Source organism: Sturnira hondurensis, unplaced genomic scaffold, assembly GCF_014824575.4.
Source record: "Sturnira hondurensis isolate 20B ecotype Veracruz unplaced genomic scaffold, ASM1482457v3 Scaffold0016535, whole genome shotgun sequence".
NCBI lineage: Eukaryota > Metazoa > Chordata > Mammalia > Chiroptera > Phyllostomidae > Sturnira > Sturnira hondurensis.
In genome coordinates, this window is record NW_028089166.1 from 18421 (window position 1) to 595136 (window position 576716).

General features: G+C 38.1%; 1 protein-coding gene, 1 long non-coding RNA gene and 1 other non-coding gene across 3 annotated transcripts; 2 read left to right on the forward strand and 1 right to left on the reverse strand.

The window, feature by feature from the left end:
• Window positions 1–21855: 21855 nt before the first annotated feature.
• LOC119001025 (uncharacterized) lies at window positions 21856–23234 on the reverse strand. Its single transcript, XR_005069463.1, has 2 exons — window positions 22635–23234; window positions 21856–22288 (listed from the first exon to the last, which is right to left on the reverse strand). It is a non-coding gene; the product is annotated as an uncharacterized LOC119001025 (long non-coding RNA).
• Window positions 23230–429718, forward strand: TMTC2 (transmembrane O-mannosyltransferase targeting cadherins 2). The gene is made up of 12 exons (XM_037066181.1): window positions 23230–23827; window positions 178500–179070; window positions 221412–222240; window positions 255528–255642; window positions 285629–285714; window positions 286724–286908; window positions 287966–288044; window positions 306848–306969; window positions 345513–345594; window positions 371304–371418; window positions 383804–383867; window positions 428903–429718. The coding sequence occupies exons 1-12, from the start codon at window positions 23745–23747 to the stop codon at window positions 429080–429082; spliced, it is 2511 nt and encodes an 836-aa protein (XP_036922076.1). The 5' UTR covers window positions 23230–23744; the 3' UTR covers window positions 429083–429718.
• On the forward strand, window positions 336246–336350 carry LOC119001028 (U6 spliceosomal RNA). Its single transcript, XR_005069465.1, has one exon. It is a non-coding gene; the product is annotated as a U6 spliceosomal RNA (small nuclear RNA).
• Window positions 429719–576716: the final 146998 nt, after the last annotated feature.

Here is a 576716-nt window from a genome sequence, read left to right on the forward strand (position 1 = left end):
GTGTATCTCTTTATTGGACTTCTACAGGTTCCGTCTTCCCAGAACCAGATACCCCTTGCTTCACAATCACGCCTTGTTCATATCACTGCTGTTTGGCAGCACCTACATTTGTGAGTGACTATTATCAAGAAAGAAGCACATTAAGGGTAAAATGAGAACTAAAATATCTGATGACAATTTGAGAACTCATTGAGGATTACTTCTATTAAGTAGTAGAAGTAAATAGAAGTGATCATATTAAGTGAGTTACTTCTATCAAACCAGATGTTGGTGCACTTGTTTGCCAAACACAAGGTCAAACGTCCCACTAGTTTTACGTTGCCCTCTTTTTCTTTTACTTTTATAATAAAAATATTTTAAAAATCTTTGATGTTCTATTATTTAGATATGTACATTTTCTGTATTTGCCATCGCAAACTTGGGATTCACTCAACAATTTTAAAAACATCTAAAGAGCCTCTGCATAATTAGGATTCTTACATGAAGACTTTTTTGCTTATCTGTGGTGGTGGATATCACAAAAATTGTGCATGGGCTTCTTTTCTGCTCATCAGTTTTCATTGGTGCTTGTGTATTTAATGTGTGGCCCAGAGACACTAAAATGTTGAACACTCTTGAGTTAGTTTCCAGTCTAGCCTCATGGCATACTGGTTAAATGCCGTGTCCTGAAGTCACAATTCTTGGGTTCCAATACTGGTCTAGCACTTACTATACAGGGTAGGACCCAGAATTTATAAAAAGTCGTGTATTTATTCTTACACATTTAAATGTCAGTCTCCTTCAAAGTACTCTCCATTTGATGCAATACACCCATCAAGACGTTTTCCCACTGCTCAAAACAGTTTTTGAACTCATTGATTTTGATGTCTTTTAGTGTTTCTGCAGGTTTTTTTACCTCTTTTGCACTGGCAAAGTGTTTCCCTTTGAGGACTTTTTTCATCAAAGGACAAAAAAAGACACTCAGGGTGAGATCGGGTGAACAGAGATGGTGGGGCACTGGGTCATGCCATTTTTGGTCAAAAACCGCTGAACACTCAGTGCAATGTAGGCAGGTGTAAACCACCCATCATGAAATGGGCAAATGCATTGAGAGTCTTGAAATAAATTCACTGAGGCCAAACCACGCCTCTCACAACAAGGCCAGCTGGAATGTTGATGCGGGTGGGCTCCAAGAGCCATCATTTAGTGGGGGAAGCTTGTACTACAGGGACCCCACCCTCCAGAAGATAATTCCATTTGGGGGGGGCAGTGTCCTCCTCTTATACCCATTTCATTTCTTTGCCTAATCTCTCTCTCTTTCTCCCTCCTCCTCTGTCCTTCTCCCCATCCCCTTCTCTCTTACCCTCTCCCTTTCTCTCCTCTGTAAAATGGGGATGATAAGAGAGTATACTTGAAATTATTAGGAGGTTCGTTTAACTCATCCCTGTAAAGCACTTAGTAAATGCTCAATAAAAATGAACAATTATTATTACTAGTAAAAAAAATCTTGTCTCAGTCTCTCCAACTTCTGTCTGTAATGTCTCAATTGAACTGAATACAAATGGAGCCCAGCACATGATCATTTAACACTTACCTTCATATATACGTGACACTGTACCTGGTAAGTGCTAGACAGGATACAAATAGAAAATGTGACAAGTTTTCTAGTGGCTATCCCTAATTTTTTGTGTTTTGTTTTGTCTTTAAACATAACACACAATGACATTCCAGTCACATTTACAGTCTATACTTGCTTCATCAGAATGCTTAGATTTTTAAGTTTGAGTTTAATGGGCATAGATTCTTCACAGATGACTCTGCACTTGGTCTCTATTTCTTAATAGATGTTCAGCCATGTTTAGAGACTATCTCTTGTAACGTTAGTAGCCTGGGATCATGGAAGGTGATTTCTAATGTTGTTTCTAAGAATTTACATAACTTCGGATCTCCCGAGGGAACCTATCACTTTCCTGAGTGTCAAACCCTCTGATGCTCTGGAGCATCTCCCTAACCTCGTCCTTATTCAGAACCAGGTCCCTATTATTCTGTACGAAGACTCCCCCTTACTGATCTCCTGGGGATGTCTCAGTCAGCTCATTAGCTAACTAATCACTATAAAATATTGATTACCTTGGATATCTAACTAGTAGAGCCTAATGTTATAGTATGACCTGAATGTCTTATCATCCTACAATTTCACAAAGTAGTTTATTGTTCATTACCTCACTTAATATTCACATAAACTCTGTGAGCAAGTACCTCAATTTCTGGGTAAGCACAGTGGGGAGCTGGGAAGTTAAGCAACTTGGTCAAGATCACCCACTTTGTAGGAGCTTGGGTGGGTGGCAGTGCTGGAGTTCTGCTTCCAAACCGGACATTTCTTTTGATTTACACTACACTTCCTTTGAAGTTGGTAAACAGACACAATTTTTAAATTTTAGCTCTGCTACTTCATTTTCATTTTTTGCCCTTCAGTTTCTTCAACTTTCAGATGGGATTAATAATATTGACCTCTAAGGATTTTTCTGAGGTTGACCCGTAGCAAGCATTCAATTATTAGGTTAAAAAAAAGAAAAAGAAACCAGAAGAAGCAGATGGTTAAGTCCTCAGAAAGAGAGAGAGAACCAAGATGATTGTGAGATATTATGCTTTGTTCTTTATAATTTACTATCCACTCTCTAGATCTAAGCAGTTATCCAGGAGCTTTGGGCTCCCCTGTTTTAAGAGGAGTTTGTGCAGCACAGCTGAAACAAAAGTACCTGGAGTCCCATGGATCAGTGGTGATCCTCAGTCATGTTCAACATACTCCTTTATAACACCTGAAGGAAGTGACAGAGCTTAAAAAAGGTTGATGGACCCTGGAAGTCCGAACATTTGGCCTTGAAATTTTGGTACCAATGAGATTCCTGGGCCATAAGCGTGGCAGAAAGGCTGCTAACCTTCAAGGGCATATATAGGCCTAGACAAGGAGAATTATCTCCAGCAACCAGGGCAAGCTGAGCATGAAGGAATCCCCTTCCATTTTTGTCAGCCACATAAGCCCAGGCAAAGAGAGCAGTTGGCCACCAAATGATTGAGCTTTAATTTTCAAGTGACCCAACTCCAGTTAGATTTCTTTTTTATTTAAACTAGCTAAACAATATGTTGTTGCTTACCTTATTTGGAGGATTAGGATTTGCATTTACTAAAATAGCATTCGAGGGAGAGAGAGCAGGGAAGGAGAGAGAAGGGAGAGAAGAGAGATTTATGTGAAGTGTTAAGCCACCAGGGAAGGGGAGAAGTCTGCACAGTAGAGGAGGGAATGGCAGAGTATGACTGAAGAGTAAGAGGACTGTGGTTTAAATGTCCAAGGGCAGAACTCCTAAATTTCCATTAGTCTTGTTAACTGTCCTGAAGAGGGTCACCATAACTTGTGCATAACAGTTACCAATGGGACAATATTGACCAAGTGTCTTTGTTTCTAGAAACTTGGCTTAAGCCGTGCCTTCCACAGCAGATTACTGTGCAGCGATGATCACCATCTCATTTTTGCATTTGTTGATGATAGAAAGTACTCACATGCTACATCATACTCATCTTATAGCCCTAGTGTCTTGTAAGTAGAACGTACTGGATAAAAGTTCCGCAAACATGTGGCAGACTGAATAGTGTAATAAATTCTGCCTTATACAAAATCTTTGAGACATCTTTTATACATACTTCACTATACATTAAACAATGGTCCAGTTCCTTCCCCAAAGATTTGTGTAAAGGACTAAATGAACCTAACCTCCCAACATCATTTTATATCTATGCTCATCATAACTTTTCTGAAACACTCGTGCTCATTCTGAGTGATCATTGTTTACAAATCAAAACTCAGAGAATACAGATTAATATTTATTTGCTTTAATAAAAAGCAAATAAAGTAGGACATAGACCACATAATCATTCTCCGTGTGTTTCTTGATGATCACATGCGAGTAACAAGCACCCTCCTAGTGAGCAATAGTTCTGTTATGTGCATCTGGTGGTAGAGAAAAGGAATGTGTTGCCCTCTGGTTTATTGTTCTATTTTAGTAATTGGAAAAAAATTAAAATAGGGAGAATGTGTGTATAAATAAGTAACTGCAGCATATTTTTCTCCACTGTGGGTACTCATCACTTTCTAATAGACTTAACAATTTAACATATGCTCTTAAGTTGGACTTGATCATAGAAGCCAAGTTGCTTTTTTTTTTTTAAAAAAATCAATGCTTAAATTGATTCTTTATTTTAAACCACCTCTTGTAAAGATAAATGGAGGTTAAGGATGAAATAGCTCAGTCCAGGAAGCACTTATTATGCAACCCCTGGGCGCCAGGACTATTTTGGGACTTTGCCTTTAACCGTGGTAAGAGGAACATGTTTCTGGTTTTTTTCAAATGACTTGAATATTTCCAGGATGTTGGGATTTTAAAAAGAAAGTTTATGCTCAATGTAGAAGAGGAGAAGATAAAACAATACACATTCTCAGGACATGGTACTTCTTTCTTCTCTGTCTAGAAATGGAAAACTGGGTAACCTTACTATTTAAAGAACAAAAATAAAGATTAGTTTGTGATTACAGTACCTATTTGGAAGTAAAATGTTGGTGCACTAAAAGGCAGGAATCCTGTGTTAGGTAAAATAGCGTTGTGCTGACAAAAAGTGTTCGATGTACCAGTATGTCCTTTATGCTGCTCTTTTTGTTTACACAACACAATTGGCAGAAGCAACGAGTATTCAGTGTGATCAGCAGGAGGAGGTAGTCTGTCTATTTTAATCGGAATGTCTGGGAAATCTTGAAAGGTCAACATAAGTGTAACCAGGTTGCCTTTTGAAAATTAATAAACAAGCTGTGGTAGATTAAAGGAATATATTAAAATAAATGAGGAACAGTTGGGAATACTTCAAAAGAAATTTATTTATTTATTTACTTGGCAAATCTCTGACTTCTACACTGGCAATATATGGGAGCGGCTCTCTGTTCTACTGATCACAGCTTCTCAGACATCAGAGGTGGCAGCTGTTTTAACCAGCACATCAACACCACCATTCCTGATGGGAAAGTGCGTTAGGACAGTGAATGTAATGGAAGTGGCAGAATTTACAAAGACACCCTACCATTGACCGACTGGAAATGGGGCCAGAATATTACAGCTAAGACTTCTTTTCAGGGAAAGAACCATGTCACCGCACAAAGTCATAAATGCTATCAACTTGAAGTCCTTCTCTCCCAGGCCATCCTCTGTCTCTCCTCATGACTAGTCATGGTTTAGGATTGTCCAGAAGTGCCCTGCATGATTTATGAATGCCCTCTTCTGGAAATGTAAATTTTTCTCATAGCCATTTTCATAGTTTATAAAACCAGACCTATACAGAATACACAGGAAAAGATAAATAACAAGACAGATAAAATAGTTAGGTTATTGTATGGTGAAAGGATTAAATAAAGTATTTTTATTTTACAAATTAAACTTTTAAAATAGATCACTTGAGAATGGGACATCTTACAATCCTACTCGAAGGATGTGCATTTAAGGAGCAGGTCTTACGCAAAAACCAGAGCATGAAAGGAATGAAGCCGTCTTTCAACATTTTTATCTCAAGGGAAATCTTCCTGAAGGAACAGCATTGATGCATACTGAGCCAACAGATGACAAGAGGACTTGCTCCATTCTCTGGAAAGTATGATGATAAGAAACAGATTTCAGCTGTCCCTTAAGTGTTTCCTCTACTGGACAACAAAGCTGCCAAGAAATGAAGAGATACAGATGATGACACACACATAACGCCCCCACCTGCACCACGTTCTGGCAAGTCACGGCAGCTCTTTGGTTCAAATGCAGGAGACCTCCCCATGAAGAGACACCTCCTCACTTGAAATATTGTATTCCATAGAATAACCAAGCCAAATAAGTAAATATTTCTGTGGCATCTTTAGAAAGCTATTAAAATAGTTCTTAACATAAAAAGAGGCTCATATACATGACAGCCTAGAAAACAAGTCCACTTTCACCTTTATCAACACAAATAGGTGGATAACAACAACCAAAGCGACCAAATTAGGGGCAAAATTCTATTACTTTATATTTTAAGTACCATTTGTTTTATAACCCTTGTGATTTAAAAAAATGGAATTTAGGTAGGTCTGTCCCTAACATTTATGAAACTCAAGGCAAGAGTATAAATGAAGAAGTATTTGCCTTCTTCCTTTTAAATCAAGTGAACAGTTCTTTTCTTTTATTGTGACACATACACTTTCAAAACAACAAAATCAGAAAACAAGTGTAAAGCTATATTTTTTCATATGACTTGAATTTGGCAAAATACCAGAGCTGAATGAATTTAATTACTTTTGCTCATGTTGGGTATTCAGTTGATGGGCTAGCAATGTCTTGATAAATCATAAAATGAACAACTACAACTCATACATTGTATATTTTCTATAAAATTAATTTTTTGCATTCATCTCAGCAAACTTTTAATTATATTTTTAAATTAAGATTTTTACAGTTTTCTGATAACAGTTATATCTAAAGTACTAAATGAGTAATTATTTTCAAAATGTATAAAATTTTGATTGCTGTCATCAAAAATATAAATTTTATGTAAAATATATACATTTAAATTATTTGTTTTCAAACTAAATGATATTTCTTCTAAAATATTTGCTATAAGGAAAAACAAAGATGTAATTAGTGAATATGAATACTTTAAATCAAAGTTATTTAAATAAATCATATTAATTTAATAAAAATAAACCAATTACTGATTTGTAGTTTTATAAATCAGAGGACTGTTATTCAATAAGTAATCAGATAGACTACCATTCAAAGTCCATGTAGTTGCCATTTACACTCTTGCCTTGTGCTTCATAAATGTTAGGGACAGGCGTAAGTTCTATTTATTTTTTATCACAACATAAAAAAATCAGTGTGAGCCCTGGCTGGTGTAGTTCAGTGGATTGAGCACGGGCCTGTGAACCAGACAATCACAGTTCGATTCCCAGTCAGGGCACATGCCTGGGTTGCAGGCCAGTTCCCCCTCAGGGGTCAGTTCCCAGCAGGGGATGCACGAGAAGCAACCATACATTGATGTTTCTCTTCCTCTCTCCTTCCCTTCCCCTCTAAAGAGAAATAAATAAAATATTTAAAAATCAGTGTTAGATTTTATTATTAGTCATACAAATGCAAATTGAATATTGTTTAATATTCCACAACATGCTTCTGCTGTCATATGCAACAGTTGAGACGATCACACTAAATTTGTATTTATAGAATCATGAATGGGAACATATAAAGAAGCAAGGCATCCTTGGATCCAGGTAGCAAGAGAAGGTCAAGGGTGGTGAGAAAGTAGTTACTGTGGAACCAAAAACTACGCCAGCTCTTAGGTGACTTCAGGAGGGAATTCTCTTGCAGTCCAAAATTCAGGGAGTCCAAAAATGTTTGATGAACTTGGGCTTGATTCCAGCAGGTACAGTTATTCAAGGAGATTCAATCTGCTGCATGGGAACACAGCCAAAGGAGTCCATAGGCATCAGGCTATATGAAAAGTTGAGAGATGGACGGAGCCCTGGTTTCAAGTGATATATAGCAGAACTGCCTTGAGTAGCCGGAGGGTCTAGGTACAGAGCTCAGCCCTCATTGAAAAGACTGTCAGAACTAGGCAGGATGTCAGGACCCCAGCCAAGTGGATTTGGGTTCAGGGACAAGCTCTATATCCAGATGGGTTTTAAAATGGTGAGAGAAAACCAAACAGATATCTGGATATATACATAAATTCAGCCAATACAACCAGGGTGAGTGGGAAAGCATTGATTCAGTAGGCAAATGGTGGGGGTGAAATGGAAGCATGTGGCCCCAGGGTCCCCTGCACTTGCTGAGGGTGCAGCTGTATTTTAGGCCATGGTGAGAATTGTTTCTGGCTTTGGCTGAGGTTGAATCTGAATGGAAAGGTGATTTGTGATTGTAGTTGAACGGAGCTCAAGAAGACGGGAGCTAAATAATCTTAAAATAGTGCCATGGTATGGCATCTGTTTTTCTAAGTGCATACACAGGATTGGAGGGGGAACTATTTATTATGGTTTTAATATGTGGGTTCAATATGCTGGTAACGCTTACTTTAATTTTAACTATGATGACATTTTGGGTACATTTTACATTACGATATGCAAATTTTCATTAATTTATTTCAAGTAAATACACATATGAAACCTACTCTGGAAAATCTTTCTTATACATATTCACACATCTTAAGAAAAAGGTGAGGGGATTAAGCAAAGGAAAAAGCCTCATAGACACAGACAACAGTGTGGGGATGACCAGAGAGAAAAGCGGGTAGGGAAGGTAGAAGAGGGTAAAGGGGGGATAAATAGCGATGGGGGAAACTTAACTTGCGGTGGTGAACACACAATACAATATACAGATGATGTGTTGTGGGAATGTGCACCTGAAACCTATATAATTTTATTAACCAGTGCTGCCCAATATATTCAATAAAAACTAAACATAAAAAAAAAACCTCTTAAAATTGCTGTTCCTTGTGAGTTAGTTTGGGCTGTAACCTTGTGATTCTGCAATTACCTTAATATGCTGAATGGCTGAAATCGTGTTTCAGTATCAAGTGTGAAATCACATCTCTACTATGGACCTAAGCTGATCCATGGGTCAGGTCTGTTGATGAAAATGCACATTTTGCAATGCAAGATCTTAAAAGATCTTAAAAAAAGATTCCTTTAAGTCCTGAAAGATAATTCTAGATTACTTTTATATTCTAAAGATGGCTTTCAATACTGTCAGTAATACTTACTTTGAATGAGATTTCAAAGAAAAAAGTTTTGGATTTGAAAGGTGCATTTCAAGAGACCAGCAAAGATAGTGTAGTATTCTGTTCTACAGGGTCTTTGTATGACACCGAAGAAGCGTAACCAAGTAGCCAAGTAGCCCCTTAGTTTTAGGGGCTCTACACTTTAATAATAAGTGGCAATCTATGAGCCACAGGAAATAGAAATTATCTTTATTGACTCTTTTCTAAAAAGGTTCAATCAAATAATATTTTCACTTTACTAACTGATCTGAGCTAGGAAATGACCACTCCTAAGAAATGCTTTGATAGAAGATTTGTTTTGCAGATGTTCAGGGAATACTTTGATTCATGGTTTCATATTATTCCTGCTTTTATATGTTAGAAAAATAGCCAAATTATCAATCTTTTAAAAAAATTTAATATGTTTATCTTTAGAGAGGAAGAGAAGGAGAGAGGGAGAGAAATATCAATGTATGGTTGCCTCTTGTGCATCCTCTGCTGGGAACTGGCCTACAACCCAGGCATGTGCCCTGACTGGGAATCAAACCTCGATCCTTTGATTTGCAGGCCAGGAGTCAATCCACTGAGCAACACCAGCCAGGGCTGATCAATCTTTTAAATACATGTTTTTGTTTTACTGAAATGATTGTCCACCAGCAGTAAGCTTATCGAAATAATTGTTGGTATCACAGAGATATGCTGTGATGTGTATTTTAGTGCATCTATATCTATAGATATACAGATAGATAGATATATTTAGCAGGGTAACTTAAAAACGTACACAAAAATAATAATAATTGGTAATTCTAGTGATATCTGACAATCTGAAATGGCATAAAAAAGGATATTCTGGCCTTGGCTCAATTGGTTGGGTGTTGACCTGTAAAGTAGAATGCTGCCGGTTCAGTTCCGGTTAGGTCACATGCCTGGGCTGAGAGTCCAGTCCCTAGTTGGGGTGAGTATGAGAAACACCCAATGTTTCTCTCCCTCTCTTTCTCCCTCCCTTCCCCTCTATGTAAAAATAAACAAAATCTTTGATTATCACCTCAAGTTGATTTTTCAGCACACCTTCTTTAAAAAAATTGTGGTAAAAACACATAACACAAAAGCCACCCTCTTCATTTTTAACTGTGCAGCACAGTGTTGTTAGTGACATGCACATCGTTGTGCAGAAGATTTCTGGAAGCTTCCCACTCGGCGTGACTGACACTCTGTGTCATTGAACAGCAGTTCCCACGTCCCTTTCCACCCAGCACGCATGGTCCTTTACTTAATACTATATAGTTCTAGAATTCTTCAAAAGAGCTTATACATATTAGTAAGAATTTTTTTGTTTTGTTTTGAATTGTTTTTACTGAATAATTGTTTCCAGTATCTTTGAAAGCTTTCCAGGGATGAATAGCCAATTTTTACTTCATTGTTATCTGGTGTTTCTGTTATAAAACATAAACTGTAAGAGTTAATTTTAATAAAAGGAAAAGATAGGAAATATAATTTATATATTTGTGTGTATATATTGTTTTCTTTATTCCTCCATCTGGCCTCAAAGCAAAAGGCTGATTTTTTTCTCTCTACATAGTAGTTGAAAAAAGATAGCTCTTGATTTCTGTCTGTGTAGAGTGGTATTCCCTTGCTTGCCCCCGCCCACCAGATTGGGAGATAAAATCTCTAACAGCAAGAGATAGTCCATTCCCAGCCCGGATGTTAGCTTCTTGGTGTTCTGCACAGGAACTCACTGGTGCTAGTATCTCTCTTTTTTCATGTTCCAAATTCTGTGTATCCTTCAAACACATAGAAGCCATTTGGATGGGGGCTCCATTTTCGTTTACGTGAAATCTAGACATTGTTGTCTTTCTATGGCCCGGGAGTCTACCTCTTTCTACACTGTTATCCAAAAAATCTCAACCAGAGCAAAAAAGAATGCACTTTAAAGTCCTTCCAAAAGCTATTCTTTCACCACTTTACAAATGCCTTAAAGAAGGAGAAAATACACAAAAGTCACCTCTTTCTGAAAATGGTTCTCAATACTGTTGATAAGATGGGCACTGTAGCCCCAGCTCGGGTGGCTCAGTTGGTTGGGCACCTTCCCACAAACCAAAGGTCACTGATTGATTCCCTGTCAGGGCCCACATCTGGGTGGCAGGTTTGGTCCCCAGTTGGGGTGCAAATGGAAAGCAATCAACTGATGTCTCTCACTCACATCGATGTTTTTCTCTTTCCCTTCCCCTCTCTCTAAAATAAGAAATAAAATAAAATAAATGGACCTCGTATTAAGATGTAAAATAAAACAAAAGACTTTTGGAACAAGAGAGACATAGTATATAATCCCGAATCATCATTTACTAGTTATGCCATCTAGAGCAAATTAATGTCTTTGACCCTCAATTTCGCCATTTATGAGAAGACAATAATTATATCCATCTGGCCAGACTATTGTGAGAATTTTTGTATAGTATATTTACTATGTAACAATTAAATAAAATACCTGGGATAGTGCTCGTATACAGTAGTTGCTTAACAAATACAAACAGCTTTCTTTCACTGTCCCTATTTCAGAAACACTACTTAATTTTGCAATGGTTAAGAGAGATAGTAAAAGAGATGGGGAAGAGGTTAGGGAAAACATTGCATTCAAGTAAGGTATAGGCATACATGTAGACAGGCATGGCTCTGGCTGTGAGTAGGATTATTTGGGCAAAGGAGTTGACACTCGTACCTAGAGCCAGGTGAAAAGATGCTCTGATCCACTGCAGATGCCAAGTCACAAATCAAACAGTTTGGAAATAATAGTGCATATTTGACTCCTTTCACAACTGACCGGATGTAAAATGACCACTGCCTTGAGTTACAACTCAAAAGTCACTTTGGGTCAGAATCAACCTGCCTCGGCTGGATATTTCCGTGGCATGCTTCTGTGGAGCAGGGGGTGTAGTACAACACCTGACCAGGCCACTAGCCCTAACACTGAGGTCCATGGTTGCTGCCAGCTGAGAGGTTCACATTGACTAGAGAACATGATACATGCTGTTGGCTGAGAACCGGTGATTTGTGACTGAAGTTTGTAAGATGTATCTGAAGGTGCTGTCTTGTTCTGAAATGCCACGGAAGTAAACTGATGATAGAACAGGAACCACAGATAAATGGGAAATGTTTTGCTGGCAGGAATGTGGGGGCAGATGGAAGGGGGAGAGAGAGATTGAGAGAGTGAGAAAGAAGAAAAATCTTAAATATAGAAGGAAACTTGTAATAACTATATACACTAAAATTTCTTATCTCTTGTGAACAGAAGTGATAATGTTATCCAGGTGACAGTACAGATTTGAGCGATAATTCCTGCTCAGTTAAGGTGTCGTGTAACACTCAAGGCATATAATAAGCTTTTCTTTTTGGACATGAAGAGACGTACATAGTGAATGAATAATTTTTATTAAATGCATTGGGTTGACACTGGTTAATAAAGTCATATAGATTTCAAGTGTACATTTCTCTGACACATGAGCTGTATATTGCATTGTATGCCCACCAGCCAAAGTCAGATCATCTTCCTTTTTCATGTCTCTGGTCCCATTTTCATGTTACTAACTCCTGACCTTCATCCCCTTGGTAACCAACCTACTGTTGTCTGTGTCAATGAGTTTCAGTTTTATATCCCACATATGGATGAAATCATATGGTTCTTGGCTTTTTCTGACTGACTTATTTTGCTTAGCATAATATTCTCAATCCATTTATGTTTGTCACAAATAGACGTATTTCATCTTTTCTTATGGCTGAGTAGTATGCCGTTGTATAGATGTACCACATCTCCTTTATCCAATGATTTATTGAAGGCCACTTTGGTAGTTTCCATGTCTTCTTGGCCACCGTGAATAACGCCACAAGAAACATAAGGGTGAGAATATCTTTGCAAATAAATGTTTTCAAAATTTTCAGGTACAGAACCAGAATAGGGGTTTCTGGGTCATATGGTAATTCTACTCCTAATTTTTCGAAAAACCTCCATACTGTTTGCCATAGTGGCTGTTCCAGATTACATTCCCACCAGCAATGAATGAGGGTTCTTTATTCTCCACAACCTCTCCAACACTTGTCTTGTTGATCATACCCATTCTAACAGGTATCTCATTGCAGCTTTGAATTCATTATAAAAGTTGAGCATCTTTTCATATACTCATTGGCCATTTGTATGTCTTCTTGGGAGAAGTGTCTGTTCAGATCCTCTCCCCCTTTTTTAATTAGATTGTTTGTGTGGTTTTAAGTCGAAAGAGTTCTTTATATACAAAGTCTGTTCAGAATGTATTCAGCCATGATATGAAAAATAGAGACATTTATTGAAGAAGATACAAGATGTGAAAAACATTGTACAGAGGATAATGACACCTCAGTCCTTTTCAAACCAGGCACCTTGGGACCTCACACAGTTCTCCTAATTGCCATCAGCTGCCCTATCACATTTTCCTGAGTCTCATCAATGCTCTGAAATCTCTTCCCTTTCAAAGGTGATTTTTGTTTTGGAAAAAGCCAGAAGTCATGGGGCACCAAATCTGGGCTGTTGGGGGCTGAGTCACCAGGATGATTTGACGTGTTGCCAAAAAACTGCACAAGACATGATGCCTGAGCAGGTGTGTTTTGATGAAGCTGCCAATCACCAGTTGCCCATAGCTATAGCCTTCTGAATCATTTGAATAGTTTCCGAGAGGAATGTTCAAGCTTAACACAAAATTGGATACAGATTGGTTGCTGTACTCTCTCCGTCATTTTGAATGTGACGGTCACACAGTACACATGCTCACTCCACAGTGAGTACTGCCTCCATTGGCTAGTATGATCAAGTTGTCATTGTTCAGGCATGCGCATTCCAGTCCACTCTCTACGGCTACCAGGTTACATCAAAGTTGTGCCAACCATTCTGGTTATATTAACAATGCCTGGACTTTTTCTGGACAGCCCTCATATTTTGGATATTAATCTTGTGTCGGAGCTGTTGTTTGCAAATACCGCCTGTCATTCTTTGGTTGCCTATTTGTTTTGTTACCATTTTCCTTTGCTGTGCTGAAGCTTTTTGGTTTGATATAGCCCCATTCATTTACTTTTGCTTTTACTTTTCTTGCCTGTAGGGTCATAAAATGTTCTCTACAACCAAGGTCCATAAGTTTAGTACCTATGTTTTCTCCTGTGTATATGTATCAGATCTTATAAATAGGTCTTTGATGTATACATGGGGAATTCATTTTTGTACATGGGGACAAAGTATAATCTAGTTTCATTCTTTTGCATGTGGCTTTCCAATTTTCCTAGCACCATTTTTTGAAGAGGCTTACTTTTCTCCATTGTGGTTTGTTCTTCTTTATCAAAAACTATTTACCTGTATACATGTGGTTATATTTCTGGGCTTTCAATTTTGTTCCATTGGTTTGTGTGTCTGTTTTTCTGTCAATACCATGATGTTTTTATTATTGTAAATCTGCAGTAGAATTTGAAGTCAGATAATGTGATGCCTGTAGTTTCATTCTTTTTTCTCAGGATCACTTTGGCTATTTGGGGATTTTTGTTTTTCCACACAAATCTGATGATTTTTTTTGTTCTATTTCTTTAAAAATGACATTGAGATTTTGATGGGGATTGCATTAAATCTCTATATTGCTTTGGGTAGTATGACATTTTAACTATGTGTATTTTTCTACTCCATGAACACAAAATATCTTTCCACTTCACTGTGTCTTTTTCAATCACTTTTAATAATGCTTTATGCTACTTTTCAGTATATACGGTATTTGCATCCTTTGTTAAGCTTATTTCTCGGCATTTTATTCTTTTGGTTGCAATTGCAAAAGAAATTGTTTTTTTCTTTTCATTTCTCTCTCCAACATTTCATTGTTAGTATACAGGAAAGCAGTGGATTATTCTTTTTAATCCTCACCTGAGGATTATGTTTATTGATTTTAGAGAGGAAGGAAGAGAGAGTGAGAGAAACTGTGATGTGAGAGAGAAACCATGAGGTGAGAAACAGCAATCAATTGTCTCCCACGCATACCCCAAGCAAGTACAACTGCAACCTGGGTGTGTGCCCTGACCAGGAATTGAACCCACAACCCTTTTGGGGTATGGGACAACACTCCAACCAAGTGAGCCACTCAGCCAGGGCACCAGTACATTGATTTCATATCCTGCAAATTTACTATATTTGTTTATTGTTTCTAATGTTTTTTTTTTCATGGAGTCTTTGGAGTTTTCTGTAGAGAGAAAGAAGTAAAAATCATGTAATCTGCAAAAAGTGATACTTTTACTTCTTTCTTCCCAATTTGGATGCCTTTTCTTTCTTTCTCTTGCCTGAATGCTCTGGCTAGGACTTCTCAAATTATGTTGAATAAGAGTGTTGAGAGTGGACATCTTTGCCTTGTTCCTGATTTTAGAGGAAAAGTTTTCAGTTTTTCACCATTGAGCATGATACTGGCTGAGAGTTTGTCATATATGGCCTTTATTGCGTTGAGGTGCTTCCCTCCTATATCCATTTTATCGAGTGTGTTAATCATAAATGGGGGTAGTGTCAATCAGATGCTTTTTCTGCATCGTTGATAAGATCATATCACTTTCATCCTTTGTTTTGTTAATGTGGTGTTTTTTATTTACTTATTTATGCATGTTGAACCTTCCTTGTGCCCCTGGAATGAACCCTATTTGATCATAATGTATTGTCTTTTTTTAATGTGTTGCCATATTCAATTTGTTAGTGTTCTTGCATCTGTATTCATCAGAGATATTGGTCTGTAGTGTTCTTTTTAATGTTATCCTTGCCAGGTTTTGGTATTGGGGTTGTGCTGGCCTCATAAAATGTGTTAGGAAGTATTGATTCTTTTAAAATTTTTTTGAAGAGTTTGAGAAGGCTAGGTATCAAATCTTCTTTGAGTGTTTGATAGAATTTACTAGTGAAGCCATTGGTTCCTGGACTTTTATTTTTGGGAAGTGTTGATGGTTGTTTCGATTTTCTCATCGTTTATCAATCTAGTATTTAGATTTTCCAGTTCTTTGTGATTTGGTCTAGAATGGTTATATTAAGTTGGCCAAAAAGACTGCTTTGTTTTTTCCATAAAATAAAGACACATTTTCACTAATAATTTTATTGATTTGGATATTTTGAGTATGTTGGCTATCTCCTGCTATTGGCTTTTAGTGGGTAGAGGCCAAGGGTGCTGGTAAATATCTTCCAGTGCATAAGACAGCCCTACAGGCAAAGAATTATTTGGCCAAAATGTCAACAGTACTAAGAAACTTCATAAACAACCTTGACACATTCAATCAGCCACAGCAGCTTCTTCACACGCTGCACAAATATTTTTGGGGCGTTTCAGCTGTGCTTTTACCTTCCTTGAAATAATTAAGCATAAAACACAAAACATGTTGTGTATCTTCTTCCACCTTCATTACTAAAATTTCTGCACAAAACTTCACCAATTTTGACAAGTTTTAAAAAATGTACGCTGATTTGACAGCTGTCACAATCCAGTCTAACAAAATTGTTTCAAATGAAGTTAAAGACAACTAAATACTGCCAGAGCCATTGTACAGCAAAAACTGAACATACTTTTTGGCAACCCAATGTATTTCTAGGAACTTATCCATTTCTTCTAGTTATTAACTTTGGTGGCATATAGTCTTTCATAGTATTCTAGCATGATCCCTTTTATTATCTGTGATGTTGTGGTAACATCTCTTTCATATCTGATTTTCTTAATTTAAATCTCTTCTCTTTTTTCCTTAGTCTAGCCAAGGATTTGTCAATTGCATGAATCTTTTTTAAGAATCAGCTTTTTGTTGTATTAGTTTTTTGTATATATTTTTTGTCCTCTATTTCATTCCATTCTGCTCTAACCTTTATTACTTCCGTTCTTCTGCTGACTTTGGGTTGCTTTTGTTCTTCTTTTCTAGTTCTTCAGGATGTAATGTTAGGTCCTGGTCAGGTTGCTCAGTTGGTTGGATCATTGTCCCACATACCAAAGGTTGCAGGTTCGATCTCCAGTCAGGGTACATACTTAGGTTGTGGGTTCAGTTCTGGGGGTGGGGGGCATATGGTGGCAACCAATTGATGTTTCTTTCTCCTATTGATGTTTCTCTCTCCTATTGATGTTTCTCTCTCCCTCCCTCCTTTTCTTTCTCTCTTTTTGAACTCAATAAAAACATATTCTCAGGTGAGGATTTTTTAAAAAATGATGTAATGTTGTTAGGGTGTTTACTCAAGATTTCTCTCGTGTCTTGTGATAGGCCTGTCATGATATAAACTTCCCTCTTATTACTGAATGAATATTTTAATGATACTGATTAGAAGGAGTAATACTCACATATCTTAATCCCGCCCTGTCCATTTTTTTAAACTGATTATCTTAGACCATAAAGTTTTACCTTATTTCTCATACAGAAAAAACTTTCAAGGAGCAGACACAATTACATTTACACACCTAAATGCTCACAGATACATAATCATACACTTACATAAAAATTATTTAAGAAATAAATCAACCAAGAGCTGGAAGAAAATAAGAGCCAAATGATAAGGGGTTATAATAACAAATGGACATGCATTTAAAAATGTTATAATTGGCCTTGGCTGGTGTGGCTCAGTGGCTTGAGCACTGGCTTTTGAACTGAGAGGTTGCAGGTTTGATTCCTGGTCAGGGTATATGCCTGGGTTGCAGGCCATGTCTCCAGTTGGGAATGAGCAACATTCCTAGAATTTCTTATCTGCTGATCTGCAATCCTTTATTTGCATGGAGGACATTCCCTCCCTGGAACACAATGGCTCAGATAGCATTTCCATGGCTTGCAGACCCCTAGGGCATAAAGGCTGAATTGCTTGACTTCCTGGAGGCACACAGGTGATGCATTCCAGTTCTTAGAAAAACTTTCCACATGCATTAATCACTTGAGCCTACCAATGATAACTACAGCTAAAATCTTTAATTCTTCAGTACCCCCATCAGTGACACATGGGTGCTGTTGGAGTCAGAGTAAGAAGTTTGGGTCTAAGCAGAGGTGTCCAACCTTTTGGCACCTCTGGGCCACACTGGGAGAAGAAGAGTTGTGTTGGGCCACACATTAAATACATTGTGACACATAATCACAAAAAATCTTATAATGTTTTAAGTAAATTTACGATTTTGTGTTGGGCCACATTCACAGTCATCCTAGACCTCGCACGGCCTGCAGGCCATGGGTTGGACATCCCTGGACTAATGCTTTGGCCAGTGGGAGAAGTAGGCAACTGCCTTTGTATGAACTCTCCTATAAGGTACAGGGCCTGGGGTACGGCTAGGAGGCTATGATAGCATAAGCTGTGTTGTCCAGTATAGTAGTCACTAGCCATCGTCTCTATTTAAATTAATTAAAATTAAAATTAAAAATTCAGTTCCTCTGCCACACTAGCCAAATTCTAAGTGCTTGCTCGCCACACGTAGCTAATGGTTAGCACACTGGAGAGCACAGATATAAAACCACCTTAGAAGAAAGTTCCATTGGACAATGCTGCCTTAAAAGGTCCGTGCTGGGGTAAAGTAAAAGCAACATTTATAAATAACTGGTTAATTTAATATCCACCTCAAAACTAATCTTCTCTTTATCCTTTACCTTTTATTCTACAGAGTCTGACTCTTATCAAAACTCTGTTACCCAAGATTCTGTGCCATTTTTCAAGCTGTTAGAATATTTTTGATCACAGTTTATACCAGTGCGTGTGAATACATTCAGAGAGATCCTACAAAGGACGCATCCTTGCTTCTCTTGATTGAGTTTCTGAATTCTATCATTAGCCTCAACATCTCTGCAATTATCCATATCTGGTTATTAACATGTTAGTTCCACACTCCTCCTCCTCTTCTCTTTTCTCCCCCCAGCACGTCCTCTGAATCGCAAACTGGGAGATTGTGAGATTCTCAAAGTGATCATTATTTCAGTAGCAGCTGGTTCTTAACAGCCTGGGGTTTGTGACAGAGGTGACAGGATCTGTTTCTGTGGCTGCAATGTCCTAATTATATTCCTAATGGATCGCAAGTTTTGGAGTAAGGTGATGTTACATATTGTAGTGTCTGCAGGGCAGTATTTTATGGTGACGCTGGGAGACATCTCACTCGAACATGTGTAGCCAGGGCATTGACTGCCATTAGTTAACCAAACAGCCCATGTGCCTCTTTCAGCTCCCTGGCCCACGCTCTGCTGTTTTTCTCCTGCAGGGTTATTTCCTGAATAAAGCCCAGAGCTTACGAGTTCCCCAACAGAGCGCTCTGTTCTGACCTCCCTAAACAGGCAGTTTCACCTGCTGGGCTAGTGTTTTTCTGCTTCCCCGTCAATCTGTTAAGATTTTAGCGGGAGAGTCTTGGATACCTTTTCACAAAACATATGGAAGACTGTAATTACTTTGGCGTGGTATACTTTTAGAAATGAGAGGGCAAGGAAGGGGTGCAAATCTTCTGTTCATAAATAACCAAATCCATGGGCATTTTAAAAGGCATTCTGTGCAGCAGGAGAATTTATGGGCCACATTTCACCCTTGGCACACTTTCCAAATGAATTGTTCAAAGAGAAGTTATATTAGGACAAATAGAGATGACGACCAAGACCAGATGTGGATTTTTAGTTAATATTTATGCAACACCCACAGGGAAGATGGTATTGCACAATAAACTAAAAATGTCTTAGGCAAATAAGGAAATCTTTACCCTGAGGAACTGGCACCATGAAGGTATGAATTCTACAACAAAGGACAGAGAATGCAGAACAAATGCTGGGTAGGTCGGGGCAGCTATAAAAAAAGAATTCATTGAGGAAGTGGTCAGGTAGCAGATGTGTGGATCTACTGCAGGAAAAGAAGGGCTTAGTACTTTTTGCCCTTCTTGCGAATAGGGTAGAAAACTCAACCAACCAGCCTAATTCCCTTCATCTGTGGAGAGCAACAGTAGCTTTAGGCAGAATTATATATACATATTCAAAACCAAAGCAGTAGCCTCACAATAGGTGTGTCTATCTTAAACCAAAAGGCAGGGTCCCTACATTTAATATGATGTCCAAGGATAGTGATGGCATCTTTAATCTACTTCCTCCCCCCTGCCCCGTCCCCCAGAGCTAGCTGTTCAAGGGAGAAAATACAGGGCTGCTTCTCAGCCCTCAGAGAGCACTCTGAGAGCGACCAAGGCTTAATGCACTGGAAGAATATTGAAACCCACATTAAACGGTAACAGGAAAATTTGTTAAAAGCAACTGGATTTCTCAAATGTAGCTGGATCTTCAGCCTTGCATTCATCAGGGACAGCGAGATGTGCCACTTTGTGGCATTTCTGCCTCTTAGGCTTCCGATACTGAGGAGTTGGGGTTGAGGAGCCGAGAAAAGGAGGAGGTGAAAGAATGTAGAAAATACTTAAAACTATTGGAGCCTTGAAAATGGGAGACAGCTCTAAAAAAAGCTTATATGCTTCTAGCACACCGATCCCCAGCATACGTTTTATGCCTCCAAGTCTTCTTACTTATCGAAGAGAGTTGTCTCTGTGTGACTTCCCACCCCAGGTTCTCCTGCAGAATTGATGCATCCTTAAAAAGTTTTAACCTACTTCCTTCTTCTCGCCTTTGTTCATTATCTTTAACATTGACAAAAAATCAGCTTCTTCTCTCATCATGTAAGCTTGAGGATTTTCAGTTGTTACAGAGTTTTTGCAGAGCACATTTGTTTGTTTATTGTCAACTTTTTTTATGGGTTTGTTTTGTTTTTACTTTATTTTTTAAGATTTTATTTATATATTTTTAGAAAGAGGGGAAAGGAGAGAAACATCAGTGTGTGGCTGTCTCTGGAGCACCCACCCCGCTACCCGCCCCTGGGGACCTGGCCTGCAACTCAGGCGTGTGCTCTGACTGGGAATAGAACCAGAAACCCTTTGGTTCACAGACTGGTGCTCAACGCACTGAACCACACCATCCATGTTTTTAGTTTCTTTTACCTGTCAAGATGTTCAAGGTTCTGGGTATCGTGTAGAAAACAAGACAGAAAAGTCCCTGCCTTCTTAGAGCGGCCATTCTAGTGGTGATTCCAGATACAACGCAGACTATGAAGAAAATAACACAGGGCAATGGGATCGATTGCCGGGAGGCTGCTTTATAAGGTGTGGGCAGGGAGAGCCTTCCTGAGGCGATGCCATTTCAACTAAGACTTCAATGCTGACAAGGAGCTCATGAAGATCTGGGGAGAAATCATTCCCATGTGGGAGGAAGAGAAAGTGTAATTCTCAGAGGATGTCTGTGTTGCCAGAGTGCTGAGTGCCACGTGAAGGGGGGAAGGCAGTCAGAGCCTCGGAGGGCCTGTCTGGCCACAGTAAGAATGAAGAGTTTTATTCGATGTGCAACAAAAACTCACTCTACTTTGTGAAGCAGGGAAACTGTAGGTTTTCAAAAGAACCTGTGTCAAATGCCTTAAGTTAAGACTGTGGGGAGGGTGCAATGGCAACAGTGGAAGTAGGAGCACGTAGATGGCTACTGACCTAGTTCACACAGGAAATGAGGGCAGGTTGGGCTAGGACTGCAGTACTGTGGATGTGATGGTAAACATCTGGGTTTTAGTTGCCAACTAAAAGGAAAGGAGGAAGTTGGAGAATATAATAATAATTATGGCGAGCATTTCTCTTGCTCTTAGGACCCTTCTAGGTGCTTCATAGTTAACTACTTTAATCTTTATAATACTACTACCCACAGACAGGTATTATTATCATCACTGTTATATGGGTGAGAAAACTAAGACCCAAAGAGGTTAAGTGACTGGCTATGTGTTGTCCAGATAATAGTAGTGGAGTGGAGACTCAAACTGTAGGGTGTACTTTCTTTCTCCAGTGTTCTAGGATCATGTTTAAGTGCTGCGAAGAGGACCTTGATGGGTCAATTGATAGGATTAAAAAACACCCTTTCCAACAGTGAGCAGAGGTTACACAATAAAAATAAAAATAAAAGTGAAAGATCAGTCTCTGCCTTTAAACATATAAATCCCTTTTTACGTATGTGTGTTCTGTTTCTCCCAGGGCACACATGGCTTAATAGATGTAATGAATATTCATCATTTTATGTATGTGAAATCAGGAAAAGGTGGAGATTTGTAGTGCAGACACCCAAACCACATTACAAGTATTTGCTTTTCAGGCCACTGACAGACATCCAAGGGGCTCAATTTCTTGCCACGGTTTTGGAGCGCTTGCTGGTTAGGGGCTGCCTTTGCAGGGCCAGGTAGGAGCAGCAAGCCAGCCCCCAACAGGGTCGTTTCCCATGCATTGTGATTGACATGCAGCAGGGGGCGCCGCAGTAGTGTTCATGGGGTCCACTAGAGCCACTCCTCCAGCAGAAAGGGCCAAGCCAGGAGGGGGTGCAGCGGGCAGGCCTTGGTCCTCTTTGGTCTTGCAACGTTAGTACCCAGAGCTCGTTCTACACAGGCCATTCTTCTACACCGTATTTCATCATGTTGGACTCCTTCCATCAAGTCCTGTATCCGGGCGGAAAGGAAAGGGCATTAGCTTCCCGCCTTCCTAGGTTATAGTGCTGTAGTGGGCAGTAGAGGCGACTCTTCTTTATGTTCTCAGGTCAGCTTGACAGCCCCCGTGAAACCACAAAAGGCCCCTAACATGATGTGTCTTTCTTCACTGTATTTTTTTTTAACCTACTGCGGGACCGTTGTCCTCCCCACACAGCTTTCCATTGATAATCACGACAACGGTAGGCTCGAAGCTGAAGTCTCTCATCTCCTAAGATCCTTCTTCCCCCCCAGACCCACCCCCCTGCCCGCCCCCCGCCCCCGTCCGCCCATCCCAACCCCATTTCGGCTCACGCACGGTGATTGTGTGTGAGAGGTTGCTTGTGTGTCTGTGACAACCGAGACTGCAGTACTCGCCAAACCTGTTCTTCCTCTCCTGGTCCCCAGAAGCTTCCAGGTGACTGGATTGACGCCTGGCAGCGCTTGGGTTGAGAACCAGCCGGTGCCAGGCGCCGCCAGGCAGCAGGCCGGCTAGCGACTACCTCCTCCTCGGTCAGGTTTCTCTAGCTCCCCCTCCCGGGCTGTGTTCCAGCCATCGCCTTAGGTTCTCCCGGGCTCTCCACAGTGAAATCGAAGGTGAAAGAAACAAGAGGAAGGCAGGAGGTGGATGGGAGGAGCCTGCAGCCCGGAGTTGGGGGTAGTGTGGGAGGAGACTTAGGAGATCTGGGTGGAGAAAAGGGCTGGGCAAACTCTGGATGGAGGGTTGGCCACGCAGGCGCGGGGGGCAGCGCGGTGAGCCCCACGCGGGAGCTTCAGGAGTCTCCAACCACCGCTTCTCACTTCACTGGAGAAGGGGCTGGGACTGGCAGAGAGCTAATAAAGAGTGAATGAGGTGCAGCCGCTGTAGCGGCCGGAGTCAGCCCAAGCGGCACCGATCCTTGTCCTCCGGCGGCGGCGAAGGGAGGCGGTTTGCCTTGTCCCTCCCACCCGCCCCTCTTTCTCTGTCTTCCTCCCGCTGGTCCCAGAGCCCGGCTCGGTCCGGTCCCTCTGCCCCCATCCCTCACTCTTCCACCTCCTCCGGGTCCCACTCCTCACCTAGGGCGCCCCGAACTGCCATGGGTTAGGGCGGGGGCCTCCGTCCGAGGGAAGGACCAGCCCTGTGCATCCGCCGGGGGGCGCGTTGTCCGAACGCCGCTCACGGGCTCCGGGCTCCGGGCATGGGGAGTGCGCCTTGAGCCGGCACCCGGGGAGGACGCAGGAGCTGCGGAGACGGGCTGAGGAGGAGGAAGAGAGCGGTGATTTGGAAGGACCCAAAGGAAGAAGGGAGGGAGAGGAGGGAGGGTGGGGAAGCGAGGGAAAAGTGAAGCTGGGAGGAGAAGCGGCGGAAGGTGGGGATTGATGCTTCTGTTTTTTGTTGCCGCTGCTGCCCTCGTGCTGGGAGCCGAGCCGGAGGGAAGGCAGTGGAGAAATGATTGCAGAGTTGGTTAGCAGCGCTCTGGGGCTCGCCTTGTATCTCAACACCCTAAGTGCGGATTTCTGCTATGATGACAGGTAAGTGGGTGAGACGGAGGGGAGACAGGCTGCGTGGGGACTCCGCTTTAAGGCTAGAAGTGCGTCTTGGAGGAACTGGTCCGGCACCTGAATTAGGAGACGAGTAAACATTAACACCTAAAGCAGAAACACCCGGGACGTGAGCGTGCTGGGCGGGCTGAGGGAGTTTGGACTCCTAGTTTGCAGCAGGTTCTCTCCCTTGCTTCTCGGCTCTTGGCAGGCGTTTAAGTTTCTTAGCGGAAATCGCAGCAATTTGGGAAACTGTTTAATGAACGTATTAAAAAAAAGTCTTAGGTATTTCTTGGTGCAACAAAAGCACATTGAGCGATTTTACGTCTGGGTTGGAAGGAAGCCGTTCCCCGCCCCCTAATAGATCTTCCCCGTAACGTTTCCGTTTATTGATGGGACGGACACTTTTATTTCCCGAGGTTAAAACACGTTTGACAGTTGCCAAAATAATGGAAAGAGGATCGTACTCTGCTTCAACTTGCTCTTTTGACGTGCACTATACTTTGAGACTGGATAATGCTGCTGATGGTCTCTCCTGCTCCCCTGCCTCTCACGAGTCGACAGAGTAGCACTTTATAAAAGCCTGGGCTTTCATTTCTGTTTGGGAGTTGTACCTTAGACGTTAGTGATTCTTTTGTGCTAATTGAGAATGAAGACACCTCTATAGTCTGAAATTGTCGTCTGCCTTTGAGTTAGTTTGGGTGGCTAATGAGACCTGAACTGTTGTCAAAGAAACTGCATGGATTGCTGGAAAATGTCACAGTTGTGTTCGTGGCTCTACCCATTTTTTAAATGTTGTTAGTGTTTAGAAGCTGATGAAAAGCTCCAATAGCCATTAGGGAAAATTCCAATTTGTGTCTTTCCAGTCACTTAATCTGATTACAATTAAAACAGATGCATAATTAAAATATATTAGGGAGAACAGCATGCCTGGCTAAACTTATTAACTGTCCTGGGGTGTTTCATGCTCCATTGAAATTAAACTATCCAAAAAGTGAGCACAGATTTACTTTGACAGCTTTTCAGCAGCCTCTTTGGGCTATGGAAAGTGAATGGATCCCTCGGGTCAAGGCAAGCAGTGAGTGAAATTTCACAAAGTGGTTGATAGTGAGGGAAGGTGAAGGCAGAACCTTCTCTTGGTGGTAATTAGCCACATTCCATATTCTCTGGTGTGCCCACTCTCTGGCTAACAGCATGTTTGTGGATTATACCCTCAGTCAGCAAATTTTAGTTCACACATATGTCTGTTGTGAAATCCCCTGATAGTATGTGCAGAGACTTCTCGCAAACCCTTCTTAATGCACTGTGTATAGTGTCTGTCAGAGACTAGTTGCTAGGAAGCCCCTGCTAGACATAAACTTTTTCTCAACTTTTAGGAAGTGTTCAGATTTTAGCAGTTATGCTACTTTCTCTGATCAGTAAATGGTTTGTGAGAGAGGCCGCTTCTGTTTCTTCCAATTTTGGGTTACAATGCACCTGCTATTTGTAGGGTAATTGGAAGAAAAACCCTGACTTCCAAAGATGGATTACCTTTCACAAAATAAGTTCAGGGACAGACCTGGGCAGTTACTGGCTCTGTTGGGGACAGTTTGAACAGTAAACATTTAGATCAAGATTATACAGCTTATAAAAAAATAACTTAAGGTAATATTGCGACTATTGTAGACCGCTGTGGTAAATCAAGCATTCCTCGTGTATGCTATTGTTTTTTGACGTCTAGTTCTTTAAAAAGTACATGTCAGAAGAAACTGTCCTGTAAAGATTAAGGGTCAAACTTAATTTGCATGTACATTTTCCTGTAGATTTAGTGCTTATTTTGTCTTCTTTAATCATCATCCAGAATTGTTAGGACTTTGTAATTTAGGGAGAATGGTGCAGTGTGATGATAAATTGGTTGTGCTTTTATGGTGCACAATTGTTATAAGTTCTTTACATGCAATAGGTTGAATGGAATGCTAGAATTGCTGACTTCTACCTCCTAACGTAGATTAGTTTAATGAGATAATTTGCCCATATCATTCTAGTTGACAGCATGTTCAATATATAATATATAGTAATATATATAATATATGATGTTGAGGGTCTGTAAATACATATTATACCTTTGCTACAGTTTGAAATTTTAATGTTCCGAGTGGCAGAACAGCATATGCAATCACAAGCTTGGTTTTCATGTATCCTGGAAATTACAAAATGCATGTTAATGGGATGATGGAAGTCACTTGGTGTCTGCATTGCATGTGCAGGCGATTCATTGCCAAGGTGCAGTGTTAAGATGTGGCTTTCCCATCTAGCACTAGCTGTCTAACTGCCCTGTCTCCCTGGGATCTGAAGCAGGGAGAGGGTGGGGGAGCCAGTAGAAACTGTAGGATGATGATCATGTGTTTATTTGCACCACTCCATTTCAGATACGAAGGCTCAAGTTTAAAACTTTGTTTAAACTGCATCTGTGGATTCCGCTGCCCCCCCAGGAACTTTTGTGAAATACAGCTCCATAAGGAGAGGCCAGTGCTGGGAGCCTGAGAGCAGCACTTGGGGAGGGAGGAGGCTCTTAACGCTGGACTTGCTTAACTAAACCAAGACTGTGCCCTTTAGCTGAAGACTCTGGCAGTTACTGTAGGAGGGCTTTATATTGCTTCAGCTTAAAAATTATTGCTGTGGTACTTCTCAAAGTTATCATTTCTTTTAAGTATAGTGATCACATTTACTTTATAAACTATATATAATTACTTTCGGTGTTTGATGTAGTTTGGTTGAGATTAAGTGGTAATCTGAAACGTTCTTATAGCAAAATCAATTTCCCTATGGTAAAATTTAATATTTTACAAGTGTTTTTCTGTGCTACAGTCAAGTATACGGCCAGAATGTGGTGAAATAAACAGTAACAGCAGATGCGCCCTGTCTGATAAAAAGCACACGTGGTTTCCGCTTCCCCCCCTCCCCTCGCCTTCGCTCTAGTAATGGTTGTACTGAATCTTAAGTCGTAGTTAAAATTGGGGTTGTAAATATGCAGTCTTTGTCAAATTTTCAGTCATGTTGCATATAACCTCTTGAAGGACTATCCCATTTTTTGGAGAAATTTGTTGTTTAGGTCAGTGGAAAAAACTTGCTGACTCCCAATTCTCTGCTCTCTTATGTTGTATCCAGGATAATATTACATTGTTTCCCCCTTATCCTCTTTAAAAATAGTACTGTTAATATGCTTTGTATCGAGAGAACACCAAAAGAGGAGTCAGTCTACTTCCAAGTAACAAAAGCAAACCCTAACTTGTTCTGTAGTCCCGTTTTATTTTGTGCACAACACCTAATTGGTGGCATATCCTTTTTGTTATATACCTAGTAAGTAAGACAATGCAAGTTTTTACTCTAATATGAATAAAATAATGCATTCATTATTTAAAAAGACAGTTTAAGGTTTTGAGAGTGGGAAATGGATTTGTGGTTGCTTTCAAAATTATTCTCCTTGTTGCTGGTTTTGTACTTGTTACACCCAACTGTGATCATTCTCATTCCCTTTAAGCTTCTTAGCTATTCCACTTTCCAATAATTGTGGGAAACTTGGAGAAACAACTTCATGGCAGAAATTTCTAATCTTGAACTAAAACTACTCCAAACTCTTAAGAGCACATTTGCGATTTAGTGATTTGAGTGTAAATGTAAATTTTAGTGTTTTTTTTTAGAGATTTTTATTTTATTTTTAGAGAGAGGGGAAAGGAGGGAGAAAGAGAGGAAGAGAAATGATCAATGTGTGAAAGAAACACCAGTTGGTTGCTCCTTGCACACACCCTACATGGAGACCTGGCCCACGACCCAGGCAAGTGCCAGGACTGGGAATCGAACCAGTGACCCGTGGCTGTGTGGGTCAGTGCTCGAAGAGCCACTCAGGTCAGGGCATAGGTCTTAGTGTTTATGGAAACACTAGTTAAGATGTTTTTTTCCAAAAGTCATTGATTAACAGTATTTAAAAAGAAGAAATGGAGGATTTAAGGCCTGTTAACAAGTTATTTAAAAACTTTTTTCCTCAAAAGGTAAAGTATTCCTTCTACTTGGTCTTTTCATATTATTGTCGGTTTGGGTTTTTGACCTGGTAGGATCCTTGTGAAATGATCAGTCATCCTATTAACTGGCCTCTAAAAAGTGCTTTCGAATAGACTTGCCTTGGACCAATGTGTTACTGGTATTTTAAAATTCTGGTATGTTCAACCATTGAAGGCATGCCTGGTATTTAAAAGTCTGTTTACAAAGAATTACTTATAAAATCAAAGTAAATAGGGAGAAGTTTGCTTTGTATCAAAGGTTATCTTATCTATATTGGAAGAAGGTCTATATTAGAAGAAGCCAGTGTGTGAGAGAGGGTTTCTTTTTTTAAATGCTAATTTCCTTCCTAGTTTATATGTCACCGAAAAAAATGCAAATGGATACAATTTATAGTTTATGAACTATTTTATGTGACATTTTATTTTCTAGCTGTTTTGATTATTTACTCAAATCTATGTAAATAATTAATTTTGCTGTTTGAACAAGTACATCTCAACAGTAAATTGGGATTAAAATTGGGAGCAGCCATTACAGACCACTTTGCCTTACCTCCAATGAGACTATCACATGGGATTTATTCTAGCAAATGACCCAAATACAAGCACTGAATGGACATTTACAATTTCCATGGGGAAATGGCTTGCCAGCCATCTGTCTCTTAGTTGTTTTCATATATGTGCGTATTTTTGGCTGTAGTATTATGTGTTATCAATTTACATTGTGTAGTCATCTGCACTTACTTTTTCGGTGTTACTGTGCCCCTGTTGTAACACAGGATTCTCTGAATCTCCTGCTGCTACTACTGAAATAGGTCCAACCTTCGGGATTCCGTATGAGATACGGTGCGCCTTCCTAATCTCTTTGCTGCTGTTCAGCACAGTAAAAGCACTTGTTTAAAATGCCTGTGATGGTGCAGCTGTTTATCACAGGCAAAGGGCACGTTTTCTCTAAAACAGGCACCTTCACCATATTAGGAAAGGACAAAGCTTACCCTTAAGGCACTATGAAAAATCACAGCTGACAAATCTGGTCTCTTATAACTTTATGATTCTCACCAAGCATGTTTTAACATAGTAATAGGGACCTTTTAAATTTTTTGATTGTCTCTCAGAAAGTAAGTATTCAATCAGCTTTGGGTGCTTACTTGGTAACAGTGATGAATGGCTTCACAAAAGTGACGAGTGTGGCAGCCTCGATGGGAAGGACAAGTGGGTTGTTGCATGTAAAGACCTGTCCTCTGTGAACAGCTGTCCTCAGTTCCAGTCCAGTTGGAAAAAAAAGTGTAGAGGTATAGCACCAGGAGCTGCATACCCTTCTGTTTTTCATAGGATGAAAAGGACATAATATTTTGAGTAATTACAGATGTAATTATGTACAGTGCTAGATGGTTTCTCTGAAGATTTGATTTGTGTGTGCTTTTGAAGAGTAAATGACTACATTCAATAATTCACTAATTATGGATATTACTAGACATGGGCTTCTCATACATACAAAGAACATGATACAAAGAACAGCTCTTTCCTCATCAACAGTGCCCATGCCTGCCCTTGCTACCTGTTCCGTAGCAGGTACTGTGAAGCATTTGAGAATCTGAGGGTAAACATAAAAATTCAGAGTCTGAAGATTGACACGAAAAATTTCCCTTCAAAAGTTTCAAGGGAAATTAGCAGAATTTAGAAGCTTTAGACGACCTCGCCCAGATGTCTCCTTCCTAACTGTCCAGGTCAGTTGTTTTTCTTGGAGGTCTGTAGCGGCTGAACTCTTGGAGTTAGCTAGATTTGCCTCTACTGGTCATAGGCATTGACTGAGAGGTTTTGGGGCTGTATTTTCTAGGCAGTTAATCCTAACAAGATACAGTGCTATTAAATTTCTATTGATCTCTTTTACTCTTCTCTGACAATTTACCTTTTCCATCACATTTGTCAGTTTTTCTGGTAGTCATGGTTTCTTAGGCTTCTTAGAAGAAAAGAAAGAAATGTTCCTTTTAATCTTTTAAGAACTTTTGAGGATTCCAAGTTGGGTTTGGCTATGACCTTTGTTCTTACAGGTAGGTAGGAAATACTTGACTAAGCCTGTTGACTCAGGAGCATTTTGATGAAGGCAGGAACACAAAAGATTTGTTTTCAAGATTTTACATAAAAAACTGCTGCCATGTTTTTAGAGTAGTTTATTTTGTTTACAAGCATTTCATAAGGTGCAGTTAATTTGGACAGCTAAAAATGAGTTTAAGGATGAGCTGGAGAGAGATTTTGATTTGCTCAAGTCTAAAGAAAATTAATATGGAAAAGAGATTAGAATTGAACCTTCTCACTGCACCTTTAGATTCCATTTCATTGTGGAATTAAATTTTATGTGCATTTATGTATTCAAGGCTGTACACACGCCAGGTTGCTGGAGGGCAGTGCATCTGTATCTTTTTTTTAAAGGGCTGTAGTGTTTGGCGGAGGAGACACTGTTTGCTTATGGTAATTTTCATGGATACTTTTGTGTCTTGATTTCTCCATCAGGGCATTTTGGGATTTGAGAGTGAGGCAGGGTCTGAGGCATGGCAAGGCATGAAGTGATAGTCAAGGGAGTGACTAAATTACATGATTTCTCAAATGAAACACACATTTGCATCCCATGAGTAGCAGCTGTGAGCTAGGTGTTATGGCCAATGGTTTCATTAAGAAACAATGTATAGACATTTTGCCATGGAGGAAAGGAATTTATTGACATTTGAAACTGAAAAAGTCACAAGTTTTGATAGGGAAAGTGTTCTTTTCCCCAATTAGATTGTTGAGTTATTTAGAAGTAGAAACTTTTGACTGTCCTAGCCTAGAAATTCTCACTTGGCACCATTTAGGAGTATTTTAACTTAAAGGATGTGTTATTTGCTGAAGAGTGGCCACTGGGGTGCAATATGGCCCTTGACATTTGGAGCAGTGTTAAGTGATGGCACTGAAGTATTTCAGACAGCCAGTCTCAGCTCAGCGCTGTTGAAGAATCCAGGGGGAAGAAGGACAGTCCATATCTCTGCATACCTGGAATTCTTCGGGTATTAATTTTCAGTGCAGTTTGCAAAGTGTGTCTGTTAAAAAAATAACTATTTTAAAAGAGGACTAGGGCTAGTACAAGTTTTACAACTCTTCTATGAAATTTTGTTTTCTTTTTTCAGTTGCTTATACACAGTTATAAAGAGATGAAAGGATGCAGACCGTAGCCTGTGTTTTTTGTTTTAATCTCTCATTTGGGCTGTATGTCTGTTGTTCAGCATGTTGTTATAAAGCATAGTGTTGTTTCTATTCTAAGACCAAGATGATAAAACTAGTCTTTGAGAGAGGCAGATAAGTGAAAACACTTTGGGAAAAGTAAACATCTTGTTTCATTAAATTTCCGATGCATTCCACAGTGACAGCGTGGGTGCCCTGCTTTCTTTTCTGGGCCCAGTCTCTCTCTGATTAAAAACGAGTCAATAGGTTTTACTCTTTACAAGGTCAGTGCATGTCAAAGTGACATCCTTGCAAATTGGGTTCTCAACAGGGGGTGCCTTAGGTGGTGGCTCTAGAGAGTACATTCACAGGTTTGCCTGCTTTTCTCAGTTTGGAGAGGACATTTGTCATTACAGAGCCCGTTGGGAGAAGGAGTTCTTGAGGTGGAGCTAGCCGCTGCTGTGTTCTCCTGGGGACTTTCCTCCTTGTTTTATAAACTGTCTTTGGGCTCCTTTTGCCTTCCTGTCTTCAGGTTTTTAAAGGGATAAATTCTGAGCCGGTTGCCTTGGGTTGTAAACGATGTCTTAACGTGGAGCCAAATTTTCTGTCAAGCATATACCGCTTTTAGAACAGGATGTTCCTCCCGTCCTCCAGTCATTAACTACGGGTCTGCTCTCCCAAAGCAATTGAAAAGAGTTCACTTTGACAAAGGAAGCTTCCAGTGACAGATTTTCCAACTGTAACTTTGCAGAAGAAAAGTTCTCAGGTGATGAAGAAGTTTAATCAGGCAAAAAGACATTTTTATTTGCAGAAATAGGCCCTTTAGAGGGAGGCAATTATTTATAGCTGATGTGAAAAGCTGCTATACCTGAATTCACTTGATAAACCTCATTTAAAATAAGAAGCTTATTCTGTTGAAAGGGAAAAAAGGTCCTGAATTGTCACTGAATTTATGTTAAAGAAATGAACTTTCATACTTGTACGCACTCTTTAGGGATATGTACTAGTTTAACAAAAGAAAATGAGTTTAAGACTAGAATAAAAGCCTATTAAAGACACCAGTGTGCACACGGAAAGTACTAACTGTAGTTCGCCACAGATCTAGTCTTCTGCGTACAATATTCCATTAAAATGATTTCTTTAGTTTTGCTTCCTCCATCTGTCTATGCGAGCATCTTTGATTTTTTTTCCTTTTGAAAACGGTGTGTTTTGCTTTTGTTACATGTTGAACAGAAAATGAAACTTCACTGTTTTAAAACCTCTTGTATGTCATCATCATAAATAATGTAAACCATTTCTATAAGAGTATTTAGTATTTATTTTTTAAATCCATGCCAGAAATGATATTGAGGGTGCCTGTGGCAGGCAAGGGGGCTATAGACTTGGTCCTTTCTCAGAACTTGCTCCGCTGCCTTCATCCTTTGATGTGGCTGGTGGCCTTTAAAAAAAACTTTTAAAATGCAGTTTAACCCCCCAATTTCTTTCAACCCAGATCTCTCCGTACCTCCCCTGAAGGGACACTTGTCACTTGTCGGACCTCTTTCCATCTGGCATGTGTGTATATTTCTAGATCAATGCTTCCTAAATGTCAGTCTACCTGCAAATCACCTGGGGTTGTTCAAATGTGGATGATGTCTGGCGTGGGCCAAAGAGCCTGCATTTCTCCCATTTGCAGGTGCAGCAGATGGCTGCTGGGTCATGGACCACTCTGTGCAATAAGAGCAATGAGGCCCTATTTCATTTAAATGTATTACACATTGGCCCAGTGTGTTATACAGATATTTGGAAATGCCACCTAAATTCCTGGATTAAAGAAAGATTGAGAATGAGTCATAGCTGGTGTGGCTCAGTGGACTGAGCACTGGCCTATGAACCAAAGGGCCGTGGTTCGATTCCCAGTCAGGGCATTTGCCTGGGTTGCTGGCTGGTCCCTGGTGGGGAGTGTGTGAGAGGCAAACACTCATTGATGTTTCTCTCCTCTTCACCCTCCCTTCTCCTCTGTCTAAAAATAAATAAATAAAATCTTTTAAAAAAGATTGAGGGTGAGGTACCTCTCTTCTGTGTATGAGTTTAGCCATTTTATTTAATCTCTCTGTTTTGTTTTTGTACTTGTTCAATCATGATGTCTCCTTTAAATGGATCATATGGATTCGAGGTATCGTGTAGATTTTTAAAAGGCAGAGAGCCTGTTGAAATCCTAGGAGATGATCTCTACGGAAATGTCTGTCACCATCTTGCATTACAATATTATCTTCTCTGTAACACGACTGTGGAGACAGGCATTGGATGCTGAGTTGACGACTGAACTGATATGTGGTTGCCTTAGGCTTATCTCTTGAATAGATGCCTGAACTGCGTCTCTGTAGTCAGTGCCTTTATTCGTTTGTGCTTCCTCGCTCCCCCCCNGTTTGTGCTTCCCCCCCCCCCCCCCGAACAATTCCTTGTAAGGAAATTTAGCTTACAATACATGACAGTTTTATAAAGTGTAGGGAGGCAGCAAAATATAAGTGTTTAGGCAACTGACGGTGGGAAATAAAGAGTTATTAATGCTATTCAGGCACTGGGTGATGCTGTCAGGTGAAGGAATTTAGGATTAGAACTGCTTGGGACCCTATGGATTTTAAAGATCTGGTGCCCTAAACCTTAGCCTTTGGGCACTTTGGGGGATTCCTCAGTGAGTGAGTGGCCAGTATGGCTGAAATTTTACATTCCTATTTAATGGCAATATTTTTAAGAACTCATTCTTAAATGAGTTGTAATTATTCCTTTCTTTTTCAAATACCATACTATGTCCCAGAGGCAGTTTGGTAAACAAACATTAGGCTAAAATAGAAGACTGGAGTTTTATTTAGTCCTGGGGTTACCACTTTACTAGCTAAGTCCTCAAACCGCTCACCTGCCTAATCTTGGTCTTATAAACTGTTTAGGAAGTGAAATAACAATAACTGCTAATCACAGAGTGAGAATCTTGAAGTGTTCTCTGCATTTTAGCTGCGTGGCTATAGTTTTAGTTGTACAGCCCGTTGGGCCAGAGGGTCAGTGGCTCAGCACATTAGCATCTAACTCTGCCCTGAGAGCAGAGCTGGGTTCTGTGTCAAGTCATTGCTGATTTTTCACTTGGAGTCACTGGTCCAACTCTTCCTGTCCCAGCTCTAGGCCACCCCCAGGCCCCACCTATACGTCTGATCTTCGAAGTCTCACTGTATAAGCAGTTCATCATCTTTATTTCTTTGCTGTTGCTGCCCACACATTTCCGGTCTCTGTGTGAAGGCTTATTTTGGATAGACTTTCTGGCCATTCTGAGCACTTCTTTCTTTTTACAGAGCATTGGGTGTGAAGAATCTTGGGTACTTTGGTGCTGCTGGCAGGGCGTGCTCATGGTCCCCCTCTTCATTGGCAACCCTCTTCCTGTTAGGAGTGTGTTCAGATTTGGCGCAGCTCTGGCGGCCCAGTGATTAGAAAAGCAGTACGTCAGAGGAGCTGTTCTTTTCTCCATTGAAGTGTTCGTGTTAATCAGTCCTGCACTGAGATTTTGGAGTCAGTATGCCTAGCACATGTACTGGGTGGCTACATTTAGTACCTAACCCTGGTGATACATTTTTCTATAACTGATTAGAAAATATTTCTTCATGTTAGTCCTTTTCAAGCAAGAGTGGCAAGCAGTAAAAAAGCCACAAGAATTGTGGAATCAGATAATCTAGGAGTCTAGTCCCAGAACTATTAACTTGCTAGTTGCGTAATTTTGATTGTGTTACTAAAACTTTTTTACCCTCTGTTCCCTGTTCTATAGAATAAGGACAGTAATACTTAATACAGTTGTTGGGAGAACTGAATGAGGTAAGTTACATGAGGTCTGTCCAGAGGTACCCGGCCATGTAATATGAAAAAGAGAGACATGTATTGAAGAAGATACAAGATACAGGTAACTTGTACACAGGACAATGATGCCTCAGTCCCCTTAAAGTTAGGCACCTTGGGACCTCACACAGTTCTCCCAGTCTCCATGAGCTGCCCTGTCATATTTTCCTGAATCTCATAGACCGTCTGAAATATCTTCCCTTTCAAAGGTGATTTTAGTTTTGGGAAAAGCCAGAGGTCACAGAACACTGAACCTGGACTGTAGGGGGTGCTGAATCACCTGGGTGATATGATATTTGGTTAAAAAAGTCTGCATGAGACATGATACGTGAGCGGGCATGTTGTTGCATTGAAGCTGCCAATCAAGAGTTGCCCATAGCCTTAGCCTTCTGAGTCATCCACATCGTTTCCATGGAGGGATGTTCAAGCTTAGCGCAAAATTTTATGCAGATTCATTGTTCTACTCACTCAGTCATTTTGAATGTGGTGGCCACACTGTGCACATGCTCACTCAGTGGCATCTACTGCCCCCACTGACTAGTACAGTGAAGCTGTCATTGTTCACGCATGTGGATTCCAGTCTGTTCTCCTTGGCTGCCAGGTGACATTGATGTTGTGGAAACTGCTCTTGTTATATCAACAATGGCTGAACTTTTTCCGGACAGACCTTGATTATATAAACTGCTTTGTCCAATGTCCGGTGTGTAGGATAATTATTAAATATTTCTCTTAATTAAGAAATTATTTGTTAACTCTTGCTGACAGCTTAAAATCACTGTTTAATAACATCTGAAAGTATTGTAGAGCATTTAGGGATTTTTCCTAAAACCCAATATTCAACATTGAAGCTTATTTCTAGTAATATTCAAGTTAGGATTTCAGATATATTGAGGGTACCTGGAAGGGTTCTGTGAATTCTATTAAATAACTATTAATTTTTGAAAGTAGTTTTTATCTTGAGTTTGGAGAAATGCTGTTGAAACCTGACCATTCACACACACACGTGCACGCACACACACAGATTTGGCCAATACCGTGTGTGCAGGGCGTGTTCAGTTAAAAGTGCACGTGTGGAACAGAACTAGGATGTCTTCTTACCCTCTTCGCCACACGTGGCTTTCTTCTCTACGTTGGATGATACAGTGCATGGTAGCATATGCAAAATTATGATTTCCCAGCATCTTGTAAGAATGGTTTCACTCTGTAAACTGTATCTAGACAATGAAAAAGTTTAAAAATGAAAATCCAGAGTTGTTTTTGTTAGATTGGGAAAGGTTATATTGAATTAAGAGTTAGCCAAATCCCAGGAATATTTTTTCATACTGTAAGTTTCACAGTGAGCAAAACAGATTCTCAAAGCTCTGTTTGTTCTTCGATACCTTTTCTGGGAAGCTTGTTATTTTCTCTCGTTACAGTGTGCTCTCACCAGGACCTACCGCGTGCTTTAATTTATGTATGACTAGTTCTGCACTTAAAAATATCGATCTCTCTCCTAGTTAACACAGATCTTTCACATGTTGACTTGACATCTTTCAAGGGATTCTTTATGTAAAGAGAACATATAACCTTCTGACTCTAACATTTCTTGCTTTCCATGTTTCTTCCCAGAAGAAGAAAAAACTTTTTTCCTCCCAAGTCAAGTATGTTGTAAGTCTACTGTATTGTTAACACAACCTTTTCTTTGAAGCAAGAGCTTGGCATTAGTGACTCCCCAGGGTCCCTTCCAGCTTTTAACAGGTCACAATTCTAGGGAAATGGGTTTGGGTTTAGTTGTTTAAGATTGAGATTGGGCTTTGGGGGACAAGTAATGTTTTGGGTAAAACATTGACCACATTGCCACATATACAATGGAAAAGGGGGTCTAGTACCACAACAAACATAACAACCATAGGTCTCAGTCATAGCCATCCTTTTATTTATTTTTTAAATAATATTTTATTTATGTATTTTCAGAGAGAAGGAGAAGTGAGGGGGAAAGAGAAAGAGAAGGAGAGAAACATCAAGGTGTGGTTGCCTCTCACATACCCCCAACTAGGGACCTGGCCTGCAACCCAGGTATTTGCCCTGACTGGGAATTGAACTGGTGACCCTTTGGTTCTCAGGGCAGTACTCAATCCACTGAGCCACACCAGCCAGGGCTCATTTTATTTCTTATGTGTTACCTTATTCTCAGTTGGAATGTTTACTCTGAATGTTTAGTTCCTATCGATAACTAAACTCTAACAGCAAGTGGCAGCTCCTAAAAAGGAGAGACTTTTGGTTCTTGTTGGATTGCAGCCTAGTTTTCTCTCGTGCACATCTGTTCCTTGGGATATTTTGAGACTATACAGGTGAAAATTCACCCAGTATTTTTAATAAACCACATTTTGTTACCCATAGGTTTAAAAAAATCAATCATATTCTTTAATTTAGGAGAGGAAAACAGTAATTGGTTTTTGCAGGATGGTTCTCAATTCTCAGGAATTAATTTAAATTAGTACAAGCAACCGATAATTTAGGACCTTTTAAACATGCCTCAGCAGTTGATATTTAGAACTGAACAGAAGATGAGCAGTTGGATTTCTCTAGAATGAGGATTGGGTGGGAATGGGTAAGTGTGGCATTTCTGTGAAATGAACTTTGGTAAAATTGAGTGGAGTTGATTTGAAGATTTTGTTTGCCCCTTTTTTGCATGTGAAATAGTGCCTTCCTTTTATGGTATAGGGGAGGGATGATTATGCAGACATTTCTTTGTGGGGAGAACAGAGGCACTACAATAAAAGGCTATCCTTTTGTTTGATATCTGTGTGAATTGGAACCAGAGGAACAAATTTTTGGCCGTATCTAGAGGTGAAATCATTGTAGGAATGGAAGTCTGTTGAATTCAACTCTGTTTGTGGTAGTACTTCTTTAGAGTTTTAACAACTCTTCAAAAAATCCTTCAGTAAATTTTGATTACATGCTGACTTTTTGGTGTGTGTCACAGAATAGCAGCTTGCTTGTATTTTTTTTTAAAGACTATCATCATAATAAATGCCCATATACTCATGGTTGTATGCTTGGATTTTGAATTCTGAGGATTGAGTATTTTGGGGGTGGGGATTGGGTTTATTTTTCTAACTGAAGCCTGAATTAGTAAATTTAATGTTAAGTTGAACAGTCTATTCATATACCACAGACCTTAATAGATTAGACTGTGGATGCCTTTTGAAACTTAAAATTGTTTTTACTACTAAGAATAATCTTAAGTTAAATTTTTCGTTTTTATTTGTTTTTATCTCATCTTTGCTTATGAAAAGTAGTTGAAAATGAAGTTCAAAGACTTCCTGCAAATCAACAGATTTGATAAGAACATTAAACTTTTTCTCTAAACCTGAATAAAAACTTAAATACAAACCAGTACTTAACCTGATTGTTTTTTCTTTAAACATCTTATATAAAAATTAAGAGTAAAGGCCCCTGGCTGGTGTGGCTCAGGGGATCGCATGCTGCCCTGCGAACCAAAGGGTTGCTGGTTCAATTCCCAGTCAGGGCACATGCCTGGGTTGTGGGCCAGGTCCTCAGCTGGGGGCGTGTGAGAGGCAACCGATCCACGTATCCCTCGCACATTGATACTTCCTTCCCTCTCTTTCGCCCTTCTTTCCCCTCTTTTAAAAGATAAACTCTTTTAAAAAATTAGAGTCAATGCTTGCTTGCAGTTTACCTACTGCATTTGAAGGAATCCTTTTGTGCGTGTGAGCCGGCTGCTTGTGTGCTCAGAAGGAGTTTACCAGAATAGACCGGAATTAGTAGAAACAGGACAAAGTAGCACTACAGCCATAACTGAAAACTGGTAGGATGTTTTCTCTCAATATCTTAAGTAGAAACTAATGAATGATTTCTTTTGTTGAAAATTGTTGGTTTTCATTTACTTAAGTTATTTATATTGTAAGGAATTTTTTTTTTCATTAGAAAATCACATCAGTTTCTGCTAAGTCATTGGCATTCTTCACAAGCTAACTTCTCTTCTTTATCAGCCTTGATACTAGAAAAAGATGAATGGAAATTAAGAAGGCAGTGAAAACTGTAGTAGATGATTGTCCTTAGCCACACATCAATCACAAGTTTTAACAATGCTCAGTAATGGCATTGCAGATTGTTTCGTTGTGTATTCTGAGCACTTACCTCAGAGGCCGCAAAGGACTAGAAGTGATGGGCAGAAAGGAAAAACAAGGCTTTGTTTACCATTTAAGGAGTCTGATTTCTTCAAATTATAGTGTAAAAATATGATACTTCCATTCAAAGTTTAGGAGAAAGATTTGAATATGGTTTATTTTAAATTCTGGAAATCAGCTCAAGTAGGCATTGGCCTTTGCTTTAAAAGTGTGACGCCATTCTTCCCTAGATCTGTGTTCTCTTGCCAAAAGCATGAGCGTGGGATGCTGTTGCGTCAGCCTGTGGCATGGGCTGAGGTCCTGGGTTCTTTCGGCCAGCGTTTGTAAATGCTTAGCCATGTTAATATTGGGGGTGCCCACTCAGAGGAAGGTAGAGTCCACAATATTAAAAAAGCTTAGTCTAGTGGGGAGACCAGGTGAGCAGTCTGCCTGCAGTGGGGATGCACTTATGGTTCTAAGTGAGTACACAGAGGGGCACCTGACACAGACTGGAAGGGAGCCGTGAGGGCGGCACTTGTGTGAGCTGATTCCTGAAGAACAAGTAAGAGTTCGTTTATTACAGATGAGAGAGTGGGAGGAATATTTGGGGGAGATGAGTAGGGGAGAGAAAGGCCTGGTGTATACAGAGTCAGGGCATAAAACTACAGGAGAAGGGGACAGGGAGGGAAGAAAGGTGAATTGGCAAGATAGCTGGGAGCCAGGGGGAGAGGGCCTGTGTCCCATGATAAAATTTGGAGCATTTTTTGAAGTAGGATTAAATACAAAGCAGAGAGACCAGAAAGGTGTCCATTATAAGGATATATTGGCTCTATAGGATTCTATATGACCTATAGAATTATTTTAGAGGATTTATATTCCTAGTGGTGGTGAGGGTTAAAATAAGGTAGGAAAGAAGTGAAAAAGAAAACTGAGTATTAAAAATGGGAAGGTGACAAAAAAATTGATCTCATTTTGTAACTAGCTGACTGTAGAGGGTTGGAGGAGAAAGAGACTACTCCCAGGTTTCTGTCTTGAGCATGTACATAAAAATAGCACATAGGCAGGTAAGTTTTCGGTGAAGGAAACTGGAAGGATATGCCTACTTCCCTCAGTGAATAGGAGGAGAGGTGTGATGTTAGAGCATACACGTGGTGCAGGGCTTGGGTTCAGTAGGGCCTGTATTGCTGCTTTGAACTGCCAACACGTTGTCTCTGAGGCTCTATTTTTGCTGGCATGTTATTTATTTTTATAATAAGTTATTTATTATAAATAAATCACTTATTTATTTATTTATTGTTATTTATTTTATTATTGTTTTATAATAAGGACTCGTGGTTGGAAGTGACAGTACCCCAGTTCAGGGAAGGTAGAGCCTCTTGCTTGTCTGAATCCAAGAGCTCTGATGAGGCCGTGAGGACCTCATTTCTCTCTCCATCTCTCCGTCTGGCCATCATGGTCACTGTGGCGGCCATGGCCATTTCTTCCCTAATGCTCAGATATGCTCTGTGGAGGCCCTTAATTATCCTGACTGAAGTTTAAAACTTATCCATGAAGCACAGCTCCTGGCTAGGGCAATGGTGGGGTACTTTGGCCGGGCCAGGGCCAAGCCGTCTGGCATCTGGGTAGAGAAGAGGCAGATTTTCCTGTCCCTCACCATGTGCAATAGGTTCACCACAGGAAAGAGGACTTCTGTTAGAAGGAAAAACAAGGTATTTTGCAAAGAAAGGAAGACCACAGATGTCCATGGAACGTATGTTGTCTCCTTCCAATCTATTCTCACTAACCTTGGCAATTTGAGGAGTACTCTTTGGTGCCGCCTTGACCGTGAGCAATCTCATTAGTCCTGTTGTTACCGGACAGACTCATGCTGTTCCAGAACAGCCAGTGGGGTCCTGCCGCTCACCACCCACGGAAAAACCCTGGAGCCCCAAAAAGTCTGGTGGAAAGAAAAAGGAACCCTTTACTTAAAGTACGTAGCGTGTGAAATAATGGCAGATTCTGCCTCAAAGCCTATTTCCTCTGAGACACCCAAAGAAAAGCACCCTCTGCCAGCTCAGTTCAGGGCTGCACCAGGAACCTCTCCTGCCGCCCGAAGCACCATCCTTTTCATCCCTGGGAGTCTGTGCATCTAGGCCTCTTACTGGCAGCTCTCTTTCCCATTGAGTGTCCTTGCTGGAGGAGCGAGCAGGCAGCAGGCAGCTGCTTCCATCAGCAGGCTGTTGACCAGTGGGGGATGGTTGCGGGGCCTGCTGCTGACAGGCCCCTGCGGGAGGTGGGTGGGTGGCCAGAGCTGCTGTCCACCTGCCCCAGCTCCAAGGCACAGGCCCGTGAGTGGTGACCACTGAAGGAGCCCTTTGCTGGAGGAGCGCAGGGTTAGAACTGGTGCCACTGATGGCTTCCCATGCAGTGGAGGGGCTTGGAGCTTGTTGCCCGCCCCCGCCCCCCACCAGCTGCCTTCCAGCCTCAGCCTCCTCCTTTCCCCTCCTACCAGCCTAGTGCTGGGAGCTCTCCTGGTGGGGTAGGTACCCCAGCATTCAGGGAAAGGGTGTGGCGAATGCTCCAGGAATATGTGGTTTCCTCAAGGCCCGCCAGTTCATGAGCCGGAGCCCCCAGCCACAGACCAAACCGCCTGTAGGAAGGAGAGCAAAAGCGTGTTTCAGCTAGTGCTTCGCTTTTAAAGACCGCCCCCATAATCCCCAGAGTGGCGGAAGTAGATGGGAGGGTATGTTGCTTCCATCCATTCACCTCCGTAGCTTCACGCATCAGCCCTTCTCCCCCTTCTTTTCTGCTGAGTCATGCATATGTTGTGCTGGTTGCCAAGGTGACTCACCAGGCATGCCTTAAGTGTCCTTCTAAGCCTTTCCTATTTTGGGGGGGAGTGTCCCCCCCATTACAAAGTGGCCTTAGTTATTGGGCGGTCATCCATAGGAGGTAGGATATTTATATAAGCATGTGTGTGCCTGTGTGTGTTTTGGATTATCACCAGTGTGGGACTGGGCACGAAGCTTGTGTTATAAACAGCCATACCCATTTGTGTAGGCATTGTTTGTGGCTGCTTTTCTACAATAGCAGTGTTGTGAGGTTGTAATAGGGACTTTGGGGCTTGCAAAGCCTAAAATATTTACTATCTGGCCTTAACTGAAAAAGTTTGCCATTCCCTGATCTAAATGGAAAATCATACTCTTACAACTCTTCTAGCAATCTTACTGAGGTTGCTGAGGGCATACCTGGGCACTCCCAGGGGTTTTGTCATTAGATGGATAATGCAGGTTTAAAGTGTAATTTAGGAGTGAAAGCTCAAGGTCAGACTTATAGATGTAAAATTTTACTGACTTCCCTTTCTCTTGGATGACGCTACAGTGAGCACTGTACGGTGATTTTTTTTTTTTTTTTGGTAGAACTTGGCGAATATGCTGCCTAGGAGACTAGGATAGAAGTAAGTGACTAATGGCAGACTCCACACCTCTCAGAAGATTAGGTGGTTTGTCCTAACGAGTCCTTGGATCCTGACTGAGCGGGTTGCCGAGCCGTGTGTTTTTTGCAACAGTCTTTCAAGTGTTTGTGCCTGTGGCCGCTGCCACATGGCCCTGGCAGCCCCGTTTGGCCTGCAGGAAGTGCCTGCTGCTTGGTCTCAAAGAGGCTGCCTCCAGGGTGCTGGTGTAGCTGTTTGTGAACCTGTCCTAGGCTTCCCTCTCCTCCCGCAGCTACTGGCCTGTGTTTCAGAGCAGTTGTTGCCCAGCTGTCTGCTGCTTTGTTACATTGTTTCAGGCTCTGCTTCAGTGTGCTCTCCTAGTGGTTTGCTTGACCTCCCGGTGGGTATCTGCCTTGCTTTAGCCCAGCTCTAAGCAGCTGTTCGGTATTCTGGTATCCATTTTCTCCCGTGGTCTGCTCACTGGTCTTCATTTTCTGGATTTGAGATTTTGACACCTGCAAAGTGACTCTGCGTCACTGTTTGGTTGTTGACAGCCTCATCCTGATGCTTTTTTGTTCTTTGGGCTCCCCAGGAGGCACCCTTGATAAAATGTGTTCAATAATGTAGTGCCGTGATATCAGTTTTTTCTTATTGGCAAGAAAAAAGGCCGTATGTTTCTGCTTTGAACTGGGTTGCCATCTTCCGCACTCTTTGATAGTCCCCATTTGTCAAATGGCTGCAGTTTGGATATGGTTGTCCTCAGGTAGAAAAATCAGTGTCGGGACCAAGACTGCGTACTGCACAGTTATGTATGATTCTTGCACTTTTAGAAATATGTTGACTTACGGGTCTACAAAGTGTGGGTTTTACAAAACAGTTCTGTAAATTTGTAGCTCAAAGGTTGGTTTGCTGATTTAAAGTAATATGTAGATTAACCCTTATTGATGAAAATGCTGCCATTGGTATTATTTTCAATAACAACTTTGAAAAAGTAGCTATGCATCTCAAATAAAATTTCAGGTCATGATAAATGGAATGCATTTTAACAAATAGCCACCTGTTTTACTTAAAAACTCCAAAAACAACCTGTTAATTTGATTTCAATAAAAACATTAAAATTCTTAATTAAAAGACATAGTAAGCAATTTCTGTAAAAGTAAACATTTAGGTAAAACGATTTTGACCTGAAATTAGTTAAATCAGTAATAAAAATTATGCTAAAAGAGACACATTAAGTCAAATATATACTAGAATATTTGTTTAAAGGGTATCATAATATTCTGAGTTTGGAGGAAGTTCAATCTTAATGTTAAAATTTTATGACAAATATGTAATATATATTCGTTTATTTGTGAACTTCAACTTGCCATAAGCCAAAGAAGAAACAATCAATTTACAAATAACAGAGAGGCAGAACATTGTGTTGGCAGCATTTCTTGGCCAATTGTAACTCCAGTGTTTTTCAGTGTGCTCGTGGTGAAAGGCGGATGCTCGCTGTGAGCCAGAGGCACGTGAACGTGCCCACCCAGCGCTTCTGTTATGTAAGGCTCGGAGGTATTTTGGTATCAGTGAAATACTGTATGGGAATAATAGGAAAATAAGAACTGTTGAAATTATATCCATAAAAATCCGTGTTTACATTAAATTTTCCTCCCCATCTCACATTTCAGGTGTAAAGGTTTGGGTGGAGCTGTGTATTCAGTTGAGACAAAGTTCCCCTTTGGGGACCATGAGTTTCATGTCAGGTCCATCAGCCCATCTGATTGGCTCTGTTCTAACCACAGTGATCATTTTGAGCTAATGTCAAGGAAGATGTGTTTCCCATCATGGATGCTCTGGGTGCTCTGTTTTCTCCTACAAAGGTTCCAAGGACATTGTGGTCTTTTGTGTTGCTCCTCTAGTTGTGGCTCTCATAGTTTATCTCTTTTGCTTAATTCAGGGTAAAGACTATAAACAAGTGTGGGTGTGGTTTCTTGCTTCTGCGAGGATGCTTCTTTTTTCCCCTGGCAGCCTTGTATTTCCATCTCAAGTCACCTCCAGCTCATCTGTTGTGGAACTAAGTCAAGATCTGGGTGAATCACGATCATTATGAACATAATAAAGGAATAATGCATTAAAAAGAGAAATATGTATAAGAAACGGAGAAAATGGGCTAAACATTTTTTTGCGGAAGAGACGTTAAAATCAAGTGTAATGGATCATTGACTAATATGTGTCATTGGGTTTATTCAAATTTTTAACTTTCTGGTGGTATTACATTGGTTAAGTCAGCAACTTGTCTGAATGTGGGGTTGCTTATCTCTGAAGAGGACAGTAGTTCTTGATCTCTTAGGGTTGTTACGGGCATGAAATTCCATTCAGCTTCATGCACTTTAACTTTCCATCAAATCTACCAGGCACTGTGTTAAAGGAAATGACATACAAATGTGGAATCACGAGGTCTCTGGTTTTTAAGGATCTGAAAAAGCTACCGGAGAGTTACTTTCCGTATTTTGATGTCCTATGTGACTGAACATTTTGCAGAGATAGAATATAAAGTGGGAGACTGGAAGAATGCCCGATTGCCTTGGGAAAGACTGGAGAAGGATTCACAGAGGAAATGTCAGGTTGTTAAACGGTGGAAACCTCAAAACTGGGACCGGAGAATTTTGCATGTATCCTCAGTGTGGAAAATGGTAGATTAAAAAAAAAAAGCACGCTGCCCAGGATGTTGATCCTTTCCTAACAAACAGATAATGAGGTTAGGAGGAGGGAGTGTCACCGAGTGTGGTGGGGTTCACAGATGGGGTTACTGGTGCTGCCGTCTGAGAGTGGGCACAAGGCTCAGGGCGATCCACACACCCGTCTCTGTGGTTCAGGCGCCTGACCGCCCTCCCTTGAAGCACTGGAAGAGGAGACTTCGGGAGATCCGAGTTGGACTCCTGGTGTTTTTTCTTCCCCATTGACTGTGTGAGCTTTCCTATTTACTCAAGGGAGTATTTGTGTTACCCCATCTTGCTGTTGCCGGGCACCCAATGATGGATCTGAATGAAATTTGCTTGCAAAGCAGCCCTTTGTTTTGGTCATGCATTTCTTTGGCCATCTGTGAAACCCATGGGCTTCTTCCAAAAACATTGTTTGAAATGCATAAAACAAAACATATATAAGCCCCAAAGTGGAAATACATTTATCAAAATACTAAAGTTCTTGCATCATCATATATACGCTTCTTAGTTGATGTGTTAAATAACAGAGTCAAGTGGCAGACCCATTAACTGTCATGGTTTCGAAGGAGTGATGAGTGTAAATGATTTTCTGAGGCATTTACAATAACTGTACTGTGAAAGAAAGCATCTGTAATTCCTACTGGTGATAGTCATGGCGATGGTTTCTTGACTTTATTCGTAATTAAAAGGCAATGCTAAATATTCTTAGCATTTCACTATAGGACTAGTGAAAACTGTATGTGTTTTTTTCCATCCAAGTTCCTGGATTCCTTAAATTCTCTATGCTTCACAGGATGAGAAATCTCGTTAGGATAAAAAGACATTCATGGAGATCCTATATAGAATGAAGGCAGAAAGTAAAGGTCATCAAGTGTATAGTGGTATAAAATTTCTTGGGGTTTCACCTTTCCGAGCTTGCAGGGTTTGGCTGTAGTCAGTAGCTTGATGCCCAAAAGGGACATGAAGTTCACAGTCAGAGTCCATCATTGACTTCCATTTAAACCCCAGAGCTTACAGTTATCCACTACAGGATCACATAGGCTAACAAAATGTTGGCATTTTGTTTGTCTTGTCTTGGATTTTAATCAATAATTATATAAATTGGAGGATTTTAGCACTGTGTAGCTTATATTGATCAGAAAATCTGATTGTTAGCTCTGACCTTTGACTAAAAGAATGGGAAGATAAACTGTGAAAAGACTAAGGCATAGAAGCTATTTGAAAGCCAGGCCTTGGGTTGAGTGTGGCTGGATATACTTAAAAGGGGTCCATGGAAAAAATGTTGGAAACCACTGATTTGGATAATCTCTGTTATCTCTTTTAATTCTGATCTTTTTACCCAAATACCCTTGATACTTATGGCATATTGAAATAAGTCTAGTTTTCCGTGGATTCTGATGAAAGAGAAGAAAAAAAATGAAAACAGATGGAAAACCTGAAAAGTAACTCTTGGTTGATTGACAGTAAATGTGGAGAATGCGTTAGAAAGGAAATGAAATGTTGTCTCCGGCAGATGGAAGTGTGTAAATTTTTCCTCCACTTTAGAGCTAGAATCATTGTGAGTGGTGGTGTTTCAGAAAGAAAAGAATGGAAAGGAAAAAATGTATGATTATGAGCGCAGGTAGGAGGAAAAGAAAGGGTTCACATTTTTATCAAAGGCCCATGCCCCAAGAAAAGTCTGTCCTTCGAGAAGTGGGTCATACCCTTTCTTCCTGCTCCCTGTCTTGCTCTGTCCTCAAGGGTCCTTCGTCTCTATCTTCTGTTGTTTCCTCCTCCCTTCGTGCCCTTTCATACCCTGTCTCTTCTTGCTCTCCCAGTTTCCTCTCTGTGCTTCTCCTCCCATCCCCACTCACCTACCTCCCTGCTCCATCCTTTCCCTTCCTCAATGCATCACCAAGTTCAAATGATGTTGAACTTGGGCTCAAGAAGAGCCATGCCATTGAATTGATGGCACTGTGAGGGCATCTTTTTGTATGTTATTCAGACGGACGCACCTCCAAATCATCCTAGGTGGTCCCGGGAACCTAATAAACAAAGTGGTACTTGATCTAAGACTTGGGAAAGGCAAGTGGCCGTCTCGGAGGTGCTGGAAGTTGTCTAGCTTCCCTCAAGTCCTGTGACTCACACATTCAGAAAGCTGCAGGTTGTTTCAAATGCTCATTACCAATGGTGTATTCTAGAGACTGGCCAGAGAAGGAAATAGACAAGTAGGTAGAAATCGGTTTGCGATGGGCCCTGGGTGACAAGCTGAGGAGCTAAATTGATGGCTAAGGGGAGCCTGTGAAGGAGAGAGTAATGATCAGACTTGCATTTTGAGAGAGAATCCTTTGACAGAAGGAGGATGGATGGATTAGAGGAGCACTCGAAGGCAGAGAGAGCAGACAGAAAGCTTTTGCACTAAATCAGGAAAAAAATTGAGAGCTGTAGCTAAAGTGAGGGAATGGAGAGAAAGGGGCAAATTCATGGGAGTAAAGAGGACTCTGTAACTTGCTGGCTGGATGGGAGAATGAATAAAAGAGAGCATAAGACTCTTGAAGTTTCTGATGACTGTGTGGATACTCAGTATTCCCTGCGTGAACGAACACGGGAAGAAAACAGTTTTGAAGGGAGAGATAGGGAGTTCATTTTGGCACAGGTTGAATATGAGGCTACACTGGCATAGAAACTGTAGGAGAATTTCAAGCAACAGTAGTGGGGTCTTGACAACTTGACAATTAGTGCATTGTGTACTTGATATGTCAGCCAGCGTTCTAAGCATTTCATATGGTTCAGCCTCCTTTATTCCTCGTAATAACTCTGTGAGGTACGATTATTGTGAGGAGAAAGAGGCATAGCAAAGTCAAATGACTTCACTGAAGTTATGTGTTTAGACAGTGGCTGATCATCCTCTGATTTCATTTGTATAAAATGCCAAGAAAAGACAAATGTCCATAGAAAAAGAAAAGTTGATTAGTGATTGCCTGGGAGTGGGAATTGGATTAGTGTAAATAAAAATCAGGAATCTTATTAGGGCCATGAAGGTACTCTCACACTGATTTTAAGGTGATGGTTGTACCACTTGTAAATTTACTAAAAATCACTTGAAATGGGTGAATGTTATGGTATAGAATAAAACTTAATGAAGTTGTACAAGTGGTTGGAGTTGGATCATTATAAGTGTTTTATTTTAGCTATTTTCACTGGGCTGTCATATAAAAATGCTCTTAAAAGGTATTAAGGCATGTCAAGAATGGTTCAGAAATGATGCCCTCAAACTTGTGTCTGTACTTAAGAAAAAACGATATTTTGATCTTTTTATGCCAGTCTTTCAGCCGCTGCTTGATTACTGTCCGTGAGGCCTTTCCCTGTTGTTGCTAACCAACCGCCTTTGGGGATGAGGTGGTGTTGGCTAAGATGGCTGCTGCCTCCCTCCTGCCTTCCTTTGCTCCTTCCCTGCGTTTTCAGAAATTGTGTTAGGGACTAGGAATTTAAGGATAAAAGAGGATAAATAAAACATTCTCAGTAATTCTGAAACATTGTTAAATAATTCTGAATCATTCTCCCAGCATTCTAAAATTGGATATTAAAAATGACCCAGTGGTGGCCCTGACCAGGTAGCTCAGTTGGTTAGAGTGTCCCCATACGCCAAGATTGCGGGTTTGGTCCCTGGTCAGGACACGTGCAAGGAGCAGATGATGAATACGTAAATAATTGGAGCAACAGATCAGTATTTCTCTGTCTCCCTTCCTCTCTCTCCCTCCCTAAGAATCAGTAGTGAAGAAAATGGCTCAGTGGTCTGAGTCTTCACTCATAGAGACAAGGGAAGATCTTTATAGGATTGCTCCTCTATTCATTGGTCTTGGTTTGTTTCTTGGTTCATGGGACTTGACTGTGGAGAGTTCATGTTTTATTATAGTCAATGAGGGGAAGGGTCCCTGTGACGGTGTTAGCCCCGGAACTTCTGGAAGCCAGATAATGACAACAAAAGCAGTTACTTCTTTCTCTCCCCCTCCCTGGTTGCTATTCCTAAAGTCTATCACATTATCATCATTTATTTATTTATTTTTGATGATCAAGTAGTATAATAAATTATCCATGTCATGAATAATTTATGATAATGTGATAGACTTAATAGAAGAGGGATAATAGGTGTTTGGATTCTTTTGTTTTGGAAAACCTGGTGTTTAAATCATTTTTTTCTTTTTTGATCAAATGAATCCAATTTTGAATGAAATAGACTTTTCTGGTAAATAATTGGAAAATTTGATACCTCTTTGGGCAAAATATCAACTTGATACATTAGTTTAAATGTTGTATTCTAAGCGGCCAGCTTTTATTTCTAATGATATATATATCTTATTTATTCCATCTAAGAATAGCACAGATTATGGGTGGTAGAATTAAAAATGATAATGATGCCGTTATCAGAATTAGTGGACACTTGTCAAATGGTGGTGGTGCACTCATTTGCATGCTTTGGAATATTTGGCGAATTGTTTTTGTGAGAGCCAATTAAATGTGGGAGCAGACATAGGTCAGATGCCTGGGTTTATCACCAAATCTAAGTAGAGTGTCTGTAAGCCCGTGCACAAAGATGCCATATGTTGCGTCATTCATGACATAGAAAATTGTCCTGAGGTTGATGCATGAAACTAAGACTTATTTTTTGAAATGCCCATGCACCTTTTCTGCTAGTCACATATAAGCATTGCTTTTTACATGGTTTGCTGAGAGATAGAGCAGAGGGAAGGAATTGTATGTACAGTGGAGATAACATTTACCCGATTCTGCAAAACAGAAGTGTCCTCACATTTAAAACATTAACAAATCTAAGGATGAAAGGTGAGAATGTGAGTTAAACTGCTTCAGTGTTCGTGTCCATGAAGAGTGTATCACCTCCACCCTGAAGGGCACGGAAGTTGAAGTCCCTCAGCACCTCAGTGGTGAAATTCTTCAGCATATTGTGAACGTGCTCCCAAGACAAATTTATTGTGTTGGCTGATTTTACTTGTAAGAGTGACAGGTGAAGGATCATTTTTATGTTGTGTACTTTGAGAAACATTTAAAAAAATCTTTTAAAAAAGATGTTATTTATTATTAAACAGAGAGGAAGGGTGGGAAAAAGAGAGGGAGAAAAACATCAATGTGTGGTTGCCTTACACGCCCCCTACTGGGAACTTGGCCCACAACCCAGGCATGTGCCCTGACTGAGAATAGAACCAATGACCCTTTGGTTCACAGGCCAGCACTCAATCTACTGAGCCACACCAGCCAGGGCCAAGAGACTTATTTTAAGCACCTAATTTGAATAGATAAAAATTAGCTCTTAAAAAAATGGAAACAATCAGAAAATGCAAAGCAGGAAATGAACTACGAGAAATACTTTGAAATCTTCAAGGGACCTCTCTTAACTATCCAGAGGGCATTCATTTAGTAAATCGCTTAGCACTGACAGTGTGTGGGGAATGTCTGAAGTTGTAAATTGGTACCCAGTTTTTTATCACGAATTGTGTTGAAAAAAAAAAGACAATGGAAAACAGTATGAAACAAATAAAACGCCCACTTATGTAGTAGTTGACACTCACAGGCTTACAACACTTTACTCCTTGATTCATATTTACAGGTTTCTTACTTTATAAAGAAATTAAAGAGAATTTGACAACAGTGGGCTCATATTCCTGCCAGGAACCAATTAACTGGAGCCAAAAAAAAGTGTCTCTCTCCTCATTACTGGGTTTATGGATCAGACTTGACTTAAGGAACCTGGGCAGCATCCTCAAGGATACAAACTGGTTGTTGTGGAGTTAGATTTCAACCTTCATCTAATCCAATTAAAAAACGAAAAAGTTCCTTCTACTCTTTCATGGTCCAGAGTATTGTGGAGTTCACAAAGCAAAGCGAGGTATACACTAATATTTCCTACATGTAGAAAATCTTTAAGTCTATGAAACCTGGCTAATGATTTGATTAAGCCCCAAATCAGAAAAATGCCACTCTTTTCCTTTTTTTTTCCTTAATCCTCACCCAAGGACATTTTTTCATTGCTTTAAGAGAGCGAGAAAGGGAGAGAGGGAAACATCAATTGGTTGCCTCCAGTTCATGCCGAGACCAGGGATTGAACCCGTAACCCAGGTTTGTGCCCTGACCAGGAATCAAACCCTCAAACCTTTTGATTTTGGGATGACCCTCCAGCCTACTGAGCCGCACTGGCCAGGGCATAAATATATAATTCCTAGGTGGAGGACCGTCCTTCTTATGGTGTCATTTTTGCCTGTCAAGAAGAGTCAAAGATCAGCAATTTCATATGGTTTAGTGAGTACTTCTAGAGAGATCCATCCACTTACCAATATGTTTGATTTGTTTTACTTTATAGATTTAACTTTTCATGGGGAAGTGGAAATAGGAAGTTTTGAAGTTTATTAAATTTATGAAGATACAAATACAAGTTGTGAATCCAAATGACCAGCTTGAGCCTAGAGACCTAGGTGTAGACCTGCAAACACCACATTTGCGCCCATTTTGGATTCTGGAGAGTTTAATCCTCTTGATAACAATTAGGAGACAGCAGTTTTCTATTTCAGCATATATATTCAAACATTTTTAAATGCTAATATGTAGAGCTTATTACATTTTTTAGGCTTTTTCTTTATTATATTTCAAATAAACCTGACTCACAAAATACAGTAACAAGATAAGTAAGCAAAAACTGAATGGATACAGTGTTCACATAAAATGTTTTGACAACCATCTTTCTGTTTTGCAAATAGTAGCCTCTTAGGATATACTTATTTAAGGAGTGAGTGCAAATGGCATGCACTACAGGTACAGCAATATTGGGCAAATGGTTTGTCCTCCTTTGCACCTGAATTACTCGTGTACTTTCCTTTGGGCATATGATTCTTTTCCTTTTGTTTTTCTTCCTTTCTTCTATTCTCTTGTCTTTCTTTTTTTAAACGATGTCATAATACAGCTGAAAGAGCCCAGCTTTGGTGTTGGGTGACCTTGGGTGTATGTTCTGGGTGGTTTTCTAACCTCCGACCAAAGTCAAGTTGTGCATCTTGTAGAATTTTCCTTCACTACATAATGGAAATAACGATAGTTGCCTGGTAGGGGGGTTTGAGAGGAAGTTGGTGAAACTCCTGGATGATGATATAGGCTGGATAAACGGCAGCTTTGAAAAATTAGTTTTGTTTGTTCATAGGATTTTTCTAATGAAATGTTTATAATTAAAGTGACTCCATTTTGGAACTACATTGATTAGTTTAGCGGATCTCTAAAACTGCACATCTTTCTCCTCTTGTTTTATATACTTTTTTGGTAATAGCTTTATTGAGATGTGTAATTAATATATCATATAATTCATCAGTGTAAATTGTGCAATTCAGCGGTTTTATTTCAAAAAGAAACTCCATGTCCTTGGGCTGTCACCCCCTGTACCCTCGTCCGCCTGCCCTGTGCACCCAGTGATCGTTCTTCTTCTGTGTTACAGATTTGCCAGTTCTGGGCTATTCATATATATGGAATTACGTAATACACAGCCTTTTGTAACTAGCTTCTTTCACACAGCAAAGTGTTTTCAAGGCTTATCATGTAGCATTCAGTAGTACCTCATTCGTTTTTATGGCCAAATAATATTCCATTGCATGGATTCCATTGTTTGAATATATTACATTTTGTTCAGACATTCATCAGTTGATAGATATTTAGGTTGTTTATACCTTTTGGTTATTGTGAATAGTGTTGCTGTGAATATTCCTATACATGTTTTTGTTTGAATACCCATTTTCAGTTCTCTGGGGTGTATTCCTAGGAGTAGAATTACTGGTCGTATGATAACTGTAAGTTAAACCATTTGAGGGACTGCCGGACTGCTTTCCAACGTGGACCATTCTCTAGTCCTACCAGCAGTCTATAAATATTCCATTTGTCCCCATCCTTATTAGTACTCGTTACTGTGTATTTTTTCCCTTTTTTTGCTATTTTAGTGGGTATTTATTTCAGTTTCCGTGTGCCTTTTCTTGATGACTATTGCTATTGAACATCTTTTCATATATCTCCTTGTCAGTTNTTGTTTGAATACCCATTTTCAGTTCTCTGGGGTGTATTCCTAGGAGTAGAATTACTGGTCGTATGATAACTGTAAGTTAAACCATTTGAGGGACTGCCGGACTGCTCTCCAACGTGGACCATTCTCTAGTCCTACCAGCAGTCTATAAATATTCCATTTGTCCCCATCCTTATTAGTACTTGTTACTGTGTATTTTTCCCCCTTTTTTTGTTATTTTAGTGGGTATTTATTTCAGTTTCCGTGTGCCTTTTCTTGATGACTATTGCTATTGAACATCTTTTCATATATCTCCTTGTCAGTTATGACTTTTGGATAAAGCAAAAAGCTCTAATTTTTGTGTTACTCGCGTTACCAATTCCCAGTGGCTAGGACTTGGTAGTGGGGCAGCTACATTTATTTAGAAGTAGAAAGCTCATCAAAAGATGATTTCATAATTGTTTCTCACCTCCACTGTGTTTTAGCTCTAAGTAGCTCTGGAAAGGAAAGCAAGAATAAAACTAATTGCTCATCAGGAAAGGAGTACCAAATACAACTGGTTCCAACGCACATTTAAATTAGATTACATGCAACGAGAGGCTGTGTAAATGGAGCTAATTTGAAAGGACACACAAGTCATTGGGTTTAAACTGTGTACCTTCCAGTAACATAGCTGTAACCCTTCCTCCCCCCACCCCACTTTCTAGTCAATAAAAGTCACTTGTCAGAAGAGCCTTTTGCTTCCTTGTTCCCCTTGCTCTCTGAATGGCAGCTGCTGGGTGGATTTACTAGGGTACGCCAGCAGGTTAGGGAAGAAACGCACCCTTGTCCTGTTTTCTGGACCAGAAAACATGGACATTTTGACAAAGGAGCAGGGAGAGTAAGAGATTTTCCATTTCTTTCTGCCCTTATAATAGTTTACATTGTGTTTTTCATTTTCTGTTTCCTTTTTCTTTTCTGAAGTAAATTCTATTTTGGTTACTTCCAGTATTAAAAATTTAAAAGCAAGAAATAAGACTTCTTTATTGTGGTGTTCTACTGAATAGGGACTATAGTTATAAATATGCAATGAACCTATTGTCCAAGAAAGACCCTCTGTGTCCAAATTGACTCTCTGAGATAATTTCTAAAAATAGTGGAGTAACAGGGCAACTGACTGATTTAGAAAACTCCCTAAAAAATTCCAAGTTAATTTTGGTGAGAGAAGACAGAAATAGAGATTAAAATATGCAAGCTATTTAAACGTTTACAGAAAAGTCAGCGTCTTGCCCTGACTAAATCTCTAAGATTTCCATAATGAGTACGTGTGACTATTAATGTAGGGTGTAATATTTTTCAAAGTGCTCTCCTATCTAGTATGGTGTTTGCCCCGTCATGAGAGCTCTGTGGTATACAAGAGCAAACAGTGTTCTCCTTCCTTTAGAAATGAGGAATTTGAGGTTTTGAGATGACAGTGATCAGCCCGAATCAGCCCTGGTTCCTGCAAGGGTTAGGGTTGGGGTCCCCTCAAATCATCTGTGCGTTTTCTCCTACACGCTCTGTAGCTGTTTCAGTTTTGCTGGATTGCTTCTGGAAGAACTATAAGGTTTTTTTCTTTGTGTATTTGGCAAATTGTTCACCAGCTCTCCCACTCCTGCCAGTCTAAAGACTCTCCTAATGAATTATGCATCAGCAATTGACTTAAAAAAGAAAATCAAAGGACTTGGATTTAAGAAGTGTTCTCACATGGAAACATACTACCTCTTACATGCTTTTCTTTTTCCCTAAAATTGTTCATGAAAGAATGATTTAAATACTAATGTGAAACCTCATAGAGTGTTGCGACCTCAAGAATGTGATTTACTAAACTGTGGAATATGGATAATTTTGAAGGGAAATTAGCTTCAGTGGCATTTAAAAAGTTCTAGTTCTTTTCCCCCAATTCCATTGAATGTCAGGAAAATCTCTCCTAAGAAACGAAGTGGATCTTGACCAACAGCCCTCACTTTCTGTCTGACACTGTAACATTTGAATTAAATGCATTCTGTCTAACTCCTCTGTTAAGACGAGCTTTTTTATGGCAACTATTTATTCCACATCGTCATAGTCCTTAACACGGAGCCTGCCACATAGCAGGCACTGATTCAATGTATACTGCATTAGTGTGCTCCTCGTCGGATGTGAAGGGGGAACATAGCCACAGAACCAAAGAGAAATGTGTAACTATGATAGAACTCAGGTCTTACAATTTGGGGCAGAAGTGGGTTAGAGTATGAAGAATGCACTTCACCTGCTCAGAAACAGGGATTCTGCTGTGAGGGGAACAGCTAGAGATGTGGGGGGTTTCCATTTGTTTCAGTTTAGGAATTCCCATAGCAACATTCGCTCCCTGTCAGTTGTGGTTGTACCAGGCATTCTGACAGGTGGGATCTCAGACACCTTGTTCTTCATTATTAAACCAAAGCATAGGTTATAGTACCTTACAAAGCATCCTGGGATTTCTGAAAATACACTTAGCCTGCTCTGTGTGCTGAAAGGCCTAGCTGGTAGAAGCTTTGGAGCCAAATACGCACTTGAGTTTCAGAGCTTGTGGCCCTGGATCAATCAGTCTGAGTTCTGATTTCTTCTCAGCAAAATGGGGATGCCAAGAACTTCTGGACTTTTTATAAGAATTTATTGTTCCTACAGTGTGTTATAAAACTTAGTGATAATATAGGTTAAATGCCTTCATTAAAGAAAATCTTGTCCAGTTTTGTTCTGACAGAGCTCCAGTGTAAGCACGGGGCACTGAGACCATTCTAAAAATTCAGAAATGGTCATTAATTAGCTTTGGAGTCTAAGTGCCATGGTGTGCGTTACCTAATGAGGAATAAAGGGAGGCTGCCTTTTTAGCCAGAGCTTCTCATCTGTCAGTCTTAAGTAGCAGGAACATAACAATTACGCTACTTGTTAGGCTTGAAGGAAATAAAAATTGATAGATGGAAACTTGGGAAGAGCCCGATAGGCAGTTGTCAGGCTTCTAGTCCGTCATAAATCTTCCAGAGATGGACTGGTATGACTCTGCAAGAACATATGGCCATAATCGAGTGACGTTATTGTCTCGTACTTTGTTTCTTGTAGATAGTATCAGTTTATTCTTCCCTAGGAGAAGTACCCAGTGACTTCATGACCGTTGATAATATGTAGGCTCGCCCAACAAACGCCTTTCTGCTCCTGGTGTGGAGGGGATGGTACATGCAAACCCCAGAGCGTCAGGAGTCGGGGAAGGTAGAGGTAATTGTAAGCTGATCACCCCAAATTTCTGAGAGCTCTTATTATTAATTATCCGGAACTTCAAAATATTCTTTTTGAGCAGTAGGAGGGCAGGAAGGGAAATTTTAAACTAGATGTAGAGAGGAGGCCTTTCCTTTAAAAAATGTTAATGAAATGTCCTTTTCCTCTTTTGTTTTTTTAAAAAAGAACATCAGTAGAGGATATTTTTGGAAAGCCATCCAGATTTGGAAGTGGGCTTAGGGGAGAAATATTTTTAAAAGATCTTTTTAATTTGTATAATTAAAATAAGTTTTCTTTGTACCATTCATTTTTCTAAACTTATTTTTCTATTTTCTGTCAAATTTCCTAATACCTGGAGTTTTCATTGTGTGAATTTATTTGTTCTGAGTATTAATTTTCCTTTAAACGGGTTGCTGTAAAAAAGCTAAAATTATGACTTATGGATCATGTTTTTTGGGATGGGTTGTTCACAAGATTTTTATTCCCATTAACACTTTGATGCCATGTCAAGAAAAATTGTTCTGGGTCTCTCTCTCTCTCTTTTTTTTATTCACTGGAAGTGGTACCCAGGTTTTCATAGTGCACACAGATTTGAGTTTAAAACACAGGGGACACTGTAGATACGTGAATGGAATGCATGAAGCAAGCCTCCCAGACGATGATAGTGAGATGGTAATGACGCCTGTGGGTTTTTTTCCTAGGAAAAAAATTTATTTGAATTTTTTATATATGCCAGGTATTGGCGTAAGACATTGTACATGCGCTGTCTCCCCATACATTTCTCAATAGCTCTGGCAGGACGTTTCTGTTGTTATCCATGTTTTAGATATGAGACCAAAGCCCCCAGATGTTATGTAATTTGCCCAAAGTCTCATAGCTAGGAAGTGGCAAAGATAAGGTTTGAGCTCAGAGAGCACACTTCGAACCAATTATACCAATCACTGAATTGCTGTGTATCCTTCCTTTGCTGATGCACAGTGTGACCTGGGAAAGAAGGAGAGTCTGATGTTTCCTTTGTTTTCTTCTAATTCTAATCTGTGTCGGCTTTCTTAAACTAACTTAAAAATAAAAAATATGGTAACATTTATTTATCTCCCATATCATGTTTACTATAGAAAATAGAAAAAAAAAGAGGAATTAAACTGTAATTCTGCCACCTTAAACATATAATCAGTTTTAACCCTTTGTTATATTTTCTTCTATTGCTTTTCCATATATGTTTTGATTTATTTTTCCACTGAGGTTAAACTACTTACTCATAGCCATTTGTATCCTGCTTGTTGGGCCTATGGATTTTCAGCCCGATTCTCTTTTATTGGTTTGGCTGAATCTTTTCCAGAGATGCCTGGTTTCTTATTCCTGAGACAGAGGAGCCACAATTAATATATATATATATATATATATATATATATATATATATATATTTTAGCCTTTACCTAGAAACCTAAGGAGTAGCAGAAGAGTTCACTCTGTAACATAGCTCCACTGGAAAGCACACCAGGGGTAAGATATTTCAATAAATTAAAAAGGAAGAAATAGCCCTGGCTGGCCTAGCTCAGTGGATGAGCGTGGGCCTGCAAACCACACGTTCTCGGTTTGATTTCCAGTCAGGGCACATGCCTGGGTTGCCCGCCAGTTCCCAGCAGGGGATGCATGAGAGGCAACCATACATTGATATTTCTCTCCTTCTCTTCTTCCCTTCCCCTCTAAAGATAAATAAATAAATAAATAATTTTGAAAAAAAAAACAGGAAGAAATAAACAAAATGGCAGAATAGTAAAGGGCTGAACAGGTTTGGCTGTTAAGCACCTTCAGGTCTGTTATTCGTCTCCTTTTAACACTCTCAGGGCAGAGTAGGGAGAGCCTGCGTCACGGATGTGAGGTTCTTCACGGAGTGGTGGAGCGACAACTACGGATCTGGTAGGGATCTGGTCTTCATCTCCTCTGGACTGTTCCGCTGCTGGTACCAGGCAGTCTCCCGCCTTTGTGATGCACACACTGGAGTAGCTGGTTACGCCAGGCCCCTGTCGCCTGGTGGCCCCCAGCATCACTTACAATTGTGAGAACTTTGTTAACAGAGATGAAGTCCTATTCTCTATTTCATTTTGTGTATCCCCAGAGCCTGTTATATAGAAGGAACTTTATTACTTAAAAATTGGTTTGCAATTATTAAACTTTCCTTAATTTTTATGAAATGTTTGTTTTTATTGAATAGTAATCCTTCTAATTTGAAAAGTCAAAGGTACAATTAGGTTTTTAATGAAAAACAGCCCCTTCCCTGGCTGGTGTAGCTCAGTGGGTTGAGTGCCAGCCTGCAAACCAAAGGGTCACCAGTTCGATTCCTAGTCAGTAAGGGGCACGCAAGAGGCAGCCACACATTGATGTTTCTCTCCCTCTTTTTCTCCCTCCCTTCCCCTCTAAATAAATAAATAAATAAATAAAATCTTAAAAAAAACAGACCCTGCCTCATGCACTTTCTTAGGGTTGTGTTTTCCTAAAACCACCACTTTTGTCCCTTCGAGGTTTTCCTCTGCTGTGAGTAAGTGGGTATTGGACTAATAGAGGGCGGCCCCGAGGCCACTCACCAGTTGTGTGCCTGTGGAAAAGCAGTGGTGCTGGGACTACAACTCTCCATCTACTTAGGATGACGTTTACCTTTGCAGAGACAGCTCTTTGTGTTTCCAGTAAATAAATGCTTCTGACTATTAACCATCCTCTTTAACCCGTGTGCAGCACAGAGGTTAACCCCTTGAGCACATCGTTTTGTGCAGCTGCATATCACATAAAGATTCTTTAGGGAACATGTTAATTGAAGAGTGAGGTGGTTAAGAGATCTGAGAATCTGACAGAGAATGGAATGAAAAATGAGTTTAATGACGCCAACCGGGGAAGAAAGCTGTAGCCCTATGGTTCAGGACCCTCGGCCTTACAGGCACCTTTTTCTTTAGAGTTCTGCTAGGCACATTTGAAGAGCAAGATCTTTGTAAACTGTGGAACAAAACTTCCTAGGGTGCTAAAATGAAGCAGTGAGGCACATACATACCTATTTTGCCTTTTCAAGTATGTGAGTTGTTCTGATTAGTGTGTTTGCACATGGAAAACGATTGCACCCAGAGTAGCTAGCAGCTATTTCTAGTAGCTTGCAGAGAAGCAGACATCTTCAATGAGGTAATTATTTTAAGTGCATCTGTAGCTATGAAATGTGCACATGTGTTTGTAATTACAGTTGGCGAATTTAGAATCAAGTGCCAGATTTATCGGTGTTTATGTATTCGATGAATGAAAAAATCTTTTAAATATTGGCTGCTACCTTTACAAATGTGCATTGTTTCAGAGTTTGCCATGCGTACCACTTGATAGGTGCCACCACCTCACTGTGCTGTGTAATGCGCAGCACAAAAGACTGTGGCTGGTAACCTCCCAGGCTTATCGCTGGACTGAGTGAATGTTACTTCTTAGGTTGCCAACGTGGGGCTCCAGAGTGTCTGGCCGTGTGGTGGTAAGACTTGGCATGTGTGAGTTCAGGGTTTTTCCTGATCTTTTAAAGAAAGAAAATTATACGTTAGTGAGTACAGTAATATTTTCAGTAAGTAGAAATAACATGCTGTCAGGACATAATTTATGAGAAGTATTTAGTAGGTTATATACAAATTTTAGAACAGTGGGACTTTTTGGCCAGAAATTTATAGCTGTTTAGCTGTTTGCTCTTAACAAAACTAGGCATCAGAGGCCTGCATTTAAATACTGGATGTGTATATTAATTTGTTTATCAATTTATTGATAAACAAATCAGTAGGCTTTAGGCTTTGTATATAATGCTCTTTATTTTTGGCAAAGTCAAGAAAAATACCAAATGTGAGATTTAGCAAAAGTAATGTCTTCGACATAAAATTTAGTTGTGTGTCCGCACCACAATTAGTTATGCTGTGTAGTCAGGAACTAGTAAACCAAATAAGTGTTTGGCTGGCAAGGTGCTGCTTTGTAAGGAATGGTTTATGTAAAAATGACTAAAAGGCTCAGTTTTAGTTCTTAGATCATGCTAATATATGCAAAAACAGCATAGAGCCAATTCTTGATTAATAGGAAGTTTACCTAATTTGTAAGTCATGAGGGATTTCCCCTCTTTTTCCTTGTTCATTACCTCCGCCCCTTCCCCTGCTCATTTTCATGTCAATCAGGAGTGGTGCTTAGAAGGGTAGAAGGTGAGAAAGTGATGGGAATTGATCTGATAGTGATTTGGGCTGGTATTTTTGGAAGCTAAGACTTGTTAAAATGTTTTGCCGGTGTTAAATTTCAGAATTAGTTATTTATGTGTTTAAAAAATTATTCAGCTTTCTTTACCAAAGGCAATTTGTAGTTAACCCTAGCTGTGTAATATTGGTTCAGGAAGCTAAAAATTCTGTATTATGCTTTACTTCTGATTTTCATTTTAATGAGGCTTATTAAAAACTTTTTTTAAAAATTCTGTTTGCTATTTTGTTGAAGAAATGGTATAACTTCTCTGCATTTTGGTTCTCATGATCTTTTAAGACTCAATGAAGAATTTGAACATGGCGCTTATATACAGACAGATGAGTACTAATTTGAGTTTCTAGCTGTGTGGAAGCATTGGTTTATCTGTATTTCTCTAGGTCACACAATTAAGGAATTTTATAGTTGTAATTTGGAATATTCTAGCACCTACCTAAAACACTGTTAGCTGGAGCTTAGAATGTGGTAAAGCATAAAATTCCTCTTGGTACCGTAGAAATAGGGTTAATTGCCCTAACAGGATCTGTCGTAAGGAGTTGCAAAACACGGCTACTAGGGATCCCACCGTCATTATGAGATGTTCATGGGCCATATTTATATAATTATAATAACAATGTATATAATTATATAATTAGAATTATATGATTTATATGATTACAATGATACAATGATATATTGTATCATTATAATTATACAATTCCAATTATATAATTATAACTTTGACAGCTATAATAAAACTTTGAAAATAGTTTGAGTTTAGTTGTTCTCTGAGAGCATCTCCTAACTTTCTTCATAATGGCTTTCCGTTTGTGAAGTATGTTCTATAGTCATGCACACGTAAGTACGGTTAAAGAAGCAAAGTTGAATAACAGAAATGATGCAGTTCAGGAGTGGTCAATATTGGAAAACATCATTTATTTTAAGCCAGCTGAGTAATAATAAATGGTGAATTCACTGTGAGGTGAGAATGGCCTGTGCTTTTAAGGATACCAAAAATCTTCACAGATTCTAAAGCTATTTCAGTTCAGTAAACTGTAGGTATTGAGTACCTACTGTGTGACCAGGTATCATGATAAATGGGACTCAGAGCTGAACAAACACACAGTGTGCATGGCAGCTTCCTCCCTGTGCAGAATTTAGGGTTGGGGGTGGAGGTCAACATTAAGCAGCTAATTCAGTGACTTCTGTTTTCTTTCTAAGAACTGTCTATGGGCAGTCAGTCTAAGGGATTAATTTTACTTCATGTTCTTGCTTCTTGTGAATGACATGCCTTTGAGTAATCTCCTCTTGGAAGGTAATGGCAGTTTTTTAGGGATTATGATTTTGGTTGTCATACCGACAGCAAAGAAGAAGCTGCAGAAGGTGCAAGATGGGGTATTTGGAGTCCGGAGGAGTAAGGAGTGTGGCGACATTGGGGATATTTTGCATTTCTTTGTGGAGGACACAAAGCAGTTCTGTATCTAAACTTCTAGAGTTTTTTATGGATTATAAAATGAGGCTGAGTAATTTACCCAAGTAAGTATTCCGAGTTTACATAGCTTGGAACTGGTTCTTGAAAACTTACAAACTAGGATGCAGATGGAAACATTTAGTCCATGAATACTTAATATTTAATAGAGGACTCAGGTTGAATGCTGCTTGCTTCTTCCTCGTTGCTTTGAATACTGTAAATTTTTTTGAAGAACTAATTGTGAATTCATTCATTTCTTCAAAATCAACTCTGTGCCCAATAATAAGTCTAGCCTTGGGCAAGGTGTGTAGGTATATACAAACACCTAGGTACTGAGGAGCTCACATGAATAGATAAGTGTCAGACCTTGTGATATTATGAAGTTACGTGTAGATCGATATATAGGTTTTCTATTGTATTTGAACTATTACCGTAGTCTGAGTGGTCTCGGCTGCTTCCTCTGCTCAGGGTCTGACAAGGGTAAAGGAAGAGTCCACTGGGCTCTTATCTGAGGTCTGGGAAACATTCACTTCCAAGCTCACTTAGGTTGTTGGCGGAGTCTAGTTCCTTGTGGTTGTAGGTCTGAGGTTCCTTTCTCCTTGGTGGCTGCAGCTGGGGCTATGCTCTGTTCCTAGAGGGCGCTCACATTGCTTCTCACATGGCTCCCTTCATCTTCAAAGCCAGCAGTGGTGTGTCAAGGCCTCCTTGTGCTTCACGTCTCTCTGACATCCCTTCTACCATCAGCCGGAGAAAACCCCTTGCTTTTGACAGCCTCATGGAGTTAGATTAGTTCCACCCATTTAATCTTTTGCCACAATCAGAGGAGTGATCCTAATATTCTGTGTATCACAGTTGTTATTGGAAACAGAAGAGGAGCACCGAAATCCAACTAGAGAGGTTTAAAAATGGCTGCGTAGAGTGGCAATTACCGTGCCCTGTAGGAACGGGTTAAAGTTCAGGTCTCTACTTACTGGCTTGTCCTTATATCCAACTGGTATTACTGAGAACCTGTGTTAGGAGCAAGTCATTGTACTGTCAGAGAGTCGTTTTCCCAGTCATAGAATGGGGAAGGTGATACTGACTTTGAAGGTTCTTCGGAGAAGTAACTTTATTTATTTACATATAAATAAAGTGAGTGACAAAGAGAGATGCTCATAAATGGAGCTATTGAAGGAGGCTGAGATTTGATGCGGGTGGTAAGGGGACATTGGTGTAGGTTAACTCACAAAGGTATTGACTGAGTCCTAAACAACGGGGCTGAGAGGAGGAGGAAATGAAGGACATACTTGCCATGACCACAAAATTTTAAGGAGGGAGAGCCGCAGTACCAAAAACTGAGTATAAATTATATGCTAGCATAATATTTAAAAATAATATTAATGCCAAACATTTATAATGAATCAAATATTGAAATAAAGACAGAATCAGTAACCACTTGTCATGAGCCATATTGCGATCTCAGGCACGAGGCAAACTTGGTAATACTGATTCTGTCTTTATTTATAAACATTTTTTGCATTAACTTTGAGTTTTAAAAATATTGTATTATTTTATTTATCTTGATTACTGAGTTTTGAATTTGACTACTAAGATGAAAACCTCCAAACAGAACATAGAAGTTCAATGAATGGGGCAGAACATTTAATCAAACATGTAATTAATTTTGAATATTATTTTGACAACATTTAAATATTAGGTTAGCATCTTGGCATTCTTCTCAATAAGTTTTCCTGTTTCCTCATTTATTAAAATAATTATCAACAGTTGTCAAGATAATTAACTTATTTTTTGACAAACATGTTCAACATATAAAGAACAGAATTCCCTTTTTTCTTGGAGCTTGCTTTCAATATTTTGCAATATCAGTAAAGTCCTGTAACAATGTTCATATATTCTAAATCTGTCAGCTCTGACATTTTTGTTTAATTCCTCATTGATTTCGGTGGCTGTACAATAGTTTTTTTAGCTATTGCGTTCTATTATGCTTGCTTTCCAGTAAAGTAAGTGGTTTAGGGCAACGGCCACATAATATCAGAATGACTTTTTAAAATTTTAAGTCTTTACTCCATTGTGTTTTCTTTGTATAGCCTTGTCAGAAAGGCTAACATTTTCTATGGTCTGGGCATTATTCCCATGATGAATATTTAGTCCCATGATTGCTATATTATTGCTAGCATTTTAACATTTCTGAGAAGTACCAACCAAGATTGCCACTTACTATTTGAATGTATTCCAAACAATAGACTCTGCTTCAGAATAGATAGTTGGAAAAGGAAAGTACTGTTGGCTTCTGGCTAATCCAAGCTGAAATGAAGTCTCTAACTCGGATGAGCTTTCCGCTTACACAGCATTTAAGATCTAGTAGGGAGACTTACTAATCTCCCTGTATGTTACAAACGGACAAATATTTCACTTGTATACAAATATACCAAGGATATGAGACATTCTTAAATCAGATAATACGTAAGCAACGAAGGATCCACTTGAGTATATGACCATTACAGTAAAGTGTTCGTGAGGAGAAGTGGCAATAACTGACCTGAGGGGGTGATACTTCATTTAGAAATTGTTCTGACTGGTTATAGGCATTTAAAGACAAATTAAATGCATATTTTCCTTAATAAGATTTTAACTGGAGTGATAAATTTATGGTATTCTGTAATCATCCTTTTGAGCACCTTAAAACACATTGACATATAATAAATTGAAATAGCAGTAGTTATTAATACTAATTTAGCCAAATAATTTCTTCCAGTATTCAGCTGAAGAGTCTAACACTTGCTTCTTTGTTTGCTTTTCCTGGTGTCAGGCCTGAAATGATCCTACAAGGAGAGAGTAATGTTAATAATTAAAATTGTCATGTGCATCTTAGAAATGAATTTGAACCTACACTCAACAGTCTACACTCTCTGAGACACAATAGTTCTGTTTACTGCTTTACAGCAACCACTCTGTGGAAACTTTACAAAAATACCCACATCATTAATATGTTTATTTAAAATGGCAAGCAGCTCTGTTTGCCCCAGGAGAGGAGCAGGAAGTAGATGCCACTGTAAGCAACATAATAGGCATGCCTCTTGGTTTTGTTTATATACTTATTGTAAATAGTTCAGGAAGTTTCAATGGAAAAATAGAAGTTCAAGATTAAAAAAGCACAGAACTCTCCAGCTACAGATTACATTGTTTGTAAAGAAATTTGAGGTTGATTGAAATCTGGGATGCTCAAGCAGAGATAGTAAGCCACAAACAACCTATTGAGCTTTTTTGTGTGTTTTTCAAAGGGGAACGTTTTACCTTCCTAATGCATAAATGCCAGTGGCCAAAGGGAGGCAATTCCCTGAAGTTCTTTAGAGGATCACATTCAAAATAAAATATTTCAGGCAATAATGTTGAACAATAAATATATGTTGGGAGAAGAAAAGAAAGTCCATTGTGTGGAAAGCAAGTTTTAAATTCTCACTCAACTTTCCCAGTAATTTTCCAGGTGATATTCAAGTGCTGTGGTATTTTTGCATTTTCTCATGCTTAGAAATTTCTAATACTTCCAAGTTAAATAAAAGAATATAAGTCATTTAATTTACTATAATTAGTTTTTTTCTTCTCTCTTAATTTGCAAGTTTGAAAAGAACAAGTGACAGTGATTAGTGTGTTCCTTTACATTAATGTGCCAGGGGACAAACCTGTATCTTTAGTAAACAAAAGAAAGTGTCTTCGTTATTCATAGAAGTACGTCTTACCACTGGGGAGTTGTTGAGGTGGGTGTTGTGGAGGAATCGGTTCTCATCCTATGCTTTCAGCTACTTTATCACAACTTTTACCCGTTCAGTTGACCTATGATGCTGTGTCTTGTGATTTTGATTATGAAGAGTGGTCTGTTGCTGCTGAAATGTTATCATCACATAGTGGAGGAGACGTCTGCATTCCAAATGAATGCACAAGAATCCTTAACAGTTCCTTGTTTTCCCTCTTAAATAAACACGAGCAACAAGTTGGCTCCGGTGTTCATTCTAGTTTTATAGTGTTTTTCAAGTTTTAATGCTGTGTGATGAGCTTTATTTAAGACAAGGGAGCATTTTCCTCTGACTCAGTTGGAATAAACTGTTGACTTAGCAGGAGAGCATAATAGTTGAAAATGCTCTCATTCATATGGAGTAAGAATTCCAGATCATTTACCACCAAGTATTTAAACATATTGAGGCTGTTCTGGCAAAGCGGAACCAGCTATTTTTGTTAGTTACTTTAATGTGAGTGGTATTACTGTTGATCAGTGATGAAAAAAATTAATAGTTATCTTTAGTGAGTTTCCTCTTTAGTTAGTTAAAAATATGACATAGAGAAATGTTTGAGAAATGCTTGTTCTGTGAATGAATACGGCAGTGATTGTAAGAATCCTGGTGGCCGACGTTTTAAACAGTGCCAGCTTATGTTTTAAAACCTGAAGTCGAATAAGCTGCATTCACTAGCCCCTTTGTGGTTAGGTGTGGCCATATAATTTTTTTCTGGACAATGGGATGTAGGAAGAAGAGACATGTATAAATTGATAGACATTATTTCCTTTACTGTTTCCTGCTGGCTGGAATATAGGTGTGACGGCAAATCCAAGATGGGTCAAAAAGCAGATGCCATGCATCGAAAACAGAGCAAAAAGATAGAGGAGGCTGTTGGGATCTCTCGTCATCAGGAACCTGCCATTTCCAGCACTGGGAATATGTTTATGTAGATAGTTTGAAATTCCATCTTGTTTATGCTGCTATTATTTTGAGATTGCGATTTATTTTTGCTGAACTTAATCATGTATTAAAATCTGCGATAAATTTTGCAATCATGAATCAGGAAGCCAGGTAGGCTAAATGAATTGAATAATGGATGAAAGGGCCATCTGTTAGAAAGAGGTAGGGTATAATTAAGGCAAGAACCTGGAGTTTCTCCTTTTATGGGTGTGTGGGTAGGAGACGCTAGGTAGGAATCAGGAAGACTGACTCAGACAAACTGAAGGAAAACAAGAAGGTGTATTGGAAAGAGTATTAAAGTTGGCTTTACAAAACCTGTATTATAGAACCAGTATTGTTGCTTATTATTCTGTGAGCCCTGGTTCTTTAAACTGTGAAGTGTGATTGATTGCTATGAAGATGAAATGGAACAAGTATGGTAAATTGCTTTGTAAACAATATCCTGGGTAAGTAGACATTAAACAGGTACAACTCATGGGTTGAAATCATAATACAAATTTAAATTGTACTTCCTACTATCTATTTAAAATGTTCCGAGGAGAAAATTTATCTCCTGTTACAAATGAAAATTCCAGTGTGTTTCTGGTGCTAGGAAGCCTTACAGTTTCTTTAAATTGCAATTATAGTCTCATTTGGGAAGTACATCTTTGCCTCTAGTGAGCTTATAGAGGGGATTATAGAAGGGATTCCGCATTCGGAAAAGGGGTTGTCTGTGTGATAGGCTTTCATTCATTGAACAAGTGCTTTCTGAACATTTCTATGTAGCAGGCATAGTCCTAGGCTGGGGAATACAGTGAAAAAGACAGAGAGAAGCTCTTGCCTCTTGGAGTATATCTCTAGTGGCTACTTCTTTCTTCCCAACTACTTCTTCTCCCATTTACTAGTGGCTCTCACAAACTTTTCTGAAATAGAGTACACAGGGAAGTTCTTTGTGCGTGTGTGCGCACACTAGAGATGGATTCACGCTGGCTTTGCGTTCTCTGGACCTAGCAGATACTTAGAGCTGACTCACTGTTTAATGGGTGTGTCTCCAAGTCTATTGGAGTCTTTCCTCCTGGGACCCCCTGATCACAGGGGGTTTTCCCTGGGGGAAAACCAGCCCAGTCTTCCCTGGGCTGTTTTCTTTTTCCCTCAGGCTGATGCCTATCTCTCAGGCCTTGTCTTTTAGTGTTCAATGCCACAGTCTGTCTCTGTCAGTGCCCCTCCCAGATGGTTTTCTTAGGAGGGACCCCAAATGCCTCCAGGCTGACTCTTCTTTCTCCAGACCCACCGACCCACTGTTGACCTACAGGGAACATTTGCTCATCTTTGACCTCTTGGAAAGGAAAAACATGCGTTACTTCCCAGANCTGGGACCCCCTGATCACAGCTTCCCTGGACTGTTTTCTTTTTCCCTCAGGCTGATGCCTATCTCTCACGCCTTGTCTTTTAGTGTTCAATGCCACAGTCTGTCTCTGTCAGTGCCCCTCCCAGATGGTTTTCTTAGGAGGGACCCCAAATGCCTCCAGGCTGACTCTTCTTTCTCCAGAACCACCGACCCACTGTTGACCTACAGGGAACATTTGCTCATCTTTGACCTCTTGGAAAGGAAAAACATGCGTTACTTCCCAGACACAGCACTCTGTTGTGCTGCCCTAGTACACCAGATATTTATCAGGGTAGTGGCACCAGTGATTGGAGACTCCCAACTCAGGCAGCACCAAAAGCTCTCAGTGTGGCCTGAGGTTCCTCTCTCTGGAGCTGAAGGAGGTAGACGCTCTTGTTCCTGTTCTCAGTCTCTGTCACCTGACCCTGCTCCCTCTAGATCAACAAAGACAACCTGTAATGACTACTTTGAAATTTTCATTTCAGTTTTACCTCTCTGTGTATCTGATAGTTATCATTTGAGGCCTTGGCCAAAACTCTTATTTTAAAATCCAGTTACATATGGTTTTCAAATATAAAAGTTGTTTATTTGTGTTCTCTCTCAAGAGGGCTTTCTTGGGGTAGCATTGATCTTTTTGGATATCAATGCTTGGCTAAATTTCTTAAGCTCAGCCCAGATGTGCAGAGAAAATGGAGCTTTTTTATTACTCTGTTAACTGATCTGGCTGGCCTCGCTTCATGGATATTAGGGGAGGAAGCCACTCTATAGTCACATAGAAGAAACAGTCCAGCATAATTAAATCGTGACTTTAGGTAAAATGGGGAGGCTCTAAGGTGTGCACCCTGTCAAGAAGTCATCTGTGTGTGTGGGGGAGGAAGTGGGACATTGGAGAGAGTGGGCGGGGTCCTTGGGTCTGAACAGAGGAGCCCTTGGAATTCTCATCTGTGTCTGTGCCCCGCTTGTGGGATCAGGACAAGGGATTGCTGAGATGCAAGTAGTTCTGTCTCTCTGTTGAGAGAATCTGAACAAATCCCTTTGTATAGATCCCACTTCTCTTATTACATACATATGTACATATATTTTTTTAGCATTTGAATTTCCCCTCCTGGGTAACATAAAATTCTGGAGCCCCTGCATGCCATGTGGAAGCCATCTTGAATCTAGTATGGTTGAAGGTGGTTGTCATCACCCCCCCCCACCCCCCCATGTTTTAGAGCTCTTCCTAAGTCCCTTCCTTCCCTAGTGAGTACAAGACCACAGCACTTGGCTTTTGTGACCCCTTCTGCATCCTGCATCCTTATCACCAAAGCCCTTTCAGACAGATGCGTGTTTTCGTTTAGTTTTTTCTGAAGCTTCCCCATGTCCTGTCATCCTCATTCTTCAGCTTCATGGCTAAGCTTAAATGAGATGAGGGCACCTAATCAGGAGGTCTTTCTAAAATAACAGTATTTATTTAGCTAAATAGCTACAATATTTACATTATTTGTCATCACTGTATAGTAGATAGGAACAGGTAATAACAGAATAACATTTAAATGAGAAGAAATAAGAAGTTAGAAATAGCTGGCTTCTAAAGAAGATGACTTTCCACTATATGCTACATGTTCTTCATTCCCTAGATCCAGGCTATTTTTAAAAAATTATTAAAAAAATTAAATCCATGCCCAAGGATATGTTTATTGATTTCAGAGGGAGAGAAAGTAGAGATGGCAGTGGGGAGGGAATGAGAGAGAGAGAGAGAGAGAGAGAGAAACATCAATCCATTTCCTTTTGTATGCACCCCAACTGGGAATCGAACCCTCAGCCTAGGCATGTGACCTGACTAGGAATCCAACCTGCAATCTTTTGGTGTACAGGACAGTGCTCCAACCAACTGAGCCACCCTGCCAGGGTCCAGTCTATTTTTATTACTGCTCTTTTCCCATTCCTATGTTCACCCTGTCATCTGCTCACCTTTAGTTTTTACCCACTCTGGTGCATTATGATTGCTTCATATGCAATTACCTTTCTGTAACAATTTTGATTCTGTCTATACCTATTTGCCATCTTTATTATGAAATTTCTTTTGTAGCTGTGCATAGCTGTGTGGCTTTAGGCAGGCTACTTATTTTCTGAGCCTCAGTTTACCCATTGGTGAATAAGGATAATACTACTTGCTTTATATAATTATTGTAAGGGTTAAGTGAAAGAACAGATAGATATATAGCATTCAGCACCATGACCGGTAGGCAAGGCCTATCAGCCACTCCAAAAATGGGAGTTTTTATTATTATTCTTTTTATTTTTCCCCAACACAAGCCTTTAGTTTCAGCTAGGTTGGTGTCCTTACTTCCTTAGACATTTCATATCCAATTTGATCTTGTTTCCACAATTTGGCTTCTGCACTACAATTTTTGAGTTCTTTCCTTCTCTCTGCCTTGTTTATTCAAGTCCTACCTGTGCTTTAGACTCCATCCCACGCTCTATTTGTTTTACAGGTGCCTTTCTGATAGCTTTATATCCTACTAATCTGCCCTTTCTTTGAACTCCCTTAACACTGTCAGAAATAGAACTCATAACAACGCAGGAAATCTTACTCACTAATTGCAATGTCTTTCAAGTAAACATTTTGTAAATTTTTCTCATTGTTTCCCATTGTTTTTCTGTTTTTTTTTTTCATTGTTTTTCTTAGCTCCTTCAGCTACATAGGAGAGAATGGTTTTGTTGTCTCTTTGCCCTTTTTTATAGACAAGTGTATATTAAGTGTTTGGTAAGCAGTCGTTACATAAATATAAAGGTTTGACTACTGTTGACCAGAATAACTATTAAATTATGTGTATTTGACTACCACAAACTTCTTACGGCATTATCTGTCAAAAGTTTTTAGTATTTGTGTTGGAGGAAAATATTAGCAAATGTCATGGAAATCTTTTGGAATTTGAACTTTTAGTACTTTCATCAAAGACAGTAAGGGACACGTACTGTTTCAGTTTGAAATGCTTTTGTTTGCAGATAACAGGAAACCTTGTCTCTGGAGACTTTAAATATGAGGCTTTCTTTTTTTTCTCAAATAACAGTAAGGTCAGGGGCTAGCAGTGGGGCTGCTGGACGTCACAGACCAGGGCTTTCCTCTCTCCTCCATCTTCCCTGGCATCTGGACTCGCATCCCCGCACAGGCCGCTTCATTCTTGCCTGGGGTTGCTGCGCTTCAAAGCATCAGGGCTGTGTTCTGGGTGTGGCGCAGTCGGGGAAGCTAAGTGTAGAAAAGGGCATATTTGCCTTAGTTTTTCTTATTTATAGAGGCAACATGAACTTGTATGGAACTGTAGCCAGCAAGCTTCTCCGTACATTTCCTTTCGTAGAATTCCCCCCACACGGTGACCCCTCTCTGGAGGGCGGAAGGGAGCAGGGGGCAGGTGGGAGCTGACAGACACTAACTAGCAGAATGCCCCACAAACATCAGGCAACAGTTTACACGGCTGTTTTCCCAACTGAAGCCTCACTGTGAAAATGCGCTCAGTTACTTGCCTCTCAGGAAAAAAAAATGACTCTTTAGTCTAATAAAACTATTAATTTAACTTCCAGAAGAGAAGTTTGTATTTTTTTGAGGGGGTTCTGATGCACATTGGCTTTCTTTTGTTGTCAAATACAAAAGATACTGCAATCTCAGGTTTGGATTGAAGAACTACTCAGAATCTAAATCCTTGTTTATTGCTGGAAAGAAAAAAAGAATAAGGCACCACTGAGCATCTTGAAAGACACCACAGGGATTTATTTTCCCTTCTGTTCATGTGTGTGCCCTTTAATTTTTTCATTCCTCAAGCAGAGCACGGGCAACCCCAAACTGAAGCAGCTCATGCCTGGAGCATGTGATTATTAAATCTTATCTGGCTGTTCTGGAGATGGACGGGGAACAGTTGCTACAGAAAACCTTTTGTGGCGTCTGAAAAGAAAACTGTCACAAAGAATGCTGTAATTCCTCTGTGTTACAAGATAAAGTTAAATTACATCAGCTGAGGTTTTTTTGCAGGTAGCAATCCTTTAATAGTATTTGAAATGTGTTGACTGAACAGAAATAGTGTCCTGAGAAAAGTTGTGTTATAAATACTGTGGTGCTGTGAGGTGTGTTTAGCTCATTCATGGTCTTTCAAAGCTGTTCTTTGGTAGCTGAAAATGCTTATTACCAGTAAACATTATATATTAGTATGAAAGAGCCTAGACAAAATACCACTTACCTTTTGGAAATGGACGAATAGGTAATAGTGGAAGATGGGAATTATCTTTATGCAGATGTCATATCTGCCTACAAGAGAAGAAGATTATTTATGCTTTGGAAAAAATGTCATTTTGTTTTCATGAAGATATAGAGCAGGCAAGTAGCTGCTAAAGAATCAGTTATTTGAATTGATATTCAGTGCCTTATTCAGAGCATCTAGGAATATAGTGGACATTTCTAAAACTCTCCCCCCACCCCAGCCTTTTGTTTTGTTTTTTAAATTCAACGAGTACTTCAAAATATTTCAGCCTTCTGAATTAGGAACTGTAGCCGAATGATTTGCTGCCTTTGTCCTGCTCTTCACATGGGCAGTCTGTTTGCTTGTCGGCACTGTTCAAGGTGCTGATCCTAAATTGTAACTTACTGGTCCTGGCTGGAGAGACATTGTTTGCCGTCTCACCGTGCAGCTGAAGAAAGCATTGTGGAACACATTTAAGAATTCTTATATAGAAGCCTTTCTCTTTTTAAGAAGTTTCCTACAGTGATACAGAAAGCTTTTATAGCTGTTAGAAAAGGTATGGGGCACTACAGAGTTTTTGTAATAAACTAGAACTATATGTGTCATTTAAAAATTCTTTTTCCTCACTTGCTCAATTATTTAGCTTTTGATTCTATCTGGCTTTTTTTGTTGTTGTTGAAACAGCTAACGTCAACATTTTTTTCCAATTTTCACATGAGGATTTTTTAAATTGATTTTAGAGAGGGGGGAGAGAAACAAGATGTGAAAAAGAAACATCAATCCATTGCCTCTTATATATGCCTTGACTAGGGATCGAGTCCAAAACCTAAGTATGTGCCCTGGTCGGAAATTGAACCCACAGCCTATTGGTGTTTGGGAAGATGCTCCAGTGAACTGAGCCACCGGCCACAGCTTCATCAACATCTTATCCATCAAAATAGTAACGTATGTGCTTTGAGGTAGCTGCATTACATTTCTGTCTCATCTTGTGTGACAGGGCTCACGTAATAATAGCATTTAGCACTAGGTGTGTGTCAACTAATTGTCCTTGTCACCAATTTAACAACAACAGGAATCCTCAATTTGGGTTGCGGTGACGGAAACTTTATTCAGTGATACAGCATCGGTGTGGAATAGCTCAGTGGTGTTACAGCTTAATTATGAAGCAGCACGACTGTGAAACGGCACAGCTTTGAGGAGGCCCTGGGATGAGTCTTCAGTGGGATAAGGCTCCTCTCTCACTATATATATATATAGTTCTGCTCTGCTCCACTCCACTCCTGTAGATGTCTTCTGTGTTTCAATTCCATCTGGGGAAACACAATCTCCAGTGAAAATGGAAAATATAAGTTACCTCTCCTGGCAAGAGGGAGCTGACTTAATATAGACAGATATTCCTGGCCTGGTCTCTTAGTCATTGGTCTATCTGTTACCAAACCCAGCCAGTGGGGAGTCCTACCACCCCCAGCCAAACAGTCGAAACTCTGGAGACAGAATTCGGTGGAAAGAAAAAAGAATCTTTTATTTAATGACCAACACTTTGAAATAAAGGTAGGTTTCTGCCTCAAAGCCCATTCCTTCTAAAATATCCAAATGAAAATAACCCTGCCTCGCTCTGCCGGGCCAGACCATTCCTAAGCTTCACCTAGAATTCCTTTTTCCATTTAAAGTACCGTCCTTGGGGAAAAAGCAGGTGGCTGCAGCATACTGCTTCTGGTAATGGTCTGCTCCAGGCATCCTTTGGAGTCTGTGCATACGGGCAGAAGCTCCACTCGCAGTGCAATGCCCCTTCCTTGGCTTCTGCTTGCTGACCCAGCACTTGCTCCCTGTCTCTTCAGTGTTGGCTTGCGTGTGTAGGTAGCTATGCTCCTGGTCAGGCAGGCTCATGCAGCACTTGCTCCAGTCATAGCCCCTCCAGGGTTTCCCATGCAGGGACACCGGGCTTGCTGCCCAGCCACACTACCTGCAGGGCTCAGTGGCTCTGGCCTCCTCCTCTTCTGCCTTTTCTGCTCAGGGCCTGCTGTGATCCTGGCCAGGAAGGCCCTTGAGTACTTAGGGAGGGGTGCTGGGAATGCTCCTGGACTATGTGGTCTCTAAGGCCTGCCATCCCAAGAGTTTGAGCCCCGCATCTAGTGGCTGCCTAGACCAGTGAGGGGAGGGGAAAACAAAGAACATGGCATTTCCCTGCTTTCTGCATTTTAAAGACAACCTTCAGGATTCCCTCATAGAAGAAGCAGATAAGAAGTTATGTCCTTCCATCCAACCACCTCCCTAGCCAGGCACACGTGCCCTACACTTTTCTTTCTGCTCAGTCATGTTGGAATGTCCTGGTTGCGGAGGCAATACCTACTGGTTTGCCCTGCTGTGCTGTGGCTGCTGCTCATGTGCTGTCCTTGGCCTTTCCAACCCCTTCCCCATTTCTGAGTGTCCCCTTTACACACCTTCATGCAAATGAGGCATCCCAGTTACTTGTAGTTTGATTTAAAAAGCACTGTCCTGATGGGTCAGAAGTGGGTCACTCTGATTGGTGATAAAGATGCTGATGGCAGTGGGTGCCTTGCTCCCATTGGACAGGGAAGGCTTTAGTCCTGTTGGTTGAAATATGGTTCCAGGGACTTCTTTGTAGAAGTTGGCTCATACAACAGAAACACAATGCAGGCAGGGATTTTGGTGTGGGAGGCAGGCAGCTCAGTGCAGGCTTCTCCGTGAAGTGCAGTTTGTGTGAGAGGCCCCCTGTGTCGAAATGGCTAACCCCTGTTTTTAAAATTTGAGCCCAGTTAGCTACCAGGAGCCCTTCTCCATAGGTCCGTATGTGTTTTTATCTACTGGGTAGTATTTTGTTGAATTTGAACAGATATTTACGAAGCATCTTCTGGAGGGCAGGGCACATTTTATTTCAGCACTTCCATGCACAGTGTAATGGAAATAGAAAAATGTCTCTGACACCAGCTTTCTGAAGGGACATTGACACTTGTACACACACATGAGCACGGGTGCACACGCAGGCACATACTTTGTGGGCAGAATTCTAAAGACGGCCCCTAGATTTCCTGGGCCCCGGCTAGTCAATCAAACACAAATTCAGGCACTTTTGGAAGGGATTTTTCAGATGTAACTAAAGTCTAAAATCAGTTGACCTTAAGATATTGAAATAATCCAAATGGACCTGACCCTAAAAAGTGAGATTGTTGAAAGAGAGTTTTCTCTGGTAGTGGCAGATAAGACAGATTAAAGGCCTTCAAACCTGGCCATTGCTGGTTTGAAGATGGATGGGCCCTGGAAGAAGGGGTGGCTCTAGAACCTGAGAGTAAGCGGCTCCTGCTGACAGGCAGCAAGGACATGGTCATGTCAGTCTTAGCGGAGAGAGGGCACAGAATTCATCCAGCAGCCAGAGTGAGCGTAGAAGTGCATTCTTCCTTAGAGTCTCCAGGTGAGAGGCCAGTGTGGCCATCACCGTGATTTAGCTTTGTGTGAGACCATAAGCAGAAAACCAACTGTCATGCTGAACTTCTGACCTATAGAACTGTGAGCTCATAAATTTGTCTTCTTATGATAAGTTTCTACATTTGCGCTCATTTATTATACAACAATAGAGAAGGCGTGTACACATACACATAGAAAGGGTGGTCATTCCCTCTATCCCAGGAGATGCTAGGGACACTGAATTAATTTCAGTTTTTAGCACCCACTCCTAAAGGAGTTGGGTAACATTAACAGAAGTTTGGACTTACCATTTATATCCTAATTGTACACAGAAGAAAATAGCAGTCTAGAGAAGTTATGATTTTGTCCAAGGCTTTGGAGCTAGGTAGTGGCGGAGCAGGGACAGGAGCGTGTATCCTGATTCAAGGTTCAGTGTTGTTCCCATTATGTCTCATTTTTGTGCTTCATGAATTCCAGATTTAAATTGGAACCAAAGGGTAAAGCCAAATAATGGCAGTTGCTCCGTTATAATGCCAAATGAAAGGAAGGAAAAGACTAACAGAAAGTAATTTCAGGAGAGCATTATTATTGTTACCTAAAGATCCTAGAGCACGGAATAAAGTGTAGCTGCATGGCTGTGACTGGTTTGTTAGCCGGTGCAAAAACATTGACAGGTCCCTGGAGTAGTGTTCCCTCCCAAATGGACCCATGGCTGAGTTCCTCCCGGGGTTCTTCTGTTATTTGGCATATTGTTGAATTTTTTTGCTTTGAAACCCCTTTAACACTTCATTTTGAGCATCCCCAGTGATAGCAGCTGTTTGACCCTTGAGGGTTAACTTTATATTGTTTCCGAATAGCTTTTGGATTGTTGTAATATGACAAATTAGATTTGGTAGTCAGTTGAAATAATATCATAAAAATCAGTCTGTGTAATACATAAGAATGTTGGTCTGGGAAATATAATAAAAAGAAAATACTACTCATCTATTAAGGTGGCCTTTTCTCTTATTTTCCTGAATTAAATCTGACCATGGTTTAAAAAAGTTCAGAAGTCATTAGAACAAGGTGGCCGTGACTGCACTGTGTGTCTGTCTCTCTTGGGGTGCGGTCAAACAGAATGTGTGCATTTAGAGAGAGTGGAAGCCTGTTTTGACAACATTCTAGTTGTAGGGTGTGGCAGAGTCCCTTAACCTCTGCAGACCCTGACTTTTTAAGTGTGTGACGTGGAGACAATGACATTAACTTTATGTCTGTCGCACAGGAGTTACTCAAGAAATGAATGAAATCAAAGTGAAGTAAATGATGTAAGTTATATAAAAGTCTTGTTAATATATGTAAATGTGGTATATAGTTTGTGCTTAAGCATGGTTTGTTTTTTAAAATATTTTTATTGGTAGTTAAGTGATATGCTCAGGTTTGACGAATTAGTGTAGCTTGTTGTTTTACCTGAACCCAAGAAATAGAATTCCCCAGTATTCCATGCTTTGCTCATTTCACAGTGAACCTGTGTAGAGCCTCCTCAGTCCGGGTGCAGAGCGTGTCTGCTGGCTGTAGGAGGAGGTGGCGTGGGTGGTTCTTTTTTCCTGCCCAGGAGACCTGTGTTACCACAGAGTCCCTCACGCTTATCTGGAGTGTGCCACACTCTTTTAATTCAGATTTGCTTCTACTGGACTTTTTTACTCATACATTTGTATTCACATACTAAGAAAAAGAAATCTTGTCTCCTTAACTGATATTCTATAGTAGGAGAGACAGAGGACATTTTATTTTATTATTTTATTATTATTTTATTATATTTTACTTATCACAACGTATTTTACCTGCCTCACCCCTTCTACACCTGAGTCTAAAAATGGGAGCATGTCTCCACTTTGTAGACTGGGTGTTTTCCTGGGCCTGTGGTAGCTGAGCTCCTAACTGCAGGGCGCGGAGTCAGCACAGAGGACCCGGTGTCTCTGTTCCTTGTGGTCCAGATGGGCCCCACTTGTCTCAGCCTCTCACGGCCTTACTCATTCCACTTGGCCCTTAGAGCAGATTTAAGTAGCAGCAAGGCTAGTTCTTCAGGAAAGAAGATTTAAGATTGTGTTAACAGATAGAAACTTTATTTTAAAGACACTTTTGGTGGAAAATAGTTTTCACAGAAAAACATCTAGCGGTCCAGTTGATGTTTGTGTGATAGCACACTGTGTACTTATTTATTCGTAGTTTTTGGCCTTCCCCTTAAATGTATTTACTTCAACAAGTTGTGGTGTGCTCTTAGGTTTAATAGCACTGAGCTCTAAAAGCTATAACCTTTTTTTAAAAGAGTAATTGATATTAATATCTGGTGTAGTGCTGACTGAACAAGGCTTCTGTTGGGAGCCCGTGTGCCTGATTAAGGTGAAGGGATGAGATGGTTCTTGACACCTTTTCCTCCCGTTTTCGGAGGCAACCTGGAACAGCATGGTGTTTGCTGTTTCTCGAAGTATTAGAAGATCTTATTGGCATTCTTCACTGCATTCTTACCCACCACCTCCATCAAACAGAGATTATATCAGATATAATTATGATGCTAATTATTTTAATAAGAATAGCTCATATGTATAGAGATTTATTTTAACCTGAGGCTAAGCGCTTTGGTATGAATCAGCTTATTTTCATAACAGCCCTGTGCCATAATTATAGCTGTGAGATAATGACTGATAGCAACCCTGTGACTTTATAGCACCCATCTGTTGAGTGCACTGTGTAAGATGGAGCACAAAGTGCCTTACAGTTACACACGGCATAGTGATGTTTGGTCAACAACAGACCGCGTATGTGGCAGTGGTCCCGTTAGATTATATGGATTATAAGTGAAATGTTGTGGTATTGAAAGAAAAAGCTGGACCCCACTGCATTGTTGAATTTCTTGCTCCCTCTAGGTGGTTTAAATAGATGAGGAGCTTTAATATGCTGTCTAGAAGCCTGGGAACCCACCCCCCACCATTGCTCAAATTTTGCCCAGCAAACACAAATGTGTGCACAAACTCACTTTCCTTTCTCCAGTGATCTTTATCTCTTTCCTCTCAGTCTGTTTCTTCCTCTTCCTCTTCTTTTGATTATTTCTCATCTCTGTGGATCTCTTTTGAGATCTCTGCCCTCCCTTTCTTTCCCCTTCTGTTCCTCACGTCCCTCCCTTTCTCCCTTCTTCTGCCTCCCCAACACGCACACCCGTACTTCATCTTTTTTACCATATTTTTACTCTTCTCTGTTTAGATACACAAATACTTACCATTGTGTTACAGTTGCCTACAGTATCCAGTGGAGGCATGCGCTGTACAGGCTTGTAGCCAAGGAGCAACAGGCCATACCAATGTAGCCCGGGTGTGCATTGGGCTGTGCCGTCTAGGTTTGTTTAAGTGCGCTCTGTGCGGTTTGGTTTGTACAAGAATGAAATTGCATAGCACAGCCTTCCTAAAACCATACTTCATTGTTAAATGATACATTATTTTTACTGACTATTTTTCTAATTTCTCACCACAGCCTTATGAGATATTATCCCACCAGCATATAGGCCCTATTGAAGGCTGTGGCTTTGTATTTTTCTTCTGGGCTGAGTTCTTAGGGTGGAGCTATTAGAGTGCCTGGTGCCTGGTAGGTACTTAGTTACTGAGTGAACACATTTCCAATGTTTGGATGGAGAAACTGCTGAAGAGAGGTTCATGTAAGTTGCCCAAGGTCAAATGGGGAGGCTAAGAGTTGCAGCCAGGCAAACGCCGCGTCAGAGCCTGTGGTCGTTACCTGTGTGCTGTGAGTTGCTGTTGTTTGTTAACAGATTTCTGGGGTAGTGTTAAATTCTGAGCCAGAATGATGTTATCCTAGGTTTCTGAAATAAAAAGTGTAAAGTTATTTGGAAACTATTCAAAAAGTTATTTTGAAACTTATAAATCACCTCTTAATGGAAAAGCTATGGATTTAGAGTGCCTAATCTTGAAGAAATCATGGGTAATGTGAGTATTGCTAATTTATAGGAAAGTATGAATATATATATGAACATGATAGTAGTATAAATGGGACTATATATGAATATATTAAGACTTTGTGACATACTGAATAATGTTTTTACTCCTTTTAAAGCAGGAAAAATGGAAAATACAGCTTTAGCAAATCTCCCAGTGTGTACTTCTTCATAAAATACAATACATGATTAAAATAGGGGGTTTTCAAAACTTCTTGATGTAGCTCTTATATTACTATTTCCTAATACTTCTTTTTCTTTCACAAAAAGTATTTGAAGTTAGGAACATACATGTTGCATGGAACCTGAAGTATGTTTTTGGTACTTAAACATACTTAGGGTGTTTCCGATGAAACAGATTTGTGTTAAAGAGGCGGAGAGAATTCCGAGGCATTGCAGAGTGTTGCACCCCTGGCCGGAGCACTGCCTCCCGAGCGCAGTGAGCACGTACTGTAGTCCACCCAGTGTTCCTGGCTCTCGGTTCTCAAAATTATCGTAATTTTTATAGGGGGAAGGGGCATTCTGTTTTAACTTGCAGTCTGTATTTCTGGTGAAGTTAAACATTTTTCCAGATGGTTATTAACGAGATATACTCCTCCATGGACTGTCAATTATTTTTATTGATTGGAAGTTCCTACTCTGTAGCTGGGTCCAAGAATCTCATGGCTGGGACTATTTTGAGTTTTACTAATAGACAAGCTGTTTATGTTCTTGGGAGCATAAACTAGGGATCAGCTAGCCACTCTTTTGGTATATTGGTTTAAAGAACTTATAAAGACCAACCACTACCTCCACCGAGTTAATTTTGATTTAGGCATGTGTGACTTCATAGCATGATTATATACTTTAGTAGGCATGAGTGAACATTTAGGATGTAGTACTTTAAAGAAAATAAATGCAATGATAGGTCTTTGCTTTAATAGGAGCATGAACTTCATAACTACAGACCTAAGGCTTTGGGGGATAATTTTAGCAATATATTAAGGTGCATCCTTCTGTCTTCTCTTTCTCCCTATTCATCCCTCTGCTGTGGGGTGGCATAGATACCTCCGAAGCTCTCGTATCAGGTGTTACCATCTTGCGTTCATTAGGCACACAGGCTCCAGTTACCTAGACCAGTTGTTTCTGCTGCCCCTGAAGGCTGCTGTAGTGAGAGTTTCCCTCTTTTTTTGAATGGTTCATCATCTTTTTGAATGAGTACTGCTCTCTTAAGTCAACAAAAGAGAGTCATACACCTGTTGAGCTCTTTGGACAGATACCAGGTATACAGTTAGCCCTGTAGGCTGCTTACTTTGTTTTACTCATCACTCTTGCCCTCCTACACTCAGGAGATAAGTAATCTCTATAGATTAACTGTGTACAGTTTACTATTATATTTACACATACGAAGAGGAAATCATATATTGCTGCAGTCTTGATATCATTCCAGTTTCCTTGCTGAAGACAAAATGTCATTTTTTTAAATGAAGGAAGATGTTTTTATAAAAGCAAAAAGACTGACCAAATGTAAGTATTCTTTACATAATTCCATCATTTGCAGTTTCACAGTATGTAGGGCTGAAGTTTAAAAATCAGTACAACATTATTTTAATATGGGTTTATTACCAACTAATTTCTTACATTGGCCAGTGTTTTATGTATTGGGTAGCTTAATAATTTTCACTGGAGGAAACTGACTAGGAAATAGTTATCTTTTTTGTTTGCTGAATTGAGAAGGATGTATAAAAAAGAAAACTTCAAAAGCTTATTTCTTTCAAAGAAGATGTGAAAACTTTACACATAACTTCAGAATTAAAGTCTCTTTTGATGAGGAAGCCAAAGCCTAATACATTCCCTGGGGGACTCAGTTGATTAATTTGTAAAGCTGTTTAAATTTTCAAATATCTTCTAAAATGCATTTCTAGGTTTTTGATGGAAAAGTTAGATGATTTCAAATGTCAGCCCGTGTCTTGTGGTGATGAAAGTGGTTGGCCCTCCCAGGTAAAAATGAATTGTACCGTGTTAATTAGGAAGGCTCGATACAGTTGGAGCCACCATGGAGCAGGTTCTTTAGGGAGTCTTAGTCAGTTGTGTTTGCCAGGCATTAGGATACTCTGGGATCCTCCAGTTACGTCTGTGAAGGGACAAATGAAGATGTCACCAGAATCGGGAGGTGGAGATTTATGCCCTGGAGTCCAGCTGTAGTTCTAGGAGGGGACTCCAAAGGAGTGACTTCTGCTCTTATTCCCATGATTTTACCTTTTGAAATGAGAGAAGATTGAGAAATGAAGGTATTTCTTTGAGAATAATAATCAAGAATAATTGTAATTTTAAGTGCATTCCTTTCTTAGTAGCTTCTAGAAGCAAATATCCTGCTATTGATTTTTCTCACCAATAGTTTATTTCACTAAGTTAAGAAAACATTTTTAAAACAAAAACAGACACTAGAACCCATGGGATGTTAGGCTTAACAACTTTGTGTTGTAAGAAGTAGACAACCCTTACCTGAAATAATAGATGGGCTCTGCTAATTTATTTGTAGAAGAAAACTTTGTAAATTAATGTTTGGATTGTACTAGAGGTACTTGCTCTTAAAAAAATACTTCAGCTGAGTCACTATATGCGGTACTGTATCATTTTAGAATGTGAAAAATATGCCTGAATTTGTGTGACCTGGAAATTGGGTGTTTGTATATTTGATTTTTCTCAGAGCAAGGAAAATGGTACTTATCTCCTTATGAACAGGAATGTTTGAGGCTGGGTTAAATGAGGTATAAAAAGCATCTCAGAAAAAGGTGTCATGTAAGACGTAATGATTTTCCAAGTACTGTGTGAGAAGCTTTCTTAATTCAAAGCTTCCTCAAAATAGAGATTAACCGTCAAAGTTCATCTGTATACTGTTGTATTTGGCTTGCCTGCCATAAATTCCCTCATGAGGGAAAAATTGTTCGGATTCATCAGTGTTGTAGCAAATGTAATTTAAATTCAGATTACTGGGAGCTTTATTAGGGGAGAGGCAGTGGACTGGTGAGTTGAGCTGCCTAGTATGTCTGTTGTTTTTTTTTTTCCTTTGTTCTGTTCAGGTGTTGAGCTGTAGTGGATTTTGGTGGGTGTCTGTTGAATGTGCTGCTCTTATGTCAGTCCCCGATTTCGTCTGCTAGTACTGGGATTTTCCTAGGGAAACCTGTTCCATATTCTTAGTCTGCTTCGTTGAGAAGGGAATGCTTGCACACCTCCTCTTGCTGTAATGGACAAGAGACCCACTCCTGCCCTTAGGGACTAATTGGTGGCTTCCTGCCCTTAGGGACTAATTGGTGGCTAAGTAACCAATAGTGGTCAAGGGAGACTCAGTACTTGGCATTTTTGTTGGAATTACTGGAAAGGAGACTTCTCCCCCTGGAGTTTCTTAGTTGAGTAGTAAGCGAGATGACCCGGTGTCAATGGGAGCTGTCATCCTTCCTGAGAGGAAGAGTTTGAGCCAGAATGCAGAATCTCCACAGCTAATCTGAATACTCATCAGTTAAGTGAGCCAGTGAGTTCTCCTTTTCTATCTGGTCCAGCTAGAGTTGGGTTTCTGTCGCTGAAATGGATCTGAGTGAGACAGACTCTTACTAGTTTAGTGCTGGATTTACCTTCCCTCTCAAAGCTAACTTTTGATGTGTGTACCATTAATTTTTTTGTCAGTAATTTACTTTTTCTTACAAGTTTTTTTTACCACAATAAAAAAGTAAATAACTACTGAGTTCAAATTGTACAATAGAAAAAACAAGCAAAACTCTTAACATCTGTGTTTATAAGTGACATTAGACCACCCTTGTCTGGTTTGAGATTCAGGGTTAAAATGGCTCATACAATGAGGCAAGGGGGCATTTCTTTTAATTTTTCCCTCTTCTGTGAAAGTATTTGTTTGAGAATAGGATGATCTATTCTTTGAATGCATGGTAAAATCATCCGTAAAACTAGTCATAGTTTAATTATTTCTTTATATATATTTTTTCTAACCTGTTAGGGTGGGCTGTTAGTGTATTCTCTTGAATTATGAATACAAGCATGTGAGATAAAAATTAGTAACCCTTACTCCCCTCTTCCCCACCACCTCCCAGTGCTTTTCCCTCTGTAATGATTTACAGTTTTCCTATGTAGAAATGTCAGAACTTGGAGGTACTGTATGTGAAACACTTCAAGGACAGGTAAGTGCTTGATAGCAGAGTATCTGGGTTATTATAGCCTATGTCAAAGAGTTTAGGGACAAGCATGCATTTTCTTTGCAAAAGAAAAGGTTAGGTGTGCTTGAGAACAGTCATCCTGCCAGTAAAGCTACGTGAAGATTTCACCTTACTGATGTGGCCTCACTGCCTTGGCAGTTATTACTGCTTCCAGATTTGGTCACAGCATGGGACAAAGGAATATACAGACCTCCTTCCTGCCTTTGAACAATTAGCGTCAGCGTAGCATCCTGAACAATGATGGGGTATAAACAAATCAAGCAGACAGAGAACCTGGAGAAATTTGGCTTTGGGCAATTACTTAGCAATAATCACCAGCTTTGTTGAATGTGGAGGCATTTGCAGAGTTTGACAGCATTTACTTTCTTTGAAGAGAAATTACCACATAGTGGAAGTGATGGCCCTACTGGTTATACACACAGATGGGCAACTACCAATCCAAATATCACACTGCTAAGGAGGATTAACCCAAACGGCTCTAACTGAGCCCTTGGCCTTGAGGGCCTTTTTCTTCCTGTGAAGAAAATTTGAGTCCGTGTAGTAGTGGTGATAAGAAAAATATCACTATTTTAGAAATACCTCACTTCTTGTGTTTTTTAGTCCGTACTCTTTTCCTAATAAACCCAAATATCCAGGCATAAAAAAATGCCCAACAAACACGAAATATTCTCATTTTGGAATGGCTGTAGATGGCCCTAATATTATTTAATACTTATGTTTCTGTAAAGTTAAAAGCAAGTGGGTCCTATTTTCAGCTTGTAGTTGGAATAGAAGTTCCCTGGGACTCTATTTTAGGAGAGAGCCTTGTTTAGTGATCTTTGGGAAATGCTTAGTGAACGAAGTATTCCGGTATTATTTGTTTTGATGTGCTTTGTTCAGTTAGCTCTGTGTCAAAAAAAGTATTGCTTCATTTGTGCAACTGCTTTCTCTTGCACTTTTCTCATGAACAAAATCTCTTTAAAATATTAGCATTTGATTAAATGCAGTTGAATGTTTATAGAGTTTTTCATATAAATTGTCTTACCTTCTCGATGGCAACGAAGAAGGGCCAGTAGCAACTCTGAGACAATTCTTTGAAGAGTAATTTGAGCTCTCTATAGGTTTGGAAATGTACTTAATATTTAGGAATCCAACTTTTCAGTGTTTATCACCGTCGTTCTTGCCATTAGTTATAAGGTAGCTCTGAAAAACAAGAAAATATTAATGATTTGTCAAATTATTCCTTATTTGCGTATCTCTCTGCTTAATCCTACCAGCATTGTTAAGTCTTTTGCCATCTTCTGTAAAATATTTCAAAGTCACATGCAAATGCAGTGCAAAATCCACAGATCAAACTGGACACCTTGCAGAGGCTCCCATGCAGTCAGTGGGAGCGGCTCAGTAAGACCTGAGTTAACACATAAACTTGTACAAATGGAGGTGTAGCGGGAGTGGGTCAGTTGCTTGTCACTATGAATGACGAGAAGAGACACCCTTCAAAACAGTGCGATTGAAAAATTAAAGGATTGGATGAGACTTAGGAAGATCAAAATTCTTGACTATTTTGGCAGAAAAATAATGTTTTTAAGATTTTACTGTGATGTGAAGTAAGAATTGTATGGTATAATTATCACTTTAAAAATAAAAATTTTACATTATTTTGTACTTACAAAAGAATATTTGTAACATAAATATCTAATTACTCCTAAATCCCATAATTCTGCTTTCAACAGGAAAGAAAACACCATCCAGAATTTTGTGTTTATTATTTCCCTAGGTTTTTTAATGAGTAACTGTGTATATGTATATGTATGTATACATATACAAAAATGTATATGTGTGTATATTCACATTTGTCTGGTTTGGAGCTTTATAAAAATGGTATTTAACTCTGTGATACCATTGTGGTTTGCTTTCTAAGAACTCAGTATAATATTTTAAAAAATCATCCTTATGGTATGTAGCTCTCTATCTTATTTTTACTGTTGTATAATATTCTGCAACATTGCTGACATTACCAAGAATTGATATGGGTCCATGGGAATTCTCATATACTGTGGTGTATGTGAGTGTAAATTGTTACAAAACTTTTAAAACAGTTTGGCATTAATACAGGAAAGCTGTTCGTGCAGTTTTGTTACCAAAACCAGCCAGCAGGGGGTTCTACTGCTCAGTGCCCAAAAGGCAAAACTCTAGAGACAGAGTTTGGTGGAAAGGAAAATGAACCTTTTTATTTAATGATCATACAATTTAAAATAGAGGCAGGTTTCTGCTTCAAAGCCCATATCTTTTTTAAAAAAGTATATTTATTTATTTTTAGAGAGCAGAAGGGAGAGAGAAAAGGGGAGGGAAACAACAGTGTGTGAGAGAGACATCAATTGGTTACCCCTTGCATGCTCCCAACTAGGGACCCGTCCTACAACCCAGGCATGTCCTTGACTGGGAATTGAACTGGTGACCTTTTGGTTTGCAAGCGGACACTCAGTCCACTGACCACACTAGTCAGGGCCAAAGTCCATTCCTTTTAAAATATCCAAAAAACAATAACCCTGTTACATTCTGTCAGGCCAAACCAATACTAGGCTGCACCCAGATGTTCTCTTACCATTTAAAAGTACTGTCCTGAGGAGGCATCGGCAGCTGCAGCATGCTTCTGGTCATAGTCTGCTCAAGGTGTCCTTTGGAGTCTGTGCACACTGGCTGGAGTCCTACTCTTGGTGTGCTGCCCCTTTGGCTTCTGCCTGCCAGTCCAGCACTTGCTCCCAGTCTCGCCAGCACTGGCTCACTGGTGCAACTGTGCTCCTAGGTAGGACAGGGCGGGGTGGCTCCTGAGCGATGTGGTATAAGTGTGGGGGTGGGGGGCTCTCTCGTGCAGGACCTGGGGTCCAGTGCTGGCCTTCTGGCCACATGGTGTCCTGCACACCCATGAATAAGTCTGAGGGGGCTGTAGTGGGCAAAGCAGCAGCAATACCAGGAGCTGCTATTGATGGGGCTGCACTGGAGAAGGGTGCGAGTGGTGGGTGGGTGGCTGCAGCCTTGGTTTCCTTTGGGGAGAAGGGGGGAAGGGCTTGTTGCCTGGCCATGCAGCCTCCCAGGCCTGCTGGCCCAGGCCTCCCCACCTTCTCCTTTACTGGCCCGCTGTGCTCCTGGCCAGGCAGGACACTGAACCCTCAGAGATGGGTGCTGGCAATACTTTCAGACAACGGGGGCCCCCAAGGCTTGCCTGCCCAGGAACTTGAACCCCCTGTGGTCAACCAGACTAGCTAGGGGAGCAGAGACCAAAGCACCAGTGTTTCCCCATGCTCTACTTTTAAAGGCAGCCCTCAGAGTCCCTTGCATGTGGATAGTAGATGCAGGGTATCTCCCTTCATGCAGTCATCTTCCTGGCATGATGCATGCACCGTACTTGCCTCTCTGCTGACTCATGTTGCTTTGGTTGCTGGGGCAAGGCTCACATGCACAGTTCTTGGCACTTCCCAACGCCTCCCCCATTTCTGGGGGGATGGGTCCCCCTGTTGCAGTTTCGTTCCTAGGTAGAGATTCTAGGTTTAGATTAATAAATTAGAGTTATAAATTTTATAGAAGTATCCATAACTGTTTATAAATGTAGTATAAGGTTAAATGTATGACTTGTAACTACTACCACTAATCTGAAAGTAAAGCTGTGGGATAGTTATTTGCTGTTCAAGCAGCAATTTAAATTCAAAGTATGTATCCTTCATAGTATGGATAGGTTTTAACCATAATAAAACCCCTGGAGATGTCATCAGGTAATTTTGGTTAGTTTAGTGTTAGTGTATCCAGTGGGAGCTTCCCATTTGTTAAACATGGAACATGAACTTCATTTGAGAAATGCGAATCAGTGTGTTAACATGTCACCTTTGGAGGCAGTGTAGGGATAAGGGAAGATTCTTGGATTGATCTGTCAGTAATTGGGATCTGTAAGTGCTGTGCCTCTCAAGCCTCATCTGACCTTAACCTCTGAACATCAGTTTCATCATTGCTAAACAGGGTGATGACATCAGACTGGCTTCCATGACTGCATGTCAGTGAAGTGAAATAGAACATGGGAAACTACTTTTCAGGTACGAAGTGTGTAAGCGAGCGCTTACTGTTACTGTTCCCAACACTGCTGTTGGAAGAACCGGGCTTTAGGAAGCAAGTCCCGGTCACATCTTTTGAACACTTATATCAAGAGAATGTGTCTTGGTGCCCCAGTGTATGTTGAAATATTCTGTTTTAAGGAATGCCCTGAACCCTGTAATATCCAAACTGGATTTTACTTTGATACATAAAATAATGAAGAAGCTGTTCTAAGAATTTGAGGTAATTTGTCCTCCTTCAAATGGCTTGTTTGAAACTTAGTTTAAAAGAAAGAGAAGATTCTGTTTATAAATTTTGAATAGTTCTTTTGTTCTTTATGGAAAAATTCCCAAGAATGATACAAAAGCACTTTTATGTGGTGAGATACGCTGGAACCTGGAGGTCGTGACCCTGCATATTGGCAGTTATCTGATGTGATAAGCAGCAAATTCTAGCTCGAGGACTGGCAAAGTTCTCGTATTTGGCTGATATATTCGAAACTTTATTAATAATAATTTAAACATCTTGCTGTGTGAAAAGCTGGAAATCAAAAAGGTTAAAAAATACTTGACAATTTTGCAAGCCCTGGGAACAAGTAGGAGCCGTGCCCTTTTACAGATGACAGCCCAAAGCTCACTGGTACATTGTACATAAATTTTCAGTGTTCCCTGAATTGATGCTCGGATGAATTAATGCCTCTGGGATAGAAACCTGGGAGTGGATGTATAAAATCATCTGGATAGATGTGAGAATGTTTAAATCTTTGATATTCCTCTAAGCTAAATGGAAACAATTTTACTTTAACAGATTTGGGGTTATCTCAACCTAATATTTAGAGACATTTTGAAAATAACTATGTGGTGAATGGTGATGCCACTGAATTATTTCTTGTGTTTTTGTCCTTCCTTCATTTTTAATTTCTTCCTCCTACTTCTGCCCAAAGTGGTGTCTCAGGATTCAGAGTAGAAATCAAGTGTGTTTAGGAAGTAGATAATTTATATAAAGAAAATAACCGGCTTGTTTCTACGTTTTTATTTAAAATGTGCAGTCAGCATTTTTGAGGAGTCTCATCCATTCAGTTGACACTCTACACAGATGCTTGTGGCATCTTTCTGGCAAAATTTCTGACAGTCATTGGCTCTATATTTCTAATTATAGCCAGTAGGAAAAAAAACAGGCAAAAACATATATTCTTAGATTTTCCTTACATGACTACATTGTCTTAGCTTCAGGAGAATATTAAATCACTGACTAAAATTATGCCTTGTTGGGTTTTAGCTCTTGCTATGTCCAGGGTTTCTTTGGAGAGCCTTCAGGGGCAAATTGCCAGTCAGAAGCTAAGTACGCACCTACAGAAAGGGACATTGCAGTTTGAGGGTGCAGTACAGTGAACAGGAAGGAGCATGGGTTTTGTGTCTGGCGGGTGAGTTTAGTTTTTATCCTTGCCACTCAGCAGCAGTGTGATCTTGAGCAGGTTTGTGCACTCCTTGGGTCTTTATTTTCTCACCTTTGAAATAATGGAGTATATTTTTCATTGTACTAAATGTTAAAGGAGATAGTTTTAGAAAGGGCTTGCTGGGTACGTCACGATGCTTGGTTCATGGTTCATGGCTTGTTCCTAACAGGGTGTGTGCCCGATCAGGTAGGAGAAATAGCAGAGCAACGAGGGTTAGGCTAAGAGTAGTGTTGCTAGGAATGGACGTGGGTCCTCAGGGAGATGCATGCAGTCCAAGTCATGGCCATCCAGTCCTCAAGATATTCCATTAAGTATTAGTTTGAATTCCTGTCCCACCTGTGTTGGAATTCGCTGTGACCTTACTACTTGTAGGGGTTTGTAGAAGGCTGTCATGTTTTCCAGCCACTGCTGACTCCTCAGTTCTTGCTTTGCTGAGGTCTGGACCTGTTGCACATTGTGTCTCCTGCTGGGCTGCAGTGACCTCTTGGTTTCCCAGAGCCCCGCTGGTGCTAGTGCTGTGCACCCAGACTGGGGTGAAGGTTTGATGTAAGCGAGGGTTTTACAGCGGAACAGAGCAACAGCCTGAAAATGGACCCTTAGCAATCTCAGTCTTTAAAAATCTCTCAGCTATTGCTCTTCTGGGAAATGATTATTGATTGCTTTTGTTCTCCTCTGCTCAGGTACTGGCGATCTGCCACATTGCCGGGCATCTTCTCTTTCCTGTCTGCCTCGTTCATCCTCATTCTCCCAAATGCTGGTGCAGTTCTACTGCAGTCGAGAAGTGTTCTGAGCTTCATCACAAACATAATGCCAGCCTGTCCCCCAACACTGCTCGTCCTTAGAGGAATGCTGTGGGCACTTAACCTTCCCCCCACCTCCCTATTAAACAAGGTATTATTTCCTTTGATAAGAATTGAGAGATTGAACACAGGGATGAGGATGAATCATGTTTAGAATTTCTAGAATATGAGACTAAAAGATACGTGCTGCTTACAATGCAGATGGGAAAATTGGTAAAGAACATTGACGTGGTGGTAGAGGGGACAGTAGCCTGAATATTCTGGAAAAATGCCACATCTGGCATTTTCATCAGGTTAGATTTAGAATAATTATCTCTATAAGGAGATGAGCTAAAAAGTGCAACCGTGGAAGGGCAGACAGAAGCAGAACCCATGGATATTCCCTGTGGTTCTTCTAGGAAGAAGGAAGTGATGTGCACGGAGTAAGCTGAAACAATGTAGCCAGGGATCAGTCACCAGGCATATGTTTGGCCAGTCTTCTGGCTTAGGGAGAGATGGACACGGGGAGGCCCTGAGTCAACACCACCTTCTTTTTTCAGCATGGTTAGTCTTTGAAAAGAGGAAGCTAAGGGAGTCGTAATAAACCTCAGTTCATTGTGATCCTTTCTAGGAAGGTGAGAGTATATAGTCACAGGTAAAAGTGAGTGTGTTAAGATGTTCTAGGAAACGTACAGTGAACAGTGTGTGACCTGAAGGCAGGAGGAGAGGGCCAGTCAAATTGGAAGGTATTCAGGCCTCTGATGTTGCAAATAGGTACAAGGCTGGAGCTCTTCCTGTGCCAGCATTGAAAGCCCAGACATGCAGAAACTTCTAAGCCTTTCTGATCCAAAGCAGCAAGAGGCTTTTAACTCTAAAGCTGTTACAAAGTTCGAGGCTGCAGAGCCTTAGCTGACAGTGTCAGTGTGCAACCTCAGTCTGTGTCACCCCCACAAGAATCCTTGCATAGTGTGAAGTCAAGGATGCTGAGACCCACTGAGCTCTGGAACATTTTTCTTTTCTTTTTTAAATTTAATCTTTATTTTTTCATTACCGTTTAGTCCCCTTATACTCACCTCTCCCCAGAAATCACCACACTGTTGGTCATGTCCATGAGTCCTTTCTTCTTTTTGCTCAATCCTTCCCCCCTGTCACCCCTGCCACTTCCTGTCATCCTGGTCTCCATCTATGAGTCTATCCTGGTTTTCTTTGTTAGTTCAGTTCGTTCATTAGATTCAGCATATATGCGTGAAATCATATGGTATTTGTCTTTCTCCGACTGGCTTATTTCACTTAGCATAATGTTCTCCAGGTCCATCCATAATGTCTCAAAGGGTAAAATTTTCTTTTATGGCTGAGTAGTATTCCATTGTGTAAATGTCCCATAGTTGTTTTATCTACTCATCTACGGATAGACATTTGAGCTGCTTCTCTGTCTTGGTGATTGCAAATAATGCTGCAGCGAACACAGGGGTGCTTATGTACTTTTGAATTAGTGTTTTGGGTTCCGTCAGATACATTTCCAGAAGTGGGATCACCGGATTGAAAGGCAGGTCCACTTTTAATGTTAGAGGTCTCTCCATACTGCATCCACAGAGGCTGCACCAACAGCGCAAAAGGGTTCCCCCTTCTCCACATTGTTGTTTATTTATTGATGATGGCCATTCTGACAGGTGGGAGATGATATCTCATAGTGGTTTTAATTTGCATTTCTCTGATGATTAGTAACATTGAGCATCTTTTCATATGTCTAATGTCCATCTGTATGTTCTCTTTGGAGAAGTGTCTATTTGAGGTCCTTTGCCCATTTTTTAATTGGATTGTTTTTGGTTATTGAGTTTTGTAAGTTCTTCATAAATTTTGGATATTAACCCCTTATCAGATATGCTGGCAAAAATGTTCTCCCATTCTGTGGGCTGTCTTTTTATTTTGTTGATGCCTTCCTTTGCTGTGCAAAAACTTTATAATTTGATATAGTCCCATTTGTTCATTTTTTCTTCCGTTTTCCTTGTCTGGGGAGATATATCTGACAAAATATTGCTACAAGCAATGTGTGAGATTTTTCTGCCTATGTTTTCTTTTAGGATTTTTGTGGTGTTGGGGCTAACATTTAAGTCTTTGATCCATTTTCTTATGTGGTGTAAGAAGTTGGTCTAGTTTCATTTTTCTGAGTGTAGCTATCCAATTTTCCCAACATCATTTATTGAATAAACTATCTTTAGCCTATTGTATGTACTTGCTTCCTGTGTTGAATGTTAATTGACTATGAAAGTATGAGTTTATTTCTGGGCTCTCTATTCTGTTCCATTGATCTACATGTCTGTTTTTATGCCAGTACCATGCTGTTTTGATTACTATGGCCTTATAGTATCATTTGATACTATTAGGTAGTATGAGTACTCCTGCTTTGTTCTTTCTTAGGAGGGCTGTTGCCATGTGGGGCCTTTTGTGGTTCCATATCAAGTTTTACAATATTTGTTCTAGTTCTGTGAAATATGTCATTGGAATCTTGATAGGAATTGAGTTGAATCTGTAGATTGTTTTGGGTACCATGGGCATTTTAATGATGTTAATTCTTCCTGTCCATGAACGTGGCATGTGCTTCCACTTTTGTATGTTCTTCAGTTTCTTCTGACTTATAATTTTCCTAGTACAGTTCTTTTACATTTTTGGTTAGATTTATTCATAGGTATTTTATTCTTTTTGTAGCAATTGTGAATCAGATGGTTTCTTAATTTCTCTTTATGTTCATTTTTGGCATATAAACATATAAACATGTTTCTAGATATTAATTTTGTAATCTGCATTTGCTGAATTTAGCAGTTGTAGTAGTTTCTTGGTGAAGTCTTTGGAGGTCTTTGGGTACAGTATCATGTCATCTGCAAATAAAGACAGTTTTACTTCTTTCTTTCCAATTTGTATGCCTTTTATTTCTTTGTCATGTCTGCTTGCTATGGCTAGCACTTCTAGTATTACTGGTATGTTGAATAAGAGAGGTGAAAACGGACATCCCTGTCTTGTTCCTGATCTTCAAGGGAATGCTTGTAGTTTTTCCTTTTGAGAGTAATGCTGGCATTGGGTTTTTCATATGTGGCCTTTATTGTGTTCCCTCTAATCCCACTTTGCTTAGATGTTGAGACACACTGAGCTCTTGAATATTTTTCTCTTCAATTAAAAATCTTGTTTGATAATCTCTTCTTTTGAGTACTCTCTTTAAATAAATTCTTTCTTCCTTTTCACTCTTTTTGTTTGTTGACAAAATGGTTTTGAGGCCCAGTGATCTGAACCAGATGAGAAAAGGGTGAATATGATGACAGGATACTTTTTATGGAGCCTGGAGGAAGGAGAAAAGTGAAGAGCAGCTAACATACAGGTTGACACAGACTAGGTTTCAGTACCCATTCGTTTAGTGCATGATAAAATAATGTGATACAAAAGATACTGAGTATATGGGCAAAATGTAATAGTCTTTCAATGAAGTGTCCTTGAGTATTTATGCCCTTTAAAAAATATCCATTCACTGATGTTTGTTGTCAAAGAAAATAAAACAAAACAAAAAACAGCCAGGTGTTTTTTTTTTTAAAACCAGCAGAATGAATTTATTCAGTAACAGCAAAGAATTGCAATTCAGGACAAGCAAGCTACAGCAAAAACTATAAGCAAGTGCAACAAACAAGGAGAGGAATGTTTCTTTAGAGAGAAAGGTGTAGGTTGAGAGCGATTGTTTTGGTTATTTTGAATGAAAGTCCACTGGAGAAAAAAGCGAGTGTTCAGGGTGGGAATGGTTTCTTACTGGCTGGGTTGCTTGGCAGGGACTGAATCTTTCTCTCCTCATGCTGGTGTATGAAGGGAGTGTGATTTGCAAGAAGGGTCTCTTCCTGTTGAGGTCCTGAATTGACAGTTTTTCCAGTCAGGGTCTGTAACTGATGCTCCCCCTTCTACCCCTATAAGATTATTTTAATTTTATTTATTTATTTATCTTTAGAGGGGAAAGGAAGGAGAGAGGGAGAGAAATATCAATGTATGGTTGCCTCTCATGCATCCCCTGCTGGGAACTGGCCTGCAACCCAGGCATGTGCCCTGACTGGGAATCGAACCGTGATCATCTGCTTCGCAGGCCCGTGCTCAATCCACTGAACTACACCAGCCTGGATTATTTTAAATAAGGTTTAAAAGATTATTTTAAATAAGGTTTCCCTGTATTAATTTTGACGTTTCAATGGGGTTTTGTGATAGAACAATGGTAGATACATGTTTACACCCTGCTGTCTTCAACAGATGACTTTTATCATTAAAATACATGCATAGTTACCCATTTGTTTTTCTGCCTTCATATACTGATATGAAGAATTACACTAATACTTTGCTGTAGCTAAATGAATATTGCACCTGCAAATAAAGTCAACATAAGTGCACGGTGATATATTAATATACTGCTAGAGTATATTTGCAAGTGGTTTATTTTTGTACTTGTTTTCATGAGTGAGATTGGGCTGTGGTTTCCTTTTTTTAAGCTGTATTTGTCAGAGTTATGCCAGCATCATAAAATTATTTGGGAAGCTTTTATGTTCTTTGGAACATTTTATTTGACACAAATATCTGTCCCTTGAGTTTATAGGACTTTATCTATGTAATCAGGTTGGTCTGATTCTCTTCAGAAGGTATTTCATTGACAGCTTTTTATTGCTTTTGTGGCTGTTCATCTGTTCAGTTATATTTTTCCTCTTTAAGCACTGTTTTTTCCTTGGGTGGAGTAATTTATGTTTTTGAGTGTTTAAAATTTATTAGGATAAACTGGGGAATAGGTTTTTCCTATAACTTGAAAAATTTTTGTCATATTTCTCTGTCCCTTTATTATTGAATTTTTTTGTTTGTTTCTTTAACTGACTTGAGCTGGGTATAAAACATTTCCTCAAGTTCTCAAAGGGCTCTCCTTGGGCTGCCCTTGGACTACAGGGATCAGAACCACTGGGGTGGTATGGTAGTTTAAAGCAGTTTGTGCTGGAGATGTCCCTACAGTGGAGTCATGATGTTTTTAATCATTTCCCTGAGTCATCTCTAAGTACAGTAAATATTGAGAATTACTAAACTAGAGGGTTCTCATTTTTGCGTACTTTTATTTTGTAACAGTTGTTCTTGCGTGTAATAATCAGTCTTAAATGTTATTTTTCTGTCTTTTAATCAATTTCTAACTTGATTTTAATTTTTTTCTTTTGTCATATTTTAACTTATGTTTAAATGCTTATTTATCTAGCTTTTTCTACTTTATAGTGCTTAGAACAAAAGCATTTTGTTATAAATTCGCCTCTCATTAGTGCTTGGCAACAGAGAATAGGTGTTAATTTTATCATTATTTTCTAATGTTTTCTTTTTTAGTTTTGACTTATTTTTAATTTTTGTAAAGATTTTATTTATTTATTTATTTTTAGAGAGAGGAGAAAGGAGGGAGATAGGGAGAGAAGCATCAGGTGTGGTTGACTCTCCCATGCCCCCTACTGGGGGACCTAGCCTGTAACCCAGGCTTATGCTGTGACTGGAAATCGAACCAGCAACCCTGTGATTCCCAGAGTGGCACTCAATTCATTGAGCCACATTGACCAGGGCTATTTTTATCATTTAATAAAGTAATATTTAACTTATAATTTTTTACTTATACATTGAACGTTTATGGTTTAAATTCATTGTGATAAAAAAGTTTTCCTTTTTAAAATGTGCTGAACTTTTTCTTTTTTGTTATAATAGAGGATTATTTTTAAAAGTACTCCCTAACAGTGACAGGCATACATTTTCAAGAGTGTGGAACTTAATACAGGGTAGGGCAAAAGTAGGTTTACAGTCATTGTTATGTATAATACAATGACCAATAAATAATAATACAAGAATAAAATATTTTACATACTCATACCTGTAAATCTTACCTTGTGTATATTCATTAAAGCAAACTTGTCAGTTGTAATATTCAAATTCTTTGAATACGCATTTCTTTTGTCTGTTTAAATAGGAAAAAGAATAAATGTCAGTGTTTCCTGCTGAATTACACTCTTGACACAGTTCTTAGCATTGTTCACAGAACACATTGCATGTGTGTGGCTCCTTCCCCTGCCCCCTCCTCCTGCGCACACACCACTCTGGTCTGTCTCTGTACCTTCCTGCGTATTTTCTTTTCATTCTAAGATACTGTCTTTAAATACGGGAGTATAAATCACATATACTGTGTCGACTGGCATAGTTGTATCTTTTTCTCTCATGTAGTTGGATGCGGTAGGTGGATTTGTTTCTTTTTTAAGTTATTTGAGAAGAATGCATCTTTTTCAGGAACACTTACCTTAAGTTTTTAAAGAACAGGAATATATTTTTCTATTAATTTATTAATAAAAAGATGGCAATATCCTCTTTTAAAATGGACAATATTTACTCTGTTTTACTTCCTTTTATTACTCATTTCTTTTGGCACATCATTATTGCTTCTTTTTATGTTTCCTTGATTCATGTTTTTTAGAAATTACTTGTGCCTTTTACGTTTCTCATTTTTGGGGACTGCTTTTACAGTAGCTTCTTATTTATTTCATCTTCGTGTGGGCTCTGAATGTGTGTGCACATTGTCTGTACACGAGACACGTAAGGATCCTTGCATACCTGCCGCTGTTTGCTGTTTTCATCCTGAACAAACGGCCTGTCAGAGTTACTGAGTTTCTGTTACTGAGTTTCAATACTGCTTCTTTGGCTTCTGGGAAATTTTGAAGCTGGTTTGATGTTCTCTTTTTTGTGTGTGATTTTTAAATTTTCTGTCTTGATGATTTTAGGAGTTTTAAAATTTGTACATTTCAAAGAAGAACTAGGAAATGGCTAGACTCAGGTCCATCTTTATTATTTCTGCCTGGGACTGAGTATTACCTGGTCCTGTCCTTCAGTTTTTTATCAGCTTGTGGAAGTTTCTTCCCAACAAATGTTTGATATTTTCATTTTTTTATCCCTTGTAAGATTAACTATAGATTGGTATCTGTTCTTTCTACTATATACCCGGCTTTTCTTTCTTCTTCATCTGAGTTTTCTTTGTCTTTTTGGGGGGAGGGGGATGAAGAACATTTGTTTTCTACCTGTTGATTCTACTGTGTATTTCTTCTTGTGAGGATTTAAATTCTGCTATTGAATTTGCATTTTCAGTAAAGAAATCCAGTTGTTTCCCTAAAGAAGCCCAGCTCCCTTTAGCTACCACTCCTTCCTCAGCTGTTCCTTGTTTTTCATGAAAAAACCTCATCTGTTCTCTCAGGTATCTTGTTTCACAGAGACCACATTTTGTCAAGTTCTGAGAATACAGTGGTGAGTTTAATAATTTCTCAAGAATAAGCTTTTCTTCATATTATTGTGTCTTTTCAAATTGCTTCACATATAGTTTTTTTTTTTTTCTGTCAGCTTTTCAGGTGAAGAGGGTTGTTCAGAACTGGAATTTGCCTGCCTGTCTTGCAGGACTACCCAGAGAGTTCTTCTCACAGAACTTGTGCTGGGGTGCTAGTTGATAAAAATCACCTGTGCAGGTCAGGTCACGTCGAGATCCTAGAAGTTAAAGGGAGAAGCAGAGAGGAAGTCGAGTTCTACAAAGTCCAGCAGAAGCCTTTTGTGTCTGCTGTCCTTTCCTCTGCCATTCAGTGTACCTGCTGTGCCGGAATTCACACGTAATGTCAGCATTTTTGCTTTGAACTTCCTGCCAGGTTTGTGCGATGGCTGTATCTAACCCCCTTTCTGGTACTTGAGCTTTTTATGGAAGGAAAGGGCCCAAGCACACTTGTTTTTTGTGTGTTGCGGAGGCTGTGTGGGCCTTTTAGCACAGCTGCTCTGAATTACGCTGACTAGTATGCGCCTGGTCTCCCATGGCCTGTCCACACTTCCAGCTCCCCGCCCTGCACATTAACATGCGCTGGTGGGACTCTGCCAAACACGTTTTGTTTACTGCCTCAAATACTGTATAATTTTCTGGTAAGGTGGCCAGATTTTTAGGGCCTTAATGTCTTTTTAATTAGGTTACATGTGTAGTATATCCAGGAAATTCCTTAGTTTCTGGCATCTTGATAGGTGTGCTTCCTTAGTTTGTAGTGTAGATGCAGGGTTTTCTACGGTTGTATATTTATTGGTTGTTACGGTGGAAGTTCTGGGAGCTATAGTTTTCATGTGTGTGTATCTAGGATCAGAAGCAAGTGAGAAAGAGAGTATAGGAATCAGAGGGACATAACGCTCTCCTCAGTTACTGATAAAGCTGGTTTGAATGTGGCATTAATTGTGACAATTGGGAATGCTAAGACTTACGTATCCAGCCACAAGCAGCATGGGCAATGGGAGACCTTCTCTTCCAAGGGCAGAGTCGGCCTAGCTGCTGAGACCTGGAGAACGTATCAAAGGATATAATCTCTGTAAACGGGTCAATCCCAGGATGCCAGGGAGGGCCTGAAACAGCCCTGCCCAGCTAAGCCCCCAGGCCACCATCCTGTGGGTCTCTCTTTTTTCTCAGGAGGACCAGTTGAGGGGCTCTGAGGGTCTGGCAGTATTACTTATGGCAACGTGACAGGTGTAGGTTAAGTATAACAGCTGAACAATTAAGATAAGGACTTAGAATTTGCATCTATGTGTAAGCCATCACCTTTCCTATATGTTTCTGGAACATAAATGTAAGAAGTGATATGAGAAACACTTATGTTTCATGGTTATCTGAGTTTGTTTTCTTTTAATATAGTTCTCTCAAAACCTGGAGAACCAAGATGCCTATATTTTGACTTCATATTGAGAAATATATATGTTACCCTAAGTATAAAATTCTATTCCTAGAATTTAATTTTGTATGTGGATGTGAATCCCATTAGAATTTAAGTATCCTTGAGTAATGTACCATTATATTCTTAATAAAATGCCTAACTGCAAGTCAAATTATGACTTTTATTTGAGTTTGCCTAGGAAATAATAAACTTTCAAGTGTGAAATTTAGTACCCCACTTAATGTAACTGTAGTAAATGATTAGGCAGTGAAATTTCTTGAACACGTGCATTTGATGAATTAGTACCTCTTGGCCAGTGATTCATGAGGATATCTGAGAGATTCAGGGTTTCAGATTTTCAGATACATCTTACTTTGTTACAGAGTGTTGGGAGAACTGGACTGTCCAGTTTAGCTCAGCAAAACTTTTCTGTGTGAGGATTCAGTGATGTTCTTGCATACAGTCTAGCCTACAAAGAGGATGGTTGACTCTCAAAGCAAGGTAAATATGGTAAATACAACCGCTTAGCTCTACAATAGCCACCCCTGAGCCTTCTTCCACTGAGGTCATTTTTTCACTTGTGTAAGAAAAACCAGGGGGGACATTGATTCACCCCCAAGCACTTAATCTGAATGAGCCCTTCTCTCTTTACTCGGCTTACTTTAGATGCAACCATGATGATTATCTAAAATTACCTTATTAATTTATTTTTCTTTCGTTATCTGTCAACTCCATCAAAGTATAACTTGTTCCAGAGCAAGGGACTTAACTGTCTGTTCACCAACGTATTCCTAGCTGGGTGTAGAGTAAAGGATGGTGGACTGCAAGAAATGCCTGGAGCACTTGTCCTTTAGGGCAGAGATTGGAAACCTTTCTGCAGGATCTTGCCAGAGGACGTTGCTTGATACATTCTTCCGTATCTTTTGTTTTCTTTTTAATAGAATAAGTTACACATTTATAATTTGGGTTTCAAATAAAAACCTGAATTTCTGGCCTCCATTGAAAGCTTGAAAGAGCTGGCAAGCATGGCCCCACGCTGCAGTGTTGCATCGGCAGCAGGAACTGAGTCATGGTTGCCGTACATTAGATAGGATGCCTGTATTGGTTAATTGACTTATTGATTGATTTTAAACCGTCTGGGTCACTTAGGGCTTTTGAGTTCAAATTTGCTTGTTTTCAAATTTGATCTTATTATAAAATGATAAAAAGTAATGGTATAGCTTAAATGCAATGCTTTTCTTTGACAGCAATATGAATTATATTGATATATGGGTAAGGCAAAGGGAAAGAATTAAATAGGACAGAGATGTTAGCCATGACTAAAAAGGAACAATATTAGAAAGTGGTAAGTGCTATTTTAGTGGAATTGCAACATACCTGCCGTTTAATTTACATGAATTGAAATATGTAGGATGGTTGCAAAAGACAGGATGGCTAGAAAGGAAGTAGGTAGGAAAGGGAGAAGGTTCAGTAAGTTGAGAAAGGGGTAAGAGTACAGAAGGAAAGAGAACATTGCTGTTATGTGGTGGGTTCTGCCTATTCATCCTCCAGGTTTTCGTCAGAATCCGTGTAATAGGGTGGTGGTCGCATCTCCTGTTCCCGCTGTTGGTCTCATTTATCTTGTGCTACTCCTTCTACTGTTGTCTATGAGACATTTAGGTGAATTTTTCTTATGTCATGGCCAAATCCATTACTGCCTTTGGTGTTTAAGTGAATAAATAGGAATTTGTTTCCAACTTGGGAGAAAAGTTGACTAGACTCAATTTAGAAATGACTGATCTTCTTGATAAGATAATATTGACTAATTTTGATTAAACTACATTTTACCTTGTATGCTTGACCTAACTCCATGCTACTTTTTTTTTTGCATAGTTAAATCGCTGTGGCATACCAGACAGAGAAAAGACGTCTGACTTCTAGGTTGTAGGATCTGGGACTGTTTCATAGAGGAGATAGCATTCGTGTGGAGAATAAAGATGGTGGAAGTGGAGCACCATCTGGGCCCGTGTTATCCAATATGATAGCTATTAGCCACATATGACAATTAACATTAACTTAATTAAAATAAAAGAAGGAATCCAGTCCTCACTTGCACTAGCCATGTTTCCAGAACTGTCTTGACTAGTGGGTATCGAATGCAGAACATTTCTGTCGTTGCCAAACGTTCTCCCATCCACTGATGGTAGACACAGGAAGGAAGCAGTTTGCATCACTGCAGGAGGTAGAAAAGGTACACAGCGAATACTTAACTTAGAGTAATTTCTGTCTTTCTTCCGAACCCCCAATATATTTAACTTGCCCCATCCCTGCCCATATCAAAAGCTAAGCCAGATAATGCTTATTTCCCAAGAAATGCTGGGATTTTACAACGATGCAGATTCTATCCTGGCTTCTTGTTTTCTTGAATGATCTGTGGAATTATTCAGCTATTGATATAAACCGGAAGCCGGTGCTGGGTTTAGACAGAGACATCCCTTTCCTAGGTGTACAAGATAGAGGCAGGGTAATGACTAATTTTTTTTAGAAATTGTTCTTGTATTTTTTTTTACTGAAAAAGATTTGAAGGAAGCTGTTTTTTGTTTATTTGTGGTTTGCTATTTCGACGTATATGTAGTTTATATTTTATTTTTTCTTCATACCATTCGTATGCCATCGTCGTTTTGTTTTGTTTCTATGGGAAAATGGACCTCAGGTGAAAGTGTTCTATATTGCCTTGCGGCGTCGAAACTTTCTCCCACCTTGCTTCTCTTCACAGTTGCTTCTGGGTTAGTTACATTGGTTGTCACCAGGGACTACCAGCTTCTATGTCTTTTTGGCGGTTTTAGAGGCTTGTTTTGAATTATATACAGTCATGAGCTTGGCAGTGATTTGTTGCTGCTCAACCGAATGTTCTTTTGATTGTATTGCAGTTTGTGATGAAATATCTGTTGATTTGTGATAAATAATTAATATTGTTTGGACTGTTGGAGTTTCCTAGGTAGTGGTTTATGTCCTGAGGACTAGAGAAAATTTGTCTAGCATGTAATTTATCTCCAGCAAAATGAGGAGGGATATTTCTTTAACCAGGATATGAATGCTTGAGTCCTAAAGAAGCCCCTGGAGACCGTCCCCCCTGCCATTTTCTTAAAGCAGATGTTACCTTTTTTTCCTGGTGGTTTTAGAGATTAGAATTTTAAGAAAGATTTTTCTGTGCCAGAATGAGGAGAGTAATCCATTGTTGCATTGTAACCTATGTAAATTTATTTTTTAAAATGAAAGAATTGCCATGCCTGTGGTTAGGAAGAATACCTCTTTTATCCAGGATATGTTTAACTTTTTCCTGTTCTTATTTTATTTAGGAAATCCACACCAATAAGGAGAAACAAAGGGAAGAAATAGATTTATTCATCTATTTATAGGCTTATGCTATTAAAAACATCCCAAAATAACAATGGCCTGAATGTAATAGAAGTTTATGTGTCTTTCACATAAAAATTCCTGTCTAGGGCCGACAGAGCTTCTTAAAGAGGGGGATTTCCTAAAAAAATCTCCAAGTCTGGGCCGTCATCTCCTGTCTCAGATGGCTGCCATGCCACCGGCATCTGCCTTCACTCGGGGCAGTGCCAGGAAGGCAGAAGTGAGTGACACCCGTGTTCCCTCAAGGGCAGGACCTGGAAGTTGTCCTCCTCAATTCTGCTGGGCCCTGTTTGCCGGAAGTTCGTCGCCCGGCCACAGCTAGGAAGGCTGAGGAACATTCTTTGAGTATTCGTGTCCTCTGCTCACGCTGAGTGTTCCATTCTGTTTGAATGAGAGGCAAAGTATATGGGGGAGGAAGTTGCTGTGCCACAAACCAAGTACTTGACTTCCATCCCACTTTCAAATAAACTGTGACTCTTGACATTGGTAAGAGTGACGCTAAAATGCCATCAGTAAACAGAAATTCATTTTAGGGTTTATCTTGCTACTAATAAAAAATCGTAAATTAATCACAAGGAAAAAAACCTAAAGCATCCCTGGCTGGTATAACTCAGTGGATTGAACATGGGCTGTGAACCAAAGGGTCGCAGGTTTGATTCCCTATGCCTGAGTTGCAGGCCAGGTCTCCAGGGCAGGCCATGTGAGAGGCAACCACGCATTGATGTTTCTCTCTTTCTCTTTCTCACTCCCTTCCCCTCTTTCTAAAAATAAACAAGTAAAACCTTTTTTAAAAAGAATAATTTAAAAAATTATAGCAGGTGCTGCCTATTTTGTAGGGCCCGTACTAAATGAACAGGTGGAAGCAGGATTCCCACGCTCAGGAGGCGTATGGAGAGTCTCTGAGAGTCCGCTCTGTGAGGGCACAGACGAAGGGAACGTGGAGAGAGCATGCGTGAGGTCCTGCTAGCTGGCTTTCAGCCTTCTGGAGTACATGGCATTTGAGGTGACTAATACTGGTCACTGAATTTTTTTCCCAATCTCAAAAAGAAAAATATTTTTACTGGAGAATAAAAATGTTCAGCTTGAGGCCAGCCTTCGTCTCTAGCAGCAGTAAAAGCCTGTGATATATAACGGTGCTCATATTTCTTCCTTTCCCAATAGCACTGTGGTAGGCAATGTAAATGTACCAAGTCATATCTAGTGGAAGGAGACAAAATTCAGCTCGTTTTCCTTGTAGGCTTGGTTTGATTTTTCTCTGACACATTTATAGTCTTTCAATTTCTGTAGTCTCTAGTTGAAGGCTTGGCAGATTGTCATTTTTTGAGAGGATTGTGTTTTTTCCTCTGAAGAGGAAACACAATGAAGGAAAACCTAGAAATGGGATGTCTGTGTGTGTGTGTGTGTGTGTGTGTACATAAAACCAAATTCTGGTTTTACCAAGAGAATCAAGTGTGTATGTGTATAGAGTATTCCATGGAATTGAAGCAACTTTTATTGAATCTCCAGTGATACATAAATACCAGTATTAGCTATGTACATTAGGGATATCTTGGCTTACTCATGTTAGCATTTCCAATGGTGCCTTTATATTTAGATCTTAAACACACACACACACATAAACATATGCTAAACATAAGATGGTGTGGAGCAAAGAGAGAGAAATGCCAGTGAGGGCCTTCCCTGATGGCTCTGGGCATTGCCAGATGGCGAGGTGCCGTGACCGGTCCCCAGGGAGCCGCGGCCCAGCATCCTGTTTCCACTCTGGGTGTGTGCTGGCTTGGAAATCACCTGCACATTTAAGGTTTGTTCGTTTCCCGCTGGGGGTTTAATTTGGACACAAAAATCTGCTGGACAAATGTGTGTCATGTCAAATAGGCTTTAAAAAGTATGCCTTAAACTTCCTGGGGAACAGGAGCCAGCCAGCATGCTTTGGTCTCCATGGTCCTCCATTCCTCTGTGTTGTGGGAAGAAGGGGCTCCACGGTGGACCGGTTCCGCGTGCAGGCTTCCCCCTGGGGCTTGTGTCGGGACAGCTCTGATAACAGAGGACGTGCTGTGCTCACTGTCGTGTGTTAAAGCTGGAACGCCTTTATCATTTCTTGTGCAGTCTAGAGTATTTGTGAGAGCGAAAGGGGACATAATTAACAACGATACCGGAACAACACATGTGAACTTGATTTTCGTGAGAAAGGGGCACATGGGGCTCTCCTGCTTGTAGCAAACAATATACTAGCTGGTTGGTTATTGACTTAGGTGAAATACGTTTTTCTGTTTAAAGCATTTTTTTTAACAGCACAGCAGTGAAACAAAGGAATCAGAGTGAAATATGCTAAGAATGATTTCCTCTTTCCATACTGTGTGTTTTCTAAAAGAAATCTTTAGAGGATGCATTTATTTTTTTGTTTTGTGGCCATCTTTACAAAGGATTCAGAATGTTCCATGCTTGTGTGTCCAAGTCCAAGTTTCTTCAGCTGCTAAACTGTTAATCTTATATTGAATCCTACTGAGGATTTTCCAATAAAATGTTCTGGAAAGTATTATTTCAAATGTCTTAAGTTCTTTGATGTTTCCTTGCTCACAAACTGCCAGTTGCAAATTTTTATGTACTATCTCATTCCAAATGCCTTTTCTTGGATTTGCATCTCTTCACAAATTACATCCATTCCCCACTCCCCAGCTGAATGTTTTACTCCTGCATATCCATCTTTTCTCAGTCTCTTGAATTGCTGATGTTTGTACTGTTTCCATTGTTTTTCAGTGGAAATAGCTGTTCTCTCCCTATCCAGACCCTTTCCATTCTTCAAAACTTATGTGAAGGCTGCTCTCTCCACGGGGGATTGTACCGACTAGGAGAAAGTACAATGATAATGAGTTTGCTGTAGTGTCCCAGATCCATCACTGGGGAGAATGGTATGACCTGGGATGGGACTCAACTTTATTTTCAATAAATTGGGTATACTATAAATCACTTCTTCACCTAAATACAAGGATTAAACTTGGTACTAGATGGAAATTACTTTATAAATTGTAATGTAATATATAAATCTTCATTATTATTCCAGTTTCTTGCTTTGGTTAGATTTTGTTTGTGTCTTCTACTTATTTTATGTATAGTAACTTTACTACCCCAACACTATTCTACGTAACTTAAGAGCAAAAATGATATCTTCAAATGTTTTGTTATCCCCCAGCCATTCATAGAGAGCTGTGGTGGGCACATTGTTAAATATTGAGCATTCTAGGTCTATTCAAAATATTCTCTCTTCTTTAGCTTTATCCTTCTGAAGAAGTTTGAAATAAGACTTGGTAAGTATTAAACTGGAGAGTTCTTTTGTTATGGTTGTCAGCCATTTAGGAATTCTCGCACAGCCTGACACTTCAAGGCTGAGTAGCTCTCTAAGCAAACAGCATGGCTGTGAAGGACGTTCCAGACAGAGAGCATGCAGGAGCAAGGCAAAGAACCCTAACATCGTCGCACGGTAGAAAGGGTGAGGAAGTTTGAAATGGTTACCGAGCTGGGTGATGAAGTTGGTAGTGAGAGCTGTCGAGGTGGGAAAGATTGGCAAAGGCCAGACACCGATGGGCTTATTGTAACCTTGTCAATGGGAAGATACTGAAGGTTTCAGCCTGAAATGTTAAGTATCAAATAGGATCTATTAAATACATTAGTCTAATGCAGTCACTCACATAACACAGCAAATAAGAATGTTTCATACGGTAAGCCTTTCACATGTAACTTAACATTTGTTATAGTTTAGAACCTTGATATTCAGGGCACAGCTGTGCATTGTAAAAACTACCAGGATCAGCTTATGATTAATATCTCTGTTATTTAGAAAGTATATACTAGCAGGTATAGGTTATACTGTGAAGATGTGATCATAGATGGGCTATCGTAGCAATTTCATTTAGCAGAGCAATTGAACAAAACAGCCATGTTATGATATTGCATGTCTTAATTCTAACATTAATGGAGTCTCCTTCGTTAGATTTCTGCTTCCACAGTCGGGGGGGGCGGGCTGTTCCTTTAAAGATGGATGTTTTGTAGGTTATTTTCTGTACCATTTATTTGTAAAGATTTATTTACAGTAAAGATTATTTTTAGTAATTATCTGCTCAGGTTTTTCTCTTTGTTTCTTAGCACATCCTTACCCACTGAAAGATTGTTACTAAATGGAGCAAAGCGCAGTGCAATTGACCCTTGAACATGTAGTGGGGGCCCCTGGCAATTGAAAATCTGCTTATAACTTTTGACTCCTCAAAACCTTAACTAATGGCCTATTGTCACAGGAAGCCATGTTGGTAGCCTAAACAGTCAGTTAACACGTTTTGTACATTACATATATTATATACTGCATTCTTACAGTAAAGTAAGCTAGAGAAAAGAAAATTGTTTTTAAGAACATCATAAGGAAGAGAAAATATATTTCTAGTATTTATTGAAAAACAGAAGAACACTTACAAGTGGACCTATACAGTTCAAACCTGTGTTGTTCAAGGGTCAACTGTACAAACTCTTTACCAGTATCTGCTTTTTAAACCTTTACGTTAAGTATTTAATGCAAAACTGCTACTTATGTGTGTGTCTTGATAATATCACTGTGAGTGAGACTATCTTGATCATTTCCATTAATCGAATGAGTATAACTGACCATTCTAACACCTATAAAAATAATTTCCTCTAGTTTAAAAGAGCAGTGAAATACTTCATTTCTTGTTTTCCCTTTTGTGAGAAATATGGGGTAAATGTCTTTAAGATAATTTCCCTAAAATACCAGACTTAGTGCTGCTTTATGACAATTATCACCAACTCCTTATTGAATGTTTGTATTATGCAGATATTATTGAATACATGACATAAGGTCTAAGTATTGTGCTGATACCTTATAATATAAATACATGAAAATCTAAGTAGCATCCTATAAAAGAAGTTTGCAAACTCAGCTTTCATACTGCTTACCTCTCAAATGGAATGACTGAGAATGATTGGGAAAGGTGCTTTAAAAAAGTCTCTTAGAAATATAAACAACAATGTACTGTTTGTTCCATAATAAATTTGAACGAACATTTTCAGGTTTGTGATCATGTATTTGTGTTCTCAGCGGTAAATCTTAAAGAATGCCTGGGATATAAAATGTACGTACATATTTAAATGTTCTATTTTTCTTCCTTTTAAAATATTAATTTCTCAACATGTAAGAAGGTTGGCTTTAAAAGAAATTTGTTTTAACTGGACCTAATGGGCTTCGTGGCTGTAAACACTTGTTTTTAAGTTGTTTTCCAGTTGGAGGAAGAGTTTCTTAATAGAGTTATGTCTCCCCTCTGTTTTTGTAACAAAGACAACTTTCTATTTTAGAAAGTAGGGCTCAAGTAATGAATGTTAGATTTTATTTTGAGTTTTCTGAACTGTGATTTCTTTTTGAGTCACCTTGGGGGAAAATGCCTTTGGAATAATAAATATTTTCTGACTTTAAATAACTTGATTGCCGATACAAAGTCTCTTGTCATTCAAAGTAGCTGAAAATCTTGCCCAGATTGAATAGGAACAAAAGCAGAGTTAAAAAAAACAAAACAAAACACCCAAATCAAACAGTGAATTATGGTTGATGGTCAGATAAAAGGCAATAGGGTTCCAAATGCTGAACATATCTCTCTCCAACTTTTCCAAATCAAAAATCTGCAGTTATCTTGCAGAAATTTGAAGAGGGAAGGGTTTTTATAGCTGGAATGGAAAAGCCTGCAGTCCTATATAGTACATGGTGAGAAAAGGAATCTTCGTCACACTCGAATAGTGTGTGTATGTGTGTGTGTGTATGTGTGTAATTTGTTCTGTATTATTTTTTTCAACAGAAAAAAAAATCAAATCGACAGTTGGTAGTACAAGATTTCTTCTTTGTGTTGAGAACACTGGGATGTTGGAGCGCCCATCTCAACACAGACGCTAATTGTGTTTCATAATTCTTCTTGGTTGCCATTGCTATATTCTTAGCTGCCTTTTATTTGTTGTTTCCCCAGGACAGAGAGATTACTAATTAGGAATCACATTGCACTGAAGAAGTGGGCCATTTGGATTGCTTTTCTTTTGTTCTGTGTGTTTTTAGGAGAGGAATGTGAAGGGAGGGCTGGGGGTCTGGGTGCCTCTGCTCATCCCCTACATGCCTGGGCTGCTTCCCTAATTTGCATGGGTCTCTTGGGCATTGTCCTGTGGGACTGGGTAGCTGGACCTCTTCTTTAGTTTAGTGACCCTTGTCATCTTGCTGTTCGCTCTGGGGCCTGTTTAATGCTAATTAGGACTTCAACCGGTTGCTGTTTACAATTGTGTGCTTAGAAAGCAGCGCCCTCTCCACAGACCACACTGGTGGTCTTGAACAGCTAGTATGAGACTCCCCATTCCCAGAGAAAAGCCTCTTAACATTTCTATTTACCTAGAAATATGTAGCAATCACATCATTAACATAAATAAGCAGTGAAGAACTGAATTTTTGAGCTTAATGCTTCAGTGTTTCTTAACGATGGCTGGATGTTCCTTAGGACCTGAAACTACTTTAGTCCTTGATTCTGGGGTCCTAAAAGTAGATCATCTCACATTAACATTGTGAACTGCGGACATTTGTGGAAAGGAATGTTATGAGTCCTGAAAATGAGAGGGCAGGTTAAACCACCTTCAAGTTTAAGAAATATTTACAATATTGTTATCTACTGTTTGATGAAAGTAATTGAACACTAAGAAAAAATGTTGTGGGTCTCATACATGCTGTGTGTTTGACCTTGGTAAATATAGCTCCCGGAACTTATTACAGGCTTTATTTGGTAGACATCGAACCTGCATTTCAGCTGAGTGTTCTGTTGGCCCACCTGGTGCTCCGCTGAGGCAAGGATCAGGAGTGCCTCACAGACAGACAGGGTTGACCAACGACAGTGCCCTTTGCCATTCTTATCTTATGGAAGCGTTAACTGAAGTCCTGGCAAGTCCATGACCCCCACTTTGGAGAGCCGGCTATGGGGTTGCTTTTTGAAACAGAACCTCTGAGATCCGTGTTTGGCATGGTCACTGAACCACTCTTTGAAAAGAGGACGATGGAAAGAAATCTTTGTCCTGTGGACATTGATATTCTCTACCCTTTTTAGGACTGAGTAACAGTGTGGATGACTGTTTAAAGCATTAGGACTCAGGGCTTATGTGATGTATGGTAACTTTGAATTACTTCTAAGTAGCCTCTTTATTCTTAATTTTGATAGTTTGACATATTTATTGCAATGAAATAAACAAAAAATATTGTATGTTCCTTTTTGTACAGAAAGAATATGAGGCATTTATGGGGGGAAATGCTTTCATTTAGTCTTTCATGGGCATCATAAATCTCAGGTTGAGAACCTGCTTGGTTTGATAAACTTGTTTATGTGGTTTTGTTTACAATGAGAATAGGGCACACCAGAATTTTTTATTAGGAATGCAATTAAGGGCAAATGAGCTTGGATGCTAAATGGATTTGAATAACTTCCTGAATTTGGGAGGAAATTGATAGGTACTAAAAAAGAAGTAAAGCAGGTCTTTTAAATAGAAGTCCGTAACACAATTCATGCATTGAAAGGTAAACTAATTTTCTTGCTGCTGAGGTTTTCAGCTCTGAAGTAATTTTTGGTAGCTTTTTCTACAGAAAGGTGTATGTATGTATCACACATACACAAACATACTCTGAGTGGTCCTGTTACTGAACAAAGGGTCCGAGGGGGGGCAATACTTGGCCCACCGAGGGATGCCAAAACTGCTACAGAAAACAGGGGCCCCTCCCAAGGACGATACACTAATATCTATAGGGCTCTTCTGTCCGCCGCCAATTGGAAAGACATCTCTCAATGCCAGAGATTTGTGAAAAGGAAACAAAATGTTTATTTAATGCTATTCAGGCCTAATGCCTTCCTTAAAATATCAAAGTCTTTAAGGGTATACATCTACACACACACACACACACACATACAGCGCTCCCTTCTCCCACTGTCCCAACTCTGGGTACCGTAAATCAGGAAAAGAGCACACGTCCGTTTTTCAGGTCGCTGGCACGTGAGCTGTGTCGCCTGCCTGTCCAGGCAGGATCTCCAATTAATCCAAAGTCATGTGGCACCTTTCACTAGCAAGAGTTCTTTGTACCAAGTTCCAGTCAAAGTCTCTCCCGCTTTCCAGGCCACTCAGCCAAAGGGAGCACGCCAAAGCTGCGTGGGCCTCTTCTACCAAAGCCGCACCCCACCAAAGGCGCATCTTCTTTCACCTGGCTGCAGGGATCTCCATTCTGGCAAAGCTGCGTGGTCTTCCCTTTCACCTGGCCAAGAGGGGGTCTGCACTCTGCTGAAACCGCTCGGCTCTCCCTCCTAATGGCTACAGGGGTCTACATCTTTCCAAAACAGCATGGCTCTCCCCCTCACCTAGCCAAGAGGGGGGGAGTCTTCACTCTGCTAAAGCCACATGCCTCTCTCGAAGGCACTCTCTCAGAGAAGCAGCCCCAGTTCCAGCCTGGTTAGCTGCCACTCCCTTCTCCCTGGCCCAAAACTTGGCCACAGCTATTTAACATATCTATGAAACCAGTTAAAGGTTATAGATATGTTAAATGACCATTCCAGAGGTCAGCTGCAAAACTGTTGCTATGCAAAACAGCTCTCAGTGGCTCTGCTCCATTCGTCCCCTCCCCCAACTGACACCCTGGGGGGGGGGTGAGGATATCTTAATATTTCCTCCAATATTCCTGTACACTTTGAGTTCTGGACACCATTCTAAATCTTTTCTGGGCCCCCCCTTGGCTGCACCCTGTATCAGTCCTAACGTCAGCTTCAAGATTCTTCCTTGCCTCTTGTCCCTCAGCTTTGCCTTCCTTTCAAGTACAAGCAGGAAGGGGATGAATGGAGACAGACCTTCTTTCATTGACCTGACACCAGGATATTTGTAGGCAGTGAGTAGAAATGTGTCCCATTTCTGAGTGTGCATTTTTCTTTAGAAGGTCATTGATTTTTCTCTCTGCCTAAGTTGTCATTCTTCTAGGTGAGCGATTGGCCCAGTTTTTAATCTGGCTGGACGAATGGTTATGTTGTGAAAGTCTAAGAGAAAAGGGCTCATTACCAAATTGTCATTTTATGAAGAGTATATCTTGTTTTTTCCCGCCACTTGAAGGATCCTCACGGTGGGGAGGTATGATTCTTTATCTCGGGGCGACAGACCTCCTGTAGTAGATGAAGTAGAACAGGGAGAGGAAGCCCGGGAAAGAGGGCCGAAGCAGCAGTCAGCAAGCGCCAGATGGTTCTTTCCAATTCTTGGTTTTCTTAGCTGTGAAAAAACTGGGATTGCACCCCATCTGTCTGCTATTGCAGAGGGTTGTGATAAGTCAAACGGCAGTGATGTTTATAACAGTACGGTGCAGGGTTAAGAATGGAATGCACAGGGATGCTGAGAATTCTGTTCATGTGACCCTATTTGACATTAACTGCCCTCAGCAGAAGCGAATATGTAGAATAAGCCTGCCTGTATGGTGAAATAGTGATTCTTCCTTTTTTTTAAACCAGCTTTCCCTGTCATTCCAAAAACTTGGGAACACCTGAACACTATAAATATTTTAAATATATATTGCATACATTTTACATATATTTTGCATATTACAAGTCTAAAAATGGAAACCAAATAAAAGATACAGATCGAAGCTTCAGTATTTCTCTTATATCCCAGTTGATTACCTCGTAGCGTATCTCCTCCTGCAGAGCATGGGAACCCCCTTTGACAGTGTTGGCTAGGGGATCGTATCCTGGACAAGATGGGCCGTGCTGTAGAAGCACCTGTATACTTAGCAAGTGGAAATGGTACATGAAGCTGACACAGCATGTTACCGGTAAGTATATGCCCTAGGTGGAGTTGAGTGTTAGCCATGATGTTTTTGCTGTGCTTCTAGGGTTTTGATAAAATTGGTGTTTCCTCTACCCTGTCAGAGATTAATAGGGGGCCACAATTTGATCCTGTGCTGTATCTTATGGTTTATGACCAATGGTGAGGCTGAAGTTGTGGACATCAGTGGGAAGCGACACATCTAGCCTTTCTCTTTCTCAAGCCTTGTGAGGTCAGCTCACTTCTCTCCTCCCTGCAGCTGTAGGTGAAGGCTGCTTGCCTTTGAACTTGCACCTGGAAGTTCGAAAATGGCTCAGAAATGCGGGTTTAGCATTTTGCCAGGGTAATTCCATACTTTATTGTTGAGTTTTTGCTTCTTAATTTTCCCAGCAGATATTCAGCTGGAGTTAATAGCATATTCATTTCCTTTGTGGAGAAGTTCGGCTTTGTGATAGAAGTCTGTCATGGAGCTTTCTGGGCATCATTGATATTGTGTGTGTGTATGTGTGTGTATTTTGTGCCATCACTACAGATTTTTCTGCAAATAGCCTGGATTATAATTTTTATTTTGTTTATTTCAATTTTTCAATTCGGGAATGATAAGAGTGAATAATGGTAGGCTATTACCTGTCACAGAAAGAAAGAGATTTGCCCTGGTTTCCTTGTGGTTTTGTTTTTCTGAAGGATACAGTGATGTAGGTCATCAAGATTCAGGTCAGCGGAAAGGACTCAGGTTTATTTTGCAGGCTTTCCTTGAGGCCGGAAGCTACTGGAGAATTTTTTTGAGCACTAGAACATGAGGGAAGATGTTAAGGGACAATTCCGTTCTGCTTCAATTTTTGTCAGAATCAGGAAGTGCTACTCAGGGCCTTGCCTGTCTTGTGCTTAATCATGAGCCCTCTTATCCTGTCTCTCTGTAGCAGCTATTTTAATAGTCACTCTAAAACCGAACACCAAACAAAGCAGACCATGCCCTTTGGGCACTGAGATGTGAGCCTTTAACCCTTTTTTTTTCACGTGCATATCATTTGGTTTATCAAATCACTGGCAGTAAAGCTCACTGTTTACAAACAGAAGAATACATTTTGTAATGAAAGGCTATTTGGCTGAGAGTTTTCCTCCCCTCTGCCCCCTCCCTGCTCCCCGTGATTGATTTTTATGAAAAAATGTGAATTCATGGAATCTTCTCAGTATCTTGAAATGTTACTGCTTATATTTTATTAATCTCTCTTTTAAAACTTATGGAGTTTGTTCTTATTAATATCATTTCCTACATGGTGGGTCCACTGATGGACTTTATGAAACAAATTCTTAATTTTGCCCCAAATTAAAAGCTGTAGAAACTTATGTTTTTGATGCGTAGGATTGCCATACAGTTGTACCCTCTCTGAATCTTCCTCACACCCCTTCACTGTTTTTAGATAGTTGGTTCTGAGATACAGAATTTAGATTTTATGAGATATATTTGTAGTTTGTTTATCATATATATTCCCATGTATATATTTACACATTGTATTGAATATTTATATATTTGCATGTGTGTGTACATATGCACATACATAAACCTATGTCAGGCTATCTAGCTATTTATTGCTGGACAACGTACTTTAAGCAGACTTCACAAGACAGGGCAGCAACAAAAGGAATGTTGTTTTTATTTTTGAGTTTTTTATCGATGTTCAACTACAGTTGTTAAAGGAATGTTTATTAGAGCATTTATTTTGATATCCCAGGATAGTGGCAAGATGCCCTAAAGAAAATAGTGACATTGAAGGATACAAGTGACAGCCTCTCACCATCCAGCCTGACTCGTAGGCCTGAAGCTTGGTTCTTTGGGTTACTTTAGGGTTCTCTAGTCTTCATGATTCTAGAGACCAGGACTTGGAGCCCACACCTGACCCTGGGCAGATATGGTTCATTTCTGCAGGTGCTTGTTAAATAACTACTAGATGGGAGGCCCTGGGTAGGAGTTTATTTCTGTGTTTCAATTTAAGACTTGAGTAAACAGTTTTCCCTCAGTATCCTTGAGGGTTGGTCCAGGGCCCCCTGATACCCAAATCCAGGGATGTTCAAGTCCCTAATATAAAATGTTCTATTTGCTTGCATATAACCTGCACACATCCTCCTAAATACATCAAGTCACCTTTAGAATACTTATAACACCTAATTCAATGTAAAAGATATACAGATAGCTGTTATACTCTGTCGTTTAGTGACTAATGTCTTTAGGGCCATTTATTTATTTATTTATTTATTTATGCCTGTAGAACACAGAAAGCTAAGCTGCTCTGACTGTTGTTTTTCTGATCTCCATGTTCTTTTTACTGAGGTTTTTTCCCCCATTGTTAAACAGTAGCGCATATCATTCCTTATGTGTATATCTACAAGTGTGCAAAGTGTTAGAAAAAGCACAAAGCAACATCTAACTTTCAACCTTCTTCTTCAAGGGATTACACTCTGCTTTGTAAATCAAGACATACACACCTGGAAAGGTAATTATCTCCCCACCCCAACTTAAATGACAGTGTAACCTATAATGCAGAGGTGTCATGGGGGCTGGTATATTGCATATTGCCCAGTAAATTGTAGTGGCTCTCACTACAGTTCAGAAGTGGGGATTATTTTATCTCATTTTTTCCAGTCATTTTATTCATGTTGATAGAGATCAGTGGTACTGAATTAATTTCCTCCAGTTTGTACTTTGAAATTTATTTTCACCAGCTTAATTTTGTGTAGGAAACTAAATCTTTGGTTAAGTTTAGGGGACAAAAACACGAACATTTGTCATTGTTTTGAAGTAGCTCTGGTGAGTTGGTGTTTAAGTGTTGACTTTGCAGACTCACTTACTGGGAATTCCTTAGTGCGAGTATTGCCCTTGCTACAGCTCCTCCAGCGGAGACCAGGCCTGACGTGTTTGAGTAAAATGTCTCAAATCCCTTAGAGTTTTTACAGAGAAACTTCCCTCCATCTCTGTGAATACCTTGGAAAGGGATCTTGTTGTAGATGGTTTTTTTCCCCCTAAGGATATTTTTACTCTTTAGTTATGCTGTAGATGATTTATGTATATGGCGTTTAAAAATGAATTCCCTATGCATACCTATTTTCCTACTACAGGCTGGAGAAAAGGAAGAGTGCTTAATTGTTTTATTTGTCTTTGTTGTGCTGTAGAAGCCTGTGTGACAATGCAGTTGCCGTTGAGCCCTATGGTGTTGTTTGCATGATGAATGTCATCAGACTGTTTCTTTCTAGCACATTATATTTTGGTTGAGATGTGGGCTTGTATATTTTAATTATTATGCCCAGCGGAGACTTGTGGAAGCCTTTCTCATATTTATATGTTCTACTAGGCAAAGCAATTTTTTTTCATTTTTTTAAAATTTCTGTGTTTTTTCCTACCAAAGTTAATTTTAGATGGCGTGAGTTGAATGAGATGGCTAACAGGTAAAATGTATGAAATGTCATTGGACTTACTTTCTGAACTGAATTTCTGCTTTGATTGGAAAGTCTTGTTTGCTACTTTAACTGTTTTTGAATTGGAAAGAAGATACTATTAAGGAATTGTTTATACTGATGGTTAAACTTGACTCTTAAAGGGTTTGAATACTATAGAATCCATCTCTATATAAATGCATTTATATTTTTTCCTGTAGAGTTACTATTTGTTAAGCCTTCCCAGACTACTGCTCACTAGATTTGTTTCTTGAAGGTTTTGTATCCTGGCCCTAGCTGGGTAGCTCAGCTGGTTGGAGCATCTCCTGCATATTCTGAGGTTGCGGGTTCTGTCCCCTATCAGGCACGTACAAGCATCAGCCAATGAGTACATAAATCAGTGGAAGAGCAAACTGATGGGTTTTTCTCTCTCTCTCAAATCAATAAACAAAGAAAGTCTTTGTAGCCCTTATAGTTATTTTTGGCCTAATTAATTTAATCATATTGGCACAGATTTGTGTTTATGTTGTTCTCTTAGCTGATTAAAAACAGATGTCAAATGTTAAATATCCTTAGACTAACAGTGAGCTGAACTTTTTGTATTCCTCACTTCATCCTGATAAAGTGTCCTACTTTAAGGAGTTAATATTTGCTTTCCAAAAATGGCATTTTGGTGTGAGATAGGAATAGACTTTCCGGTGTCCCAATAGTGTTTTAATGATTTCTTTACAAAATGACTGCCATGAGTTTCCTTAAAAAATCCATATTTTAAATATGACCTGATTTTAAAAATGCTATTATTATATTAAAGTATTAGATAACATTTTGGAAACATCTCTTGGGTAAAGTGCTCATTATATTGGGCAGAGTTTATTATGTCAATATTATTCAAATACTGAAATGACGTAACAGTACTTTCTCTGACCCTTTATATATTGAATAGGTATTTTGAATAAGGGAAATAAATATTTTTCCATAAATCCAATGAAAATATTCAAAATTCTTACATCATTGCAGGTATCTGTAACTACTAGCCAAATTGAGATTAGGGCCCTGGCTGGTGTAGGTCAGTGGATTGAGCGCAGGCCTGCGAACCACACGATTGCAGTTCGATTCCCAGTCAGGGCACATGCCTGGGCTGTAGGCCAGTTCCCAGCAGGGAACTCACAAGAGGCAACCATACATTGATACTTCTCTCCTTCTCTCCTTCCCTTCCCTTCTAAAGATAAATTAAAAAATCTTTAAAAAGTGTTAAAAATGTTTTAAAAAATTGAGATTAGGTGACACATATTTGTTGAGGATTCAATTTACATGGTCACATGATTTCTTTTTTAATAGCAATGTTTGGTAGACTAGGAGCCAGCGGTAAAGCACAGTGGGTTGCTTGTGGGGGGGGGGGTAGGCAATGCTTGGATTATAAATATGTCCCGTCTCCCCTTTGCAGCCCCCCACATTAGTTCTCCTTATTACATGCTTCTTCGTATTTTGCATGGGTCTCCACATTTGTTTTGTTCAGTTGTAGTCTGAACAAAATTTGTTCAGTTGTAGTCTTTTAAATGATGAGAAAAAACTTACTACCTTAGTTTGCTTCCCCTTCTCACTCTCACACCCCACCCAGACACTTCATGTGTTTGAGAACTAATAACCCCATCTTTTCTCGCCAGCACCTCAGTGTTTCTGGGTAATGTATGCTATCATTATGTCCTTAACATGTCCTCGTACTCCCCATAAGCACTTAACTGCTCTTCAGTTCTTGGCCTATTCGGTGTCTCCTTTTTCTAGAGCTCTAAAGTTCTAATCCCCTGCAGCTTTTCACTCTCTTCACTTTCAGAAACAGGAATTTCTGAATTGATTTTTAAAGGAAAGCCTGTTCCACATTTATGTCTGTCACCAGATGTTTTAACTCAATGAGGGATGCTCCTTTCAAATGATAAAGCATTTGTTGCTTCTTGCCAAATGGCTTCCTAAAGTCTCCAGATTCATTCCTTTGTCATTCTGAAACCAGCCACTGAGCATGGGACAAAGGAGGTGAAACTGGTTTTCTAATCCTGTGAATGGCGGGTGTAGGAAGTGGGGCTTTGCCAACCTATCAGGGTCATCTAAAACAGCATCCGGGAAAGAGAATTATAGCCTGGGGGCTGCCATTACGGGTATGCTGAACTCCAGAAGTTGTTAGTGAAGAGGGAAGAACGAATAGGTGCAAAATACTGTCATGGTAAAGGTTTAAAATGAGAAATAGACAGAGGGACACGTGAACTCTGTAAATAAATATTACTGTGATGAACATATGATGAGCAACAGACAGATTCATTAAACAAAGTTGTCTTTCTGTCTAGTGTGAGCAACATTGACTCGGAGTCAAATGCCAGGCCTTATTTAAAGTTGTGTGGAAATAGTGGCTGAGTCAGGCTCTCTTCTGGGGTATGGAAAGAGTTCTGGTTCTTGATCACCTCTGGAGAATCATTAGTGCTGAAAAAAGCCAGGGGAGCTAAAGACATTTGTGCCATTAATACTACAGAAAAAAACCCTAATATGGGCGTTTGTTTCGTATTGTATAATCTTAAATCCATTGTAAGATCATGATAGGAATACATAGAAGAAGAATTTGTGATATAGTTTCAATTTGCTGTCTATGTTCTGTTGATTTGCCTTTCACATTTAATGTGTGGAATAGGCAAGACAGGTATTATTAATATTAGGGTTTGTTTTTTACTGCCTGGAAAGGTGAGTGAACTGTCCCAGGTCATGCTGCTACTGGGTCCAGAATCCTGTGCTCTCATGCCCTGTGTAGGCTTTGTCACAACTGCGGAGGCGCGGGGTGGGCCTGGAGCAGCTGCTTTTCTCTCTGGCTGTGCTTTACTCTTCCTGTTTGAATGACTCAAGATTTGAAATCCCTCTAATACCGATATTTTGTTTTGCCTTGGTTTGGAAATGTCATTTGATAGCATTTTTTCTCTCTTGTGACTTCCCTTTAGAATGGGGAGACTGACTTTGCTAGGGAAAATGAAATTGCTGGACCGGATTCAATGTGTTGGGGAAAAAAGTGTCTTCTTTTTCCTTCCCCTCCCTGACTTTTTCCGCCCTCCTCCCCCTTCTCCCCCTTCTCCCCTTCCTCCATCCCTTTTTTCCTTCTTTACTTCCTTCTTTCCATCCATCTTCTTATCTTCCTGTATCTGGAAAAATACGTAATAATTGCTGAAGTGCTATAGTCCACTCAGGCCTGCTCAGGAGAGCTGGTTGAATGAGCTCACCATCACTAGGACGGCTCGGTGAGCGTGGGCATCACCGCCGGGCTTCTGTGTCTGCGATCAGATGCTCCTCTCTGCACTGTCAGCACAGCCCAGTGAAGAAATCACCCTGGCTGTGCTTCCTTCTGTCCCCGAGTGGGAAGCCTACTCAAGAATATATGTTTTGAACTTTAGTAATACAGTTCAGATCTTACGCAGATTTAGCGACATTCGGTGGAAGAAGCTGAAACCGTAATAGATTTTTCTGATTGGAAAGCGCTTTCTGGGGGAGCACCGTAGGCCGTTACTCTAGGGAAGAGCCACAGTCCTAGAAAAGTTATCCTGCAATGGAGTTGCTCAACCCTTCCCTCTGAAGTTGATATTTATCAGGAAGAAAAGCTTTTTTTTTTTTTACCACTTGTCCGATGGTAAGGAGCACAGTTCCCACTTGTGTTAGTAGTGTGTCCGATTTCTTCTTTTTGAGACTAGGTGCCTATCTTAACTGTTAGCTCTGTGACAGTCTAGGAGACCTGCCTCATCTTTGGCTGTTTCTACCTGACTTACGCTCTAATTACACTTCCATGAAGTCTGTTCCCAGAGTGTGTAAATGTGTAATTTCAGTTCTTGGGCTTTGGAACTTCCCATGTTCTAAGGGTGTTTTATTTTTTGTTAGTGTAGCTATAGGTCATGAGTATCCTTACCTCTGAGCCATTTCGCTGTTATCCCAGTGCAAATTTTTATTGTTTTTTACTTTGGATATTATGCTAACCTCTTGTCTAGTCTCTGCTACCAATCTTAAATTAAAAAAATACACATATACACACATACAGATGAATATAAAATCATGTTTCTCTCCTGCTTAAAAAAACCTGATTGTGCAGCCCAAATTTCCTCAGTTATGGTCAGGATCAGCATCCCTGGGAACTTGTTAGAAATGCAGATTCTCAGACCCCACCTCAGACCGAGTGCGTGTGAAATCCGTGTTTCGTGAGGCCTTCTGGTGACTGTGATGCATTCCGCAGTCTGAGTTGCTGCTGCAGGTCGTGGGACAAGAAGTCCATTTGCCTTCCTAGGTGTGAGGGCCTCTGACAGGCTTGCGTTTCAGTGTAACACCCACTGCTCTAAGCTTGGTCTTCATCACCCACCTGCTCCAACTGTCACTGTTCTGGCCTTTTTGTCATTTTTAGAATATGACATATACCCTGTGATTTCCTTAGTCGTTCTGACTTGATCAAGAGTTTACTTTCTCCGCCCCCACCCCTCACCGTGCTGTCCTTGGTGAATTCCCACAGACGCAAGACGCAGTGAAGAGGGTATGAGCAAGCTTGATTTAAACTCTCTGCTGTCATTTACTAGACATGTGTCCACTTTTAGCCTGGCATTTCTTGTCTAAAAATAAGGATACCGATACGTTAGCATCATTGTGAAGACTGAACGAGATGTTCTGTATAACCTGTTGTATTTTTTAATCGGGAGTTCAGTATTCCAGTTTGAAAGTGTTCAGTTCAGTGGCATCCAGCACACTCAGAATGTTGAGCAACTATCACGCCTACCAAGTTCTGAAGCATTTTAGCACCCCCCCCCCCACCTCATGGCTGCAGTAGCTGCATCCGTTAGCAGCTACCCTCTTGTCCCCCCCTCCCCTCACTGCTACTTTTGCATGTTCTTTTCACATGATAGATGGATTGGGACATTAATATTATCATGTATGTACCTTTGATTTTTCTAAAGATTCAGAGTGCTTTGCCATGTCTCATGTGCCCAATTCATGTTTTAATTATGGTAACCTAGAATATGCCAAGTCTCCAATTGGACCATAAAACATAGTTTCTGCCAAAAGTAGTATATGCTGTAGTTGTTAGAATGACTTTGTAATTTTCTGAAGTGTGCTGTGTTTTTCTCTTTACTGTAGCAGGGCACCCTTTGATAGAATGGGTACACACATAAATACACACACAACCATTTCAGTGTTTAATTACACAATAGGAGTATAGTTAAGTATTCTGAATAGTTTCCAGCGTGTTCTCACTACCTGGTTATTCACGTAGACCTAACTATGAGTGACATAAACTGTAGAACATTTATTCCTTTTTAGAAACTCCCTCGCTGACCTCCTCGGTCTTTAAATATTATTCTCAAAGTAATATTCAAACTTCGTAAAGGACGTTGTATGTTGTGTCCCTCTTTCATTTATATGTCTCATTTCATCTTTATTCCAGGATAGTAAAATAATTAACTCAGTCTTTATTATTTCTTAAATTAAAACACGTTGTCAGTGTAGATTTAGGTACAGATTTACTTTGAAAATTATAACTTCTAAGAAGCATTATTTAATGTTGATTCAGCTTTTCAATAAAATGGTATAAATCCTATTTATAATATTTTATGTACAGAGGAGCATATGCCTTCATTGTAAAGGCAATGACGACTAAATTAGTGTTATGATCTCAAATGACATTTGATTGCACTTTAAAATTATTAATTGTAATAAGGAATTAGTAGCATGAGGAATCGAAAATTGCTTACAGGCCTTCTTCCTGTACTAGGCAGAATGACATGGGACTTAGTAATTCGGAGCAAGGGAGGGGATGGGAGTTTTTCAGGGTGGAGCACTGGAGCTCATTAGCATCTTTCAAACTCCAGCACTGTTTAGTTTCGGATAGATTTATTACACTGTGTTTCTCACCAATGCACTGCAATGTGTGAAGGCTCAGTTGGAACAAACAAAAGAGATATATAACCCCTGAACCAATTAGCATAGCTTACAATGTTCTTAATAGGCTTATCTACTGTATATGAGACTTGGGAAAATGACTTAACTTTTATGCTTCCTTGATCTTCAGGGAAGCTTTTAAACGTCAGCTGCTTTGTACCCACAAAGTAAACTTCACATATTTGATTTTCAGCTTTCTGATAGAAAACCCTCTTTACAATTCGGTGGCTGCAGGGTGCCTTCATCACTCACTTGCAGCTATTCACTTATTTGCACAGGGTCTGTTGATGCGTGAGAAGAGGGCACATGTGACGTGGTCCTGGGGCAACGCAGTGCCCTTGGCCGGCATGTGGGACAGGGCACAGGCCGGCAATTTGTTCAGCTAGTGCCGGCTCCTGGGGCGTGAGCCTCCTTTCTCACTCTTCCCGTTAGCCTTTGTCCTCTCTCTTTTTACTGCTTGTCACTGAGCTTTGGTTCTTCTTTGGTTCTTGAAAGGTATAAATGATTCACATTTCCCCTCTTCCCCCACATCTACTCCCTCACACACAAAAAGGGTTTCTGTTGGGAGAGATAAATTGAGGTGTATTGTTTGTGACATTTCAGAGAATGGGCCAAGTGCTGCCTTACCCAGAGGATGTGGTTCCATGAACAACAGGTGGAGGACTGGACCTCTTGTGAATTTAGCTGTTACATGTTTCAAGTAAAAGCAACTTAAAATTTTATTTTGAATTAGGTCAAAGAGTTATTTGTATTCCTACTTTCTATAAGGCTTCTATTATATACATAGGAACATGGTATGCTGATTACTGTAATGTATGGCATCTCTATTTGAGAAGGTGAGTTTAACCTCCTCTTAACAGTAAATTGTTAAGAGATTGCAATGGGAAGCCAGAGACTTGCCTTAGTTTTGACCGTTTGACTCCAGGCACATCACTTAGCTACTCTAGGTTTCTGTTTCTCCATCTGCAAAAACAGAGACAATAATCATAGGATCCTTGTGAATATTCATATAAAGTCAACAGGAACAGTCTCTGCCGTGTGGTCAGCACTCAAGAAAAGGTAGCTGTGATGACAAGAAACCTTTTGGGTAAATGCCGAAAAGGACCCTGAGATCCTAAGGTGTGTAAGGCGACATGGAATCATTTGTTAAGAAATTTCTTGAACCAGAGGGAATATTAGTTTGTTTATTTCATAAATTCTATCTACCATAGAAAACTCTAACCCACATGTTGATATCTTGGTGCTGTTTTTAGTTTTGTGTTTGTAGAGAGATAGGGTTGCCTTATGTAAAGGTTGGTTTCCACAGATTTATAGTAGGAGAGCATGATTAAATTATTTCCCCTCTTAGGCTGTAGATAAAGGTTTAGATAAAGGTTGAGATCAGTGATGGCTTTGGCCTTTCAGAAGTAACAAGATGTATTAGAACACCAGGTGTGTTCTGTATACCAGAAACTTAAAAAACAGTGCCAACTACAAAGAAGACAGTGTGTGTGTCTGAGATGAGTATGAGAGGCCTCCTGTGGGCCTTTTCAGTCGTTGGATTTTAGTAAGATGGGGAGGCCCCGGGGGTGAAGTTGTCCTGGGAGGAGAGTGCGTTTGTAGTCAGGGTGACCTGGCCAGATTCTTTGCAGCCCGGCATTTCAGTGGAAGCACTGAGCATTAGAGGGGAAAAAATAGAGCTGGTTACTAAGGTACCTTGAAACAAGGCTGAAGAATGATTCTGTTTGCTGTAAAAAAAATAAGTTTTATAAAAGGCTGACACCAGCTGAAGGCTCTGGTGGTAAATTGAACCCTTTGGCTTCTGCTTTCCCCAGTGAAAGGTTTTCAGGGAAAGCTAGTGGACTTTGCTTTAATTACATGCAGGACCAACTATTTTTGGTCCTTTACAGATATTTAACTTACTCAACAGCCTCCTTAATTTTTTGGTGAAAAGAATTGATAAAAATAATGTCAGCCTATTCCAGCAGGTTAGTTTGAATAGTTGGTCTAAGAATAACTTTGTTAGGATGGATATTTGAGGGGAAAAATGTGTTCTGTGCAGCATATGCAGTAAGATTGTATTAAGAAAGAGACATGTTAAATTTAATGTGTCTTTCTGAAGTTAGACATAATTCTATATAGCCTAAAAATAGTATTTTAAGTGATATTTGTAATCTATGCAACCTCTGGAGAGAAGATTTTTAAAGTGTAGTTGACAAAGAATTTTACGAGAGTAGTGTACATTTAGTTGATAAGGCAAACTTAATTTTGTGAAGGAAAAGTGACCAATCTACTTGTTTAATTTTGACTATATAAACTGTGTGATTCAACTTTCACCTTTTTTTTCATAGGGCCATGTTGATGTGGTGTACTTGAATGATGCAGCATTACTTGAAAAAATAGAGCCATTTCATGTCCTGGGTGGTCATGGTGCTTCCTTGGTATGGCATCCAATGTGGTGGAGCCAGACAGGTCTGGCGCTAGATCTGGTGCGTCTTAGCAGCCATGTGACACTGATGAGTGTGATTGACCTCTGAGAACCTCAGTGTTCTTGTCCATGTACTGTCCATCATAGTACCCAGCACAAAGAAGTCACTGGGGGGAGGTAGTTCCCTCTGCTTCTTCTGTACTGAATTGTACATTGAAAGCACTTTGCACAATATATAGCATCTAGCCTAATAGATGCATGTTCAGTTTTTTTAGTTTCTTTCTTTTTCCTGTCATTACCTCCTCCCACCCTTACTACAGCGAAACACCTACTTATGTTAACCAAGACTATGCATTTCATTTGATTGTCAGAAATTTTGTTACCAGAAAGAGAAAAACAACTTCGAAGTCCCAGTAGGAATTCTTCTCTGTGGTCTTCAGCCTGGTGTAGGTTGGGTTTCTCTGGCTGACTTCAGGAAAGGGTCCTTCCCCTTTGATGTTGAGGCTACATCAGGGGGTGCCCAGCTGCTCACAGCCTTGCTAACTCAGAAGGGCCACCCGGGATCAGTTTCAGCATTTCCTTGGGAGGCCTCATCTGAGGTGGTAAAGCACCATCCTCAGCAGTCTCTTTGGCTAAACCTTGGTCGAAGCTTCTGCCCAAGCCCTTTCTTTCCAGGCCAGTTCTATTAGGAGGTGGAGTGGCCTGAAGGATCCAGAGCATGTTATCGTGGGAGTCGGGCTGTAAGTGCAGGTTTAGCAACTTGCCAGGCATCATTACGACCTTGGGCCGGTTACTCAGACCCTGTAAGCCCCAGGTTCCTCTCCTGTAAATTGGGAATGTGAAAGTTCCTGCCCCATATTTTTGTGGATGCTATGTAAATCATCATATGATCAGATATAATCACTTTGAAATAAAAAGTTAGCTATAATAATAAAAAATATGTAATATGCGTCTAAATGTTGGTCCATGCTGTGATTTGGGTCAATAGAGCATCTCAAGTAAGTTTTTAGTTGCCTTTCAAACTCAACCTCTCTACACCATAGGGTTCATTCTTTTATGTGTTCACTGTCTTCCCTACCTTGCTTTCTGTAACCCTGACTGCCATTTTTCATAAAATTATGGGTATTCTGCAGTTGACTTTTTTTACAACATCGGAGAATAATTTGGTGAAGTATTATCCATACAGCCTACTCGCTACTGTGAGGTCATGTGTTGCTAATTATTGTTTCAAAAGAATGGTGAGGAGCTGTCTTCTCACTCTTCATTTTATTCATGAAGGCAATCCCTGTACTTTGGTAGGATAATGAGTCAGGCAATCACTCAACTGTACTTCCGAGAAAAAAGCCTCCTTGTTTTTAAAGCGAATTAATACTTAAAAAATAAAGCGTCAAGTGGTTGAATTTCTCACGGAAATGGCCGTGCACTCTACTGGTTTGTGATGTTCTAGGAATCACTATTTTCTTCAAGTGTTATAACAGTCAATTGATTACTGTGTGAAATAAGGTCTAGGCAAAGAAACAACAAAAAAAGATCACATCAAAAAACTACCTCAGAACCTCTGTTTTCCACATTCTGTTTGTTGCACAGCAAATTAGTTCCTAAGATAATAGGCTGTAATCCATCAGCCAATTCTTAGGTACTATGAATGTCCCTAGAATTTTGTTTGCAGAACAGTTTTTTTGAAGAGTCATTCTTTTCAATATAACTGACTCGGTTTTTTATTATGAAAGATGTAAAAGCTTGCTTCTTAGAAAAGTTGTGACTATTGAACAGCCAAAGGAAAAAAAAGTGTACATTTGAAACAAGTCCAAGCAATGATGATATTTGCAGGAGAAATTTTGCTTTTGAGATCAGGGATGTCTACCTGCATGCAGAAAAACCCTTGTTGCTTTATAACTCCTGCGAAAAATAGATTTTTTCCCCTTCGCAACATAAGGTCACTCCCTTCTGCCGGCCTGTGCATCATTCCTCCTGATAGTCTAGCTTATGAAATACTTTCATGGGAGAATTACTACCAGCGAATTATCTGTAGTAGCTATCTATAATTTTAAAACTTGCCTAGAATTATTATAACTCCCGATAACACTGATGAAAAATACACTCAGTGATGAAAAATGTGCCTGGTCCTGCAAAGCAGAGCTCAGATTCTCACGGATGGATGACGCAGAGGCCTGCCTTGGTAGGCAATCACTTGGCTCTCATGCTTCCAACCTGCCTGTTAACAGTCAGAGAGCTTGTACCCTGCTGTTTCCCGGAGGTGAGAAGGGAGCTTAATAGACTGAGAGGCATTTCTGAGGAAATACATGCAGAGGTAGAATAGAAATACGGCCTCTTACTTGCTACTGTGGCCACACGTCTTTCAAATTTTTAAAGGAGAGGGGTGTATTCGTTTCTTTGGGCTGCCATATAACTAAGTATCACAAGCTGCATGATGTAAAAAACAAAAATTTATTGTCTTCCAGTTCTGGACATGGATGTCTGAAATCAAGATGTGTGTAGGGTTGATTTCTTCTCACAGCTGTGAGGGAAGGATCTGTTCCAGGCCCCTCGCCTGGCTTCCAGCGATTTGTTGGCAATCTCTTCAGCACCTTGGCTTGTAAAAGAATCACCCTGATCTCTGCCTTTGTCTTTGCATGGCATTCTCTGTGCCTGTGTGTCTGTATCCGAATTCCCCCAATGGATTAGGGCCCACCCCTCATGATCTGATATGAATTTGATGACCTCTGCAAAGACCGCATCTTAAAATGAAGTTACATTCTGAGGTGGTAGGGATTAGAACTCAGATGCATCTTTTTTTGGAGAACACAGTTGGGACATAACCTCAGTCTTGCAGGCGAGGCCCTCAATGTCACTTCCCGGGGCATTGCATCACCGAGGGGCGTGAAGTGTCCTAGTGAAACTTTATCCAGCACACATGCCAGCTGTTAGCTGTGCGTCAGGAGTCCCGGGGCAAGTGAAGTTCTCCGGCCTTCTGTGAGACACACCTGGGAACAAATAAAATAATAATGAGACATAATAAATTAAATAAACAAATAAAAATGGATACATCTATGTTTGTAGGTATGAATTCAACCTGGGTTTAAACCCTTACATTTCTAGCTGTGTGACCTAAGGCAAGTTGCTTAAACTCTCTAGCTTCAATTTCTTAATCTGTAAATTATTACTGAAGGTAATAATAGTATCTTCCCCACAGAGGACTGATGGTGGCTTAACTGAGACAATACTCTCAAAACTCCAAGCACAGTGCCTGGCCTGTGGTATGAGCACACTAAATGCTAGTTAAGGAGAAGCCCAGCAGAAAGGCCTGCTGTCCTGTGGCTGTTGGGAAGCAGGCATTTCCCAGAGCTTGGGAAGCCCAGTGCTGCTGTCCCGTGTCTGCCTCGACCCCTGGCCTGCCGTGGTTTCTGCTCTTTGACCTTTCTGTGTGGGCCCTTGACATCAGTGCCTGGTACCTCAGGTTTTTTTTCTTCTCTCTCAAGCTGTTTCATTTATTGTGTTTTCAGTGTATGGCTCCTATTGTTTTTTAAAGCAGATAATTGGAGAAAAAGAGAAAAGTGTGAATGTCAAAATTTACCTACACTCCTAAAGTGATCAATGCTAGCTAGGTAACAACCCCCTGCCCCCATCCCTAATCTTAGTAGTTTTAGTGTTCTTACGTTTGTGAACTTGGAAATATATGATTAATTCTCCTTGATGAAATAATACTAATGTCCTGTCCATACTTTTTGCAGGGCTAGGGAGAAAACAGAGTTTGTCCTTGTTGATTTTGAACGGGTAGAGTCAAATCCTATACAAACACATTTTTTCTGTTAACATTTACTTGGAAATGTGGAATGTGTCTGTGTGTGGCTTAGAGCTGTCCCTGTTGGTTGGAGATCACTTTTGAACAACAAAGAGGGGGTTAAATCAGAAACACACGTCGGCATGTTTAGGAGGCATAGTAATGGAAGTGCAGGGTATGAGGCTGTGTTGCTGTAGCATTTATACATTTTTTATCGACTGTATTTATTTTTAAAACTTCTAAAGGGGAGGCAAGGGTTTTGACAACTTCCAAAATATCTGACCATCATTTTTAGGAATCTTATGTGCAAGGGTGTTTGCCGTGCGTGGGGATGAAGAGACCTTCCAGCGTATTAAAGGGCATAAGCCATTTGGCTGAAGGCATTTGAAGGAAAAAAAAATCTGATTCCCAATTGGGAAATTCACCCCTTAGTTTTTCTCTTAAAGGGTGAAACTGATTTTGACAAATAGGACGAAAGCAATTGCAAGTAAAAAGTATGGCGTATACGAAAATGAATTGCCTGGTTTGATAAACAAAGTTCAGAAGTAGTGTTGGAAAGGCATAATGAGAATTGATTGTAGAAAGTTGGAATTGGCAGGCTACCTACAGGATTTAGACCTGGTGGTTAGCAAACAAAGAACCACCGTAAGGGCAGGCCCTGCACTGGGGCGGCTAGTCTGACAGTGCAGGGTACTTCGGAAAGATGGCCTGGTGCTGGAGAGAGCTTTTAAGGAGTTTCTATTGTGAGCATCGGAATGTTATTAATGAAAGCTGAATTGTGGGCAGAATGACAAGATGCGTGAGATGCTGTTAAAAGTCTTAACAGAGGGACTTGATTCAGGTTGGAGTGTGAGGGGGAATCAGAGATGGCCCCAGTGTTTTGATCCAGGGTTTCTGGGAAGGCTGAGTACCATTACCATTAACAAATGTAAAGAATATGGGAAGTTTTTATGTTTTAGCCATGTTAAATTTGAGTGACGAATATAAAGTGATAATATCCAGTTGGATACATCTAACAAGGCAATGGGGAATATGAGAGAGACATGGCTGGTAGAACGAATACTGGATTTATTCTCAGTGACAAGATAAGGCAGTTGAGTTCAGTGGGTGGGTGCTATTTCCAAGAAAACAGTGAGGAAATGTATGTTTAAAAGCTTTCTGATGTGGAGGGGGAAGTGTAAATACAAGAGTAAATGAGCTTCTGAGAACAAAGAGGAATGCAGCCTCGCGGAACAGTAGAGAAGAGAGTTTTAAGAAGCAATGCAGTAGTTGATCGTGTTAAATGTTTATGTGAGATTAAGGAGGTTGGCCGTATTTTGGAAAAAAAGTTTTGGCCAAGAGGACAGGGTGGTCCCTGATCAAAGTACACAGAGTTGAAAGAGTGAGAACTGCTTGTAATGACTTTCCCTCTGATTTTTAAAAGCATTTCTTTGAAAATTCTTGATGAATTACTTTTGTTTTTGGAACACAAGATTATAAAAGATAAATCTTGAGGCTTATAATTAAAGATGTTATTTCTTTGCCACTATGAACTTTATAAAGCCGTGATGATTTAATTTTGGTTTTAATAACAAAAGGCAGGTTTTTCCTGTGACATAATAGGTACTTAAATGAATATTCATTTAAATTCTTTTGTCCTGCCTTATCCTTTCATGAACATAATTAGGGCTTTTGACAAAGTGAGGGCTCATTAGAATGCCCATTGATCATATTATATCAATTTAAAATTTAAGACTTAATTTTTAGAAAGAATAACTTATTCCGGTAACATATATGCGATGAGGCTTTGCTTTCGAGAATTTCTTTTTCTTTCTTTTTTTTTTTAAGTGGAACTCAGTTTTTACGGGAAATACTGGAAGCTGGAATTCTTCAGAATCGTGGGCATATGACAGGCTAGTTTGCTCTGTGACGTGAGAGCATCCCGGTGTGTGCACAGCAGTTGTCCTTTTGTGTATGTACTTTTCCCTCTTTTTTTTTATTATCTTTAAGCTCTTGCCTTGTATTGCTGTCATGATACTACATTTTTTTTAAGTTAGCTCACCTATATTGAGATTCTATTTTGTGTAGAAGTAAACAGAGAGCTTGCTATTCTACCATCCTAGGGAAAAACCAGAGTGCTGTGGGGCGTTCAGGAGGGAGGAGGGGCAGCTAGGGAATCTGAAGGAAGCCTTTCATTAAACGGTATTGCATTGCAGCAACCTCAGTGGGTCACACAAGATAAAGATTCCGAATATTCTGTTTCCTTTACTGTATTTCTGTGCACTCTGACAGCATCGTTTCTTTAAAGAAGAGAAGGAATGACTCAATTGGTCACACAAGTATTGTAACACTTAAAATTACTTAAGTCAGGTAGTTATGAGTTACAGCTGATTTTCCATGGCAACTACAGTTAAATTCTTCTTCAACTTGCCCACAAGGGCCAAATAAATATTCAAATGATAATGTTTGGCATTTCTATTTATTTTATCCTTGGTATTTGGCACTTCTATTTATTTTGTTTCTCAGGGAGAGAAGAATATGTAATGTGAATATGTATACACCACTCTTATAAACATATGGGCTATGTACATGTTTTTTCCTTTCTTAGGAAATCTACCCATGACTTTAATGACACCTAACCCAGAGAGCCATTCAGGTCAAAGCAGGTGCTTAAAGCATATGATGGATTTAGAGGCTTTTTGAAGCAAACAGCAATGGAAATGTAGTTGTCACATTCTAAATAACAGAAGCATTCTCAAGTATTATAGGGTACAAATATGCTGTCTCACTCAATATATTATTTTTAATTCTATGAAGTCATCATATAGGAGGTGATTGTATTTATTGCCCAATGATTTTTTTCTTTATTAAAGGGTACACCCAGGGTTCCTTTAATTAGGTAATTTACCCAATGCAGTTAAGTGTTTGTTTCCAAACCGGTAACTCCTTGACTGGAGACTGGAGGGGCAGAGGAGCTCAAATCGGAGTGTTAGGAATAAGCCTCTTGACTGTATTGTTCATAATACAGCAAACAGAGTCACTGGACCAGTCCCCTTGCTTGACCGTCAGTCGTTGGGAAAATGTCTTTTCATTTTTACATCATGCGTGAGTACCACGTCTGTGAGGTACAGCGGGTAGTACTATGTACGTTTCATCTAAGACAGAAACACCAAATGCAGGCCTAGGTGCGTCAGAAGGGGAATCTGTGATACAATGTACATTTTTGTGACTCATCTAAGTATTATTCCATAAATTTGTTCTTGGACTTTAGAGAAATTATTCATGGCCTTTGAGTGTTCAGGCAAATTAAGTGAGGGTTCATGGAGCAGCATCATATGGGGTAAAGTCCAACTTCACTGAGATAACAAACAAGCACAAAATGTTTGGACTCATTTACTGTGGGGCAGCACAGATAGACCTGTGACAAAGTATTAGTATACTAGGTGCTGGAGTCATCTTAAGAGATGTAGCCAAATTTAGGTTTACACTGGAAAGGATTTGTGTGTATTGAAGAGAATATACAAATGAGTGAACTTAAAGTAAAACTATTTAAAATACAGATAGATAATTGAAAACAGAATTATTCATTTTATATTTGTAGCTTTCTGAAAGTTATTAGCCTTTTTAACTTAAATGAACTTTGAGAAATTTTAAGTCTTATTTAAGACTGTTTAATAAAGATCTGGATATACTTGGATATAAAAACACAATATAAATTAAACCAAATTTTCATTAAACTTCCATGTACCCCAGAAATTAACTAAATTAGTTAAAATAACATGAGCTTTTTTGAAATGTTTCACAAAAAGAACTGAGTGATATTAGTATACATGTATCCTTTAAAAAATTCCTCAAATTTTAATTATTATTCTTGTTTTAAAGGGTTGACAATGTTATTTTATTTATGTAATAAAATAAATTATTACAATAAAATGACTTTTATTTGTATATTGCTTTGTAGTTTTAAAAGCTCTTATATTTATAATTTTATTTAATCTTTAAAATTGCAAGATAAGGGAGGAATTATTGACTTTGGCGTGTAGCCATGGAAACTGAACTGAAATATCAAATAAATTACATAATCATCAAGGATTATGTACTCTCCTGTCATTTAATTTAAAAAAATTATTGATTTGAGAGAGAAAGAGAAAACAGAGAGAGAGAGAGAGAGAGAGAGAGAGAGAAAGAGAACCATCGATTTGTTGTTCCACTTACCGATGCATTCATTCACTGGCTGATTTTTGTGTGTGCCCCGACCAGGTCGAACCCACGAGCTGGGCATAATAATATCAGGACAGTGCTCCAACCAACTAAGCTACTGGGCCAGGGCTCATTTAATTTTTCTTTTTTTAAAAAAAATTGTTTAGGTACTTATTGATTACCCTCTTCATGAGAGGAAGTTTTCTGTAAGTACTAGAGGCAAAATATGTACTAGGTCTTTGAAATTTGTAGCCTACCGTTCTTTCCTGTGGCTATTTGTTGCAGCTCAAATGCAGTTCAAAATAGTAGCTTAGGTAATCACTTGTTCAGGTACTATAACATGCCTTTTTACTAAGCAGAGTTTTAAATTTGCTTTAGTTTCTTTTGCGATAGATATATTTTCTTTTCTGCTAATATGCCTGTGTATAGATTTTCTATAATCATTTTTCTCAAATGTAAATTTGTATAAGAAAAAAGTTTTTCCCATTGCTATATGAAATTATATTAAAAAAACTCATGTAATCTCTCTCTCTACTTCGTATTAGCCAACACTTTCAAGATTTCTTAGTCTCTCTAATTCATTATTCACTGAATTACTTTGATGAAAATGATAGCTATCTCAATTCACTTTTTACCCTCAGAGAGAAAATGAGAGCACCCAATGCCATGTGCAAGTGATGTTTTATTGAGTTGTACACTTGAAACCTATATGGTTTTGTGAACCAATTTCACCCCAGTAAATTCAGTTGAAAGGTAAATAAATATGACTAAATCATTAAAAAAGGAATTATTTATTTATAACTCCACCAGTACTTAGACATAGTAAATGGAAGCATCCATGCTAAGAAACGAGATATTACAGCCAGTCACCAATAATATACATTGGCATAAGGAAGAAAATTCCAAATTCAGTTCAGTGAATTTTTCTTGAGTATTTACTCAGTATCCTAGTAAGTGCTGCTTTCAAGATAAACAAAAAGCAAAAGCCTCAGATCTTGTTTGAATGTCATTGTAATCTGGGGAAGAGAGTCATTGTATATTAATATAGCTAATATTAAAAGGGGAGAAAAATAAGTGAAACAAACTTGCTGCATAGAAAAAGGAATGCCTAAATTCTCTTGGGGTGTTTTTGGTAGCTTTAAGGAGGAAGTTGCCCTGGAACTCCTTTTAAAGGACAAGATTTTAGTAAGAGAAATGCATATCTTGAGATGGTGCCACAAAATAAAAAACAGAAATACCATAACTATATAGGATATAAGTGTGGCTAGAATTAGACTTTTAAAAGAATTGTATTGCTTTTAGACGTTTTTGCATTTCATTATTCATTTACCTTTTTTCCTTATTGTTTAAACCTCTGGCCTCTGGACATAGGCAGGGGTTGGGGCAGGAGTGACTGGGCACACGCAGTCAGTCCTTGCCAGTGGTGGCCTGGAGCCTGGAGGTTTGGGACTGGAGTATGAGGGTGAGTTGAGGATTCATGCCTGGGGTGACCAACATACAAGATAATCCTTATTCACAAGTTTTTCCTTGTCTGGTGGCTTTGAGAAGAAACATAGCAGTGTACCATACTTGGGATGTACAGTATTTCTTTCAGCTGTCTTTGTATTGGATAGAAATGCTTGTGGTATGGGTTTGTATATTTGAATACTATTTAAATTAGGCCAGTCCTTTCCATATGTTTCGCCTTAATTTTATTTATTTATTTACTTTGGAAGAACTGAAACTCCTCTTCCAGTTCTGGAAAATCACGAAATACTTTGGTTGTATGTAAGGATATTTACCTTTGCTTTGGAAACAAGAGAATGTGCCTCATAATCAAAATCTGTACATGCCCAATGAGGGACAGAAGACTAAAGTACACATTTGTTCTTATCCAGCACTTTCTTTAAAAGCATAATAAAGTGGGTGTTTTTTCCCTCTGCTGATTACTGTCAAATGTTAGATTTTGATTTTCCTTAAAATATAGTGGGTGAGATTTTAATTCGCCTCACATGTCAAAGGAAAGGGCACCATGTTTATGAGTTTCACATACAAACTGTTTTAGTTTTAAACAACATAGAAGTTAACAATAATTCACACAAAATACAGAATTGTTACAAGACAAAATACATTTTACACACAAAATATCATAAAATCAGGTCTATAATCCTCAAGGCATAGGAAATCTTATATTTTCCACAAAGATTTTTAAACATAAATCAACCATTTTCATTCACTTCATGCAGGAAGTCGTTTTTGAGCGCAGAGTGTGTATTAGGTTCCTCTAGACAGTGTGGTGTAAACCAGTCTGCCCCCATTGATGGTATATTCTAAATAATTGGGTTTAATCAATTTCCTTTATATTTATACTTGACAAGAATGGTATTAATTTGGCTGTGTACTGTACTTATTTCTAAAGTTAATATAATGCATAAGTTAGAAAAAAATTAAGGCAGATATGAAGTTTCATTTGTAGTAATATAAAGTCATTTGGGACAGCTATGAAGTAAAGTTAGGACAGATATGAAGTTTGATTTATAGTAGTACAAAGGAAAAAATTGGGACAGATAGGAAGTTTTACTTACATTAATATAAAATAATTTATATTAAATTACTTTGGAAATTCAAAATATAGCTATTTAAATTATAATGGTAAGAGTTTATGTACATTTTTCGGAATGAAGAAACATAACATGAAAAATATTTAGTAATCAATTATTGTTACAGATAAATTACTAAGTGCATTTTGTTGCAGATTATTTGAAGTTTTCTGTAGCATACTCTACTTCCTAAGATATTTTAACATATCTCAAACTTTAGGAGAATGTTAGTACCTTATTTTTCTCTTCTTCAGTAGGTACTGCATCTCACTGGCTAAGATGCTAGAAGAAAATCAGTTATTGTGGTTGTCTTAGATTAGTTCTCATTGGATGTTTTTCAACTGCCTTTCTCTGTTGTAGTGATTATATGGAGAAAATTGATTCATAAGTCCTTAAGTGTCTTAGGAATTAAAGACAAAAAACACAGGAGGTAAGGGATTACCTTAAAGTAATGGCCACACGAGGGATCTGCATGTAGAGCAACCTGTCTATTCAAAGGAAGATGTCAGCAGACCTAACTCTTTTGAGTAGAAGGCTTATTTAATGGCATCGTATCAATTTAAAATGTGGGCAGAAGTGAAATCGAGTGGATGTTTATTAACTTAATCTGTTGGATGTTTTCTGTATCATGTGGAGTTTAGCCATGATGTGACATATATGTAGGCATGTTGAGGAATACAGAATTGGAAAAAGATACTAGAAACAGATTATTGAGGATCTTATGTGCCATGCCAAAATTGTATTGTTGGTAACTAATAGGAGTTCACGAGTGATTTTTGAGCAAGGATGTTTCATGCCTTACAAATACAGTCTTGATGTAGTATTTTGGGAGGATTAAAAAGGAAACGTATAGTTAACACTTGGATGGGAAATGAGGGGCTGTTTCAAATTAAGAAGTAATGGTCTATGGCCATATCACCCTGAATGTGCCAAATCTCATCAAATTAAGAGGTAATAAGAGTCAGAATTACCAGCTATTAATGGAAGGAACACAAAGAAAAGAACAGATGCAAAAGACAGGGCCTTGCTTGAATTATTTCTTTGGAACCAAATGAATATTGGAGTAAGCAAGAAGTGGTGACTTGAATTGAAGATGCTACTAACAGAAATCATGACATGTGGTTGAGGAACTATTTTTTTAAGAAGATGAGGGGCAATCAACCTTTAAAAATGTTAAGTATGAAGTACCGCTATAAAATTCAGATAGAAATATCTAATAGGCAATTTGAGAATAAATGATATGGAGAAAAAATAGAGATAGTAGATGTAAAGGACTAGGTGTAAAACACGGTGCCTGAGGTGGTAAAGGGGGAAGGGGTCATTGCTGATGGTGCTTCTAAGCTTGGAGCTGACTAGTGGGGTTTTCTAAAGATGGTCTGTGACAGATATCAGCTTGGCTGTCTCCATAAAAACTCAAGGAACACAAACAGAGGACTTATAAACATGGACAATGGTGGGGATGGACTGTGGGAGTGGGAGGGTCAGGGCAGGGCAGAACCGTAGGGGAAAACTTGGGACAACTGTAACTAACAACAATAAAAAAAACTTTGTAATTTCAATTGAAGCCCTTTGTTCATGCAGTTGAAACCAAGGGTCCTTATGATTTTGATGAAATTTAGTTTTAAATCCTAGCTCTAGAAATCATCTGTATGCATACAGGGTTGTTTGTATGGAAATTATTATAATATTTAATAAATAATATAAGAATATACTGTTTCATGTACTCATAACTGTAAACCTACTTTTAAAAAAAATTAATTATTGTTCAAGTACAGTTTTCTGTCCTTTACTCCCATCCCAGCCCACCCCCCCCAGTGCTCCCCACCTCCCTCCCATTTCCCACCCCCCACCTTAGTTCCTGTCCATGTGTCCTTTATACTTGTTCCTGTGAATCCTTCCCCCTTTCCCCTGAAATTCTCTCCCCTCTCCCTTCTGGTAAACCTACTTTTGCCCCACCCTGTATATACTGCTCAGAGACCTAGCCTTTACCCCTCCCCCCCAAATAATCAGCATCCTGTGCCTGACTGATTGATGGTCACAAGGTCTGGACCTCTGGCAGGTTACTAACAACATCTTGATTCAACTTATGTTTCAGTTCCTGAACCCAAGACTGGAATGACCCCCAGGCTCCTTTCCCATGAAACTATAGGGGCAGACCTCAGAACTGTCCTCAAGACCTGAAGAAATGAGATATCATGATGTATCATTTACCTCTGACCAATCAGCTTCCGGCTTCTAGCATGACCTCAAATCCTTCGCCCACCCGTGCCTTGTGATTTTGCCCTACATAATTTGTAACCTACACACCATTGGGGAGTTCAGGCTTTTGAGTGTTACCTTCCTGTTCTCCTGGGTGACGCTATTTGTCAATAAAAAAAGCCAATTTATCTCCACTGCAATTCTTAGTATTTAGTGTTTGGTTGTGCTAGCATCGGGTAGACCAACTCTTTCTGTTGTGTAACACATTTGCTGTTTCTTTTTATGCTTTATTCTGTGAACTGGTCAACCTCAAACACTTCATTAGTAAAACCAGGTGCTAATTCTGTTATCTTTGTCAGAGTTTCAGGTTTTACTTTAAATTTGACACCCAGATCCTTGCCTTAATTTCATTCCTTTCATCACTTGGCTTGAATTTTTCATGGTCATTTCCCTGAACTCTTTCCTTTTGTAATCTATAGATTCTACTGTCTTTTCTGATTGCATCTTCTGAATGTTTCTTAGCTAGTTAACATCTTGCGGCCCACAGTCCTATCTATGCTTCAACCTCAGTCGGCTTTAGTGAACTGATTGCATTGAGGTTGTGGTGAAGTACTGTAGCTTATCTTTATTGCACAGTGTAGCTTGATTTACAGTATTTGGTAATGATTTTTGTAGGTGTTTCTGTGTGGTCCTCAGAGTCTTAGAAACCCATGGCCTAACACGCCTCTCTGACAATCAATCATATTTGTGTTGATTGGTGATAAGAGTATTATATTTAAAATGATTTTATCATTCTCTTTTAAATACCATGCTTTAAATTTTACAGATTTTAAAGAAACAAGTGACAATTCCCTTGGGGCTTCATCTGACCTTACATTTAACATTTGAGGGGAAAATGTCGCTCCTCTGACATTTAGGGTCAGAAACTGAACTCTCTATTATCCTTGCATTTTAAGGGACCATAACTGTCAGTCCCGTTGTGAGAAATTTCTACTTCAGGTTTTATTGATGTTGGCAACTGTTCTGCCTAAGATAAATACATTTTTGCTTACCCTGTCGTTGGAAGGAGCAGGACTGGAAATTTGTTGGCTAAAACATTTAATTAACTGCACAGTGAAGGTGTGACCCAGCAAATTTAAAGAGCCCAGTATGCTTCAGATTGGCAGGCTCAATCAGTTTGACAGATGATACCTCCCATTCCAGGAGAGAGTAATGGGCTCCATTAACTCGCATTATCCTCGATGATTCTTCAGGATGGAGGCTGGAGTGCGAATGGTTTGGTTTGAGAAAGTGTCTTTTTCCCTCTGCTTCCTAAGGACATTAGCTCGTACCTCTCCCCTCTCTAGGCAGATTGTGCTCGTCTTTGCATTTCCATAAGTAAGCGTTGTACTTGATATAGCAGGTATGTCTAAGTAATTGTATAGAAGTACATGAATGGGCATATTGTACTTCATAGGAAATTTGCCCATTTAAATTTTTTGTTGTTGAGTTGAATGTGCTAGCTGTTCTTTTTCGGATTTTTCATTTTAGGAATGAGTACTTAATTTTTTCATTTAGAGAACATTTTACTTGCTATAAAATTTATAAACCTCAAGATATTGGGGAAAACGAAATCATGTCAATATGACCAAACATAGCAGCAGCTAAATTACTTTTATGAAAATAAGTTTCACTTGTTGAAGACTTAATTTAAAATTGAAAGGCATTCATTTGATGCACATATGCAATGCCACTTACTTTATTCACATCACCCTTGGATCTGTTTATACTCATTAATTAATTCCTTTGTGCGATTTTTAAGAGACTACCAGGAAATCTCCAAAAAAGTCATGATTAGATGGTGCCCTTGTGATGGTTTTAACTTGTTGTGGCCTCTGAGACCTAGTGTGGGTCTGTAGTAAGATGTAGTGTGTGTCTCCCGTACAGTCGGCTTCCATTATCTTCCTGCATGTGTATGTGTGTGGTGGTGGGGAGGTGGGGAGTGGTTCCATTATCTCAGGACCACCAAAATCTGCTGTTTTTAATTCAGAAAGCATTGGGCTGAGGTTACGGTTGTTAAAAATGATTAAAGAATACAATTTCCATGATACTGACAAACTTGAATAAATCGTGAAGTGGATGTCTCCTTTTGCAGAACAGGAAGCTGGGGGCAGAGCTGTCTCTGCCTTTTGGGGACCGGCTGACTGGAAATACTGTGCTTCTGGTCCGGTGGAACATTTACAGGCACAGAAAAGTTACCTGAGTTTCGTTTTGCTGAAGTGGTGCTGTAGGCAGGAGCAGCTCCATCTTGGGCTTAGACATTTATTTTAAAAAGGTCAAAGTATTTTTTTTGTCCTATAGTTATCTTTAAAAAGGAAAGGGCAGGCTTACATGTTAGTAAACTTCCAATTACTGGAAATGTTTAGTAGAGATTAGAAAAACTGGAGAAGATTGTAATGGACCCTTCTCTTGGAAGAAAAATTGCATGAGATAGGTCTAGATAAGTAACACTTTCTTCTTTTACTCAGTCCACCCTCTATAAACAGGTTAGGTTGAAGTACATACTGCACAGTATGTATGTAGGAATAAAAGGTAGAAGAACCAAGAATTTTTCTTATCTAGAAGTCATTTTTTTCCTGTAGACATCTATTTTGTACATTTTATCTGGTATCTAAAAAGTTTTCTACTTTCCCTGAAATTTTTATTTTACTGTTTTAATATCCTTTCAGAAATTGAGTCTAGTTCAGTTCTGCATAATGCCATTTGGACAATATCATGTAATGATTCTTGAAAGTGAGTCTCTGTAAATGGAATGACAAAAGGTCATTTGTGCTGTTAAAATGTATTGCCTTTGGCAGAGGAAAAAATAATCTCTTCGTGTGTGTGCGTGTGTCAGTATTTGCTACCAGTAACTTGCTTGACTCAAATTCTTTACCCTTATTCATTAGGTCATTTGTGTCTTTAGTCATTAAACTTTGTGTCATCCCTCAGTGCAATGAGTGTGCCCAGTGAGACCATAAAAGAAGAATCTGGCTCTTCAGTTACTCCATCTTATGGACTTCCCTACTTCCAAATGGACTCCAGTTGATGAGTGGACCCTGACTAACAGTTAGCTGTTTAAACTCCAGATCAGTTGCTGTTTGCCTCGCTACAATAGGGCAGATGGAAATTACAGTCTGAAGTTTGCCATTATCACAAAGGGCAACCTACACATCCAAGAAGCACTGGAGTGTGCTGCCTGAGCCTGCCAGTGAGAAAATGCAGAGATGCAAAAGGCAGCTGTCTGGAGTTTAAAAAGTCAGGGTCCACTCATCAACCTGCGTTCATTTGGAAGCAGGGAAGTCCGCATGATGGAGTAACTGAAGTGCCAGTTTCTTCTTCTTCTTCTTTCTTTTTTTTTTTTACTCACAGGTTCAAACGTGGTGGCACATGACAGTCACTCCTGGATATGTAAGTTGATCTTTGTGATAATAGAAAATTTTAGGGCTCTAATTTCTGTCTTCTCTGTCTTTTGTAGCATTTCCTGTATTATACCAGGCAGCACATTTCAGTTAAACCTTAAGGAACAAATGCGCTGGAGGTGTGGTTTTAAGATGGGAGTGAAATCACCTGTTCCCCGCCATCCCCTGCCCCGTGCCTCATCGTTCAGTGCTTGTAGCTCATTTTTTTTTTCATGAAAATATACTGACATTTTGTAAACATGGGATCTTAACTTTGGGGCTTCTCAGACCTATGTTTTATTTTTTTTACTTTATTCCAGCAATTGCTGTAGAACTGATAACTGGCTGTTTTTAAAATTATTATTTTAAGTAAATCAGTGAAAAAATAGAATTACAAATACTTCCAGATGATGTCTCATTAAAAAATAATTTCTTTTGACCTTGCTTAAGTCATGGTCTTTTCTTCTCAATCTAAGTTTTCATTAGTAAGCCTTTGCCAAATTAAAACCATTTCTTACTTATTGGTGGTCTAAAAAACGTGATGGATGGCTTCACTTCAATGCTTCCATTCTTCTCAGACAGACATGTGATAGAATTTTGACTAAAACTCCTCCAGTGCGCTCAGCCCCATGCTATAGACCACAGTTTGATTCAAGGTTAAATTCAAGTTTCTCTAGGTCATTGGTAACAATGACTATGGATGTAGGTGAAGTATTTGTGTTTATTTTACGTATCAATGTGTCAATAGAAAGTATTCCTTGTCTGATTGTCAGCATTTTTAGGGCTCTGTGAATCTCTTTGACTTCAGCATGGTAGTGCTCACTAGAGGTCGCTTAAGGAATACTCCATAATGTTAAATAGAGCTCTCGAGTTTCTCACCATCATTGTTTTTTTTCTCATGGTCTGCCTAACAGAATTTTATGCTCATATGGAACTTGTCCTTAAAAGACATCTGTTTTGAACCTCATGAAATGCAAGCTACTTTCAGTAATATGCAAATAAATAATTTGATGGGTAAATTTGATAGACTTCATCTCAAATCTGAAATAGGTGTAGTAGATAAGCTTCCTCACCACTATCATGCATTTTTATTATTTTTGATTGTGCTGTGTAAAGATAAACTTAACCAAATTCATAGTAGGCACAAAATGAAGATTTAACTTTTTTTCAAAATAACCGAAGAATTAGTCTAATGGACACTCTAGTGTTTAAGGAGTGTTTCAGTTTTTAAGGTTTACCCTACATGTAAGGAAGATGTTAGGATTACACACCTTAGTATTGCTTAGAAACGGTCATCTAGCCCCTGCTTCTTTTTAATGGAAAGCTACTACTTTAGGGCACAATTTCTTGAACAGCTCTATTAGACATTTTTATTTTTTAAAGGTTATGAGTTTTTTTCTTAATCCTCACCCAAGGATACATTTATTGATTTTGAGAGAGAGAGAGAGAGCGAGAGAGCGAGAGAGAAAGAGAGAGAGTGCAACACTATTTGCCTCCCATACGCACGCGCCCCGCCTGGGGGTGGCACCCACAGCGTTTTGGTGTATGGATGACCCTCCAACCAACTGAGCCACCTGGCCAGGGCTAAAACATGTCAGTTTTAATCAAAATCTCATTTTCTCCCTTATCTCACCTGGTAGTGATTTCTCTTATATTAATATTAATTTCTCTGTAACTTGGTGGCTCTTTCATCAGACTTAACATCTTTCATTTTATGAAACATTCAGATTACATGGTTCCCAGACCCTTTATTCTCATCTCTAGCCTCTCATGGTTCCTTCTGAAGTGGGGTGTCCAGAGCTAGACACCGCTGGTGACTTCATATAACTTTCTAAGCAACCATATAATTTTATTAACTCACCTTATGTTTGTATTAACATTTTGCCTACAGATCATGATACTGATTCTCAGTAACCTTGAGAATAGCTGAAACACCCAGGTTTTCTGCCATTAAACCAGAGCTCCCTCATCGGTAGAGCTGACTTGTGCATCTGGATTCTAGGTTTTTATATTCAAGTACATTAAATATTTTCTTGGCCTTTGTTTCCTAGTCTGTTGAAAATATTTTGAATCTTGACACAGCGAATGGGAGAGTGCTTGCCTCCTTAAAATTTGTGCCTCGCCTACTCTTGGCCCCACTTTCCTCCTTCCTTTACAGTTTCCCCTGTAACTAAATGATTTGTGGCTCCAAGTTGAAAATATTGTTTTAGTTCAATGAATTCATTGTGACAGTGACTTGATAATAGCTCTCTTTTAAATGTGTTCATTCTCCTAATTCTCTTTTAGTGTCATGAGAAAGGTGTTGGTTTCATTTGTAGGTGAGGAAGATCAGGCTTAGAATGACTAACTACATTGATCTGTTCATTTATTCAATAATATTTTAATTCAATAAATTATTTATTGCATATCAGCTATGTGATATAGGGACATAGAAGTTTTAAAGAAAGATAGATGTGGCCTCTGCCTTGTGCCTCTTCAAGATGCTGTAAAATTTGCGTCAAAAGTACTCCTGTACAATGGAATATTATTTGGTGCTAAAAAGAAATGTGCTATCTAGCTGTGAAAAGACACGGAGGAACCTTAAATGCATATTACTGAGTGAAAGGGGCCAACCTGACAAAGCTACGTAATAGATGGTTCCCGGAATATGACATTCTGGAAGAGGCTGAACTGCGGAGGCAGTAAAAAGACCAGTGGGTTCCAGATGTTAATTAAGGAAGAGGAAGGGATGAGCAGGCACAGCACGAAAAAGCTGTGGGGCAGTGAGACTAGTCTCTATGCTATAATGGTCCGTATGTGTCACTTTACATTTATCAAAATCCATAGAACGTACAATACTGGGCGTGAACTCTAGTGTAAATTGTGGAATTTGTGTATAATGATATGTCAGTGTAGGATTGTTGATTGTAACAATCAACAATGTAGCTGGTGAGGGGAGTTTGTGTGTGTGTACTGTGGGCAGATGAGAACTCTGTACTTTCTGCTCAGTTTTGTTATGAACCTGAAACTGGTCTAAAAAATAAGTTGTATTTTTTTAAGATTTTAATTTATTTTTAGAGAGATGAAGGTAAGGAGAAAGAGAGAGAGAAAGAGCAATGTGTGGTTGCCTCTCCTGTGCCTCCTACTGGGGACCTGACCCTGCAAGTGCCCAAGCATGTGCCCTGACTGGGAACTGAACTTGCAGCCCTTTGGTTCCCAGGCTGGCACTCAGTCTACTGAGTCACACCAGCCAGGCAAAAAAAGCAATTGTATTTTTTAAAATGTGCTTATATAGTCTATGTTTTTCCCTTATTTGAGAAGAGGGTCTGCAAATATCATGAGGCCTTTCTGAAATACCACACTAAAATTCAAAGGCCCCCTAAATTGGTATTCCCTAGTATTCAAGTCTAACTTTATCAGCCTGCGATAACAAGTAAAATGTTTCTGGGGGATTTTTGTGGCAAACGTGATTTCCAGTGAGCATCTCCTTTAAATTCCTAGTAGCAAATGAAGAATTTGACAGTGTTACTAAATGCAGGTGATCCTTTTCTGAAATAGTTTTATAAAAATGCTTGTGCCTATCATTAAGTGGCATAGTTATTCTGTCCTTTGTACCGGTGAGCACATTGCATCGTGTGACATTCTCCGTCTTCCATGTGAAGGTGTAGCCATGACCGAGCAAACTGTTCTTGCGTCTTTACTAAGCCTGGGACACGTCCGTGGTGCTGGGGTCCGGTGTGGAAGGAAGTGCTGGAACGAGGCCAAAGAGAAGAATGGAGGGTCACTCAAAAAGGCTCTTTTGAAACAACATTAGAGCCTAGAGCATTTTCAGCTTTACAAGCTAGTTTGTGGTAGTTCCTCTTTTATTGTTTTTGGGAAATGAATTACTAACTTACTTTATTAACTCCATAAATGGATTATCTTATTAAATTAATATTTTGTTTTATGAAACATTTCATTTAATAAGTTGGTGGGAAATCTTTCGAAAATATATTTCATATTTAATTGAAGCTTGTTGAATTTATCCTTTCACATGACTCAGTATTATCATTTCGATCATTAAATATTGTTTTTTTGCCATAATATGTTTTTTGCCATAATATGTTTTTTGCCGTATTCAGGAGCTTTTCAGGAGCTTGTTATATGTATAGGAAACTTTACCCCTACGTAAGTGGCCCCAAATTGGTAGTTTAATTTCATTACATTAAGAACATACCTTTATTTTATTTTATTTTTTATTTATTTATCTTTAGAGGGGAAGGGAAGGAGAGAGGGAGAGAAATATCAATGTGTGGTTGCCTCTTGTGAGTCCCCTGCTGGGAACTGGCCCGAAACCTAGGCATGTGCCCTGACTGGGAATTGAACTGCGATCATGTTGTTCTCAGGCCGGCGCTCAATCCACTGAGCTACATCAGTCAGGGCAGAACATATCTTTATTTTTTCTTCATTATTGCACTGCCAGACATTGCTTCCTGCTGTTCATTTGAGCACCATACCAGGCTCCCACATTTCCTGGTTGTTCAATCCAATTTGATACGGATGAGAAATAAAGGTATTTAGCTTGTTAATATTTCTAAGTGTGAGTGGACAATTAGTACAGATTTACCTTGACTCAAAAGAGTATAGGTAAAAATCTACTGTTGGAGAATATACAGTTATTTTAGGATTTGGACCTTTTGACTGTATTTCCACAGGAAAACCCCAGGTAGCCCTGCTCATGAGAAGAGGGATGGGGTAGATCTTTTTTGTCTTTAAATTATAGTTCTGAGTATCTTCTTGCACTGAAGGAGATGGATAGATGTTTCTTACCCTGATCTGCTGTTCTGGTCTGGAACCTCTTTTTGTATTTGCCTTGTCCCTCTCCTTTGTTTCTCTATTTCTCTCTGTTTCTTTTCCCTTTGTTTCTCTATTTCTCTCTGTTTCTTTTCCTTCCTTCCCACCCTCCCCCTGCCCCAACACACACACACACACACACACACACACACACACACACACACACACACAGAGAGAGAGAGAGAGAGAAAGAGTAGTATTTATTGAAAAAAATCTGCACATAAGTGGGCCAGTGCAGTTCAAATTCTTGTTGTTCAAGGGTCAGCTGTAATGTGGAAGTCTAGGTTCTGCTTGTTATTCCATCTCTTAAACAATAGCTATTCTGTCCGGATCTTATAATCGATATTATGGAGACTTGATTTTTGAAAAGAGAACACATATTAAACTGTGCAGCAGGTTGAGTATATTTTCAGAATCCAGAGCCCTCTCCTGGCTGATGAGGTTTGGCCAGATGAGGTCAGAGTTTGGCCTGAATACACAAATAAAAGTGAATAGTATTAATTATAATGATTTGGTACAGGATTGTTCTGTAACTCATGTATCAAATCAGAGGTCTAGGGGTGTCCAACCCTCGTGGCTCACGGGCCACATGCAGCCCAGGATGGCTATGAATGCAGCCCAGCTCAAAATCATAAATTTACTTAAAACCTTTTTTTTTTGATCATCTGTTCTCGTTAGTATTTCTGTATTTAATGTGTGGCCCAAGATAGTTCTTCTTCCAGTGTGGCCCAGAGATGCCAAAAGCTTGGACACCCCTGGAGCACATAGCAGGCACTCAATAAAATGTGTTGAATGAATACAAATGAAGTGCTTAGGTAGATGTTCCAATGAAAATTGACTTATCTCACATATATTAGTGTATGTAGAAAAGGACTAATGCCAGTATTTTGTATAAGGAAAAGATGTAGAATGGGCTACAAAAAATTAGTAGGAATTTCATGCCTGTGATAGATTAGTAAAATCAAAATGCTGGGAAATTGCTATTCAATATTAGAAATCAGTGCCATAGATTCTATGATTAATGATTATTGAAATCTACATTTGAATTTTAAGCTTTCTAGTTATTAGTGCGATTATTTTCAGCCAATAATTTATTAAAATACATATATAAATACTTTAGAAACCACTGTGTATGATTCATTATGATTTAGTTCTCTTGAGAGAGAAGGTAGGAAACTAAAAAGACTCTCTTAAATTGATTCAGAGTTGACACGTGAAGTATGTTTTATTTGAACTATTTTGAACTATTAGTAACAACAGAAACAGAAGATATTTATGATTGGACAAAGACAATTGGAAATGTGAGGTGGGTGTCTTCTTTCCTTATTTTTCTGATGAACCTGGGAGGGGGCAGGTGGGACTCGAGACCCCGTCAGCCTGGGAGGAGAGGGGGAACCAAAGTAGAGAACCAAGTCGTGGGCACAGTGCTGCTGTTTTTGTAACTTCAGTTTCTCGGGTTGAAGAAATTGTTTCTCCTGACACTGGTGTTTCCTTTTCTGCTTCTCACGCATTTTATAGATAATTGCTTCCTTTTCTAATTTCTTCTCTTCTGGATAGTCTGTGTCCTATCTTCCAACCTTGTAGGATGAAAAAAAAAACCCTATTATGTATTTAAACAACATCAACAACAATGAACACTCCCAAATAGGTGTATGCATTTACATATGTTGTGTAAACAAAATTCTTCAGGTTATCAAATGAAATACTGTGTGGAAGCCTTAACTTTAAGAAATGAAATTTTTTCTACTCAGATATTTTGTTTATTCCGTTTATGTGAGGTTTTATTTCTTTGTTGCCTTTCCTTATCATGTCATCATAATTTGTTCACTCTGTAATAGAAAAATGAATGAAAAGCCGCAGGGTGCTAGAAATTAACTGAGTTTCCCCAGTATCAGGAAGTGAGAGACTGCACACAAATTCAGAATAAACTAATTGAAAGTTTTCCTACAGCCTCAGACTTATTTCAAAGTGATGGCTGTGGTCGACTGAGGGGACACAGCAGATGATCCTGGATTTGGATACCAAGTTGGCTTCCAAACTTCATTTTTTAAAAAAGAGTGTTTAAATAAATTTGTTGGTCTTTCCTGAAATATAATTTACAAATCTCTTCATAGAGTGAAGGAAATTGGTAAATGAGCAGATACTTCCGTGTGTTTGAGCTTTGCTTACCATCCTGTACATCCCGTACACATCCTGTGTGTGCTTTCTTCTTATGAAGACTGCAGATTAAAAGGGTAACTGCCATGGAACATGTATGTAGCACACACTTGCATTTTCTGTTTGCACACGTTAGAACCCCAGAGTAGCACGCTGGTGTTCTTCCCAGACCAGGGGTAACTGCCATGGAACATGTATGTGGCACACATTCATTTCCTGTTTGCACACATTAGAACCCCGGAGTAGCATGCTGGTGTTCCTCCCAGACCAGGGGTGACTGCCATGGAACATGTATGTGGCACACATGCATTTCCTGTTTGCACACATTAGAACCCCGGAGTAGCATGCTGGTGTTCCTCTCAGACCAGGGAGGAACATGTTCCACTGCCATGGAACATGTATGTGGCACACACATGCGTTTCCTGTTTGCACACATTAGAACCCCGGAGTAGCATGCTGGTGTTCCTCCCAGACCAGCTACACCACACAGACGCTCTTCAGGTTTTTAAACTTTGTGCAGTGTTTGCATCTTTTGACCTCATGCCTCTGAAGGTTTTTCTTATTCCCCGCTAAGCTTGAGAGTCCAAAGTATTATTTTAATGGTGTGCTTAAAAAAGATATTTTAAATTTTGCATTCCATTTCAAATCATTTACTCACATAAAAGGGCTTGCAGAGATGGAGAGCCTCAATTATGTTCACATGTAATTACGTAGCATAGTTTGCTTCAAATCGCTGCGCGTCTTTGGTGGTAGTAGGAAGTATTTCTTAATTACTGGATGGACTGATTTTTTTTTACTGTTTGAGTGTATGTGGCCTTCTTGATGAGCTATTTGAATTTCTCTCTGATGTGGCCGTGTAACATGCGCTCTTGCTTAATGGGGATTGGAATATCTCTTTGGTAATCAAACCTGAGGGAAGGTTTCAGGCCTAATTCCTGGAGCCCTGCCAATATTTTTGAAGTACAAGTGTTTGCAATTTGGCCTCCTTACCTTTGAAAATGGGCTAATATGATCAATATATTTCATCTAATATTTATATTCATTTTAGAGCTAGAGGCTTTAGGGAGCTCCGATTGCCTTATTTTACTGAGGCAAAGATTGGAGTGTAATAATATTAAGTGATTTGCATAAATTAATTCTTAAAATAGCTGACATTGTGACTTGAATCCAGTCCTTTGCAATTTTATTAAGTGGTGAAATTCTAGTACACCTTGGCCTACGAATAGAAGTAAATGACCAAAAGGAATATTAGGAGTAAGATGTAAAACATCAAAGACATTGAAATTTAGCTAATTGCGGTGTCTTAAGTAAGTAGCCATAGTAAACTGGTTTTGTTTGGTGTAGGGTTAAACACCTTAAAGGGGCAATACCTTCTTCCTTCCTCTGTCATGTAAGGAGGATAGTAAGGGGGAGGTAAGTGACATTGAACCTGCCTCTTGTCAAGCACTTGAGGAAAATGGCATTCACAGAGGTTAAGGAAAATGCCATGTTTACTTAGTTATTATAGCAAGGGACCAAGCTAGGACAGGTCTCATACTTGCTGGCATTCAAACCTTTTATTTTGTTCTTTGCATCAAATGGTAACTGCCTTTAAATATAAAAGGGAAACATCTCTGCAACTTCTGTGCAGTTCGAAGACGTGATTAAATTTGAGTGACGCAGGTTAAATTTTATCCAGCCATGTTATGGGAGAATACATCAGAGATCTAGAATGTTATGAGAAGGTAAAAAAGCTTCTTATGCAGCATGGTCAACTAATAACCACGTCTGTGTTAAATAGAATGTAGAGATGCACAGCTCAAATGCTTTCAGTTTTGTAGGGCCTGACATAATCTGGGGAGAAATATTTCTTTTAAAATAGGTGAACATTTAGGCATTTACAATGAGTGATAGGCTTTGCTAGGTTGTTTTAGGGAAAAAAAAGAAACATCATAAAAGATTTCTGTTGCCCTAATGTTTGCATTTTATTTGGGGTCTACTGTTGGTACCCATGAATCCCTTGGTTTGTTGATGTAGAATCCAAACAGTTGCTAGATTGGCTAACCCAGCAGCATGGGGATAGGTGTTTGAACTTGAATGGAAAAAACCTAGATGGTCAAGTGACTGAAATTCAGAAAGTTCTTATTTTCAGGGGCAATAATGTAGCAAGTTATATAATATAATTACTAAAATACATGCAGCATACTAACCCTTATTGAAAAGGTGTAGTGTTCTTAGTGATCTTAAGGAAAAACAGAATTAGGAAAATTAATTAGACATGGTTATAGAACCAAATTATGCCAATGAGAACTTTCACGAATAAAGTGTTTTATGTGTATGGGTTGTGTTGTTTTGGCATGATTTTTCTAGGTGATATCCAGGTTGTCCATGTTAGGCAGTAAGTCCTAAACACTTAATTTCCTGACTGTACAGTGTTTTTATCAACCTTCTTTAGTTTTTGTTTTGTTTGTTTACAGTTGAGGAACCAGAGACATAAATGCTTCAGAAAACTTTTCAGGGTCCTCAGAAAAATCTACAACCAGAACCAAACTGACTTCCTGGTGTTTGACTTCTTTTCATGGTAATTTTGTAGAAACATAAAATGCTCAAATTTGAAGGAGACTCACTGTCAGCTGTCCTGACTGCTCCTTTATAGATGAGAAAAGGTCTTTTCCTAACAGCTTGGGAGTTAGCAAAGCTGAGATTATCTGCTAAGGTTTTGTTTGTTTGAATTTTGTTACCAGAGTGGTTCTTTGTTTTCACATGAAAGAGGGTTTACACTATCCAAGTTTTTGGTTTCTGTGAAAATTTTAAAATATTTTGTAAGTGAAGAGATCATTGACTTTAAGAAAAGAGGCATGAGCCCTGGCTGGTGTAGCTCAGTGGATTGAGCACAGGCCTGCGAACCACACGATTGCGGTTCGATTCCCAGTCAGGGCACATACCTGGGTTGCAGGCCAGTTCCCAGCAGGGGACTCACGAGAGGCAACCATACATTGATATTTCTCTCCTTCTTTTCCCCTCTAAAGATAAATAAATAAAATCTTTAAAAAAAAAGAAAAAGAGGCATGAGAGTGGTGCAGCTCAAGGATAGAAATTAGTGCCATCAGCTAATTTTGGCAAATGTCATCCCTAAATGATCCATGTTACTTAAAAAATGTATATAGTCAACTTAATACGGTTTTATACAATTATTTTTGCTTTTAAAAATATCTTAAGTATTAAGCATATCTCATAATTTCATATTTGTAAACTTCTTAAAATGGTGCCTGGCACATAACATGAGCTATAAATGTCTTTCTTAAATAAGTAAGTAAATCTGATGTTAACTAGGTCCTGAGGACAGTAAGAGTTCCATGAGAGAATGGATAGAAGGCTGATGTGACTGAAGTTTGGTAATAAGGGAGAACTGGCTTCAGGTGTAGCTGAGGAGGTTAGCAGAGGCCATATAGTTTTAACTTCGCAGACATTGTTAAAGTTTTTTTTTTGTCCCAAGGGCAATGACATGTACTTAAGAACATTGTAAAGATGAGGACTTACAGATGAGGTTTGCAAGTTTTCTGCAAAAGCAATCTGACTGCTTTTTAGCCCTTCTTTTCTCTTGGGGAGGGATGTATCTCTTTGGTTTCCAAATGCTGAATGCAAGATTGTAAAGTTTGAAACAGCATTTTCACAAATGAAACTGCATCGCGTCAAATTGAATTGTACTGTGTTTTTATAATTGCACCTTTGTGGCTGCTCCGCCCAATACTGTGGCCTTAAAGTGCTGTTTTGATCTAGTCTTCTCTTAGCCAACAGAAGTGCCTCTGCAATGTAGGTGGACTAGCTGTGTTGGACCCCACTGATGCATGCTATACCTTGCTGTTGAGTGTTGAGAACAGTTTATTGGTGATACTGACACAGATTTACAAATAGCTAGGAATTATGTCAGCAGAACATCAGATTTTCTGAAAAAAAGCATCACTGTTCCTGGTAACCTTTCTTTCTTACTATGCAATCTTACCATGCCCTAATAGCCTCCAAAGAGATGAACAGTGTGTCTTTAGTTTTATTTTTTTTCTAATTAGTGCATGTAATTAGAAGCAGTAGCTTTTAGTTTTATGTGTTCACAAGTACATGTCAGGCAAAAAAAAAAAAACCCTGGAAATGATCTAAATGCCCATCAGTACCTGTGGAGGGTAGAATCTTCATTCATTAAAATATACGACAGTAGTTACAATGAAAATACTATAAATATGGATAAATCTTAGGAACCTGTTGGGTAAAATGTAAGTTACAGAAAGGCTAAGCTTGTAGTATATTTCAGTGAGTTTTAAATGTACAAAAAACCAAGACTTTATATTTTTCATGGAAAAATACTTTAGTTGTAAAAATATGAAAACATGGGTTGAAGAATCATACCAACCTCAAGATTGTAGTTAATTTCTGAAAGGGAAGGAATAGAATGGAGATAAGTCAAAAAATAGACCTTCATTATAATCTCTTATTTCTAAAAGAAAAACATAATTGAAGTACTACACGATTGAGTATTTGTTAGTTCTGAATGGTGAATGATATGTGTAAAATATCAAATAAATAGATAAATAAGCATATTGCCCATTGCTTTGACTTTGGTGGCAAATAACAGCTAATTTAAAAAGGCTTCAATTATAATAAGGTTATTTCTTGTTTATTTAGTAATAAGTCTTCAGGTAAGGTGGTCTCAGGGTGACTTAATCGCAATACCAAGAACTCGTGGTTTGTTCATTCTCATGTATCAGCAGTCTCTCTCCTGTTGTAAGGTGGCTGCACTCTGTACATGACGCTCTTATTGGAAGTCCCTGAAGTGGGCAGGGGGGAGGGACGAGGAGAGAGTTTCTTTCTTGTCAATGAGAAAATATTTCTTGGGGAAGTCCGCTACATCTCATTTACCAGAGCCTAGGCTAAATTTACCAAGAGGACAGGACCTGGCAGATTGTGGGTGCTTAATAAATATTTGTTGAATGGGTAGATCTTGATTCTGCAAAGGGGAATGGATTGTCACAACTATTTTGTGAGGTTTGCTTTGTAATTGTGCGTGATCTTTATCTTCAGGCCAGTGTCTTCATTGATGATGTACTTTTATTGAAATGCTTGGAGATTATTGATCTTGATCTCTTAATTTTCCTCAGATGGGGAAATGGATGTTCAAACAGGTTTGGCAGTGCTGACGCTGGACCTTCCAGTCTTCGATTTTTGCTCCTCCTCTCGTTTGTTCTCCCTCTCCCTTTCTCTCTTTCTCTCCCTCTCCCCATAAGCTCAAAGACTCTGGAATGTAATTGGCACAGTGTATCTCCTAAAGGATTGTACTAGGAAATTTTGGTGAGGCTGAAAAATGTGTTAAGAAAAGGTTTTGAGATCTATAAAGGCTCTCTTTGTATTCCTTAGTATTGTTGTGTTATCACTTGACTAAAATTGGACCCGCAGCTCAGCGAAGCCCTGATAACTGATGGAAGATGGCTTATATAGAACACATGCCTGTGAAATACCCAACCATTACTGTTTTATGGAGTAAGCTGAAAATCTGGCTGAGTTCTCAGGCCAGCTTAATTACCATGTTTGGTTTTTTCCCCCCCATGGAATCATACATACTTAGCGTCTTATTTTCTTATATCAACCATGGAGCTGAACACATTTAGCTGTGAAGTTAAAAAGAAGAAATTCTAAAATACAACTTCGCAAGCCTAATGGTTATGTAGCAGAATTTCCTCCTAAACTTGCATCATTATTCCTCCTTCCTTACCATGGCCATACTTTATGTACATTTTATTTGAGACTCAATTGCTGTTTGTAATTATGCATGCAATGCTTTTGTAAGTGGAACTTGTACTACAACTTTTCAGGCTGAATAAATAACATACTACTGTGAATTGGTTTATCACAAATTTTATCTTAGAGGGGCTTAAAGTACCTCTATGATTTGTCTTGAGTGATAATTTGTCCCACATTACTGGCCTGGAGAATATCTTCTATAATCCCAACAAACTTTTTTGTTTTGTTTTGTTTTGCAAAACAGTGGTGAAGTTTTTAAAACTCATTAATTTACAAGGCTTAGCAAAACACACACACACACACACACACACACAGAAAAAAACTACTAAAGGCACAAGTTTTCACTACAAATAAATTGCATGCCAGTGGCAGCTGCTAATTCAAAGCAGCTTTTGAATCAGAGCAGAAAGTTTTTAAATTCTCTGAATTATAGCTTTAACTTAATTTGTCATCCGGAACACTAAAACAGCTTCTTTTTATTATTATTGTTAAAAAAAAACAAACAAAAAACTTCTTTAAAAGGAGGAAAGAGGGACAGAGGACGGAGGGAGATGTTTTAGTTGCAGATTTTCAGTCCCAGTTCCCTGCTGGTCCCAGCCCTCACAAAAAGGGAACGTCAAGTTTGGGCCATGGTCAAGGAGCTAGCCAAGAGGTTTAACACTATGCAAGGACTATGCAACATGGCTTCTTTCTAGAACAAAATTCAGTCTAGTTGTAGTTAGACCTGGCTACTTTCTCTCGGTGGAGGGTTTCGTCCTCCCTAAGCTTTTTGGTTTTCTTTGTGTCAATAAACTTTATTCACTAGAACGTATGATGCTGCCATATTTTCTAGAGTGTTTTTAATAACAAAATTGTTTATTTTTTAAGGTAGCAAGATGGGAAGTGTCTTGTTTCACTGCAGCATAATACATTAATAAAGCCAGCTGGATAATTATCTATCACCTTAAATAGGTGCTAAAGCCAGAATCCCTGTCTGAAGCTTTGTCAGGCATGAAGAACCTTGTTTCAATTTATGGCATGTATTTTCAAAATTACTAGTGAAGGCTACAAAGCAGATCAACTAAAAGATGACTAAAAGCTTCTGTGTTTTAAAAGTTTAACAGTTTGGACTTTGAGAAGTCTTTGCTCTTTGTTAAGATTCTTTCTTGAAAGGTTGTAGAAGAAAAGCAACTAGGCACATCTATATTTTTCTTTAAAATTCTTCTTTATTCATCCAGTTATTTTAGTCTCACGAAATGTATGGTATATTGCCAAATAAGTCTGTAAGAAAAATGGAAATCGCAAGTGAATACGCCAGATAGACAGCTGTTAATCTGTTAGCTAATTGGAAAATTGACAAATTCAATAATGCAATCAAGGTTTTTGAGTTCAACTTTAAGAAATCTTAATGGTGACCAGAGCTGTATCTTGACACTGAAGGCTGTTACCCGTTATATAAATAATTGGTTTCCAAAACAAGAGGCAACACAGCCAAGTAAGTAGGAGGCCTGGGGATGTTTTTCCACTGCCCTCTCTTAAACAAAACAAGCAAACACAGCAACAATACCAGAACTGTACCAAGATATAAATATGTATTAGGTCTCCTAAAGGTGAGTTCCAAAGCTTAAAGATCTGGGGGAAAGTATCTAATTAAGAAATGTGTGCACTTTAGTACCTGAGAAATTACAGCAGTGTGTATAACGTGTGGTCAGTGTGCTAGTGATTTTAGGAGGTAGTTACATAAACATTTTAGCTTAATATTTACTTAAAGACTTTTAATTAAAAATATCATTAGCATATCAGGTAGTCAATGGATATTATTGTTAAAATTAAGGCAAAACTCAATGAAAATAAAAGTGAGGCAATTTAAAGGATGCTATTAAGTAAATTACTAGTATAATTACACATGAGTGTGAAAGAAATCATGGGGGTTCTATGTAAATGACTAGTGCATTATGAGCATCTGTTTTAGAAGTGATATCTTACAGAATATAGAATCATTGAATCCCAAGATGTGGAGTAGCCTTGAAATATGTCTGGTCTAGCCCTCATCTACTATTATTCTGTCAGAGTCATGTCACTTCTCTTTTTGGACTTCCAGAATGGAAGGTAATGGACAGTCACTAACCCCTGGCATATTCCATCACTAGATATATTTAACAGTTAAAGTTCTTCCATATAGCTCAACTTCTAGCTGGTAGTAATTCCACGATCTCAGTCTGTCTTCATGATACATATAGATCGAGTCTAATCCTTCTTTGGTATGAGGCAGCTTCAATAATTTGAAGAAATTTATCATCCTCTCTTTTTTTAATTATGTAAGGTACTTATTTCTATTACAGTCTGAGTTTGCATTTGAGATATGGCGCATATATATATATATATATATATATATATATTACACACACACAGTGGCTATATCACACTGATCCATTGAGTCTTCCTTTTTCTAAAATCTTCAAGTATTTTTTTATGTGTATGTTGCTGACTTCTGTATTCCGATTCTGTAGCTGCTGGCTTTGGGCCCAATTTTAGGTCTTAGGCTCTAATCTTTATTTCTGTTTAAACTTAACTTTGTTTACTTCCTCTCGTTGTTCCATTCTGTTAGGATCTGTTTGGATACCGTGCTCTTAATCTAGTCATTCCTTCCTGCTTAAAATGGTGTAAACATATTTTTGTGTTTTTTTTCAAAGAGCCATTTTTTTCCATCTCACTTTATTTTTCTAAATAGGAATGTGATGATGTATATGGTAATTTTCATTCACTTATATGCACATACAAAGTGTTGATTCTTGCTTCCGTGTGTCTATGGAGATGGATGTTTTGATGTCCTTGTTAATATACTTGTGTAAGCCTAGCAAAATGGACCACTGGCAGGCAGCATAATGGCCTCCCAAAGATATCTCCATCCTAATCCTCAGATCCTGTGAATATGCCATCTTATATGGCAAAAAAGGACCTTACAGATGTGATAAAAAATAAGGATTTTAAAATGGGAGATTATTCTGTATTATCTGGGTGAGCTCCGTGCAATCTCAAGAGTTGTTACAATGGAAGGAGGGTGACAGGAGCATCAGAGTCCGAGAGTAAGAGACATTGGAAGCAGAGGTTGAGTGATGGAAGTAATTGCTGGCCCTGAAGATGGAGAAAGGGCCCCACAACTCAGTGGCTTCTATCAAGTGGAAAAGACAGGGGCTGGACTCTGCTGTAGAGCCTCCAGAAAGAGCAAAATCCTGCGAGTGCCTGGATTTTAGCCCAGTGAAAGCCATTTTGGACTTAAGGTCTCCAGAACTGTTAAGATAATAAATTCATGTTTTTGTTTTGGGGTTTTTTTTTTTTGCCACTAAGAACATGGTGATTCATTACAGTAACAATAAGAAAGTAACACAGACATCAATCCATGTTTGGGGTTGTAATTCACCCCTTTTTCCAATGACTGTGATTATGAAGCTTTAGTTCCTATAATGATAAATTCAAGCCAGAGGACAGAGAAACAAAACCTGCCTCCCTTCCTCCATTGTTGAGACTGGAAGGCTTGGGACTTTGTGTGGTCGGCGTTCTCTGCCTCACAGGTTTACTCAGAATTTCCTGCCGCTGCTCTGCCATCATTTTCCTCCCATTCACTTGTTTTCAAATCTGTGTAATATATACATTAGCAAAACAGGGCAAATTAAGACCATTTTAGAATAAAAGTAGAAGTCCAGTTTTCAGAAGGCTCTTTTGATGAAGACTCTTAGTACCTTTTCTTTCTTTTTTTAAATTCTCGCCCATGGAAATGTTTTTATTGGTTTTAGAGAGAAAGGACAGAGGAAGGGGAGAGAGAGAAATATCTATCATTTGCCTCTGCTGTGCACCCTGACCACCGGGGACCAAACCAGCAACCCCCTGGTGTACGGGACAATGCTCCCACTGACTGAGCTACCTGGCCAGGGCTTAATACCTATTCTTGAGATGTGGTTTGGAAATATGTTGCCTACCTGTCATAACAGCAACTTTTATTCTAAATGTGAGTTATACTGGAAGCTGGCTTGCCTTCGGGGTTAACCATCTCTTGAGGTTTGCTGATGCAAAAGAACTACTAAGGCTGAAGTTGAGGAGATAAGGCTGGATTTAAAAATTAAATAATTCAAGAAATATACAGTGGTGACTTCTCAGTAGAGTTAAAAAATTTCATTTTCATCAGAGTTGAATTCTGGAAGTAGAAAAACTGTAAAGAATAGCCTGGTATTACTTTAATCATCTGTTTTAGAAGTTATTTAAAGACTGTAAGGCTTTTTGGTCAATAGAACAGTCAATAAATGCTGAATGTTCCCTGGTGAAATCCCTTCCGTCCCAGACAGCTTTCCAGTATGTTGCACTAATTTAGCCTCATTTAGACCTTTTAGTCAATGCTGTTAGTTGCCAAAGAAATGGGCTGGGCCAAAGTGAATCGACTGAACCACTTGCGCTTCTTTATTGTGCATTAGTCTTCTTCTGGAATAATGCAAGTTTTTCTTGTTTTGTTTGGTGGGGGTTGGTAAATTGTAAGTGCAGTGGGGGCAAAGATCTTCCCGTTGTGCAGGTTTCATGACTGGAGACACTATGGAGGTGCAGAAGGACTGATCTTCCCCAATTCCGCTATTTCCTCACAGTGTGATCTTGGATTTTTCTTCACTAAAAAGATGAGAAAAGCATTTGTGACATCACATGAGGCAAATATTAATATATTGAAAACTAGACAATTCAATGCATACAGAAAGAGATGGTGGTTATTATATAAACTTCCCCTGTATTCTTCTCACCTCCTGTAGCCGCTGGGGGGTCCAGATAGAATAATAGGATAAGACAGGCTGGTGCAATCAGCATTGACTTCATTGTGGTGACAACATCAGTGTTGTGATGTCATCACCCCCTTGACAACCTCAGCTTTCTTGTTCTGGTGTTGCATTAATCTCCTAATATCTTGTCCTGCCCTCAAAATTACTAATGCACCATAATCAGTGTAAAACCAGTGTGAGCCCCGGAGTAGTGTGTGAGCATAATGCAGATAATGGAACTCTTGTTTTCTGTGAGAGTTAGGCCTTTGGTCGAGTGCACTTCCTACCATGGTGATCGTTTTCAGCATGTGGAGCCCATTAGGCAGTGTTGGAGCTGGATTCACAGTTTAATGTGCTAACACTGCATCTGTTTCTACCCTGATGATAACACCTGGATCAGTTTAGAACTTATGTAGAAGTTTAAGATGTGGTGTAGTTAATTTCTAAAACAACTGTTGATCTTTCTATGTGTGAACCCCATGGTCTTTCACATTCCAGATGAATTCACTGCCATTTGAACATGCTAATACCTGTGTGCGCTTTCAGAATGGGAAATAAAAAACATGTGTCTACCCTTCTAGGAGCTTTATCTTCACTTAAATTCTGAGGGGTGACCATGATAAGATTATTATTTTTCTTTCTTTTTAGGATGGATAGGGAGATGCCTTTATGTTCTAACCTTTATCAAATGTTCGTCTAAAATGAGTGATTGATGGATGGAACAAAGAAATACAGCAGCGCCTTCCTGCTTTGTTAAAACCCATGCATACACACAGTCTAAGCCATTTATGATGCCATCGATTCCTCCTGGGAGCCCTGAAATGGACAGGCATTAAAATGAAAGAAAGGTGGTTCTGTTACCGAGACTGCATGCCTTATCTCTGTGGCTGGCAAAAAGCAGAGGGCCAGTTCACTGGAGCTTAGAAAAATGACTTTTTCCAGTGACCTACTTACCTTTTAAAGACAGCAGAGTTTAGAGTTCCTTTTTTTTTAAGTGGTAAATGCCCTTGGAGAGTTGTAGTACAGTAATATTCCCCTTAGAAAGATTGAACTCTCCGGGATGCCTTCAGAAAAGAAACCATTAGGAGACAAGACTGATACAGCTTTGGGGGATGCCTGTTTTGTTATCCTCCCCAAGGCAACTTTTAATGTTAGTTTTTCAACGTGAAAATCCATCTCTCTGAGTGGAGTGACCAGGATGGAGTGCACGCCATTGCTTTTTTTCACAAGGTGATCACGTTTCTGAGTTTAACCTCTTCTAGATTGCATTCCAGGCGTCACAAATTATAGCCTAGTTACTGCCCACATGCATAGGGCTGGCTTATATGGAGACTGTAAAGAGGACGTTTTTAAATGTAACATTGACTTTTTTCTATTAGCAAAAATACGGGAGGTGTAATATACAGTGTTATGCTTTTAAGACCTTGCCATCTTTGAGAACATGCTGTGTGTGTGTGTGTGTGTGGAATTACAAATGCATGGCATAACTCTTTTTCTACTTTGTCCAAGAAAAAAATAGTCCTTGGATAGCTGAAAATATTAGTCTGCAAATCTAATTATAGTTGTTTTGTCAGAATTGATTATTTTTGGTCAAAAGGCAATGCAAGCCCAGCTTCTTGGGTAGCATGCCACTGCTGTCCTTCCAATGAAGCTGCTTCCCAGGGTATCCTAATTAGGCTGTGCCCTGTGACATGAGTCCTGTGACTCTTCTTCTTTCTGTTACGCTTTTTGATTCCCTCACTTAACCTTGCTGTCATGCATCCTCCCAGATGAGTTAGACTGCTGTGAACATCATTCTTGAGCTCTTAGGTTGGTTAATGGGCTTAATTCATGATTAATGCGGGCACAGTTTCACATTGGTGTGGTGAGGGAGAGAGGAACAGAGGTCCTGGAGAACATGCTAGGAGGAATGATAAATGACACCATAACCGAATGCGAGCTGTAGTGGTATTGACTGACATTTCAGAAGAAAAAGCGCTCTTTTATGGAGTCTAGGAAGACAAGGGAGGCCGTTCAATAACTATAGTAACAGTCATTTGTTAAGCACCTACTATGTGTACTTATCTTACTTAGTTATCTTGTTCCGTCTCCACTCGGAACAGCAGTTTGTAGAGAGAAAACTAAATCATATAGCTAGTAAGTTGAAGAGGAGGAACTGGAATCCTGACTTGGCTAACTCTCAAGTGTGTGAGTGTGTGTTTCACCCTCTGTAGATTTTAGGAGTTGCTTTGGATAAAGGATGAATGTACAGTTTTTCTCCCTTCAGATTGGAGCGAAATGTTCCGTCTGTAATACTCAGATTCCTTTGATTGAATACCATCCTCCATCTTTCAGCGTAGGTCCTGCTTGTTCATTTCATGCTTTGTGAATTTATTTAATTAGCGTGGTTACTTGTCTGTTGAAAAAGTTCTCTCTTATTGGCAGTGACTGGAGTGACAGACATTGTGTAATAAAGACAGTGATGGTCAAGACTGAATAAGAATTATCTGTGGTGTGATATAGAGAGATCTTCACTCTTAGGAAGGTTAGGTGACTTAGCAGTCATGGGTATGGAGTGCTGGAGAAGATGCTCTCCTATCCACTGGGTTTAAGTTTAATAATTTCGGGTCAGCAAAAGGGTAAAATATACCATGCTTAAGATGGTTAAAAAGACATGTTGGTGCTTGGGATTTTGTTCATAATGTGAGATCTAAACAAGAGGATAGTTTTCACTTAACATTCAGCAAATGTATTTTGAGTGCCTATGGGTGTGATTTCTTCAAAGGGCTGCAGCGCTTCCTGAAGTTTAATTTGTTTCTTGATGATTAAAGTTTGGTCAGTGAATGACATCCCTATTAGAAAGTATTATTAGAATGCCATTACATTTTAATGGTGGGATTAATTTCTCTTCCTCTCCTTATTCCTGGATGAACTATCTCTTGCCTGCCATGACACATCAGAGTGTTGCTGGTGCTTTGTGGACCACATGTTAGGGTACTTTGTGGAGGCTCATCTGTGTTAGTTTTAAATTAAGAATGTTTTCCTCCCTTCCTATCTGTTTTTCATCAGGGCTCATATATTCCAGTGTCCAAAAAGACTCTCTGATTTAGCCGTGAGACTGATTTTATTGCAGGGATGTCTGTGTCTCCTGTCATCACGGGCAGCCCTGGTGAAACTTCCCATGTTGTGTGTGTGTGTTGCTGCACTATGTTCAAAGTCTGATCTTTCTCAGATGTATTTGTGCGTGTAACTGTTTTATAGTTGAAAAGGGATGCGAGCAGCAGAATTTCTTCCAGAGTATGTTTTCTATTATATTTTGTAATATGAAATTATAGGTTAGTTTTTGGCTTTCATGAAGCTGCCTTTTTCACCCATCATTGGAAGACAACTAACACCTTCCTTTGACTCAGGTTTTCCAAGACTCCTTGGTGTTAAAAGAAGACTTTCTTTTTGAAATGCAGAAATGAAAAGAATATGGTACGAAAGCATTTTTATAGCTTTATTGAGTCTTGAGGGCAGATATATGGATTCCAGACAAAATGCAATAATAGACTAGGATTTTACTTTCAAATCTTCTTACAAACACTTCTCATTGGAGATTTATTGTACATGTGGAGGAACAGAGTTGCTTTGAAGGTTAAGTGGAAGAGGTTGGAAAACAGCACTCAAGGTCTTTCTTGGCCTCTTGAAAGTCTGTGCTCTTCTTGAATTTAACCCCTCCAGCTTCAGTTTCGTATTTTACAGTGGTATTAGAAGGATAAAATGAGATCACGTGTATGTGCGCTGTACCTCCGTCAATCTCAGTGTAAATATGAAGTAGCATTAGTGTTTTATTACACGTGTTTATTTAGCGTTAATGCTGGTAGAGAATGTAGGTACATCCTGGCAGCAGTAAGAATAAGATTCCTCTTAAACCTCTTTTAATATTCACAAAGCAGTTCACCCGCTATCGTCGAAAACAGACTTAGCATTGGAAAATTTGGCTTCTGTGTGAAATTCAGTTTCTCTGAAATTCTGAAGGGTACACAGGATGGTGTATGTAATTATATACGATGGTCTCTATGGCCTGTTTGTGTGTTAGGGCGTCCAGAACAAAACACCACAGACTAGGTGGCTTAAACACAGCAATTAATTTTCTCAAAGTCCTGGAGGGTACAATGTCCATATCAAGGTGTAGGCTCACTTGGTTTCCCCTGGAGCCTTTTCTTGGCTTGGAGATGACTACCTTTTTGCTACCTTTTCAAACCTCACATGGTCTCTTTTTGGAGCACACACCCTTGGGTCTCTGTGTCCAAATTTCTTCTTCCCATAGGAACTGAGATTTGGATTTCCACGTGGGCGGCTCTGATGCTCACGGCTGCCATAGTCTCAGGCAGGAGGACTCTTAGCTTCTCACGTCCACATCTGCTCACATCCGCTTCCTCACAGGGTGGTGACAAGGGTTCAAGATCGTCATGCACACGAGGGCCTTTTGTAATATGTAAAAGCATGATACAAATGCAAGATGGTATTATAACATGAATACCTGAGAGAGATTCATTGGCAACATGTGGAAAATTTTACGTAGAAAAGACAAAAGATCATTGCAGACATTTGGCTTAAAGAAGCTTCTTGGCTCTTCTCTTTGGCTGAAAGGATAGAGAAAGCGTGGATAAAGAAAGGTGACTCGGTTAAGACCTAATTCAGAGAAGACAGGAGTTAGGCTAACAGATGAGCCAAACATCTGGATCATGCACCATAAATGTCTTCCTACTCCCCACACCTGTTTGCTTAGAGCGTGTCAGTGTCTCGTTTGAAAAATATTTCCCCTAACTTCATGGTCTGGCAGTGCTCGCTCAGGCTAAGGACTCTTACTGGGTTCACAGGCAGTGGTCATAGCCAGAAAGCACTTCTCCTATTTCCTGTAAGTGAAGATTATGACCCCTCCTCAAGGATGTGATTTTTTACAATGAGGTAATGCTAGCTGGGAAAACTCCCATGTGCTGTACTGTATATCAGTTCTGGAACTTGTATAGCACATTTATGCAAGGTGGCAAGCATGTCAACTAGAGAGATATATTCTCAGCTTGCCATGCCTGCTTATTTAGAATTCATCTGAGTAATCAAATTCTTAATCACAAAGATTACATCTTTTTTTTCATTCTGTATAAGTGCATAGAACAAGATCTTGCACAAAATACTGGGTGTTCTTAGAATCTTCGTGGTTACGCTTGTATTTCTCACTTGGAATCTGGTGTCTGATAGAGCCCATTCGTTTTTGAAAGCTTTGAACTTCATAAAAATGCTATAATCTGTTATGTATTTGATCTCTTAGAAAACAAACATTTGTAATTATCTTAAAATAGAAAAATTATAAGGACCCAGTCATGCTTTACAATGTATTGGTAATGTTCAAGGCCCATTATAAGGGAAATAGTGTGATATGCAAAAACAAAAAAAAATTAAATCACCTTTTTATAGACCTATGAATTTATGAAAACCTAGGAAATTGACTGAAATTCATGAATGGCATAGAGTAGTTAAGTAAATCATATTCTTCAGTTAACTTTTGTGAGTGAAAAATATTTATAGTACCCTTTCTAGTGGTTTTTGATTCAAATTTGGAGAATTAGGAATAAAGATATTTTCATTAGTGTTTAAGTTGGGGCTCTGATTCAATTTAGTACAGTGGGAAGGAGGTATATTTGGATAATCAAATTTTTTATTTATGTTAGGATGACATGAAATGGGTATAATGGACAAATTATATAGAAAATGCTAATATCGTTATTTTATTATATAAATTGCAAGGTAATGAAAATTATTTTCTGTTGTTAAGAAGCTGCTATTAAGGTAGAGAATTCCTTTAATCAGTAAAATTAAATGCTTGGAGTATGGTTTTTCAGATAATTTCATGTTAGTTTTTGCTTTAATTTTGCAAAATACTTTCTATATAAATACTTTTAAAAACATCTTTTGAGCCCTGGCTAGTGTAGCTCAGTGGATTGAGCGTGGGCCTGTGAAGCAAAGGATCGTGGTTCAATTCCCAGTCAGGGCACATGCCTGGGTTGCAGGCCAGTTCCTAACAGGGGACACATGAGGGGCAACCACACATTGATATTTCTCTCCCTCTCTCCTTCCCTTCCCCTGTCTCTGAAAATAAATAAATAAAATATTTGAAAAAACATCTTTTGGTAACTGAATTTTTAATTTTAAAGATCAGCTTTCCTGTGAATGGATTATTAATTAGTTTTCAAGGCCAGAGGTTTTTTTCTTGGGTGTTTCCTGTAGAATTTCTGAAAATAGTATCAGTCGTTTATCTGAGGAATGAAAGAGACTTTAAAAATGTTCAGCCAAGATTTCTCCTTCTCATTTTTTCCCAGTGAGAGAAGATAGTGTCAGGTGAACTCTAGATGCTGGATGGGAAAGGAGCTCCCTCACCGAGGAGAGCTCTGAAAGAGTGTGCATGTCTGGAGCTGTTGCTCTGGAACTTAGTTTAGCTGAAGCAGGGGCCACGTTTAATTAGAAACATCTCAGAAAAACTCCTAAAGGGTCAGAGGGGAGAGGTCTAAGAATATTCCTTTAGTTAGTTGCTTGTGGGCTCTGACCCTTGGATGTCTGGCAAATGGGTCTTGGCTACTTCCTGTGGCCTCTTTTCATTCAGCGTCTATAATAAGGCAACAACTAAAGAAAATAAAGTGTCACTTGTTTAGGAGGTCATCATCTCTGCCACTGAAGGCTTCACAATCTAGTAGGAGGTGATCAAGATAGAAACAAGCAAGTTTAGGGAAGTGTTACAGGTATAAGGTTAGATTCTTGCCCAGAGCCCAGCGCCCTCCATTTCCACTGGGAACTGGACACCGAACACTGCCTCCCAACAGTCCAGTGACCTATGCTGGAATTTACTGGCCCTGCCCTCTTAAGTTCCTAGGAATCTGAAATACATTGCTTATTTCGCAACCAAGACAAAGTCTAGGTGTTAAGTATTTCTCTCATTCCCCTACCACTCAGCCAAGTATTTTTGTATTAACTGGAGCTGTCTAAATAGAATGGCTTATCCCTAAAGAGGGACTCTAATGAAGGGATTATAGGTTCAGTGGCAGGTGAGTGCCAAAGATGTTTGGTTAAGCCAATTAACATGATGGCTTTTCACCCTTAATTATCACTGGGTGAGCAGAGGTGAGTACCCAGAGGGAGTGAACTACTTTTAGGGGAACATGAGAATTCCCTATAAACTTAAACTAATGTAGAATTTTTCTAAAAGGTGAGTGCAGCCTATCAGTGCCAATTATTTCTAATTAGAATTCTGTTTATCAAATATACATTAAGTGCCTAGTGTGTGCTAGGCTCCAAAAGATAAATAAATGTGTTTCTACTTTTTAGGAGTTAACTGTGCGTTGGGGAGATAAAGCAAGTTTTAACAAGACAATAGCCAAATCAATCCTGAAGACAATGGGAAGATTAATGTCCAGCCGAATTCTTCTCCAATTCTTCTCCATCCCGTTCCAAATTTCTCTGCAATTCACTACAATAGTATAAGACAGTGAATGTCAATGATTCCTGCTGCTTCATCCCTCAAACTTCACTCTAGCCAAACTAACCTATTTTCAGACTTAACCACCTTCTCTTAACCACCTTCTTCTCTTCTCTCTTAACCACTCTCTTGTGTGGTCTTTAGGAATACTATCAGCCGAGCAACATCCTCACATCTCCCTTACTCCTTCATTTAACCCCTTCCATGTGGATAGACATACTTTCCTCCAGGAAGTTTTTGACCCTTTTAAGAGTCAAAGCTTGGGAGTCTATTCTGTGGTTTCCTATAGCCATCAGGATTTCAGGTTAGGACAGTATTTATCATACTGCAGTGAAATTACCTGGACATTACTTGCCTCTTTTGCTCAGCTGACTGTTTCTCAAGTCATTTCCAATCGATTGTTGTTGGGTAATCTATTTTGCTCACCATTCTATCTGCAGTGCCCTTCACAGTGCCTGCCCCAATACTGAGTGGATGGATGAATGAATGAGCGAGTGAATGATTTTCTTATGGCAGAATCAGTTCATTTTGTTGGACAAAGATTTTCCATAGGGGATGGAAAAGGGAATATTAAAATCACTTGGGCCCCATTTTCAAAGCATACATTCCTCTTCCTCCTGAAATATATTCCACATACCTTCCCATTTGAGATACCTGATCATTGTAGTAAGAAGTCAGTGTTATTAATAGGAGTGTGTCAATGTAAAAATCAAGAATATTTGCAGTGGTGACGGGGAAGACTTAGGGGAGACTATGGCTTCACAAATGAGCACTGGGATTGAAGCATGTGTGGACAGGTGTAACTGATTGAAGCATAGCCATCCAGGCAGAGGAAGGAAGCAACGGTTTGAGTGAAGGTCTGTAGGCTGGGAAGTCTGTCTGACATTAGGATGCACATGGAGAGGAAATGGGAGATTGGCTTAGAAGTCGTAGTGGGGATGGTGATGAATACTGGACTGTGAGAGGTGTCTATTATGTTAAGAAATAGGCCATGATTAGGGATTTTTGTAAGCCTAGTGGTGGTATTAGAGTTATATTTGAGGATGCTTCTCTGCCCATAGTATGTCATGGATCAAAGATAGAATGCAATTAGGCAGGGATAACTGTTCAGTTCAATTTAGCAAATATTTATTATGTGCCTTATATATGTTGGGCACCAGAAGATAACAAGGCATAATCCCTCGGACAATTCAAATAAACATGCAAAGCAGTACAGGTACAAAGTCACAAAAGTCCGAATGAGGGTTGTAGCAAAGCAAAGTTCGATGCAGATTCAAGGGAAACTTCTGAGTTTCTCTGAGGTCTTTGAACAGCTTTAAAATATTTGAACTGGTTTAAAAATAGGTGTAGACCCGGCTGGTATGGCTCAGTGGATTGAGTGCCGGCCTGTGAACCAAAGGGTTGTAGGACCATTTCCCCAGTTAGGGAACATGCCTGTGTTGTGGGTGAGGTTCCTAGCAGGGGGTGCACAAGAGGCAACCACACATTGAGATTTCTCTTCCTCTCTCCCTTCCCCTCTCTAAAAATAAATAAATAAAATCTTAAAAAAATAAAAATACGTATAGAGGCAAAGAGGGAAGGTATCCATACGTACAACCTCGATGTCAGTGATAAGAGAAATGGTACTTAATGAGGGGCTTGTATGAAAAGGTAGATGCTTTGTGAGGAAAATTGTTTAATTCAGAGTTACTAAGCTTAAGATACGGAAAGGGCAAATAATAATTACTTGATAATTATTATAGAGTACTGTATCCTTTAGTGCTCAAAATTTTGGTTGTGATGTCAGAATAACAATTCAGACTAGCTATGTGAAGTGCATTTATTGGCTGATATACTGAGGGTTAGCTTCAGGCATGTCAGGATCCACTTGCACTGATCTGGGTTCTTTTGTATTGGCTGCATTCTCAGTACAGGTTCTGTCTTCAGGAAATCCTCTAGTAGCCCTAGGATGTTATTTCATTCTCAAAAGATGTCCTTTCCCAGTAGATTATTGGGGTTTTCTTGACTCTGATTGGCGTGGCTGGCTGCTAAGTCAGTTGTGTCAAGGAATGAGGATGGGGGACATAGTACACCAACCTGTCAAATTATTTGCTGACCTTTCATCAGGAGGTCAGGGCCTATCCACCTGGACTGAGAGTGGATGTAGGCTGTTCTCAAAAGGAAAACAGGAGATTGTTAACTAGAAGAAGATGTCTGAAAACAACAACAACACAGAAACAAAACCCAGCAAGTTTTTATTACAAATTTAGAAGGCTATATAAACATCAAACATTTTAAGTTAACATTTCTGTATTTGATCTTTCACACAAGTGTTTGTGAGGATTATTATTATTGTTATTATTTCTATCCACCAACCATAGGTGAGGAAGATGAGCTTAAGAGAGACTAACTGGCCAAATGTAGCACGCTTGGTGTTAGTAGAAGAGCCAGAATTCCATGACCTTTTTCCAGTCAGGTGTAGGTGCCACCTGGGCCAGTAGAAGTATGGGCTAAGCAACAGGCTTGAGGTATAGATGGAGAAGGCGTCTCCTGGGTGCAGGTGTTGGAGATGACCTCAGAGGTGGATGGAAAGTGTAGGGAGAACGAAGGTTGGGGCGAGAATGAAGGTTGCCCCAACTAGGGGCGAGACATCGAGAACTAGGAGAGAGACATCCGCATTTGGGAAAAGAGTATGAAGGGGTTGCTGGCCAAGGAGGGTGAGAAAGAAAGAGGTAGTCCAAAGATAGGGGGATGAAAAAAGTTTTGTGTTAAAGACCGAAAGTAAAGCTTCACATGTGTCTATTACCTTGTTCTGAGAGTGTCATTGAAGCTTACAGGAATTTTCAATGAAATACTTATGACCGTGATCCATAGAGTCTGAAGCCTATGAATGATAGATGAGCTCTACATTTCCATTCATGGCTGGCATCAGTCGTTTGGTGTTGATGGTAATAATAATTAAAACATCAGCTAATGTGTGTTACATGTATTATATTGCACATACACATTATGTTACATTTAACAGTGTACTTTTTGCTTACTGACTCATTTACTCCTCGCAGTGATTCTTTTAGGCAAGTGCAGTTATTGTCTTTATTTTACAAATAAGAAAACAGGTACAGAGAGGTGAAGGAACTCTGTCCACTGTCTCAGACCTTGAACTTTATTTAGTCCACTTGGCTTCAGAATCGTGTTTTTTAGTGAGCATGCATTTGATGTTTGAAGAATGTAAGCATCATTCCTGCTCAGGGTGCTGATGGTCTTCAGTTATGTGGATGCTTGTGACTGAAAAGGTCAATGGGCAGAACAAACACTGAGAGCAGCGCAGACAGGGACAGTTGGAACGGCAGTGTCACACCACTCGTCAGTTTTACTGTAGTGGTGGCCTAAGGCAGCAAACACAAATGAACAGAACAGAAAGTGGGTTAAGAACTCCTTCAAGACCCGAGAGACTGGACCTTTGCACTTCAGAAGGCTGTCTCTCAGTCGTGTGTTCTCTGCAGATTTCCGCGTACAGTTGCTTCTTCACATCTGCTGCTCCGATTTTCTTCCCTGTTCCCACTGTGGAATATTTCCTCATTGCTTAGTGCCTTTCTAAATTTCAGTACCAATTCGCAGAAGTAACCTCAAATTATATCAGCATGAAATTTTGTTTTGAGTTAAGGTTTTTCATGAGCTGAGAAGAGGTTTTACTATTTCCATTCTGAACTCATGTAAGAAAACACAAATGGATGAAGATCTATTGTACTCATTGTTGAGCGATTCCCTTTACTTCTCATTTTGCTGGCAGATTATTCAGGTTCTATTAAAGCACGTTTGGTCAGTATCTTTCTTAAAATGATGTGAGGAATGCATAATGCATCCCTTATCACTGACTTGCATGTGTGACATGACTTATATACTAAAGCCAGTGCAATTTAGTCTTATTTCATGTAGTTTTGCCATAATACTCATCAGTTAAGGAAAAACCTTTCTAAGTAGATAATAGCTGTCAGAGAATTTTATCATTGTAAACTCTTTCCTTGTATAGGACTTCTTACTCATGGGTAAGATAGTCTGTCTCTCTTCCATTTTTGTTCTATTAACACTGTTTGCCATTTAAATTTTTTTTCTACAGTGTAAATTTAGGGCTATACCTCATCAAAGTATTTTCTCACAATGAAATTATGAGGTTTGTTAATTTGGTCCTTTTTTGGAAACTCTTGTTTTGTGAGAGTTAGACATGTAGTATATCTTGTTGGCTGCTTCATATTACTAGACTTATTGCTATAAATATAAGAAATGCTGGCAGGTTTGACCAGATTTTTAAAAGTAAGTGTTTTATTTTTTTTCTTAAAATGTCTTTACAGAGTTGGTTACAGTGATGAAGTGATAGCGTGTAGCAAACCCGGTTTGGAGAATATGGTTCTGCCTCCTGTATGGACCTGCCTGCCTGTCAGAGGGTGTAGTACTGTCCTAAACAAAAGTTGCTCTCTAGCTCTCCTTACTGCATTAGCAACACCTTAATTCAGAATGCTGTGCTGCTGAGCTTTCCACTGCCCTGACGTGACAGTCTGAGTGTTTCTGCATTGATATCAGGGAAATTAACGTCAGTATCTAGGTGTCTGTTTAGCAGAGGCCAGTTGGGTTTTCATTCTGAATTGCTTGAAATCAGCCCTCTCTGACAACACTGTTTGGCAGTTTTTCATATTTCTTTTAAATTTTAATTATAACCCATTGAGTCTTAAGCAATTACTTCTGAGTTAGACTCTTGATGAATGTCATAGCAGGGTGTTTTAATTTAATGAATCCAGAATAACATCTGTTTCTAATATTTTAAAAGCTAGTTTATATGGAAATTTATTTAATACAAAGTCAATTCATGGAGACTTTTGAAAATCAAAATCAAAATGGAAAATCAGACCCCTGTGATACAGCAGGTTTTCTGTGAACAAAGGAGTTCACTTGTGACCAGGTTCAGCTGCCCCTAGCTAACGCCCGAAATATCACAGTTGAAACAAGATAGCAGATGTCGGAAGATTGGTGGCGTGAGAGATCCCCTCGGTCTCTTCCCTTGAAGTTCCAACAATCTGAACAGCTATAACTCAACAAAGGATTCCCTGCACAACACAGAGGCACTCTTGAGACATTCACTCACTGAGGCATCCAAAGGTGGGCAAGTGAAAACGAACATGGGAGGTGAGAAGGTAGGAGGGCCGAGACAAGCCACAGATGCAGTCCTGCAGCTGGGTCCTCCCAGAGGGGCTCGGCCCAGAGAGGGGGGGAGTCAGGTTGTGGCTGGAACTCCCCTTAGCTGGGAGAAGCAGAGGGATTCCGTGGGCACTCCTGCAAGAGTGAACAGCATGTCCTGTGGCTGAGCTTAGAGACCTTGACAAGGACACAGCACTGGGGAGCTGCAGAGGTTGTTGGGTGGTTGGCATTCCAGACAGAGGAACATAGGCACTGAGCCCTGCCAACCCATAGCCTCCCAAGAGCTTTCCTCCCTTTGCTTGTGGTGTCAGGCTGCGGACCACATTATCTACAAACCTGAGAACTGGTACTCAAGAATCACTATTTTCCCTCAGTAAAGTGTGTAATTTGTGACTGGTCCCAAGTCAGGGCACCCCACAGAGGTCTGAGCTCACCATTATTAGGAGGGCAAAATAAAGAAGGCATCCACATTTTACCAGCCAACCCCACCCCAACACATTGTGGTTACACGGACGACAGCCAGAGACACCACAGTGGTCAGTGTTGGGTTTTCACAGAGCTAAAAACACTTGTGAGTCAGTGCCACCTACTGGGAAATAATAGGAAGATGCCTTCTTAATTATCTTGATAGAGAAGTGCCACTCATACACAGATCCCTAGACAGAGAAGGAACCCATCAAATACTGTGAATAACCAAGGTACAAGGCAGCTCAGAAAGAAAATGAAAAATCACTGAAAGAAAACTTAAACACATGGAAATAACGTGATATAAATGAAAAAGAATTCAAGGTTGAAGTTCTGAAAGTACTTAAGGAAAAGCGAGAAAATATAGGCAGGCAATTTAATGCACTCAGAAAACAAATTAATGAACAAAATGAGTACTGTACCAGAGAGATTGAATATTTAGAACCAAACAGAAGTTCTGGAAATGAAGAACTTGGCCAAAGATGTCAAGAATGAACTAGTGAGCATAGGAAATGGATCAGACCAGATGGAGGAAAGAATTAATGATATCAGAGGTAGAGATCTAGAAATAATGCAAAGGGAATAAGAGAGAGACTTGAACATTTGAAAAAATGAAAGAACTTTATGAGAACTGTTTGACGCCATCAGAAAAAGCATACGAAAATAATAGGCATACCAGATGAAGAAGAGGGAGAAGGGAACAGAAAGCCTATTCAAACAAATAATTGATAACTTTCCAAATGTATGGAAAGTACTAGATCCTCAAATCTAAGGAGCCAAAACAACACCTAGGTACTTCAACACAAATTGGTCTTCTTCAAGGTGCATTATATTAAAAACTGTCAACAATTAATGCCAAAGAATTCTCAAGGCAGCCAGGGAAGAAAGTAACCTATACAGGAAAGCCCATTAGGCTATTGACTTCCCAGCCAAAGCTCTGTTAGCCAGAAGAAAGTGGAACCAAATAGTCACACTACTGAAAGAGAGAAATTACCAGCCAAGAATAGTATATCTAGCAAAGTTACCTTTTAAATGTGAAAGAGAAATAAAGACCTTTCCAGACATACAGAAGATGGAGGAATTTATCACCAGAAGAACTCCATTGCAGGAAATACTCAAAAGAGTTATTCTACCTGAGACAAAGAACAGAAGGTCACAACACTGAATACAATCACCAACACACTTACTATATAAAGAGAGATAATTTGTGGCAACAAAAACATTAAAAGAGAGGGCAGAAAGGTTTGAATTTGCAAAGGGGATGGAGATCAGATACATTCAAATGAAAAAGGACTACTGTACGTATGAAACTTTCTTTTTCATAAACCTAATACCAGCCATACACACAAAAACCAAAATTGAGACGCATAGCTTAAAAAAGAGGAAACAGAGGAAAGAAGTATAGAATACCACCAAACAAAAACAACAGACTGAAACAAAAGAAAAGAACCAATAGAGGCAGAGAGTTACCAGAAAACAAAAGCTAAAATGGCTATAGGAAATCCTCATATGTCATAATTACCCTAGATTTCAACAGACTGAATTCAGCAATAGAGAGGCACAGAGTGGCAGATGGGGTCAAAAAACAAAGCCCAACAATATGCTCCCTTTAGGAAACACATCTAAGCTGCAAAGACAAAGTTAGACTCAAAGTGATAGGGTGTAAAATGATCCTTCAAGCAAACAACATCCACAGAAAAGCAGGTATAGCCGTACTTATATCTCACAAAATAGATTTCAAGATAACACATGTAACAAGGGACAAAGATGGACATTTCATAATCATGAAGGGGACACTACATCAAGAAGACAGAACATTTAATACATTTGCACCAAGATACACAAAGGGACTGCTAACAGAACCAAAGGGAGCAACTGACAGGAACAATGTCATAGTTAGGGACCTTAACACTCCATTGATAGTTCTAGATAGATTGTCCAAACAGAAAAATCAATAAAGAAATATTGTCTTTAAATTACACATTAGACCAAATGGACATAATCAACATTTACAGAACCTCTCTTTCCAGAACATTATATTGTATATTCTCCAGTGTACATGGGATATTCTCAAAGATAGACCACATGTTGGGTCACAGAACTAGTCTTAAAAAATTCAAGAATATTGAATTTATACCAAGCTTATTCTCTGACCACAAATGCTTTGAAATTAGAAATCAATAGCAAAAAGGAAGTAAAGAAACACAAATATGTGGAGATTAAACCAAATACTACTAAGTCACAGAAGAAATAAAAAATGAGATCAAAAGATATTTAGAGAAAAATGAGAATGGCAATTCAACATATCAGAACTTCCAGGATGCAGTAAAAGCAGTAGAAAGAGGGAACTTTATACTGTTACAAACTTATCTCAAGAAACAAGAAGTCCCAAATAAACAACCTAACATTATAGTTTTAAGAACTGTAAGAAGAAGAACAAAAGCAACCCAAAGTCAGCAGAAGAAAGGAAATAATAAAAATTAGATTAAAATGTAATGAAATAGAGGACAAAAATATAGAAAAAATTAGTACAACAAAGAGCTTGTTCTTTGAAAAATTAATAAAATTGACAACCTCTGGCTAGACTCCTGGCTAGACTCACCAAGGAAAAAAAGAGAAAAGACTGATATTAACAAAATCAGAAATGGAAGGGAAATTCCACAGACATCACAGATATATAAGGATTTATACTAGAATACCATGAAAACCTCTATGGCATCAGCTTCAATAACCTAGAAGAGATGGATAATTTTGTAGAAATATATAACCTTCCTAGAGTGAATCATGAAGAATTGGAAAATCTAAGCAGACTGATAAACAGTGACAAAATTGAAACAACTATCAAAGACCTTCTTAAAAATAAAAGTCCTGGACCAGACAGCTTCAGTAGTGAATTGTACCAAACATTTAAGGTTTTATACCAATTTTTCTCAAACTATTCCAAAAAATTGAAGATGAGGCAGTACTTCCTAACACATTTTATGAGGCTAACATAATCCTGATACCAAAACCTGGGAAGGACAACATAAAAAAAGAAAACTATAAACCACTGGTGAATATCACTGGTGAATACAGATGCGAAAATCCTAAACAAAGGAAATCAAATTCTACTGTTTTCTAAACACTAGGGAATCAAGTAAAAATATATTAAAAAATCATACAGCATGATAAGTGTTGTTTATTCCAGGGACACAAGATGGTTCAAAAAATGAAAATCAACCAACATAATATATCACATTAACAAAACAAAGAATATAAATCATATGATCTTATCAGTAGATACAGAGAAAGCATTTGATACGATACAACATCCACTTATGATTAACACATACAAGAAAATGGTTACTTAAGGAAAGTACCTCAATATCATAAAGGCCACATATGACAGATTCTCAGCCAACAGTCTGTCTACTCAGTAGTGGAAAGTAGAAAGATTTTACTCTAAAATCAGGAAGAAGACAAGGATGCCTACTCTCACCACTCTTATTTAACGTGGGAACGGAAGTCCTAGCCAGAGCAATCAGGCAAGAGAAAGAAATAAAAGGTATCCACACTGGGAAGGAAGAAGTAAAAGCATTACATTTTTACAGATGGCATACAGAAATCCCTAAAGACTGTATATAGAAATCCCTAAAGACTCTGCCAATATACTATTAGAAACAAATGCAGTTAAGGTGCAGGATACAAAATTAATGTATAAAAGTCAACTGTTTTCCTATATGCTATCAATGAAACTTCAGAAAAAGAAATTAAAAAAACAATTTCTTCTGCAATTGCAACCAAAAAATAAAATACCCAGGAATAAGCTTAACAAAGGATGTGAAGGACCTATATACTGAAAACTATAAAGCATTATTAGGAGATATTTTAAAAGACATAATTAAATAGAAAGATATTCTGTGCTCATGGATTGGAAGAATCAACGTCGTTAAAGTGGACATATTACCCAAAGCAATACACAGATTTAATGCAGTCCCCATCAAAATCTCAATGTCATTTTTAAAGAACTAGAACAAAACACCATCAAATTTGTCTGGAACCATACAAGACCCCAAATGGCCAACACAACCCTGAGAAAAAACAATGAAGCTGGAGATGTCATACTACCTGCCTTCCAATTTTACAACAGAGCTGCAATAATCAAAACAGCATGGTACTGGCAAAAAAAAATAGGCACATGGAGAAGTGGCATTGGGAGCCTAGAAATAAAACCACATATATATGTGCAAATAATTTTTGACCAAGAAGCCAAAAACACACAATGAAGGACAGAAAGTGTCGTCAATACATGGTGCTGGGAAAATTCGAAAACCACATGCAGAAGAATGAAACTAGATTACAGTTTGTCCCCATGTACAAAAATTAATTCAAAATGAATCAAAGGCCTAAATGTAAGATCTGAAACAATTAATTATACAGAAGAGAACATAGATAGTAAACTTATGGACCTTGGTCGTAGAGAACATTTTATGAACTTGACCCTGAAGGCAAGGGAAGTAAAGGCAAAAGTAAATGAATGGACTATATCAAATGGAAAAGCTTCTGTGCAGGGAAAGAAACAACAAAACGAAATAGCTGGGGGCTGATAGACCCCAGAATTTGTGCTCCAGAAAGGAGGTACTGGTGGAGAGAAAGTCTGCTAAGTTTTTTTCTTTTTTAAGGACACTTTCTGGAAGTAGGGCATAGAACTCTACTTATGTTCTACTGGACCAGAGTTAGTCATGTGACTCATTAGCAGCAAGGGAAGATAGGAAATGAAGTCTTTTCTCTAGATGACCATAAACTCAGTTAAAAACAGAAGGTCTATGAGTATGGGAAATAGACATTGGAGAACAACTAAGTAACTGTCTCTGCCACATTGAGTATTTTTTAAGACATGATTTTCACAGACCTTCTGCCTTTTTATTGAGCATCTAGAAAAATCAACTAGTTCAACGTAAGTAGGTAGAAAAAGAGTAGTATGGTGTTTCGCACAGAGTAGACAGTTATCAGTGATCTGATCGGTCCATTTTAATGCTAACTCTGAGGTGCACCTGATTTTAGAGGTTGGGGGCCAGGCAGACTTTAATGAGGGACTTAGGTGAACTGTACCCCAGTCTTTGTGGGACAATCGCAGCAGCTGCTAACAAGACTGAGAGGTCATGTGTACTGCATCTCCGAACTCTCATGTATCTGCAAAGCGGTGTTCCTTAGTGTTTAGAAAACAGTACAATTTGATTTCCTTTGTTCAGGATTTTCCCATCTGTATTCACCAGTGATATCAGTTTATAGTTTTCTTTTTTTATGTTGTCCTTCCCAGGTTTTGGTATCAGGATTATGTTAGCCTCATAAAATGTGTTAGGAAGTACTGCCTCATCTTCAATTTTGGAATAGTTTGAGAAAAATTGGTATAAAACCTTAAATGTTTGGTACAATTCACTACTGAAGCTATCTGGTCCAGGACTTTTATTTTTAAGAAGGTCTTTGATAGTTGTTTCAAGTTTGTCACTGTTTATCTGCAAAGCGGTAAATGATGCAATGAACTATTACAAGTGTTTGTTAAATGAAGGTAAAACTATTATTATCACAGACATTGAGTTGGAGTAGACACTGAATTGAATTCAGTAGAATTGGAGCTCAGAGGGGTTAATTGGGAAGCCGTTTAGAGAGGCAGTTGAAAGCCAGCATGACTCAGTCATTGATCCCAAATTAGACACTAATGCTGCTATTTCCATTCGCTCTGTCACCAAGGATAGGTTTTTCAAAAAATCTGTTTGAATCTCTGTTCCATGTTCCCCTCCCCTCCCCTCCCCTCTCCTTCCCTCCCATCCCCTCCCCTCCCCTCCCCTCTGTAAATTACAGAGCTGGGACTCAGGAATGTTTCTCATCAATCCAGGGCCTTTGCAACATGATTTTCGCTAACATTCATGTGGAAATTTCTTTAATCATAGCTTTCTTACAGTGGAGGGCAGAACTGGTGGAGATGCTAGAGGTAAAGGTCATCAGGGTGGCCATCTACCATATGTTCTTCAGCTACTCCTGAGCCATCCCCTCCTTAAAAAGACCTAACGTCAGGTTAGGCAACAGATACCTAGTTATAGAGTAGCTTCCTTAAGGATCTCATTCCCGCTTTCTTCTGACTTATGTGTCTCTTTCTTTGTTCTGTAAGTACAGAGATAGGTGCACCACAGATAAAAAAGACTCAGGGTGCCACACTGTTCTCTGGCAGGTATAATGCTGTGGAGCAGGAATTCTCCAAACCAAGTCACTTACATGCTACCTTCAACAATTGTACCTTACCCATTCAGTACTATTGATTCCTTTATGCTGACTTTTTATTTTCTAACAGCTTCACCCTGAGAAAATACCTATGAAATCCATCTTTGGTATAATTAATTTCTGTTTCAAATATCGGTTAAAGCAAACATGCCTTTAAAAGTTCCACGAGGCTTGTCCGTGTATTTTCTCGCACACTCCCAGTGGTGCGCAGATCACATTTTGAGAGGCCCGTCTTAGTGGGAAGAGTGTGAGTCATGAAACTCAACCCTGCTCTTTGTGATTTGTGTGACTTTGGAATTGTTATTAATTTAACTTTATCGACCATAATTTGCTCATCTGAGAGATGTAGATAATAATATCTACCTCATCAGTTATTCTAAGAATTAACCGAGAATATATAGCCAAGGAGACAGCAGGGTCCTTGGCAGATAGCAAGTGCTCAGCAAATACAAGGTCATCCTCCTTGAGGTGTGGAAATCCTCAAAAGTAGGAGACAATGAAGTGCCATCATTGTGGCACTTGGTATAGATGACGCTGAGTCCTGTGAGAAAGCTCAGAAAGGGTACAGCCTGGAGTTGACTGGAATGCAGGAAGAAGGGACATATTTGGGTAGATGTAGAGCCGTTCTTACTCATCCCTCCAGCTCTATTGGTCCCTGATACTCGAAGTGTGTGGTCCACTGACCAGCAGCATCAGCTTTACTTGGGGATTTGTTAGAAATGTGGAACCTTGGGCTCTTTCCCAGATCTGCTGAATCACAGTCTGCCTGTTAATTAGATTCCCAGATGATATGTATGTTTGAGAGGCATTGCTCTGGGCACAAATATTCTATTTCAAGTTTATTTCTAGTAGGAGGCTAGTTCTTGCTGTAAGTATATCCCTGCATCAGTATCACCTGGGGCTGTGCTTTTAAAAAATGCGTATTCTCAGGCCTCACATCAACCAGGGGCCTAGAATCGGCATTTTTAGTGAGTATTACCATGTGATTTTTAGGACAGTTGTTTAGCAACCTCTGCATTTAACCAATAATTGATTGGTTACCGCTGCATTTGTTCTTCAAACGTGTTTGCATTCAAACAAGGAAGAAAGCTTTTGAGGAAAAGAAGTACAGTCCTAATGGTGGTGTTAGTAAGCATTAAAGGGGAGGATCTCAATTCAATCTGTATGTAAAGTTCATTTGCACTCATTGTGCATCTCTGAAATCTTGGCCTAAATTCTCATGATGACAGGGCGAAGGAGAAAGGCAACCTTTTAGCAACGCCACATAGTTGCCTTTCCTTTTTCCTTTCTTTATTTTTCATTTGATTTTTTTAACATTGTGTTTTTTAGCCGTGCTATCAAGACTAATCAGGACCTACTCCCAGAAACGCCATGGACGCACATTTTCTACAATGATTTTTGGGGGACTCTTCTCACCCACAGTGGCAGCCACAAGTCCTACCGGCCACTCTGCACGCTTTCTTTTCGCCTGAACCATGCCGTCGGAGGGCTGGATCCCTGGAGTTACCATCTCGTCAATGTCCTGCTGCACGCGGCAGTCACTGGTCTCTTCACAAGCTTCTCCAAGATACTCCTCGGGGACGGATACTGGACCTTTATGGCGGGCTTGATGTTCGCCTCTCACCCCATTCACACGGAGGCGGTGGCGGGAATCGTGGGGCGCGCCGATGTCGGGGCCAGTCTCTTCTTTCTCCTCTCCTTGCTCTGCTACATTAAACACTGTTCCACAAGAGGCTACTCGGCCAGGACTTGGGGCTGGTTCCTGGGGACAGGACTGTGTGCAGGATGCAGCATGTTGTGGAAGGAACAAGGAGTGACTGTTCTCGCAGTCTCAGCAGTGTATGATGTCTTCGTCTTTCACAGGCTAAAGATGAAACAGATCCTACCTGCCATTTACAAAGTAAGTGATTGTTGGTACTCCGGTGTTGGGTTTCTGAGTGACCTCCTAGCTTGGTCCTTTTTTACCATTTAAAAGGCAAATTTATTCCTCTTCAAAGAGAATTTCATATAAGTTACGTTTTGATCTTCAGTAAGTGGAAGTGTTTTTTCTGACCTTTCTCTATTAGCCTGAGTTTCAGTCCCTGATTTTTTTTTTCTCGGGTTTCTTCACCTATTTTTTTATGATTTTGAACCGGGTATAGAAGAATAGTTTTGCCTTGTAAAGATTATGCATCTTTATAATTTATTTTTATTCATTCTGTGTTTCTGCCCTGGTTCTCTGTAATCCTATACATTGTCTATACATCATAATGTGTGTTTGTAAAAATATCACAGCTGATAACAGATGCTGGACTATAGAGGGGAAATCCTTTGCCATTTGTTAGTATTACCTTTGCTGAGTAGACTGGGGGAAACAACCCTCCCTCAGTGCTCTGGGAGCTCAGATTCTTAAACAATGAATCATATTTTCCCTTTTCTTTTTTGTGTTATATAAGAATAGGGGAGTTGAAAGACAAAGTGGTTATTATAAATTTTGTCCTGAGGCCAATTAAGACCTTTGCCTCAGGGCTTAATACTGGTTCTTCTGAATTCCCTCAGTTGTTTCAAATGCAGTGTTGTCAGAAGGTCACAGAAGCACAGTAGGATCCCACGTACTTAAAGGGAACCGAACAGTTTTCCGCTAGATTGTTTAATAGGAAGAATTGGGTGGACTGCAGCGGTCCCCAACTTTTTTGGCTCCGGGGACCAGTTTTGTGGAAGACAATTTTTCCACAGACCGGGAGTGGGGAATGGTTTCAGGATGATTCAAGGGCATTACATTTAAGCTCACCCCCTGCTGTGGGGCCCAGTTCCTAACTGGCCCAGACCGGTACCAGTCCTTGGTGGGAGGTTGGGGACCCCTGGACTAGGGTGTAACTGCCTTCTTCCTGTTTCCCCATCCTTCCTAACTCACAGTAAATTCCCTTGCTTTGACTTTAAGTACACAGACTGAACTTGGCCGTGGTTTCCAACCTCAGCCCTATTTTAGGCCAGCTCCCCCTTCTTTTTAGACACGTAAGCAAGGAATAATACTTTTGGATAATTGCCCTGAGAAAGCTATCAGGTTTTCTAGTTTTGACTAATACCCCACAACCTCCCATTCCTAATTTTACTTAAAAGCAAATTGGGAAGAAATGAAGATAAATTTAAAAATGGAAGGAAATAGAAACATTATTTTTTTAAATGACTTTTTTTTCACTTGGTAGGCAGAGTAATTAGTGCTATGCTTCTCTGCAGGGAAGCATAACCTTTTCAGTTAGAACTCAAGTATCAAGTGCTTAATGACATTCTTTTGTGATTTCAATTACATGCTGAAACTTTAAAAGAAAACTCTGGTTAGAGTTTGTGCTTGAACACAACATATGGTTTGAGACTCAAGCTCTTAATTTCAAATCAGTTTTACATATTTTTTTCATGGAGAATAGGGAGAATAATCTTTTTCTTTTCTTTTAAAACCATATCATTAGCGATAGCAAGCTTTCTTTTTTTTTTTACTCAACATACAAACAGAATAAATTTAAATCATGGTTCTTACCTTATAGAGACTGGGGCTGTTAAAAAATGCTGATAATGGAATCACCTGTGTTAAGCCCACCTCTGTAAGTCAAGACTTGATTGCAATTTCAGCCTGTCCCAAGAATGTGACCTTTAACTAGGAATTACCTGGTTAGCAATGCAGAGGTGATCTGCCACAAAGACCCTTTTTTCCTCCCAAGGTGATACAGTCCCACTCTTTCCTCATTCCTTCCACCATCTTCCTATCCAAGCCTTCCATTTGGTACGGGCCTTTGGAGCTCCTTTTTGTAGCTAGATGGGATGCTTCATGAATTGTTCAGTACAGCCAGCTTGGTCTTCAAATTCACTCAGAATTTTGGTTGTTTTTTTTTTTTAAATATGGTCTATTCGAAGATGCAGACTCTTGCCTTGTGAACCTGTAAAAACGTCATTTCTTATAAAGAATTTCCACTTTACCATTGTTATCAGACTAAAGGGGTCCATTTGCCTGTGGACATCAAAGCCCAATAAAACACAGACAGGAGATTGCAGCAAAGAAAGTAAGGGTTTATTTTTTGGAAGTGGCCCATCCAGGAGACAAAGGTGAGCTATTGCTCAAAGAGCTGGCTTCCCGCAGGTTTCCAGGGCATAGGGTATATAGGGGAAAATGATCAGGCATGGTGACTTAAGAGAATTAGGGTTGTGGTCTCTACTGATTGGTTGGTGCTAGGGTAGGGTGTGGTTGACCAGTGCATCTGGTGCTGGTGTCAGCCCCGGCATAACTTGGTCTGGTTTCCCGCTTTGCTGGGTCTGGGGCTGCAGCACCACTGAAGCCTAGATATCATCTCTGGTCTGAGGGAAACTCTGCCTCTGTGGTCAGCAGACCTCAGGCTTTATTTCTGAGATTATCTGATGCTGACCAGCGCATCTCTGTCCTGAGGAGGTAATGATTAAGGGGGTGGTCATGGAAGAAAGAGGGAGTTCAGTGAGTCAGCCCGCTGGATGAGGCCAGTTTCGATCAAAAGCAAAGAAAGGAGAAAGGTCATGTTAAAGAAATGGAGTTTCTGCACAGTTATTCCATCTATGAATTAGGACATTATGTTGGTATGTCAATTTAGAACTTGCTTTTAGGACCTTTTGAAGTTCTTTTCTGGGAAATTTTCAGTTCTCTAAGCATATTTTCAAGGGCAGAGTTGCTGATAAAGCTCCTTACTACTAATATGTCTCATACAATATTTTGAACCTACTTACAATAGAAAGTTATTCTTTGTTTATCTGGAATTAAAATTTAACTGGGCATGTTGTGTTTTATATGGTCAGTTTGCTCATATAGTTGCTGCTTAAGAACTTGAGAACTATCAGTTGCAAAGGAACCCCCAGGAGGAGAGTGAAGTCCCTCATGCTGTGGGAAAGGACTTAATTCTTTGGACGCTCAGTGTCCTGAGAAGTTCCCCAAATGGGAACTTGCCCAGACTCTCTGGCAACCACTCTTTGTAGGTGTCCATGCAGCAAAACACTTCAGAGGGTGGCTGCTATCTCAGCTAAGCTCTTTTTTTTTTTTTTTCATTCTTAGGTTTTAGGCCAGTGAGCTTAGTGGGGACACTGGAGTAACAGATTTCGTAGATTTGTAAGGAACCGTAGAAATTGTGTCCCGAGTCTCCTTATTTCCACCTGAGGCACAGAAAACCAGAGATGCGAATGTCATTTAGAAAGTGATAGAATCACTAGGACTAGGGCACACATTCTTTTTACCACACTGTGAAAATGTGAAGATGAATAAACAAGTGTAAAATCAGATGCCTGAACAGGAGAAAAGTAAGTTACATGGAATTAACTCATACTGGCTGAGTAACCTTGGGCTGGTTCAACGACCCGTTTTTGCATTTGGAAATGGAGACAGTAATGCGGTTCCCCTAGAGATGTTGTGAAGATTATATGAAATGGTGGGGTGCTCAGTGTGGGCTGGGTGCCCGGTGTTTGGAAAGCACCTATTGTGTATTAAGTGAATGGAAAGAAGAACTGTTGATAGGAATTGTAATTCTTTATCCTAAGAAGGCCAGAATGTAAGCTTCGAGTTGCCTTTAGGCAGGTAGAGATGTTAACGCTGAAGAATGCATATTTAAGCCTGATCTTTCATTTAGAACCTCATGGCTATGGGGCTTGTAAACACAGGCATAGATTACATGAGGAAGGTATAGAAAATTCCATATTTTGTCTTTAAAATGTATAGATTTTTATGCCTGGAGTGATTTGGAAGAGACTGAAGGAGGTGGATTAAAAGACTTTAGAAGGTTCTCTTAAACCTTAAAAGAATAATCACCTTAAATACCTTACCAATTAACTCTGCATCATGGTTATCATGGTTTGCCAGATGAAATAAACTTTCCTGCCCCATTAAAACACAATACATATATAGACAGAAAACTCTAGTGGACACATGTTCAACTCTGTTAAGCAAATCAGTTAACCATTTAAATACTCGAAATCTAAAAATGTATGTCCTCTTAAAGCTGGAGTTTATTAGAACCATCGGGGTAAGACTCCCCATTTTTTCAGTTTTGTCAGTGATATTTTTATCATAGCAGTCATGCTTAGCTTCTTTCTTCACAGTGTTGGCAATTTGTGTTCTGTACCTCTTACCAGATCCTGGCCCCAAACTCACGTGTGTACCAGGGCCAGGCAGAAGGAGCTGTGGTGAATTAGGTTCTGCCCTATGAGCAGCAGTCCACTGCACCCCATTACTGCAGTAAGAAAATACAGGTTTAGGTTTGGTAGATGTTTAAGATTCTTCTGACGAAAGAGACTTCTGGATTTTTCTATGACATCCCCTAAAGGTTATTATTGAGCCTGACAAAATCCTTGGCCAGAGTTCTTGGCTGCCAGTTTTTACTTCTAAGACGCATACAGATGATGTACATCTCCATGTTATGTATGAGGTTTTGCAGTTCTGCAAGGCCGATATGAAAGTTATGTTTTTCTTTGATGAAGTGTGTGGAAAACACTAAGTACCTGGCATATTGTAAATATTTTACTTAGTATTTAGTAAACACTTTCAGTGTTTATGTCTGCCAGGTAGTGTTCTAAATATGCTAGGAAATTAACATTTAACTTAAATGCTTATTGACAGTCGTATGCTTTATGGAATAATATGGTTGAACATGACATGAAATGATAGAGTTGTCAACAGTTAGGAAGATGTGTAAAACAACACTAAAAATAAAATCTTCAGAAATGTGTATGAACAAAATTCATGTTCATAACTTTATAAACAAATTTCTGAAATATTCCTAGTTCTTAGCTTCAGAACATTTCCTACATTGTCCTTGGGGTCTAGCACAGCGTCCGGCACATAGTAGGTAGTAGTACATATTGAATTTACACTTCTTTAAGGTTTACCTTTTAAAAGTATGTGCTCGAAATGTCTAAGTGAAATCCCGTACTCTCCCCTTTATATGATGGGGATTTCATTCCTGGTCAGTGAGGCCTGGCAGGTGGGCATGGAAGAAATATGTTGAAAAATAAGTTTCTTAACCAAGTCTCACCAAATGATTGTTTTTGCCTTCTTTTGATGACTTTCACTTGTTTAGTTTTATGTGGTCAAAAGGTAAGGGGCAGGGTGGGGGGACCCTTGAAATACACTTAAACTGGCCTTGCAAATAAATGCTAGACTTTTATCTGCCCACAAAATATTTTACAAGTCTCCCATGACCCCAGGAGGTACATGGGTAATAAAATCAGTAAAAGCAACATTTTTCTTACTTATCCAGAATCAGTCATTGCTTGCCTAGTGGCCATTTTCTGTGCTTATTTAACATCTGTTAACTGTTTTAATGTGGAAACATCTTTTTTCTTCTTTATTAGCCTCATAATCACTTATTCAGTTACAGGTGGAAAATTAAAAAAAAAAATCAAAGGAAATCTGAAAGTCATTGTAGCAATTCTAATAGCAGCCTAAGATAATTTGGAAAAATAAAGCCCTTTTAGTTAGATCTTTTAGCAGCTTGTCTAGATATGCTTTTTTATTTACTTATTTTTTCTTTTTTATGGTATTTATTGGGGTGACATTGGTTATTATGTATATTACAGGTTTCAGGTGTGTAATTCTACAACAGGTCATCTGTGCACTGTGTTGTGTGTTCACCACCTCAAGTCAAGTCTCCTTGCATCACCAGTTATGCCCCCTGTACACTCTCTGACCTCCCCGTACCCCCATACTGTTGTCTGTCTGTGTTTTTTTCTTAACTCTGTCACCTTTTTCACCCAACCCTGCGACACACCTCCCCTCTGACAGCTCTCAGTCTTTTTTCTGTGTCTATGAGTCTGTTTTTATTTTGTTTGTTAGTTTATTTTGTTCCTTATACATGTGTTTTATATTTTAATGCTAGGCAGAGTGTGAATGCTGGAAGTTGCGTACAGTGAATGAAATTTACCTTCATCTTGGGTTTCTCACATCAGGATGGAGTGATCAGACCCAGACTACCCAGCAACCCCAGATTTCCAAACGGTTTTATGAGGTTTATTTTGAGAATGGTTTCCAAGGGTGGGCTTTAATGTTCTGTTGAAGGTTTTTGGTTTGTCACTATTTGAACACTGAAGAGGTTAAACATGGTACTTTTGTACAGCTGACTGTTTTGTGTGACTCACCAGGTATAAAATAGCCTGAGAAGCCTGTCGCATGGCCTGCAGGTATTTGCACATTGAGTCCACATGGGCCTTTTTATTTGATTACCTGCAGTGAATGGCATTGGCAGAATCTGTTATCATTTAAAGCTTTGTCCCTTTTCTAGAGTAGGTTATGGTTTTACTCAAGATTTGACCCTCATGTCTATTGCACTGAATGTAATATGATGTATTTACTGTTTCTGATTTTCTTCACTCAACATCTGTGCTGCTCTTCAAGTAGTGTTCTCACTTTCTTCTAATTTTCTTTCCCTTCATTTGCCTTACACGTGACTTCGTGAGAATCCAAGTATAGCAAGATACTCCTATTCCAATCACAGTAGTTTCTAGCAATATTCTAACTGGGGCTATTTGTCATGCACTTACAAATGAATTTGGATTTCCTCCCAGTAAATTTGCTTTAGCACTTAATATTCATGACCTGTAGTCCTTTAAAACTTTGAGCAGCTGCCAACACTGCTAACCAGATAATACCACAAATAAAGTTGAGGTTCAAAAATACTTTACAATGGAAAAAGTCAAAGATTAATGAGGTATTTTATTCCTGCAGGTTGGCTTCTTTGCTCCGCTGATTTAACATGATTCTGTATTCAAGTCAAGGAACTTGAATCTGGGTAGCCTTGCAAGCTTCCACAATGCTTGCAGTACAGCGGTAGTACTTGGAACAGCGACGTAGCCACAGATTATCATTTAAAAAAATTTCATCTTTGTGCAAGACACTGTATTAGGCAACATGGGGATTCAGTGATGAATTGACAAAATTCTGCCCTTAAAGGTGTTCTAGTAGTAGGAAGTTCAAACAGTGCATGTAAATATGGAACTGAGATTGAAGCTGGAGGAAGTGCTAGGGCAGTTTAGAGGGAGGTCACTTTCACTCAGCCCAGGGGAGCAGGAAGTGACTTCTGGAGCAGAGACATTTGTGCAGGGCCTCGAAGGATAGTTGGAATATAGGCATTTATACTTGGAGAGGGGAGGAAAAGTGGAGGGTAGAGCATATGGATTACACAGAAGGAAACTCATAGGGAGTTACTGGAGGCCACACTGGGTAGTCATTTTGGCAGACTCAGAGCACCTGAATTTAAAGGCACACTGAGATAGCCACTGTGTACAACAGTGTAGGGGCCTTTTAAGATATGTTGTGAGCCCGATAATGTTGAGAGACAGTGCATGGGTTTTAAATGGGCTTGCACTTGAACTGGTCCATGGGAGAAGTTGGGGAATGTGTGCACCAGCTCCATCTTGCCACTTGGGGGGCCTTTCTTGTCTGTCCTTTTAAAGCTGAGGGAGGGACCCTTTGGTGATGAGATTAAGAATCAAGAATCAGGAGTGGAGGTTATATCTCATTCAGTGAAGGTCTGTCCTATCAATGTTTATCTTGTTCTTTAGTATTAAAAAGACATTTTCTGAAGACTAGTATGCTTTTACTTTTCACTCTATAATATCTGGCATATTATTATACACTCCTAATGAGAAAAACAGGGAGTCCTTAAGGACTTTCTCCTGTGCCTGCCCTTCCATCCAGCATTGCTGAACAGTGTTCCAATATAACTGTGAATGGCCACAACCATAAAATCCCTCTTTGTTTTGTACTCTTTCATACAGGAAGACAACAATTTTTGAAAAGGGTCCTATTTTCCAGTACAGAATAAAATACTCTATCTGCACTGAATTTCAACCAGTTAACTCAGTATACCGTCAGTGAAAATGACACACAAATTGGACTTTGTGATGAATAAATAATGAGTCTCATTGAAATCATCTATACTGTTCTCATAACAGTCTGGGATATGTATTACATCACTCGGCTCAATTTTCGATAACCCACCTCAGAGGAGTCCAGTTGACTGCCGGGGAATCTCATGATTATCAGGTTACTCATATTCAACTGGCACTGTCAGTTTCACAGAAAACGATGTGGTTTACACAAATTTGAAATCCATTGTCCTTGCCTGGAAGTCGGATTCCTGTCTTCAGTGCCTGGAACAATGAAAATGCTAATTTAGTGTTGATTTCTCAAATGAAATCTAAGCTATAGAAAGTCAAATTCTGTGAGTGCATTAGGGATTCCTTGAAAGGCAAAATAGGGTGGGAGGTGGGTGGGTAAAACTGAGTATTAAGTCAAATTCCATCATAGTTAATGTATGTGTGAAGTGTGATACAATGTTAAGGTTGCATGGTGTGATGTTTTGTTTTTCTTTTAAACAGCAGGTTTCATACCTAGTGATCACAGAATTCCTTTCTTCAGAAAGGTTAATAAGAAATGAGTCGAACAGTCCTAATAGCAAAATCTGGGTGATTTGGAGCGAGTAAGGTCGTGATGCCCTTGCTCTCTGGGTTTCTCTTTCCGACTCTGCAGCACCCCAGATGGCTCCTGTATGCTCTGTTGGTCTGATTATACCTCTTGCATCAAGTAAAATAGTATGAATTCAGAATTTAATATATTTTCTTTAGTAATTATGGTCTTGTTAGTGAAGGCAGTTCTCCCATTCCAAAGGACACTTTCTTTCTCCACATGTTTGTTCATTTGATTTCAAGAAGTCAAATAAGATGCAAAAAGTCTGTAATCTTTTTCTTTGCTATAATAGGGGAATGTGCAGTGCCTGCATTTTGGTATATGATTGTCATTTTGCTTATAATTAAAGTAAGAGTCAAAGAAAACGGCAGGGACAGTATGAGAAGACTGAAAGACATTTTAACACAAATAAATGACTTCATTTCTAGTAAGTGAAGAAATAAATGGAAAAACGTATCTAGGATTTCCATTAAAATATTGCTATGACTAGCTGTATATCAAATACTAGGGTCCTTCATGTTATACAATATCAGTTGTGCTTAAAAATAATGAAACTCTGTCTATTTAAAAACTAAAGAAGAGAAAACCTGAATATTTTACTTTCATGAATTTTGCACTGTTATACCTGTTAGCATTATCTTAGTTTTTAATGTGTAGACAGTGAGGCCTCTCTCCCTGTGTCTGTGTGTTACATGTTCCATTGGAGGATGGCATGAATACAAGCTTCTGTAATGTATTCACATTATACCACGGTTACACATGAATGATACGAGTGTATTTTCATAACTTTCACGAAATGGAAAACTCCTAATTGTCCAAATTACATAGAACTTGAATTTATCCTAATTTGAAGATTCAGACAAAATTTTGCCAGTGTGTGTGTTCTGTGCAGTGTAGTTAATTTCTCCTGAACATCTCATGACATAGTGAGATCAATGAGATGTTAAATATACTTAATACTGTAAAATCAACTGCTGTTTATTTTAAAAATTTCTTTTTTTTTAAGATTTTATTTATTTATCTTTAGAGGGGAAGGCAAGGAGAGAGGGAGAGAAATATCAATGTATGGTTGCCTCTTGTGAGTCCCCTGCTGGGAACTGGCCTGCAACCCAGGCATGTGCCCTGACTGGGAATTGAACCACGATCCTTTGTTTCGCAGGCCTGCGCTCAATCCACTGAGCTATGCCAGCCAGGGCAAGTGCTGTTTATTTTAAATAACCATTTGATGTTTGGCTAATTATTTCATATGTAGTTGGAAGTAAGACTCTTGTGGAAAGGCCAGAGGACTTCAGCCTGCATATCTAGACTGAAATTGAGACTCCATCATTACCTACATGTGTGACCTTAGGCAAATCGGTAAAATGGAGCATCAGTTACATGGTCTGTAAGACAGGCATATAACATTTGCTCTGTAGGGTTGTCATTAGGTATGAATATAGTATATGTACAGTGTTTAGCCAACTTCCTTTCCTACAGTAGATACTACCATGCTTATCGTCATTCTACTGCATTTCCACAGCTTTTCAGTCGTAGTGGACTTTTGTCATTGCATAGAACACTCAGCTAGCATGCTGTGGCTTTTCTAATGGGATGCAGGGTGAAATGTCAATCAACAAACAACTGAGTCTTTGTTATGTGGTGATTTACCAGTGCTGATAATTCAAAGAATATTGATGAAAATCTCACTAATAATTCTTACAAGAACATGATTTTATAATTTATCTTTTATTTAACTGGTTGAAAACAAATATGTGTATGTGTGTGTACAAATGTGTATGTGTATGTCTATGTCATTCCTCACTTTTTCTTCATTTGCCAATGTCTTGCCATCATCCCAGACTTTTATAGCCTGATTTTTCTCCCCCTTGGCTCAGGATGGTGCTGTTGCTTATGTATCTGAAAGTGGAGGGCAAACCGGCTTTCCTGTTCTCCGCTGACCACCCCGTTTCCTGTGTATTTCATTGTAGCCAAGTTTATAGTGAGGAAGATTAGTTCAGAAGCTGCAATAGCTGGCTGCACTGGTCTTAATTGTTTTTGGAGAAACAAGCAGCACTGTTATCACCTGAGGGTGAATGTTAATCTCTTCCCTCCTCCTATTCTTCCCCTCCCTGGCAAGCAGTGACTTTGCAGTTGATTCTAGAATCTCAGTTATAACAAATCTTTTTAGGGGAACGGTGAGGCTTTTTTGTTGTTGTTGATGTGGTTCAATGGTTTAGTTGATTTTATTTCCCTACCTCCCAGGGAGAGAAGAGAAGGCAAAATTCTTGTTTTTATTTTAATTTTTTTAAAAAATTATTTATTTATTTATTTGTTTGTTTGTTTATTTATTTTGGAGAGAGGGGAAGGGAGGGAGAAAGGGAGATAAACATCAGTGTGAGAGAGAAACATCAATTGTTTGTCTTCCATAAGCTCCCTAACCTGCGACCCAAACTGCAACCCAGGCATGTGCCCTGACCAGCAATCGAACTGGTGAGACAGTGCCCAACCGACCCATGTAAGTCAGGGAAAAACTCTTGTTTTTAAAGCATTACTGTTTTGTGTGTGCCAAGAATTTTATAAAATGTTTTGGATATCAGAATCGCATTCAGACCAAATTATTTTTATAGAAGTTTTAATTTTAACGTTGGCTTGCTGAGACAACCATAGGTAAAACTGGTTTTGATTTTAGAAAATCCAATGTTTACAATTTTGACAGGTGATACACAGAGTGTGGGGGAGAGTGACAAAGATTTTTAGGATTCATCATGAGCTTCCTTGGAATAGTCCAAATCTGGTGGATCATTAGTCTTGTTATGGAGCACCGTGAGGTCAGTTCACGTGATGCCTGGGTGTACGACCCAGTCATTAATATTGGTAGAAACAGGTTTTTATTTACAACATTCCAACCTTGGGAGAGCTCAGAGCATCTTAGTTCGGAGCCCTCCTTTCCCAGCACTTTCCGTGCTCCCTACCCCAAAACATCCCCAGTAATTCCCCAAATTCTTATGGTAAGCCTGCTGCGCAAACAGGTCTCCATCCACTCTGGGTTAGAGTTGCTGTCCTCTTGCAGCATCTCTCGACTTCAGGATCTGGGGTTTATTGTCATCAGCCTCTGTGTAATAGTCCAAAAAAGCATGTGCCATGTTATCCTGGATTATGGAGAAAGTCAGAAAAGGAACAGGTCTTATAAGTCCTGGTAAAATCCAAGTGCAGCAGGTCAGGCTCTGGCAAGGAAGTCTTTTGCAGCTCCGGAGTCAGCTAGAGCCCGCACCATCACGGCACCATCATGGCACGATCACAGCACGATCACAACAGCCGCATCTCCTCTCTTGTTAGTCCAGGCCGCGTGGCCTCCTTTCTTGCTATAAACTGCATTGCTTCTGCTTGCTTCTCCCTTCCAAACCATGTGGCAAAAATCTTACTGCAGGCAGCAGGCCTCCTCCCTCACTACCACTCCCAAGAGAGTGAATGGCTGCCACACCTAGTTTTAAATCCTGGCCTGCAGCTTCCTGCATGACCCTATTTCTGACTCCTCACATCTCAATGGGTTGCGTCTGCCAGTCCTCTGTACAGTTTACATTTATTTGGCTGCCATCCCCAGTCAGGGCAGGTGTGGCCTGGTGATGCAGGGCAGGCGTGGCCCATTGACACAGGGCAGACTGCCTTCCTGCCTCTTGCATGCACCATAAACTCCCAGGCACCACAAGCCAGGATACCTTCAAGGAGTCAAGACCACCTCCCTTGCCTCAAGGGGCTGCCATAGCTTTTCAAAATAACTATTAAGCTATCAGGTCGCCATAGATATGCAGTCTCTGTTAATTGCTCCACTTGTCCCACACCCCAAGCCAGGTTTATGGGGACTGTCCTCTGAACCCTGTTACACAGCCTGTCATGAAGAAAGTAGGTTAAACTAGAGGTTGTAGCACAAAACTGACAGCTACCAAATTATAATCTTTTGGTCTGCTTACTTTTAGTTTGTTCTTCAGGCTTTGAGAGAGAGTTGGTGGAGAGGTAGCAGGAGAAATTTCTCTTATTTTAATGGATAGCTGGAGATTTCTCTTATTTTAATGGTTCGGGAAACCCACTGAACATTGAGAATCTGATACTCTCACATGATATTATCAAACATAAAACTTTTGTGGAGGGAAACTTTTGCAGCTGGAAAAGGATATTAGAAAGTATCTATGTGCTGCCTCTTCTTGTTTACCAGGACATGAGGCCCACAGAAAGTAGGCACTGGTTTAGTGGAGAGTCGAGTCTCCTTCTCCAGGTCTGATGCTTTTATCACTGCACACATTGCTTCCCTTCTTTAATTTGTAAAAACTTTTACTATGGAAATAATTTTTATCTGCCAGGTAAGACTAAAGACTAGTGATTGACCTGCATGTACTCATTTCTTAAGTTTATCATTAATTAAGATTCTGACCTCCTTATTTCTAGGTTCTCTATTGTTACATTAAGGATATGTTTTGAAATTGAATTGTTAGTTTTGTTGTTTCTCTTCTTTTGCCCCCCCTCTTTTTTAATCTCCCCTTGCTCCCCTCGTCAATTATTGGCTGAAGAATTTGCTTTTTGCCATCCTAGGACTCCAGCTGGATTTAAGCTCACACTCAAATGGAATACTTATTTCTTATTTTTATAGCTGCCAGGAGCTTCACACAGGAACTGAAATCACTGTGTTTTTTTCTTCCTAGTTTGGTGACTTCCCTTTGCCGACAATGTACGACTGTTTGAAATAGATTCCTTTCTTTAATGCCGCTGTGGCTGGGATTGGTCTTAAAGTGGAGAATTAGTAAATAGTGGAGCAGCTTCACTTTTCCACCCTCTTCTGATTCAACAGGCCACCAAACTTGGGAGCAAGGCAAATTTTAGGCATTAGCAGTAGACACATCAGCCGAGTATATGGTCTCTTGCCCTGTTACTCTTAACTCCAAGAATGTGGGCGGATTGTTACAAATGCCACCACTTAGTATCTCAGAGATACTTAAAGTTTCTTTTGACTACAACATGGCTAGTTTCTTGCTGGTGGGTGAATATTCCAGGCCTAATGTCAAAAGTGAGGATGGCCCCCCAAATGAATGTATTTTGGCCATAAAATAGCAAGAAGTGAAAAAATGTAGAGGTGCCAGTTGAAAAATGGGCCGGCTGAGTGAGGAAAGGGCTGCACTGAAGTTGTCCAGCAGCAGTCTGACGTCTCTGGTGCTTGGACAGGGTAATTTGTGCTCTGATTCTCTTGTACTTGGCAGTATAATCTTCTCCAAGTCTATGCTGATTTGCTTATTGTTCCAAGGGGAAGAGAAGTAACCCATTTGAATTCATTAGCCTTCATTTGCATATATACAGAGCTGTGGTAATGATGATCGCAATCACCATTTATCAAGACTTACCGTGTGCTAGCAAAGTGTCTTCTGTACATTATTTTGTTTCATTCTGTGAGAGTAAGTATTATTAATCTCATTTATAGATATTGAAACTGAGGCTTATAGAAGTGAAATAATATGCTCAAGAATTCACAGACAGTACAGGAGAAGGTATCTCATTCCAAATGTCCAAAAGCTCATGCATGATCTTTCCATTACACTGTTTATTTATTTTATTTTTATTTTATTATTTTATCTTTTTTAAAATATATTTTATTGATTATACCATTACAGTTGTTCTATTCCCCCCTTCATTCTCCTCCACCCTGCACACCCCATCTCCCACCATTCCGCCCCTTTAGTTTATGCCCACGTGTCTCAAGTTCATTAGATTCCATATTTCCCCTACTATTCTTGCCCTCCCCCCTATCTGTTTTCTACCTACTGTCTATGCTATTTTCTGTACCTTCTCCCCCCTTCTCCTCCTCCCACTCTCCTGTTGCTAACCCTCCATGTGTTCTTCTTTTCTATGGTTCCACTCCTCATCTAGCTGTCCTCTTGGTTTGCTTTTGTTTTAGGTGTGGTTGTTGATAATTGTGAGTTTGCTGTCCTCTCACTGTTCGTATTTTTCATCTTCTTTTTCTTATATAAGTCCCTTTAACATTTCATATAATAAGGGATTGGTGATGATGAATTCCTTGAACTTGACCTTATCTGAGAAGCACTTTATCTGTCCTTCCATTCTAAATGAAAGTTTTGCTGGATAAAGCAATCTTGGCTGTAGGTCTTTGGATTTCATGACTTGGAATACTTCTTTCCAGCCCCTTCTTGCCTGTAAGGTCTCTTTTGAGAAATCCGCTGACAGTCTGATGGGTACTCCTTTGTAGGTGACTGTCCCCTTATCCCTTGCTGCTTCTAGGATTCTCTCCTTCATTTTGGTCTTGGCTAATGTAATTATGATGTGCCTTGGTGTGTTCCTTCTTGGGTCCAACTTCTTTGGCACTCTCTGAGCTTCCTGGATTTCCTGGAAGTCTATTTCCTTTGCCAGACTGGGGAAGTTCTCCTTTATTATTTGTTCAAATACGTTTTCCACTCGTGGCTGTTTCTTTCCCCCTTCTGGTACCCCTATAATCCGGATGTTGGAACGTTTAAAGATGTCCTGGAGGTTCCTAAGCCTCTCCTCATTTTTTTGAATTCTCATTTCTTCATTCCTTTCTGGTGGGATGTTTTGTTCTTCCTTCTGGTCCATTCCATTGATTTGAGTCCCAGTTTCCTTTCCATCACTATTGGTTTCCTGTGCATCTCCCTTCATTTCAATTAGTTTAGCCTTCATATGTTCCTCTAATTTGTGACTATAATCAACCAGTTCTGTGAGCATCCTGATCACCAGTGTTTTGAGTCCATTACACTGTTTATACGCAAGTTTAGCCAAAGACGAAAGATCCAAATGGTGTTAGGGAAAGAAATACCACCATTCTCTCATATCACTTGGTCTTGGGACCAACAACATTTACCTGAGATAGCTTTGAATACAAATAATCTGCACTCCCATAGGCAACAGCTAGTTTTATGGGTGCTAAAAATACAAAGATGGATAATATACTTTCCCAGCCCTTAGGAAGTACAAAGGTGCAGGACATGTATCCAATAATTATGTCACAATGCACTAAGTGAGAAGAGAATTTCCTATGAAATACTGGAGACGCACAGTATCTACCAATTTAATTTAACCTTGTTCTGGATGAGTCTGAGATGGGACCAGAATGTAGAGGCCTCTAAATAGCTCTTATCACCCCAGATTTTTTGTTTGGCTTGTTTATTTATTTTATTTTAAACCACTTTGTGTTCGTACATTTCATTTGGTGTCAGAGTCGACTTCTGTTCCTTGCTCCCAATGGGACAAGAAATGAACTAGATATTTTCTTAATTTTCTCATTTTTTGATGAATAGGCACTGAGTATTTTCTAGATATGAGACATTTTTCTAGATGTTGAGGATAAAGTAATGAAAAAATAAGACTTGTGCTCTTTTGGAATGTACAGCTGTTTTCTAACTTAACTGTCACAACAATCATGTGGGGTCATTTGTGTTGCACCCCATTTTACAACAGGCTGGGTGAAGTCCCCTGAATTGATCAGCATGAAGGCAAGATTTCAAAGGCAATGTTAACTCGAAATTTAGTGATTATTTCTAGTGCAGATCATTGTTTCAGTTGTCTTCCTTCCAGGAAAAAGTGGCCCGATTATTTAAAGTATTGGATGGGTAGCAAGCACTGATGCCTGTGTGCAGTTGGTTTAGAAATCTCCTTGAGATCGTGACCTGGAAACCCTTTCTCTTCTGCACCCCCTGTCCTAGATGGGCAACAGGCATTGAAATCTTGGCGTTCCAAGTCTGACTGCCGTCATCACGTTGGCCTGCAAGGGCATACCACGCCCACCACGACCTTGCCATACACTTAAAAAGAGGTGCACCGCAGGTGTGTTCGTTGAGGCTGGACTGGATTAGATCTTAAGCTGCTTTTGACTTCTGTGTCCTCTGAAATGCATAATGTATCTCAACATTATGCAAAAAAGAATTCTAGAGTCAGTCCACATGGAAGCATTTGGTTCAGCTATGAGTTTCATACTTATATTTGCTGCATCATTGCTAATCAAACATATTAACTTATTTATGTGTCCTTGACAGGCGGTGCATTCCTAATGGCTTTATAAGGGGAAGGGTGAGTCTGTGCTACCTAGGTTATGATTCAGACAGATACTTTTTTTCCTGAAGATTTCATTAAAAATATAAAGTGACTCAGAATATATAGCAGTGTCGCGATGCCAAGGAGTCTCTATGTGTCATAATGGATCCTAAAGAGCACGTGGATTATAAAGACTTTTCTGGAATCGGAGCTTTCCTCTATTTATATCCAAGAGGGCCACAGATTCACTGGTTCATACCCCAAACTTGCAGCCAGATATGGTTGAGTTTTAAAAAATTATTCAAAGGTTATGCATAATATGGGTGCATAAACTCTGTATTATGTAAGACCCCTAACATGGTCCGGCATTGTGTTTATTTTTTAACAGCTTTAATGAGATATAATTCACTTGTAAAATTGGCCTATTTCAAGTGTACAGTTTTATTGGTTTTGAGTGAATGTTCACTGATATTTTGTAGCCATCACTGTCATCTTAATTCCATAATTTAAATTAATGATCGTGGAAGTTGTTGGTTTGTTGTACTTCTGGTTTAACAAGATCTTTCGAGGAAAGTTTTCACCTCAAACCACGTGGGTCCGCAAACCTGGTTCAAGTCATACTGAGAACTGGGGGTGTTTTCGTGGGTGTTTTCTGTGTGCTTTCCTGTCTTATTTATTTGTAACACATTGGTAATGGATTTTGGGTAATCAGGATATCGTCTTTCAAGTGAGGTTTGAATCAAAATACTTGTAGTCTTATTTTGGTTTTCAAAACTATGTTAAATTATGGCCCTTATATGAGGGAGGCTTTCTGGAGTAAGAATCTGACATCAGTATTTCAAAGCTCTCTTGGCCCTGTGCTTGTTACATGTTGCCCTTGATTGTTGAACGGGGATCAGTGGTAACTGCGTAGATAGGAGTCTGGGTGCTCCTTACTCTTTCACACATGCTTGCCTCTCAGTGTTGTGTTACATGTGCTCCACACGCAGAAGTAATTAGTTTGTACTTAAATACATATAATAGGCTTGTTTTTAGCTTTGACCAGAAAGAACTTTTATCAAAGTGTAAAGGTGCTCATAGAACTCTAAATTCATCCCAACTTCCATTCTATTACTTTTTGAAATGTTTTTAGACATAGTAACCATGTAAAGAATGGACTGAACGTGGAGTATTCCTTTATACCTTTAAAGAAGTGGCTAAAATGTACCCCAGCTTGCTTCCTAGAGGCAAACTCACTTCTAAGCAATTTTAAAAGAGCAATAACATAAAATTAATTGTGGCAGGATGGTTCTATAAAAATTTAATATGCCATTAAGAATTTGCTGATTTACATCAGATTTATATAAAGGTTCTTTGAACCTACACCTTTGCGTGCAGCTGGTAGCCTTTTTCTAGGTTAATTACACAAAAGCCTCTGAAAATGTTGGACATTTGAGGGAGATTGTAATTTCGGAGATGAAGGAAACATGCTGTGAAAAGTGTGGCTGTATTGCATAAGGACATGGATTCTGTGGTTCTGATCCGGGGGGCCTGGGTTCTCACACTGTTTCTGCCACCACCCTGTCATGTCTTTGTGGACAAGTCGTTTAACCTCTGCAGGGGTCATTTTCTTAATACGGGAGTTTCTGTGGATGCTTCAAGAACCAAATTATATCATTGTATTTTAAAAAATAATTTTGTTGATTTTTTTTGATAAAATCTTCTCTTTCTGTGTCTTTGAAATAATCTGATTGGAGAGATGGATTGAGAATCCAGATATTAAGTTTTTTGTTTATTCTAAGGAACGAAAGACTAGATCCCAAAGTACTTAAAATAACTTTTTTATTATTATTACTTCTGTGAGATTCACATATTTGTTGCCACCTGAATTGGCTGTGTGTTCTCTTTTCATTGTTCAGACTTTTTTCGCATTAAGATACCTCCATATGATATCTTTGTATCCTGATGGTTTGAAATTGTCTTTTTCACGATCTTTTCAACTTAAGTACTATTTTTTAAAGATTTTATTTATTTATTTTTAGAGGGGAAGGGAAGGAGAGAAGGAGAAAAATATCAGTGTATGGTTGCCTCTCATGAGTCCCCTGCTGGGAACTGGCCTGCAACCCAGGCATGTGCCCTGACTGGGAATCGAACTGCGATCGTGTGGTTTGCAGGCCTGCGCTCAATCCACTGAGCTATACCAGCCAGGGCTCAACTTAAATACTATTAACATTTGATGATCTGAAATGGATTCTTTCAGAAGTCAATCATACTTTCTCATTCTTAGTGCAATAATTATGTAAACCAAAGCAGTAAGTTGTGCCATTTTTATATTAGCTATGCTGTCGTTTTAGGCATATAATTAGAAATTGACCGTGATCTTTTTCCCTGTGCAAGAAAAATAGCATGCTTTCTTTAAATACCAGAATGAATTCACCATTCTCTTTAGGAAAATTTAAAAAAGAAAAAAAAACATAAAAGAAAAGAGAAACAAAGAGAAAAAAAATACAAGAAGTAATATTCTCAGGTGTCAAGCAGTAATCTCGATATGCTTTGCCTTGAGTAAGTCTTCTGCTTTGCAGGCCCGGTGGGCTCCATGACAACCCTGTTGGCTCACGGGACAAGTGGCTGTAATGCTATTCCAGGAAAACTTCACCTGAAACATAGTCAGGCATCAGATTTGGCTGACAGGCTATCCCTGTCTAGTGACTTAGTTTACATACCCATGTGGATGAAGTCATACAGGCACTCCAAACAAAAAGATTAAGTTTAGGGCAATATATGTATAGTAAGTACTGTGAATCATTCAAGTTCATACAAGTTGCATAGATGTCACAGTGCTTTCACATTCATTTTCTGTTTATCTGGATTTTCATTGAATACTGTCAAGAATATGAATATTCCTGTTTTATAGTTGGGTAACCCTAGATGCTGTGTTTTGCCTGGAGTAACCCTGAGAGCACAGGATCTTTACTCTCTTTTTCTGCTCTAGATTTTTTTCAGCCTGCTAGTGAGCTCACTGAGCAATCTCCAATCCTGCTTTTTGTCAGTGGGATCTCCTTCACCCTACAATTTTGAAAGTTAACTTGAGTCCAACCTTAGCACTATGACTGCTCTCTGAACATCAAATTTATTCAAAATAAATCAACAAAGTAAACTTTAGTAACAATTCTCTGGTATAGGAAGCCCAAGTAAGCACAAGGTGGTTTCCAAGAATAACCAGCTTTAGAGGTTTTTAGCAGCTGTAAAAATGTATCTTCAGCTGCAATTCAGCTGGTACTTGGATTCTTCTTTTTCATCTTGTTTTTTTTGTTTTTTGGGAAAATTACTTGGAAAAGTAAGGATATTTGTTTATTGCTTTTAAAATAAAGGCCAAATGCTTCTATCACAAAGAAGTGCTGTCAGTGAAAAGAAATTGAGAAGTAAATCTTATACCAGTTTAGTACCCTTTTTTTTCTCTTGGTTGTTGGTGGTGGGGTGATGGTGTGCTTCTTACAGTGTTACCGCCTGAGGAGATAGGAAGTGATTGGGTTTGGCAGTGATTATATATATATGTGTGTGTGTGTGTGTGTGTGTGTGTGTATAAAATATGGGTGTGTCTTTTGGTGGTAAATGCATTGATGGTTGTGATATGGAATAGTTCATTTGGGAAGTAGCAAAAATTTGACAGTGTTACACTAATTGTCTTAGAGCTCTCATTCTGTCTTTAAAGACATAGATGTTTCATTCTGTTCAAATGGGGAGCACTTAGGGCAGTTGAACTCCATCAGAATTATTGGCTCAGAATTTTAAAAATCCAGAATAACTAAATCTTCAACAATCCATGTGAAATTAACATTTATCTTTTTTTCCAAACTCATCACCTCAACATCTCAAATCCTGAATGCTTTGTAAATACATTCCAATAAGTATTGCTTAATTGTTCTTTTTGAGTGCAGTTTATATTGGGCCTTTCACAAAGTTATTTCAGATTTTTTTAAAGATTTGCAGTATTTCCTTCCTTTTCTTAAACAGGTAGCTGGTTGCTTGAGGAAATACAATGCCTGCTGTTTTAATAGCAAAAAGACCTGGGAATTCGGATTTTATCTCTTTGTTAGCTCATTACATCTCAGATCTAAGGTTTTTTGAATATTAAATAAGTTAATACATGAAAATGTCTGAGTACCTGCCACAAAGTAAGTGCTCAATTAATGTGAGCCATTTTTATTTTTATCTATTTTAAGTTGGTCACTTTCTCTACATATTGGCTAACTTAAAAATGTGTGTGATAAAAATTGGTTGCTCCTGTTATTTTATTTATTTTTAGAAGTCAAAGTTTGTGATAGGAATTATAGGAATACTCATTATATAATATTGCAAAGATGTTAGTTTATTTTTATATTTGTTAATCATTGAATTTCGTTAATTCACTATTACACTGAACCTGGGAAGCAGCTGTATTTTTAACCAGGATATTTAGAAGTGAGAATAAAAATAGCTTCCTCCCTGGGAGCACAGTTCCCAGTCACCAGGAAGTATGCAATTACCCAGAAATTTCTCAGATGCCACAACGGCATCCGCTTGAAGGAACTGACACGGCTGTTTCACGAACGTGCTGTCACTCATATCCGTAATTCCTTATTACATTTGTCTAGTGTTGTATTGTGTACAAATCCTCTTAACACTCCAGATCACCTCTGAAGACCTCAAAGTGAAGTGCACTGGCTATTTTAGACTCTTCATTTAGAGCTGAGGATGCCCAGAGGTATTATGTCATTTGATTACTGTCCTCTAGTTCAGGTGAACTTGTAAGTCAGATGATTAAGTCTTGACTTCCTGATTCCTTTTCTCCCTCATTCTTTCTTTTCCTCTCCTTTTTTTCTTTTCTTCCTTAACACGTTGTATTCTCCTATTCTGTTACATAAGTAGCCCTAAGTATTAGGCACTTGGCCTGGTTTCATGGTTTAAATGCATTTAAAATACATTTAAAATTTTTCTGCAGTAAAGGACAGGCCTATATTTGCTGTCGGGGCTTTAAATTCTGTACCATTGTTCTGACTCCCAAATTAATGCACTGTTTCCCAGGTGGAAAAGTCAAACTGTCAAAGAAACTGTGGACACTGACATAAAATATGTAAGTTAAAGAAATAAGGAGCTGCAGTATCACTTATCCATATAGAATTAAAAAAATCTCAAGGTCAAGAACCCGCTCTGTATATTGTGCTGTGTAGGTACAAAGACCAGAGAGATCACCCCAGACTGTGATCATCGTATCGTGATTTTGATGTATGCATCTAAAATTGCCTTCGTATACTGGCCGTATAGCCCCCTTGTAGACTGCTGTCTTGTGCTTATTGTTCTTTTGTTCATCCATTTGGTTGCTTGCTCAGCCATTCATGTATTCATTCATCCATCTAATATTGAGTCCCTGGTCTGTGCCGGGTGCTGTCTAGTTGCTGTGTATAGTATACTTTAGTGAACAATACAGACCATTCCTATTGTCTAGAAGCTTATATTCATGTGGGAGCAGTGAGACTCATTTCTGTAAGAGTGGGATAGTCATTTAGATTATGAATGCCTAATGTCACTTCGGACCTTAACTTCAGATTTGACCTTTACAATATATGATATTTTTCATTTTGGTGCAAGTAATAAGACTGGAGAGTTTTGGTAATGCAGGGGTTAACATGGCCTAGAGATACCAGGCAAGTCTTGGGGGAATAACTGGAATTTAAGTTGGAAGTGAGGGCGAACATTTAAGACAGTGGCAACATTAGGCAGATGGATGCAAATTTGGTTTATATATTAAATAATAAGGCAGCCAGTACCACTGAGGAAATTTTGAAGTTTTGAACAAATAAAGATACCATGTATTAGGGAATTTTGAAGTCTAGAGATAGTAAAAATGAGCCAAATGTTGGCCACCTTGAATACTAGGCCAAGGACATGTGAATCTAATGATTCTTATTTTAGAGAATTATTGTAGATTCTTGGGGAAGAATGATTAAAAATATAAACAAAGGGATAAAGTACCATTCCAGGAACATGAAGGAAGGTGAAATTTCCCATCCCCACTGTGTTGAATAGTGTGCAGTGTCTTTTGGGAACACATTTAAGCTCTATGAACACCAGTTTTCTCACTACAAAATAAACATAAAGGAGATGCTCTCCAAAGTTCTGGGATTTTACAAATACTAGCTCTAACATTTACTTACCCACTTGTGGCTTTGTGAGATTTTTCCTATCGAAGTGAGTGGTTTTTTATGTCCGGTGTCACCTTGTGGTTGGAGAGGGTGAGAGCAGGTGAGGAACCTGGCTGGTGACGAACTGGAGATAGTGCTTGCAAAGTGGGTAATGTGTGGTTTATGGGGGGTAGGGTCAGAGTACCCTCAGTTTACAAAGGACGTGGCTTGGAATTCTAGTCTTTCTACCTTTTCAGCTGTGGGAGTCTGAGCAATGCACTTCACCTCTCTGATTTCTGCCTGCCCTTTTGTGAGCAAAATTTACAAATATTGTAAGATTGTAGAAAGAATTACTTGAGAATAATATAGGTAAAGACATTCTGTAAAATATTGAGTGAAACTCATAATTAGTGTTCCTACTGCTAATAAATGAGTTCCCCTATATTTCATGGTGAAATATAATGACAATAGAATGTTGTTTTCTGGGCACTGTTCTCTTCACTGGATTCCAAGTCCTCATTTGGGAGGTATAAAATGACATAACAGGTATTTATTTGAATACAGTAGGAAATTATACCCCATGCTCTCTTTCCTAATAATAGCTGGTCTCTCATGGAAAAATATAATGGAGCCTAATTTATACTTCCTTTTGCATCATTTAGATGACCTGCATTTGCTTAGATTGTTGAAGGAACAAGATACATGCATTGATTGGAGATACAGAACAAATTTGGATTTATTAAAAAATATGATCCTCACTCTGAAATTTATAGCATGTTTAATTTAGAATTGTTATGGGAACCTATTTAAGAATGGAATCTCCTGATATGACTTAAAAAGGACTGTCTGAAATACAGAAGTTAAATAAAGATTCTAATGCATGCTATAATTTTTATTATCTTTCTGGTTATCAAAATTTATACCATGGTGTTAAGAGTTTTCATCTTTTGGTTTTATTAATGGTTGTCTTGTCCACGGCCTGGGTTGTATGAGTCTTCTGCAGTTATAATGATGCCGGTGTTCATTGCCATATTGAAGGTGTCTAATGTAGGCACAGCTTGAGGGGCAAGGAAGACCAGTGCCTTGGAACAAAGGCGTGTTAAGTGGGAAGCAAGAAGACAGAGCCTTTTAGTCAGGTATTTTAACCAATCCCTTCCACTTCCCCTTTGTTTCATTCAGACGTACTGAGTGCCAGGCGTGCACCTGGAAAACGCTTCTTGCTGGTCTCCCCATAGGGACCTAAGGGCCAGGAGCCCGTCAAAAAAATGACTGACACTTGAGTCAGAGAGCGTCCACTAAACAACAACTGTTAAAGCAGACAGAACTCCCATTAGAGGAATGTTTTTTGGACCTGATCCAATGATAATAATCTATTAAAACAAGTTGTCTAATCTTATGAGTTAACTTGAAAAGAGGAGTGGATGTGGGGTGAATTGCAAAATGTTTGCACGTGTAAGTTCAATTTATTTAATTTTAAATAATTAGGGCATGGCAATGATTAGCAGTAATTGGAGCTGTATTGAGCTGAATTACCCAAATATGTTTTGAAGACTCCTAAGAGGTTTTTGCCATAAATCTTTTTAATTCTAGGTTTTTAAAAAGTACTGCTAAAAATCAAAGATATACATCTTAATGGAAAGCCCCAGATTTTAACCCTGTTTGAAATTACTTGAAATATTTAAGGATAGCTACAAAGGCTAGGCATGCTTAGAAAGAAGATTAATGAGAAGAGTTTTAATGGCCTTCAAAATAGGTATTTAATAAATACAGAATTCTTTTTTAATTAATGAAGTAAGATCAAACTTTAGGAAATTTTGATAACAAATTTTTTGGTGGGTATTGAAGTCTTATTCAAGTAGAAGACAAATACTGCAGTGATTATATGGGTTTCACAGTTTTCAAGTTCCTTTCTATTTCAAAACCTTCTTGTGAAGTTTCTGAACCTCAACTTCCATATGTAATCTTTACAAGTTAGTATATGATTAAAATTTAATTTTAAATCTCACAGTAAAAGAAAATGAAAGAAATGAGACAGATTACAGTTACACAAAGATTTCATCTGTTTAGATTGGTAGCTACCACCAATACATAGGCTTCAAAAATCGTGTTTTTGCCAAGTTGCTTCTGGCAAGAAGACCCTGTTAGAGAGGCTATCAGAACAGAACCTGCACTGAAAAACTTTTTAGTATTTTAGTTTGTTCCCAAATATCTGGAACATGGCCATTTGGCAGCTGTAACAATCATTTTTCTATGTCTGTGTAACATGAAATATGCAAGTAGTTTATTATTTGTAAAGTAATTTGAAGGTCAGCCTTTTGATGATTAATTCCAGCTAATAAAGACATGCATTTAAGAAATGCTTATTTGATGATACAAATATTAATTTTTCTTAAGAAAGTTGTTCCACTTGTTTATAACCGATATTGCCATCTAGGTTTACTGTTTACTTTTCAAAAAGAAATTCCGCTTCAGTGTAGTAAGTTGCATAGGTATCAAAGATCACTTTTCAAGAAAACTCCATTTTTGTTTTTAAGGTTTTTTAAAATAACTAGCTTTAGCTTACTGCTGATATCACTACATTGATGCTCCTTAGAGCTCTTCTATATTAAAGAGAACAAAGCACATATTCTACCCAACAAAGATTTAGAAGGAAAATTATTTTATGTAATAGGTTCTACTACCCAAAACTCCCTTTACTACTCTCATAGAGAGTAGAATTTGAAAATTTGAAAATTTGGCATGGTTGTTATTCATTCTGTGTTCTTTTAGGCCCGGGCGGGGGAGGGAGAGGGAGGTGGTGGCCCCTTCTGCTTGCTTAGTAAACCCAGAAAGTTCTACTCAACTGATCTTGTGAGGATTTCCCTTCTGTCTGAGTCTACTCTGAATGACTGCTAATTATGATGCCTGAGTATGTGCCACGGTGTTGTCTGGGAATTTCTGAATAATTGTAACGACCAAATATTGAAAGAAGAATTGTAAAATGGATGGATGTATTCAGAAGTGAAAATTGTCTTTCAAAAACTGCTTACTCTGCTTCAGTTTCCCAATCCAAGAAAACAAGTGTTGTTTTATAAATCAATGTGGCATTTTTTAGAATAAAGACAAAATGCATATATGTGCATAGGTAAAGGGATGCATTTTTATCTATAAGAAAAAGTAAATAATCATTTGTCCACTTTGACATTGAATTTTTACTTTGTATTTATCAGAAGGCAAATGCGATTATAAAGTGGCAGCATATTTATTTCCATTTACAACCATTAAGCATTAGATTTGTGCTTATTAATGAATACCTACCTATAAGGTATGCATATGAAGTATTACTTGTGTATATAAAATCTTTTTTTATTAGTGTCTTTTGTATTTTTATAGGAGAACTCCCACACTCATTAAATAGCTGCCTATTATGATATCTTTGGGAGAAGACGGCTGTATCTTGGCCCCCCCACTGCTAGAAGTCTCATTATAGTTTGTCTCTTTATGTTTCCAAAATGCTGGCCTCACATGCTTAACTCATTAATGAGACTGGAACGCATCTCATAATGGCTGGTTTGTCGCACTAAAGCTACACAGAGTTAAAAGAATGTTGCAGTTTAATCCATTGGCATAGGAACTGCATTTGCAATGCAGTTGCCCACTTGAGAAGAGATCAATAGAAAAGAGTTCCTTTTCCAAATTCAATTCACTTGTAGCTCTTTTATTGTGATTTCTCTTCCTACTTACGTGTCTTCTTAAAGTGTACGGAAAGGAGCTTAATAAAAACTGAAAGTGTTTTGATAGTCAAAAAGAGGTGTCTTCTTTGTTTAAAGTATTTTTTGTTTCTTAGATCACAAGGGATATTTTCTTTATAAAGGCTGGATTGTTTTGTGGCCAACCTGATTTGACCATAGCACGCTGCCTGGTGGCAAGTGTTAAACCTCTCATTTTAAGCTAAACAGGATTACTCCGAAGTTGGCATTCAGGGATTTGATTTTACTGTAATGGGCTAGGGACTGTGGCACACCCCTTGCGGTTCTAGTAATTGAACTCATCAGGCACTTCAGTTTCTACTCGTTATCTCTAGAAGGAGCTTGCCATGGGTATGCAAGAAATTGCTAAGTGCTTCATTTCCCCATGTTAGTTGAGTGAGGAAGAGTGGGTCAGTACACTAAGAAAACACCATACCAGTGAGTTCAGAAGGATCCTTTCCGTGATACCTTACTCTTTGCGGGGTTTATAGTACATCTACGACAAGTGCTGTATAGAATGCCAGACAAAAGCCAAACCGGATTTAAAATCAGCATGTGAGGTCATGCAACTCATATAAGCAACTGTGGTCAGTTAACCTTCGTTCTATGTTCCATCTTTTTGGCTTAAGTTAGATGGCAGTTAAAATGTTAATATGTACTTAATGTTGGTTTTTAATTTTTAATTATTAATGTAGTCATTCCTCAGTATCTAAGGGAGATTGGTTCAGGAACGTCCGTGGATACAAAAATCCATGCATGCTCAAGTCACTTACATAAAAGTGACGTAACCTATATTTGCATCTGGGTTACAGCAGCTTGTGCTTACATATCACTTCATTTGCGTGCATTCAGCTTTGTACTTGGCTCAGAATAAATTCAAGTTTTGCTTTTTTTGAACTTTATGTGGAATATTTTTCCCTGACATTTTTGATATTGGTTGGTTGAATCAGGATATAAAACCCATGGATACAGAGGGCTGACAATATTTGTTTGCACGAAGCTTTCAGATACTGATCTGTCAAAGCCCACATACTTAATTTTGTTTGTTTTTAAAGTTTTTACTCTGGTAGCAACCACTCTTTAAATAGACTTTATTTTTCAGAGCAGTTTTAGGTTTATAGAAAAACTGAGAAGATCAGAGTTCCCATATACTTCACTTTCTCTTTCTCCTATTATTGGCATTTTTCATGAGGATAATATATAGAATTAACCGATGGTGATACATTATTATTAATGAAAAATCACGGTTTACTCAGGTTCCCTTCATTTTTACCTAATGTTCTCTTTCTGTTCCAAGATACCATCTAGAGTAGCACATTACAGTTACGTGTCATGTCTCCTCAGGCTTCTCCTAGTTGTGACAGTTCCTCAGGTTTTTAACCTTCACACTTTTATGGATGCCTCATTAGATATTTTATCCAGTGTTCTCCATTGGAATTTCCTGGTTGTTTCTCTCATGATTAAATTTTTATGCCTGTTGAGAGGAAGAACACAGGTATAATGAATGGTAATATCAAAGGTACACAATATCAACAGAACTTACCACTGTTAATGTTGATGTTTGCATCTGACCTGAGGTTGTGTTTTTCAGGTGTCTCCACTGTGGAGTTAATCCCTTCAGTTTCCATCCTTCCATCCTTCCATATTGGGTTCTTTGGGAGGGAGTCACCGTGCATGGCTTGCATTTATTGAGTGGGGAATTTGGCTTCCCCCATTTGGAGAGTGGAGTATATATAAATTATTTGAGATTCTGCGAGGGACATTTGTCTCTGCCCTTATTCATTTTCTGTATCATTTATTTATTCATATGGACTTAAGGGTATTTACTTTATCATTGGGTTATAATTCAAAACCACTTTTACTTATTTTGTTGTTTAAATTGTTCCATCTTTGACCATTGGGAGCTCTTTAGAAAACAGACTCCTGTGTGCCTTTGACACTTTGACATATCCTCATCTGTGTGTGTGTGTGTGTGTGTGTGTGTGGGGAGGAGTTTTTCACTGCATCATACTTATAAATGCTCTAGGCTCATCTTGTGAAATTCATGCCCCAGCCTTAAAACTAGTTCATTTCTCTAGGAACCCTGGCTCCTTTTATTGGAAAAGGGTATTAGAAACCAAGATGTGAACACTGGATAACACCATTTAAAGCAGGGGTGTCAAATTTACTTTCACCGGGGACCACATCATCCTCGAGGTTGCCTTCGAAGGGCCCAATGGAATCTTAGGACTGTATAAATGTAACTACTCCTTAACAGTTCAGTGAGAGCTCAGTGCTGCTACTGGGTAGAAACAAGGTGCAGGGCTGGATTTGGACTGCAGGCCTTGTGTTTGCCACCTGTGATTTAAAGAGTAAATAAAATAAATGTTTAAGTGAGATTCAGAAGAATCTCTTTCAAGTATATGATTCAGTGAAAGAATACATGGTCATCTTAGGTTTCTTCTCTTTAATTTATACCTTTTTCTCTTTTTGATTTATTTTGTAGTCTCCCTAGTCCAGAATCATCTCTTCCTACTTTCTTTTTTTATTATGTTTTTTATTGTATTTTTTCATTAGCATTTATTGCTTATAACTCTTCCACTTCCACCCCCACCCCTTGCCATTTAATACTCTAAATAAAGTGTTCGTTTTTGCAAATGTTAGCTAGTATCATATGTGTGAATAAAGATTATAAGGAATTTTCAATAAGCTAATAGTTGTGATTGTAATTGAAATAAGAAAAATAAACTAATGTTTCTGGTGACTTTTTACTACCAAATCAACCGAAATATGTCTGATCTTAAACTTTAGATAAGTGTCATATGTCATCCATTAGTCAGGTACATGAATATGCTTTGACAATCTTTGAATTTTTATATAACCATCTTCCTTGATGAAAACCTTGTTGATAAATGACAATCTGGTCTAAAAAATCTGTAAATTTTATTCAATCTATAACTGATTTCTTAAGCTGTTATATGTTTACCTGGGTATGTACGAATGGTTTCTGATGGATGTTAGAACCCAATGTAAAGTATTAGAGTATATTACTGAGTCAGCTTGAATATATGAAAGAATTCCTTATAGTTGAAAATGCCAAATATGCTTTTTATGCCCTTAATCTTTCAATGCTTTCTTCACAAAGACATACCCAATGGATGGGTATGTCCATCCATTGAAACTGTTTATATATATTGAAATACTAAGTGGTATAATTATTTTATCTTGTCTGTTAGTTGATAATCTTATGTAGAAGGTAATTATTGATAAGGAACCCTATTTTTCCATTGAAGGAAACAGAAGTACCCTGACAACTTGATTATGGCAGAACTTTGATTAATCACATGGAAATGTGCTGGAAACAATTACTAATTACCCCTTACCGTGCACTCCTTCTTGTCACAGATTCAGAAAAATATGCTGTGTAGTCATGTTTGGGGGTGAGTCCCTAGTGAGAGCTGTTTTGGAAAAGAAGGGCAGCTGAGGGGAAACTTATGCCGTGAGGAGAGCTCATTGCTTCAATGGTGAATGACAGAGATGAGGTAGAAGTCGTTGGATTTTTATTATGTCTGGATAGCCTTTTGTCTCAGTTATTCTTATAACTTTCAGATACTGATTTTTATCTACTTTATTATTATTACAACTCCACTGTCATTGCCAAGGGATTAATTTAGAATTAAATGAACCTTATGCCTGAGTAATTTATTTTCATTAATTTGCCAAAAAGTGAGTCTCATGGTGGTTTTACTACTCAGCAGCAGAATGTTTACATTTTTCTTTCATTGAGCCTAAAATGTTGCTTTTCACCTTCTTTTATGCTGCACAAAATGCAAGATCAGAAGACAATAGAGAAGCAGCCATCACAAATGGAGAGGGGAACTATTATAGTTGATTTCCAAAAAAATTTTTTTTCTTGTGTTCTTTCTTTAGTCAAAGACTTCCACAGAAGAAAATACCTTACTACAGGGCTTCTTAAAAGGCATTACCACCAATTAATATGGAAGGGTCTCATCAGCCTTTATGTCATGTTTCAATTGATATATGGGAGACATTCTGATGTTCTCTGATAAATTTCACATCGTTAGCCAATTAATTAATAGCTATGTTTTGTTTTTTTATTCCTTTAGTGGAACCAAAGACTAGAGGTAAAATTGTCAACCATGAGCCCTGGCCAGGTGGCTTAGTTGGATGGAGCGTTGTCTTGTGCACCAAAAGGTTATAGGTTTGATCCCTAATCAGGGCACATACCTAGGTTGCAGGTTCATTTCTGCTCAGGGTGCATACAGGAGGCAACCAACTGATATTTTCCTAACACGCATCTCTCCCATCTCCCCAGCTCCCACCCATACCCTTCTCTCTCTCCCTGCCTCTCTCAAATCAATAAACATGTCCTCAGGTGAGGATTAAAAATTTTGTCAACCATGAATGTTATATTCTTAAGTGATTTCCATTGAATGATTTCCAATGTCTGAGAGTTCCAGAAAAATTACTCTAAAATTTTGTAATTGAAAGATATAGTTATTTTAAATAAAATGGTGATTGCAGCTGATCTCCCTTTTTATGTTAAAAATTTTTTAAAAAGATGAAAAGCATATTTAAACTTTTAGAAAAATTAGATTTTCATAAAGCAGATTCATATTTATATTTATAATTTGTAAATAAATAGTGACTTAAAATATGAAGAAACTCTATCTAACCAATGATTGACATGAAATATGTCTGAAAAACATTTCCTTTTTAGTGATGCAATACTTTTTCCATTTCTGATTCTACCTTTGTAATGAAGTTGTAGTCAGGAAAATGTTCCTCCCGAACACATGCCATTGCTCTTACATCTACTTTCATGGAGTGGGTTGGAGATAGGCAGACAAGATGGTATAAAGGTGAAAAGGCCAAGTTTCTGTATATGATTGCAACCAAGTTATTTTTAAATGGCCTTGGAGTTGATTGTGCAATGTTGTTTAATTTGTAAGCTTTTTTAAAATTTAAATTTATTTATTTTAATTGTTGTTCAAGTACAGTTTTCTGTCTTTTACTCCCATCTCATCTCACTGCCCCCCATTGCTCCCCACCTCCCTCCCATTTCCACCCTGCTTAGTTTTTGTCTATGTGTCCTNTAGTCAGGAAAATGTTCCTCCCGAACACATGCCATTGCTCTTACATCTACTTTCATGGAGTGGGTTGGAGATAGGCAGACAACATGGTATAAAGGTGAAAAGGCCAAGTTTCTGTATATGATTGCAACCAAGTTATTTTTAAATGGCCTTGGAGTTGATTGCGCAATGTTGTTTAATTTGTAAGCTTTTTTAAAATTTAAATTTATTTATTTTAATTGTTGTTCAAGTACAGTTTTCGTCTTTTACTCCCATCTCATCTCACTGTCCCCCATTGCTCCCCACCTCCCTCCCATTTCCACCCTGCTTAGTTTTTGTCTATGTGTCCTTTATACTTGTTCCTGTAAATCCTTCCCCTTTTCCCCTGAAATTCCATCCCCTTGCCCCTCTGGTCCCTGTCTGCCTGTTCTCTATTTCAGTGTCTTTGGTTGTATTTTGCTTGCTTGTTTGTTTTGTTGTTTAGGTTCCTGTTAAAGGTGAGATTGTATGGTATTTGTCTTTCACCACCTGGCTTATTTCATTCAGCATGCTTTCCAGTTCCATGCATGCTGTTGCAAAGGGTAGGAGCTCCTTCTTTCTTTCTTTCTGCTGCGTAGAATTCCATTGTGTAAATGTACCGAAGTTTTGGGATCCATTCATTTACTGATGGACACCTAGGTTGCTTCCAACACTTGGCTATTGTAAATTGTGCTGCTATGAACATTGGGGTGCATGGGTTCTTTTGGATTAGTGTTTCCAGGTTCTTAGGATATACTTCTAACAGTGGAATTGCTGGGTCAAAAGGCAGATCCATTTGTAGCTTTCTGAGAAAAATTCCATACTGGTTCCATAGTGGTCGTACCAGTCTGCAGTCCCACCAATAGTGAACTAGGGTCTCCTTTTCCCCACAACCTCTCCAACATTTGTTGTTTGTTGCTTTATTTATGATATCCATTCTGACCTGTGTAAAGTGGTATCTCATTGTGGTTTTAATTTGCATCTCTCTGATACCTAGCGATATTGAGTATCTTTTCATGTGTCTCTGGATCCTCTATATGTCCTCCTTGGAGAAGTGTCTGTTCAAGTCCTTTGCCCACTTTTTATTTGGGTTGCCTGTCTACTTAGAGTGAAGTCGTGTGAGTTCTTTGTATATTTTGGACATTAAACCTTTGTCCGAGGTATCATTGGCAAATATGTTTTCCTAAATGGTTGTATTTTTATTTTAATGCTGTTTTCTTTAGCCACACAGAAGCTTTTAATTTTGATGAGATCCCATTTGTTTATTCTTTCCTTTGCTCTAGGGGACATATCAGTAAAAATGTTGCTGCATGAAATATCTGAGATTTTCCTGCCAATGTTCTCCTCTAGGACTTTAATGGTTTCCCGGCTTATATTTAAGTCTTTTATCCACCTTGAATTTATTTTTGTGTATGGTGTAAGTTGGTGCTCGAGTTTCATTTTTTTGCACGAAGCTGTCCAGTTCTCCCAACACCATTTGTTGAAGAGGTTATTTTTACTTCATTTTATGTTGCTGACCCCTTTGTCGAATATTAATTGACCATAGAGACTTGGGTTTATTTCTGGGCTCTCTGTTCTATTCCATTGGTCTATGTGCCTGTTTTTATGCCAGTACCAAGCTGTTTTGATTACTGTGACCTTGTAATACAATTTGATATCAGGTATTGTGACCCCTCCTACTTTGCTTTTCTTTCTCAAAATTGCAGCTGCTATTCAGGGTGGTTTATGCTTCCATACAAATTTTTGAAGTGTTTGTTCTATGTCTGTGAAATATGCCATCGGTACTTTAATAGGTATTGCATTGAATCTGTAAATTGCATTGGGTAGTATGGACATTTTGATGATGTTACTTCTTCCAATCCATGAACATGGTATATGTTTCCATTTGTTTGTGTCTTCCTTGATTTCTTTCTTCAGTGTTGTATACTTTTCTGCATACAGGTCTTTTACCTCCTTGGTTAGGTTTATTCCTAGGTATTTTATATTTCTTTTTGCTATATTGAATGGGATTTTTTCTTGATTTTAGCTTCTGCTGTTTCATTGTTAGTACACAAAAATACCTTTGATTTCTGGATATTGACTTTATATTCCACTATTTTGCCAAATTTATTTATTAGGTTGAGCAGTTTTTGGGTGGAGTCTATAGGATTTTCCATGTACACTCTCATGTCATCTGCAAACAGTGACAGTTTTGTTTCCTCCTTTTTGATTTGGATGTCTTTTATTTCCTTTCTTGTCTGATCACTGTGGCTAGAACTTCTAATACTATATTGAATAGAAGTGGTGAAAGTGGAAAACCTTGTCTTGTTCCTGATCTTAGTTAGGAAAGCTTTTAGTATTTGCTCATTGAGTATGATGTTGACTGTAGGTCTATCATATATGGCCTTTATTATGTAAGGAATGCTCCCTCTATTCCTACTTTGCTGAGTGTTTTTATCATAAATGGGTGATGTACTTTATCAAAAGCTTTTTCCACGTCTATTGGTATGATCATGTGATTTTTGTCTTTGCTTTTGTTTATGTGATGTAGTACATTTACTGATTTACAAATATTGAACCATCCTTGCATCCCTGGGATGAATCCCACTTGGTCATGGCGAATGATCTTTTTAATGTATTGTTGGATACGGTTTGCCAATATTTTGTTGAGGGTTTTAGTGTGTATGTTCATCAGCGATATTGGTCTGAATTTTCTTTCTTTGTTGTATCTTTATCTGGTTTTGGGATTAAGATGATGCTGGCTTCACAAAAAGAGTTTGGGAGTCTTCCATCATTTTGGATTTTTTGGAATAGTCTGTGAAGAATAGGGGTTAGCTCTTCCTTAAATGCTTTGTGAATTCTCCTGTGAAACCATCTGGTCCAGGGCTTTTGTGTGATGGGAGTTTTTTGATTACTTCTTCAATTTCATCTGCTGTTATTGGTCTGTTCTGGTTTTCTGCTGCTTTTTTATTGAGTTTTGGAAGATTATATTTTTCTAGAAATTTGTCCATTTCACCTAGGTTTTCAAATTTCTTGGCATACAGTTCTTCATAGTAATTTCTTACAATCCTTTCTATTTCTGTGCTGTCAGTTGTAATCTCTCCTCTTTCATTTCTGATTGTGTTTATTTGGATCCTCTCTCCTTTTTTCTTGATAAGCCTGCTTAAAGGCTTGTCAATTTTGTTTATCTTTTCAAAAAACCAGCTCCTGGATTCATTGATCCTTAGAATTGTGCTTTTAGTGTCTAGGTCATTTAATTCTGCCCTGATCTTGTTATTTTCTTTCTTCTACTTGCTCTGGGCTGTCTTTGTTGTTGTCCCTCTAGTTCTCCTAGGCATGGGGTTAGGATGTTTGTTTGAAATGTTTCTATCTTTTTAGGTAGGCCTGTATTGCTATGAACTTCCCTCTCAGGACTGCTAATTTGTAAGCTTTCATTGGGGGATTGGGAGTAAGGGTTTATCTTAATAGGACTTAAAATGTGTGAAATAATGATAGATAGAAACTAACTTTTGGGAACGGTCAGAGTTACAAAATCATTTATTTGAATACAGTCGTGCTCCGCTTAACCACTTATACAGGTTCTGAGAACTGCATCGTTAGGCAACTTTGTTGTGAGAACATCATAGAGTGTGCTCGCACAAACCCACAAGTACAAGTAAAGCCCACCACACACCTGGGCTAGTTGGTATAGCCTGGCTCCCAGGCTACAAACCTGCACAGCTGGTTTGTGCTTTGATGAATGTGTAAGACAGTTGTTTATTTTTATTATCAAGTATTCTGTACTGTAATAATCATGCTATAATTTTATATGACTGGCAGTGCAATAGGTTGTTTATACCAGCATCACTGTAAAATTTCAGCTCCATTAAAATCTAATGAGATGACAATCATCTATGTGGGCTTTTGTTGAGTAAAATGTTCTGTGGTGCATGGCTGTACCTCCATGCATGTACCAGGCTCTGTATTAACCTCCAGGATTCAAAGAATATATCCCAGACTCAGAACCTAAAAGAGCGGTTTTGAGTAATATAATTACATATTATAACTGGCGCGCGTTGTGTTTTTCTCTAGTATCCTTGTGAAATTAAGGGATTTTGTAGCAAACTTAAGATAAGGATCATACAGTAATTACAAGTATATTGAATTGGGACTTGGAAAAATATTTTAATGTTGAAAAATGTAACAATTATAAAATAATAGGTGTAGTTAATAGTAGTTAATCCTAAATATAGTAAGATATAGGAATTAACACATCAGATACTTATATGCTCATAACCAGTATTTAAATTTGTTGACATTACTTGTACATTTGTTTGAAAAAAATATTTTTAACCCATGAAATGTAAGTTTAGGCATATCTGATTGTCAAACCTTTTAGTTTTCTACCAATAAATGTTTGAGGTTGTAAATAGACAGCAACCTCTCATGAACTTGAGACCTTTGCTGTCTCTCGTGCATCGATCCGTCTCCCTGTCTTGCCCTGCCCCAGAGATTTCATCATCTCGTGCTTCCTGTAATTATAGCTAGACTTTGAAAAACAAAAGACTTTATGTGCATACATATACATTTGTGAAAAATGTTATTTTTTTCTGACTGGTCCATATGATTTTATAATATGCATGTTTTGCAACATGATTTTTCATTAGTCATGTTACCACATTATTAATGATTTGGTTTGTCTTAATTGCTCTATGATAGTTTTCATGTTGATAAGAGATATATGCATATATATTTAAATATATAAATGTACACACCCACAGATATGTAGCTTTTTCTTTTTAGTTGCATTATAGAGTGAAATGATATGGGTACATTATGATTTACTTTCATATTGCTCCATTGAAATTTTTAGATATTTTCCTATTTTTGCCTTTATAAACAGTGGGGATTTAGATGGCCTTATCTTTGTATCTAAGAGGATTTTTTTCTTAGAGAGTAGGTAACTAAATCCAGGTTAACAAATAATAAAGAATACAAATTATTAATTTTTTCTATATAGTTACAAATTTCTTGCCCACACTCTACAATTGATATTTTCCCATCATGTCATGGTTCCTGTTTCAGTGCCATTTCAGTGACTTTTATATCCATTTTTTTCCAGTTCTCTTTTTTTTCACTTAGACTCAGGTGAAATATATTTTTACAATTTGACTTTTATTTTTATTGATAATGAAATTAAGCATTTTCAACTGTTTTTGGTGTCTTTTTCCCAAATTTTCTGTCTATATGGTGAATCTTTTTTTTCCTATTGAATCATGTGCCTTTTGTGATCCATACTTAGGAGGCTAATTTTTTCCCCCCTGGAAACAAAAATTCTCTGTCTTCTGTATCAATAAGACTCATAGGTTTCAACTCTGAATTTTACCAACTACAATGATCTCAGTGCCTTTATAGCCTGACCATGACACTCACTACTCACTTATTATACCAAGAATTCAGTTTGTCCATGAGCTTGAGAGAAAACATCATTTATGTTTCATTATATTTTATTCACTTCGATTGAGGAAAATGTGCTTTCAAACTTTGTGAAATGAAAGCCCTAGGCCAATAGTATTGTTAGTATCAATACTAAGGATTAGACTTGTATGAATTCACAGTGATTCTCAGCTTCAGCTGCATTTGAATCAATCCCCTATGGAGAATTTAGTTAGACCAACGCACTGGCATTTTTAAAAGCACACAATGGATACTGATGGCCCTTTAGGTTTGAAAATTATCCTTTAAGGCACGATGATTCTTCTCCTCATTATGTGTTTTTCTGAACAGAATAGAACACATGAAGCTCTAGGAACACAAGGTCTGTGGTCTCCCTTCGTAGGGATCTGTATCAGCGCGCAGTGGGGTGCCTGCCACAAGAGCAGCCTTAATGATAGGTTGGATGCTCTGATTGTGCTTTTGCTGTTACATTGCAATCATTGTTTAATGCTCCTGAATATAAAGGTTATATTCAGATGTCCAAATTTCCCTGCTTTGAAGTCTCATCTACTTTTGTGGATTTTTACTAGTTTTCACTTTCAAGTATTTGGTGGCAACTCCTCAGAACTCTGATGCCTCATCTCAGAAATACCTGTGCTGAATCAATTTGATATACCAAGCCAAGAACAAAAAAATGCTGAGGCTAATTGTATGGTCATTTTGCTCTTACCTATAGCTCAGTACAAATGTTTATTTGATTTAATTCATAAATCAGAGCTTAGGAACTAAAATTAATTAATATAACCTTTTCCATGCTTTCTTTTATTCGCCTTATTTTTTAAGGTCATTTGCACAGGAAAAGTGAATAAGGCTACAAGACAGATTTGGTTTTACCAGAATCCCATTTTTATAAGAGATAAATTTTACCAAAATTCTGTTAGAAAGCACGAAAGAAACTTGAAAGTTGTGATTTCAAAGGTAGACTGATACTTAAAACGTGGTAGCCAGTCACGAACTCTGAGAAACTCTTCCACTTCAAACATTTTCATACCAAATTTTTTTCTTCAGTTTAGTTTTCTTTAATTCTGTCATTTACTTACCCCTTACAGACTTCACCATTGACTTAGGATGAGTGTAAGAGAGCATCTCTCTTCAGAATGTTAGTGTCTCTTGATCTTAGTTATTATGTAAAATTTTAAATGGGAGACTGTATATGAACTGTTTTAATATGTAAAGTTTTACGTAATGCTTGCATTTTATTTTTACGTATTCTTTTTTATTTTTGTTATTTTCCCAGCATTTAGACTTGAATGCTGGGAATATTCAGTATTTACCATTGAATGGTTTTCATTACTCATACCTTTACTTTGTAGTTTATTGTATTTAAATGTTCTTTTAGCATCACAGTTGCTGGAGTCATTTTTATCAGATCTGAAGTCTCAGTGGCCTAGTTTGATAATAACTTATTAAAGTTATATAAGTTATATAACTTATATTAAAATTTGCTAAATTTCTAAAGATGCTTTTATTAAAATGTAATGAATAAGGTAGTTTTGCCTTACTGTAGCACTTCTATCTTTAGGAATAATACAAAATTTTGTAATTATCAGAACCAAGTTATTATGGAATTTCATGACTGGCAAAGAAACCCGATTGTATTTTCCTCCCCGTGCGCTTCTCTCACTGCCTTGCTTTTCTCTTTGCTTGATCCAGCTGTGCCTGCTCCCGTCCCGTCCTCCTCTGCACTCATTCCCACCAGAAGATACTGTAACAGAGGTGCCTTTGTGGCACTTTGACAGTGGACTTCTGCTACAAATTCAGAACTGAATTGATTTTCAAGTTGAGTCTCTTTTACCCATGATAACCTTTCTCATTTATTTTTGTCAAATTATGTTTCTCTATTCTATAATCTGAGACTACTTAATGTGATTGATCCATTGAGTTATTACAATTTTTAACATTTGGTTTTGTGTGGTTTAATTTTTTTCCCATAATCAAGAAATTGTAAGAGTTTTGCTGTGTAGAGTTTCAGAGGAGCCATGGTAATGATTGTTTTCAAAAGTTGTTTTTAGGTGATAAGAAGGATTGAATCATTTCATTTTTCTAGGAGAGACTTGACAGTTAAAGATTGGCAATGACTGAACATACTGTTCCCCCCGCCATTAAAAATTCCAAATAGCATTACAAAAATTAATTTTAAGCAGAGGTCTCACACAGATGTTTTTAAAACACCAAGGCAGTTAATTCTATGCATTTACCATTACTGAGATTTGATATTCATAAACGACCCCGCCTCTTAACATTTTCCATAATGTCCATTTGTTTGCTGTTGCTCATTTTTCTTGTTCTGAATTTTTAGCTTCTAGCCCTCTCTACCTTAGCCTTAATTTATATCCAGAACTACCCCTTTTTAAATATTTAAAATATTTTTCAAAATAAATTTTGAACTGTAAAAATAAAACTACTCAATCAGTTACAAACTTTTGTAGAGTTAAAAACTTCCAAGCTCTTAAGAGTAAGCTCCCATTAATGATTTTAAAATTTGGGGACACTGTCATCTGTGTTAAAAAAGGTTAGGTTACCAGTTAGGGGGAGACTACTATGATAATCCAAGTCTCGGCCTTTTGAACTAGAGTGGTGACACCCCAGTTATTACGCATGTGCAAAGCTGAGGGTGACTCTTACTTGCACACATGCACATTGACACATAGAGACACAATTCCAAGATTCACAACAGACTTACCTACAAATCTTTTAAATGTGTCAATGTAATTCTTGTGGTACCTCTGCATGAAGAGATGGAGAGAAACGGACAAGTAGGGATATATTTTGAAGTGACAGTGAGAGGACTTGGCAATGCGTGATGTGTGAGTGGAAGGAGAGAAGGTGTGAAGAAAAAACTGCTTACCGTTATCTCAGGTGCAGTGATTGGAGGAGCTATGAAGTCAGGTTGCGTGCTGGACACTTTGAGTTGAGGCACCAAAGTGCATATGCTCAACAAAGAGTTGAATAAAGAACTATGGAGGTGAAGGGAGATGCAGGTGGAGTTATTATGATATATAAATAACTGTTAAAATCAGGATCTTGCTGCGATTTAGGTTCCAAGTGAAGATGGAGCAGATGGTCTATGGCCAGTTCTGTGGCTTCCGGAAATTAGAGATGCTGAATGAGAAGAGGCTGAGGACAGTCCAGTTTCAGTTGCATATAATACAGACATGGTTGTAATAGAAGTTGTATGTGCTCTAGATATATTGCTCTTTGTGGTTGGTTTTTTTAAATTGAGATGTAGTTGACATGTGGCATTAAATTAGCTTTAGTTCTATGAAGTAATCATTTGATATATGTACATCTTGTGAAATGATTGTCAAAGTGATTTTAGTTAATATCACCACACAGTTATAAAAAACTATTTTTTTCTTGTGATGAGAACTATTAAAGTCTGCTCTATTAGCATCTTTCAAATAGACAGTACACTATTGTGAACCATAGCCACCACACCCTATATGACATCCTCAGGGCTTATTTATCTTATAACTGGAACTTTGTGCCTTTTGACCACCCTCACCCATCCCCCCACCTTTGGCAACAACCAATCCGTTCTCTGTATGTGCTAGTTTGTGTGTGTTAAGATTCTCCCTGTAAGTGAGATAATACAGTGTTTCTCTTTCTCGGCCTTGACTGATTTCTTTTAGTATAATGCCCTTAATGTCATCTGTGTTGTGACAAATGGCTGGGTTTCCTTCCTTTTGTGGCTAATGCTCCATTTGAGTGTATGTGTGTGTATATAACTTTGTTTTATCCACTCATCTGTTGATACACACTTGGGATACTTCCATGTTGTGGCTGTTGTAAATAATGCTGCAGTGAAAATGGGGATGTGTATATCTTTTCAAGTTACTAATTTCATTTTCTTCAGATAAATACCCAGAAGTACAAATCCTGGGTCACATGATAATTCTATTTTTGGTTTAATGAGGAACTTCCATGCTGTTTTCTAGAGTGCAGGCACCAGTTTACATTCCCACCAACTGTACACACGTTTTCTCTTTTTTCCACCTCCTTACCAACACTTGTTATTTCTTGTCTTCTTTGGTAATAGACATTATAAAATGCGTAGGGTGATGTCTTGCTGTGGTTTGGATTTGCATTCCCCTGATGATTAGTGATGTTGAGCATCTTTTCATGTACCTATTGGCCACCTGTATATCTTTTTCTTGAAAAATGTCTATTCAGATTTTCTGACTATTTGTAATTGGATTTGATTTTTTCTGTTCAGCTGTATGAGTTACTTACATATCTTGTATATTTCCCTATGGTTCGCAAATATTTTTTTCATTCCATAAATTATCTTTTATTTTGTTGATGGTTTCCTTTGCAAAAGCTTTTTAGTTTAACATAATCTCACTTGTTTATTTTTGTTTTTGTTGCCTTTTGTGAATTTTTTTACAATAAAGTATTTAATATCTCCATTGTATGGTTCCAAGTAGCATTCTGAATGCCAATGAGGAAGGAGGTTTCATGCAAGGTAAGAATGTGTGCGTTAAGAGATTACATCATCAGTGTGATGGAAACATTAAGGTTGGGATATGGTGTCCATCCCTCTCTCTTCCCATTCTCAGAACTTGGATTGTTTGTGGTCACTAAATTCTTATTCAGGTTGAAGGACTTTGCGAGAACATTCTCATCAACAAGGATATCCTTTTGCCTTCCTTTCATAGTTTTCTTTTTCTTAAATAAGTTTGTTTTTGAGTCATTTTATTTTTAAAAAGTTTTCATTACCATGAAAGATTTCACATTCACGAGTAGTGTTATCAAATGGTTGATGTTGCTGATGCCAGTGGCAGCTTGGGGGAGCAGGGTTATAAATTCTGCACAGAGACTCCATACAAAGGAATCGGGACTGGCATAGACATAGCTAAGTGCTATTCTTTTGTGCAGAGCAGAATCCTGTTAGACCCCATCTTTTTGGTCACGCTGCTGTTTGTTTTTCCCCAGAATCTAAATAATAAAATGAAAGAGCATAGTTTTTAGATGCCTACTATATCCCATACAGAATGTTAAGTACTTTCATATCATGGTCTCATTTTGACCTGTGCTAAATAATTCCAAGAAGGAAGTGTATTCAACCCGTGGTGTAGATAGAGGTCAAGAAATTGAAGGTTTGGTTATTGCTACTTTAGAAAAGGCATGAGAAGAAAAGACACTCATTAAAAGTTACAAAGAGGACTCCACAGTCAAAAATTCAGAGGGTTAAACTTTTCCTAAACATTTGTAAAAGGAGATGGAAATGAAGTTATATATTTGAAACAATGCTGTATTTTCAACTGTCCGTTTAAAAATGTATTTCATCTCTAAATGTTAAGTGTTCCCATGCTGTATTGATGACTATCTTAATTGTTTCCCCTCTCTTTTGGTTTCAGGGGAAGAATTTGTCTCTTTTCCTCAGCATTAGTTTGTTAACTCTCTGGGGGACCTCCCTTTTGGGTGCCCGTCTGTACTGGATGGGAAACAAACCACCAAGCTTTTCCAACTCGGACAACCCGGCTGCTGATTCAGATAGCCTCCTGGCTCGCACACTCACCTTCTTCTACTTGCCAGCCAAGAACCTCTGGCTGTTGCTCTGCCCAGATACCCTCAGTTTTGATTGGTCCATGGATGCCGTGCCTCTGCTCAAAACTATTTGTGATTGGAGAAACCTACACACTGTGGCCTTCTATATTGGACTCCTCCTCCTTGCCTACTACAGTTTAAAGAGCCCAAGCATGGAAAGAGAATGCGATGGGAAATTTGTAACAAATGGCAGGCAAAATGCCAATGGACATAGCTGCCATTCAGATGTGGAGTACCGGAACTCAGAGATTAAGCCCGGTTTTGCATCCAAAGTAGAAAATGGTATTAAAAGCAATGTATCCCAGAGAACACAGCTTCCTTCTACGGAGAACATTGTCGTTCTGTCTTTATCTTTGTTAATAATACCGTTCGTTCCTGCCACGAACCTGTTTTTCTATGTTGGCTTTGTAATTGCAGAGCGAGTATTGTATATTCCTAGTATGGGCTTCTGCCTCCTCATTACCGTGGGTGCCAGAGCCCTTTATGTCAAAATCCAAAAGCGGTTTCTGAAGAGCTTGATTTTTTATGCTACAGCTACATTGATTGTTTTCTATGGACTCAAGACTGCAATGAGGAATGGAGACTGGCAGAATGAGGAAATGCTCTATAGGTCAGGGATAAAAGTAAACCCCGCGAAAGGTAATACTTTATTTTGTGCTTTTGCCTAGACCACTTACTCTTTCTGCCTTCTTTATCTTTGCTTCTTGCCTATAAACACAGTTATTAAGGGTGAGGAGGTGCTTTTATGAAATAGCCATGTATATTTTTTCTTATTATTTTTTTAAGTAAGGAGCAGTACACTTTAAAGATGCACCAGCATTCTATATTTGGAATAGGGAAGTATTTTCCGATGTACTTGGCACATTTGTCCAGAGGAATTAGAAATCCTGTTATGTGAAAACACTGACTCTCATAAAAGATTATAAAAAGGCTTGGTTTCCACATTTAAAAATACTGATATGGACATCACCTCTTTCATCATGTAATAAAAGTCAGGTTAAAACACTTAAGTATACTTTAGCTCCTCTGTTTTTTAAGCCTCACCTGAGGAAGTACCATAAGAATTACATTGACACATTTAAAAGATTTGTAGGTAAGTCTGTTTTGAATCTTGGAATTGTGTCTCTAGGTGTCAATGTGCATGTGTGCAAGTGAGAATCACCCTCAGCTTTGCAGATGCATAATAACTGGGGTGTTGCCAGGTAGTCAGCGCATTCTTATTTAAGGCACTTGGGAAAACAAACTTTTCACAGTACCATGAGAAGATTGGTTGTTTTTATTATTATTATTATTATTATTATTATTATTATTATTATTATTTTTGATTTAGGAAGTTATTTTAGCAAATCTCAGAAATTGTAGCCAGTGTAGAAAGTAGTGTAAAATATAAATGAATGGTTGAAAGCTGTTACAATGGATTTCTCTGGTTTAGGTAATTAAATGGTGATGGAAGTTTGAGAGTAATTGAATGAAAATAAGTTTACATTTTAAGTGCAGAAATATATTGTAGTAAATAGTGCCAAATAGTCTTGTTCATAAGCTGTTTTTTGGTTATATACTCTTGAAAGTCTGTTTGCTTGCTTTGGAACTGGTCTTTTCCCAGTTCAGTTGTACTTTTCCCAGTACAATTTTGTACCAGTATTTAAATGTCAGAAGTACAAAACTATTCCAGTTATATGGAATGGCTTGCTGATGTGCGTCAGAGGGTGTATCCAGAGATCTGGACCAGCGATTTGCAAGCTTTTTTATCTCATGGCACACGTGAACTAATTACTAAAATTCTGTGGCATAACAAAGATAACATTTTTTACTGATCTGACAAGAAATAGGTATAATTTTTATTTATTCACATTGGGTGGCTATTGCTGTGTTGGCTGTTGTCATTTTTTATTTCACAATCTAAGGGAAAAGAGGTCAGTGTCCCTGATTAAATAGTCAGGTATTGCATGTTTTAAAAATTCTTGTGGCTCACTGGTTGAACATCAGTGATCTATATACATCAGAAACAACTCTGACATCCTTATCTCATTACCAATTAAGTCAAGAATTCAGTGAGCATTCCTTTAAGCCAAGGAACTAATTGTCGGTACTTATGCTTAATAGGCCTCGAGGATTTTAATGTGACTAGAAACTTTGAAATTTAGCTAGTGCATACTATATTCTCATGGAAAAATACTCACCATGTGGCTTTTTTAGGTAGTGAGTGCTACACAGATTATTGAATGCCTGAACCTAAATCTTGCTGTAAAAATTGTTGCAATCAGTTCTCACAGAATGCTTTCCAGGTAGCCCCTGACCCCAACTGGTAGATAAAAGTATATAAAACCAAGGCTGTGTTAACAGTTTACTTTTCTACTTTTTAAGATAGATACATGTTAAGGAATCTCAGCACATTATTTATATCACAGGATTGTTCTGAGAATTCATTAAATTCATTGGTTAAGTTTTAAGTTACTGTAGCAAAGAGCCATGGTAACAGTGGCTTAAATAAGATAGAAGCTTTGTTCTTTCATGTAACAATCTAACTACATGCGGCCCGGTGCTGATAAGATGGCGCCATGGGTTTTCAGGATCTAAGTGCCTTCTCTTTTGTTCCCTGGCCATCTCGTAGCGTCACCCTGGCCATGTGATTCAGAATGGCTCATTGTCACATCAGCACTTCAGCTAACAGGAAGAGGGGGAGAAATGGCCAATGGTGGGTATAACCATTCTCTTTAAAGGAATATCTCAGAAATTGCACACCCCATGATTGCCAACAGATTGTTGGCTACACCTAGTTGCAAGGAAGGCTGGGAAATGGTATCTTTCTTCTGGGAAGCCAAGTACCCAGCCAGATTTTATTACTCTGAAAGAAGGGAGGGCCAGTCCTCAGATGCTTGAGTGTATATATAGTCTGTCCTGGGGTTGGTGGAAGCATTTTGTAGACTCCTAGATGTTTTCCAGCATTACCTCCTGTGCTGTTACTGTGGACAGTTAGGATTATGGTTCTGATGAAGTTATTTTGATGACATGTTTAAAAATGTTTGGTCATTTGTTCCTTTACCCGTTCACTTGGTAAAATAATTAAGCATTTTCTTGGTTTGCAATATATTTTTATTTCTTCCTAACAAGAAGTGCTATAGTATTTTAGGTACTCCAATAGTATTAGTTGAATGAATACACAATTGATAAGTATTGTAAGTCATTTGAAACATCAACAATTGGATTCCTGGACCCCTGTACTCCAGATAACTGCTTTACCTGAAGCCTTTACTATCTCAGTTGATGGCAGCTCATTTTCCCAGCGGTTCTGGCTGAAACCTCGGAGCCATCCATACCTCCACTGTTGCTTTCGCACCCGGCATCCATTTCATCAGCAGCTCATTTCTGCTGTCTTCAAAAATACATGCAGATCTTGACCACTTTCTACCTCCACTGCTTCCACCATGGCCCAAGCCACCTTCACGTTTCATCAGATTCTTACCCAAAGTATGTGACCCGATCTCCCTGCTTCTGTCTTCTTGTCTTTCAGCATGCCACATAATGCTTTGTTAAAAATGATAGGATGGACCTGAGGTAAATAGGCCTAGTGTGAGGTTTCATGTTAGTTTAGCTGGGAGTTGGGCTGCGTTTAATGATTCCCGTAGTTACAGAGGCTGGAGGCATCCAATGTTCCGGGTGTTCTGGTTCTTGTGTCCGTTGTCTTGGGGCTTCACTAAGAACTGAGTCTGTGTTCCGCGTCTTTTTCTGCTGCGGTCCCATTACTGTGCTGGAGCCCTGCTGACATGTTGGTAAAATGGGGTAGGGTGCTGTGTTGTTTTATTGTTCAGTTTTAGTGCCCCTGGGCTGTGACCTTCCCGAGGGTTTATTAGTTTTCCCTTATGACTGAGAGGGGAAGGCTAGAGGGGTCTGGACTGAGAAGAATGCCCTTGGTCCACAGCTGGAGGCTTTGGGAAGGTCTTTCCCCTGGGCGGCAGCCATGTGTGTGTTGTGGGCAAAGATAAGGGCATACGGTAGTCCCCCATTATCCTAGATTTTGGATTACATGCTTTCAGTTACCCATGGTCCACCTTGGTCTGGAAATATTATTTGGAAAATTCCAGGAAGCAATTTTTAAGTTTTAAATTGCATGCCATTCTGAGTAGCGTGATGGAATCTCATGCTGTCTGCTCCATCCTGCCTGGGACGTGAATCATCCCTGTTTCCACAGGGTCCATGCTGTACATCAGGAAAAAAGAAATCATCTCCCAGCTGGGACACTGTCTGTGTGGAATTTGCATGTTCTCCCCATGTCTGTATGGGTTTTTCTCCTGATACAATCTGGTTTCCTCCCAATAAGCAGAGAGAGAGAGAGAGAGAGAGAAACCATACTCACAATTTTTATTACAATATATTGTGCTTAATTTATACATTAAATATTATTATAGATATGTATGTATGAGAAAATATTGCATGTGTGGTCATGCATCACATAATGACTTTCTTGTAAATGACAGGCTGCATATAGGACAGTGATCTTAAAAAATTATATCAGAGCTGAACATTCCTATTGCTGGTGAAGTAGTAGGTGTCGTTAAGTCCTAGTGCAAGACATTACTCATGTGTTATTGATGGTGGTATAAACAAACCTACTGCACTGGCAGGCGCATAAAAGTGTCATCTAGGTTTGTGTTAAGTGGGTCATGATCAGTTTGATCATACCGTTTGTGTCAACTGTATGATCTTTGCACAAGAGGAAATTGCCTAAAAATACATTTCTCGGAATGTATAATAATCTGGTTGTGGAATGACTGTGTAGGGTTTGGTACTGTCTGTGGTTTCAGGCATCCATGGGGGTCTTGGGATGTATCCCCCTGATAAGGGAGGACTCCTGTATTTCAAAGGTTTGTTCATTCTTCTCCTCCCTGCACCAGAGCCAGGAGGGCATCTTTCTTGATTCACCACAGTGAGAACCCGGTGGTGTCCACAGAGGCAAAACCCACGAGAGTGTAGAGGCCCCTAGGTTCACTGTGGCCCATGTGAGCTTCCCGCTCACATTCTGCTTCTAGCAACTCCTCATAATTACAAGTGAACTGTTCCCATTGACGTTCTCCTCCAACAGCTCCTACTCCAGGGAATCACATCTCCCCTGTGACTTGGATTTGCCTGTCTCTTCAGATTTTAGGGTGATGGTTTGCCCTGGGACCTCAGTTCACTGATATTTCCAAGAAAAGTTGTTGATTTTTCATTTGTTGAGCTTTTTCTTCTTGTAAGAATGGGAGTGAGGACTTCCAACCTCTTTATATGTCTAAGTGGAACCCCTGCTTCCATTTTACGTCATCAGACACTACATTCAACCAGCGGCCCTGCTGACCCATTTGAAACACAAGCCAGAGTCTGGCACTGACGACCCCCCACTCCTCCACGACTACCCATTTGTCTCAAAGTCAAAGCTCACAATCTCGGAACAGCCCCTGTATTTCTATCACGCCAGTACTTGGCCCTTTTCAAGTGCCTTCTATGTGCCGTGTAAGCTGCTGCCTCAGAGCTTTAGCACTTGTCATCGCCTCTTCCTGGAGTGTATTTCCTAGGATATTCTCACCTCTGTCTCTCTCACCATCTTGAAGATCTGGGTCCAGTGTTGCATTGTAAGTAAATTGCTGTATGCAGACTTGGCTACTCCTTTAACAGTGGCAGCTACCCCTCTGCCTCTGCCTCGTCCAGCATTTCCCTGTCCTCTTCCCATGCTTTGTTTTTTTGTAACACTTATTACTCTTTCACATACTGCATTGTCCATACTTATGTGTTTGTTGTCTGAATATATTTTCAGCATGCAGTAGGATCCAAGACACAAGAAGGCAGAGATTTTTGCATTTTTAAAATGCCACCTAAATGTAGCAATTAGGACAGTGCCTGGTAAAGAAAAGGCATTTTGTCATGACTATATTGAATAATACATGTTAAAGTTATCATCCTTCTTTTTAAAGAGGATTCATAATCTCTGTGGAGATAAGGTGTACATACATAAAGAAGGCGAAAGTGTAAACTGTTATGCTGTTGATACCTGCAGTCAGGTGTGTTTGTAATAGGAGGGATAGAATTGGGAGTGGAATTAGTTTTGGATTCGTGACTACCTTCTGTGACCTTTTGATAAAGGGAAAAATCTCTTTAAATTCTGGTTTCTTATTTTTTCTATGTGGAACGTGCTAGTGATGATTCTGTCTATAGTTACTTCCTTACCAATTATGAGACTGGCAGTAATCTTCTTTAAGGCAGAGTTTTCTAAGTTTATTTTGTTATTTGAGCCCAGCAAAAGATTAGAAACCCTTTAAAGCCAGTCTTTCCTAAGGTTGTCTGAGATAATAGTTATTTCATTGAGTTAGGTTTTCCCTTCCATTGAAAGCCTTTCCAAATTTTGGAGTTCTTCTTTCCACCATGTACTTTCACAGAATATGATTTTAAGCCTCCCGAAACATTATACATAAAGCTGCTGCCTTCAGTAATAGGTTGCTACAGACAGCTGCCAGTCATTAACTGATTGGATGCAAATGACGATCAGTAAAGCCTGTCATACTCACTGTGCTGCTAATTTATGGTTTAAATTGGGAGAGTGGAGAAATGATAGCTGATTTGGACTTTGTAAACCACAAGTCTTGTCTCATTATGTGGTGGATATTGTCAGAAAAATACCAGACATGGTTGATTACTGCAGTTTGCTGATTTCACAATGACTCTTCGAATTTCTGTGCTTAGGAAAGAGGAAATTTTCTCTGATGATGGCTTTAATGAGCAAGCCACATCATTCTTAAAAGGGTTTATTTTCAGCTTCAAAGAACATATTTTATAAACCATATTGATTAATATTTACTTGAAAAGAAGCATTTTCAAATTCATTAGAAAGTGGCTAACTGTATGACTACCTTTCTTCTTGGCCTCATCTAAATCCCCCAGGTGTCTTTGGCTGTCTGTAGAGTTTGGCACGGTTGTTTTCTGCTTCTCTGGCTATCGAGGCACTGCACAATGTTGACTCTCTCTTCATTTCCCATAGCTCTGTGTTCTGCAGTTTTGCCCCCTCTCCAGATTGATTTATCAAGGTTCTGTCCAACGACTGCCTTCATTTTCCTTTCTGTGTAGAATCGAAAACACTATCTGGTAAATTACATGGGGTTAATAAGTGTGTCATTGAATTTCTGAGTTATTTTTCCATGACCTCATATCTATGTGGAACTTCTCCACCAGCATCTCAAACTCATCTCTTGTCTTCCCTAAAACCAGTGACTTGCTGGCATCCTTATTAATTAAGGTCATAAGCACAGCCTAATGAAGTTATTATAGATAAACAGATCAGTGAGCACAAAGACATAAAAGAGAATGATAGCATATGGGCAGCATATCTGGTATGCTAAAAGACATTTACATTTAATTAAGTTACAAATTCAAAGTCAAATCAGTTCTTTAGAATAGTTGGTTTGTTAACTCCATCAATTTGCTTCAAAGGACATATTTGACTTTGATTTTTAATGGTATGAAAACAGTTTATTAAAAAATAATTAGGGAAAATTAAGCAGGGTTAATCCAAGGAAATTTTGTTGAGAAGCTAACGTTTATTTTTAGTGCCTCTTTCTAATGTGAATATGTGAAATGCTCAATATAAAATATGCACATATTTGAAACTCTTAATTAAACAAGCATTCTATATTCATCCCCTCCTAATGCAAATCACAAATATTGCCCACTTAATTAAAAAAATAACAGGGACAAAATAGTTGTTTCGGCTATGTAACATTTGACAAATTTTCTTCCTGGGTTTCCATAAAATTGATACTCCTGTTTCAACTTCTCATTGTTTCAGATTTCCAAAAAGAAGTGTGTTGAAGGAATATAATTTTATACAGGAAACAACTCATAATTCAAGTGAAATCCAAACTTCTAAGTCATGTGAAACTGGAGTAATTCATTGTGGATTTTATAATCTAAGCTTTTATCTCTAATTGAGTATCTTCTGTAACTATGGTAAATTGCAATTAACCAGCTACCTTTGAAATTAAGTAATAAATTTTAATATTTTATTTGTTGATATTATGCCATGTTTCTTGTAAAGTAAGATGAACACTTTTGAAAAGAGGTTCAGATTTTTATAGCAAAGCAATTAAGTCAAGAAGGGAAACCAGTATAGTCTATTGTTCAGATTGACTGGTCTGATCATAGTCGTAAAATACAGAAGAGTTCACTTTTAGCAGAAAAGTGTGGTAAGAGATAGCGAACTAACCGTACCTAATCAGTAAAGGCTGATTGAGAGAAAAATAGTACACAGTTGAATCTACAGGCTTCTGTAGGGTAAAGAAGCTGTTGTTCTTTTTCCAAAAGGTTCATTTCTTTTGAGTAAAAAAAAAAGAGAAATGGGAAAACAGGGTTGACAGAAAAAGAATGAAAATGTGTCATCCACTCAACTAGACCAAGTATTTTTAAAAAGCAAATTTGTTGATTTGATAAATTAAGGTCCCACTGAAAGATTTCATTCTTGAAGAAATCAAGTATGGTTGTTTCTCAGTTGAGATGGATGGAGTGTTCACAGAAGTTAAAAACCATATGGTTAGCTTGCCACTAAGAATGGAATGGCGCACAGTTCTTCCTTTGTGCCATCTCTGATGACTGCGAGTAGGTTGTGTGTAAAAAAAAACTTCCAAAAGAAAAAAAACACCTTCCAGACCACAGCAGACTCACTAATTATCGCCCTGTGGTGGTGTGTTATCAGTGAAAGCCGGTGACATACTGCTTGGGTGTTCTTGTCTTCGAGGTTATCCATAACTAACTTTTAGAACCTTTACGGGCTTTTAAGCACTCTCAAGTCTAAAATTAACGTTGTCTTAGATTGAATATATTTACTAGTATTTATATTTTAAAGGAATTAAAACTAGCATATGATTAAAATAAGTATGAATTTAAATTAGTCTGTATCCATATTAGCTTCTGTGTTTGGTTCTTAAAATTCTCCAACATTTCTTCCATTAAATATTTATGAAATATATTATTCATTGATATATATATATATATATATATATGTACCCACATACACTTTATATTTTGATATTTAAGGAATATTGCTAAGAGAAATACCCATTTTGCAACTTAAGAAGAAAGTATTACCAGTATCTGAAGTCCTACCCTCATATCTCTCCTTATTTCAGTTTTCTTTCAGTTCATGTCCCTAATGTTATGTTAGAATGTATAATATATTACAGGGTTAAGCAGAAATGATGACAGCAGGTTTTTTTCTCGCTCCTATTTTAAAAAGAATTGTTAATATCTCACCATTACTTAATGTGCATTTTATAGAGTTTTCTGGAAATAAATTTAATTGGTAAATATTTCTAGTTTAAGATTTCTTTTTCTGAATTTATATTGATAATGGTGTAGATTTTCACACACTCAATCTGTTAATTTGGTAATGTATATTAACATCTTTTCCAGTGTCAACCTGTTTTGCATCCCTGGAAGTAAATGGAGGAATTAGTTATAATGTATTTACATTTTTATATTCTTTCAAATTTGTTTTTTGCCTATGTTTCTGAGTGAGATTGACAGTTTCAATCTTGTGGTGTCACATTTTAGTTTTAGAATCAATTAACACTGCAGAATAATTTTGAGAGTATCATCTTTTTTTTTGTTTCCTGAAATATTTTATAGGAGATCGGAGTTACCATTTCCCATACATATTTGGTAGAATTTACTTGCAAAACGTACTAAGCATGATGTTTTATTTATGAGAGGGTATATATTTTTTCTAAGAATTTAATTTCTTTTATGATTTTGGAAACGTCCATGTTAATCTTTGGATCAATTTTGATGAACTTCTTTTTCCCTAGGTTTTGTTTAATTCAGTTTCTAATTTATTTGCACAAAGGTCCGCAGTCCTTTTTTTTTCATCTCTGCTGCAGCTGTAGTTTAAAACATATTTTTGATTTGAGGCTCTTTGGGCAACAGACACAGTGTTCCCTCAAACTTTGTGAATGTGGATTTATGTGCAGGAATTCCCAGGGAAGTTTTTCTCCTTTTGTTTCTTTGTTTTCAGTTCATCTACTCGGGTGGCTTCCGGGGCGGGGCGGGGAGGGGGGGGCGGCTAGAGTTGCTGTGGCCTCTGCCATCTGACCATTTAAAGCCAAGTCCGTTTAGAGGAGACGCCCTGGTTCGCCGTAGTTTTGCACCATGGATGTGTGCAGGGTGGATGCCGTCTTCAGAGCTTTTTCATCCCTCTCGATTCCTGCTTTCATGCAGTTTCTAGACTTGAGGGTGCTTACTTTTTTTTTTTTAATCGAATGATACATTGCTTAACAAATATTTTTATTGTTTATATAACATGTAATGTGTTTGGCACAAGAAGGGCCTCTCTGAACATTGAATTTCACTCTATTACCAGAAAGAGAAACCTAAAAAATATCTTCAAATCTGGCATCTATTAAGGAATGGTAGGCCATATTAGAGTTGTATGTTTAAGATTATAGCAGGTATTTCTGAAAATTTTAATTCTTCAACAACAGAGAGCTAAGCTGCTAGAGTAAGCTAACAAGTATATCAGAGCACTATCTCTTGCAAAATCAAATTACAGGTGTTTGACCTTTATGAAACACAGAAGGGTCAAAGAACATATGTTAATTTCCTGCTGTATTACAGGGCTTTAGATGTTACAAGTGTAGCAGATTTTCAAGAAGATAAATGTAGTATGTTCTTTGGTTTTCTCTCTAGTATGCCTGCACACCTATTACCATTGATAGTGCATTTAAGGAAAATTTCACTTAGGTCTCAAGGGATTAAACAGAAGTCTAGTATGTTCCAAGTTGTATAATTATTGAAAAATGGTTGGCTATAGAAGATTATTTAGATACAATTTTAGAAGATGACTAAAGGTGTGAGCCCTATTATTATGCATATGGGTGTTAAGTCTCTTTAGCTTTGCCTATTAACCTTAAATTTGTTTGTAATTTAAAATTATTACCATCCAGGGGATCTAGCAGAAACACACACATTATGTGCTTACTAAAAATTAAGTAAGAATCAAACATTAAAAGTTTTGATTTTAGAAGTAATAATATTGTTTTCCAAGTAAGAAAGCACAGTCTGGTTTGATTAAACAGTAGGCAGAAAGAAAGTAAAAAACAAACATCTTGAGGGCAGAGCTACATTAGAACCATTATTCCTTCTTGTATTTAAGATTCTAATTCCCAATAGAATTAGATTCTAATTCCCAATAGAATTAGAATCTGTTACTGTGAACACTTATTCATTTTAACCAGTTTAATTTCTTTATGCAAAGTACTGTGGGATATTACATTAAAGTATCAACGTTTATATCTTTTTTGGAAATTGTGCAGGCTTATATTTTAGAGAGGCTTATAGTGTAGAGAGAAAGAATGGAATTAGACATGCAATACAAGAGCTAGAGCCAGATTTTGACAAGGACATATTCCTGAGGTATCAACACACTTTGTTTTCTTAAGTGCAGTTCTGTGCCTGGATGACAGAGGAAACTTCCAGTCTTACAATATTTGGTGTTCTGAGCATTGCAACTTGGAGTTTATATAATAAGGAAATGTGATCAACATTTTTTCCTCTATTCCTGTTCCTTGGGAAACTAGAGTAAATTTCTCAGACTATATATCATGAGACCGCCAGAAAAGATGGGAAGGTTTGAAATGTTTTGAGATGTTATCTGGTTTTACTTTATCAGTTGACTTTCTTTGAGGTTTCCAGTAAGCTTTGGTGGTTTGCCACAATGACGTAGGATACCTCTTATCTCTACTTACATTGTTTTTGAATAATCTGAATATTTTCCAGGGATGGCCTCAAGTCATATTCACGGTAGCGATTAATATTGAATGGTGTTGTCCACAATCATGTGAGTGTTGAAAATAATTTTAAAGTAAAAATAATTTTCTGGTCTTGTATAATGAAAACAAGCATATTGATGATATCATATGAACCTATGAATTCTGTGTTTTTCTTATCTCTAATCACAATAGTATGTACAGTATAGTGCTTTGAAATTCTGTTATTTGGAAGCAATGGTGCAGGATTTTGGTATCTCCTTTGCTGTTACATTTTCGGTTTGGAGATACTTCCCGAGGGCAGGTTTGCCCTGGAGCCCTGCTAGCGCCCACGCTGTGCTGCTGCCGAGCAGTCCCAGGAGGCCGGGGCCATCGGCTCTGGCCAGAGTCAGCTGTGCTTTGCTTGTGGCTGTTGGTTCTCAGCTCATTCCCAAATTGAGCTTGGAGTAGATATTTAGTTTTGAGGTTTTAAGTTAACACCTTAGGGTTTAAGTTAACACCTCAGAAATGTCCTAACCCCATTTCTGATTATTTGATAAGAGAATAGAGTTTTCCTGTGGGTCAACCTGACAAGTATATAGTCTGCATATCAACATTATTTAGGACTCATGGACAGAATATAGGATTTCTGCCTGTAACAGGACATCTAATCATAATTACTAGTTGATTATATTCATCAATCATGAATATGTGTCCAGTAGATGTGTTTGGTATAAAAGATTCCTTTTTAAAGTAGGTTCTAATTATGCTGTTATGGTTGTCCCCATATTTCCCCCTTTGCCCGACTCCACCTAGTACCCCATTCCTTCCAGCAATCACCCTGACCTTAGTTCACGTCCTTGGGTCATGCATATAAGTTCTTTGGCTGTTCTATTTCCTATGCTGTTCTTAACACCCCCCTGTCTACTTTGTGCCTACCAGTGAGTACTTTTTAATCCCTGTACCCTTTCACCCATTCTCCCTCTTACCCCTCCCAGATGATAACCCTCCAAATGACCTCCATATCTATGATTCTGTTTCTGTTTTGCTTGTTTGCTTAGTTTGTTTTTTTAGATTGAATTGTTGATAATTGTGAATTTATAGCCATTTTAATGTTCATAGTTTTGATCTTCTTTTTCTGATTTAATTCCCTTTAACATTTCATATAATAAGGGCTTGGTGATGATGAACTCCTTTAGTTTTAACTTGTCTGGGATGCACTTTATCTGCCCTTCCATTCTAAATGACAGCTTTGCTGGATAGAGTAATCTAGGTTGTAGGTCCTTGCTTTTCATCCCTTTGAATACTTCTTGCCAGTCCCTTCTCCCCTGCAAAGTTTCTTTTGAGAAGTCAGCTGGTAGTCTTATGGGAACTCCTTTGTAGGTAACTCTCTTCTTTTCTCTTGCTGCTTTTAAGATTCTCTCTTTATATTTAACCTTTGGCATTTTAATTATGACCTGTCTTGGTGTGGCCCGCTTTGGGTTCATCTTGTTTGTGAGTCTCTGTGCTTCCTGGACTTGTATGTCTATTTCCTTCATCAAATTAGGGAAATTTTCTGGCACCCTTATGATTTGGATATTGGTGTAGTTGAAAATGTTCCAGAGATTCCTTGTTCTATTCTGGTTTTTTTTTAAAAAAATATTTTTTCTTCTTGCTGTTCTGATCAAATGTTTCTTTCTTTCTTATGTTCCAATTTTTTTATTTGATTCTTAGCTTCATCCCCTCTAGTGTTGGTTTCCTGTAGACTTTTCTTTATTTCACTTAATGTAACCTTCACTGCTGCCTGGGTCTTTTTTATGCTGTTACAGTACCCAGTGAGTTCCTTGAGCATCCTAATAACCAGTGTTTTGAACTCCGCATCTGTCGGGTTGCTTATCTCAATTCCATTTATTTCTTTTCCTCCAGTATTATTCTTTTCTTTCATTTGGGTAACATTCCTTTGTCTCCTCGACTTGGCAGCCTCCCTGTGTTTGTTTCTATGTATTAGGTAGAGCTGTTTCCACTCCCTGTCTTAGTGGCATGGCCTGTTGTAAGTTGTATGGGGTGGAGCCTTGGGTAATTGCCAGGGTGGGTTAACCCTTCTCACTGCTCTGTGACTCTGTGTGGGGGAGGGCTTGGATAGGGGACATGCCACTGCTGGCCTCTGCAGTTTGCCCAGGAAGAAACTGTCTCCCAGCACTCACCTTGACATCAGTCACTTCAGTTTCTCCCCGTATGCCACTAGTGCACTTTTAGCCATTGCCCTGGTGCTGAATCCCAAAGGGATTGAGTGCGTAAGTCCTAAGTCTGTTGTGGGCCCTTTAAGAAGAGTTTTCTGAGAATCCTGCAGTTTCTTCCACCTCCTGAAGCCCACTGGTTTATACAGCCAGAAGTTAATGAGGACGTATCTTCTGGGTGCTGGAACCCTGGGCTCGGTCATCTGGTCTGGGGCTCCCTCCCGAGGTATCCCTCTCAATTTTTATCCTCCACATGTGGTAGATATCTATGTGCCATCCCGTATCTATGTGCCTCTCCACACTGCTCCACATGCCCATGCCTCTCTGTGCTTCTCCGTATCTTCGCCACTTCTATCCATCTGGGTGAATGTGGCTTCTCTAATCCTTGGTTGTTACACTTCTGTACAGCTTGATTTCCTGACAATTCTGGGTGATTTTTTTTGTAGTATAGTTGTAATTTTTACTGCAGTTGTGGCAGGAGGTGAGGAGTGTTTGCCTACACCTCTTTTTTCAAAAGATTCTGTAATGACATCTGAGGATTCCCTGTTGGGATCCAGTCTGGCTGAGATTCGAGCTGCAGGGGAGTGAGTCCCTCTCTCTCCTCCTTGTGCTGCTCAGTTGGTGTGGTAATGTCATTTCAGTGCACTGATCCTCTGATTTTAAGATTTCCCCGATCCTTCTTGTTTATCTTACCCCCCTGGGTAATAGCTTGCTCTCACTACCTGTCAGTAGAACTTTCTGAATTGTGCATTTGAGGTAGTTAAATGAGTAATAGTGTTATTTCAGTGTTAAGATTTTTAAGTGATGCAAAATGCCTCATTCTCAAGTATTTGTTACATAACCTTTCCTATTTTCATCTTAACCACTTTTTTAAAACTTAATTTTTCATTTACATTTTCTAAAAGATTTTATTTATTTTTAGAGAGAAGGGAAGGGAGGGAGAAAGAGAGGGAGAGAAACACCGATGTGTGAGAGATACTTTAGTCTGTTGCCTCTCACATGCCTCCAACTGGGGACCTGGCTTGCAGCCCAGGCATGTGCCCTGCCTGGGAATTGAGCCTGTGGCCTTTTGGTTTGCAGCTTGCACTCAACCCACCGAGCCACACCAGCCAGTGCTGTTTTACATTAACATTTTACCTTAGTATTATTTTGTATTAGTGTCAGATGTACAACATAGTGATTAGATGCTTAGTATACTTTACAAAGTGATCCCCCCATACTTCAAGTACCCACTATACATAGTTATTAAAATACCATTTACTGTATTCCATATGCTGTACTTTATATGGAATGACTACTTTGACTCCTTTGTAACTACCATTTTGTACTTCATCCCTTCACCTTTTTTACCTAGTCCCCTAACCCCCTTCCCTCTGGCAACCATAACTCCATTCTCTACAACTATGAGTCTATTTTGTTTGTTCATTCATTTTGTTCTTTAGAATCCATGTGTGAGTGAAGGCATGTTGTATTAGTCTTTTTCTTTTTGGCTTATTTCACATAGCATAATACCTTCTATATATATCCATGCTATTTCAAATGTTAAGATTTCATTTTTTAGGGCGGAATAATATTTCATTGTATGTATCTACCACTTTTTGATCCACTTGTTTATAGATGGACATTTGGGCTGCTTCCATATCTTGGCTATTTTGAATAACACTGCAGTGAATACAGGGGTGCTTATGTTGTTTTGAATTAGTGTTTTGGGTTTCTTTGGCTGTATGCCCAGAAGTAGAATGCCTGGGTCATAAGGCAGGTCTATTTTTACATGTCTGAGGCAACTCCATACTGTTTTCCACAGCGGCTACACCAGTCTGCATTCCAACCAACAGTGCACGAAGGTTCTCTTTTCTCCACATCCTCGCCAGCACTTGTTTGTTGATTTCCTAATGATAGCCATTCTGACAGGTGTGAGGTGATATCTCATTATAGTCTTGATTTGCATTTCTCTGATGATTAATGATCTTGAACATCTTTTTAAATGTCTGTTGGATATCTGTATGTTCTCTTTGTAGAAATGTCTGTTCAGGTTGGTTGCCATTTTTTAATTCGTTTGTGTTTCGTGTGTGTTATGTGAGTTCTTTATAAATTTTGGATATTAAAATTTTATCTGAAATTTAAATCAGATGTGTTATTTTCAAGTATCTTCTTCCATTCCATAGGCTGTCTTTTCATTGATGGTTTCCTTTGCTGTGCCAAAACTTTTTAGTTAGATATAGTTTCATTTGTTTATTTTTTCTTTATTTCTCTAGCATAAGGAGATATGTCAAAAATATTGGTAAGAGAAATGTCAGAGAATTTACTGCCTATGTTTTCTTCTAGAAGTTTTATGGTTTCAAGTCTTACATTTATATTTAATCTATTTTGAGTTTATTCTTGTATATGGTGTAACAAGGTGGTCTAATTTAATTGTTTTACAAGTACCTGTCCAATTTTTCCAACCCCAATTATTGAACAGACTGTTTTTGCCCCATGTATGTTCTTGTCTTCTTTGTCATATATTAATTACAATATAGACACAGGTTTATCTCTGGGTGACCGATTCAGTTCAATTGATCAATACATCTTTTTTTATGCCAGTACCATGCTGTTTGATTACTATAGCCTTGGAGTATATTTTGATATCAGGTAGCATAATACCTCCCACTTTGTTCTTTTTTCTCAAGATTGTTGTTGCTATTTGGAGTCTTTTGTTATTTCATATAAATTTATAGATTATTTGTTCTAGTTTTTTGAAAAGTTCTCTTGGTGTTTTAATAGGAATTGCACTGAATCTATAGATTGCTTTGGGTGATGTGGACATTTTAAGTATGTTAATTGTTTCTATCCATGAGTATGGTATATGCTTCCATCTACTTATGTCATCTTCAGTTTCCTTCCTTAATGTGTTATCATTTTCTGAGTACAGATATTTACCTCTTTGGTTAAATTTATTTCTTGGTATTTATTTTTACTGATGAAATTGTAAATGGGATGGTTTACTTAATTTCTCTTTCTGATAGTTTATTACTAATGTATAAAAATGCTACCTTGCCCTGGCCATTGTGGCTCAGTTGATTGGAACATCATCCTGTAACCAAAATGTTGTGGGTCCAGTTTAGGTTCGGGCATATATATAGATTGTGGGTTTGATACCCAGTCTGGGAGCTGCAGTTCCCGATACAGGCATGTCTGGCAGGCAGCCAATATACGCTTTTCTCTCTCTCTAGCTCTCTCTCATATCCATGTTTCTCTCTCCCTTCCTTTCTCTTTAAAAGTGATAAAGAAAATGTCCTAGGGCCCTGGCTGGTGTGGCTCTGTGGGTTGAGTGCTGGCTTGCAAATGGAAAGGTTGCTGGTTCGATTCTCAGTAAGGTCACATGCCTGGGTTGTGGGTCAGGTCCCCAGTGAGGGGCTCGTGAGAGGCAACCACAGATTGACGTTTTTCCAACTGTCTTTCTCCCTTCCCCTCTCTATAAAAATAAATAAATAAAATCTTTAAAAAAGAAAGAAAATGTCCTTGAGTGAGAATAAAAATGCTATCTATTTTTGAATGTTTATTTTCTATTCTCCTACTTCACTGAATTCTTTTATCAATTCTAGTAGTTTTTAAAATAAGATCTTTAGGGTTCTCTCTGTATAGTATCACATCATCTGCAAATAATGACCGTTGTGCTTCTATTTTTGCAATTTGGATGCCGTTTATTTCTTCTTCTTGACTGATGAAGAAGAAATAAAGAAGTCCCAGCTGCGGCTAGGACTCTCAGTCCTATGTTAAATAAGAGGTGAAAGCAGACATCCCTCTCTTGTTTGTAATCTTGAAGGAAACACTTTTAACATCACACACCTCATGAGTGTGATGTTAGTTGTGGGTTTGTTGTATGTTGCCTTTATTATACTAAGGTATGTTCTTTTTATTTCTTCTTTGCTGAGAGTTTTTGTCAAAAGTGGGTGCTAGATTATGGTCAAATGCTTATTTTAGTCCATTGATAGTATCGTGTTTTATTCTATGTTTTGTTTATGTGATATCCCACTAGTCAATTTACAGATACTGAGTCAGCATTTGCATCCCAGGAATGCATCCCATTTGAACACAGTGTATGATCTTTTTAATGTATTCCTGAATTCAGTTTGCTAATATTTTGTTGATGATTTTTCATCCATGTTCATCAGGGATATAGGCCTGTAATTTTCTTACTTTTTAGTCTCTTTTTCACATTTCGAATCAAGATAATGCTGGCCTAGTAAAGTGAATCTCTGAGTGTTCCTTCCCCTTGAATTATTTGGAATAGTTTGGGAATGATGGATGTTATATTCTCTTTGGATGTTTGATAAAATTCACTGTGAAGCCATCCTGTCTAAGGCTTTAGTTTGTTGGGAGTTTTATATGACTGCTCTTATTTTGTTGGTTGTAATGAGTCTGTTCAGATTTTCTGTCTTCTTGATTTAGTCTTAGAAGATTTTATGTTTCTAGGAATTTATCCAGTTCTTTCAGATTGCCAATTTGTTTGCATATGATCATTCACGGTATTTTCTTATAACCCTTTGTATTTATTTTGTGTCCATTGTTATTTCTTTTTCATTTCTGATTTTATTTGCATACTCTCTTTTTTTTCTTGATACGTCTGGCTAAGGTTTATCAGTCTTTTCAAAGAACCACATCTTGGCTTCACTAGTCTTTTGTGTTGTTTTTCTTTTCACTCTTTTATTTATTTTCACTCTCGATTTTTATTATTTCATTTTTTTCTATTTACTTGGGGCTTTTTGTTCTTTTTATAGTTATTTGGATATAAGGTTAAAATGTTTATTTGAGGTTTTTCTGGTTTCTTTAGGTAGACCTGTATTCCAATGAGTTTTCCTCTCAGGACTACTTCTACTATGTCCCATAGATGTTGGGTTTTTACTTTTATTTGTCTGAAGTTTTGTTCTTTTTTTTGATCTTCTTTTTGTTCTTATTCTTGTTCTTGATCTCCTTGTTAACCATGTTATTTATCCTCCATGTGTTTGTGTGTTTTTCAGTTTTGTTCATATAATTGATTTCTAGTTAGATAGCATTGTGGTCAAAGGAGATGCTAGGTATGATTTTAATTTTCTTAAATTACTGGCATTGTTTTGATCCTGAACATATGGTCTATGAAAATGTTCCACGTGCACTCGAAAAGAATGTATATTCTTCTGCTTGGCATGAAATTCTCTGAAAATACCAATTAAATTTACCTCATCTAGTGTGTCATTTAAGGTCATTGTTTTTCTTGTTGATTTAATGTCAGTGGTATGTTAAATTTCCTTCCTATGATTTCATTACTGTCATTCTCTCCCTTTATGTCCATCAAAATTTTCCTTACTTAACTGTTCTTCTGTTGAGTGTATAAATGTGTACAAGGTTTATATCCTCTTCTTGGATTGATCCTTTTAGCTTTTTGTTGTTTGGGAATCTATTTATTTTTTCTTTAAATGATAGCCTTGCTAGATAGAGTAGTCTTGGTAATAGGTCCTTGCTTTTCATCACTTTGATGAAAAGTTCCTGCCAGTTATTTCTGTCCTGAAAAGTTTCTGTTGAGAAATCAGCCAGCAGTTTTATGGGAGCTCTGTGATGCGTAACTGCCCTTTTGCTCCTCTTGAGTTTGTCTTTGTCTTCAAAGTTTGCCATTTTACTTATGATGTGTCTTATTTTTTTAAAAGATTTTATTTATTTATTTATCTTTAGAGGGGAAGGAGAGAGGGAGAGAAACATCAATGTACGGTTGCCTTTTGTGCGTCCCCTGCTGGGAGTTGGCCTGCAGGGAACCTGCCTGCAACTCAGGCATGTGCCCTGACTGGGAACCGAACCACGATCCTCTGGTTCGCAGGCCTGCACTCAATCCTCTGAGCTACACCAGCCAGGGCCATATGATGTGTCTTAGTGTGGGCTTCTTTGAGTTCCTCTCGTTTGGAACCATGCTTTCTTGACTTGCGTGTGAGTGTTTTCCATTCACTAGGTTAGGGAAGTTTTCAATCATTATTTCTTCAGATAGTTTCTCAATCCTTGCCCTCTCCTCCTTCTGGTACCTCTGTGATATGGGTGTTGTTATGCTTGATGTTGTCCCACAGTTTCTTAAACTATCCTCATTTAAAAAAATATTGTTCATTTACAGTTGTCCCTCCTTTTCCCTGTTGCTCACCCTGTCCCACCCTCCCCACTCTCACGGTCATTCCCTACCCCACCCCACAATGTCCGTGCACATGAGTTCTCTATTTGTGTTCCTTTGCTTGTCCCTTCCCCTTCTTCCCCCTGTTATCCCTCTCCTGCCACCCCTCTGGTCAACGTCAGTTGGTTCTTTATTTCCAAGTCTTTGGTTCTGTTTTGTTCATTTGTTTGTTTTGTTCATTAGGTTCCACTTATAGCTGAGATCATATGGTGTTTGTCTTTTATGCCTGGCTTATTGCACTTAACATAATGCTCCCCAGTTCCATGCATGCTGTTGTGAAGGGTAAAAGTTCCTTCTTTCTGCTGCATAGTATTGCATTATATAAATGTACTTTAGTTTTTTGACCCACTCATTTAAGAATGGGCACTTAGGCTGTTTCCAGCACTTGGCTATTGTAAATTATGCTGTTATGAACATTCGGGTGCATAGGTTCTTTTGGATTGGTGTTTCAGGATTCTTAATGTATAGTCCCAGCAATGGGATTGGTGGGTCATGAGGCAGTTCCATTTTTAGTTTTCTTAGAAAAGTCCAAAAGTATTTTCCACAATGGCTGCATCAGTCTGCAATCCTACCAACAGTGCTCCAGGGTTCCCTTTTCTCTACAACCTTGTCAGCACTTGTGGTTTGTCGATTCATTTATGATGGCCATTCTGACTGGTGTGAAGTGGTATCTCATTGCGGTTTTAGTTTACATCTCATTAATGGCTGGAGATGCTGAGCATCTTTTCATATGTCTATGTGCCCTCTGTATGTCCTGTTTGGAGAAGTGTCTGTTCAGGTCCTTTGCCCATTTTTTTTAGTTGGGTTGTTTGTCTTTCTTGAGTGGAGTCGTGTGAGTTCTTTATATATTTTGGAGCTCAAACCCTTGTCTGAGGCGTCATTGGCAAATATGTTTTTCATACAGTTGCTTCCTTTTACATTTTGTTGATATTTTCCTTAGCCGAGCAGCAGCTTTTTATTTTGATGTAGTCCCATTTGTTTATTCTTTCTTTTATATCCCTTTCCTTAAGGGATGTAGTTGAAAATATTGCTTTGTGGGATGTCTGAAATTTCTTGCCTATGTTTTCCTCTAGGACTTTTATGGTGTCACAGGTTATATTTAAGTCTTTTTTCCATCTTGAAACTATCCTCATTTTTAAAAATCATTTTTTCTTTCTGCTGTTGTGTTTGCTGCTACCTTGTCTTCCAAATCGCTGGTGTGATGCTTCATTTAACCTGGTGGTGTTTCCTCCATGTGTGTTCTTCATTTTAGTTATTGTATTCTTTGTTTCTAATGGGTTCTCTTATGGTTTATGTGCACTTTTTGAAAAAGTTTTAACCAAATTCATCTATTCTGCTGTTTAGCTAGTCTTCAGATGGTGATGCAGGTTGATGGTTATATAATTAAGTTTTAATTTTACATGGTTAGAGTAGGAGGTAAGTGCAATTTCTACATAACTCTGCCATCTTGGGTCCCCCCACGTAGTCAGAAACCTTTATCTGCTCATCCTGCAGCTACAGAAAAAGGCAAAGAAAATTGACATCTTCTTTTCTGTTAGTAGTCAGCTGAAAGTACAGAAGAAACTACTTTAAAGTGATAGTTGCCTGTATTTGTGCATATAGCAAAAGTAATTAATATTTATTTTTGGAAATTTCATACTTAAAAAATAATTGTTCTCTTTCATTAACATGCATAACATTTTTTGCACTCATAAATATTTTATTGTTTAAATGTGTATTTTACTAATCATTTATTTCTGATGCCACTTTTTTCTAGTGTTAACTACTTTTTCCCTCTTAAGCACTAGCTGCTGAGTTGGTAAAGTAATTGAAAATTAACATATAGAAGTTAACATAGCTTTAATTATACTGATATACTATGTTTGAGATATATTTGTACATTAGGAGTAGAATTTTTTATAAAATGTAATCTTGAGCATTTGCATTATTTTTTTCTTAAAATTGGCTTCCAAAGTATTTACTGGTCCCTCGAGCTTTATTATTGTTGGCCTAGATTTGCTTGGCAATGAAAATCTTAATAGCATGCTCATGTATACAGGATATAGGGGATGTGCTCTAAAAGTGTGTATTTGCTTAGTTACGCTTTTTATGGATGAGATACCATTCCTTTTCCATACGAATGTACTTTTTGGAGGGTTACCCATTTATTATCTTATTTGGTCGTCTCACTGATGCTGGAGTTTTACTTGGCGAGTGTTGTCACACCTGTTTCACAGGTGCGAAGTGAGACCATACGCTTTAGGAGACACAGCATGGTAGAAAGTACAAAGTCTTCAGGAAGGTAGGTATCATCGGTACTAATTCTAACCCAGGCTATTCATAGCTATTATTATTATCCTTATGGTGTTGTGACATCCCCGAGCCTCAGGTTGCTCATTTTTATAGTGAGTTTAGCAGTAATACTGTGTGAGACAAAGTACGTGGGGCACACTAGCCTAGGGTTTGGCCAACATTGTAAGTTTAGTAAATTATTGCATTTATTTACTATTGATAATAAGCAATAGAAAAGTCAAGTAATTTACTTCAGTGTACCTATGTCTAATCAGTAACAGGACTAGCAGTGAAAGTTAGGTTTTGGATATTGTTTTACATTTCTGCATCTAAGTTCCTGTTAGTGAAACATGCTAGAGACACTGGAAACTTAACCTTGGGCCGTCCAGCGTCAGTGACCCATGCAAACAACATTAGGCTCCTCTGTGAGAGTGAGCAATTGGTTAAAAATGAAAAAAGGAGGGAGTTTTAAAAACAAGGATTCTTTTTTTCCATTGTAGATGCTTAGAACTCTTGATATAGTTGTCCGAGGACTCTTCACCTTTCTAATGTGTCTTCATCTCTCAGAGCTGAGCCAGACTCAGTTACCATTTATGATAGAAGCAAGCTATAGGGAATTTTGGGGGACAGTTCTGTGTCTTTCTTTTTTTAAGAAACTAGTATATTTATTTTACATCATTCTTTTAAAGTATTTTCAAAATGTCATTTATTTAATGCTATTCTTTTAACTATTATGAATTCGTATTTTATAATTTACATGAAATATATACATAAAAATGAGTATGCCATGGATAGTTCTATTTCTGATATGAAATTAGAAGCAGCTCGGCTACTTGTTAGAATTTACCTTTAACCTAAAGGCACCAGTTTACAACTTCTTGGGTTGAGAGGTCAGCCAGATATTAGGAATTTCTAATAAGCCTTTATTGAATTAGTGTGTTTGTTACAGAAATAGGGTCAGTATTTATGGCATGCCAGTCACATATTCAGCCAGTTTTCTACAACTTTTAATGGCGTGACAAAAAAGGATCTGTTCATAAGATTGGAGGAGAGCCCCAAGGCACGGGTGCTTCCAGATTCCTCCCCCGTCCAGTCCTTGTATTTGTAAATCCAAGTGGTATTTTCTGTCTTAATGCACAGTACTTTGGGTGGTGTAATTACTAAGGAGCTTTGCACAGAGAACATTGCTATTAGAAAGGGACATAGAGCATATTTGTTTGTTTGTTTGTTTTGAATGGAGAGGCTATGAGAAAAATTCTGAATACAGATGGAACATTAATGAGTAAAGGCAGTTTCAGGTTAAGACTCAGCATAACAGACTGGGCTACGGACACAGGGTGTCTCATAGTCAAAGTCAGGGATGTGGTAGAGATTGCATACAGTAAATGTTAAGAAACAACCCTGTATATGGTAAAACAAAAACAGAAACAGGCACTGAACTATATGTGGGAATATGCAACATGTACTAAGATATTATAGTGATTAACAGTGTTGTCAAGTTTAATATTGTTAACGTATTATTGAAACACTAAATATTAACTTCACTTTTAAATACATTTTTCCTTATTAGGAGTGCATTTCATTTTAGGCTTATCTGAAGTAACCAAAGACAGGGAAACAAGAGAAATAACTGCATTTTGGAAAAACTGCTGTAATTAGAATTATGTATAAGTTTATAGTGTATGTATTCTGTTGTGCTGATATTATAGTAACCATAATCTTTAAATTATTTTCACCTTTTTTACATAAAATTTTAGCTGCACATGTTTTTTAACCCACTTAACATTCTTTTCTGTAATTATCTGGGGTATAATTACTTTAAGAAAAATAAATTCTCCTAGGCTTTTATAAGAGCTCTTCTTTCCCTGGAGTCATATGAAGTAACCATCACACAATCAGTGAAAAGCCCAGGCTACAGAAGTTGAAGCCCCTCACAATCGTTATCGATAGATGGGGTGTGAAATCCTTGTGGTTAAGAAAACAACACGTTCGCGTTTATCTTCACTTCCACATAGTTAAATGGCTCATTTCCCCCTTCCCTTGCCTTCTTTTTCCCCCTACTCCATTGTGACTAGAAAGTTTAGATAATTAATCTTCATATTTTAAAATATTTATTGAAACTGTAGGTGTGGAACCAGAAAGATGGGACCCAGTTTTCAGCTCTGTTATCTTCTGTACCTTCATTCTTGGAGTCGTGGTCCCTCACCTGAGATAAACTAGAGGATAGTTTCCTTTGTTGTGAGGAGTGAAATAGAAAACATAGACTCGACATTTAGCCTAAAAACAGGTCTTTAATCTACGTGGAAATAATTATGACTAATTAGTCCTATATTTTCTTTGGCAGCTGGTATGGCCCAGATAACAGGTAAAGCTTTAATTTTTAACCCTTTTTGGTGGTAGCATTCTGATTTCAAACAAGGAACTCAAGATTGGATGAAACAAAGTTGAGTATTTATCACTTTATTTAATGCAGTTAAATGCTTCCATTTTGATAGCTTTTACATATATAGAACTTGAGATTTTGATGTAGAGACTGAAGATGTATATTCAAATCTTAGGTAAAAATAAATTAAAGCTGAAGGCAAAAATGAGCAGTGAGAGAGTCCTTACCGATTTTGGTGGCTGTGTTCCATGCACTGGCGAAGTGAAAATGCTGACACAATAATTCGGGGAGACATAATTGCTTATGTAGGTCTGAATATTATGTAGCTAAGTTTTAAATAATAATATTAAGAAAATCATCACTTTAGCTAATTTTTAAAGAGCAGTGTAGACTAGGATCATAAGAAAATTATTTTAACTTTTCTAATAAATGAACATACTTAATATCTTTAAATGTTTTACATAAAGAATAAAGTAAAAATCATTCTTGAAGTAAATTGCTCAAATCACTCTGCATTGATCTTGCAAACTATATCAAAGATATGAAATTGTAGCAATTATTTCAGAATAAGTTTGTCTTTGCTCTATAAACTTGGAACTACTATGTGTTTGAATAGGGGCTTTGAAGAAATTTTGGAGGTATTCATTTCTGTTCTTTAGGTATTTCTAGGAGGTACTCACATTTGATTTTCTTTTCAGAACAACTTTTGCAAGATGGGAGTATTTAATTGTTTTTGCTGTCTTTCAAAGAACATAAAATAAACTGTGGCAGATTGTGGACTAAGTACAAGAAGAGGTTGTACTTTTGAATTAAGGTCAAGTTTCTTTGTAAGTGGATACCTTTTAGATGCAATTGAGTATCAGTGTGAAGGGCCCTTGAGATATAAGAATTACTCCTGCTTTGTCACTTTCTGATTATTAACAGAAAAATGTTGCTTTATTTTTGAAAGTAAAATAACTTCACAAATCAGATTTTCTAAAGCTTTTCCAGCAATATCTGGTAGCATCTGCTTGTCTTCCCATGATGTAATCATCATATAAACTTAATTATAGAAAATCATGTTAAGCCATGTACTTATTAAGTTATGGTTACTACATTTCTGTCACTTGTAAGGCATCTTCAGGGCACTTAGAAGATCTTAAAGTACCTCAGTCTCCAGCATCTCTGAGCAACAACCATTTGTTTACACAGTTTATAATATGCTCTATTTCCAATGAGTTAACTGGAAAATGGGACATTTAAAGTTAAATTCTCAAAGAAATGTAAAACACTTAATATTGTTTGGTATTAATTTTTCTCTGGTATGGAAAATACATGATGTAAAATTTAGTACCAGATAATTTTATTTTGTTGTTTCTGGAGTTGTTTTACCCCTAGCAGTTCTGAGGGATGACATTATTTGGATGATTTGGATTATTTATTTTTTTCATATTATACTTCAGTACTGCAATTAAATATGTACAATATTATTATAATATGCTGTTCTACTTTGTATCCAAACACCATATTGAGAGAGTGAGCTAGCCTTAACTCTAAGTAGATTCCACTGCCTGGAGACAGATCTGGATCTTCCTTGTCATTGACTTTGCTACTGAACAAGTTAACCTCAGTTTTCTCATCCATGAAATGGGTATAGAAATATACCTCAAAGATTTTTATAAGCTTAAATAAATTCTGGACTCTGTCAAGCAAATGGTAAATTTTAAGTAGGTGAAAAAACACTATTATGATTTTTAGTATAATATAAATATTACTTCTCCACCCACTCTGTTTCCCCAACCCCTTATAAGAGCAAGTTCTTATAATACTCATTTTGTAAAGGAACAGGAATAAAATGAGTACTGTGAATATTTTGAAACACTATTAGGGAAAACTTATAAAAGTTCCATTGAGATTTTAAACTAATTATATTGTTTTGAACTTCAAATAAGCACTTTATTATATTATCTGTGGAGTTTAAAGTGTGAATTGACTTCATCTGTCTACACTTGTCTGTTAAAATGCAGACCTTAAGAAACACAGGTACTTTTTTAGGCTTCATCAGAATTTTTTGGAAGAATATGACAGATTTTATTTCAATAAAGCTGTACTTTTAAAAATCACCACATGAAATGAACACATCAATAAAATATCTGGGCCTAAAATGTTAAAAATGTAAATGATATTATGTATTAATGAAAATACAAGACCTTTTAAGTTCTGTTGGTCCAAAGTATAATTACCAAGTGAAAATTTGAAGGTAATCCCAAACATCTGTCTTGAATGTCTTAGTACAAGAAAAAGTTTAGTGAATGTTAAAACCTTGTATTCCTGAAGTAGGATATAGGATAACTCCATCTCTATTTTAAAAGAATATTGGGGTATGACCTTAATTTTTCTTTTCTCCCTTCCCCTTCATCCTAGTGGCCAGTGTTGGATTAATTAGATTCTTCGGTTCATAGCCTGTTTTCAGGATGATCCCTGCAAGTTTTCTCTCTTTTATTCATCTACTTATTTGTTTCGATCTCTGTTGCTGACTTCATTTTCCCCTTACACGGTAGGCAGCTGCTTTGATGTGCTTAAATCTGTACCTTTCAATTGTAATATATTCTTGTAAAATATCTATTAATGTTTTAGGTGGGAAAGAATTTTTAGTGTTTATAACTGGTGGTGTGACACAATGCATTCAATATTTTGTCTCTTCGTCAGCTTTTTAAGGTCCATTCATTTTACAGTGTTTACATGGAATTTGTGTCTGTATCATAATCCATGAAGTTTCTCCCAGGGTGCTCCCAGGGTGGACAGTCAGTTACTTCACTAATAACCAAAACTAAGAGTAAACATCCTCTGTATTCTCCGAGGTGAGAATTACCTTGGGAGTTGGACTTCTGGTCAGGGTTTAACCATGACTTGGTCAGTGACATTTGGTGACTTGACTGAGTATTGTCAGATGGTAGGAGTGGCTGGCTCAGGCTGCACTGTTGCCAACAGGGCACAGGGTCCTTTTCCCACCAGTGCTTGTCTTCATCCACTTTTCCAATTTTTCCCAACCCGAGTATAAAATATATTTTGTTATAATTTGCATTTCTCTGGGTCACTAATAAATTTGAGTATTGGTTAAAATGCTTGGTATTTATTTTGTTTTTCCTTTTTATAGATTCCTGATCATATCCTTTGCCCCTTTTATTTCTATAGGATTTATTTTTTGTTGTTGTGGCTTTGTTAGGAGTTTCTGTTATTTTTTAGTTAAAGTCCCTTGTCTGTTTAGATATTTGAATTATCTTTACCTAGTATATTATATGTTTATACCTTTGTTCTTACTATCCTTCAGGATATAATGAAGTTCTTCATTCTAAGGTACTAAAATTCATTAGTTTTTACCTTTTTTGTTATATTTAGAGATTATTTTAAGAAATTCCTTTCCATTCCATAGAGATATTCTCAAACATATTCTTCTGTTAGATTTACCTTTTGATATTGAACTTATAAATCTATCTCGTTTCCTTTTTCATATTGTGAATATGGCATGCAAATCCAGTTTCACTTTTCTCATGCATTATGTTTAGAATACATTTTTGAGTTCCATAATAAACAGTGCTAAATATTGATTGGTATTGCATAGAATTTATAGGCTAATATTGAGAGAATTGACATCTTTATAATGTTAAATTGTCTTATTTATGATCCTTAGACTATTCTTCCATATCTTTCAAATTTTGGTTTGGATACCTACAGGTATAATTAACAATTAAGACCAGCCAGATTTAAAGACTGACATGACACAAAAAAGTTGATATGATTGATGTAATCAAATTTGTCAAAAAAACCCATAGGTACAGCAATTAATTCTATTGGTTAATTATATAGATATGAAATAATCAGACTAGCCCATTTAAGATGTATTTTTGTGGTCCACTTTAATGTATTTTCCTTTAAGCTGGAATACACACAGACACACACACACACACATACACACAAGCTAGATTTTAAATGGTTTCTCAGTTCAACAATGATTTTCACTTTTTGTTTTGTCAGTGGAACAGGACAAATGAACAGCTTTAATGAAAAGAATTACTGTTTAATTGACTACTGATGAGATTTGTATTAGGTCATATTGTTTAGGTTACTTTTATACTTTTTGAATTAATCTTTATGTTAGCATTGAGTTTTGGTAGCATTGTTCCAAAAATCAGTCACATTTAAATTTGAAAGTATGGGAATAGTGACAGCAGTTTTTAAGCCAAAAAATGTGTGACAGTTTTAGGCTTAGTTTTGGTAGCTCTTTAAGAAACCTAAAATACATTTTTATAAACACTGTATTGAAGAAAATTGTCTAAGGAAGAAGTGATTTTGGAAGGGAATTGTTTTCACATTTGAGTATGAGGAAATCCTTGATGTCAGATCCTTATAATCAAAGACCACCCCCTGTAGTGAAGATGGTGACTCAGTTACTCTGGGCAGTGAGGGGCCACTACACTGTGGGGCCCTGAAGTATGTTATTATGTATCTTATAGGATTTCAACTTTGGTTGAGTGATTTGGGAGAGATTCTAAAGATGGTGGTGCGTCCTTTAGATGGGATGCGGAAACCGTTCTATGACTGGATAGGTAATCATTTACAGCAAGAGAGGAGGATGGTATTTTGTGGGTTGTGATACAGTGACCTTTTTCTCTTTGTGTTTAGTAAAATTATGAAGCACTCTTGCTCCTTTTTCTTTTATCGTGGCCTCTGAGTAATCTGACCCCAAGATGCTGCTCTGTGAGATTGTGTATGTTCCTCTCTTTATCCCAGCTCATCCCCTTCTTCCTGCTCTGCTCCTCCCTCCCTCCATCTCCTCCCCCCCTCTCGTCCTCTGGCCCTTCCTCTCCCATCCAGAAGTAATTGTTTTTAAAGTATGTGTTTAATTGGGAAATTTTCTTTTTCTTTTCCCAGTCATCCAGGACAGTAACTTAATCATAAGATGTGAAAGATTTTATCTGGACAAAAACCCAAGAATGTTAGTTTTACCTTGTAGAGATAACCTTGCCAATGATGTTTAGCTCCTTAATTGTGTTCTCACTTTGATTTAACCATCCCCTCTGCTGCATGTCCAGGGGAAGCCGCCCTGCTCTCGTGTTCTGCATTCACTGCAGTCACCTTTGACTGGCCTCTCTGTTCCTTTGAAGTGAGTACTTCCTCCACAGGGAAGGCAGAATTACATTTTCAAAAATGTTAAGTCCTTTTACAAGACTCTCTGAAAGTCCTCCCCCACCCATTACAAATAAAATAACCCTCAGACCTACGATGGCTGAAGGACCGCCTCCCCCCCCCCCCACACACACACACACACTTATCTTTGTGACTTCATCACAGCCTTGCCTTTCATATTTTGGCTACTCACCTGGCTGGCCTTTTTGTTCTTGCAAATAATCAAATTCATTCTTGCTTTAGAGCCTTTGCTCTAAATATTCTTCTTATCTGGAATCGCCAATCTTTTCAAGGCTGGTTTATTATCCTTTATTCCTTAGAAGTCAGGCCCATTTCCCTATTTCTAAGTTACCTTTATCTAAATTAGCCTCATGCACTCAGTCTTACTTTGCTTTAGGTTATTGATAACACTTATCAATATCTGAAGTTAATTCATTAATTTTATTGTGTGATAGTCCCTTTCATATCCCACTTAACGTACCACTTGACAGCTAAACTGTGAGTGGTGGGAACTTGTATGTCTGTACCTTTCTGAGTGCCCAGCCCCTTAGGAAGTCCCTGGCACAAAATAGATGCTTAAAAATATCTGTTTAGTTAATGAATACACTTACGAATGAAGAAATGGACAAATAACCAAATGAGCGACCATATATTCTAGACATAACTGTATGTCTGTTGACTATTAATGAGAGAAACGCTTGTTAGGTTATTATTTTGATTGAAGTGTAAGTATGTAAAAATGTCCGTTTCTCTGGAAAATGCCTTAAAATAGTTAATGTAATTCCTTGCTTTAATGTTCTTTTAATTGTCTGTGGTCTGAGACTATGGTTTAGATGAGACAGCATCTTAGGGATGTTTTCCTGATGCTTAAAATAATATTTGGATGTGTTGCTCTGGAGCAATTCTAATGTAAGTATATTTTCATTTATTAATATCATATCAGATCAGAACTTTCAGAGAGGTGAGGTGAACTGAAAAATAGCCTGGGTAGTAGAAGTTTCCACAGAGTCCTACTTTATCAATGTGTGTGTGGGGGGGTGGGGGGGTGCATGTGAAATATACATGGTGTTATGCCTATTATTTTGAGGATAATTATAATTTGTTTTACTATTTGTTTTCCCTACTTTATATTTCTCGTTGTTGCATTTGGCATTTGAATTTGATAATAATTTAAAGGTCATTCTTTTATCTTTCAAGTTAAGGATACAATTTTCTACGGACTCATGATACCAAGGCCAAATTCATAGGAAGTATGTGGATATTGTGTTTCAGTGAAAGACGAACTGTGATATGAAAATGTTAGGTGGAGGGTGGAAAAAGTTTGGAAGCAGCCAGCCTTGGTTTGGAATCCCTCCTCTAATTAGTACCCCAGTGTTAAGTGGAAAGCAGTGTAAGGTATTAGTGTCTTTGAGCCCGTGTCCTCATTCACAGAGCGGGCCTGTCTCTGTACAGGACTGTGTTGAGAATTCAGCTGATGTAGCGCAGTGTACAGCATGCTATGTGGCAGTATTAGGTTCTGGACAATTGTAAGTTCAGTGCTTTTTCTCTTTTTTCCCGTCAGCAGCAAAAGAAGGTATTATAAGGTTTATTATTTTGTGTACATAATATAAGGGCATAAAGTAATATTTGACATTATTCCTATAATCACTGCTTGACACTGTAAATTGGAAAGAGCATCAACCACCATNATAACCAAATGAGTGACCATATATTCTAGACATAACTGTATGTCTGTTGACTATTAATGAGAGAAACACTTGTTAGGTTATTCTTTGATTGAAGTGTAAGTATGCAAAAATGTCTGCCTGTTTCTCTGGAAAATGCCTTAAAATCATTAAAGTAATTCCTTGCTTTAATGTTCTTTTAATTGTCTGTGGTCTGAGACCATGGTTTAGATGAGACAGCATCTTAGGGATGTTTTCCTGGTGCTTAAAATAAGATTTGGATGTGTTGCTTTGGAGCAATTCTAATGTAAGTATATTTTCATTTATTAATGTCATATCAGATCAGAACTTTCAGAGAGGTGAGGTGAACTGAAAAATAGCCTGGGTAGTAGAAGTTTCCACAGAGTCCTACTTTATCAATGTGTGTGTGGGGAGTGCATGTGAAATATACATGGTGTTATGCCTATTATTTTGAGGATAATTATAATTTGTTTTACTATTTGTTTTCCCTACTTTATATTTCTCGTTGTTGTATTTGGCATTTGAATTTGATAATAATTTAAAGGTCATTCTTTTATCTTTCAAGTTAAGGATACAATTTTCTACGGACTCATGATACCAAGGCCAAATTCATAGGAAGTATGTGGATATTGTGTTTCAGTGAAAGACGAACTGTGATATGAAAATGTTAGGTGGAGGGTGGAAAAAGTTTGGAAGCAGCCAGCCTTGGTTTGGAATCCCTCCTCTAATTAGTACCCCAGTGTTAAGTGGAAAGCAGTGTAAGGTATTAGTGTCTTTGAGCCCGTGTCCTCATTCACAGAGCGGGCCTGTCTCTGTACAGGACTGTGTTGAGAATTCAGCTGATGTAGCGCAGTGTACAGCATGCTATGTGGCAGTATTAGGTTCTGGACAATTGTAAGTTCAGTGCTTTTTCTCTTTTTTCCCGTCAGCAGCAAAAGAAGGTATTATAAGGTTTATTATTTTGTATACATAATATAAGGGCATAAAGTAATATTTGACATTATTCCTATAATCACTGCTTGACACTGTAAATTGGAAAGAGCATCAACCACCATATTAATGATAATATCAAATATATATTGAGTGTTTGCCATGTGTCAGATACGTCTTAAACATTCTACATATATTAACTAATTTAATATTCATCACAAAGCCTATGAGATATTAATTATATTTCCTGTTTTACAGATGAGTAAGCTGAGGCCCAGAATGTTGAATTATAGGGCGCATAGGCACGTCTGGGTTTGAAAGACCCTACACTTTTTATTCATTAAAAATCGATACTTTAAAACCCCTTTTATTCTTCACGTAGATTCAGTGATCACCCATTTGATGATCACAGACATGCTTCCATCGCCCCCTTCTAGCTGGGAGGGACACTGGTTTTAGGACTTGACACTCCATCTCCTCCTCCGTGTGAGGGAGCGAAGACGGGAGAGGCATCCCAGTTGAGGGATAGTTCTGCTTTCAGAGATCAGACCCATTTCCCGATTTGGAAGTTACAGCGAAATAACTTCCCTGTTTGGAAGTTATGTCTAAATTAGCCTGGGGCTGCTGTTGATGTTATGACTTTTATTCTTTTTAATGTTGAAAAATCATGGTTATTTGGGGTGAAAAATAAAGGGCACACAAAATACAGATTTTTTTCAACAGGATTAAATGTGGACGTCTACTGAGACACTGATTTTCACACACATGCATTTGTTGTTAGCAGGAAAGGTATAAAGAATATTATATCTGAATAAACCATATATACTTACCTGTTTTCAGAAGCATGTTTTACTCATATGTTCCGAGGCCTGTTGAGCCTCTTTATAGTTTTGATCTTATTTAGTTATCTTGTTTCTCATGCCAGTTCTATGTCATTTACCACTTTTAAAATATTTCAATGAAATCTTTGTGTATTTTATCGTGATTTCTTAGAGTTTCTGGTTCAGTAAGTATACAGTGACTTCAGGCCATGAAGGCCCCTACTGGAATTGAAAGACCATGAAGTCTTTGTAGGTGATCTTAAGATAACATTGTTCTTAGCCTTATGATGAACTGTATATGTGTATCAGCTTTGAGACATAATAATTACTTCCATTTTTTTAAGACTTTGGTTGTATTTAATCTCCTGGTTTGATGAAATGTTAGAGTATAAAGGAAATAAATTTTCCATCCTGAAAACGTTTTATGAAGGTTTTCTCTCTGTGTGGTGCTTCCTGATGGCCTGAGACCATGTCACATATAATTGGATTGATACTCAGCCTGAATGCTTCTTTCTCTTCTTGGCAGCATGGGGTAACCTTGGAAATGTTCTGAAGAGTCAGAGCAAAATTTCTGAAGCTGAAAGCGCCTATAGAAATGCTTTGTACTACCGAAGCAACATGGCTGACATGCTTTATAATTTGTGAGTATGCATGCTTTCTCCGGTTTGGCTCCTCCTTGACACCCGCAGTGAGAGGGACTATTGATTTAACTGCCGCACATGGAGGTGATGATAGCGGTTTTCCTGAAAGAGCCGTTTCATTAGTCATGCTTCAGAGACCAGCAGGTGGATGGTGTTTGTGATTTCTTTGGTACGGGCCCCCTCATCGATATTCATGTGCATTGATGTGGCATAGCGGAATTTTTGGAAGTACTATGCCGTATAACAAAAATTGGTTTAAATGCTTTTATGTTATTTTTTCAGTTTGTTCCGTTAATCCTTAGATGGGCCTACCCAATAAACCTGCTATGTTTGATACTTTATGTAATTGAGATCTTGATGATCAGTAATAATAGATTCTGTCCTTGATTAAAAATTGCATGTGTTGAAGTATATGTGGAACAGGTATTAAACCTAGGGAGCTAGTAAATAAGATAATGGCTCTTTTTTTTTTTTGCACCCTTTCCAAAGATACTAATAATTAGGTTGGGATAATTGGATAATTTAGAATATTTCTGTACACTGGATTAGGAAAATCGATAGGGGAAAAATTGGTTTCATTCTTCGAATGAAAAGTCCCTCATGGGTACAGTGAGATGTGAGTGGATACATGCAAATGAACCAAAATCCATTTTTGTCTCATATTTATGACACCTTTTTGTTTGTAAGTAATAGAAACCTAGTCTAAACTTGCTTAAACACAAGAGATTTTATTAACTCCCATAATTGGAAATTCCTGATATTAACTGGCTGTGGTGCACTTAGATTCAGGTGCTCCTTTATGTTATAAGAATTTGTCTCCAGTTGTGGCTCTGGCTTCCCCTGGTTCACTTCATTCTCTGTGGAACTCTGTCTGTCTCGGTGGGAAAGATGATTCCTGCACCTTTTCCCATACAACATCTTGACTCCCCGATCTCAGAAGACATTGTCTTGGTGACTGTTGATTCTGGAGAAAGGTCTTGATTGGTCCTTCTGGGACCATGTGTCCTCTCTTGGATGAAAAACTGGACAGAGTGGCAGGGGCTCTGAGATGCCTCTTCTGACAGCATCACTAAAGTTGGAATGAATGGAGGACCCATTCCCTGCAGGAAGGGACCAGGCAAAAAAAAGATGTCTCCCCCTTGTGTTTAATGAGAGCTGTGTAATACTGACAGTATCAAACTCATCGGTCAGCTTTACCTTTAGTATGTATTTATGCCCTGGCTACACTGATTCTTTTGTACTGTCTACATCTGAAAGCACAGATAAAAATAAAATAAAAATACATTGAAAGAATTTAAATATATAATGGAAAGCAGACAGGGTAAGCTCAGTTTAATTTCTCATTTACATATTTAACTTATTTTTAACCTCCTACACTTTTAACACTGGGGGCTCAGTCCCATGGCCTGAATTAGGTCAGCATGTGTTTCCTGTTGACCCGCACAGATTAATTTTGTTTTCTGGCTGCAGTGCCTTCAGGTGGAGCGCATCCTCTCCAGTGGACACAACCTGATATTCTCTGCAGTGCTTCTTGCTCCACCAAATATATTACCATACTTTCCCCTGACATGAGTTCACATGTTTTTTTTTACTTGAGTGAATATATCTGTATAGTCCTACAATGTCTTTTTCCACATGTCCTTTTCATCTAAATGCAGTGTTATTATATTCTTGGTTATTTCATGAGAAAAACGTTAGAAGTTTGAAACATTTACAGAAATGCCCCCTTTTTGGGGAGTATCCAAATGTAATGTTGTCAAAGAAGTCTCTTGCCTTGCAATATGGGATGTGGTTTTTCTTCTGATCTTCATCCTGCGAGTGTTTCGGAGGAGAGAGTAAGCTGAACAACCAGGACCTCTTCGTTGAATGTGGTTTTCTCTCTCTTACCACAGTTATCTACTGCTAGTTGGCACCTGTTGGGAAAGGGTGAAGGGAAAAGAAAATGTATCTATCCAATCTTATTCTTTTCTGAGGAGAGAAATTTATTCTTTTAGATAATTCAATTTACATCGAATCTAAATATGAAACTCCCTATCTGGATACTTATATAAACTATGAAAACATATATGTATGTCCCCAAACCCTAATGAAAAATCCTTGCTGGAGAAATGATTGTTAACAAGATCAGCCTTTTCTTTTTCTTTTTCGCTAATTATGGGAAAATTTGATATGTCATAAATGTCATAGATAGCTCCAAAATATTTTCACTATTATGACAGGTTTTTAAACTACATTTAACTCTTAGTTCAAAGGGATGGCTTGAATTTCACAAGAAATTTTGGCAATGGTTTCAGTATATTAGACTGTGTAACCCATGTGGTTGACAGAAATCTGATAGTCAATAAAATTGTGTCTCAAAATAAGGAAATTTTCAATTATTTTTAATCAAATATCTATAAAATGCACTAAGACAGATCTTTTGCAACCCATAATATTATCAATATATGTGGTATTTTATGTCCTAGGAACAAACTTTTTCTTTTCTATTTATTTACAGAGGTCAGGAAAAGAAATTTCACAAAGATAGTTTAGAGAACATTTGAAAATTCTTTTGAGATGTATATGTCTATTTTTATTAGAGAACATTTGAAAATTCTTTTGAGATGTATATGTCTATTTTTATTACATAATTCTCTTTGATGTACAGAAATTGCTCCTTGTTCTATTTAAAATCTTCAAAGAAAATGACTTTGCTCTGCTCAGTCTTAACCAGTAAGTGCATTTAACCTGATGATGCTTCATTGTGATAGTAGTAGGTTTAATTACTTTTCACATCATCAGTTAATAGTTATGTCTCTTAAAGACGTTTTAGGACCAAAGCCTGAAATTACTTGCAGGAAACACTCATATTCACTAATGAACTTCAGGAGCTATAAACTTCTGGGGGGAATAATAAGCTTCTGTTAGATCCTCTACTTTTAATCATCAACCTAGATTTTTTGAACTCATTCAGTGTTCATAAAACTACTTCTTTTTATAAATTATTAAAACTCTTCATATTGTTAGAAATTTGTATTAGGGGAATAATCTTTTATCAGTTACATGTATCATTATGTACTGAAAACAATAGTTACTACAGTGAGGTACACTGCCACTGGCCAGCCATGGGGATGATTCTAGGAGCTCAGAGATAATCCTGGAATTAATCTCTGTATATTTATTTTCATGTTTAAAACTTTAAAAAGTATGACTAGCACATTTATATAGCACATCTCAATATTGTTCTATGTGATAAGAGAGAAAAAATGATTTGGAAAATATTAAGTAAGCAATAGTATAAATGATATGCTGTATTTGAAGTTAGGCACCATTGCCTTATAAGGGAATTGCCTTTTTAAGCTTTGAGGACAGTTTTTTGCAGGATTGATATTAAGTTATTTATTAAAAGTTCATATAAATGGTTATATTTCCTATTTATAAAATGATGGAGTAATACTGAATATTTTTCTTGATAGCAATTCTTGACTGACTTATATATGTACCGAGTGCTCTTCTCAGTTCTTTAAAAATGTTATCACAGTCTGTCTTCAGAGGAAGCCTGTGAAATGAGGAACATGAAACTGAGAGGCAGCTTGTCTAAGGTCACACAAATGGTACAGGAGCCAGAATTTGACTTAAATGCTTTAACTATCCGTACACCATATTTCTGCAGAATTAATAAACTGTGTGGAGAAAACACCCTCAATTATATCTTTCAAATGGAGAAAATTAATTCAAATAACCTTTACATGCAGAAATAAAATACTTAGAATTAAATCTAATAGAGAGTATATGGTTTCTTTTATTTTAGTTACTGAATTTACTGAACTCATTCTATAGAGTTTTTGGATTAGCAGTGGCTTTGTATAACTGAGCTATGAGCTGCTTTCAAGAAGAAACTGCTGCAAAAGCCTTTTTGTTTGTCTAAATTCATTACTTATAAACTATTTTGATATCACTTCAGTCCATGCTTACAGATAATAGTCTGGAAAAATTTGAAAACCACATTAAAGAATTTTTCCCCCTGAAAACCAAGTTAAGGCATTTCATGAGTTCTATCAGATCTTTGATGAAATATTTTTTGCACCCAGTTATGCTTTTCATTTACTTCTGTGAAGCCAGATAAAGCCAAAAGCAAAAGGTCTGACTTCATGTAACACCAAAAACCAACAGAGAATAACAACCCCTGATACTCCCCTAAAAAAACTAAAAACAAAAAGCAAAGAAGCAGGAACAAAGTAATAGAACCACAACAGGCCAATTAGACTTATTAATATAAAATTTATTTTATATTGATGGTACAGTATTCAACGATACCATTCAAGTACTACATTCTTTTAATTTAAAAGGCCAGAAAAGGAAAAGTATGTGATTATCTCTAGAAATGCCATGAAGGCTTTTAATCAACGTCTGCTTCAGAGAACATGACTTATAAATAAACTACAAATAAATAGATACTTCTGCAACATAAAGATTATCCATCTGAAGTGAATATTGAAGCACAGTGCTCATTTCCATTCGGATTCAGCTTGTTGAGGTAGTGGCAATTTCTTAATGATGGTTGTATCCTCCAGTACTTAGAGGATTTCTAACTATATTTGTTGATTTTATAAATGAATTATGAAATCCATATCAGAGCAGAGAAGATCCCATTTGTCAATATAAATGATAAGATTAGTAATGGGTGTTATATAACGACATGTCCAGGTTGTAAAGGGCCTTCTTCCATAAGATATCTAGAGTTGCATTTTCTTGCAAATTTCAGAAACAAATCCATTTACATTAGGGTTGGTTTGTGTAGTAGTTTGCTAGGATTGACATTAACAAAGTATCACAAACTAAAACAATAAAAATGTGTTGTGTCACAGTTCTGGAGGCTAGCCTGCTGAAAGGAAGGTGTGCACAGGACCGTGCTCCCTCCCTAACCTGTAGGGAAATTCTTTGCCTCTGTGTGTGGTTTGCTGGCATTCTGTGGGGTTCCTGAGCATGCAGCTGTGTAACTCTGCTCTGCCTTTGTCATCACACAGCATTTTCCCTGTGCTTCTGTCTTCACATCCTTTTATGATGCTACCAGTCAGATTGAATTAGGGGCCCACCCACGTTAATTTGACATTTTGCATCTGCAGTGACCCTATTTCCCAAAAGGTTCATATTCTGAGGTCCTGGGGGTTAGGATTTTAGCATAACCTTTTTTTTTTTTGAAGAGATAATTTAACCAATAAAAGCTGCCTTTGGGGAGCTTCTGTTTAGGCAAGATAGAGCTTTGACAGTAGATTTTAGTTGGGGGTAGTGTGGGGTAAGGCTCCTTTATGAAGAAGCTAAAATTTTGCACAGACTTTTAACACATTTATATGTTTCATGATGCCAAGAATTCTTAGGAGGAACTAACTTATGAGGATACAGAAGTGAAGGAAAGTGGGTGCAGAGTTGTTACCATAGGTCCAATTCTAATGGTACATTTGTGCATTCAGGGCCAGGTTTGAAAACGGTTGAGAGGTTAGAAGGATACAAGGTTACAGAATGGAGGTGGTGCTAGCTGACAGGGAGCTGAGCCATTCCTTGAGCTGTGTTGAAAACCAGCGGGAGAAACCCATGAGAAGTGAAGACTGGTGCAAATGAAAGAGAAAGTAGCTGTTGGCCAAATGGCAAGAGTTCAGGACAGGGTTTCCAACCAAGTTCTCTGGGTGTGTGTGTACATGCACATGTGTGTTAGAGGCAGAGTGGGGTGTTCAGTGAATACCAGGTAAGCAGGCTGGTCCCACAAAATGGAGAATTCAGGAGAGTTATCAAACAGCAGCGCCTGAAAGTGTTTGGCATGTCTGATATAAAGGAAATGGACCTGAGAGTTTGGTGAAATTCCACTAGCTGGGATCACTCAGGCTCTGGATACACAACTCATCTGGCCCTTTGCTGATTCTTGGAATGAGGTGGCACAGCTTGCAGGTACCAACCTGTTTGCATGACAGGAGCATTTTATTATTTTATTTTTTGAATTATTGTTCAAGTACAGTTTTCTGTCTTATACTCCCATCCCAGCCCACCCCCCTGCAGTGCTCCCTGCTTCCCTCCCATCCCCCCTTAGTTATTGTCCATGTGCCCTTTATATTTGTTCCTGTGAATCCTTCCCTCTTGCCCATGAAGTTCCCTCCCCTCTCCCCTCTGGCCCCTGTCAGCCTGTTCTGTATTTCAGTGTCTTTGGTCGTATTTTGCTTGCTTGTTTGTTTTGTTGTTTAGGTTCCTGTTAAAGGTGAGAGATCATATGGTATTTGCCTTTCACTGCCTGGCTTGTTTCACTCAGCATAATGCTTTCTAGTTCCATCCATGCTGTTGCAAAGGGTAGGAGCTTCTTCTTTCTTTCTGCTGCATAGAATTCCATTGTGTAAATGTACCATAGTTTTTTGATCCATTCATTTACTGATGGGCATGTAGGTTGATTCCAACTCTTAGCTATTGTAAATTGTGCTGCTATGAACATTGGTGTTCATAGGTTCTTTTGGGTTGGTGTTTTAGGGTTCTTAGAATATACTTCTAACAGTGGAATTGCTGGGTCAAAAGGCATGTTCATTTTTAGTTTTCTTAGAAAATTCCATATTGTTTTCCATAGTGGTTGTACCAGTCTGCAACTCCACCAACAGTGAACTAGCGTCCCCTTTTCCCCACAATCTCTCCAACATTTGTTGTTTGTTGCTTTGTTGATGGCCATTCTCACTGGTGTAAAGTGGTATCTCATTGTGGTTTTAATTTGCATCTCTCTGATAGCTAGCAATATTGAGCATCTTTTCATGTGTCTCTGGATCCTCTGTATGTTCTCCTTGGAGAAGTATCTGTTCAAGTCCTTTACCCATTTTTTAATTAGGTTGCTTGTCTTCTTAGAGTGGAGTTGTGTAAGTTCTTTGTATATTTTGGAGATTAAACCTTTGTCTGAGGTATCATGGCAATAATGTTTTCCCAAACAGTTGGTTCTTTTTTTATCTTAATACTGTTTTCTTTAGCCATGCAGAAGCTTTTAATTTTGATGAGACCCCATTTATTTATTCTTTCCTTTATGTTCCTTGCTCTAGGGGACGTATCAGTAAAAATGTTGCTGCATGAAATATCTGAGGTTTTTCTGCCAATGTTCCCCTCTAGGATTTTAATAGTGTCACAGTTTATATTTAAGTCTTTTATCCACCTTGAATTTATTTTGGTTTATGGTGTAAGTTGGTGCTCGAGTTTCATTTTTTTTTTTTTTGCACGTAGCTGTCCAGTTCTCCCAACACCATTTATTGAAGAGGTTATTTTTACTCCATTTTATGTTACTGCCCCCTTTGTTGAATATTAGTTGCCCATAGAGACCTGGGTTTATTTCTGGGCTCTCTGTTCTGTTCCATTGGTCTATGTGCCTGTTTTTATGCCAGTACTAGGCTGTTTTGATTACAGTAGCCCTGTAAGTTTGATATTGGGTATTGTGATCCTTCCTACTTTGTTCTTCTTTTTAAAAATTGCAGCTGCTATTCGGGGTCTTTTATGGTTCCCTATAATTTTTTGAAGTGTTTGTTCTATGTCTGTGAAATATGCCATTGGAACTTTAATAGGTATTGCATTGAATCTATAAATTGCTTTGGGTAGTATGGACATTTTGACGATGTTAATTCTTCCAATCCATGAGCATGGTATATGTTTCCATTTGTTTGTGTCTTCCTTGATTTCTTCAGCGTTGTGTAGTTTTCTGCATACAAGTCTTTTACCTCCTTGGTAAGATTTATTCCCAGATATTTTATTTTTGTTTTTGCTGTATCAAATGGAATTTTTTTCTTGATTTCTGCTTCTGCTGATTCATTGTTGGTATACAAAAATGCCTTTGATTTATGGATATTGACTTTGTATTCTGCTGTTTTTGCCAAATTCATTTATTAGTTTGAGCAGTTTTTGGGTAGAGTCTATAGGATTTTCCATGTACACTATCATGTCATCTGCAAAATCAAAAAACTCCGGTCACACAAAAGCCCTGGGCCAGATGGTTTCACAGGAGAATTCTACAAAGCATTTAAGGAAGAGCTAACTCCTATCCTTCACAGACTCTTCCAAAAAATCCAGAATAATGGAAGACTCCCAAACTCTTTTTATGAATCCAGCAGCATCCTAATTCCAAAACCAGATAAAGACACAACAAAGAAAGAAAACTTCAGGCCAGTATCGCTGATGAACGTAGATGCTAAAATCCTCAACAAAATATTGGTGAATCGTATCCAACAATACATTAAAAAGATCATATACTATGACCAAGTGAGATTCATCCCAGGGATGCAAGGATGGTTCAATATTCACAAATCAGTAAATCTAATACATCACATAAACAGAAGCAAAAACAAAAATCAGATGATCATATCAATAGATGTGGAAAAAACATTTGATAAGGTACAGCACCCATTTATGATAAAAACACTCAGGAAAGTGGAAATAGAGGGAGCATTCCTCAATATAATAAAGGCCATATATGAGAGACCTACAGCCAACATCATACTCAATGGGCAAAAGCTAAAATCCTTTCCACTAAGATCAGGAACAAAACAAGGTTGTCCACTTTCACCACTTCTATTCAATATAGTATTGGAAGTTTTAGCCACAGCAATAAAACAAGAAAAGGAAATAAAAGGCATCCAAATAGGAAAGGAGGAGAGAGGAGCATTTTAAATATGTTTTTCTGGAGTGCTTAGATTTTACTTTTTCAAAATATGCCTGATTCCAAGTATCTCCCCCCCACCCCCCACTCTGACTTCTAGGTGAACCTTCTTTGTTGGAGTTTTCCCAAATAGGTCACATTCTTAATCTCTGGGAGGCCTCTGCACATGCTGTTTGTTTTGCCTGCAACATGCTCTGCCATCTTTTTTCCTTCTGACCTGTGTCAACCCTACTCCCCATCCTTTCTGCTTGGCTTGCACTTAACCCTCCTTGATATCTCAGCTCATATCTTTTCCTGGAAACATTTCTTGATACCTCTTCTATTTTCAGAGGTGAAAGATAAGTATCTCTCCCAGACTTCACAAGAGCAAGTTAATATTTGACTCTTTTTAGTCTGTATCATAATAACCTTTCTGATACCACATCCCTCTTAATTAGGGCAAAGTCTCCTTAAAGGCAGAAGAGGCTGAGGTAGTGTTTTATCCCCAGTGCCAACCATGAGGCCTGGAAGATGGGCTCAGAATTATGTATATGTTGATGAATAGGCTAATGAATGGGTTATGTTGATTGGCATGCTCATAAATGAGCTAAACTAATGAATGAGTTGATTAATAAACCAGTGAGTAAACTAATGAATGAAAATACATGAACAAAGGTTAAGTTTATTAGATAAGAGTCCTGTGTCCTGTTCATTATATCAGCTGAACTGCTTCTTTCTCAGCTCATCTTAGTGGCCATGTTTACTCATCTGACTCTTGATAATGATTTATTGTACAACTTTTTCCATCATGTGAGGGAGGAATGGAATCCCCTAAATGGAATTTATTTATAAAAAGTTGTGTACTTATTCATACATATTTAAACTTCAGTCATTTTCAAAATATACTCATTTGATGCAATACACTTATTGAGACTTCTTTTTCACTGCTCGGAACAGTTTTTGAACTCATTGATTTTGATGACTTTTAGTGCTTCTGCCATTTTTTTGTTTCACATCATCAGGGTCAGCAAAACATTTCCTTTTGAGGATTTTGCTCATCTGGGGAGACAAATAAAAGTCACTTGGGGTGAGATCAGGTGAATAGGGAGGGTGAGGCCTAGGGGTCATGGTGGTTTGGCCCCAAAACTGCTGAACACCCAGTGCAGTATGGGCAGGTGTGCTTGCTTGTAAATCGTTCATCATGAAATGGGCAACTATGTTGAAAGAGTCTTTAAAAAAAAAACCTCACTGAAGCTGAATGCAGCCTCTCACAACAATGCCAACTGGTACACTGATACAGATGGGTTCCTAGAACACTAAACTAGCGAGGGAAGGCTGTACTACAAGGGTCCGCCCTCCAGAAGATAATACCAGTTTGGGGGGCGTCCCCCCTCATATATCTTGAAAATAATCACTGGCCAAAAAACATAAGAGTAGTAAAATTTTCTCACAAAGATCATGGTTACTGTATACATATTGATATGGAATAAAGATTCTGAAATATGTCATTTAGTGTCATGGCTTGAGTTCTCTTTCCGTTTCTTTCACCAAACCCTGGAAATATTTTCTTTATTACAAACATTGGATGCAGCCTTTTTTTCAGAATCGGTAAGAGAAAATAATGAATCTGTTACTTAACTAGGAAACCAGCCAAGGGATGTTTCAACTAAACAAATTCTGGTTTTTCCATTTGTTAATCAGAAGACAATTAAATAGCAAATTATAAAGCATATTATTCGATTCTGATTTATTAAATGTAGGATAAGATGTTTCAGAGTTCTTAAAATATTAATAGGCCTTTTAAAATTCTACGTGAGATATAAGTGGCTATACAGTTGACTTCTGTTCATAGAACAATTTGAATTTGCCATTCAGTAATTTTCAAATCTGATTTCCAGACTTAATGTAATATTAACCATTTCTGTGGGCTAAAAATATGTCTAATCTTTATTGAGGATATTTTTGAAGGTAAAAATTAGTGATTAGTGAAACCAGGGCAAATTATGTTTAATCATTTCATCAACCATTTATATGCATTTGCACATATAAGTTCTTGAATATATTTTAGCATTAAAATACCATACTTTAATTTTATCCATGATATAATATGTTGATGAAATTTGACAAAGTCTGTCTTGTCAAGATTCCAGAATAGGTTAAAGCTGAATAATCACTATATGTAACCTGGATATCTGCAGGATGATAAAGAGGAAGTCAGAAATGGTTTTACCGAGAAGCTGCAATTAGAGTACATCCAGGTCAATTTGGAAAAAACAAAAAAGCATAAGCTGAAACATTTTCGACTGTAGGTTTTACTGTAGGTTTTACGGTGTTTTAAGCATCCTGTGTGATTATTAGCTAAAATTACAAATTGTTTGTGACATGAAAGCTCATCTTACAGCTTTCAGTAGTATTCACTGAGTGTCTACAAGTGGTCTGAGGGGAGAAATTAGATTTGTTTAGGTGCCTGGTGCTTAGTTGCCTGCGGTAATCAGCCCCAGAGAGACCTACTTAGAGAACTAAAACACAAAGATGGATGAGAAATACCCTGGGTACCAGTGTTTTCACAGGGTTTCCTTCACTATATTGTCATTGGTACTAGAAAGACTTAAAAGTTCAGTCAAGGCTTTATGGGAATCACAAGTTAATTTGGTGAGCCTGCCTAAACATTCAGTTATAAGAGCCTCACACTGAGGAGTACTGGATGGCTTAATTCAGGGATCCCCAACCCCAGGGCCCTGGACTGATACCAGTCTGTGGCCCGTTAGGAAGGAACCTGGCCACTCAGCATCTTCCTCCCGCTCCTCATCGCTTGCATTACCAAGCTCTGCCTCCTGTACTCCCGATCTCAGTGTGTAGAAAAATTATCTTCCATGAAACCAGCCCCTGGTGAGGAAAAGGTTGGGGACTGCTGCATTAATTTATAACATTAGTCTAAGACAGCCTGATGCTGTCATATTCCTTGGCTGAAGTTCCTCCTTCTCTGGAAAGGTCTACAATAAGTGCCATTGGCATTTGCCTTTGTAAATTACAGAGCTTTCTTCAGAGTTACAGTACCTACTTTTCTGTGTGCACTTTTACCTTTTGTACGCTGTTGTTGTGTTAATGTGGTTAAACCAGCATCACCACACATCACCACACATCACCACAATCTGTTGGTTTTGGAGCCATGTTCTTTCCACGGTTCACTCTGTGCACCTGTTCTGCCACTCACTGTGGGTTGAATTTACCCTTTAGCTCTCAAGGTGAAGTCTTTTTTTACCACTCTAAAATCCCCAATTTTTGTGTCACCAGTTTTCACATACTTCTGATCAAATAATGACCAGTTTTAAAGTCTGGTTAACACTGACTATATCTTCTAAATACATTTATAGCACAGGTGGCAAACACAAGGCCCATGGGCCAAAACCGGCCCTCCACCTCGTTTTATCCAGCCCAGCACCTTGTTTCTCCCCAGTGGCAGCACTGAGCTCCTTGCCCCTAGTTAAGGAGGGGTTATATTTATACAGTCCTAAAATTACATTCAGCCCTTTGAAGGCAACCAAGAGGCTGATGTGGCCTCTGGTGAAAATGAGTTTGGCACCCTGATTTATGGATATGAGCATATTTCCAAATCCACGTGTTGGAAATTAGGATCCACTGATTTAATCAACAAATACCAAGTGCCTTCAGAGTGATGGGCATTGTACTAGATGGTATGAATAGCTGACAAAGAGTGTAGTTTCTGCCCTCAAGTAGCTTGAGGTTTGAGTTTAAAATGTCTAAGCAATAAAGTAACATCTTTTTAAAGAGATGTGCTTATATTTTCATGAGAAGGCAGACAAAGAGATATAACTCAGCCTGGAGAAAAAAATTAGTAAAAAGAGAATAGGAATCACATTGAAAAAAGAAATAAATACTGTGGTTTAGTTTTAGCTATGTGAGTGTTGTGTAACTACTGGGCTTTCTTCCACTAGGCAACTGTAACGTGTTTCTACAGCTCATGAGAGCATTCTGGAAAAGAGAGTGAAGACGTTGGAGTTATAATTATTCTAGCAGGTCATTTGAAACTGATTGGAAAGAGAGAAAGAGACAGAGAGAGAGAGAGAGAGAGAGATGTATAAGGATAAATGAAAGGACCGTGGATGGCATCCTGGAGAATACCTGTAATTTAGGAGTGTGCTAGGGAAAGTGGAACCATAAGGTGTGCTCAAGAAGAAGCAAATAAGACTCAGGTGTTTGATGTCGTGAAGCTGATGGATGGATAGGTTAGTAACAATGGTGAAAGTGGTCAAAAGCTCATGTACTATGAAGTTCAATATTTCTATAGGGCTTTTATGTCCCCACAGGGAAAAAATAGTGCCATCAATCACGGGTTTAGAAAGTTGGATAGATTATTCACTTCTCCTGAGCATAGTACAATATAGCATTTTGTCATCACAAAACTACAGGATATGCCCGAGAATGGTTTTGTTCTATGGAATGCATGGGCACAGTGAGTGAAGAACTGGAATTCACACTAGAGATTCTTGGGGACCGGGGATGGAAGTCATTTATGTCTTGTTTTTAGCATAGAGTGAAGTCTTTGGTCCCTCCTTGATACTCAACAAGTGCTTTTGAATAGAATTAAATTAAGCCACTTACCATTTCATACTTATTTCTTTTATAGCAGTGGAAACTACACAGTTTAGTATTGGTGTCTAGGATTGCCTGCTGGAACTGTTAAGCCTTGCTTTAATCACCCTAACCCAGAATGAAGTTGGGAAAACCAGAGTCCTTTTAGAAACTGGATCCTGGAGAGAGAGAAGATTAAATCATTTTATAGTCATTTGCATTACAGGTTTGCTGTGGCAAATGTGGTTGTAAGATGGCACTGTGTAGGTTATGCTTTTCCATGTAGAAATACCTGTTCAAGAGTAACTGCGTTGAGAGGGTTAAATTATTTTCCATGTTGGAAAAATGATGAAAGGTATTTTTTCTGAAATCGCATTAAAATGACATTTAATTTTATAGTACTTTTCATCTAGAGCACTGTAGGTAAATTTGAGGACATGATTTAGAAAGCCCATAGAAGAGGTTTATAAAGGAGAACATGATGCTAAGTAAAATAAGCCAGTCAGAGAAAGACAATTACCATATGATCTCACTCACATGTAGAATCTAATGAACAAGTTGAACTAACTAGGAGAATGGGGACAGACTCATAGATGGAGAGCAGAGGACAGTAAAGGTCTGGGGAGGGGACGGGGTGGAAGGATTGAGCACAAAGGAAAAAGGACTCATGGCCTTGGACAACAATGTGGTGATTGCAGTGGCAAAGGAGTATAAAGGGACTAAATGGTAATGGGAAAATACAATACAGAATAAATCAAAATTAAATTAAATTGAAAAATTCATAATAATATCCTGTTTTAATGCCTTTTGTTTGGTTTAACTTTATAACTGATTGAGCATTGCTTAAATGGCTAGACGCATTTTTTGTTTTTCTAAAATTATGCTCAGGTGGGAAGTACAGGCTGATTTGCAACAGAATTTCAAGTAAACTTCAGTTTTCTCAGAAAGAGGTTTTGCATTATGGAACAAGAAAGTGTCCTTTTTCTTTTGCTGCAGAAGAAATATGAACAGATGTAAATTTGTTACTTGTGTAGTTCCCGTCAGTCCTCTGCAGATTTCCAATTACCATGACTTATTTTCTAGACACACCTGGAAATATAGTAATGTTGTCTTCCATTTAATTTCTCTTCTCTTGTATAAAACTATCTATGATTTGCCTCAATGATGGAGAAGTTGCTTAACATATAATTGAAGTTTACAATACTTAGATATTAAGATGAAAAATGAATTTTAAAAAGTAATGCCTTATCTTCTTATTTTTATTATATATGTTATTTATATAAACAACCTATTAAACAGTTTCCATGGCTAAAGTATATCTGATACCACTTTTTTCTTTGCTTCAAAGAATGATGTGAGGACGCCTAGCCGAAGCTTACATACACTCCAGCCCCTTCCCTGCTCTCACACTCCTGCCCTCCTTTACTTGATTCGTTTGTTTACATTGCATGGATCACCTTCTCACGAACTGTGTAATGTTCTAAATATACAGTTAATATTAGTCATATCAGTTAAATACAAATTTAGCGTTTATTTTGTGTATTGCTAACATGTACGCTCTATGAAGCCAGGGTTTTTGTGTCTATACTAAGTGCCTACCGTAGCACTTAGTTCACAGTAGACAATAAACGTTGAATGCATGAGGCCTGTCCAGAAAGTATCCAGCCACGCCTATGAAAGAGACATTTATTGAAGAAGCTACAAGCTACAAGAAACATTGTAAATAGGACAATGATGCCTCAGTCCCCTTCGAAGTAGGTATCTTGGGACCTCACACAATTCTTGCAATTGCCAGCAGCTACCACATTGTATTTTCCTGTATCTCATCGATGGTGTGAAATTTCTTCACTTTCAAAGGTGATTTTAGTTTTAGGAAAAGCTACAAGTCACAGGACACCAATCAGGCTGTAGAGGCACTGAGTCACCCACGTGACTTGATGTTTCACCAAAAAGCTCTGCATGAGTGGACTGCCCAGCTGGCAACAGGCAGGTTAAGAGACTTCTGGCCAAGATGGAAGTGCAGGTAAACATGCTTCACCTCTGTGCACAACTATAGCAAAAATTATAAAACAAACATCGCCCAGACTCATTAAAAAATCTAGCTGTAGGAAATTCTGACCACCAAGGATTTAAAGAAACCACTTTCATCCAGATGGGTGGCTCTTCTACAAGAGGCCATGCTACTAAGACAGGGAGTCAAACCAATTCTGCCTAATACCTAGAAAGAAACACAGGTAGACTGCCAAATTGAGGAGACAAAGAAATACGATCTAAATGAAAGAACAGAACGAAACTCCGGGAAAAGAACTAAATGAAATGGAGATAAGAAACCTATCAGATGCAGAGTCTAAAACACTGGTTGTCAGGCTGCACACAGAAGTCACTGGGTACTGCAACAGCATAAAAAAGACACAGGTAAAAATGAAGGTTTCATTAAGTGAAATAAAGAAAAATCCAGAGGGAATCAGCAGTAGAAGTGATGAAACCAATATTCACATTAACAATTGGGAACATAGGGGAGAAGAAAGCATTCAGTCAGAACAGCAGGAAGAAAAAAGAATTTTAAAAAACCCAAGAATAGAATAAGGAGGCTCTGGGACATCTCCAGATGTACCAACATCCAAATCATAGGGGTACCAGAAGGAGAAGAGGAAGAGCAAGAAACTGAAAAAATAATGAAAGAAAAGTTTTCTCATGTGGTGAAAGAAATAGACCTACAAGTTCTGGAAGCAGACTACCAAAGAAGTGAGACCCAAAGAGGAACTCACTAAGACACATCATAATTAAAATGCCAAAGGTTAAAGATAAAGAGTCTTAAAGGCAGCAAGAGAAAAGGGGAGAGTTACCTACAAAGGAGTTCCCATGAGACTGTCAGCTGATTTCTAAAAAGATACTTTGCAGGGAAGAAGGGACTGGCAAGAAGTATTCAAAGTGATGAAGAGCAATGACCTGCAACCTAGATTACTCTATCCAGCAAAGCTGTCATTTAGAATGGAAGGGCAGATAAAGTGTATCCCAGACAAGTTAAAACTAAAGGAGTTCATCATCACCAAGCCCTTATTATATGAAATGTTAAAGGGAATTATAAAAGAAAAAGAAAATCAAGACTATGAACATTAAAGTGGCAATAAATTCACAACTGTCTACAGCTGAATCTAAAAAAACCAAGCAAGTAGCACAGGAACAGAATTGTAGAAATGGAGATCTTTTGGAGGGTTATCAGCTGGGTGGGGGAAGAGGGAAAATGCGGGTAAAGGTGCTGAGATTAAGAAGTACAAATTGGTAGGTACAAAATAGATGGAGAGGTTAAGAATAGTATAAGAAATGGGGAGGCCAAAGAACTTATATGTATGACCCATGAACGTGAACTAAGGGAGGGGATTGCTGGAGGTAATGGGGGTACTGGGTGGAATGGGGCAAAGGGGGAAAATGGGGACAACTGTAATAGCAAAGTCAGTAAAATATATTTAAAAAACTCTGCATGAGACATGATGCATGAGCAGGTGCATTGTCATGATGCGCCAATCACTAGTTGCCCATAGTTATGGCCACTTTCCTTATATTGTATCTCTCGACCAATGAAGAACACTGGAGGTGGTATTCCTTATTAATTGTTGGCATGGAGGGGTGTACTTGTGGTGGACAACACCTTCCCAATCAAAAACACAGTTAATATGGTCTTGTTGCGACTTTGCTGTGCCTTTTTCGGGCATGGAGAACCAGGTAACTTCCATTGGGACAACTAGGCCTTCGTTTCCGGATCATAGCTGTGGCCCCATGGATTCATCTCCGGTTATCACCTTCTTAAGGAAGTCTGGTTCATTGCTAGTGGTTGAATCAAGTAAGTCACTAGCAACTGCTGCACGATGTTTCTTCTGTTCTGGTAGCAGAAGCCACAGAACAAATTATGCCATGACAGGTTTCATGCAAAGATCCTGTGTCAAAATCTCAGACATAGAAGTTTTGGGAATCCCCAGATCAGCTTCTGGTGCTCACACTGTCAGTCACTGATCTTTGTTGATTGTAGCCCATATAGGGGTTCTGTGTATTGCAGGTCTTCCAGCGTGTGGATCACTTTCAAACCATCTTTGAAGAAGCACTTGGGCCACACTTATATTTGCACTGCACTCACTGTAATGTCCTCAAAAGCCTTCTGAATCATCTTAATGGTTTCTGTGGAGGAAAGTTCAAGCTGAATGCAAAACTTGATGCGGATTCGCTGCTTTACCTGCTCAGTCATTTTGAATGTGACAGCCACACAGTACACATGCTCACTCAAGGGCATCTACCACCCCCACTGACTAGTACAGTGAATTTGTCATTGCTCACTCAGGTGCATTCTCCTTGGCTGCCAGGTTACATCGATGTTGTACAGATCATTCTATTTATATTAACAATGGCTGGAATTTTTCCCAATAGGCCTTGCATATTTATATATGCTGCCCCTAATATATTCTTCTTCAACTCATGCATGAAGTGTGCATTGTAGATTGTTTTAAAAAGTTTCATTTCTACTTTCTGTTTCTTCTTCTTTCCCTGTTTACCTCTACAGAATCCAAGAGTGCCTAAGGATGCTCTTTTTGCTTTATGCCTCCTCTGTATTTAATTATAGTACCGCCATGTTTGTTTCACCCCCACGGTACCTTGTTGGAAAAGACTAGATGGGAGTTGGATGAAAGGCAAGAGAGAGCATCGATAATCCCATCTTGCTGTTGTGATAATAAGGAGAACAATGTGAGAAAATTTCTCCCCAGTCTTCTAAAGAAGGAGAACTTGATCTAGCGTGGTCAGGATGAGGCATCTCATCAGCAGTCTCAGAAAATTACAGGCTGGCTCTTTTGTGCGTAGACATTTCAGGTTAGGGGAGTACTCTGAGGCATCCTGAAGCCTAAAGGCAGACCAAGTTTTAACACCAGTTGTTATATGTGAATGGTTGTTTTGTTTTCTTTTAATGATTGTGTGTGTCCCCTGTATCTTTGCTTGTTTGAAGTAAAGATCTTTGTAGAAATCTCTAACTCTCAAAGCTCAGATGTTGTAGGGATGGTGCGCACCTTGCGTGAGAACTGTATATTCATTCTCCTGAGACTCGGGGTTGGAGAAGAGAGTGCAGCTTGAAGCAAAAGCAGCAACTGATAGAGAGCAAAGACAAGCCAGTTTGCCAATTTCCAGGCCCTGTTCTTTAAAAAAAAAAAAGTAAAGAGAAGCATTCAGGGCTAAAAATTTGCTCTGGGGCTAAGACAGTACCTTTATAAAACATAAGAATGGAGTGAGTGGAAAAAGTGCTCCTGAAAATATTTACCAATTTTCTCTTTATTTGGCACCTCTTAACACCAACCTTCCATCATTCCATACATGACTTTCTGTTCCCCTCCTGCTCCATTTTCCTGTTTCCAGCCTTAGGCACCAGTTTGCCTCCTCTCCCCACGGCTAGTACCAGTAAGTGATAACTGCTTGCGAATGGATCCTTGCCCTCTTTGACCCTGTGTTGGGTGGATGGAAATCCTTCCAGCACCAAAATGAAACCTGCAAAGGCAGTTTAGGGACATTGTTATAAGTGGTGTTTCCTGTTGTTCTAGAAGTCCTTCAAGATAAGCCTATGAGTGAATTTTCTCTAGGTTGCAACATTTATTCCAAGAAAAAAAAGAGAGATTCAGAGTTTCATTTTTGGAACTCATCTTGCTTGTCCTTAAGTTAGAAACTGCTTGTATGACCTAACACCTATTCCTGCTGGTCTGTGAGATACATGATACCTTCCTCCCTTTCATAATTTATTGCTTCAACAGCAGACTTTTGTTCAAGCACTGCTGCTAAGGGACAAAGAAAACACCCACTTTGTTCAACATTTGTGTTTAAAGTGAGTACATTGCACTAAATCACTGTGTGCCCATGGGAACATCTCTAACCCGAATTTTAACCATATCTATGATGGAATCAGGCCCGGAGGCTTTTTTCTTTGTAATATTTTGGAGTGTGTTGATTCCTGTGGAATTCACAAATGTTCTCTTCCTGCCTCTGCTCCTCCCGCCCCCACACTGCCTGAACAAATGGGTCTAAGCGAGGTTTTCTTACTGTGGATTTCCACAGTACGTGCTGTATGATGGTCCCTGTATACAGCTTTGTTACTGCTTTTTAAAGTATCTCTTTTTTATGCTTGTCAGTAAATCTCTGTAATGACACTTTCAAAATATACTTTGAATGAATGAATGAACAAATGAACAAATCTCATAGTCTGATTTTTTTAAAGATTTATTTTTTTAATTTATTTATTTTTAGAGGGGGTAAGGGAGGGAGAACGAGAGGGAGAGCATCAATGTGTGGTTGCCCCTTGCACACCTCCTTCCCGGGGAACTGGCTGCAACCCAGGCATGTGCCCTGGACTCGAATGGGCAACCCTTTGCTTTGCAGGGCAGCATTTGTTCCACTGAGCCACACCAGCCAGGGCAACAGTCTGATTTCATTGGCCTTCGCTGGTTAGGTCAGGCTTTGGCCCCTGCCTATATCTCAGTTAGGATGGTGTGCAATCTCTTCAGTGATTGCACACCATCCTAGAAAATTGATACAGGCAGGTCAGCATAGTATCTGTTTTCATGGGGAGGGAGGGAGGAAGAGGGAAAAGTGTCTCTTGAAAATACTTTAACTTTGGTACCTTTGTACCATAAAGGCAAATACTTAAGAGCACAGGCTTGGGTGTTAGAAGATTTACAAAACTTGGATTCAAGCCTTCCATGTTTTGTTCCCGTGACAGGTTTGCTCACATTGCTTAACCCTTATTCCTCATCTGCAAATTGGGTTATGATATTTCCTACTGTTGTAGCATAGATTCAATAAAGTGCCTAGATTCACCTGATATATAATAAGAAAAATGGGAAAGTTTGTTGGTTGTTAATTTTATTCCATTCCTAATTATTCACTAGCTACACCTTTGTGGGAATATACCTACCTGTACTCACTAGTGAGCATTTTCATATAGAGGATTGGGTCTGGAATACAAGAGTAACTCAAGGAAAGCCCTTTGCAAGTCATATTAGGCAGTGATCCCTAGAGAAATTAATGAAGTGTGTAAATATATAGGTACATATACATATTTACACACACACTATTCATGTGTATTCTTTATACATGTGTATATATGGATATGTGTGTATGATATAATATATAATACAGAATATTATATATGGCATATTATAATAGATATGAATACACACAAATATATGAATATTATGTGTGATATATGTGGTATATCATATGTGATAATATAAGATAATATTCTATATTATATAGACTATATCATAAATATCCATATATTTACACATGTATAAAGTATACACATATCATTGATATATCACGATACATATATACACATCACATATATGCTATTCATATGTCATATATGATAATATTATATATTATATATTTTATATTATGTACACACATATCCATACACACACACACACACACACACACACACACAAGTCAGCTCACTTATATAATTATGAAGACTGAGAAGTCCCACAGTCTGCCCCTGCAAGCTAAAGACTCAGGAAGGCTGGTGGTAAAGTTGGAAGGACAGAGAGACTGGTATAAATTCTGATCTGAGCCCGAAAGTCTGAGAACCAGGAGGTCTCACAGAGGAAGACCAGTGTCCCCAGCTCAGGGGGAGAGAGAAGCTAATTCTCCCTTCCCCCTTTTTTGACCTATTCAGGCCCACTATAGATTGGATGATGACCACCCACATTGGGGAAGGTAATGTGCTTTTACTCAGTCAACCGAATAAAATGCTAATCTCTTCCAGAAACACTCTCACAGACACATTCAGAAATAATGTTTAACCAGGTATCTCTGGTCAACTTATGTGAAGTTGACATGTAAAATTAGCAATCCCACAAGCATATTGGTTATTCTGTATTTCTTGGTAAAGTTGGTTGGCATTGGAGGCTATACTTTAAGTTTGAAACAAGTGCAAGATGTTTATTGGGATGGACATGTATAAAGAAGGAAGGAGAGAAGTTTGTTGATAGAGACAGTGAAGAAGCACTGCAGATATGAATCAGAGAGAAGGCAATCATTAATACTTTAACTGAAAACATGGGCCAGTGTGGGGTAATGAGAAGATAGTGTGGTTGGAAGCCTGCCAAACTCTTGAATAAGAATCCCATCTTGAGACTTGTCAGCTATATTATCAAGGGTGAATTGTGTAACCTCTCTCCTGAATGTTTTAACATCTCTAAAGTAAAATGTAACATGTTTTATACTGTTAATTATAAGAATGAAAAGAAATGATATGGAAAACACTATCATGAAGGCAACCAGTAGCAAGTGTCTTTCTTCCTGTTAAGTACTGTTTTTAACTAGGAAAGTGAATTCATACCTATTATTATTTTATGACATGTAGAGGAAAATATAGCCTTAATTTTATCTTCAGAAGATAGGTATAAAGTGAATTATGCATATATTAACATACGGCATAGTTCTGTGAATTCCAGACCCCCAAATAATTAACTGCATAGACTTGTTGAATAACCATTCTGATTTTTGGGATTCTTATTTGTAAAATTGGGATTATACTCTTATGGGTTTATGTTGAGAATTACATAAGATAGTAATCATGGAGCATCTAGTTCTGGACCTGTCACAGAATACAAGTGGACTTATGTAGGATAAAAGCATTTATTTAGATGTCAAGTTCTAACTCAGGAGAAGTACATTTGTAACTAATGCTCCATTTGAAACCTCACATGTTTTGAAGTCATGAGAATATAGTGAGAATATATTTCTTTCGTTAGACCCCAAACAAAAACTAATTTTAAAATTAAGAGCTCTTTATTTTAAGAGCTCAAGTTGTTCATTTTCTACTAGTATTGATAAGTTGATAGAATTTTTGGTAATATGTAAATTTTTTTCAGTCATTTTGATCAGATGCCTACTGTTCCGTATTTGACAGATTAGAATGAAAAAATTCTCATTATGAAGTAGGGCTCATTTTACTTTCTGTAGTTGTCACTAAAGGTCTGTGTGAAAACATTGCTACCGAAGAGGAGGCTTAACTCTATTTCCTGAAACCTGCTTGGCAGTTACGCGATGTTAGAAATTAGTTCACACACAGTAACCACGTGGTTACTGTCTTCTTCTCCGTCTCCATTTTTATTCTTCATGCAAAAGTACAGAGTGGGAAAACTACTTGCTTACCACCCTTTCCAGTGCAATTTAAGCTTTTCAAGAGGGGACATCTTTTTATGTTGCTCACAGTACCTACTGCATGTAATAATCGTATGTAATGACTTAGTGGTAGTTTAAAATAAGTATCCAATTAAATTATGCTTTTTTGCATGTATTAGTATGTATTATTCTAATAAATTGAGGTTATGTGGTTTAAGTAAAAAAAAAGTAACTATTTAAGTAAAAAAAAAGTAACTATTCACTTCCCCTATTTGTGCTCTCCTACCCAATGCCATCTTTGTAAAAATATCATTTTACCTATTAAATTAAATAGTTTAATTTTAAAAGAAAGGGAGAGAAAGAAAGTTAAATATATAATTTTGAGGAGGGAAATGTGAGTAGAAAAAATTCTTTTGCTTGGTCCTCAAATACAAAGTTTATTGTCCTAGTGTGACCAGAAAGTCACAGAAATGCTGGGTAAGACCAGAAAATATGTATAATTTTGTTGCTGGTATCTCCTTTGGGGCTCAAATTCAATCACTTATACCCCTGAATCTTTTTTTCTGAGATGACAATCCTATTTCTATTTCACTTGGTAATTCCTGTGAGTTTCCCTCTTTCTAGTTATTTGGGGATTGGGATGATTAATTAATGTTTTTTTCTTTTCAAATATAAAATCACTACTAATGTCATTGCTCTTTTGGGCAAAGTGAAAACTCTGACCACTCTGATTTCAAAGAGTTTAATCTCAGAGTCCCAATTTCATCCACCCATTATGCTCTTAAATTATATAATTTTAATTAAACATTTTAATTGAAACTTTCATACTTGGCAATTGCCTACTCTGCTTATCACTGAAAACCAGACAACTCATACTTTGTAGTCATTCAAATGTAATTAAAAGAAGTTTTTCTTAAAATTCTCTGTGAAAGCCATACTTCGTTCATTATTTTATGAGCTTATAAAATTAAAATGAGGCAATACATGCTACATATTATCAACTGGGAAGAGGTTGGTTTGCAGATGAGAGGAAACCCAAAATAACATTAGCTTAAACTAGTGATTTTTCTACCAGTGTGCCCTAAGAATTTTTAAGAGCTGTAGTACCTATCTCATCAGCGGCACTGACCTCTTTTTTCTTAGATCGTCCGATAAAAAAATGACAGCAGCCAACACATTAGTGGTCCAGTGTGAATGAATCAAAATTATACCTATTATTTTGGCAGACCAGCAAAAATGTTTTAGGTGTGTTGCAGAATTTTAGCAATTAGTTTATGTGTTCCACGAGATGAAAAAGGTTGAAAGTCACTAGATTAAACTAGTTCCAATGACATTTCTGTCTGACAAAAAGAAGGCCAGAGGTAGGCCAGCCCAGGGTTGTGGACAGTTTCACAAAGGGCTCAGTTTCCTGGGCTCTTTCTAGTTTGCTCTCCTCCATCGTCAGAACAGGACTTACGAACCTGGTAAGGACTTACATACCTTAGAGCTACACAGACCACTGTCCTTTCGTCTAATTGGACAGAGTTTAGTCACATGCCCAAGCCCAGTACCTTATTGGTAATGGTTCTTTATATGTGTTCAGGGGTGAGTGCATATTAGGCACTTAATTCCTATTCCCTATTCCCCTGGAATTACTGCATTTGATTCAAGTATTAGAAACTCATGTTACAGTGTCGGTTTTTAAAGAGGACTATGAATTTGATTCCATTTACTGCAGGTAGAGTCACTTGAAATTTTTGCGTGTTGTCTCATTTATCAAGCGAGATTTGGAGGCACTTGTGTATTATGGGTATAAGATGATATTAATTATTCCATTCCATAGTAGAAATTAAAATTTTATTTTTTCAGTTGTCCTATTATAAACATAGCCTAAAACTAAGCATGGATCTTGAGAAAACAGAGAAAATATAACTATAATGCCACTTTACAGTAAAATTATATAAAATCTCATTATTAGAGTCTTTAGCAAAATTAGCCACTTCGATTAGGAAATTTGAATTAATGGGAAGTTCAAATATGTCTGCAAACCAATGCAAATTAACTTCACATGTAAAAATATTGAACATCTAGAATTTACAATATTCTATCTCTGAGGAAAAAAATCTTACTTTTAAAGTGCCTACATGTATTAAAAAATAATAAAACAAACAAAATTCAGAATAAAAAATCTCATTTAAGATGAAGATGCTATTTTGTTGGTAATTGGACCCTAAGGATTATAAGTTATTTTGTGAGCCATCACCTGTGAACAATGTTATCCGATTTATTTTGAGTACGAAGTATTTTTGCCCTGGAAATAACCAAACTATTTATTACTGAAATATTCTCAATAATATAATCTTAATTTTAAGTTGTCTTAGCTTTTGTTTCCAAATGCTTCCTAGGTAGATGGCCATTTAATTTCAAGGAAACCTGCTGTTAATGGCTACTGGTAGATAACACTGTTATCCTCTGTAACTTTGAGTTTTCATAGGCATGGTTTGATCTGTCTGGAACTTGATTCCTGCATTCTTCACTTCTCTACAAACTCCACCGTACTATCGCCTGGGGAAGGTGTACCCTTTGTGTATTGTCAAAACACTTTATGCTTTATTTACACTGTATTGTGGTTTTTTGCTTGTCTTCACCGTGGAGCAGTGTATTCAAAAGAATACTTATTCATTGTTCAGTGATTGTGGTCTCAATGTTTAATATGTCATAGTGGTACCACATGTTATGCATTAGTGAAATCAAAAAAGAAACCAAGCAACTATCTTTTACCTGTTCCATAGTTTGCAGGGCGTATCACTCAGTAAACCACACCCCATCGCACCTGTGTTCTACGTAAATACTTACTTGACTGCAATGCATACTCTTGAAAAGTATACTTTTTGTCTGCTGATGTGCTTTATTATACCTTTTGCATATCTCAGATTTTGACTATTTTTAAAGATGTTTCTGCCCTGGCTGGTGTAGCTCAGTGGATTGAGCGCGGGCCTGCGAACCAGAGGATCATGGTTCCATTCCCAGTCAGGGCACATGCCTGGGTTGCAGACCGGTTCCCAGCAGGGGACCCACGAGAGACAACCACACATTGATATGTCTCTCCCTCTCTCCTTCCCTTCCCCTCTAAAGATAAATAAATAAATAAATCTTTAAAAAATAAATAAGGATGTTTCTTAGAATGTAAGGCAAAGGTAGCCTCACATGAAAATGTGAAGGTTTAACAGTGCTATTTGGACAGCAGCGTTATTGTAGAGACCCTAATGGTTTGTTCAGATGTGCTGACAGTGGTGGGGAGGGCCATACTTTTTCAGAAAACTGTACTTTTTTATGAAAATAGAAATGATGATAGATTAGAATTATATGGAAAATTACTTAATCCCTGCAGTTTGCTTTCTTATAGTCTTTATTCTTTATGTAGTTCATGTGTGTGATTGACAGGGATATGAGAACCTTATTTCTGGTAGTAAGTCAGCTTTACATGATGTGAATACAATTATTTCCCATTAGGTTCTTGCTTGATGGTATGTTAAAATGTGTCCTTGTTTTTAATACTGTATACATAGAAACCAGAAGATTATACTGACATGATCAGCATGTAAACAATCTATGTCATCAACTTAAAACGGTCATTTGGTGTGAGTGATCTATGAAAATACACATCCTACAAATACTAATGAGACTGCCGAGCTCGAATTATAGCACACTTCTTACTAGGTATGTGACCTTTGGTGTGCGGCTAAACTTTTTCTTGTCCAAGGTTCATCATCCGTAAAATGGGGCCAGTAAGAAGAACCTACATCATAAGATTATTGTTGAGTAATAAATAAGTTACCATATATAAAGTGCAGGATGCTATTATCATGATTCCTACCACCATAACTATTATGATGTGAAGGGTTTCTGTCCCTCTCTCATAGCTTCAGTAAAATAAAGAATGGGTTCTGTGAAGGTAGGACAGGGCAGTAACAGAAGCTTGGTTGATTCCTTTTCACAGCATCAGTGCAAGTTAGTGTTATAAAAAATCTGAAGACTTTTAGAGTAAAAGCAAACATAACCTACTATGCATGTGTGTAAATTTTCACTTTTTATTCTGGAACGAGCATGACATTTAGTATCGTTTCAGTCCTCACTTTGCCTTCTTAGGAACCACGAAACCTGGGGTTAGTTGGTAAATCCTCTGTGAACCTCTCTCACTTCCTGTGTAACATGGGGCTGAAGATAGCACTTTTTATTGCTGGACAGCTGCTGCTTGCTTCTCAAGCCTTTGCCAGTGTCACTTTGACTCTGAACCTTTGTCCATTCCTGAGTCGGAGGAGTTTAGTCCTCTGTCCTCTATCACAGTGATTCTCCTCACCATTTTTTAATCTCGTCTCTACCAGTAGATTGGGCGTCATAGGCACGCGCATCTCTGTCTCATTCACATTTGCAGCATGATTCCTAGGGAATAGTTGTGATGCTTAATTAAATCCTTGGCCACTAGAAATCAGTCACAAAGCCGTCTCAGCTGGTTAGACTCACGCCTTTACTAACTTTTTGTATGTGGTGCAGAGGATGATACTGTAATTTACAGAGCTACAGGGTATAATTCTGAAGCCTTGTCTGCTGCCTATCTCCGTGTGACTTGATTCCTCCAAAGAATAAGGCAGGCCAGACAGGGTTGCCTAGGCCTGGCTGTCATTCCAGTTACTTCTTTCTCTTCCTTGTATATTTTATTTATTTATTTATTTATTTATTTATTTATTTATTTTTGTTGTTCAAGTACAGTTGTCTCCTTCCCCCCCACACAACTCCCCCCAACCCTGGCCATCCCCACCTCCCTCCCTTGATCCTACATCTTTGTATGTTTTATGAATAAAGAAAATGACAGGAATATTATACATCAGTACTGGGGAGCCCATGAGGCTGAACACACACATCAGTTTTCAAGGTTTATGGGCTTTAGGCACCTTGTCAAAGAGATGTGCTCATCTACCCCTGTCTTCCGTGTAGCCTAACTGCATACTTGCCCTTTAGGAATGTAATTATGTGGAGACTAATTAGTGGGCTATCGCAGTTATTTAGGTGACAGGAAAGATAAAAAGGGCTCAGACAGCTATAAAGATGAACCTTGAGGGGCAGAGTAAAGAATCTTAGAAAACGAGACTCGGGGGGCTTCGGGGGCTTTGTGAAAGGTGGAAGCACGAGGACAGATGGAAAGTCAAGAGTGATAACCAGGTTTCTGATTTTAGCAACTGCAGTCAATGAGGGTGCTGACCATTGAGGACCATTCTTCTTTCTTTATTTTATTGTATAGTTTTCAGTGGGAGTTACTGTTTTTAATATTTGAATGTATTGATTTTGAAATTCCACTGAGCAGCTAAGTTGATGTAGCTCAGTAAAGTGTTTAAAATGGATCTGGATGTCAGAAGGGAGAACAGTCAGCAGATGATGTCATGCAGAGTCAATATTTATCCAGAAAGTGGAAAACGACAAAGTCTTGTGAAGCATCAACTTCTTTTAAAGGAATAAGTGAATAAAGAGATACTTTCTCCATTTTCTATAGGACGGTCCCAGGGATAAAAGAGAACTAGGGGAGGAGACTGGTTTTCTGGAAGCCAAGGAAATGCTGAGTTGCGGGAAGGAAGATGAGTTCAGTAGTTACCAGCACTACAGTTGAATGGGTGGTGCATATAGACATACTGTTTTTCAGGTCTGATGATTAGTAGAAATTTCATTATGGCATTCTTGGAATTCTGCAAAAGAGCCTAAACTGGCTTTTAGGGGTAAATGGAATTTTAGTCATCGGACATGTACATCATAGGCAGTTTTACAGGAAATCTGACTTTAAAGGGAAGAACAGTAACAAGTAGTAGTCGCAGGTAGATGCGAGACTGAGTCAAGGTTGTAGGGGTTCTCCCCTTTAGGCTAACGGCACAAAGACATGTTTGTGGTCTTCCAGGAAAGAAAACTGCAGTGCAGAAAGAAATGGAAGGTGCCGCCTGAAGAGAGGCTCATGGGAGGGTTTTAATTCCCGAAAATGGTGGAAAGAACAGATTAAGTATCTGGGTGGTGGCTTTCTTCTATGGTCATTAGCCTTGTATCAAAGGGAAAGCGCCTCTTTATCTGAATCTCAAAGGGAAGTGATGAAGACAATTAAGTTTGTGAATGATAACTTTCTAAAACGAGCCAATGTATATGAGCTTAGTGAACTGGAAAGCATTTAGTCAATAAAGTTAGTGATAAAGACTATTATTTCTTTTTTGAAATGCGTGTGTGTTCTTTTCTTTATCAATTTTACCTGCTTTTAAAGGCAATTGAACATTTTCACAAACTCTTGAGCTCTGCAGAAAACATTGTTCTTCTTTGTTCCTAGCAGCTGAAAAGTATATTTAACAGTAAAGCATGTGAATTTTGTGATCACACTAATCGTTGCTCAAAATTTTAAATAAAAATGTACATTTGTATATAGATGTAAGTGATGTTCAGGTATTTTGGAATGGTTTGATTTATTCCAATGACTTTTTAACAAATAGTATTAGAAATAATGAGGTTAATTTGCACTAATGGCAAGAGTGAGCAACCTTCAATTTCAAAATGATTTGCTTTAGATATTTTTAATGGTGCCCATTAAATAATAAACTGATCATCCAGTAATACTCTGCAAAATGATAAGCTTTTATCAGTAACCTCCTCATTTCTCAAAGCTCCACTGTACCAGCCTTTCAGAGGCTTCAGCCGCTGGCTCGTAGAATCTGCAATTTGAGGATGATAACAGCAGCCCTCAGGCCCCAAGGAGGTGCCAAATGTCTGTAAGATACTTGCTGATTACAAGAGAACAGGGACTGTCTAAAAAGCTCTCTGCAAGAGCCTTTTAAACTTAGCCTAGTTCCCTGACACTGTATTTTCATAGATATGATTATAATTAATTCTCAAATAGGTCATGAGGATGGGGTCTGGAATGGCTGGGATAGTCCCTGTGGCTCCTGCCAAGAGCCTTCTGGGGGGAGGGGCGTGGAGTCTGAGGGTCTGTAGTGGACTGAACTGTGCCCAGTGTTGTGCAATTTAAGCTCACTTGACCAAAACCAAACAAGGAAACATCAGCGTAGATAGTCTTCAGTCTTTTCCTTTGGGTCTTTATGGCATCAGATTAAATTCTGACTCTCTTTATCCTATAGACCTAGATTACCCTTGCCCTTTGGGTGAGAGAGGCATCATATCTATCTATCTGTCTATCTATCTATGTACTTATATGTGCATATATACTTATATATAGATATATGTATAAATATTTAACTTAGAAGAGTTTCCTTTCCGAAGTGAAGAAAATGTGCCTGCTGCCAGAGAAAGCCAGGTGGTTTGTAATTCCAGTGGGAGAGAAAAGTCTGCTGGAGAGGGGAAGTGTGGTGAGAGCACAGTGCTTTTTGAAAGTACTTCTTAATACTTTCTAATGCAATGTAAATGCAACTGATACCTCTCCAATATTTTCTCTCCTGAGGAATAATTTCCTCGTATTTAGAATTCATTTTTATAGTATCAGGCCAGCATTTCTATGGCCCTTTAACCATTTTTTATTTTTGAAATATGAAATTAAAATGTGTGGTTTCATGTGTAGTAATATAGCCATATCTCCAAATTTCTATTTTCCTCATGCAGGGGGTTGCTTCTGCAGGAGAGCAGCAGGTTTGCAGAAGCATTACATTATTATAAATTGGCGATCGGAAGCAGGCCTACACTGGCTTGTAAGTAATAGTCAAGTTTTTCTTTTTAAATACCTCTTTGCTTCTTTATGCATGAAAATGATCATGGTGACTTACCACCTCACAGAGAAAAAAAAAATGTTATTCCTTTTTTTGAACAGTTGCCAGTCAAATTATAAGCTTCTAAAGTCTTCTCTCTCAATTTATTCATATTTTGATATCAGCTTACCATTTTTAATATATTAAGCTAAGTACAACTTTTATTCAGCTAGATATTAAGCTTGAAATATTTTGAAATTTTTAAAGATTTTTGTGGGGGTGGATGGGGTGAGGGAAAGTGGAGACAACTGCACTTGAACAATAAAATAAAAATCGGAAAAGAAAGATGGTTAATTTCTGTTTATTTTTAGAGAGAGGGGAAGGACAGGAGAAAGAGAGAGAGAGAGAAACATTGATTGGTTGCCTCTCATATGTGCCTGGGCCAGGCACTGAACCCACAACCCAGGCACATGCCCTGACCAGGAATTGAACTGGTGACCTTCCCTTTTGTAGGAATGATGCCCAACCAACTGAGCCACACTGATCTGGGCACCAAAATATATTGAAATTTTTTAAAAATATTTTTTATAAATTTTATTTATTTATTTTTAGAGGGGAAGGAAAGGAAAGAGGGAGAGAAATATCAATGTATGGTTGCCTCTCATGTGACCCCTGCTGGGAACTGGCCTGCAACCCAGGCATGTGCCCAGACTGAGAATCGAACTGCGATACTCTGGTTCGCAGGCCCGCGCTCAATCCACTGAGCTACACCAGCCAGGGCATATTGAAATTTTTGAGGACAGAGACTATTCCATATATTTTCTACTGCTACCTGCACTTCTTACTATATTAATTGTTCCCTTGTACGTTTGTTTGTTCCTTACGTATTTCTTCTTTGTTTTTCTTAAAATCAAAAATAATCTATAAAAAGTTAATTGAAGTAAAGATAACATATTGTATCCACAATGCACTTCATCTTCTCACTTTTATATTTCTACACTCCCCCCCGCAGCTGCATATTTAAACACCGGCATTATTCTAATGAACCAAGGAAAGACAGAAGAAGCCAGACGCACATTCCTAAAGTGTTCTGAGATCCCCGACGAAAACCTAAAGGACCCTCACGCGCATAAGAGCTCGGTTACCAGCTGTCTGTACAACCTGGGGAAGCTCTACCATGAGCAGGGTCGCTATGAGGTCAGACCCAAACCCCTCTGCCCTCTTCCTTCTACCTCCTTCTCATCCAGTCTGTGTTTCCTTCCTATGTTCTCATCACCGGGACACTGTGATCAGTTAAGAAGTTAATGTGTGGCTTTATTTTAAGTTTCACAGTGAAATTCGTTTGGGGGCAGGGAAACTGTGCTAAAGAATCGTAACAGATTTCTGTACTGTGAATTTCTCAGAGCAGGAAAGGGGAAGAAGAACCATCAAGTCACAAGCTTATTTGCTTATCTCAGATTTTATGATCCAAGAGACATTGTTATTGTTAACCTTACGCCCAGTGTTTAATGTTAAAAATACACTGTACTCTGAGTATTAAGATGATGTAAATCCTACCCATTTATTTTAGTTATTTTAAAATAATAATTAATGAAAAAATTTTTTTATTAGGATAGGAGAAGAGTGATGGAGGCAGGACCTTCAAGGAGCAGTGGCAGGCTGAGCAGTCTTGCCCCGCCTCCCCCACCCCCCACCTGCACAGGGTCTCTTCCCTCCCATTCAGCGCTCCTCTTCCTCTCCCCGACCACCACATCCCTACGTGCTCTTTCAGGTCATATGAATAATGCAATATGGAGATAAAGATACAACTTTAAAAATAATTGCATTTAATAGTCTCAGGGTGTCTCAGTTTCTTGGTATGTTATTTGATATTTTATTTAGATCCTACTTGGTGGCCAGACTTAAAGTCAGTATAGATTTTAGATGACTGCAAGTGACTTCCAAATAGAAATTTTTCTACTGTTTTAATGGAATAATCTGTGTGAGCTAGAGTTTTATATTAAAATAAAAGAGCTTGGTGACATTCACCTACTTGTTAAACTGAATTTTTATCTGGCCTTCTTCACTGAATGGGTCAACTACTTTTATTCATGTAATTGAGGCAGTATGACAGCAAAAGACACCTTAATTTTTCTCCTCCCATGAACCGTTTGGAAATAGCAATGGAAGTTTTTAATTTTGGAAGGATGTTATTTTATTTTTGGTGAATATTCTTGTGTTTCATCTATTATTTTTTGTTTGTTTCTTAAATTAGGAAGCCCTTAGTGTATATAAGGAAGCAATTCAGAAAATGCCGAGGCAGTTTCCCCCACAGAGCTTGTACAACATGATGGGTAAGTGAGAATTTAACATTTCAATGGATATTTCAGGGACCTGTGGAGAAATTAAAACCTGTGCTTCTGTGAAATAGAATTTTAATTAGTTATCTCATTTGTCCTCCTCCCCAAATCCCTATTCCTGATTGGGTGTTGCAGTCACGTGTTTACCAAGCACACTTGTCCTGTCAAGAACAAATGCGTGCATTGTCATCATGATTCTTCACGGGGCGTCCAGATCCCAGAGTCGCTGCAAGGGACTCACGAAGCCTTCTAGGTGTTCAGTATGAGCTCAGGTCCAGAGGTTGTAAAAGATGAATGAAGTGCACAGATTGTAGTGAATTTATCAAATTCACGATCATTTTAATCACATAATTTTCTTAATCAGAAGATCTTCTAGCAGTGCTGTTCTGTCTGCAGCCTGCAGGCCTCACGCAGCCCAGGGTGGCTGTGAACGTGACCCAACACAAAATTGTAAATTTACTTAAAATATTATGAGGGTTTTTTTGTGATTATATGTTGCATTGTGTTTAATATGTGGCCCAAGGCAGCTCTTCTCCTTCCAGTGAGGCCCAGAGATGCCAATAAGTTGGACACTCCTGCTAACCATGCTATGATGTAGAGATGAATGATTTTTTTTCTTTTTCTGAAAATGTCTTTATCCCTTTTTGGAGAGGGGAATAAAAATTGGTTAAATATGTACATCCATATAGTGAAATACATGCAGCTGTTTAAAATAATGCAAAATTTATTTAAAGACTTTTAGTGTATATTAAGCAGAAAATAGCTTTTTATAGAGATGGATGTATAGTATATCATTTTTATATAAAAATTATATGTGAGATGAATGATTTTTGATGTTCATAAAAGATGGGAATAACTGAGTCAATATGTTTGATTTTCATTGATCAGGGCTTGGATCTCAATAGGTTTTTTAGATTTATTATTTTAGGGTAAAAATTATACTGTGAAAAACGCAAATGTGCTACCATAATTATTCCTTCTTTTACATTGGACAATTAGCTTACTTTTTTTATTAGAAGGCATATAAGGTAGGGAATTGGCTTTTCTAAGCACAAGAGGTCAAGAACTGGAATTTCTCATAAAATACCCACCTATCACCTGCAGCTGATCTGTGACTGTAAATTGTTACCACGGCTGTTTGATGGTGGACAGAGTGGAAAACTGCCTATTCAGTGTGTGCCTCTTGCCAGGAGTCCCTAAAGTTTAAAATGCTTTGCTGATTGGTTAACTTCACTGTTTCCAGATACCAGAGAGAAGAAAAGGGATTGATTTCATCCTCAAATCAAATTTTTTTCTCCAAAGCACAAATTGCAAACTCAGATACTCTTTTTTTATTAAACTTGGTTGGAGTTTAATATTTCTAGGCCTCCCTTATGCATGTAAAAGAAATGAGACAACATGGTATCTATATTTTATGCTTCTTTATTCCATGATTTCAAAATACTGATACTAGCTGTATGGCTTGAGCCCACACATACACACACACAATCTTAAATCCTCCCAAACTGTAGGATATATGCCTGGCAAGGACACCCACTTTTGTTTTTCTCTAAATGACAGAAATTTAAGAAAAAGTTTAGAGACAGGATGAGGTGTGGCTCAATAAACAGAAAAAATTGTGATTTGCAAGAGATTAATATATTCACTGCATGTCTTGGAGCTCCGCCCAGTAGTCAGTGCAGCAGTGGGGTGATTGGATGCTCATATTAAAAAGAATATTGGACTATTTCTAGTTGCTGCTGCTTTTTCTCTTTGCTATGGTTACTAAAGGGTAAACTCCATCTTTATTAAATGTACTTTGGCCCTTAAACTCTTATAAATTAAAACCTCACCTTATACTATCCAGCATTTTACCAGTATATCTACCCAGATGAAATGTACATGTCCATGAAGTGTGTGCCTAGAGTGTTTAGATGTATAAGAATTAACTCTACTATATTAATACTGGTTTCTCCGTTTCAACGGAAATGGTTATTTCCGTTGAAATGAATACTAAAAGGATCATTTTCTCTAGCTTTATCTAAAGAGGCACAATGATTTCCATTTATAATTTTATTCTTTAATACTTGGGAAGGCCGTTATTCCCCATTTCCCTCAATATGAAATAAGAAGTGTTTCTTATTTCATGAAATAAGAAGTGTTTCTTTAAACTAGGAAAGGACCCTGAGATCCTAAGCAACAGACTGGATTTGGCATTTTTATTGTTAGTAGGAAATGTTGCATTCAATCTAGTTAGTGATTTCAGAAAATTCATTCAATTATTTTATGTAAATAAATTTGATTGAAAATTCAGCTGGTACCTTGGGATCTGTCTCTCATGGTTACACAGATGCTGAGCACACAGGCAGTGAGAGATAAGTGTGTCCCTGGGGTTATTGTTTAGTCCTCTGTCTTATTTTCTACTATAGATAGAGTGGTCGCTTTGCCCAGACTCTGAAAAGCACTCTAGCAATTTGCAAGGGGGAGAATCACAATATTATTTAAAATTGCAGATTTCTTCCCTAATTATTGTGGCTGTGTTCTGTTTAATTTTATGTGAAGATTTGTTATCTGACCAGATTTTGTAGTTTCAATTGTTTATGAAACTATAATTTTCTCAGAGAGTGAATTCACCTCCTAATCAAATGCTTGGAATCCTCTGAGTGTTTGCTTTAACTCCTAATACATTTTGATTAGCCTCCATTTGACGGGGGAAAAAATGGTCCGGGAGATAAGCTGCTTATCAGTTCATCAGTTTCATTAGTCTGTCAGCATGTGCTGATTATCCTATCAAGTTTATCAACAGCCTTGAATGTGTTTTCTAATTCTCACATTTACATATTATTAGTGCCCTTCAGGGATCAGTGATGGATTATAATGTCTGGCTGGGTTTAACCTGTAAGTACTCATTTTTCTCATGGCTCATTCATTTTCCCCTCTATGACCACTACCCCCAAGCACTTGTGCATATGTATACAAACATGATTTTTTATCCTATTTTTCTTTTATTTGGAGGTTAAGAGAAATAAAGGAATATGTGTGAAAATACACAATCCTATGTGAATGCTATTATTAGTTTAATAACTCAGTGCATTGTGGTTGCTCTTTTTAAAAAAATAGCCCTTTGCATTTTCCCTTCCCTTGAACATTTTATGAAAAACTTATATATATGAGTCTATCCTAAATGCCAGTAGTTGACTTACCCTGAACACCAAATAAGCAATCACTTTCCCATTTGCTTATTAATTTAAAAAGTGTGATCAATTTATTTTCCAGTTTAAAATTTTTCTACATTTTACTCTAAGGTTGTTAATTTTTACTTTATCAGTCCATAAGCAATTTTTTAAATTTTATTTATTTATCTTTAGAAGGGAAGGGAAGGACACAGAGAGAGAAATATCAGTGTATGATGGCTTCTCGTGTGTCCCCTGCTGGGAACTGGCCCCTGCTAGGAACTGGCCTGCAACCCAGGCATGTGCCCTGGCTGGGAATTGAACCGGGATCTTTTGGTTCGCAGGCCTGTGCTCAATCCACTGAGCTGCACCAGCCAGGGCTTCCATAAGCAAATTTTAAAAATTATTTTAAATGTATTCTCATTATTCTCTCATTTCATAAGAACAAGATGATTGAATAACAATAATTGAGAAATATCATCCCATTCAACATTATGTAAATTATAGACATACAATAAAAAGAATATAAAGCATCTACTAAATATTATGAACAAAAATTAAACTTTCACCTAGATGTTGTTTGCAATTAGCAAGGTAGCAGAATACATGAAATATTTAGAGGTCAGATCAAAAAATAACATGAAATTGCTCCTAGTCAGTTACGTGACTACTTCTGTGGGCCTCAGTTTTCTCTTAAGAGAGTAGGTTGGATTAAGTGGAGATACAGTATAGTGCGAAGTCAGCCCAGGTTCAATTCACGACTTTAATATTTACTAGCTAAGTGACTTTGGGCAAATTACTGAACTGAAGCCTCAGTTTTCCCATCCTTTAGATGGTTGTAATAGTAAAGTCAGTTTAAGGACTGATTGGAGTATGGAAAGTGAAGTTAATGAATCAAATGTCCAATCTAGGAAGTGTTTCATAAGATTACCTTCCACTATAATCATTGTCCTTTCTGTGGGTCTTTGTGCTCCAAATGTCAGCGACTATGTTCTCTCTCAGTTCTTTTTGTGTTCTTTTTTGTTAAATAAATATTATTTCTCTATGGGTAAGGCTTTGCACAGTGATGGCCTTGCAGTCACTGATGCAGTGGGGATTCCACTTAGTTCTGTCCTGTGTAGACCTGCTCTCTCCAAGTTCATTTTCCTTTGTCTCTCAGCAACCACACTCAAAGTCATTCTTTGATCATTCACTATGTTAACCTAAAAAGAAACAGCTTACTCAGTTAATGCCCAATTAACGTAATCTCATTAATAGGGTACTCCTTCTGAATTAAAATTTTCATACTTAGGTTTGAGTTACTTCCACTTTTTCTGTCATGGCACATTTTCCCCCTAGACTTAGTCAAAATTATTTTTTATTCTCGCACCCATATAGAAATTCTTTATCTGAATTTGCCTTTTATTCTCAAATTACAGGTGTATTTTCAGAACCCTAGAATGCTGGCAATGGAAAGCTCATATCTTAAAAATCCCCTAGCATAATCTCTTTTTATTTTGCAGTATAAAAATGATATGTTTGGGGTTACACAGTTTATATTAGAACCCAAAGTGTAGCTTTCTGACTTAAATTCAAGTGCTCCTCCTGTTTAGTCCTTCTCTATTGCCAAGCTGACATGTTTTCACTATATCAATATCACTTCTCTTTACTCATTTAAAAGTCAGTGAAATAAATGAATACATAAATATATATAATGTGACATATGTATTTCATAGATTTATTTTGACATATGTATGTAACAAGAACCTCATCATAATAAAAAGGAATAAAACAAAAAATTGTGGTTTTATCACAGATACACTAAAAAACCAGGGTATTATTTTTTTTAACCATAGGATAATTGTTATCCATACTCAGTTTTTCTGTTCTTTCTCTCTAATTATCCTTAAAATGTCCACTTAAACGTTGCTTTTGAATAATCCTAAAAGATTATGCAGAACTAAATTAGGTTGTAACTTCTAATTACTTTTATCAGCTAGAGCCCTTTTAATCCCAAATGTCATTTTAAGCCTATTTACTACTTAAAATAAAATTACTCTGCTCTCTCAACACAAAGTAATTGTTTGGTTTAATTATAGAAGCAATTTAGGCCATTTCATCTTGGTAATAAATCCTGAGAACAAAGGGATATGATGTATTGCATGAAGTAACAGAGAACCCAGAGTTACTGCTTTGCCACTGCATTCTATAATCACTATGTTTAGAATCATTTTTGCGTGACATATATTTTTCAAAGTCGCATATACCCCCACTCAGTACAGAGGTGATGGTGGTATGAAATGTAAATAGTCCTGAGGTTCCTGCTCTTGGAGAACTTTCTAGGCAATGTCATGGTAGATCTGGAGTGTAGTGCCTGTCCTTGATAAGTAAATGCCTATAAATACAGTGGAAAACTGCACTGCTTTAGTTTAACCTGGAGAACATTTTGTCCATGGTTATGTAGGCTCCACTATGTTGCCTAGACCACACAAACCAAACCAAACCAAACCAAACAAACAAAAATCTCAAGTTTTCATATTTGTAATGTGACACTAGTGTCACAATTTGCATACATATTCATCTTTTTCTGTTCTTTAAAAATGTATTATGAGTAACGTGCTTTTACCTTAGGGAGAGATTACATACTTCTTCCCAGAGAATTACATGGTAATGACCCATTGCTGTTTATTGCCTTGTTTGCCTTTATTTTCAGGATATTGTTTTCAGGGAATCTCTTATCCCTGATAATTTCTGCTTAGTTTGTTTTTCTATGACTAACATTATGTTACTCATAAAATCCTAACTTAGGCCCCGACTGGTGTGGCTCAGTGAGTTGGGTGTTGTCTTGCAAAACTAAAGCTTGCCTGTTCAATTCCAGTCAGGGCACAGGTTTTGGGTTCATTCCCTGCTTGGGAAGCATATGAGAGGCAGCCAATCCATGTTTCTCTCTCACACTGAGGTTCCTTTCCTTCTCTTTCTCCATTCCTTCCCGTCTCTAAAAATGAATGAATGAATGAATGAATGAATTCCTAGCTCGGTATTGGGAAATAGATTTCCCTTCATCGGCCTTCAAATAGCAAATATTTTAGTTAGGTTTGAAATAGAAAAGATGCTTTCTCATATTTTGTAATAAGAAGGGAGAAATACTGATTTAATTTTCAGTTTCACGAAAGTAGCTCTTTAATTGTGGGAGATTGCCCCAGTTTTATTAAGCTATTCAGAGAGACTGCAGAAGAACCATTGATAGAAAACACAGTGAATTTATTAGAGTGATTTTTGGAGTTAAAAATTTGTCCACCCAAGTTTTAGAATTGTATTTTTTGAGAAAGAAAACTGGAATGAAAGAGTTATACATTATAAAGCGCTACCAGTGGTATTTAGATCCCTCTCTGCTATTCCTTAGTCCTATCCCATACTACCACCACCACCACTATTCAGGTTAAGAAGACAAACAAGGTGTCAAATGTGCCTCCTGAAGTGAAACAAAATGAAAAGTTCTCACTTGTAAATTTATCCTAACTCTACCTGAACTATGTGCACTATATGTGGAATTTTGTTGGTAGAGTGTCTGTGAAAGAATCCTATTTCTTTCTCAGCCTTCTGTATGGCTGGGTTTGGGGGCTGAATTATTTATTTTTGTTGAACTCTGTGTGTGTGTGTGTGTGTGTGTGTGTGTGTGTGTGTGTTTACTTCACCTTGTTCCAGATTACATTTAGAGCACAGATATTCAGAGTGAATTTTTCACATGATGCTTTCCATCCTTGATGTTTTCTTCTGTGACTGGGTGTGGATCACTGGAGGCGTTTAGCATGACAACTGGGAAAGAGATGGTTTTCGACTGTGTGATATTTGAACTTCACATCTTTCAAGAGTGGGAGCATTAACACTCCGACAGTGTTAAGCCTTTTATACCACCTGCTTCCCCTGTTGGGAGATGTGGTGATTTTTCTGTAATTGCTTCCATTAGCACTCCTGAAAAGCAGTGTGTCCAAATGACCATACAGCTAGGTTAGCCATCGATTTATGCACCTCTAAAAAGAATATTAGCCTTTAATGTTTTAGGATAAATTGATTAACATCACTTTCATATATCCATTGTCAGAAAGGACAAGACCAGGAGACTGCTGCTGGGTGTGTAGATTAACAGTACAGAAAAGTGAGATGTAATTTTGAGGGATTTCAGAAGTTTACTTTATAAGATGTGGAGCCAACAAAATAAGGAAATGAACTTTTGGCTGTATAGCAAAAAGAAAAAAATATATAAAATTTATGTACAAACTATCACATTTTATTCATTACTATAAAACTGCAGTGGTTTAATTTCTTCTTTTTACTATTCACGCTTGATGTAAATTCAACATTATGTACTATGGTTACAGATATTAATTTGCTAGGCATTATTCTATACACTACAAAGGTCAGCATCCAGTTCAGCTGCATTAAATAGGTAATATATTTTGTTTAAAGTTTCAATTTAACCTGAGGCCTGAAGATATATGGTCCCTGTGGGAAGTTGGACCACTTTTCGTGCCAATAGCAGGGTTGCCTCAGGACCATGCTTGGGTCCAGTGTCGCTGGCTTTCCTGGAAATACGATAGGAGACAGTTGATTATGTTTCATTGCTGCTAAAACCACACAAGCCCACCTGTTACATTGGTTCTTACTTTTGCCAGTTTAGTGGTAAGGGAAAAGATTGAAGTGTAAAAACTTTATCTTTAAATTGAGTTATAAGGAAATTACTATACTAAAATTAAAACCTAATTATATCTTTCTTATTCTCTGGTTCCCAAATACTTTCATTATGTTCTGCTTGAAAAATTTGTTTTCTGAGGCTTCAATAGAGATAAGTGAGAAGAAAAATATATACATTTTTACTCTTCCGCTAGGCAGTATCCACAGAATGAGTTGTTTACTAAGTATTAAGAATATGTTGGGTTCTCATAATATTGAGGTGATACATTGTTATACGTGGGGATTTCATTAACTAGATTTCAAAATCTGGCAGGCTTGAAAGATGCCAATTTAGGTGACATTTACATAAAATACACATAATCATGAGAAAAAATAGTATTGTATAAAGGATACAATCTTGAAAATCAATATGAAAAAATTATTGCACATATTTAGGATAGGCAAGTAATAAAATGAAATATATTTTTGTTAAATATATTTAATTGTGCGTACTTTGCTTTGTGTGTATGTATGTGTGTTTTCCTAATAGGTATGGAAAGGTTGTTTTGTACATAAAAATCTCATTTAACTTCCCTAATGAGCTGTTATTTAGTTTTCATTATAGCTGCACTGATAGATGCTATTGCTATACTCAAATTGAATAAAGAGTTAAAATAGAACATGTAAAGTTTTGTTCCAGAATGTGTTTTTTCTTTTGCCTATATGTTATATAGGGGAATGCATTTTTTAAACTGTATTAGAATTTTATTTTCAAGTATTCATTCAAAACAGGATGAATTTAATTAACATTAATGTAAAATATTTATAGTATAAAATAGATTATAGAGACACATTGCTTGATCTAGGGATAATATGAAATATATTCATAAGTAGATGTGTATAAAACTAAATATGCTTTCCTTATACTCATGACATCTTTCTGAAAATATTCAAGTCCTATCTCTCTGAATGTTATTTTCATTTATTCTTTCTACGCTAGTACTTATTTTTTTTCTTTCCTCTGGTATAAATCTTTTTTAACATTAAACACAATTTAGTGCTTCTTAGTTTTCTGCTGTTTCCTAATTATTTAAGTTATGTTAAGCCATTTCATTTACTTACTCCATTGTAATTCTCTTGAGGCCCGTATTATATTTGGGGGGAACCTTTGACTTGCACAGGAACATGCACCTCCGCCCACCCCAAACACATACACAGTCTATTTGTTTTTTCTTTTGTTTTTTTGAAAATGCTGAGCATTTATTGGGATGGGCTCCAACATTTGTTGATTGATTATTTTCGGTGATTTATTTCTTTAAAAACGTAAAGTGGATTGATTAGCCTGGAGAACTTAAGGATTCCCAGTTGCAAATGGAGAAATATTGACACAGGATCCTGGCTTTTTTCCAAGTTAAATTTTGATGGCACATCAGATGTTTCCTGTATATAACCTCACACTAGAAATTAGGAACCCTTTTAACTTTCACCGAAGTTTAACCCCTTTCTCGATGTGTTTTTGCTTAATGAAACATGTATTTGGTTTTCCCCTTGCATCTCCTCTTTTTAGTTTAAAGTTATTTTCAGGCTTTAAGATTTCCCTTAAATGTGATGCTACGGGACTTGGTAAGGACTTACACATTGAACATTTTCATAACCCGCCTTCATTTTAAGACTTGGATCATATTTCATTCTGCTTCCATCCCCTCCCCACAGTGGAAAAAGTTATAATGGTAGAAATCTGTTATCAGATATTGAGTCACCTCTCTAATTTCTGCAGTCATTTAAAATTCTTCCTTCATCTTTTTTTCTGCTCTGACACTAGCTGTTGAGGATTTCTAATCAGAACTAATGTATCTAAAGCAGCTGGACTGTGTTATTTTTATTACGATAAGATAAGGATGTAAATACAAGAGATTCACTAAATTTGACAGCCAAACGTTGTGGCAAGTTGATGGCATGAATAAAGCCAGACTTCCTAATGTTTCTGTGCTAATACTAACACTGTGAAGTAAAAAGTGAGAAATAAAATCACAGCAAGTTAAATTCTTGATATAATGCACTCCTAATGTCGTATGGTTCTGACAGACTACAGAATCTGGATAAAGCATACTTGATAAAAATGTAATATCTAAATCCAAATGATACATTATACAATCAGTTGTTTATCAGATATTTATCAAAACTCTATCAAGCCAGAGGCTTCTGGACATTGCTTGGAGTGCAGATGAGGGGATAAAGGGTTTTGTGTCTGGCTCTAACATCTCATGGTCTAAATTGAGATTAGGAAGATTATAATTGGCAAGGTAGGTCCTACAGGTACAGAAACAAAAGCGTGAGGGGAATTAGGATAAATAAAGAATTGAGTACTAATCCTGAATAAGAAAATTCAGTTGCGTGAAAATTTTCTTCTTAAATTGACTAGTAGATTATAACTCAATAGCAATAAACAATTACAAAAGAATTTTATTAAAAAAGCATTTGATGAAATGATTCCAAAGTTCATCTGGTAGACTTAACAGGAAAATAGAGCAAAGAAGGTTTAGAGAAGAATAATGGGTGTAATTTGCTCTACTCAATATTGAAATATTAGAAGAAACAACAGCAGTTAGCAGAAAACTAGATCAGTAGGACAGGAGGGAGATCCTAGAAACTGATCAGAATTTACAAAACATTTTTGTAGATAATAAATGTGGAATTAAACACTGGTGAGGGAAGGAAGTTCCTACAAAAGTTAGTCTGGGATAATCGATCACACGTTTGGAAAGAGTAAAATGCAAATTGTATTTACCACACACCATATGACAAAATATATTTCCTAGTATATTTAGCCAATATAGTAGCCAGTTTTGATAATGAAATTATATTATTAGGAGAAAATATACGCCCCTATGATGGAGAACCATTTTTTGCACATAAAAGATAGTGATAAAGCACAAAAAAAGCCAACCTTGTTTGCATATATAAAAATTAAGATAGTCTAAAACAAAACAACTATTTTAACCATCTTTTGTAACACCATAAAGGAAAGCTAATATTGAAATTCAAAAATGGCATTAAACTATTAAGCAGTAAACTGCAAATAAAAATATTCGTAGATAAAGTTTTATGAAAAATTGTGGAAATTTATGTATTTTTATAATACACAAAATTTATTAATCATGTAATTTGTATTACGTTATTAACACAAATTATCCTGTAATTTTTATTAATGAAAAAGTGAAATGAAAGCATTTTTTTCCTCTTTTCCAATGGACATTTTTAACATCAGTTAGGATCTCATTTTGATGAGGCCTTAGAAAAGTTGTTCTCATATGCTACTTGTGGAAGTGAAGTTGTTATAGTATATTGGTGGGCTGACTTGCTAATCTAATATTAAATATTAAATTTGCTAATGCTTTATAGTTGAAGAATTCCACTGCTACATATGTATTCTAAGGTAATAATAAATGTAAATCAGAGGAGGTAAATGGGGATAATTGCTGAAGTAGGTGCGGTACCTACGTAAAAAGTTGTGAGGGGATTTTTTTAAATAAATAAAAATTGAATATTGATCTGGAATGAGAAAATTGAATTTTGGAAAGATCATCATATTTTATTTAATATAATAAAACACTACAAGGGACTTAAATACTTAGTAAAACAACTGAAATAGTTTATTAATTATATAATTGATTTTTTCCAGTATGCAAAATAAATTCTGAAAAGGCACCAAAATTTACTAGTTGCTATATATGAGTGATAGAATTCATTCAATTTAATGAAGTTATGATCTTTCAGGCTTTTTATAGTGAACAGATATATTTATAATTAGGTAGCAAATATATATATAAGTATTTAAAATTTTTATAAAGGAATTATCAGGACTTCATCAAGATATGGTCAGTCTTGAATAGATCATCTAGAAAAAAACCTGTGAATATAGCAGTTCTTTCTAAACTGACTTGGATCTTCTCATTGATTTACGAAATGACTGTATAAATGATGTATGGAACAATGGTGAATCTACAAATGATCATCTATATCATTTTGGAGACAAAGGAATTATTTATTCTTAATACCTCATTTTGTAGATGATAAAACTAAGGGTCTATTAATAACTGACTTGTTCACAACCGTACAACTACTTAACTGCAAAGTAAGAATTTGAAACCCAGCCGTCTAGCTCCAGTTTTGTTGTAGAATCCGTATTTTAGTGCCGCATCGCAACCGTAAATGATTTTAACAGGTAGATGAGACCAATTAAAACAATTAATTAATTTAAATATATTTATGTTCTTTTAAAAATTTGTGGTAAAATTAATTTAAAAATAGTTAAGTAAAAGGAAATAACCATAAACACTTGAAGAGCAAAGCAGTGATCACTAAATGAAAATGACCAGCATGTTAAAACACTAACTATGAAACAACCAAAGGAAACCTATCTGAAGTGGAAAATAAGTGTTTCAGAAAAATGGAGAATTACCTTAGTAACCAGATAAGTCCTCAAACTTGGAAATTTGAGGGATTATCCTAGAATGCCTGCCCTTCAGGCAGAGCATCCCCGAACTTGGCAATGAGATGCTTTCATTGTGCTGGCGTCAGAAACCTGCTGGAAGTCATGTGGGGCCACTTAATGAATGTTTCTCTTATTCTTGAGAGGCCAGAAAAATGCTGTAACCTCTGTGAGACCTTTTACAAAAGTAGACGTTCTCCCTGGTATGCTGGTGTCATGTTTTTTTTTACATACTTCTGAAACTTTTTTAATTTCTTAAATTATAGCTAGGTATATGTGATTTTGTGTCATTCACACTTCACTCCTGTTCCACTGTCCAAAAATGCTCATGGCCACTTACCATCTTATTATTATTTACTTGATTTTTTTTTCCTTTCAAAATCATGGATATTTATGAAATCACATTTTTTAAAGATTTTATTTATTTATCTTTAGAGGGGAAGGGAAGGAGAGAGGGAGAGAAATATCAGTGTATGGTTGCCTCTCGTGCGTACCCTGCTGGGAAATGGCCTGCAACCCAGGCATGTGCCCTGACTGGGTATCGAACCGCCATCCTTTGGTTTGCAGGCCCACACTCAATCCACTGAGCTACGCCAGCCAGGGTATGAAATCACTTTTTTTAAAAGAATTTATTTATTTATTTTTAGACAGAGGAGAAGGGATGGAGAAAGAGTGGGAGAGAAACATCAATGTGTGGTTGCCTCTTGTGTTCCCCACACCAGGGAACCTGGCCTGTAAACCAGGCATGTGCCCTGACTGGGAATTGAACCAGCGACCGTCTGCTTTGCAGTCTGGTGCTCAATCCACTGAGCCACACCAGCCAGGACTGAAATCACATTTTTAAAACACAGGTTCAGTGAACTTTCTAAGTATTACTTTTTAAAAGATGTTTTTGTGTAGTTTTATATGCACCTAAAAATCAAACTTCGGTAAATACTAATAAATATATTTATTTGTCAGTAGATTGCAAGCACCATGCAGGCAGAATGACTGGCACCTCATTGATGTTTATGTTTACCATCATATGCATTATCCATAGTGGTAATACAAAATTGATATGTAAGATATTCTAGAGTTTTTAAAAAACATTTACAATTATTATAAGAATTGAATAAAGGGTGATCACTTCTGGTGAGCTTGGTCACAAAAGTTCTTTAAAAAATAGGGAATCTGGGGCATGGGGGAATTGGATGAAGGTGATCAAAAGGTACAAATTTCTACTTAAAAGTCCTGGGACTGTACATGTATGACAGCTGTAGTTAACATTGTCCTGTGATGTATTTGAAACCAAAGAGGGTAGGATTGAGGGTGGGAGGTAGGGACCAGTAGGGTGTGGGGAGTGGAGGAGGAAAAATGGAGACAACTGTACTTGAACAACAATAAAAATAATTAAAAAATAAAGATATAAGAAAGTTGTTGAGAGTAGATTCTAAATGTTCTCATCATAATGGGAATTTTTAAAAATATTTTTGTATTCATATGAAATCATAAATTTCAACTAAACTTATTGTGGTAATTATTCACAACATATATGTCAATTCATGTCAAAACCTGAAACTTATACAGTGCTGCATGCAAATTATATCTCAATAAAACTGAAAAAATAGGGAATCTAAACTGAAACTTAACGTAGAAATATCCCATTCTGAGCAAGGGCCAAGAAGCAGAAGTCTACACTGGTAAATAGGGGTGCTGCATTTGTCCCACTCTGTGCTCTATTCTTTTGTCTGCGAGCGAGCTGACGCTGTCCAGTAACTTGAAACAGGAGCGCGGATGAGATCGGATGAGATCGGGACTATTACCTCATCAGTGGGCCAGCACGTTTTCCTTTAAGGAGTAAGCTTGGCCTCGGTTATATAGATGTAAGCTTGTTGGGGAGGAAGAGTAACATTTGTTCTACATCTGAAACTGGTTTGTATCTGCCTCAAGCTAACCTGGCCACATCCAAATCCCTTTTGTCTATGAATGAATAGGAAATAAATCTGGATGATAAACCTGATCACTACAGCATTGCACAGCAAATGTTTCTCTCATGCAAGTGCCTCTGTTATGTCATTTTGTTTTGTTTTGTTTTGTTTTTTGCATGAAGAGAAGGGGAAATATCCTCGCTTCTTTTCCCCTGGGTACTATAGACATTTTTTTAATTGCATAAGTTTATTTATGTATTTATTTATTTATCTTTAAAGGGGAAGGGAAGGAGAGAGGAAGAGAAACATCAATGTATGGTTGCTTCTTGTGCAACCCCTGCTGGGAACTGGCTCCTGCCGGGAACTGGCCTGCAACCAGGCATGTGCCCTGACTGGGAATCGAACTGCTATTGGCTGGTTCGCAGGCCCACACTCAATCCACTGAGCTACACCAGCCAGGGCTTATAAACATTTTTTTTCTGTTATTGTAAGTTAAGGAGAATTGTAGTAACAGAGGAGATGACTTAACTCCCTCCACCCATCCATTGCCAACCAGGTATCTTCATTTCCTTCCTCACTGAATTCACTGAACTTTTTTTTCTGTGTCCATTTCCTTCGTGGAATTTTTTATGATTTTACTATTTTAATCAAGCTAAAGGATTACATATATATTATGCTCTCCTAAAGCTGAGCCCACTGATGGCACTTTTTGCAGTTATTGTGTCCCTTCTCTCATTGCCTTTCGTAGTATTGAGGCAGAACAGTATAGTAGATAGAGTCAGGGAGAATTCTAATCTGAATCCTGAGTGTGGCATTTGCTTGTTTTTGAATACCAAGCCAGTTGGTTAAGCTCAGTGTAGGCATAGTGTAAAAGTATAAGAAAATATATTAAGACTTTAGTAGATAGTCAATAAATAATCAATTTTATATGGTAGGCGGCTTGATGCAATGGAAAAAAGCATGGGCTGCAGAACCGCTGAAGCCTTATTTCGGACAGGATTATTAACTGTCCTGTGCAAGGCACTTACCATTCCCGAGCCTTCCTCCTCAGCCATAAAATGAGTATTCTAAACCCTGCTATGAATTAGAAATGAGACCCATGAAACCCCTTCCTTGTCATTGCCGGGGTCACAGCTAGAACTTGTTTGTTGCATAAATCTTCAACGAGGTACCATTTAAATACATTTAAATTCATACACAATCATTTTCTTGCATTTTAGGCTTTGCATCTTGATTTTATTACCAGTTTTATAGACTCTTTTTGTGTTGAAGTTAACCTTAGAACTAAAGTGCATCTTACATGCTAAATATTTCTCTCCTAAGAATTGAGTAATGCGTGTGGCAGCAGCATTTTTAAAGGTCATCCATGGATGATTATTGCTTTTCCTTATTCCTTTAATTTAACAGATAAACCCAGGTAAAGTGAAATAAACTCCATGGCCAATATATCACAAACTAGAAAACAATTTTCTTAGAGTAAGAAATAGAGTATAATTTTCACCTGAGCTGGGAGTCAGACAGTTTGTGATTACTCTGTACCAGCTGGTTAAAGCAGTGTGCTTTGAGGTCAGATGGTCCTGGGTTGAATTGCAGCTTTACATTTTTCACATTTTATGAGGGGTTTTTTTGTTTTATTTAGCCACTGTGTTTCTTAGTTTCCTCATTTGTAAAGTCCAGGTAATGACATTTCCTAATAAAAATGAGACACATGCCCTGGCTGGTGTAGCTCAGTGGATTGAGCACGGGCTGTGAATGAAAGTCTCCCCAGTTTGATTCCCAGTCAGAGCACATGCTTGAGTTGCAGGCCAAGTCCCCAGTATGGGGTTTGCAAGAGGCATCCACACATTGATGTTTCTCCCCTTTCCCCACTCTATAAAAGTAAATAAATAAAATCTTTAAAAAATGAGATACATGTATAAAGCAACTAATAGATTGAAAACGTGTTTCATTTTACAAACCTCTGAACAGTTAGCTGGTAGTTATTGAATGGGGGTAATTTGTTAAAACTTTTTGTGGGAAATAAGAAAACATTTTATAGGCTCAAAGATGCAGAATGGGAGGAGGAGTGGGTACATATAAAACATATATTTACTCACCACCCCCTCACCGTCCAGCCTGCTACCCTAATTCATAATAAACATTCAGTAAATTACTATCACTTTAATGTGTTATTATTACTGAGATACAATGAATGGTTACATAACATTTCCCAAGTTGTTATGAATAGTAACCAAGTAGGTTGGTTATTTACAGTTTCATATATTTGTCAAGATGCCTTACTAGATTATATGTCTTATTTATAGTCCTTCGATATTTTTTCATCTTACAAGCTTTACAAATTAATAAATTGCTTATGAGTTCTTACTGAGGGCAATGGGACAACCATGAATTATTTAGTAAATTATAATATTTCATCTCAACGCGGGTTTTAATAATGGTAGATTTCTGACTTAAAAAAGGAAGTACATTTCCTGAAGTGATTTTCAGATGTCAGCAATAAAGATTTGAATCTCAAGCACTCTGGGATTAGGGTTTACTTGTGTTCTTTTTCTGGGCAGCTTACTGTTACAACTCTACAAATTAATTGGATTTTTTATAAATAAAAAGTAGGAGCTATATTAAATACAATGATTGTGTAATTTCTAAACAATGATTTATGAGCACCTGAAGACAGCAGGTGGAATTATAGGTTGATGCCAGACCACCTGCCAGTCAGGCCCGTCCTCAGTTGTAACTCTAATAGTGTGTTTTCTACTGGCTTTAGAACCCATTTTAGAGATAAATATTTGGGTACAGTTTATCACTAATGACATTAAAATTTTTAGCATGTTAGAGATTGTACATCCTTCCTGTATGTAAATTATATCTAGCAGTGTTTCGTGTTTTAGCGTGAAGAGTGGTTCACTTTCCCTAAGAAAAATGACTATTCTCTTTATTTGGGAACATTTGTTAGTTTGACAAGGCAAAATAAGATCTCTTCAACAGTATTTCAGTTTTCATAGAGATATATAATAACATAATAGTTATTACAGAAAATTGTTAAAGTAAAAAAATTCATTTCTAATGCTGCCATTCTGACAACTATAAGCATTTTGTGTATTTTTTTTTTAGTCTTGGCCTTTGCTTCAATATTTCTTGCATCTCACCCTGAGCATGAGATTTAATCTAATCAAATTCTTTTAAAGTGCAGGCACATTTTAAGTTTTAGTAAAACAAAACAAAACATTTTCTTGCTCTCATTTTTTATGATAGTATAGTTTAAGGACTGTTCTCAGAACTAGAAGCACATTAATATGTGAGTGGATATATACTTATTTTTGATGCATATTACATATTACTTGTCACCAATATTTTTTACTGGCCAGCTGAGCAAAGGGCACTCAAAAGGTCAGGAGACTCAAATTAATTCAATTCATCAAACGGATTAGTATTGACAGTGTTGTGCTGATAGAAGGAGAATATAATTAAAATAAAAGGAAACTAGCTTTTCTTTTGAAACAAGAATGTACAACCAATATGGGTGATACACTTAGAAGAAACATTTGATTATGCCCCTTAATGAAAAAAGCTATCATAATTATGATTAGTTAAGCTATAAAAGTCCACTTGAAATGGAATGCAGGTTACTAATCTGTTGCCTGGTTTCACAAACTGAGTAGCTTCTACATTTGCAGTGCTTATTAAAGCTACAATATTTAACTGAAATACACAAATTTTCTTAAAACATAATTTTCCCCTTGGTTGAATATTCTTTTGTACTAAAGAGAGAGAGACATTATGATAAGAGGGCAACTGTTATACTTTTGGCTCTATTTTTGTTTTTTTCCTCTGCTTGGCTATTAGTGAAATGCTGTTTCGTAGGTAAAGTTTGTATAACATGGAAGTAATAACTGATGACTAAAAGCCCTCAGACTAGCTTTGTACATGGTGTTGGGCATGATAAACAATTGTCATGTTTACTAGATTAAAAAATAAAACTGGTAAATATTACTTATTAAAATATAAAATGCAAATCATTCTGAAAAAAATCTAGCACCAATGCTTAGTCCATAAATTTTTAATGCCTTCATTTAACCTTACTTTCTTATAAGGTTGTAAACCTTGGAACATATGACCTTCAACTTCTCTACTTTAGGTCCTACATAATACTCTTCACCTATAGTTCTCTGAATTCTTTCAAGCATTCTCTAAGTGCTTGAGTTTTTAAAGGAATGAATGAATGTGAATTAAAAAGCAAATGATTGCACATAAGAAAGAAAAAACAAATCTTTAAGAAAAAACAAAAAGAAATGGTGATAAAGGATATACTTGGGAGTTAGATGTTCCGAGATAAAAAATTAGAGCTTTACCATTTAATAAAATTTTTATTTCAGCCATTTTACTTGATTTCTCCACACACATTTTCTCATCTGTAAAATGTGATGACTTTGGGGGAATCAAATGAAATAACGGAGGAAAATGTTTACCAAAGTGTTTGAAATTTCATAGAATATAAGCATGATGATGTGATGCAGTTGCAACAGTATTTATGAGCCTGTTGCAAAGGCTGTTGGAAAGCCGTGTCCTTAGATTGATTTTACACACTTCATTTTCCAGGTGAAGCATACATGCGGTTGAGCAAACTCCCAGAAGCAGAGCATTGGTATATGGAATCATTGAAATCCAAGACTGACCACATTCCTGCTCATCTCACCTATGGGAAACTGCTGGCTCTCACAGTGAGTTCCTACCTTCCTCACCCTTTAGACAATTGTTTTCTCCGTGCAGACTGAGGTAGCTATGGCTTGAGATACTGGTTCTTAGCCAGTTAATGCAGGTTGTTAGGACATACTGATGGCAATACTAAGTTAGAACCCTGTATTCAAAATGTGGAAAAATGTATTTCTTTGACTATAGGGTTTGCTTTAGATAAAATATGATATGGCATGGTCCTTGATATCACTTAATGAATTATATCAATGGAGAAACCCCTATATATAATTCATAATGAATTTGTCATAATAGCAATGTTTATATGAATAGGTTCTACAAGCCAGTGTTAACCCAGAATTGGCTGTAATTAGAACAAAATCTGATTCTTTTAAGATAGGCAAAAGTTTGCGTGTGTGTGGATTAGTAAGATCTGGAATTCCTTCATGGTGATATTATTATGAAAGGGAAGTGAAGCGTCATTTGGACACTCATTATGTGACAAGCACCCTGGGAAGCCACGGTTCCGTGAAAGTGGCATTGTTGTAAAGCATAAGAAATTGCTGATATTCAACCAAATAGTGCAATTTCATGTGTTTCAAACTATTAATAATGGTTTTATTTTATATAATAAAAAGTTCTGTCCAAAATATGTAAAGTTTTTCAGCTCACCCAGCTAATAAGTAGAATTAACCTTCAATCCTAATCTGAACCTATTAACTGTATTGATGTAGTTAAACCACCTAATCTTTCTCCAGTATTAATAAAAATAAATAATTGCTAGGAAAGCATAGAGCAAAAGGTCAGGAAAGTGATTCCTGAATGAATGCATAGAAAGGTATAATTATTTAAAAGTAATAACATTTAATTTCTCACAGAAGATGCTAGATCGAGCACTTTAAATTATTATGTATCCAGCCCTGGCTGGTGTAGCTCCGTGAATTGAGTGAGGGCTGCGAATGAAAAGGTTGCCAGTTCAATTCCCAGTCAGGGCACGTGCCTGGTTTGTGGGCCAGGTCCCCAGGGCAGGCCATGTGAGAGGCAACCACACATTGATGTTTCTCTCTCTTTCTCCCTCCCTTCCCCTCTCTCTAAAAAGTAAATAAAAATAAAATCTTAAAAGAAATAAATAAAAATAAATTATTATGTATCCGTTCTAAGATACCACTAAAATGTTACTAGAGAAATTATATAGGCAGACTAGGTAACCAGAAAACATCTCACTAAAAAAAAATCTACATATACTTGATAAAATATAATACATATGCTCTCAGTGCATAACTGAACTCAAAAATAGGAAGAGAACTTCCCAGGAGATAGTAAGGAAATGACAGTTAACCACCAGAAGAGTGAGCAGTAGGCCTATCCTGTAGTGTAGCTCATTTGGGATAGTTTACCAGCTGTGATAACCTATGGGAAGGGGAGGGGCTGTTTGTTTGTTTATGTGTTTGTTTTTGTTCTTACTGCAGTAAGAGACAAAGCTGTAGACCAATGGAAGGCTAGGAATTAGGTGTTAAAAAAGTAAGGAAATTTGTATCCTTAGGGAAAGAATAATACAGACTAAGCCTGCATACTGATACAATAAGCAGAATGAAGCATTGCCCGTGTCAGCGTGGGATCTGAATCGAGAATGAAAGAAGTCTCTGCTGGGAATTGGTTACTGAGTCCTTCCTCTACCAGGCTTAGGCTTTGTGTTTACTTTATTTGCATGATCAGGGACTTTATAGGCCAAGAAATTAAATAAAAATTTAGTCCACTAAAAGCTTTTGCTGAAGAAATTATAGTAGATGTCCTTAAAAAAAAAAAAACCAGTTAAATCTAGAAGGAGTTGCTGAGTGAGGGAAGGAAAGAATGGTGAACAAAGAAATAGTGATTATGTGGATAAATTAGAGTAAACTTTTACTTAGTAAAATTTTTAGAAAAGATAACCTCATAGAAGCAATCAGAATGTGAGAGGAGATGAGATTGAAACTGATTGTTGGAGGTCAGGAAGTGAAAGAGAAGGTATTACAACTGATTTCTCAGAGCTGTCCTTGGGATGGGGTAACAATGAAGAGAAATCTTACAGAAGCAAAAAGAAACCCGGAGAGATGACTCAATGCTTGGAGGCAGCTGCCATAGAAGAGAGTGAGTTAAAGAGCATACAATGGGGTAATCAGTTATAATGGATATATGAAGCAGTCAGTTCTGTCCCCTGTGTAAACAGTGTCCCAACCAGGCACTCACCTGTAAGTCACAGGAAAGGAAGCTCATGGTGCTGGTGCTATTGAATAATAGAGGTCCAGCCCTCGGGACCAGCTTGCACAATTGACAGTGGGAAGCAGAGGGACTGAAAAGAAGATTGAGTGAATGTCTTCCAGGGGAGTACTCAGATTCTCAGTGCCCTGCCCCCACCCCGTGCAGAACACCAGCAACACAAGATTTTATACTCCCCTGGCAACCCTACCTCCCCACACCCCACACACCCCATCTCCAAGAAATGAAGTCTTTTCTAGAGAAACCGATCGTCGTGTGAAAAAGATTTCCACATGCCTACATATGGAGAGGACCTATACGTGGCTGGTTCCTAGAGCAGATACACAAAAGTGAATCTATCCAGTCTAGAGAGCACACCTCTGCGTAAGGGGCATCGTTTAGCTTTTATTAACTTATTGTTAAATATCAGTGGGAAACCAAGGAGCATCAGTCATATTATGGAAGTCTCAAGTATAAAATATTTTTTCCTCTTTATATACATTTATTTTATCTTCATTATTGTTGTTCAATTATAGTTGTCCCCATTTTCCCTCCATACAAAACAAATTATGAAGACACTGGAGGAAGGAGAAGAAAATACTTTTAAAAAACATATTAGAAAGTGATAGTAATGTAGTATTTCATGAAGCAGGATGTCATTAAACCATAAGTAATGAAAAATGAGAAAGAGCTTGTAGGCATACTAATTCAAAGAGATATATGCACCCCACGTTCACTGCAGCATTATTTGCAGTAGCCGAGCTGTGGGAGAACCCAAAGTGTCCACTGAGACCGCTGGGGAAAGGAGACATGGTGCATACACACAACGGAGCGTTGCTTGGCCGCAAAAAGAATGAAGTCTTATCATTTGCAGTGGCACAGTTAGACTGTGCTCAATGAAAGAAGTCAGAGAAAGATAGCATGTGATTTCACTTAATATGTGGCATCTACAGAACAAAATAAATGAACAAACAGAACAGAAACAGACCCATGGATACTGAGAATAGACTAATAGTTGCCAGATGGGAGAGGGCTTGGGGGGCTGGGTGACAAAAGTGAAGGGATTAAGAAGTACACATTGGTAGTTACAAAATAGTTGGGCAATGCAGAGTATAGAACAGGGAGTGTAGTCAATAATATCGTAATAACTGTGTATGGTGCCAGGTGGGTAGTAGAATTATTGGGGGGGTCACTTCACAAATTATACAATTCTCTAACCACTGAGTTATACACTGGAAACTAATATAAAATAATATTGAGTGTAAACTAGTTTTAAACAAATAAAATAGGGTCAAACAAATTTTCATTTGAGGACAAATTTTCATTTAAAAGAATAAAGGTGAAGAAATCTTTCCCTATGAAAACAAAAAGAAAATGAAATAACAAATAAGAAGTAGCCCTTTATGAAAGCCCTGGCTGGTGTAGCTCAGTGGATTGAGTGCGGACCTGTGAACCAGAGAATCGAGGTGTGATTCCCAGTCAGGGCACATGCCTGGGTTGCAGGCCAGTTCCCAGCAGGGGACGCATGAGAGGCAACCATGCATTGTTATTTCTCTCCCTTTCTCCTTCCCTTCCCCTCTAAAGATAAATAAATAAAAATATTTAAAAAGAAGTAGTTATGAAAGAAGTCAAAATAAGACCCAACAGAAGAAGAATAGACAGAGGGAAAGGAAAACTCAGAGTTACTCAGAGTCGATGGGGCCACGACGTTGCTATTTCTGCCATTTATGTGATTGTAATGTGTCGACTTTAATCAGTTACAGAATTGTTTTAATTTGTGAAAACCTTCCCATTTCTTATTCAGATAGCATTAGAACTCCACATATTCACAGAACTCCACATGAGAATAGAATTCACATACATCTCTTGCCTGGATCACTACCTTTGAGATATTCTTAAAGATTTCAATTGGAATCTTTTTAAAAATTAGATTGATAAATAATCACCCTCATAAAGTAGTTCTACAAGTTTCAAATGCCTGATTTTCAAAAGCTAAGAAGAAGCCACTTAGAAAAGAAAAAAATTGGAAGCTTAAATGTGCTTATTTCTGAATATACCTAGAGCCTGACACTAACTACTAGTCTGGTTGTAGAGACCGCATGTCCATTTTACCCCCGTTCTTTTCAAGCCTCAGTGTTTTAAAGCTCCTGTTCCAAAAATATGATTTTACAAGCTGCTTTTTTTTGTGGCATTTTTAAAAACAAGATTTAGAAGTTTTAACTCACTGAAACATATGGAAGGGAAGGAAAAACTTGTGTATTATGATCCAAATTTTAATTCTCCCACAACCACCAAAACGTTTATAGTTTCCGATTTGCTGATTAGATGAAATAGAAACCCTGTCATGAAATGACTTGAACTCGCGATGCCAAAACCTCACAACCATCTTTAACAGTTTCTTTTTGAATTATGAGATTTGGCAAATTTTTGATCTCAGTGGACTGCTTTTGTCTAACTCTGGGTTTCTTGGCCTGGTAAGAGGCCCTTGACTTAACATGAAATTGGCAAGGGGAAAAGTGCCACACATTTTGACTTCTGACTGCTTTAAATATTAGATATTGTAAAAGGGAATTGTTTATTAGTCTCAAGAGAAGAGAAATAAAAATGGAGTGGTGTTTTTATTTTATCAAAACTGACCAAAGCAAATATGTAAAAATGATATTCAACTATATTAGACAGACTATAGAGTAGGATTTCATATAAAATTATATTTTTATAAGACAAATAAAAAACCAGATTATTGGTACAGTGGAATGATTTACTTAGTACATTTTTTGGTACAAAACTTTCTTGAAGAATTTGTGTAGTATTTGCAGTATTTAGAAAAGTTCAAAATGATTTAGCATTTCCTAGGATATTTTGACAAATTTCACAGATCAAATCATTTTTATCCTTTTATTAAAACTGTCCTTTTTTCTCACTGCCTGCTCAAATTTTATTTCCTCTGTGAGGTCTTACCTGAGTCTTTCAATCAGTTGTTTTTTCTCTTCTCTGTACTTCCATAGCCCGGTCTAAGTAGTTCTGTGAGGGCACTTCCCAGATCGAACAGCGGAAATAAATCTGTATCTGCTTTTTGACCGTAGACTTGGGTCAGGAACTAAGTCTTATCTTTTTATCTCTTCAGTATATGGCAGTTCACTATCTTGCTAACTATTCCTAAAACCTCCTTGTGTGTTTCTCTTTTTAAGTTATTTAAGAGCTGTGTAATAACTTTTTAAAATTTTTGTTTCCTTAGCCTGATTCTTATTTCCTCATTATTCCCTTCATTTGGTCAACAAATGTATTGAGACTCAATCTCCATGCTAGGCATCATTCTAATTCCCAATGCTATGTACTGAATGAAGGAGTGAGAATGGCCTGGTTGTAGGTAGGACACAGAGTGACTTTCCAAGACCCTAGACGGAGAGGTTACGGGTGTGCATCTCTTGAGTGCCTGTGCTGCATATATGTTATCTTATATATTTTTACAATGAATAAAGATATATGATTATCCTCTTTTTATACATAAAGAAACAGCTTTAAAGATTTAAGGCACATCCTCAAGAATAACTTAGCTATTAAATACTAGAATTGGTTACAACCTCAAGGTGTTCTGAATTGAGCATCATTAATTTTCACTCTGTATTACATAATTTTAAGTGAGGAGTTAATTTTTCCCTGGTTATACCTTATAGGAGATTCTAAAAGTAAGCCAGTCCTTCCTCCCTTTTCCCCTTTTATAACTCATTTTTAGATATTACATCTCTATGCCAGTTTAGTTTGAGTTGTTAAACACATTTTTATTATTAGGCATTATAGGTCATGAACTTAGGAATTTTGGTTTTGGCTATTGGTACTTTTAGGTCTTAGAGTATAACTAAACACAAGTTTTCCCGGGTCTTCTAGGGATAGTGCCATCTCAGGGTCACTGGCTGCCTCCCTGCTTACATGTCATTGGGCCTCAGTGACATCTCTCTGAAATTTGTGGGACTTTCACACCACCCTGTGTCCCATTAAAATACTACCCATGAACAGTCTTTAAAACTGTGAATTATTTCTTGTTTGAACTTGGTTGCTTAGGGCTTGTGCCATGAGTTTAAAATGAGGCACGCAGTAAGAGATAAAGGAAGGGGTAACGTTTCCATTATTACGGTATTTCACATGATTTTATAACTGTTTCTAAAGCTGTGTGTGCTCTGTGATTATATGTACACCCTTACTTTGATTTTTTGTCTTCCTTTCTCTTTGTCCTATTCAACTTATTTAAGCCAATTATTTTGCAGTTTTTGTGAGTGAGTAAAATTAATATTGACTTAAATTGTAGTAAAAGCTATTTGGCTGTTAGCTTATTTTATTACCAGATTTAGGTTAGCAAGAGAAGAGGAAGGATATGGGAGACTCTAACGGTGATTCTTAATACAGAAAACCTTTATGTTGGCTACTGCATGGACATACTAAGCCAGATTTCTGTGTCTAGCCAGAGTGAACTGGAATACATAAAACTTCAGTTGTGGAAGTACTGAGGTTCTATTGCAAAGTTGAATACCCCAGGCTAGAATGGTGTCCCTGTAGTTGGTCTCTAGTGCTGTGGGACTTGTTTTACAAGTCTTTTGTACTAATTATTACTATTTAGAGCTGGGATTATTTTTTTCACTTAGTCTTTTTTAAAGCAGACTTCATTATGTTCACTAACAGCTTTGTTTAGATAATAAAGGGAAAGGAAGAAAAAATCATTTTGTCTGTGACTCTGACTTATTATTAGGATATGTCTAATTCAAATTGAAAAATTTATTCTGTGACAAGATGAGTAATATAACATATTATGCTACTGTAATATAGAAGAAACCTTAATTCAGTATTATATTCAGCTAAGCATTTTTATGTGAAATTGCCACATCTAGACTTTATAATGTAGCATTCTAGAGATAATTTGGTTATCATTGTATTATTTTTTACTCATAAGCATAATGGATCTGATAGTTCATTTTTTAAGAAACCAGTTTCTCAATTACTCTACTTACAATTACTCTACTTATTGTCACCCAGTAACATAGGAATTCAGATGTCTCCCAAATATATCATGCTTTTATTCTTGCTTTTGTATGTCAGTTAGTAGAAGTCATTGTTAAAGATACTTCCTTTTGCCAGATATTTTTAGAAAAAATAATTCTAGCTGCTTTATATTTAAATGTACATTCATGTGTTTGAAAACAAATATTAACTTTTTATTTAGCTATAAACAGAGTTATATTGCTTTTGACCCAACTTACATTTTCACTGTTATCATTTTGTTGGGTTTCCGCATTTGGTCTGTAGTTGGCATTTGCTGACACTTAACCAGCTCAGCAGGCTTAGGCCCTCCTGATTCCCGGTGCTCTGATTGGGAAAGACATGAATGGACAAGTGATGTGCCCATTAAATAATAGCCTTTCTTTCTTATAGAGCTCTAAAAAAATCCTGTACAAAGACCTCCATTTGAGACCAGTTTGCTGACACTGATCTTTGTCTCATGCTCTATAATAAACAGTGGTGATGCAGAGACAAACAGGGCATTTCCTTGGCCTCACGAAGGCCTCACTGCATTCTGTAGAGGAGAAATTGATACCAGAACCAGGAGTAGGTGCTTCAGTGGTGGGCTGCCATGCTTCGTGACTGGTGGAAATGGCTTGTTTCAGAAAGGACAGTTATGTAGGTACTTTAATTTTATTTCTTTTTTATTGTTAATATAGATACAGGATCCCATACCAGTTAGTGTTCACCTGTCCCTCACTTGACAGTCCTTTCGATTGTCCTGAGCCCCACTGACTCACGACATAGAGTGCAGGACTCAAGTTCATGACGTCCCCGTTCGTGTTCTTCCTGCTGGATCATGTTTACTCTTCTGTTACGGAATGAAGCATAATAACATTTTAATGTCAGTTAAACTCTACTTTTAATCTATGTTTTATACTTGCCTTGCTTATAATTTTTAATAGGATAAAATTTGAGTCTTTTGTTAAAACAGCAGTCTGGTGTAAGGGTGTTTACCTTTAGGAAAGGAGGTACAGGCAACATGCATTTTCAGAATGTATCTTTCTTCAAAAGCAAAAACTTTTGCCTTTTACAAAAGGAGGTTGCCTCCTTTCTGTGGCATCTGGCTGTGTATGTATATATTCTATACACATACACTTGTATGCACATGTGCAAATACATAAAATCGCATCCATTCTAAGAATGGAAAGTTTTCGTGTTTGCAGTCTTATAAATAGGTTCAAAAACAGGCCAGCCATGAACATGCCACAATTCCATGAGGCTTTTGCATCTTCACTCTATTTACTCACATTGCATTTGAGGCCCGTGAGCCTCAGCAGCATGAGTCATGAAGCCTGCGGAGCTGTAGATTATATCCTTAGTTCTGTATTCTAAATATACTTTTTCCAAACAACAGTTAGTTCTGAATTCAACTTCATTTTTATCCAAGTCCTGAGCTTCTGGGACCATCTGAAACTAATTGCCTATCTTCCTTGATATAAATCTGTTGCTTTCCTGCCTAAAAAATAATTAAATGTTATGTTTAGGGTGGCCTCTTACCTTCCTCCTTAGTGGTCATGCCAGTCATAGTACCTCCTGGAGTAGCTCAGCCTCTTTATGATGTGACAAACTAGGTATTTTATATGTGCTCTTCCAATACGTCCTCACAATCCCAGGATCTAGACACCCACTGTGTAAATGAGGAAGCTGAGTTTCATACAAGTCAAATTCATATCTGTGTTCAAAGCCTGTACTACCCTTTGTTTTTTCTGAAAGCTGTGTGATTTAAATTGTTCTCTAGTCTTTTATTAATTATGGCAAGGCATGCATATGTATATATAGTGAAAAGAAAGTCATTGAGCCCTGGCTGGTGTGGCTCAGTGGACTGAGCGTTGGCCTGTGAACCAAAAGGTCACTGGTTCCATTCCCACTCAAGGCACATGCCCGGGTTGTGGGCCAGGTCCCCAGTAGGGGGCATGTGAACTGATCTATGTTTCTCTCACGCATCAATCTTTCTCTCCCTCTCTTTCTTCCTTCCCCTTCCTCTAAAAATAGATGAATAAAATCTTAAAAAAAGAAGAAAGTCATTGAAAAAAATACAAATAAATGGAAGCACATACCGTGTTCATGGTTTGGAAGACTTAACATCATTAAAATGTTCATATAACCAAAACAATCTATAGATTCAATGTAATTCCTACCAAGATATCAATGACATATTTCACAAAACTAGGACAAATATTTCAAAAATTTATGTGGAACCACAAAATGCCTCTCATAGCAACAGCCATCTTGAGAAAGAAGAACAAATTTGGAGGAGTCACACTACCTGATAGGAAACTATACTATAAGGCCATAGCAATCAAAACAGTATGGTACTAGCATAAAAACAGACACATAGATCAATGGAACCAAATAGAGAGCCCAGAAATAAATCCACACCATTTTAGTCAAGTAATATTTAATAAAGGAAGCAAACACATATAATGGCCTAAAGATGGTTTATTCAATAAATGGTTGGGAAAATTGGACAAATACGTGCAGAAAAATGAAACTAGACCATTTTCTTACACCAAACACAAGATTAAATATGAAGTGAATTAAAGACTTAAATGTTACACTCAAAACCATAAAAATTATAGAGGAAAACACCGGCAGGAAAATCTTGGACGTTGCTCATAGCAATATTTTTTTCTGATATATCTCCTCAATCAAGGGAAACAAAAGAAAAAATAAACAAATGGTATTGTATCAAACTAAAAAGGTGTTGCACAGTGAAGGAAACCATCAACAAAATGAAAAGACAGCCCATTCAATATGCTCAATGTCATTAATCATTGAAACGCAAATTAAAACCAAAATGAGATATCATCTCATACCTTTCAGAAGAACCGTCATCACTAAATCATTAAACATCAAGTCTGATGTGGAAAAAGGGGAACGCTTTTGCACTGTTGGTGGGAATGCAGTCACTGGAAACCAGTATGGAGTTACCTCAAAAAGTTAGAAATGGAAGTGCCCATGACCCAGTGGTTCCACTTCTGGGAATTTATCTAAAGGAACCCAGAACACTAATTCAGAAGAATATATGCACCCCTGTGTTCACTTCAGCATTATTTCCAATAACCAAGATTTGGAAGCAGCTCAAGTGTCTATCACTAGATGAGTGGATTAAAAAAGCTGTGGTACATTTAAACAATGGAATACTACTTGGCTGTAAAAAGGAAGAACATTTTATCCTTTGTGACAATGTGGATGGACCTGGGGAACATAATGCTAAGTGAAATAAGCCAGTGTGAGAAAGGCAAATAACTCATGGTTTTACTCATATGTGGAATCTAACAAGCAAATAGAGACAGACTCATAGATAGGGAGCAGGCTGCCAGCTCTGGGTGGGGGTTGAGGGGTAGAGCGACCCAGCAAAAAAGAAAGAGAACTCATGGGTGTGAACAGAAGTGTGGTTGCTATGGCAGGTGGGGGGAGGTAGTTGGAGGTGGAGGAGAGTATAAGGGGGACAAATGGTAATGGAAACAAAATACAATAGAAAATAAACTATTGGAGCTTTGGGAAAAAATAAAATAAAACCAGCTGTATTAAGAAATAATTGTAAAATATAAATGCCTAACTTCAAAATGCATAAAAACTTTTTTTAAAACAATTTTTTTTGGCCCTGGCTGGTGTAGCTCAGTGGATTGAGCGCAGGCCTACGAACCAGAGGATCGCGGTTCGATTCCCAGTCAGGGCACATGCCTGGGTTGCAGGCTGGTTCCCTGCAGGCCAACTCCCAGCAGGGGACGCACGAAAGGCAACCATACATTGAGGTTTCTCTCCCTCTCCTTCCCCTCTAAAGATAAATAAATAAATAAAATCTTTAAAAAAAATTTTTTTTTTGAAAAAAATTTTATTGATTCATTTGAGAGAAAGAGAAAAGTATCTATTTGTTGTTTCATTTATTTATGCATTCATTCATTTGTTGATTCTTCTATGTGCCCTGACTGGGGATCAAGCCTGCAAACTTGGCATATGAGCACAATGCTCTAACCAACTTTGCTACTCACCCAGGGCCAGTTTAAAACAAATCTTCACTCTGTTTTTAGGTTTTCTTGTAGTGAAATTCTAAAGTGAAAAGAGAATTTCTATGTATATCATTAGATAAAAAAAAAAGAACTTCTAACATGGATAATGGTTATAAGATTTAGGTATTTATATATGTGAAGTAACAAGGAAATAGTAATACTGAGGGGGTTGGAAAGATTGAGCAAAAAGGAAAAAGGACTTATGGACAACAGTGTGATGATTTGATGTGGGGAGGGAGTTATAAGGGTACTAAATGGTAATGGAAAAAATATAGTAAAGGGACTTCTGGTCAAGATAGCAGTATAGGCAGACATGGCTTCCCTTTTTGTACAACCACAACAAAACTACAACTGAAATATAGAACAAACATTGCTCAGAACTGTCAGAAATCGAGTTAAGGTAACTAAAAATCTGACAACTATGGAATTAATGAAACCACATCCATTCAGACTGGTGAGAGGGTGCAGACGTGGAATGGGTTGGTCCCTCACACACATGTGATGGATAAAAATTCTGGAGGGGTATCTGGGGAGAGAGAAGTCCCAGCCCCACACCAGGCCCCCCAGCCCAGATTTCCATTACCAGGAAAATAAGTCCCACAACTTCTAGCTGCAAAAACCAGTGGGGATTGAGTTGGTAGATGAAACTTTTGGAGCCCCAAGCAGCTTGTCTTAAAGAACCCACACATGGACTCACCTACTCTGACTCATTCTCTCTGGGCTCCGGCACCGGGGTGGCACCTTGAGGGGCATCAGTGGTATGGAGGGGAGGGCTGAGGTGTCTGGTATCAAGGTGAGCAGAGGCCATTGTTCCTTTTCTGGGCCCTCTACCCACAGAGCATCAGCTTGGTGCATATCTGAGGCCTCATATACCTGGGTAGCACCTTGGAGACCCCCAGAGGCTCTTCCCTACCCATCTTATTGGCCCACCCAAGCTGCTTTTTTATATGAATGGCTGTTCTTGGCTTCACACCTTCCTAAATCCTTTCAAACAAACAGCAGCTGGCCTCAGTGGGCCCCAGGCCCAGAACTAGCAGCCTAGAATTTCAGCTTGGTTTCCCCTGGGAATCTCCAAGCCAAGCACAAGTAGCAGCCATCTCAGATTGCTTTATAACTCAGGGTGTCCCAGGGCAAAACACAGATGGGGGCTAATGTTGGTGTGGACCACCCAGGAAATCCCAGAGCCCGTGCACCCAGTGGACAACTACAGACCACATCTGAGCACCACCACCCTGTCCCTGCACAGCTGATCCTCCACAGAGAGCAGAGTTTGGAGGTCAGTGGTCATAGCCAATTCTTTTAGCTGACTGGCTTGGGTAAGTCCCTCCCATTAATCTGCCAACAGCAACCAAGGCTCAACTACAAGAGGAGGGTATACTTAGCCCACACAAAGGGTGCACCTCAAGTACCCAGTTTGGGTGGTAGGGGAGGTAGTACCACTGGAACCTGCAGGATGCCCACCGCATTGGGCCACACTACCAAGACTGGGAGCCAAAGCAGTTCTACCTAATACACAGACACAGGGAGGCTGCCAAAACAAGGAGACAAAGAAACATGGCCCAAATGAAAGGACAGACGAAAACTCCAGAAGAAATGGAATGGAGATAAGCAGTCTATCAGATGCAGAATTCAGAACACTGGTTATAAGGATGCTCAAGGAACTTTGTGAGGACCTCAGCAGCATAAAAAAGATCTAGTCAGAAATGAAGGATATACTAACTGAAATAAAGAACAATTTACAGGGAAAACAGAGAGGATAAAGCTGAGAACCAAATCAATGATTTGAAATATAAGGAAACACCAAAAAAATGAATCAGAAAAACAAGAAGAAAAAAGAATCCAAAAATGAGGATAGTGTAAGTAGCTTCAGGGACAACTTTAAGCAATCCAACATTCACTTCATATGGGTGCTAAAAGGAGAAGAGAAAGAACAAGAAATTGGAAATGTATTTGAAAAAATAATGAAAGAAAACTTCTCTAATTTGGAAAGGAAGGAAATAGACATGCAAGTCCAGGAAGCACAGAGAGTCCCAAAAAAGATGGAAGCAAAGAGGCCCACTCCAAGACACATCAAAATTAAAATGCCAAAGGTTAAAGATAAAGAGATGGGGAGTGGGGGTTGTGGAAGAATGGGTGACAAGGAGAGGGGGTTAATAAGTACAAATAAGTAGTCACAGAATTACCATGGGAATGTCAACTATAGTATAGGAAAGGGACTAGCCAAAGAACTTCTACACATGACCTTAGACATGAACAAGGGTAGGGGGATTGCCTGAGGGAGTGGGGGGTGCTAGTTTGGAGGGGAGCAAAACAGAAAAATCAGGACAACTGTAATAATATAATCAATAAAACATAATTTTTAAAAATAAAAAAATATAATAAAGATTAAATTTCAAAAATAAAATGAAACAAACATGCTGTATTTATTATACCATGCATGGTATATAGTTTCTCTCACATTTTACGTTTTGAAGGAAATATGATCTTCCAGACTGAAAGGGAGGGCAAGATGAGAGGCCTGAGTGAAATGACCACTGACTTTTACCTAGTTGATGTTTAACTCGTAGGACACTGAGTTGGAGCCAGAGCCCCTGAGCACTTTCCTACTTACAAATTTATTTCTTCTCACAGTGGAAGCATAACTCTTTTAAAAGGCTTAAGATGCAGCTGCAATTGAATCTCATTACTGAAGTATAATTGAGGTTCTTTGTCAAGAGAGACAGACTGAAGAACCTTCCGGAGCTACACTGTGACTTGGTGGGCATTGTAATAACTGTACCGTAGGTGGGAGCCAGCATCACGAGGATTCACACATGAAAAGGACATTTTGGTCAGTCTGACATTCGCATGTGATTGGGTTGTACTGACCATTGTAGAAAGCCATGCATTATAATGGCATGTGATGGAGGGGTAAGTAGTGTTGTTGTTAGAGCTAATGGTCACTTTGGGAAATATTTGACCTTGAGTAATGGAGCTAGAAGACATTATATCCTATATAATTTGCTCTATTTCTTATTTCTTGGAATGAAACAGCAATAGCTAGAACAGAATTTCTGTCTGCTCAAATCAGAAATTTACTCATTTTTAAGAAGAAAATGACTGATTGGGAGCCTATGGTCCTATGTTTTAAGATGTCTTTGCATACCTAAAAAAGACGATTACCTCAGCAGTGGGTTACCTAGTGTGGGAAAAGTTGAATGCTATATTTCTTTCTTTAAATATGTTAACATACATACTAATTATCAAAGGACCTGAAAGTCTTTTTGTATTTTGAATATTCATCTGTACTTACAATGAATATTTTGTACTTAAAATTTTATTATGGAACCTCTAAGTTGAACTTCTCATCATCTAGAGAAAAGAATGTCCTGCCGAATAAACTCTGAGGATCGCTGTGATATACCAAACTGCAAGGGGTGGTGCTTATAGAAGTTCTAGAAATACATATAAGTGAAAACAACACTGAGTTTTATGTAACAGACCACCACACTGGGGCAGGAACACCTGAGATGTTGCCAACCTACTGATTTAGTTCACTCTTAAGTAACTGTTTAGTTTGAAACATCTAAGAATTCAATAAAATTGGAGTGTAGTTTCTTGCTTTTCTCTATGATGAATGGGCAGAGATACTAAGAAAGTTCCAGGAAATTAGGATGCAGGTGTCACCAAGGTCAGGATTTGGGATGAAAAAGAAATAGTTCACATTGGAGCTAGAGCCACCCTAAGAAAAGGCCATTTGTCTAAATTTGTCCAAAACTGAAGTGAGTTGGGGTACGGTTGGTAATGTTATATGTATTTAGGATATGCTCATCTGTAAGAGAGTGGATCAAAAAACGATGGTACATTTACACAGTGGAATATATGCAGAAGAAAGAGAGAAGGAGCTCCTCCTACCCTTTGTGACAGCATGAATGAATCTAGAGAGCATTGTGATGAGTGAAATAAGCCAGGTGGTGAAAGACAAATACCATGTGATCTGACCTATAAGTGGAACCTACTCAACAAAACAAACAAGCAAGCAAAATATAACCAGAGACATTGAAATTAAGAACAAACTGACAGTAACCAGAGGGGACGGGGAGGGGGATAACAGGGGAAAGAAGGTGAAGGGTCAAGTCAAGGAACAGGTATAAAGGACCCAGGACAAAGCCAAAGGAGAGAAGGGTTGAGGGTGGGAGTTGGGAGTGGGTGGAGCAGGAGAAAGTGGTGGTGGGAAAATGGAGACAAATGTACTTCAACAACAATTTTTTTAAAAAATCTCTAGAATACAGGTAGAACAAAAGACGTTTGTTTTTATTCATTAAATTTAAGCCATAATTTTGAAAGAGAACATTCACTTCATTAATTTATGACCAGATGCAAATCACTTTCTGTTTTTAATGCCTCAAATATAAATAGCATTTGATCATTGCAATATATAAAATTTCTCCTGACATAACTGTACTAAATGCCAATATGTATGTACCACAAAGAATATGGGGTAGGCAAAAGTAGGTGTACAGGTGTTTGTATGGCAAATAGTACAATAATTGAGAAATAAGAATACAACAATGAATTCTGTGCTTCATTACCTGACAGCTGTAAACCTAGTTTTTCCCTGCCGTGTAATATGCCAGAGAAAGGACTTGTGGTTTGAGTTCTTTCCTTTGCTGGGATACTCTCACCCCCCTGTTTAGCAGAACAGGTATTTAAAATCGTATGAATCTGCTACTGTTACAAACTATTGCAAGCATTTGTAAAAAGAGAGGATATTGCAGTAGATTCCTGTGCCATTTTTTAATTCAAATGAAACAAAGGCTGAAATTTTGTGACATTTATATTCAATTTTTAAGAAATTAAGTTTTTAATGAACTTTTTCTTTTAAAATAGTTTAAGATTACGGTGTTATTGAGAAGTTAGGACACGAAGTTCCAGTATGCCTGACACCCAGTTTTCTTTATTAATTAACATTACATGTTAATGTGGTCCATTTGTCATGATTAATGAGCCAATATTGATATAGCATGATTAAATAAAGGACCTATTCTATTCCGGTATCGTGAGTTTTTCCAGTCTCCTCTGTGTTTTGGGCCCCATCTAGGGCACCACATCATTTCGCTGTCTTGTCACTTCATGCTCCTGCGAGTATGGCAGCATCTCAGGTCTCACTTCTTGCTGACGACCTCAGCGGCCTTGAGGAGCACTGGTCCCGTGTTTTGTGGAGTGTTCTTCAGGTGGTGTTTGGCTGGTGTTTTGTCACATTACACCAGGGTTTTGGAGGAAGACCACAGAGGTGAAATGTCATTCTTCTCTCGTCACATCTAGTTATTTACCATGAATGCGACTTAACATTGTTTTTGTTCATTTGAATGACTTGGCTTGAGGTGGATTGTTCACGTTTCTCCAGTGTAAAGACAGTCTTTTTTCCTTTCCTTTCCACACCATGCTCTTTGGAAAGAGGTCAGTGTGTGCGGTCCATACTTAGGTAATGGGGGTTATGCTCTTCGAGGACAGAGTACCTATATGCATTATTTAATATCCTTTGCATGGAGATTTGACTCTTTTCTTTAATGATTTGTTGAAAATTTTATCTGCATTAACATAGAGTAAGGACTATTTGTTTTATACATTGGGTTGTAATATGTTTGTACTGTTCACTTTGTTGCTCAGGTTGGTTTTGTGCCTAGCTTTGATCAGGTTTCAGAGGTTTTCATAGGTTTCTGTGTCCCTTTGACTTACCTCCATCTTGTGTGTGTTTTTGTCTTCAGGTTCCTTCGTACTCTCTGTCACTGTAACACACTCCGGGCTGATCTTACGTATTTTCTTCCCAAGTCCTAGAATCAGACATTTTTGCCACGAGCTCTGGGTTCTTTTATTGGGAAATAGTTTAGAATCAAGATCTGGGTTCTGGGTGTACTTTGTGCTGCTGGGGCGTCATTGTGTCTAGGCTCTCCCAGATGGCAGAGCAAGGAGATACCCTTGTGCCCTGCCCGGCTGGTGCACAGACACTCCTATTTCCTCAGCAGCTAGTGTTCCAGCATTCACACACAGTGGTTGAGAATCGTTGACTTGTACGCCCCTGGCAGAAGAAACCTTGTCGACCAGAAGGCTGTTCATGCTCACGTGGTCTTTGCCTTACATTTTACAGGCTGCCTCGTTTCTCAGCTTAGGCCGGCACCTCGTTGCCCCAGGTTTCCAAACAGACTGCTGCCTCGGCCTGGACGATTGCTTTCCTGTCTCTTCAGGTGGCAGCATGTAACCCAATCATTTAGTGTCGCCTTTAACACTCCCTTTTACACAATAGTGATTGTTCCAGGCAGTCTTCGTGTTTCCGTCATGTTTCCAGGGTTCTTACTGTATATGAAAGTCTTTTTTTCTTTTTAAAAAATATATTTTATTGATTATTACAGTTGTTCTATTCCCCCCCCTTCATTCCCCTCCACCCTCACACTCCCTCCCCCACCATTCTCCCCCCCTTAGTTTATAACCATGTGTCTCAAGTTCTTTAGATTCTATATTTCCCATAATATTCTTGCCCTCCCCCTATCTATTTTCTACCTGCCATCTATGCTACTTATTCTCTGTACCTTCTCCCCCCTTCTCCTCCTCCCACTCCCCTGTTGCTAACCCTCCATGTGTTCTTCATTTCTATGGTTCTGCTCCTGATCTAGCTGTCCTCTTGGTTTGCTTTTGTTTTAGGTATGGTTGTTAATAACTGTGACTTTACTGTCCTTTCACTGTTCATATTATCTTCTTTTTCTTAGGTAAGTCCCTTTAACATTTCATGTAATAAGGGCTTGGTGATGATGAACTCCTTGAACTTGACCTCATCTGAGAAGCACTTTATCTGCCTTTCCATTCTAAATGAAAGTTTTGCTGGATAGAGCAATCTTGGATATAGGTTTTTGGATTTCATGACTTGGAATACTTCTTTCCAGCCCCTTCTTGCCTGTAAGTTCTCTTTTGAGAAATTTGCTGACAGTCTGATGGGAACTCCTTTATAGGTGACTGTCCCCTTATCTCTTGCTGTTAGTAGAATTCTCTCCTTCATTTTAATCTTCGCTAATCTAATTATGATGTGCCTTGGTGTGTTCCTCCTTGGGTCCAACTTCTTTGGGACTCTCTGAGCTTCCTGGATTTCCTGGAAGTCTATTTCCTTTGCCATATTGGGGAAGTTCTCCTTTATTATTTGGTCAAATAAGTTTTCTACTTGTTGCTCTTGCTCTTCCCCTTCTGGTACCCCTATAATTGGGATGTTGGAATGTTTAAAGATGCCCTGGAAGTTCCTAAGCCTCTCTTCATTTTCTGAATTCGTGTTGCTTCATTCTGTTCTGATTCAATGTTTCTTTCTTCCTTCTGGTCCACTCCATTAATTTGAGTCCCAGTTTCCTTCCCATTACTATTGGTTCCCTGTGCATTTCCCTTCATTTCACTTAGTTTAGCCTTCATTTGTTCATCTAATTTGTTACTAAAATCAACCAGTTCTGTGAGCGTCCTGATGACCAGTGTTTTGAACTGTGCATCTGAGAGGCTGGCTATTTCTTGGTTGCTTAGAGTTATCAGCTCTGGGGCTTTGAGTTCTTCTTGAGCCATCTTTTAGACTGGTCATGCCTGTAACGTATCAGGATCGGAGCCCTAGGTGTTCACCAGAGCAGGGCCACTTGTTTGCTGGGTTGTGACGCTGTATGTGGGGGCGGGGTCAAAGAGGAGCAATGGTGTCCCGTCTGCCGCCTCCTCCTGCTGCTGCCACCGCAGCTGCCACTGCCACTGGGGCCCGCACGTGTTTTCCCACTGCACGCAAATGTGCCACCGCCGTCAGCCCTCCACCACTGGGTTCACCCCCTGGGGCCTGCATGGTCCGTCTCACTGTTCGGGAATGTGCAACCGTGGTCAGTCTGCCCCACACCCTGACTGGTTCCGGGCTGCCTGTGCGCCTAGGTCCGGGGATCTGTCCTGCCCGACCCTTCTCTGCTACTGGCTCCGCCCCTCTTACTGGTCCTGGTTGAAGGGTTCGTTGTTGTCGGACTTCCGTATAGTTCAATTTTCTGTTCTTTCGCTATGTCTTTGTTCTCCAAACCTTTGTTGTATTCAAACTTGGTTGTGGGAGAAGGCATAGTGTTTCCACCTACGCCTCCATCTTGGCGGAAGTCTGTATATGAAAGCCTTACATGGTCGCTCAATAGTTCTATATTACTATTTGTCTGTATAGACACTGAGAGAAGGGAACCTGTCCCTTCATAAATATTTGTTGACTGAATATACATGAAATGACTGAGGCAGAGATTGGATCTCACATGAAGTGTTCTGTCTGGGTATAGCACGGACACATCACCTCCCTTCCCCTTTGATGTAATTCTTCTGTCTCTGTGCTCTCATGGAAGTAGATCTATCACCATCTATTATCCTTAGCTGTTTTCACGGCTGTCCTCCCTGTAGACAGAGAGCTAGTCTAGCGTATCAGCTCAGTCTTACTGATTATTTTAGATGTCAAGGGATGATCTTGTAAAACAATAACTATTTGTTGAACAAATAAATTATTTTAATGTTGTGTGGTGGAGGGAAAGAGTGAGAAAAGAAAAATTAAAAGTTTGAAGGAATAAATGGCAAAATTGAAGATTTGTACAAATAATTAGATGGAGGAAATGATGTTTTGAGTAGGTTAAAGTTAAGTAAAAAATGTGAAGACTTTTTAATTTCATTCTGTTGAAATTAAAATTGTCAGTTTCTTAGCATTGTCAGTTTCTTAGCATTAAAAAAGATCTAAGAATTATTTTCAAGGGTTGGACAATGGTTGTATAACATTTTGACTGTAAAATGATTTTTACAGTCAAAATGATATGTTAATCCTATAACTTACAGAGCTGGTCATCATTGTAAGATAGGAATAAAAATATAAAATTGAATGCATTTCTTTATTGTTTTTCCATTACGTAGGGGAGTATCAACTTCTGGCTATCTGTTTTGCTCTGCTAGCCTTGGAGTGCAACCTCAGAAAAGGACTTCGTATAAATGATTCATTGCAGAGAGAATTTGTAGAATTTCATGAACAGTGGTAGTGATGAAAGTGAATATGTGTTCTTCTGACAGGTATAATAGAATGCAGATAATCCTCTATTGCATTTTATTAAGTATCATATATGGCAGCCAGGAATAATACGATTTTATAGAAATTATAATATATAACTTACTTGAAGAATCACCTTGATATATGAATTTGGCGGGATGTAGAGCAATATGAAATACTTTGTACAAGATGTGATTAAGTTAAATTTATATAGATGCAGATTATAGAAGAAGCAAGCTTTCCTTTTTATGGTTTTTCTGTAGTTTTGCTGGAGTTCATTTGTGATCTTAGCATTAACTTCAATGAACATTATTGCATACTCAATTTAAAACAAATAAAATAAGCATTGTACTAAAAACATTTAATAAACCTTTAGTTGCAATTCTGAGAAATAATTTTTTTTCAGAACGTTGTAGAGATCCAAATATTTATGAATGAAAGGATTAGTATTATAAAACACCCAAATCGACAACAGTCACTATCCCTGAAAAAATGAGTATGTTCTATTATATAAAATCTTTCTTAAAGATAATGGGACTTATTTGAAATGACTCTTGTTTAGGTACATAACGTAGTCTCCTACTTTTCTAACTTTGTTAATCTAGGTAATCTGACCTAGTAGAAACTAAATAGTAGAAACTGCCTTTTCTACTATTTCTTGCTTATCCTTCAGTACAGAAGCTACCTGCTGGAAAGAATGTCTTCTCTGGGTGTTTTCTGTACTTTCTTTTATTTTTTTGTCCATTGCCTCCTCAGTATTTCTTATTGCATTATTATATTTTTAAAAGTAAAATAAATTAACATGGCCATCTAGAGTCATTTACTTTGAAAAAGTAGTGTGAAATGACAGAATTGAATAAAATGTTTTGATTAAAGTTTTGCTTCTGTTGAAATACCAGCCATCTGATGTTGCAATATTAAGAGTCAACTGTCATTTTTCTATTCTCTTATTATTCTAAGATTGGTAGCAGCTTGAACCACGCTAACTACTTCAACCTGAACTTGCCAAATTATGTTAGCATTTTAAGGAGAAAATGGACCCTTTGGAAACCATGTATTTCTGGATGGGGGGAAATGTATTATTAAACTGTCACCAGTAGTTTTGTGGATTTTCCAGTTTTATCAACAGAAGTCCTAAGGTTTTTTTTTTTTAACTGAAACTTCAGTTTTATGCTTTGGTATCGACCCTGATTTCTCTTCCTTCAAATTCTCTGATCCCAAAAAAGAATTCTGCCCGCAGCGGTCTAAGACACTCCAGAACAGGAGACAGTGTAGTTACTGACTGTTTGGGATCACAAAGTTCTCTGTGTGACTGTGTTACAAGAATGTTATTTTAAATAACGAAAAATAACCATCTGTTTCCACAATTTACCTTTGAGTAAATGGTTTAGATATAAGAGGTCTAGTTAGGAAAAGAACAGATTTATTTTTTGTGAGTGCTCAGAATGTGTTGCTGTGTCCTGCTTTTTGAATAGTTTTACCTCATTCAATTGTTTTAAGATATTGCACAGTAGTTGCTGCTGCCCTTAATACACAAACCCTATAATCTAACACTGGTTGAGCATTTGCCGTGCACTGTTCACTGTTGTGAGAGTTTTACATGTGCTGTTCAGTTTTAAACCTTGCTGGAGGTGCTGTTCTTGTCCCTGTAATGTATTCTGGACACATTAAACAACTTGCCCGAATAGCCCGGCTGTTTTAGGGATCGTTCCTTAGGAGGTGGTCAAGCTCAGATCTCATTCCCAAGCCTAATGTTCTGTCCTCTATGCCAGTGTTTCTCTTTTTATAACATATTTATGCTTGTTTAAAAAAAGCTGCTCTAAGGGACATTGAAATAAAGAACAAACTGACAGTACCCAGAGGAGTGAGGGGAGGGGAATAATGAGGGAAAGTAGGGGAAGGATTGTCGGGAACATCTATAAAGGACACATGGACAAGGCCAAAGGTGGGTAGGATCAATGGTGGGAGGTAGGGATGGTGGGGGGAGAAATGGAGACAACTATACTTAACAATAAAAAATTATAAAATAAAATGGATTTGAATTAAAAAAATAAAGCAAATTGTGACAGGAATAATCTGCCGTGTGATGTATGTAACAAAAATAACTAATTAAAAATAAAATAAAATAAAATAAAAACTTCTTTGAATGATTTAGTAATTTAATAGTTTACATTTCCCCTCAAGCCTTCAGAGTGCTGTGTGTGTATTCTTTATGGCATGCCGCCATGTCCCCCCAAGTGCGCACGCAGTTCGATTCGAGAAGTCGAATTAGTCACTATGTTTCTTCCAAGGACTGCTCTGTGTTTGTCACAGCTGAACACGGCATGGTGTCAAGTTGAGTACACGGCCCTCTTGCGGACCTCCATATGACTTGGTTAGAAATGTGCTTATGGTTGGGTGTCAATTCAGTACCTCTTGGATCTCACAGATAAACTTGACAACTCAGGTGTCAATTAAACTGCAGACTGTGATTAATTAAACTGAAGACAGTTTGGGAAGCTGATGTTTCGTGAGTTCTGTGCAGCCTTTGTAGCACCTATTTTCTGCCTAGGTTGACAGGGTGTGAAATATTGAGGGTGAATATTTAACCCTGAGTAAGACTACTATTAAATTGTCTATCTAGAGGCAAGCAAGTTCAGATTTTCAGTTCTCTATCTCCATATCACCTCTCTATTCATATTTTTCCTATTAGTAGCCCACAGTTTCTTGCAATATTATACATTTTCTCTCACTGCAAGAAAGAGAGAAAGAGAATTTTATTTGGTAGTAATGCCAACACTTATGCATGTACATGCCAACTAGCACACTATTCCGCTAGGTTTTGGGAATGACCCTGGTGGGTGATGTGCTTGTCATATGCATTTTTACGTAACAAACTTGCCCTGCTAGTAGTGTGCCAGTCTCTGTTTGCTTCGTGTGTGCAAATGTGTGAGCCTGCTTTAAAGATTCCTGTATTCTTCTTTGCACCACCTCTGGTCACCTCACACTCTAGAAGTGAAAGTGAGTGAGTGTTGCTTACTAAACAATGCTGTTTTCAGTAGATTTTCTCTCTTTGTAATTCACAAAGAGTAGCTTAAGGATCATGGCCTGACAGAAAGTAGAAATTTGGCAACTTTAGTTATTAAAGGGGCGTATTTTGCAAGTAGGTGTGCTTTGAGTTGGTGCGTATCAAATTAACTTTTGCAAGGTGCAGCTCCTTTTAATGGTGTGTAAACAAGAAATACATTTCTTCATCACACTGACTTTTGAAATAATGTTCTTAATTTACTTATTTTATTTTTACAGATTTTGTTTATTTATTTTCAGAGAGGAAGGGAGGGAGAAAAAGAAAGAGAGAATTATTGACGTGTGAGAGAAATATCGATTGGTTGCCTCTCATACAGTCCCCACTGAGGACCTGGTCTGCAAACCCAGGCATGTGCCCAACCAGGAATCAAAGCAGAGACATTTTGGTTCGCCAGCCAGCACAGTCTACTGATCCAGAGCAGCCAGGGCATGTCCTTAATTTAGATCTTACAAAGAGAACTTTTAAGCCACCAGCACTCGGGTTGACTATAGTCAGTTGTCTTGACGCCCAGCCAGCTTGTCCTCCATCTGTGAGCCAGCTGAAGTATGCCAGCCACCTTCTTTTCGAAACCTCCTCTGACCCATTCAGGCCGAATAGATGCCTTGGTCTCTATTGTATGTTAAACATATGCGTAGCATATGCTTAACAAGGGGCCTTTTATGCATCATCGTGCAATTGAAAAGGGCCTATCTACCTACCTACCTCCTTCTAACTGTGTGATGAGGAATGGATGGATGAGTGGGTGCATGAATGTATGGGTGGACCTCTAGTCTATGAAACTTACCTTCAAGTGGTGTAACGATTTCTGGTAGTAAACTTCTGGACCAGGACTATAATGCAATAAACAGCATAAGCTGTGAATCCAAATTATGTTTGTTTGAGTAGCAGCTCTGCCAAATCATGCTTTCTTCCGCCTATTTTTTTTATTGTTGTTCAAGTGCAGTTGTCTCCTTTCTCCCCTGCCCACCCCCGCCATCCTCACCTCCCTCCCTTGATCCAACCCCCCTTTGGCTTTGTCCATGTGTCCTTTATACATGTTCCTGACACACAGAGCAAAGCACTTAACCTCGCCGTGTCTCAGTTTTAGTTTTTAGTTCTGGTTTAATTTTGGTTTAAAATCTGGATAATAATAGTATCACCGGTGTGTTATGAGGATTTAATGTGGCAATACACAAAAAGTGCTTGAGCAGTGCCTGGCACACAGTAATCTGCTCCATAAGGTTTCTTTTCTTATTATGTAACCTATGAAGAGAACGTGCAGTCTATGGCCATACCACTCTGAACGTGCACGATCTGGTCTGATCTCAGAAGCAGAGCAGGGTCAGGCCTGGTTAGTACTTGGATGGAAGAACGTACGATTGCAATGTGCTAGGACCACGGACTACTTGAAAAAATGTGGTTTTGGAAAACAGAGAAGACGACTGGAAACTTAATTATGCTTGACAGAGATCCCATGGTCTTGCTGTAAAAAGATGCCTTTGTTTTGTTAAGAGCGTGTTGGGAATGGAAAGCTGAGGTCACAGTGAGACCTCACTGATGCGGTTAACGGAGCCCAGTTGTTTCTTCTGGTGGGACATTGGAGCGTCGTAAAAGCCATTGTTTCAGTCTCCTGGTGAATACTTACGAGCGGCAAACAAGAGTTAGGGCAGCTACAGAATATTTGTCGGAACCAAGAAGGTGGTGCTGTTGTACTTACACCGGAGCAGAGGGCACAGACAGCACAGTTACAGGCAAACCAGAATAACTTTGAGGCACAGCATATGCACTTTCAATACATATGTGGCCTGGTAGGTTTAAAAACCTTCCTAGGTAATTGTGCCTTTACCTTTAAAGTAGAAAGTTACAGAAGAAGATAAGTGGCTCATTTATCCAGCCTCATTTAGTTTATCTCATTAATACCAAAAAGTAGGTTTGATTTCAGGTCTTAGCTGCCATCCCCAGTCTCATCATCGGGGCTCACTGGGGACGGGGAAGGGGCCAATTCCTGTTCCCTGTCTTGTGGATTGGAAAGTAGTGGAGACAAAGGCAGATGACATGAGTTAAGAATGTAACTTTTCTTTAACCTGAATTGTAAACCAGCAATTAGTTCCCCTGGATTAATTCTATTTCTTTAACAGAGAATCATAACCAGTAGAGTTCAGTTCACCTAGGTCCCTTGCTTGACAGCTGAGGACAACGAGACTTATTCACATGAGCGGCTGGCCTTCCCTTGGTGTCAGAGCCAGACTGGAACTCAGGTTTCTGCTATTGAATCCAGTGTTCTCTTCAGGACCATGGTTAAATCGTCAGAGAATTCCATGTCTAAATAAATGAAATAACCCTTTATGTCCTTGAAGCTGTCTACAAAAAAGTATAAAATTTGGGAATTATTTACATCTGGCTTTATCCCCTTGCGAGAACATTTGGATTTGAGCGCAGTGGCACCCTGCCAGTGACAAATGGAGGCTCCGAGACTGCCTTCCCATCATCCACTACCTTTTATGGTGTCTAGGGATTTCTTGCTCTCCTTTGTGACCCAGCTGCAAAGCAGCTGTTACTGAGAGGCTCCTGCTTTTCCACTCTCACAGGGCAGCTTCGCTAACCATCCCCACGGGATTTAACCTCTGCAGCAGGAGTGTCAGTGCTGAGCACCGTGAGCCAAGGCCGTCTCCACGGGGTCCAGTCAGCACAGCCACTTCCTAAGCTATTGCTAAAGGATCAGGGCTGGAGCCATCCAGCTAATGTCCAAAAAGCCGGTGGAGACAAACAAGAGGCACCCATTGCCCAAATAGCCCAGCTTAATGGTTGACATTGTTGCTCACAGCTAAGATTTTTAGCTTTCTCACTGCATTAATTCCTTAGACCAAGGTCACATTGACCACTTTATCCATTTGAAAGGAAGTTTCCTATTGGAAACCATTTTCCGTGAACTTTTAGTGCCACTTTGTGGACCACAGTTGCTGATTGAAATATGGTTTGGTTTTTTCGTGTGTGTGTGTGGATAGGAGGTGTTGGTGACAATGAAACTAGGGGTTAGTTACCTCCTGGGTGTCACTGAGACCTTAAGATTGAGTCGCATTTACCCACTGGAGACTATGCCGCACCTCACTGAGGCCGCAGTATCTCCCAAGGAGAGTGCACACTTCACAGGTGTGTTTACAGTGGTTGCTTTTTCAGGATATTTACATTTCCATGCAGTTTTGACCACCTGCTGTGCATCTGGCCCTTATAAGAAGGCTTGATTAAACCACTTTCCTGAAGTCATTTACAAATAAAAGAGAAGATGACAAATGGTGATTGAAGTACGTGTGGTGAGCGTCACAGCAGAAGCAGGAATCAAGTGCCTTTGGAGCACCCAAAGCTCTGTTTAAAGGATCCTGGGCAGGTTTAGTTTGGTCAAAATTGGAAACTCATCTAGGACTTGTAAAAAATACTTTTTTGAGTTACCTTTCCTTCTAATTTTCAATAGGACTAAGAAAAAAACCTAGACATAAATTTTGTAGACCCAGTTGTGACTTACTTATGTTTTGGCTTTCTGTATTCTTTGTCAAAGCCCCCAGTGTGTCTTATCCCCTTCTGCTTACAGTATCACTTCTCCTCCCTCCCCTTCACAGCCAGATGTGACAGAATTGTCTGCACTGAGATGTCCATCTCCTCACCCCAGTCCCCGGAGATCCCCCCATTCCTTTCAGCTTCAAGGCCTGTTCCATACTGAAGTTACCAGACATCTCTCTGTTTCACTAAGTCCAGGGGACGTTTTCAGCATTTGACCTACCTTCAGAATTGACTTATTCTGTTCTCTTGAAATACGACTTTATCTTGCCTTTGGCCTCTCATTCAGCCTGATTGACAAACCAGGTGTGCTCTACTCACCCCTGCTTTTTTACCTGGTCACATGTCTCATAGGTACCTCAATGTCTGCAATTCTCAAAACTGGGCTTATACTGTTACTCCCTTAACGTGTCCATCCCTGCCATGTATTTGACAGATTTCCTTCAGTTCCACAATCAGGAACCCAGCGGTCATCGTGTTACCTCATCTCCGCAGCAGAGTCCCCCCAACACACACACCTCTCCTGTCCATGTTGTAGTCCTCTCTGCGTTGTCTGAGTATTCCTCATGTCAGTCCACTAACTCTCACCTCCCTCATCAACCTCAGTCACTCTTTTTAAAAGCCTGGAGTACTGTGCCTACATCCCTTTTGTTCTCATCCCAATGATATCCATACTGCCCTCAGAGTGATATTTATAAAGCAGATAACCAGAAATTCCCTCATGTAACCTGGAGGCCAGGGGTGCTCTACTCACCCCTGCTTTTTCACCTGGTCCCCCTCTACTCTCGTCTCACTCACCTCGGCGCTATGTAGTGTTTCTGTTTTCCTTTGCTGGACCTCTGCTTAGAATACCTCGTCTCCCTTTCAGCTGGTTAATCATACGGACCTGTCAGATTTTCAGAGCAAGCAGCAGTCCCTTTGGAAACCTTTCCTGAGTGGAATTCACCGCCCTTGTTTGTGTGCTCAGTAACAGCTACAGTTTGGGAAGTATCATGGGGTGGGAGTTGTGTCTGTTCTTCTCCACTTTCATCCTGGCACTTAACACAATGCAAGGTTCATGACAGGTGCCCAGTAAGTATTTGTTGAATAAAGGAAAGAAATGAGTAAGTTCAATGGATTGCTGAAAGTTCATTGTTTTAGTTAAAAATAGACATTTTTTCTGTTTGCTTTGTGATTCAAAGATATATGTGTTATTCTAAAGTCTAAAAATGGCCCACTTTAATATTAAAAAATGATTTATGTAATTTAAAGTAAAATTATATAACTTAGTTATAAATTTTACTCAAACATAATTTCTACTTACTTCACCACAACTTGCTTTTAACTTGACTTTGAGCTTAGTATAAGCAGGGCTGTGCACCAGCCTAAGTCACTCGACCAAAGGGAGCTTAAGATGTGGTTGTTCCCCGTCACGTTACTTATCTCCCACTGAAATGTTCTCACAGTGTGTGTGGGTGACCTCCTTAAACTTAAAGGTAAAATATACAAGTGAACAGCTTTAGAAAGGATATGAAAACGTTTGATATAACAGGAAATGTAAATAATCTAAACATCTCCAGTTACGTAGTATTTTTAAAATTTGCTTTTCTGTGTTTATATCTTAAAATCTAACTTTTTTACTTGTCAAAGATGTGGAAAAAGCAACATATAATTTATGTTTTTTAAATTATCCATTATTTTAATGTTTATTAAAGGCGAATTACTTATTTAAAATAGTTAATTTAAGTGGTCCTAAATGTTTATATTTTATGATGCTTTTTAATGTTTTCATTGAAAATGTGATTAAAATGCAAGGATTCTTATTTTTTCCCTGTTTTGCTTCCTCTCTTGGCAGTCTTACACATCTCCACCTTTCATTTTCTTTTCATGCAAGATACCAGTTAGCTAGTGTTCTTTACCTTTGGCTACGCCGGGTCTGTGGCCTCCTATCTGGCCAGTCTTTCTGAATTAGTTCTCCAGCCTGTCTTGCCCTAGCCTGTCAATCAAACAGAACTTTATTACTCCCCTACACACACACCTTCTTACCAACACTTGTTCCCATGCGGTCTTTGCCTTGTGATGACATGATGACTGCATTCTCCTAGGTGCCGCAGGCTTCTGAGTCATCTTTAACTCTTGTTTTCATGTTATTCCCATACTCAATGCATCAGTCACCCCTCTTCAGGAGATTCCACATCTAACCACATCTCACTGCTTCTGCTGCTTCTACTTTACTCTGAGCCATGGAATGTTAATAACCTCCTAAGGGCTCTTTCTGTTTTCTCTTGTGCATTGCCTACAGTTTTTCCACCCCAAATCTAGAGTTTTTTAATACCTTTATGTAAAATTCTCCGTGGTATTCCTTCCTAATCAGAAGAAATCCCACTGCTTTCTTCAGCAGCACATACTCTAAAATTAAAATGATACTGTGGATTAGCATGGCTCCTGCCCAAGGATGACACACCAATTCATGAAGTATTCCATAGTTTGTGCAGTTCTTAGAAGCAGTTCGACCCTTTGCTTGTTAACATCAATGAAATTATATGAGTCAGAGAAACATGTGGCATCCAATATTGAAACCGTGGTTTGCACTTCCAAAAAGGAAAATTCATTCCAAACTTCTCACAGTGCATGCCAGGTCCTACCTGATCTGGTCCTTCCTGTCTCTCACACTCATTTCCTGTGATTCTTTGTGGGGCATATTCCACTGCCGCCACATTGGTGGTCTTGTTAGTCCCAACACTCCATGCATGCCAGCCCTGTGTGTGGCTTGCTCACACCCTTTACTTAGGTCCCTTCTAAAATGTCACAAAAGGCCTTTCATAACCACTTTATCAAATGTCACCCCACCCCATCCCCAGTAGTGGATGGCTCTCTTCCTGTAGCCTGCATTATTTTAGACCACCTGACAGTGTCACTATCCATTATACCTCTAGGCTGTGACCTGCAGGAAACAGGAACTTCGTCTTGATTACCAAGATCTGGAACACATCCTGTCACGTAGCAGGAGCCTATTCCATTTCTGGGGAGAGCAACTTCACGTCTCTAAAGACTTCTTTTGCCCTTCTCAGTAGACTAAGTATACGGTGTTCTCCAGACACAATTTCACACTAACACAGCGCTGTGTTTAGCAGTCCACTCTAGATGAGTATTTCTCTCTCCATCATTCTTGAAATATTGAGGGGTCAACCCTTTCATTCACCTTTGAAATCCCAGCAGAATAATACAGTGATTCAGATAGTGCTGTTCTTTTAAACATATTTCAGTTTTTTTAAAAAATGTAATTAGGACAGAAACTACAATTTAAAACCTGTGCATTTCATTTAGCAATGGGTCATGAAATTCTCTTGTGGTTTAAAACTTTTCCACAAAATAGGTTCATAGTATTTCACTGAAGTGATATTTAGTTAACCAAGTCTACACTGGTAGACACTGGGTTTGTATAAACAATACTGCAAAAAAAGGAATCACTCCCTTTTTTGTATTTACAGGTGTTTCCTTTGAACAAATACCTAGAAATAGAATTGTTTGGCCAAAGGGTATCTGTTATTTAAAGGCTTTTGGTATATACCAAATAGCTCTCCAGAAGATCGTATCACATTTTATTGTATGTTAGCTATGTGTGATATAAGCACCTATTTTTATGAACCCTTAGTAATACTGAGTTCTGGTATTTTGGAGGGAGCTTCCCTGGTAGAGGAAAATAATAGCATCTCTATGTATTTATGTGCATTTTAGGAAAAATAAATATTGAGTAAGTTTAACATATTTTTATAGGGAGAGTGGCCATTATGTTTAGGTACTTGTAAACAACTTCTTCTTCCTTCTTCCTCCTCCTCCTTCTTCTTCTTCTTCTTCTTTTTTTTTTTTTTTTTTTTNTTCACACTAACACAGCGCTGTGTTTAGCAGTCCACTCTAGATGAGTATTTCTCTCTCCATCATTCTTGAAATATTGAGGGGTCAACCCTTTCATTCACCTTTGAAATCCCAGCAGAATAATACAGTGATTCAGATAGTGCTGTCCTTTTAAACATATTTCATTTTTTTTAAAAAATGTAATTAGGACAGAAACTGCAATTTAAAACCTGTGCATTTCATTTAGCAATGGGTCATGAAATTCTCTTGTGGTTTAAAACTTTTCCACAAAATAGGTTCACAAAATAGGTTCACTATTTTCCACAAAATAGTATTTCACTGAAGTGATATTTAGTTAACCAAATCTGTATTGGTGGACACTGGGTTTGTATAAATAATACTGCAAAAAAAAAAGGAATCACTCCCTTTTTTGTATTTACAGGTGTTTCCTTTGAACAAATACCTAGAAATAGAATTGTTTGGCCAAAGGGTATCTGTGATTTAAAGGCTTTTGGTATATACCAAATAGCTCTCCAGAAGATCGTATCACATTTTATTGTATGTTAGTTATGTGTGATATAAGCACCTATTTTTATGAACCCTTAGTAATACTGAGTTCTAGTATTTTGGAGGGAGCTTCGCTGATAGAGGAAAATAATAGCATCTCTATGTATTTATGTGCATTTTAGGAAAATTAAATATTGAGTAAGTTTAACATATTTTTATAGGGAGAGTGGCCATTATGTTTTGGTACTTGTAAACTACTTCTTCTTCTTCTTCTTCTTCTTCTTCTTCTTTTTTTGCCTATTGCTCATATAATAAGCCTGAGTTTCAGGCCAGAAACTCAGCCACATGTGCATGATCCACTTTGTCATTTTTGAATGAAATTCAGGGTACTGCCGTCTTCCATCACACTTGGTCAGCCATTTAATTTGAGCCTGTTTTGTGGCTTTCTTCCCTCCCAGGGTTTGAACTAAATCTGAAAGACTTAACGATGCTCACAAAACTGGGGAGAAGCTGCCCTCATCATGTCCGTCTGAGCTGATACCTCCACCTGGAAGTCTGACAGCTCTGCAGTAGGACTTGGGATGGGTTTTAAGGAAGCTTTGCTCAGGTTGGGAGTCCTGGTGCTGGGGCCCAGCCTCGACCTAGGCAGACATATACCATGGAGCCGTCCGTCCCTGCTAGGATTTTGGCAGCTACTCTGGGTGCTGCCCCTGAACAATCTGAGCACTCCCTATTACCACTAGCCACTCTTAGTGCCGTTTGATATATTTCAGTGAGCTTGGGCCTTAGGAATATATTCCAGGTATCTTTCAGGCAGCTTCTGCTTGGGGGTGTTTAGGAAAATAGGTCACAGAAGGCCTGATATTTATAGAAAATGGGACTTGGGAGGAAGTTCAGAGAGGAAAAACACAATCTGTTAGTAAACTATTCAGCCACATTCATTTTTGTTTCTAATACTCTTATTCTATTACATTTTAATGCATCCCAGAAGAAATAGTATTTTCTCCTTAGAATATGAATGCCATGGTCCAGTGTGATAATTTGATGGGCAAAGTATTTTGGTAGTATAGAAATAAAGTATTTTATCACGAAAGTTACCATTGCCTCTGTCTCTTGACTTTGCATCTGATTAAGGTTAGCTCTGGTGGATTATATTTAGTGTCTTGGAGGGATATGAGAATTAAAGGATTTGCTGTAAATCATCTTGGTTTATAAGAATTTGTTAAACTGTTATATTTTAAAATGATTTTTTTCTTTTGTGGAGAAGACTTATATCCTGAAAGTACTTCTGATATAACATCATGATGTTTAAAAAAAAGGCTATCAGCCCTGGCTGGTGTGGCTCAGTGGATTGAGCATAGGCCTGGGAGCCAAACAACCGTGGTTCGATTCCCAGTCAGGTCGCATGCCTGGGTTGCAGGCCAGTTCCCAGCAGGGGGCACACAAGGGGCAGCCATGTGTTGATGTTTCTCTCCCTCTCCTTCCCTTCCCCTCTAAGGATAAATAAATAAAAAATCTTTTTAAAAAAGGCTATCAAATAATGTTCCTTCTGTTTGTAAGTGGTGGTCCTCGCAGATTAATTTTTCAGGACTGTCTCTTTAATTACTTTTTCTTTTGCACTCAAACTATAATGTATATTTAAACAACACAGTATCAAACTACACTCTCGGCTTTTGGACCTGTTTTATTGGCTGCTTCCCATTCTTATTAATCCGTGCAGATTTACACTTGAATGTGAAACGAAGGTGTGGTTTTCATTGATTGGGGGAAATGACTGATGTTCGCAATTGTCAAAATTCCAGAGAGTAAACACTAAATGCGTGGAAGTGGCTGCAAGATGCACAGCTGCAGGAGGAGACCCTTCCTACTCAGTAGGACCATCCTATGGGAGCTCTGGTTTGTTCTGGTTGTTATCCCTAGCAATGCTGAACACACGGGTAGTCCCTGGTTAGGATATAAATATTTAGTTAAGAATTGGGCTATTTCTAAGGAACTCTTTTTTATAGTTTGATAGACCTTGGCTTGTGTGACCGATTCTACATGTAAAGTGGGGAAATTATTATTTTGTTCACAGCTCTGTACTTTATTGAAAATGTGTGAATATGTGAACTAAATAATTGAGGACTGACTTGACTATAAGGTATTAAGCTATATGTGTCAAATAGCGGTAGCCTGTGTATTTGTTGACCATTATATTTACAGAGAACTGGGATGGCTATAGAAGGAAAGGTTGAGTCTTTCAGGAGTAATTTAGTTCAGAAGACAAGGGTAATACACTAATTACATTCACACCTGTATATCCTAGTGCAGTGCAACGCTGCAGAGTCCTGACCTCTTCAGGTGTCAATTAGTAAAACAGTTCTGAGCTGTGGCATCAGGACACACATGATGGTATAACAAGCTGGTGTAATGGTTGATATTATTGGTAATTTGTTACCAAACATAAGCACACAAGTTGTTTTACTTTTTAAATATAAAACAATTTAAGCTGAAACCATAATGGTGTAATTCTTTCTTATATTTAATATTCCTGAATGGTTTCTTAAGTGGGAGCTCAAGGAAAGTTTGAGGGGAGTGTGTGACACTCCCGTACAGGTTTATAGTTATTCACATGGAAAATAATACAGTAGTTAAAAAATAATGCAAGAATACACTGTGTTTTGCATACTCACAACTGTAGACCTACTGTTGCCCTACCTGTGTGTGTGTGTGTGTGTGTGTGTGTACTGGCCTGATAAGATACAGGGATTTATTAAGATTTGAGTCAGATTGTGGAAGATGTTGATAATTCCATGATTAAATAGGATATGTGGAAACAAGAAGCTATTAAAATATTTTTGAATAAGAGTATGATGAAAACACTTCTGCTTAAGGTACATTAATCTGGTGAAATGAAGTTCAGTGAGTAAGGAGATCTGAACTCTCTTTTTGCAGTCTAGATGTCAGCTGAAAGGCGCTCTTATCGGGCTCTTATTTGAGGGAGAAGAAAGTGTTAGGAACGAGAGTTTTTTTTTTTTTAGGGAAGTTGTTAAATGTCATTGCTACCATGACGTGAAATTCTAAAAAGGATTTTTGAAATTTGATAGTTAGGAACCAGATGTAACATTGAACTTGGGAGAAAGAATTCTCTTGAGGAGATATAAGGAAGAAAAATCAAAGAGTGCCACAACTTTATATGCCAGATCTGAAGCTAGTTATTTCCATTTGATTTGTCATTTTCTTAGCAATGCTCCAGAATTGGTACTAATTATGTGAATTTTTCCAAATGAAGGAAAAAGAGACTCGGATATTACAAACAGACACTCAGAGCCACACAGTTATGTAAGTACAGGCAGTAAGGTTGAAACACAGGCTGGTCTGTCTCTAGGCTAGTTCTCTCAAAGAGAATTGCAGAACCTGCTTGCCCACTGTGCTCTGTGACTGACTCCCTTACACTTGGGCACTATGTTCATTACGTGCCTCCTCCCACTGGGGCTTGATGGCAAGCTCTCTGCTTATGGTTAGATCCCTGGTACTTAGAACTGTGCAAGGCAAATAGTAAGCATTCAATGAATATTTTTTAGCCTACAAAAATAAAGAAATGAGTAAATGACAAGTCACAGAACTGGCAGTAGAACCCAAGCCTCTTACTTAACGTGTCCCTTATTTATCACAGTTGACCACAGTCCTTTTTTCTTGGTTTCATGAACCAACTCATGTGTCAGAAATCCCAACCGATATACAGAGTGAGTAATGGTGCTTGATGGGAGGAGTTGGTACAATCAGTGGGTTACACCATACTGCTTGTAGAACATGCTGACATCATCTAAAAGACACCAGGAAAAATCCGCTGAGAAATAACTTTTTCCTCTTCTTAACTGCCACCCCTTTAAAGCAGTGATAGTTGATAAAGTAAATTTGATTAAACAGTGTTACCTTCCAGCCGCTGTAATCCCTTCCTAAGACCTAGTAATGTGTGTCTGTGTGGCATATGCATGCTTAACTCTTGATTTTATATACTCTTGTGAGGATTTTATTTTCCTCCTTATCATTTGGCCCCTGATTAAATAAATAGTAGTCCAAGCAGAAAGATAGGTTTTTGCCTGACGGTTCAATACTTCCCCTCAGAAAAGAGTATTCTGTCCTTTGATGTGTTTATTCTGCATCTGGGAGCTGGTGGGACTCATTGCCTTGAATAACCGGATCCATGAGGCAACCAGGGACCACTGTCCTTTGCATTCTGGTGCATGTTTTTAATGCGGTGTACTGTTGTTGTTCCAGTGGACTACAGACAAGGATTTTATTACCCCATTTACTGTGACATGATAAATGAACAAGTTTTTCTCTCCTATCCTGAAACACTTAAGTGGAAAAAACTTCACAGACCCTTTTTATCTTTGCGTATAACATTCGCACAGACTTTCTGCCAATGATAGGGTTCATTCTGCATCTTTCTTTTAATAGCATCTGCAAGTTCTTTATACATCATTTTCCAAGGATGATTAAAGCTGACCATGTGCTTTTGAGGTAGTGTGTATAAAAAAACATTCAGAATCCTGCATTCTGTTGTGTACTATATATGTACATGTATGTGCATATGTATATATAAAATAATAGTTAACATTTATTATAAGCTTACAGTATACCTAGGTATTATAATTATGTGTATCACCATAGAAATTTTATATTCTTTTTGTAAAGATTTTATTTATTTTTAGAGAGGGGAAGAGGGGGAGAAAGAGGGAGAGAAGCATCAATGTGTGGTTGCCTCTAGCACACCCCATACTGGGGCCCTAGCCCACAACCCAGGCCTGTGCCCTGACAGGGAATCAAATCAGTGACCCTTTGATTCACAGGCCGACACTCAACCACTGAAGCACACCAGCCAGGGCTAGAAATGTCATATTCTTATGAAATATTGCTTTAGACTCTCTTTTTCATGATATGCTTTATTTTTTAGAGCAGTTTTAAGTTTACAAAGAAATTTGAGCCAAAAGTACAGAGAGTATGCTCCCTCACCATCCTGTTACCCTTCACAAAGCTTTCCTGTCATTATAAACTTGTGGTGGCATTGTACATTTGTTGCAAGTGATGAGCCAATATGGATACATTATTATTAATTAAAGTCCATTGTTTGATTGGGGTTCACCCTTTGTGATATACATCCTATGGGTTTTTACAGATGTATAGCGACATGTATTCACTGTTATAGTGTACAGAATAGTTTCACTCTTCTAAAAAATCTGTGCTCCACCTGTCTTCTTTTTTGTAATAGAGAAAATTCCACCTAAGAGATGAAATAATTTTCTCAGGGTCACATAGCTACACAAATGCAGGTACCGTTCTACCTGCCTAGAATCAACGTTCTTATTTTGTATGTAGACTGTCTGATTCATTATAGTCATTTTACCATTTTGGAATCCTATTTTGGTAAGATTCTTATGAATTTTTATTAACTTCATGAAAGTATTTCATGATATATGTAAAAAGCATTTTGCCTGTGCTTCTTTTTTTTCCTTTGAAGTCGAAATCCTGGGAGAGATAGTATAAGGAATTAAAATTTTATTTATTGGATATTTGATGAGATGCATGAGTTAAAGAGGAATTGTTGACCAGAGTAGCATTATTAAAATGAAAGAAGAAAGGAAATCTGTTGTTTGATCACTTGACATTAACACTAGCTGTAGGTGGCGGAGGCTGTAGGCTAGGTCTTACCTGCTAGGAAATGAATGATAAAGAATGTGCAAGAGTGAATTTTTTAAATGAGTGAATAAACAAAAAGGAGGAGATATATGGAGACACGAGCCAAAGATATATGGAGTGTAGAATATTAGCTTAGTTATACACCTCTAGATTTGGAAGATTTATCTCTATAACCAGTTTTTTTTTCAGTTTAAAGGGTTTGTTTTTTATTGAATTTATTGGGGTGACATTGGTTAAAAATTATATAATTTTCCAGTGTGCAATTCTGTAATGCATCATCTGTATATTGTACTGTGTGTTCATCACCTAAAGTCAAGTCTCTTTCTATCACAGTTTATCCTTCTATACCCTTTTCTACCTTCTCCCATTTCCCTTTACCTCTGGTAATTACTGTATTATTGTATGTCTGTGAGTTTTGTTGGTTTTTGCTTAATCCCTTCACCCTTTTCACCCATCCCCACAACTCCCCTCCCTTCTGATAGCTGTCAGCCTGCTCACTATTACTCTGTTTGTATTTTGTTTGTTACTTTATTTTGTTCATTAGATTCCTCATATTCATGAGATCATATGGCATTTCTCTTTCTCTAACTGGCTTATTTCACTTAGCGTAATGTTCTCCAAGCCCATCTATGCTGTCCGAAAGAGTAAAATTTCCTTCTTTTTGTGGCCAAGTAATATCCCAGTGTGTGTGTGTGTGTGTGTGTATGTGTGTGTGTGTGTGTGTGTGTGTGTATCACAGCTTTTTAAAATCCATTTATCTACTGATGGACACAGTGGTTTTAAAAATATATGTAAAGAAAGAAAAAATATCATTTGAGGTTCATAGAGTAGATAGTGTATAAATTGGAAGGAACAAGTACATTGTTTTTGTGTGGGATGTGGGGCTTGTTTTTTGTTTGTGTGTTTGTTTGTTGTTTGTTTTATTTTGGACCGCAGCCACTGGACACCACCCAGTGCCCTGACGCCACTTGCGGTCAGCATAGGTGCAGCCAGTAATGCGTACTGAAAGCTGGAGCTGGGAAGACGATCTAGTTTAGGTTAAATTGTGGATTAGCAGTATCTTAGTTGGGAATGGTAGTAGGAATTCCTGGATAAACAGTGGTTGTTTGACATTCAACAAATTTAGTTAGTTTCTTCATGTATAAAGTCAGCAATTAGGACAAAATCATCCCCAAAGCTAAAATGGCCATAATTCTTTACAAGAAATGCAAAGGAAGTAATTGAAGGTAGAATACAACATAGACAATAATAATAATGTTTGTCACCGTTCTTTCAACCTCTCTTATCCTTTTGGTTTCTGCGAAACCAGTTTTTACTTTATTGTTTTTTTGTTTTTGTGGGATTTTTTTTGCTTGCTTCTCTGGTCTCTTCTTTTTGATCTTTGATGAACTCACTCTTCCTCTGTTCTTCTAATCTTGGCATTTCCCAGGATTCCATCTTCAGTCTTCTCTTTCAATATACTCACCTTGATCATTTTTGTTTAAATAAAAACAAAGCAGTTTTCGATGATGATTATCAAGTAGGCATCCGTCTACTTCATTTGGGCCTGGGGGGAGAAGAATCCCTCAAGATCTGCTGCTGAATCATCCATTTTCTCTGTTTTTCAAGGGTCGTAAGAGTGAGGCTGAAAAGTTCTTCTTGAAGGCCATTGAGCTGGATCCCACCAAAGGAAACTGTTACATGCACTATGGTGAGTGGCTGATAGTTTTTTCCATGTCCCCCCTCCGCATTTCCTATTAATGTTGATGTGAGATTTAGGCTTTGCCGGCAAAGAGCATTTTGAGAGGACGTCAACTCTGTTATTGCAGACCTAGCCTCATTCGAGACTCTTACCTTCTCATTGAAAATGGACATATTAAAGAGGGCTCTGCATTATGTTTTCCTTTAGTGATTTTCATAGGACTTCAGTGGGGAAGGCGTTTTCAGAGTTGTTTCTTTCAAGGTCAATGTGGAGGTTAAATGAGTTCTCATCAGGAAAACATTTCAGTGCTTGCCTGATACATAGTATATAGTTCAAATAGTAGGTCTCTTTTCATTGTAGAAGATAATATATTGCTTATGGAATGTGCCGTTTTTAAGTTTTAGAAGTTTAAATTTTGCCCTCAAAATCTTGCTTTCTGGAAGATATGGATGTACACCAGCCCCTACATGCCTGAGATTGAGGTCAAGGATGAACCATAAAGGGTATAAAGAATGGCTCTCTCGTTCATTTTGGCCTTGGCCTTAATCATTCCAGAGTGAACTTACATAACAGCTCTGTCACATTCTACTCTATCATTAGTAGTGAGTCATGTGTCAAGTGAGGCAAAGTAATGTAGCTGGTTTGATGTTGTGAAAGATGTGCTTATTTCTACCAGATTTGCAGTCAACATGGCTTTCAGTGAACCAAAACCCATTTTTTTTGCCAATCCCTTGGGGAAAAAAGGTTGTTTTGACCACTGTTGGCTTTGATGTGTTAGTTATGATCAAGAAGTAAACTTAAAGGTGGATGGAAATTAAATCTTCAGGAAATAAAGTGAATATTCTTAGGCAGTATTTAATTCCTTCTTGCATTTTTCCAATGAGTACAAATAAATCAGTGACAGGCTACGAGTGTTGAAAATGTAAATAGTAAAATGGAGGATACACTTAACCAACCGCAAGTCCATTTGTTTATTTACATTGTATGGATATGTTTATAACCTAGGTTTGTGATGCTTTATCTTTCCAGCATCCTGCAACTTGTAGTTTTACACAACTTGTTGCGTAATCATTTTTGCTTTTGTTTCACAGTGCAGTTTAATTGTCATATTAAAAATAACAGTCAACTACTCTGTTTGCTGCAGAATTTAGCATTGCAGGTTTTCTTGTATGAAGTGTTTTAAATTAGGGTTTTCTCAGACATACTATTTCGTGTACTCCTACTGCATGTTAATGTTGTCCCATGATTGTTTGCCCTGAGTGCTAAGGGACCTCCTGTCACTGCATCTAATGAAAAATAGGATTTTTATTTCTTGCCGCCCGAATGTTCTTTACCTTGAACTAATTCTATGTACTGCATCATCTAAGTTTGTTTCCCATAATTTTATTACATGCTTTAGATTTTTTGCAACCAGTTTTTTTAAACTTCATCATTGTTTCATTTGAATTGAAATTGAAAAAAAATCACTGTTGTATTAAAGAGTCAGGCCCCTTAGTCTCCATTTAATCTGGCTGGTCTGTCTTTACCCACTTCTATCTTTTTTATTTATTTACTTTTATATTATACCATACTGCTGAATTTTTTAATATTTTATTTTATTTTTAGTGGTGATATTAAGAAGTATTACTCCCATGAGAAATTTTTGGATTTAGTTTTAACAGAAAGTGCAACAAATTCTTTATTGTATATGTTATTTGGGAAACAGCTGTGACAAATGTACTGTAAGTTCATGTGTTAAAAACGGACTCATCTTAGTACTCCTGGATTCTTTTAAAATTTTGACATACATACATTTTAGAAGTACGTTTATTTTCTGTGGGAGGAATGACTAGATAATTCAGTATAATTTTATGAAATACTTTCAATATTTTCCTGCACTCTGGAGTAGGAAATGGAAGGGACTTAAAATGAGGCATCAGAAAAGTTTAGGGAAAAATAGTCTACAAATGAACAGGAAGCCCATACCTGAGTGATTGAAATTTCTATCTTACTGTACTCAAATTACTAAAAAGTGCACACTTAAAGGAATATTAATGATCTTCATTTTAAGGAATATCAACTTCAAATGACTAAAATTTAGAACTGGAAATTTAAAAAAAATTATCTAACATATAACCCCTCTGTTATATATAACAGTCTTTGACTTCTAAGACAAAGACTAGAAAAATGAAGTCAACATACCCAAGTCAGTTGTAGGGAACTAAATTTGTGGTTCCTTGCTTATTCTCCTGTATGTTCCATTTCTTTTCACAATAATGGTAGATGGACAAACGGGTGGGTAAGTAGATACATATTTTTGATTAGTAGGCCCTTCAGTGTAGTTCTACACTGTCAAATTCATATAAGTCATAACTTGGCTTTAAATTCTTAGGAATTTTGAGCATGTATAAGATTTGACCATGTATGAAATTCTTAGGAAATTTGGACATGTATAAGATTTATCTAATAGGTGCAAGGTACTGTTGTTCTGTTTTAAGAAAGTGAGTGGGATTATGTAGGAAATAAATAGAATGTTGTCATTTTCAGAAGGTGACGAGGTAAGAACGCCAGTACTTTTGATACTAGTCAGGTAAAGCATCTTTAAAGAGGTCGTATTTGAAATCTGTAAGCCTAAGTCAGCTATTTGAAAAGCTAGGTGAAAGAATTTCAGGGAAAAAAACACAGTCAGTTCAAAGGTCCCAGGGCAGACCAAGCTTAACTTTTCACAGCAGGGAAAGAAGACAAATGTGAATACAAGTATTCCCTGATGGGAAAGTGGGATGAGATGAGACTGTCAAGGAGGCAGAAGGAGAGCCATGGCGCTCTGCAGACCAAACCAGAGAGTTTGTGTTTTATTATCCCAAGAGCAGTGGAAGGGACCATGTGGAGAATACAGGATTAGCGGAAGGTCACAGTAGAGCAAAAGCAATACTGTTGCTGTATTTTAGGCAAGAAATGATGATGATGGCTTAGACTAGGGAGTGCTTGTGGGAATATAAATATTTATATTTAAATCATACTTTTACCTTCTTTAGACAAATCTTTAGATAATTAAGAACAGGGAGGACCTGTTTTCCATTTTGCACATCAATACCTGGGAGTAGCCATACTCCCCGAAATGTTCAGCAGTGTCAGTTGAGCTCAGTCGGGAGTGCTCTCCATGTAGAATTGGATGTGCACTCCAAAATTGACTGAGAGATTATTTCATTAGAATTTTTATTACTTCTTGTCCAAGAAGGTACATACTATGACTCTCATATCAGTTCTTTTTTCCAACTTACTATTTATAGATATTCTTGGAATATTTACACCCATAGATCGAATGAATAAAAACATATCTTCAGCTTAAAAATAAATGTTTCAGTGAAATATGCGTATTATTCTGAATCTTTTTAAAATGCCTTTTCACATGCCAGTGAAAATGCAGAATGGGTGAATTTTTGTGCTATTGGAAATTCACCATCCTGGGTGATTTTATGGGCCTTTTATTTGCTTATTAATGATACAAGCGAGTTGGAAAATAGCACCCATTTGGGACTAGACAGAGAGAATTACAGAAATTTGTATGGGTCACACTGGCAATTAGAAGGCAGTATTTAAAAGCACTGTCAGTTACTTGTATTTTGAGTCCACTTGTTTTATGTCTGAGGGAAGGGGATTGCATAGCAGATGGCCTTTTTTCTTTAGGTTGGATTGCAAGAAAGAAAGCTAGGCAAGTTCATAAATTGGCTTAATAAATTGCTTAATTGTCTAGCACTGTGGTACCCAAAGGTATCACAAAGGTCCCACAGTGCTAGAGTGCTAGACAATCTCTGGGATTAAAAGTCCTCATTTGTAAAGCAAAAGGTTGCTATGGGCTTCCAAAATGGTTTCCAATACTCAAATTTTATGTTGTTGCTAATATATACTCAGCTTCCCATTAGTCTTTCATCAAAAAGTTTAAGGAATATGTAGAAAATAGGTTTTAAACTAGGGTATCAGTGATTATATAATGTCTTTATATGCCATCAAGCTGATGGTGTATTCCAAAGACCATATGAAACAAATTGTGTGAAGTCTTTATGGGTTTAATTCATAAATGTCAAAGGTAAGGATTTTGGTGCCTTGGGTCTCGTCTGAGCCTATAGTTCAAGGGACTTTCCATGGATTTTCCTTTTGGTTTCATACAGAAGCTTCTGTCAAAAGAATGAAAGTCAAATCTGTAGATTGCTTTGGGTAGTATGGATATCTTGATGATACTAATTTTTCCTATCCATGAACACAGTTAATGCTTCCACTTCTTTGTGTCTTCCTGGGTTTCTTTCTTCAGTGTCTTATAATTTTCCAACTAGAGGTCTTATACCTTCTTGATTAAATTTACCCCGAGATACTCACTTTTTTGTTGTTGCGATAGTAAAGGGGATAGTTTTCTTCATTTCTTTTAGCGTCTGATAGTTTATTATTGGTGTATAAAAATGTCACCAATTTCTAGATATTACTTTTGTATCCTGTTACTTTGCTGAATTCATTTACTAGATCTATTAGTTTTTTGGTGGAATCTTTAGGGTTTTCTATTTACCATATTGTATCATCTGTGAATAGTGACAGTTTTACTTCCTCCTTTCTATCATTTCTTTGGATGCCTTTTATTTCTACTTGTTGTCTGATTGCTGTGGCTAGGACTTCCAGTACTATGTTGAACAGGAGTGGTGGAAGCAGACATCCTTGTCTTGTTTCTTGTCTTAAGGGAAACGCTTTAAGGATCGAGGCTGCAACCTTGGCATATCTGGACAATGCTCTAACTTACTGAGCTACCTGACCAGGGCTAATTTAATGTAGACTGAAACAATGTAAATCAGCAGACATTTGCTTTAAGGTACCTACTGTGTATAAATCAAAGCAAATGTGAATTCATTAAATATTAAAGACAAAAGCATTAAAAGTTGTAAGGGAGCAGATTGCAATAAAACCTTTTGAAAAGTGTTCTTTTATGTAGACCTTGTATTTTTTTTTCTTTCCCCATCTGCCTCTTATCCTTCTGTTACTGTGTAAAGCTTTTTAGCGTCATTTTCTTCATTATTGAAATTCTCTCTGGGGGATCTTTATTTCCAAGGGTTTAGTTATATAGTGACAAATCCTGAACCTCTTCCTCCAGCTCCGTGTTTATCCAGGACTGTCCTAGATGTAGGCGAGGAACAAGATAGGTTCCAGTGGAGATTGCAGACTGGTGAGAGAGGCACAGATTGTGATAACACTGATTTAATTCCAAGTGCAATTAGTTTTTAAAAGGAGATACGGTATCATTAAGATGCTTTGTCCTGGGTGTCTGGATTGCAGGAGAGATATGCCTGATGAACTTACAAATAAGCTATATTGGAATGATGCATAGGAGCTCACCAGACAAACATGTAGAAAGCGGGGGTTCAATGAAGAGCATTAAAGAACAGACAGTGCTTGAAGCAAAAGGCACAGCATGTGTCTGGGGCAGATGTTCTGGGACAGAACTGGGACCATAGCTAGGAGCTATGAGAAATACATGGTGGCTTCATAGAGACAGGGTGGAGTGCATCCAAGGTAGGAGAGCTGTCAGGTTATGAAAGGACTGCTCATTGAAGATTTTTCAAGTCTCTGTCTATGAGGTCATTAGAGATACATCAAGCATTAGCAAAGGGGAGAGGGCTGGTCCAGACAACCGTAAAACCATTTCTGACACTGAGGGTTCTTCATCCTTTTCTTGACCCCACAGAGAAATGTAGAAATTTTAAAACTATAATTATCTGGGTTGTTATTATTTGGTTCTACGGTCATTTTAGAATCCTGAAAATTTCTTACTATTAATACAGTTATCAAAGACTTTAACATCTTCAATGCTAATCTTTTTTTCCCAGTGTTTTCTTGATCCTACTCTTTTTGTTTTTATATCATCTAACCCATGTGACATAGGAGTGAATCCCAACTATATTTTTCTGAGATATTGGAAGTTCAGAATTTTCAAGTGACTTACTGAAATCAGGAAATATATATATATATATATAGTATTTTAGTAGTCTGTTTTTTTCCAAATGGTTTATATACTGTTAAATTTTATTTTTAAAATAAGTACTAGAAGAAATTGTTAAAAATATGTTTGTATTTTCATCAGTGAACAGGAAAAGGAAAAGCTTGAAGCATGGGTTGGATGGTGAGAGGCCTGTGGTTATTTTTAGTATTCATAATTACAGCCAGTTAGAAGATGATGATGACGACTGAGATTAGTTGTGTTGTAGCCTTTCATTTTAATTGCTTCTGAAACTGCAAGAGCAATTTTTTAAATTAAATAATGAACTAAGGGATGGTACTTCCTTGATTAAAGATGAAAATAAATTATTGGTGAGTGTTTGCAAACTTACATTGAGATCACAATGATATTTACTGCTTAAGACCAAAACGTTATGTTGAAATAATGTTTAGTCTCCCAAGGACAGCACAGGAGTTCACGGATATATAATTAGAATTGGATATTTTTCAGTGTTATTCCACACTATTTCATTTTCTACCTATGATATGTATATTAAAATTCCCTGTTACTATAATGTGTCTAAAAATTTAGTATTATTTGATGTTTATACTTGTGTGTCTTTATGTGAGATACTTTCCAAAGCCTTTGGAATTGAAACTTTCCTGTGAGTAAAATGGGAAGAAATGAGGAAAGAATTCTCTAAGCTTACAATCAAAAAATAGAGGAAAAATTAAGTAATCAATGCATTTTCAAAAAGGAATATAGTTTAAAGGACAAATAATAAAATGATGCAAAGAGATTTTCATAAAAGCAAAAGCTCAGAATACTTAAGATATGAGAAACTCTATAAAACGACAAGGAAAGAAGAGTACAAAGACTAAGGGATATGAACAAATAATGCCCCAAAGAGAAAGCATAACAGGTGTTAAAAGATAGAGGAATGTACCACTCTATTAGAAATCAAAGAAATTTAAATTCAAGTAATTATAATTCCCTTGGGCTGCTCTAGCTTTTATCCTCAGTAGTTACTCACTTAATGAAGTTACTCTATCTTTTAAAAATAGAAGATTTTTTAAAAGATTTTATTTATTTATTTTCAGAGAGAGGGGAGGGGGAGAGCGAGGGACAGAAACATCAGTTTGTGGTTGTTCCTTGCATGCCCCCTTCCAGTGACCTGGCCCACAACCCAGGCATGTGCCCTGACTGGATATCAAACCAGTGACCCTTTGATTTGCAGGCCAGCCCTCAGTCCACTGAGCCACACAAGCCAGGGCTAGAAGTTTTTTTAATGTTTAAGATTATCAACAACAATAGTAATTGGAATATAGCATTGCCCTTTGTTGGAGGCAAAAATAGGAAAGATCTAAATGCCTGAAAATGAGAAATGATTAAATAGAGGTTATTTCCACTTGCTAAGCTATTACAAATCCTAAGTTAAGTTTATACAGAATATACAATGAGACCACTACCTATGTGATTATAAATGAAGAGTAGTAAATCCTACAATATAACTGTGTCATTAAAAAGCAAAACAAATAATGTTAATAATGGATGTTTTAGCTTTTTGGAATTTTGTAGCCAATTTTTTTGACAGGCTTAATGTTTTTATTTATTTTACATTTTCCATAATCAGCTCATTACTTTATGGAGAATTATAAAGTACAAAAGAATGAGTACCTTAGTCCCCCAAAGGGTGTCCAACCTTTTGGCATCTCTGGGCCACACTTGAAGGGGAAGAGTTGTCTTGGGCCACACATTAAATACACAAACACTAACGAACACTGATGAGCGACAAAAAGGTTGTAAGTAAATTTACGATTTTGTGTCGGGCCCCATTCATAGCCATCCTGAGCCACCTACAGCCTGTGGGCTGCGCATTGGACATTTGTGATTGTTCAGATAGTTTGCAGAAGAGATAGCAAAAAATTATTACAGTAACCAGATAATTACCTAAAATTTATTTAGTGGAATTCAACATATAAAATTTAAGATGTAAACATTGAGAAAGGAATAAAAAGTAGAGAAAAGGATCTTGCCTAAATTTTCTATTATATTACACGGTTCCATGATGAATTAATTCATCAAATATAATAATATAAACATTCACTGAGTATTTTTGTGTCCTGCAGAATTCACATATAGCATCTCATTTAATTCCCACAAACACCAAGTAGACCAGGAAGTCACCTGTCTCCATTCTACAGATGAGCAAAGTGAAGTCAGCAAGCTGTAAGGTAAACTAGCCAAGGTTTCTGTGCCAGTTTGAACCACGGCACGCCTCACTGCTGCGCTGCGTTGTCATTGTTTCTTACATCAACATACAAGGTGAAAGATATTTATTTTATTTACATCCATGTATGCCTTATTGGTAGGGGATATAATATTTATCAAATACACTGTACATTGGGAACCATTCACCTTTTATTATCATTGGGGCATTCAGGGGCAGAAGGCTATTTCTATTTATCTTATAAAATATGGACAACTCACTTAAGGTCCAAAGTTCATCAAATGATGAGGCAATCCTTATCCATCTGATATTTTTTTCTTCTTTATTCTGAAGACATAAAGGACCTGAAAGTAAGATGGAGAAATCTTTTATGGAATTCATGCATTTATGGTGATAACCATTCCATTCTTAGTTCTACTTGAATTTTCTTTTGAGAAAGGAGAATTGGTAAGAATTGCATATACACATAATATTTATTTTTGTACCCATTATTTATTGACCTTTTGAAAGTTATTTTAATAACCTTTGTCATGAAGTTATATGATACTAATTAAAATATAAATATACCTTATGTAGAATGTTTGTATTCACAATAAAACTAAAACCCTTTCCTATTATATGTCAACGTATAATACCTATAGAATGTATACTTTGAGGCTTATTAGCATCTTTCATAAAACTCTTTTGAAAACTGACTTGTAGGTGCCCTGGCTGGTGTAGCTCAGTGGCTTGAGCGTGGGCTTGCGAACCACACATGGTTCGATTCCAGTCAGGGCACATGCCTGGTTGCAGGCCAGTTCCTAGCAGGGGACTCATGAGAGGCAACCATACATTGATATTTCCCTCCTTCTCTCCTTCCCTTCCCTTCTAAAGATAAATAAATAAAATCTTTTTAAAAAAGCCAACTGACTTGTAGGGATGATAGCAATCAGGCATCACCTAGTCTGGCATCATAGTCATGCAAATGGGCACTTGTTAGTGGTGCAACTTCACGCAAGTGTCTTAGACTGTTAGAGCTCACAGCTTCTCACATGTAAAACGCTGGTAACACCATGCTTTTGACATCAGTTCTGTTGCACTGTCTTGGTCTGTTTTCAGGCGGCTATAACAAAATACCTCAAACTAGCTGGCTTATAAACAACAGAAATTTATTTCTCACAGTTCTGGAGGCTGGAAGTCTGAGGTCAGGGTACCTGCTTGGTCAGGTGAGGGCCTTCTTCTGGGTTGGTTGTATGCGTGGTGGAAGCACTAATCCCATTCATGAGGGCAAGGCTCCCACAAAGCCCCCACCTCCTAAATCTTTCGGAGTTAGGATTTCAATATATAGACTGAGGAAGGACACAAGCACCCAGCTTATACCACACACTAAGTTTTATTGTAACTCCTCAGAAATGAATATCATTATCAAGTATGTAAGGATTGTAAGGTGCTTCACAATATTGGAATGACTAAGTGCATTCAAGTAATACAGTATGATTGTGACTCCAGAGTTCAGAGAAGTTACATAAAGAAAAATGCTTGGCGTACACTGGGCACATCTCTGCTCTTTTTCACTGGTGCTGTTATTGAAACTCAGTGTCCAGCAGTTATGTTTCTGACCCATGCTCTGTGCTTGGGGGTATATTTTGTCACTTCATTCATCTGACCCTCTGTAGAAATAATGGTATCACTCTTACAGATGCACAATTTAAGGTGTCAAGAGGGTGACCTAGAGACCCTAGCCCTAGTAAGTTATCAGAGCAAGGACTTGAACCCCATTTAACTTTTAAACCCATGATATGTTTATGGTTTGCCTTGAGCCTTCAAAGATTTGCTCTTAGTAATGAGCCTACGGGGTCCCTGTTGGTGATGCAGACCCAGAACGCTGATATTTGGGAGAACTGCTGGTGGAGAAATCCGTGGAGCTCTCCTAATCCTCTTCCTTCAGGCCTCAGGAAGGAAGGTCCATCCATCATCAGGGCAGTGAGAGCGCCTGCAAGGGACAGAAGGAAGGAAGGAGCTCGCATGTGGTGGAGGGTGGGAGGGGTGGTGTGTGTGAAAAAACAAACAAACAGAAAACTGGAGGCGAGACTCCAGACTTCATCTTGCATGGTTTATTTGCACAATCTCATTTATGACACAGCAAGACTATCTTTTTTTTTTTTTTTAAAGAAAAAAAAAATGAGACTTAGGGCTCAATACCCGAGAATCTCGGAATTGACCAGAGTGGCCTTGCTTCAGGGATTCCAACACTGNGGAGAAATCCGTGGAGCTCTCCTAATCCTCTTCCTTCAGGCCTCAGGAAGGAAGGTCCATCCATCATCAGGGCAGTGAGAGAGCCTGCAAGGGACAGAAGGAAGGAAGGAGCTCGCATGTGGTGGAGGGTGGGAGGGGTGGTGTGTGTGAAAAAACAAACAAACAAAAAACTGGAGGCGAGACTCCAGACTTCATCTTGCGTGGTTTATTTGCACAATCTCATTTATGACACAGCAAGACTATCTTTTTTTTTTTTAAAGAAAAAAAATGAGACTTAGGGCTCAATACCCCAGAATCTCGGAATTGACCAGAGTGGCCTTGCTTCAGGGATTCCAACACTGACCCCTGTGCCTCGTACAAAGAAAATGGTCAGTCGAAAGGATCGGCTGGCATTTGGGTACTTTACTCTTTTCTGGTCTTGCTTCTGCTTCACCTTTTTCTTTGAAAGTATCTGTAACAACATCATGCTTTACTAAGAAGAGGTATAGTTGAGTACTTGTCTTAGTCCGTTTGCGCTGCTAAAGTGAAATACTATAAAGGGGTTACTTATGGACAACAGAATTTGTTTCTCAAAGTTTTGAGGCTGAAAGCCCTAGGTCATGGTGCTGACAGGTTCAATGTCTGGTGAGACCTGCTCCCTCATTTACAGCTGCTTCTCTTTCTTCTCAAGTGGTCGAAGGAGAGGGGAGCTTTCTGGGGTCTCTTCTATAAGGGCAGTAATGCCACTCATGAGGGCTTCACCCTTGTGACCGAGGCACCCGCCGAAGGCCCCACCTCCAAATGCCATAGGCTTGAGGGTTAAGGTTTCAACATGAATGGTGGGAGGAGGAGGTCCAAAGATTCATAGCAACAATTCCCATATATTCTTTTGAATCTATCCTTGTGTAGGACTCAAGAAGGCACAAAATAAGGATCATAAGAACTGAATTAAATTTTGGATTAGGGAGTAGAGAGTGCAGTGGATTTTGGATAGTGGGTCATGGATTTCGGAATGAGGCATGTCCAGCCCTACTGCTGATTATCTCCCTGGGCATGTTCTGCCTTCTGCTAACCTCTCTACCCCTCAGTTTCTTGATGTGGAGATGACTACCACCTCAAATTGTGAGGATTCATTTACGTTTTACAAAATAACTACCATGTGATAGATGCTCAATAAATAATAGCAGTAGCCATTTAGTATTTAAAATTATATAGAAGCTCTACTAATATCTTGGAGAATAAATGAATCATATACCAAAAATTGAATAATATACAGAAATTAGGGAAGAGGAGACAGAATAAAACCTAGGAGTAAATATAAAGGCTGATCTGTAGCCATCAACATGCAGGCAAAACCAGAGAGAATAATTGCGTACAAGAAGAACAAGAATTATAAGTAACAAGTAAGTAGGAATGGTGGAGAGGACAGGGAGTTAGTAGGAAAGATGAGAGAGAGAGCGCGATAGAGAGGGGGGGAAAGTAGACAGAAGGACTGTTTTTCCAGTGTTAACTCTTTTGATCTAGCTATTGAATGCTGTATAGAGAGTCTTGTTTGCATTCTTAATTAAAGCAATTGCTCCCAAAGTTTGTGTATCCTGCTGTTCACTCTTTTGTGCATCAGTGGACACATCTGTAAGGCAGTATCTAGAAAAGCCCACAGAGATGGCCTGGGAGTGCTGTGAGAAGACTGAGCTCTTAGGAAGAGGATGCAAGCCACTGACCCACCTCTCCATTCTCATTAGTACCCACTATAATTAAATCTGAGTCAACACTCTTTTCTTTAGTGACTTCAGCACCTGTGTAAGTCTGCCTCTCTTTTCTTTCCTTTCAGTTCCTTTGTCTAAGAATGCAAAATATCCTAAAACAAAGTGAGGCTACTCATCTCTGTGCCTTTGATTAGGTTGCACTCCTTGCCTATTCCATAGTTATGTCTTTCCCTTTGTGTGTTTCCCTCAGATATAGAACTCAGATTGTTGGACACCTAGCATGAACTTCTCTTCCTTGATGCAACACCCTTGATCTCTATTGAATTTGTATGTTACTTAAAACTATAAAGATTTGTGTTGCTTTCCCCCTCCTTGTCCCATACCTCATTACTTCTCTCTCTTATCTCCTCCCTTCAATTCCTTCCTAGTCTCCCATTCTCTCCTTGCCCCCCCTGCACTTCCCATTCCCCATGGGACAGTCTCCATAAATCCCATAAGGGTTTTCTATCATATGCCTTTGGGAAGAATTGGGGAGAAATAAGTTCAATAAAGTAGTGCAGACCTTCTTGGCCTCCTTTCCAGTTGAGCACAGAGCCCTGGACTACTGTTCTCTTAATCTCCTTTGTCCTAGACACCTTTCATACCATATGCCCAATTCAGGGCAAATTCTTGGTCTCATGTTCGTTTAGGGAAAGGTCAGTGGCCTCCCAGCATCCAAGTGAAGGGCCTAGATTTTTGTACGGGTGTCCTTTCCTTGTTCATTTAGTGCACGTGTTTCCTTGGCCAGTAACTCCGGCATATCTAAAACATGGGGTCTCAGTAAACCTTAGCCTTTGTTAACGTAGGCTGCCAAAGATGAAAAAACACAAAACAAAACTAATGGAAGGGGAGAGAGATTGGTTTTAAATAGTGCGAGCATTCCTAAAATTGAAGAGATACTAATCAAGACAGATGCTCAGTAAGCCTCTTTTCAGAGAAGCGAAGGAGAAGATTCTCCCTGATACGTTTAGTTCTCTCAGGCATAATTAGCATCTATTAACAAGTAACCAGCCCTTGTTTACCAGCATCTCCTTTGGACAGCTAGTCTGGACATCCTAACCACTGTGCTGTCACTCACTCTGTCTTATCAGGAACGCATTATTCAGCTCCCCTAGCAGAAACACTTGTGAAGACTTTGCCTCAGTTCTACTTTACCTGCCCGTCTTGTTGACCTTAGATGTCACCAAGGCTGGTCAACCCATGACTTTTTCCCTGTTCCAATGATCTGAGTCTTCAAAAAGTATTCAAGTATAGATGATATCTTCTGGATGATGGTAATGTTTTTTGTCATGATCTGGCTGCTGATTATGGGGCCATAGCCACTTTGTGAACATTCACCTATGCCCTTTACTTTATGCATATTCAACTTTAATGATAAGTTTAACAAAACAAAACCAAAAATTCACCTTTATCTATGTATGATGCAGTTGGCCTGTGATGCTTTGTACCTACATTTTCAAATTTATATCCATTTTGTGGTTAAAATAGATACATAATCTTTTCTTCCCTTTACTAGAATAGAACTGTTTCAAGGGTGAAGGTTGTCTTTGTTTTTCTATCCCTAACTGCAAGTATTAGCTATATCTTCTGTATACTAGGCACAATATACATTTCTTAGATTAGATATATTCAGCTATAGTATCTTCTTATTTTCTAAGACATTGAAAGTATTCACAGCACAATGAAATAGTATAGATTTTAGCCAAATTGTGTAGTTTGAACTGTTCCAGAATTAAGATATCTTTGGAGGTATGATTGGGAGATCCAGGGTGGCAAAGAAGTAAGTGGTAGCTGCACCAACCTCCTCCCAGGACCAGTCTGGAACTACAACTAAATTTTGGGGAAATCATCCTGAATAACCCACTGAACACTAGCTGGAGAGAAACCTTATAACCAAGGACAGACAGAATAAACCACTTCACAACCATTGAGACGGGTAGGGAGTGTGAAGGAGACACAAGAGGGCTGTCTGGGCTTCCCCTGGCAGCAGCTGAAGTTCCAGAGGGATATCTCAGTGATTGGGAGGTTCCTCCTGAGAAGTGTGGAGACTAAACCCCAAGCTGGGCTCCTTAGCCTACAGCACCAGAGCCACAACAGAACCCAGATAGCATCCAGCTGTGAAAAGCAGTGGGGTTTCTGTCCACCAGGAGAGAACGCTTGAGATGCAGAGAGCCTCTTAAAGGGCCAACACAGAAAATTTCATTTGTAGCCACTTGTCCTGGGCTCCAGCAGAGGGAAGGCTGAGTGGATTAGAGATGCTTGAGGAGAGTTCAGGGATGGTGGCTCTGGGGAAAAAACGGAAGGAACAGCCTCCTGGATCCTTGTGCTGAGTCATTCCCCACACTGCAGGAACCATCTTTCGCAGGCAAAGCACTCCTCTCCAAGTGACATCAACTTGAAAGGAAGCAATAGCCCTGCCTGTAGGAATTATTCTGCCCTACCCTGTGGTGCTGATTACACCTTACGGCTGTATCACTGATTAGTTTAACAACTAAGGTGGAAAATACAAGGAAGCTGCCAAAGTGGAAAGACAAAGAAACAGACCCCAAATGCAACAAGAAAATTCTACAGAAGAATGAGATGAAATGGAGGCAAGCAATTTATCTGATAGGGTGTTTAGAGTAATGATTATAAGAATGCTCAATAGCATGAAAAAAGGACCATGATTGGTCCTAAAAAAGGACCAATCAGAAATAAAGAATGCAATATCTGAAATAAATAATACACTGGAAGGAATAAACAGTAGGTTAGATGAAGCAGAATTTGGAAGACAAGGTAGAAAAAAACCCAGACAGAACAGAAAAAAGAATTTTTAAAAACGAGAAGAGCTTAAGAAACTATTTGGATGACATGAAGCATAACAACATCTACATCATGAAAACGCCAGAAGGAGAAGAAAGTGAGCAAGGGATGAAGAATCTATTTGAAGAAATAATGACCAAAGACTTCCCTAGTCTGGTAAAGGAAAAAGACATACAAGACCAGGAAGTTCAAAGATTCCCAAACAAGTTGAACCTAAAGAGGCCTATGCTGGGACACATCATAATTACAATGACAAGGTTTAGAGACAAGGATAGAATTATAAAAGCCACAGGAGAAAAGCAGGTAGTTATATCCAAGGGAGCACCAATTAGACTGTCAATCTGATTTCTCAACAGAAACATTTCAGGCTGGAAGGGAGAGGAGTGAAATATTAAAGTGATGAAAAGCAAGGACCTCCAACCAAGGCTACTTTACCCTGCAAAGCTATCATGAAAAATCAAAGGAAAAGTAAGGAGCTTCCCAGACAAAAAGAAGCTAAATGAGTTTGTTAACATCAAACTAGTACTGCAACAAATGTTAAAGGGCTTGCTAGAAGAAAGAGAAGGAGAATGAGGAGAAGAGAAAAAATAAAAACAGAACAAAATAATCTAACAATAAAATGGCAGTCAATGCATATCTACCAATAATCACCTAAGTGTAAATGGCTTAAATGCTCCAACCAAAAGACATAGGGTAGCTGAATGAATAAGAAAATAAGACCCATACATATGCTGCCTCCAAAAGACTCATCTCAGATCAAAAGATTCACACAGACTAAAAGTAAATGGTTGGAGAAAGATATTTCATGCAAATGGAAAGGAAAAAAAGCTGAAGTAGCAGTACTTATATCTGACAAAATAGACTTTCAACCAAGGCTATAGTAAGATACAGAGAATAACACTACATAATGATAAAGGGAACAATCCAACAAGAGGATATAACCCTAGTAAACATTTATGTACCCAACATTGGAGCATCTAAATATGTGAAGCAAATTTTGATGGACATAAAGGGAGAGATCGACAGAAATACAGTTACAGTCGGGGATTTTAACACTGTTGACATCAATGGATAGATCTTCCAGACAGAAAATCAACAAGGAGACAGCAGCATTAAATGACACACTAGATCAAATGGACTTAATTGATATCTTCAGAGCATTTCATCCCAAAGCAGCAGAATATACTTTTCAAGTGCATTTGGAATGTTTTTTAGGATAGACCACATTTTAGGACACAAAACAAGTCTCAATAAACTTAAAAAGACTGAAATCATATCAAGCATCTTCTCTGACCACAGTGGTATGAAACTATAAATTAATCATGAGAAGAACACTGAAAAATACACAAAGACATGGAAGCTAAGTAACATATTATTAAACAATGAGTGGGTCAACCATGAGATCAGGGTAGAAACCAAAAGATACATTGAAACAAATGAAAATAAGGATACAACAATCCAAGATCATTGGGACCCTGGGGAAGCAATCCTAAGAGGGAAATCCATATCATTACAGGCCTATCTCAAAAAACACAAAAAAGTTGAAATAAACAATCTAACTTTGCGCCTAAAGGAACTTGAAAAAAGAACAACAAACAAAGCCCAGAGTAGGAAGGAAATAGTAAAGATCAGAGCAGAAACAAACAAAATGGAGTCTTAAAAAACAATACAAAAGATCAGTGAATCTAAGAGCTGATTCTTTGAAAAGATAAACAAGATCTCCAATCTGTAACCAGACTAATCATGAAAAAAAGAAGAAGGACCCAAATAAACAAAGTCAGAAATGAAAGAGAAGAAGTAACAACTGACACCAAAAAAATACGAAGGGTTGTAAGAAGATATTATGAACAACTATATGCCAACAAACTGGACTACCTGGATGAAATGAATAAATTTCCTAGAAACATGCAATCTTTCAAAACTAAATCAAGAAGAATCAGAGAATCTGAATAGACTGATTATACCTAGTGAAATTGAATCATTAATAAAAAAACTCCCTACAAATAAAAGCCCTGGACCGGATGGCTTCACAGTTGAATTTTGCTAAACATTCCAAGAGGAACTAACACTTTTCCCTCTCAAACTATCTTCTAAATTTAAGAGGTGGGAAAACTCCCAAACTCATTTTATAAGGGCAGCATTACCCTATTTCCAAAAACAGATAAAGACACTACAAAAAATTACCAATATCCTTGATGAACATGAACACTAAAACCTTCAGTGAAATATTAGCAAACCAAATACAGCAGTGCATCAGAAAGATGATAAACATGATCAAGTGTAATTTAATGCAGAATGCAAGGCTGGGACAACATTCACATCAGTAAATGTGATACACCACGTAAACAAAATGCAGGATAAAAACTACATGATTATATAAAAAGATGCAGAAAAAGCTTTTGGTAAAATCCAGCATGCATTTATAATCAAAACTCTCAGCAAAGTGGGATTAGAGGGAACATACCTAAACATATTAAAGGTCATATATGACAAACCCACTACCAGCATCACTATACTCAATGGGGAAAAACTACAAGTGTTCCCCTTAAGATTAGAAACAAGACAGGGATGTCTGCTTTCATGTCTTATTCACAATAGTACTGGAAGTCCTAGCCTCAGCAATCAGATAAGAAGAAATAAAAGGCATCCAAATTGGAAAGGGATAAGTAAAACGGTCTTTATTTGCAGATGTCATGATAGTGTACATACAGAACCCCAAAATGCCACCAAGAAACTACTAGAACCGATAAATGAATTCAGTAAAGTAGCAGGAATGCAAAATGAATATTCAGAAGTAAGTTGCATTTTTATATGCTAACAATGAATTAATAGAAAAGGAAATTAAGAAAATAATCCCATTCACAATTGCCAAAAAAGAATAAAATACCTAGAAAAAATATTAGAAGAAAACATGGACATCCAAGTGTCAGACATAGCTCATAGTATTTTATCAGATATATCTTCCTAGGCAAGGGAAACAAAAGAAAAATAAACAAATGGGACTACAGTAAACTAAAAAGTTTTTGCACAACAAAGGAAATCATCAACAAAACAAAAAGACAATCCACAGAACGAGAGAACATATTCACCATGGGGTTTCTATCTAAAAATTATAAAGAATTTACAAAATTCAGTGCCAAAAACCAAACAACCCAACCAAAAAATGGGCAAAGGACCCAAATAGACACTTCTCCAAAGAGGACATACAGATAACCAATAGACATATGAAAAGATGTTCAATGTCACTAACCATCAGAGAAATACAAATTAAAACCACAATGAGATATCACCTCACACCTGTCAGAATGGCTATCACCCATAAATCAACAAACACCAATGCCGGTGAGGATGTAGAGAAAGGGGAACCCTTTTACACTGTTGATGGGAATGCAGATTGGTGCAGCCACTGTGGAAAACAGTATGGAGATACCTCAAAAAATTAAAAATAGATCTGGTTTTTGACCCAGTGATCCCACTTTTACAGATGTATCCAGAGGAACCCCAAACACTCTTTTGAAAAAACATAAGCACACCTGTGTTCATTGCAGCATTATTTACAATGCTGAGATATGGAAACAGCCCAAGTGCCCATCAGTAGATGAGTTGATAAAACAACTATGGGACAATTACACAATGGAACATTACTTGGCCATAAAAAGAAAATTTTACCCTTTGTGACAGTATGGATGGGCCTGGAGAATATTATGCTAAATGAAATAAGCCAGTTGGAGAAAGACAAATACCATATGATCTCACTAATATGTGGAATCTAATGAAAAAACTGAACTTTCAAGGAAAATTAGGATAGACTCATGGATGGAGAACAGGATAACAGCTAATTGGGAGGAGGGGAGAAGGTGGAGGAATTGAGCAAAAAGGCAAAAGGACTCCTGGGCATGGATAATAATGTGGTGATTGCTGGGGGGAAGTAGGTATAAGGGGAGTAAATGGTATTGGAAAAACAATACAGTAAACATTAAATAAAATCAAATGAATATAGGCCCTGGCTGGTGTAGCTCAGTGGATTGAGCGCGGGCCTGAAAACCACACGATCGCGGTTCGATTCCCAGTCAGGGCATATGCCTGGGTTGCAGGCCAGTTCCCAGCAGGGGACTCACGAGAGGCAACCATACATTGATATTTCTCTCCTTCTCTCCTTCCCTTCCCCTCTAAAGATAAATAAATAAAATCTTTAAAAAAAAAATCAAATGAATATAAAGCCCTGAGTGGAGAACAAGGTATGATATGTGTCTGGATTATTTGTTGTACACCAAGGGAAACTGAGTGATCTGAGCCAAGGAGGACATGTTGCTCAAATCTAAAAGGCACCATTATAGTTCATAGAGAGTTCACTTTGAATGGCACCCTTGGAAATTGTGTGGTGTCCAGCCCATGTGGCCATTCACTGCAGCCTAGCCGAAAGTCACTGTAAGGCGAGAGGATTTGAACAGACAGACCCCTGGTGACCTATGCTGGCTAGATTCTAACTCTTAACTTGCTTTTGAAGATGAAACAAGTAGTCACAAAGGAATATGATTGGTTAGTTCAGTCTTGTCATTGAACATATATTTATCAAATTGCCACAATGTGCCAGGAAATAAGAGAAGGAACCAGTGTGGTAGTTTTGAAAGGGCTTTCCAGGAAAAGAGTCTGAAGCAGGAGCCTTTGTTCCTCCTTTGTGTAGACAAACGAGAGGAGGTCATTGGAGATGGAATATGTGACCAAAGAGAGAGGCAAGGGAGACAAAGGAGCTGAAGTCAGAGGATTGGGTAGGGACCTGGGGGAGGGGAACCCTGTGCTGACCACATCAGATTGTGTAGTGCAGTATAATAACTTACACTCTCCCTGAACCAGATGCCAATGACTGGCTTTTCCACTCAAACCTGAGACATGGTAGGATTAGTAAAATCGAAATAGTTCTGGGTATATTTTGATAATCTGATGTTCTCTTCCAAGGGTGACTATTTTACTGTAAATATTATGTTCTAGTTGTCATTTTTTAAAATACTTAATTGTTGTTCAAGTACAGTTTTCTGTCTTTTACTCCCATCCCAGCCCACCCTCCCAGTGCTCCCCACCTCCCTCCCATTTCCACCTTCGTTAGTTGTTGACCAGGTGTCCTTTATACTAGTTCCTGTGATAGTTGTCGTTTTATAAATAAGATTTTTACTTGCCTTTTGCACACTTTTTAAAAGATTTTATTTATTTATCTTTAGAGAGGAAGGGAAGGAGAGAGGGAGAGAAATATCAATGTCTGGTTGCCGGCTTTCTCTCGTGTGTCCCCTGCAGGCTAAGAACTGGCCTGCAACCCAGGCATGTGCCCTGACTGGGAATCGAACCTCGATCGTGTGGTTCGCAGGCCCATGCTCAATTCATTGAGCTACACCAGCCAGGGCCCTTTGCACATTTTTAAAAACAACATTTGAATGGTTTTTCCTAGAAAGAACTGTATCATCATGACACCTATTGCAGATTGTTTTAGCTCCTTCCCTGATATAAGGGCAAATTTTTCATAATATTTAGTAAGAAATGCCCATCCCAATAATGGGCATTTATATGTAGAGTTTATATATAGAACTTTTACAGATCAGTGTTCGAACCTGTAGCTGAAGGCTAGCTTACATTTTTTTTATGGATTTCTACCTTTCAGACAATATTTTAAATCCAGGAATTACTGAGGGATCCATCTTCACAGGCATTTCATATTGAAATTTAGGTAAAAACCTACCAAGTAGTTTAAGTGATTCAGTTACAGAATTGTTCAGAAAGAAATGGTAATAACTCTGATGCTGAAATAGTTAAACCTAGAATCACTGACTGCTTTTTCCCTCTTTCTGTTTAGCCAATGGGGAAACTTACACTCTGCATCTGTACATCTCGAGAATGCTTTCTCTTTTTATATTCTCTTCTGGTTTTTTTTTTTTACTCAAATGTCTTGCTTTACAATTTCTCATCTCATGTTTTCCTTTTTTCTCCCTTTAATTTGAGACAATTAAGTAAGATGATGATAATTAACTTGGGTAAGACAAATTACAAACTGAAGAAATAATGGTAAAGTGTGGTAGCACAATATACCCATGAGGGCAAAATATATTTTACTTAAGATTTTTGTGGGTTTTTTATTTGAAATTCTACTCTATTATCAAACACAAAGAATGTGTTTTTCTACTACATGTGAAAGAGATGTGATTTCTCAGAAAGCTCTTTTGCATGTGTGAGATAAAACTGTCAAATCTTATTTTTAAAGTTGGAAAGAGTAAACTTACATTTAATGAGTATGTCTTACTCATACATACCTATCTTTCTATCTCCACACACATATCTGAGCAGCCTGGCACTGCGCGTGTGCCGTGGGGAAGAGCAGAGCACGTGCAGCTGACCAAGGAGAAGAGCTCAGTCCCCCTGGTAGCTAGCCCCAGACACGGAGTCCAGAGTGTGGTGCAAAACATTTATTTTCTTGTTTCCATAAGACACTCCTTCTCCAACTGTGAACACTGGACTAGCAACATCTGCTGGGAACTTGTTAAAAATGCAAATCATAGGCTTTGCCCTGTACTCACTGAATATGAAACTTTTTCAGCCAGTCCTCGAGGTGATTCTGATGTGCCTTAAAGCTGGAGAACTATTGGGAAAGGGGACCTTTCAGACCTTACGGAATCTGCCCTCTCCCTTAAGTGCCTGCCTTCCTCAAGTTTTCTTGCTTTCCTCTTCTATCCCAGTTTGCTCCCCTAGTGTCCTGGCTCCGTCTCCTAGTCACGCTCACTCCTGGGGCCCCCGTTGCTGCTCTTGCACACCGAGCCTTGGGGTCTGGCTCAGTTTTGGTGGGTACAACGGTAGACCTTTATATTCTTCCATGAAGAGCAGCTATTTCTCCCTTACTTGATTGCTTTTGATCAATATTGATCACTTTTTCTTGCAAGGAGGGATTCAATGCTTTATTTGGTAAAATGGTTCACTTTCCAAGAGTGATGAGGATGAGAGCATTAAATGGGGGTGCCTTATTGGTCAGTCTGGTTTATAGCCCTTGTTCCAGCATTATACTGCCATTTCCTTTTATTCTTTCCAGTGCTTTGGTTTAGATGGTAAAGTATTTCTCAACGAATTTAAATTGTAAGTAATTCTTACATTGTTGGAAACTGGTTAAGATTCTCCAAGAAAGATGTGTTTGGGGCATAAAAATGAAAGACATCCACTTCCAATAGGTAGGCAAGCCAGGACTGGAGATGGGGTGGAGAAAACTCTCACAGGCTGAGAGTTCAGGATAAAGGCTGTGAAGCAGCCGGTTACACCAAGTGAAGCTTAAGGCGTTCACGGACACGGGAGCGTGTTTCTGGTGGGAGCAATAATAAATGAAGCTGCTCAAGGAGTGGTCTGTGGTAAAGCCCTCCAGTCGTAGGGCACAGTTTGTTTCTTAGTCTTCCTCCAATAACATATCAGTTTAGGCTTTGTTTTTTGTTTTTGGGTTTTTTGGGGGTTTTTTGATATTTATTGAGAAGAAACCCAGTATAATTTTGTTTCCTGACTTATGTTGGTTCTATGTATTCAAAATGCTTATTGCTCTATTTTTCATCAGTTCTGGGCTATATTTCAGACAAACAATCATTGTAAACATAGAAGAAGAATTTACTTTCAACTTTAGTTCAAATTTTCAAATTTAGTTAAAAAAATAGGTACCAAATGATTTATACTCCATTGTAGTTTGGGCCTTACAGAATATTAATGCTGGACAGTTGAGATATATTGCCTGTCAAGACAGAATAGAGGAAATTATACAAATACCTTGCTGATAAATTGTGATATTGTTTTTCTGAATGCTAAAATGATGATTGAATTCTACTGTCATAAAATTATTCTATGGGAATCATTTCTGTCACCATTTACAATAAAAAGAATCATATGTTTCATGTTGGTTTGGGAACTTGGAAGCTGTTTAGAAGGAGTATGTTGCATGGCAAAGCTTACCTAGTGTAAGTAAAAAATTATGATAAATGTATATATTTGATTATGATAAAATTATGTATTTGATTTTACACAAATAGTTAATGTTCTTCTTTTTTTGGTTGTTGTTTTTGAATCGTTAAAGGTGTGTTTGACATTAACGAAGCCCGTGAAGCTTAGCCCTGGGACATAGCATTGCCTATGACCTCGGCTCCTGTGCCACTGTTATTGTCTCTCCCACACAGCTCCCTGTCACTGTCCCTAAGTGGACAGTACAGATGTCATGTCCTTTTTTCCTTCTCCTCTCACCTGAGCTAATATGTCCTCCTTTCCTTCTATTGTTTGGAATAATGAATTTAAGAAAGTAGCTTTCATTATGCAATTAATTGTTGCATTTTTTCTAACTGTTAATAATAGAATACATTTCAGAGGATAACTATCTGAAAAGGAAAAAGAATGATTAAACAATTTAACAGTAAATTGTTAAATTATCTTTTCTTTAAATATCATGTAAGCAACTAATATATCTATTGATGCATTTATTTAGGTAAATATTATGCTTTGAAGACAGGTAGCAAGTAATATTACATTTTAATTTAAGAAAATCTATAACTAACTGAAGAATGGGTTTAGCCTGGTATTCTTTACTATTATATATGAGGAGATAGTAATTATTCAGCATGCTACACATTGTCTGATTCTTGTTTTACTTTTTTAAAACCATGGATACTTTAAGTTGGATGCCACATCAACATATTTGTAGAGTTAGCACATACATGATTTTCATGAGTAAGTAATGTGTATTGCTATTTACAAATGTGTCCATTTGCAATTGCATTTCCTTAATAATTTTCTAACCCAACAATTATGTTTGCTTTGGGAGGTAAGAAAGGCACAGAATGTTAGGTGATAAACTAAGAAAATGATATATTTTTGTTGTTGTTGTTGAAGAGGGTGATGGGTCTCTAAGTCCTGGTCTAAAATTGTCGCTTTATTTTAAAATGTAGGCTTGAAATCCTAGGCTTATCTTTTACTCACCATTCTTTACTAATTGAAGTTTAGAAATGCTTAAGTACAGTCATTGGCTGTGGTTTTACTGCAGTTCTTAAAGCAGAAAATCTTCCTTTCATGCAATATTAAGGGCTGGTCTCTTTGAGTTAGAAGACAATTCCTAATATTTATTAGATGAACAGTAACAAATGGGCTCTTCCAACAGCCACAGGGGAGGATTTGCCTTTTTAAATTTTTTTTCTGTTTTTTTTTTTTTTTTTGCAGCTCAGTACTTGTAAATCATATTTATAGCCGTTTTTTTGTGTTGTTAAAGTCCTAAACTTTAAGCAAACAGGAAACCCCAAGCAAATATAAATAATTATTAGATCACAGCTCTGTAAGCTTGTCGATGACATCAATGGTTCCTGCCTATATCTGCCATCCCTGGATTTAGCTTTCATTTGAATAGCTGTCTCCAATAAGGCTTAACTTCATTACATTTACTATTATTAAATACCAAGGTATTAAAAAAAAAACAGCCTATTCTTTCTGTTTGCTTATTTACAGTCTCAACATTGGGCTCAAGTTCTGTGTGGTTTTCTTTGCTTTTACAATGTGATTCTGGGATTATGTGACAATTATTGAGGTATAGTTTTAAGGACTTATGTGGCTCTATCTGCAAGCATTTAACCTTATAAAGCTAACCTGAAAGTAATCTCAAAAAGCGAATCAGTTAATATTTCTTCCACATTTGTTAGTAAAATATAATTGAGTTAAGCTGACCTTTCTGTTTTTTTAAATTTTACTATTATTTAACTATAAAAAATAAATATATTTCAGTATGCATAGCCCCCCCTTTTTTCTGTGCGCATACATCAGAGACAGATGCTATTTTAAAGGACCAATAATTAGAATAAACTAAACTGACTTGGAATTTTTTTTTCTGCAAAGGAGCTATCATCCTGTGAGCTCAGAGATTCGCAGCTAATAATTAAATTGTATGCTACAGATGCAAGATATATAATAAATTTATAGGTGAAATGTTTAAACCACTTGATTGGTGGCTTACTGAAATATATTGCACCTGAGATGTAGATTTAGCAGTAGGACTAATACAACACCTTATGTCTTAAACTTTGACCATGAGAAACATTGGCGATAATTCCACAATAGATGTCTACATCAAACCATCAAGCCGTATGCCTTAAACTTACACAGTGATGTGTGTCAGTTATTTCTCAATAAAGCTGCAAAGAAAAGGAAACATTAATTTTCCTGTTAGTCTTTAAATTTTTTAAATAATTTTACCTAATAATATATCTCTTATTTTATAATTTGTAGTATATCTGCTGTTCATTTTATTTCTTGCTACAACAGTCTAAACAGAATATCATTTTAAGAGAAAAAAATGGGCCCTGGCTGGTGTAGCTCAGTGGATCGAGGTCTAGCTTCTCAACCAAAAGGTCGCTGGTTCGACTCCCAGTCAGGGCACATGCCTGGGTTGTGGGCTGAGTTCCCAGTTCAGGGCATGCAGAAAGGCAACTGGTGGCTGTATCTCTTGCATGTCAATGTTTGTTTCCATGTTTTCTCCCTTCCTTTCATTATCTCCAAAAATAAATAAAATCTTTAAGAGAAAGAAAAAGAAATGGTTAATGTACCAAACAGATATCCTGTAGTTATGAGAAATATGACTACATAATAAGCACCTAGGTGTACGGCACATGTAAATCTTTGCTACGTGTCACCTTAATCACTGTTTTTATATTTTTCTGTATAGCAGCTTTATTTGTTCCAAGGATTATTATTTTCTGGTTTGAAGCTCACCTGCTTTCATACTTTGCAGGTCAGTTTCTTCTGGAAGAAGCTCGCCTCATAGAAGCAGCTGAGATGGCAAAAAAAGCAGCTGAACTGGACAGCACGGAGTTCGATGTGGTCTTCAATGCTGCCCACATGCTCAGGTTAGTCTTTGCTACTGTGCTTTAAAAAAGACCAACCCTGTGGCTTTGGGAAAGCAATTAATTATACTAATTTCTGTCCTACATCCTTATTGCACATTGGTCAAGTGAGTTATTCTGTTTAGCCATGTTACAATCAGTCAGGATTTTTTTTTCGTTTTAGTTTCTGTGTACATTGTGTAGGACATATGAGCTTTAAGCACTCTGAAAGTTATTAAGACCTCCTTTTCTCTTCCCTTCAAAAACTATTGGCCATAAAATACAAAATGGAAAGTTGTGCATTTGAAATTAATGAGTGTCTAATGAAAAATGTGCAAAATAAAACATGTCAATTTGTCAACTGCATCTCAGTATTTGTGGGGTTTTTGTTAATTATATGGAATGTACCATGTGGATACATTTTATTACATTCGGTAGAGGAGAAGATCATCAAATACAAATATACTTAAGGCCTATCAGATTCTCAAAATGGCCCTATAATTAGCACTGTTGCTGGGTATTGAAACAATATATCTTTAGATCATTAGTGCTTCTGCTTTCAGGAAGATGATTAGAAAGTCCTTTAGAATAATAGTGAAACTGTGAAAAGGCAGATCAATAATTTTTGTTGTGACTATAAAAAGAAAGTTGGTGCTTCCTTAAATGGGATTTTAGGTTAGAGGAGGATGCTTTTAAGAAACTGACTTGATTTATACAGTTATTTAAAAAGTATTGTTTGTCCTTTTAGAAATATGGATACACCTTTCCCGCACTCTTACCTGAATTTCATCCTATTAAGTCATCTAAATGCTTCATTAGGTGACAATCATACCACGGACTCAATGTGTGACTTCTAGAGATAGGGTTGTAATTATGTAGATTACTCGTACAAGGGAAGAAAAGTAACAGAATCAGTTCACATTTATATGGATTTAAAACCTGAACTTTCAGAAAAAGTAGAGGAAGGTATTTTTTATGTTTATTTTCAGGTCACTGTGGATCTGTATGCAGTTACAAGAAGTAATACAGAAAGGTCCCTTGTACCATTTATTCAGTTTCCACGTGATGTAGAACTACCATACAATATCAAACTCAGAATATGGACATTGATACAATTCTCTGGTCTAATTGTCTTTTTCAGTTTTACTTGTACTCATGTATGTGGGGGGGGCGGTTAGTTCTATATGCTTTCATCACATATGTAGCTTCTGCATCCATCACCGCAGCCAAAATGCAGACAGTTTTCATCTGTGCAGGGGTCCTTTGTGTTGTCCTTTCATAGCCGCATGTTCCTGTCCCCCCAGGAACCAATTTTTAAAGCAAGCTTTACAGATTACTTTGGATTTATAATCGGAGACTGTTAGTGTAACTGTATCTCAGTGGCTTCCGTCTTGGCTTTCTGTGTTTTAAATAAGGAACTCAAAGTCTGTTTAAGAGGAAGGAGTGTACCATTAGTTTTCTTTCGAATGCCCTCACTCCACATAATATTCCTAAAGCTGACACCTACAAAGAGAAATCAGGATTTCATTGACTGTTGCTATATTGTGATATAAGCTGTGGTCAATTCGCAAGAACCTTCAATGGAAAAATAATTTTTAATAGACCCCTTAATTTTCATGACAAAGTTAGGTACTGAATTAGGGACAGAACTTTTGGTTCTTCATGAATAAAACCACTATGCTTTTACTCACAAAAAGCCATTTGTTACGATGGGAATGCACAGTTTCTACAGGCTAATTCATTTTAATCATTGTAGATACTTTCATCAGTAAGGCAGTTTGCTACATATTAAATCAGTTTTTAAAATTCAAGGTCTACCAATGGAAACCCATTATAAGAACATTACAAAAAAACGTCCTTGTTAAATACAACACTTACAACTTTCCCCTAATTACTATATGCTAGAAACCAATGAAAATTTTTGTTATACATTGGTGATATGGAAATATTTGTGATTTATTTTTCAGGACCTTCTCTCTAGCTTTTTGCATCCTGCATTCCTCGTTAAGTTGCAGTCAGTCAGCACCTCCTATACATATTAATTGCAAATATGACCACAGCAGCCTGGCCATATTCTTCTACTTAACTTGTGGCGGTCTGCAAGAATGTTTTCACTTCGTTTTTCTGTTTTTTGGCTCTGTCAAATTCAACTATATCTTGAGTGCTTAATGTCAAGCTTCTTTCCCTATTAATCAGAAACATTTAGGATTTGGTTTGCTAAAAGGAATAAGAAAGCTTACTGATTTTCCCTTGAATACAGCCTTATCACAATGGTTAGCTCTCAGGATTTGGCCTATTTAATGTTACGTATAACATTTACCCAGGGGGTGCAAAATTGTTTGTTATAAATTGAGTTTGACATTATTTTTTTCCCTCCAGAGCCCTATTCTTTTCCAAGATATTTAGGACACAAAATTGGAAAGGTTTGGTGACCAGCTGGGTGTGAAGGAAAGGACAGATGTCTCCCTGGTTGTGTCTTGGTTAGCTGAATTAATGGTTGACCTAATATTCAAAATTAGCAATCTAGGGATGCTATAGTTTAAGATATGGTTTGTGAACACTCATTTAACTTCTCTTTTCTTGGCTAATTCTCGATAAAATGACCCATATAATCTATTAATAAGGAATAACTTTTCATCCCAAATGCAAAAAAAAAAAAGAAAAGAAAGACAGAAAAAATGTCATTCTCTGTAGTTGAAATGAAATTGCAAGAGCTGAGAGCCTGTGGCCACCCATGAAAGGAAAAATCTTTATCTTATGGGACCTTCAAAGGCCTTGAAATTTGAGAAATTTCCAGCAGACCCATTTTAGTTCTCAATAATGAATAATGATCTTTCTCTGTAGAAAGTTTTGAATTATGTGATTTCAATTTGACAGTTCAGGTTAGAACGACAAATTAGATGTATTCAGATAAAGGGCCCTCATCGAAGCAGTGAGATTCCCATTAAATACATGCGAACCACTTATTAGTCATGATAGCAAGATGAATCACAAGAACACTGTGTGGTGGGGGAAGCATTCATTCTCTTTACCAGATATGCCTGGCCTTGCCCCTTCGAGAAACAATAGGACTGCACTTCCCAGCCGTTTGCCAAGTGAAAGACCTCCTGGGTCTTGTTTGGGTCATTGAATTGTGAGAACGCGATGTGTGTCACTTTCATCAGAGTCAGTGCTTTCTCCTTGTGCTGCTTGAAAATTGTGGAAATAGATCCTGAAATGACCAGAGCAGACACACCTCCCTTTCACCTACTTTAGGCTTGAAATCCTAGGCTTATCTTTTACTTTGGGACCTTTACAAAGTCCCAAACAAAGTAAACTTTGATGTCTTAATTCACTGAGAATCGAGATGTGTTTATTAACTCCAGTGTAGCCTAACCAGTCCTAACTGATATAGTATATACCTGCAAAAAGAGAAGTAGTTGGAAAGGGAAACAGTACAACATCAGAAAAGATTAGTAGGAGATTAATAAGCTCTCCAAATTTATAACTTCAGTGCAGAAAATACAAAACTAATAGACTGATAATTTAAATAGAAGTATTTTCCCAGAACTTAATGGAAAATACTTAAAACATAAGAATGATAAAACTGAGGAGATAAAAGATTAGAAGGTAGATCAAGTACACTCTCATAGTTGTATATTTGTTTGCATTGCCTAATTATATATAGTGTATAGGTATGCATGTATAGTTATATACATTCGTGTTTAGTATATACATAGTATGTGCTATATAGTTTTGTGTATATGTAAATATGTGTATAATTAAATATACATACTTATATATAAATTTGTATATGCACACATTTTATATCTACAAATAGAAAATTTCTGAAGAAGAGCAGATTTCAACAAATAGAGAAAATTCCCAAGATAAAATGAAGGCCTTCAATCACCACGTTGAAAGCAAAGTTAGTGAAAATAGATCTGTGTCTAAACTTGTCTTCACATATGGGTCACAGTTTTTTGTTGCAGACTAAATAATCCACTCTTGCCAGTGTTTACTATTTAACACATATTCATACTAAAAAGTGTCCTATAGCCCCAGAACTCTCTCACAGACTTGGAAGTGGTCCGCACACACAGCAATCCTGCCGAGCTGCCCTGCTCCCCCCGGGGCTCAGCGGCTTTCACAGCCAGAGCTCTGCCACCATCACCCCTGAGGAACCAAGCAGAGCGAGTGCCACCTTCATTAAAAGATCATTCTCCTGGGCTCAGCTCTCTTCTCCATTATGCTTTCTCCCCACTTCCGCTCTCTCCAGGTTGCTACTGAGTGGTGGAACCTGAGTTGTACACGGGAACCTCGACTGGAATGAAGTGGGAAGATGAGGGAGTTTCTGGCTTCTGTCTTGCTTGGGAAGGTGGAATCCACATTGTGGCTAATGACCCAATGTATTTATAGGGAGGGTGATCCCAGATGTTGAGAGCCTCACATAATGAGTGTTGACTGTTCGTGTCGACATTTTTAGTACTTCAAATAATATGGAAAAAGTGCTGGATGCTTCCAGATGAAAGCATTATAAAAAGCAGATTGGTTATCATCAAAGAAAAATATCAAAGGAATTTAAAATGCTAGAACTCAGTAGAGTTTTGTGTCTGGAGAGCTGTGAGAGGAAAGTATTTAATCACTTATTCCATTAGAAGCATTTTGTATGAGTGTTTTGATTCAGTGCTCTCCCAGAACTGGAAGCTAGAAAGGGCGTAAAGATATTTGATAACTGAGTGGAAGTGTGGAGGCACTAAAAATGAACTTTCCCTGATTCACAGCACTTGTGGGCTCTAGTGGAAAGTTACATTTTATCCTTGCTTGATTTTATTCCACATACAGAGTAAGGGAGGAAGAAAAGCAGCACTTATTAAAATACTTCCTGTCAACCTAGCATCATATTTTGCATTTCATATCTGTCATCCGCTTGGTTATAATTCCACATATGGAATGTAGAAATATTCCCATTTTACAGGCGAGGATACTGAGGCTCCAAGAGAGTTGGCATTTCCCATAGTTGGAAAAGCTGGGGTTTAAACTTAGTGTATTCTGGCCACGCATAACATGGACTTCACTGTGCCCTTTGGCTCCCTCATGTCTTTACAACTGGGTGACTGATTAGAAGCACTGATTCCTGAATTTATTAATGGAGAAAGGATTTATTGAGAGTAATGGGTTATCAAATATGTGTAAATCCTAAATGGTAAGACCCTTCTAATATTTTTTAAATTACTTCTTTATGGTAAACTTTAGAAAATAGAATAGTCCTAGGAGAGAGACCTCCAAGTTTTTACTTTCAAAGGGATATGACATTTTTAGAAATACCCTTATGGTATAGAGTCTGACAGAGAACACAGCCGAGGGGGCTGTGCACTTAGCTTTTTTCCAGGCCTCCAGGCCCAGCTCGTCACCTCTCCCTAAGGGGCTCGGGAAAGCTTAGCCGCACTGCACCAGCTGGTTCCCATGTTGCCAGAAGTTATAGAGACCAGAGTGAATATGTGGGGCGGAATTATCTTTCAATGTCTATACTCAAATAATACACTCTTACAGAATCAATTATATTAAAGATACAGAATTTAGATTTACTAATTTCTTTATAAATTTCACTGGAAGTGAGATAAAATTGAAGGTTCTTATGTGAGAAAGGAATAAAATCACATTCTTTTTTCTGAGAAGATGGGTGGTGTGGGTGGGAGGAGAGGGAGAGAGGGAGAGAGTGTGTGTGCCTGTGTGTGTGTTGGCTGTTGGAAATATATGTAACTCCAAGGCCCTCTAGGTTGTATACTTTCTTAACACCTCCAGAACGACCAAAGACCCCTTGAAAAGTCATTGGGTGTTCCAGTTTTAAATTGTACTTTGCTGCCAACTTTGGTCAAGAGGGGCTGATTTCACCTAGATTGTAAGGCTTTTAAAGTAAAGAGTGGCAGATGAGATTGGAGGCGAGCATCTTTTAACCCAGCACCTCTCCAACATTAACATGTTCGTGAATCACCTGGGGATCTTATTAAAGTGCACATTCTGATCCAGTGTGTTTGGGTGGTACCCGAGACTTTACACTTCTAACAAGTCCCAGGTGATACTTACCATGTTGGTTTTTGGACCACCCCTGCCAGTCAGTTCTATCTTAACTTCCTTCTTTCCGCTCCTCCCCCATTACACCTTGAATATAGGTAGTAATTTACTATGTATGAATAATAGAATTGGCATTGTCAATACATATTTACATTTCATTAGGTAACCTTTGTAGATACAGGCTTAACCTGTTCTTAGCTGTCTTGAAAGATTCAAGGCCATTAAAGAATGGGCTCAAATGCTCAGGAGACATCCAGAAATTTCTAACTCAGAGGAATTTTTTAAATAGGTTTATTGATATTTAGAAATAGAGGGGGAGAGAAAGAAAGGGATTGGTTGCCTACCATATGTGCTCTGACCAGGGATCAAACCCCCAATCTAGCTATATGCCCTGACTGGGAATCAAACTCCCAGTCTTTGGTGTACGGAATGATTCCCCAACCAACTGAGCCACACTGGCCAGGGCCTAAGAGGAATCTTTTGTGAAACTGTACCATTAGCACAGTCTTGACAGATACCTACAGGTAATGAAGCCATTTCTGATGTCTTGACAGAGAAAAAGTTTTCATTTAAGAAGGCCCAATGGTCATAAACAGTTTATTCTAAGAGTTTCATTACGAGGATCTTTTCTGCTCCATTGTTTGTATGTATGCGTGACTCTGGTTTTAGTATTTTAAGATTTCCTGTATATTTTTATGTCCTAGTTCATTTCAGTCCTACTTGTAGATCTACTGTACAAGTTATCAACTTGAATTAAAATTTAGTGCTGCTTTGAGTAACTTAAAGCTAAACATCATTTCAGTGGTTGGCACATACCCAGGAAAACTCAGCTACTGTTTCATTCTACTTTCATGATATAGGAACAAACTGCTCTCTAGTGGAAAAAAAAAAAAGCCATAACTTATCCTTGAAAAGAATCACAAAGACTGATAAAGTACTATCTTTTTTGTTATTATCTATATTAAATAATTTTAATTAAGAATGGACAATTCACAACTATTAATAACTGTAGTTAAGGAGAATTTTCTAAATGTTATTTTTTATTTTTTATATTTCAAGGAAGTAAATTTAAATTTAGAAAGTTTTAATTTTATAATTCTCATGAAATACTTTAAAATGTAGGTAATTGTAAGTGATTCTTTTAATCAGAATTGCCTAAAACATTGCACAGGGTATATTAAGTTGCTATTTCATGACATAATTGATTCCAAAAATTTTTTTATTTATCTCTTCTTGTAAGAGTATTGGGTCGTAAGCTGATATTCTAAAAAATGTGTTTCTATTATAAAATAACACCCGAGAGGGGAATTAGATATATGAACTATATTTTGTTATATTTTAATAGATGTAAGTGTCCTAGTTCCATGTGCAAAAATGGAATTTTATAGTAATCAAGGATAATAACTGTTTGTGACTTTTGTTACTGTACATTCTCACTCTGCACCTGCCTTTTCACTGATGGCAAAAAAGAAAACTGGATCTAAAGACTTTTAAAATATAATAGGCTCAATTCATTGATTTGGGCCGGGGATTCCAAGGTTTACTGTTTACTTCATAGTCCAATGTACACATATCATCTAGGCCTTTTTCTATTTCCTTACCTCTCCTGGTTCTGAGAGGCCACAGATAGCATGAAAACAGGGTGAGCCCTATATGAAGGTCTGTCCAGAAAGCATCCAGTCCTGTCGTAGGAAAAATGGAGACATTTACTGAAGAAGACACAAAAAAACGTTGTCCATAGGACAATGATGCCTCAGTCAACTTCATAGTAGGCACCTTGGGACCTCACACAGTTCTCCCAATTGCCATCAGCTGCCCCATCGTATTTTCTTGAATCTTATTTATGGTCTGAAATCTCTTCCCTTTCAAAAGTGATTTTAGTTTGGGGAGAAGGGAGAATTCACAAGGCACCAAATCTGGGCTATAGGGGGGCTGAGTCACCTGGCTGGTTTGATGTTTCACCAAAAAACTCCACAGGAAAAGCGATGCACAATAAAACTGCTCAGTCATAATAAAACTGTCAATCACGAGTTGCCTTTAGCTGCGAATCATCCAAATAGTTTCCATAGAGGAATGTTGAAGCTTAACACAAAGTTGGATGCACATTCATTGCTTTACTCGTTCAGTCATTTTGAAGAGACAGTGACACAGTACACACACTCACTCAAGGGCATCTACCACCCCCACTGGCTAGTACAGTGAAGTCATCATTGTTCACATACTCACATTCCAGTCTACTGTCCTTGGCTGCCAGGTTACATTAACATTACACAAACCATTCTCATTATATTAACAATGGTTGGACTTTTTTTGGACATCATAGACCTCATATACGGTGACGGACAGGTATTAGTGTTTAGAAAGAAGGCTCCATTTGAGCGCATGGTTGGCATAATGATTAAATCCTCTTCTCTATATATGGAACATAATGTTGACTCTTGGGATGGCATGTTAGATGGGGGTAGTCACTCATCTGGACCCACTGTGGCTTCCTGGTCCACATGATTTTTCCTTTCAGTCTTTTGAAGATCGCTTGCCTTTTGGAGGTTACTGTGGCTAAAACACAAGGTTGTCTACAGCTGGCATGAGAGATCTCTTGGCAGAGATGACTGCTTTCTTCTTTACTCACCTTCTGAATCTTCCACTCAGACACGTGGAATTACCCACCTTCTGAGTCTTCAGAACTCGCCCACTTGAACATGTAGGAAACCTATGGTTCTTCTCCATGTCTGCAACCACCTCCCCAAAATGGGAAATCATAGAAGTAAGAAAGTGAGAGTTCAGCACTGTTCTTTTGTTTCCCCCATCCCTAGTTCATTGCTCTTCCCCTGAGTTTTTCCCCTTCTCTCTTAGGGTGAGAGTGAGGTCCATGGAGCAGAATAGCATATTTCACTCCTATTCTTAATACTGTACCTTGCCCAGGTGGTCTGGTGAGGTCCACTTCTCTCAGTTTGGGAGGTGGAGTTGGGCAGGAGGTAAAACCCGGGACTGCAAATGTTCTCCACACTCTCCCCATTTCAAATTTCATCCTTATACTTAAGTCGTGGCTTTTTAACATAATCAGAAAGGATTCTTTTCTTGGTACTTGATTTAGTAATTGTTGTGGTCAACTACCACAGAACAATGTACCTCGTGTTACTGTGCTACATCTTGTTGTGTAACACCAGCATGTTCTTGTGGTTCAGCTATTTAGTTTGGAGGCCTTGACCACCCCCCAGCTCAACCCCTTCCCAGCTCTGTAACCTGGGGGAAGTTTGCAACTTCTCTCAGCCTCATTTTAATCGTCTGTAAGTGAAATGATATGTAGACAGCAAATTTAGACATTTTCTGTTCCAGAAAAGAAATATTAAAAAAAGAAATGATATTAGTATTCTGAAAAGTATATTTTATCGCCTTCTTTAAACACTTCCATGCCAGCAGTCCTGGCAGCCCAAGTCCTGTAATTATTGTGCAGCGACCCCGTGGTTGAAATTCTTGACAATTAGGGGTCCTTAGAATCCTTTAAATAACTGGCAGGATATTGCAAATTTCCTCAGTTTTCAAATGTTAATTAATGATTCAGTAATCTTTGAAATTAAGATTTGAGTACTTATAGTATACTTGTTGTAGAAGGGAGTATGAAATACAGTGTATACTATAAAGTGGACACTACTAGGCACTGGACCATTCCTCATGAGTTCTCTCTCTCGTGCAGAGAATGAAAAGAGGATGTAAGTGAGCATTCAGGGAACTGACACACTCCTTTCCCTGTGGTTACCATGTGTTGTCATTAATGCCTGCTGATGAGTAGTCAAGGAAGACCATTTAATATTAGAAGCAAAGCCCTAGAGTAAAATTAATTTTCACAGTTATGATACATCTAATAAATTCAACTTTAAAAAAAATTTCATTTGCGTATCCTCAATTTTACTTCTAGCTTAAGAAACTGAGTCTTTTGAACTAGATATATGTCTTTTACTAATTAAACCACTAAAGATAATTAAGACTTTTGAAACTAATAGTCGTATTTTGGGGGGAAAAGCATTTTTTCACTTGCGTTGATTATTGTTTTAAAGTCTTTTCATCTAGTGAGTTCCTAGGTTCCTTTTTTGGTCTTTATCTACCTCATGAATTTGAATGTCCATAAAGATGAATATAATTGGTAGCTATACTTTCTGTGTTAAACATATATGGGGTGATTTTTCTTCAAAGTAAATTATGTCTTTGTAGTATTAAGTTACTCTAATTTCCTACCTCCGTGCCTTTATTTTCCCTTGGAGAAAACCCTTCCAGGGCATGACCTAATGAATTCTGGTTCAAATTTCCAAATGAATCTGAACCAAAGTGATTCTATAATTTGGTGAAGGAAACCTTCATTAAATGCCCAGCGAGGGAACTTTTAGTCTTTCATACCAGACCAAAGTACTTTTCTTGACATATTGAAATTGAACTTCAACATTTATGAGATTATAAATCGTAACGGCACTTTATAACATGTCATGAGTCCAGTAGAGCCTCAGGTCAAGGGTTTTTACTTTCTCTGTAACCCCATTAAAAATAGCAGTGTTTCTAATTATATTTTCTTTAAAAATTAGAAAAATATGTCCTCCTCTCCAGAGAGATGTTATCTTCAGTTATTCCTATAATTTATTATGATTGCATGGGTTCTGTCTTTATAGCTTGTATTTGGCTTGACCAAAGTGCAAATTCAATATTATAGGTATAACTACTTAGCCTTCTCTTTTGAAACTTGAAAGTGGTTTTATAATTGAGAGAGTTAATTTTTGTTTTTCCTCTATATTCCTGACTTCTGCCATCTTCGTATCTCAAAAGCTTCTTAACATTACAATTTCAAGAGAACGCTGCTTTAACTGCAGGACCCAAATCCGTTTACTACTGTGTTCACATTTAGTTGACCCTCTGAAGTTGAATTGATGTTTTCCTATAGCATTTCTTTTGTACCCTTCAAATATGGTCACCAGATTACAGCATATCCTGCAAGAGCAGGATATATCCTAGCTCTTATGATCTATCATTTTGGAAGGTTTTCTGAAGTAACGTGACATCATAGAGAAACATGCTATGTTGATAGCTAATTGGCTAGTGTTCTTCAGGACACTGTCATTTTATTTATTCTGCTAACTGGTTGGCTGAATAGAGGGTTTGCTATGAGTTATAAGAATAGATAATGCACAAACATATAAAATTCAGTGTGCATCTTACTTATAGAGGTCAACCGTGTGAATCATGGTATTTGTTGGTAATCAAGAGAAACTGACTCTAACAGTCTGAAGGCTGTTGGAACTACAGAATTCACTATGGGCTGGAATACATAGCTTGAATTATACATAGCTTGAATACATAGCTTGGCTACCTAGTAAGAAACAAGGTAGCCCTCGGGATCAAGAAGCAGGATATCCAGTGGAAATTCTCTACAGGAAGGGTCTAGCCAGGGCATAGCCCTATCACTTCCACCGTTGTCAGTGAACTCTAGTCTTCCCTTCATCCTTCTGTCACTGGTTCAGAAATGATAGTCTTTCAAGCAAGAACACCCAGTTAGCTGAGGCCATGTCACATGCCTTCCCTGTGGCCTCAGGACATGGAGAAGGAGACACTGGCCTTTTATTTATTTATTTTTCCCTGTAGGCTGTACGTAATGGAAGGTTCTCCTCCTAAATTGGAAAGTGGCTTTCCAGATAGATTGAGAATTTTTAAAAAAAGCAAAACTGCAAATATCTACTATTTTTATAAAACAAGCAACTCACTATTAATTTCTATTTACTTACTTTAAATCTTCACCAGAGGATATTTTTATTATTGATTTTAGAGAGGGAAGAAGGTGGAGAGATAAAGAAAAATTGATTGGTTGCCTCCCATATGCACCCCAACTAAGGATCAAACCCACAATCTACATATGTGTCCTGACCAGGAATTGAACCTGCAACCTTCTGGTGTATGGGACAGTACTCCAGCCAATTGAGCCACCTAGCCAGGGCTCGACAAGTTATTTTTTTTAAATAAATTTCTATTTCTGGGACATCATGAAGGTAAAGAATCCCAGCTCTATTAACATATTATCTGGGCTAGCTTAGAAAAGGAAAGGAGCATTTCTAATTCCTAATATATAACTTTAAAATACTAATATTGACTGAGTAAGATTGCATTGAGATACTATTTATAATGCCTGAAAGACAATGAAAAGTACATTTCATGCATTCATTTCTTTCATGGTCTATTCCTGCTCAGGCAACTTATTCTTTGATTGGTATGATTGTAATTTTTAAAAAGTTAATATAACTTTGCTGCATGATGATTCTGTTCACTTATCTGCAATTTTAAAATAAATGATAGCTTCATTTTTTTTCCTTTATAACAGACAGGCCAGCCTCAATGAAGCAGCTGAGAAGTATTACGACCTGGCAGCCAAGCTGAGGCCTGATGTAAGTACTTTCCTGATGAGAAGCATTGCTCTCAGGGACAGACTCCCAGCATGTGATATTTTAGACTAAAAGCCTCTTAATACTATATTTTTTCTCTCTGATCCTTCGTTCTGAATACGCACTAAATGGCTACTTCAGCAATAAAATCTGCCCATCTCAAGCTTCTTTCTCTTCCCAGAGGTGCACATTTCTATTCTCTGTCTCATGTAAATCATCACATTTTTATCATCAGGTTTTAGCATTTCTAAATACTTTGTATTTGGAAGACTGCAACGTTAAAATTGGTTTTTTGAAAGTTTATTTGCTGTGGTGTTAAATATCTAAGGAGTTTCTAACCTCTTAAGTATTTTTTGAGCTTACATGTAGTCAAACCTTGAGCCATGAGCCTTTTTCATATTCCACAGTCCTCATTTCTAATAACTTTACTTTTCTACTTTATCAAGTATGTTTTTATTAGAATTTTTCCCTGGGTAGTCACACTTCCATAAAGTAAGATGGATATAAATTAGATCATTACTACTGAAATGGAGGAACCATTTCTGAGAAAATAAGAATGGGTTTTGTATCGGCCTTCTAAGCACTTTTTATTCACAGCACGTCACTGAATTCCAGTACATTACGTTTATTCTCATACACACTGATGCTCTGCATCACTCTCCAACACGGAAACCTCTACCCTGCTCTCTGGATCTACACCATCTATTGAGAAATGTAATTTTGTAATGAAAGTGCATGTGTGATGTGACTACAAATGATGGAATCAGTCCAATTTCTTTACACTAACTCATCTGTTGGGCCAATAAACATCTATAGAGCGCCTGCTTCGTGATAGGATACAGAGAATTCATACCCTAAAAGACCACACAATGTAGTAGAGAAGACTGAACGTAATCAGCTAATTGAAATACAGTGTGGCGATTCCTACAGAGGGGAATATACAGCTCTGTGGGAGCGTAAGAGGAGGACTGATGCTTGGTGAAGGCAACCCACACAGGAAGTAGCTTTTTTTCAGGGGATTCAACCACATGTAACCTTAGCCCTGAATCTAAATGCCCTTAGTTTCATTAATAGTGAGGTACTCTTAAGACCTGGTGAACTGTTTGTAACAGAAGAAAATAATTTAATATTTGTAATGGCAGGAATAATACCAGCTAAAATTCATTGAGCACTAACATGTGCCAAGCATTGTGCTAAGTACTTTGTATGAATTTCCTCGTTCATTTCTTGGAGCAACCCACAGGTAGTTAGTTCCTTGGTCTCGATTCTGCTGAAGCTCAGAGAAATTTACCCAGTGTCACACCTAGTAAGTGGAATCATATTGGAACCTAGGTTGCTTTATGCATAAGAGAAAGCTTGATGGGAAAATGCACTTATATTTAGAGAGGAAACGCAAGCTGGTAGTCCAGGAAACCAAAATAAGAATGGTCTTCATTTAGTAACCAGTGAAGACCTATTAAGTGCCAAGCACTATTCCTGGTTCTGGATGCACAGCAGTGAACAAAATTGACAAGAGCCCCTGCCAGTTGGGAGCTTAGCGTCTACACTAAGGATACGGTGCAGAGGCAGATAAGTGTGTGGCATGTCAGACAGTGATAAGTACTTTGGAGAAAAACGGAGTGGGAAAAGGGAGTTAGGAGGTATGCAGAATGCCCGGGCTGGGCATCTTTGTGTAGCATTGACCAATATAATGCTTGTAATGTACATAATACATGATGATGTTAAGTTTAACCTTTATTCATTATGTCACTTGAGTATTACTTTTATATTTGTTAAGTGGTTGATCAAAAGGACTTCTTCAGCAGATTATAATGGATTAGTGAGAGAAGAGCTCTGAGCTATTTGACCTGGCCTAAAAAATGAGAAAGCCACTGAGGAACCACAAGACTTAAGCCTGACTCACGAGATTGTTTATTTTAAATGACTAGCCAAATCATAAAATCAATATTTAATCTCCAACTCAAAGCCATTTTTTCTGAAACCCCCAAAAGTTTGTTCATAAATATGGTATAGACTGCTTTTGAAAAATGTAATTATTCAAATGAAACCTCCCTTATCTAGTAATAATAAATTAAGTATTTTATGGACTTGGATAGAATACAAAGTTCATATTTAACAGTAAGTAAATGATGTTACAATTGATGGATCTACAGGTGTGGTATTTTCTTCTTTTTTTTTTTTAAGAATGGTGCTGCCCTGGCTGGTGTAGCTCAGTGGATTGAGCTCAGGCCTGCAAACCAGAGGACTGCGGTTCAATTCCCAGTCAGGGCACATGCCTGGGTTGCAGGCCAGTTCCCAGCAGGGGACGCATGAGAGGCAACCATACATTGATATTTCTCTCCTTCCCTTCCTCTCTTTCTTTTTTAAATTTTTTAATATATATATTTTATTGATTATACCATTACAGTTGTTCTATTCCACCCCTTCATTCCCCTCCACCCTGCACACCCCCTCCCCCACCATTCTCCCCCCACCTTAGTTTATAACCAAGTGTCTCAAGTTCTTTAGATTCTATATTTCCCCTACTATTCTTGCCCTCCCTCCTATCTATTTTCTACCTACTGTCTATGCTATTTTCTGTACCTTCTCCCCCCTTCTCCTCCTCCCCCTCCCCTGTTGCTAACCCTCCATGTGTTCTTCATTTCTATGGTTCTGCTCCTGATCTAGCTGTCCTCTTGGTTTGCTTTTGTTTTAGGTGTGGTTGTTGATAATTGTGAGTTTGCTGTCCTTTCACTGTTCGTATTTTTCATCTTCTTTTTCTTATATAAGTCCCTTTAACATTTCATATAATAAGGGCTTGGTGATGTTGAACTCCTTCAACTCCTTCAACTCCTTCAACTCCTTATCTGGGAAGCACTTTATCTGTCCTTCCATTCTAAATGAAAGCTTTGCTGGATAAAGCAATCTTGGCTGTAGGTCTTTGGACTTCATGACTTGGAATACTTCTTTCCAGCCCCTTCTTGCCTGTAAGGTCTCTTTTGAGAAATCTGCTGATAGTCTTATGGGAACTCCTTTGTAGGTGACTGTCCCCTTATCTCTTGCTGCTTTTAGGATTCTCTCCTTCATTTTAGTCTTGGCTAATGTAATTATGATGTGCTTTGGTGTGTTCCTTCTTGGGTACTACTTCTTTGGGACTCTCTGAGCTTCCTGGATTTCCTGGAAGTCTATTTCCTTTGCCAGACTGGGGAAGTTCTCCTTTATTATTTGGTCAAAAATGTTTTCCACTCGTGGCTGTTTCTTTTCCCCTTCTGGTACCCCTATAATTCGGATGTTGGAACATTTAAAGATGTCCTGGAGGTTCCTAAGCCTCTCCTCGTTTTTTTGAATTCTCATTTCTTCATTCCTTTCTGGTTGGATGTTTTGTTCTTCCTTCTGGTCCACTCCCTTGATTTGAGTCTCAGTTTCCTTTCCATCACTATTGGTTTCCTGTGCATTTCCCTTCATTTCAATTAGTTTAGCCTTCATATGTTCCTCTAATTTGTGACTATAATCAACCAGTTCTGTGAGCATCCTGATGACCAGTGTTTTGAACTGTGCATCTGAGAGGCTGGCTATTTCCTGGTTGCTTAGAGTTATCGGCTCTGGGGCTTTGAGTTCTTCTTGAGCCATCTTTTGGCCTGTTCGTGCCTGTTAGGTATCAGGATCGGAGCCCTAGGTGTTCACCAGAGCAGGGCAACTCAGTCGCTGGGTTGTGATGCTGTACGTGGGGGTGGGGTCAAAGAGGAGCATTGGTGGTCCCGTATGCCGCCTCCTGCGGCTGCAGCTGCCACCAGCATCAGGGCCCCTCGTTTCCTCCCACTGCACGGAATGTGCCACCGTACCGCCATCAGCCCTCTGCCACTGGGTTTGCCCGCTGGGGCCTGCGTGGTCCGTCTCACTGTGCGAGAATGTGCCACCTCGGTCACTGTGTCCCGAACTCTGACTGGGTCCATGCCTGGGTCGGGGGATCTTTCCTTCTGGACCCTGCTCTGCTGCTGGCTCCGCCCCTCTTACCATCCCAGTTGAAGGGTTCGTTGTAGTCGGACTTCAGTATAATTCAATTTTCTGTTCTTTGGCTGTGTCTTTGTTCTCCAAACCTTTGTTGTATTCAAACTTGGTTCTGGGAGAAGGCATAGTGTTTCCACCTATGCCTCCATCTTGGTGGAAGTCCTCCTTCCTTCCCTTCCTCTCTAAAGATAAATAAATTTTAAAAACAAGAATGGTGCTTTGGTTTTCTGTGTGGAATCTAAGTAGGTAGATGCCAAGAGGACAGAACTGATAAAATACAGAAAGATTTTACTCTGAACTGAAGAGATCTGCTTAAATAATAGCCCATGTAATGATTTATTAGCAATTAGCATCTGATCTAAATTAAACATCCATCTGATGTTTCTCTTGCTCATAGCTGTTTATTCACTTTCTCATAAAAGCATTGTCATTTCTATGCTTTAACTTAATAAATTTTAATTGCCTGCTTATTTGGGAACACAGCTAAACAGATCTCAGTTCCCACTCCATATTTAAATAGTTTCACTATCTTTTCTTTTTTGTTTTCTACATGATAATCTCGTCTCACTCTTATTTTGCATAAAGCTTATCTAAATGTCCAACTACAACAATTGGTTGTATGTGGGGAAATTGTGTACTCAAAATTTCTCTATTCTGCTTCTCTACTCTGCTAAATCTCAGAGAAATTTGAGTACAAATTTGTGTACTCTGGGCATGAGTACAGGGCATCACCAGCCAGGGCAGCACCATTCTTAAAAAAAAAAAAAGAAAGAAAATACCACACGTGTAGATCCATCAATTGTAACATCATTTACTTACTGTTAAATATGAACTTTGTATTCTTGGTCTCTATTCTGCTGAAGCTCAGAGAAATTTGAGTACATGTTTGTGTACTCTGGGCATGTGTTAGCAGCTCTGCTGTCTGGTTGTGACTGCACACAGGGAAATGTGTGACCACCGTCCCCATGCACACCATTTGTCATCACATTTACTAGGTCTGTCCATGGGAAAGACCCCTCTCTGAGGAAAGTACTTATTTCAGTTCTTCAGCATGTCCCATAATGAACTTTATTTTTTCTACTCTACAAAAGCCATATTTTTAAATAAAATTTACTTAAATTATCTATTGACCTTGTGGATTATTTTATATATCAATACAAAGAATTCCAGTAATCAAATCCTGAAATAATAAAAAAGTCTAAATTAGCAGGAATATAATTTTAAGTTTTAGAGTCTGATATTGTCTCTTTATTGAAGATATTCAGTACATTGCCATTTAACTGAAGCTCAAAATCAGAGAAATAGATTTATTATCAAAACAATACCGTTAAAAATGTTAGTCCTATGTGTTGGATTTGCTCTAAACTTGAGCCTGATATTATATGTAAATACATTTCTATGTGGGAAAACTCTTCACTAAAATAGCCATTTTGTTTTTCTACTTTTAGTTCATTTTTTAAAGAAAATTTATTTTTCTATGGAGGTTGCTTTAAAAACACAATACTGTCCTCTGTCTTCCCTCCCACTTATGCACATTAGAAAATGCTGACTCTTGAGGACTGGAGGGAGCATTTAAATGAAATGGTTTTGTTCTTCCTGTGGGAATTAAGCCAAATTCTACATTAACTTGAGGATTTTTAAATATAAAGAATGGGGAATTTGCATAGTACAAAGTCACTCACTTTTACTTCACTTTTAATAAACTCTAGAGTTAGAAGGGAGTAATGACTAATGATCATGTTTGTATGGCTTATATTTTTCTAGCTGTAATTGTTTTCATCTAAATTCATTCAACTTACTTTTTAATGAAGTTCCAGCTTTGTATAAGACTATGTTAAATGCAGTAAGATTTCAAAGTAATGAAAAATTAACCCTGTGGGGAAGGAGTGGAGAAGAAAACTAATGGGTCCAAATGCTCACACTCTAGGGCAGTAAATAAGGAATTTGTACCGATTATAAACTAGGTACCAGAAAAATGCACAAGAGAGGAATTACTTTCAGTTGGATTGATTCTTAAAAGCATAGAATCTTATGCATAGGTGGGAAGCTTAGAGAACCTTGAAATAATAGGACCTTCATAGGTGAAGATTTTAGCAGGAGAAGGAGAAAAGAAAGAATTCCAGAAGGTTGAGGCGCCTACATGGATGGAACACTGGGCTCAGAAAGGATGAACTCTGCTGAAGAAGCAGTAAGCAGGTGTGGTTTCTGTTGCCAGCACTGGGAGGTAAAGAGGAAGTGGAAGGAAGGACCAAACTAGAAACTAAGATAAAACCAGATGAAAGGCATAGAATACCATACTAAGAATTAGGAGTTTGTATTCTAGAATTGTGTTAAACAGGATGACATAATGAAAGTGATCATTTAAGGTGGCTATTTATATGAGGTAATGAATACATTACATCATTGAATACATCAATGTATTCATGACATCAATGAATATATTACATTACACCCAAACCCATACTTTTGGTGGGCCAAAAGTGGGTTTACAGTTGTGAGTACATGAAACACAGAGTTAGTTGCATTCTTGTATTATTATTTATTGTATAATTTTCCATATCAACAATTATAAACCTACTTTTGCCCTACACTATGTATGTTGGATTTGGAAATGGAGAGCCAAGAAATGCAGCCTTGGGAAAATCAACGAAAAGGTCATTGTAGCAGTATAGGCAGAAAGTATAATAGATCTTGAAGTATGGAAATGCAGTGGAATGGGAAAGATCATGCAGGGGAAATAAACAAATTATTACACAGGATGTGAGCAGGAAAATTAGTTGTCCCGATGAGTCTTACAGGATTTTGAATGTAGGTCACTTGGGAGAAAAGAGACCCTAAACAGAAATAGGGCAGGTAGAGGCAGGGATGTGTTTATTTCAAGGAGGAAGTATTATGTTTGGACCAAGCAGATTCTAAGTGAGAGGGAAATGTTCTAATTTTCTATGGGACATTCCTGTCAAGTGAGCATTTTGGGGAAAGGCCACAGTTAGGCATAATGCTAGGGATGTAGTACCAAAGAAGTGGATGAGGTCAGAGAGGTGCTGAGCAAATGCAGAAAAGTGAAGAGAGGCCATTTCAAACCCTTGGCAAATCTACACATTTGGACCTAGGGTAAGGAAGACAGGAGACAGTAGCAAGACACAGGAATGATGTTGGTGAGCAGTTTCAACTGCCGCTAAAAGGGAACTAAGAAATTTCATTGACCTCAGTCTTTTTTCATTGAATATGATGACATTGACTACCTTCAAGTAGTTCAGTTTCACATAAGTGATGTAGACAGAGTTATTAAGGTCTTAAGGAAATAGAAATTGGAAGTAGAGATTGTGTAAATTTATTCTGTAAATAAGTTTGGAAGTAAGTGAAAGAGACAGAGCAATGCCAAACAAATATTAAGTATGTACTTATTAAATATGAAAGATAGGTGTTAAGTTATATGGGTGTGTATGTGTGTTTAAAGATGAGACTAAAAGTATGTCCAAAATATAGGGGAGAGCCAAAGAAATGCTGAAGATTTTCAAGGATCATTTTCTCCCCCTAGACTGAAGGAGAAAAAGTAGACTGTGAAAATAGAGAAAGAAAAAAACAAAATTTAGAAATGGAAGGGGATGCAAGCTTAGGTAATAAATTACTTCTATCATAATTATTTGGTTATCTGCTAATCCTGTGATAATGGGGAGACTTGACAATGTCAAAAGCCCGTGGGAAGCTGTATAGTCGGAGGGAGGCTCAGTGTGGGTAATATTTGGTAGAGGCCTGTGGTGTCTCTAGGTGATAAATAAATGCTGGTAGAAGTATGTCTGTGGGAGACATGGCGTTAATACTTTAGCCATTTTGTCATAATTCTAAATGAAGTTCTGAAATCACAGGTGAGTTCCTTCTGGTTCTGATTCAGCTCTCTGACTTTTGTTAGATGTTATATTTACCCTTTATATTTCTAATATGTGTAATATTTTATAAACATTCCTCCATGTGCATTCATTATGTACGAATTAAAGGGTAATACGTTTCGATGATCGAAGTACCAAAGAGCAAGTTACATTATGTGCATTATCTTTTTCCCAGGCACTGAGAAGATAAATTACTTCAGAGCATTATTATAAAATCAAAGACAACATTATCAATTTGGGCTCTTTAACAATGATTATATGTCAAAAGATCTGAATGAGAAATCTGGGATTCAAACAAAGGAGTTTACTCGAAGAGGGTACAGTTGTGTTATGAGATGGTCCACATATTCTACAATCCATTACTTTAAGTTTGGACTATTCTGAATGGTAGCTATATGGTGGTGCGGGCAGCAGGGCATATGGCTGTGCAGGAGAAATAACCACTAAGACTGGGGTCTGGGGGGGGAAGGCTAAGAATAAATATTTGGGTTATTGTGGTGGAAGAGAGAAAATACTGTGTGTTATACTTGTTTCTGGTGCAAAAGATATTTCTCAACCCTAATTAGAACAAGAGACCATGAAAATAAAGTTAAACAGGACAGATTCAGATTTGACCATAAAAGGGATTTGGTGCGGAAGAGAGAATTACTGGGAGTTTCCTTTTGTTGGGAGAAAATGACAGGGTTAATAATAATTTGTCTGGGAAGCAGTTGAACCACATTTCTACTTGTAAATGGAGGAAGAACCATATGGCCTCTTCCAAAACTTTCCACGAGTTTCTGTGATGTGGGAAAGTTACATACCATGTGTCTTTTGACTTTCAGGCACTAATAGTATATGGATCCCCAAATCGCCAGATTGATTTTATAAGTAAAATGTGGTTTAAAAGTTGCACATGGCAGGGTCCAGCAGAAGTAATGCCATTACGTGTGGCTGGTGGGGTACGTGAATGTCTCTCACGAGGCGGACAGCAATTTGAACGTTTCACCTAAAGTGTCATACACTGTGCGTGAGTGTGATGTTGCTATTAGAGAATTACATGCTTATCATTTTGTTATAAATTTTTTTCAGGTAATAAAAGAGGGGTATTATTTGTGCTGGAGCCTGTATTTCCCACCATCACTAGTTTTTTCAGTTTCTGTATATTTTATCGTTAGGAAGTGGAGTGAGGTAAGCTGAAAAACCCACAGCAAATAAGTTTCCGTTAGAAGAGAAATTGCCATTGATTTTCTCCTAAATTTTACCTGGTTTTATTAAATGGGCCCAAAAATATCATTGAAACAAGACTGTTATCTTTTCACACATACCCGAATTAAATCACCAAACTCTTATTTTACGTCAGTTCATATATAGGCCTCATCACATTGATATTATACCTATTTATGCACACATCAGTAGAAATCAAATATCTAATTCTTCTCATGCAGTTTCAGCAACGTGGATGCTCACCTCCCCGAAAGATTCAGTTATGCCAGAATCCACTTCAGTGTTGTCACAGCCGTATCTGTCCTCAGACTCCTTTTCACTGTAGGTCTTTTTTCCCAAATTATTTAGATGTTGCTGCTCTTTCCTTCTAACAAGTTACAAAGCCTGATTTTTGATGCATTCACTTCTCTCTGCTTACATTGTAGTTGCTTTGTACTGTGTTTCTATTTTGAAATGTTGGATAAACCAGAAAAAAAGTGTATTTCTAAAGTGCTTACATTGTAGTTGCTTTGTATTTCTACTTTGAAAATGTTGGATAAACCAGAAAAAACACTTTTCTAAAGTGTTTATCATCTGCGTAAGTCTTCATGCTTAGCAGACAAAGATGGTTGGTACAGACCCTCACTCACTAACCTTCGGTGTGGGCTAGTTGTTGCCTAATCTGGGATCAAATGGTTGGGCCGAGCTCAGCTGAATTTGCAGACTTTCTATCCTTGGGGTCTTGATATTTATCTTGATCCACATGCAGTCATTTTAAACATTATTTTTCAAAATCTGTGTATGAACGGTGTGTGTTTTAGATTCATAACCAGAAAAGAATGGGGGGGGGTGCAATGCAAGGCATGAGCAGGAGCTCATGTGGCTCTTGGGGATAAAGAAAATCAGCTAGAGTACTTTAGATTGAGGAACATCAAAACCTTTGGGAAATTCCTCTTAATTATGTTCTCTGATTCCAAGCATGTTTATTTTTACTCACATTTCTTTGTGGGGGTATCCCCTTGCATGGATTTACTGCTCTAATTGTTTGAATGGTGGGACCACACACTAAAATTACATTTAGTTGCTTCTCTGGAGAAAGTGGATTTCTGGTTTCTTGGAAAACGCAGCTAACCTACACACCCTGGCTACCTGGAAGTGGCAGCTGGGGTGCCCTGGGAGCTGCCATCATCAGAAGGCCCATCCCCACCCCGGCCACTGCGTTCTTCATCATCCCCTTTGGCTATTTCCACAGCTGGTCCGCCCCGTTTCTGTCATACTTTTATGTTTCTTATCCTCGATTGGCCTTATGGAGCTACGTTTTTCTAAATACACACTGAAACATTAACAAAAAGTTATGTTTGTGTATGAATCTTTATTCCTTCTCTCTTCTAACTTGCCTGGAACATGCCACCTCTTTTTTGTTTTCTTAACTGTCCTCTACTCCTAAGTTATTATCTGTCTGACCCCTCACTTATGTCAACAGATAAAATTAATACTTTACCCTAAAGATGAGTAAAAGTTGGACAGAACCTGAAAAATTAATAAATTGGTAGATTAATTTCTCTTGAAAGTTCTATGCCCTTCTTAATGAAAAAAAAAATCCTGAAGCTTTTTTTAAATGTTAAGGATGATTTTATGTAGGACTACAGTGATAGATGTCAAGAATACCGCAAGAGGTGGATTAGGTTCCATTTAAAATATAGCACAGACAGCTGGAGGCTTATAGCCAGTGAGCAAGGGGAGTGGGAACTTGATCAGTTATCAAGGGGGTGGGGTGCTGTTCTCACTAAACTGACTTAGCAGAGCTTTTGCTGCAGCTGGGCTAGGCAGGCTTCACACAAGGCCCAAGGACGAGGCCTGGTCAAATAGATACCGTATTTCTCAGACTATAAAATGCACCCCCCAGACACACACAACCTAGGAGGGAAAGGGGGACATGACTTATAGTCCAATTGTAGCTTACCTGGCTCGCTGGGGAGGGGGACAGCGGTGGAGCAAGGGCACAGGGTAATTAAATATTTTACCACATTTTTTGCTTCAAAAAATTTTTTTCCTATTTTCCTCCTCTAAAAATCTAGGTGCATCTAGTGGTCCAGTGCGTCTTATAGACCTAAAAATATGGTAGTCTAGAGAAGTCTGTCTCCCTTGGTGAAGGAGAGTTTTGTTTATCCTTGATGACATTGTTCTCTCAGACTGAGTTGTTACAATGTTATACTTCTTATCAATGGATGTGCCAGAATTAAGAGCTTCTCTTTATCATTGGAGAACAGTTTGCTTAAAAGTACATTGCTTTAGCATTGTTTTTGCTAACAAGGTCCAAAAAAGAGCCACGAAGAGTGAAAGTTTTAAGAGGGGGAAAAACATGTAAACTGCAGAATTTTCTCAGTAGTCTTATAATCAACTGTATTTCCTTACAAAAACGCGGCGATTATGGTTTAGTATTATGTCATCCCAACCCTGCAAATGTGGTTATATCAAGTTCAAACTATAGAGATTCAGTTTCTTAAGAATAGGTCATTTGTATTTGACCAACTCTTGTTTACGCCTATGTTGTTGTTATCTCCACTTCCTGATGTCACTTTTTCGTGTGATCTCTACTGAAATAACTCCCAGAAATGCGGCTTAAAAAGATAGGCACGCTACTCTTTTGAAGAATAAGTGGCACTTTAAAGAGGGCAAATGTGGTGCCAGTAGAGATCTTATAACAAGGAAGAGTTTGACAAGGTCACTTAATCACTATATAGGTTTCATCTGAAAAGCCAGTTGGTCAGCTTAGGAATGCTATAAAGAAAAAAGCAATTTGAAAGATTTGTTAGAATGACTTACCAAATTATATATAAGCTACTTGCAACAATTCATAACTAAAAAATAATTTCTTAAAATACATGTAGAAATAATTAACTGTGTTTTTGAACATTTAATATGTTAGATTCCAACAAGTTCTAGAATGGATTGATGTCAAACGTTACTGGTACTGCTATCAATCATTTTTTTAAATTTCTCAATCTGAGTTACTTTATCCTTATCTACTTAAGTGTTTAATAATACAATGGGTAGCTGGACCTTCCCCATGGAATCTGTTCTGATAATACAGTGTATCTTTTTATTTTAATTATAATTTTTACTGGTTATTTATATATGAATCCTAATAAAACCCACTAAAACAAATAAAAATTTTCAACATATATTAATTTAGTTTTCCTGTGAGACAAATTAGTTCTGTTAAACATATAGTGCATTTTCTACTATAATTCCTGGTGGTGGTTTTGCATTTTGTTTAACAAGGTTGGTTCAGATGTCTTTTCCCAAACACTATACTATGTATTGGTTAAATTTTCATAAGTATAAGTTTTATCTGTTGCAACTTGCTCTTTACTTGTAACCACAAGCATGCTATCAAACAATCAGCAAATCAGACCGTCAATAATAAGTAAATCCGTAATATGTACTGATACTTCTTAACCATGAAACCCATGGAAATAAAGAAAAACTATTTGAAAAATTCTCAAGATGAGGGTATGGAAAGACCAAAGAATTTTCAATATACATTTCTGTAGGTCACTTAAACAACAAACCCAAAATACATGGACATCCATGTTTATTTACAAATTTTCTTTTAAACAAAGAGATTCCTATTTACAATTTATAATTTCTCACTTATATTTAGTTAATTTCCTCTAATGTCTCATTTTTTATATAGTTTTCTTAGGTTAGCATTAAGAGCATTGCATCCCTCAGATCCCGAGGACAGAATTATTTTGCTACCCAAGGAGGATCACACACTTTTAATTAGTCTTGGAAATCTTTACTGGAGACGCGTACAAATGCTTAGTTTTTCCCTTCAGTGAGAAATACAACATTACTGTTTTATTGTCCACTATGTTGACATATTGACAGTATATGCTGATTGTCTTCCACATATTTCCTACATGTAGGGAACTTTTATGGCAAACAGATGATGAATTATACCCTAAGCAATATAGTACAGTGTCATTCTTTAATATAGTACCGTGTCATTCTTTAAACCCATTTATTAATGTTTGAATCTGTGTGATCCATGTTTGGAAGTTAGGAACTTTTATCACATGCACTTGATGTAAAAGAAAAGAGAGCTCTCGCCTAAACAGCATTAGTAATATTGAAAAAGTTAAAAGTTGTTGATTATTATAAATTCGTATTTCCATGTGCATGTCTATTATAATTCCTTTAAAAGGTTTATCTTTATAACTTGTAGAAGAGTAAGCATGATAATGTTGGACACAAGAAGAGTGTCTTTTTCTAAAAAAATCAGCCTAATGACATCTACACTAGTTAAACATTAAAAGTTCTTTCCCATTTTCACATTTGGGAAACTGAGGCAGAATAACTTGTTTAGTATCTGACAGCTGGTTGTAGAGCCAAAATACAAATCCAGGCAGTCTGGTTTTAGAACCTGTGCTCTTAACTCCCTGTTTCTTGAATAAGATTACCTACAAAAAAATCAGTAATGATTGCAAATAAAGCCTGAGGCACTGCTGTGGCCAGTGTGGCTCAGTGGGTTGGAGTGTTATCCCATCAACCTGAAAGTTGTGGGTTTGATCCCTCATCAGGGCACATGCCTGGGTTGCAGGGTATGTTTAAGATGCAACCGATCGATGTTTCTCTCTCAAATTGATGTTTCTTTACCCTTCTCTCCCCCTCATTGCCCCTCTCTCTAAAAGTCAATAAGCAAGCCCTCTGGTGAGGATTTAAAAAAAAAAACCCTGAGGCACTAAAATCAAGGGTTCTTGTTTAGAATGTGGTGACTCAAATTGTCTAGAATGTTTGTATATTAATCTTTCCATGGAGAAGTGTTATTTATCAAAATTGTCAAGTTCCTGAGATTAATTTGCAGACCCTGGAGCATACACCTATATCCATCCTACCCAACATGCCCTGCAGATTCCAGATGGAGAAGCTCTGGAAAAGAGGGGTGGCCCCCTGTATGGCCAGAGAGGCAGAGTGCCAATTACATGTCAATTGCTAAAAACAGGACCCCTAGGGATATAAGGGGAAATAAGGTTATTGTGATTCTTGCCCTGTCAGAGATGCAGGCTCAGCATTTAACTGTGCCTTCATTTTTTTCATGACTGGCTTATCCAGGTTATGAGTCTTGAAGCTTTGCACCTTCCAGAGCTTGTACAACAATGCCTAGAAATGCATGGACTCAAACAGTTTGCCATGTTGTCTTCGAAGACTATTTGGGGACTTCAAGAAATGTAGGAAAAAAGTTCATTATTTTTGTATTGCTGGAAATGTATTGATTACTTTGCCCTGGATTGACTCATACCGTCACAGGGAATATGTTTCTCATTTTCTCATAAAAATAGTTGTTTTCTTGTCTTTAATAAGTCCTTAGAAAAGCTGAAGCAAACAAAACTTACTGAAATGTTGGTTTAGGATTTAAAAGGCCACATACTTTAGATAATAGGTCCCTACTTACCCGGCATTTCTTTAGGAAGTTTTATTGTTACTGAATGTATGTTCTGTAAATGAAAGTCATGGGACAGCGATCTGGGTGTGTCATGTCAGGTTTTGTTTTATTTCTAGTGTATACGTTTGTTATGAGCTGGGGATATATTTGGGGGAAGTTCATATGTTCAGGTTATTATAATTTTGTGTCCTGTATAAAGTGTTTATATACACAGGAATTTAAAATAAATAAAGCAATATACATTCTACTTGAAAATTTTTTGAAAACAAAAATAACTTAGATATATGATAGATTGAATGTACATTTTTTTTAGCTGGTTTAACTGTTTAATCAATAGAGTATTATAACAAAACACTTTTATTGAATAATTAATAATTGATCCTTTAGTCCTAAATTTATCTGGCCTTCATACTTCTTTCGTATATCTAAACTGAAATTGATGGGTATGGTAAAGATGTTTAAATAATAGAAAGTCAATTGTTTTAACTTTATATAATATCATGATAACTTTATAATATCATGAAGATACTATATTCAGTTCTTTTTAAAACTTGCTTTGCATTTTTAGCTGTTTTCATGGAAATGCATTGTCTCCCCAAACTTAACGCATGCTCGTACATGCCGGGCGGGAACAACCCGAGTTGTGCCAGATGGGTGTCGGCAACAGCCTCTGAACAAATCAGCCTCCGTGTGAACGCAGGAATAGTGACAAACACTATGATAAACACATACACACTAGCACTGAAAACTGGTGATCAAAGGACAATTCATTATTGCATGTTTTGAAAGCCTGTTTGAATGCATAATGCTAAATGATCCTTGATATATTGAGTAGTATAGACAGCATCTTCAAAAATATATAAATAAAGTTTTTATTATAATACTCTTCTAGTCATAACTATAAACTAGCTTTTAATGCTGTGGCTCAAAAGTATAAATCTTAATCAAGAATGTATGCTCTGTGTATATCAGTAGCATTAGAATTTATTAAATGTTTAGGCATAAACTGTACTGTGTTCATGATATGGTGAAAGTAAAAGAAAAAAAAACTATCTGCTTCCAGCTAGAAACTTTGGACTTTGTCTTCCTGAATGTATAGAGACTTGTCTAGCACGTAGAATCTATTTCCCAAACAGTGCTTTAAATAGCCCTTCTCAGTGACTTCACCAGTTTGAGAAGAGCGGTCTCTGTAGGGAGCTCCCGGTAGAATCACGTCCTAGTTGAGTGCCCCGGTAGGCAGTGGAGCTTGGCAGGTGAGGCTCTGTAAACTGGTGGCTTGAGGACGAACCGGACCTCAGTGGCCTCTGGCTCTGCCATCTTGGGCATGCTACTTAGTATTTGTAAGCTTCATCTGCACACTCTGTAAGTGGAGGTAGTAACAACTATCTCAGAGGGTTTGTTATGGGAAATAAACACAACATATAAAGTACTTAGAGTGCTGCCGGCTGCGTAGGAAGTGCTGAATTATTTACATTGCAGGAATTTGTCTATATGTTCTTGGCACAGAGAAAATGGTTTTAAATGAAGTCTGTTCTTCTTGCCAGGCCACATGGACAGTGAGCAGTTGGCGTTGCCAGGCTCAAGCATGCTCCCTCTCAGGGCATTTGTACTCATTCTTTCTTCCAGCTTCCACACTTTTCCTCCAAACAGTAGCAGGGCTTGTAGAGGCACTACCTTGAATACCTGCTCAAATAGCCCCTTTATCACTAAGACTTCCTTTGCTGCCCCATGGGAAACATCCCTTCACCCCCAAAGTGCCCTAACTCTTTATACTCAATACTTTTTCCTCCCTGGTGTTTATCATCATCTACAATCCTTATATATTTGTGCAATCTCCCTCTGCTCTGTAGGACATGAGCCCTGTGTTGGCAGGGACTTTGTTCTCGTACATCCCTTTCCCCAGCATGTAGAGTGGTGCCTGGAAGACACCGTGCTCAGTAAATATAGTGAAGGAACTCATGTGGACCTTCTGTCCTCTCAGACTCCCCTGGCTGGCTCCCTGTTCTCTCACAGTATGGCCGTCATGCCGCACCAAGCGTGGTTCTTGTGTTTTAAACATGTATGTGCATTCTCCTGTTGCCCAGTGACACTTGGCCTTGAAATGCACGCTGAGAGCAACATGGGCCGCTCAGCACACAGCACAGTGATCGTTTATATTGCTGGGAACAAAACCAGCACCAGGAACACATGGAGACGCCATTCTGTGGTTGACTTTTGAGTGATTTTTGAAAGACTTTCAAGGACGATGTAGATTTTTTAACTCTTGCTGAGTGTAGAACCTTAATATCTTCTCTCTGTGCCCCTGATATGCAGCCCCTGGCTTTTGGTTCTCTCAGTCTCAGTCAAGAGCCAGGGGTCACAGAGAACTTGGAGCTCTATCAAGTTTCAAATTCGTACTCCATGAATCACTCAGGTTGTCGGGTCACTGTTCAGTATTTATACATTCAGGTTCTGAAACTCAGCCCATGGGAGAAGTGATCACAAATCTAATGGAATAAAAAATTTAAAAAATGTACAGCATAAGAAAAAAAGTTTGAGAAGCACTGAACACACACACACACACACACACACACACCCCTTTGGGACAACTGCTAGAGAGCTCTATATTCCAAGTAAAATATGTTTATTTTTTTAATCATCTACAAAAGCAGTATAATCCTTAAACTTCTTTGCTTGGCACTATGGTGTACATACATTATAGGCCTCAGATTACTCTGGAAAATGCAAGCTAAATAATAAGAGAAAAGCTGATATTATTAATCCTCTTAGACTATTGAAAATTTACCAATAGTTTTCAAAAAATGTATTCCCAAAGGGCATATCTTCCTCTCAACAGGTAATTTTCCCTATATAAGATTTATCTTTTAAAGGCTGACAGAAATATTGCAATGCTGGAAATAATATGAAAAAATTAAGATATGAATAATGAGCCAGAAAATTTTCCTCCCCACTAGTCAATGTTATGAAAGAAAAGGAAAAAAAAAGACTAGATCTTATCATTTATTTCCCTGTGCTATTGTCTGCGAATGACCTATTTGGATATTTGGAGTTACAATAGGAGGAAAACACTGGGGATGGAGGAAATGACAAAAACAATTGGTGAGGCACCTGTGGTGAGAGGGAAAGTGTGCCGAAGCCCTGATATGATGAGCCACGGCCCTGTGTGTCGGTGGTTTTGTGTCAACCATGAGATGAGAATAAGGTCATGGTCTCTGAAGGAGAAATGACCTGCACTTGAAGAAACCTGGCTGCAATTAAGAAATAATTTTAAAGTTAAAAACAACAATTGGCAAAACTAGTGTCCAGCTTTCCAGGAAGAGTGTCTTCTTCCAGACTCTTTCTGCCTTCAGTGTGGCCGGTCATGAGTCCAGTGGGTAAGGAAATGAGGACGAGATTGGACTGCGTGGGGACTTGGTTGTGATATTTTGTTAGTGGGGTTATTGAATCAACCCTCCATCATTGGAGAAGAGCACTGAGTTTTACTATCCACAATTTACATTCGCTGTTAGTTCTTCTATGAGTGCCCATGGTTGAAGGATCCTAACGTGAGGGGGAAAATCAGGGAATGTGGTTATAAACATACACATTTTTAACTGTGTCTTTGAATAAATTTCTTATTAGAATCAGAGTTGTCCTTACTTACCTCAACAGATAAAATTTACCAAGCATGGTCTTTTATTTAACGTACCCTTTTGTCCTAGCTATTTTATTTGCCCACAGAGAGAGGACGTTTTTAAGTTGTACTCACAGTTTCCATCATACTACAAACAATTTTATATTGTAGACTTCTTTTTGGGACTTTAGTTGTTATTGAAACCCTACTTATAAAACAGTGGGGAAAATAGTGGTGTGTATTCACTTGAATTGAAAGTGAATTTCTTATGCCTTGAAAATATTGCCCTGTGTCTTTCAAAGTGCCATGAAAAATAGAACCCACAGAAAGAAATTACCATTTTAGAGATTAACCATCTGTTTGAGCTCAATTAAAAAAAGACCCCGCAAGGCCTCTCCTAACGTGGTATTCTTGAACTCTTTATAGAAACAATATGGTGAATTTACAATCCAATTAAAACCGATAAGGAAGTCAGCTTTGACATTCATTAAATAAACCCAAGATTCTACATTCGCTCTGGGACTCTTAGTTTTAAGATAGCTATAATTTTCTTGGTTACAATCAATGCTAATAAATTTTCTCCCACAGCAAAGCAATAGTGGTATAGTTCTATTATTTACTACTGATTTTTAATCTACCTCCTGTCATTGAACTTGAGCCCAAATGTTATTTGTTGAGAATAAAAACAGCAGTCTTGTCTTTCTGCAATACGGAGATTCCCAGCCCTAGTGGCATTAGAATGACCTGGATAGCTTTTGTAACACAATGGCTCTCACCAGACACTCTGGTTTTAATTAGTACAGGACAGGGTCCCGCATCCTAGTTTGTAGTGTTCCCCAGGTGATTCTAATGTTCAGTGAGATTGTGGACCACTAGTGAAAAGAATTCTGTTCTTGATATGCTTTGCTTCCATCAGTCAGTTCCAGTTAAACCACTTACTGTGACCTTGGGTATGTTACCTCACCTCTCTGTTTTTTAATTTCCTCATCTGTCAAATGGGACATTAATAGTTCTTAAATCATAAAAGTGTTTGAGAATCCAAGGAGTTAGTGGATTTGAAGCATTTAAAATAGTGCCTGAAACATAAAAAGGGCTCAATAAGAGTTAACTGACATCAGCATTATCATTTCAGTTTTTCGAATGGGAGTGATAATAGTGAACCTTTGGATTACTTCCTATGAATGCGTCCAAACTTGTGCTCTTCTGGAAGACCTGCTCACTTGTGCTTTCACCTACTACAAAACTCAGTGAAACTTCTGCTTTTATTCTGTTTCAGGATCTTAAACGTGATTAATTTAGTTCTAATTCTTTAGTTCTATTTCTTTGTTACAGCTATTGCATGGAGTTGGTGTAAGAAAAACTTGAAAGATTGAATAGCATGTAGTAAGCATTTGATGGATGTCACTAATTATTAGCATTTTATAAGTCAGTTGCTTTTATTACCTGTGGTGTTTCAGAAGATAACCAATTTACAAAACAGCAGACCTATTTTTGTATTTGTTATGTGCTTTTAATTGAACGAAGTAATCACTTGGGCCCAATGAATACTCTGAAACTGAATCAAACAAAGAGTAATAGCCTGCTATCTAGCCAGCATGATGGCTCTGTAAGAAGTACAAGAACAACAATATAAGCCTTTAAATCCTTAAAGTCTGTACAATTTCATCATGACAATCTGTTTGACGTATTGCACTGCCCTGAGCAAAAAGTTCCTTGAAACTCCAAATGCTAGCTTTTCATAAGTCATGACCTTTCCGTAGGCAGTGCTGACTCTGAGGGTTTTCAATCACCTGTCTTGATTTGAAAAGGCAAAAAAAAAGGGATTGGCTCAGTAGTGTTGAAAAAGGCAGATTTTTACATTATTTTTTGTGCTTCTGTACACGTCCTTTCCATTCCCTACATTTTGCAGAATTCAGTGCATATACTCTAGGATTATAGTCAGCAGGGCTCATGGGCTCAAACTGGAGTTGTGGTAGAAAACATAAAGAGCAGAGCCATCTTTCTGTCCCCATACTTAACATGTTTTTTATGCCTTCATTTTCACATTAAATTTTAAATAATTTGTCTGGAAAGACAGTGCACAGCATAATACACCATGATTGTTATCATGGTTTAGGTGTTTTCAACGTGGCATTAAAATATCTAATTTTTGGAAGCAGTAGAAATGACTATTACATAATGACTTTTTCGAGATAGATTGTGTTCAGTATCAAAGTATTGCAGTGCTCCAAAGATCCTCCCATTGTCTCTAGAAGACGTGCGATGAACCCTGTTGCCCACTCAGGATGTTACTCTGTGTGTGTGCACATGCTCACGTTCACCCATCTGTCTACGATTGCCTTAGGAACGTGTAGACTAGGCCTACAAGATACAAATAATGAAAATTAGAGAAGAAAATCCTTGGTAACATGATGTCTAACTAAATTTCTTATCATCAGGTCTGTAAATGATATTTTAAGTATTGGATTTTTATATTTTCTACCCTAGCTGAACTTGACCAAAAATGAAGGAAAAGTCACATACAATCCTCTAGACATCTCCAGACTCTACCTTTACGTTTGTGCCTGAGAGTCAAAACTGCCAACTTCAGTGAAGGAAACGACACTCTCAGTGAATTCCCAGAGGTAGCATGTAAAACAGGAAAGAAAAGGCACTAAAATATTTTTATGACTCCTTGCTTGTTTTGTTTATGTTTTAAATAATTTGTTGGCTTATTGTTGGGTTTGTTTCTCTGAGAGTCTAGAAGATAACAAGGGATTGCAATAGACAAGTTTATGCTAAGCTTGTGTCTGCTGTGTCTCTGCAGAGGAAACTTCCTTCCTGCTTGTCCTGCTTAAACAGAGAGGAAGTAAATTAAGGTCTGGGAAATGGGGAAATGAAGAGAACAGCAATAAGCCACCTAAAACCAGAGTAGTAGTAAGTAGAGGAGGGAAGAGGAATATGAGGGAACTTTAAGAAATCAAATGGGAAAATAGAGAGAAGCCCTGGCTGGTGTAGCTCAGTGGATTGAGCATAAGCCTAACGAACCAAAGGGTTACCGGTTCAATTCCCAGTCAGGGCACATGCCTGGGTTGCAGGCCAGGTCCCCAGTGGAGGGGTACACAAGAAGAACACACTGATGTTCTTCTCCCTCTTTCTCCTTTCCTTCCTCTCTCTCTAAAAATAAATAAAATCTTTAAAAAAAGAAATCAAATGGGCAGTTTTTTAAGTGTATTACTAATGTTATTTAATATATTATTTGTTAGTAGCAGACACAATAGACTGTTACAAGGATAATATTAAAAGGGATAAGAAGGGTGTTTACATAATAATAAAAATAATAAATTATAACATTTAGAGATAATTTGTCTTCAACATGAAGCAGAAATTAGCAGAGTCACACAGGGAAACACCAACAATTTGAAAACATGGCAAGTATTTGATTCTTCAGTAGGATGGAGGAAGTGAGGAGGAAAGAGGAGTCTGTAGCTTGGGTGACCCAGGGGTGCTGACACTTGTTATTCAAATAGGGAATGTGGAAGGAGGAGCCTCTCTGAGGGGCAGAAGAATGGACGTGTGGAAATTGACTACTGGATATGAACCTGAGCCTGGAGATTGCAGGAGAGGTCAGGGCAGGAGATACAGGTTTTGAAGTCATAGTAGAAAACCAAGAAGGAACATGTAGAGTCCATAGAAAGATATTCCCTAAAGACATATTAGTGCTAGTTAGAAGAGAAGCTTATAAAAGTGACTAAGAAAGAATTCTTCAAGCGGTGGGAAGAGTGAATGAGCATTTAAGCTAGAGCCTATAGTGTCAGCTGATGGTTTTTATCCAGGGTGTGAGAGAGAGAGAGAAGTCAAGAAAACTATGTGTTTTGGCCTGAGCACCTTTCAGAAGGAGTGAGATGGGGAAGTCTCCCCAAGAGTAAGTTTGTTGAGTGAGTGAGTCAGGGAAGGAAATCAAGAATGGATGATTTTTAATAGAGTTGCAGTTTTATAACTTTATCACAGTTACTTAACTAATGATAATGGGTTTTTAAGCCACTAGATTATTGTAATGAACAAACTAATTTACATTTAGTAGTTTCTCATTTGCATGTAAGCCATGTATTATAAAGTAGTTGGCCTTGCAAGTAGGTTAAATATGCCTCCAGGAAACCCTTTTCACAATGTTAATTTGCTTCACAAGCTCTTTTTTCTTAGATATTAGAAATGGAAATTGTAACTTAGATGAGAAAGATTATCTCTAGATCTGAAGTCGGAAATGATGATTTCTTACTACCATAAAAATTTGACATCTTGAACAATGTATGTAATTGAGAGAAAAATTTTGCAAATCTCAAAATATGTATCCCTTGAACCAATATAAACAAATCACTTTTATGCAGTTTGCATTAGATTATTCAAATACAGCTTCTACATATCTGGAGGAGTATACAGTTTAGTTTACTCATAGCTTTTAGAGCCACAGTTTGGAATAATATATTTTCTGTGCATTCAGAAAGTTCGCTGTCATCATACACCAAAGTCCGTGTGGCAGTGGTGTCAGTGTCACCAGGAAAGGCAGCTGGTAGGGGCTCCTTTGTCCAGTGAAGTCCTTAACATGGCCTCAGGCCCCGCATGGTCTGGTCTCTGGTGATCCCTGCGGTCACATCTCACATTTCTCTTACCTTTGCTGTCTGAGCACTCATTAGTCAGTTTTCTGTCAGGGTCTTGAACTTGCCACGCTTAGTCCCAACTCTGGACTTTGAACTTTCCCCTCTACCTTGTTCATCTGTTAATTCCTAGTCATTCATTTGATTTCAGCCTGACAATCATTATCTAGGAAAACCTTCTCTAACCCACTTGCTCCCTATACTTCACTTCATATTTATAGATCTTATTACAGCTGATCTTTATTTAGTTGTGATTATTTGATTGTTCACTTCCCTCAGGATAGTGTAGTATAGGCTCCATGAGGGCAGAGTTTATGTTCATTTAACACAACATCCATGACACCTAACACAGTGTCTGTTCCTGGTAAATGCTTAATAAATAGTTGTTGAATGAATATGTGAAGATAGGTGGTCTTCCCAAAGTCACTCACCTAACTAGAGTCAGAGCCAAGGGTTTTGGATTGGGCCTACTAGCTATCTCAAGAGAAATAAGGGGAAAATGAGTTTTAGTTTGCTTCTCTGGCTTGGAATAGATAGAATGAAGTTATTTACAAGTAATTATTACAGGAAAATTTTTTTTCTCTATCTCTCTTTCTTTCTCACTCTCTCATGCATACAAACACTAGTGGTAGCTGAGGCTACAAGATATAGATCAATCATTGTACAACCGTACCTCATCCCTCTGGCTGTTTTTCCAAGCTTTATTTTTCCCCTGGGCTCAAAACAACTTTCTAGCTATCTGCTCATGGTTGTACCATGGGGCACTTCCAGCACAGCATGTATTCTTCTTTAACAAATGTTATTGACTGACTACCTATCCATCATTAGCACTGCTCTAGGTATTAGGAATAAGCAGTAAACAACACAACTAAAGTCTCTTCTTTTGCAAAAAAAAAAGTTTTATTCTGGTGGTGGAAAGGACATAAAAATGACATATTATTGAGTGATGCATGTTATGAGGAAAATAAAGCATAAGTCATAAGAAAATAAAAACACAACTTGGAGATACATACTTTAGATTGGATAATTACTTTTTTAGCTTCTGTAAAAAGTGAGATATAATCTGGGACCCAAACAGCAAGGAGGCAGCCTTGCAAAAAGGAGGGGAGGAGCTGCTGGTGTGAAAGCCTGAAGACAGGATGGAGAGAAGCTTGGAGCGGAAGGAGGGCCAGTGTGGAGGGAACGAGTGTGTGAGTGAGAAAGGGAGGGGCACAAGCTGAGGTTGGAGAGGTAAGAAGGGGTAGACAGGAATGACTCTGGGTTTTATTTTAAGTACAAAAATAAGCTCTTGGGTGATTTAAGTGTGAGAATAATATAATTTTATTTAAATTTTACAAAGATGTCTCTGCTGCAGTGGGGAAAATGAATTGTAGGGGCAAGCCGGAAGCAGAGACAATTAATCAGCCATTGCAGTAATTCATACTGTGGAGGGTGATTGGTCCCAGGTAGAGATGGAAAGAAATTATTAGATTCAGAATAACTGACTCCATCCTTGCATCCCAGAACATCTCTTCCTCATGAATTCTGCTCGTTAATTAGTACACACTCTTCACTCAAGTGGCCAAGCTAGTAATTTCAGTTACCTTCTCTTTTCTTTCCTTTTTCTTCACCTTCAACCAGTAGGTCACCAACTCCTATCAATAGTGGCCAAAAATGGCATACTTTAATTTTTTTAAAGATTTTATTTATTTATCTTTAGAGGGGAAGGGAAGGAGAGAGGGAGAGAAACTTCAATGTATGGTTGCCTTTCGTGCATCCCCTGCTGGGAGTTCGCCTGCAGGGAACTGGCCTGCAACCCAGGCATGTGCCCTGACTGGGAATCGAACTGCTATCGTCTGAGTCGCAGGCCCGCGCTCAAGCCAGTGAGCTACACCAGCCAGGGCTAATATTTTTATTTTATCTCTCTTTTCACTGGTTTAGCTTAGGGTTCCATAATTATTTCTGTTTCTGTTCCTGCCATAAAAGCTGCATCTTTCTAAAGCATATTCCTTTCAAATTACTGTTATAGTCTCTGACTTCTCATGGATGATAATAATCTTTTTTTTGTGAGAAAAAAATGATTTTTCTAACAAGTTTTACCAGAAACTAAATGTGTAAGACATGAGCTGTTCTTACCAAAGCTGCCCCTTCCACTCTGTCTAGGCAGTAACCAGAGTTTTACAGGGCACTTCCTCTTATCACCTCCCAACCTCCCAGCACCACTTGCCATCCATGAACTCTATGTTTTGAAATCCCATGCACACTACCCTCCCATTCTTTCAAAACCCTCCTGTTCATATGTCCTGCTGTATCCTTCTGGCCTCATGAATTCGTCCTTAATTTCTAGCAAATATTTCTGTGTACTTCAGTTATTATTTATAATAGCAAAGAGTGTAGAAACAACCTAACTATCCACTAAGAAGACTTGTTAGATAGATTACAGTGTACATATCCTTTTAACAAGTTTAGATAAGTTAGACTATGTCATATCATGTGCTGTTCTGAGAGTGAGCAATTAATATACATTGCTGAGGGTGATTTTTTTTTCTTAGTCATCAGATCTTAATGTTAATATACTCCTACAAAGCTTCAATATTTTTTTCAGTTTTCTACTTTGCAAAAGAATGAATTGTGACATATTTTCCTTTCCCAGCTATTTCCCAAGTAGTTCCTAATTTCTTGGTTAACAGCTTGATTTAATTCTTTTTTCTTACACAGTAGGTGATATTCTTTGGCATTTATGGTAAAGATTTATAACAGTAATGAAATTTCCCAAACTAAATAGAAACAACCCCATGGGCAAATGATGAATATGATTTAATGTTTTTTCTCTAATAAAAATCTTACTGCACAATAACTGCTCAGTCTCTCCTTTTTGGATATTTCTTATTCTAAACTATTTTTATTATTTATTCTATTACAGTTGTCCCAATTTTGTTCCCTTTTGCACCCTGCCACTCAGCCTACCACTGTTACTTATAGTTAGTTCCCTCTCCATTGTCCATGTCCATGTGTCATTCATACATGTTCTTTAACTAGTATGTCCCCCTTTCTTCCATTTCCCCCTCCTCCCTCTCCTCCTACAGCTATCAGTCTGTTCTATGTTTCCATGTCTCTGGTTTTGTTTTTCTCATTAATTTATTTCATTAGATTCCAGTTATAGGTGAGATCATATGGTATTTGTCTTTCGCTGCCTGTCTTATTTCACTTAGCATAATAGTCTCTACATCCATCCATGCTGTCACAAAAGGTAGGAGTTCTTTCTTTCTGCTGTGTAGTATTCCATTGGGTAAATGTAACACAGATTTTTAATCCACTCATCTACAGATGGTCACTTGGGTTGTTTCCAACACTTAGCTATTGTGAATAGCACTGCTGTGAACATAGGGATGCGTAAGTTTTTTTATATTGGTGTTTTTGGATTCTTATGATATATTTCCATCAGTGGAATCACTGAGTCATAAGACAGTTTCATTTTTAGTTTTTTGAGGAAATTCCACACTGTTTTACACAGCAGCTGCACTAGTCTGCATTCCCACCAACGGTGTATTAGGATACCCTTTTCACCACAGTCTGGCCAGCACTTGCGGTTTGTTGATTTGTTTATGATGGCCATTCTCACCAGTATGAAGTGGTATCTCATTGTGGTTTTAATTTGCATCTCTCTGGTGGCTAGTGATGCTGAGCATTCTTTCATGTGTCCCTGGGCTCTCTGTATATCCTCCTTGGAGAAGTGTCTGTTCAGGTCCTTTGCCCATTTTTTAATCGGGTTGTTTGTTTTCCTGGAGTGGAGTCTTGTGAGTTCTTTATATATTTCGGAGATCAAATGCTTGTCCAATGATGTATCATTGGCAAAAATGTTCTCCCACACAGTCAGTTCCCTTTTCATTTTGAGATGATGGTTTCTTTAGCCATGCAGAAACATTTTGGATTTTAAATATACACTTGTGATTTAGAGCCAGAATTTAAGCATATGCTGTTTTGATTTTACTTGTGCTTCTATGAATATATTTTTCTGAGTCTACATTTCTCCAGCATTGGAAAGAAAAAAAGAAATATATTTGTGTGTATGTTCTATGCACAGATATTTATGTCTGCTCAGATGCCTTTTGAGAGTGAGCCAGATCAGAGAGGTTCCAAGGACTATTATGGTACTCCTTCAGCTGAGGAATTCACAAAACAGAACTTATATTCCACAAATTAAATGGGAAAAAATGTTAATTTTCTTCCAGTTTTGGGCCACCTTACTCTTATAAATAATGTATTTTCACCCTTAATGTGTTTTTCCCCACTAAAGAGCCACCACCTGGAAGTTTGCACATTACCACTAACATAGTACTGCTTTTCTTAGGCTGCATGTTGTAAAGCAATATCTCACACTTCTTTAGAGTTTTGGAGTTTTGCACATTTCTTATTTACCTATTCTGTTACTTATTTTTATAATATCTAGTAAGGAAAATAACAATTATATTTGCAGTTTTTTTTAGGGAACTAACTCGACAATGTTGGGTAATTTTTCCAGAGTCATACAGGCATAAATACTAAGCTGAGGGTTAAAGTCCAGATCTTCCAACTGCTCTTCCAGAACAGTTCCCATTGCCATTTTGGAGAAGTGTGTATGATTTGAGTATATCTGAAAATGTTTCCTCCTCATTCAAGAATAAGTTTATCAATGATCACCTGTATAACCTGACGACTTCTTGTTATTGTCAGGAAAGAGTCAATCTAAACACAATGTAGTTATGGGGATGAAACAGCTTGGAGAAAAACCCTACTGTAATGCTTCCTAAACTAACTAATGGTACATGTGGGGTTGTCCTGCATCTTACTTATATCTGAAGCACTGTTTTCTCCTGATTAACAAATATGGCAAGAGTGAGCTGCAAGTAAGATGATCTTTCCACCTATAACACCCGATAAACACTGAAGTAGCTGCTACTGTGAAGCCGTCACCCAGAAAGTAAGCCTGGCCCATCCAAGGTGTTAATTGATTAACAAATTAGTTTATTATTGGGTTGCTTTAGTGTCACTGCAGTTCGTGTTTTATAATCTTATTGTTCCTTGTACTCCAATGGCTAGCTTGTTTTTCCTTATACTCCAAAATGAGTAGATTACATTTTTAATCAGTCTTCATGCAATAGGACTTGATAAATAAAAATAAGTAAGTTAAAATAACACAGGCATTTAGCATGATTGCTTATGACATTTTACATTCAAAGATAAAACTTCAGTAGAATATTTGAAATGCTTAAATAATCACACACAGCCCTTTTTTGTTTTTAAACATCTAAGCATGATATTTTAACCCCACTGTTCTGAGCAATGGGCCAATTGTAAACATATAAATTTCATGTTTCTTCAAGTAGATATTGATTTATTTTCATTTTTAAATACAAGAAGCAAGAAATAAAGGCTAAATGTAGAATAATTTAATGGACCCTAAATACTTTTTTTTAAGATTCTCACTCAAAGATGTATTGTTGATTTTGGAGAATGGGGTGGATGGATAGAAAGGAGAGGGGGAGAGAGAGAGAGAAACCAGTATGAGAAAGCAACACTGATCAGTTGCCTCCTGTATGCATCATGACTGGAGATCAAACCTGCAATATAGGCATGTCCCTGAGCAGGAATCAAACCCATGGGCTTTTGGTGTATGACATCACTGTCCAATCAACTGAGCCACGTGGACAGGGCAACCACCAAATCCTTTTTAGTGTGTTTCAGAAAAATCATAGAAAATTCATGTCAGCGAACAAATAGATTTTCTCTACCTGTCAATTCCCCTGTCTCTTATTCTCTTCATGTTTCAGTTAGCCTTATGTCCTTAAATTATAGTGATGGGATATAGTCGTTCCACTCTATGCAAATATTTGGGATAAGCATTGTGAATCACTACCACTGTTTGCCAAAATGAAAACAATCACTGTATCACCAGCATTATAATTGAATTATTAGAGTGGAAAGAAAGGTAGAAACAGAGTGGAGAGAATTGGGTTTTAGACCCAGTGATATTGAATACTGGGTTTGTTACCTTGAAAAACTTACTTAATTCTTCAGCATTCAGATCTTTCTGATCCAGCCCTGGCTGGTATAGCTCAGTGGATTGAGCGTGCGCCTGCGAACCACAGATCTTTCTGGTCTGTTGCAAGGATCAAATGAGACCATGTAAGTGTATGTGCTTTAAAAAATTTTAAAGTAGCAACTAATGTCAGGTGCCCACAGTATAATTAATAGAAGACAGACTTTTTGACCCCTTATGTCACTAAGACTAAAGAAGGTCAAGGGGCTTTGCCTACAATGCATATTGAACAAATAATTGCACTGGTAATTCTAAAATGTTGTACTTGTCAATAATTCATACATGAGACTAGCCTACGTGTTGACTTTAGGTTCTTATAGCTGAGCAGATCTTTGCCACTTTCAGGCCCTGAGAGCACATGTATGCCTGTGGGAACATTTGTGCCCACATGACAAAAAGTTCGGTTTGGGGTAGACAGCAAGGAAAGCAGAGCACGTGGGTCCCTCATTCATCCTGTGGACATCAGTCTTGGCAGTGTGGAAAGTATGTTATTTTTCACTCTTTCTATAAATGAGGAAAGCAACAAATACATTTGGTCTGTGAAATACCAGTGTTTGCCACTCTTATCTGCTACTCAATGATAAACGGAGAGACTAGATGACGAAAAGCAAATCCCTTTTTCTCATTTTCTGAGGGGCAAATTAGAATTAACCTTGGCAAGAAGCAAATTGTTCTGCTGACAACATAAATATCAAACCGAATCTCCACTGAAATACAAGAAAGGGATTGTGTCAAAATGCAAAATGGTGGTGCGTGTGACAAGTGTTAGAGAAAGCACTGCGTGCTTCTGATACCCAAACTGTGGCTTGGGTAGTGTTTCTCTGTGGTAGCTGAACAAAGTGGAGGGCTGTTCCAAGTGGGTGACATTCCAGGAGGATGTCAAAGCGTGTCATTGGTTGTCCGTATGCTTTTATTGATGTCGCTTGTCTGTATTTGCCACTCTGTCCCTTCTCTTGAGTTTGAATACATTTTGAGAGCAAGATTCACTTTCTTTTTAAGTCCTCCTTTTATTTAGAATGGTCTTACACCCCGGATTCAGGCTCCATAATTGGCGTTGACCAATTCTTCATTAATATGCCACCTTCAAATTCTGAATTCAACTTCTAAAACTGTCAGTATTTCAATGACTTTTATAACCCCAAAAGCCTCTACTCTCAGTGCAAGTAGCGGACAGAGATTGTCTCCTCTGGTAGAGGATGATGTAATGTTCTCCTCCCAGAATGCTGTGGGGCTGTCAAGAAGATAGGGACCACTTTTCCAATGAGAGATTAGAATAAGGAAGAGAAATAAAAAGAAAACACCTTCAAACGGGAGTTTGGGATTCTACGTGGTGAGTCATCTGTACAAGCAAGGTTATTGTGAGCATGGAGTCTGATCACAGCCCCGTGTTCTGGTCGATGAGCCTTGTTCCCACACTAATATAGTGAAGCAGAGCCTGTAATTGAGGCAAGACCCCCAAGGGGGAATGTGGTGTTTTTCTAGGTTGGTAGAATTATTTGGCAATTTGCAGATGTAGACACAAATCCCCTAGAGAAAAGCATTCCCAATTCAGGACTGCTGGATTCCTTAGATTAAGATCAAGCAATTAATTAAAGAAAATTCAGCAATTACTAAGATCACAAGGAAATAACCACCGAGAATAAGAGTCAGCAGAAACAAAATAGTTAAGCCTCCTAAGACTACATGTTGAAATCCTCAGAAACAGAATATAGAATAGTTTTGTATAAAATATTTAAAAGATAATATAGTGGTCTTGAAAGGAAAATAGTGAAGTCAAATATTAATGGTTAGATTAGTCACAAATGAGAATATTAGTAAAACTGAAGCTATATATAAGCACTTACCTAGAATGCCACACAGGAAAGAGATAAGGGGTATGAAAATGATGTTTAGAAAACTGGAGAATGCAAAGAGAATGTCTAATATCTAGTCAGAGCCCCAGAAGTAGAGAGTAAAGTAATGAATATCCCAGAATTGCATAGGATGATTAGAAGATAGAGAGCACAGTGTATCTCAAATTGAATAAATAACTAGAAATACACACCTAGGTTCAGCATCATAATATGACAGAGTACCATAGACAAAGATGATAACCCAGAAGAGACCAGAAAGAAAACTTTTCTATGAAGGAATGCTAACTCGACTGAGAGCATGTTCAATCCACATGAAATCAACAGCAATCAGAGAGAACTTCCACAAGCTTCCATCACCACATCTAACTTTCTGTTAGCATCTGTGCCTTCAAATGCTATTTTTTCCTCATTATAGACAAGCTATCCATATTTCTAGCTCAAACCATCTTCTTTATTTCTTCACCGGTGCCTCTGTTGTTGACTCTTTAAGGACGTCACTCCTGTGTCACTCCCCTTTTTCCTCTTCCTCAGTTTCTCTGTCTCTGTCACTCTCCTATATTAACAGTTTCCCACTCCACTGAATTTTGCCCGCCAGCATTTAAGCACAGCATCATTTCTTCCTCAAACACAAAAAGCCTCTGAAGCCCATTCCTGCCTCTAGCAACCACTCCATTTCTCTCCTTTCCTTTATGCAAAAATTTCCATTTTCATTTGGACCAACTCCAAACAGGCTATTTGTCGAATGATGTCACCAAGACTGCTTTTGTCAAGTTACTCGGGCAACACTCAACAACATTAAATCTATTTGTTCTCAGTTATAATTTTATTTGTTCTATGAGTAGCATTTGACAGAGACAATTACTCATTCCTCCTGGAGCACTTTCTCTCCACTTGGTTTCCAGGACACCCTCCCTCTGCCTCCTCCTAACTCTGGTCCCTCTTAGTGTCTGTCCCTTTGGCTGGTTCCTCCTCATCCAACCATCTCCTAACCTTGAAATTCTTCAGTCTTCTCTGTGTACTCCTTCTCCCAGAGTTCTCGACCTCTCTCATGACTTTAAATAGCGTTGATACACAGATAGCTTCCAAATTCATATCTTCACTTAAGATCTCTTCATTGAACTCCAGACTAATCCAACCAGTGTCTATTTAGTATCTCCACTCTCTTAGAGACCATTCAAGCAATTAGTCCAAAACTGAGCTCCTGATCCTATACTGAGCTCAGTATGGGATCCTGATGCTGAGCTCCTTCTCCTGTACTCTTTCCCATTTCACTGAACTTGCTTCATTCTAGTTGCATCAGCCACTTCCACTGCTGCTGTCCCTGTCAGAGACATCAGTGCCACTCCTGACCTGTAATACATAAATCCATGACTCCTTCCTCAGTCTACTTTCAACACCGGATTCAGAGCGGAAGTCAGATCCTGTCACTCCCGAGCAGCTTGCTCTCACCTCCTTCCGTCCTTCACACAGACACTCTCTTCTCCTGAGACCTTCTCACATTTCCTCATTTAATATTGTAAACCAGATGATAAATATTTTAGGCTTTGTATCCTTAAGGTCCCAACTGCTGAGCTATGCGATTGTACATGAAAGTGGCTGTAGATAATACTTACATGGTTGAGTGTGGTTATGTTCCATAACACTTTATTTATGGACACGAGAACTTGAATGTTGTATAATTTTATGTGCCATGGTGTACTACTGTTCCTTTTGAGTGTTCTCTGTGTAGATTTTTACATAAGCCAGTAGTGGGATGTGTGCCCCACAGATTGTAGTTTGGGTGAGGTCCCACCCCACATCTGTTCCTTAAACCCCTTCTTTGCTGTATTTATTACCTTGTCATGTATCACAAGATAATATGCTATATATTTTACTTATTTTTCATGGTTATTGTCTGTATCTTACAAATAGAATACAAACTCAGTGAAGCCTGGGATTTTTAACTGATGTTTTTGTGTTGCTGAATTCCTAATGTAGGTGCTTGGTAATGCAATATAAAATGAATGAGTGAGTAAACAAATTACATTTAAAAAAGAAATTTTTAAAAATTGCCCAAAATTGATAAAAGTAATTGAAGGACTCAGATTTATTTTAGGAATTATAGTCAGAGGTCATCAGAACGCATGTCATTTTTACTATTCACAGCGTACAAAAGGCCCCTCAATGACTCTCTTATTGAAATTTTATTGTTTCATTATAACAGATTTTCTTTTCATCCTCCCTAAATTGCATTCATTAGCAGATAGTAAATAAGATATATCTTAATTCATTGATTCCCCTTTTCTTGGGATGGCCCTGCTTCCTGTCCTCTCACGGTTCTCCGGGTTCTGGAGTTCAGTAGCCCAGCGTCAAACAAAGTTGCACGCGCTTCTGCCTCTCTGCCGGAGGCTGGCTGCCCTGTCACAGGGCCACCGTGAGTGGCCCTGCCCACTCAGCACCCAGGACTCGACTTTCTAAGGACATTGCCTTCATAACTACCATTTAATTCCTCCTTCTCTTGGATGAACCAAAGAAATTAACAAAGTTCTTAAGCTTCTGTCTTTGACCAAAGTAAATAAAAGTGTTGAATTATAGGCATTAGAGCATAGCTTAATTTCTATGAGCCATTTCAAGACACTGGATTTCAATTTAATTATTATATGTAATGAACATTAAGCATTTATGCTACAAATGGCCTACAATTTAATTAGATTAGTTAGTGAAGTATTCATAACATACTTTGTTTTAATATTAGTTGTAATAGCAGAAAAGGATTTTGCCTCTCATTTCCTACATGCTGGGCCTTTTCTTGTGCTTCTGGAGAAGTACTTTTTGTTTTGCTTGTTTGGACACGAATATGTAGCCAGATTTTTCTGTAGTCAGATATCAGGTCACTATTTGAGGCTGTTGCATTGCCAGCACAAAATTGTTTTTGAGTAGGTGAAAATGTATTACACTGATTTTGCGGACGTGTTTGACATGTATCACATAATCACTAGAATTGTTTATCTCTGTATCAAAGATGCGTTGAAAAGAAATCAGAGTTGACATATGAAAATTAATCATTGGGTCCAAAATAACTTATTTTTTACCTTCCTTTTCAAGTATTATTTAGGGTGTTATTTGTGTTGTGTGGGTGGATAAGTGTCCAGTAAATGTATTTGAGGCGGGCAGTTGCTTCAGCCCTGGGTTGTGGGATGCCTTAGCAATTGCTTACTATTCGCTTGCTTTATGCCTTGTTTTATATTAACACAGTAAACCAAGGAAGAAAGGCAAGAAAGTAAGGGTGTAGTGTTTTCAAAAACCAGTTGCTCAGAAAAGGGATAAGATGTTGGTAGAGTAGTTAAAGGCAATACAAAATCTGTTTTATATACAGTTTTGGAAGCTATTATGAAAAAAAAAGTCATCCGGCCAGTCTTGAAAGCCTTCTTATAGATACCCAAACGTGCTGACTCTGCAGGCTTTCGGGGAGGTGATTGATGCAGTTAGAATGTGGCCGTTTCGGAAACGAACATTTCAGAAGTATAGGCAAGATGATCGATGAACATGGAGATCTAGAGGGTGATATGTGAGCTCGCGCTCTGCCAGTGGCAGGGGGTCTGCCATTGGAGCTCCCTTGATTTGCCATGAGTTTAGATGTACACAAGCCGTGTTTATTTTATATTTGGCAAGTGGAATGGCTTAGGGTATAGCGTGGCTTCACCTTGATTGGTGTGTCCTGATGGAATATTTTCTGAAATGATGTGTGAAGATCTTGCATCATTATTTTTCCAAGCATATATCAACAAAGTCTTGGCCCTATAAAAGTGCAAATAGAATGCCATGCATTCGACAGTGTGTTTACAGTTTATTTTTAGTCCTTGGGAAGATTAATAGTTCCTGGAGGGCTTGCTTCGCTCCTGCTTGTTATGTTTCTGATCTGGTCATCCTAACTCAGAGCATTGGCAAAGCTTTCCAGTTCCTGCGTGTGTGAAGCCTGTGGTAAATTCTCTCAGTGGAACGCGTTTCCTCATTCTGCGGGTGGGCAGTGGCTGCCTTCTAATGTCACGCCGAAAGACGACTGCTCTGGATGACACTGTCACTCCTGGAATCCTGCCCGTTCACACCAGGATTCCCATCTGCTTTGTGAGAGGGAATGAAATCTTTCCCATCTTTACAGTGTGTGTGTGCCTAAACTAAATTCTAATCTACTGTTTTGAGGCCTCTGACATGCTCATTTCCATAATTTGAAAAATGCGTGTTTTCAGTAAGGTCTATTTAGGTACAAATCTGTGCTTTCCAAAATATGCAAACTAGTATCTCCCAGTTGACCACTATCAAATGAAAGCTATTGATTGGCCAACAAAGAAGTCAGTCGGAGGACTGATATACATAGGTTTAAAAACTTCCTGAATTTAATTGTCATGGCTTCTGTGACTTGTTTACTTGACTTCTGTGAATTGTTTACTCCAGTGTAGCTTTGGTTTTTGTCAGTGTAGTGTGCCTAGACCTCTGGCGGTACTGCATCTTTTTGATCAGATGATCAGTTTGCTTAGCACTGATCAAAAAAGCCAGCAGCTTCCCCCTTCGAAAATTAGCTCTTTGTTTTTATCTTCCATGACAATTGAGTTCTTTAGTTTTATGAGCCCCAAATACCAACTTCCAACATATCTCTGAAATACATTTTAATAACCAGATGATTATTCCAGTGACATGCTCCAACTGCTTGGAATGAGCAATCATTTTATTGAATATATTCAAACTCACGCTCACACATACACACTTGGATGGCCGGGGCAGCTGGAATTCCTTCTGTGTGATAGGATTATGATTGAGAAAGCATGCATATGTTCCTCCCTCCCCTTCATGCTAAGAAGAAATGAATAAAGTGTAGAGTGAATTATGTGGCTTGAATCATATTTGGATGTAGAAACAGGCAAGGAATTTGGTTCAAAGAAAGGAGAAGGAGAGGCGGTGGGGTTTTGTAAGAGCCATCTAGATTGGTAAGGACAGACAGCTAGTTCTTGGTGTTTTAAAGACATAGGCAATTTCTGCTGGTCGGGCAGATGCCTTTCTAAACTTCTTCCCTTCGGTGTCCTCATACTCCATAAACTCTCATTTTTCTCATCTGCATGCACTTTAAGTCATCATGTATTTTCTCACTTATGGAAATGTTTATTTAATAGTTTTACTGCAGATGACAAGCTGCGTGCTATTTCAAGTGTAGTGATTACATTTTGTGAAAGATGGGAAAGAGTGGAACTTAGACGACCCAGCTCTAGGTTTTCTGTTTGGCTCATGAGGGAGACATTCTGGTGGACTTGTGGACTTCAGGAAAACCTGCCTTTGAAAAAGGAGTCTCTTCAGTGAAAGATAATTTCTTAGATCATTTTAACTGAATAGAAACACTTTAAAATCTGTTAGAAGAAACCACCACCTTTAAAATGATTCTGTCACCATTACTGTTTGCCGTCCCCCAAACTACAGCTGTTGGCACTTTGATTGCCATGGCAATGACTAGCCCTTCACGCTGTGGCACGCACACTCATGGTAGAGTTAAGTGGGCATTCTCGTAACACCCCCTTGGATGGAGCAGATGTTGGACAAGATAAAAGATAAAACGTGTCACCGACAAGTGGAAACTACTCCCTTAATGCAGCCTGTGTCTTACATGTCACCTGTCTGTCTTGTTTTGTTCGAAGCTATTTCAAAAACACAAGTACTGTATTGAAACTGAGAAACAAAATGAATCATTTATATTATCTGTCAGAATTTGCCTCGACACTGCTAGATTTCCTATTGTTTTCCTCTTCTCTACGTACACTTTGGTAAATCTTTTTGCAGAAATAATTTATTCAAAATATAACTGTATTGAAAATACGACTACAAAGAACTATCATGTCTCCCCTGGGAGCATTGAATTGTTTGTGGGTTTTGTTTTGTCACAGAATTTTGTGAGAGATTTTTGCTTATTGTATTAACATGTGTCATTTTTAATAAGATTTTTTTTCTCCATTTTTGGTTTGGTCTCAGGAGGGTTAACTTCACAGATATCTCACTAGTGACATTTCAATTTCTAAACAAATTGCAATTCACTCTTCTTTATTAGGACTTCTCTCCCCTGTTGGCTCTGCTCTCAGAAGTTTGTTAAAAACACTTTTAAAAAGTAACAGACTGATTTTAATATGACCCACTGATTTCAAAGGTTGTTTATATACCATCTGACTTTGGAAGAGTGAAAGATTCCAAGCAACCTGGTAATTTGAAGTCATAGTCCCCCTCTCCTGCACAGCTGAGCATCAGCATCTCCTTTGTGGGTAGGTCTGAGTCTTCTGTGCAGTACGAGAATTCGTATTCATGTCCTGGAGGACAGACTCCTGCAGAACAGAGAATCCTTCCTCTATGCAGTCCCCTATTGTGCTTAGAACAATGCATGGGCAACAGTTATACCTACCTTATAAGTTTGAGGAGCATAATTAAGATAATGAATGTACACCTTCTAAGCTGAAGCCACATGTAGACTACAAATACATAGATTGTTCTCGTTTACCACTTATCTAGAGTGTCTTGCCATGTAGTAGGTGCTTAATAAATGATGGTTATATTACATTGAGACTGGGCTAGAATTTACCTCTTCTAGGGCAGCTGTCCCTGCTAACTGCACAAATTTTTCTTCTCTCAGTGAGCATTCACTGAGTTTCTTTCATATGCCAGAGCCTGGAACTAGCACTGTAGAGACAGCTAAAGTAAATTCGCTGTCTGTCTCACCCTCCAGCAAAGCACACAGACACTTAAAACAAATGGAGATAATTCATTGTGGCAAGTGTTGCAACTAATGTTTCCACACAGTATTTTGAGAACACGGAGAAGTAAGCTATAAATTAGGGATTGCTAAACTCATAAAAATGAGCAGAACTTTGATGAACAGAGAATGAAAGAAGAGCTTTGTCCAAGGAGCACTCTAACAAGCAATGAATGCTCAGAACAGCACATGGGCTGAAGAGTCTAGCTTTGGGCACACACTGACCCTCCCAAACCCCACTGGTGCTAAGAAAGACATATGATTGGATGGGAGATAGATTGCAGTAAGAAAGAAATTGAAGGTGGGGAGCACACTAGGAGGCTATTGGAATTTAGCTATAGGATAAGATAATGGAGGGTGATACAGGATAAGAAAATGGAGGGTGATAGAGAATATGAAATCTATGGTTCATCTTAAATTTTCTTCTTGTCCCTGAGAAAAGGAATGAAGAAGAAAGCCAGAAAGCAAGGAGTCTAGATAAAGGTAAAGAAGCAGGACCGTAAAGGAAAGTCTCTTCTGCATGCTGTTAGCTAAGGTTCCCTGTAGTTAATGTGAGACACCTTGGTGGACTCTGCTCCCTGTCTGCACCCCACCTCTGGCTCTGCAGACCCCAGTCACCATCCTCTCACCCACTCCCAAACTGAACCCATGTTCAGTTTCATGCATAACAATTTTCATCTTAGAAACTGTGTGTATGTGGCTGTCAGTCTTGGGGAAGTGACCCTGACCAGGAAAACCCCAAGGCAGACAGTCCTATTCAGAGGCTGCTTTGAGGTTGTAGGAGCTCTGGAATTACCTTTCAGATATCTCCATGTAGGTGACAACCCTTCCAAGGCTTATTCTGCCCCATGTTAAAGAAGGGATGGGTTGCTGAAGAGAGCATGTAGAAAGCTACTAAACTTTTACAAATGAAAATGTTACCTAACTTCTCCAGCAATCAGGAAGAAGAAATCAAGCACAGATTCTGTTTTACAGCTTTCACTTTCCAGAAATTAAAATGGTTGGTGTCGAGGAGGATGTGGATCCAAGAGTCTCCTGTTACATATTGATGCTAATGCATTTTTGTACGATCACACTGAGAGCAATTTGGTATTCCCTGGCAACGTCCAGGACCCCGCTGACCCAGCAGTTCCACTCCAAGGAACTCTCCCGTAAGTGTGTGTAGAGATATTCACCAGAATAATGATGACAGCCCCATATCGAAGAATCTGTGTTTCTGTCCTTGAGAGAATGGTAGTCATTCACTGGCGTTTGTCTGAAAAAAAAAAAAAAAAACAACTAAACTTTATGTATATCAACATGGATAAATTTGAAAAACAAAATGATGAGTGAAAATTTAAGTTCCAGGCAAGTGCTCAGCAGGATGACAGCCCGTGAAGGATAATGAAAAACGTATAAAATTAAAACCTTTGAATATACCCATTTTTACAGGTACACAAAAAGAAGTGTAAAACATACACTGGGGTGATAAATACCAACTTCGGATCATGGTTTTCTTGAGAGGGTGAAAGTGAGTTCAGGATAGGGTAGGGAAAGATATTTGGGAGCTTCCACTGTCTTTTTAAATTTTATTTGTTAGGCAAGTAGACAGCTTTTTATGTTCTCTGAAATTTTATATGCCTGCCTTATTTACAGTAAAGAGAAAACCTTCAGATGGCTTTACTCTTATGTTCATTCATTTAATCTATCACCCATCAATCAGTTCAGCTACCCATTCATTTATTCTTTTTTGTCAAAATAACTTTATTTAAATAAACTAAGAGAAGATGATTAGGGCTTAAACCATGGGAGGAAGGGACAGAGAATCTTTAGAACATACATGTAAAGGAGATTTGGGAGTGAAGTTGTCAAGGCTTGACACTTGGGTGTGTGGACAGGTTTGTGTGTGGAGTTGGACAAGGAGTCCAGTCTGATTTATTTAGGGCACTAGTGTGACCTCGGGCCACTGGGACGAAGGAGGAGGAGTGACATTGGCACTGAGAGAAATAAGGTCTCTATCTTTGTCTCAGTTCATGTTACACATTTTTCCATGAGCCTGATGATCTTAAAAACTTTAATTCAGTAATTATTTATTAAATATCTGCCATGTACAAGGCACAATAAATATGCATAAATACTCTTTTATAAATTAATACAATTTATTCATAAATACTCTTTTTGTGAACATTTTTCTTTAATGTTTATACCATTAATTTTTAAGCATCATGGTACAGTTACTGCTCCAGTAAATTCAGTTGAATGAGCAGTTCTAGCTAAATCCAGGTGAATGGCAGTGTCCAGCCCTCATCAGGTGATTTGGTAACCTCTTGAAAAAGAGTGAATATCCATTAAAAACTTCAAACCATGCAAACTCATTTAAATTTGTAAATTATATTCAGAAGGGAAGTTAAAGGTATTTATCTTAAAACTATCCCAAATATGTCTAGTGTATTAATTGAGTGATAGCAGGGTAAGAAGTTATTTTTTTCTAAAAGTTATTTAGTTTCTGTGGCAGTAAATATATAGTTAGAGAGATGAGTTCAGCAACACTTTGAATGGAAATATTTTTATAAAAATAGAAATATTGGTGTAGTATCTCAATCTTTTTCATAGTTTCCCTTGCCTGTCCATTTAGCTTCAGAAAAGAGAAGTGGCCACAGGAACTAATAATTGGTCACAAAGAGGCAGTTACTCTTTGGGTTTCTACCTCTTGCCTAATCAGAATGTTTCAACCAAGCCCTCATTTTCCTTCATCTAGGTCCCACCCAAGTTCTCTGTTCAAAGCTCTACATTTTAGTCCCGTTCCCAGTAGAAACCTTAATTCCCAATCTAAATCTCGTTACAGTCTCACTGTTCCTGCCCCTGTATTCTGTCTGTCTGAGACTACATAGTGGAGACAGGCGGGAAAATCACTGTTCACCCCTGTGTGTCCAGGAGACCCTGTGAGCTCAGCTGCATCCTTGGGAGCCTCAAGGGCATTCGTCTAGTGTCAGACCTTTATAATGAAGTCTTTGCTCTCACACACCCCAATATACATCTATTATTTGAATTTTGCTGTTTTTTCCAGTGCTGGAAAAATAAGCCAAAGACCACAGTAAAGTAACAATAAAGGCATACTTCCCTAGAGACTTGAAAAAAGACGTCATTTGTTGCCTCCGCATGGCTGCCAGTCAGTCCTTTTGATGTAAAGCATCTGTTCTCATCAAGGAAACGAGAAAGGTCTGGTTCTTCTTTCTGGTCTGTGAAGTAGGAGGTGGTGTCATGTGTAGCATGGAGCCACAAGCCCCGTGTTACTGGGTTGCAAGCTGCTGCCTGCCTTTGTTAACATGCTGCAAATTTCATCGGCTGTCTTTAATAAAGGAGGATGTGTGTGAGGGAAGACATCAGCAGTTGTAGCTGGGTTCTGTTCTCCAGCCCATGAGTCATGGCTGGCAGACGGCAGTGACACCCAGTGTGCAGTCAGCCAGCCCATCACCTGGACAACTTGCATTTAGATTACCCAGCAAGGCCATCCTTGTATCTATTTAGAAACCTCACATGCTCTAACTTGGTTATGGAACGGTTTTTTAATTCCTTCTTCTCTGTCTAACAATATTTAGTCGTTTATGACTGTTAATAAAGCTTCATTTAAACACTTACTACCTTAAGTAATTACCGTATTTTTAGGACTATGAGATGCACCAGCCCATAAGGCGCACCTAGGTTTTAGAGGAAGAGAATAGGAAAAAAATTTTGAAGCAAAAAATGTGGTAAAATATTTAATAATCTGTGATCCCTCTCCACTGCCACCGTCTAACCCCTGACAGCGAGCCAGGTAAGCCCCATTTGGACTATTAGATGCACCCCCCTTTTCCTCCCAAATTAGGGTGGGAGTGCATCTTACAGTCTGAAAAAATATGGTATATAACGAAGAGAAGGATTGTATTTTATGGGAGGATAGACATTTGATATGACATACTTCATTCTATAGGAACTCCATTCTATTTTTAAAGGAAAAAAGAAAGCTCATTTCAGAAGCCATAAAATGATATAATCTAGATCTGGAAATGGCAGTGGTTTCTAGAAGAGTGCCCCTCAAATTTTAGTGCTCGTGCAGAGCACCTGGGGACCTTGTTAAAATGAAGATTCTGTTCAGTAGGTGGTACCTGAAATTCTGCGCTTCTGTCAAGCACCAAGTTGATGCTGATGGCACTCCCTGAACTTCCGTTTTCGCAAAAGGGCTAGACAACCTGAAGGCATTCATTTCAGTGGGCGTCCACTGACCTACCTATGTGATTGCTGTGGAGGGGACATATGATGGGTTTAGAAGATGGAGTCCCCATCTTTGAAAAGAGAAAATAGCCGTATAATGAGAAAGTAGTCTGTAACCAGTTTTATTCATATATTTTTTACACATGAAATTGTTCATGTCAAGGTAACTTTTGGCACTTTCAAAGCAGTTCCCTAAGGCAATGGATATGTATGTCATATTTGAACATACTGGTATGTGAATTTCATCAGTTTTCATTGATGCAAATAAGAATCTGTAGTGGTGTTTTAATAAGCATTACATATGTTCATTGATTTTTAAATCAAAGAACTTTTAATTCTATTAAAATACATACATTCAAAATGTTTCCTCTGAAAACAGTAATCTATTTAAAATAAAAAACCTGCTTAAAATATTGAATGATGTTCTTAAATATGCACATTTTCATTTATTTGGATTTTTATTCTTTAGTGAACAAAATCAGTGAGTATTATGTGAGCTTGAGAGGAGATCTGTTACCCCCACATCAACTTCATAATGTCAGTTTTTGATTATTTTTGTTTAATGAGTAGCATGCTAGTATGGGTAATGCAAAATTTAAGTTATCCTAAAGCACCATTATAATTCGCATTCAGATTCATTTTGGTAACTGATTTCATTGTATTTTCCTAAAATAATATTAACATCTTTTTTCACCATTTGATAGTAGGGAAGTGATTCCAAGTATTCTGAGGACAGAAGAACCCAGGCTGCAATTTAGTGATAATAGTAAAGACTTGGTATACTTAACCAACCTATGTCACAACCTTCTCTTCCAGGTTTAACCTAAGAAAGGCTAAAAAAACTCCTAAAGGAAGAGCCAGTTTAGAACACCTCAGTGTTTGGATTCAGTAGTCATTCAGGCACACGGACAAGGAGATTCTGCTTTGTGTTTTTGAGGTGATAAGGAGACAGAAAAGAAAAAGAAAAAGATATGTAGTCTCTTAATCTCAACAGCAACTCTAGGAAACAAGCACTGTTTTCATCCCGTTTCTTGAAGAAAGTGAGGCTCACCTGCTCATTCAACGTGTCCAAGTGCACACCTCTCTGGGGCGGAGCTGCCATTGGAACCCAGGCAGCGTGACTCACTCAGTAACCTCTGAGTGTTTTTTAAAATCCCCTTGAGTTGCAATTATAGTTAGGTACAGACACTTTGATAATAAAGTGATTCAAGAAATAACGGCTATCCCACAGAGCCATCTGGTTTCTCTCACGCCAGTCACTGGGCCTCTTCTGTTTCTGTTAAGTGAGGGATGGTCTCCAACCGCAGCTCCCCCTCCCCATTTCCTCTCTTCCTACTCAGGATAGCAGGAAGTTTGAGCATTTAATCTCTTTAGCATCTCTAGTAATTCAGACTGTGAACACACTTCACCATCAGGTTAGTACCTATTTATTGATGGTGGTGCAAAGTTCTGTAAAGGGACATAATTCAGAAATGTGTTTGGACATCAAGCGCAAGGTAATAATGGGTGTTACGACAACACACTTCTCTTAGGAAGACAGAGTAGGTGGTTCTGTTTTAGGTTTCCAATGTGGACCAATTCACTGTACATGCAATTTGGAGCTCTGTTTATTTGGATTGGTGTTTAAAATTAGATACTGACCATCTGTATTTTTCTTAATAAGTGTGGTGTCATCTTCACCAAAGGTTTTTGAAGGTCAGGAATAGTTTGTATTTGTAACATTGTTTTTGGAAAGGTAGTTGAAACGTTGGAAAATGATGCCCAGTAGTTGAGTGAGGACTTCAGAGAATTTTGGTGTACACCCAGAAACATACTATGTAGCCATTGAATTAAAAATTGTAATGTTATGTACAGCAATATAGATATCACAAACAGGCCTTTGCTAGCGCTCAAACATGAGGAAAAGTGAACTTGACATTTGTAGGGTTTCTACCATGTGCATGTACGGTGCTACATGTATTTTCTGTAACAAGTTGATGTTATTTCAATATTTCGTAAGTGAAAGGATTGAGGCACAATGTACCAGAGGGCTTCGCCACGGTTTCAGCGGTGGCTGAGCAGGAACTTAAATCCCCATCTCTTAAAATCTAAATCTGATCTCCTTTCCCAATTGGTTTAGTCTGAGCTATCCACCCTCTCCCCGGTATTACTTTGGTTCAGAAATAATTTATAGTAAAGAATGGAGACACATGAATTTGGCTGAAAAATACATGCATTATGAAAGTACTAAATCATAAAAATAATCGTGAATTATTTTAGGTGATATCAGATTGCCAGGACAATTAAGAGTTGACATCATCTGAAAAATGAAAACATAATCTTAGCATAAACACTTTTTGTTTTATCTTATATTTGAAATATGTGTTTATGTAACTGCCAAAATATTAGCTCCTCTCTGTCAGCCAGGAAGTCCCAGGGACAAGACAAGAGCAGTGCAGCCCTTACCGATAGATAGACAGCAAGCCAAGTGTTTTTTCCTTTAGGAAGGAGTTTTGTTGTTAACGACTGTCTGAGAATTTGGGGATGGGACCCCTGTATTAAACTAGTGCTACATAACTCATACTTTTTTTCAGACTTTGCCTTTCACAAGATAACTTTGTATTGCAGTGATCACACATCACAGAAAAATCTGTTTGCAAATTACTTTTAAATGAATACCAAAGCTGTTCTTATAAAGGTTACATTTTCTGTGCCTATTTTGTCTATTTCATGTGCTTTTACTTTGCTATATTTATAATAAACATTCACAGTTAAAGAACTGTTTGACTTAAAAATTAGGGCGTTGTCTCATTAAACTACTCGGGTTAGATTTGGGAAGGACTCAAGTGGTTGCATCTGATTTTTTTTTTTCAGGGCATTTACCCTGAAAACATCAGTAAAATTTTACAGTATATTTTATTTATTTATAGTTTTGTAAGTGGCAATGGAATATTGCTAAGGAGAGGAAACAAAAAGTGGGTGGATGTACATTTGTCAACTTTTCCCACTTAAATTTTATTTCTTGGTGTTCAGTGGAAAAAAGTGTAATTCTGACAATCTGAAATTGTATAACTTTTAACTTTTTTCTCAGAAAAGTACAACTTGACTCAGTTACTGGGTTTTCATATGTAGCCCATGCTTTCTCATTAAAGAAGAAAACTTTTTCCCCTAGCTGCCTGCCTACCCTTTTTAAGGTACAAAGTATACAGCGGCTGCAAGGAAACCTTTTTTTCCCCTTCCTAGTTATCTTTGTCTGTTTGTATAAATTGCTAAATTGCTTCCATAAAATGCCTCCAGACATAAGGAAATCATTTGCATAAGTGGATGAAGTTTTTTTGCCTTCCTTGAAGGAAAGCTTTGAAAGCTCCTCTTAATCATTTTTCCCCCTCTCTGGTCCTAGTATCCAGCTGCGCTGATGAACCTGGGAGCCATTCTGCACCTCAACGGCCGACTCCAGAAGGCGGAGGCCAACTACCTGCGGGCGCTGCAGCTCAAGCCCGATGATGTCATCACGCAGTCCAATCTCCGAAAGCTCTGGAACATCATGGAGAAGCAAGGCTTAAAGACTTCCAAGACCTGACACACGAGGGCGGTACCCGGTCCTCCTCCATTAATTTAAGCTAGCTTCACTAATGAACAGGATTTCCCAGGATTGCTACGATGAGATAGTTTGGACTTTAAAAACCATGGCAGTGGTCGCAGAGGTCGCAGAGGTCACTGCCACTTCTGGGGGTGTCTACTTTGCTGTTGGCACAGCCATTAAGACCAAAAATGGGGGGAACATTGGAAACCTCCCTAAGGATGTAATTGTTACTCATAGAACTAAACCAGAGCACTTAAAACAGGACATTCTGGCATTCTTACAGAAGGGTTAGGGTCTAACTTTCAAATTCTGTTCATTTTTGAAAGCTAATGTAGGAATTACATTGTTTCTGAAACACTGTGAGAGGAAGCCAGAGTGTCCATTCAGCCACCATAAACTATTGACGTCAAGTGTCGATAGGGAGTGGCCAAGGCGCGGCGTGAGTCCGAGGGCGCTGGCCGGTCATCCTGACGCTGCTGTCTGCCCTCTGGGGGGCAGCCTGCTTATCGATTTCTGCAACTCAGAAAACTTTTTTAAAAAACACTATGCCAGGACCCATCAGAATCTAAAGTTGTTTCCTGACTACTGCACATAACATTTTAGGATTTGGATGTCAGCCTTCACTTTTGGGGGCATAATTTGCTTTTCATGTTCTGAAAAGGATGCGCAGAGCAGGGCAACCCACCTTCCACCCTAGTGTTGTAGGAGGGGCAGGGGAGGCCTCATACGTGCCAGGTGGGCATTTTTCACTTTACTGTCACCGTTATTTCCCCCAGAACTGCCTAGGAGAATCCACTGTATTAACTCTTAGGCTTTTGAAATTGCCTTTTTAAAATGGCTATACCTGGTTAATGTGCATGTGTATATAAGGATTATATCAAAAGGAAACTTAAAAGTATCTAGTTCCAGATAACCATCCAGCAGCTATTCGGCAAAAAGGGAAGGTGCTTTGTGCTTTCCAGATGTTACCGGTTAAAAAAGACCAAGTCTGCTCAAAGAGGTGTGTGATGATGGCTGCCACTGACTTTATGTTTGAGAAAAAGTTAGTATGAAACGCTAATCACTTTCTAGTAGGTACCAAAACAGTAATGCTGATAAGTTTTTCAGGAATCATGTTATCATGTTTTTCATATTTCACTCTTCCCCAAATGACATAAAAATGACTTATTATGTGAAGCTGCAGTAGAGTGTAGCATCGGCCTGCGTGTTTCTAGGTCTTTTGCCATGTGCTTGTTACAGTTGAAAACCATTTTTCATTAGCAACGTTGGTATTTTATTTCATTACCTATTAGTAACCACTTCAACAATCATTTCACAAGTAAAGGCACATTAGTGAACTAGAGAAGAATATTTGTTGAACATTCTTTGACTTGCAGTCAAACTTTGCTACTAAAAATTAACTCTGTAAAAACAACAGTCCACTAGCAGCTTCTTCATAGAGAAAGTAGAAATACAGTACTCTATATATTTATTTATTTATTATTCTACCATTGCAAAATTAACAAAACAAAACTTGACTCATCAAGCCAATTCCTTGCAACTGAAAATCAGCTCTTTCTCCTTGCCACTTATGTCCCATGTATATGTGGTCAGCATTCCTGTCAAAGGGAAGCTGGGCCTAGAAATGCGTCCTAGTATGTTTTCACCATATTCTACGCTTTCTGCACATCTGAATACAGTGGGATAAGGAATTTAAAGTTATGTTCCTATGATACTAGTGTCTTTGTGAGAAAGGCAAATGTAGTGAGAGAGATTTGTTGATAGCATTAATAAGAAGGCCCTCCTAATATGTTTGGTATTTTGTAAGCATTTCATGGAGGGGCCAGAAGTTAAATTATAACTGAATCACTGTGTTCCCAGAATGATATTTAACATTTTGCAACAACAAACCCGTGGTCAAACCAAAAGTATGGGCTCAAGTGTATTTTTTCATCTTCTCCTGCATTGGCAATTGCAAAAATAAAAATAATAAATAAGGAATTTAATATAAGGATATAGAGATGAATTCAATGTCTAACATTTTTATTTATTTAAATAGCTATTGACCTATGATGACTTCCTAGTCTTAACACTTTATGTGTTTTTATTGTTACTGTTCTTCCTTTCAAAGCGCTTGGTTCTTAACAGGCTCACTGATCACATAGCGAGGCACTCCGTGTTGACCCAGCTCCCAGGGAGCGTTAGTAACTCGGACTGTGTCATGAAATGCATGGATCCTTCCTAACGAGATGTCCCTGACACCTTTCATTCCAGGGCTGGGTTTAGGCCAACTTAGCGGGGGGGTCTGGGGGGGGCTATCAAACATGGTCAAAAAACGTCTCCGCTCAGGGATTTATGGTGGGTTATTGCAGACAGTGCTAAAAATATAGAGCACAAGACAAGTTTACTAAATTAAAATTTTATTTTTTGAGAAACTGTTATTTGTATAAATTATCAAGATTTGTAGGCTTTCCTTTTGTAGAAATAATTGTTTTATGTGCCAGAGAATTTCAACTTTGTTTTCAAAAATAAAGCATTGATAACAAATACGTTGTGCAAGCCTCTTTAAAATCATTTACGGTGACGACACTTACACACTCAGGACTAGGAGGTAATTTTTAAAAGGTAGAGATGGAGCGTCAATGCGAGACAGAGTGCAGCTAATGTATAATAAATGATCATTACTTTTTAGGGTTGCTGAAATCAGATTTTGCCATGTTCAGAAATGATGACCTGATTTTTGCTTTGTAGGTCAACTATAATAGAAAAGTATTAGGAAATATTCCAAGCAGGCCCAATCCTCTGCTTCCTGGGTTGCTTGGTAAAAACAGCCATTTCCAGAAGACCCTGATTCTCTAGTTCTGGTTCTGGAGGAAAAAGCACAACCCTATTCTGCTGAGAGATATGGGTGAGGCACGTTCAGGGGCCAGTTATATAGAAACCTTGGGTCCTAAACGGGGTGGCAAACTGACTGACAGAGAGTCCCGTAGTCTTGTTTAAATTGTTGTTGCATAACAACGTGATCATGTATGGCTTACATTCTTTTATTATAGGATAAGATTTTGCTATAAAGATTTCATTTTCTGCTAAACATTCTCTGGTTGTGTCCGGTTATGTTCCAGCTGTACAGTTAAGGAAACCAAGGCTCGGAGGAAGGAAATAGCTTGTTCAGGTCACAGAGCAGCAAGCTTGTCCCCTGGTTGTCCTGAGCTTTTATGTCCCACCACGTGAGTGAGTAGGCACTAAGCCCAAGCCTGAAGATGAAGGTTTTCACTCTCCTTGGCATTTCTCCAGCTTTCCTGTCTTCCACAAATCATCTTCTCGCCCTCTCTCACTGCAAGTGGCCATGAAGATCAGTGAGGTTGCTACAGTCTGAATGTTTATGCCCCAGTCTCCAAACTCATGTTGAAAACCTAATGCCTATAGGTGATGATGGGGAAGTAAGGGAGTGATTAGGTCATGAGGGGGAAACCCTCATGAAAGGGCTTAGTGCTCTCATAAAAGGCATGAAAGAGGCCTCAGAGAACTCTTAGCCCTTCCTGCAGGAGATGATTCAACACAAAGTTTGCAACCCAGAAGAGGGCCTGCATGCGACCATGCTGGCACCCTGATCTCAGACTTCCAGCTTCTAAACTGTGAGAAATAAATTTCTGTTGTCTGTAAGCTGCCCAGTCTGTGATATTTTGTTGTGGCAGCCCAAACAGACCAAGACACAGGTAATGCATGAAAAACACACAAAAAATGTAGTGTGAAAGCCAAAAAAGACTTTAGAGGACATGTAAATACTCCATTTTACTTTACACCTAAGGACTATAGGACCCCTAAGGTAAGTGATTAAACCGGCATGCCAGAACTACTTAGTGGCAGTTATACAGCAGGCTCTAGAAATAGCACTATTAAAGAGATCTTCCTGTGTGAAGCAATTGCATAATGATTCCATTTTTTAAAATGTAAATGTTCTCTTTAATATGTTTTATTGATTATGCTGTTAGTTGCTCCATTTCCCTCCCTCTATTCCCCTCCACCCTGCACACACCTTTCACCTGCATTACTCCCACCCCTTAGCTCATGTCCATGGGTCATACATATAAGTTCTTTGGCTTCTACATTTCCTATACTATTCTTAACCTCCCGTGTCTATTTTGTACCTACCATTTATGCTTCTTATTCCCTGTACCTTTTCCCCCATTCTCTGCCTTGCCCTCCCCACTGATAACCCTCCATGTGATATCCCTTTCTGTGATTCTGTTCCTGTTCTAGTTGTTTGCTTAGTTTGTTTTTAGGTTCGGTTGTTGATAGTTGTGAGTTTGTTGTCATTTTACTGTTCATAGTTTTGATCTCCTTTTTGTTTAAGTAAGTGTCTTTAACATATCGTATAATAAGGGCTTAGTGATGAACTCCTATATAACTTAACCTTATCTGGGAAGCACTTTATCTGCCCTTCCATTCTAAATGAAAGCTTTACTGGATAGAGTATTCTTGGATGTAGGTCCTTGCCTTTCATGACTTCGAATACTTCTTTCCAGCCCCTTCTTGCCTGCAGGGTTTCTTTTGAGAAATCAGGGGGTACTCTAATGGGAACGCCTTTGTTAGGTCACTGTCCCCTTATCTCTTGCTTCTTTTAAGATTCTCTCCTCTTTAATCTTGGCTAATGTAATTATGATGTGCCTTGTTGTGTGCTTCCTTGGATCCGACTTCTTTGGGACTCTCTGAATTTCCTGGACTTCCTGGAAGTCTATTTCCTTTGCTAGATTAGGGAAGTTCTTCTCCTTCAGGCACCCCTATGATTCAATTGTTGGAACGTTAAAAGTTTTCCCGGAGGTTTCTAAGACTCTCCTCATTTTTTAAAATTCTTGTTTCTTCCTTCTGTTCTGATTGACTATTTCTTTCTTCCTTCTGGTCCACACTGTTGATTTGAGCCCCAGGTTCCTCCCCTTCCCTTTTTGTTCCCTGTGCATTTTTCTTTATTTCACTTAGCATAGCCCTCATTGTGTCCTCTACTTTGCAACCTTACTCAACTAATTCTGTGAGCATCCTGACTACCAGTGTTTTGAACTCTGCATCAGATAGGTTGGCCTATCTCTTCATCATTTAGTTGAATTTTTTTCTGGAGCTTTGATCTGTTCTTTCATTTGGGCCATTTTTTTTTTTCATCTTGACACACTTGTTAAGTAGTAAGGGACAGAGCCTTAGGTATTTGCCAGGGCAAGGCAACCGATGTCACTGTGTTGTGACAATGTATGTGGGGTAGGGGTCCAAGAGGAAACAATGATGCTTGCTCTGCTCTCTGCTGGTTTTCAGTCACGTCCCCCTCTTTCCACAGGCAAATTGGGCCCTTCTGGTGCTGATTCCGAGGTGGGTGAGTTTGTGTACCTTCTAGGACCCTGTGGGTCTCTCCAGTGAAGAGTTTCTGGGAGTTTCTCCTGCTGTGGCCTGAACCCCCACAGGTGTTTTCAATCAGAGGTTTGAGGCTTTATTTCCCTGAGCTGGAGCCCTGGGTTGCGTAGTCTGTCTCACTCCCCAGTTGTTCCTCTCGGTTTATCAGCAGGAGAATGGGGGACCGCCCGGGCCACCAACCACCACCTTGCGGTGAGTCCTCTCTGCCCAGCCGCCCGTCTGTCTCCGCTCCTCCTACCAGTCTGGATGAATGTTTCTTCTTTAACTCCTTGGTTGTCAGACTTCTATACAGTTCCATTTTCTGGCAGTTCTGGTTATGTTTTGGTTTTAAATTTGTTGTACTTCTTTTGGTACAAAAGAAGGAGGCACAGTGTTTCTATCTACACCTCCATCTTGCCCAGGCTAAATGTTATTTTTCAATTACAGTTTATATTCAGTATTATTTTTTTCAGGTGTACAGTGTAAGAGTTAGACATGCTATATAACCTGTTTCCCTCGATATTTCCAGTACCCACCTGGCACCGTGCGTAGCTATTACAGTTTTTTGACTATATTCCCCGAGATGCACTTTACATCTGCATGATTATTTTGTAAATACCAACTTGTCAATTCCTTCATTTTTTTCTCCCAGCCAGCCCCCAACTTCTCTCTCCTCTGAACAAGCAACCATCAGTCTGTTCTCTGCAGTTATGAGTTTGTTTCTATTTCATTGGTTCTTTTATTCTGTTTTTTAGATTCCACATGTAAGTGAAAGTGTGTGGAATTGGTCTTTTTCTGACTGTCTTAATTCGCTTAGCATAATACTCTCTGTTGCAAATGGTAACATTTCATTCTTTTTTATGGCCAATTGAGTCCACCTTAAAATCAGGTGTAGTTTTAACTTGTGTTAAAATACTGTACTCTGAACCTATGAGCAGAGCCCTGTCTTTCAGTTTGGGCTTCTTGGCTTCCTGCCTGGCATGTTGTTGAGTCGATGAAAATTTCATCAATTATTTGCTCATGACCAAAGTGATATTTTTTTAAGTCGCTTTCTATCAAGTTGAGATTTGGGGATTCAGTGACTCCTTTTATTTGATGTTTTCACCTCAGTGATGATGGTTTTCATGTAGTGTACATTTTCTGTACAAAGAAAGGAAGTACAGCTAAGTCTTGATATTCTATTACAAGGAAAGAGACTGGGTTCCTGTGCGAATGTAAGAATTATAATCCAATTCATTTGTATGTGCCTTTTGGAGATTATTTCTCCGTTAATTTAAATATTGTTGTCAATACTACAGAATTTGCTTCCCACTATTTGAAACCGAACTCAGTTTAATGAGGGGGAATTACTAGAAAGCTTGACTTAAGCACTGGAAAAGGCACACACTGTGTGAGGAGAGAGCAAGGTGAAATGACTGTGTAATTGTGCGAACGCTGTTATGCTCAGTTTTGCAGCAGGGAGAGATGCATGGGTACCAGGACTTTAAGCTTCTTGCTCTCATTTTGGGCGGTCTTCCTGCAGGATACAATCAGAGGCCTTTGAATTGGCTTTCATTTCATCTGCCACTTCACATATTACCCTTTTGTTGTTGTTGTTGTTGTTCCAGAGAGATTTGAGATACATTCCCTGCCACCCCAAACACGGGAGTACTTCTGAAATTTAAAGTGTTTTGTTCCTTTGAAAGTTTTGCGAAGTTTTTTAAGTTTCCCAAAACATCCCCCCTAGCTTACAACCGGCCTCCGATGTTATTTAATTGTCTACTTCGAAAGAGTGGAGAGAAGGGCTTTCGTTTAACAAGATCTTTGGATTGAATGAGAAAGTGACACATACACAAGACAACTGGGTGAGGCTGAAGCCGTTCCGAATAGGCCTTTTAAGATGCGTTGGTTTGGCATGTTGGGTATTTTGAGCTGAAGGCAGTTGAGACCCTGTAGCCTCAAGAGAAACTGTGGCCACTCCCTTAACTACCTAGAGCACAGGTGGCAAACACGAGGCCGAATCCAGCCCTCCACGTTTTTTGGGTTTTTTTTTTCTCACCCAGAACCGTGTTTCTACCCGACAGCAGCGCTGAGCTCTCACTTAACTATGAAGGAGGAGTTACATTTACACAGTCCTAACATTACATTCGGCCCTTTGAAGGCAACCTCGAGGCTAATGTGGCTCCTGGTGAAAAAGAGTTTGACACCCCTGAACTAGAGAATTATAAATTGGGGGTCTTGCCCATAACAGTTATTAGCCGAGGTAACATTTTTTGACTTATTTATAGGGCAGGAAAAACTTCTAATTACTGAATATCTGTTCTTGTCCTATGAATTTCCCTTCCCCTCTGAAGCCACAGGTGTCTTACCTTATCCCTTAACTCAGTATGAATTATATAACTAAATAAATATTCCTTAACTCTGTGTGTGTGTGTGTAATTTGACTTTTCTGTCACTGAATTTCTCACTTGTGTGGGGGTCTCTGACTCTGTTATGTACGTGGGGTTCCCATATTTTCTCTTGTTAATCTGCCTTATGTAGATTTCATTATTAAATGATCTGAAAGATTCTAGAATGGCAGTAAAAAACCTCTCTTCCCCACAAGGTCGTTAAAAAATACCTATAGGGCCCTGGCTGGTGTAGCTCAGTGGATTAAGCACTGGTCCGAAAACCAAAGAGTCGCCTGTTCAATTCCCAGTCAGGGCACATGCCTGGGTTGCAGGCCAGGTCCCCAGTGGGAGGCACATGAGAGGCAACCATACACTGACGTTTCTCTCCCTCTCTTTCTCCCTCCCATCTCCTCTCTCTAAAACTAAATAAATAAAATCTTAAAAAATACCTATATAAATCCAAGAAATTAATATAATACCTAAACTAATATTTGGGAAAAGTTTCTGGAGATTCCTAAAAGGAGAAAGTCAAAGATGAAAAGATAGACACACAGGAAATTGACTATTAATTGCCATTAGTAATAATTAAGTTTATGTGGTAGAGGTGGAGGATTTGATTAGAACAATTTGAGACTGTGTCCTTCTATGTGTCCAGTAATCTGCCACGGTGAAGCCACTGTGTTGTAAAGCAAAAAGAAAATGTGTTACAAATAGGAGTGCATAATACAATCACAGCAGAAACCAGAAAAAGGTTCAACCCATTTGAAGTCTAGACCAGATCTGGCTGTCTGTTCTGATTTCAAATATATTTAATTTTTCCCTTCTCCTTTGGATTTGACAGGAATATCACTCATTCAGACAAGGCTATCAGTCATTCTTGAGTTAGATGGATAGAATAGAGCTCTGTATTTCAAGTAATAGCTCAAGATTTCTAGAAACACTCTTTTCTAACAATTTTGTATCATACCTTTTTTCTTTTATATCCTAGAAGACTCAAAATGAAATGAAATAATGCCTGGGAGAAGTTTCTCTTGGTAATATTGAGCAGCTAGAGACTTTGGAAGAAATGAATAGAAAGTTTTTTTTTAAGTATTGTGAGAGAAATCAAATCATTTGTTTCCAAAAATACTAAAAATATTGTAAAAGGATTAAAATGCCTCTCTTTTTAACGGGACATTCCTCTTGTATAGTGTAAAAGATTATTTGCTACCAGAAAATCGGAGCTGGGGAGGGAGGAGAAGCCTGGGCGATGGGATGTGGGTGAGGAGTAGAAACTAGTGGTCACCTTTGATTTTACTTTGGGCCTTTTTCTAATCTTACTTAGTAAATTATGACTCTATTGATTTAGTCATAATTAAAAACTCTGCAGACACCAACCTTTTAAATTACCTAGAGCCAATGAATAATCTCGATAGATGTTCAATTTAAATTCTTTTTGTGTTGTTCTAAATATATCCCTGGGCTTGATGTCTGGGTACTTTATGTTGCCTTTGCAATAGACTGTTATTCTCTGAATGGGCCCTTGCCTGTACTTTGTGCTGATGACAGTTTGGGAAATTTCACTAGGAGTATGCTGCTTCCAAGTATGTTTTTTTTTAAATCTGTCCTGTGCCCTGAAATAGTTAGATGTTACTACATAGCACTATATTCAAATGTTACCGAATAGTTCTGCATCACGTGATACAGAAGAGCACCTAGGTTTTAAGCTTTTTAAGTATCCCACAGGCTTAACTTGCCCAGGCACCCCGTTGATGATATTAAGAAAATGTGAATATACCAGTAAACCCTGTGTCTTTTATAAAGTGAGTCAAGGCACTTTATTTAGCTTGTTGTCACTTCAGTTTATTAAATCTAATTATTATTTGGACTTGGTATCTGTTCCAAAATTTTGCTCTGTGAGGGTGCTGAAGATGAGTTGCTCTGTGCTGTTTCTTAAGTGGCCACAAAGTGACACTCATACAAATCAGAGAACATCAGAGAACAGGAGGAACCAATGGATTTGTCCTCTGCGCTTTACAAACGAAGAGGCTGCAGTTCAGGGCCATCAGATGGCACAGCTGAGACTGCATCTTCACCTGGGATCCAGTGTAGCAGGTGGCAGTTCAAGTGCCAGCTGCAGGTTGCAAGGTGCATGGCCAATGTCAACCATCCAGAATTTGTGGAGACATGTCTTGTTCAGAGTAGAGTACAGACACAAAGATTGCCGGGTATGATTTCATCATGGATTTTTTTGTGGATGGCATACAAGGGATACAAGGGAGTTATTGCTACCTGAAACTCTTCTCTTACTCAATGCAGTTTGAGTCCTTGGTTTAAAACATGGACTCTTCATTTTAGGATACATTTGCGAATCACACCTAACCCAGCACAGCTGGTCTAAGGAAGAACAGTACCCGGGAGCATGAAGGTGGGTTAAACCGTTTCCCAGGACCCACTGCAGTCATCAGATGACACTGCTTGTTTTTCTCTTGTGATCCAGTGTCAGTTTGCTTATTTGGGGTACAATGTGGAAGATTCCAGGAGACAGACCAAACTGGGTGTGATTCTTTGTGAAGAAACTGGCTAGCTTTTTTCCTCCTCCATTTAACCAGAGGGTATTCAATACAAAAGTTTTTTAGAGCATACTAGCGAGGTGAAAACTCTTTGGAGGCCAGAGAATAACTGTACAATACGAATTGCCATGTCATTTTCTTATTGCAGTATAACAACAGTAAATGTATTTGCTGCAGCCTTTCACCAACCCTGTGCACCCTTTCTCTGTTATAGACACACATGCATGCACACACATATGTACACATACAAACACACACTGTGTGCCTGGCAAGTATACAATTAAATATGAGTCCCAGCATGAGCCATCTATGCATTAAAGGACCTCATTATGTGGACATAACATAATTTAAGACATAATTTACAATGTTTTGATTAGCAGAGGAAATAAAGTAAGATAAAACTTTGGTTGTTAGGTGAGTGATTTAAATCCAGACAAGCAAGAGTCCAAGGGGATGAGGACAGCCATTTCTTAAGATACTGTTATAGAAACCTTGGCTCCTCTCTTTCACACTCGCCTTGATCTGCCACAATCCGACGCTGCTGTGACTCATCAAATCACTCTTTGTACAGGTCCCTCTCCAGTCCTTATTCTGAAAAGGAAACACACTCAGATAAAGAGAAGATAAGAGAAATGCAGATTTGTAGCTCTTCATTTTCAGGGTAAGAGCAATTGTCAACCTGACCTTTAATTATCTTAGTTTTTAAGCATATTTCTTTTTGTAGCTTAGCCAGATCATCAAACAGTATGGATTTTCTACTACAGGGAACAACACGCTCAGTAATTCTGAACACTGATAACAAGGAGTTGACCACTGGAGTATCCCAGCTGCGTCACCCTTTTCCTTTGTCTTTAGCTTCTCCAGTGATGTCGCAGCCCGTCACATGGCAACTCTGTTCAAATGCCCCCATGAAATTTCAAGACAGTGGGGGCCTTCCCATAGATAGAAATGGAAATGAATAGAATTTTAATTGTTTTGTTCTTTCACACTCAAGACTTTGTTCCTGTTGTAGTTATATTTTGGTATGCAGAGCATTGTACAGTTTTTATATTATTCTTTATTCTATTCTTTATATTTAGTTCTTGAAAACAATTTGGAAAAGTAGACAGGAGAAACATACAATTATCCTCAAATTGGAACTCCAGACAAGGATTCGGAAGCTCAGAGCGGCCACAGTACTCACCCAAGATCACGTCCAGTACTGAAAGCTGTCTTTCTCTATCCCAATAGTAAAATGTCAGTCCAGACCCTGGGCAGTTGTTGATGGGTATGGACACGATCAATACGCTGGAGGCCTCCTTTCTTATTCCCTTAGTCTCTGCGGGTCAGATGTGATTAAGGAGTGTTTCCCTCTAAAAGGCTGGTGCTTAAAACTCAAGACCATCTGCATTTCTGCTCTACATGGTCAGAGGGTTAGGGAGGGAGAAAAAGATGGCTCAATTGTAAGAATACATGGGCTCACAAAAATAATTTTGCTTTTGTCCAGCCACCTGTTCCCCTTCTCTGCTTGTTCACCCTGGGGGGTTGTTCTTAATTGCGTCTGTTGAAAAGATTGTACCTGTTTAAGCTTCCTCTTGCAACCCCCATGTCAGCTGCGCTCACACTGAGGTCGGGCCATTCATCACCACGCATCGTCACCTACTAGATGTCCCCGGTTCTGGTGACTACCCCGCCTCTCTCACTGTGGGACTCTGAGCCCTGCTTCGGCTGTTCTCTCATGGTTTTTACTTCTTTTTGCTCTGTCGGTCACTAAAGACACAGACACTTTTTCAATATCCCCCCCAAATCATTTGCATTTTTTGTATGTACCCACTTTGAAGTCGGAGGTGACAGAGTCGATTTAATTGAATACCTCAGAACTGAATATTGAACATCCGTGTTCTTACAATTTCTCTAGCCACCCCGGACAAGTGGACTAGAGAAACGTGCATTGGTTACCTCTCTCTACAGCACCCCTACCCACCAGGCTATGCTCTCTCCTGCCTTCACCCTTCCTCAAAACTCGCACAAAGGCCTCCAGACCTCTCCTGCTAGAAGGCAAGCAGATTCTCCAGGTGTTTTCCTAAAACAGAGTTTAAAAACTGCCAGCCTACAGGCTGAATTTAACCTCTACACAGGTTTTCCAAAATACTAACACATTTTTAGAAATCCAGAGAGTTTTCCAAAAAACAAACAGATAAACGGACAAAACCCCACCTGGGTTTTTGACTTTTATTGAAATCCAAACCAGCCTGCAGTTGGGGCCCTTTCCCTGCAGACAGCTGCTGCTTCACTCACTGCACCCCACACTTCTGCTCTGCCTGGCCTGTAAAGACACTTAAGGACAAGACTCCCGCCTAATCAGAGACACTTCCTCCGTTAACAGATGCCTCTAACATCTCCTGTTAGTATAGTTTTCTTTCTCCACTACATGGTCTTATGAAAGGGGTTTGGGAATATTTAAAGATGAGGGTTACCTAGAATTCTTTAAATATTTGAAAATTTTTTTAAGACTAAAATTTCCATCATCCCATTTTTTTAAATTGACTTGTTTCTACTTTTCAGATATTATGAATAGTACTGCTATATGAATATTTGTGCACAAGTTTTTTTCTGGGCACTATTTTCAGTTCTTTGGGGTAGATACCTAGGAATGGAGGTATGGAGTTATAGGGTAAGTTTGCTCGTCTTTTTTAAATTATAGACATCCTAGTAGGTGTGTGTCTCATATAGCTGTTTATTTGCCTTTCCCTGTTGGCTAACTTCATACCGCTTTTAACTTTTATTAACAATAAAGCTTGCAAATGAATTGAGGAAATAAGAGGCAATAGTATGAAATATTTTCTCTTCTCTTTCAAATAGCTTTAACATTATTAACTAATTCAGATAATGCCTTATTTATAAAATTTAACTCTTTGTTGGTATTTGACTAATGGGTTTTTTAAATTTATCATGCCAGAAAAAAGGCCCCTCCTCTTTCCACAACATAGTGCCTCAGAACAGTGTTATTTTTCATATCCCTTATCTTGCAACCTTATTCCATTCAGCTACAAATAGTTCTAAATGCCTCCTACTGCGGAATTTAGTTTTGATTGATGGAGACTTGGTCTCCAACCTACGAGAGTGTGCTGCTGAAGGAACCAAATAGTGAGACAGATGTTAAAGAACATGCATATTCTATTTCATCTTTTAACTTCAACTGGAGATAATAAATGAACATTAAAAAAATAGTCCATATGCAGGCACTATGCTCTTGAACCTGACAATTCATTAGGGTTTCTTTTCAGTTCATAATAAATGGAAACCTTTGAATCCATAAATACCTGATATATATACTTCATAAGGTAATTAAAGTTTACTTAATCACTTTCTGTGCAGAAGTCTATGCCAAACCCTATTAAAAGTTTCATCAGTTTAAGAATTTCTTATCTCAAGTGTCTGTTTTCCCTCTCTCTCCCCATAATTGTCTTCAATAAAGTGAACTTGATTAATGGGCTGTTTCATTTTTCAGGATAAAGCTAGCATTTTCCTTTTCCCAGCAATGCTAGCAAATTACTTGATTAATATCAAAAGGCTCTCATTCACACATAACCTTTGAATAAACAAGTTGTGATACTGTTGGCAACATGCTAAGAGGTATTCCTGTAAGTAGGCTATAAAGGAAATTGCCTTTGTAATTAAATGTATAAAGAGGGAGCCTATTTTTTCCCTTGCTGTAAATCTTTTTAATTTTTTTTCTCTTGTAAGTGGAGAATGTATAATGAGATTGGGCCAAAGCAGAACGCAGTGTATCCTTTTCTATGCTGGGATTCCATTTGCATTTCCCTCACCACTGGAAGCCCAGGATGAAAACTTTAAAACATTCATGAAACATAAATAGAGTGTCTAATTCATAGTTTAGGGTTATTCAGCTCTCCCTTAAAGTTGTGGGCACAGGCAGTAATGAACCCCGTGTTGGCTGGAACATAGATGCCCCTCCAGAAGACTTCCCTGATAGCGATTATTTAGAAACCGAAGTCTGGACACCAGCTTCTCTAATGAGGTGGAGAAAAGGCCTTTATGAACAAGAAGGATTCTCAGGTAAAGCAGAAGAAAGAGAAAGGAAACAGAATATTATACCCTGACCATAAACCAAATTCTTCATATAAGCCCTATTCTATATGCAAATGAAAATCTATTCTTTATTGCGGCATTGTTAGTTGCCCATCCAGCCTTCATTTCTCCCTTAGAGATAACTCTTGGAACTATTAGAACACAAACTTTGTCATAGTTTTTTTTTTGCCTAGATCCAGTTGATGGGTTGTCCTTGGTCCAAGCCAGAGGTCAGCAGGCTATGAGCTCATGTGCCAAGTCAGGTCCACCATCTGTTTTTATATGGCCCGTGAGCTCTGACTGTTTTGTACATTTTTGAATGGTTGAAAAAAAAATCAGAAGAATAATATTTCATACTATGTGAAAGTTACATTACATTTTAATGTCCATAAATAAAGTGTTATTGCAGTACAGCAAAACTCGATTGTTTATGTGTTGTCTATGGTGGTTTTCATGCAAGAATGGCAGGGCCGAGTGATTACAGCAGAGACCATATGTCCCACAAAGCCGAAAGCATATACTATCTAGCCTGTTATAGAAAAGGCTCGCTGGCCCTGGTCTGAGCCGATCTTGATACTCCTGCCTCTTGCTTTTCCAGGCTCCACTCCAGCTGGCAGTGCCCGTGTGACAATGAAATGCAAGCAGAGGTCTGCTAGGGGGAATTCTGGAAAGGCTCTGCTTTCTTCGTAAAAGGCTGGCATCTTAACTCCCCTTCGGGTCCTGAATATGAAAGTGGAATCTGGACACGAGAGCAGCCATCTTGCAACTGTGAGGTGATGAATACAAACGCCGGTAAAAGCTGGCATTGTAGAGGTAGCGAAAGGACCTGAATTTTTGATAAAATTTTAAGCAGCTGAACCAAAGCCAATGTCTGCTTAGTGCCAGACTTCTGTTTCATGAGAAGAAGTGCCCCTATCTGTAAGGCAGTCTCCACCGAGTACCCAGTCACTTGTAGGTAAATAAAGGCCGTCCTTACTGACGTGCCCCCCTCTTTCTTCCTCTAGGCATGGGATCTGTTTGGTCTCAATAATGTACAAAGAGTTGTGGGGGCAGGGGGCTCTTCTTGGCATTTGTTCAACAAGCAATACGTAAATAGTCATCCAACCTCTCTACAGGTGAAGTCCGACTTCAGTTTGCTTACCCTAACAAACTGTTGTCCCTTGTAGCATTACCTTGACATTTGGAGAAATGGTTATGAGAATAGTTTGTTTCTCTTTGTTACTACAAATAGCTCAGAGCAGAAGGTCATCCACATTGTTTGCTAATGGCACTGTCCTCTTTCCCCGGATTTCCCCTCAACCTGAGTTAGGTGTCTCACCCTCTGTTTTCCCATAATGTTTAGGTTAGACTGTTATTCCACTCATTATGTTACCAAGCACATGGGATTTGGCCGCCTGCCGCCAAACATAGGAATAAAACAGAGATTAGTGGGGAAGGAAAAAGTGTTCATTAAAATGTTGCCCAATTTGAGGGAGCAGGAGGCTCCCCAACTCCAGGCCAATCTCTTCCACAAAACACAGAGTCCAGCTGCCCCCGGAACCAGAGACAGGGTCCAGAAAGGAGGCAGTCTCCACTCCATCCTTGTCTATCCTTCTGGAGCCTAAGGCTGCCACGCAGAGGCTCTCAAGCTCCAGGCTCCCAGCCCACAGTGCGCACTCCTGGGGCCAGTGCTGCCACCTTTGTAATGTCTTCCCTCCCCCGGCCACTGCTGACCACGCCGCTGCTGGTGCAGGGGCTCTTTCCAGCGGGCCCAGCACCCAAGGCAGCTTCTGCCTCGGGGGCCAGCAAGCACTCCAGCCCGCACTTTCGCGCGCTGATCTCAGAGGCGGTGCTGCGGCATAGGAACTTCTATGTTGCATGTAGTCGTGGTGTCCTGCAGGCCGCTGGCGGGGCACATGTCCCCTGGGCAAGACCCAGGGAGCAGGACTTGGCTCTGGCATGAGCTGCACCCCGCCCTCCGCAACTGGGTGAGGGAAGGGAAGGGAAAGAGAATGGAGAACACTTTGAAGCCTGCCTCTGTTTAAATCTCCGTCCACAAAATTCCATGTGCTCCCCGTGCTCCCAAAGCACCCCCCTTTCTAGCCAGTCCTACGGACTGGACTGGCTGGTCAGCACCTCCAGCGCTGCCCGTTACCCTCTACGGTATACGTGTTGCTGTGACCTCTCCAGCCGGTGCACACTCCATCAGTCTTCCTCGTGCTACGTCACACACATACTGCTCAGTTGCTGGGGCAATGCGAAACTGTGATGCTGGTTTGTTTAGCCTTTACCCAGGGGTGTAGAAATCTATCACACCACCTGCAGCTGTTTCAGTCCCAATGCTTCTCTCGCAAGCAGCCTCAGAGGTCCCCTCTCCCCGGCAAACTCGCCAGATCCCCTCATATTGATTACACCATGTCACGTGTATTATGTCAACTTATTTTTCTCAGCTCCAGATGCCTTAAGAACCACACAACGTCTTCTTCCTCTCTGTTACTCTAGCATCTAGCCCAGGTACAGAGAGTTTAAGTAACTGGCCCCCAGTCACACAAAACGACCCATTTAGGACTGGGATTCATATCCAGTTGGTCTAGTTCCAGGATACTACTTGCTTATTTAGGAACATGCTTTCAAACCCTCTGTCTGCTGTGTTAGGTGCAGGGATTATAGTATGAAAAAGCCATTGACTTCCGTTATGGAATTCCAAAGCAGAATAACATAAGATACAGTTTGCATACTGGAGATGTAGGTCCAGCATGCTCAGTTTAAAGTCCTGGCTATAGCATGTACAGTATAACTCTTCCTGTGCCTCAGTTTTCTTATTGGTAAATTAGGATCATAATAATACCTGACTCACACCTTTGTTGTAAGAATTGCATAAATTTAGAATAGCACCTGGCATTTTTAAAGTGTAAAACAAAGTTTAGATATTATTGTTGTGGTGGTAGATAGTTTTGTAATTATTAAGTTGTAATGATGATAGCAATAGCTATTACTATTAACCCTACACTCAAGAGACGTGTAGTCAGACTGTACATGGCCTCACAAATAATTGTACAGTGATAAGCCGTGAGTAAATGTGACTCAGGTGTAGTAGAGTTCTCCAAAACAACAGAACCCAAACCAGTAGCATGTATTTGCTCACGAGGGGAACTGGCTCACAACATTAGGGAGGCTGAAAAGGTCTGCTGCTGACTCCGGAGAGCTGATGGTACAGTTCCAGTTCAAGTCCGAGTTTGAGTCTGAAAAACAAGAATGCCAAAGGTGAAGTTTCTGTCTGAGTCCCAAGTCAGGAGAAGACTAATGTCCCAGGTCAGTGACAGTCAGGCAGGGAAAGTAAATTTTTCCATACTCAGCCTGTTTATTCAGACCCTGAACGGGTTGGATGAGGCCCACCCACAGTGGAGGGGATGCTCTGTTTTAATCCATCTACAGTTTAAATGTCGATCTCACCCAGAAACACTCTCACAAACACATTCACAATAGGGCTTAACCAAGGTCTGCAATACCTGTCACCCAGACAAGTTGAGACACAAAATTAACCATCACAAGTCCCTAGTCAACTTGGAACCCATTCATCTCTCTTCAAACCCCACATAAGCTCTAAATAATGACAGTAACAAGGTCATGATTCTGCAGAACATGATAGAGTTATTCAATACTATGTTATAAAATCAATGCATCTTATGTTACATAATAAAAAATAAGAGAGGAAAGAAAAAATGGTATGTGCTTAGTATATACCATACATACACGCATTCATAAAAAAGAAAGGAAGAAATATTCCTGGCAATTACAGTCCTTGTTTCTGTAACTGGCCAGGTGTTCAGAGAGAATATTTATGCCTACCTTGTTCTACTACCCATTCTGTGTTCTCTTTGCTTTCAGCAAGTAGCTCCTCTGGCTGTGGTCATTTACCTGGTGCAGTGACCCAAATTTTCATTCCTGAAACGTCTGAGCCAGCAGTAGTCCCAACTGAATTGGGTTGTTGAAGTCTTTAATTGGTTTTATCACAGGCATGGTAACACTAAGAGACACCCTGAGGGATCTCTTGTAATTCCCCTTGTAGTACAGGCTTCCCCCACTAGGTGTGTATTCTAGGAACCCATCTGTGTCAATGTACCAGTTGTCGTTGTTGTGAGAGGCTGCATTGGGCTCATTGGGCTTCAGTGAATGTTTTTGGAGACTCTTCCAACGCAGTTGTCCATTTCATGTTGGGCAATTTATGAGTGCACCTGCCCACACCACACTGAGTGTTCAGCACGTTTTGACCAAAAATGGCATGACTCTCACACCCCACTCTCCCTTCTTGCCTGATCTCATCCCAAGAAACATTTTCTTTTGTTTCCCTGGATAAAAAAAAAAAGTCCTGAAAAGGAACTGTTTTGCTGACATGGAAGAGGTGATACAAAAGGCACTAAAGCACTAAAGGCATCAAAATCAGAGTTCAAAAAATGTTTTGAGCAGTGAAGAAAAGTCACGACATGTGTATTGTGTCAAATGGAGAGCACTTTGAAGGTGACTGAAGTTTAAACATGTAAGAATAAATACACAATTTTTGTAAATAAGTTCTGGGGTTTTTTAGGAACCCCACTGCACTTTTCCTTACCTCCACGTGCAACAGCGGTCCTGCTTTCCTTGAGCGTAGAGATCAGTCGTCCAAGCCAACAGAGTAAGTCCCTTCTTCGCCTGTTGACTCAGAGACACAAGGAATATAAAGTGACCAAGTGACAGTCTTAACTTCCAGTTCAATGGAATCATCATTAGTTCACCTAATGGCTACCTTTACCCTCTTGGAGTTTTTAAAATTGGGTTTTGTGTTGTGTTACTGTTTGCTGCTGTGCATTGACCATATGATGGTGGAGAGACATGGATAAAATCGTCACCACCTAGGAAAATATGTCTGATTAGTGGGAAGAACACTCTTCTCTATTGGGCATGGAGCAGGATGGCACCTGGGTCTGGGCCTGGAACAAGGAGAGGAATGGATCCTGGGTGGAGAGAGGAGAAGGCTCTAGTGATGGGCTTCAGCCAAGGCCTGGGAAAGCTGGGAGGACCCAGAGAGAGAGAGTCAACCTTACAGAGCCATTGAGCCAAGCACTGGAGGCAGAATCAAAAGCCAGAGTAAAGATCCCTGAATCAGAAGCTGGATCCAACCAAGCAATGGACATAAATGCCAGAGCAAATCAAGGGGATTCACACAATTGCTGGAAAGTCCCCACAGTGTTAGTGGTTACTTCCGATGGGCCAGAGTCTGGCTGCACATTTCCAGGGTCCACAGTCAATTGTGACGCTTTAATGTACAGGCTAAAATATAGGGTAGAGAGGAGAAGAAGCATCGGATGTTCAAAACACCACACTTTTATAGCTCTAAACAGTTTCAATTTGATTGTGTATTTTTTATTTCTCCATACAGCTATTTATACATTGACTCATTTTTATTAATTCACTCATTTTTTATTCATTCCTTACCCATTCTACAAGGAATGAAGGAAACTTAAAAGTAATTTTAAGTAATACAGTAGAAATAGAAGTAGAGAATTATGAAAAAGGACACATGAATACAAATGGAAAATTGACATGGAATAAAAAGACAAGGAACAGAACCTTGTTTTTATTTAATTCTTCAATACTAAATAAAAACTCAGAAGAAAAATATGATGGAAGCCCATTTTGCTGTGTCTTAATGGGTGATAAGATGAAAGTGAAGACTAACCCACATCTTTAGGAGCCCAGATGTCTCATTCCGTCTCTCGCCTTCTTCAACCAATCAGGAGCCCTGGGGCTGAGTTTCCTAAACTGTTTTAGTTTTCCTTAAAAGCAACACAAAACATATCACCACTTAGTGCAAAGAACCAAAGTTAAGGAGCAGAAATGTCGAAGCCATTCTCTGCCACTTGACCTGGGAAAATTTATTAAACCTTTCATTTCAAATCTTCAGTTGTTTCATCTATTAAATGGAAATAATGTAGACTTTAAACAATATATGTGATGCATTCAGCCGAACACTCTATGACATTTGAAAATGCGTTGAAAGTGGTAACTGTTTAAAAATAAAGTATCAAAACATAATCTTTAAGTTTTCACTTAGTTCAAAAATTCTGACTCAGTAAATTGACTCATTTATCATGTGAAACTCTAATAGCATTTTCCTTTTATCAGTGTTTGCTAGAAGCATTTATCTCTGAATCACACAAGTGATTGTATTCTTGGGATAACCTCTAGGGAGCTAATGTAAAATAAATACAAACAGATAGCAAAACTGCAGTAAAAGTTTGTAAATCCTTACAAAAAAATTGACCATGGATGAAAAGTTTTGTGTTGGTTTCAAGTGAAACTCAGTTTAAGACAAAAACTTCAGCCAAATACTACAGTGCAAAGGAAAGGTACGCTAGAGCTCTCCAGCTCTTTCCAGCATCATCTGCTTTGCAAAACACAATAATAATTCTAACGAATTAATTAGAAAGCTTTTTTTGGACCGCAAGAAATTATGACGACAGGATAGCTTTTCAAATGAATGTCACTGAAGTTTATAGGAAGAAAAACAGAATAGCTTTTCTAGGAGACACGCTGGTCTGCAGGGCAGGGGTGGGGTGTGCCGACCACTCAGCGAGGTGGGTCTGCAGTGAGTGGTTCTAAAGTTTCTCGAATGCCTCCAAAGCAGTGGAAAAATTAAGGCTGAAATAAAGACAGGATGCACCATGTACTGAAGACCTACTAAACGATCAGAACTGTGTCATAGGCTTCATTTTGTTTTCTTGCTTAACTCTTAAAATATCCTGGAACTTCAGTTCTTTTTAATGTAGTAGGAAAGAACCAAGATGACAGAAATTACAAGGATTGAGTAACTGTCCAGGGTTCAACTGCTGATAGATAAGAGATAAACTGTGATTAGAAAATGAGTGTATGACTTTAAAACATGCAATTTCCCTCTGCCAGGCTGAGAGGACGTTTCTCTTGGGAGTCCAGCTGCAAACCTCTTTCTGCCGGGCTTGGCCACTATTAATCAGCACCATGGTAGCTACCATCTTCATGAAGAGGCTGCAAGGCACTCAGCTGGCCATGTGCAGAGGGGACTGCACACCTGTTCCCTCACCTCTGGAGGGCGTTGCCAAGGTGAGAGAAGCAGCAGTGATACCAGCATGAGGCAGGTGCAAGGATTCCTGCAGGTGGTGTCTTCTCATTTCGTTTCCTCAATTTCTCTGCAGGATGGGGAGGGGTGACTGACAATGATAATGTTACAACTATCTTGTACGCACACTACTTTTATCATTCATAGATGACTTCAATATATATGGAATATACATATACATTATTATATGTATGGGTAGAGACACACATATTTAAACTTTATGTCCATAATTGGTGGTCGCAAAGAGAATGCTAAAGCAGAGGGCCCTGAAGCACTAGCCAGAGACAGACACAAGCACAGACCCAGGTGCCCTCCCTACTTCCTATTACAATCCCAACACTCTCTGTGTCTTTTAACATAATTTGCCAGTTTCACAGGGGAATTGCAAAGCTCCCTTCCTATTTGAAACTAAGATCCTTTACTTCCGCAGACAAAGTTTCTATACACAAAACATAATGGCATAATAATGAGCTCCCCTGACTAAATCAACCTTCTATGCATACCCTCCAATATCACCTTCCCCTTGCTCCCTGTGGTGTCTAAAGTAAAGATCAACAGGAACAGTGGGAGGTTGTGAGAGCATAGAAATGGGAAGTTCAAAAAGATTGAATAACATACACGAATAAGCCCTGACGCATGGTGAAACCTTGGTTTAGCAATACTACCTTTTTGGGAGAGCCCTCAGGGTGGAGAGAAGCGACCCTGTTACTGAGACGCGGATCTGGAACTGTGAGCAATCTCTCCCTTTCAGTTTCCTGTCTTCCAACGTGCAGGAGCTCGCTAAAACAGTCCTGGGCCAATTGAATGAGTACCCATTGAACAGAACACATAGATGGCTTTCTGGTGGGGTACCAGAGTCTGAGAGTTTTTTTAGATGAAGCTTCTCTATTTCATGCTAATTATATTCAGTCGTCAGTGTCTTGAGAGCAGTGCAAGGTATTCATGGCAGATGGAATTAACATGTACCAGCAGTTTGGTGTGAGAAATAATTTCTATCCACCTTGTACTTCGCTGACAACAGATGAGAAACAGTGCTGTGCAAATGCAAGAGAAAAATCCCTTTTGAGGCTCCTGATGAATCATGTAGCAAAACATGCAATTTAGGTACAATGATTTATTCATTTTTAGTTCTTTATTGAAGAACATCAAGAGCTAAAAAAATGGAAGACCAACCCAGTTCATCACAGATATTCAAAATCATAGAAGTGGAGAAAAGAAAACATCTATGGCAATGATTCTGAACTAATACTGAAACTGAAACATTACTTGATCTCAAATTACTTCTTTTAAATCAACTTGGGAAATGACATAACCATATTTAATTCCTCTGAGAAGAATTGTTCAGTTCCAACCATCTGCTAAATTAAGCAGCAGCGATTATAATGAACATTTACAACAGACCTGATACAAATGGGGATAATAACTTTATGCATAAAACAAAGTCCTGCGAGGCTGTTACATTCTCAAAGATGAAGCTCAAAATTAGGAGAAGGGATTTTTCAGAGTACTGGGACTCTAGGGGGTGGCAGAGGTCAAAATACAACATCACATTTGCTTCCATTCTTTATTTCATTTTAGAAAAAATGAAAAAATGGTCACCAAATGCTATCCAATTACCGGTTTTCCAGATTTTTCTTTTACCTTGTCTCATCAGACTGCTAGTTTTTTTTTTGTTTTTTGTTGTGGTAATGTAGGTTTTGCTTCTTCATTCTTCATTGTGCCCTTTTCTGTACAGGTGAAAGAAACTTCAGTATAGCTCCTGACAAATACGAGGATGCGTCAGATTTAATTAAGTGATCTCCTAAGTACCAGTAACCTGAGAGATGTATTATTAATTAGCTTGGCAATGTTCTTTGGTCCTTGGATGGATGTCCAATGTTTCTACAGTTTTCTGGTAGTGTTTATAGATGATTGCAGGTCCCCACATATTTTCCGCAGGGCCAGTTGCCACAGACTAGTATTACTGAGGTCAAATAATAGCACTAACAATGATGATGATGACTTTTTGCTCTTGCCTGCTGTGGGATGTTCTCTATGTCCATTCTTCAACCAGGGAACCATTTTTCAGAGCACAAAGTCACATTATTAAATATTAGAAAGGAATCCTCATCAAAAAAATATATTTACATGTAGCCCCAAGTTCATAGAAAATAAAATGGCTTAGAAGTTCTCTTTCTTACAATTGCCAATTAAACTAATGTGGTAAAGGCCCTAAGGCACTAATTGATGTTTTAGATATTTCAAAGACATGCTTCTCATTATGACTCCGTCCCACTGACAGAATGTGGAGCCTGATAACAGGGTAGGCTTCCTCCCCTTCCTTGAGCACACACTGCCACTGCGCAGGTCTTATTTATGCGCCTGCACAATAGTGTCACTCATGAAATGTCCTAACTGCTCTTAACCACCCACGGACCGAAGAGGTCAGGAAATTGATTAAAAGCACTAGTTACTGTAATTGTGTTCAGAGATGTGATTAACAGGGCAGATCCCAGTGAAAACACAAATAATTTCCTCTAGCGACATGCTCACATTGTAATTGAGTAGAATTAGAACTTTTAAGATATAGAGTGCAAATAATATTCTGTTTAAGAATCCTAGTGAATTTAATAAGCACAGAGCTCCTAGACGGCCTGTCATCCTTTTTATATCACTAACTGTACCTGGTGGAGTTCACGTGAAGGTTTAACAAGGCTTTCTTCCTCTTTCTGGGTAATATATCCTCCATGCCATTTTGTAGGGATATTGGGGGGACTCACTGAAAATACTCTTGTACTTTGTGAGACCCAAAGACCTACGAGAAAGTGTCTGCCCATCACCCATCCACCCATCTATTCATCCACTCACAAACATTTATTCATTCAACAAATACTGTTTCTTAAATCGCTTACCATGTTCCAGGCACAGAGTGAGCCAGAAAGATAGTTTCTTCCCTCATATGGATTATATGAAAAATAGAAAAGACAGACCATTAAAAAGAATGATTGACCCAACACTTTTGACAGACACTCAGATTGAGCAAAGAAGCAAAAATTTCAATGGAATGTCTCTCCTAATGATGTAGTATTCTAGACACATGAGCTCCTAGACTTTCTAGAGGTTTCCACACTGCATCAGAAACTCTGAGGGAGAAGTTTCTAGACCTGTGAGACTACACAGGCTGGTCCAGTCTATGTCTCTGGGCTGAGCAGGGGGGCAGATGCCGAAGCTGAGAGAGTGGGAGGGAGAGGCAAGAAGAGGGGAGTGAAACTGCTTAAAAGTGTGCCAAAACTGCACAAATGACCATTATTTTTGCCAAAAGATGCAGTGTTCCTCACGTGACAAATGGTAGATTGAATACAGTTCTGCTTGTTTAAATGGCACGTTAGGATTGTTACTTTGACTTTCAGTGAGGCTCTGTGGAGACAGAATGAGTGCACAGCAGCTGGAGACGACGGTATCAGTGAAGCACTGGTCCCGGACCGCCCTTGTATCCTTAGCCGCACCAGCCAGTCTGGGGGTTTTGCTTCTTCCCTGGGGCATTGCCGGGAACTGCTGAAGGGCCCACAGAAGACCATTTCCTCCTCAGTTTGGGGGCTCTCTCCTTCCCTCTCCTGCCCTGCGGCTACAAACGCTGCTCTGGAAGACAGCAATAAATCTGCAAGGAAGCAGGCACTTACAATCCACTTCAATGTTTACAGACTAAAATTTGTCTTTCCGTCTCACCTTTCCCAATAGTTGGTCCGTGCTGAACTAGCTCTTCAATTTCGAGGTAGTAGTTGAACTACCTTGAAAAAGAACCAGGTTCACTGCTGAGCAGATCTTCTGGAAATGAACGCATTTGATGAATTATTTATTGAAACTCTTGGGGATATAACTGCAGTCTTGACAATAACTTTAGTTTTGAGTGAATTATGGGGTCCAGGATATTGGCCCCGAGGAATATCTTAGGAGGAAAGGAAAGTAACATATTTTATAACAGCACTGGGGTAAGAGCAAGGGAGGTGAGAGAGGTGGTAGGTTTAAAGAGCTGCCTCTTCAGACGGTGCATGTTTTCATCATCTGGGAAAGGATTATACTCAAAAGTGATATCCTGGCAGTCAAATAATAAACAGAATAACTGAAAAAAATAGTTAGCTATGAGAAGTCAGTCAATTCAGTGACTTAGAATCAGGTAGGCAAAAATAACCCATTTTACTAATATCAGTTTGGAAGAGGAGAGATATTTCTAGACATCTTTATTCAGTTTTGCATGTATTAAAATGTAAATAAGTATTTTCTTATATGTAAATAATTCGCAACAACTGCTAAGATACAGAAAATATTGAAAACAGATTATTTTGATTAAAAGGCATAGATTGTTTGCAATGTTTGACCTCTCTTTTCCTTAGATCTGCCCTGATATAAACATCTAACATGACTCACATTTCTGCATTTTAGATGAAACAAATATTATATACCTGCAGTTTCTAGCTCTGCTACCTCACATGAAACTGTGAAAATATTTTACTTATCTCATCTTCATTTTGTGACCCAGTGACAAAATACTCAAGTGTTTGCCAGATAGGTTAGTGATAATGTTAACTCCTCCGACCTTGCCCTGCCCCACTCTGGGATAAACTGATGCCTTCTCACAAGGGCTGGTAAACGCAGAACTCTCAACTAACACTGCACCTCCTGCCATCTCCTCTCTGATTGTCCCTGTGATGTCTCCTGCCCGTCAAATGTCTACTCTTTGTTGCCAGGTCTGGTTGGTCCTGCTCATGGCTCACAGCATTGTGTGTCCTTTTCTTGTTCTGCCCTGCCCCAACTGTGATGCCCGATGTGGGCAATGGGCTTAATGTCCACCCAGACCACAGGTACTGAACCCGGGCCAGAGGGCCTCTCGCCTGTGTGCTCTCCGCATCTGACATCTGTGGAAACGTGACTCTCAGTTTATTATTTTTTAGGTTTCATGCCTCTTGCCCTAGATCTCCAGAGATCTCTTGGGGGTGGGCTCAGGTCTGGAGGATCCAGCACGCCCTACCTAGCACGACTCATAAATATTTCTTTGACCCTTTCAAACCTCAGTGACTGTGTCTTGAATGGGTAACTGCCAAGCACGGTGCTGGGTGCTGGGAGCAGAGTTCAGTCAGCACAGAGAGTTTCTTCTCCAGGGGGTCTCCTGAGGGCAATAGATACCAATCAACCAATCAATCAGTTATTTTTAAAGATAGATGTTGAAGAAATCATTACAAGTGTAAAGCTTGTTGCAAAATGGGAAGTAAAGAGTACTATGGGAAGGTATAGAGGGAAAACTAAACAACGTCAGAGGGTCAGGGAAAGATTCCTGAGACAGTAACATCTAAACTAAGATCTGAGAGATAAGACGGAATAAAATAAGTAAATGGTTCTGTGAGAAACTGGGAGGAAAGTACTGGTGGCCCAGCAGAGAGGAAGTGTGTGAAGATACTGCGTCCCAGAGAGCAAACCCCACCAGAGGCGGTCAGACGAGAGTCGCGTGATTCCTTCAGGGAGGCTGGACACGCCAGTGAAAAGCAGGTGAATGGGGGCCTTGTAAGTCACAGTAAGAGGCTCATATTTGATTCTAAAAAATGGGAAACCAGTGAAAGCTTTATTAAAACATTTTACATTACTAAATATTCTTCAAGTACAAAATAACATAAAAATAATGCATTACACCTCTGTGGTCACCATTAAGCCTAATTTGCTTCACAGATTTTGAAGAAATAAAATGTTTCATTTCAGCTAAAATCCCAAACCCACATCCTTCTTGCTCTCTGCCTGTCCCCCCCCTGCCTCTATTCCTCCCTCCCGCCCCAGAAAACCACTGTCCTAAAGCTGGAATATATCATTCCTATGCAATGATGAAGTATCTAGTGAAGCTCAAAACATGCAATTCCCATGACCTTGCGATTTATTTTCTAGGTATCTGTTTTAAAGAAACTCTCATACATATGCGCAAGAGACATTTTCAAGAAACTTAATCATAACATTGTTTATTGCAATAAAAATGTCGTAGTAACAAAACAGTCCTCAGTATAGGGATGAATAAAGAAACCCTGTTTTTGCCATAGAATGGAACCCCATTTATCAGTTGAAAATAATACCTGGAAGTTTATGAGTTGATGAGGATAACATTAAAAAATTAGATGTTTAGTTGAAAAAGCTAGTTCCAAAGGAATATGTAGTATATATTTCATACTGTATTTCATGTATACAAATTAAAACTATAAAAAATAGTATCTATTATTTATGGAGGCTAATATATGTAATAAAATATAAAAACATCGAAGACTTCTAAACATGGAGATATACAGTAAAAATTGTGTTTTAAAAGCTCAGTCTGGATGCAGTTTTGAGAATGCAGTCATAAGGGTAGACCAGCTATGAACCTATCACAATAGAGTAGTTGAACAATTGGAACTTCAATTAGAAAAGTAGGCAGAATATAGAGCTATTTAGAAAGTAGAATTTTTAGGATAGGGAGTTTGGCTATGAGGGTGTGAGGGGTGGAAAAATGTCAAGTGACTTTCAAGTGTCTGGCTTGAGTAACTTGGTCCCTTGTGCTTTATACTGTGTTCTTTTTTTTAAAGATTTATTTATTTTTAGAGAGGGAAGGGAGGGAGAAAGAGAGAGAAACATCAATGTGTGGTTGCTTCTTGCATGCCCTGTTTTGTAGACCTGGCCTGCCACCCAGATATGTGCTCTGACTGGGAATTGAACTGGCAACCCTTTGATTCACAGGCTGGCACTCAATCCACTTAGCTATACCAGCCAGGGTGTATACTGTGTTCTTTATTGTGCTTTACTGATGTGAGGGGTGAGGATTTTGTGACAACTTTGGTAATAGGTGGAGACAGTAAACCCGATTTTTGAAAAAATTAATTTGGATTGCTTTCTCCAACTACAGAAGTCAGGGATATATGAGAAATGGGTCTAATGGTCAATAGAGAATTTAAAATTAAGATAATTAGAACCAACATGCACAGAAATTAAAGAAAGCTTGCAAGCTCAGTATTGATTTCAATCCAAAAGAACCTCTTTCAATTCTAAAAAGGTATGGATTTCTATAGACTCAAGGAAGAGGGGTGGTTGTATTATGCTTTTGCTTACTCTTAATTGCCTAATGTTTTTAATCATACTTAACCCACAGGAATGTACACAATTATAATCAATATTAGGATATTTTACATATTAAAAAATAAAATTAAGATAGTTTGAGAGTCATTATCATATACTGTAGGAGATAATTAAATTTGAACGAGTAGGTGAAGTTGATTAGACAGAGCACACAAGCAAAGAAGTCAAGGCCTAGGACAAAGTCCCAATGGGCACTGAAACACAGTGCTGTCAGTGGAGGCTGAGCAAGAGAGTCCATGGAAATAGAAAAAGTGGTAGGTAGGGGGAGTATATGAAGTAGCAGAAGTCAAGAAAACAAATTATTTTCAAAAGAGGGGGTGGCTGTCAGTTTTGAACACTGATGATACTTCAAGCAAGAGAAGAAATGAAAAGTGTCTGTTAGATTTTGCTGGGTAGAAGTCACTAGTGATATAAAAGTGAGCATTTTTCAGAAGAATAGTTAGGCTGAAATCCCCTTGGGGTGGGTTGAGAAGTCAACAAAGGAGTAGAAATGGAGAAAAGACGTACAGTTATCTTGTTTGAGGTTTTTGTCTCAGAAGTAGAGGGCAAAAGAATAGGTAGGATCCAGAAGACTAGGGAGCTAAGGTAAAATAAATAATTATATTGTTTTTGGTATATTTGTTTCTTTGAGACGAGACAATTGAAACATGTTTAAGTGCTGCTGGAAAGAACCCAGTAATGAGGAAGAGGCTGAAGATAGAGGAAAAGAGATCAATGAGTTTCTCAAAAAAAAGGTAAAAACCAAAGCATTCAATGGTGATTTTTTGTTGAATTAACTGATAAATGAATAGGAAAAAGGATGTAATTGCTCCTGAAACAACACTTAAGTGTAAAAGGATGGCTGTGGATGTCAAGAGGTTTCCAGCTTTTCGTAGTGGGAAGTTGAGGGTTTTCATATGTGATCTGTCTCCCTGAGGTGGGAGGTGAAACGATCTGTGGAGATGACAGGAGGGGCAGGATTTAGAGGGTTTGGGAGAGCAGAGTTTGCAATAGTAGTTATGGAGGATTGGAATGAGTTCTGCATAAGGAAACAACATAAGATTTCTGTCACTGTTTGGTTCCAAATTCAGGTTGGAGATTTTGAATTTAGGGTGGTACTCATCTCCTTGGTCCAACCTTGTGTATCTACATTCTATTCCCTTTAGGTTAATTTTTTTCACAACAGTCTCCCAATTTTGCTACAGATTACTCTTCCAGATGTGCCAGAGATGTCTGAATTTACAGTCAATATAAAGTAAAGGTCAGCTTCAGGGAGCCTATGCTGTTTTCTTAAGTGATGTCTGACGTCGTTGAAGAGATCCAATACAATGGCAATATTCTGAGGCTTAGCTATCTCTAAGTGTATCAGACGCATCCGTGGACTTCCAGTCTTGTTATGTTGTTAAGTCCTGAAGGAAGAATTTTAAAGATGTGAGACTAAAAAGACCCACTTATCATGAACCAATCTGATAGTCTGTTGCACAAATTTCATCACACTTGTGCTGGAAATGAGGGTCCAATTGTGTGCTTCTTGAGTGTGGCAATGTTTATATTGCACACATTTTTATTGTTGTTGCTGCTTAGGCATAGTCTTAATACAAGACAGTGTAAAAGGCATTTAGAAGTCTGAGAACACTGAGGAGTGAGTATTCTCATCTGGTTACTGTGGTCTGATTGACTCAGGGGTGCATTGACACACATCTGCCTTCCCATACACTCATCAGCACCACTGTTTTCTTTTTAAAAATGACTTCATCTTCCATTATAAATGTCTGCTGGCCCCTCTCACTCTAAGGCCTGGTGAGAAAATTCCTTGGAAACCAAAGAACATTTAGTCATTCAATGTGTATGTGGGTGTTTTCTTCTTTAATTTATGAAGTCTTTTGAGTGAGTAAATTAAAAAGTGGTGTCTTAGTATTCCACATTTTCTTATTTTTCAGAATTTCTCTTATAAGCAAGTTTATAATTGAAACAGTATTTGTGATCTTCTGTGAAACTTTTAGTTATATTTATGCCATTCAAAGTAGTTGAACCATTTTTACTGCCTTTCAAGCAGAACAATATGGAGTAGTAGAATGATCACCAGTTGGGGAGTAAGAAACCTTGGGTGCTGGTTCTAACTCTGATGCTAACAACTATTACCTTGAGTAACTCTTTGCTTGGACTGAAGCTTCCTGACTTACAAAAAGAGGAGTTTTATTAGGTGATCTTAAAATAATTTTCAGATCTTAATGTCAATTTTAGGAATTGACATAGTTGTTTGAGAAAACAACTATAGCAGGAGAAAAGACTAAATATTGTTAAGGACATTAATTATTACATGGTACAACCTAAAATGTGCACACTGAAGTCTGGGTTTAAGTGTGCAGTATTCACTTATTTATATATACTTTTATATAATAATGAGTGTCAGAAATTTGAGGAACAGCGATGAACATGAATTGTATTAGTCCTCAGCTCATTCACACTGAAGCAAGGAAGACAGATGTGTCGGCTGATTATGGGAATAAATATGATAAGTAATTCTGCAATAATATCTATATCTCAACCTTCTTTTCTTAGTATGTCCAGCATTTCAAACTTCACACATCTCAGATTCAATAGTTGACTTTCCAAGGGTGTCCAACGTATACCTCAGGATGGCTATGAATGCAGCCCAACACAAAAATCATAAATTTACTTAAAGTATTATAAGAATTTTTTGTGATTACATGTCACAATGTATTCAATGTGTGGCCCAAGACAGTTCCTCTTCCAGAGATGCCAAGGTTTGGACACCCCTGCTACACATTTCTTTCAAAACCTATTTGCCCTAATTTTTGTAAATTATACCACATTAATTTATTTGTTCAAGTAGAAATCCAGAGTTTTGCCTGATTTCTGCTTCTTTTCCGTTATATAAATATCTAATTCATCAGCAAATGAATAATGCTAATCAAATTACATTCAGAACTTTCAATTCCTATGGCTACCACTGTAGTCCAGCCACCATCATGCTCTACCTGGACCTGTGTAAGAAACTCTTTCCTGCTCTCTCTACTGTCATTCTTAGCCCATGCCAACATATTCCCCAGGGCAACATATAAATTCAGTTATGGCACCTTTATTCATGGAGCCTCCATCGACTTCTGTTGTATCTTAAATGAAATCCAAACACTGGCATGTTCTGTCCCTATATCTCTAGTCTTGTTGTGACACTTTATCTTTTTCTCACCAGAAAGCGTCCACCATACTGGATCTAGTTCTCATTCTTAGGTCAGAATCCTTTACTCAGAGATGGCTTCTCTTACCTTCTAAACAGATTCATATCCTAAACTTTTTTTCTATTCACTGCTCTGCTCTCTTTTCTATTGCCACATTTACCACAACTTTTAATTTGATTGTTTTTATTCCTTTATGTATTGTTTGACTTCGTCACTAGAATAGCATCTCCATTAAGGCAAGAAATTTGCCACTTTTATTCACTTGGCATCTAGCATTGTCCTTATTGTTTAGTTCATTAGATATTACTTGAAAAAAAAAACAGCCTAATTATTATGACTTTCTCTAATTTGCAACCTGAACATATCGAGGACATGGAAATAAAAGGCATTCCTTCATACTTCTTATCAAAGATATATCTGAGACAGTTACCAATTATGCAAAGATTGGTATGATTAAAATAATAATTTAAAATTTGTAGTATTATCACATTAATTCTTCTTTAAAACCATAAATCTATGAAGAACCACAAAAAGAAACATTTTTAATTGGAGTAAGTTTAATTCTATTGCAGTACTTACTAATAAAGCAAGTTGTGGAAGAGTTTAATAAGCAATCCACTGAACGATTATGTAACAACTTTTCACACCATTCAACTTTTACTTTTGTAATCTTGAAAAGGTAAACAATAAGTTACTACTTCTGATTAATTTCTCACTGTTAAAAGACTAAGCACTAATGTGCTGGTAAATTACTATCAGTTTTGGAGTAAAATAATTTACTTTTCATCTTTTCTACTACAATGTTATTTATTTTTACATAAGATCTAACATCACATCATAACAAATAAATCTTATGTTTATGAATAATTGGTAAAGAGAAGAAAGGTGGTATATAAATAATTAAAATATTTTTCACGATGTAGCCATTTGCAATTAATAAAAACTTGTTGGTGAACAAAAGAAATTATTTAAGAACCATGGCTATGGATAGTTTAAATATTGTAATAATAAAGTATAGTATATTCTCTGTGGTGAATATATAGCAAGCTAGTTAGACTCTATTAATACAGAGGTGCCTCTTTTTGTGTGTTGTTCTCAGTTCCCGGAATCTTCATGGTTCTCCTCTGTAGACCCCCTACATCAATAGCATTCTTAATATGTGACACAGTCTATCCCATCATAGGTCCTGATTAAATTTTTTTGACCTGAAATGAGATATTTTGCCAAGTTATTGTTAAGTCTTATAGTGCTTATAATCTATGCCATATGAAATATCAAAACAGATCTGAATCTTATTTTATAATTATAAAACTAAGATAATCAGTAACATTTAGTTATTTGCAGTTAAATTTTATTTTGTTTTTGGATACCTAAATACATGTAAATGATACAAAGTCAAAAGAACAGAAGAAACAGTGAAAAACAAGTTTTGTCTCACATTTTTCCCCCAGCTACTGGTCCTCTCTCCAAGGGTTCCTGTTACCACAAGTTTTTTGCATATCTTTAGAGATATTATGCAGAATTCAGGAGAGCATTCATATTATTTTTGTTTATACAAATAGGAGATTTTGCTTTTATCATATTTCAGTATTTCTTGTATCTATAATTCTACAAAGAGTTCCCTAATTCTTTCTAAGACTGCATAGTGTCCATTGAATGAGATGCCATATTGTATTAACAAATTCTGTATTAATAGTCATTTCAGTGGTTTTCAATATTTTATTATAAAATTGCTTATTTTAGCCTGTTTCACTTTCTGTAACAAAACACTTTAGACTGGTAGCTTATAAACAAAAGAAATTTATTTCTCAAAATTTTGGAAGCTAGAATCTGAGATCTAAACTTTTTTTCATTGTTTCAACATTACACTATTTTATATTCATTGAATAGGTATTGGAAGGTAGAGAAGAAATACATTTTTCTTTAAATCTTACTTTTAGGGAAATACAAACACAATTAAAATCTTGGCAAATTCTATGTCCTTTTAGCCTTTTCTCTAGGTATATTTTAGTTTGCTCAAGCCATACAATAATATAAAATTTTATTGTTTTTAACTTAATGTTAAATATTGTCACAGTGTTTTTTAATTAAGACTGTTCCGTCACAGCTATATCATAATTTATTTACTGTCCTCTTATTTTCAAATACCTGGATTATTTCTACTCTATGTTAATATAAGCCACACTGTGATCAGTATCTTGTAGTGTGTATCCTTGTCTGAAGTTTTTTTCTATTGGCTAAAATTCCTAGACCTCATGATAGAGATAATTTTATGCATTTCGAGCTGTGTTGTTGACATAGCATTTAAAAATTCAACAACTTTTAATAATACCTAAATTTACTATGAGTACCTCAGGCATATTTCCTTACTACTCTTTTTGGTAGGTATTATTATTATTCATCCTTTAAAAACCCATGCACTGCAGAGCTTGAATAATGTGGCCAAGGTCACATAGCTAGTTTGTTCTAGAACCAGTTTCAAGCATAGAATTTTCTGACTATAAGGATATAGTGAGTTGGCCAAAAATTTCTTTTGTTTTTTTCATAAGATGGCTATAGTAGTACTTAGTTGTCTTCAACTTCATTCAAAACAACTTTGTTATTGCCCTGGCTGGTGTAGCTCAGTGGATTGAGCACGGGCCTGTGAACCAAAGGATCATGCTTTGATTCCCAGTCAGGGCACATGCCTGGGTTGCAGGCCAGTTCCCGGCAGGGGACACACCAGAGGCAAACATACATTGATATTTCTCTCCTTTTCTCCTTCCCTTCCCCTCTATAAGATAAATAAATACAATCTTTAAAAAAAACAATTTTGTTACATTGTATTGTGACAACTGTCATATCAGTGTGCATTGAAAAATACTTAGAAAAATTGGTGAATTTTTGTGTAGCCATTTTAATACTTAAGAGGGAAGAAAATATGTAATATGTTTGGCATATTATGCCTTATTATTCCAAGAAAGGTAAAGATACAACTGAAGTGCAAAAAAATGAAAAGATTTGTGTAGTGTTTGGAGAGGGTGCTGTGACGGATTGAACATGTCAAAAGTTGCGAAGTTTCATGCTAGAGATGTCTTGCTGGGTGATCCTCCACAGTCTGGTAGACCAGTTGAAGTTGACAGCAACCAAATCAAGACATTAACTGAGAATGATGAATGTCATACCATGCAGGAGATAGCCAGCATATTCAGAATATCCAAATCAATAAAGTTGTTGGTGAAAATAAAAAAATATGCCTTTTATTTTACAGAAAAATCCATACAGACTTCTTGGCCAATCCACACTATCTGAATCAATTTATTTGGCTTTTATAACAAAATACCACACATTGGGTGATTGAGCAATAGAAATTTATTTTCTCACAGTTTGGGAGGCTGGAAGTCCAAGATCAAGGTGTTGGCAGGTTTGGCTTCTTCTGAGGCTTATCTCGGCTCAGAGACGGTGCTTTCACTCTGAGTCCACACAGGCTATTTTCTCTGTGCATGCATGTCTGTGCTCTAATCTGTTCTTATAAGAACACAATTGTAGCCTTAGTTGGTGTGGTTCAGTGGACTGAGCTCTGGCCTGGAAATAAAGAGGTCACTGGTTTGATTCCTGGTTGGAGCACATGCCTGGGTTGTGAGCCAGGTCCCCAGGTGGGAGCATGCAGAGGCAGCCAATTGATGTTTCTGTCACACATCAATGTTTCTTTTTCTTTCTCCCTTCCTTCCCCTCTCTCTAAAAGTAAATAAAATTTTTTAAGAAGAACACAATTACATTGAATTAGAGTCTACTCATAAGACCTCATTTTCCTTTACCTACCTGTTTAAAGGCCTGTCTCCAAATACAGTCACGTTTTGAAACACTGGGGGTTTGGACTTCAACACATGAACTTGGGAGGAGCACATTTCAGCCATAACACCATCCTATAATAATATTTCCCTAAAGAAATTATCTCACATTGCACTCAATTGTGAAATGTCATTTCTTTTACAGTGCAGAATAAAAAAGTAGTCTTTTTTAATTCACAAAGCTTTTGTTTTTAATTTTTCTGGAACTTCTAGACAAAACAATGTGATAAAAACCAACAGAAAGTACAGCAAAAAGGAGAAAAGAAACTTATTAAAATCTGTAGATAATATGACTGTACAGCTAGAGCTAACTGCACCTCATACTGAATTAGCTGAAATCTCTTAAAGTTTAGAGGTATTCTTTAAGGTCATGTATATATATTAAATATTCAAAACAAGTAATTTTTCTATTACTAATTAAAATTGTTCAAAGCACAGTGATTTTACTGGAAAATTTGTATTATGAAATACATCATATATACATAGGCATGTATAAACCTGTACACATAACTTATTTTTTTTGTAAAAATAATGTAAAGGATAACAAAAAACAAGCACATGGACAGTCTACAGCAGGTTAAGAAATGGGATAAACACTGCTCCCTGAACACGCTGTTGTCCTCACCCTCCTTCAAAATATAATCACTGTGTTAATGAGACATATATCACTCCTTGCTTTTGTAAAAATAGTTTTCTCCTGTCTGTATGCATCTCTAAGTCCTATATTCCTTTTGTTTTGGAAATTTACATGTGAAATAGATCTGTACATGCTGTCCTGTGAGCATTTTTCGCTCGTCATGTGTTATGGGATTCATCTGGGCTGTTTTGCATGGCTGTGGCATAGTCATTTATTTCTACTGCAGCCTAGTATTTTATAATATGAAAATACCTCAGTTTATTTATCCCTTTTCCTGTCTAAGACTGTTGAGAATTGCCAATTTTTGTATAAATAAGCCTGCTATCTATCAATGTTTGTTTTTCTTGGGATACATGTTCAAGTGTATTTTAGAGCAGTGGCTTTCAAAGTGTTTTGACTCCAACTCTCAGAAATGAACGAATTTTACACTGTAATGCAGTACACATACAAATGCTGAAACATGTGTATGCACCTATAGCTAAAACAGTGTTTTTTACAAAATAATATTACATTCAGTGCGAACATATTTTCTATTCTACTTTTTAAAAAATGCTGATTGTAGACCCATAAATTGATTTTATGGTCTCAAAATATCTAATTAAAAGCAAGAAAGAATAATATGGAGTTTTACTCCATGTTAACAATATAGAATACTCCATATTATTCTTCAAAAGAAGGATGGCTTTAAGTTTCTACTAATATGCTAAAACTTTCTTTAAATCTACTTTAATCACATCTCTTCTTTTCTAAAAGTGTCTCGCTCTCACAGATGTCAGATCGTCCACCCTTCTGCTCTCTCTCTAATCAGTTTTTCCCGCCTCTTGTTCCCCATTTCTAGGGTTGTTTTACTAGTCAGTTCCTTGCCCTTTCAAAATCTCTTTGTTTGGGTATCTCTAATTTTTTATTATGTTGAAACAGCCTTAAAATTAGTTCACTTTGAAACAGCGTGTTTTATACTAACATAGTTTCCAGAATGTAGGTATTCATCTATTAATGGATCTTGAATTCAATGTAGTGAGACCTGTGTTTTTCACTGAAATGCAGTAGATCAGGAAATTGGTTTTGTTTTGCAAAACTTGGCTATGATTATGTGTGTATTTGTGTGTATGTACTAGCTTGCAATAACATGTTTTCCTTATTTTATGTATGTAACAAATAGTTATTTTCATCATGCTCCCCTTTTTGTGAAAAAAGCTTCTTCATTGTCCTTACGCCAGGTCATACTATTTACTTGCACAAATGCTTCAGCCTCCCCTCGCTTTGTTATTGAAACCTCCAGGGATGCTGTCATGTGGCACAGGCTTGCCTTGGCGCTCATGCAAGTCCAACTCGTATTAGAATTTCAATGGGTTTGAGCGTAACAACTGCCTACGATAGCTCTTAACTCCACTTAGGACTTCAGTGGGGATCGGGTAGTATTTCTCAGGGTTACTTTCTGACAGTGAAATCAGGGAGTATTTTTCTCTCTCAAAAGTCAAGCAATATTATGTTACTTCTTAAACTTTTCCTGTTAGCTTTGTGGTCTGGTTCTAGGTAAAGAGTGCCTGGGTGATTATAGAGATTTCCCTTGCATCATACTCCATCACCACATTTAATGCGGAGCTGAGGTCCCGGGTTGGTTCAGAGGGGCCCTTGTGTGGAAATTCATCCTCTTTCCTGGAAACCTCAGTGGTCAAGAAGCCAACTCAAGTCACTGAAGCAGGCCTCTATCAGCTGGCTGCACTGTAGTTTCATGTGATTTTCTTATTCCTTCAGGGTAGACACTTACTTTTCTCCCTGTCCTTTCTGATTTGGCTTTCCTAAACTGGAAGAGCTGTATAGGCCCCGGGGAATCCTAAGCTTTCTGGTCACACATGCCAGTGTGCCCATACGTTGTTCATTCTGACTTGTTCCAGTCATTTCTAATTCTTCAAAATACACTCCACATAACCTTCCAATCTTGCTATCAAAATCTTTTATTTTTATTTTTTAATCTTCACTCAAGGACATATTTCATTGACTTTAGAGAAAAAGAAATGGAGAGGGGAAGGGAGAGAGAAAAACATTGAGGGGGGAAAAGGAGCATTGATTGGTTGCCTCCCATATGCACCCAGACTGGGGATCTAACCCGCAACCTAGGTATGCACCCTGACCTGGAATTAAACCTGCAACGTTTTGGTATTGGGTGATGCTCAGCCACACTGGCCAGGCATAAAAATTTTTTGAATAAATTCTGCATAAATGTTCGGGGCAAATCTTTCTAATGTTCACATGTGCTTAGAAATACAATAACCCATGCAACTCCCCATCTCATCTTAAACTCATTTGAATAAAGTGCAGTGTTCTTCTACAGACACAGGTTTGGGGCAGTGAGTTTTCGTATGATTTCAGTACTGAAATCCTGTAATCTCCTAGGTCACCTCTGTTACTTGTCTGCCTGTGAGGCTTAATTAAACCAATACAGTACTCAGAGGTATGTTCTAATCATGACTCAGAGGGCAACATCTCGTGTGTGTGTGTGTGTGTGTGTGTGTGTATTTCAGATCTCAGTGTTTTTGGTTTGTAACATACTAAATATGAATGTCACACACCTGAAATAAATATTTGCACAAGCTCTGATGCTTCTTGTCAAGAGATTTCAGTGATAAAGATGGCTAAATTATTCTATTAACTAAATGATAAGAGACATTAAAGGAAAAGTTTTTGAAATGGCAAGGAGGCTGGTGGATAAGTATTTTCAAAACTTATGGCATGCCACATGGCCTCCAGACAGTTTTTCTCTGCAGGGGTGTTCAACCCATGGCCCTGGGACCACGTGGTCCAGGATGGCTATGAGTGCGGCCCAACACAAAATCACACATATACTTAAAGCCTTTTTATTTTTGCTCATCAGTTTTCTTTAGTGTTTGTGTATTTAATGTGTGTCTCAAGAAGACTCTTCTTCCAGTGTGGCCAGGGACACCAAAAGGCTGGATACCCCAGCGTCTAAGGCACAGGTGGCACACACAAGGCGCAGGCCGAACCCGGCCCTCCACCTTGTGTTATCCGGCCTGGCGCCTTGTTTGTACCCGGTGGCAGCACCGAGCTCTCATTGAATTGTTAAGGAGGAGTTACATTTATCCAGTCGTTTGGATATTACATTTGACCCTTTGAAGGTAACTGCAAGCCTGATGTGGACCCGAGGGAAAATGAGTTTGAGACCCCTGGTAAGGGATCACTTTCAAGCAGATGAAACATAGCAAGGCTCATATGTTGCTCAGACCTTTATCCCTCTTAGCCACTGGTACACTGGAGCCTGCACCTACTGACTCAAGAGAGCCAATTGTATGCAACTATTCCCTTTAGAGAAGCCATGTTAGTGATAGCATCGTTGTTGACATCAGGCATGGTGGGAGTATTCACACCACATAAATTGATGAATACATGTTACAAATCAGTGCTTTTTTATACCCAAAACCTACATTAAAAATTTACCAGCACACATTTACTTATCTCTGATCCTTCTTTTCTGGGAAGTGACATAATTTAAGACACATAGTGTCTGGGGAGACTGGGTTAAACTGCAATTTCCAGTCTAGAACTTCACATGGATTCTCTTGGTTTACAGTCATGAGCTGCATAACAGTGTGTGGATGGCCGAGGGCTGCGCGCCCATGGCAGTGGCCGTGCCATCTAGATTTGTGTAGGTACATTCTGTGATGCTGGCAGGGCGGAATCGCCTAAGGACACATGTCTCAGAACACATCTCCTTCATAAGCAGCACGGGACTGCATTTCCTCAGAGTAAGATTTTACAGTATCGCGTCCTTCTACCTTTTCAATAGAAACTGCTAGTCTGGACACTATTTTGCCTCTCTCACCTACCCAAACCGAAAATGACTGAGGGGGGGTTTCCCCAATCTTAGTCCGAATTTGATAGAGCCTGCCTTCACACTTCTTGTTACTTCAATGTCATCGAGTTGTCATTCACAGTCATTACAGGAATTCAATTTTGACATGATTCTAAGTTGATGATTCAAACTGAGTTGCGGCTGGACCTACCTTTTAGGGCAAAGAATCTAGACAGAAACCCTCAGGGGTTAAACTGAGTGCAGTTAGAGCTGCTTGGATACCTCCTCTCTTGCCTTGGGTTACACTGAGACCAATCCACACTTCCAAGGAAACAAACAAATGAGAACGCTAAAGGAAATCCAAACATTACACACACAGACACCGAACGAACAAGGAAAGCACAGATAACTCATGTAGACCTTTACCCAAAGCTTTGGATTAGGTCAGTGGTTCTCCAGCGAGGGTGATTTTGCCCTCTGGGAGACATGTGGCAATGCTTAGAGACAGTTGTCATTACAGTCGGGAAGGACGCTATAGTGTCTCGTGGCTAGCACCTGCTGCTAGGCTTCATGGAGTACACTGGAATGTCCCACAATCACAAGTTATTCGGTCCCAAATGTCCATATGTTTGGCTTGAGAAACCATAGATTGGATGGCCTTAAACGACCTACCACTTTATAAAACTTCTTTAAAATCCATCTTGCTTACCACTACTCTCTGGGTTTGGCAGCTGTCACGTCTTTTTCCACAACGCCAATCTTCAGGATGGCCCACCCTTCCCTTGCTATGTCATACTTCCTTTTCTTATTTGGAACACTTTAGCAGTGATTCATTTCTCTGCTTGCCTCCTGGCTCCTGTGCATTCTCCAGAATTATCTTTACTTGACACTCTTCTCAAAAGGTCAGATGAGTTTCCTTAAGAAACTATTCTCCTTAGAGAGGTTTAAGGAAAAGGAATAAGGAGCATCGTAAATAATAAATGTGATGTTCTTCTCTCACACATATGAAAGAGTTAAGTTAATCTTGGAATGCATGAGTAATATCTTAAGTTTAAATTTATTTTTTTTCTACTCAGATTTGTCATGCTTTTGTCATACTTTGTTCTTTATTTGGGTAATTAAAAGGTGGTAACTCAGCAGGAGGGTTTTCCCTAACTGTCAGAATTCCTGCTAAATTATGANTCTCAAAAGGTCAGATGAGTTTCCTTAAGAAATTATTCTCCTTAGAGAGGTTTAAGGAAAAGGAATAAGGAGCATCGTAAATAATAAATGTGATGTTCTTCTCTCACACATATGGGAGAGTTAAGTTAATCTTGGAATGCGTGAGTAATATCTTAAGTTTAAATTTATTTTTTTTCTACTCAGATTTGTCATGCTTTTGTCATACTTTGTTCTTTATTTGGGTAATTAAAAGGTGGTAACTCAGCAGGAGGGTTTTCCCTAACTGTCAGAATTCCTGCTAAATTATGATTTAGAACGCTTTGACTCCAAAGGAACCTGACAATTACAGTGTTTTGGTTTTTTTTTGAATTGTGCAATGAATATGCTTTTTGGGGGGGAAGTTTATCTTCTATTTGTTACTATACTTTGAAGTAGAATTACTAATTGTTTTTGAAGTATATTTCGGTACAGATAATTGGCTTCCAACACTTAAAAATGATTTACTCCCACTATTTCAGAAGCTACTAATAGCAGCCCCTAAATCACAGTCTTGACAGACCAGCCTCAGGTTCCTTCCTGATTACATGCTTTGCACTCCCAAATTTAACGAGGTGATCAGACTCTTGAATTTTTGGCCTTTGCGAATTGTTTTAGGAGGAGTGATGTGGTGATGCTAAAACAATCCTTTTTAAAAGTTATAATCTTAACTCTTCCTCCTAAATAATATTTCCAAAGATTACTATTCATACAGCAATAGGTTTGATAGGTCCATGGCAAAATGCAAGCAGGATTTCACAAGGTCACACATACATGACCACATGAATGGATATAGAAGCTCTTCAAAGATAAATTTGCTTCCCCCTAGACGACTGTACCTGCCACTCATGAAAATCAAATGCAGAGTTGCATATACCAACGTCGCTGGAAACTCCTAGCATCGAGAGAAAGAAATAAGAGCAGACACTGAAGAATGGAGAGGTTTCTGTCCCTCATTAATGAAAACTAGACAATTGGATTAAGCTGTGGTTTTGCTGCAGTATAAACCACAGGCAAATCACTTTACTTTTTGAACTTCGGTAAAATGAGAATAATAGTGTTGTGCTAGCACTGTGTAAGTGATTCAGGGAGTTCATTGTTCTCTTAATATTTATCGAAAAACAAGCATGTAATAGACACTGTAGTAGATAAAACAGATGTCGTGGTGAACAAGGAAGTCGAGGTCTTTGCTCTTTTGTAGCTTTTCCTGTTTAGCACTCTGACATTCAAACAGCACTGCACATTAGTAGCATGGCCATCCTCAGGAGCTTGTTAAAAATCCAGAATCTCAGACCCTCCTTAGACCTACTGAATTAGAATCTGAGTTCTAACAAGATCCCTAGGTGATTCGTATGTACATTAAAGTTTGATAAACTTTGGTCTAGCACATATGAAAACTAATTCCGAAGTTAGGAAAGTGCTCTGCAAATACTCTTAAAAGTTCAGTTACTCATAAAACTAAGAAAAGAAAGATACGACGATTACAATTTTAAATAAAAAGCACATGTGCTTACTTAAATAGTTTCTGTTTAGGATTATAGAAACGAGATAAATTATAATTATTATTTATATTATTATTAGACATACTTTAAAACTAAAGGAAAGAAAAATGTCAAGAAACTATATGAGATTTCCAGAGGAAACCATCCATTGAAGCTACATAAAAGAAGACAAGAGACACAGAGCTACCTGGTTGAAATCGGTTTAACCACGGAATCATCCTTCAGTCATTCTGGGAAAACATTACCATATTTTTTGAACTATAGCATGTACTTTCTTCCAAATTTGGGAGGAAATGGGGGTGGCTCTTATAGTCCAAATGTAACTTTACATTTACATTGGTGAAATATTATGTTATTTATGTTATTAAATATTTTACCACATTTTTTGCTTCAAAAATTTTTTTCCTATTTTCCTCCTCTAAAACCTAGGTGTGTCTTATGGTTTGAAAATATGGTATCTCATAGTACTGGCTCTGTGTGGAGTCACAAATGAAAATGTGAAGGGAAAAATCTTCCCTGTTTGGGAAGAAAGTACAGTTAAGACAGAGAATAAGAAACAGAGAAATAAGAAAGAAAACAACAGAGATGATTTGAGACAAGACCTAAGTCTAAAGTGGAAAGAATAAATTAGAAACTGTAACTATGTCTCCTGGGGGTGCTCAAGACATCAAAAAAGGAGAGTATAATGCATTTCAGGGCTTGGTATTCCTAACAGTCACTACAGCCACAGACTACGATAATCCAGCAAAGATACTGTGTCAAGGACAAAATCCACACCCTCAACCTCATACTCAACCAGATTGCACATGAAAAACACCCTCAGTGTCATGAAGAAAGAAAATAAAAAATGTCCTGAGCCTGGGGCACAAATTTTCTGTGGAAACAAAGAGGAAAAAATCGAACAGCTCTACAAGAAACTGTTGCTCATGTGCAAAGAAGGTTGTACATTTTATAGACACTACACATATAAAATACACACTCAAGCATTGTTTCACAAATGGTAAATAAATAAATAAACAAGGAAACAAAGGTATGTTTTCTCATTACAGAACCAACATCTTCAGCTTAGGGACTAAAGACTTCAGAATTAACCATCTTACTATTGATTTTTAAGCTAGCTAGGAGAGCATAAGTACTGGGAACACAGCCAAAGTATCATGCTAACCATGTAGGATCAAACACTTTCCGTGTTCTGCCATGTGGCCAGCACACTGTTCCCTGATAAAGTGCTTTATAATGGACAATAAATGAATCTAGGTCACCTGTCCTTGGGGTGTATTTACACTGTGACACCAACGGAACTTCAATCCACCCATTCACAAATATTAGGCTACTAATATGTGCCAGCCCTGGCTGGTGTAGCTCAGTGGATTGAGCGTGGGCCTGCGAACCACACGATCGCGGTTCGATTCCCAGTCAGGGCACATGCCTGGGTTGCAGGCCAGTTCCCGGTGGGGGACTCATGAGAAGCAACCATACATTGATATTTCTCTCCTTCCCTGCCCCTCTGAAGATAAATAAATAAAATCTTTCAAAAAAAATATGTGCCAGTCATAGTGAGGTAAACAAGTGTGATTACTGAGGGAAAGAGGTATAAGGGGACTAGTTAATTGGTAATGGAAAAATATAATAAAGATTATGTATTTTTTAAAAAGAAATATTTTGTTAAATATATGGATAATCTAGTTTGAAAGTAAAGAAAATCGTCAAAGGCCATGTGTTGCAGACCGCTCTGCCTGGTTTTAGGAGTTGTATTTGTACCCCTTGTGGCTAAGGGCAAGGAAGGACCTTTGGAATGCGAGCCCCAGGAGACAAAGCTTGTCTCTGGTAGCAAAGCTGCCTCAGTTTCCTCTCCCTGACCCCAAAGCTTGGTTGGAAGTCAATGACGGATAAGACCCCTCACAGCAGGGGGCAATCTAAGCCAGACTCGATCACTTGGGAGGCCTTCATGGAAGGACTTGGGGGGCTGCAACAAAGAGCAATGGACTCACCCCCCAGCTTTGACATAGCCCAGGTCCCCATGTTCTCTGGGAGAAGTGCTTCCTGGCTCTAATCCCCTCAAGCCTGAATACCTGATGGGGAGGGGTGCAGCTTCTTGCCTTGCTAGAGCGTGTCCTGGGGAAAATCTGGCACCACAAGGGCTTCCTGATAAACCTGTGAAATCTGTTCTGCTAAGAGTGTTTTCATTCATATGTTAAGGGTTTGAGCAGGAAACCCTAAAACTCTGTTCCTGACAGACTCTGATTCACACAAAGCCCTTAGATTTCTTTAAATGTTATCTACTGTTTGATCCTTGCTGCCCTGTATTCCTGTGTCTTACAACCCAATAAAAGACTCCAGAGGAGGGGGCTTGGGGCCTTTATCTTCTCAGAGAAGTTGGCCACTGCTGGCCTTTGTCTCTCCTGAGAAATTGGCCACCCCTCCTCCCCAAGCAGATCACATCATGTATCAGTCATAATTACTTTCATCCGTGGCACATGGGGGGGGACTTGTGAGGAAAGTCGCCCCCACAGCCATGAACAAAAGGAAAAGAATAAATCTATAAGGAATAAACTAATTTTTGAGAGTTGATAATTTAGATGGTGTTGGCCAACTTAGATACTTAGAGCAAAGCCTTCCCTGTATTTTCCTAAATAATAAATTTCAAACATATATGCAAGTTGGAAGAAATGTATAATGGAACCTATGAATCCATTATCTAGAAAGAATAAAGATCAATTCATGACCGTTTATATCTCTGTTCACACTATTTCTCTTCCCTACATGGGACTGTTTGGAAGCATATCCAAGACATTAATGATTTTATCTGTAAATATTTTAATTTTTTATTCTAACAAATAAGGATTCTTTGCTTAAACATAGCTATAATACCATTTTCACACTTGAAAAAATAAACATAATTCCTTAATACCAACAAATTTCCAGCCAGTGTTCAAATTTCTCCAGTGGTCTGATTTTTTTTCTGTTTTTTCTCTCTTTTGTTTAAAAATCAGAATTCAAATAAAGTTCAAATTACCATTGATTTATATGTACAAGTTCTGTCCAGAAAAAATCCACTCACTGTAACACGATGATAATGGTTTGTGTGACATTGATGTAACCTGGCAGCCAAGGAGAGTGGACTGGAATGAGCATGCATGAACAATGACAACTTCACTGTCAGTGGGGGTGGTAGATGCCATTGAGTGAGCATGTGTACTCTGTAGCCATAGCACTCAAAGTGACTGAGCAAGTAGAACAAAGAACGTGCATCAAATTTTGCATTAAGCTTAAACATTCCTCTGTGGAATCTATTTGGATAATTCAGGAGGCTGCAGCTAGGGGCAACTGGTGATTGGCAGCTTCATCATGACAATGTGTCTGCTCATGCATCACGTCTCCTACAGAATTTTTTGGTGAAACATCAAATTACCCAGTTCACTCAACCCCTTTCAGCCCAGATTTGGTGCCCTGTGACTTTTGACTTTTTCCAAAACTAATATTACCTTTAAAAGGAAAGAGATTTCAGACAGTAGATGAGATTTAGAAAATACAGTGGGGTAACTAATGACAATTGGAAGAACTATGTGAGGTCCCAAGGTGACTACTGTGAAGGGGGTTGAGGCATCATTGTCCTATATACACAGTTTCTTCAATTAATGCCTCTGTTTTTTATATTTCATGGCTGGATACTTTCTAGAAAGACCTTGTATTTTTATAATCCATGGGGATCATCTCACTACCTTTTTTCTTTTTTTTTTGAGGAACCAAATTGGTAGTCTTGTCAAGTTATGAATTCTGCAGAGACTAAGTTTAAAAGGCCACTTTTAAAAGTTCAGGAGACAAGTCTTTGAGAAAAAAAGTAGCACAGATAACCTTGTAAAAAGACAGAATGCTCAAAAAGTGACATCTTTAGTAGAGGAATTAAGTAAATATTTTTTAGAGATAGTTAGAAGAGATATTTGCCCATATTGTCTTGTGTTGGGAAGAAACTGGCAGAAAAAAACACATTTTCTGAAGGGATATACTTTAAAACCAGTCAAGGAACTTTCACAGGTAAATTTTCAGAGAATATAGGCTCACCATCAAAAATCACCAAAGATACCAGGGAGGAAATACCATAAGTGATAGTTCTTAGAAATATCAAACTGTTAAATTAGATTTATTAAAACTGCTCATCCAGAAATTATTGTTTACAGAATTTGAAGTATCTACTATTTTAAAAGGAGAAATGTGTTGAAATTATGAGGAAGGAAAAACTTACCTTGGCTCTTAAATATAAACACCGTCTGAATTTTTAAATTAAACTTACATAGTGTTTATTGCTTGGGATCAAAAGAATAATTTTTTAAACTATCAATTCTGATAGTCCAATTTGATGAGTCTGATTTTTAAAGGAACCCACTGGGACTTTTGGAATAAAACACTTAAAATACAGAGACATAACAAACAGCAATTGGACAAAGTGGCAGAAGTGGTAAAAAGGAGGCAGCGCTGAAGAAATGAGCAAAGATGCAACCAAACATTTACTAGAGAGAGAAGTTCCACCGCACAACTAATTGAAGTTTTTGGAGAAGGTAAGAGGGGCAACGGGAGGACTTATAATTAAAGAGATAAATAGCTGAAAATTTCCCCCAAAATGGTGAAAAACACCTAATCCAAGATACAAGAAATACTGCCTGTCCCTCCAGCCCCCAAATGTCAAGTAGAATACATTTTTTTAAAAAAGCACAATTAGAACCAGCGTAGTGAAAATATAGAACAGTAAAGAAAAACAGCAGATCTCAAACACAGGGAGAAAGAGAGATACCTATAAGAGAACGACAATTTGACTGACAGGTAATTTCTCAATGATGTAATGAAGAAAGGCAAATTATCTTCGAAGTGTTAAGAGAAAATTATCATCCTGGAATTCTATTTCCAGTATTTTTTTCAAGATGGGAAATGAAATATAGATGTTTTCAAAGAGTGAAAACCTTTATAAGAGATTCCTTACTAAAGAAATATTTATGGAATATATTCCTTGAATAAGGAAATTAATACCAGAAGTACCATTGATATGAAAAGAAAGCAGTGTACAATGAACATGGTAGAGCTTCTGAAAAAACCTATATAACCGTTGTACAAAATAATTATGATACTTTATAGTAGGGATTCTTTTTTTGTTTTTAAGATTTGATGTATTTATCTTTAGAGGGGAAGGGAAGGAGAGAGGGAGAGAAACATCAATGTATGGTTGCCTCTTGTGAGTCCCCTGCTGAGAACTGGCCTGCAACCCAGGCATGTGCCCTGACTGGGAATCAACCCGCAGTTGTTCGGTTTGCAGCCCTGCGCTCAATCCACTGAGCTACAACCAGCCAGGGTTATAGTAGGAATTCTTAACTAGAGAAACTTGTGTGCACCGAGACATTTACAAAAATGCTTAGAACAGCCTTCTGAGTAATAAAATTTGTACTGATAAATGCTCTGAAATAAAACCAAACAAACAACAACCCAGCAAGCAGGGGTAAAACAATAGAGAGTGGCTTGGAGGGTATTGCTGTGGAGGGGAGGGGTGCTGTGTACTGGGGGAAGAAGGAAGCTCCCTCTAAAACCCCAACTATCCAGAATCGAAAGAACTTGTGACACATGGACATAAACTAAAGGCGGGGGGTGGGGGTACGGTGGGGGAGGGGTTTGCAGGGGGGAGGAGGATGAAGGGGGGGAATAGGACAACTGTAATGGCATAATCAATAAAATATAATATAAAAAATAAAATAAAATCCCAACTATGAAAATCTGAAAACTGAGGCCTGGTCCCTGAGCTTATAGAAATATATAAGTTGTCAATTTATGTCAGTTTGTGCGGCCAGCCAGTATATCTCTTTCTCTAACAATTTAAGTTCAAGAGTGGACTGCAAGGAATTAATAAAAAAGTGACTTACTAATCTAAATTACAGACAGGGAAAATGTGACTGGTATTTAAGAATTTTTCATTCTTGGGTGGACAAGTGAAGCAATTTTCTCCATACTCAACTGTATTGATTATAAAAGACAGAATTGGAGGAGATTATGCCTAAATTTATTTTTATCTCTAAAAAATAAATAAAGGCCAATTTTGGAACCACTTTTTATAAGATATTATCAAAGTAAATATATATACACATAAGAGTTTTTAAAACTAGTTTCTGTTTACCTGATGACAATTGTGAAAACTGTTAGTAAATAGTAATATGTCTGTTCAGATATAAGACAAGTTTATCTTTAAAACAATGGGATTCTCATTAAAGTTTTTATATATTCAAATAAATTATTTATGTATATGAGTTTTTATCATCATAAAGGTTGAATTTTCATTCTGTGGTGGGTCCATGAAGTGGATTTTCATATTCATAATGAGGTGGTCAGATGATGCTATCACCTCTGAATTTTCTATTGAATGAGAATCTTCTCGAAGATAACGCAAAGACAGTTTAGATTTTTCTGAACTGGGCGACAGGTTCTGCCTGTTTCAGCAGCACATACACTGAATTGGGCAATAGTTTCTCAGACTCTCACAGACTTACGGTTTTAGTACTGAATTGTGATGAGGGGAAAATGGAAGATAATCTGTTTTTATTTGTAGTTTAATTGCAATGCCTGATTTTAGATATAAACTAAGGAACTGAATTCTTCCTCCATAATTTTATCAGCCAGCTTATTTCATTTAATCAACAGAAGTCTGCCCAGGTCAACTTTCAATTTATTAATTATAAGAGTAATGTAGCATTCTTTGCTTACTATCATCTCTAACATTTTGGTGAGATTAAACCTAGCTTGTCAAATGTCCTGCTTCTTTTGAATGTCGATATGTCATGGTTCAATTAGAAAATATACGTCTATAGTACTAGTTTTCCTCTCTTCCCTCCTACATTGAACTAAATAGTGGGGAACACTTTTCCCCATAGTCATTTCACCGTATTGAAAAAAAATATTTAAAGTTAGAGTTTGTAAGAGAAAGTATTTGAAACAAACCTATTCTATCAAATCTGATCTGAACATGGCTTTTAAAAAATAAAAGCTCATCTGTGGCCAGGAACAGCTTCAAGGCTACAAAACAGCACACTATATTTTATCATTTTAAATATCAAAATTCATTTTTTCTTTTATTTAAACATGTACTTACTGTTTTCCCCAGTATTCCTGTCTGAAATCAATATATACTTTGTTAAAATATGGAGGTTAAACTATGTTTAAGAATGACTTCAATTATGGGAGCCAACATAAAATGAAATACTGCCTTGGCCATAAGTAATTAACACCCCTTGCAGTTTTTCAAAAATGAAAGACAATGAAGAGGTTGAAGGATAATATATGTATAAGAGGAAAGGTGAAGAGCTAATTTGTTATCATATTAATTAAGGAGAAAAGGATTAGTATTTCATACAGGCATTTGTTGTAATGAATGTATGTAAACCCATTCTGCCTATCAGTGTGAGGTTGTGTGCTTCCAGTTCTGAAATGTTGTGGGAACTTACAGTATTTTCAAAGTGCGTTTCCCTGGATTTTTGTCCTGCGTGATGCTCTGGTGAAAATAGGGGTCCTTTGCCAAATCAGTTTGGAAATTTTTAAATATAACTTCCATCTCTTAGAGAATAACACAATTCACAAATGAGAGGTTCTGAAAATTTTTGCTCAAGAAAATTCTGTTTAACTTTGCTCAATTGACATTTCTCTGCCTTACTTGTCCATGGATCTCTTTCTATTAGGGACATTTTTTTAATTCAATGCCTGTTCCCATTCTATGGAAGTAGAGTTCTGAGAAACAAACTTTGGGGAAGATTTGGGTGGTGATAATAAGATAAATCTCTCATATTTATTTGTAATAAAATAATAATATAACAATATCAATAGCTGACATTTATTAAGCACTTAGGTATCAGATAGTACTCAAAGCTCTTTACATATATTGTTTAGTATACAAAGAACAACTTGGAGTTAAGTCACAATTTACCATTCTTCCTATTTTCAAAATGAGGAATTTGTACCTCAGTCAGAGTGGTAGGTAACTTGTCCAAGACTAGACAGGGCGGAATCTAGACTTGAACCCAAGCTGGCTGGATCCAGAGCTCACATACTCCATCTTTGTGCTTCCAATGCCTTCCAAACCCCAACTTCCAATGCCTCAATTTACTTCTCAGTTAAAAATGAGATATTTGAGCCCTGGCTGGCGTAGCTCAGTGGATTGAGCGGGGGCCTGCGAACCAGACGATCGTGGTTCGATTCCCAGTCAGGGCACATGCCTGGGTTGCAGGCCGGTTCCTTGCAGGCTAACTACCAGCAGGGGATGCACAAAAGGCAACCATACATTGATGTTTCTCTCCCTCTCTCCTTCCCCTCTAAAGATAAATAAATAAATAAAATTTAAAAAAATGAGATATTTGAATGAAACTATGTCTTAGTCTCCTCTTTGGTGTGTGAAACTCCACTTTTGTCAGAAGAATGCTAAAAAATTTTTTTCAGCATAATTACTCATACCAATTTTGTGTTGGTTTTAATTTAAAATAACAAAAAATTATCTTTCATATGGAACTGCACTTAGGACCCAAAATAGTCATTTGACTTTTTATGAGCCTTTCTTGTTTATTGATGGTAATCTAAGTCTGTTTTGTATTTATCTTACATATTTGGACAAATACACACAGCATAATTTTCAGATTAAATTTGTCTCCGGTTTTATTTTAGAAGAGATCTTTCTGCATGAGAACTTCAGTTTCCTTCCAATTCTGAGATTCTGTCATTAATTAAGCAGATAATGGAATCTAGTCAGACTTAAGAGACTCACCATGAACTGATTAGGGTAACTAAAAAAAATACAGTGTAGAAATTGTAACATTTACTATTAAAATTGTCTTAGAAGCAAATACATGACATTTGTAACTATTGTTGATTAAGCATCTATTGAGTACCAGGCACTATACTGGATTTATAAATTTTGTAATAATCCTTTGAGGAAAATACCAATATTTAGAAGAGTAGATATTAATGAGAAACTTAGGTTCTGGAAATTTAAATAAATTGCTCAAAGTCATGGAATTATTAAGTAACAAAGTGAAGATTTGAACCCAGAATTCTTTTAAAACACTTTTTATTTATTGATTTTTTTTAGAGAAGAAGAGAGAGACATCGATTTTTGTTGTCTGACTTATTTGTGCACGCATTGGCTGCTTATTGTACATGCACTCACTGGAGACCATGCCTGCAACTTTGGAAAATTGGGATGATGCTCTCACCAACTAAGCCACCTGGTCAGGGCTCAAACCCAGAATTTTTTGGTTCCAAATCCTAGAATATACCACTTTCCATGTCAAACCAAATGTTTCAAGAGCATTACTTTAATCAAAAACATAGGGGCTTAAATCATAAATATCTGCATTTTATATTTATGAACTTCTATTTCATACAGCCAGAATATTTTATTGTTACATACTGGATTTACTTATAAATATTTTTAAAGCATGTGATAATTGTCAGATATTTATGTTTTCTGTAAAATGTAACATACGGTTCTCTAAAAGGGGTTTGTTTGCCCAGTATTTCCACCTTGGGCACCAGAAATGTGACCGCAGTAGCTAGGCAAAATCTATCTTGTAAAATATTTAGAGTAAAATTTGTAACAATTTTTTGTAGACAATTGAGCTTTAACTCAATAAAAATGAAATTTAGAAACATCCTTCAATAAGATTTCCCTAAGCATAAGAATATACCCTAATTATAAATTATACATAAAATATGATATTTTCATAAACATCCTGATATGTTGTAGTGAGGAAATGGAGACTCCTAGGTCACTGTCACTGAGAGAATGAAGGTCACACCATTTTTTCTCAGGATTTCACTCATCTCTGAGCTGTAACTTCCAGCTCTGTAACTTCCATCAATTTCCCTTTCTTAAGGCTCTAAGCAGTATATCCAATTTGATATCATTTACTTGATATTTCCCCTCAGGTCCTTCATAGGATTGTTAAACTTGCAATATTAAAAAGTGGCAACATATTAATTTCTTCCCAGTCCGCTGTCCATGAAGGATTTCTGAATTTAGCCTATAAGGATCAATCTAATTGCTCAAGTCAGAAAGTTGGCATCAGGCTCGATTCTTCATTCTCCGCAACCTTTTACACCCAAACAATTACCAAAGCTTTTTCACTGTCCTCTAAATAGCCTGCAAATCAGCTGCTTTCTCTCAATCCCTGTTCCCACCTTCTGAGTGTAAGATAACACATCTCTTTCACAGATGACTTGGCTGGCTTCCTAACTTGGTCACTACATGTCTTCCTGCTACTCATGTAATCCTTTCACACGACCTAGAGAGAGCTTCTTAAAATATAGATTTTCATCCTGCCCCTTCTGTGCTTAAAATTCCTCAATGTCTTTCCATTGCTTCTAGGAGCACATCCAAACTTTTAAACACAACCTACATTATTCTGTGTAACGTGATACCTATCATGTCTCCTACCTACTTTACGGCCGTCTTTCAGGTTCAGCTATATGCCATGTTTTACTCTTCCCCAAGGTCATTGCTCCTTAAGTTATTCGTAATGAAGGTATGCTGTGTGACAGAAAGCTTAATAACACTGACTTAAATAAGAGAATTTATTTCTCTCCTACACAAAAGTTCGAGCAGGGTTTCCAGGGACACGTCACTTGGGATATACGATCCTTCTATCTTGATGTGCTACTGCATTTGGCCTCCATCTCATTGTCCACTCTGACTTAGGCACAGAATAGAAAAAAAAAAAAAAAGCAGAAGAGGGAAAGGGCCCATGAATTCTCTCTTAATGTTTCTAGAAGCTGCCATATAGTATTTCTGAATTGATATCATTTGCTCAGAATTTGAGTAGATAACCACACCAGAATGCAAGAAAGGCTAAGAAATGCAGTCTTTATTTTAGCTGTGCACATCCAGCTAAAAATTTGGATTAAACAAATTTGTTTAATGGTCACCAAATCCTGCTCTCAATGTTATTGTGTCTAGCTCTGTCCCCTGGAATATACACAGTCATCATTCTACACGAGAGGACCAATGTGGAAAAATAATATACATATAAGCCAGGGACACAGGGGCCCCCCTCCCCCTTGGCCACCCTGTGTTTTCCACCCTCTTTGCAGGGCCTGTCTTACTTGGTGTCTCAAGATGAAGCCATTTTCTTAAGGAATCATTCCCTGACTGTTCCCCATCCCATACATTCTACACTCCTATCCAACCACCTAATTGGGTTTCCAATTGTACTTTTAATAGACCCTTTTTAAGATCAGTTTTAAGTTCACTGATCTAAAAATTGAATGAAGATCACTGAGTTCCTATATACTCCCTACCCCAACATGTGAACAGCCCCCCATTGCTGATTTCTGGAACTAGAGTGGTATGTTTGCTATCACCTGTGAACCTCTACTGACACATTATAATCACCCAAAGTCCATAGTATACATTGGGATTCACTCTTGGTGTTGTACTATGTGTTTTGATAAATGTATGATGACATATATCCATCATAGTATCACGCAGAAAAATAGTTTCACTGACCTAAAAACTTCTGTGCCCTGAGTATTTATTACTTTCTCCCCCATCACCCACAGAACCACTAATCTTTTTTACTGTGTTCATAGTTTTGACTTTTCCAGAATGTCATATAGTTGAAATCATGCTGCATGTAGCCTTTTCAGGTTGACCTCTTTCACTTACTAATATGTGTGTAATGTTTCTCCATGTCTTTTCATGGACTGATAGCTTATTTCTTTTTAGCACCAAATAATATTGATTGGATGTCCTGCAGTTTATTTATCTCTCCACCTTCTGAAGGACATCATGGTTGCTTCCAAGTTTGGGTTATGATGAATAAAGCTATTATAAACATCTGTGTGGAAATTTTTTGGATATAGTTTTCAATTCACTTGGATAAATATCTAAGAGCATTTAGTTTAGTTTAGTTTAGTGAGAAACTGCCCAACTGTTTTCTAAAGTGACTGTACCATTTTGCATTCCAGTGCCTGTTGCTCCTCATCCTCACCAGTTGTTAGTGTGGTCAGTAGTTTGGATTTCGGTATCTCATTTTAATTTGAATTTCTCTGATGATATATGCAGATGATCTTTTTAAATGTTTATTTGTCATTTGCAAATTTTTTTGGTGAGGTGTCTGCAAAAGTCCTTGGCCCATTTTTTAGACAAAATATTTTTTCTTATTGTTGAATTTTAAGAAGTCTTTGTATATTTTGGAAAATAGTTCTTTGTCAGATATGTCTTTTGTAAATATCTTCTCCCAGTCTGTGGCTTGCCTTCTCATTCTCTTAACAGTGTCTTTTGCAGAGCAGAAGTTTTTAATTGTAATGAGATCTAGCTAATCAATTATTTATTTCATGGATCATACCTTTGGTGTATATCTAAAAATCATCGCCATAACCGAGGTTATCTAGACTTTTCCCTACATTCTCTTACTGGAGTTCATATTTTTGTACTTTACATTAGGTATGTAGATCCATTCTGAGTTAATGTTTCGTGAAGGGTGTAAGTCCCGTGCCTATATTAATTTTTTTGCATGTAGAAGTTCAGTTGTTTCAAAACCCTTTGTTGAAAAGATATTTTTCTTTGTTGTATTGCCTTTACACTTTTGCAAAGGTAGTTGACTGCATGGGGTCCTTTTTGGGGGGTTTCTCTTCTGCTTCATTGATGTACTTGTCTGTTCTTTCACACAACCATGCTGTCTTGATCGCTATATATTTAAGCCTTAAAGGTGGTAGTGTTAGTCTTCTGACTTCATTCTCTTTCAGTATTGTGTAGATTATTCTAGTTCTTTTGCCTCTCCCTATGAACTTTGGAATTGGCTTGTCGACATCCACAAAATAGCTTGCTGGGATTTTTGACTGGGATTCCATGGAATCTACAGATCAGATTGGGACAACTCACATCCTAACAACATTGAGTCTCAGCCATGAACAGGGAATATCTCTTCATTGATTCAGTTCTTTGATTTCTTTCATCAGAGCTTTGTAGCTTTCCTAATATAGATCTTGTACATATTTTATTAGATCTAGTAGGATTTTTAAACTTTAGCCATTCAATTTTTGCCAAAATGTAAAAAACTCCCTACCTTTCCAGCTAGACTGTTTTACGATATCAAAGCCAATGACTGCATTGTATACTGCCATTATCTCACAGTTGTGAATAAATGAAGTTGTGAGTGCCACATGTGCCGAGCTAGTGAATACATGAGATAGCTCCCCAACACCCATACTACCTGCAAATGAATGAATGGTCTAGCCACATGCTATTAAATTGTTCCTTGCCAGTAATTTGTTCTGAAAAGGTTACGGTCATTTTATGTCATGAAATGTTAGGAGGTGTATCATCTCCTTACATTTCTTATGGTGTCTAAAATAGACACTATGAGAAGTATTTTCTCTCACACCTTGGCATGTTCCTGGGTCTGAATCTGACACCTACCAGACTGAGCATGAAGACAATGTGAAGGATGAAAGTCTAGAAAGAATGAGAACAAATAAATCCCAAACTGATTCTTGAAAAGTGTAATTGTGCTCCTGAATCAACCAATCTGAAGTCTGCTTTTCCCCTGGATGTCATACTATGTGAGATAATCAATATCCTTCTCATGTAAGCTAATTTTAGTCTCTGCGTTTTGAAAAAAAAATTGGGTATTTCTTGATTTTTTTTTAGTTTGGTAAGTTTCTGTTTGAGGTCTACATAAACTAACAACAAATATCCACAATTTGATAAAAGTATAAAGACCCTGACCCTCCCTTGTGGACATGATTTTATATACACACCCTCTTCTTGCGCCTACTTCCAAGAGTAGAGATCCTTTAGCTCTGCATTAGGTCATCTTTGTACATGTATCTTAATTGGATTCTACCAGATAATTAATTAGGTGATTTTCTTTATCCATTTGTATTGTATATTTCCTTTTAAAAATGCAGATTAAAATATTCATCACCACCTTAAATTATTGGGGTATAAAAGTAATAATCTCAAATTTGACCTTAATAAAAATATCCTTATAGAGTGTTTTAATATCTCCTCAACTAACCCTTGTCTTTTTAACTTTTAATCACCAAGTTTCTCTATACACACATACACACGTCTCCTCATACCCTTTCTCTTTCACAAGTACTGTTTTAAATTCCAGCAATTATCTTTGTGCTGCCTGCAGAATTTTGAAATGGCAGAAATTTGAACTGTGAAGTGGATTAAAAGGTTAATTGCCTGATCTTAGTTTCTTTACTGAAAAGACTATTTTGACCTATACAAATTTCCTGTCTGGAAGCTAGGAACCTTTTGAAATATATACTTAAATGAATCAGTCTTATCTCTAAAGTTAACTAATTTTATGTAATAATTCTAATGTTAGTTTCTTGGCAACTGGTATTTGTCTTGTTAAGCTATTATGTTTGGAAAACTATGACCTCAACATTTTTTCTATTAACAAATATTTTGAGAAAATATTTTTGGAAAATGTCATAATTTTTAGAATAAGCCTAGTATATTTTCTTATATTCAAGATGCTCACAGTCTAGAACAGTAAAAATATCTGAAATATTAGAGATATTTCAGAAAATCTTTTATTTTTTTATTTTCATTAAGTACATATGGTAGCCCTTCAAAGATGTTAGAGAAATACTTCATCTGCAATATCTTGCATAGGAAAAATCTATGCAATGTCCCAGTAAAATTCCGTAAAGTGCTGGTGAAAAATTATAATTATTCTCAGCATTACATTAACATTTAAGCATCTTACATTCGGTAATGGGAATTTGAAATGTTTCCATTTTAAATTTCCCAGTGTAATATTTGCTTGGATTTTCACACTTTGCTTACATGATAGAAACAAAGCTAGTGTTGCTTTTATTGGGCTTGTTCCTTGAGTTTCATTGTAAAATGGTCCTACTTTCATTTCTATACATTTACTATCTTTGATTTGGATTCAGGGATATTTAGAACATGATGTTTCTTAGTGATATTGAAGCACTACCATGAATAAGTGGCATTTAAAAATTTGGTTATTGGTTTGCTCCTGTATGATTTTTCAGAACCTTATAAAAGTAGAGGAAAAAACCTGTGGTAGGGCTATCAGAGTTAATATCCTCACATAATGAAGTTATTTTTTCTTTCACCAGTTGGGAAGACAAGTCCTTTACTTAGTGAATTTTAATTTTAATTTTCTCTCTAAAACAATCACCTTCATTTTAAAAGAGACTTAAATCAGTGTTTAGATGTATGCACATAGGAAAGGTAGTAGAAAGAAAGGTACTAAATGGGTTTGTCAGGAGGGAAAGAAGCAGAAAGAAAGTGATAGGGCCTGAGGCATAAAGGCAGGGAAAAGTGAGACAGTAACAGAGAAAAGAGAAATGTTTAAAAAGTCAGAGAATAAATGGCACAAAGAAAAATGCCCATGTATCTGACACTGGACATTTGCCAGGTCAGGTGGAATTCATCTGCAGACGATGTCATGATTAAAGAGAAGGCGCAAACGAAGTTGATAGAGTTCAGCTGGGAATAGTCACTACCTCGTGACACTTGTGTGCCTTGTCTCTAAAGATCAGTAAATGAATACATGACCCGGCTGACGTGAAGCACTGAGCAAAATGGTTCAAATACAGCAAAAGCGAATCTAGGTAGACAGTTGTTTCATCTTCTGTTTCCTTGGTCTTTTAAAAATAATGAAAATAAAAATTACTGGAAATTATGAAATATGAAAAATATACGAGAGTATATTAAGAGTGCAAAGCAATGTTTCTTGAACCTAGTTATGCATCCATTAGAAGCACTTGGAAAGCAATTGAAAATATTGATACCCAAATACTTTAATCTAATTAAATCAGTGCTTGGCCCTCAGTGTTTGTTTTAAGCTCTTTTGATGAGTCTAGTGCAGCCTGGATTGAGAGCTACTAGTAAGAAGAATGATAAGCTTAATATTTGTACACCCTTCACAAGCTTAAGAAACATAATGCTACCAGTTGTTGTGGTATTTCTCTAACAGTATTACTGGCATGCCCCTTTCCTCTACAAACATACAAAGCTAACCAAAGCCTGTATTTTGTATTAATCGTTCCTTACTTTATCATGTATCTCTAAAGATTTTAATTTTACTTTCCTGGTATGGGAGCTTTTTATGAATGGAGTCCCACTATATTCTTCTGCCATATAACATTTCACTTAATTATGTTTTTGAGATGAATCTACTTGAGGCATATAGTCATTTGTTTTTTTGTTTATTTATTTATTTATATTTTTTTAAATATAGTTTATTGATTATACCATTACAGTTGTTCTATTCCCCCCTTCATTCCCCTCCACCTGCACACTCCCTCCCCCACCATTCTCCCCCCCTTAGTTTATAACCCCGTGTATCAACTTCTTTAGATTCTATATTTCCCCTGCTATTCTCGCCCTCCCCCCTATCTATTTTCTACCTACCATCTATGCTATTTTCTGTGCCTTCTTCCCCCTTCTCCTCCTCCCACCCCCCTGTTTCTAACCCTCCATGTGTTCTTCATTTCTATGGTTCCACTCCTGATCTAGCTGTCCTCTTGGTTTGCTTTTGTTTTAGGTGTGGTTGTTAATAACTGTGTGTTTGCTGTCCTTTCACTGTTGATATTTTTCATCATCTCTTTCTTATATAAGTCCCTTTAGCATTTCATATAATAAGGGCTTGGTGATGATGAACTCCTTGAACTTGACCTTGTCTGAGAAGCACTTTATCTGTCCTTCCATTCTAAATGAAAGTTTTGCTGGATAAAGCAATCTTGGCTGTAGGTCTTTGGATTTCATGACTTGGAATACTTCTTTCCAGCCCCTTCTTGCCTGTAAGGTCTCTTTTGAGAAATCCGCTGACAGTCTGATGGGTACTCCTTTGTAGGTGACTGTCCCCTTATCCCTTGCTGCTTCTAGGATTCTCTCCTTCATTTTAGTCTTGGCTAATGTAATTATGATGTGCCTTGGTGTGTTCCTTCTTGGGTCCAACTTCTTTGGCACTCTCTGAGCTTCCTGGATTTCCTGGAAGTCTATTTCCTTTGCCAGACTGGGGAAGTTCTCCTTTATTATTTGTTCAAATAGGTTTTCCACTTGTGGCTGTTTCTTTCCCCCTTCTGGTACCCCTATAATCCGGATGTTGGAACGTTTAAAGATGTCCTGGAGGTTCCTAAGCCTCTCCTCATTTTTTTGAATTCTTGTTTCTTTACTATTTTCTGGTTGGATGTTTTGTTCTTCCTTCTGGTCCACTCCCTTGATTTGAGTCCCATTTTCCCTTCCATCGCTATTGGTTTCCTGGACATCTCCCTTCATTTAAATTAGTTTAGCCTTCATATGTTCCTCTAGTTTGTGACTAAGTTCCTCTAATTTGTGACTGTACTCTACCAATTCTGTGAGCATCCTGATAAATAGTGTTTTAAATTGGGCTTCTGAGAGGCTGGCAATCTGTTGGACTCTTAGAGTTATTGGCTCTGGGACTTTGAGTTCTTGCACCATCTTTTGCACTGTTCGTGCCGTCCCCGTTGAACGGTTCGTAGCTGTTGGACTTCCGTATAATTCGGTTTTCTGGTCTCTGGGTGTGTCTTAGTTCTCCAAAACTTTTGTTGTATCCAAACTTGGTTGTGGGAGAAGGCACAGTGTTTCCACCTATGCCTCCATCTTGGCGGAAGTCCCGCATATAGTCATTTGTTCATTGATTTTCACTGATGAGTGGTCCTCTGTCCTATGAACATAAACCATTTTACGGCATCTTGTAGATCCTTCTGTAAACCAGGCATATGTTTTTTTCCTCATGGTCAGTTGATCATAAGGAAATCTTATAACGCTGTTTAAGTTTGGACTAAGGGAGAAGGGGCATAAAATCCAATTGATAAACATCCTGACAGAGCTGGTGCATCATCATTATTGGCTCGAAGCCATATAACTTTCAGGCTTCTAGTTACCTGCCTTCAAAATCCTCAGACAACTAAACTACGGAGCATTATGACTCTTCTTCTGTGGCTATGTACAACAAGTTTTCTATGAAGGGGATACCCCAGCACTCTGACCCGCTGAACCACTAGAAACTTCACTAAAATACAGGGCCTTAGAAATGTTATGGTGCTTATCTCCTAAGATCCTTATTACATCCTGCTCAAGAGATCCCATTGGCATGATGGCAGTAACATGGTGAACCAGTGTGGGGTGAGAAAGTGAACAAGTTCTCTGGGGGCTGATTGTGGTGGAGAGGGTGAGACTGAAATCAATCTGAGGCCATGCAGTGAAGGCGTACTGGGCCCTTGGGGGGGGGGTAAGCTCTGTGAGACGTCCTCCCACTCACACTGCTGATGCCCACACTGGGTATTTCAGGAACTCTGCTCTTCATGTTCAGTGTGGCCAGTGCCCTGTCCTAAGAAAGCTTAACACTGAGCTCAATGTGAAGGAGAAAATCTTTAAGGAATCTTTGTCATAGCGCATATATTGAAGGGAGCATTCGGGGCTGAGAGGCAATACATTGAAAATGTATTATTTCACATAATGCCTAAACAGACACAGCAGGCATTAAACAATAAAATAGGCAGAAAGACTTTGGTAGTGTTGGCCAACCTGTCATCTATCACTCTGCTCCTAGCACCGTGGGTTCATACATGAAATAGGAGTGGTGGCAGGGATGAGGTCTGCATCAGCTCCCTTTTTGCAAAGGGTGCCACTGTTAAGTGTATTACCAGCCAGAGAAAGACACCAGTGTGGTACCCTAGTGTGGTACTGTTCCTGAAGAAGAGCAAATAGTTACTGAGGAGGAAATCAAGGATACCACATTCCTTACATCCTGGAAGCCAATGATTTGTCTTGACAGTAATTTGTCTGGAATTGACACTTATTTCAGATATAAGTTGTCTTAGTGGCCTGCACAGCCTAAGTTCCAGAGCACCACCCTCTAAGACACAACATACACCCCAATTAACAACCATGAAGCACTCGTCCCAAGTAGAATAGAAGGGGCCAGAACCAAGGACTGGAACTAGGAGGGGCTTCCTTTACCCTCACTCTTGGTGATCTGCCTGGGGATTTTATATTTCCTGAAACTGCAGCTCTAAGTTCATAGACAGCCTGATTCCCAGAGAAGGATTGCTTCCATCAGAAGACACAATCAGTTTCCTGTGAAACTTTATTCCATGGTTACCACGTGATCACTGTGCTATCCTCATCCCAAGAGAGCAGCAGGCAAGAAAAGGAGTCACTACATTGGCGAAGATAATTGACTCTAATCCTTAGAAGATACAGCTTCTGTTACATAATGAAGATAGAGAAAGAATATGTTTAGAACCCAAATGATCCGGTTGTGTGTCCTGCGGCATTTCTTTGCCCAGTTTCCATGGTAGATGGGAAAGGGTGGCAACCATGGTCAAAGAAAGGCTGGTGAACAGAGGCTCAGGATAAGTGAGTCTGCACAGCACGACCCTCCTAAGCAGCAGAGACGTCAGCCAAGGGTGAATCTGGAATGGGCAATAGAGGAGAGAGTGACTGGACATCAATTATATCTCTTAAGAACAGCTGCAACTGTGAAGGCTGGAATGTTCCATTAACTTTGTACTTGTAAGTTTACACAGGAGAAGAAATAAACCAGAATCCTGGAGGATTTGTTTCTGATGGGTGAACTTATGTAAAGCAGGAAGACCCAACCACACAAAGTGTGGGCTATTATGGAGCCTGTGGTGAACCAGCCTGTGGTGAACTCAGATGCCCCACTTGTTCCTCCTGCTGCTTAGGAATGTCGATTGCTGACAACTCACAGCTGAGTCCTTGCTTGGCATGGCCATCAGCCAAAGACAAATGCTTTCCTCAAGTTTATGACCCCTCCTCAGAAGCACTGCATTCAATGACAGGTTAACACGAAGCGAAACATGCCCAGCTTTCTTGCCTCAATTAGGGACACCTTTGAAGGGCTATCCCAGTTCCAGAGCTCCTTCAAGAATGACGAATGCCTCTCTTGCTACAATATCTCAGTTCAACTTCTCTTTCTGTGCAAACGTGCTTCACACTGATTTTTCTGAGACGTTTCACTAATAAACCCCGTGGATGCAAATCTTTTCATCAAAGTCTGTTCTCTGGGTACCCAAACAAAGACAATGCCCTATATGCTTTTATACCTTTATAATGTGTTTCCCCATTTCTTCGTTTTCTCACTTCAGTTTCTTTAAACCTCTTTTCTAGTTCATTGTTTTCTGCTGCATGTGGTCTGCTGTTCAACGCGTCTATGAAATTCTTAGCTTAAAATATTTTTTCATTTACAGGATGTTTATTTGCTCCCCATTTTCAGATTTCAGTGTTCTTTTAAATTCTTTACCCTTTGATCTATTTAGTTCCCCCCAATGGTTCCCAATATATTAACCATAGTTTTTGAAAGACCTTGCTTGCAAACACCATTACCAGGGCCATCTTTCTGTCCTTCTCAAAGTTGGTCACATTTCTCTTCTCTCCGCATTCCCAGCCAGTAAGTTCTTGGTGTCTGTTGGGCATTGTATATAATTAACTATAGAGGCTCCACATGACTGTCTTCTTTGTTGGTAAAAAGAGTGAGGGTTGGGGCACCTGCACCCAATCGGCCATTAATCAAGAAGCTGGGTTTCAGTTGGATAAACCCTGCCCACTTTTCTGCTTTACTCTTGCTTGTGTTTGCTTCTTTCTCTCTCCACCTGCACAGGTTTTTAATTCTAAGTCTGGCAATTCTCTGTCTCCTCAGGTTTTGCAGACTGAAAATTCAGCCGTGCCCTTCAAACATCCTCAGCGAAGTTCTCCAGTCTCCTACCCCTACCCCCATTGCTTGAAAGTATGACAGAGTGCTCAAAGGTAAGCCTAGCAGAATGTTTGCGTTGGGCTACTTCCATGTGACTTCTAGAGATTTTGCTTTGCCTTCTAGAAGCTTTTGGCCAAGTTCCCCAGATGCCTGCTATATCTCAGACCTCGGCAAATGTTTTGTGTGGAAGAGCATTTGTGCTTTGAAGCCCCTCAGGTTTCCAGTCTGTCACACGTGTCCTGCAGAATCACTGAACGTTTGGCCAGTTTCTCCTTTCCTAGCTGGGGCTCTCATCGATAAGGCAGACCCTGAGCAAGCACTCAGAATCAGAACATGCCTGCAAGGCAAAGGAAGATAAAAACCCTTGCTTACATAAAAGAGTTTGTCTTCCCTCTGGAATTTAGTTGGTTGCTTCCAAAGTTCTCGGATGCTTTCAAAATATAATGTTTATCATTTACTGGCTTTGTCCCATTTTGCAGCGAGTGCTCGCTGCCCTCACATAGTCTATTCTAAAACAGAGTTTCCCCTGTCATTAGTTTTTAACTCCATTAATTATACATTGTTAACATTACCATTCTTTGGCAGAGTCAAGCTTTCAATGATTGATGTGGAAGTTTGCCAGTTTTTATCTTCCAAAGTCATTTTTACATCTTAGCTATTCTTTTTGGATTAATTTCTTTCTTCTTGAACTACATTATTTAGAGGTTCTTTAATGAGCATTTGTTGGTGGTAATACTATTAGTAAATGTTTGCATTAAAATTTATTTAATTTATTCCAGTTCTTGGAATATGGTTTTAATTGGATAGCAACTGAAAGTTATTTTCTCTTTCTACTTGAAGATTTAATCCAAGTCTTTCTCACCTTCCATTTTCGGGAAATATATTTTTGGACTAAGTGTAAGTTCTTTATAAGTGTTCTTTTCCCTCTATTGGGCTTTTAATATTTTCCTGTATATTTGGTGTTCTTCTGTTTCTCTGGTTGGGTCTGGCTATAGATTTATTATTTTTTTATTGCACTTGGAATCTATACCGCTTTCTGAATCTAGAATAAAAATCTTTTAGCAATCTTGGAAATTTCTGTTGTGTCTGAATATTTCTTTCCCCTATTTCTCATTCTCATTCTATTGTAGAAGTCCGATGAAATGTAGGTTATGTTGTCTCACTATATTGTCTAAATATTTTGTTCTCTTGTCTGTATTTTACATCTTTTTTTCTGCTTAAGTTTTGTTTGTGATAGTTTCTTCTGATATACCCACCACATTGCAGGCACACCTCAAGGATATTGCAGGTTTGGTTCCAGATCATCTCAATAAAGCAAGTAAGAATCTTTTGACTGGTGGAGGGGCTTGCCTTTAGATTGTAAAAAACAATACCTGTGACATGGAAGGCAATAAAGCAAAACACAATAAAACAAGGTTTGCCTATAGTAGTCTTCTCTTTAGCCATATCTACTCAGCTGTTAACTCCAATAACAAAGTTTTAGATTTCTAGAATTTGTGTTTGATTCTATTTCTTTTTTTTTTAAGATTTTATTTATTTATTTATTTATTTTTAGAGGGGAAGGAGAGAGGGAGAGAAACATCAATGTATGGTTGCCTTTTTGTGCATCCCCTGCTGGTAGTTAGCCTGCAAGGAACCGGTTTGCAACCCAGGCATGTGCCCTGACTGGGAATCGAACCGCGATCGTCTGGTTCGCAGGCCCGCGCACTCAATCCACTGAGCTACGCCAGCCAGGTGTTTGATTCTATTTCTAATCACCAGTGCCAACTTTTATAAATGTATCTTGAATACCTGACTCAATCTTATACATTTCTTAACCTTCATGTTTTATTCTTGATATTTGTCTTTTTTTGCTGAACTTTAATGTCTTCATATGCTTCTTTCTTTTTTTAAACTTTTAAATTAAACATATTGGGGTAACATTGGTTAATAAAATTGTATAGGTTTCAAGTGTACAATTCTATAATGCATTATCTATATGTTGCATTGTGTGTTCACCACCCCATTTATCCCCACTATACCCTCTTCTACCTTCCCCTGAACTCCTTTCCCTCTGGTAATCACCACACAGTTGTCTACGTCTCTGAGTGCTTTTATTTTATATTGTTTTTGTTTTGATTAATCCCTTCATCCTTTTCACCTAGCACTCTACTCTCCTCCCCTCTGACAGCTGTCAGTCTGTTCTCTATGCGTCTGTTTCTAGTTAGTTAGTTTATTTTGTTCTTTAGAGTCCATGTATAAGTAAAATCATGTGATACTTGTCTTTCTCTGTCTGGCTTATTTCACTTAGCATAATGTTTTTCAGGTCCATCCATGCTGTGTTGCAAAGGGTAAGATTTCCTTTATTTAGGGCTGAAGTACTATTCCACAGTGTAAATGTACCACAGCTTTTTTACCCACTCATCTACTGATGGACACTTGGGCCCCTTCCAAACCTTGGCTGTTGTAAATAATGTTGCAATGAACATAGGGGGGCATATATTCTTCTGAATTAGTGTTTTGGGTTTTTCAGATAGAGTACCCGAAGTGGAATTGCTGGGTCCTAAAGCAGTTCTTATGGTTGAATTCTAGTTTCATACCATTATGGTCAGAAAAGATGCTTAATAGGATTTCAATCTTTTAAAATTTATTGAGACTTGTTTTGTGTCCTAATGTGGTGTATCCTAGAAAATGTTCCATGTGCATTTGAAAAGAATGTATATTCTGCTGCTTTAGGATGAAATGCTCTGAAGATATTAATTAAATCCATCTGACCCAGTGTGTTATTTGAGGTTGCGTTTCCTTGTTGATTTTTGTCTGAATGATCTATCCACTGATGTCAGTGTGGTGTTACAATCCCCTGCTATGACTATATTACTGCTGATCTTCCCTTTATGTCTAATTTGGAGTTAATAAATTCAAGTATATTTTCATTTCTAGAAATTAATTGTACACTCCAAAACTACAAAGTAAATTTATCAACTCTGTTACTGCTTAATTATTCTCTTAACAGAGTATTTTTATTAATATGAGCATTTATATACGGTGATAACTGTAATGTCTGCAGCTTTTGCATTCCTGCTTCTTCATTTTATTGCTTTGGCTATCTTTGTTCATGGTGCTTGCCTACTTCTATGTTTTGTGATTTTTATTTGTAATATAATCCTTGAATTGTATCCTTGAAAATATTTGCTCCTAGATATAAAGTTTGTTTGCAGAGGAAAAACTAGCATTTTGTATGCCATCTTACCTGGGAGCTTTAAGAATTTTACATCCTTACCTGGGTCCCTGTAAACCAATTTTTGTTTGGACCTTTTTTTTTTAACCACACCTATGAGTGTGATAAACATCACATCCTATTGCAGGCAGGTATTCCCATTATTTCTCTCTGTATAGAGCATTGTTTTTTCTCTTGTTCAGTTATTGTAACAAGATTATTAGACTAAAAGTAGTTAATAATAAACACCCAAATTCCAGTGGCTTAAGAAAATAAAGATTTATTTTTCTTGCGCCAAGTCTGATGTGGAACGATTAGTCCTCCCAGAGGTTTTAATTTATCTGTGTGGGACACATTCCCTCTGGAAGTCAAGTACATCCTTTCCACCCAGTCCTCCTGGCTGTGCTGCAGTCCCAAAGTTCGAGAGGCTGGGAAGTATAGTCTTCCTCTATGCCCAGGAAGAGGAAGGATTATGATGGACAAATAATAATATCATTGTCATGTCCACTCAGGTTGAAAGCCTCTCGCTGTCCAGCATTACATAGAGGTCTCCATTCTGACCTCCCAAGTTGGAGGGGACCTCGGCTTTTTGTAAATGTGCCCCTAAATCAGCCTGTAATCAGTTGAAATCACACCCTTGGAAATGCCAGTTTTAGTGCTTTAGGGCTTTATAGGTTGTGAATTTCCCTATATTTTCTTCCAGCTCATCAGTAAATTTTTGTTTTTTCTTTTGAAGTGTATTTTGTGCTCTATTCTTAGGTATTCTGTACCAGGAGCTTTTCTTAGGACAGCTAGCATGACATGTTGCTTAAAATGGAAGTGAACTCCAGGAGTCTTTTTACGAAATTGTTCTGCCCCCAGTTGGTAGCTCTATACTGTGCTTTCTCATTCTGAAGAAGAAACTTGGTGGTTTTCTCATTTCAGAAGTATCTAAAGTATTAGGGGTGCCAGATAATTTAGCTGCTCCTGTTTTCTAGTAGTACAAGTCCCTCTCAGTTTTATATTTCATGTGAGAAAGCCAAGTTGTCCCTAGACAAGTTATCTGAATTAAGTTTCCAAGGGGCTGTTATTACCCAGCTCTCATTCAGACCAGTCCTCTATCACCTTTCTCATTGTTTTCATTTCCAGATGTCCTTTAGGAGTTTGTAGGGGCATTCAATCTGTGAGAAAGAATAATTGATTTTATGACATAAAATAAATTTACAATAACTCATATTTCATTTAAACTAGTTAATATAAATGCTATTAAATATTGAATTAAGGTAGCATATTAGCTTTTTCTTAGTTATAAAAATTAAGTAAAGCTCTCTTGTCAGTAGTTATAGACCATGAACTAATCTAAATATAATGTTTATAAAGTTTCTTTTGAGAAATCCGCTGACAGGAAGTATTCCAAGTCATGAAATCCAAGGACCTACATCCAAGACTGCTCTATCCAGCAAAGTTTTCATTTAGAATGAAAGGGCAGATAAAGTGCTTCTCAGATAAGATCAAATTCAAGGAGTTCATCATCACCAAGCCCTTATTATATGAAATGTTAAGGGGACTTATCTAAGAAAAAGAAGATAAAAATATGAACAGTAAAAGGACAGCAAACTCACAGTTACTAACAACCACACCTAAAACAAAAGCAAACCAAGAGGACAGCTAGATCAGGAGCAGAACCACAGAAATGAAGAACACATGGAGGGTTAGCAACAGGGGAGTGGGAGGAGGAGAAGGGGGAGAAGGTACAGAGAATAAGTAGCACAGACAGTAGGTAGAAAATAGATAGGGGGGAAGGCAAGAATAGTAGGGGAAATATAGAATCTAAAGAACTTGAGACAATAAATTAAAGGGGGGAAGGGGGGATGGGTGTGCTGGGTGGTGGGGAATGAAGGGGGGAATAGAACAACTGTAATGGTATAATCAATAAAATACATTAAAAATAAAAATAAACATAAACATAATGTTTAATTATGTATAAAATTATTTTGTATTCTCTTCAGAAAAATTATTAATATGGCATAGTCACTTTTGTTTAAGTTCAGTGGGTATTAAGCAGGGCTACATGTTCTCATGTATTGTCAAACAAATTTCTGTTGTAATAAATAGATGAATTACTTTAAAAAGTTTTTGCTAATCTTAAGAGACAACATCTGATTGAACTCCATTTAGAATTTTAAATATAAATAAGCTTTAATTAATTCAGTGTCTTGACAAAGTATCATGTTTGTTATAATATTTCTAAAAGAATCTCAATATGGAAAATTGCTTTAGCCACATTGTATTTTCTATTTGTATGAACTAACTTCTGGAACTTCATAATTGTTTACTATAGAGTAGAATCAGTGCCATATAAGGCAGATGTAAAATTTTTTCAAACTGTTTTTCTCAAATCATGTTTTTCACCTCCTTAAATGAACAGGTTGATATTCCCTTAACTATTTTACTGTTCTTCCAATTACTAGTCTTGTCATTTGGGCCCATTTTAAGAATTCCAAGGAGTGATCAATTAGAATGTAGTGGAAAATTTTGAAGAAGGTAACAGATTTCTTATTGTGTAAAAGTATCCCAGCGCATGATTTAAAACCAAAATTTGCCATTGAATTGTAAATACCCATCTCAAATTGCCAAATTTGCATGTGCGGAAGATGAAGGGGAAGCCTGTCTTTATTCAGTGGATTGATTATTGCACTGTCAGATGTCCAGGGGCAAAAATCAAACTGGAGAAACTAGTTACTATTTGCAAAGTGTTAAAACAACAGCCAGATTGTTTCTCCTTCACTTACTGTGCACAGTATGGGCTGGCACTGCTGTGGTAGCTTAGAAATCTCAAATGCTGTCAGGAAAAACAAACCAAACCCTCCAGATAGAATAAAAGGGTGAAAAAAACAAGCCTAGAGGGACACTAAGGATTTATCTGCAGTTAACAAAAGAATAATGTATTTGCTAACAGAGCGACTGAGGTGGGAGTGATCTCAGGAAATGCCTTTCTTCCATTTTGCTGTCTTTGTTCCTGAGTGTAGCATAAATGTTGATTTAATTAACAGTGAATTCGTCTAACATGTAAAATTTCCTTTAAGATCCAAAAGCCTATGTAGCCTTTGTGATGGAATTAGAGAGTTCATACATTACTATAATGATTATTGAAAGAAGTATCATATGAAGTTTTTTTTTTCAGTGAAAATCGAGTAGATGGAAAGAGGAAAGAAAAAACGTTACATTTTATTACACTAAACTATTTAAGCTATTTACCTTAAATAGTATGCTATTATGCCACAGGACAAACATTCATCGTAAATAGCTTGTCTCTCCCCCCGCCCCGTATTTTGCTCTCTTTCTCTTCCTCTCTGTTTTACCCGCCCCCACTCTCCTTCTCTCCCTCCCTCTCCTGTCTTCTCCTTCCTTCACCTCTCCCCTCACCCCCAGCCTTTCTCTCAATAAGAAATATTCTATCTCTGGAAATCTCCTTTTGGAGCCGTTGTAAAATGGATGATAAATATTATATAGTCATCATTTTAATCACCAACATTTCAGCATAAACATACAATTTAAATTGTTAAAGAAATTCTGGTCATAGTGACTGGAAAAGGAAATTTTACCAAAAAATTGAGTCAATTGGCCAGCTTTACTGAAACTGTAAGATGTTTGACTGAAATGACCAAACAATCAACTTCGTTTTGTTGTTTCATTAGTTTTTTGCATTTCTTTGTTTTCTTACTCAGGGTAGGTCAGATTTTTATCTCATGATTTTCATAACATTTTTTTAGGGAGTTGAATCAGTGGTGAGGATATTTTATTCCTCTCAATTAAGAGTGCTCCAAACTGATTTTCACCTTTAAAAGGTTAGCATGTCATATGGTTTAACTTAAAAAGTAGAGGTGTGAAAAGGTTTGCCATCACATAGACACATTCACTACGAAAAGTTATGTAGACATATCTCCTCAATAGACTCTTTTGCTATCTAAAAAGTTATTTGGGAGTAGAGGGTTTTAGCCTCAAGATGACGAATATGGACTATAGAATAATCATTTATGTTTGTATACCATTTAAACACTTAGCAAGTGTTCTTCTGAACTCAAAAGATGGTAGAAAAAATGGAGAAAGGAGTGTAAAATTAATGTACTGGTTAGCAATTCAAGTTCAAACCAATCCTGATGGGGCTGCCGTAAGCATAAGATTCTAAGCTTACAGGCTTAGTAAAAGTTGTATAGCTCGATTTTTGTGATAAATGTACACCCCTCAGTCTTTTTATTTTTCCTTTCTTATTTATTTTTAGTAAAAGGGAAGGGCGGGAGAAAGAGGGGAAGAGAAACATCGATTACTTGCTTTTTGTATGCACCCCAAACGGGGTCAGCCACAACCGAGGCCTGTGCCCTGACCGGGAGCCAGAACAGCAACCCTTTGCTTTGCAAGATCACACTCAACCAACTGAGCCGGGCAAGTCAGGGCTGCCCTTCAACCTTTTTCAACCACAAAATCAATTAGGTAGCAATAAAGGGAGCCAGGTCAGAGAAATGAAATACTCAATTATTTTGTTATTTTAACAATAAAACTTTATTGTTTTAGCACAATTGTCTGGAAACTTATCAAATGCTTTTGTGTGTTCATGTTCAACAGACAGACTATGCTTTTGACTAGTAAGTACTGTAGACACTCACAAAAGGTTTTAAAATTATGACTGAATGAATGAATACTTCTTAAACATCCTAAGGAAAAAATATATATATACATATAACATTATATATGCCTCCTATGTATTACATTATATATTATGTATATTGTATTATGTACTTTATATATATGTGTGTGTTTGATAGTGTCTAGTGATTTGAATGGACTTCATATTTTTGTATGGCTTTACTCATTTACATTCCTGTCATTTATGGATACAAATAAAATACAAGTCCCTTTGATTACCTATTTGGTAAGAACTTTAGTTCTTGTGCTGTTCTGTGCTTTCTCCTATTCATTCTTCTATTGCTAAACTTTCACTCAATTCTTTCTATTACTCCATACATGTTTCACTTTTTCACAGAATGCTTCTGACACCTTTGCTCCTCCTTGACTTAATATCCTATGTCCACTGGGACACAATTTTCATGAAGTCATTTCAAATGCTGCTCATTCTCCTACACGTCCATGTTTTTTTATATTTAATACATTTGTAGATGAATTAGGCATTTAAAAAAATTTTGAGTGATTGTGAAGAGATCATTATTCTTACACCTGTCTGTAAAACCCATTAATAATGATTCCGGGCGAATGGAGTTTAGCTAGGCTCTCCTATTTTTTGAAAATGGCTCTCTTCGAAGTTCAGTTACTTCCCTATATTCATCAAGAGCTTTGGCAAGTTGCCCAATCTACTCGTCTTCATCCCTCTTCCTGGTTCAATATTATTGTATTTGCCCTACCTGGTGCCTTTGGGTGAGAAACTGTTATTCCATTCTAAACCATGTAGACTACATTCTACTCATTACATGGTCAGACAATAAATTTTCATATCACATGGAATTCCAGAACTGAAAATTGAAATCTTTTTTTTAGATTTTATTTATTTATCTTTAGAGGGGAAGGGAAGGAGAGAGGGAGAGAATACCAATGTATGGCTGCCTCTCGTGGGTCCCCCGCAGGGAACTGGCATGTGCCCTGACTGGGAATCGAACCACCATCCTCTGGTTTTCAGGCCTTTGCTCAATCAACTGAGCTATACCAACCAGGGCTTGAAAATCTAAATCTTTCCAGTCTTTCTATTGCTAAAACTTCAACCACTGCATCAGAGTTCTACCTCTGTCATCTTACTGGAGTACGTGATATTGTATTATATACTTTATATATTGTATTATATATACTAACTGCTAAAAACTTGCTATATTTTTCCTTAGAGCACTCACCACTATTGTGAATTATTTATTTGTTTGCTTAATGACTTTATTTCTCTCTCTAGAATGGAAATTCTTGAAGGAGAAAAGTTTTGTCTTGTTCACTAATAAATCCCTTACGTTTATAACAAAGCACAATGTAGAGAAGGCATTAGATAATATCTATTAAATTGTGAGTGATTAAAATAATTCCAGTGAATGAGGGAGTTATTTTTTTCTTAAAATCTATTGTATATCAGATTAACTATATCTTTCAGTCATTTCCACAAGATTCTTTACCCAAAACAATCTTATAAGCATGCTGTTTAGGGTGAATGTTTCCTTTAGAGTGTGTTTATAAATATAAACTATAGTAAATTAGGCACATTGTCTTTTATTATTGAGTGACACTTTTGTAGTTCTGTCTCCTTACTGATGACCCTTAGTGAAAGGACAGTAATTATTAAGGAACCAAAAGAACAATTCATTTAGTGCTTTATAAGCCAGGGATATGACTTTGTAAGTGACATATATGTTATTGAATATTTTGGAACAAAGCCTAGATAAATGATATATGAAACTACTTTTGCATTTCATCCAGAAATAAAAATACCATCTAATGCATTTTAGTTGACGTCATCAAAACAAGTTGCTTTATTTCCTTCCCTTTGCATATTAGAAAGTAACTCCACTTTTAAAAAGGGATAACTCTCATTGGAAAATGAGAATTAAGCAATGATGAGAGCTTTCAATCAGTGCTGGTGTCACTTATCTACAAAGTATTATAGAGAATGTAATCGAGAGTCTGGAATGTCAGGGAGGGATAGCATTGTATTAATCTTCATGTCCCTGCAAAAGCAATACACTGTGCCTGATGTTGGGAAGGTAGCAGTGCTTGTGGAGGGTGTTTGTTTGTTTGTTTACTTTTTATTTATATTCTTGTTTATCCTATTACAGTTGTCCCGGTTTTCCCGCTTTACCTCCTCCATACTGTCCTATACCTCGCCCCACAGTCCATCCCCACACTGTTTGTGGGTCACTCATACATGTTCTCTAACTAATCCCCTCCCCTTCTTCCCACCATTCCCACCTCCCCACCTTTTTAAAAAATCAGTTTTTGCTTGCTTCTTGTCTTTTGTTGATGTTAAAGTCACTTTTTCTATGATAGTTATGATGAATTAATACATAACTGTAAATCCATATTATCATAAGAAGAACATCCTGAAAACAGAATTTGGGGGCTAGATGGGTCATTATAGGCCAGCCAGTCTGAACATTGTATTTTCTAGGCGGGGAAAAACTGTCCTAGAGATGCAAGTTGCCTTGCCTGGGGTTTTATACCTTTTTAAATTGAACTAGAGTCTAGGTATCTCAGTGCTGGGTTACTTGCATTATACCAGACAATTATGCTCCATGAAGCACATGCAGAGAATAATGTGATGAGCCTTTGTTGTGCCCTGTTCTCTATGGCAGTGAGTCCCCAATTCTTTCAGGACATACCCTAGTGAGCAATTTTGAGAATACCCTCAATATATTTAAGGTTGTTTATCCATAAATTACTTATTAAAGTACTATAAATAATTTTCATAATAAAATTTTAAAGGAATAATATGGAATAATAACACAGTAAAATAATTTTATTTCTATCAATAGTACAAATGTCGCTTTCTGCTTCTACCGAAAATTGATATTAATAAGTTTTCAGAGAGTGCAGTATTTTTTAATGTTTTATTGTTTTTTAAAATATTGGCATAAATACCATTTAATAAAAAGATTTAAAATTTGTGTTTTGAGTTCAGTTTATTTTAGTTCCTGGTTTTAATGGCTGTCATAGAAGTAGTAGATATAAATGGAAGAAATATAGGGTGTAATACAACTCCTAGTTATAAGGTGGATAAATTCCGAGGATCTAACATACAAGAAGGTGACTATGATTAACAGCACTTGAGTTGAACATTGTTAAGGGAATGGAGTTTTGATGATGTCACTGCACAGGTGCACAAAGAGGAATTATGTGAGGTGAGGGTGTCAACTAACCTTACTGTGGTAATCACTTTGTTTTTGCAATATATGCACGTACCAAATAATTATGGTTTCCACCTTAAATGTATACAATGATATATGGTAATTATATCTCAAAAAGAGCTGGAAAAATATAAAAAATGGAAGAAATTTTTCATTGCCTGCTGTTAATACAATATGACACCCACTTTTAAATTGCAGTCACCAACTGTGTGAAGATTTGTGGGGGAATGCATCTTTCAAATTCTCATCTCCCTTGGGGGTCCTAACTTTACCTTGATAACAAAAATCTAGATTTTGAACAAATGGTGTAAATATCAAAAACTTTTCTTCGCATTAAAGTATATAGACATAAGCTTTTAAAAATATTGATAACAAAAATTCACAGTAACTGCACATAAGGGCAAATATTTAATTTTTTTCTTCAAAATGCTGTTTTCGTAGCATGAAGTTCTTTTTGAAACCAATTACTTTCTCACTCATGGCTAAAGTCACAAGCACCTCATGAAACTGCTTATTGTAAATGATATAAAAATCACATTTCAAAAGCTTTCTAGATATTTCCAACATTTTTGGCAACTTTTTGTCATATCTAATTTGATTATCATTGTTTCTCTTTCACTGTGGCTGATGAGGAGCTGGTAGAACAGATTAGAAGAATAATTCTGAATTATCTATTGTTAAATTTTACCCTTTCCACATGTTATCAGGTTATGTTTTTAACATTATTTACATATTTAATGAGGATTATTTTACTTAAAACTGAATAATATGTAAGTCACTTTCTTGTCCATTGAAATACAATATTCTATGTTGAAAGCAAATGAATGTGTGAGACTATGATGTCAAACTCTGTTGTGAAACTTTTCTTTCTCTGGGACAGAAATCCCAAATAACAGGAAATTACATGAATTATATATGTGGATGTAAGCTGAGTGAGGCCATCAATATGAAATCATTTTAATAATTAAATGCTAGTAAATATTCTTTTAGTTAAAATATACGTAGAGATTCTAATTTCTTTTTGATATCCTAATTAAATCTTTTAACTACACCAGTGGGTACCTTGACCCTCTCTTTCAAGATAGCTATCTTTTGTAGTGCTGCCTTTCTGTTTTGCCTAAATTAAAAACCAGAAACAAGACTGTAATTATCTAAAGAGGCTTTATGCAGAGTAGTTACTTATCCAGATATAACTAAGATGATTATTTCTATCTTGGTTAAGGCTTGAATTCTCTTTGGGACTTGTCTAAATGTTTATGTTGCTTTTAGTTTATTGCTTTGATTTGCAATAGGATACTATTTTCTTGGATTGAGAATTACCATTCACTAAAAATAAAAATTTTACATCTGTAATTGTTCAATGTTTAAGTTTCATTGATACTTCTGCAATTCACACAATATGGTCAGCAAAATACCCAGTTCTAGCTGTCTAGACAAAATATCCAGTAGCTGTCTACTTTCTTTCATGTTGATTACTTTGAACCTGTTCTCACTCTACTGGGAATGTTCTGTGAGCTGCTCAAGATTACGTGATCTGAAGGGTGATCAGCTCAGACTAGATGACATGACACTCTCTGTACAGCTCTCCTATGTACATGTCCTTCTGGCTGTCATTTAGAATAATTTTTAAACTGAATTTTAATACTCCAAAACAACCTGCATTACACAGATTTTTCATTTTCTACTCTGTGTAACTGAAAGATATTATATGAAACTTTGATTAAAAGAGATTTTACATGTGATGATATAGATATAATTTGGGTATCTACTTCAACTGTGTCATTGTATTAATATTCTAGAAGGAGTATTCCTACCTTGGTCCATGTACATAAACTCAAAACCGATCAAAGACTTAAATGTAAGAGCTAAAACTATAACACTCTGTGAAAAACACATAGATGTCAGTCTTCATGACCTTTGATTAGGCAATGGCTTTTTAAAACTATGATGCTAAAGCAAAAGCAATTAAAGAAAAATAGATAAATGGGACTGCCTAAAATCTAAAAACTTGTACTTCAAAAGACACCATCAAGAGAGTGAAAAGACAACCCACAGAGTGGCACAAATATTTTCAAATCACAAGTTTCATAAGGGTCTAGTACCTGTGTTACAGAAATGACAAACGGGGGCCTGGACTCTGGGGGATCGCATACTCATACCGTCCAGACCACCTACTGGCTCCATGGTCTGCCGCCAATTGGAAAGACATCTCTCAATGCTGGAGATTCGTGAAAAGGAAGGACATGTTTATTTAATGCTATACGGACTTAAAGTAGTGACCTAATGTCTTCATTAAAATATCAAAGTCCTTTAAGATACCCACAGACGCACACAGTATTTCCTTCTCCCCCTGCCCTAACTTAAGGTACCATAACTCCAGAAAAGAAGCAAAAGTCTGGGATCCAGGCTCCTGCCACCACCTGCTGTGTCGCTGCCCGGGCAGGATCTCCAATTAATCCAAAGTCACATGGCACCTTCTCACAGTCTCCTGGCAAGAGTTCTTTGCACCCATTTTTCCTGGCAAAGTCTCTCATGCTTCCCAGGCCACTTGGCCAAAGGGCACACTCCAAAGCTGTGTGGGCCTCTTCAGCCAAAGCTGCAGGGGTCTGCACTCTGGTCGAACCTCATGGTTCTTCCTTCTTCCACCAAAACCAAGAGGGGGTCCTCACTCTGCCAAAAGCACATGGCTCTCTCCTTCACATGGCTTCACAGGTCCCCACTGTGGCAAAGCCCTGTGGTTCTCCCCTAATGGCTGCTGTGTCTGGGTTTAAATCCCCAGACCAATCTTCTGTACCCCCATTTCTGACTCCTCCCACCATCAGTTACACCTGCCATCATTCCTGTATTATTCCAAGTTTACTGGGCTGCCATCGTGAGTCTGGGCAGGTGTGGTCCCACGTCCTAGAGCCAATCTTCTCCAAGCTCCCACACAGGTGCTGTAACTCAGGGGACCTGCCCCCTAGTTACATTTTGGGGGGAAAGTGACTTCCATCCCCCTGGCTCCAAGCCTGGCCACAGCCATTTAACATATCCAAGTGACCTGCCAAAGGCTATAGATATGTTAAATGACCATGCCATGGATTAGCTGCAAGGCTGTGGCTGTACAAAACAGCCCTGCTAATTCCTGCTCCACGTGTCCCTTCCCCCAACTCACACCTGTGGGGGGAAAGGTGAGGACATCTTATATATCTCTCTAATATTTTCTAGATACCTTGAGCTCTGGACCACATTCCAAATTCCTTTTTGGGGCCCCCCTCTTGACTGCACCTTGTATCACCTAGAATATATGCAAAACTTTTAATACTAGACAATGAGAAAACAATAAAAATGGGCAAAAGATCCAAATACATATTTTCTCCAAAGAAAACATAAAAATGTCCAAAAGGCACATGAAAATTTGCTCAACATCATTAGCCATTAAGGACATACATATTAAAACCACAATGAATAATGGCTTCACATCCATGAGGATGGCTCTAATTTTTTAAAAAGGAAAATAGAAAGTATTGATAAGGGTGTAGAGACACTGGGACCCTCATACACCACTGGTGAGCATGTAGAATGGTACAGCACCTTTGAAAAACAGTGTGGCCATTCCTCAAAAAGTTGGAGAGTTATAATTTGACTCAGAAATCCTTCTCCTAGGTCATCCAAGAGAATTGCAAACAAATGTTCACACAAATACTTGTACACAATATTCATAGCAGCATTATTTATGATAGCCAAATGTTCATCAATTGATGAATGAATAAACAATTGTGGTATAAAGGTACAATAGAATGTTATTTGGTAGTAAAAAAGGAATGCGCCCTGGCTGGTGTAGCTCAGTGGATTGAGCGCGGCCTGCGAGCCACACGATCGGGGTTCGATTCCTAGTCAGGGCACATGCCTGGGTTGCAGGCCAGTTCCCAGCAGGGGACTCACTCGAGGCAACCATACATTGATATTTCTCTCCTTCTCTCCTTCCCTTTTCCTCTAAAGATAAATAAATAAAAAATATTTAAAAAAAAGGAATGCAACACAGATACATGTTATAACATGGGTGAACCTGAAGATTTATGAGAAGTATCAGTTTTCTCCCCAGAACTGAACACAAATACACAAGTGCAAATTTTTTACCACAGATTTCTGGGCATTCAGGAGCTTCCTAAAACATTTGTGAAAGCCTGAGGCTCATTGACTCCAAGGTAAGAATCCCTAGTCTGAAAGTTGCTGGACAAAATGATGTGATCATAAATAATTCTTTGGCACCAATCTTTATAACAGTTATCACGTTTTGGGTGTTAATAACAAAAACAACTACAATAATACCAAAAGCAAAAGTTAGCATTTATTGATAATTTATTCTATGCCAGGCAATACACTTTACAAGCATTTTCTCATTTAACTATTCCTCTACTGCAGAAGTTTCATAGCTCCAAAGCAAATACTTCTGATGTCCTCTCTTCAAAATGATAAAAGTAAAACCCACCCTGCACGGAAGTAGACGCGAGGAGTTCTTTAGAGTCAGTTTAAGCAAACTCTGCTAGTAACTTACTTAAATGACTTTGAGTAGTTATTTCATGTTTCTTTATATCAATTGCCTTACTCATAAAATGGGAAGGTGGTTAGGGAAGAATCTTGTTCTAATTTCCTTGAAAGTTCTTATATGTTATTATTCTAATTTAACAAATGTTTATATATATATATATATATATATATATGTACATACATATAAATGTATAAGATACATACATTTATAAATAAATGTTTTATATATATGTATACATATATGACACCTAAAGTGAAGAATCTTATTACTGTTGTCAAACTATACTTAATAAACATATCATTTCCAAATCAAATAAACTGATTTTCAGAGGATATTTTGGGAATGGACACTAAAAATATCCAGCTAGTGTGGGCTGCAGGGCCAGGACCTTGTGGGGATCAGAGATGGTAGGAATCCAAGGTAAGGAAAGTAGCTGCTTTGTTGGCCTACTTGAGTCTTCTACAACAAATGTTTCCCGCAATTAATGCTAACGATTTGTTTAAGCACCAGAGAGACTGCAAAATGACTAGCTGGCAGGTTTCAAGGGAGGATTAAGTGACTTTTGAATTCATTTATAGAATAAAAGCAAAGGTTAATCCTGGTTATTTCCATAATACCTTGTCTTCTGAGTGAAAATTTGCCTTAGCTAGAACTTTGTGCCTTTCTTCTATTTGAGTGCTTCTTAAGTTGTACGTTGAAGGAAAGACATACTATCAAGCTGGAAAATTGGGTTCTTCTGTATGAAATTTCTAGCTGAGTAAAAGGAAAGTAAAATTAATGCCTGCAGAGTAAGTTTTTCCAACCTAAATGTATTTCCTCTGACAAATGGGCCAACGTGCTCTGGAAATTACGTTGTATCCAATCAGGCAGGCGTTTCACTTCTCAGACAGTGGTTTACATGGTTAGAAATGGAGAAGGATGTTTGTGGATAATTGAAGAGTAGTAGTCCAGAAAGGGTCCAGAGAAAATAAGCAGTTGATGAAATGGAGAATATAAAGAGCTAAAGGAAAAAAAGAAAGAGAGATTGGAGATACTGGTAGTTTTTCCTTAGGAAGTATGTTGTATTCTAAACAGAGCTTGAAAGAATAGTATAGTATTATGGAAAGTTTGAAATAGAAGATGTGATGAACATAGTGTTTTTCTCTTTTGTTTTGTTTGAAAGAAGAGTTTTCCAGTTTTAATGTGTTCTTGTCTTCGAAATAAAGCTTATGTGGCATGACCTTTTCCCTTTGCTTAAACTACTACCGCCCCTTCGAGATACAACTCTAGTTTAACTTTCTTCTGACTTTCCCTTCTCTTGTTCCTGTAGGATTGGCCACAGTTCCTTTATGCTTTTATTAGGTTGCGTATATATCTATTTCTGTGTATGTATCTAACATCCCACAGGACACATGGTATTAGCAATCATTTGCTCATCTCTAGGTTTTCCCTAAGAGAATATGTGGCGAGGTCTCTTGATAGAGGATCATGATTATTTTACTAGCACCTGGCCTGGGTCCTGGCACTTTGCATTCAGCCAACTTAATAACATATTGAATGAAAAATTGTAACCTACAGGCTTTAAATTTTAGGCACTACATACAATACTGATAGTGATTGTGATGTGATTTTTCACATGTATTCAGAAGGATAGCTTTGTGTTGACCATACAGCACCCAAAATTACAGGCTCTCTAGAATTTCATACTCTTTGGAGGCTGGGGAAGCCACTTTAGTTTTTGACAAGGTAACAGAAGCTTATAAGGTCTAGACTCTAGAGAACAGAATGAATAAAAATATAGGAATGTCAGGACTTTAGAAAAATATGATATACACAAAATAAAGAGACTGAGTAAGGTCTCAGGAAGAGGAGGAGGCCAGGCTGTGGAGAGGAAAGTGTTACACACAGATTCTGGCTTGGAAGTAGCCTAAGGCTTCTGGACATGTGTGAGTGTTACAGATGATTGTCCTTAGCCTTCCCACTGCTTCTTGCCTGCCTGACCTATCGAGGCAAGCAGAGATGGAAAGAAACTTTCATAAACAATCAGAGAAAAAATCTTCTTGACCTAGGTCACAGTGGATCTTGCAGATAGAAATAATAAAATCAAACCATAGGAGGATGGCAGAGGAAGCTAATCAAAAGAAAGTAGAAAGGCATTCCTCTTGAAAACTTTAGTGAAAGGGGGAGAAATGTAGGAGAGCAGAATAATTGGGCCAAGAAAATGATTTTCTTACTTAGAACTAAGAAAGTGCTTTCAAGTTTGAACATTCCATCAAGAGACCCAAATGTTCAGTAAAAAGTGAGCGAGGAGAGGAGTACTCAAACTAAAACTAGAGATTATGAGCTAATATGTGAAACTATCCTCAAAGTCAAGATAGAAAAAAGGAGAAATGTGGAAATTATTCTTTTCAGAAAAATTACTTTTATTTAAGATTAAAGCTTCTTTGGTGATAACCAAGGCCTGTATCAGGGGTGATCACCTTCAGGAGCAGCAGATATTGCTGTCATCTGTTCATTTTGCCATTGGCCCTGTATTCTGAAAAAGATTTTTAGCTCCATTCAATTTGTTAGTTATAACCCATTTCTTGTTAAATGTTATAATAAAAAATGGTTGCCCATTAGAGCATCTCGTGAGCATGAAAGAAGCCACACCACACCAATTTATTAAGAATTCAACCAAAAATAAACCAATTTAAATTCTGGTTAGATTATATATTATGATTTATAATAAGCACATTTTATTGAACTTTTAAAAGTTATTGAAAATAGATGAAAATATTCATTGCGTCCTTTGTGCAGGTTTTCTTAATGGTGGCTCTGCTGACATTTGCGGTTAGATAACTCTTTGTTGTAGGGTGTTGGAGAATGTCAAACAGCATCCCGGCCTCTACTCACTGGATGCCAGTAGCATTCCCCAGGTTGTGACAATCAAAAACAATTCTAGACATCGCCAAATGTCTCGTGGGAGCAAAATTAACCTTGGTTTAGATTTGATACAGAGAACTCTGGTGTCCTGGTTCGAGAACCACTCACCTAATGGAATCACACAGTGAGGGAAATAAAACACGTAGAACCAACAAATCCATCCACAAGGAGGAACAGGAGTTTGCAAGATGGAGCTCTCCGTCTTCTTTCACTGAAGGCCAACATGGGGTGTAAGAAGTAGTGCAAAGTTGCGCTGTTATCTTTCTGGTCTCTAAAGAGGCATGTATTCTTCATAGCACAGTGACATAAACTCAAACTAAGACCCCGCACATAGGAATCTAAGGGGGATAACCGAGATCCTCCAGACTGATTACTTAGTTCAGAAAGAAACAAGCAATTATAAAGCAAAAGTCGGAGGCTATGGATTCAAAAATTCGGACAGATTGTTTCTAATTTAATGGTAAATGCTGCCTGCAAAGGCAGAGAACAGATAAAAGTTTACAAGACTTTCAGTCTTGTTAGGAACAAACTCTAAATTACCCAATGTGCTGTCCACTGTTTTAAAAAAGTGCCCTTTGCAGTAATGTGTATTGAGAATTTTCTTTGTGTCTACCACTTTCTGATTTGGGGAGTTGAATTCTAGTTCAAGTCTTTCACATGGTTCCATTACACAATATAGGTATTGAGTACCAAGTTTTAAAGCCCTCACTGCTGTTACAGTGCCAGGGCTGCCCAAACAGTGGTCATCAATGCTCAATTTTACTTTTTACCTCAAATTTTTGTAAATTTAAATATAAAAGCTTGTCTAAGAAAATCTATGAATTAAAACTAAATTAATTTTTTTCCCTAATCACTATCATTCTACCAGATGAAGAGTGAACTGAGTGTGACCCCACCTGGGTTAGAACATGGAACAGCCCATCTGTCACTAATGGAAGAATTGGCTTGAGCATCGCAGTACCTGGGACAGCATAATTAGAAGTGACCTCTGGCTCTGTGATGAAGTCGGTGTTTTAGTTAGACTGAGGGAACTTGATTATTGTCTAAAATGAAAGAACTCAAGGCTCTGACACCATAATTTTCAGATACAGCAATGAGGAAAAAAGAGAAAAACATAATTAGTTTAGCTCCACTAAAGTCTCCTTTTACGTAGTAAAGAGAGAGTGTATTCTAATGTTACTAGCCAAGTAGTTTACTACTGATGCTACTGCTATTATTTCCACTGATACCAACAGCAGCAGCAGCAGCAGCTGCAGCAGCTTTGATCAATTCAGGAGCACCTTTTGTATGCCAGTGTTTGACATTTAAATCATTATTTAAAATCCTTTCAACAACTTCTAAACCACGACTATCTCCAGTTTAATGATGTAGAAGTCAAATTTTGGAGATTAAATTCCTCAAGTGGAATTGCATTAAATGGTGGAGCCTGGGTTTGATTACCTGGGTAAGCTTTGATTACCTTCACACCCCATGGTCCTTGGTTTTTGTTCTTTTTATATATTGCAAGAATCCATAATAAAATTCCGGTGATGAAGTTGAGGAAGGAGGCATGGAGCGTGCTGAAGAACTAGCAGCCCACACCTGTCCCTTCAGAGAGGACCAGGACTCTCCTGATTCTGCAGCCTTCCTGCCCTGACGAATATTTGTGTAGAAGAGTTATTTTTCCTTCTTTTACTTAATGCTACACGTCATATATCCTTTCTTCTAAGTCAGTTCATTCTTGGAGATGAGATCATGCATATAATTCAACTTTGCAGTGTTTTATTTCAAGTTGAGAGACCAACTGTCTGTTGTCCATTGTTCAGTTCCTGTGTATGCTTAGCAACTGATATTATTGCGCACATTAATGAGAAAGATGGGGGCTTTGAACATGTTCTGTTCATACTAAAAATAAAATTTGGAGTCCCAGCAGAAATGACAATCATCCTCAACTTCAGTACATGCAAATTTCTATTTTAAATATAGTCTTTTCCTTTTCAGCATGCGGGAATAGTCATTTCTGATGAGAATGAGAATTATAAGCATCATTTTTTCTAATACATGTGTTCCTTTTTAAAACAGAAAGATCATTGAAATGATAAATCCAAATAGTACAATATTTTAGTGAAATTGGCCAAGAATAAAATCTTTTGAGATAATTAGCAGTAACTCTGTTCTTTTTGCTGCTTTATTCACAATCCTTCTCTGTCGGTTTGAAAGCCAAGGCCAATTAATATTCATTTGAAAATGTTCGAGCTCATATTTTCTTCTATGTATCTTTTATAACATTCAACATTTCTTACTGTGATAGATGTACAACTCTTCCTACAATTATTAATCTATATTTATTTTAGTTGTTGGTTTTTAGCCATAAAATGAACATCAAAGACATCATATAACAGTGGCACAGAGAATATGCCTATAAATGATCATTTATTTATTTTATCTTTTAAAATACATTTTATTGATTATGCTATTACAGTGGTCCCATTTTTTCCTACCTTTATTACCCTCTGCCCTGCACCCCTCTTCCCACCAACATTGCCCCACCTTGGTTCATGGGTTGTACATATAAATTGTTTGGTTTCTCCATTTCCTATATTATTCTTAACTTCCCCTTGTCTATTTTGTAGCTACCGTTTATTTATGCTTCTCATTCCCTGTACCTTTTCCTCCATTTCTCCACTCCCCCACCCCACTCATAACGCTCCATGCGATTTCCATTTCTGTGATTCTGTTCCTGTTCTAGTTGTTTACTTAGTTCATTTTTGTTTTTTAGGTTCAGTTGTTGACAGTTATGACTTTGTCATCATTTTACTACTCGTATTTTTGACTGTCTTCTTTTTCTTAATAAGTCCCTCTAATATTTCATATAATAAGGGATTGGCAGCGATGAACTTGACCTTTAACTTGACCTTATTTGGAAAGCACTTTATCTGTCCTTCCATTCTAAATGATAGCTTTGCTGGATAGAGTATTCTTGGATGTAGGTCCTTTCCTTTCATGATTGTGAATACTTCTTTCCAGCTCCTTCTTGCCTGCAAGGTTTCTTTTGATAAATCAGCTGATAGTCTTATGGGCACTGCTTTGTAGGTAACTGTATCCCTTCCTCTTGCTGCTTTTAAGATTCTCTCCTTATCTTTAATTTTGGGTAACTTAATTTTGATCTTCCTTGGTGTATTCCTCCTCGGGTTCAACTTCATTAGGACTCTGTGAGCTTACTAGAAGTCTGTTTCCTTTGCCAGATTGGGGAAGTTTGTCCTTCATTATTTGTTCAAGTAAGTTTTTAATTTCTTGCTCTTCCTCTCCTCCTTCTGGCACCTCTATGATTCGGATGTTGGAATGTTTAAAGTTGTCCTGGAGGTTCCTAAGCCTCTCCTCATTTTTTTTAGTTATTTCCTCATTCTGTTTCAGTTGAATGTTTATTTCTTCCTTCTGTTCCATATCATTAATTTGAGTCCCTGTTTCCTTCTTTTCACTGTTCATTCCCTGTATATTTTTCTTTACTTTGCATAGCCTTCACTTTTTCCTCTATTTTGTGACCATACTCAACCATTTCCGTGAGCAACGTGATTACCAGTATTTTGAACTGTGCATCTCATAGGTTGTTTATTTCATCATTACTTAGTTTATTTTGGGGGCTCTGATTCTGTTTTTTTTTTTTTTTCATTTGGGCCATATTTTATTTTGTCTTGGCTCACCCGTTACTAGTAAGGGGTAGAATCTTAGGTATTCTCCAGGCAGGGGCAACCCATGTCTCTGTGTTGTGGTGCTGTATGTGGGGGAGGGGTCAGTGAAGGAACAATGCCTCTTGCTTGGCTCTCTACTGGCTTTTAGTCACTTCCCCTGCTACCCACAAGCAAAGTGGGCCCTTCTGGTGCTGATACCTGGGTGGGTGGGTTTGTGTACATTCTAGGACCCTGTGGGTCTCTCCAATGAACTCTTTTGGAAGGCTGGGAGTTTCTCCCACTGCTGCAACCCACAAAGATTTTTATTGCCAGAGGTTTTGAGGCTTTATTTCCATGTGCTGGAACCCTGGGTTGTGTGGTCTGACTCACTCCCCAGTTGTTCTTCCCAGTTTATCCTTACCCAAATGTGGGACTGCCTGGTCTGCCAGCTGCCACCTTGCTGCTTGTCCTCTCTGCCCTGGCTGCCTGTTTCCACTCCTCCTATCAGTCTGAATGAATGTTTCTTCTTTAACTCCTTGGTGGTTGTACTTCCACATAGTTTGATTTTCTGGCAGTTCTTGTTATTTTTTGTTTTTAAATTTTTTGTTGTCTTTTTGATTGTGTCAGGAGGCTAAGTGTCTCCACTTATGTCTCCATCTTGGCTAGAAGTTAAATGACCATTTATTTAACAATGCCTAGGAAATGTCCACAAAGGGCTAAAAGGTGCTGTGTACTGCAAAAGAGACTTAGTTACTTACTTCATTGGACATAGGTTGGGAGGAAACATTTATGTGTATCTCTTTGGATATGCTCTTCCCACCCCCTCGTTGCCTATTTTATGTGTCTGAAATACTTTGAGAGATCATAGAACTCAGTGTCAGACTAAGTTGTATGAAACCTAGCTAGTTCTGAGCTCGCTTAGAACCCGAGCTTTCTGTTTTGTAAGATGGGGTAACGATTCCTTCTTCATGGGGCAGTTGTTGAATTACAAAAAATAGTATTTAAAGAGCCCAGCATAGTGCCCAGCAAGGAGGCCATTAATATTAGCTTCTATCACCACCATTTCTGTCTCTTTAAGTCCTAGGGGTAAGTACATGTATATTCTAGAACTATGGCTTCTAGTAAGGATTTTGGATTAAGAAACTAAGAGGGTTGGCTCAAAGGTCAGAAACAGGGAGATAAAAGGATGGAATATCAAAGAACTGAGAGTCCTTAGCAATGAGGCATTGAGGTACACTGGTTTATAGAAGTATAGTTGTCCATGTACATTTTAAAGATATTGGTAAGTTGAAGTCAGCATTAACCTTGGGCATAGCTAATGAGAAAAGAGAAAACAACATTAATCATAAGAAAATAAAAAGAAAAACAACATTTCGTGACCTCCCCCCCCCCGCCCCCGCCCCTGGCCAAGTAGTTTCCTGGATGTTGTGATGGTCATCAGAAAACTGTGTATGTGTGGTGCATAATTTATCCTCTATCTATATTTACTGAACAAGCGAACAAGCCAAAAAAAGAATTAAATTCTGCCCATTATTAAATAAAATTGTGAAAGGACCCCTAGAAATAGTAATTACAAGTGGTAGAAGAATCAGTTAACCATTTTGAATTTTATTGTTATTGATGGGAATTGGAAACTTGTAGTAATTCTGCATGAGTTAAACTTTTTGGAAGATTCATGTTGGTTTTCAACTTTCAATCCAAGAATACATACTCCCATAGGCTGTACCTTTTCTACAGAGAAATAATTTACCTAATTCAATTAACTAAACACTTTCAGAGATATACTAGCCCAAGTATGGTATACTGCTCTACAGTGACATTGTAATACCTAAATGAACGAGCAGGATTTTATTCTATTATCATGCAGTCCTTGTTGTCTAGCGACAATAATCAGAAAAGCGGTTAACCTTACCAAGAGAAACATTACTCATTGGCTTTGGGCGTTCTCCAAACATGATTAATTCATTCAAAGCTTTTCAAATGTTATTTTGTTATTCAGTTTATGATATAAAGGCCCTGATTGAATTTTATTCTGGTTAAAATTTATTTTCTTATGAAAAGTAAATGTGAAATGGTCAATGGCTTTATGTGTCCTTATTCCATTACATCATATTGGAGAATTTAAGAGTTTAAGCAAACATTCAAAACCCATAGACCCCTAGGGAACCTACTGAACATCTAGTTCAAATCTGCATATCAGGAACTAGAAAATTGAAGAACAGTAAAAATAAGTGTTAGGCTCAACGTTATTCACTTTGATTGGCAAACCACTGTTATTTCCAATGAATATGATGCTTTATCCTTAGCATTATTTCTTCAGTTAAACACTTTCATGTAAGTTTACCATATGCTTAATTTTAACTTAGTGATATATTTTTTTAAATTAGTGTACTTATTTCCTCTCAGCTAATTTTTTGGTCTGTCTGTCTTTCCATGACCTATGAACATTTTAACTTCTATAAAATGCTTTAAAGAAGAAACTGAAACCTAAGGATAGTTATTTGGGAGAAGTGCCAAAATTTGGTATCTATCAGTTGATTGGTTGTTAGCAATACTTAACTATGCTTTATGTCACCCCAGGTAACCATTTTTTAGATGATCCTCTGTTTTTTGCTAAAATACCATACAACACAAATGCAATGACAAGGTAATATTGTTTTTCTGTGTGTATTATGCTTAAAACTCTCCTATTTTATCTATACTTAGCTTTTTCACTTAATAGAAACCATTTTAATAGAAATAGAAACACATTTCTTTCGATAGGTGTATGTAGATGTATCTGTACAATGTTTCTATGAACAGCACCCCCTAGCCCCCCACCTTTAGAGAAACTGGCAGTGCAGTCTCGTGGCAGATAACGTGATTTATGTGTCTGATAACCAGATGTGATTTATGTATCCGATAACCAGAGAAATCTTGCAGTGGGAACATGGATGATAAACACCAGTAGACCCTACCTTTCCCAAATAGGGTAGAGCCTCTTTGCCTGTCAGCAGTGGTTGACAATTTTGCTTGCTATGATAATAGATGTAAACTCAGTTTAATTTTGGTTGGAAAAATAATTTCTCTAAGTAATATAGTTTATGGCAAATTGTGGGAGAGTAGTGAAAAATTACAGAGAAACATTAAGTCATTGCTTGTCCTTATCACAAACAATAAAATACCAGGACAATAATATTTCTCTTGCCCTTTATCGCAACAACTAGAGAGGTCTTATTTTGGCTCTTTGAAATTGTTAACTTAGGATATTGGAATGTACTTTTTCTTTTAAAAGTCTATGTAACATTTTTCTGGGTTTTTTTGACACCTACATACCTTGCCCTTTGAATGCTCTTGGCTTCAGTTTCCTCATCTGTAAAATTAATGAATAGATATTTAGATATTTCTAAGGTCACTTCCACTTCTGTAAGTCAGATTCTATTATTTAGCTATACCACATGAGACAACTTCTTCCTGTTGAAACAGATGTGTTTGTATGTATGTGTCCAGAACTCCTATTCATGTTGTACTGACTTATTCAAGCAAATTTTACCAGGTGCATACTACTTGCCTGACAATTCGGATGGATGCCCTGGTATAAACCAAGAATAGGCAAACTGTGATCTCAGAAAAAGGTGGACTATTGACTATTTCTGTGGGTAAAGATCTTTAGAACATTTTCACACCATTTGGTAGCTATGTCTATGGCTGCTTTCACACTATGGTACAGAGTTGATTAGTTGTGAAAAAGCACATTCCCTAAAAAGCCTAAAATATTTACTAGCTAGTCTTTTACAGAAAAAAATTGCAAAACAGGAATATAATTTTATGTATATACCTATTTTTGCTTCACAGGCCTGTGCTCAATCCACTGAGCTACACCAGCCAGGGCTGTATATACCTATTTTTAAAAATCTGTTACAGATTTTTTTATTGCATTAGTATAAAGATTTTTGTTGGTTGTGTTGTTCTTAGGTGCGAGTATGTGCGTGTATATAGTTGGTCTTTCTGGTGGTAAATAGAATCTTTGTTTTGTTCGTTTTTCAATATATTGTTCTGTTTCATGCTAATATTTACATTGATTGTTATATCAATTATTCTACTGGAAACTGATCATTTCACTTAACAGCCAATAATATATGGATAACTGTCCTGATTATATTTAAAGATGACTGTGAAGTAGTTTAAATAAAACTTGTATTTTTGTCCATGAAAACACTGTCAGTGGATTCAAGAGCCATTTCTCAGTGCTGTATAACTTTAATGGGTTTCACCAGAATATTTTTTTTCATGAAAATCAGAATATATGCAAATCACCCTATATCATTTGTAAATTGATATTTATAGTACTTCTGGTAGATTGAAAAGTAAGTCCCATTTAGTAAATACGGTATATTTGGACCACTTTTTTTTTTTTAAATGACTTTTGAAGGTCTGTTGTCAGTTTCCTCCTTGCTTCTGCCATCTCGCACAGGGTGTTAGCGGGAGTGGGGGAGGGGGGGCGGAAGAAACCTGCAGGAGGCGGAGCGGTCTGCAGCACTGGAGGGAAGGACCGTGCCTGAGTTAGCATTTAGGTCTGATACTTGCTTAAGCTCCATGGTTCCCTCATCTCCTCAGGAAATTGGACTTAATACAATTTCTGCAGTTGACTCCATTATATGAGAAGATGATTAATGAAGATGACATTTACCCTGATTGTTGTGCTCTTTAAAAAGATATTCTCCATGAAGAGCTCACGTTTCTAGGCTCCAGATGGAGATAACATTCTTCAGTGAGGAAATACAGATGAATTCTGTTTCACTAACCGTATCATATTCAGGTACAGATTCCTATCACCGTGCTTCTTGTCAGACTCATCAGGAGGGAGATGTTTTCTTTGAAGCATAGCACTCACTAGGCTCTGAGCACTGAATTTCATGACCCCCTTCACTTTTATTTTAAGTCCGTTAAAGATGCTAACATTCTGCCTTCATTTAAACTGGGTTGTTCGGAAATTTTCAGGACATTTTTGTTGGAGAAACTTCAAAGACTTCAACTGTGGCCTAAATTGGTGATTCAGGACATGAATAGCTAAAAGCAGACGGGGTTTACATCCCAAATAGTTACCTTTGGGGTTGCACAAGCAGGAGGACTAACCAACTGCTCTGATCCTTTAGGGTTATTGATATCCTTGTCCCTTGAAAGTGGCATTCAGCCACTTTTGCTAATCAGCATCAAACATCAAAACCCTCAGATCTGTTCTGGAGTGACTGGAAGCTAAATGGGCAGGAAGCAGTGCTAGTATAATCGCAGTGTGATTTTTATAGATACAGAAAGCAACCGTGATTTTGTACTGGAGCAAGGCAGTCTAGAAAAGGGGGAAGTTATTTCAACTTCTTCTCTGGAAAAGGAGATACTCTAATAGCTGGGACTGGACTAGATTTATTGGTTAATTGACTACTAATTGAGCCCCTCATACAAATGTCATTACATTCTAATGGAGCTCAGAGTCAAAGTGAGCCTTAAAGTCCTGTGAGGGCAGGATGGATCCACAGACTGACTTAAGGACCCCAGACTCTATAATGAGCACAAAGTTTGAGGCATCCAGTCCAAATGAAGCATCATCCCAGAAGACAAGGCAGAAATGCAGAGAGTCTCGGTGTAAGGTTGCAAGACTATCCCAGAGATACTGGACCGGTCTGAGAGCCTTTGGGTTGGAGGGTGGGATGGAGAACCCTGCTTGGGACTGCACAGGCCTCCTGAGAGCACTGGGCTGTCCAGGCAGAACTCACTTCTTACTAGTGCAGAATAATCCAGGGTAAGAACCTCTGAAATACAGAGCAGAATCATGCACAGAGACCTTTAAGGAATTTTTGGAAACTCTTATGGAAGTTTGTGTTGTAGTATCTCTATTTAGGACACCAAAGTTATTGCCCAGTAGTGACTCCTTAAGGGTGGTTTTAAGAATAGATGCAGGGGATATGTAGCTAGAACATAATGTGTTTTTATATTCATTGCTCTGAAGTACTTTAAAATAGTCTTCCCCCCCACTCAGGTAAAGTGTTCTCCTTGCCATCGCATTTAGACTATGGCTTAATTAAGACTTTCCCTCTGCATTCTGAAATGCTGATCACAGATAAGTCACAGATTAGTTGGCACTCAAAATAAACCTTCCTTAGGAACATTTCCTTGACATTCTAAGTTAGAAGGAATGACAACTTTTTCTTTTCCACTCTATTTTCCACCTTATCTCATTGGAATGAGAAATTATGGATCAGCAAAAACTAATGCATCAAAATAAACTTAGCAAAATCTTTCTATGAATACAGTGGGTCTGCTCTATCCAGGGATTCAAACAGAAGACCTTTCTCTTTAGGGAGATGAATGCCTATTTTAAAAGTATATTTTAGTATTTGTAGAGCCCGGGTGAGTCTTTGATTACAAAAGATCTTTGCTAGACACAACTAAAATTTCTTCTGTCTCTTAAAGTTGTCATTTAATTAATGATGGGCCTTGCAATGGAGGGTATTTGGGAAGTAAGAAAACGTGGCTTTTAAGATTCTTTGGCATTCTCATATTTCAGAGTTATCTGTTCTTTTGGATCTATCTAATTTCAACCATAAGTCTGAAAAGCTTTCTCTTCTAACACTAGTAAAATAATCTGCTTTTGCTCACCTCTTCTTTTGGCCGTTTAACAAACACATTCTCTTGACAACTTTATCCCCGTTCAATTCCTTTTCCCATTTCTGACAGGAACCATTACCATTTCCCTTAAGTGCTTCAATTCACCCTGGAGCCCACCCTGTGTAAAGGGACCTTCTGGTGCTGAGGGGATGAAAGGGGCTTGCTCAGCTTTTCTTCTGGCATCCGCCACACCGGATGATGCCTTGACCAATTCTCATCCTGTTATTCCAGCCTAAGTAAATGATTCACCCGCTCTCTTTTGTGTCTCTGCCCCATTATTGACCACCTCTTTTCTATGACAGCTTCCATATTCTCCCCATGGATTCCTTCTCTTGAATTTTGACAATTGTTTGTCTCTCACAAAACAAAATTACAGAAAATAAATTTTAAAAAGAGAAAGAAGTCTTGCCCCACAGCTGCTTCTGAGTTTGCTTTCCTTCGATTTACCACCATCTCCTTAGAAAGATTAAGTTCGCTATCATTGCTGCCCACTGCAGTCCTTTAGCCATTCCTCAGTGTTCAGCAGTTGAAATACGTCTTTTCCGTGAAATTGCCCTCAGTGGTCAGTGGAACTGGCTTGGTTACAACATCTAATGATCCTTTTGCAAAATTCATCCTCTGGCCTGTACGGAATTACACTGATGATCTCTTTCAAAAGCTGATACTCTGGTTTCTCTTAGTGGTTCTTTCTCAGCATCCTCAACTGACTGTTTTGAACCTATTCTGAGTTGTTGCTATCTCTCAGGTTTTCATGTTACTCTTTATCTCTTTTTGCTTTATAATTTCACTCACATTAATGTCTTTACTTAATCTCTGATATGCTAGTTACTACAAAATCTGTTTCTCTGTGCTTCCTAGATATCCTCACTTACATCAGTACCTCAAACTCAGTATTTCACCTTCCTTTCAAAGCTGATTTTGTTGTGTTTATTCAGGAACCAAACTAGAAACTGCAGTTATCATCAATTCCCCATTGCTACTCAAGATATCAAATCAACAAAGACTCCTGATTGGACCTTAGATATATCTTTCCTCATCTCTCCCCTCTTTCCATTCTTATTACTGAATCCTTACTCCATTTTTTCATTGCCACTAAAAACCACACTAGAACTCCTTAACCCATGTCAAAGCTGTTCAAATCCTAGTTCTCACTCACTTTTTTAGTATATTTTCTGGATACTTCCCCCTGTCTGGCCACTGTGGGCCATATATCATCTCCCAAATAATAATTGAAGGAATACAGTGTTAAAAGGCTTACTACTTTTATGCTTTGCATTATTTCATTTTGTATGCTCGCACTTTCCTTCTCAGCCTGGTGAGATTCAATCCATTTATGAATACCAGTAAAGTGTCTTGATCTTTGTGAAAAGCTTCCCTACTTTTGTGCTCAGGGAGAAATAATTTTGTTATTATTATCATCATCCCTTCTCCATTTCTCAACTCTGCCCCTTTTGTTTGTAAGAAACAGAAACTCAGTAACATTAGATTACATGGAGAGAGATTCATGGGAAAAATAAGATAAAATTGTGCTCGATATACATTAATTCTTTGTATTAGCTCTTGATTGCTGTGTAACAAATTGGCCCCAAACTGGGTGGCTTAAATAAATACATATTTATTATAACACGATTTCTGTGGGACAGAAATCTGGGCATGGCTGAGCTGCGTCTTCTCCTTCGTGGTCTCTCAAATGGCTGCAATTACGTTGCCAGCTCAGGGTTTGCACTTTTCGCTGAAGAATCGAATGGGAAATGATTCCCTTCTCAGCTCAGGGCTGAACTCTCAGTTTCTTGTGGGCTGTTGGGCTGAATGCCTCAGCTGCTTGCCATGCAGGCTTCCCCAGCATAGCGTCTCGCTTCATCAAAGCCAGCAAGACAGAGTCTAGCAGCAAGAGAGAAATTGTAATCTTCTCCCACCTAGTCATGGAAGTACAATCCTAGTATCACTGTGATACTCTACCAGTTAGAAGCAAGTCACTAGGTTCAGCGCATATTACACATGGAGGGAATTACACATGGATGTAAATATAGGAGATGAAAGTCACTTATCACCATCTCCGAAATTTGTCTGCCATGCTGCACCATAATCCTATAGGATAGACAGCGGTATCTATCATCTTATATCTCAGAGGGGAAAGCCTAGCACTGAAAGATTAAGCAACATGTTCATGGTCACACAGCTAATAAGTGAAAGAGCTCAGATTCAAATCCAGGCAGTGAGCCTGCAGAATCCTTGTGTGTAACCACCACGGATGGACTCCAGTGTGACTCGGAGCAAGATGAGCAAGTCTGGGAAAGCGGCAGCAACGAAGGTAGAGTTTCCTTGCAGTATTTCACTGATAGCATGATTCTGCTCCAACTTTTGGTGTTCATGTTTCTTTGTTTCTATTTTTATGAGGCTTGCCAGCCCATGGGTAGCCTCCTCTGAATCTGCTTTCTGCCTTTGATATAGCTAATCACAGCGGAGAAGGAAAGCTCACAGAGAACAGAAAAGCTTCAGAATTTCTGGCAGTGGGGTAGGGTATTTCACAAAGAAGTTGAATGTGAGCTAAGAAAGTAGGTCAAGACCTTAGAGCAGAATTCATCATATCACATGAGTTGCTAATGAGACTGCTTTCCAAAGCAGTTTGCAGACAGCACTGACCAGGGCTCATTTACCTCTTGGTCCCCAAGTGAATCCCAGGCATAATGGAATTGAGCCTTTTGAGTTTTTTTCTGGGTGAGTTTTCTTCACAAATATTTTGATTATCATAGAACTGACAATCTTAAGATTAGGACAACCTGAATAGTGATAAGAACTAAATAAACTAAAGGAATGATCATTGTTTAGTTGTTTTTTAAGTTAACACCTCTACATTGGTGACCTCAAATATGTTTAAACATAGAGTTGAAAAAAAGGTCTCAGTTTAGCCTTGAGTGAATTCAGAAACATTACTGAAATATTTATTTCTACTACAAACTGATCCTTTATAATAGTCAACTCTATTTGACTCTTTTCTTCTCATGTCACAATTAATTCTTTTTCTAGTACATGATCCAGTTTGGGCACAATATGAACAAAAATAATCTTCATGCTTGTCGGACCAGCCCTTTATAAAAGGATGCCTTTGTAAACACAACAGGACATGCAATGCTGAGGTTTAAGCTAACTGTGATGCGTCCCCAGAACTTTCTTTGCACCAAGGCAGATGGCCCATGACAAGGGTGTTTTTATCCACAGAAAACTATGTCTACAGAGAATGTTCACATGTCACTGAAAACTTTTTTGTGCTGTTGACCTGTAGTTAAGCACCACAAATAGAAATTAGTGAGATTCTGTAAACCAGATGTTCCTACTCTGTGGTAACATTTAAGTGGTCTGTGGATAAATGTTTGAAGGTCCTGGAAACCTCCGTAATTGTATACTAAATGTTTGTATAATTAGAACATGCATTTTCTTGGAAGAGAGTCTATAATTATTATCAGATTCTCCAATATCTCTAATATCTCTGCTATTGCTTCTGCATCAGATGTGGTTTAGTTGGCTATATTTCTCACTAGACTCCAATCATGACCAAACATGGAATTAATTTATTCTCTATTGCAACCCTGGTACCAATCTCAGTACTTAATACCGAAAAGGTGCTCAGTGTTGATGAGTAGGTGAATGAATTGATGCATGGTTGAGAAAATAAACAAATGGACTGTACCCTCTGTTGTTGGCAGTTCACATCTCGTTATGATGGCATGGATCTTGCACTCAGCTTTTTCCTTGGCTTAGAAGAGGGGTCATCTCCACACTGTGGTGGCTGTAAGTGCTTCACGACAGAGGTGGACTAATGTGGTGCTTGTGCTCCTAAAAGTTGCTGTGCCAGAAGTCAGAATAACTTTTAGTACATTGCATAATAAACCTTCTAAATAAATGTTAAATTTCTTGTTATCATGAGACTCAACAAAGCTAATAAAGTTTTCCAAAGATATTTTCCGTCTAAAATTACTTTATATTTTTTACCATGTGATCCATCATTACATTGATATCTGCTTTGTTGTTTAGCTAGTTTACACATTAGTCATTATCAGTCTTCTGAGATCTGGTCCTCTCCTTCTCTATGACACATTTATAAAACAAATGATGAAAACATTCGTAAAATAATTATAGCAAAAATATTCCCAGCAATCGTTGATACTCCACAAATTTATGGAAGACTGATAAGGGGACTTAGGAACCAAAGTGCATTCTTGTGTTTATTTCTATATTACAACTCAATAAATATTTGTAAAACAATGTTTGATACTGAACTGGTTTCCAGTTCAGCAAAAACTTTGTGAGTCTTATGAGAGAAGGGTATATGTGTAGGAGAAAGGGAAGTGGTTAAGGGTGAATACTTTTGATTAGAACCAGGTTCATCACCAGACTTGGAGGCTTTTCAGTGGGACATCAACTTGATGTGAATTGAAATCAGTTTTTGGTTTGTCCCATTCCATTCATCTGAGGAGATGAACCAGTTCTGAATTTCCTTGTAGTGTACAGCCCCTAACGGGGTCTGGGGCATACAGAGTGTTTTAGCCTCATTATGCACTAAGATCTATAAATAAACTTACATCTTAGGACTAAACACTTTGCCACGTATCTTACATCTGGTGGACTTAAGGTGGAAAACCCAGAAACACATATATGCAACATCCACATAAAAAGGAAGGAACTGTGAACTGAAGGATTGTGTATTTTCTCTAAAGCTATTTTTGGATAAAACTAAATTATTACTTCAGCCACAGAAGATATGTTTTTTTCTTTTAAAACCACTGATATGAGCCCTGTCTGGTTTGCTCAGTTGGTTGGAGCATCGTGCCATACAGCTAAAGATTGTGGGTTCAGTCCCTGGTCAAGGAACATGCCAAGTTGAGGGTTTGATTTGTGGTCGGGGCACGTATGAGAGGCAACCAAATGATGTTTCTCAATCATATAGATGTCTTTCTCTCCCCTCCTCTCTCCATAAAAATCAACAAACATATCATTAGGTGAGGATTAAAAAGTGAAAATAAAACCATTGGTATGAGGCATTTTAATAAAATAATTCAGTTGTATTTTTATTTATTTAAAATAACACAAGATTTATCAACCAAGGTTGTTCAAATATGTTAAGAATCTGTCCTAAGTTGATTATGCCTTTCCCCCAGTTTGTTCCTATTATCTATTCTATTAAGAAGCAATACAACTAGAGATATAAATCTTTGTTCTTAGAGAAATGAATGCTTTTAATATAGAAACTGCCTTTTAGAATTTAATATACATTAGTGTATTTTTCCACTATTTTGAAAAGTATTATGGTCAGGCATGCTGCTTCTTAGTTATAGTTTGTTGGTTTGAAATCTCAATATGGATATAAAAGCTAAACAAAAAGAATAAGATGAGAAGACACATAAAAGATGCTCTCCTGGAGTATACAGTGTTATAATGTTGGCTCGGCACCCATGGCAAAGGAATCCAATTAAAAACAATTACATTGAACTGAAATAAACAGCAAGCGCCGTGAGTATGAATCAGCCCTATTTAAAAATTTTCATGTGGGCAGGGGTGTTTATCTTAGTGGAGAATCTGATTCTTCTGTTTAATTAATGAAAGAAAAATTCAGATCAGAAAGTGTTATGGACGCTATCATTTGTCCATCCAAGGTCATGAACCTGTTTGGGGTCTGAGCTAGAACTAGAATCCTGAATTCTTTACTACACATCTTTACCACAATGCACAACCTCTTGTGACAATTCTCTTCTGCCTAAATCTATTATCTTTAGGCCTATGGCAAAATACCTGAAGGAGATCTTCAGAGAAGTCTTCTTGACATTATTAATTGCATTATTTATCTATTATGCTTTACATATTATCCCTAAACTCATTTAAACACATAGTTATTATCTTAAAGTTTCTGTTGGTGAGGAATAAAGGTGCACCTTAGCTGGGTCCTCCGACTCCGGGGGTTGACTCCACAGGCTGCCAGCTCGGCAACAGCCAGGGCTGCAGTCATCTCAAGAGTCAACAGGGGGGAATCTGCTTTCCAGCTCACTCATGTGGTTCCTGGTGGGATGGAGGGCCTCACGCTCTTGCTCACAGGCTGCCCTCCATTTTTTGCCACAGGTCTGCTGATACATGGCAGCTTGCTTCTTCAGAGTAAGTGAGCAAAAAGAACCAGAGAAAATACAAATGAGAGTAGTCATATCTTTTTAACCTGATCTTGCTGTATTCTCTTTATTAGAAACAAGTCACTATATTCACTTCACACATCAGGGCATGAATATGAAAAGGTAGGGGTCCCTGGGGGCCATTTTATGTGGTCTGTCCAGAAGGTGTTCAGCTACGCACTGTGAAAAATGGAGACATTTATTGAAGATAATACAAGATACAAGAAACATTGTATGTAGGACAATGATGCCTTAGTCCCCTTCAAAGTAGGTACCTTGGGACCTCACACAGCTTTCCCAGCATCTCTTCCACTGCCTAAAACACTATGCACAATCTTTTGTTGGAATTGCCATCAGCTGCCCCATTGTATTTTCCTGGATTTTATCAATGGTCTGAAATCTCTTCCCTTTCAAAGGTGATTTTAGTTTTTGGAAAAGCCATAAGTTGCAGGTGCCAAATCGGGGCTGTAGGGAGGCTGAGTCACCTGGGTGATTTGATATTTCACCAAAAAACTACATGAGACATGATGCATTGGCCGGCACATTGTTTGGATAAAGCTGCCAATTACCAGTTGTCCATAGCTGCAGCCTTTTTCTTCATATTGCATCTCTTAATCAGTGAAGAACATTGAAGTAGTACTCCTTATTCATTATTTGGCCTGGAGGGGTATACTTGTGATGGACAATAATTTTCCAATCCAAAAACACACTTAACATGGTCTTGATCTTCCTCTGACTTTGCAGCACCTGTCTCACATGTGGAGAACCAGGCAACTTCCATTAGGATGACTGGGCCTTCATTTCCAGATCACAGCTGTAGACACACCATTCATCATCCCTGGTTGTTACCTTCTTGAGGAAATCTGGTTCATTGGTAGTGGTTTGAATCAAGTCCTTAGCAACGAGCATAATGTTACTTTGGCTCTGGTAGCAGAAGCTGTGGAGCTAACTTTGCCACCACAGCTTTCATGCCAAGATCCTATGTCAAAATCTTGGATACAGTAGTTTCTGGAATTCTCAGATCAGCTTCTAGTTCTTACAGTGTCAGTCGCTGATCTTTGTCGATTGCAGCCCATGCATGTTCAACATTCTGAGGTGTTCTGCTTTTTACAAACCTTCCAGAACATGGATCACTTTCAACAGATTCTTGACCATCTTTGAAGCATTTGTGCGACAATTTTATTTGTGCTGCTCTCATTGCATCATCCCCAAAAGTCTTCTGAATTATCCAAATATTTTCCCCGGAGGAATCTTCAAGCTTAATGCAAAATTTGATGCAGATAGGTTATTCTGCTCTCTCAGTCATTTTTTTAAATATATTTTATTGATTATACCATTACAGTTGTTCTATTCCCCCCCCTCAATCCCCTCCACCCACACCCTCCCTCCCCCACCATTCTCCCCCCCTTAGTTTATAACCACATGTCTCAAGTTCTTTGGATTCTATATTTCCCCCACTATTCTTGCCCTCCCCCCTATCTATTTTCTGCCTACCATCTATGCTATTTTCTGTGCCTTCTCCCCTCTTCTCCCCCTCCCACCCCCCTGTTGCTAACCCTCCATGTGCTCTTCATTTCTATGGTTCCACTCCTGATCTAGCTGTCCTCTTGCTTTGCTTTTGTTTTAGGTGTGGTTGTTAATAACTGTGTGTTTGCTGTCCTTTCACTGTTGATATTTTTCATCTTCTTTTTCTTAGATAAGTCCCTTTAGCATTTCATATAATAAGGGGTTGGTGCTGATGAACTCCTTGAACTTGACCTTATCTGAGAAGCACTTTATCTGTCCTTGCATTCTAAACAAAAGTTTTGCTGGATAAAGCAATCTTGGCTGTAGGTCTTTGGATTTCATGACTTGGAATACTTCTTTCCAGCCCCTTCTTGCCTGTAAGGTCTCTTTTGAGAAATCCGCTGACAGTCTGATGGGTACTCCTTTGTAGGTGACTGTCCCCTTATCCCTTGCTGCTTCTAGGATTCTCTCCTTCATTTTAGTCTTGGCTAATGTAATTATGATGTGCCTTGGTGTGTTCCTTCTTGGGTCCAACTTCTTTGGCACTCTCTGAGCTTCCTGGATTTCCTGGAAGTCTATTTCCTTTGCCAGACTGGGGAAGTTCTCCTTTATTATTTGTTCAAATACGTTTTCCACTCGTGGCTGTTTCTTTCCCCCTCTGGTACCCCTATGATTCGGATGTTGGTACGTTTAAAGATGTCCTGGAGGTTCCTAAGCCTCTCCTCATTTTTTTGAATTATTGTTTCTTTACTATTTTCTGGTTGGATGTTTTGTTCTTCCTTCTGGTCCATTCCATTGATTTGAGTCCCAGTTTCCTTTCCATCACTATTGGTTTCCTGTGCATCTCCCTTCATTTCAATTAGTTTAGCCTTCATATGTGCCTCTAATTTGTAACTTTGTTCCTCTAATTTGTGACTATAATCTACCAGTTCTGTGAGCATCCTGATAAATGGTGTCCTGAATTGTGCTTCTGAGAGGCTGGCAATTTCTTGGTCGCTTAGAGTTATTGGCTCTGGGACTTTGAGTTCTTCTTGTGCCATCTTTCGGGTTGTTCGTGCCTGTTCCATAGCAGGATCAGAGCCCTAAAGTGTTCACCAGAGGAGGCCAACTAAGTTGCTGGGTTGTGATGTTGTATGTGGGGGCGGGGTCAAAGAGGGACAGTGGCTCTCACTGGTCTTGCAGGGCAACTAAGTCGCTGGGTTGTGACGCTGTATGTGGGGGCGGGGTCAAAGAGGGACTATGGCGTCCTGTCCGCCTCCTGCTGCCACGGCCCTCACCGGTGCCGCAGTTGCTGCCGTCACCCGGCCCACGCGTTTCGTCCCACTGCACGCGAGTGTGCCACCGCCTTCAGCCCTCGCCCCCTGGGGCCTGCGTGGTCTGTCTCACTGTGCGCGAACATGTGCCCGCAGTCTGCCCCGCACCCGAACTGGTTCCGGTCTGCCTGCGCGCCTGGGTCGGGGGCCCTGTCCTGCCGGACCCTGCTCGCTGCTGGCTCCGCCCCTCTTACCGTCCCATTGAACAGTTAGATGTAGTCGGACTTCCGTATAATTCAATTCTCTGTCATTTGGTTGTGTCTTTGTTTCTCCAAACCTTTGTTGTATTCAAACTTGGTTGTGGGAGAAGGCATAGTGTTTCCACCTACGCCTCCATCTTGGCGGAAGTCTGCCTTGTGTTGTTAATCCTTGTAACTTTCCCCCTCTCCAAGTACATACTGTTATATCCCCATAACCTCTAGAGTTAATGACACTAATAGAAATATGATAAATATTTTATGAATAAATTATTGGATTGTGTCAGAGAATATTGGGCTTGCATACAGATCTTGGTCTGGGGCAGAAATCTGTGTATGAAACTAAAAGCCGGAAGAAATACCGTTCCATAACCTGTTAGAATTTTTTATGCTTTGTTTCTTTACATATCAGACATCTAATGTAGCATGTATCCATGTACAAAACATAATTAAGAACATGAAATATATGCTTAAAGAACAAGGATAAGATGTTAATGTAATCACTCCCTTGCTAATCAGTCAGCTCGGAGAACTTCAGGACCTTGCATGTAATGAGGCTCAGTCAGTGCTTTAGGTCAGTGGTCCCCAACATTTCTGGCACCAGGAATGGGTTTCGGGGAAGACAAGCTTTCCACAGACCAGGATAGTTTCGGGATAATTCAAGCACATTACATTCAGGCTCACCTCTTGCTGCGCAGCCTGGTTCCCAACTGGCCTGGACTGGCAGTGGCCCAGGGGTGGGAACCCTTGCTTTATATGGTCCCAATGTACAAAACAAATTGTTCCCTGATCTAAAATAACTTATTATCTAATCAGTGAATTAAGACTAATATATATATCAAAGCAGTAAGTGTGTGAATATTTTGAGTACAGGGAATGAAAAGAACAAAATGGTTAAAAGGGGGAGAGGGTTTTCAGTTAAGCTGATTAAGGAAGACTTGGTAGCAACTCTGGTTTGTGGTGTTCGTCTGTGTCTTCAGGACATCTAGGATGGAGCTGGCTACGGAGGGCAGGGAAGAAAGAGCAGTTTTGAAGAAAACACTATGGACAGCATAGTGACTGAAAGAGGGAAGCTCAATAAATCCTTTTAGAGTAATAATGAGAAAAAAACTGCTTACAGGAGATGCAGTAGAATCACGGTGCTTACTGGCTTTATTTTGAAAGGCAGATGCTTGTCGGTCACGAAAGTCTGTTTGTTTGTTTGTTTGTTTTTTGCAAACCTTTAAGTCTGGCCTACCTCTAAAATGCAGGAGACAATAAGGCCAACCCTAAATAAATTTTTAAAGGATTGCCTAGATTCCTTGATTTGTTTCTGAATTGAGTGCATGAAATTATTCTCTGTATCACCACTAAGCTTTTCTCTTTCAAAATTAATTTTTTCTTGCTTTCAGTTCTCAGATTTTGGGCAACCTCAGCTATTTGAGAAAGAAGGTAAACAAATTCAGACTGAGGCACAAATGACTGATATTCCTGGAGCTCTCCTGAGGTATTTAAGTTAAACAAACAACAACAAAAACATTCCAGGAAGGGGATTAATATCATTGACTTCTTTGGGGAAATGAAAGCTTACTTAGTATTCTGCAGGTTCAGGAAGGAAGTCAATCTCTGTGTATCCACCTTTTTTTGGATATTTAGTTTCCTCAAAGGGACCTCATAGCCATTCCTACACAGACCAGGCATCAGCAGCTCCATCACGGAAAACCAACTGTGCTTTCTTTGCTGCAAATTTGAAGGGCATATATTCTGCCCCAGAGCCAGGCCTGCTCTCGTTTGTTTTTTAATGAATTAGGGTACAGCGTGTTGGAGGCTGTATTAGTCTGATCAGTCTCTCACAGTGAAGTATCATGGACAGGTGGCTTAACAACAGAACTTAATGTTCTCACAGTTCTGGATGCTAGAATTCCAAGATCAAGGTGCCAGCTGGGTTAGTTTCTCCTGAGGCTTTTCTCCTAGTCTTACAGATGGCTGCCTTTCTCACTGTGTTCTCACGTGATCTTTCTCTCTGTGTGTATCTTGATTCTCTTCATCTTCTCATTAAGGACACCAGCAACATTAGATTAGGACCCCAATGTTACTAGTGCATCTAACATTAATTCCTTCTTTAGAGGCCCTATCTATAAATAGTCACACTAAAGATTAGGGTTTCCATGTATGAATTTTGGGGAGACACAATTCATTTTAAAGAGATAGATACCTTTTTTGGGTAACTTTACAGGGAAGAATCTTAAGGTTATGTTGTAAAATAGCCTGAGGAGTATGGAGTGAAGGCCTGAGTATTTCAGCTTAATAAACATGTATTGAGCATGTTGGGGAGCAGTACTAGGTGAGCCCTAAAACATTCTTAGGCAGTGAAGACATTCTCATACTCCTTGCTTCCTCATTCTAACAGATGAGACAGATGTGTAAATGCATAATTACAAGGTGTGATGATTAATTTTATGTGTCAATTTGACTGGACCACAGTGCACAGGCTATTTGGTCAAGCATGATTCTGGGTGTTTCAGTGAATGTGTTTTTAATTTTGTGGATGAGACTAATATTTAAAGCAGTGGACTTGGAAGAAAACTGATTTCTCTTCATAACCTGTGTACTTGTCATCCATTTAGTTTGTCTTAATGGAAGAAAGACTGACCTTCCCTGAATAAGGAGGATTTCTGCCACCAGATGGCCTTTGAACTTGAAGTGTAGCATTGGCTCCTGACTGGATCTCCAGCCTACTAGCTGAATCCATCTCAGAGATTTGGGATTTTCAGTCCTCATAACTGCATAAGCCAGTTCATTAAATAAATCTCTTTACCTACATATATACGTTTCTCTTTCTCCAGAGGCCACTGACAAGTGCCCAGAGTGAACTTTAATAACAGAGTTTTCCCATTCATTTAGTCACCTGTCCTTTCCTCTATTGGTGTCACCTGTTCAGACAGTGTCTCCTTTGGGACATAGGAGCAAAGGCAAGAAGCTAGAATGTCAGTTTAATTGACCACCATTCGAGCTACTGAACAAAATCAGCCCATGTGGCCTGATTTTCATACTATGTGGTTTGATTTAGTCAGCAATTTACAACTTTACACGAATTAGAATAAATATATCAAATTATTCTTTCTGATGTAATTGGGCAGGCTGTAGTGCAGAGACTTTTTCCTGTGAGAGTCTGGTGGTGATTGTGCACACAGACATTGCTTGGCCCACTGCGAGGGGCGTGTGTGCATTGTAATACAGTGTAAGTGTGGGGCAGCGCACCCACCAGGCTATGTGGAACTGTATTACTAAGAATAGCATGAGGCTCTGTATTTCCATAGCATGTTTTGATTACTAATTTTTGTCTTTTCTAGTTAGCCTCCAAATCTTACCTGAGGGGATTAGTGATAAACATTATTCATTCCTTAGTGTCATCTAGGGACATGAAAATGTAAGGAAAAAGGTCATCTGCCATATATCATGGTGCAGACATTATAGAGGATGCCATCGCCCCAAGCTGTCTTCTCACCTGTTCATCCTTGGAAACTGCTGTTAGGATATGAAAGGGCCTTCTTTTGTTCTATGGGAAATCTTGTAATTTGTGGTATATAAATAGAGAAAAAAGCTTCTTAATGGGTATATAAGTGAATGCTATTTTTTTTATTCCTAAAACAATAGAGTTAATCAGTGAAGAACAACTGTGTTAACTTGAAACAAAATAAAAAAGATTCGGTAGTTCATATCATTATGATATTTATTTTACCACTTTTTTATATAGCCTCTAATAAAGGCTCTAAGGGAACCGAAGGAACAATAAGCCCTACATAGGCATGGGGAGAGTTTGTAGGAGGCAAGATGCAAACACCCACACTTGTACTCCTTTAAATGAAATTGTAATATTAACCAACAAAGTGTTATCTATCACCTCACCAAAAGCATAGAAAAGATTACATTTTAGAATTTCAGCTTTTCACTACATTCTGTAGCAGGGTTACCATCCAACCTTTTTTCTTAGAAGAAAAAAATTTTCCCCCTTGCATCCGAGAACCTAAGCCCTAGAGACCACTCTGCTAAATACTTGTTTTGCTTATGAGAAAACATATTTAGGTAGGTAAGATAATGCTGTTCATTTCCAGCACAATGAAAATATTCTAAACACAAAACCAGAATTATGTTTGCTACACTTTGTGCAACTTTCACTCAAGCTTTGTCGACTACAAATCTGGTAAATTAAATAAAAAATAATAGGTAGAATCTGGTGTTGAAGGTGACCACTGTTCTAACTGAACTGATGCTATATTTAGTCAAAGCCAGTGGCTGAAATGAGTACCCAAGAATATGAAGACTGATGTGTGCTTTTCCTGTAATTGCGTTCTTTCATTGTTAGTGGAGTGAAAATCGCTCTCAAGTTTACATTCAGTCTTCGGAAAGTATCATACATGGGATAAGAGCAAGGATTTTGGTGTCAAGTAAACCTACCTTTTAATTCTCTCTCTTCTGTTTTTTCTATGTAACTTTGAGGTGGTGTATTAACTTTTGACAAAATGGTAATTACCTTACAGAGTACTGCAGATATTAAATGGTGCGATACCTAAATATGTCAATGACTGTATCTCCCAAACAATACTTAGTACAAAAAGGAGTTGTAAAAGGATATGCATATTATTATACAACTTATTTAATTTTGAAAAGATACCAGCTATTGTTTACAGGTATACACAGATGTGATAAACCTATTTGAACATACATGAAACTGACAATTACCAAATGCAAGCTAGTGGTTACCACCATACAGAGAAGGAGGGGAATGGGTTGAGGAAAAGGACGTAGTGACTTCAACTTCGTTTGCAATATTTTACTTCCTACATTGTGTAGTGGGTATGTGAGAATTCATTACATTTCCCTTGTATTTTTGTGTGACTCAACTGTTTCATAGTAATGAAAAAAATAACCTTTGAGAGGATAAGAAATACAGGATGAAGAGGAACGGGATGGCCCGACTACCTAACTGTCTGGACATCTATTCAGAAGAAATCAGGGAATTAGTGAAGAAGTGAGCTCAGGGAGAGGATACGTATCTGCTTTCCTTTTCCTCTTTGAGAGCCACAAACTCTTACTCCTGCTCATCCCTAACTACTCAACAAAGTGGCAATTTCAACAGTGAACACCCTTTAGGAGATTCCTGGCATATTGTGCTCCTCAAGGCAATATCTCCTAGCTAGCAATATGATTTCTGCCCTTCCGACTTGGGGATGGGAGTCAGCTGTAAGTGTGCAGGGTTGTACTGTATATGCTATAGGTCAGTACTGAACGAGATGCTGACAGGAGGGACTCCTTTGGTTAGGGTGGTGTTATGGAGGGGGGTAAGGGAAGAAGTACCCTTCATCTGACACGAGAGGTGTGTGCGTGCACAAGTGCATGTGTATGCATGTGCATGAATCACAAGAAATTTGTCATCCTAGAACTTCATTTCCTGTCATAATGACAGGCATATAAAGAGGTGAAAAAATCCGTATATTCAAGGAAATTATTATACTTCATCTATATTGAAGATGTGTATACCTAAATTTTATAGACTGGTTTCTCATAGAATTTGTTCACCTTAATTTTTTGTTCTACTTTTGTGAGCCTATAGTTTGTAGAAAGTGACTTTTTACTCTTTCTTGTTCAAAAGAAAAGGTAAAAACAGTAAAATAAAATCAAGGAAAAATATACATAAAACCATAGTTTTACCAAAACCTTGGAGATCTGACTTTAGGTTTATTAACTTCTCAATGACCCTTTAAATTTGCCGTCATTGTAGCTTTTAATATAACAAATGATCTTGTAGTATTAACATTTCAACTAACTGTTTAAGAACAAGTCTTTGAAATAACAAGGGATACTTGATTTGGAAGCTTTATCTTCCAAGTTTTACCTGGAATTGAGATCTGTATGGTCGAGACTCTGTTGATGATGCCAGAGAACTTTAATTCTGCAGATAGAGCAATGCACATTCACTGTGGCTTGCTACCGTAGTGGCTGATTCTTAAATTATTGACGCAAAGAAGCAAACTGTTCTGCTCTTTATCTGAAGTCATGCCAACCACATGTTTAACAAAGCTAATTTTTTTCACTGAAAAATCAACTTCTTTTTTAATTGTGTATTTTTTATCTTGTCACTACTGTTACACCAAGGAAGATGGATCATGATCACAGTACAATGCTTTGCCCAGACTCTTGAGAGTGTGATAACGAGAAGCCGAGATAGCAGGTTCCACAAGCAAAATCTAACAGGTTTACACTCTAGTCGGCAGACTATTAATGCTTCTTGAAGGTATACTGCTGAATAAACAAGTTTTGGGCATTGGTTTTGCTCAGTAGAATATATTCTCTGTCAAAAAATTGGTGGTTAAAAGACTGCCGTCCAAAATCTGTTTGCTATAAAACTAATGAACTTTGGGTGCCAAAAAAACTCAGACATGTCAGAGTTGAGATTTGTAAATTGAAAGGAACAGAGCTTAAGTGGTTTATAAGAAGCATAGAATTTTAGTATAGCAGAATTATTTTGGACATTAATTCCAAGCCCCCCAAATGAACATATTGAACATTCATAATTGCTAGATATTGGGCTTGCTGTTTATTACATAAATAGCTTCATTTTATTATGAGCAACCTTCTGTGTGGTAGGCATGATTGTCCAGGATCCAGCAGGAAAAATGGCTCAGTTACAGCCAATTAATTAATCACAGAGCAGAAATGGCTCTTTGTAGTTTTATTTTGGTACAGTGGGCTTCTGATGAAATTTTTTTATTTTCAAGGTTTTCTGCAGTCCAAGAAAGGAGTTTGATATCTTTTTTTTTCTTGAATTTCTTAGTATTATTAACAGGGTAAGAATTGCCTGAGCAGGTTTTTTTGTTGTTGTTGTTTATTCAAACTGGAAGTATGGTTAGCTCTTGACCATGAACTACATGATCTCTCAACAACATACATTTCCTTAAGCTCATATCAGGAAGCAAAATTCTCTAGAGAGAAAATAAACCAGAATTAGTCTCTTTGGGAATGATTAAGCAAGCCTAGCTTTATAGTTCCTTTTGTTCTCTTCCTAAGTCAGTACCAAACTAGTTATTCTAGTGACTTTAGAGGGCATAAATTAAAGCTATTTTTGCTTTTTCTCTCCATTTTACAGCCTTCTCTCTATTTTCCCCCTAGGCCATTTTGCTAAATTTATTATTCTCTATTAAATATTTTTTCTAGTTCTAAAAACAAAGTAAACAAATACACCTTGAGTTTTTAACTGAAATTACCTTATATTAATTTGGGGGAGAGTTGAATTTTTAATTTTAGACTTTCTCATTCAAAAACTTATATTCTGTTCAGTATTGCATGTGATCCTTCAATAGGAGTTTACAGATTTTCTTTTGTGAATTAAATATTTAATATTATTTCTCTGTCTAATTGGTTATTGCCATTAGGAATATGTTTGACTCTCTCTCTCTCTCTCTCTCTCTATATATATATATATATATATATATATAAAATCTATATTCTTTTATTATATACAGTAGTTTTCCCGTAAGCTCATAAGAATATAGAAGAAGAAAGGGATTTAGAAAGGGAATGAACATAGGCTTTGAGATACCATGAAGAAAAAAAAGACATTTCAAAAAGGAGACTTTGGTCAATAGTGCTACAAATTTTCATAAGGTAGTTTTATTTTTAATTTTTTTGAGTATCCTACCTACTGTTTTTCACAGTTGCTGTACCAGTTTGCATTTCCCCCCACAGTGCAAGATTCCCTGTACTCCACATCCTTTCCAACTCGTATTTGTTGTCTTATTGATGATAGCCATTCTGAAAGCTGAGAGGCATAGTGTGTGAAGAGCTCTCCAGTTCACATTTTACCTGTAGAAAGCTTTTGAATTTGTAATGATCAACTTCAAAATGTACACAGCAACTTTTGGCCAATGGAAAACTTATGTTTTACACATCCAACACTCAACACAATGTGTAACACAACAGTGTGTGGGCATTAAGTAGGGTGTGCCTGTATTTCCTTTTTCCTTCCTGAAGGGTTCCCCTTCTGTGGTCCACGTACTCTGTGGGAAGATTTTGTGTCTCAGCCCTACCGAACAAAAGAGTGGTCATGCAACTTTCTCCAGTCAATGATATGGGTAAAAATGGCCTGTGTAGATTTCAGGCAAAAGGATTATGGGCTGATACGTGGTTTTCCATGTTTTGTTTCTGTCTGGCAAGACCATCAATACCCCAGATGGAGACCTGTGTCCTGGAAAGACACATGCAACTGAACCTTAACAATCCTGGACAAAGCCATAGTATTTGTGAAAATAACCCTGACTGTCATAATTCACTGAGTTTTTAGGTCACTAATGTTCCCACTTATTCTAGCTGATTTTGATTAGTTAAAGAGTGATAATTACTTGCATTATTATTTTGAATAAAATTACTTTTTGTGTCATACTGAGAATGTATTTGGGATGATGGACTCTAACTTAGGTGACCCAGTTTCTGAGTGTACTTGAGTTTTTGGCTCAGACCATTAAACATGTTTTAAACCCTCAACCAATATTGTCAAGGTGATGAAGTATCCTAAAGGAACATGTTTACCTTGTTTTTCATTTCTAGTATCTTATATTTTTACTTTGCCAAAGAAGACTTTAGACTGACCTATTTCATTTCTACTTTTGTGTCTGGTATGAGATGAAAGTCATAGATGCTAAAGTTTTCTATAAAAATATAAGTGCATTTATACATCTTGTATTACTCTCTAACTCAGTAACATAATTTGTCTCAATTTATTCCCAGAGGGAAAAAATTTGGTGAATAAATAAACTGGGATCAATGTGTTTAGATATGAACTTTAAATGATCTCTATTCAATTAATAAATATTTGATCACCAGCTGTCTCAACATTGTTTAAGATGAGTCATCATTGCTATTTGAATTTATAAAATTCTGGTGCTGTTAACTTTGGAGCAGGTACCAAGAGTTCCCCATTCGAGAAAGACTTTGACAGCAAGTTTTCCCCCATTCCAAAATATCTGCCCTTATAACCTGACTTGATGTTTAAATTTTAAACTATCTTGTTTTCTCTGACTTGCTATGTGTGAAAGGTTTATACTGATCGACACTATATGTGCAACTGCCCTGCACATACTCCGGTACCCTGAAGGGCTGGCTGCCTTTGGGAGTGCATATCATGGGCATTCCCAAAGAATTTTGCTTATGTTAAAGAGATTACTGTAGTCCTCAAAACTCCAATTTGCATAAAAATCTTCCTGGGTTTTATTATTGTAGTGTAGTAAAAGAACAACAATCAAGATCCAACTTTCACTCACTAATGATGTAGATCTACAGATAGGTAGTGAGGGAGATAATAGACACACTGGTAGGTAGATAGGTAGACAGGTAGATAGATCAGGTAATGTTGTTTATTTCAAAGGATGTATAGCGCCTTGTTAAAAAATTTCAACTGGGACCATCAGTTCAGAGCTACTTAGGATATTTGTTGTGATTTACACTTTAAGTTAGATAAGATGGTAATGAAAACTTGTGATTAATAAATGGGAAAAGCAGAAACAGATTTTCAATCTAAGGATCATATTTTTGTTAATGACACCTACTTTTTACAAACATAGAATCTATGCTATTATTCTCATTTTTATGTGTTCGAAGTAAGTAACCCTGTACTCTGTAAGCAATTCTTTTTCATTTTGGAAAATTACAAAAATTGGAGCTGGAAGTGTTCATGCTTATCTGGCAAACCCTCTCTGAAAATGAGGCACCCAGTGCCTCAGAGCTAACTGGGGGCGGGTCCAGGCACCTGCCTCTCAGTGCAGCTCTCTGTCTCCTCTGCATTGACATGTGTCCCTGTGTAGGCTGAGAAACAGAATAATAGTGAACTATTGTTTTGCATTTGATCAATTATACATCAATTTCTCTTTCTCTACAGACACATATACAAACAAATATATAATACTGTGAGAAAAAACTGTTCAATTTTTGGCAATCTTTTATCAAATGCTCCTTGTTTATCCATCCATCCATTGATGTATAAATTGAGTTACATTTTCATCAACATATAGTTATTAAACATGGTTGTTTCCTCTACTATTTCTAAATTTCCCTGGTTTTGAATTTATTAAATTATTTTAAAGATTTTATTTATTTATCTTTAGAGAGGAGGGGAAGGAGAGAAGGAGAGAAATATCAATGTATGGTTGCTTCTTGTGAGTCCCCTGATGGGAACTGGCCTGCAACCCAGGCATGTGCCCTGATTGGGAATTGAACCGTGATCCTTTGGTTTGCAGGCCCACACTCAATCCACTGAGCTACACCAGCCAGGGCTGAATTTATTAAATTTTTAAATTAAAAGTGTTATCTCCTCATGTATTCATGCCTGCTACATTTCCAAAATTATTTATATATGTGAATTCTCATGTCTAGTAAATTGTCTTTAAAAGAAGACATTGAATCTTAGTGTATTATTCTTTGCTAGGTCCTGACAAACCAAAGTTTTTTTTTTATGGTTGGTGGGTTGAAGGAATCAAACTAAATTCAAAATAGACCTGAATAGTCTTCTGGGGAGATAAAAAATCAAGATATATTGTAGTCATCCATTGTGTTATATGTCATTTTCCTAATGTATCCTTTTGCTAAATAGTCATTTCACAATTTAATTGAGCATTGATGTCTTTCATAATAATTATACATTTAAAAATTATATGCATACACATAGTAGTCCTCAAAAGATAGTACATATGTATTTCATTTTCTATTGCATTTTCTCTTACAGATTTTGCCTTGACATTTAATGCTTTGTGCTGCCCTAAGAACTTTTACTGAGAATTTAGTCTGCTATCAAGGTTATTCATTATAGGTCACTTTCCCCTCCCCACTCCTTTTTCTGTAGGCCTGTTCTATATCTTTTTTTATAATTAATGCTTGTGAATAGATTCTTCTTTTAATAGGCGGTGAATTTCAGATACACTTCTATTCTCAAAATAGTAGAAAGTCTTATTGAGACGATTGTGAAAATGTCCATGAAAAATTAAGCCTTTAAACCTTACAGAAGTGTCTTAGAATTTCTAAGAGAAAGGGCGAGAAAGCACTGAGGAAATGCTAGCATTTAAAAGGTATGATTAATTGAAATTTTAGTAAGAGTCAGCAGGGCTGAGTGTCATTCATCACACTGATTTTATATGAGGGATGTGAGACTCCAAGGTTAGGCAAGGTGAGGTAGAAATTGCATGAAAGCAATGCTTTTCTTTATTCTCTTTCAAATGAGGGTTGTAAACCTACAATAGTCCAAAGAAAGAAGAGGACACCTTTAAAGAACTACGTTCTATGATATCAAATCCTATTTTTAGTTCATCTTCTAAACATATTCTTATTCTTATTATTTAAATGCATCTGAACTTTACAGCAAGAAAAAAACAAGAGTAGAAAAAAACATTACTTAACTATCTTAAAGTCATGATACTTTGAAAGAAGCATACAAGCAAATTCTTAAAAAATTGAACTGCCAGATCATATATTAGACTGAAAGAAACATTGATGTGGTTGTTGGTGTCTTAGCAGGTCAGGGAATAACATGACTCTCTCTCTGCTTGTATTTGAAAGTGCTTGAGAAACAGATGTAAGTAAGAGTTGTGTCTGGAAACTGTGTTTGGGAAAATTTGGCTTGGCCTGAACAGAAGAAGGCCTGTTATTACTTCATGTGTGAATTTAACCTACCAACAAAGTCACAGGCACTACTAAAAAGCCACTGATCTTCTATTTGGAGACTTGACTGTAAAACTTAGGGCAAGGAGGTGAGAAATTATATGACTCTCTGTAGATAGCTGCCTCAAGTCATAGAGACAAGGGAGAGATAAAGGAGCTTGCTGGGCTCTTTCTTCAAAACTCACCAATCAGATGAGTCATTTCTCCTCCCTGCAGAAGAGGAAAGAAAGAGAGAGAAAAAAAGGACAGTAATTTAACTGCAGCAAAGTTTCTCCACGTGGATACCTGGAGGGTGAAAAATGCATGTGTCCCTTTACTATTTCAAAGTCTAGGAGATATGGAATGGATTCAAAGCCATTAACAATTAAATGGTGTGTTATGTTGTGTTAGGTAGAGTGGCAGGGAAGATTGTTAATTTAGTTCCTGCCACAAAGATCTAGAACTAACTTCCTTCTGTCAATATCACAAAAGATACAGCAAAGTTTCTAAAAGATGGAATTTATGAGTTAGTTTCTCTGTTTTATTTTTTCAAACATTTATTTCAATCCAAACATTTCAGGGGCTTAATTCCACCAAATCCTAACATCTCTAAGTCTTACTATTAGGCTATATTTCTGGAACAATTGGATTGATCTTTGAAGTCTGTGTTTATTATGAGGACCTGTAAGATTAAATGTTGAATGTCTTCCTTGCTTTGTTTTTCATTAAATACCAGGGAAAGACTCTGCCTTCAAATAATTTATGTTTTGGCAGAAAGGGCACACATAATAAACAAAAACACTCATAGTAAGTAGTGATAAGTGTTGTGAGTAAAAATTAAGTAATGACAAGTGTTGTGAGGGTCATAAGGTGGTAGGTGGGTGGACTGGCGTGTCTTCTCCTATGTAGGGCTTTAGGGCAAAGATCTGAGCAAAGCCATGTAGAAGAGCATTGGAAGCCAAGGGAAGAAGAAATGTAAAGGCACTGAATAGGTGTTGAACATGCTGGCTGTACTTAAAGGCTGCACAAAGCCCAAGCGGCTAGCATAGAGTGAGGAAGAGGAAAAACAGAAGGTAATCAGATTAGGTAGTGGCCAAGGGCCAGATTATATAGAGCATCATAAGGACTTTGAACTTTACTCTGATTTCAAAAAGAAGTTACTAGAGGCTTTTGAGCTCTAATAACTGGATTTAAATTTAAAAGTGTCACTCTGGCTGATATATTTAGACTAGACTTTTGGGAAGTATGTGAGGAAGCAGGGATAATCATTAATTCAAAATAATTAATGCATACTATATGCCTATTTTAGGAACTGAAGATACATTGGTGAATAAATATGAAAAAGTTCCTGATCTTATAAAACTTATGTAAAAGTAAATATATGATCTACTAAGGGTCACTGTGTAAAAAAATGACATGGAATGTAGGGATAGAAAGTGGTGGAGGTGCACAGGCTATTTTGTATAAACATTTAAGAAGAATGTTCCAAATAAAGTAACAGTTAAACAAAAACCAGAAGAACATGAAGATACCTAGGGCAAGAAATCTTCAGAATGTGGAAACACCAAGTGCAAAGGCCCTTACAGCTCATGCCCCTGAGATGAAGCTGCATTAGAGCAAATGAAAGGGAGTGGTTGAATGAGGTCATAGGGAGAGTGAGGGGAGAGGTGCTGTAGCATCTTCTAGGCCACGGATTTTATGCTGAGAGACATGAGAAGCTAACAAAATCCCTTGAACAGAGGAATAGCATAATCGGACTCACATTTTAAAAGTAATAGTCTGGCCGCTATGTTTAGAATTAATGGTAGAGGAATAAAACTAGATAGTAAGGAGTAAGGGTATTCTGGAAGACAGAGATTTATGCCATTCAAATCTCCTTCAAAAAAGGGACTAACTGGCCAGCTGTGAAAAGTGTGGTCAGCTGACAGCGTCAGTTTTTAAGTGAGGTCCCATTCTTTTAGGAATGGCCCCAGACAATCACTGAGCAAGTACCTAGCCATTTCTTCCTAATGTGGGACCCCTTTAATAGGCAACCTTTGCCTCAGAGCTCAGGATTGGGTTGGCAGAGGCTTTGTCACGGCAGCATCACTGTCCAACAGCAAACTCTGCCCAGTCCTCTTTCCTTCCTTTTCCTTTCTCAGGTATTGCTCTCCAAGGCACTATTTGCACTCCTCATTCATTTCAGTGAGAAAGGAAATGGGTCCTTCCTGGAGAACCCAACCTATAACAGATAGAAGAAAAGGAGATGAATTAGGAGGCTATTGTGGTAATTCAGGAACTCGATCATGATGAGGTTGGTGTGAGAGGACATCTTGAGAAAAAGAATGTGGATGTACTCTGGAGGTGGAATGAGCAGTAATTGTTAATGAGTTGACTGTGGTTGGGTCAGAAAGATTGAAATCCAAGTTGACTTCAGGTTTTTGCCTTGAACAATTGAAAACATGAAGTTGCTGGCTTGCCCCCACCCAAAATAGCGAAAATTGTAAAAACATAAGGTGGAGGCTGGTGGGGGGGGGGGTGGCTTAGAAAAAAACTGAGTCTGTGTAGCATGTTAATTTTGCCACATTAAGTTGGATGTATAAGTCTGGATTATGGTGCATGGCCATTGACAGAGATGTGTAGTTAGAAGTTATCAGCCTATTATAGTATTTAAGCCATAAGAATGGATGAGCTAACCTAGGAAGTGAAAGTAGGTAGAGGAGAGAACTACTCCACTTTAGGGCACTATACAGTTTAGAGGACAGAGAAACTAGGAAAAGCCAGTTAAGATGTCTGAAAAGGCAAGGCATAACTACTAATTTATTTAGAGCATATACAAGGGGCTAACTTTAAAGAAACTTAAAAGTGTTTCAAGAGGGAAGAATCATCTGATTTAGATGTTAAAAGTTATAGTATAATGAGGACGTAAATCGCTACTAGATTTGGAGACATGGAGCAGCTGATGATCTTGGTAAGGGTGGTTTTAGTGAAGTGGCAAGGACTTAAGCCTAGTGATGAGATTTCAAGAGGAAATGCTGGATATGAAAGTGAGACAACACAATGCACAGCATAGCTGTTTGAATGAGCTGGGCAATAGCTGGAGGTAGGTGTATTGCTGAAGGTATTTACATGATTTCTATTACTTTAATAAACACACATGTATCAGTTACAATGTGCCAGATATTTTTTATGTGCTCTACAGAAATCTAATTTAATATTCAGAACAACTCTAGAAGGGAGACACTACTGTTTTTTTGTTTTGTTTTGTTTTGTTTTAGTTGGGAATTTGAGGACAAGATATTAAGTGAAGGGTCTGGCACAACAGAATGCCCTTTTTCATTATAACATCTTTTATTACAAAACCATGAGCATGTAATTCTGTAACATTACAGCATCACACTCTAGCACACCCTATGACATTTTAGGTGAAATGTTCAAATTTAAATTATAAAGTATTACACTTACATTGTTGCCCTATCAACCACATTCAAGCAGGTGTTACTTCTGCTAGACCCTGTATATTGCCTAAGGTCACACAACTAGTAAGATGTGGTAGTGATAATTCAACCCAGGCAGTCAGCATTCTTCAGAGTCAGATCTTCCAACCTTATTGCTCTAAAGTGCAGGACATTTGTACATGGGAGTTTTTAGACTGATAGAATTATTAGTATAGGAAAAATTTTAGAGCAAATTACTTCAGTATGGAAGAAAAGATCTAAATGCAGTGCATAAAGAATGCTGGCCTTTGACAGAAGCTGAGATAGGTCATCCATGGTGAGGACAGAAGGCTAAATATTTGTGTGCAAATGCTGGTAAATTTTTAGTTCTGGTGCTAGGAAAATGAGGAAGTTCTCTCCTGATTGCTTTTTATTTAGTAGAACAATGTGAAGCCAATCCTTCAGTTTAGAGTGAGAAAAAAGGTAAAAGGGATGGAAGATTGAGCAGAAAATAGAATGTATAAAGTAGTGTTTTTTTCCTTTGTAGATAGGAGAATGAAATGACTAGGAAAATATGAATGGATTGCCTTGAAGTGGTGAGAGCCTTGAGCCTATTTAATATTTTGTGACATAAAAATAAAGTAAGTCCAGTCTGCACATTCTTAATAACTGTTTTTCTAAAGCCAGCTTAGCTACTTATGCATATAGATAAAATAGATGGAGAATTGTTTATAACCAGGTCTGAAGTTTTGCTAGGTGACTGTTATCATGGGAAACAGGGACAATGCACTTGAAGTTTTATGGAAGGAATCTTGAAATATCTTTTGGTTAAGTGAGGAAATGAAGACATGCAGGAGCTGATAGATAGTGACGAGTGTGTAAGTCACTGGACCGGAGGGCCTAGTGTTGGCAAATAATTGATGGAAAGGGAGTTACTAGAAGGGGCAAGCTGGCGAAGAGCTGACAAAATCCACGTAGAGTCAAAAGTAACTTCCAGGATCATTAGCCACTATTACTTGAATTTCTGTTGATTGCGGTTATTCCATCTCAGTGAATAAATATTCTACTGGATTCAATTATCTAAGTTTTAAATTTGGTGAGGTGATGAAAATGCTTCACTGTGTTCAAAATAGGAAGTTTTTGCATTACATGAATATTTAGTATTCACTATTACTAATGGTGTCATAATAGTTGAAGCCATCATTTGTTTACTTTGGTGTGTGAAATATAAATATTTAAAAAGTAATAACAAGTATATTAATTATATGTAATATTATGAAGCACTTAAAATAGGAATGCACTCTTCAAAGGCCATAAATGTAGCAATAAATTCACTCCTTTTAAATGTGCTAAAGCACTATTTTAACAACTTTGCAGATAGAACACAGACTTAAAATTGGACAGATACAAAATTCACTCATGAACTTATTGGTTCATGTAGTAGGAGGATCCAGGGGTTGGTTTTCTAGGACAATTGAGTTAAAGCTCTTCAGAGAGGTTGTATAACCCTTAATGTCTAGTCTTTGTTTCCCCCTGTTGGATTCATTCTCAGCATGGCTCTTCCCCAGCACTCCCACCTCCCAGACATTTCCCATGGTGGCTTCTGGTGGCTTAGACTCACATCCTTACAGCTTGTTAACAGTGGTGGAAAGAAATGTTCTCTTTCCTAATAATTACTACACAGGTCTTAGGATAACCCTGGATAGATGCTGTCCATGAACTTGTTGCTGGAACCAGTGGGATAGAATTCATTGGTTGGCCAAACCTACATCAAGGAGTGGGTCGTATTTGATCCACCTGAATGTCATGGTTTGAAAGTCCAAAGCCAAGCTATGAACCTGGTCTGGCTGCTGCTAGTGCTGGGCCTGGGGCTACTTAGCTAGAGGAATGGCTAATGCTTATTTGAGAGGATGTAGGAAGTGGTGAGGCATGAGCCAAGACTAGCCATTCATATAGAAAGACTACTGTTAATGGCTTGACTGGGCCCATTATTGGGGTGGGGTGGAGCCTCAGGGAGTCTCCAGGGTGAGACATACAGTGTGAGCCAGGTTGATGTAGTCTTAGAGATGGCACCTGCCTGCTGGCTCTGTGGCCCCATGGGGGGTCGGGGAGTTATGAAAAGGAACAATGTCCTCTGCTTTCCTTTCTGTTTGGGAGAAAGCTGTCCCCCACAATGCATTTCAAACCATTTCTACCAGTGTCACCTTTATAAAGCGTGAATTTGTTCTCATCATAGAAGAAAGAAATGGCCATGAATTGACAATTTTTGTAGCTCAGTGATATGTAGATGGGAGTTCATTTTAATTTAATCAAAATTTGTGTATATAAAATTTTTCATAAAAATAATTTAAGAAACTTACATCATAACTACAGGATAAGATAGTAACAATTCCACAGTAAAGACAGTGATTCTCAGCTATGTACTGATGTTACGGTCTTTGCCTCTAGTCAGACAGAACCAGGTATTTTGCATCCCAGTTTAGATTTCTAATGGCAACCTGATCATTCATATTAGAAAATCAAATTTCAACATTTCCTAAAAGGAAAAAATGAATCATTAAAGGGAAAATAGGACTAGAGAAGAACAAGTAATATAAGAAGTCCAAACAGTGTTTCTATTTCTATCTCAGCTCATATGAATATTGGAATAAATTACTAAACTTTTGAGAACAGTCTCTTCATATGTTAAATTATACTTATTATTTGTTTCAAATTATAGTTATTATTTGTTCCAAACACCACTAAAAGTTCTTCCTCCAGTGGCATCATCATATAAATTCAAGATGAAGTTAAATAAAATGTGGAACATAGTTTGGTATAACAAACTAAGCAAAATCTTGCTGACACATGTTCAGGAGACAACTAAAAAATAGTAGGAGGAAAAAGGAAAAATTTTCATAATTTAGATCAAGTGTTTACATACAAGTATATAGGGTGGCTCAAAGTAGGTTTATAGTTGTGAATACATAAAGCATGGTTTATTGTTATATTTTTATTTATTAGTTGTTATATTATTTTCCATATGAACAACCGTAAACTTACTTTTGCCCCACCACCTTGTATAAACATTGCTGACTCTTAGTCCTGGAGAACCTTCAATGATCTTTCAGTAGGCTGATTTAAGTGACCTTAGAACCCATATATGACCTTGTGGGGTTACTGAAGGTAGTCAATAATAATAATCATAATAGATTTTCATCATTGTCCTGCCTTTTGAAAACAAGCATATTGTCCAGAAATAGTTTATGTGCAATTGTTTATATTTCTTTAAAAAATCTCACCTACTTCTAGAAATTGTTTTGGTATGTTTGTCGTAAGGATGAAATAGAATATTTTATTTGCTGGTTTTACCTCAGTAAAGCTTAAAAAAAGATACAATAGAATGAGACTGTACAACTACAAATTAGAGAAGAAAAAGCCCAACAATAAAAGGAGAAGGAAGCAAGGAGATAACCTCATCTTGGTTTAGTTACACTTTTGCTACAAGTCAGGAGACTGGGCTGGTTCTATTATCTATGATTCCACTATTATCTATTATCTATGAATGAAAGAAATAGATTGTATTAAATGCAGTATATAAAACCAGTATTCAGTGACTGAGGAAGTTAACTCACAATACTACTTGGTTTAACACTTAGATATCACAAAGAGAGAAGATAAACAGGACTTCATTTCTAAAATTTTTGTTGGAGTCCATATTGGCATTTCAAATACAACAAACCATGAAAAGTGACTCCCCTCCTACTCTAAGTTCACCACTTGTAACAACATTAGGGAGGAAGGGAAAAATCCTGGGCTTTGATCATTAAAATACAGTGTCTACATAAATTGCGCTCTTACAGGATGCAATTACAGGAGTGGATACTTATATAAACACTTTGAGACAGATAAAGCGCAACCTTATCTTTTCGCCTTGGACATTTCATAATTTTCACTGTAAGAAAAGCTCTCCCTACTCATCTTCCTTTTCCTTCTACCCCAATGCTTGGAGAAATATAGGACTTCCAGGAACATATTTGGTCACCAAACTGCCAGAAATTGGAGTGCAACCCTGTTTATATACAAATCTGATTAGTATTCTTTGGAGAGTATTCGCCTCATTGGTTATACTCTCTCTGAGAGCAGATGGAGCCCTGAAATGAGACTGTTCCTACTTTTAAAAAGCATATCCCCTCTGGAAGATATTCTCTTTTTAATGAAGTGAGACAACAAGAGAGAAAAGAACCTTTTAGTTGTCCTATGACTAATATACATGAATGATTGATTTCCTGATATGAATTACATGATACACATTTGAAATCATATTTTGCTCTGAACTGTGGACAATTTATTTTGGACTTTAAAATATCACCTGTTATTGTCTCCTTTTTAATTTAAATTTTAAAAATGATTTTGTGAGTCCTTACTCTGCCTACTCCTCTCCCTTTGAGGTGATTGTTTTGTGTGCTTTTTGGCATCCAAAAAAAGGCAACTTGGGTAAATCATGGAAAGAATCTTTATAGATTAGCAATACCATCTGATGCAAAATCCTTTTCTTATTCCAAGAAATTAGTAAAACTTTAAGATCGCCTGTATTCAAAAAAGCTTTCCAAAAATCTTAAGAATAGTGGCTGCAGGGAAATGTAATTTCTAACTTCGATTTGCAAATATTAACAAAACAGCCATATGATGAGGGCCTTTCAGTTTTGTTAAATATAGTGTTCGAATTAAGACGTTGGAGCTCAAGGTTAGACACACACATTTATTTATCTATTCCTTCATTATCTATCTATTCCTTCATTATTGAATTCAATAGGTATTATAAATAATGTGTTATGTTGTGTGTTAAAGTGCTAAAACACAAAGTATAGATAGGATGCATCCATGCTTTATACCATGCGTATACCATAATTAAGTCTAAAATATTATTGTCATGGCAACCAAGGATATTTTTGTATTTAAAAATAGAACTCCAAATAAATGAAAGCCAATGGACTTTATGAAGCACTGTGTCAGTAAAGGTCCTGCAATAATTTGATAACAGAAAAGTGAGGAGGGCTGCTAGCACACTGCACTCAAAAAAGAGCCTGTGAGAGGCCACTCTCAGCTTTCAGCTGCTATCTCATCACATTCCACTTCTGTATGTCCTTTTTTTGGTAATAGTTTCATTACATAAAATGGTGACTGACACGCAATAAATATTGTTAAGTGAGTGAATGAATCAGTAAATTACCATTGTCAATCATAAATCCTCATAAAAATTTTTTTTCATTAGGCAGCATTTGTGTTTTGGATAAATGGTCTTTCATGCCCAAAATTAAAGAATCAAGTTGACAATCAATCAAACTTGTAAATACACCTTCTACTTCAAAATTCAAAATTAGAATATAATTGGAATAAATTTGGAATATAACAAGATCTATGACATTAAATGCTAGGAGTAACTGATTTTAATGGTTATACGGTCTTATCCACGCTGAATTTATGAGTTTGTTTTGGTTTTACAGTTATATGAGTTAGCATAAATCATTTATGAACAACTTAATTGTTACGTATTGTTCCTCTAGAAGGAATGAGGAAACTAACTTGTCTGGACTCACTCCCGGAGGCCACTGCACCTTGTGAATGGCAAAGGGACATTTATTGTGCATGCGTGAATGGAGTGGCACAGCCTTCAGGGCTGTGAGTGAGGAGGAGGAACAGTAAATAAAGCTGTTTTACTGTTTACATGATCTACTTCTGTTTCTTGAAAAACATTGGAAAATTCCTTTATTACTTTTTCGTTTTCAGAGGTTGCATAGACTGAGAACAGTAGGAAACATTGTTCCTTATTGTTTGGTTATAATCAGAGTATCAGTTTGGAAATGGAGATTGAAAGCATTAGAAACATAGCCTAAAGATGAAAGTGCCCTGCATACAATACAGTAATGCAGAGTATTTTTGAGCACCTTGCAGATACGAGCCTGCCAGAATTAGAGGTGCTTGGATCCAGCAGCATACACAACAAAGAGTCTGACCAAATGGGTTGATATCCCTTCCTATTTGAAGAAGAGAGAAGAGTGGAAAGAATACTGGAATGGTAATTTGAAATTTTAGTGCCCACTCACATGCTAACTAGCTTTTTAAAAATATATTTTTAATTTTTTTTAATTTTTCAATTACAGTTGTACAATATTATATTACTTTCAGGTATACAACCATGTGATTAGATTTTTATATAATTTACTACCACCCCAATAAATCTACTACTCCCCTGACAACATACATGGTTATTACAATGTATTATTGACTATATTCACTATGCTGTTCTATATCCCCATGACTGTTCTGTGACTACCAATTTGAACTTTATATTCCTTTCACCATTTTTACCCACAACCTCCTCCCTCCCTCCCACCTGGCAACCATCAAAATGTCCTCTGCATATATGAGTTTGTTTCTGTTCTGCTTGTTTGTTTGTTTGTTTATTTATTTAACTCCATATATAAGTGAAATCATCTGGCATTTGTCTTTCTTTGTTAGGCTAATTTACTCAGCATGATACTCTCCAGATCCATTGCATTGTTGCAGATGGCCAGATTTCATTCTTTTTAATGGCTGAATCATATTCCGTTGTGTATATGTGCCACTTCTTTTTCCATTCATCTCTTGAGGGGCACTTATATCTTGGCTATTTTAAATAATGCTACAATGAACATATGGATGTGTGCATTCGTTTGATGTACTGTTTTTGGTTTCTTCAGATAAATACCCAGAAGTAGAATTCCTGGGTCCTTCTTCATCTCTTGTTATAGCCTTTGTTTTAAAGTCTGTTTTTTCTGGCATAAGTATTGCTACCCCAGTTTTTTGTGGGTGTGTTTCCATTTTTATAAAATATCTTTTACATCTCTTTACTGTTTGTCTGTGTGTCTTTTGATCTGAAGTGAATCTCTTGTACACAGCACATGTAAGGTTCTTGTTTTATTATTCATTCAACTGCTGTATGTCTTTTCATTGAAGCATTTAATCAGTTTGCATTTAAAGTAATTGTTGATAGACATGTACTTATCACCATATTGTTGGGAACTGCTCTACCTGGTTTCAGGAGTTGTAATTCCCCCACTCCCCATGGCTAAGGCTGAGTGAGCGACCTCCGGAATTTGAGCCACAAGAGAAAAAAGCTTGTCTCTAGCAAACGCTGCCTCTGCTTCCTCCCTCTGCCCCCACAGCATGGTCAATGGTCGATGACAGGTAAGGTTCCTCACAGCGAGCAGCAACCTAAGCCAGACTCCATCACTTGGGAGACCATCATGGAAGGACTCAGGGGGCTGTGACAAAGCGGAGCAGTGGACCCTTTCCCCCCAGCTATTCTGACATAGCCAGAGTCCCCATGTCCTCTGGGAGAAGTGCTTCCTGGCTCTAATCCACTTAAGCCTGAAAACCTGGGAGGCAGTGAAGCTCCTTGCCTTGCTAGAGCAGTATTGGGGTAAGCAGGCATAAGAAAGAATTCCTTAAAATTTGGTGAAACTTGCTTTGCTGAGTACTTTCATTCATATGTTAAGGGTCTGAGCAGAAAATGAGTATGTTTCCCAGAGTTTCTGCAGTCCCCTTTCCTGACAGACACTGACTGAGACTAAGCCCTCAGATTTCTTTGAAATGTTATCTACTGTTTGATCCTTGCTGCCCTGTATTCCTGTGTGTTACAACCCAATAAAAGCCCCTGGAGGAAGGGTCTTCTGGCCTTTTTCCTCTGAGAAACTGGCCATCTCTTCTCCCCAAGCAGATCATGTCTTGGTAGTGTTTACTTTCATCTGTGGCAGACGGGGGTACTTGAGGGCAAAGTTGCCCCCACACCATATTATTATTTATTGTTTATTTACTCATATTTTTAATCTTTCCCCCTTTTTCTTTTTAAAGAAGACCCTTTAACAATTCTTATAATACTTGTTTGGTGGTGCTAAACTTCTTTAGGGTGTTTTTTCTTTCTTTTGTTTTTGGTCTAGGAAGCTCTTTATCTGTCCTTTGGTTTTAAATTATGACTCTGCTGGGTGGACTTGCTTGGTTGGGGGCCCTTCCTTGTTAGCACTTTGAATATTTTGTGTCTATCCCTTCTGGACTCAGAAGTGTCTGTTGGAAAATGAGTTGGCAGTTACTTACAAGAAGCTTTCTCTTTCTGCTTTTAATATTCTCTCTTCATCTTTAACCTTTAGCATTTTGATTATGATGTGTCTTGGAGTGGGTCTTTTTAGATTCATTTTGTTTGGCATTCCATCTACGCTTCTTAGAACTATTTTCATACTTCCTGTATGTCTATTTCCTTCATCATCTTAGGGAAGTTTTCTGTCATTATTTTTTCAAGTACATTTTCCATTTTTTGCTCTCTCTCCTCTTTTTCTGGCATACCCATGATGCAAATGTTTGTTTGCTTGAAGTTGTCCCAGAGGCTTCTTAAACTATTCTCAATTTTTTGGAGTTTTTTCTTTGCTGTTCTGATTGGGTGTTTTCTGCTCCCCCCTGCCCCACCCCTAAAATTGCTGGTTTGATCCTCTGCTTCATTTACTTTGTTCTTGATTCCCTGTAATGTATTCTTCACTTCAGTTAGCATATGAGTATTCTTCATTTCCGACTTTTTTTGTGTGTGTTTTTATTTTCATTTTTATGTTTCCTATCTCTTTGTTGAAGTTCTCACTGTGTTCCTCTACTCATTCTCTAAGTTCATTGAGCATCCTTATAACCAGTGTTTTGAACTCTGTGTCTGGTAGATTGCTTATATTCATTTTGCTTAGTTCTTCTTTCGGAGTTTAGTTTTGATTTTTTATTTGGGATATGTTTCTTTGTCTCCTAATTTTTGGCAGCCTCCCTTTGTTTGTGTCCATGTATTATATAGAGCTGCTATGTCTTTTGGTCTTAGTAGAGTGGTTTTACATAGTAGGTGTTCTATAGAACCCAGCGGCTCAGCCTGAGCAGGGTGGTCCAGGTGTACTCCAGTATCCGCTGTGTGTGCCCTCTTGTTGTAGATGAGCCTTGATTGCTCATCAGTTGGAGGGATTTGCTTCCAGGCTGGTGAGTTTCAAGGACTGGCCACAACGACCGTGGAAGATTTGTTGTGCTGGGGCTTACGCCATGGAGCAGGATTCCCTTCAGCAGAGCTTGGTGACCACTGAGTCCACTCCTTGAGCATGTTACTTATAGAAGTGGTTGGGTGGTGGTGCTTTGGTGTGGTCTGAAGCTGACTACCAGGTCTACTAACTCTGAGGCCTCCTGAGAGGTGCAAGCCAAAGTCAGCTGCTGACTTTGCTCTGCCTGGGGCCACCTAGCATGAGATTCAAAGTGGTCTTCAGATGGCTGCTACTTATGCTAGGCTTGGAGGTGCCTGAGAAATGCCAACCCATGAAGCAAGGCTGGCTGCCACTAGTGCCAAGCTTGAGGCCACTTAGCAAGAGGCACAGGGTATACCAAGGTCAGATGTTGCTTCTTTGAGAGATTTAAAGAAGTCAGCAGCGTGAGAAAGAGCTGCCTTTTGTATGGAATAGCCACCGAAAAGGCTCGAGTGGGTCCAAAAGTTGGGAGGTGTGGTATCTCAGAAAATCACCAGGGTGGATGCAAATGATGTTAGCCAGGTTGAGGGAGACTCAGATATGGTGCCTACCTGTGGACTTTGTGGAGAAAGGGCTGAGCAAAGGAACATTGGCCTCTGCCAGTACTCCTGCCTGGCAGAAAGCTGCTTCTCCAGCACTTGCTCTGATCCCAGACAATTCAGTTCCTCCCCATATGTCCCAGGCACTGTTTGAGTGACTGCTCCATCACTGGACCTCAGAGAAAGTGAGTCTCAGTAGGTTCATGTGCAGGCCCTTTAAGAGGAATGCCTGGGACTTCAGAAGCCCTTCATTTCACAATTCTTGCTGGTTTTCCCAACTAGAAGTTATGGGNTCAGATATGGTGCCTACCTGTGGACTTTGTGGAGAAAGGGCTGAGCAAAGGAATATTGGCCTCTGCCAGTACTCCTGCCTGGCAGAAAGCTGCTTCTCCAGCACTTGCTCTGATCCCAGACAATTCAGTTCCTCCTCATATGTCCCAGGCACTGTTTGAGTGACTGCTCCATCACTGGACCTCAGAGAAAGTGAGTCTCAGTAGGTTCATGTGCAGGCCCTTTAAGAGGAATGCCTGGGACTTCAGAAGCCCTTCATTTCACAATTCTTGCTGGTTTTCCCAACTAGAAGTTATGGGGACTTCTCTTCCAGCACTAGAACCCTGTGATGTAGGGCTGAGACACCTTACTCCTCACAGGGGACCTCCAAAGTGCACATATCCCTTCCAATTTTTAACTGCCCCATGTGGCTGTGGGACCAGCCCGTTCCATGTCTCAGCCCCTCCAACAATCTACATGTGGCTTCTTCTTTATATCCTTAGTTATGGGACTTTCGTTCAACTAGTTCTCAGGCAGTTCTGAATGACCGTTGCTCTGTACTTTAGTTATTAATTTGGTGTGGTTGTGACGGGTTCTGAGTGCCATGTTACCTACATCACCATCTTGACCAGAAGACATGGTCAAGATGACCAGCTTGACCAGCTTTTTCACACTGGCAGACCTTTTTCTTTCATTTCTTCATCTATAAAACATAATGAAGTTGGACATTTTGTTTTGAAATAATTTTACACGTACATAAAAGTCCTAAGATCAGTACAGAAAACTCCTATAATATACTTATTCAGAAATGTTTCACCAACTGTTACAACAGTGTCTCATTTTATAGCAAAAGAACTCATTCCAGGCTCACAAGTTCAATGTAGTTTCATGTCTCTTCAGTTTTCTTATGTCTGGAAATACTCTTCAACCCTTCCTTGACCTTCATGACCTTAAGAAGTTTGAAGATTACAGACCATTGTTTTGTAGAACTTTTCTGGTGCTTCCGTTTCTTAGATTCAGGTTATAAATGTCATTGCAGTGATTCTGCGCCCTTTCCCTGCGTTCCATCAGGTGGCACTTTGGGTTGTTTTGCCCCATCACTGATAACCTGAACTTGGATCATTTAAGTTACATCTTCTAGACTTTTCTACTGTAAAACTGCTCTTTTTTTATAATTAATATGTACTTTGTTGCTATATAAATATCCCAATCTTTATTCAGTTTCAACCCACTAATTTTGTTAATCTTTCTTGCCTAAATTTATTATGATGATTATGGTTGACAGATGACAATTCTCAAATTCTATAATTTCTTCTACATTCACTAGTTGTCATTGAACCATATGGAAGACTTTACTATTTATGTATTTATTTATTTTAGAATAAACATAAATTTATTCAGTGGGGTATAATCTGTTACTATAGAGTCTTTTGTTACTTTTTGAGTATTTTGACACTGAATTCTCTCAGTTTTGACCAGTGGGGACCTCCTTTAAGCTTGCTTATTGTTCTATCTTTATTTGTGTGTTTCCTTAATTTCTGGAATAACAAATTATAGGCTTATTTTGTCATTTTTTCCCTAGTCCTAAGAAGTAGCTATTCAATCCGAGGAACCTGGTAGGTGAGTGATGCGTGTGCTGACTCGCATCACCGTTGGGTGATCACTTATTGGGGCATCACCGTTTCCAGACCGCTCAGTGTCTGGAGCTAATGCATATATATCTACATATCATCTAGGTTTCCAATTTTTCATATTGATACTTCTTTCTCTTTCAGTGAGAAAGCTGAATTTACTCACTTACTTACCCAGTTTTCTGACCCCATGGGCTGTATCCCACTTGGAGTCCCCCCTTACCTCCACTTCTGCCAGGTCTTTCTCTTTTCCTGCCTGGAACTGGCTAATGGCTCTGTGTCTAAATTATTAATGAAGGAAAAAAAGAATTTGGAAGGAAAGGATTATTAATTTTCAACAAGGAAAATAATAGCTATAGAGATTATTTTAAAATTAGGATAAATGTATAATGTTTGATTATGTATCAGAGTAATATAGATTACTTGGTTAATAATGTAATATCTTATTAATAAAGTAAAATACAAAAATTATTTTTAGTTTTTATAAGTGTACCATCAGCTGTCTGGTCCCTTAAAGCCTAACTTTCTTTTCTAATGGTAATAGTAATATTTTCGGACTTCACATTTGCCATTTATGTTGTCTTTTAATCTTCAAAAGGAAAAATAATAAATACATGGATTTCTTGATTTCATTTGGCTAACTACTAGGCTGTCTGATTTTTTTTTAAAAAATTAACATTTAAACTAAAAATGTGAGTAAATTAAAATAAACTTTCTAAGGAGAAGAGAATTCAGAAACTTCCCATAGTTTTTGAGCCTTGAAAGAAGTTAAAAATGGAAGCGTCCTAACGTTCTTATTTTGAAAGGTTGAAGTTAAAAGTAAAAGTGACCTGACAGACACAGACCTGTTTGGACAATGGGCCATAACATTACAAAAACAAAAAGGCTGAAAACAAATAAATCTGAGAAAGACAGGACGATGCTGTGGGGGCAGGCTGTGTCCTCCTGAGTCAAAAAATAATGAGTAGGGACAAATGCATTTCAATGGTCATTTGTGATTAGATAATCCTCTGGGGAGGCTGACTGGCATATTTAGTGAGTGCTATAACTAATGAAAGAAACACAACTTGAAAAAATTGCTTCTTTGATTTTTTTAGACTGTTATTCATTCCTATAATCTTTCTAACACCTGGAAACATGCCACTTTGATTCATAGGAGCATTTCATTTTCACGATTTTTCCATGGTCATTTCTAAACTTTTGAATTCTTGTTCCTATTTTAAAAGAAGCTAGTTTTTAAATACATATGAGATTCTCCAGCTATTTTCCAGTATCTCGCTCCTGATTTTCCCCTTTGTCGGAGGAAGATGTATCGCTGACTTGCTTCTGCACTGGTTGGTGGCTATCAAGTTTTCTGAGCAAGAAAACTACTCAGCCATCAATCAGCTTCTTTGAGAACACTTACCATGTGCAAGCCCCCAATTTGACAAGACTGCCTCATAAAACATACCTATAGTCATGCAGACAAGTAGAAAATACATAATAATTATAGCATCCCAGAATTCTCCTTGTTGTTTTGGTTATTTTAATACAGTTCTTAGCTGTAACCAAGAAAAACTAATTCAGCTTACTTTGAGTACAGAAGCAAGACTTTTGGAAAGAATCACTTAGAAGTCTCAAAAATCCAGTTGAGGAAATTAGCAGGAAACACAGTCAGGATCTGGATAGAGTGGATCTGGGTAACGGGTAGTTAATACAGAGAGGACTGGATTAGGAAAGGAGATGACTGGGTCACTATAAGCATCTAGAGTCACCAACAGCCCCATCATCAATTTACTTGGGATAATTATGGTTTTAGCACGGACAGTCCCATGTCCTAGGAAATTCCTTAGTCCCAAGAAAACTGAGATGGTAGGTCAACATTTCAGTAACATTTGGCTAAAATTCTATCTTGGCACAAAAATGAGATTTAAATATCTCAAGTAAAATAATAGAAAAGTATGCTTTATAGTCAATATACAAAACCCTGAAATTGGAGGTAGTAGGGACAGGGGGAAATTCTGTTAAAATAGCAATGTAGTAGGTATTTAACATAATGTAGTTAGCTTTGTAATCTGTAATTTCATGTAGGCACAGTTAAATCTATATAAAATTTATGTACTACATGATCCATATTAAACTCTTAATTTATCTGTTTCATTCTTCACTGAATCTTCCTACTTCTACCATTGCTTGTTAACTCACAATATATGACACGGCACTGTCATTAGTTTGTTGACTGATGTCTTCTCACAAGGACTTTGCTGAGTTCTACCTACATTAAATTCTCACAACAACTCTATGAGGTACTATGGTGTCAGCAATTTGCAGATAAAGCAACTAACTCTGGTCATATATCTCATAAGCAGCAAAGCCAAAAAGCAAATGAATATTTATTTGACTTCCGATCATATGCTTTAGCAACTTCATCTAAATTTTTTCTCAGTGGCCACTGACCTTTTCTTAACTCTACTATCTTTTCAGAGGGAAATAAAACCCCTGAGGGCAGGTATATCTGCTGCAATAGTTACTTGTTGAATAAAGCAGTGTTATCAGGCCAAGGGAGCTTTTAAAAGTCTTGGTACCTAGGCTCTACCCGTAGAATTTCTGATGGAGTTTGTTTGGTGTAGGTACTGGCATGCATATATATGTAATCTTACCAGATGATTTTTATGCATAGCCAGACTTGAAAAACCACTGGTATAGTATATTAACTAGTATCTCTCTAACTGTAAGGCTATGAACCATTGAGAACAAGGAGCTGATCTGATTCTAGGGAAGATGAAGCAACAGGAAAATATCTGAGATAACTCAGATATCTGAGTTAACTTGTGAGACTTAAGCTTGGTATTCAAGTGAAATTAACACATAAATAGACATCAAGGCTTAGATAAGCTGCTGGCCCAAAACCACATGGACAGGCAAAAATCAAGCTTATTTGTTTTCTCATCTCAGTAGATGAATTATTATTTATTAATTATAGAAAAGTTAGTAATTTGAAGATTTTAGGCTCAAGTTATAGTTTAAACAAACATGTGTCCTACGGAAGATTTAAATATCATTGATGAAAGAGCATTTGATTACATCGAGGTTTTTCTGAAGAATAATTATCTTTCGTAGTAACATTAGCACTCTATTGATTTTAACTATTTTTACATTTTATCACGTCCATTCCCTTCATCATCCACTGTTCAAATGAGAATGCACAAAACCATTGACAAAAGCAACTTATTAGCAACCCACCACGTTCTTCCCTTTAATTAGATATTTTCTCTAAATGAAATTGCATTACATGTGATAATGAGTGCACAATGCAAATCCCATTTCAAGCTTTGATTTCTAATAATCTAGTTCCAGGTTTGAATTCTTCCCAGGTGAAATAAAAGTGAGCACAAAAAAATAGACCGAGGGGAGGATTCCAAGTCTAGACAGATGGGAACTGGGAGAGAAATCAAAATTCCAGGCAGATATGCAGGTGATATATAGGCACTGAAATAAAAAGCAAGATAAGTAACCAGAAAGGCAGCAATAAGAACCTGAAGATTTCTCATAGCTTGTCCTCTTTTTCCTAGGGCATAGCACTTCTGGAAGCCTGTTAAGGCAGAACCTGTTCCTCCGTTTGGCTGGTCTGATTGTCAGGTTAAGTACTTGAGTGTTGTGATCTGAGAGGCAGTAGGAGGGAAGTGATTTTTGACAGTGTAATGGATGACCCCAAATCCTCTTTGATTGAATTATGTCATTATCAAAGATAAGGCCCTTATACTCTCTTAAAACAGTTAACCAACTTCCACTGAATTATCTGCATAACTGTTGATGCACAATGGCTCTTTGTTTTAAAGAAACAACACATATTAAATTTTCTAATGTTTTTGCTCTGGATTTGAAATGATCGCATTGAAATCTGAGTTGAAAATACTTTCTAGTATAGGACTATATATATCACTTTATAGGAAAAACACAAACTCAGTGTGAAAACAGATGTGGTACTTCGGCATAGTACCAACAGGGTAATATAGTTGTTAAATTGGCTCCAAACACCAGCACATATATTTTTTTTAAAAAAAGGTTGACAGAGAAAACATATCTCTTGTGAGTATAGGCTAGACCATCTGTCAAAGAAAGAATTGAAACCATATTTCCATTAGAGGTGATCATTGATCACTTGGTGAAGATTTCTGTAGACAAATTACATAGACCATGTCATCTTCCACTATCTTATCTTACAAGCACAGACCTCAGACATACTTCAAGAAAAGGCAACTTGGGGCCCAGAATCTGAGCAGGATTGTTAAAAATGTAATTTTAAATGTAATTGTTAAAAAATGTAATTTTAAATGTAATTGCAGAAAAGGAGCTCTATAGACATCAGAGGAAAAAAGTAGCTGGAACAGACAGAGGCTCTGCGTCTGATCCGGGCACCAGTGAATCAGCTACCATACTCTTATAGGCTGATGCCCGCCAGTAACTTCAATTTGAAAAATTAAGAAGTTAATTTATTTTTTGGTAGATAAGGGTAAAAGGGAAAAAGTCCTATAAATGAATTAATTGAACAATGGATAAAAATCTAATTTTCTCTTGAGTATGGAGAGCCCTAGAAATAAACATTACCAGATTAATAGAAATACCTTAATCATCTAATGGCCTTTTCAAATATAAGTATGCATACAAGTAGTATATTAATAGCATTATTTTCCTTGAACACTAATAGAGAAATAAAAAGTATATACTATGCCTTCTCAGAAAATATAACTGCCTGCTAATTTCTATAACAAGTTGGGGGCAATTGTTTTAAAAAATTATGTAAGTCTTAGCACTTTCTACATTTTACATCTCCTATATGTATAATATTAAATATTAATATCTACATGTATCTGCACGGTATTAACATTTCAAAGGCTAGCATACAGATCAAATAACAAATGATGTTTAGGCTTTTCTTTATTAACATATGATTACTATTTAACTTTCCTTATACATATGTTTTTTGTGTCCCTAAGAAGATAGAGGCTCCTAAACAGGTGTGGATTATGTGACATACTTCCACATATTCTCTATTACGCTGAACACAGTGCTATACATCTGGCTGATGCACATTTTTGTCAATATTCTGATATACAAGTGAATTTTAAGTATTCAATAAATACAAAGTTATTGAGGCAATTATTAATTAATCCCATTAATTAACCTCTTTAAGAAATTGTGCCATTCTTTGGGAACAATACACAAGCATTTTTTTTCTACTAATGTTCAAAGATAACATGTCACTTAACAGATGTTAGTTCTTATTTTTCTTGACTAGTTGTCTTAAAAATATTTGCCAAACACTTAATGCCTTTATCCTGCTGTCACAGGACTTACCAAACAGCACATATGAAGAAGAGCAACTTTCCACCTGAAAACAATGTAACATGCTAACCCCTGATTCTCACTGAGAGTGGACACAATTATTTCTTTCCTGAGTGTCTACATGTCTACATGTCCAAGAGCAAACAGGGCTGTGTGCCTTGCAGATGGCAGGCAGTAAGGGTCGGGGTAGGATGAGGTCAGAAGAGGATGGAAAGGGAACAGTTACCGCATTGTCCTGTAATTTCTGGCTAGATGCTCTCGTCCTCTGTGTACCTGTCTGGGTTGTGACCGACAGTATTTTAAGTGTGTTACAAATATTTTAAATCTTTGCATATTATGAAGAACCGCAGAGAAAAATGTTTCCCAGTTGAATTTCAGTGATCAGTCTTGTTTGTATGTATTTATCATGTCTCTGTGCCTTGGTAAGTCAGAGTGTGTTACCTTCAGAAAGAAGATAAGAAAAATACATTTGGGGTTAAATACAATGGTAACTTAGAAACACTTGCCTGATCATAACTTTGACCTGGAGTGTCAGAGGTTTCAAATTATTCAAAGTCAAATAATTTAACTCATGTGATTATTTTCACAAATCCTGTAATATGGAATATTTTGTTATTCCATTCTCCATAACTTTTAGCCATCTGCATATATACAAAGAACATGGGATATCAAAATGTCCATATTTAGAGTTTGAAGGTCTGGACTATCACAGTCTCAAGCACTTTTTAAAAAACAACTTTTAAAAATTTGTTTTCAGACAGGGGAAGGGAGGAATAGAGAAAGAGAGGCATCAATGTGTGGTTACTTATTACATGCCCCCCACTGGGGACCTGGCCTGCAACCCAGGCATGTGCTCTGACTGGGAATCAAACCCACGACCCTTTGGTTCACATGCCAGCACTCAATGCACTGAACCGCACCAGCCAGGGCTCAAGAACTCTTGACACCAGCGTTTTTCTATTTAATTATCATGTAGCTCTTCTTACTTAATATTTGAGCATTTATGAAATGGGCAAGCTGATGTTTTAAATTACATACAAAAATGTTCGAATACATATCCACCTTTTTTATATCTATTTCAACACAAACTTTAATAATTCTAAAAACATTTTGATGATGTGATAATTTCCATTGTTCCAAAATTTTACAGTTAACTATAGACCTTAATGATTAATTGGAGTATTTTTGAAGTTTGTTCTGATTATAAGATTGCTTCTCTCTGTGAAATAAACTTAAAAATGTTCAGTATTTTGCCTCAAAATGATTAACTTCTTTTCATCTTATAACAAAAAACACATTTCTGATTATTTTTAAAAATTCCTTTCAGCTCATTGTACTATTCCTAAAATCCAACTGCTGGCTTTTAGATAAAATCTTATTTCCTAGCACATCTTTCTAACATACAGTAATGCCAGAATATCATGCTTAATGTTTGTTTTAAACTCAAGAATATATTACATGGGCCCTGGTTGGTGTAGCTCAGTGGATTGAGTGCGGGCCTGTGAACCAGACGATCGAGGTTCGATTCCCAGTCAGGGCACATGCCTGGGTTGCAGGCCAGTTCCCAGCAGAGGATGCACAAGAAGCAACCATACATTGATGTTTCTCTCCCTCTCTCTTTCCCTTCCCCTCTAAAGATAAATAAATAAAATATTAAAAAAAAACAAAAAAAACCAACAACAAAAAGAATATGTTACATGGAAACGGATTTTTAGGCCTTGTTAGAGAATGACTTCCCTACAGTTTTAATCATATCTAACTCAAAGAATAAAATCTCCCTGATAATTAGTTAATGCAGTTAAGATGAGTGACAGTCCCTCTGTAGGAAATATAATATAAATTTAATTTACATTTTCATCTAACTCCTTGAATTTTAAAGAGTGATTCCAAGATAACTTCAAGAACCAAAGATTTAAAAGTTTCCAAAAAAATAACCTAATTAGAGAGTCACTTCACTTAGATATTTGAAAACAAAATCATTTCACTTTTTTTTTTAGAGCTCTCCTGAGCAGTTAGTTTTAAAGAAAGGAGTGTTAGAAATAGAAAAACCAAGCAGCATTAGTATTATTATTTCAATTAATAAAGTGCCAGATCTGAAGATACGTTCACACAGTCAAATCGAACAGCTCACTGACTGAATGGAAATGAGACTGTTGGAGCATTTCTCTTTGGGAGATGTCTGTTCTGTTGCTCAGGCACATGTACTCTGTTCTGAAAGCCTATATTCTGAAGATAGAATAAAGCAATAAAACACGACTAGGAAGAGCCTTTTTCTCATGTTGTTATTAACATCCACTAGAAATCCAGGGTCTTCTTAAATGCTACTTTCAAACTGACTCCTTCCCATCAAACAAAATTGCTTATGACTTCATTCATGAAATCAGGCTTTTGGTTTCTCATCAGGAAGTGGCAGAATGTTTTTACCAACCCAACCAACAAGTCAGTCTATTTTACATGGGATACAAAGTGCAGTTTGAGCCAGTGAGATCATTTATAAGTAGACAGCAAGAGAAGAAAGCTCAAGTAGACAGGGGCTAACTACATTTAATCTGCTGTGAGTGTTGGGCCATCCCACTGGAATCAGATGTAAGCATTTCCCTCACTAAGCCTTCCTTCACCATTTTGAAGAGAGCTATGAAGTACATTCATTTTGAACTTTTGAACGGTATGAACTTATTCTTTCCTCGGAAATATTGTCTTGAAAATTTTATTTTCAAGTAGTCACATGACAGCTAAAGCTGTTGTGCTCTGTATCATTCAGCTGGAAGGTATTACTCTGAGAATTACATTTACTAGCATTAGCCTGGGTTCCCTGCAAATGGGTAAGTTGCATGGGGAATAATTAATATTGGCAGAATCATGATAAACCTCTGTAGATAGACTATGGTACTCCACTGGAGTACATCCCAAGTACAAAGCAGCTTTGATTTAATTCATTGTCCATTCCAGATTTGTTTTTCTTTTACAAGCCTGCCCTCTATGCAAGTCATCATATAAATAAAATGACTGTTTCTGGCTTGAATCATCGCTAAACTTGAATTAGTGGTTGCATGGAAGGGTAATTTAAACAACAGGCAGGGCACTGCCTTATATAGAAGACAGGAAGGAGCTTTATCCATGAACATCCTTGGCAGTAATGCTATGTCCAATTAGAATGAATCATATTCACATTATATGTAAAATATATCATACTAAGGTAAACTAAGAATTTGCTCTTATGGAGTCAAGAATGAGAGAAAGCTCCAAAGGTCATTAATCTGTCCTCTGGGTTTTTGAGGGCTACAATTAAAAAGTCTTGGAGAATTATCTGCCAAGTCCTTAAAATTATTCAGACAAGTAGGCACCACAGTCTCCTTCTGTAAGTCATTACCAGGTCTGCCAGCCTTTATAGTCAGTAAGGTCTGCTTGCTATTTAACCCAGCCATGAAAATAGTCTCTGGCCCAAGTACAGTGGTCCCAGAAAAAGATAGACAGGGGATCTAATTTTAAAAATGAAATGGGAACAAAATAACTTTTTTTCTCCTTCTACCTTCCAGAATGCTTCCTTTTAGTTTTCTTGGTAATCAGTCTTTTTGAAAAGCTTCAGTCTATATTAAACTGGTGAGACAGACTCTTGTTACAATGTGGAACTTTGACTGGACCTAACTATGCCTCAAATCAAAATACATTCCCTGAAGTAAAGCACACAGGGAAGAGCAGCTGTAGCATGAATCCCTGTGATATCCCACAGATAGAGTAAAATAATAATAATTTGCATTTCCTGAGACCTTACTACAGATTAGGCATTGATTTAAGACCCTCTAATGTATCAAATCCCCACAATATCCTATGAGATTAGTCTTCCCATTTGGCAAGTGAGAGCACGAGATCCTGAGGAGCTCATTAACTTGCCAAAGTCATCCACTAGACTGGAGCAGAACTTGGGTCTGAACTCAGGCATTTTGGAGTCAGAGTCTGTATTTAACTATAAGAAAATACCATTTGATAATTAAAAGTTTGCACGTATCCAAGATTTTGGTGTAAACTGAGATAAACACAGAGAAGACTGGAAAGGGTCACAGTAAACAGTAGGAATTCATAAAGGAAGATAATTAATTGCCTACATATTTCTAATAGGGTTATGAAAGATCTTCTGATATGGTAGGAAGTCATTTGACATGTAGAGGCAGGAGAATTACAAGTATTTCTGGTAAGCTGTACCTTAACATTTATTTTAATTATCATGATTTTTGAGCTACACAATTCATAGAAATAGGCAAAACCGAGGTAAGATTTTAAATATGATGAATCTTCTTGTGGTTTTGAGAAGGGATATCCCAAAAGGGAGTGATTCATTCTTGAATTTAATAATCCCTCTACTCCCAAATCCATCAGTGGGTTACTCTACAATGTTTCAGAACATTTTGGTCTGTCTGTTTCTCAAGTCAGCAATCTTTTTCCTAATTTACACAAAATATTTCAAACCTTCTCCATTCTCTTCAAACCCTTGACCCTGCATCTCCCCCTTCCATTTCAGCAGATGGCTGAGTATCCTGTTTTTTTAATGGGAATATAATGACTTAAAATAAAAACTTTCTTTCTCCAACCACTAAAATGACAAACATGCTCATCTCTGATGTTCAGTACTTCTTTCTCAGATGAATCCTTCTGCCTGTTTTTCTAGGAACCAGGTTCTATGAGTTTCTTACTTTCTTTTTTTCCAATCTTTCCTCTGATTTTTTTATTTGCATCAATTTCTAAATAAGACTGTCTCTTATTATAAAACAAAATAAGTAAGCAAATTTAAAAAAAAACATTTTGACTTACTGTCTACCTCCAGTCCTCTTCCAAAGTCTCTGTGTGCAACTTTCTTGAAAGAGTTGTGAACTTACTTTCTTAACTTGCTAACCTTATTGCATTTCTTCTTTAACACTATCTGATTTCAGTCCCACCCAAGTGTTCCATTAATATTTCTATTTTCAAAATTGCCACCTATGCTTTAGAAAATGCAATGAATATTTCTCAGTTGACTTTTGGCATCATTTAGCACTGTTGACTTCTTGAAACACTCCATTCATTGAGCTTCCATGACACGAGGGTAGCTTTTTGCTTGTTTGTTTGTTTGTTTCATTGATGCTCGTCTCTTTTGAGGAAGTATCCCCCCTAAAGAATTGCATTTAACACCATGACTTCAATTTACAACTATATGCTAATGATTGTTAAATAAATTTAACCACCAGCCATAATGGAGGTGTAGAAAGAAACACTTTGCTTCCTCACACAACCAAAAGGATAACAACTAATCCAAAAATAATGAACAACTGGAAGTGGCAGAAAATCAGACTTCATGGAACTATGACAACCAAGGAGTTAAGGAAACATTCACTCAGACCAACAGCACCACATCATAGGAGAGGGTTGCTTCACCTTGTCAATTACTTAAGGCCTTGCCCGCTTACAACATAAAAGGTGCACAAGACAAAGAAATGTGGCCCAAATGAAAGAACAGATCAAAACTCCAGAAAAAGAGCTAAGGGACTAGGAGGTAGCCAACCTACCTGATGCAGAGTTCAAAACACTGGTAATCATGATGCTCATGGAACTGATTGAGCTCAGTTGCAAAATGAACAAATGAAGGCTACTCAAAGTGAAATAAAGCCAAATATACAGGGAACCAACAGTGAAGGAGGAAACCAAGACTCAAATCCATGATTTGGAACAAGAGAAAGAAATAAACATCCACTGGAACAGAATGAAGAAACAAGAATTCAAAAAAATGGGGTGAGGCATAGGAAACTCTGGGACAACTTTAAACACTCTAATATCAGAATCATAGGGGTGCCAGAAGGAGAAGAACAAGAGCAAGGAGTTGAGAACTTATTTGAACAAATAATGACGGACAAATTTCCCCAACCTAGCAAAGGAAATAGACTTCCGGGAAATCCAGGAAGTCCAGAGAGTCCCAAAGAAATTGGACCCAAAGAGGAACACACCAAAGCACATCATTATTAAGTTAACCAAGATTAAAGATAAAGAGAGTCTTAAAAGTAGCAAGAGGAAAAGAGACAGTTACTTACAAAGGAGTGCCAATGAAGCTATCAGCTGATTTCTCAAAAGAAACCTTACAGGAAAGAGGGGACTGGAAAGAAGTATTCCAAGTCATGAAAGGCAGGGATCGACATCCAAGATTACTCTATCCCCAGCAAAGCTATCATTTAGAATGGAAGGGCAGATAAAATGCTTCTCAGATAAGGTAGAGTTAGAGGAGTTCATTACTACCAAGTCCTTATTATGTGAAATGTTAAAGAGACTTATGGTATCTAAGAAATATAATAAGATAAAAAACTATGAATGGTAAAAAGATAACAAACTCACAACTATTAACTCCTGAACCTGAAAAAATGAAAATAAAAACTAAGCAAACAACTAGAAGAGGAACAGAATCAGTGGGGAGGGGGAGGGGGAAGGGAAGAATGGTGGGGAAAGGTACAGGGAATAAGAAGCATAACTGATAGGCATAAAATAGAGAGAGGTAAAAAATGGTACAGGAAACAAAGAAGTCAAAGGACTTATATATGTAACCCATGGACATGAACTAAGTGGGTAAATGTGGAAGGTTGGGGGATGCAGGACAGAGGGGAGATAAAGGGGGCAAACTGAGAAAATTGTAATAGCATAATCAATAAAATATACTTAAAAATAAAATGATTGCTGATAGGTACATAAAAAAAATAAATAAATTTAACCAGATATTTCTTATTAGCACCAGATCTACTCAGCTGATTCCCTGTAGAACACTACATGTAGTTATTCTAACTCTTTCCATTGAACACACAAGGAAATAAACTCATTGTTTTTCTACACAATTCTCTATTCTTTCTGTATATTCTACCTCACTGAGATAGATCTTTACTAATTGCAAATCTTTACTAGTTGCCCAGCCATCAATTTGGGTGTGTTACTCTCAACTTTCCTTTGTCCCTCACATCTGTCCAGTCTCATTGTCCTAGGTGTTCAGTCACCTACAAAGCTCTCAAGCTAGTTCTCTTTTCTCTGAAGCTAAAAACCAAGCTCAGGTTACTACCATCTCTCAACTGAATTCCTGAAACAATACCTCATTTTTTCCCTCCACATTTACTCTTGTCCTATCCCATTTTCTGGATTATATCTTTCCAAAAGACTTATGGGATCATGTCATGTTTCTGCTTAACATCCTTCAATGGCAGCCCATTGTTCTTACACTTAAGTCCAAATGTATTAACAGAACTTACAAACCACATCCTGGTGGAGCCTCTGCTCAGTTCTCATTTTGCTTTGTGCCAGACTGAACTGATTTTATTTTCTTGAACATATCATGTGTCTATGAACTCTGAAATTTTGAACACTCATCTCTTCAACTTTCTTCAACTTTCTTTGTTGTTCTTTTATAAATTCTTTAGATCAACTTTTCCTTGTGAAAATTCTCCCCAATAGTTAAATCTGGATTATACACTGTTGCTATGGGTTTTCAGTAGCATACACATATTTTCTCATCAGAATTTCATTTTTTCTCCACAATTCATTTAAAGTTATTCCATTTAAAATTACAAACTTAATGAAGGCAGGTTAGTTATCTGGGTTCTTAATATATAAATTCAGGGTCTAATGCAATTTCAGGCAATCTGTACTTATTGAATACAAAACAATAAGAAAAGCAACTTCATCTTTGGACAGTTATGTTTATTATAATAGGGAACATGCATATGTCTTGCTATATTTACTATTAATTAATTTAGTAATAATTTATAGTATGATATTTGAATTTGAACTAAAGTAATTTGAAACTCAAAATTATGTGCCATCATAACTTGTATGATCTTGTAATTCTAAAGTTTAAATCTCACCAAGGTTGATTGAGATGAGAAATTTGAGAAGTTTAAATTTTTTAATGTATTTTTAAAAAATATATTTTATTGATTATACCATTACAGTTGTTCTATTCCCTCCTTCATTCCCCTCCACCCGCACACTCCCTCCCCCACTATTCTCCCCCCTTTAGTTTATAACCACGTGTCTCAAGTTCTTTAGATTCTATATTTCCCCTACTATTCTTGCCCTCCCCCTATCTATTTTCTGCCTACCATCTATGCTATTTTCTGTACCTTCTCCCCCCTTCTCTTCCTCCCACTCTCCTGTTGCGAACCCTCCATGTGTTCTTCATTTCTATGGTTCCACTCCTGATCTAGCTGTCCTCTTGCTTTGCTTTTGTTTTAGGTGTGGTTGTTAATAACTGTGAGTTTGCTTTCCTTTCACTGTTAACATTTTTCATTTTCTTTTTCTTATATAAGTCCCTTTAGCATTTCATATAATAAAGGCTTGGTGATGATGAACTCCTTGAAGTTGACCTTATCTGAGAAGCACTTTATCTGTCCTTCCATTCTAAATGAAAGCTTTGCTGGATAAAGCAATCTTGGCTGTAGGTCTTTGGATTTCATGACTTGGAATACTCCCTTCCAGCCCCTTCTTGTCTGTAAGGTCTCTTTTGAGAAATTCACTGACAGTCTGATGGGTACTCCTTTGTAGGTGACTGTCCCCTCATCTCTTGCTGCTTCTAGGATTCTCTCCTTTATTTTAGTCAGCCCTCCACCACAGGGTTCGTCCCCTGGGGCCTGCGTGGTCCGTTTCACTGTGCACGAATATGCGCCCGCAGCCAGTCTGCCCCACACCCTCACTGGGTCCGGGCTACTTTCCCACCTAGGTGGGGGATCTTTCCTGCCTGACCCTGCTCCACTGCTGGCTCCGCCCCTCTTACCGGTCCCAGTGGAATGGTTCGTTTTTGTCGGACTTCCGTAAAATTCAATTTTCTGTTCTTTGGCTGTGTCTTTGTTCTTCAAACCTTTGTTGTAGTCAAACTTGGTTGTGGGAGAAGGCACAGTGTTTCCACCTATGCCTCCATCTTGGTGGAAGTCCTTTAATGTATTTTTATAGATAATAAACAATATATGTTTCATGTATACAACCCAATTTTATACATATATCTCTATATACACACACACACACTTATATCATACGTATACTTCACTTCAATGTATCATATGAATTGATCACTGCAATCAAGGTCTAGTAACTTTAAATCACCATACACCTGATTTTGCATGTTTGAGCTCTCTGCAAAATGTGGCTGGGTCCCTGGGAAACAAAAAGGAGTCAGGTGATTTGGTCTCAATGTTTTGTCTTCTGGGTGAACAGACCAGTGTGATATTTGCTAGGAGGAAAAGCTTTATGTCTGAAATGCCATTTTCAGGGCATTCCTGGCAATAAATTACCTCTGGAAAGTAGAACCTAATATCTAGAAGGCATGGCTAGCTGGAGGATGCCGTGTCAGCCAGGAAGTTGCCTAAGGGAATAAAATGAAGATGTTTCACAACTGAAACCTAGTTGAAACTCTCCTAGTTGCATAGAATCGAAAAAACTTGTTTAGAGACCACATCTCTTCTAGGCCAAAAAGTCACATCTGACACAAAAAAGATGGATCTCAAGAACTACCATACTTTCAATGTTCTAAACCTCCTACTGCTTCTTTTGAGCCTTTGATATTATTTCACACGTGCAAAAGCATTGATGATTGTATGATTTGACAGCCTGATTCTCTGTGGTAGCTTGGACTCAATACTTCTTCATACTGATTTAACAAGTTTTCTGTTGATATTTATAATAAATTATTTAGTTTTTATCAAGGTAGCAGGAGTCATTTTCTCCTTCTAAATCTTTTTAGCAGAGTACTGCAAAACACTTTAAATTTATCCATTTGACTATAAATCATTTGAAGGAAAGTTCAAGATCAACTTTGCATCCATTAGTAACCTTAACAATTGGTTTGTATATTTTGAGCATGTTTTGATTGCATTAGTAAGTTTTATTTCAAAGAGCATATACATTCTTCTAGAGTACAGTGCTAAGGACAAACATGGGTAATTGCAGAACTGAATATTACTGATGAATAATTTCATTATATGTTTTAATCAAATATCTGTGAATAAAGTCCTCATCATACATAATACTTGGCCTTATAGTGTCAAAAAGGTCAGTATCCACTTATTATAAATGAACTGTGGCAACATTAGCTGTTCTGGGAGTTCCTGGAAATATGGTTATTCTATCTACCTCTTAAGGGGAAAAATCGATATTTACTGCTTCAGAGGCTTTGCTGAGTGAATGGAGGAGGGGGATGGAATAGAGGGAGCAGGAGGAAGTTGTGAGAACAAGATGTATTGCCATGCTTGTGGCAAAGACAGACTGAACACAATGAGTCTCAGCAGATAGCATATAAATCAGTATATTCTGACATAATATAGGAGAGGTCTTTTAATGGAACTGATTTCATAATCTTGGTGAGTTATACAAACTATTTGAAAAACTGCTACAATAATTAGACATCTGCCAAGTTTTCAGTGTCAACTTTGTTGGAGGACTGAAAACTTTCCTGAAATCTGTTTTTTTAAAGACATTTTCTCAGCTAATCACAAAAACTTTTTTTTTTTTTTATCAGAGTATCCTGTGTGAACCTTTTAAACAAAAATGTGAGCACTCTGAGAAGCAAGGGGAAATGTAGTCAGTTCCCTCCTGAAATTTCGGCTCACAGAAGTCAGCAGAGATTTCGACTCTATCAACATGCCGTTGTCATTTTAAAATAGCCGAATTGCTGTATGTACTTTAAAAGTTCCAAAGCAGTCTGTAAAATTTTGCTTTGTTACAATGAAATTCAAATTTGAATCTCTCAGAAATAATTTTTAATAAATTAGCAAGCAGGGTCAATTTGCTCAATTTAATATAAAATTGAGAAAAATATGCTAAATGCATTATTAAGAAGTGTGACAATTCTGTTTTTGCCATCCCATCACCCCAATTTTTTATTTAGTACTTTAAAAAGAAACAAAAAAACTGGATTTTTCTGAATTGTCCTCAAGGAATTGTCTCATGAATTGGAGTCCTGTGAAGGAAATTTTTTTCTCTGCCCACTCACAAGCAATTACCATCTTATTTTAGCAGCATATTTTGATTTGTTCTTGTGTGTGGGTACAACACATTCAGAGATGGAGAAAGCTATGCTGACAGTAGTTTAAGAAAATTCTGTGATTTTAAGAACTTTTTTTTTGCCTCCAACTGAAAGGTGGAAGTAAATGTGAAACTGCTGTGGTTTGGGCTACAGGTGAATCCTGACGTGCTTCTTGAGCAGAGTCTAGTTGTTGAGTTCACACTCTTTTTCCCTATGGCTTTAGTCTAAAAGAGATGTGAGCTCTTTAACCCTCTCAGAATGAGACCTGGCAGTAATTAAAATGAGTGCAGAGTGTCAGGTTATAGACAGAAGGGAAGGCTCCAAGTACTATCTGGGAGTGCAATCTCCAGCTGATAGTGTTGCGAGGATCCAGTTGGAGAACCTTCTTTTTCAAAGGCATTCGTGAATCACTACTGATATGTGAATTCTCTCAATTTTAAATGTTGGTCTGACAAATCAGAAATAGATTCCTTGTGGCCCAAGAGTTGCCATTTCCTGCATTTAATATGGGGAGTCTATACTCTATGTCTCTTTTAAATTAAGTTAAATTTAATTAATATATTTTTTATTTTACTGTTCTATTATGGTTTTCCCAATTGCTCACCCCAGCCCTGGACCCTCCAGACCACTCCCACAGTCAAGCCCCTCCTTATTGTCCATGTCCATGGGTCCTTTATACATAGTCCTTGAACAGACACTTTCCCTTCTCTTCCTCTCACCTCCCCTCTGGTCACTGTCTGTCTGTTCCTTGTTTCCATGCCTCTGGTTCTGTTTTGCTCATTTGTTTGCTTTATTCCTTATGTTCCTGTTACAGGAGAGATCATATGGTATTTATCTTTCTCCACCTGGCTTATTTCACTCAGCATAATATTCTCCAGTTCGATCCATGCTGTTGTGAAAGATAGGAGCTCCTTCTTTCTGCCTGCTGTGTAGTATTCCATTGTGTAAATGTACCACAGTTTTTTGATCCACTCATTTACTGATGGGCACTTAGGCTTTTTCCAGCACTTGGCTATTACAAACAATGCTGCTGTGAACATAGGGGTGCATAGGTTCTTCTGAATTGGTGTTTCAGGATTCTTAGGGTATAATCCCAGCAGTAGAATTACTAGATGAAAAGGCAGTTACATTTTCAGTTTTCTGCAGAAATTCTATACTGTTTTCCACAGTGGCTGCACCAGTCTGCATTCCCACCAGTGGTGCACCGGGGTTCCCTTTTCTCCACGACCTCACCAGCAGTTGTTGCTTGTTGATTTGTTTATGATGGCCGTTCTGACTGGTGTGAAGTTGTATCTCACTGTGGTTTTAATTTGCATCTCTCTGATGGCTAATGATATTGAGCATCTTTTCATGTGTCTCTGGATCCTCTGTATGTCCTCCTTGGAGAAGAGTCTGTTCAGATCCTTTTTCTATTTTTAATTGGATTCTTTGTCTTCCTGGTACTGAGCATATGAGTTCTTCATTTATTTTGGAGATCAAAACCTTGTCTGAAGTATCATTGACAAATACATTTTCCCATGTGGGTGGTTCTCTTTTCATTTTGATGTTTTTCTTTAGCCAGGCTAAAGCTTTTCAGTTTGTTGTAGTCCGATATGTTTATTTTTTAATTTATTTCCTTTGCCCTAGGATATATATTGGCTAAAATATTGCTCTGTGGGATATCTGAAATATTAGTACCTATGTATTCCTCTAGGACTTTTATAGTGCCTGGGTTACATTTAAGTCTTTTATCCATCTTGGGTTTATTTCTGTGTATGGTGTAAGTTGGTGATTGTCTATTTTTTTCATGTACCTGTCTAGGTCTCCCAACACCATTTATTGAAGAAGCTATTTTCATTCCATTTTATGCTCCTGCCCTCTTTGTCAAATACTAATTGACCATAGCAACATGAATTTATTTCTGGGCTCTTTATTCTGTTCCTTTGATTTATATGTATGTTCTTATGCCAGTATCAGACTGTTTTGATTATAGTGTCCTTGTAATAAAATTTGATATGAAGTATTGTGATCCTTCCTACTTTGCTCTTCTTTCTCAAGATTGCTGAGACTATTTGGAGTTGTTTTTGGTTTCATGTACATTTTTTGAAGTATTTGTTCTAAATCCGTGAAATATGTCATTTGTATTTTAATAGGGGTTGCATTGAATTTATAGATTACTTTGAGTAGTAGGGACATTTTAATGATGTTAATTCTTCTCATACATGAACATTATATATGCTTCTATTTATTTGTATTTTCCTTCATTTCCTTTTTCAGTGTCCCGTAGTTTTCTAAATACAGGTCTTTAATCTTCTTCATCAAGTTTATTCCTAGGAACTTTATTTTTCTTGTTGCTCTACTGAATGGGATTTTTTTCCTAGTTTCTGTTTCTGATATTTTGTTGTTACCGTACAAAAATGCCTTTGATTTTTGACTATTGATTTTGTATATCACTATTTCACCAAATTCACTTATTAGGTTGAGTATTTTTTGGTGGAGCCTGTAGGGTTTTCTATGTACATTATCATTCCAATTTGGATGTCTTTTATTTCTTTTTCTTGCCTGATCACTGTGGCTAGAACTTTCAATACTGTGTTGAATGTAAGTGGTGAAAGCGGACACTGTTGTCTTGTTCCTGATCTTAGGGGGAAAGCTTTCAGTTTTTGCCCATTGAGTATGATGTTAGCTGTGAGTTTCTCAGTATAGGCCTTTATTATGTTGAGGTGTGCTCCCTCTACTCCCACTCCGCTGAGTGTTTTTATCATGAATGGTTGCTATATTTCATCAAGTGCTTTTTAAACATCTTTTGATATGATCATGTGATTTTTATCTTTCATTTTGTTTGTGTGGTGTATTATGTTTGTTGATTTGTGAATATTATACCACCCTTGTATTCCCAGGATGATCCCCACTTGATCATCCTGTATGATCTATTTAAGGAATTGCTAGATCTAGATTGCCAATATTTTGTTGAGTATTTCAGCATCTATGTTCATTAGTGATATTGGTTTGTACTTTTCTTTCTTTGTTGTGTCTTTACCTGGTTTTGGAATTAGGATAATACTGGTCTCATAAAAAGTATTTGGGAGTCTTCTCTCTTTTTAAATTTTCTGGAATAGTTTGAGGAGGATAAGAGTTAGCTCTTCCCTAAATGTCTGGAAAAAATCTCCTGTGAAGCCGTCTCATCCAGGGTTTTTGTGTGTCAGGAGTTTTTTGATTACTGTTTCAATTTCACTGGCTGCTATCAGTCTTTCAGACTTCATTTAGTTTTAGAAGATTATATATTTCTAGA

Coding starts and splice junctions, on each gene's coding strand:
- TMTC2 (XM_037066181.1), top strand. CDS start 23,745: ATGATTGCAGAGTTGGTTAGCAGCGCTCTGGGGCTCGCCTTGTATCTC. Junction 222,241..255,527: donor AAAAGTAAACCCCGCGAAAG/GTAATACTTTAT, acceptor TCTTCTTGGCAG/CATGGGGTAACCTTGGAAAT. Junction 371,419..383,803: donor AATGCTGCCCACATGCTCAG/GTTAGTCTTTGC, acceptor CCTTTATAACAG/ACAGGCCAGCCTCAATGAAG.